Consider the following 499653-nt stretch of genomic DNA (forward strand, 5'->3'; position numbering starts at 1 on the left):
TTCTGGAGTAGTCCTTAAGATAGGAACTAAGCCGGTTCTCAGTTTGAGCCACTACCAGGCTAAAGCCCAGAACAGAATAGCATCCCGCTCAACAGGGGAAAAAGCTATTATATTCTAATTGTCCTTAAGTCTAGGAGTGGTTCAAACCTCTATGCAACAATGCTGTTTATTCCAAGGGAAATTTGACTCTTAAAACTATGCAGAGTGCAGTAAAAAACAAATGGGACTCAAATGTATGGAATTGTGCAACTCAGGCGATGCAACTCAGTGAGGCCTCTTTGGCCATAGATTCAGCGCCCTGGTCCATGAACTTCTTTTCAGCAGGGTCATATCACTATCCTAATTTAAGATACACAGAGAGCAGAGCCATGCTCAAGACAAAGTTGTCACACACGGTCATTATCTTTGCTATAAAATCTGTAACAACATTTCTGCCAAGTACTGAACGTATGGACACCTTTTCAATAATGAATACTGGGTATTCTGACTGATTTGAACTGGCAGCTGATATTAGTGTCATCATCCTTACACAGTGGAATAATGCAATGGAAAATGTGGAGTACGCTCTTCTTTGACGTTAAAATACTACAAAAGGAAATTGTATCGACAGTTTCCCAGGTTCTGTTTGTGCTTTTGAACAGCACTGTCTAAAGCTCTGCCTAGCGTGACAGTCTGGATTTGGTTAACACTGCATGTCGTGAAACTGCATATGTTCTAGAATGGTTCAATATGAACTTGTATTCTACTGTTATTCTATGCCTGCCTGTTTTTGTTCAATTTAATCAAAATATGTTCTTTGAACTTTGGCCTTTTTACTAGTCTATCAGGATATTCTCTTGATGTCCATGTTTACAAAGGGAATCCTTTTAAGAAGGCCAAAATCAATGAGGGTAAACAAAAGTGAAAAACAGAACACTTTACGCTCGTTCTGTTGTCACTGCTCAGAACGGTACTTTTACGGCAGCCATTCTGCTACTGGATTAACAGATGTACAGATCATGTTAAAAGCAGGAATAGAATGTGGAAATAAACATTGACTTTGACACCCGCGCTGTGTAGTAATCGTTCTCTTCTCTTTCAGTTCACCCTACGCACCAGTCAGCAAATAAAGCATGCCACTCATGGACTGGCTCTCTCCAGGCCACAATGGCCTCTCTATTCATGGCAGACACAGACAGTATCATAAACCTCTATAACACCTACACAGAGTAGTGGTATCCAATGCTAACTCTGGGATGTGAACAGAGCAGGAACATGGAATGATAGGAATGAAAATACTGTACTGTAGTTAAACAACTCTATAGTTCATTCAGACATGATCCTGAAACTCAAATTTGACCTCTGGTAATAAAATCATTCATAACCCAAAGCTGCAGATGAGATGGTTCATGACCCTGGAACTAGCTCCAGAACCCACATATCACCTCTCCATGTGGACCAGTCAAAGAAGAGACCAAATAAAACACAACTCTGGACATAGGGTAATAGTAAGTATATATATATATATATATATATATATATATATATTATTGTGTTTACTTAACAAACATGATAAATGCAATGTCTCCAAGAAGTTAGCTGTAACAATAAAAATACAATATCTTTGTGTCCTTAAGTACATAGAATTAAAACAGCAAAACAAAAACAGCCTTAAGTAGTTCACAGCAGTACAAATATACAGTACAAATCTATTTTATTCAAAAAGGGTACAAATAAAAAAAACGCAACAAAATATAGTTATTAATGCTTTGTAAAGTTCAGGTAGGTGTAGGGTACTGTACTCTGAGGGAGCACTTTGGGTGGACAACTAAGGCTTTTGATAAGAATCAATACATATTGGTATGGCCATACTATATTAAAACTCACTATACAAAAGTTTATACAACCTGGATTATATTTGAGGATTGAATATTACATATACATCATTGCATATATTTTGCAGATTTTATACTTTAAAAAAAGGATGCTGTTTCTTTTAAAACTGGTCAAATGTCACGTAAAAAGCAGTAACTTTAGTGCCAAAATACAAATGTAAAATCTGAAAATACACAACTCCATTAAAACTTTTAACCATTCTCATCTTCCTGATTTAATTCTGCATCTCTAGTGCCTGGCAACAACACCATCCCATCCAGTCTATTTACCTCAGTCATACAAGATCAGACAAACAGGGCTACTTTATACAGGGGTCATAAAGCCTTTTTCCATAATCACAAAACAAAAACGGACCATACAGTTAATAATAAAGGAAAGTTGTCACTGGTTTGAAAAGCCTCACATGTAGATCAGACAGGACCAGAACTACAATACATCGAGCACAACCTCACCTTCAGGGACCTACTCCCAACGTCCACTCACATTAACAACAGAGGGTGGTGTGTGTGTGTGTGTGTGTGTGTGTGTGTGTGTGTGTGTGTGTGTGTGTGTGTGTGTGTGTGTGTGTGTGTGTGTGTGTGTGTGTGTGTGTGTGTGTGTGTGTGTGTGTGTGTGTGTGTGTGTGTGTGTGTGTGTGTGTGTGTGTGTGTGTGTGTGTGTGTGTGTGTGTGTGTAAAAAAACAGCGAGTCAGTTACTGGTCCAGCTTTCAAGCAATGCTAAGGACTCACACCTAACATGATCCCTCACTGTAACCTCTCCCTATCCAGAGATACAGTCCATCTCCAAATGCATTTCTGCTTATGAATAAAACACCAGGAGAGTGCCAAGAGGGGTCAATACAACAAGAGTGAACTGATCCACCTTTGCAGCTACAGAAAAACGGGGAAACGGGGTCACTTGGAAGCATCATTCCATAAACACATTGTACAGATCTTAAGGCGTTATTGACAAGCTTGATAATAGCCATACAAAACATTATCTCTACAAACATGCACAACTGTCAAGTGATTGTTTCATTGGGTTTTGTGTTGTTTAGCGCTAATAATTAAAAACTTCAATTAACCAACCGTTAATTTTATAATACTATAAAGGATGGCAAATTAGTGCAATTTTCTTTCTTGAATAAAATTGTCATCAAAAACATACAGGTCAAATGTTTCTCCTTTCTTACGATGGTTAGAGTCAAGAGAATAACCTAGAAAACTGCTGAAGTAGCACTTTCACGCTCGAGCAGAAGTCTGAGAATGATGCTAGTCTGACTAACAGAGGGCGTGCTGCTAATGTGCCTGTCCACCTGACTGTCTGCTGAGAGTCAGAGTGGTCATACAGCCACTACCACATACTGTGTTCAAGACAGAGAGGAAGAGGTAAAGAAACAGGAGGCACTGCTTTGCACCTAGAATGGTTGTCCCAGACCAGAATACTGAGTTTGATACACATGTTGTGTGGCATGGCAAGGGGAGGAGAGGAGGTGGTAAGACACAGAAGTGCTGTTTGTGCATGTGAGGAGTTCTGTTAATAATATTTTACTGAAGTAAGAATATCTGGAGCAAAGAGTGTGTTGATGAGCAGTGGGGTGTTCCAGGAAGCAGGATCATTACCGTAGCCAGTTAACTTTGATAGGCAGCCAAATAAATCTCTTAATTTTAATTGAGAAAACTAAACCCAAATATGGATTGTTGGTTGTCAAGTCAATTATACCATTACCAATTTCAAGTTCATCATTCTCAAAAACAAATGCAGTTATTTACGTTTTTGGGGGGACCGTTAGCTGGCTAACTCATTGATCCTGCTTTCTGGAACAGCCCCCAGGGAGGTGGGACATGAGATGCAACCCATTCATAAAACATTTGACAGCAGTGCACAGACACATGCAGGCTGTTGACAGTGTCCTTTTTCAGAGCATCTGCACTCTCCAAACCATCTCCTATAAAATGTGAGACAGGCCCAGCTGAGAGCCCTTGGTAAGGCAGTACATTTTGGAGAGTAAAAGTTCACCAAAGAGAAGACTCTGACCCTACAGGGCTGAAATACACACCTTAAAATTCATACCATATCTAAACAAGGTATTGCTACACGTGACCAAGAGAGATCGTAAGGCCAAAATCTAACTGGATATCCATGCACATAATTTGAATTTCAGCACAAATCCATAGATGTCAATGACAGATTTACATCAAAATTTGAGTTACACATGCATACCCATCTCTGGTCATGATTTGGCCCGTACTGCTTGGCAGCGGAAGGTGGAGGTAATAGGCTGAGCTGACTGGAACAAAACACTGTGCTGAACTTAGGTTAGTGACAACTAAGGGTCTGAACAAAAACCTAACAAAATAAATCCACTATATTCAGACACCTAAGAGTGGGCACTGATAAGCAATAGTACTCAGAGAGATCAGTGTACAATGACTGCATCAGCCACCTTCTTATATAGATTACAAACCTGTCCTACCCCATAGTAGGTACACTTGGACTCTGAAGAGCAGAATACTTGAGTTTACTGCATAGCACATGCTTATACTACATGACGTTTTCAGGTATTCTGTGTAACTGTATTGCTTATAGCATAAAAAATTTAACAAAACGTGATCACTGTAAAAAAATAAATTAATAAGTATTGAGAGGTTTAGGGCTAAATGTCTACTGCTCCACTGTGGAAAATCATCCAGCTCATCTGTGTATGGCATTTAACCACTACCGTATTTAAAAACATTTATATTTCAACAAAATGTCAAATTGGTTGTCATGACGGTATCAAATGGTATGTGACTCTGCCCTGATCAGGCCTAACGGACCTCCCCTCTCCTTGTTGTTGAAGACGGTCAAAGGTTTTATCCTCAGTGAACTGTGAGTCCTTGGGGGCTCCACTCAACAGAAATGTTGTGGAGGCAGTAGGGTTGTAAGGGGTGTATGAACTAGATTTGACACAGCCATCTATAAATAGTGTGGATGAGGGACTCCAGTCCATTAGAAGGCATTGGGTGTCACCACACACAATCACCTCAGAGCTCAAAGCCCAGGATACAGGTACAGGCAGGCCAGCAGATAGATGCTCTAACACACAGTTACCTTCTCACACAGTATCGGTGAGCCTGGGATATTAATGCTTGGATCTGTGTTGGAGCACATCTTGTGACACAGGTGATATCAAAACAAATACACATTTACAGACAGGACTACCGGTTCAGAAGTGACCAGAGACATTAAAACTAGACAAAACTGAGGTGAAATGTCTTTCTGACAAGAGCATTAACATTTAAGAATAAAAAATAACTGGAAATACCATAAGCTAATGGGAATATCTGGCTGCTTTATGGAATGACATATCAAACTAAATGTCTGTCTGCATTATGGAATGACATATCAAACTAAATGTCTGTCTGCTTTATGGAATGACAAACTAAATGTCTGTCTGCTTTATGGAATGACATATCAAACTAAATGTCTGTCTGCTTTATGGAATGACATATCAAACTAAATGTCTGTCTGCTTTATGGAATGACATATCAAACTAAATGTCTTTCTGCTTTATGGAATGACATATCAAACTAAATGTCTGTCTGCTTTGTGGAATGACATATCAAACTAAATGTCTTTCTGCTTTATGGAATGACAAACTAAATGTCTGTCTGCTTTATGGAATGACATATCAAACTAAATGTCTGTCTGCTTTATGGAATGACAAACTAAATGTCTTTCTGCTTTATGGAATGACAAACTAAATGTCTTTCTGCTTTATGGAATGACATATCAAACTAAATGTCTGTCTGCTTTATGGAATGACAAACTAAATGTCTTTCTGCTTTATGGAATGACATATCAAACTAAATGTCTGTCTGCTTTATGGAATGACAAACTAAATGTCTTTCTGCTTTATGGAATGACATATCAAACTAAATGTCTGTCTGCTTTATGGAATGACAAACTAAATGTCTGTCTGCTTTATGGAATGACAAACTAAATGTCTGTCTGCTTTATGGAATGACAAACTAAATGTCTTTCTGCTTTATGGAATGACAAACTAAATGTCTGTCTGCTTTATGGAATGACAAACTAAATGTCTTTCTGCTTTATGGAATGACATATCAAACTAAATGTCTGTCTGCTTTATGGAATGACAAACTAAATGTCTTTCTGCTTTATGGAATGACAAACTAAATGTCTGTCTGCTTTATGGAATGACAAACTAAATGTCTTTCTGCTTTATGGAATGACAAACTAAATGTCTGTCTGCTTTATGGAATGACAAACTAAATGTCTTTCTGCTTTATGGAATGACATATCAAACTAAATGTCTGTCTGCTTTATGGAATGACATATCAAACTAAATGTCTTTCTGCTTTATGGAATGACATATCAAACTAAATGTCTGTCTGCTTTATGGAATGACATATCAAACTAAATGTCTGTCTGCTTTATGGAATGACATATCAAACTAAATGTCTGTCTGCTTTGTGGAATGACATATCAAACTAAATGTCTGTCTGCTTTGTGGAATGACACATCAAACTAAATGTCTGTCTGCTTTGTGGAATGACACATCAAACTAAATGTCTGTCTGCTTTGTGGAATGACACATCAAACTAAATGTCTGTCTGCTTTATGGAATGACACATCAAACTAAATGTCTGTCTGCTTTATGGAATGACATATCAAACTAAATGTCTGCTTTATGGAATGACATATCAAACTAAATGTCTGTCTGCTTTGTGGAATGACATATCAAACTAAATGTCTGTCTGCTTTGTGGAATGACATATCAAACTAAATGTCTGTGATTTTTGCATCTGCTCTAATTGCACTTCATCTTGATTTCATCCACTTGAAGTTTCTGTGACTAAAATCTGTGTCCGAAAAAGGAAACTGCAGCATTTTTTCTTGGCTAATTTGTAAACAGTGTCAACCATGCAAGTTAGCTTCTCTATTGCCAAAACTACCTTAAGAATACTTTAAAAGAAATAATGTAATAACTACAAAAACATTTGTAATTCCCATTACAAGGTCAGTGTGAATCAACAGGTGAAGTTTTCTATGTGCAATACAAGACAATCTTAAGGTCCACTGGAAATAATATTGCCATGGACAGAATAAAACAATTCTACATGTACACAAGTAGATTAAAAGACAAAGGAGAGGACGAAACAGAGGACAGTTAAGATGCTCACCAACTGATTTGGAGTCAAGCCTCTCTGGGAGATGCACTTGAATAAAACCATATAGGGTAACCATATAGGGAAACTATATAAAACCATACAGGGTAACCTTATAAAACCATATAGGGAGACCATATAGGGTAACCATATAGGGAAACTATATAAAACCATATAGGGTAACCATATAGGGAAACTATATAAAACCATATAGGGTAACCATATAAAACCATATAGGGAGACCATATAGGGTAACCATATAAAACCATATAGGGTAACCATATAGGGAAACTATATAAAACCATATAAAACCATATAGGGTAACCATATAGGGAAACTATATAAAACCATATAAAACCATATAGGGAAACTATATAAAACCATATAGGGTAACCATATAAAACCATATAGGGTAACCATATAGGGAAACTATATAAAACCATATATGGTAACCATATAGGGAAACGATATAAAACCATATAGGGTAACCATAAAAAAAACATATAGGGTAACCATATAGGGTAACCATAAAAAAAAAAAACATATAGGGTAACCATATAGGGTAACCATACAGGGTAACCATAAAAAAAAAAAAAACATATAGGGTAACCATAAAAAAAAACCTAGGGTAACCATAAAAAAAAACCATAAAAAACAAAAACATATAGGATAACCATATAAAACCATATAGGGTAACCATAAAAAACCCATATAGGGTAACCATATAAAACCATAATGAATACTATCAGTGAGGATCAGAGCCTGAACCACCAGTCCATCAAAAATGAGACTATTCTCTCCAGAGGAAATGCCTGGTTTTTGAAAACAAATTATTTTCAAAAGACATGCTTTGATTGTGAATCTGTAATAACAAAGAACAAAACATTTCAGAGACAAATTGTGCATCACCTTTGAAAAGCAGGAACGTTTCAGGTCAGGGTTAAAGATAGTATTAGGTCTGATACGCAAGATTTTAATATAAAAACAATAACAAAATACACAGAAAACCCCAAATAAACAGAAAAGCCACTATTGCTTTGATTTTGGTAACTGAGCAAGGATTGACTAGACTCATATACCCATTTCACACAGTCATGTAAGCTGACCTGGCCAGATAACATATCTAGTGCCATCCTGCTTTTAAACGAGCAGAGGCACATAGCTAGCTAGCCATGAACAACCTAAACCAGACTGGAAAATGGCAGGATAACCTTAAACCAATTATATTCACTGGAAAGCAAGCCAAAAGATCCCCCCCAGTTTGTGTTGAGATATTAGTGTGAAAAAGGTATGAAGCAGGGCCAACTCCATCCCCTCCAACACACACTGGGATCCCCCTCATAGGCCCAGGGGCTGCTGAACTGAAAGAGATTCTATGGGGGCCAACATGGCTCTATGGGGGCAGGGTCCCACTCTTTGGCCCTCACCGTCCACGACAGGCTGCAGCCAGTACTGCTCCATGCAGGCTTCATTCCCACAGGCGACATTAGTGGAGCAGCCCGTGCCTCCAGTAGTGGTACCTACAAATACAGTGACAGTAAACAGTCAACAGTCAGGCAGAGGAATGCTGAGAGGTATAGCAGGCAGGAAGGTCTGCATTCAGGAAGATGAGTGTTGTTTGTGGTCACTGATAATCACTATGATACTGGAATGCATGATCTCTTTTGGTTTCTTTCGAAGGGAAAACTGACATGTAACCGTGGCACAAAGTGGGGTTGGGGTGTAAAATGAAAAACGGGGAAGCGTGGTTGGTGCGTTACGAAAGGAGTGAGCGGTTTCCTAGGTTCTGATTGGTTGATTGAAGGAGCTGATTGAAAGACCTCTAAGGCTGCCTGCCCTCCTCTCAGACCCTATCTCAGCAGACTGGGCCCTACGAGGAGAGGCAGGGAGATGAGGGAGAGTGTCTGTGCCTTAGTAGAAGTCCTCTGCTCCTACTAGAGAAGCACACTAAGTTACGATGACACACATCAAGAGTCTGCATCAAGAGAACCAACATCATTAGAGGGAAAAGCATCTATGTGCCGATGCCAGAAATTCAGCTCCGCAAGTGCACCTTTAGTCTTTTTTTCTTTTTGGGAGAAAGCTTTTGAAGGTAACAGACCAAAATAGAAATGTGGGGGGAGACAGAGCATAATAGGATAGCTATGTTCTTGTCACTGTGTCAGACCCTGTTGTCTGTCTACCAGACATGAGCTATATATTCTCCCCAGTCTTGGGTTTCCAGAGGAGATGGTTTGGTCAAAGAAGAGAGAAAGTCCAGTGAATGCGATCACCTCTGATAAGGATGGTTCTGAGGGTTGGTTCACCTCTGATAAGGATGGTTCTGAGAGGTTGGTTCACCTTTGATAACGATGGTTCTGAGAGGTTGGTTCACCTTTGATAACGATGGTTCTGAGAGGTTGGTTCACCTTTGATAACGATGGTTCTGAGAGGTTGGTTCACCTCTGATAACGATGGTTCTGAGAGGTTGGTTCACCTCTGATAACGATGGTTCTGAGAGGTTGGTTCACCTCTGATAACGATGGTTCTGAGAGGTTGGTTCACCTCTGATAACGATGGTTCTGAGAGGTTGGTTCACTTCTGATAAGGATGGTTCTGAGAGGTTGGTTCACTTCTGATAAAGATGGTTCTGAGAGGTTGGTTCACCTCTGATAAGGATGGTTCTGAGAGGTTGGTTCACCTCTGATGAGGATGGTTCTGAGAGGTTGGTTCACCTCTGATGAGGATGGTTCTGAGAGGTTGGTTCACCTCTGATGAGGATGGTTCTGAGGAGGTTGGTTCACCTCTGATAAGGATGGTTCTGAGAGGTTGGTTCACCTCTGATAAGGATGGTTCTGAGAGGTTGGTTCACCTCTGATAAGGATGGTTCTGAGAGGTTGGTTCACCTCAGATAAGGATGGTTCTGAGAGGTTGGTTCACCTCTGATAAGGATGGTTCTGAGAGGTTGGTTCACCTCTGATAAGGATGGTTCTGAGAGGTTGGTTCACCTCTGATAAGGATGGTTCTGAGAGGTTGGTAGGGCGGAAGGAAGATGCAGTCTGAAGACTTTGGTAGGTGATTCACCAGCTACATACACTCCCTGCTTCTGCATCCGCTCCCTGTCAGCCTGGGAGAACAGAGACCCAATCTCCTGATCACTGGACCAGGAGCTGTCCTGACTGACTGACAGGCAAATAGAGTGGACCTGACCAGCCACCAGACCAGGTAGTTCCCCTGAAAACAAAGAACTTGTCATCTTATTAGGTGTGCAAAATATCAAACATTCAGAGGCTACATTCCCACTCTTGTTCCCCTTTCCCCCTCTCTGATGCTTTCACTCCTCTGACAGTCTCTTCTGTGGTGTGGACTGCCAAGGTTGGTGCTACTTCCCAGCATTAGAGCGCCCCTCGATGGACAGTTTGACCTCCTGTGGGATGAAGGAGGGTCGAGAGGAGCCGGAGGGGCCCAGCTGAGGGTGCGTCCCTTCCTCTACCTTCATGTATCTCTGAAGGCCGGGGGCGGACCAGCGCCTCTGAGACGCGCTCGACACTGTAGACACCACTCCCAACCCCGCCCCTGGACGAGCAGAACCCTCCGTGTGCAAATAGTAACTGCTCTGGCTCCTAGTTTGCTCTGCTGAAGTCCTATTTGGTCTGGTGGGCATCTCACTCTGCACAACACCCCCTAGTTGCATAGGCTCCTCTTTATCCCCCCTCTCCCTCTCTCTGTGGACGCGTTCCATCCTGAAGTGAGGCTGTGGCCTGGGCTGCTGGGGGGCAGGGGGCCCCATGGGCTGGCCGATGGCCCCTGATGTAGAGTTGACTTTGGTGGAAGTCCTGGCTTGGGTCTGCTGCTGCTGTTGTTGTTGTTGCTGCTGCTGCTGCAGGGGCGGTTTCTGTTGCTGGGGTGGCTGCTGCAGAGTGATGGACACACACACGTCTCCTACCTGCAAGTGGTGGCAGGCCAGGCCATAGAGCTGGGCCGTGCGCTCTGGGCTGCAGGAGGACCAGCCCTGGCCAAACACAAAGAAGGGGTGTTCTGGGGGCACGTCAATGGTCACCTTGCTCTGCTGCTCGCCCACTGTGAAGTGCAGCGCCACCAGGCCGGGTCTCTGCTGGCTGGTCCTGATGTCCACCACCATGCTGGAGTCGATCTTCAGCCCCCCGCTCACCTCAGCACTCCGCACAAAGTCCTGAGTCTGCAGGTCCTCCACACGCTTCAGCTCCCCCGTGGCCAGCTGGATGATGGCCCCCTTCATGAAATGGGAGGGATTGGAGGGGGCAGGGGTGGGCGCCGGGGCCAGGGCCTGCGTGAGGGCTGCCGCGACTGGAACAGAAATAGGCTGCTGCTCCACGGCGGCCAGTTCCACCACAGCCCTGTCTGGGAGGCACACTCTGGCTGGAGACTCAGAGGCTTTAGAGTAGGTGGTGGGGGAGGCCATGGTGACAGCAGAGGTGTCGTCATTTGTCCGGCTGGGGTAGTGCTGGGGTGGCTGTTGATGTTGATGATAGTCTAAGGGGACCAGGACTGTCTGTCCATTGGCCAAGATGACCGCGTGGCCTGGCTGCCCTGCCTGCTGTTGATGGGCCGTCACCCTGGGGTCTCCATACACCACAGGGTGGATCGCGTATGCTGTCCGGCCAGTACTCTCCCCTGCCTCCCCATGAGCCTCTCTGCCTCTCTGGGAGCCCTGGGATAGGTTCAGGGGACCAAAGGACACCTCTTTGCGCCCTCCACTCACACCTTGGACAGGAGAGGCTAGGCGACCAACAACCTGCTGAACCTTGAGGATGACAAAAGACACATCTTAACACATTTCAATCAACCTTTTCAGATTTAAAATGTAATAAATTGTCGTGTCTGAGAAAAAGGAAGAAAGACTTGAGTTTTGTCCTCCTGTACCTCCTCTCAACCACCATTATTAAGCCTCAGAAAGCAGTGGTTTCCTATCAACTCTAGTCGAGACCACAAGCCAGAGCATTTTTACTCTTTCCTTGAAGCAGCAGGCAGTGTGTGGATGTGACTGGTTGCCCAATGATCAGCACACCCTCAAGTAATAAAGGAAGGAAGTGGAGGGGAACTTGGATATTATGCAACTGTCACAGCAGACACTATAAAAAGTCAAGTGCACTAAATAAAGTCTGAATTTTGGACAATTCAAAATTAAAACTCTCCTTATTCGAAAACCATTTGAAAATAAAACATTTATTTAAAATAAGTAAATACATGCGTGTAAGTTACTACAACAAAACCTTGAGTCTTACCTCCAGGTCAGTGTCTGGGGTGCTGCGCTGCCCAGGCGAAGCCCTCTCGTCCAGCCTGCGGCTCTTCAGGCTTCTGTCCTGTGCGTGCTCCAGTGCTACAGAGGCGGATGCTGCCTGCAGCAGCCTTGCATTCCTGGCATTGTAGACTGAGTCCTGGAGCATCTCCCTGGCTGCCTGCTCCCTCTCCCCTCCATTCACCTCCCTATCCGTCTCCTGCTCCCCGCTGTAGGGGTCCCTGGGGGCAGGCGCAGCCCTGGTGCCCTGAGGGTGGTAAAAGACAGGCACTCCCCGAGGACTGAGCTCTGCGGCGGGCAGCGGGCCCAGGTGCTGGGCAGCCTGTTCCGAGGTCAGCATCAGCGGGACCCCTCCGGACGACCCCAATTTGGCAAAGGCATGGGCAGATACATGGGCCTGGGTAGGAGGGGAGACCAACCCCTCCTGGATGACTGACTGGTAGGGGACCAGGTGGGGCTGGGAGAGGGCAACTGAGGGGGAGATCAGGGTGCTGGGAACAAAGCCAGGGGGGACTGCATAAGGGACTGCACCATATGGAGAGACAAACTGGAAAGAGGAGTGGGGGATCTGGGCATAGCCTAGAGGGGGATAGGAGATACCTGGATGATGCTGTAGGAGAGATGAGGGGACAGTGTAAGCTGGAGAGATATGGCTTAACACTGGGTGTAGATTGGTCTGGGAGTAGGAGACAGAGGGGAGAGCCACCCTATAGAGCATGCTGTACTGGTCAACAGGCAGCCCTTGGAGGCCCTCAGCACTCTCTACTCCATAGTGTAGACCAGGCTGAGCATGCAGCCACTCCTCTGCTGTGCCACCTCCCTGAGTGTCACTACCGACCCCTGAGCTCTGAGTGGAGGGCACTTCCTCCCCCACTCCCCCTCCCACCCCACTTCCTGCCCCTCCTCCCGCACTACTACTACTGGTGCTGTTGTTGAGATCCCTCTTCTTGGGAGGCAGGCACTCCTGATTGCGCTCGTGACCCGGCTTCATGGCGGTGCCGTGTGGTCTTGTCTGGGTGTGAAATGCTCTTTACTGTGCAGCACGGGGAGTGGAGCCCGTTGGCCAGGCAGTCAGCACCACAGGAACCAGCTCTGAGAACCTGCAGCTGACCTCGTCCACCGCCTCACCTAGAAACACAGAGAGAGACAGTGTGACCAGCCGCCAGACGACCCCAACGATTCACCTTAACATACTACATCAACACATACTAGACCCACGTCACAAGCCAGGCTTAGAGTGCCAAGATGTTTGAGAGAGATAGTAGATGAAAGGAAACTTGTGTTTTCAGACCTAGACACAGGAGATCCACAAAATGATGGACACAAACAAACAGAATTTCAGTTAAAGATGCACTATGCAGAAATCGCGCCGCAATTTACTGATTGCTAAAATTCGAATTGTTCGCCTGATTTCAGTTTGGTGACAAAACAAGCAAGTATAGTATAGAGAATCATTGTACCTTCTAAACCGCTTTGAAGTATATTTTCCATAACCAAAAATATTGTATATTCAGCTGTTTGAAGCTGGTGTACAAAACCTAAAGTAAAAGATGCAAAAACAAATAGAAATAGCGCACATAGAACACATCTACCGCTTCTTAGACTTGCTTTCAATGAGAATGACAGATCTATAACACACGTCTATGTGAATTTTGTCAGGTCGCCCAAAAAGCTACATATTGCAGCTTTTAACTCTGGATATTATTTCCTTGAATAATTAGGCCTATTTGCCATCATGTGATGACAGGAGTTGAGAAAACCAACAGTACCATAAAGATCAAGCACACACTTCAACTCATTTATGGTCTATGCCATATTGCTTTCTCCCCATGGCAACAAGTTATGTTACAAGTTATGGCTGAACTGTATGACATAGTGAATCACAGCACAAGAGGAAGAGGGGGAGTGAGTAAGAGAGTAATGGAGAGACTTCTCTACACCTCAGCTGCTGCAACCAGAAATGCTTTCAGATGACTCAGAACCATTTTTTTCAGCTAGCCTAATTATATTGTCTTGTCCCATGACACGGCTGTGTATTTTCTCCACAGTCAATTGGATTATTAGTAGGAAGCCAGGCGAGGGAAACGTAAGGGTGAAGACAGATGAGATTGTTAAACACCTACACAACAAACCCTCTTCCACCCACACACATCCCCCCTTTCTTTATAAAACGTGCTAAATGACCAACATTCATATCACATGCCTCACTTTCCATGTGAAGAGGAGCGCAGGACACTTGATATTTTCAAAAATGTAGTGCCAACATTTCCCCCAATATAACCAATCTTTGACATGTCCATGAAGAAATTAGCGTTATTCGCTACAGTAGGCCTATTTGGTGAAGGATGCTGTTGTCATCTTCTTTGAATAGGAGCAATGATCTCAAGGCATAGATCATGTTGTCATTCGCAACGTAAAACATTGGACAAACTGCACCTATAACTTAACATGTTCATATCTGATATCAAATTGATTAAGCTCTCTTGATAGTTCTATAGCTAAAACTGAAATTTGAGTTGGGATGGGAGTAAAAAGTAGCAATCTAGTTGGGTGTTTCCTCATGTCATTCAAACAAGCTTGAGAATACTCATACTGGCTACAAAACATGATCAAATGATTGGATGACAATTACCTACTGTTGTGTGCACAGTTAGAAAAGTAAACTTTCGTGGGATGAAAATAATAGTGAAGTGAGAAGGCCAGGCAACGTCAGAATTTATGGCTTGACATCAGCGAACACTAGTAATGGCTTGCTAGCTAGCTAGCTGGATTGCCATTTATCACCTGTTATTATCGGTCAAATATAGTATCTCCAGACGCCACGACTTCCTGTCTTCTCGTACACTTACCTCCAAATATCATTGTGGATATGCCTCGACTGCCTTAAGCTTTCGGAACAGTTAATATGATAAAGAAATATGGATGAAATCAGGGCTGATTAGTCGAGCCCATTTCAGAGGCCAGCAGACGAAAACCCAGTGGCGCTCCTAGATGACGTCAGACATAGTAAATTCGATTTCCTGGATAATTTTGAGGTATATAAATCCGATAATTTTCATAAATTTGAGCTTCATAGCCAATAAAAAAATACGCATGTTTACCTTCTGCTAGGAATACTTGATTTGCCATTTCCCCCCCGAATGTCTGCATGCACAGTTATCTATTTCCCTTTAGAACACACATTGCCTTGTTCCTCTCTAAATGGCAATCCTCAGGCAATGAAAACAGGTGGTATTTTAGCTATTATGGGTATCTCCTTGAGATTCGTTAGGAGGTGCTTGAAACACGAATGCAGTAATTTCTCAGATTTACAGTACCGGTATATTATTGTGACGTGTTGTTTTTGCAATTTTCCCGGTTGATGCTCCGAATTTACAGCAGGGGGTGCTGGTGGCATGCTTATTGATATACGTTAGTGTACAGTAGCTTTGCATTTTCTTATCCATACACTGACTGTAGTATGATCTGGTTTGAATGTAATCAGACCTGTATATAGCATGGTTATATTAATTTGAATAGCATGTGAATATTTTCAGTTTCCCTCAAATCTGTGTTGCAGACATTGCTAATCGTCTCATTTTGACAGCTTCGCAATCCAGCCCAGTCACAAGCGTTGCAGCCATTTTATTGGATGTCTGTGAAATACTGTACAGGAATTTTCACACACATCTCCCCCCCATAACAAAAAACAACAACAACTTCAGAAATTGTTAGCATTTTTATTTGCTCTAAATTCTTTAACATTGACATCTGGCCTTACAGCTGTGATCCCCTTTGGTCAGAGTGTTGACAGTGCTTTTGCACTTCAGAACCCTCAATTTTCCAACAAGTGTTCTGCAAGCATTAAATGTGCATCTCCAAACTTGACCTAACACATTGACACTCCACAGAGCACAAATGTACAACATAACATTAATCCCAACATGGTACTTCAGATCAAGCACTTAAATGTGGCTTCCAGATGCAGCTTTTGAAGTACTCAGTCTCTCTTAATGTCATTACTCTGGGTGTAACAACATGCATAGCAGAATAAGTGATAGAAGTGAACCGGTACATTGAACACAGTAAGTAACCCAAATTTCCATCTAAAAAGGAATTTCCTACATTCCTGTTTTAGACCATTTGCATTACTGAATAAATATGTGCGCTGTTGATCAATATCAAATTGTGTCAAATGAAGAGCACAATTGTTATACAATAACTGCTGAGTGCACCAATGCTGTGAATTAGTGGTAAACTAAAACAAGGGCTGTGCATTAATGGAATATAAACTAGAAGTTGGGGCTAAAAAACAGTGAGTACCATAATTAGAAAATTGTAAAATAAGTAATTTCAAGCAATAAAACTGTACATTATTTGCCAATATTATTTTCACCTTCTCAGAATTCAAACAACCATCACCATTACCAGTAGTTATTTCATACAGCTTCACTTCATATTTGGGATTTGTCTTGTTAATATCAGGTGAAGGAGCAATGAGGGCTCATTAGAGAAAACAGATTCCAACTTCTTACATGTCTCCAATTCAAACCCACTCTGAAACAAATCACCTGACTACGGTGAATAGATATGATGATTGTCTGAGCATCAGTTCAGGTGGCGTCCAGCCATTAGCAGCATCGGTTCAGGCTGTGTGGGTGTACAGTAATGATAGGACAGGTATCCAGCCTGCCCAGAAGTTCTTTACTGCCCACAGCTCCAAAACATACATGTCCAGAAACTGATGCATTTCAATGCCAAAGCCATCAAGGGAAAAGTTGATTGATGAATGTCCACAAATGTATTGTCTCGAACAGTGAAGACATTTTCCAGTGCCAGTTCGTTCCCTGGCATTTTATTGGTGTGTTGTGTGATTGAAGATCATTTCCTGCAAGAAGGCCTAATAGTAAATAGCCCCGTCTGCCCTTCTCCTTTCACTATTTAGTTATTATTCATTCTAGAAATAATGCAGGACCTTACCAGAAGGTCTCTAGAAATACAACTAAACTATATTAAGTGATACAAATAAAGCGATAAGTGTCTACCACAGATTTAACTCATAACTCCTTTTTTCCTTCGCAAAGTGTCATCAGCACTACATCAATGTCACTACAAAATCATATTCCACTAACATTCTTCTACGTACTCAACTGAATCTAAAACTAGAAAGTGAAACTGGAAATCAAAATTGACTTCCTACAGAGAGCAACCCTGGCAAACCCCTGAAGAATGTGTGATTTAAGCAAAGAATAATAATCTTGTGCAAAAACAAACAGCCACATCATCACATTCAACTGAGCTAGCCTCTGGCCTCTAGCATGATAGTACATCCCTTCTGGACTCGAAGCACTGATTTGAGTGAGAACTTTAGCCACGGGACCTCAGAGTGCCTCATTGGCCAGAGTTTCAGTGGAGAGCCATGTCTTTGCCCCGTTCAGGAACTTGCTGAGAGGAGTGCCCAGGATGCTGCGGCGGCACATGTTCCCCACGGGAGAGAAAGGGAAGGAGGAGCTGAGGTACTCTGGAATTGAAGAGGGCTCGTGGGTGGAACCGGCCTTAAAGTACATCCTGCTGTGGTCTGATGGGGGGGCGCTGGGGTTGGAGGTAGGGGTGCTGGCCGGAGTGGCCCCCTTGTACTGGCGTAGCTGGCTCTGCAGCTTCTCTACCTCATCAGCCAGCTGGGAGAGCTTGTGGTATGCGGTTACAGGGCCGCCCTTGGGGATGCTGGCTTCAGGGACCCAGCGCAGGAAGTAGAGCCTCCACAGGGCCAGGTGTGAAGGCAGGAGCTGGGGGATGAGCATCCCCTGTAGGTCTGCGGGCCGGGAGACCCAGTCCCTGAAGAAGCGCTCTGTTGGGCTCTCCACCACCTCTCTGATCTGGGAGAAGTCTGGTTTGAGCCGCGGCACCAGGGAGTTCCGCCTGGTCAGGGTGAGGCTGTCATGGCCGTCCATCAGGATGTTCCTCAGGGAAGAGGGCATCCCTCGGAGTGTAGAACTGTAGTTTTTCTGGAAGAGAAAGGAACACACACTCATTTACAAGTTATTTAATTTAGAATTTAGAATGTATACATGTAGATGGTGTTGATTTTACTTTGATGGACATGACATTTTGATCTTCATGAATTCAGGTTATTTCCAGGCATCTGGGACTGTCCCTGGATAGTCTTGCATAGCTATTCTTGCAAAGCTCCCTAATTTACACATCTAGAATTGAAATGTACTTATCCTGTTAAGGGGTAGTTGACAACTCTCTCTTTCACTGTATTCATTTGCATTCTCAAACAAAGAGAGCAAACTGACCTTGGTGCGTCTAAAGGACTTCACTGTTCCATTCTGAACACAGGTGGCACCTTTTCCAACATACATGGGGTTGTTGAAGAGGGCCTGGTCTTTGGGGGTGAACTGCTGTGACCAGTCCCAGACAGGGGGGAAACGCAGGGCCTTCTCCTCCCCCATAGGGATGCACTTACTCTTAGCAAAATCCTGTGGAGGAGGACAGTTAAGGTTACTAATACTGCACACAGATCTGAGCTGCATCATATCAGAGGTGCGTTGACAGAGTTGAATACAACCGCAACTATGTTGTTGAGGGGGAACTTCCTGTGTTTGTGGCTTTGTGTGTGTGTGAGCTCCTCACCATGCTGTTCTCAGTGCGCTGCTGGGGACAGTTGAAGAGAAAGGTGCTGAAGACAGGGATCCACATGCTGTCACTGAGCACAGTCAGGTACGTCTCAGTGAACTCAAAGGCTGCTGGGTACTGATTTATAATCTGCCACACACAGTCCAGGAACAGCTGGAACAGAGGAGACTGAGGGGATGGAGGAGAGGAATAGGGGAAAGGTAGAGAATATTGTGATTAAAGGCGGCAGGTAGTCTAGCGATTAAAACCGTTCGGCCAGTAATCAAAAGGTTGCTGGTTTGACTCCCTGAGCCGACTAGGTGAACAATCTGTTGATGTGCCCTTGAGCAAGGCACTTATCCTGAGCGACTTACAGGAGCAATTAAGGTTAAGAGTGTTTGCTAAATTACTAAAATCACTGGACACAAAAACAATGACAACATTTCAAAGTACATCTCCATGTCAAGTATGCAAATAGACTAAGCCTACCTCCTCTTTGTCATTCTTCTTCAAATGGTTGCACCGGTGGAGGAAGCGATGGCCAGCCATCACCCACTCCTTCTGCACCAGGCTCTGGAAGCCAGTGAGGCTACGGAAGTGAGGGTCCAGCATCAGTTGTACCAGAGAGGACACCACACAGCTCAGGTCCCTGTCTTCTTCCTCTGGAGAGAGAAGAGAGAAGAGAAGAGAAGAGAGAAAAGAAGGAGAGAAGAGAAGAGAGAAAAGAAGGAGAGAAGAGAAGAGAGAAGAGAAGAGAAGAGAAGAGAAGAGAGAAGAGAAGGAGAGAAGAGAAGAGAAGGAGAGAAGAGAAGAGAAGAGAGAAGGAAGAGAAGAGAGAAGGGAAGAGAAGAGAGAAGAGAAGAGAAGAGAGAAGAGAAGAGAGAAGAGGAGAGAAATACAGGTCAGACAGACAGACAGACAGACAGACAGACAGACAGACAGACACACACACAACTAAAGGACAAAACCATGCATTTCTTTACCTTGCAGAATGACAGACACATGTTTTCCCTCCAGCAAGTAGACTACCTCGGCTGAATGCTTCAGGAAGGCCCTGGAGACAGGAATATGAAAGGATACAGTTGACTTTACTCTAGGTACAAACATTTACATCTTAAGTACGACATTCATTAACTCTGACCAAAAGTTGAGTCCAACCAAAATTATCCTGTTCTTGTTCATGAAATATTACCACCATTAAAAAATGTAAATAAAATGACTAATATATATACCAGATGGTAGAGAGAGAACACGCAGGAGCGTCTGTCAATGCTAGTACTTTTCTAAATGAAACTTCATGCAGGACAGGACAGCGGCAATGCCAGTGCAAACAGCATGGTGAGCCACCCTGCTGGGCCAGTGGCGTCTAAATATTTGCACATACCTGACATACTCCAGCCATCGAGAGCTTTCCATGGACGACAGCCACTTCTCCTCAGACTCCTCAAAGGGCTCTGCACACAAACAAACACACAGTCAAACATCCCAAGAGCTTTTAGAATCCCTAAGAGCAGCAATAAAACCCTAAGAACAACAAAGGGCCTTCAGCCTTCATAAAAAAATGAATTAAGCAACAAATAAATCACAACATTCATTTGATTGATTTCAATTCCTCCGACTTACCGATGACACAGATATGCCGCACTTTGACAAAGGCAGCCTGGATGTCCTGGATGTTGGGCAGGTTCTTGTCCAGGTCGGACTTGAGGACGTCACTGCGCTGTGGGTGGCTCTTTGTTATGGCACTACAGATCCTACCACAACACAGAGCAGGAAAAGACTGTTGGAAATGGTCTTAACAGCACTGCTTATTTGACAAGCAGTTTATTTCCTTCTCTTTGGTACTGCGAGTCTGGACAGAATAGTTTGGCAATCTCACTTGTCAGTTATGCCAAAATAACAAATCACAGTGCTGACATGATAATCACACTATTTGAAAGGAAATTGAAAACAGATGATTGTAGTAAACAATATGAAAACATCAACACATATAAATGGATTCATTGATATTCTATTCAATCTTATTATACCTCTGGTCCAGCTTCCTCTGCTGCAGTGGGTCACTGATGCTGGCCATGCGCACCAGGGCACTCCCGTTGGGGTGATTCCAGCACCACAACTAAGGGAAACACACACCACCTTGTCATGTTTCAGCAGTCACACACAAACGGTCCCCCTTGTTCTCTCACTTACAAACACTCACATATGCTCAAATGCATAGTCACTCCTCTCAAAGCACTTAACAAATCAGAGTCATTAATACTTGATAGAAACAGTCGGTCTAGGAGATTCTGTCTAAAACAGCAAGAAAGGCTTTTTGTTAAAAAGGCGGTTGTTTTTTGGGATGAAAGAGGCTGGCCACTCACAGGGATGCGGTGAGCAGTGAAAAAACATAGGTACTGCTTCAGGTCTTGATCCGCCAGGGACACTGGGACCACAACATACTCTGGGAGACTGGAGAGAGAAATATAAGAGGGAAATATGCATTACAGAGATGCTCCAAATGGCAAGAGGTTAACATTTGATGTCACTGAGTCGGGCATCATATTATCCACAGCAGAGCCTGAAATGGTTCACCACAATATGAAAATAAATAACTCCAATTCTGTGGCAGCAAGTGAAGCAATTACTACATTTCCATCTCCACAAAGATTCTATTACATAAAGTGTCAATGTAAGCCATTACCTAAGTGTGTTACATAAAGTATTACCATTCAGCCTGATGAGGATTATGACACTCTAATGAGCTATGTTAATCATAATCCAAATCTGGTAATAATCCATGATGTCGTTTAGAAAATGAGCTGAACGCCTGCAGTAACCCTCCCTCCCCCTCATCCCTACTCCCCTAAACTATGTGGGCCCCACCTGGGTGAGACGACGTAGCCCTCGTTGATGGAGCACACCCTCCACTCTGATGCACCTGTTCTCTTGATCTCTCGGTCCCATTCAGAGGGCCGGTCAAACAGGGGCATCTGCAGTCCTCCTCCGGGATCTACGCCATTAACTCGCTCCCCTGCACATGTAGCAGTGAGTTCTTGCTAATTAAAGACACACACCTGCTTGCTGTATTTCCTTCAACTCAAACATTGCAACAATTGTAAATATCTGTTGATGCTCCGGTGTTCCAACAAAACTCAATTGATCACATTGTTCCGTTAACAGTGTATTTCGGCATGTTTTCCTTTAGGTTCCTCACATGTCAAGACATGTACAGTGGGGATGCTATTGATAGCTAGAACAGTTTGGCAGGTCACAGGGAATAAGGGTGTGTCAAAGCCTTTTCAGTCAGAACCAGATGATTAAGCAGTGTACTATATACCTACCCAAGGATCCATAGTATTGCTTCCCTACGTACTCAAAGCCAAACAGCAGCTGGGGATCAGCGGGCTGGGAGTAGTGAGCGATGGCCAGGCAAACCTTAAATCACAGGGTGGGGCAAACACATGACTTCAAAAGGAAGGAACTGAACAGGTCCAGGCAAATATACAGTACATACAGTGCCTTTGGAAAGTATTCAGACCCCTTGACTTTTTCCACATTTTGTTATGTTACAGCCTTAATCTAAAATGGATAACATTCATATTTTTTCCTCAGTAATCTACATACAAACCCCATAATGACAAAGTAAAACAAGTTTAGATTTATTTGCAAATGTATTAAAAATAAAAACTAAACGAAATATATATATTTTTTACATTTGCTAAGATTTCTAAAAACTTGTGTTTTTGCTTTGTCATTATGGGGTATTGTGTTAAGGGGGGAAAAAACAATTCAATACATTTTAGAATAAGGCTGTAACATAACATAAAATGTGGAAGGGGTCTGAACACTTTCTGAATGCACTGTAGAGCCTAGTTATACGAGCCTGGAAGTTTTCCTTTGCTGCTTTTTGACTGTAACAGAGTGAGTATACACCTTTATATTATACTAGGGAAATTGTTTCCATAGCTAAGGCTGGCAGTGAGGACTAGTGAAAAGCAGAATAAACAACCTCTGAAGAATCAAAACAGTTGTTTTGTGAGGTGTTAAAGTTCATAGTAAACCATTGTTATGTAAATGCAGGCTGAAAAGTAGCAGTGGCCTGGCTTTGGCCCCAGGTGAGAGCAGATCTGCAGGAGCCATGGTCCAATGACATGGGTGCCGGCACACATAAATGGAAACAGAAAAGTATTTTGGGTAAAACACTGCAGTAAGTCCTGTATGGAAATGCACCACTTGTCAGGTCAGGGAGTCTGGAAAATATCCTGGCCCCAACAATACAATCTAAGGGAGATGGTCTGCTAGAATCTTTAAGATGTGACGGCAGATAATTCTGTACTGTGAATGGAGACAGGTTTCAGTGACTCCATAGGATATGCTGCCCCTTTTCAATGAGTTGTGTCTTTGAAATGCACTTTGAGGCACGTTCTGGCTGCCTCGGAGTCTGCTGATCACAGCCAGAGTGTTTTTCTGTTCACCTCTTACAGGAGTTGTTTTTATTCATTTGGAGGTGATGCTTTTATTGGCTAAAGACTCAGGAACCTGCTTGGGAACTTTCAATAACACTTCAAGCTGTGCCTTGGCTACAAGGGGCCTCTACCTTTACTACAAGATCCCACCATTTAAACAGCAGAATGTATTATTTAGCCCAGACATTCTCAACAGCTGAGGCACTAAGTCATGTTTTCTACACCTTGAAGGGTAGATAGAACTCTCACACAGGAATACTATGAAGAGTAAAATCAAACTTGAATTTGACCATTAAAAAAAAACCACAAGTCATTTCACCACATGCTGTATTTCATTTTAAGTGAGTGACAAAGACATTCATTTATGTCTCACTATTTCTAATAAAAGGCAAACGTTGAAAAGCAACGGCAAACATTTGAAAGACTTCAACCATTGAACCATAATCATGTATTTGTAAGTGTGCCTTGGGACGATCTGGGTAGCTAAGTTGCTCCAAGCATTCAGAGTTAAGCGTGGCAGCCAGGATTTCATTTAAGTGAAACCTAGGAAGGCAAACCTTAGCAGAACGCCTATTTCTATTGGGATAGAGGACTGAGTCTGGCGTTTGGAGCTTTCCATCAGTGGCAGTGGCATAGAATTACACAATGCTGTCCATTCATTGGAGGAGCTGCGACCAAAACACAGGACACAAGGAAGGAACTTGTGTTCAGGTATGTATGTATGCGTGTGTGTGCCTCTGTGTATATTTGAGACTGCTCCCAACTCTGTAAATTCCTTCGGTATTATAAGCTATTATAGAATGGCTTCATTCCATATGTCACAAAGAAAAAGGACCAAGCCCTGGTTTAGCTCCCGACAGTAATTACACTGTGTCCCCCCATATAGAAATAGACACAGGGAGTGCAGTTAAATCCCACTCTGTACCATTCCAATAATTACAGCAGAAACACCCATTCATAAAAAACACCATGTGTAATCAGAAACAACCAGGAGTTACCATTGGACTTCTAAACAGCTGTCATAACAGTGCCCAAGACCCCCCCAGAAAGCAGAGTAGCCAGGTAACGTTAATAGTTACTTCTTAGTTCAATATCTTTCAGGTGTGTTGAGGGGCTTCAAGCGCTAGCTCCCCCTTTCTCTGACAAACTGCTCCCACGTGGCATGCACCATGCGCTCTGGCTGGAGATCTAAGGTCACGTGTGTACATAGACGCAGGCTGTCAGGAAGATATACTGAGATCTGCGGTCTCCCTGTCACGGCCATGCAGAGTACTCAGGGCTGCTGCTAAGAACTCTTGGAGGCCTTACTCCACATAACACAGAATTCACTTTTGGACCAGAACCTGGGGTGCACAGCATCTGTGTTTGCAGAGTGATCAGAAACTAGAGGGCTGAATGGATGTTTTGTTCCCTGGTTGTTTTTTTGTGGTGACTTTAAAACCTCTCTATCCGGCTTCATATGTTCCAAGGGGATTGCAGGTTATATCCAGAGTGGCTCCTTCTCCCCCCTACCCTGCTTCCTTCTTCCCCCTACCCTGCTCCCTTTTCCCCCTACCCGGCTCCCTCCTAGCCGGCTCCTTCTCCCCCTACCCTGCTTCCTTCTTCCCCCTACCCTGCTCCCTTTTCCCCCTACCCGGCTCCCTCCTAGCCGGCTCCTTCTCCCCCTACCCTGCCTCCTTCTTCCCCCTACCCTGCTTCCTTCTTTCCCCTACCCTGCTCCCTTCTTTCCCTACCCTGCTCCCTTCTTTCCCCTACCCTGCTCCCTTTTCCCTCCTACCCGGCTCCCTTTCCCCTACCCGGCTCCTTCTCCCTCCTACCCGGCTCCTTCTCCCTCCTACCCGGCTCCTTCTCACTGCACACAGCATCACATTGTCTAGAATGAGCTCAACAGGCCCACAGGGCTCGGTAACACTGTATACAGACTCTTTTTTTATATTGTTTTATTGACTGTATGCTTGTTTATTCTATGTGTAACTCTGTGTTGTAGTTTGTTTCGCACAGCTTTGCTTTATCTTGGCCAGGTCGCATTTGTAAAATGAGAACTTGTTCTCAACTAGCCTACCTGGTTAAATAAAGGTGAAATAAAAATAAATAAAAACTCCAGGTGAATGCGCTTGACCAGGCCTGTTTGTTGGCTTTGCTGTCAGAAATAGAAGAGGGGAGAAGAGGGGTGGAGAGGGGAGGAAAGGCACAGAAAGGGGGATACAGGGAAGCCTACATCGCCCAAGAAGGGCCTCCTCGGTGTGTTTGTCAATGGGGTTACCATACACATACAGTCCTGTTTGGTTTTCTGGGAGAGGACATAGTACACATGGCATTTTTTCTCATCCAAAATAAAGGATTAACTAGTGTCATTGCCAGCATGTTTGCGCTCATACTCACATAATGGGACTTAACACTGATAATCATGTAGGCTAGCAAGAGATGATTAAAAAATATTTAAATCTGACAGTGGCAGTCTTTTGGGAACAGCTATACTGACAGCAGAGGCATTCCACTCCACAGTGAATTACCAGTGAAATCCTCTCAGAAACTAATCCACTGTAGTGGTGAGGCAGAGTTGAATTGGAGGATTACCATGCTAGATGGCTGGTATCTAGCCTCAGGTACAATTCAAGAGTCAACACCATGTAAATTTATATGGTGTTTATACATCAAAAATGTCAATTTTGTTCAGAAAGCTTATATCGCAAACCTTCTTGGCGCTTTGGGGCCCAGCCTCGTCGAAGCGGAACCTGATGATTCGGAAGTCCTTGCAGTAAAGGATGAGCTCGGTGGGATTAAACTTCAGCTTCTGGTTGGAACACAGAACCTTCTGCTTCCCCTTAGCATCGTTCACTGGGGAACAAACACAAAACAAAAGACCAGGGGCGAGACAGTGCTTTTTAAAATTTATTTCACCTTTATTTAACCAGGTAGGCTAGTTGAGAACAAGTTCTCATTTACAACTGCAACCTGGCCAAGATAAAGCAAAGCAGTGCGACACAAACAACAGAGTTACACATGGAATAAACAAGCGTACAGTCAATAACACAATAGAAAAAAAGAAAGTCTATACACAGTGTGTGCAAATGGCATGAGGAGGTAAGGCAATAAATAGGCCATAGTAGCGAAGTAATTACAATTTAGCAAATTAACACTGGAGTGATAGATGAGCAGATGATGATGTGCAAGTAGTGATACTGGTGCGCAAAAGAGCAGAAAAGTAAATAAAAACAATATGAGGATGAGGTAGGTAGGTAGATTAGATGGGCTATTTACAGATGGGCTATGTACAGCTGCAGCGATCGGTTCGCTGCTCTGATAGCTGATATTTAAAGTTAGTGAGGGAAATATAAGTCTCCAGCTTCAGCGATTTTTGCAATTCATTCCAGTTATTGGGCAGCAGAGAACTGGAAGGAAAGGCAGCCAAAGTAGGTGTTGGCTTTGGGGATGACCAGTGAGATATACCTGCTGGAACGCGTGCTACGGGTGGGTGTTGTTATCGTGACCAGTGAGCTGAGATAAGGAGGAGCTTTACCTAGCATAGACTTATAGATGACCAGGAGCCAGTGGGTCTGGCGACGAATATGTAGCGAGGGCCAGCCGACAAGAGCATACAGGTCGCAGTGGTGGGTGGTATATGGGGCTTTGATGACAAAACGGATGACACTGTGATCGACTGCATCCAGTTTGCTGAGTAGTGTTGGAAGCTATTTTGTAAATTACATCGCCGAAGTCGAGGATCGGTAGGATGGTCAGTTTTACAAGGGTAAGTTTGGCGGCGTGAGTGAAGGAGGCTTTGTTGCGAAATAGGAAGCCGATTCTAGATTTAATTTTGGATTGGAGATGTTTAATATGAGTCTGGAAGTAGAGTTTACAGTCTAGCCAGACCCCCAGGTATTTGTAGTTGTCCACATATTCTAAGTCAGAACCATCCAGAGTAGTGATGCTGGTAGGGCGGGTACAAGCATGCATTTGGTTTTACTAGCATTTAAGAGCAGTTGGAGGCCACGGAAGGAGTGTTGTATGGCATTGAAGCTTGTTTAGAGGTTAGTTAACACAGTGTCCAAAGAAGGGCCAGATCTATACAGAATGGTGTCGTCTGCGTAGAGGTGGATCAGGGAATCACCTGCAGAAAGAGCAACATCATTGATATATACAGAGAAAAGAGTCAGCCCGAGAATTGAACCCTGTGGTACCCCCATAGAGACTGCCAGAGGCCCAGACTATAGGCCCCCCAATTTGACACACTGAACTCTGTCTGAGAAGTAGTTGGTGAACCAGGCGAGGCAGTCATTTGAGAAACCAAAGCTGTGGAGTCTGCCGATAAGAATGTGGCGATTGACATAGTCGAAAGCCTTGGCCAGGTCGATGAAGACAGCTGCACAGTACTGTCTTTTATCGATGGCGGTTATGATATCATTTAGTACCTTGAGCGTGGCTAAGGTGCACACATTATTAGGGCTAATGGATAGGCAAATAGTAACAGTAGTTGCCTGGTCCCAGGTCTGTAAGCCTAATGTTTTTTAGAGTTAGGCTAAAGCACATACAGTACAGATCTGGGACAACACTAGTATAGTGTGGGGTAATGTACATGTGGGAAGTGGGCAGCTGAGTGACCAAAGATTACACAGAAAAACAGATTATTTATGTGTCACCACAGAGCTTCAGAGAAATTCAACCAAGTAGGAACTGAAATTAATCCACCAGACCTCAGCTGTCTAAAAACAAATGAGGAACTTCATTCTTCATGTTCAGATGACCCTTTATGGTGTAATACTCTAAATATACTTATGTTATTCTGAATACAGAATCATCTTTTTCAGAGGTTCCTCGAGTATTACATATGGTAAAACCTTTTCCACAAGATTCAACTGTTTATTTCACCCTCTGAAATATACTGAACAAAATTATAAACGCAACATGTAAAGTGTTGGTGCCATGTCTCATGAGCTGAAATACAGGTGAACCTTGTGTTGAGGACAACAAAAGGCCACTCTAAAATGTGCAGCTTTGTCACACAACACAATGCCACAGACGTCTCAAGTTGACAGTGGGCAATTGGCATGCTGACTGTAGTAATGTTGTCGTGGAAAATTACTAAATTAGACATACTATGCTGTTTTGACTTAGATAACTGTCCATTGTTATATGATAGTGTTTTTTTTCCGCTGATGCAGGCTTGTTGTCTTGTGGGACAGTTATAAGTCTGGGCGTACAAATAAGAGCTGGGTGCGACCGCAGTATGTGACATCCCGTTTGTACTATCTGCAGGAACTCCTCTGTATGGAAACTTGCAGGAAAGAACAGACAATGGTGGCAACGTCAGCTATCTTAATCTACAGAGACAAACTAAACGCCTTTTATACACTACGTCCCCCACCCCTGTTTGCACACATCTGCTAACTGCCACATAAACAAAGAGATTGAACTTTTCTATAAAAGCTGAGAGCCAACTCTGTTCGTAGAGCTTTCAACTCTGACTATTCTTCGTGATGGTTGATTGCTTCATTTTTGCAAATCATATAATACATTTGATGTTTGAAAGAATCTGCAGTCTCTCTTCCTCTGACAATTTGGCGACAAGGACGGGATGGCTAACTCAGTTTGCTGATTGCCCCTGGGGAGACCGAGGTTGCGTTAGATGTGGCAGGGAGTCCCACACTCCGACTAAGCAGAGCAGAAAAGGGACCCCTCGGACTGGCAGGGAGTGTTAGTGAGTGGATACGTCATTCAGAACAGACAAAATACATTTATTGAGTATGTATGTAGTATGCTTATTGGTCTTAAGATAAAAACATTTTGAATGCTTAGCAGGACAGGAAAATGGTCTAATTCACACGCTTATCAAGAAAACACCCCTGGTCATCCCTACTGCCTCTGATCTGGCAGACTCACTAAACACATGCTTTATTTGTAAATGATGTCTAAGTGTTGGAGCGTGCCCCTGGCTATCTGTAAATACATTTAAAAAAACAAGAAGATGGTGCTGTCTGGTTTGCTTAATATAAGGAATTTGAAATGATTCATACTTTTGATACTTAAGTATATTTTATCAATTACATTTACTTTTGATAGTTAAGTATATTGAAAACCAAATACTTAGACTTTTACTAAAGTAGGATTTTACTGGGTGACTTACTCTTTTACTTGAGTCATTTTCTAAAAAAAAGGTATCTTTACTTTTCCTCAAGTATAACAATTGGGAACTTTTTCCACCACTGGTGAAATCCATAGATTAGGGCCAAATGTATTTATTTTAATTCACTGATTTCTTTATATGAACTGTAACTCAGTCAAATCTTGAAATTGTTGCATGCTGCGTTTATATTTTTGTTCAGTATATAATGATCTTAGAACCAGAAGGGGATTATTTGCATGTTTCCATGGCACACCAGGAATCTAGTCTTGGCCTGTGTACCACCACCTGCACACACCTTCACTACCTTACCAGACAAGGATAAGACCAATGCCTCGTCTCAGTTTGTGGTGGGTGGAGCGTTGGGTCAGTAATTTTGCCAAGCTAAGGCTCTCATAAAGGACCTTTGTTGAGGGCGTACTGAGTAGAAAACATTGCTTCATGCTCTATCAGCTCAGCAAAACAGCCCCACGCTCCCAGCCATGTCAGCAGAGAGTGAGGCTATGAGTTACACAAACAAGGTTAATCCGGAACAGGCTTTTCAGCCAGGGCCCTCTGTCTGGGCTATGACCTCATCTATGGAGATACTAAAAATGGATCCGTGTCCAGGGGGAGCAGGCAGGCAGTTACCAAAACTGGTTTAAGTCAATGGTGTGTCAAATCAGCCTGGTATCAGCCTAAACACAGAGACTGGGGTCAGCCAGATTGGATCTGAGAGATCCGACTGGTCCCTCAGCCATCAGACAAAAAAACATTTATGGGGATTTCAAAGGAGGAGAGCAAAACCTGTCCATTGTGCATTCATAGTTCAACAGCTGGGTGTAGATGAAGCATTACAGCTGCAGCGGTCCAAGAAGTGTGGGGGGGTCTTACAAAATCCACTATATCGGTCATAAAGACAAAATCATGGGGGGCAATGCGTTTCATAGGTAATTTATTTTACACAGGCTATTAAAAAAAAAAACATTACCTGTCAGGAACCTAAACTGATCTTTTTTCTGGACTAAAGGGACTGCCAGTGTCATATGAGTAGGCTACTTTCCACTGAGTTATATTTTGGTGGAGATTGCTGTTTGAGTTTGTTTACCATCTCATCTCCATGGTTAGCATAATAGCACATGGTCTTACCTGTCACCACTTGCTCCACACACGCAAGGGGAACATCGTGCTCTCCAAGCAGACGGTTGGCAACCTGGAACCTCTGAGAGAACACAACACAACACAGAGATCAACATGGTGAGGAGTGTAGGTACCTGGGGAAAAAGCAAACAATAGTTCCAGGGAGACCAGAGGTTTTAACTGGAGCAGAGTGAGACTGCACCACATGTTATCAACAGCTGATAAGAGAATATTTGAACCATCTGGAAATGCTCTGCCAGGAACACGGATGATGATACTGTTGTTTTTGTATTTCAGTGAAATATAATGACTAACATGGAATCAGCTGATGAATGGAGATCATTGACAACTTTCGAGCAAATGTGTGAATCTAAAAGTTACCCCATTTGCACTGAAAGGCAAATCCACAATTTTGCCATCAATGAGGACCATTAAGATCAAGTCTGATTTCCAAGAGCAGTGCAATCCGTCCACAAGTCCGATAAACTTTTGTTTTTCAAGTAAACAGATCTGGGATGCCTCACTAAGTTGTTTAAGTGGTGAAGGCATCAAAATAAGCTTAACACAAAACAGGTGGTCTAAAAGCACAGGGTGGGAGGTTACAAAAAACATCTGACACTGGAAGAAAGACACCAGTGTCCTACAAACCTTTTTGTTGATGGGTATTTCACAACAGGCCTATCCCACATGCTGCTTATCATGTGACAACCTTGACCACACTTTCTCCAATAAACTCAGGTGTGATCATGTAGGGCCAGTCTCCCAGGACACAGATTAAGACTAGTCTTGGACTAAAAATACATTTTAATGGAGAATGTCTCTGATTAATCCGTGTCTGGGTAACTAGCCCATAGAGCTACAGTCATTTTTGGGAGAGAGGCACACAGTGTACCACAGGAGGTTGGTGGCACCTTAATTAGGCAGGACGGGCTCGTGGTAATGGCTGGAGCAAAATCAGTGAAATGGTATCAAATACATCAAACACACGGTTTCCATGTGTCTGATGCCATTCCATTCTCGCTGTTCCAGTCATTATTATGAGCAGTCCTCCCCTCAGCAGCCTCCACTGGAGTGCACTCACATTGAAAATGTACCTGTTTGGGGAGGGCATCATGGGTGATGAAGGAAACCTTGAAGTTGGTGCATATCAGCTTCCCCCACAGGTCACCATGACTGCTATCTGCTCCGATGCACTTCCTCACAAAGCTCACTTCATTTACCACAATCTCCCCTGAGAATGACAAACAGGAAGTAACATGAACCATGACATTTAGGTTTCAAAGAAAAGAGGTATAAAACATAGGCCTAAAAGGGACAGAAATGGAAGGTGAGTGTTAACCACAAAGTTATTTTAAGTCTTATAGCGATGAAACAAAACATGGGCTGATGGCTGAGTAATATGACATGAATGAAGCTTGGGAAAATGTGCTATGGAAGTGGAATGATCACATACTGAGATGTCTATCTCCTAGTCTCATTCAGGATTCTGCCATCGAGCCAAAGGCCTCCGGTTACGCTGCTGGAGAGTGATCTGTGCATTTCTCCTCTCAGGCCCTTGAATTGGCTCTAATGATCCCATATTCCAGTCTGAGGCGTTGGGTCAGGGTGGTGGAAATACCTGTCATAGAATAGCTAGACCTCTTCATGACAGAGGAGGTCAACACAACACTCTGTTGCCTAACCTATAGGCCTAGTAGCCCGTTGTGACCTCTACTCTTTAACCCCTCTTTGGTTCCAGTAGCATCTCAGGACAAAACACAAATACCCACAGCCTGACAAACAACCTGGTGTCTGAACCAATGAGGGTTCCCTCCATTTACAGGACTTTCCTCTCCTCCTCACAAACAGATGTTTTTAATTACCTCCATAGCCAGATGCACACGGCTCCAAGAGGTATTTATTTTTCAATATAAAAAAAAGAGCCCATGATGAGTCACATACACTGCTGACTGTTTCTACTCCAGGATCGCGCTCTCTCTCTCTGGCCATTCAGTGGGAGTTCACAGACTCAGCACATGCACTACGGGCTTGCCAGGAAAACCCCATGAGCAGGAGAATGGGGATCAGGTGGGCCTAGCTGTCCTCCTCCTGGGAAAATGATCTGCCATTAGGAGAACTGAGAACCCAGCATAAACTTTTAACGGAGCACAGCCTCAAACGGACAGAGACCACTTTGGTTAGTAAGGCTGCTTGATGGATCGAGGTCCTCCTCTCAAGTTTTACATCCAGATCAAAACCCCTCTTCATCAAAGACAGGTGTACCCAGTCCTAAACTAGACCGTAACTTTCTAGACTAAACCATTCATGTTGATTTTATTGATGTTGCCATTTCCTGTGTCACTGAACAGGGACCTAAGAGGTCTGACAGTAATTAGCTCTCAACCTCGCTGGCAACATTGAAGGACATGAATGTTTATGACAAACCATTGTGTCTCTCAAACGCTTCAAATCTAAACAATCACCAGATCAATGAACGCAGCGGCTACCTTTGCATAGTGCAAAATTCCTGCCATTTCATGATAGATTAAGCATGAATTTACCATTGCATGAAGTGAAGACATAAAGTAGAAGAGACTGTATGATAGACTAGTACATGAATGCAGTGCAGTGATTATTCCCTATATCGTGGCAGTATGGTTGTGAGTGACACTGCAGCATCGCTAGACTATAACAGCTGGAGCTGCTCTGCAGAGGGTTACCGTAGGACAGGCAGGGAACAGCCAAAGCGAACCAGGCCCAGCACTGTAAACAGGATCATCACATGTCAAAATGACAGATTTTCCCTCAGTCAGCATGAGTTTAACCCATTCAGCCCAGATGTAATCTGTCACTTTCCATTTAGCTGGTTTATTTTGATGCATTCATTCAGATTATACACTGCATTGTCTATGAGCAAATTAGAGCCTGCCCGTACACTCAAATTAGAGCCTGCCCGTACATTTACAGTTGGAAGTTTACATACACTTAGGTTGGAGTCATTAAAACTCGTTTTTCAACCAGTCCACAAATTTCTTGTTAACAAACTACAGTTTTGGCAAGTCAGTTAGGACATTCACTTTGTGCATGACACAAGTTATTTTTCCAATAATTGTTTACAGACAGATTATTTAATGTATAATTCACTGTATCACAATTCCAGTGGTTCAGGAGTTTACATACACTAAATTGACTGTGCCTTTAAACAGCTTGGAAAATTCCAGAAAATGATGTCATGGCTTTAGAAGCTTCTGATAAATTATGTCAATTAGCCTGAGTCAATTGGAGGTGTACCTGTGGATGTATTTCAAGGCCTACCTTCAAACTCAGTGCCTCTTTGCATGACATCATGGGAAATTCAAAGGAAATCAGCCAAGACCTCAGAAAACAAATTGTAGATCTCCACAAGCCTGGTTCATCCTTGGGACCAATTTCCAAATGCCTGAAGGTACCACGTTCATCTGTACAAACAATAGTATGCAAATATAAACACCATGGGACCGAGCAGCCGTCAAACCGCTCAGGAAGGAGACGCGTTCTGTCTCCTAGAGATGAACGTACTATAGTGCGAAAAGTGCAAATCAATCCCAGAACAAAACAGCAAAAGACCAAAAGTATCTATATCCACAGTAAAACGAGTCCGATATCGACATAACCTGAAAGACCGCTCAGCAAGGAAGAAGCCACTGCTCCAAAACCGCCATTAAAAAGCAAGACTACGGGTTGCAACTCCACATGGGGAAAAAGACCGTATTTTTTGGAGAAATGTCCTCTGGTCTGACGAAACAAAAATAGAACTGTTTGGCCATAATGACCATTGTTCTGTTTGGAGGAAAAAGGGGGAGGCTTGCAAGCCGAAGAACACCATCCCAACCGTGAAGCACGGGTGTGGCAGCATCATGTTGTGGGGGTGCTTTGCTGCAGGAGGGATTGATGCACTTCACAAAATAAATGGCATCATGAGGGCGGAACATTCTGTGGATATATTGAAACAACATCTCAAGATATCAGTCAGCAAGTTAAAGCTTGGTCGCAAATGGGTCTTCCAAATGTACAATGACCCCAAGCATACTTCCAAAGTTGTGGCAAAATGGCTTAAAGACAACAAAGTCAAGGTATTGGTGTGACCATCACAAAGCCCTGACCTCAATCCTATACCAAATGTGTGGGCAGAACTAAAAAAAGCGTGTGCGAGCAAGGAGGCCTACAAACCTGACTCAGTTACACCAGCTCTGTCAGGAGGAAAGGGGCAAAATTCACCAAACGTATTGTGGAAAGCTTGTGGAAGGCAACCAGAAACGTTTGACCCAAGTTAAACAATTTAATGGCAATGCTACCAAATACTAATTGAGTGTATGTAAACTTCTGACCCACTGGGAATGTGATGAAAGAAATAAAAGCTGAAATAAATCATTCTCTCTACTATTATTCTGACATTTCACATTCTTAAAATAAACTGGCCTAAGACAGGGACTTTTTACTAGGATTAAATGTCAGGAATTGTGAAAAACGGAGTTTAAATGTATTTGGCTAAGGTGTATGTAAACTTCCGACTTCAACTGTATATACACATGGAGTACACGTGGTACAGGTGAATCTTGCACTGTGAAGGCTACTCCTTGTAGATGACGAATAAACAAACGTTACCACAACATCTAACAAACAGTACTGTGGTCACGTCATTCGCCGCTTACATCATAGCACTCTCTGTTTATCACAGAGTTGGCAACTTTCAGTGCCTATTTAGATAAATGTCAGTTGGCCAAGGTCATGGTCTATCATGTGACCAGAGGTAACACAGATTCAGAACAATCACAAGGCCTATCCTGTGTGTGATTGGTATGTCAAAAACATGTATATCACATAATCATACTGGAGGAAACAAACACTTCCTAGGATGAGGTTCTCCTTTTGACTAAGTCCACAAAACCCTAAATCAAATCAAAAGGGCTATTCATGTGATCACACCTGCCAACTGACCCAACTAACCACAACCTGGCTTTGCTTCCTGGGGTTTTGTAGCTTTCAAAGCAGGCCACCTGTGTTTGTGTACAGCACCTAGCAAACCAGATCACAGTTTGGACATCTGGTGGCGAGGACACAGGCTCAGAGACCCAACATGGTCTCTGTATACAGTGATTATCACAATCCTCTGAGTCACACGAGACTAGGGATAAATGCCTCAGTCACAACACAAAGATGGCAGTTAAAGGGACAGATATGCTTCAGCATTCCACCTGTACAATAGTAGAGTACAGTGCTCCAGTAACACCATCACATTGCTGATGGATAGCGACAGGACACGTCATTTTGAGAAACTCATGACTTTGTCCATATTAGCCTAGCTTGTGTGATTAACGGAGCAGAACTCATGTGCTGACAAACTAAGTGGTGAAGAGAGACTGAGGACAGTAGGAGTATGTGGGCCAGAGAATGAGAATGTGCTTGGGAGTACAGAGAGTTAGCTTTGCCTCATGCAAGAGAGAAAAATAAAACGTTCAGCGAGAAGAGGGAGAAACCCAACCAGAAAGCTCACTAATTAGAGGTGGGCAGCCAGCAAAGGATCCAGCCAGGGATGAAGAGAACTGGATGAGGACAGAGAGATAAACAGAGAGCTACTGAAATTAAGGGAGGACAGATGAACAGAGAGAGAGAGGGGAAGACAGAAGAGAGGAGGACAGTTGAGATGAGTTGTTGAGATGAGTTAGCCCCACTGTGGTCCTCTGTCTCGTCAGGTTGGTGTGGACTTGAATGGATCATTCAATCAGAGACCCCTTTGAATGGGTCACATTCAAGACACATAGCAACACTATCAAGGAGCTGGGAGGCCCACAAATAAAGCCAAAGTCTCTCCATTCAGGGCCACCCTCACAGAGCCATGAACTAAAGATCAGAACATAGATCATAGTGTAAAAATCTAACCTGAGATTCAATGTAGGCTAAACTCTTCATAGTCAGGTTGAGGGAGAGGAGGTGACTATCGTATTTTGTAAAGCAAGGCCAGGTGGCACTGCGTGAGTGCGTCATGTTTACTTTCACTGCCAGCATTCATTGAAACACACTGGCAGAACCCAGCAATAACAATAGCTAAACCTCCAGCCAAGGAAAAACCGGTATCCCTCTATAAAACATACCAGCGTCTTAAAATAATCAGCTGACATAGATAAGGGTAAAACTATACATACCAAAGCAGGGCTACAGCGTGACAGTTTTACCCACATATGCGCCTAAATATTGTCGTGCAATGTAAAATAATTAAGGATTCTAGTTTTATTATATTAAATACTAGTCATTGTGCTCCTAACTGTATTTGTGTACGCAAACATTTTCCAATTTAAGTCAGTGTAGAGCCCTGCAAAGCAGAGAAAATAGCAATAAAGTGCAAGAGGGAGGTTTTGTTATTATTTCAGCAGAGTAAGTAAAACCAGGCAAGGCACATCTATTTTAGAATGAAGGAAGGTCCATTCTCTGTTGCTTAATTATAAGGAGTGAACGCCTCAAAGGGAAATTCGTCCCACAACACAACCTCTGATTCACAACCTCAGACTCAGATATAGGCCTGATGACACTTCAAGGTTATATGGTCAAGTGTTTCTCAATCTTGCTCCATTATATCAGTGAGCTTCCACCTCCATAACAGCCATGAATGAACCAAAATGCTTAAGAATGTTGTTGGCTTTTTTGCAACAATAGTTTATGGGGGGGCAACATGAATTGAGTGGAGGGTCATGGCCCCTCCCTGTACACAGATTGATGAGTGGTGGTTAGACACATAAATAGACTTCTCATTATTTACATTCTCTTTAAATGTCTCCTTGTTTATCTTAATACACTGGAGCAAAATGTAATATGGAGAGGTTGGGTGTCAGTTTAGCTCACACACAAACACTGCCAACTTAATGGAAAAAAGAAAACAAACCTGAGGCCCTGCCACGCATTACAACTTCAAAGATGCCAAGAAAAAAACACAAAAGGCGAGAAATAGTTTTCAGTGACTGATTCTCTGTGTACAGGAAAAACCCTTGTAAATCTCTTATTGTAACCTCCTTAAGACAGTCATTAACCAACTAGCGTCCTCTCTGAGCTGGGATTTCACAGCAAAATAAGGAGGCATATCTGAACCAGCCCATTGTTAACTAAGGCTAAATTATGCACAGTTAGTTGCAGTGATGAAAAGGTGGCCAGGCACTGCACTGCCATGGTGACTTGAGACAGCACAGAGAAAAGAGACTTTCAGTTGGATGAGATTACCACAGCCTAATGATGCGACAATAAGGGATGCCAAATGCCTGTGGGGAAAACCACAAGTGAGGTACACTGACAGAGAACACATTCAAAACAATAAATTACATTTAGCTGAAGAGATATGAGAGTTTTCACTGGCTGGTCATTGAAATATCAGTCATCTTCTACCTTAGCATGAAAAGAAAGACTATAGCTGGATGAGGTCAGCCTTTACTGGTTATTTTTCAGGAGCGGGATATTTTGATGGGTGGTTAAATGTATTTATTCTCTATGTACTCGTAACATAGTTGATAGTTACAAATAGAAAAGTCAGAAACAACAAGCTAGCTGTGGCAGAGGGAACTGTAAACTCACCTGGAAGTAACTTGGCCTCTAACTTCTTGATAGGTGGCTGTGGAGTTTTTTTCAGATCAGTCTGCATGAAATATAAAACAGATTATAGACCAAACTAACTACATTATGCACAACTTATTGAACAAGTAATCCTAGCTAGCTGACTACTCAGTAATAGCAAGTAACTGTTAGTATACTGAGGACAGAGTAACTTTGCTAGTCAAGTGGGGTTACTCACCTGAACAGGCAGAAGGTAGGATTTAAAGGTTGGTTTCAAGGGCTTCACAGAAAACATTATTAATAGCTTGAGTCCAATAACTAAAGATGATAAATGGATACTTCCATGATTTCAGTGAGAAAAGAATGTCAAACGTTAACTAACTTGTACCTTGGCTAGCACAATAACAGCAAAAATAAATAAACTGCTGAAAATGTGAAGTAGTGAACAATACAGTAAATATTTTTAGATAGATTTCCCCATATGGATCAGGCCGGGATAGCTTGCTGGGTATCTCCTTTCGTTTCGTGTCAACACAGCTGCTGTGCTGGCGAGCTCTGGTTGTCCTCGCGAGCAAGTTACTAGTAGCCAGCCAGCCTTGTAGTTAACTGCTAGCAAGCAACTTTTACGTCGTCAAACAACCTAGCTAGCTTTAGCTAACTAGCAAGCATTCCATTCGCAGAACTTTGCGAACGCCTAGCTGCAGACCGTGAGTTAATTCACTAATTTACTGGAGATGAACTCCACAACGTAAACCCTGCTGGCATAGAGCAGTGATAACTGTCGTATTTAGCTAGCAGCATTATATCCAAGGCTTTGCTATGGACACAACGGCCATGTTTACATTCAGGAGGAGACAGACTGGGGAGGAGCATCGGTCTACTTTGCACCCCAAGCACAGATCTGGAACCAGCTGTAACTAAATCCTGTTCAGACTTAAGATAAAAAACGGAGAAAAAAAAATCATTTTAAGGGCTTTTGACCTTCAACGGAGGGTAGGGAGGGCCCCAGAAAGTGCAATGATTAATCATGTTTAGTAAACACTATCGCTTATTGATATTGCATTGATTGAGTACCACCCCCCCCAAAAAAAATGTACATTTTATTTCTGCAATGTTTATTCAATGTTACACAATAATTAGGTAATCACACATGACACAATATCCGAGAAACAGTAAGCACAAATGTAGGACTGAGCACTAGCACCATCTAGTGGAAATGTTCAGTAGAGCTTGAATGAACACAAAAACATTCAATTCAAAAATAAAGTAAATCCTCGTTCTCTCTTTAATGTAACTTCATTTTTGTGGGCTAAGTTTTTTATTGAGTCACAACCTGTACAATCAATAAGAATCAGAAATGTTTTTTTAACCAACACTCAACCCCTCCCACCGGCCAAACAAACCCCTGGCTGCCCCGCGCCAATCCTGGTCTAAATCGAATATGAAAGACCAATCATGAAAACATTATCTTTAGCTCACTTTTCTACATCATATGAGTAACTATTGGCTGCTAGTAACTCATACTTTCGCTCCAATCCTGAGGGGGTAGGTTGATGATGTCTGAGTGGCCTGGAGGTCAAAGGCCTCATACTCAGTATTGAGCATGACTACAGAATTGGGCTCGACAGCAACAGCAGCATGTTCTTCAGCTCCATTCTGTGCAGTCACAGGATCTCTCACTTCAGTCAGCTTCAGAAGTGAGAAGAGCCCCTCATCCTCTCCTCTGCCCTCAGCATATGGGGAGCCTACACCCAGAAAGAGGAAGCAGTGGGGTTAGATAAGTTTGAAAATCTGTCAGTACTGCAAATTCCTTTTATGGAAATAATATGCTAACTTACAGTCTGAGTTAATTGTCTCCTCTCCATCTTGTTCTCTACAGTGATTAAATAAAGTATTTATTATTATAAAATTCCATATCAGCAACATGTAATTAATTCATGGCTATCGGAAATGTTATTTTCAAATAATGAAATACCTTTTCATTCTCAGAGTGTGAGATTCTGCTGGAGGAAGAAAGAAACAGAAAGCCCATGTCAATAACAGTATATTATTTTTTTTTAAATACATACCTGATGATAGAACATACACTATGTGGGTTTTTACTCACCTTGCGAAATCTTGGTATTTTTCATCATGACAATGACAATGGCAGTAACAAACAGGCAGGAGAAGAACAAGGCTCCCGCTACATACAGTGGTATGTAAGGATCCCCTTTTAATAAAACACAAAGCATTCAGAATGAAGATCAATTAGGTATTATTCATGATCATTTTATCTATTAGTAATAACAATATACTGTGACTCACCAGGAGTATATAACAGGGCTGTGTCATTCCTGTTGGGGTGGTTGTTGAATTCTCCATTCACAGTGACTGTGACATTAGTTATTACCTTCCAGTGCCCTTTTCTATTCTTAAGCACCTGTAAGGCACAAACATACTGTCCGCTGTCTGAATATGTGGCATTGCTGATCTTAAGGTTATGAAAGATAGGGCTTGTTAGGGGTTTAGATGAAGTGTTTGACCTTCGTTTCAGCAGGGCCTCATCAATGAGACAATGGTGGTCATATAATTGTGCATCACTATCATAAGAATTAGAATAAAGACATGTGCTACTGTTGCCACTGATGGTTTTGATCCAATACACTGAAAATGGAAAGCTAGAGTAACCTTTGGCTACTGTGAAATTACATGCAAGGTTGACTGATTCTCCATGCTGTTTGGTAACAGATGTTTTAGTTTCCACACCAGGGTAGCATATCACCACTACAGAAACAGAACATAATTTGATGTTAAATATTTTCATAAACAGATATGTCTATATACAATATATTGTACAGTATACTGTAATGTGAGTTGTATATCATTTAGAAATTGTGAAAGTTAGGAAATGTGAACTTACTCTTTGGTTCAACAAATGCCACAATAAATGATTCCACCTGATCTTTTGAAGGTTTAAAGGGGAATAAGTGTTGGTCATTTGATGGAAAGGTATGAAAACATGCAAAGAATCCAGTGACGTGTTTCTCCAATTTCATATTTAAACATTGTTTGATACTGTTTTTGCAGGGTTTTTTTCAATGTAAATGCTGTATTATTGCACTTCGGATCTTGGCCACATTTCTTCTCATTGTCATGAAGACTGCAATTAAAAGTGCAATCCACTATGTTGTCTTCATCTAGATCAAGTTGCCAAATTCTCTCTTCACATTGTAGGGATATAGCTTCCTCTTTCTCTTGATAATTTAGATAAGTGTTCCCTTTGAGAGAGAAAAAGGTTTCCAAAGTTAGAATCAAGCTCCTCGATTGTAGACTCACAAACCCTATTATTCAAGTCTTAAACTGTTGATAAAAATAGTTACTGACCTTGACATTTTCCTACGAGAGTCATCACCATGAAGACAGATAGCATATCCATGATCATTGAACTTAGATTACAAAGCTGTTTTGTTCCTGATTCACAGAATGAGGAAACAGCGCAGAATATCACAGGAAGGAAGAATGAACAGAGGGTGTTTGTGGTGTTTGTATGATATACAGTTGATGTTGGAAGTTTAAATACACTTAGGTTGGAGTCATTAAAACTCATTTTTCAACCACTCCACAATTTTCTTGTTAACAGACTACAGTTTGGCAAGTCGGTTAGGACATCTACTTTGTGCATGACACAAGTAATTTTTCCAATAATTGTTTACAGATTATTTCACTTATAATTCACTGTTTCACAATTCCAATGGGTCAGGAGTTTACATACACTAAGTTGACTGTGCCTTTAAAAAGCTTGGAAAATTCCAGAAAACTATGTCATGCCTTTAGAAGTTTCTGATAAATGATGTCAGTTAGCCTGAGTCAATTGGATGTGTACCTGTGAATGTATTTCAAGGCCTACCTTCAAACTCAGTGCCTCTTTGCTTGACATCATGGGAAAATCAAAGGAAAGCGTAGACCTCCACAAGCCTGGTTCATCCTTGGGACCCATTTCCAAATGCCTGAAGGTACCACGTTCATCTGTACAAAGAATAGTATGCAAATATAAACACCATAGGACTGAGCAGCGGTCATACTGCTCAGGAAGGAGACGCGTTCTGTCTCCTAGAGATGAACGTACTATAGTGCGAAAAGTGCAAATCAATCCCAGAACAACAGCAAAAGACCTTGTGAAGATGCTGGATGAAACAGGCACAAAAGTATCTATATCTATATCCACAGTAAAACGAGTCCGATATCGACATAACTTGAAAGGCCGCTCAGCAAGGAAGAAGCCACTGCTCCAAATCTGCCATAAAAAAGCCAGACTACGGTTTGCAAGTGCACATGGGGAAAAGGACCGTACTTTTTGGGAGAAATGTCATATTGGCTGATGAAACAAAAATAGAACTGTTTGGCCATAATGACCATCGTTATGTTTGGAGGAAAAAGGGGGAGGCTTGCAAGCTGAAGAACACCATCCCAACCGTGAAGCACAGGGGTGGAAGCATCATGTTGTGGGGGTGCTTTGCTGCAGGAGGGACAGGTGCACTTCACAAAATAGATGGCATCATGAGGAGGAAAATTATGTGGATATATTGAAGCAACATCTCAAGATGGTTAAAGCTTCGTCGCAAATGGGTCTTCCAAATGTACAATGACCCCAAGCATACTTCCAAAGTTGTGGCAAAATGGCTTAAGAACAACAAAGTAAAGGTATTGGTGTGACCATCACAAAGCCATGACCTCAATCCTATAGAAAATGTGTGGGCAGAACTGAAAATGCGTGTGCGAGCAAGGAGGTCTACAAACCTGACTCAGTTACACCCGCTCTGTCAGGAGGAAAGGGCCAAAATTCACCCAACTTATTGTGGAAAGCTTGTGGAAGGCAACCAGAAACGTTTGACCCAAGTTAAACAATTTAATGGCAATGCTACCAAATACTAATTGAGTGTATGTAAACTTCTGACCCACTGGGAATGTGATGAAAGAAATAAACGCTGAAATAAAGGCAACCCTACCGAGGAGCTGGGAGGCCCACAAATAAAGCCAAAGTCTCTCCATTCAGGGCCACCCTCACAGAGCCATGAACTAAAGATCAGAACATAAACCATCGTGTAAAATCAAACCTGAGATTCAACGTAGGCTAAACTCTTCATAGTCAGGTTGAGGGAGAGGAGATGACTATCGTATTTTGTAAAGCAAGGCCAGGTGGCACTGCGTGAGTGCGTCATGTTTACTTTCACTGCCAGCATTCATTGAAACACACTGGCAGAACCCAACAATAACAATAGCTAAACCTCCAGCCAAGGAACAACCGTATCTATTTCAGCTGATTATTTTATGACGCTGGTATATTTTATAGAGGGATACCGGTTGTTCATTGGGTGGCCCTGAATGGAGAGACTTTGGCTTTATTTGTGGGCCTCCCAGCTCCTTGATAGTGTTGCTATGTGACTTGAATGTGACCCATTCAAAGGGGTCTCTGATTGAATGATCCATTCAAGTCCACACCAAACTGACCAGACAGAGGACCACAGTGGGGCTAACTCATCTCAACTGTCCTCCTCTCTTCTGTCTTCCCCTCTCTCTCTCTGTTCATCTGTCCTCCCTTAATTTCAGTAGCTCTCTGTTTATCTCTCTGTCCTCATCCGGTTCTCTTCATCCCTGGCTGGATCCTTTGCTGGCTGCCCACCTCTAATTAGTGAGCTTTCTGGTTGGGTTTCTCCCTCTTCTCGCTGAACGTTTTATTTTTCTCCTTCTCTTGGCCTAGTTATCTCACCCCCCACACTCTCTCTCTTTCTCTCTCTCTCTCTTTGTATGTGATCTGTGTTTCTGGAGTGTGTGTGTGGGTGTCCAAACATAGACGACCAACATTGACTGTTTTGTTTAGGCTCCTCGCTGACACACTGTCACCTTTATGACACACGTTCATCTGAACTGTAGGCATCTGTAATAATAGTTAGACAGGTACTGTAATAGATGTCCCGCTGTTGTTTTCTCAGTAAGAGAATGTGAGCTGAGGCCTCTCCTGAGGTGGTGAAAAAATGTGCCTGGCAGTGGTGTTTGCATGAGGCAAAGCTAACTCTCTGTACTCCCAAGCACATTCTCATTCTCTGGCCCACATACTCCTACTGTCCTCAGTCTCTCTTCACCACTTAGTTTGTCAGCACATGAGTTCTGCTCCGTTAATCACACAAGCTAGGCTAATATGGACAAAGTCATGAGTTTCTCAAAATGACGTGTCCTGTCGCTATCCATCAGCAATGTGATGGTGTTACTGGAGCACTGTACTCTACTATTGTACAGGTGGAATGCTGAAGCATATCTGTCCCTTTAACTGCCATCTTTGTGTTGTGACTGAGGCATTTATCCCTAGTCTCGTGTGACTCAGAGGATTGTGATAATCACTGTATACAGAGACCATGTTGGGTCTCTGAGCCTGTGTCCCTCGCCACCAGATGTCCAAACTGTGATCTGGTTTGCTAGGTGCTGTACACAAACACAGGTGGCCTGCTTTGAAAGCTACAAAACCCCAGGAAGCAAAGCCAGGTTGTGGTTAGTTGGGTCAGTTGGCAGGTGTGATCACATGAATAGCCCTTTTTGATTTGATTTAGGGTTTTGTGGACTTAGTCAAAAAGGAGAACCTCATCCTAGGAAGTGTTTGTTTCCTCCAGTATGATTATGTGATATACATGTTTTTGACATACCAATCACACACAGGATAGGCCTTGTGATTGTTCTGAATCTGTGTTACCTCTGGTCACATGATAGACCATGACCTTGGCCAACTGACATTTATCTAAATAGGCACTGAAAGTTGCCAACTCTGTGATAAACAGAGAGTGCTATGATGTAAGCGGCGAATGACGTGACCACAGTACTGTTTGTTAGATGTTGTGGTAACCCAGGTTACTTACTGGCAGAGTTGCAGTCCAGTGGGGGTTAAAGGCTGCAGTCCAGGCAGTACTGTACTTTTGTGTCAGACCTGTCAGCATTCTGCCTCCACAAAAGAGTTGTTAACTCATCAAGCCAGCAGATTATTAGACCCAGCTTTGGAAGTAAATACAGGGGTGATGGTGGGCGGTTGCTGACTGGTCCCACAATTACAAGAGCAACAACCTATTTCTTCAGTCTCTCTCTCTGTTCCTTGTCTGATCTTAATCCATGCTGTGAAACATGACAGTAGAACTCCACCCTGCTATACCCACTCCTCATCTTCAATAAGACTCACAGGCCATAAAGTCTTATTGTTACATTCTTGTGCATAAGTTAAACGACTTGTGATGCAGTGACATGGGTGATATAATGTAGCTTGTTAACAATGTTTAACATGGAATACAGGCCAGAACAAATAGGCCCAGCCTTGGGCGTAATTCATAAGCAAGCATTTCGCTACACTCGCATTAACATCTGCTAACCATGTGTATGTGACAAATAAAATTTGATTTGATTTGATTTAAGTAACATGTTCACGTTTGTTTATTCGTCATCTACAAGGAGTAGCCTTCACAGTGCAAGATTCACCTGCAAGTCAGCATTTCATTGCACCGTGTACTCCATGTGTAAGTCGGAAGTTTACATACACCTTAGCCAACTACATTTAAACTCGGTTTTCACAATTCCAGACATTTAATTCTAGTAAAAATTCCCTGTCTTAGGTCAGTTAGGATCACCACTTTATTTTAAGAATGTGAAATGCTAGAATAATAGTAGAGAGAATGATTTATTTCAGCTTTTTTTCTTTCATCACATTCCCAGTGGGTCAGATGTTTACATATACTCAATTAGTATTTGGTAGCATTGCCATTAAATTGTTTAACTTGGGCCAATGTTTTGGGTAGCCTTCCACAAGCTTCCCACAATAAGTTGGGTGGATTTTGGCCCATTCCTCCTGACAGAACTGGTGTAACTGGGTCAGGTTTGTATAGGCCTCCTTGCTCGCACACGCTTTTTCAGTTCTCACAAATGTTCTATACGATTGAGGTCATGGCTTTGTGATGGTCACTCCAATACCTTGACTTTGTTTTCCTTAAGCCATTTTTTATGCTTGGGGTCATTGTCCATTTAGAAGACCCATTTGCGACTAAGATTTAACTTCCTGACTGGTGTCTTGAGATGTTGCTTCAATATATGATGCCATCTATTTTGTGAAGTGCACCAGTCCTTCCTGAAGCAAAGCACCCCCACAACAGGATGCTGCCAACCCTGTGCTTCACGGTTGGTATAGTGTTCTTCGGTTTGCAGGCCTCCGCCTTTTTCCTCCTAACATAACATGGTCATTATGGCCAAACAGTTCTATTTTTGTTTCGTCAGACCAGAGGACATTTCTCCAAAAAGTACAATCTTTGTCCCCATTTGCAGTTGCAAACCGTAGTCTGGCTTTTTATGGCGGTTTTGGAGCAGTGGCTTCTTCCTTGCTGAGCGGCCTTTCAGGTTTTTTAAAATTATTTTTTAATTTCACCTTTATTTAACCAGGTAGGCAAGTTGAGAACAAGTTCTCATTTACAATTGCGACCTGGCCAAGACAAAGCAAAGCAGTTCGACACATACAACAACACAGAGTTACACATGGTCCTGGTCAGTTCCTGGATGGGAGACCAGAAGCTGCTGGAAGTGGTTTTGGAGGGCCAGTAGGAGGCACTCTTTCCTCTGGTCTAAAAAAATATCCCAATGCCCCAGGGGAGTGATTGGGGACACTGCCCTGTGTAGGGTGCCGTCTTTCGGATGGGGTTTTAAACAGGTGTCCTGATTCTGAGGTCATTAAAGATCCCATGGCACTTATCGTAAGAGTAGGGGTGTTAACCCCGGTGTCCTGGCTAAATTCCCAATCTGGCCCTCAAACCATCATGGTCACCTAATAATCCCCAGTTTACAATTGGCTCATTCATCCCCCTCTCCTCTGTAACTATTCCCAAGGTCGTTGCTGCAAATGAGAACGTGTTCTCAGTTAACTTACCTGGTTAAATAACAGATAAATAAATAAATGGAGTAAAACAAACATACAGTCAATAATACAGTAGAAAAAGTAAAACACTGGCATGGTAGATTTGCAGTGGAAGAATGTGCAAGCTAGAGATAAATAAATACAGTAGGGGGAGGTAGTTGTTTGGGCTAAATTATAGATGGGCTATGTACAGGTGCAGTAATTTTGAGCTGTTTTGACAGCTGGTGCTTAAAGCTAGTGAGGGAGAGTGTTTCCAGTTTCAGAGATTTTTGTAGTTCGTTCCAGTCATTGGCAGCAGAGAACTGGAAGGAGAGGCGGCCAAAGGAAGAATTGGTTTTGGGGGTGACCAGAGAGATATACCTGCTGGAGCGCGTGCTACAGGTGGGTGCTGCTATGGTGACCAGCGAGCTGAGATAAGGGGGGACTTTACCTAGTAGGGTCTTGTAGATGACCTGGAGCCAGTGGGTTTGGCGACGAGTATGAAGCGAGGGCCAGCCAACGAGAGCGTACAGATCGCAGTGGTGGGTAGTACATGGGGCTTTGGTGACAAAACGGATGGCACTGTGATAGACTGCATCCAATTTATTGAGTAGGGTATTGGAGGCTATTTTGTAAATGACATCGCCGAAGTCTAGGATCGGTAGGATGGTCAGTTTTACAAGGGTATGTTTGGCAGCATGAGTGAAGGAAGCTTTGTTGCGAAATAGGAAGCCAATTCTAGATTTAACTTTGGATTGGAGATGTTTGATGTGAGTCTGGAAGGAGAGTTCACAGTCGAACCAGACACCTAGGTATTTGTAGTTGTCCACATATTCTAAGTCAGAACCGTCCAGAGTAGTGATGTTGGACGGGCGGGTAGGTGCAGGCAGCGATCGAATGAAGAGCATGCGTTTAGTTTTACTTTATGGTACCTTTACTTTATAGGTTATGTCGATATAGGACTCGTTTTACTGTGGATATGGATACTTTTGTACCTGTTTCCTCCAGCATCTTCACAAGGTCCTTTGCAATCTCAACCACACTGCACACTGCACTAACCCATCTGGACAAGAGGAATACCTATGTGAGAATGCTGTTCATCGACTACAGCTCGGCATTCAACACCATAGTACCCTCCAAGCTCGTCATCAAGCTCGAGACCCTGGGTCTCGACCCCGCCCTGTGCAACTGGGTACTGGACTTCCTGACGGGCCGCCCCCAGGTGGTGAGGGTAGGCAACAACATCTCCTCCCCGCTGATCCTCAACACTGGGGCCCCACAAGGGTGCGTTCTGAGCCCTCTCCTGTACTCCCTGTTCACCCACAACTGCGTGGCCACGCACGCCTCCAACTCAATCATCAAGTTTGCGGACGACACAACAGTGGTAGGCTTGATTACCAACAACGACGAGACGGCCTACAGGGAGGAGGTGAGGGCCCTCGGAGTGTGGTGTCAGGAAAATAACCTCACACTCAACAAAACTAAGGAGATGATTGTGGACTTCAGGAAACAGCAGAGGGAACACCCCCCTATCCACATCGATGGAACAGTAGTGGAGAGGGTAGCAAGTTTTAAGTTCCTCGGCATACACATCACAGACAAACTGAATTGGTCCACTCACACAGACAGCATTGTGAAGAAGGCACAGCAGCGCCTCTTCAACCTCAGGAGGCTGAAGAAATTTGGCTTGTCACCAAAAGCACTCACAAACTTCTACAGGTGCACAATCGAGAGCATCCTGGCGGGCTGTATCACCGCCTGGTACGGCAACTGCTCCGCCCACAACCGTAAGGCTCTCCAGAGGGTAGTGAGGTCTGCACAACGCATCACCGGGGGCAAACTACCTGCCCTCCAGGACACCTACACCACCTGATGTTACAGGAAGGCCATAAAGATCATCAAGGACATCAACCACCCGAGCCACTGCCTGTTCACCCCGCTATCATCCAGAAGGCGAGGTCAGTACAGGTGCATCAAAGCTGGGACCGAGAGACTGAAAAACAGCTTCTATCTCAAGGCCATCAGACTGTTAAACAGCCACCACTAACATTGAGTGGCTGCTGCCAACACACTGACACTGACACTGACTCAACTCCAGCCACTTTAATAATGGGAATTGATGGGAAATGATGTAAATATATCACTAGCCACTTTAAACAATGCTACCTTATATAATGTTACTTACCCTACATTATTCATCTCATATGCTTACGTATATACTGTACTCTATATCGACTGCATCCTTATGTAATACATGTATCACTAGCCACTTTAACTATGCCACTTTGTTTACATACTCATCTCATATGTATATACTGTACTCGATACCATCTACTGTATCTTGCCTATGCTGCTCTGTACCATCACTCATTCATATATCCTTATGTACATATTCTTTAACCCCTTACACTGTGTATAAGACAGTAGTTTTGGAATTGTTAGTTAGATTACTTGTTGGTTATTACTGCATTGTCGGAACTAGAAGCACAAGCATTTCGCTACACTCGCATTAACATCTGCTAACCATGTGTATGTGACAAATAAAATTTGATTTGATTTTGTTGTTCTGGGATTGATTTGCACTTTTCACACCAAAGTACGTTCATCTCTAGGAGACAGAACTCGTCTCCTTCCTGAGCGATAGGACGGCTGCGTGGTCCCATGGTGTTCATACTTGCGTACTATTTACTATTGTTTGTACAGATGAACGTGGTACTTTCAGGCGTTTGGAAATTGTTCCCAAGGATGAACCAGACTTGTGGAGGTCTACAAAACATTTTCTGAGGTCTTGGCTGACTTCTTTTGATTATCCCATGATGTCAAGCAAATAGGCACTGTGTTTGAAGGTAGGCCTTAAATACATCCACAGGTACACCTCCAGTTTTCTCAAATGATGTCAATTAGCCTATCAGAAGCTTCTAAAGCTTTTTAAAGACAGTCAACTTAGTGTATGTAAACTCCTGACCCACTGGAATTGTGAAACAGTGAATTATAAGTGAAATAATCTGTAAACAATTATTGGAAAAATTACTTGTGTCATGCACAAAGTAGATGTCCTAACCGACTTGCCAAACTGTAGTCTGTTAACAAGAAAATTGTGGAGTGGTTGAAAAACGAGTTTTAATGACTCCAACCTAAGTGTATTTAAACTTCCAACATCAACTGTATATCATACAAACACCACAAACACCCTCTGTTCATTCTTCCTTCCTGTGATATTCTGCGCTGTTTCCTCATTCTGTGAATCAGGAACAAAACAGCTTTGTAATCTAAGTTCAATGATCATGGATATGCTATCTGTCTTCATGGTGATGACTCTCGTAGGAAAATGTCAAGGTCAGTAACTATTTTTATCAACAGTTTAAGACTTGAATAATAGGGTTTGTGAGTCTACAATCGAGGAGCTTGATTCTAACTTTGGAAACCTTTTTCTCTCTCAAAGGGAACACTTATCTAAATTATCAAGAGAAAGAGGAAGCTATATCCCTACAATGTGAAGAGAGAATTTGGCAACTTGATCTAGATGAAGACAACATAGTGGATTGCACTTTTAATTGCAGTCTTCATGACAATGAGAAGAAATGTGGCCAAGATCCGAAGTGCAATAATACAGCATTTACATTGGAAAAAAAACCCTGCAAAAACAGTATCAAACAATGTTTAAATATGAAATTGGAGAAACACGTCACTGGATTCTTTGCATGTTTTCATACCTTTCCATCAAATGACCAACACTTATTCCCCTTTAAACCTTCAAAAGATCAGGTGGAATCATTTATTGTGGCATTTGTTGAACCAAAGAGTAAGTTCACATTTCCTAACTTTCACAATTTCTAAATGATATACAACTCACATTACAGTATACTGTACAATATATTGTATATAGACATATCTGTTTATGAAAATATTTAACATCAAATTATGTTCTGTTTCTGTAGTGGTGATATGCTACCCTGGTGTGGAAACTAAAACATCTGTTACCAAACAGCATGGAGAATCAGTCAACCTTGCATGTAATTTCACAGTAGCCAAAGATTACTCTAGCTTTCCATTTTCAGTGTATTGGATCAAAACCATCAGTGGCAACAGTAGCACATGTCTTTATTCTAATTCTTATGATGGTGATGCACAATTATATGACCACCATTGTCTCATTGATGAGGCCCTGCTGAAACGAAGGTCAAACACTTCATCTAAACCCCTAACAAGCCCTATCTTTCATAACCTTAAGATCAGCAATGCCACATATTCAGACAGCGGACAGTATGTTTGTGCCTTACAGGTGCTTAAGAATAGAAAAGGGCACTGGAAGGTAATAACTAATGTCACAGTCACTGTGAATGGAGAATTCAACAACCACCCCAACAGGAATGACACAGCCCTGTTATATACTCCTGGTGAGTCACAGTATATTGTTATTACTAATAGATAAAATGATCATGAATAATACCTAATTGATCTTCATTCTGAATGCTTTGTGTTTTATTAAAAGGGGATCCTTACATACCACTGTATGTAGTGGGAGCCTTGTTCTTCTCCTGCCTGTTTGTTACTGCCATTGTCATTGTCATGATGAAAAATACCAAGATTTCGCAAGGTGAGTGAAAACCCACATAGTGTATGTTCTATCATCAGGTATGTATTTAAACATTTAAAAAAAAGTAATGTTATTGACATGGGCTTTCTGTTTCTTTCTTCCTCCAGCAGAATCTCACACTCTGAGAATGAAAAGGTATTTCATTATTTGAAAATAACATTTCCGATAGCCATGAATTAATTACATGTTGCTGATATGGAATTTTATAATAATAAATACTTTATTTAATCATTGCAGAGAACAAGATGGAGAGGAGACAATTAACTCAGACTGTAAGTTAGCATATTATTTCCGTAAAAGGAATTTGCAGTACTGACAGATTTTCAAACCCATCTAACCCCACTGCTTCCTCTTTCTGGGTGTAGGCTCCCCATATGCTGAGGGCAGAGAAGAGGATGAGGGGCTCTTATCACTTCTGAAGCTGACTGAAGTGAGAGATCCTGTGACTGCACAGAACGGAGCTGAAGAACATGCTGCTGTTGCTGTCGAGCCCAATTCTGTCGTCATGTTCAAGGCCTTTTACCCCCAGGCCACTCAGACATCATCCACCTACCCCCTCAGGATTGGAGCAAAAGTATGATTTACTAGCTGCCAATAGTTACTCATATGATGTAGAAAAGTGAGCTAAAGATAATGTTTTCATGATTGGTCTTTCATATTGGGTTTAGACCAGGATTGGGGCGGGGCAGCCAGGGGTTTGTTTGGGATGGCCGGTGGGAGGGGTTGAGTGTTGGTTAAAAAAACATTTGTGATCTTATTGATTGTACAGGTTATGTGACTGTATAAAAAACTTAGCTGACAAAAATTAAGTTACATTAAAAAGAAAAGGAGGATTCACCTTTTTTTAATTGAATGTTTGTGTTCATTCAAGCTCTACTGAACATTTCCACTAGATGGTGGTAGTGCTCAGTCCTACAGTTGTGCTTACTGTTTCTCTGATATTGTGTCATATGTGTGATTACCTAATTATTTTGTAACATACATCTTGGGGGGGGGGCATGGTACTCAATCATTGCAATATCAATAGGCGATAGTGTATACTAAACATGATTAATCATGGTCTTAAATAGACATAAATTAATGGACCAGACGATGCTTGAGGTATCAAGAGAGTAAGATTTTGCACTTTCTGGGGCCCTCTCTACCCTCCGTTGTTGGTCAAAGGCCCTTAAAGTGATTGTTCTCCTTTTAATTAAAAAAAAAAATCTGAACAGGAGTCAGTTACAGATGGTCCCAGATATGTGCTTAGGGTGCAACATAGACCGATGCTCCTCCCCAGTCAGTCTCCTCCTGAATGTAAACATGGCCGTTGTGTCCATAGCAAAGCCTTGGATATAATGCTGCTAGCTAAATACGAAAGTTATCGCTGCTGTTTGCCAACAGGGTTTACGTTGTGGAGTTCATCTCCAGTAAATTAGTGAATTAACTCACGGTCTGCAGCTAGGCGTTTGCTTCCTGGGGGAGCACAATGACTCATTTGATATAATAAAACTAGAATCCTTTTTTTTTATTTTCATTGCACAGCAATATTTAGGCGCATATGTGAGTAAAACTGATAGTGTGACGGTTTTACTCACATATGCGCCTAAATATTGTCGTGCAATGTAAAATAATTAAGGATTCTAGTTTTATTATATCAAATATTAGTCATTGTGCTCCTAAATGTATTTGTGTACGCAAACATTTTCCAATTTAAGTCAGTGTAGAGCCCTGCAAAGCAGAGAAAATAGCAATAAAGTGCAAGAGTGAGGTTTTGTTATTATTTCAGCAGCGTAAGTAAAACCAGGCAAGGCGCATCTATTTTAGAATGAAGGAAGGTCCATTCTCTGTTGCTTAATTATAAGGAGTGAACGCCTCAAAGGGAAATTCGTCCCACAACACAACCTCTGATTCACAACTTGTCCTCAGACTCAGATATAGGCCTGATGACACTTCAAGGTTATATGGTCAAGTGTTTCTCAATCTTGCTCCATTATATCAGTGAGCTTCCACCTCCATAACAGCCATGAATGAACCGAAATGCTTAAGAATGTTGTTGGCTTTTTTGCAACAATAGTTTATGGGGGGGCAACATGAATTGAGTGGAGGGTCATGGCCCCTCCCTGTACACAGATTGAGTGGTGGTTCGACACACAAATAGACTTCTCATCATTTACATTCTCTTTAAATGTCTCCTTGTTTATCTTAATACACTGGAGCAAAATGTAATATGGAGAGGTTGGGTGTCAGTTTAGCTCACACACAAACACTGCCAACTTAATGGAAAAAAAGTAAACAAACCTGAGGTCCTGCCACGCATAAAAAATTAAATGTTGCAAAGAAAAACACACAAAAGGCAAGAAATAGTTTTCAGTTACTGGTGTTCTGTGAACAGGAAAAACCCTTGTGAATCTCTTATTGTAACCTCCTTAAGACAGTCATTAACCAACTCGCATCCTCTCTGAGCTGGGATTTGACTGCAAAATCAGGAGGCATATCTGAACCAGCCCATTGTTAACTAAGGCTAAATTATGCACAGTTAGTTGCAGTGATGAAAAGGGGGCCAGGCAGGAACTGCACTGCCATGGTGACTTGAGACAGCACAGAGAAAATAGACTTTCAGTTGGATGAGATTACCACAGCCTAATGATGCGACAATAAGGGATGCCACATGCCTGTGGGGAAAACTACAAGTGAGGTACACTGACAGAGAACACATTCAAAACAAGAAATTACATTTAGCTGAAGAGATATGAGAGTTTTCACTGGCTGGTCATTGAAATATCAGTCATCTTCTACCTTAGCATGAAAATAAAGACTATAGCTGGATGAGGTCAGCCTTTACTGGTTATTTTTCAGGAGCGGGTTATTTTTCAGGAGCGGGATATTTTGATGGGTGGTTAAATGTATGTATTCTCTATGTACTCATAACATAGTTGATAGTTACAAATAGAACAGTCAGAAACAACAAGCTAGCTGTGGCAGAGGGAACTGTAAACTCACCTGGAAGTAACTTGGCCTCTAACTTCTTGATAGGTGGCTGTGGAGTTTTTTTCAGATCGGTCTGCATGAAATATAAAACAGAGATAGCTAGCTAGGATTACTTGTTCAATTCACTAGCTATATGTTATGCATAATTTAGTTATCTTATTATAGACTAACAAACTAACTACTCAGTAATATCAAGTAACTGTTAGTATACCGAGGACAGGGTAACTTTGCTAGTCAAGTAAGGTGGTCGGATTTAAAGGTTGGTTTCAAGGGCTTCACAGAAAACATTATTAATAGCTTGAGTCCAATAACTAAAGATGATTAATGGATACTTCCAAGATTACAGTGAGAAAATAATGTAAAACGTTAACTTGTACCTTGACTAGCATAATAACAACAGCAAAAAAAATAAACAGCTGAAAATGTGTAGTCGTCAACAATACAGTACCTTTTTTTAGATAGATTTCCCCATATGGATCAGGCCGGGATAGCTTGCTGGGTATCTCCTTTCGTTTCGTGTCAACACAGCTGCTGTGCTGGCGAGCTCTGGTTGTCCTCGCGAGCAAGTTACTAGTAGCCAGCCAGCCTTGTAGTTAACTGCTAGCAAGCAACTTTTACGTCGTCAAACAACCTAGCTAGCTTTAGCTAACTAGCAAGCATTCCATTCGCAGAACTTTGCGAACGCCTAGCTGCAGACCGTGAGTTAATTCACTAATTTACTGGAGATGAACTCCACAACGTAAACCCTGCTGGCATAGAGCAGTGATAACTTTCGTATTTAGCTAGCAGCATTATATCCAAGGCTTTGCTATGGACACAACGGCCATGTTTACACCCGGGAGGAGACTGACTGGGGAGGAGCATCGGTCTATGTTGCACCCCCAAGCACAGATCTGGGACCAGCTGTAAGTGACTCCTGTTCATATTTTAGATAAAAAACGGAGAAAAAAATCAATTTAAACGGGCTTTTGACCTACAACTGAGGGTAGGGAGGTCCCCAGAAAGTGCTATATCCTACTCTCTTGATACCTCAAGCACCGTCTGGTCCATTCAGTTTTGTCTATTTACGGCAAATTTTGATTTGATTAATCATGTTTAGTATACACTATCGCCTATTGATAATCCAATTGATATTGCAATGATTAAGTACCAAGAACGCCCATGTCAATAACATTACATGATTTTAAAAAAGAAATACATACCTGATGATAGCACATACACTATGTGGGTTTTTACTCACCTTGCGAAATCTTGGTATTTTTCATCATGGCAATGACAGTAACAAACAGGCAGGAGAAGAACAAGGTTCCCACTACATACAGTGGTATGTAAGGATCCCCTTTTAATAAAACACAAAGCATTCAGAATGAAGATCAATTAGGTATTATTCATGATCATTTCATGTATTTGTAATAACAATATACTGTGACTCACCAGGAGTATATAACAGGGCTGTGTCATTCCTGTTGGGGTGGTTGTTGAATTCTCCATTCACAGTGACTGTGACATTAGTTATTACCTTCCAGTGCCCTTTTCTATTCTTAAGCACCTGTAAGGCACAAACATACTGTCCGCTGTCTGAATATGTGGCATTGCTGATCTTAAGGTTATGAAAGTTAGGGTTTGTTAGGGGTTTAGATTAAGTATTTGACCTTCGTTTCAGCAGGGCCTCATCAATGAGACAATGGTAGTCATATTACTATCATAAGAATAAGAAAAAAGATGTCCTACTGTTGCCACTGATGGTTTTGATCCAATACACTGAAAATGGAAAGCTAGAGTAATCTTTGGCTACTGTGAAAATACATGCAAGGTTGACTGATTCTCCATGCTGTTTGGTAACAGATGTTTTAGTTTCCACACCAGGGTAGCATATCACCACTACAGAAACAGAACATAATTTGATGTTAAATATTTTCATAAACAGATATGTCTATATACAATATTGTTTTTGTAGGTTTTTTTTCTCATGCAAATGCTGTATTGCACTTCAAATCTCGGTCACATTTCTTGTCATTGTCACGAAGACTGCAATTCAAAGTGCAATCCACTATGTGGTCTTCATCAAGATCAAGTTGCCAAATTCTCTCTTCACAGTGGTGGCAGCATAGCCTAGTGGTTAGAGTGTTGTACTAGTAACTGAAAGGTTGCATGATCAAATCCTTAAACTGACATGGTACAAAAGCTGTTGTTCTGCCCCTGAACAAGGCAGTTAACTCACTGTTCCTAGGCTGTCATTGAAAATAAGAATTTGTTCTTAACTGACTTGCCTAGTTAAATAAGGGTAAAAAAACAAACATTGTGGAGATATAGCTTCCTCTTTCTCTTGATAATTTAGATAAGTGTTCCCTTTGAGAAAGAAAAAGTTTTCCAAAGTTAGAATCAAGCTCCTCAATTGTAGACTCACAAACCCTATTATTATTATTCAAGTCTTAAACTGTTGATTAAAATACACTGCTCCAAAAAATAAAGGGAACACTAAAATAACACATCCTAGATCTGAATGAATGAAATATTCTTAATAAATACTTTTTTCTTTACATAGTTGAATGTGCTGACAACAAAATCACACAAATTATCAATGGAAATCAAATTTATCAACCCATGGAGGTCTGGATTTGGAGTAACACTCAAAATTAAAGTGGAAAACCACACTACAGGCTGATCCAACTTTGATGTAATGTCCTTAAAACAAGTCAAAATGAGGCTCAGTAGTGTGTGTGGCCTCCATGTGCCTGTATGACCTCCCTACAACGCCTGGGCATGCTCTTGATGAGGTGGCGGATGGTCTCCTGAGGGATCTCCTCCCAGAACTGGACTAAAGCATCCGCCAACTCCTGGACAGTATGTGGTGCAACGTGGCGTTGGTGGATGGAGCGAGACATGATGTCCCAGATGTGCTCAATTGGATTCAGGTCTGGGGAATGGGCAGGCCAGTCCATAGCATCAATGCCTTCCTCTTGCAGGAACTGCTGACACACTCCAGCCACATGAGGTCTAGCATTGTCTTGCATTAGGAGGAACCCAGGGCCAACCGCACCAGCATATGGTCTCACAAGGGATCTGAGGATCTCATCTCGGTACCGAATGGCAGTCAGGCTACCTCTGGCGAGCACATGGAGGGCTGTGCGGCCCCCCAAAGAAATGCCACCCTACACCATTACTGACCCACCGCCAAACCGGTCATGCTAGAGGATGTTGCAGGCAGCAGAACGTTCTCCACGGCGTCTCCAGACTCTGTCACGTGCTCAGTGTGAACCTGCTTTCATCTGTGAAGAGCACAGGGCACCAGTGGAGAATTTGCCAATCTTGGTGTTCTCTGGCAAATGCCAAACGTCCAGCACGGTGTTGGGCTGTAAGCTCAACCCCCACCTGTGGACGTCGGGCCCTCATACTACCCTCATGGAGTCTGTTTCTGACCATTTGAGCAGACACATGCACATTTGTGGCCTGCTGGAGGTCATTTTGCAGGGCTCTGGCAGTGCTCCTCCTTGCACAAAGGCGGAGGTAGCGGTCCTGCTTTTGGGTTGTTGCCCTCCTACGGCCTCCTCCACGTCTCCTGATCTACTGGCCTGTCTCCTGGTAGCGCCTCCATGCTCTGGACACTACGCTGACAGACACAGCAAACCTTCTTGCCACAGCTTGCATTGATGTTCCATCCTGGATGAGCTGCACTACCTGAGCCTCTTGTGTGGGTTGTAGACTCCGTCTCATGCTACCACAAGAGTGAAAGCACCGCCAGCATTCAAAAGTGACCAAAACATCAGCCAGGAAGCATAGGAACTGAGAAGTGGTCTGTGGTCACCACCTGCAGAACCACCCCTTTATTGAGAGTGTCTTGCTAATTGCCTATAATTTCCACCTGTTGTCTATTCCATTTGCACAACAGTGTGTGAAATTTATTGTCAATCAGTGTTGCTTCCTAAGTGGACAGTTTGATTTCACAGAAGTGTGATTGACTTGGAGTTACATTGTGTTGTTTAAGTTTTCCCTTTATTTTTTTGAGCAGTGTAGTTACCGGCCTTGACGTTTTCCTACGAGAGTCATCACCATGAAGATAGATAGCATATCCATGATCATTGAAGATTACAAAGCTGTTTTGTTCCTGATTCACAGAATGAGGAAACAGAGCAGAATATCAAAGGAAGGAATGAATGAAAAGAGGGTGTTTGTGGTGTGTGTATGATATACACTATATTAACAAAAGTATGTGGACAACATAACAAAATCATGGGCATTAATATGGACTTGGTCACCCCTTTGCTGCTACAACAGCCTCCACTCTTCTGGGAAGGCTTTCCACTAGATGTTGGAACATTGCTGCAGGGACTTGCTTCCATTCTACTGCTCTTTAATTACTTGTTATTTTGATTTTATTTCTTATTTTTATCAATTTTTTACTTAACATGTATTTTTCTTAAAACTGCATTGTTGGTTAAGGGCTTGTAAGTTAGCATTTCACTGTAAGGTCTACACCTGTTGTATTCATCGCATGTGACAAATAAAATTTGATTTGATTTGAAGAGATCAGGCACTGATGTTGGCGAATAGGCCTGGCTCACAGTCGCTGTTCCAATTCATCCCAACCGTTTTCGATGGGGTTGAGGTCAGGGCTCTGTGCAGGCCAATCAAGTTCTTCCACACTGATCTCGACAAATCATTTCTGTATGGACCCTCTGTTTTCCCGTTAGACAGGTAACTCTTTATCCACAATATAGCAGGTAAAGCCATAACACAATAAAGCCATAACACATACGTTTTTCCAGCAGAAGATTATGATCCATAATGTCAAAAGCCGCACTGAAGTCTAAAAAAACACCCCCCACAATATTTGTATCATTAATATCTCTCTGCCAATCAGCAGTCATTTGTGTAAGTGCTGTGCTTGTTGAATGTCCTTTCCTATAAGCATGCTAAAAGTTCAAATCAAATCAAAATGTATTTGTCACATACACATGGTTAGCAGATGTTAATGCGAGTGTAGCGAAATGCTTGTGCTTCTAGTTCTGACAATGCAGTAATAACCAACGAGTAATCTAACCTAACAATTCCACAACTACTACCTTATACACACAAGTGTAAAGGGATAAAGAATATGTACATAAAGATATATGAATGAGTGATAGTACAGAACGGCATAGGCAAGTTGCAGTAGATACATATGAGATGAGTAATGTAGGGTATATAAACATAAAGTGGCATAGTTTAAAGTGGCTAGTGATACATGCATTACATAAAGATGGCAAGATGCAGTAGATGATATAGAGTACAGTATATACATATACATATGAGATGAGTAATGTAGGGTATGTAAACATTATATTAAGTGGCATTGTTTAAAGTAGCTAGTGATACATTTTTACATCAATTTCCATTATTAAAGTGGCTGGAGTTGAGTCAGTATGTTGGCAGCAGCCACTCAATGTTAGTGGTGGCTGTTTAACAGCCTGATGGCCTTGAGATAGAAGCTGTTTTTCAGTCTCTCGGCCCCTGTTTTGATGCACCTGTACTGACCTCGCCTTCTGGATGATAGCGGGGTGCTACAACAGCCTCCACACCCTCCAGTTTGTTGTCAATTAGTTTACTGTAAAATTGCATTGTATCTGATCAAACATATTTTTTTCCAAAAGTTTACAAAGGGTTGGTAACAGGCTGATTGGTCGGCTATTTGAGCCAGTAAAGGGGGCTTTGCTATTCTTAGGTAGCGGGATGACTTTTGCTTCCCTCCAAGCCTGGGGGCACACACTTTCTAGTAGGCTTAAATTGAAAATATGGCAAATAGGAGTGGCAATATTGTCCACTATTATCCTCAGTAATTTCCCATCCAAGTTGTCAGACCTCGGTGGCTTGTCATTGTTGATAGACAACAACATTTTTTTCACCTCTTCCACACTCACTTTACAGAATTCAAAACCACAATGCGTGTCTTTCATAATTTGGTCAGATATACTTGGATGTGTAGTGTCAGTGTTTGTTGCTGGCATGTCATGGCTAAATTTGCAAAATATTGCCAATGAAAAAATCATTAAAGTAGTTGGCAATATTAGTTGGTTTTGTGATGAATGAGTCATCTGATTCAATGAATTATGAGTTTTCTTTTTTCCACAAAATGTAATTTAAGGTGCACCAAAGCTTTTTACTATCATTCTTTATTTAATTTATCTTTGTTTCATAGTGTAGTTTCTTCTTCTTTTTATTCACTTTAGTCACATGATTTCTCAATTTGCCAATCGGTTGTGCAGCCAGACTTATTTGCCATTCCTTTTGCCTCATCCCTCTCAACCATACCATTTTTCAATTACTCATCAATCCACAGGGATTTAACAGTTTTTACAGTCATAGATGTGTTGTCACGGCCTGACCTTAGTTATCTTTGTTTTCTTTATTATTTGGTTAGGTCAGGGTGTGACGAGGGTGGTTTGTTTAGTTTTTGTATTGTCTATTGGTTTTTGTAAGTCTAGGTGTTTATATGTCTATGGTTGCATAGATTGGTTCTCAATCAGAGGCAGCTGTTTATTGTTATCTCTGATTGGGAACCATGTTTAGGTAGCCATATTCCTTGGGTATTTTGTCGGTTCTTGGTCTATGTTTAGTTGCCTGTCTGCACTACGCATATTAGCGTCACAGTTCATTTTGTTGTTTTGTATAGTTGGTTCTGTATTCTTTCTTTGATTAAAGAAGTATGTATGCTTACCACGCTGCGCCTTGGTCTCCTCCATATGACGACCGTGACAGAAGAACCCACCAAAAAAGGACCAAGCAGCGTGCTAAAGAGGAGTGGACATCCTGGACCCGGGAGAAAGAGGAGTGGAGGACATCCTGGACCTGGGAGGAGGTAATGGCAGGGGACAAGACCCTGCCATGGAAGCAGGTGGAGATAGCACAGGAGGAACGGCGACGATACGAGGGGACACAGCTAGCACAGAAGCCCGAGAGGCAGCCACAAGATTTTTTGGGGGGACACACACGAGGAGATTGCCTGAGTCAGGTTGGAGACCTGAGCCAACTCCTTGTGCTTACTGTGGGGAGCATGTGACTGGTAAGGCACCGTGTTATGCAGAGATGTGCACGGTGTCTCCAGTTCGCATTCATAGCCCGGTGCGCTCTATTCCAGCTCCTCGCATTGGCCGGGCTAGAATGGGCATCCAGCCAGGAAGGAAGGTGCCGGCTCAGCGCTCCTGGTCTCCAGTATACCTCCTTGGACCAGGATATCCTGCGCCCGCTCTGCGCACTATGTCTCCGGTGAGTCTGCATGGCATTTGCAGGGCAAAAATAAACATCCAGCCAGGACAGGTTGTGTCAGCTCTACAATCCAGACCTCCAGTGCGCCTCCACAGTCCAGTACGCCCTGTTCCTGCTCCTTGCACTCGCCCAGGCCTACAGTGTGCCTCGGCAGTCCAGAGCGTCCGGCGACAGTACCCAGTCCAGAGCGTCCGGCGACAGTACCCAGTCCAGAGCGTCCGGCGACAGTACCCAGTCCAGAGCGTCCGGCGACAGTACCCAGTCAAGAGCGTCTGGCGACAGTACCCAGTCAAGAGCGTCCGGCGACAGTACCCAGTCCGGAACCTCCGGCGACGGGCCACAGTCCGGGGTCTCCGGCGACGATCCCCAGTCCAGAGCCTCCGGCGATGATCCACGCAGTGATGGTCCCCAGCCCGGGGTCTCCGGCAATGATCCACAGTCCAGAGCCTCAGGCTACGATCCACGGGTCAGTGCTGCAAAGGCGGAGGGATCAGTATAAAGAAGGGGGGCAGCGTCCAGAACCAGAGCCGCCACCGAGGTTAGATGCCCACCCAGACCCTCCCATATAAGGTTAGGTTTGCGGCCGGGAGTCCGCACCTTTGGGGGGGGTACTGTCACGCCCTGACCTTAGTTATCTTTGTTTTCTCATTTGGTTAGGTCAGGGTGTGACAAGGGTATTTGTTTATTTTTTTATTGTCTAGGGGGTTTTGTATGTCATGGGGTTTTTGTAAGTCTAGGTGTTTATATGTCTATGGTTGTCAAGATTGGTTCTCAGAGGCAGCTGTTTAATGTTGTCTCTGATTGGGAACCATATTTAGGTAGCCATATTCCTTGGGTATTTTGTGGGTTCTTGGTCTATGTTTAGTTGCCTGTCTGCACTACGCATATTAGCTTCACGGTTCGTTTTGTATAGTTTGTTCAGTATTCTTTCTTTGATTAAAGAAGTGTGTACGCTTACCACGCTGCGCCTTGGGCTCCTCCATTTGACGACCGTGACATGTGTCAAGTGCAGTGTCTGTTTGCTCCTCTTTACACACCACGGACCAATGAATATTCTTTAAATCAACAACATAGGAATCACAACAAAACTTATTGTATGACCTCTTCTACACTATATTAGGCCCAGCATTTGGATCTTTGATTTTCCTAGATATGGCTACTATATTGTGCTCATTACATCCAATGGATCCGGAGACTGCTTTCATAAATGGAACACTAGTCACTTTAATGCCACTTTAAGAATGTTTACATATCTCGTGTTATTCATCTCATATGTGTGTACTGTATCCATCTATTGCATCTTAGTTGCTCTGTCACTGCTCATCTATATATTTTATACTTCTATATTCTCATCCCATTCCTTTACTAGATGGTGTGTATTAGGTTTTGTTGTGGAATTGTTAGATATTACCTGTTAGATACTGCTGCGCTGTCAGATCTAGAAGAATAAGCATTTCGCTACACTTGCAATAACATCTACTAGTCATGTATGTGACCAATAAAATTGTATCTTATTTTATTTGAAGCAAATTTCTGCAGCATTAGTAAAGATATGATCAATACATTTTTTAATTACTGTGCTGTTGGTAACTACCCTGGTTGGTTGACTGATAAGGCACTGATTACAGTTTGAAGCTTTTTCTTAAGTGGGCGGCTTGATGAAAGCCAGTCAATATTTAAATCACCCAGAAAATATACCTCTCTGATATCACATACATTATCAAGCATTTCACACATGTTATCCAGATACTGACTATTAGCACTTGGTGGTCTGTAGTGGGTCCCACCAGAATGGGCTTTAGGTGAGGCAGATGAAGCATATTACTTCAACAATATTTAACATGAGATCCTCTCTAATCTTTACAGGAATGTGGTTCTGAATATAAACAGCAACATCTCCAACATTGGAATTTCTATAAATGTTATAACCTTGTATTGCTACCACTATCATCAAAGGTATTTAAAAAAAAAAAAAAAATGTTTTACCCCCTTTTCTCCCCAATTTCGTGTTATCCAATTGTTAGTAGTTACTATCTTGTCTCATCGCTACAACTCCCGTACTGGCTCGGGAGAGACAAAGGTCGAAAGCCATGCGTCCTCCGAAACACAACCCAACCAAGCCACACTGCTTCTTAACACAGCGCGCATCCAACCCGGAAGCCAGCTGCACCAATGTGTCGGAGGAAACACCGTGCACCTGGCGACCTGGTTAGCGCGCACTGCGCCCGGCCCGCCACAGGAGTCGCTAGTGCACTATGAGACAAGGATATTTCTACCTGCCTAACCCGGACGACGCTAGGCCAATTGTGCGTCGCCCCATGGACCTGCCGGTCGCAGCCGGTTGGGACAGCGTGGGTGCGAACCCAGAGTCTCTGGTGGCACAGCTCTGGTGCCTTAGAATCAAAGGTATTTTCTAAGTGAGTTTCAGATATAGTCAGAATATGCATTATCTTCTATTAGCAAATTATTGACTTCATGAACCTTGTTTCTTAAGCTACATTATGTTAACGTGGGCTATTTTTAGCACTTTTATTCTGCGATGCTTGTTTTTATTGCATTACTGGAAAGCTTAGCAGCAGCAACTGTGGGACCTGTCTATATAAGGTCCCACAGTTGACAGTGCACGTCAGAGCAAAAACCAAGCCATGAGGTCGAAGGAATTTGCTGCAGAGCTCGGAGACAGGATTATGTCGAGGCACAGATCTGGGTAAGGGTACCAAAAAATGTATGCAGCATTGAAGGTCCCCAAGAACACAGTGGCCTCCATCATTCTTAAATGGAAGAAGTTTGGAACCACCAAGACTCTTCCTAGAGCTGGCCGCCGGCCAAACTGAGCAGTCCGGGGAGAAGGGCCTTGGTCAGGGAGGTGACCAAGAGCCCAATGGTCACTCTGACAGAGCTCTAGAGTTCCTCTGTGGAGATGGGAGAAACTTCCAGAAGGACAACCATCTCTGCAGTACTCCACCAATCAGGCCTTTATGGTAGAGTGAACAGACCAAAGACACTCCTCAGTAAAAGGCACATGACAAGATTCTCTGGTCTGATGAATTATATATATTTTTTTCATTTAACCTTTTGGGGTTAAATTAGCAAAAATGTTTTAAAAAATTGCTTGGTCATTATGGGGTATTGTGTGTAGATTGATGAGGGAAAAACAACAATTTAATACATTTTAGAAGAAGGCTGTAAGATAGCAAAATATGGAAAAAGTCAAGGGGTCTGAATACTTTCCGAAGGCACTGTATAGTGTATGTCAGTGTGGTACAGTTTAGAGAACTCCCAACTATTTTTCTGTTTACATTTAATTGAAAATTAAACTTGTTTTTGAAGAGTTCATACTACACATATTTATGCATGACGTCTCAAAATTCTGCCCATTATAATAATCTGCATAGGAATATTCATATCTATATGACTACTTACTACTCCAATGTGCTGCAGATATGACTAAAACATTTGTTTTTGGACATTAAATAGAAGTAATTCAAAGTATCTCAAGGTAAGTAAGGAAAACATCTAAATCACCCTTTCCCCAGTGATCCTTTTGCAGCCTCAAGTTCCTCTCTGGCCAATGTTTGTGCTTAAAGCTTTTGCCCAGCAGATGTCCCTACTTACCTGTTTTTACTGGCTTTGCTGTGCATCTGTAACTCTTCATCAACGTTTAATGTTCATATTATATTTGAACCATTATTAGACTTTCCAAATCTTTGAATAACAAAATTACATTTATCTCACACACATACACATACACCACTGGTGCAGCACACACCCCTGCTGCCCGTGCAAGGCAGGGTCCCACAAGCCAAATTGGGGTGCCCTCGGAGCGCGGACCCCCAGATAACATATGAACATCTCATAAACCATGACTTTTTGGGCAGGGAATTACAGGAAATTAGCTTTAAGACTGCACGTTTTTATCTCAGCCTCATGGAAAAATGTGTAGAATACAAGGAAATTAACTCCAAAACAGTAACATTTTCTCTCAGCCTCATGGCAACATTTGTAAAATAGCAAGAGATTAGCTATAAAACTGCACATTTTTCTCTCTGCCTCATGGCAAAAAGAAAAAGGTTTGTTTCATACTTTATTTGGATAATCCCAAGTAGATGGTTTGTAAATGTTCAATTTCGTTTTAGTCAATACTCAAGGGCACCTCAGCAGATTTGTTTCCTAGTAGGCTCAAGGATTTGAACCAGCAATCTTTCAGTTCCTGGACCAACCACTAAGCTTTCTGCCACCCACAATAACTTTCAACAACATTTCAACTAACTATCCCCTAACCTGAAACCTTAACCTTTACGTAACCCTTACCTTAACCCTAGCCATAACCCTAACCCTAACGCTTAGCCTAAACCTTATTCTAAACCTAACCCTAACTGTAACCTTAGCAAGCATTTGCTTACCAACATATACAGTAGGTTTTTGATAGTATGACCATCTGTAGATCATCTATTTGGGACTATCCAAATAAGGTGTGGCCAAATTATTATTATTTTGGTTGGGGTGTCTTGCTCGAACTACGCTATGCCACTGACACACACACACACACACACATTCTACAGATGTTTGAAATCAAATCAGTTGGTTTTCATGGCAGCAGCATAACCTGATACAGATTGTCATGGGCAGCATGCAAGCCCTGCATGCCATTGTTAGCCCTGTCAGACAGGTTACAACCACATTACACCCACAGGTTACACCTGCTCCCCCCCTGCCTCACTCCACATCCAAACTGTACCCAGTTAAAGATCTGGTGCACAGGAGATGTCCTCATTTGTGTGTGCTACATATTGGTGACAGTAGATGTGGTGAGCTGACACATGATGTAGTTGGAGTTGACTAGTCAAAACATTACAGATATCCAATCAACCAAATTACATTTTGAATTTAATTTGAATATATATATATATATATATATATATATATATATATATATATATATATATATATATATTGGCTGTGAGAAACAGATTTTGTGCAATTGTGTATATATATATATTTAATTTGAATATATATATATATATATATTCAAATTAGATATATATACATATATATATTCAAATTAAATATATATATATATACAATTGCACAAAATCTGTTTCTCACAGCCAAATTCAAAATGTAATTTGATATATATATTTGTTTTAATTGAACCTTTATTTGACTAGGCAAGTCAGTTAAGAACAAATTCTTATTTACTATGACGGCCTACAAGGCCAAACCCAGACGACACTGGGCCAGTTCTGCACCACCCTATGGGACTCCCACTCACGGCCGGTTGTGATACAGCCTGGGTGAACTCTTTCTATATTTGACAAAGTGAACAATGAGTGCTTTGTCTTCATCCCACTGCTCCAGTTATTTGTGATCACACAATTGTTTACATCTGTCACATGAGACATTTTTAAATGTCATACTGTAACATTCATTCACATGGTTATTATTTGGGTTATGTTAATTACATTGCCTTTAGAAAGTATTCACACCCCTTGACTTTTTCCACATTTTGTTGTGTTACAGCCTGAATTTAAAATTGATTCAATTAAGAATGTATTTGTCACTGGCCTACACACAATACCCCATAATGTCAATGTGGAATTATGTGTTTTACAGTTTTTACAAACAAATTCAAAATGAAAAGCTGAAACACCTTGAGTCAATAAGTATTAAGCCCCTTTGTCATGGCAAGCCTAAATAATTTCAGGAGTAAAAATGTGCATAGACTCTAATAAATTGCATGTGCAATAATAGTGTTTAAAAAAATGTAATGGCTACCTCATCTCTGTATCCCACACATGGAATTATCTGTAAAGTCCCCCAGTCGAGCAGTGAATATCAAACACATTTTCAACCAAAAAGATACATTTGTAAAAGCTATCCCAGAAGTGATCTAAAAGTATCATAACGTGTATAATGCTTGTACAATATGGTCCTCTTTCAGAATAAATTATTATCAAATTCAAAGCTCTTATTTGTCTGATTTGATTGCACGACACTTTCTACCCACAGCACATGCGTTCTCCAACGAGCCCAAAATCATCTGGTGGGATTCCCTCTGGAGTGACGCGTCCAGATCCCGCTCCTATTGGCTGAGGGCAAAAGACGAATTTTCCATTTATGGATTGTTTGGTTTAGGCTGCTCAGTCAACGGCCTCGAAGTTTAACTTCACCGCTCAAACATACTGCAGCATTCGGAGCCTGAGTTTAGTTCCTGTGCCGATTCACTTTTGGACAATAGCTACAGTATGGACAGAGCAAGCAGGTCCTGAGGAGAATCCGTGCGTTCCTGCTTGGAAGGCATCTGGGATCCTATTGTTTATTTAGAATTTGTCTTACTGCAAAAACAACAACGTTGTACAGTTTTTAGTACTAGACGACTACTCAGACAGCCCCTGTTCAGTACAGTACGGAATACAAGGATACATTGTTACTGTCTGGGGAAGGAGAGAAAATGGTAAGATAATTTATGTTACAGACTGTTTTTTTGGATAATGATGTCATATGACTATGAAGAAACACGATAATGTATATTGTTGAAAGGGATGTGACAATTCTTAAGGATTCTTAAATATTCAGAGATCTAATGGATTCGTGACACTATGACGTTAAATTTCCATAACATGTCATAACATTGTTATAAATCTCAAGAACAGCATATTCCTATTGCACAGTATCTATACTGTCAATACAAGGGGACAATGTAATTTTATGAAATATAATCTTATGTTTTAGCTTAATGACCATATCATTTTAATGAATTGTGAAAAAAGGTCGATATTGCATCCTGTATATTGTTACCAAACTATTTGGAGAAATGTTTAGTTTAACTTGGCTAGTCGTTCAACAAGGTCATGTTGTCATGTGTCATAGCCTACTGAGGGGCTGCAAGGGTCATTTTTAGAGGCTGTTGTGAAGTTGCCTATTATTGTAACCAATAGCCATTATGTTTTTAATTGCCATAGAGAATAATAACATAGCTGGATGTATGAGTGCCTACTTCACGGAATTATATATTTTTAAGTAGACAGGAATTGCAATCATGTTAGTTTTTGTTTTGCTACAGTGTAAAGTTCAATTCAAACAACAACATGGACTAAATGCTTATTCTAGTCTCCTTTATGTCATCAATCCAATCTAGCAGGTTGTATGGAATGTTGATAAGAATGCAACAACAATCCAATCCATTATTTTCCCTCTCATATTTGAGGAGTAGCCTACCTACCATATGTTTATGATAAAAGTTCTCTCTCTCTCACCCTCCCTCTCTAACGGAGCAGGATTTTGTATGTGGACGAGAGATATAGTAAACCATTAAACATTGAACCAATAAAATGTTTTGGTCAACAGTGTGTATCAGATACCAAAGCCTCAGTGAGACATGCTAAAGATAACTGGATCATGGATCTCTTGAGATCTAGAGGGCCCAGTTGGAAACAGTCTGCCCTGTTCGTTGTTAAACATGTTTGTTTACTCTCTGTGATACAGGTGGGTCACACTGCTCACAACTAAGTCAATATGGCATCATTTAAAAAAAAAGTCTCCTTTTTAATTGTTGTCTACTCAACAACTTTCATCTCACTTACCATATAATTATACATCTGTAGGGGAGGAGGGGTTGTAAAAGAAAAGTGGCTTGCAGATGCAGTCACTATAGCAACCTCCTATATTGACAGACATGCAGCTCCCACTTCCTAGGTATAGTGTTGGTTCGTGAGGTACGGCCCTACTTTGAATAATACAGGTTGGTCATGGAAGAGGAGACAGAGAGCAGCGTGTGTGTTATCCACATGGAGACCGGTTTCTCCTGCTTACTGAATGTCATCCCAACAGCTTAAGCGTACTGGAGAGAGTTATGGAGAAAGTTGTCCCTGTTGCATGGCCTCTTCCTTTGTGTTTAGACCACAGTTCATGAGGCCATTGCCATTGTGGCAGATATCCCAATGTGGATATCCGCTAAAATACTGTTTATTGAATCCAACAGGTCAACTGCAGTATTACATTCACTTTAAAGGAAGAGGTTGGGTCTAATCAATAATGTATATTTTATTTTGTTTGATTGAATTAAATAAGATTTTTTTCACATTTTGTATAATTTATTCAGCTTGAATTGCCCAAATTCACTGAATGACGTTGCTTGACTTGTAATGTACTGTACACTTACTGTACAAAACATTTAGTAATACCAGCTCTTTCCATGACATAGACTGACCAGGTGAAAGCTATGATCCCTTATTGATGTCACTTGTTAAATCCACTTCAATCAGTGTAGATGAAGGGAAGGAAATGGGTTAAAAGAAGGATTTTTAAGCCATGAGACAACTGAGACATGGATTGTGTACATGTGTCATTCAGTGGGTGAATGGGCAAGACGAGCCTTTGAAGCTGGTATGGTAGTAGGTGCCAGGTGCCGTGCTGCTGGGTTTTTCACGCTCAACAATTTCCCTTGTGTATCAAGAATTGTCCACCACCCAAAGGACATCCAGCCAACTTGACACAACGGTGGGGAGCATTGGAGTTAACATGGGCCAGCATCGAATGCTTTTGACATCTTGTGATGTCTATGCCCCGGCGAATTGAGACTGTTCTGAGAGCAAAAGTGGGGGCAACTCAATATTAGGAAGGTGTTCCTAATATTTTGTACACTGTGTGTATTCTGACATTACCAACCCTGCCCTATGTCCATATATTGTCTCTCTAGAACAGGTCAACCCTGTTATGCAGTCTCACTGCTCTGCTCCCAGTGCACAGTGTATGGATCCTGTAGATCTGGTTCCCCACAAGGGAATCCAAGGAACAAACCTTTACATAATATATACTCAGTAGCACATAACTGAGCTCAATAACTTAGCTAACAGTCAAACTGAGAACATAAAGTATTTTTCATGTTATATCAGGACAATGAGGTATGATTATAGGAGATTTAACTGAACTATTTGACTTGAGCTTAAATCCATATAAATTGAATAACTTTTTGAGCATCCCTTTTGATTTAAACAAAACTTTCCATACATGTTCGCCCATGGAAGAAGTGCTCAGAAAGCGACTTTTTGCACCTGAATGCTAAAACATTCAGGAGATAGAGCTGCTCAGATTTGGACCATTTTGCATACCCAACCATACCATGAGACATTATGTTTTCATCACTGGAAAAGATAAATGGTTGAGTTTGATATCATTTAAAAGCTTACAAACTGGGTTGTGAAACTATTTGATAGTTTCTTAGCCTCTACTTTACATCATCTGAGGTTTTTGTGCTATGTCCGCCATCGGTTGAGACACAACATGCTCTTGAGTACAGAGTGGGTGTCATTTCAATCATGGAAATATCAGTCCTATCCCTTCAGACCACTGCAATTTAACTGGTACACTGTTGAAATTTAAATTTAAATTGTAAATTCTAATTACTACCACAAAGAGGACCTCCGGTCCACCCACTGTCCAGTGTCAATTTAAATGGTCATGTCTGTTCTATTATCTATATTTCTATGATTTCAAACTTTAATAGGTTTCCTATGGAGGATTATTGACAGTATAATTTAAAACAGATTATTCCCATTCAAGTTAACGTTGTCTGATTTGTGGACCTTCAACCATTTTTGTGGAACAATTTAAAATTTAGATTTTCAAATGGTATTCCCATTTTAGTACATTTATCAGGCAAAATATGACACCAACCCTGTATTCAAGAGCATGTTGTGTGTCTCAACCGATGGCGGGCACAACACAAAAACCTCTAATTATGTCAAATTGGGTCTAAGTACAACATCCAAATATTATTTTTTTTGTTGAGTTTATTCGGTATTAGATCATTGACGTTTAAGGTAAAAAAAATATAAAATGTTTTTTTAAATGATAAAACTGTTTGACAACTGTTTGCAAGCTTTTAAATTCAATCAACCGTTTATCTTCTCCAGTGATGAAGACATGGATATCTCATGGTATGGTGGGGTATGCAAAAAAGCTAAACTTTGAGCACCTTTATCTCTGGATGCACTCTTTATCACTTTCTGACCACTTCTTCAATGGGCAAATATGTATGGAAGGTTTAGTTCAAATCAAAAGGGTTGCTGTCAAAATTGATTGAATTCAAAGGGATTTACCCATTGTCCTCCCATATGAGGTACCATAAAATGCATGCATTTACATTGCTTGATGACTGGACGACTACCTCTCTGTAGGATCATAGTGGTTTTAAAAACATTCTTTCTCCTTCTGTAGTAGATTCCAATGAACAAACCCAGATATGAGGATAGATAGATTCAGCATGCTGTGCACACAACATCTAGATGAGCCAGCATTAGACAACTTTTAGCATTGAGGCACAATCTGACTCACTTCAGAGGTAATATTCTGCAGTGGGTTCACTGCAGAATAATGCAGGCCTTTGATATTCCACTGGTTCTGCTGAAGTTGGAGATATTCCTATTTAGGCTAGCGCTTGTGGGCGGTTCCCTGGCATGGGTACTGAATTGCATGCTGAATGACCAGAAGGAAATGGAGTGGTTTCCTTCTTGTGAGGTAGCTTTAATGACAGTAGAACATATGCGCTGTATATGCAGATCCCTTCATCAGTGACAGATTTATTGAGCATAATATTCAGTAAGCAGAGAATGGTAAGGTTGAGTTCAAAACAATTTGAAACATTTGGACACAACTGAATGTATCCTTTCAATGACCCAGGTGGAAAACATTTAATACGTCTTGCATCTTAACATTTTGCACCACTGGAAAAATTGGACAAGAAAGGAGCAATTGTTTTTCCAGGTTTTCTCCAAAAGTAGGTTGCTGTTTTGCGAACAAGATCATAGCACGTCATCTGGATGTGTCAGAACCTGGCTCGTCAAAAACACAATGCAGTTACTCAGTGCAAAAGTCTTCCTTTTTGAAAGGCTTTTTGGGGCCACATTGAGCGAACTCTAATATTTAGCTTGTGTGGAGAGAAGCAGTCTGTCACTCTGACTGTCTGGAGCACCAGACGGTAGCATCACTCATAGGCCCCACTGCCAGATGCTGAATACTAGGTCAGTATGACAGCATATGGTTTTTATCAGCTTTTCCTGCAGGGAGGTGAATGCTCAGTAACATCGCTCCATTTCAAAGCCTGCGCTCCATTTTCCACCCCGCATTGCTAAAAATATTTTTTTCAGGAATTTGAGACCTTCTCTAGAACATGGCGAACACCCCTTCTGTAGAACTAGGGAACTTGTTACATTTTTCACAGAGGTCCAGTAAACTTACACTCTCCTCTTTATCAATCCCACACATATTGGTCTTTGTTACAAAGCTCCATCTTCATGTTCGTGGCGTTCCGTAAGCCATCACACAGGTTCTAAGTTCCGTCTTACTGACTTCCAGAACAGATGGCAGAATCAGATTTATTTATGGGTGTTAAACACTGGTCTGGGCTATACTATTCTGATAATGTTCTCACAGAAGCTCCCCTGAAGAATAATTACTCATTAGTTGTAACCCGTTGTGGTTTGTTTGTGCAAAATGAAAAGTTAAAAGGACGAATTAAACATAAAATGAACATTCCTTTAATTTAACTTTTTGTTGAAGGTTTAACATTTTCATTAGTTTTATGAAGAGCTGATGTTGACCTTTCTGTCTTCAAACAGATATGCTGTCTGATGTGATGCCACATCCTGCCATGTCTTTTAAAGTGCATCACATTAGAGGTTACCACTTCATGGTGTCCATTCATGATGCCATTAACACAGCAACTTCCTCTGTTTGGCACTTACTTAGTATTCCTCAGTAGTTGAGCATGGTGGCAGTTTGTTCTCCAAACCAAACCCCATTGTTCTTTACTGACAAGTAAATGCTCCCTTTGTGCAAACTAATAGCACCTGCTAACTGTGGCCATTGATGCCTTTATAATGTAGGGTTACCTGTCAGTCTAGTGGTTTTGGAGAAAGCAAAAATATAGAGGATTCTCCTTTTTAGATCCAATTGTAAACCCATTTTCTGCCTCACCTTTGTTTAATTAACATTTCCATAAATATTTGTATTTATTTTCTGCTTTCTTCAGCCATTTCAGTGATGGCACAGTGATAAGGCAGGCCTTTGATATTCTTTGAAATCTGAAACACATCCCTCAGCAACCTGGGACAGCTGTGAATGTGGTGGTCAGGTGAGGAACAGCCAGCTGCATTTTCCCCTCTGTAAAGTGATCTGGGTCTGTGTGTCCCGGCTAGCTCACTGTCAGCTCCCCTCTTCTCTTCTGGCTTGCCCGTGTTTCCTGCTGCCCAGCCCTTGGTACAGCACACTGTTTGTGAGCCTGGCTCTCGCACCACTACCCACAGGACTGGGAGCCCAGCAGGCCTCTACCCTCACTGGGGCTGCAGCCCAATTGAGAGCACAGTCTGTTCTCACAGCGAATGTCTCCCATTACCCCAGTGAGGGATGGGGAGGACTGTGACAGGCTGCTCTTTGGTCCCATGTAGTAGAGGCCACTTTTGATCTGACTTCTAGTCTGATGTGATATCTTTTCTCACAGACAACACCCACCTGTTCTAGTCTGGCCAACAATTAAACAGCTGCTATGTTTTATAGAGGTGCCATGTGTAGTAAATGGAAACTCATGTTTTTCCTAGAAGTATATAGGTTTGACGTATTTTAGGCAATTTCATGCTGTGAGACAAAGATTTCACAACATTTGTCACTATCATTTTCATATTTTCCAAATGTAGTTACCATGATATCAGCCCCATTGGGCACAGCTGGAGCCTTCTGTCTGCCTCTGGATATTTTCTGTCTTGTCTGTGGATCTGAGCTGAAGTGACAGGGTTATGTTTGCTCACTAGCATACAGACAAACATGCCCTGAATTCCATGGGTGATGCCTGATTTCCAGTAAAAGGATAGCTCATCTCCCAAGTCTATCAATCTCTTTCCTGGGTGCACAGATTAATCATCAGTTGCATGTCAATGTTTATGTCACTTTAGTGTTACTGGTGCATAACTGTAATTTTTTTAAATTTTACCTTTATTTTACTAGGCAAGTCAGTTAAGAACAAATTCTTATTTTCAATGACGGCCTAGGAACAGTGGGTTAACTGCCTGTTCAGGGGCAGAACGACAGATTTGTACCTTGTCAGCTCGGGGATTCGAACTTGCAACCTTTCGGTTACTAGTCCAACGCTCTAACCACTAGGCTACCCTGTCGCCCCATAACAAATCTTATTATAAACTGTGTGGTTCGAGTCCTGAATGCTGATTGGCTGACAGATGTGGTATATTAGGCCCTATACTACAGGTATTTAAAAAAAAATATATATATAATCATTTACTGCTCTATTTACGTTGGTAACCCGTTTCTAATAGCAGTAAGGCACCTCGGGGGTTTGTGATATACGGCCAATAAACCACGGCTAAGGGCTGTATCCAGGCACTTCGCGTTGCTTAGTGTGTAAGAACAGCCCTTAGCCGTGGTATTTTGGCCATATACAACACCCCCCCCCGGGCCTTATTGCTAAATAATAAACAAGTAGCATCACAGTGAGGGTCAAGTGCACCTTTTTTGTCATTTTCAACATATATCCACTGTCTACAGTCTCCCACACTAAGGAGGTGAAACTCTGTTCAGCAACAAATAAGTAATAAAAGTCCTATCTAAAGCTTCCATTTGCATGTGTTTTCTCACCCGTTAGGACAGCTGTTGAGATGGAAAAATGTCACGCTCTGCCAAAAGCTGAGTTCCCTTTATGTCACGCCCTGGCCATAGAGAGGCTTTTATTCTCTATTTCGGTTAGGCCAGGGTGTGACTAGGGTGTGCATTCTAGTTTCTTTATTTCTATGTTTTCTATTTCTTTGTTTTTGGCCGAGTGTGGTTCTCAGAGGCAGCTGTCTATCGTTGTCTCTGATTGGGAATCATACTTAGGCAGCCTTTTTCCCACCTGTGTTTTGTGGGTAGTTGTTTTCTGTACAGTTTATTTGCCTTACAGAACTGTTCGTTTTTTCACTTTGTTATTTTGTTCGAGTGGTTTGATCAATAAAAATCATGAACACTTACCACGCTGCGTTTTGATCCGATCCTCATTCCGACGAGAGACGTTACACTCCATCTGTTCAGCTTGTTTCCTTCCCACTGTAGCATTATATCAAAAGATCATAGGCCTCTGATTCAGTGTTTGGGCTCCAGTACTGCCCCATGGAGACTTTATCAACCCATCTCAGTCTGTCACCGTGCCCTAGGTCACCATTGTTTTCACCCTGCGTCACTTCTCAGATTAAGTCTAATGACTCATTATGGCTTTCCTGTAATCATCAATTAGCATACTATTGTGCCACACAATTTCTCACTGTATTGTGCCAGTAATACCCATAATCTCATTAGCTACACGACCAGTCAAAAGTTCTATATTTTTACTGTTTTCTACATTGTATAATAATAGTGAAGACATCAAAACTATGAAATAACACATATGGAATCATGTACAATGTAAGATGGCGCCGAAGAACATGGCTGACGTTTTACATTCTCCAAACCAACCAGTTTTTTTTGTTTGTTGCGTTTTGTTATTTTTTAATTTATTGTGTACATCATGTTGCTGCTACCGTCTCTTACGACCAAAAATAACTTTTGGACATCAGAAAAGCGATTACTCAACACGAACTGGAAGAAACTTTTTTTTTAACGAGTCCGACGAGAAGGATATCCTGCGTTCACTGGAAAAGGCCCAGATCCATGTCTTTTGCGTGAAGAATAGACGCCGGAAAAGGGGACGCAGATCGGGGATCCTTTGGAGAGGCCAGAGGTGACCGAGTAAACTCCCAATGCCTTCCATTCTCCTTGCTAACGTGCAATCGTTAGAAAATAAAATTGATGACCTATTATTAAGATTATCCTACCAACGGGACATTAAAAACTGTAACATCTTATGTTTCACCGAGACGTGGTTGAACGAAGAAACGGACAATATAGAGCTGGTGGGATTTTCCATGCACAGTCCGAACAGAGACGTTACCTCTGGTAAGACGAGTGGTGGGGGTGTGTGTCTTTTTGTCAATAACAGCTGGTGTGTGATGTCTAATATTAAAGAAGTCTCGAGGTATTGCTCGCCTGAGGTAGAGTACCTTATGATAAGTTGTTGACCACACTACCTACCAAGAGTTCTCATCTGTATTATTTGTAGCCGTCTATTTACCACCACAAAGCGAAGCTGGCACTAAGACCGCTCTCAACCAACCATAAGCAAAGAAGAAAATGCTCACCCAGAAGCGGCGCTCCAAGTGGCTGGGGACTTTAATGCAGGCAAACTTAAATTAGTTTTACCAAATTTTTACCAGCATGTCACATGTGCAACCAGGGGGGAAAAAAATCCTAGACCACCTTTACTCCACACACAGAGATGCATACAAAACTCTCCCCCACCGTCCATTTGGCAAATCTGACCATAATTATATCCTCCCGATTCCTGCTTACAAGCAAAAATTAAAGCAGGAAGTACCAGTGACTCGATCAATACGGAAGTGGTCAGATGACGCGGATGCTACACTACAGGACTGTTTTGCTAGCACGGACTGGAATATGTTCCGGGATTCATCCAATGGCATTGAGGAATACACCACCTCAGTCATTGGCTCAATCAATAAGTGCATCGATGACGTCGTCCCCACAATGACAGTACGTACATATCCCAACCAGAAGCCATGATTACAGGCAACAGCCACATCGAGCTAAAGACTAAAGCTGCCGCTTTCAAGGAGCGGGAGACTAATATGGATGCTTATAAGAAATCCTGCTATGCCCTCAGACGAACCATCAAACAAGCAATGTGTCAATACAGGATTAAGATTGAATATTATTACACCGGCTCTGACTCTCGTCGGATGTGACAGGACTTGAAAACTATTACGGACTACAAAGGGAATCCCAGACACGAGCTGCCCATTGACGTGAGCCTACCAGATGAGCTAAATGCCTTTTATGCTTGCTTTGAGGCAAGCAACACTGAAGCGTGCATGAGAGCACCAGCTGTTCTGGATGACTGTATGATGACTGTGTGATAACGCTCTTGGTAGCCGATGTGAACAAAACCTTTAACTAGGCCAACATTCACAAAGCCGCCTGCCAGACGGATTACCAGGACGTGTACTCAAAGCATGCGCGGACCAACTGTCAAGTGTCTTCACTGACATTTTCAACCTCTCCCTGACCGAGTCTGTAATACCTACATGTTTCAAGCAGACCACCATAGTCCCTGTGCCCAAGGAAGTGAAGGTAACCTGCCTAAATCATTACCACCCCTTGGCACTCACGTGGGTAGCCTTTAAGTGCTTTGAAAGGCTGGTCATGGCTCACATCAACAGCATCTTCCCAGACACCCTAGACCCACTCCAATTCGCATACCGCCCCAACAGACCCACAGATGACGCAATCTCAATCACACTCCAACCGCCCTTTCTCACCTGGACAAAGGGAACACCTATGTGAGAATGCTGTTCATCGACTACAGCTCAGCGTTCAACACCATAGTGCCCACAAAGCTTATCACTAAGCTAAGAACTCTGGGACTAAACACCTTCCTCTGCAACTGGATCCTGGACTTCCTGACTGACCGCCCCCAGGTGGTACGAGTAGGCAACAATACGTCTGCCACGCTGATCCTTAACACTGGGGCCCCTCAATGGTGTGTACTTAGTCCCCTCCTGTATTCCCTGTTCCCCCTCAACTGCGTGGCCAAACACGACTCCAACGCCATCATTAAGTTTGCTGACGACACAACAGTGGTAGGCCTGATCACCAACAACGATGAGTCGGTCTATAGGGAGGTCAGAGAACTAACAGTGTGGTGCCAGGACAACAACCTCTCCCTCAATGTGAGCAAGACAAAGGAGCTGATCGTGGACTAGAGGAAAAGGCAGGCCGAACAGGCCCCCATTAACATCGCTCCATAGTGGAGCGAGTCGAGAGTTTCAAGTTCCTTGGTGTCTACATCACCAACAAACTATCATGGTCCAAACATACCAAGACAATTGTGAAGAGGGCACGATAAAACCTTTTCCCCCTCAGGAGACTGAAAAGATTTGGCATGGGTCCCCAGATCTTAAAAATATTCTACAGCTGCACCATCGAGAGCATCCTGACTGGTTGCATCACCGCCTGGTATGGCAACTGCTCGACATCTGACCGTAAGGTGCTACAGAAGGTAGTGTGTACGGCTCAGTACATCACTGGGGCCAAGCTTCCTGCCATCCAGGACCTATGTAATAGGCGGTGTCAGAGGAAAGCCCATAACATTGTCAGAGACTCCAGTCATAGACTGTTTTCTATGCTACCGCGTGGCAAACGGTACTGGAGCGCCAAGTCTAGGACCAAAAGGCTCCTCAACAGCTTCTACCCCCAAGCCATTAGACTGCTGAACAATTCATAAAAATCACCACCGGACAATTTACATTGCCTGCCCCCCAAGTTTGAGATTTTTGGTTCCAATCACCGTGTCTTTGTGAGACGCAGAGTAGATGCACGGATGATTTCTGCATGTGTGGTTTCCACCATGAAGCATGGAGGAGGAGGTGTGATGGTGATTTGCTGGTGACACTGTCTGTGATTTATTTAGAATTCAAGGCACACTTACTCAGCATGGCTACCACAGCATTCTGCAGCAATATGCCATCCCATCTGGTTTGCGCTTAGTCACATTATCATTTGTTTTTCAACAGGACAATTACCCCAAACACACCTTCAGGCGGTGTAAGGGCTATTTGACCAAGAAGGAGAGTGATAGAGCGCTGCATCAGAAGACCTGGCCTCCACAATCACCAATTGAGATAGTTTGGGATGAGTTGTACCGCAGAGTGAAGGAAAAGCAGCCAACAAGTGCTCAGCATATGTGGGAACTCCTTCAAGACAGTTGGAAAAGCATTCCTCATGAAGCTGCTTGAGAGAATGCCAAGAGTGTGCAAAGCTGTCATCAAGGCAAAGGATGGCTAATTTGAAGATTTTAAAATATAAAATATATTTAGATTTGTTTAAAACTTTTGGTTACGACATGATTCCATATGTGTTATTTCATAGTTTTCATGTCTTCACTATTATTCTACAATGTAAAATATAGTAAAAATAAAGAAAAACCCTTGAATGAGTAGGTGTGTCCAAGCTTTTTACTAGTACTGTATGTATGGATGGATGGGATTAACTGTACATATCACTGAACCAAACATCAACTGTAACCCTCAATGAAAGGGTGTGATGTAGCTCTGCAATCCATTAGCAATTCTATAGTGACCAACAAAATACAAGATTAATGTCAGAGAATCTAGAGAATGTCAGCTGGAAATAATTGAAACTGTGCTATATTGTTCCCTTCAAAGCTGGAGAGGACTACAAACAGCCTACTGCAACATCTATAATTTTTATTCTTCTCACATTTTTACTGCACAAACCCTTTGAAATAAGATTTTATATGAGAAATGTATCAAATATTGCAGTGGAATCTGGTGTGTGAACATTTGCTTTGTGACAGTGAAGCTGATTGTGATTCATTAAGGTTATCTTTGTGGAATGTAAATGTTTGTCATTGGATTCATTGTGTATATTCAGAACAGTAAGTCATGAAGCTGTATTTGAGATAATTTTCCAATGTGTGTGTGTGTGTCTGTAGCAGTGACTGAGTTTGAGCTCTCTTCCATTACATTTTTTAGAGCTGGTCAGCTGCTTGGACTGTTCAGACACAAAATAAGTCAGTGACAAAACTAAGTATTCCAAAATAAGTATTTTATTTTGATCTCTCTGGGCATGCTGTGTGGAAATACAGTGACAGACAGCAGCCTCATACCCAGTCCCAGACAGACTGTAAATGGATGGGTGTGTAAAGTAAAGGTCTGTGCCAGTGTTCTGTTGGGTAGGCCAGGTTATTACCAGTGTTCTGTTGGGTAGGCCAGGTTGTTACCAGTGTTCTGTTGGGTAGGCCAGGTTATTACCAGTGTTCTGTTGGGTAGGCCCTGTTATTACCAGTGTTCTTTTGGGTAGGCCAGGTTATTACCAGTTTTCTGTTGGGTAGGACAGGTTATTACCAGTGTTCTGTTGGGTAGGCCAGGTTATTACCAGTTTTCTGTTGGGTAGGCCAGGTTATTACCAGTGTTCTGTTGGGCAGGCCAGGTTATTACCAGTGTTCTGTTGGGTGAGCCAGGTTATTACCAGTGTTCTGTTGGGTAGGCCAGGTTATTACCAGTGTTCTGTTGGGCAGGCCAGGTTATTACCAGTGTTCTGTTGGGCAGGCCAGGTTATTACCAGTGTTCTGTTGGGTAGGCCAGGTTATTACCAGTGTTCTGTTGGGTAGGCCAGGTTATTACCAGTGTTCTGTTTGGTAGGCCAGGTTATTACCAGTGTTCTGTTGGGTAGGCCAGGTTTTTACCAGTGTTCTGTTGGGCAGGCCAGGTTATTACCAGTGTTCTGTTGGGTAGGCCAGGTTATTACCAGTGTTCTGTTGGGTAGGCCAGGTTATTACCAGTGTTCTGTTTGGTAGGCCAGGTTATTACCAGTGTTCTGTTGGGTAGGCCAGGTTATTACCAGTGTTCTGTTGGGTAGGCCAGGTTATTACCAGTGTTCTGTTGGGTAGGCCAGGTTATTACCAGTGTTCTGTTGGGCAGGCCAGGTTATTACCAGTGTTCTGTTGGGTAGGCCAGGTTATTACCAGTGTTCTGTTGGGTAGGCCAGGTTATTACCAGTGTTCTGTTGGGTAGGCCAGGTTATTACCAGTGTTCTGTTGGGTAGGCCAGGTTAATACCAGTGTTCTGTTGGGTAGGCCAGGTTATTAGGCCATACTTGGGGAGGGTGGAATGCTTTCTGGTGAGAGGTCGTTGTTGATGACTTCCTGAGTGTTTAACGTCAGCTCAGATGGGAGTTGTGCTGCTCTTGGTCGTCAGCCAGCACCCATTTCCCGGAGCGCCTTGGCGTAAGGTGCTCTAACCGGCATCGTTAGTCTGCCTGTTTTCTATGCCATCAGGAATACACACAGCTCTTCATCTCTCTGATGCTACCTTCCTGGGAGCCATGCCAGATATGATCATTTAGGATAATTAATCACCCAATCTGGCTCTACTGTTCCTAGGACATCCCTGTTTTTTTTCATGCACCCAGTTGAATTTGAGTATGACTATGGTGAATGTTCAATCTTTTTATTCAGTCCAAAAATAGATGGCAGAAAGAGAGTTTTAGTTCTTGCTAGTGTTTAATCAAGCCCCCACACGTCTGGCTTTGATTAACTTCTCGGTTATGCTTCCTTTTGTGGGCTGCTAATATCTCTTAAAAGTTGTTGTATATTTGTATGAATCTGTCAAACTTTGTTTAGGCAGGGCAATTTTATGGCAGGCTGTAATTTATGCGCTCTAGTAGTGGACTTACTGTACAGTTGGCACCTAGTGTGGCTTCCTCTCTGTATATGTACACAGTGGCAGCAAGGCCCAACAAACAAATATTAACTTGTATAGAAGTTCACCTCTGTCGGATAGCTTATCACACAACTGATGTTATTGACACAGCCGGTATATGTGTCTGTGTCCTCTTAGTGAAATGAATGTGTTCTCTGCTGTTGCCCTGTTGGACTGATCGATATGTCAGGCATCTGTTTGCCCCCCTGAAAGGACTGGTTCATAAGCAGAGGAATGAACTTGGTGGAGCCAAAGGAGGAAAATGACCCATACATCCAATGTATAAACTGGGTAATTATTCTATTTATACCATGAACAAGCACAAGGCATACTTTTCTACACACCCAGCCAGCCACACCCCTTATGACGAGGTTCTCTTTCACATTTCTTTCTGACGTGTCACACCACCACCTGTATCTCTCCTGTTCTGTCACTATCGAAGTTCTCTCTTACTCTCCATTGCAGTGATTAAAATTCCAGGCGATGAAAGTACTCAACGTGTCTTAGAGAATATACATCCACCTCTCTTTGCTCCAGCCACACAATTGAACAGTGTCTGACCTTTACAGACCTATCCCAAGGTAACTTGAGGCACTCTGGGATCATTTCAGCCATGTTATGCCACAGTAGTACTGTGCCCAGAACCCAGACAGTTTTGGTACACATTGTAAAAACAACTCCTGCTGCATTGATGTGTTTTCCAGTGAGTGGCCCTCCCTCTTCCCCTTCTCCCATTCAGGAGTTCTCCTGTCAAGGCCTGGGAGGTCCTTTGTCATATATCTGTTTTAAATGGGCCAATTAGTCCAGGCCATAACCCATGACTGCTACTGGGCTAAAGCCTCACTAATTCAGAGGGTTTTCTGTTTATGGCAATTGACTCTCCTCCTGGCAACAGTCTCATCACAAGAGGAGATACCAAACTTCTTACTGATGCAGAAGGTGTCTTAGACCCTGAGGATGGAGTCTTTACCATGTCATGAAAGATTTATAGAGTTGATTTCTGAAGGTCTATCTTCAAGATACCCAGTGGATATTGAAGGGTGCAATGGATTTATGAGAAGTGGTTGGCTCCTGACTAGCAGGTGATTTCACAGCTGATAAGCAGTATTTGGTATAATCCTTCAGTCATAGGGGTTTTCTTTATCTTTTGAGAAAACATAATTTAGAGTGGTAATTTATACTATAAAAACACGTTGCTAACTGGCAGTGTTGTAGCTTGACGTTTTATTCCAATACTGACTCCTAGAGAGTGCTACCATTATCCCTTATGAAGGAGTATGAATGTCAGACCACCCAGATGTGTTCCACAGTAAAGGGATATTGAATGACCGTATAGCAGGGGTCCCCAATTACATTCAGCTCTGGGCCGATTTATCCTTGAGTGGATGGTCGGCAAGAATCCCAAACAGTATTTGACAAAAACAAAAAGATTTCAAACCTTGATTACATTGGGATAAAATCACATATGCCTCTCTATTTATGCGTAGGAAAACTTGGAAGCAGATTTCCTAAATTTAAATGATATTCAGCTGATTTCCTGGTGATTTTACAGTATTTTATGTCCAACAACAAAACATTTTTTTTTTTTGCAAAGAGAACTTGGGGGGGGGGGCAAATAAAATCATCCAGGGGCTGAATTTGGCCCGCGGGCTGCCTATTAGGGAACTCTGCAGTATGGTATTACTTGTTGGGAATGGGAGGGTATCCCTACAGGTGTCACACCTCACACAATGGCATTTTATTATCAGCCATGTTTACAGGAGCTAATTGAGGTCTACCTGATTTTACAGGGAGTGAATGTTGTTGCCACAGCAATGTTAAGCAGTGACATGGGACCCACTTAGGTCTAGTTCAGGGAATTCTATGTGTGGCATGCATCTACCCGGTAATGTATGGCAAGCTGAAAAAGAAGGAGGGAAGGTTCTCTTTGACAGAGAGAGCAAACCGCCATACAAAAACTGAGACCAGGGAGATATTGTCTTTGCATAAATATATAATTCATATTATTGTCGCTGGACATTTGCAAGAATTCCCTTCCTATTCGAGGGCTCCTAGCTGGAAGCTGTGTGACTGAAATCTGAGACTCTGGATAAATAGCAGCCGCTGTGTGGCACAGAAAATCATTGGTACGAATGAGAGCCCGCTGCAAATGGTTTGTTTGCATTCAAGCAGCAAGAAAAATAGTGTGGCTGTTCTTAAAAGAGTAGGCCTACCCATGGCGACATCTAGCTTTTTTTAGTCTTTCTAAGTTCCACCCTATAACATAGCATGTGCTATAACTGTAGATGTATTCTCATGATATATGACATTTCACATGAGTTTCCATGGATAGGTACATAGGAGGAGAGGTTTCAAAAGAGAGGTTCCTCTATCTCAGCTTACACCTCTCCTTATCTCTCTGTTTGTTCTCCCTGGGGAGGACACAGGCACCCAGCTATCCAGCCCTACCTAGCCCTGCCCTGCAGGCTACAGCTCTCTCCAGTTCACACTACCCTCAGCTACCATCTAGAGTTGATTTAGTACAATTATGTAACAAACACTTATTCAACGTGTACGTCAGCCCTGGCCCAGATAAACAGTATAAGAACTTAGATAGTTAAGGAGTAGTGGTGGTTTTCTCTGCATTATTGATGTTGGTATATCTTTTCTAAGCAGGTGACTTCAGGGTAAGCTGCACAGCAGAATGAGAAGCACTGCAGCCTGGATTCTCATGTCTACCACTTATACCTAATAGATATAGACCAAACCTGGGGCGGTAGGTAGCCTAGTGGTTATAGCGTTGGACTAGTAACCAATAGGTTGCAAGATCGAATCCCCGAGCTGACAAGGTAAAAGTCTGTCATTCTGCCCCTGAACAATGCAGTTAACCCACTAGGATGTCATTGAAAATAACTAACTGCATGTTTACAGGTGTTAATGTCTCTTAGACAAACACTGAATTGACTCTATTTGGTGTAAGTCACATTTTCATGAGCTTTGGTAGCGGGGACTGTTTCCACTGGCATTGGGCTCTGGGTATTTTCATTAATGGGTAGTTATGGCTGCCAGGCTAAGAGACCCAGACAGGGTCAGAAATGTTTTTACTTATTGACGCGAGACAACTATAAGTCCAAGTCTGGGTAGTGTTCTTAGGCTTGGCATGGATGTCTCCTCTACTGGCATGGTGCTGAGCAGTGGTGAAGCTGGCTCCCCGTTGGCTGTACCCTGGGTGTTGCTGCCACTTAGACAGCAGGCGCTGCCATGGTGCCCATGGTCCAGTCTGGGTCCAGATCCAGCTGAGAAAGAGGCTGCTGTCTAGGGTGCTCTGTGACCCTAATGAATATCCCATCCCATGGAGAAGCAGTGCATGGCAACAGCCCCACGCTGCTGCTTATTGTTACTTCTCTTTTCTCATCTTCAAATACCCCGGATGATGATTCAGACTGTTCAGATTACTGTCTCTAATATTAGAGACACCACAGTATTCTCAATCATCATCCAGGGTTTTTCAACTTCTCTCTTTGATTGCTTTGTTTTCTCCTCTTGACTTGTGGAAGGTTTACTCTCTGTCAGCACTCTGTTCCTGGCACTGCTCTGAAATGAGTGGTTTTTAAAAGTGCAGATTCAGCAGTTGATCCAGAGCAGTGATAGAGTCCAGGTGGAAGCACTGCTTAGTGTTGGCCTTGATTAGTTCTATTTAGTTTATGTCAGTTAAAGGGGCAATCCGGAGTTGAAATAATAACAAAGCGCCCCTGTTTCGTTAAAACGTTGAGAGATGGGGCTGGAGAAACCACTCTCAAATTCATAGACCACGCTATGGATGCCAGGACATACATGATATCAACATTATAGTTTTAACCATGTTTTGAGGCTATATCGGGATTGTTTACATTTACTTTGTTTACAAACATTGAAGTAAAACAAGCTGATATCTTGGGTTCTGAAGGGGTACGACAGTTTAACTAAGCTCATGAGGCATTTATAAGTTATAGTCTTCAAGAATCAATTAGTACTCCAAAGATGGATGTTACAATTGCAAAGGTCATAGCTGATGTATGGCTGTGTGACCTGGCTGTGACCCGGGGTCATGGAGACAGGAAGTTCTAACTGACATCATGCCTTCCAATGCTAGATATAGTGTGGGTGGTGTGGGGGATCACAGAGTATTTTCGGTTTGGGGTAGTGGGGGGGGGACTTTTTTTAATCAACAAAATGCATGATGGCATTTCATACTGTAAGACTTAGTATATGTACATCTGTCCAAAGCTTCTCAAAACTGTTTAAATGAAATCAAAAATATTTGATAAAATCATAATCCTTCTCTGGGGAGGGCAACCTGACTCAAAACAGAGCTGCTTTCAGAAATCAGGTCAGCTGAACTGCTACATGGTAGCACATGTTTGCACTTATCCAACACTGAGTGAAACCCTTGCATGAACAAAATACATTTGTAGCCTGATCTTGGCCACATCCCAAGCAATATCCACCAAGATGCCAGCATTTTAGTAGAGTTTAGCTATGGGGCATTTCCCATGTACATGCAAACCAGCTTTGGACACTGCTGGGTTTGTGTCTTAGTGAGGTTTACTGTAGACATCCAATAGCCTCTGTCTTCGTCAGGACCAAGAGGCTCTCTCCTGCAGTTTGCACTGAAGACCATCACTTCATTAACAAACCCTATCTTAATCTGTTGATGACAGCCCTGAGTCTTTGCTTGGTGTTGGCCAAACCACAACATGCTGGACAGCTCAGCCTGCAAGGCAGCTGTGGGAGGGAGGGAGGGAGGGGGAGGGAGGGAGGGAGGGAGGGAGGGAGGGAGGGAGGGGGAGGGAGGGAGGGAGGGAGCTGCACATTAGCCTTTTTTATTGTTGTAATATGATATCACACAGTTATTCAATTTATCTTTTCAGTTGACAAGACTGTGAAATACATATTGGAAGCTGTTTCAAATGTCATATTTTCATGTTTCAAATCTTCAAACAATCAAATAATAATGTTGTAGTCATCAATAATCTAGGCTAGTAAAAGATAAGCATATTTATCGAATGGAGGAGAGTTTATTCTCATAGATTGTTACTGGAAAGAGATCCAGTTCTGTAGTAGAGTGCAGCACCCAGAAAGTGGTCTTCTTAACACATGGTGGGCTCTGTGTCAAATCCAAGGTTGGAAAAGGAGAACAGAGTAAAAGTGTGGAATGGGGGGGGATGTGCCGCCTGTTGTACTGAATCAAACCCAGCCATTTCCTGAGTTCAGCTCTGCTCGGCACTCTCCATATATGGTAATGGTATTTGCATGAAAAAAAGCCTGGCATTATGAATCTGGGGTTGGTGCAGAAATTCCTCAACTGCTGTCGGGATAACTGTAAGGAAAAGGTCTGGTCCCAAACCTGGGAGACTTTAAGGAGTTGATTGTTATTTCCGAGAGAGAATGAGATCAAGTAATGAATCAGGTTAATCCTAGATCTCTTTGGACAGAGGTCCCAATCATACTTCCTGGGATCAAGGTTGTTTTGACATCTGTGAAACACATAATATGTGACTGGAATTGTACAGAAGCAAAGATCATTAGTTATGACTGATGCTCTGTAGTATGCTGTTACTAAGGGCGGTCTGTGTGTAGAAGATGGTTGTTAAGATGTACTCAGAGGGAAGTCAGTGCTGGTTCCATGGTGATGTTATTATTGGTAGCTCCCAGTCCAATCTGTCTCCTAAGGGACTGTATGCTCTCCGACCTTCAGCACGGACTGACTCACCTCAACTTTTCCACTAACCTGGGGAATCATTTACCAGAGAGAACAGCATCCTGCCTTAGACTAGATCTCAGTCAAAACACATAGGTAGGTTTCAACCAGAGCCACACATTAGCAGTTTATGGCACAGCATCCAACAAGCAGTCACAATGATTGGCTTTATAACCACTGTCATCAATAAGCTATTATACATTCTTATAAATGTTTATGAACTATTTTATTGGTGCATATTTATGAAAGTTATTAGAAAATGTTAGCAAATTATTTTAAACATCTCAATGTACCCAATGTTCTCCTCTAACCCCCATGGAAAATACTCTGAACTTTTGACTCCTGTGTTTCCGGCTTACGTCCTCTCCCCTCTTCAAGTAGAACATTATAATTCCCAACAAAGCAGCAACAGGATAAATATAGCACTCTAAATAGCCTAGTGTGGTACTTAATTTTCCTTTTTGGATGTAGGGTTGTGTCCTACAGCATACATGGTGCTGGCTCTAATAACATTTGCCTGGGGTTGGTCTATAGATCTGGGCTGTTTTATGCATATGTTTGGTGGGCTCAACTGCAACATCTGTAGTAGATTCCAAGCACAATGCAGTTAATGTCATTGCTACTGCATTAGAGCATGACAATGAGATGAAGCTGATGTGTTGGATTTCAGATGAGTATGGAAATATAACAGAGACGCTAAGTATAATATTATTATATGTTATTGATCAACTAGTCCTTTTGTTCTGAATGTTTATGATCGCTGCCAGGAGACTGGACTGTTTCTCCTGTGTAAAGGGCTCTGTGAACCTCTGACTTGGCTCATGCTCTATCAAGAGTCTGTCTGAGTAGTCTCACATACATACTTTGATTGTGATGTAGTCAAACATGGAAATACAGTATAACAAATCAGCTGTATGTGAACAGGTGAAAAAACCTTTCCAAGCCAAACCTTCATATCATAATCGCTACACACAGCCTACATCGTTGTCACCATATTAGCTAACGTCATAGTCAACATAGCTTCTAGAACTAACGCGTTAATAAACCGTCTACAATCATGCAGTACAGTCAGCAAGCAGTTTAGCAGTTACACAGGTGGGCCTTGGTGGTAAAACATTTATAAAACCAGAAGTTTACCTTGACTTGGAAGCAGGGCCTAAAATTAACACCCGCCACGTGCCAAATGTGGGTAGATTTAGGCATTGGCGGGTAAGATGTCTATTTCACCAATTACTAAAAAATGATTTAATCTATTTTAGAATAAGGCTTTAACGTAACAAAATGTGGAAAAAGGGAAGGGGTCTGAATACTTTCTGAATGCACTGTATATCTTCAAATTCCTGAGACACCAATTTCCCAGTGTCCCATCAATATTCTCTTCATTCACACATCTCCATTGAGGTGTTTATGAGCTCCCAGGGTATGGAATCACATGTAATGTACCCTGCTTAGCGCACCAATGAGAGGAGAAATCAGCCTTTTCTTCTTCTGTTTTAAAAAAAAGTAGTAAAACATGATAATGCGAACCGTCTGGAAAATTAATGGAGCAGTAATTTATGTCTTGGCTCCTGAGTGAAAATGCACATAGAAATAGTCTGAGAAGCTATTAACATTACTCACTATGTTCCATGCTAAGAGTGAGTCTGTAAAGAGAGGTTGTGGTATTTATTTTGTTGGTGTAAGAAAATTGAGCCACCCCTGAGAACGTTAATGGTTCATTTGAGCAGTCTCTCTGCCTTGACTTTGTACAAGTCAATTACTGAAAGTTACCATGGTTTTCCATTGGTGTATTAAATCTACTGTGGTGTTACTTTATTTTAATGTAATTTCACCATGGTTTTGCTCTGTGTTGCTTTGGTAGAGAAAGTACATCTTAGTGTGCTTTCTGTCTTCAACCACAAATCTCCATTTAACAAGTGATTGTTACTTGTTATTCAGCAGCATTCAGTCTACTGTAGCCTATGGAATCTGAAATATGGAAGTGTTGCTGCCATCTAATCTATGCACCAGCCCTTTCCAATCTGAACCACTTCAAAAGTTGAAACAAAGCATTCCAGAACCAGGAAGAAAAAACAGGCGTAGAAATACAAATTGTTCAGCTGTACAGTATGTAAAGCTGCACTCCAGTTGAAAGGTATACTAGAATAGAATATGGGGGGGGAATCAGGAGGCAAACAGAGCGTTAAATGGCATTGAGATGTGTCCAGTGTTGACTAATGTTCTGGATCTGGTCTGTGGCTTTAATTGGTTCTCCATCCAGGAGAATAAGACTCACTCCTCACAGCACATTGTAATCCTTTCCCCAGTAGCCAGATGACATTGACTCACAGCACATGATGAATGGCCTAAGCTTTCTGGAGACCCACTCTCAGAAAACAAAAGCTAACTGAAACGGAGGTAGGAGAGGAAGAGAGAGGGAGGTATAGGGAAAGGTCTGACAGCAGTCAGAACACAACATCAAAGAGACAACATCAAAGAGCCAACAACACACTGAAAGCACTTTTGGGAATCCTGACCTTGCACCTATTAGAAGTTTTAAAAAATTATCAAAACTCTGCATGGGTGAAAATGAGTTACTCAGGGGAAAGCCCAAGTTCATTTCAGTTGTTGGACAGTTTTCTGCTTTTAACCTCAATATATTCTTGAGGTCTGTAAGAATGAAGCTGAATACTCTTCTTAGGGATTGTATAGGCCTATGGGGCTGGGGCATTTACAGATCTGGCCCTGAATGCTCTCAGCACAGCCACACAAAACCATTACTGTTGTAGGAAAGTAGCTGCACTGACTAGTACTCTAGTACTCTCACCGAATGTGATGATTTCAGTCCTAGGTAAGGGTAAGCTTCTGCTAATTAAGTTTCTATGAGATTATAGGACCATTATTTTTTTTTCCTGGTCAGGTCACGCGGTCAGGGAAAAACTCCTAGCCTAGATATTATTCTGTCCTTTATAGTTTGATGCGGCTGCAAGCAGTCTGAAGGCACTAGTAGTCTGAAGGCACTAACAGATGTGTATTGTGTTCTGTGTGTTCCAGGGGAGCCGTGGCCACTACCGGTACCACTGGCAGAGCCACAATGTCAAGCAGAGTGGAGTGGACGACATGGTGCTCCTCTCCAAGATCAACGAGGACGCCATTGTGGACAACCTCAAGAAGAGATACATGGACGACTACATCTTTGTATCCTTCACATTCACACACCGTTCACACCTCGATGAAGAATGGCTAAGCCCTGCCGTAGACACACTCCCACCGTTCCCAGAATAGCTGAGTGACCATTCCCAGTGCTGTAATAACTCAGATTAATGATCTAGTGTTTGAGGCTGCAGACACTGGGCTACTCCCACCATGTACCGCCAGTGGCGAGGGGGAGACGGGCCTCTTTGCGCCCCTATCTGGACCCCTGATTTCAGCTTCCTTCACCTCTAGGCTGGAATGGATCTTAACCAGGTTTACTCTAGTTTAATCTCACCATGCAGCAATATGGAAAGAGGTTGGAGGAAGGGTTGCTGAGAAATGTACAGTATGCCTTGCACAGTGAATGTGAGCAGTGCAGCTACTTTCCTACAACAGTAATGGTTTTGTGTGGCTGTGCTGAGAGCATTCAGGGCCAGATCTGTAAATGCCCCAGCCCCATAGGCCTATACAATCCCTAAGAAGAGTATTCAGCTTCACTCTTACAGACCTCAAGATTATATTGAGGTTAAAAGTTTTGTTCTTGTGCCCATATAATGTATCCAAGTAGTGTTGAAATGTTTAGGTCTCTGAATGACCCTTTTGATGGAAAATGTTGAAAGTTCTCGAAGGAGCTCATTAATTAAAACCTCATCTGTGTCCTGGCAGTCTTTTGGATTATAGAGTTGAGCAGATGCTGGCCGTTTTAGATTGAAAACTCTGAGTCAATCCTCTGATTTTGGTCAGAAAATAGCATCAACACAGAGTGTTCCAGCCAGTGGCGTACTGGGGCTGGGGTCACTGCAGGGCGCCCTCAATACCAGCTTTATGTGCCGGGAGCTGCTTTGGGCTGCAGGGCCAAAACCTCACATCACTACACTGCTGGGCTGTTCACTCTGATGTGTGAACACTGTGTCTTTACAAGGCTTGTGTCCAGTCACCACACACTCCAGTGCTACCACACAGATGCACATTGCAATGACGTCATGGGCCCAATTACTCACAGTTAGGTCATTTTTCTCCATCTACTCCAAGAGAGACTCCGTCAGGATTTATAAATGTGTTCTGAAACTGCATTGTCTTAAAGAGTAAAATGAGTGGAGGGTTGTCATTGGTGCTCAATGCAGATGACTAGTGAGCACTGGGAATTCTTAGTGTTCTTTTTTCCTTTGACCATGTGAGTCACCGGGACCTGAACAGTTGATATTAATGGTACTTATGTGTCATTAGTATGACCCTTAACCCATAACCTCTACAGACTTACATTGGCCCTGTGCTCATCTCTGTTAACCCGTTCAAGCAGATGCCATACTTTGGGGACAAGGAAGTGGAGATGTATCAGGGCGCGGTGAGCAGCCTTTTCTCTTTCGACAAGAGTATGAGACAGGGTACCAAAAGGTTTTTCTATTTGGGAAAAAATACAACTCTGCTATGACTGTATTCAACTTGTATCCTAATTGTTTGCACAACGTCACCTCATACCTCATAGCAGCTAATACCTCTACTGATGTTATCAGTAGAAAGAACAAAGTTTTAAATGAACTGGGTTAGGTGTGCTTCAAATACCTTTTCCAGCAGCACCCCACAGTTGGTGCAGATTTAGAAACGTGCCTTACCCGTTGAAAAGGCCTGGCAATTCCTTCAGTACAGCCTGTTTATGTCTGTATTGTTTAAGGTGTTCTTGGCCAGCGTACTGAAAATGGACTTGGCTGCCAAATCAGACGTTAACTATGTTTGATAAAAACAGTTAGCCCTCTGACTTTATTACTTCATTACACAAATTACTCCTAATTCTTTACAGTCTTGCCTTTACAGTCAGTTTTCCACTTAGGACCAAGAAAATGGACCCACCCAGTTTTTTAATGAGATATTCTTAGGTCATGATCTCTGTTGAACCTCCAGGCCCAGTATGAGAACCCTCCTCACATCTACGCCCTGGCAGACAACATGTACAGAAACATGATGATCGACAGGGAGAACCAGTGTGTCATCATCAGGTGAGTCTGCCTGCCTGCTTTTCTCGTTATTATGTCTCAGGCACCTCCCCTCCCTTTCAGTGTTTGTGCATGGGGAGAAAGGGTCACAACTGAAAACCATAACAACAGAGCTGGTATGTGGGAAATGCCTGTGAATGAGGCAGAAGTCGAGAGGCAGGGAGGGGTAGGAGGAGACTGCATGGTGACACAGGTGGAAGAAGAGTGCTGCTGTTGAATGTGATGATAATAGATAGGAAGGGAACCAACAGGATCCACCACCTGACTGGGAGGAGTGCTGCTGAATGACAGTGCCCTGCTCAGTCAAGGTTCTTCAACCAGAGTCTTAATCCACCCTCCATATATCACAGCCTGCTGGGAAAGGCACACTGGGAAAATACACCTTCAAGTCTAAAAGAAATGGCCTCATGTCTCTTTTCTTGTGTCAGCTGGTTGATTTTAGAAAACATTCTCAGGATGTAGAATGAAAACAAAACACAGCGTCTGTTTATGCATTAGCTTCCTGCTTTTATAAAACAGGAATTGTTCCTCTGCTGTTATGGATTGAGAGCGGATGAGTAGTGACAATTAACACATTTGGGAGTATACTGTATATTACACATGGATACGGATTATTCGCTTCAGACAGACAGAGGATCACAAGACTGTTTGAAAATGTAATGGACTCTTTGGCTATGCCCCAAATATAGCTTCCTTTCCTCTTTAGACCACTCGGCTGAAAAGACTTGACAGTTGAAAGCAATATGATTGAACCAAACCAAAGTCTGTCTTACCAAGCAGTGGTCAAGAAGGAAATGTAAAATAGCCTAACTGGCCATTAAAATGTGTTTGGTCACAGCCCTGGATTCCTGGAAGCTAGTGGTAGTCCAGAGATCCTTCCCTAGTGTTGTGAAGCCTATAGTGGGTAACATGACTGTACAATGGGTTCCCATGGGAGGAGGCCTCCCAAGGGAAAAGTGTTGTCTCATAGTTGAGGCTTTATGTTGTGGGCCAGTCACCTGAGGCCCGGGGCCCGGACGGTTACTGTAGTGCTTACCTCATGGCGAATGTCCCCTGGTTCAGCACTTTCCTCCCGTTGTTTAGACAGCTGCCAGTACAGATTCCCACTTGAAAGGAATGGAAGTGGATTTGTGATGCACCAGGTCAGCAAACAAAGCCCTCCATGAAATTGCTGTCCAGGCAGTGTGGTCAGCACTGTACTGTGTTGGACCTTTTTTCTTTCCCACTTATTAAAGAAGTCATTCAACATGACATGAGTCATCTGACGTGGTTAAGTGGTGTTGACTGGGCTTTCTGTCAATGTCTGACTTCATCTATTTGTCTGCACTCAAATGTTTGGGAGAGGAAAGCTAAGTAACTAACTCCCTGAGTGGTTAAAACACAAATGATGCCATCATTTCATATATAGAAGTGCTTGCGCTTCTACAAACACTGACGCTGCAATAATTTGAATCACATAGCACCATTTCTGTTGTGCACAGTTTTTGCCGTCCTTTCTTATCAAGGCTCTGGCCAGTGAGTTTACAGATCTATCCCGGGAAAGGGTGGCCTGAAATGTAGTGTCTAATGACACACTATACTCTACCCTCTGCTCATATAATAGTTTTCTTCTGCTTATTAATGTAGGGAAGTGTATTTTCTCCCCCACTGAAATGACATGCTTGGTAATGGGTCATTGTTTCATGGGAACAATGACATGGGAAATGGAGAATCCATCTAAGTTTTACAGTTTGTCACTATTAATGGATGGACCCTTCAGTTGCAGGAAAGTATGCTATCCAACAAGTTGAAATGAAGCCATACTTCAGTCACACCTTGTGTGTGTGTGTCCGCCCGCCCACGAACACAATGTGCCTAATCATACAAATATGCATAACTAGTATCCCTCGTCCCACATCATACTCAGCATGCATTCCATAGCTGATGTCTGTAATGATCACTTCAGGTGCTTTCTTTGTCAAGATGAGCTGTGAGCGACATCAGTGAGCCCAGTGATTCAGCGCTGAATGTAGTACTTTACAGTAAGCCGTCTATAACGACACGACTCTCATTCTGTCCTTGTTTGGCCAATAAATGGGACAGGAAGTCAACAATGTGTTAAGCATCTGCGTGCTGTGTAATTACAACAATGGGCGCACCCCTCAGGAGGGTAAAAATAGGATGTGATTCAAACTCCAGCCCCTAGCCTGCTCCAGCTGAAAAGAGCATGCCCATAAGTCCACCGTGTTCAGATGGGTTCTCTTAAGGGTTAAGGTCCTACAAATGCTTATTGGCAAAGATTAGAGGGAACATTGGGTCACATTTGGTCGCTAGTCAGTGTACTGACTGTATTTTGAGTGCATTGTAGTCTATATCTAGAATTATTATAGTTGTTTTGGTTTTGAATAGCTGTGTAGCAAGCTAGACTGAATACTATAGAGGAGCAGACTATGATCGGCCTAAGGGAGAAGAATAATCATATAGAGTTGCTTTGATGACTTCTTATGGCGTCCTCAAACGGTCTGCAGCTGTGTCATCTCAGAAGGGCATTACTGACATGACTCCCCTTCAAAAATGAAATAAAAAAACAGACTCCTCTGTCATCCACTGCCAAACCACATATGTCTAAATAAGTATGACCCTGGTGAAGTGAAAGGACAGGAGGAAAAATGCAAGGAGAGGTTGAGGAAAGAGAAGGAAGAAAAGAAACTGGGCAAATGTGACAAAACAGGATTAGTGTTATTAGCCCCTTCTAGAGTGGGAGGTTTACTGCTGAGATGAGTCTGATTTTGGTTGGCATAAACCACAGAGAAGGAGAGCTGAGTGAATATAGGAAGTGGAGTCTCTGTGGACAGGAAGTCAAGAAATGGCATTTCACCTGGTAATTCTGGATGTTTGAAAAAAGTTGCTTTGAAGTGAAAAGTTTGGCTCAGCTGGGAGAATTAGAGGAAGAGCATTTATGACTGGCTCAACTTCTGTTCCTACATCACACATTAAAGAAAAGAGAAGAGAGGCATGGGTCAAATTGAGAAATCCCCTCCTTCAATAGTAGGCCACCTTCATGCTAATTGGGATAAGAAGAGACAATAAAGGAGCATTTTGGTAAACCCCTACTGACCCTCTTAAAACCAGGCTTAGAGGAGATTTTCATGGAGTGTTATTTAACATACTGTCTGGTACCATAAATCTGCAACTTCTTTTCCAGCTTCGCAATTCAGTTGAATTTCCACAGAGAAAGTGTATACTCTCATTTACTTGTTATGATACAGTTGACAACAACGTGGGCATCCTTGAATTGTACATTGTGTTTCAGTGGACTGCCCTGTTATATGCACCATTCTGACCTCTCTACTTTGTGTTTCAGTGGACTGCCCTGTTATATGCACCATTCTGACCTCTCTACTTTGTGTTTCAGTGGACTGCCCTGTTATATGCACCATTCTGACCTCTCTACTTTGTGTTTCAGTGGACTGCCCTGTTACATGCACCATTCTGACCTCTCTACTCTGTGTTTCAGTGGACTGCCCTGTTATATGCACCATTCTGACCTCTCTACTTTGTGTTTCAGTGGACTGCCCTGTTATATGCACCATTCTGACCTCTCTACTTTGTGTTTCAGTGGACTGCCCTGTTATATGCACCGTTCTGACCTCTCTACTCTGTGTTTCAGTGGAGAGAGTGGTGCAGGGAAGACGGTAGCAGCCAAATACATCATGGGCTACATCTCCAGAGTATCTGGAGGAGGACCCAAAGTGCAGGTGAGCCCAGAGAAGCTACTTCCATTTTACAACGGTAAACACCGCTCAACTACAGTTGTGAAAATGTGATTAATCTCAGACGATCACACACATCCACTGTCATTTACAATGTACCTTATTAGGTCAGTCCATCCTAATGACCGGTTGCTGTTTCCTGTCTAAACCTCCCCTTTCCGCACCACCCAAACCATCTCCCGCCATCCCTCCCTCCAATCTCCCATTATCATTATCAATCCATCATCAATCCATCATCAACCCCCAACCCCCAAATACCCCCCCCAGCAGCCATCTGGCCCCCATCCTACTCAGCAGATGCCCTGTCCCCAAGCCACCCCTCTCCACCAGCCTCCCTGGTATTATTGGCCCACTGAAAAGGGCTTGGAATTTCCAGTCTGTAGGAATATAAGCTGGATCACAAGACGCTAACACTCAGACGCAATTGTGATGGTAGTCATTTTTTTTGTCTGATTAGTATAGTGCTTTTTCCACCCTGGAATTATTATTATTAGTCAAGGTTTCAAGTTCAAAGCTAATGTTAGCTATCATGCGCTCTGTGAGTCATGTGGAAAAGGGTGTATGACTGCATTTGGAAAATATTGACATTTTGTTACGTTACAGCCTTTTCTGAAATGGATTAAATTGTTTTTTTTTTCTCTCATCAATCTACATAATACCCCATAATGATAAAGCAAAAACAGGTTTTTAGATTTCTTTTGCAAATTTATTACAAAAAAAAAGGATTACATTTACATAAGTATTCAGACCCTTTACTCAGTACTTTGTTGAAGCACCTTTGACAGCGATTACAGTCTAGAATCTTCTTGGGTATGACGCTACAAGCTTGGTGCCTGGTTTCCTCCAGAAGTGACGCTTGGCAATCAGGCCAAAGAGTTCAATCTTGGTTTCATCAGACCAGATAATCTTATTTCTCATGGTCTGAGAGTACTTTAGGTGCCTTTTAGCAAACTCCAAGTGGGCTGTCGTGCTTTTTACTGAGGATTGGCTTCCGTCTGGCCACTCCATTTAAGAATGATGGAGGCCACTGTGTTCTTGGGGAACTTCAATGCTGCAGACATTTTAAGGTAACCTTCCCCAGATCTGTGCCTTGACACAGTCTTGTCTCGGAGCTCTACGGGCAATTCCTTCGACCTCATGGCTTGGTTTTTGCTCTGACATGTACTGTCAACCGTGGAACCTTATATAGACCAGTGTGTGCCTTTCCAAATAATTTCCAATAATTTGAATTTACCACAGGTGGACTCCAGTCAAGTTGTAGAAACATCTCAAGGATGATCAATGGAAACAGGAGGCACCGGAGCTCAATTTTGAGTCTCATAACATTGGGTCTGAATTAGAGGTCGGACGATTATGATTTTTCAATACCGATACCGATTTTTGGAGGATTAAAAAGCCGATACTGATTAATCGGACGTTTTTTGTATTTATTTTTTTACATTTGTAATAATGACAATTACAACAATTCTGAATGAACACTTATTTTAACTTAAAATAATACATAAATAAAATCAATTTAGCCTCAAATAAATAATGAAACATGTTCAATTTGGTTTAAATAATGCAAAAACAAAGTGTTGGAGAAGAAAGTAATATGTGCCAATATGCAATATGTGCCATGTAAAATGTGTGCCATGTAAAAATGTGTACCATGTAAAATATGTGCCATGTAAAAAAGCTAACGTTTAAGTTCCTTGCTCAGAACATATGAAAGTTGGTGGTTCCTTTTAACACGAGACTACAATATTCCAAGCAAAGAGGTTTTAGGTTGTAGTTAATATAGTATTTATAGGACTATTTCTCTCTATACCATTTGTATTTCATATACCTTTGACTATTGGATGTTCTTATAGGCACTATAGTATTGCCAGTGTAACAGTATAGCTTCCGTCCCTCTCCTCGCCCCTATCTGGGCTCGAACCAGGAACACATCGACAACAGCCACACTCGAAGAAGCGTTACCCATCGCTCCACAAAAGCCGCGGTCCTTGCAGCACAAGGGGAATAACTACTCCAAATCTAAAAGCGAGTGACGTTTGAAACAGTATTAGCGCACACCCAGCTAACTAGCTAGCCATTTCACATTGGTTACACCAGCCATTAGGCTGATAGGCTTGAAGTCATAAACAGCGCTGTGCTTGCGAAGAGCTGCTGGCAAAACGCACGAAAGTGCTGTGTGAATGAATGATTACGGGCCTGCTGCTGCTCAGTCAGACTGCTCTATCAAATCAGACTTAATTATAAAAGAATAACACACAGAAATACGAGCCTCTGGTCATTAATATGATCGAATCCGGAAACTATCATTTCAAAAACAAAAAGTTTATTATTTCAGTGAAATACGGAACCGTTCGGTATTTTATCTAACAGGTGGCATCCCTAAGTCTAAATATTCTTGTTACATTGCACAACCTTCAATGTATGTCATAATTACGTAAAATTCTGGCAAATTTGTTCGCAATGAGCCAGGCAGCCCAAACTGTTGCATATACCCTGACTCTGCGTGCAATGAATGCAAGAGAAATGACACAATTTCACCTGGTTAATATTGCCTGCTAAACTGGATTAGTAGTTATAACTAGTGATTATGATTGATTGTTTTTTATAAGATAAGTTTAATGCTAGCTAGCAATTTACCTTGGCTTCTACTGCATTCGCGTAACATGCAGGCTACTCGTGGAGTGCAATGGTTAGAGCGTTGGACTAGTTAACTGTACGATTGCAAGATTGGATCCCCTGAGCTGACAAGGTGAAAATCTGTCGTTCTGCCCCTGAACAAGGCAGTTAACCCACCGTTCCTAGGTCGTCATTGAAAATAGGAATGTGTTCTTAACTGACTTGCCTAGTTAAATAAAGGTGTAAAAAATCCACTGCCAATTTTTTTTTTAATCGAAAAATCGGCGCCCAAAAATACCGATTTCCGATTGTTATGAAAACTTGAAATCGTCCCTAATTAATCGGCCATTCCGATTAATCGGTCGACCTCTAGTCTGAATATTATGGAAATAAGGTATTTCTGTTTTTTTAAATTTGCAAACAAAACTTGTTTTCACTTTGTCGTTATGGGGTATTGTGTGTAGATTGATGAGGGGGGGAAAAATGATTTAATCCATTTTAGAATAATGTTTTAAAAAATGGGGAAAAGTGGAAGGGTTCTGAATACTTTTTGAATGTACTGTACATGGTTCTGCATTGTTACTGGCTATGAGTCTTATGTGCTTTGCATCTTTTAAATCATTTTAAGATGTACTGAAAAGTGTGCTTGTAACGTTTGTTGAAGAATGTATTTAAAATAAGTCTATGTGCGGTCTATGTAGTATATTACAGACATTGCCCTTGGAATTTCTATTGTTTTATTGAGTAAGGTCTCCATTGTGTTGGAAACCCCCTACCTCTCTCAATACCCTTCCTGCCCCATTGAGCTTTGTGAATCCCTCTGTCCACATGTTTCATTCACATGGTCTCCCCAACTCCTGTGTGCTTGTGGTAAGTGTAAGTGCTTGTGGTGTGTATGTGTGTGTGTGTGGGGGGAGGGGGGGGTGTAATGTTTTGTGAGCGACTGTCACTTCACTACCCCTGTCTACTCAAACAGACAGACTGAACAGCAAAGTTGTTGTCTCTGATTATCGTCACCCTGTATCGGTTTCTGACTGCAGGATGCATATCAGATTACCATGCCCCTGAATCATATGCATGCAAATCGATGTGACAGACACAGCATGTGTTTTTAACCTGGAAATTGTAAGTGTTTTGAAGTCTCACGTGGCTCTCACAGAGCGGTTTGATTAGTTACATAAATATGTAAGGTTTAACTGAGCCCTGGGGTAAGTACAAAAAGCTGTTACACTAAAGTTTGTTTTCTTCATAGAGGACAATAGTTCAGGGACGCAAAAGGATTCCAAGAAATGCTACCACTCCACTTAAGCATTCAATAATAGAGAGGATAATAGTTCGGTCTCCACGACACTGTGCTGATTTAAAACTCATGGGCTCCTGATATGCAGATGGCTCATGGGAAAGATAATGTGCTCCAGACGCTATGAGAGCGGAGCGAGGGTGGAAGACGGTGACGGTGCATGTTGATCTGCCAGCAGGGATGTGGATAACTGCAGAGTGTAGTAGTGTCTCCCTACCCACTACCTCTATACCCTACCTGTCACACTAAAACGAGCCTACTGTCTGTCTGCTCCCTCACAGCACGTCAAAGACATCATCCTCCAGTCCAACCCACTCCTGGAGGCCTTCGGGAACGCCAAGACAGTGAGGAACAACAACTCCAGCAGATTTGTAAGGGTTCCACGTCTTTGCAAATCTCTTTTTTTTTATTAGCGGAATGGGGGCGCCTAACATCATATGGTTGGCACTGTGTTCTGCCCTGATGATTTGAAGTTGTTTCGCGGTCGTTTCCGGAACCAAAGCAAACACAAGGACGTCCAGTGCAAATAGAGAAGAGAAAAAAAGGAGATAGTGAATTACATTGTGCTCCTCTTTTTATAAGCTGTGTTACTGTCTTCTCCCATCTCCTCTTGGCTGGGGCTGCTAGCCTCGTGTGGCCTGGTTTACCAGGGCTGTGGGGACACACTGTCCAAAAAGAGTGGGAACTCCACTGCCAGTAAAGATGCACATAGAAAAACACATACTATACTTTAAAGACAGTTAGTTAGCTTGGAAAGAGGTTTTAAAGGCAGTTTTTAGGGCCCTCTAAAGCCAGTTTATCTACTTACAGCATTCACAACAGAGCTTAGTGGTAAGTATTGTATTCAGGTTGACAGACAAGGCAGTATTGTCTCTGTTCTTAGTTTTCCTGGTTTAGTTTGGGGAAAATAAATGAGGTTTGACACATGGTCTGAGAAATGGTTGAGGAAGTCTCCCTGTAGGAATAGTGTCTCAGTGCACTTTGGGGCTTCAGACTGACTGGGAATGGGATAGACATTACAGAGGACAGACCTGTCTGGAGGAAAGAGGGAAAGGGCGAGGGAGGGAGAGAGAGAGAGAGAGAGAGAGAGAGAGAGAGAGAGAGAGAAAGGGGTTAAGCCTTAGTACACACACACCACTGGGATGCAGGTGTGCACCCAAAGTACAACTCATTTGATGGTTGTTATTTCCTGCTCGGAGAGGTCTGGGTTTTAGCTTTAGCGAGGCCTGCGCTGATAGTAAAGCGCCACACTCCTCCTTCAGGGGAAATACTTTGAGATCCAGTTCAGCTCCGGCGGCGAGCCTGATGGAGGGAAAATCTCCAACTTCCTGTTGGAGAAATCGCGCGTCGTCATGAGGAATCCTGGAGAGAGGAGCTTCCATATATTCTATCAGGTGAGGGACTCCAGTAACATGGTGTGTTTTTATCATTTTCCTGTTTAATAAGAGTGTTTATGCACATTTTAGAACTGGGGAAATGTGTACAGGAATTGGCTCACAGTGTCCATGAGTGAAATTCAGCATTCAGGACACTAACAGTAACAAGTGCCAATTGGCTCCTGAAAGCAGGTCAGGTTGTTCTCACTGTGTACCACTTGAGGTCTCTGGAAGAGAGGCAGCGGTCAAACTCCAATAATGCAACTTTCTTGACACATGAAAGGAGAATAAAGCATATGACTCTAAATTGGGTGTAAAACGTGTGGTGCTGATCACTTAATGAGCATGTGTATATGGTGCTGCCTGTCTAAAAGACTTCTGACATGTAGAAATGTGAGGAAAGACAATGTGAGTTCACTGGTTGAAAGCTCCTGTAGACCTTTGAGTCTAGAATTACTGTATACAGGTTCTTACTTGACAGAGGTGTAATCATCTAACACTGTCTTCTGTTTGTGCAGTTGATAGAGGGAGCAACTGGAGAACAGAAGAGCAGCCTCGGAATCACAAGCCTAGATTACTACAATTACCTCAATCAGTCTGGATCCTACAAAGTGGATGACATCAACGACAAAAGTGATTTTCAGGAAACTATGGTACGTTTACTTTCTTTCCATTGTGATGGTTCTCTCTCTCTCTGCCTTTCTTTCTCTTCTTCTCAGTCTATCTTCCATTCTCCTCTGTTGTTTTCATTTTATACCCTGTACTCCACCTGTTTTTGTTTTACCAGTGAAACCACAACAGGAGTAATTAGAGGACATGGTTTAGGTACCACAGCAGTAAGTAAACACACGTTTCATCCACGGGTTTATGTCTCCTGTTCTGTCTCTGTCCTCTACCAGCATGCCATGGAGGTGATTGGCATCTCAGGGGAGGACCGTGGCCTGGTGCTGCAGATCGTAGCCGGAGTCCTGCACCTTGGGAACATCAACTTCAGGGAAGCAGGGAACTACGCCGCCGTTGAGAGCGAGGAGTGTACGTACCAACCCTTGTAACTTTGTTTATGAAGAGGGCTAGGTAGAGTTTGTTGCTTGCACCAATCCAGTCCTTTCACATCTGTGAGGGGAGTCAACAGGATGTGGGAAGGGAGAAAGTGGTCAGGTTGAAATGCAGTTAGACTGTCTCTGTGTGTCTCCAGCCTGCAGACTGGCATGTCCCCCTGGCGTTCCTCTCCTGTGTCCTGGGCTTCCCTTTATGGGACGGGTTAGGTTAGGAAGCACATTTCTCAGCACACTGCACTGACTGTTTTCACTCCCAGAAGCTTCATTGTGTTAATGCAGGGCTGCAGCCAAGCTCCAGGCCACGCTGAATTACCAGAGAAAATAAAAAACAATTTTCAAGGTCTGGGCACATTACATCACAGACTAAAATTACTTGGAGAAACGCAGCCTCTTCCTGCACCACTCCTACTCTTCCCCCGCCCCTCTCTTCCCCTTCCTCCCTCCCTCCTCTACTTCCTTGCCCGCCTCACAGCCACCCATCCAGGCTGAATGATGAAATGTATCCCCTCTGGTTGTACCCATCCAGGGTACAAAGCGGTGTTGTGTGGAGTCTGCGTTTCCTCTTCCCCCCTATATCACTTCCTGTCTGACTGCAATGTGTTTCACATATCAAGACCCCTGGTGCCCCATATAAAACCATACCAACACAAGTCGGCATAAACATCTGCTCATGCTCAGCCAAACAAATCCCTGCCTCAGATCCACTAGAAAGAACACTCCCTTGTACTGTACATATAACACTCTAACCATCCATCAGACCGGTATGGATCATTATTTTTGGTATAGATGAACTGGCTGCTCATCATTGATACTATCTATATCCTCTTTGAGGGAGAGTGCATTGGCAGGCTACAGGAGGAGATGCAGCATGGTCCTGAGGATAGACTTGGCCTGTGCTGTGTTATAGAGTACAGTCAGTCACACCCTCATTTCCCAAACGGGGGCTATTCGTCAGACCCAGAGTTAGACCCAGAGACTGAGAGCAGTTTCCTTCTGGAGGAAGTGACTCAGTGTAATGAGGCAGGGAGGGGCTCTCAGGAGAGTCCTAAGGGCCCCCACATGCTCAGGCCTCTGCTAGGAGAACCCAGTCGTTGTGGCTATGGCAGGGAGGAGGGAGCAATGAGTCATCACCAGACTTGATTGCATTCCGTTTTGTTGTTGAAGCCTTTATTTATTGGATCCAACGTATTCAGAATGTACTGATGTTTTGTCTCATGAGGAGGGTGTGTGCCACACATCTGTCTGTCTCTTTCTTCATTCTCTCTCATCTCTCTCTCTACAGTCCTGGCCTTCCCTGCTTTTCTGCTGGGGATTGACCAGAAGCGGCTGAAGGAGAAGTTGACCAGCAGGAAGATGGACAGCAAGTGGGGCAGTTCTATGGAGTCAATCGATGTGACACTGAATGTGGAGCAGGCGTGTTACACACGGGACGCCCTGTCCAAGGCCCTGCACTCACGTGTTTTTGACTTCCTAGTAGAGGTATGAATGGACACGCCTTCTCCATGACCTGTTGACCTTTAGAATAATACCCGGTCCTCTCCCTTCATAAATGGCCAAATGCAACAAAGCATTTTCTTTCTGTTTCAGTCCATCAACAAAGCCATCGTGAAGGTTCATCAAGAGTTTAATATTGGTGTGTTGGATATCTATGGATTTGAAATATTCCAAGTAAGTTTTCTGTAGATTTGCCCTTTTATGTTTTGTGATTTACATTTGGAAATCATAGCATAAGGTGATACATGGTCACTATATCACAGTAATCATAGTAAAGTTTGGGTAGTTACACAGCTTAAAGACAGAGGATCAGACCGATTTTGTAAAGTGTCTGGATTATGTCCCATCTCTTGATTGGGACAGCATTCTTTAATGGACCTTTCTAATCTGATTAGCTGTTTGTTTAGGTTGCATTATTGGGGGTCTCACTGATGCCCCCTGAAAAGGACTGGCCTTGATTAAATAATGAAACGGGACAGCTTCAGTGTCGTAGCGTGGCGACAGCCTCAAACCATGAAGTACCTGTCCTCTGATACCTAACATGAGCTAATGTAAAGCTGTAAGTTTAGATAGCATACAACTGTTATCTAAACAGTGGTTGGGTCTGTCCACAGTCCTTATGTTAATACACAGGCCTATTACTAACAAAGCACAGAGAAAATAAACCTCCTGTGTTAGTGCTCAGACGACCTGAGATGGGATATATTGGGTTTCTTTAGATAAAACATTTGTCTCAGGTCCCAGGTCTATTGTGGTGTAAAGTACTGTGTAGATGTTTTCCTCCAGCCACTCCAGGCTGACTGGTAGATATCCTCACCTCATAAACATGGCCCATTCAGGAAGCCCAGAGGAGTTCCCCAGCTCTCTGTGTCTGTACGGATGACCTCACTCTCACAGCCTCTCTGGTTTATCGCTAACACACCATCTCTTTCTGTGTAGAAAAATGGCTTTGAGCAGTTCTGCATCAACTTTGTGAATGAGAAACTGCAGCAGATCTTCATTGAGCTCACACTTAAAGCTGAGCAGGTAATGTTTTGGGCTTTTTTCACTCATTGTTCTCACACCTTTTCACCAGCAGAAGCTACTTGTCTCATGTTTAAGTAGAGAATCATCGTCAGACCAATCACTCTTCTCCCCCCTCTCTCTCTAGGAGGAGTATATACAAGAAGGCATCCGGTGGACTCCTATCGAATACTTTAACAATAAGATTGTCTGCGATCTCATTGAGAGCAAACTGGTAAGTAGAGTCCCCAGTGCCCACTATTAATTTAATGCACACCTTGAAGTCACATATAAATGGGATAACAGGAAACAGTTGTGAGACTGCTTTAGATAGATCTGTAGTTTGTTATGCCTGCCATCAGAATGCTCCAAATAAGAGCAAACACTCTGTCAATTGAGTTACAGTAGGGCCACTGAAGCCTCCCCACTCTTCCCATGACCGGCAGTCTAACATCCTCAAACGTGCCGACATGCCTCTTAATTTGATTTATCCGTCCCGCTGAGAGGCTTAATCCATGAAATCCACAACAAGGGCGACCCTTAAACAAGCTGTGATCTGAGGCAGCCAAGCAGGGAGTCTGTGTCCAGTCTCTGACTCCTGACTGTTTTAGACCAAGTCCAGTTAGCTACATCTGTGACTGGCAACTTCACCAGAGCTTCATTTACACTAGTGACAGAAACCTGTGTTCTCTGTTTGTGACATGGCCACAACTAAAGAGCCAGAGACACTGCAACTACTGTCCCTAGTTAAGGCCACTGGCCGCCGTGTCCATGGACACAGCGTGGAGCCAGATAGGGCAGCAGCTGTGTGTGTGTGTTGTGATGACATCATTCAGTGTGTGGGTGTGTGATGTTCTGGGATGCAACGCGGTAGCTAATTATAAATTGGCTCTGCTGTTATGCTTTGCGCTGGTGGAGTACACAACGAACACTGTAACCCATGTTTATCACTTTAGCCTATCCATGACATTGACATGACATGTATTTATGTGGAATTCAGAAAGAGTGTCTAGTGTGTGGAGAAAGTTTGCATTGTCAGTTATAATCATAGATGGTCATGGGGGATATGTTAATGTTTTAGATCTGATGTGTTGTGGCTGAGGTTATTCTCTGTGCTCATCTCTTTGGTCCTCCTCCCAGAACCCCCCTGGCATCATGAGTATCCTGGATGACGTGTGTGCCACCATGCACGCGGTGGGCGAGGGGGCAGACCAGACCATGCTGCAGAAGCTGAGGGTGGCCATCAACTCCCATGAACACTTCAACAGCTGGAACCAAGGCTTCATCATCCACCACTACGCTGGCAAGGTCTGCAACACTGCAGTATACCTCTCTTCTCCTCTCCTTATCCCTCTCATCTCTCGTCTCTATCTTTCTCTCATTCTGTCTTTCACACTGTTGTGCTCTTTCTTCTTCTCATGTCATCTATTTATCTTTTTCCAGTCCTTTTCTCACTCTTTCTCCATTTCTCTCACCCTTTCATTCTCATGGTCTGTGCTGTGTGCTTCAGATGTGTTTGGTGTCTCTGCCTGGTACACTCTGCATGCCACAAGTCCTAATTAACCATGTCATAATGGCTTGGAGGGGTCCTGGTCCTAAGTCATCATGGCTTAGAACATTCCTACAGTACCACCCCAGACTATAGTGGTTATACCGATGATCTATACACACTCTATGTATATGAAGCTGTAGTTGGGAATGCAACATTGGTGATCTTGCAGAGAACCTGTCATCAATCGTTTCTCTTTTGTCAATGAATTCTTTGTTGTTGCTCTTAACATTCTGTTAATTTTGATAGTACCCTCTGCTCAGTCCAGGTGCCCTAACTGCTATCTGAATGGTTAACTGTGTGCTGTGATCGTCACTAACCCTCTAACATCTCTCCTCCAGGTGTCCTACGACGCAGAGGGTTTCTGTGAGAGGAACCGTGACGTCCTCTTCAGTGACCTCATCGAGTTGATGCAAAGCAGCGAAATGTAAGTCACTCATCACTTATGCGAGCATTAGAGAGCATATGCAGCTAGCTGTTCTTTCTGAGACCGGGCCCAGCATTTTGTTTAGAGGTCCACAAAGAGAGATCTTCTTTTATGATGTATATGAATGAATGCATCTGAAGGAGACTTGCAGATGACTAGTGCAGCTGGAAAAGGCAGATCCAGCAGGGCTGGAGGTGCTCTCCCCTCTCTTGGGGGTTTGCTCAGGACTTCTAAGGTCTGGCGAGTGTCTCACTGTCTCCTTAGGGAGCCGCATTGAGGAGTAGACTCCCCTGCCCGTCTTGTGCGTTCCTGGGCCTCCTTTGTGCCGCCAGTGGCCATCTGTGCAAACAGCTTCCACAGCCTCTAAAGCCCTTTTGTGTGTAGCCTGCAGGGGGGCCTGCACGGTGGGCCATGCCAAGACCCCCAAACCCCATTCAGACACGTGATCACACACACACACACACACACACACACACACACACACACACACACACACACACACACACACACTCTTATAGACACACAGACACAAATGTGTGGAGGGAAAGGAGCCTCATTCCTTAGCGCAGCAGGTCTGCTCAGAGAAGAAAGAAAATATCATTATAGTCAGCTGGACATTGTTAGCATGCTGCTGGTCCATCTGCACACACAAAGCCCACTGATCCTCCCTTATGTCCCCATGGCCTTGATTAAAAAGTTTAAGACCAGACAAATACTCCTGCAGGGAAAGATGGTAGCCCTCGTGTGTAAACGTTTGCACATTCTGTGTCCTGACTGTCCCTGTATTTGTTTTTACTTGACTAGTATGTTTGTCAACAACAAATAAGTAATTCCTTAAGCAGTAGATTTCTTGAACTTGAACCTTGTTGTTATTTACAACAGGTTTATTTGAGGACTGCAAAATGAGCACTTTGAGAACTTCAAGTGATAAACAGAAAGGTTGAGATCAGAAGTGTTCTTGAGGTTCTGGAATGCTGGCAACTATGTGCTACATTCTGACCAGCACACATCCATCATGGGTTTAGAGACCATGTTGTGAGTGAGGACATTCTGACTGTATCATGATTACAAGGAATGTGTATAAAGAAAATACCATATTTGCTGGTATAACTTTCCAGTCAGTGCAATAAAAATGCACATTTTTGAGGAAGTAAAAGTCACAGTTTGGCAGGAGAGCAGCTAAAAACCACAGTTATTCAAACTTCAGCTCAGTTCCCTGAAGCTAAACAACAATGTGAGCTGAGCCACTGGCAGCCAGCGCAGAGATTCCACAGACCTGAGTTTGCTGCTTCTAAGAAAACTAAAGTGGAGAACAGTCTTAGCCTGGTCTTCTATATACGTTGCCAATGTTGTCTATCAGTCCTTATTACACCCTGGTTCTCCTCTACAGAGCTTTCATCAGGGCCCTGTTTCCAGATAACCTCAACGCCGAAAAGAAGGGCCGGCCGACGACAGCGGGCAGTAAAATCAAGGTGTGTTGAGCAGCTGTGAGACGTGTGTTTGTACACAGTACATCAGTGACATGGGTGTATCTGTGGGCCACGCCCCTACCTGACCTTATCACTCTCTGTCAGGTGCAAATCCAGAGCCAGGGGATGAAAAGATCATTCACTCCAGTGTTGTTTTAGTGTCGTCGCTGTGTTCTAGCGATGACAGTTTTAATCAGGGTTCAGGTTCTCTCTCTGACACGCATCAGTATCTTTCAAGCACAAAGATACCATCAGTAATCAGTCGTGTCAGTGCTGTGTCCCTGAACAATACAGCTTGGAGTACAAACAGTGATTCATCAACAACATGTAGATACAGTTGATATATTTTAAACACAAACTATTCTTCATCCTCTCCCTCCTCCTCTTCTTCCTCCTCCTTCGCCGTTCAGAAACAAGCGAATGACCTGGTCCAGACGCTGATGAAGTGCACCCCTCACTACATCCGCTGCATCAAACCCAATGAGACCAAGAAGCCCAAGGACTGGGAGGAGAGCCGGTGAGTGTCTGAACACTGAAATGTCAGGGAACTGCAAAACACACAGTCTTTGAGATGTGTGTCAAACTAAAGCGTTTTTATTACATCATTTACAGTTTGTTCTGGAGATTGTCAATTGATATTGAGCAGGATATCCCATTACTCAACTCAATGTTGTTAGGTCTGCTTGTTGAATCATACTGTATTTCCCTGTTCTGGCCTCTTTAAGACTGGGTGATGGAGGAAGTCTCTGAGACAATCTTACTCTAACTCCCTCTGTTTTTCCTCCCCGCTCTTTCTTCCCTGGCTGGGTACGAGATGTACTGATGCAGGGTGCTGTGTTTGGGCCTAATGGCCTTCCTGTTGTGAGCAACAGTGAGCTGGGCTCAGGCTCAGGCTCAGGCTCAGGCTCAGGCTCAGGCTCAGGTCGGACTGCCTAATTAGCACCGGAACTGCTGTTTTCACAGGAAGCCTGGGTGCATAAAGAGATTCTTTAGTACCTTACAGTATCCTTAGCCCCACCATAAGGTTCATTATAAAATACAATTGATCTATATAGATTTATCTTAGAAATGGAGGAAGGTAGATGCTGACAGATAAATGTCTTCACTGCTATATCTTTGTGGTGAAGGGTTGGTTGAGGCACCTGACCAACCTTCTTCATACATCCCAGCCAGACTGACCCTGTATTCCCCTCTCTCTTCTTCCTCAGAGTAAAGCACCAAGTGGAGTACCTGGGCCTGAAGGAGAACATCAGGGTGAGGCGTGCTGGCTATGCCTACCGCAGAGTCTTCAGGAAGTTCCTCAACAGGTAAGGCCCTTCCTTCTGGGGGAAGAGTGGCATAAAGGAATGAATGAATTCTACACTTTCAGTGTATATCAAATCAAATTGTATTGGTCACATACACGTTTTTAGCAGATGTTATTGCGAGTGTAGCAAAATGGTTGTGCTTCTAGTTCTGACAGTGCAGCAATATTTAACAAGTAATATCTAACAATGTCACAACATATAGCCAATACACACAAGTAAAGGAATGGAATTAAGAATATATATATGTATGAGTCACTTTCATGTGACACAATCTGCCCTGCCCTCCCAGAATGACAGCGGTTGGTTTTGTATGCTCCTATCCCAGTCGGCAGTATAGGGTAGGGCGGTCTCTCTCTCATCTCTCTCAGGAAAAGGACACAGGGTCGGCATTTGCAGGCAATCAGGAAGTGCTCACTTTGCTAATGTTCGTGTTGGCAGGCTCGAAGGAACAGGCTGTGTGCTGAGCCTCCTGATGAGAACCACTGCTATAGAACACAGGGAGAGCTCAGGGCTTCTGTTGTAGGCTTTACTGTATCATACACATACTGTATAAGAGTCATTGTGAAAAAGCAAAGAGGTTTGGTTATTGTATTGTTAGACTTGTGGTGAATGTATTTTCTTAATGCGCCTCAGACCTCTTTCATCTCCATTGCATCATATAGGACAGAGATAGCAATAGTATACCGCTCCTGTACACCTGGCATAGGCCTTACATTGCTCATACGCTTAATCCCTCGCAAATGCTGCAACAACATGTCCAAAATTCAAAACGAGGGTTTCGTTGTGGATTTCTCTCTCAATCTCCCTCTCTCCTCTTTGTCTTCATCTAATTATCTTTCTCTCTCCCTCATTATGTTCCTCAGGTATGCCATCCTGACTAAGGAGTCGTGGCCTACATGGCGTGGAGATGAGAAGCAGGGTGTTCTTCATCTCCTACGTGCAGTCAACATGGACCAGGACCAGTTCCAGCTTGGACGCACAAAGGTCTTCATCAAAGCACCTGAGTCGGTAAGACCACCCCTCTCTGACCTGCCTACATACATTTAGACCACACCTCTGTGACCGCCCCTGTACCACCAACCTGCCTTCGTCCAATGAAAATGCCACCTACCTAACGTTCTTCTAACAGGTTAGAACAGGCGTAGAATTAGATCTCTCATAGGCTACAGGCTGCCATGGTGTTGTTGACATGTGCGTTGGTATGCAATAATTCTGTTGTCAGGGAGAGAAATCCAAGACTCAATAGTTTTTAGACTGAACACCATAAAAGGCTGTAGTATTCAGAAACATGTCAGTATATCTGTGATTGGGGAGCAGGAAGGAGGGGGTTAGACCCAGCTCTGGTGCCCATGTCAGAGCTGTTGAGTCAACACTACACTGGAACTCATACTCCAGTGCGAGGCTGTGGTCAAGGAGGTGGTGGGACATTGGAGGGTGTTTTTTCCACCGTAACTGCACTTTTCCCCACTGCTCCAATGAAAGCTGTGCTTGTGGCTAGCCTGTGAGATCACTTATTGACATCTGTACACACATACATGAAGATACATTACATAGTCCTGAATCAGGCCTTGTGTGATTCCAGCAGCAGACTGCCAAGTTCCCACCCCCCCTTCTCCCACATTGCCCTCCTGAGCCCATGCGACTGAAGTGTGCTTATGAAACACAAATATCACACGGGGCGGACCCTGCGATTACCCAGCTGCCAGGCTTCTCAAAACAAACCTCCCTCTGATAAGACGCTGACACAAAGTCATTAGTACATGGCTAAAGCATTTTTTTTCTTTTCATGCTATTAGATGACATAGTTTGAGTCCAGGCCAAGAGTAGAATCACTCTCTCTTCAGAGTAGACTGTCTCACAAGGTGCTAATGGTTAGCCCTGTGAGACACTGTCTGTCAGAGGTGTGACACTGTCAGATGCTGCTCAGAGTTAAAGGTCTGGATGGCTTAAACACACTCCCAGCCCAGATTAAACACTGGCTCCACAGTCTCTTTAACAGTCATCTCCTTCCTTTCATGGTCATTCTTATCCTCACTACTGATTTTTTCCCCATTTTATTTTAACATGTATAAACATTAATTTAGTTAAATCAATCATACTTTTTGTTATATTGTGAACTTACTACTCATACTTGTTTTTATTTAAAAAAAATCTTAAACTTAACATTTTGATCGATATTGTTATTTACCAAATTGTTGATGAGCGTTGAGGAGCGTGTGCATGTGACCAATAAACTTGGATTTGATTTGACATTCAGATCTAGTTTGAATGTGTTTAGTAACTAAAGGGTAATTTGATGTAAAGTGATAGGACATGACCGAGCCTGTGTGGCCTGTGGCAGGGGTGTGGCAGTGCCAGGGCTGCATTGGGAATGTGTTTAGTCTGGGACAAGGGTGGGGAGATTTGATGCTGGGTGTCTGGGGGGCCATTAGGAAATGAGAGGGAGGTAGCTGAGCCAGGGTGGGCTTAGGACTTGATGGCCCACCCACCCATAGTACTGTTACTATCTGTGCGCATGAGCCTGGACATTGGAGAAAATAGCGTATTAGGCATGGCTCCTTTCAGGCTCCAAACAGTCCACCTTTCGCTTTGGAGAGAACATTATAGTGGTATGCTATTATATACTCATTGGAATCTGAAAAAACTTGGAATTGTGTTTGTATATTCAGATTTCTTCAGGCATTAACAATATGTCTGTACAGTCATCCCTGTCATTGTATTTGGGTGTGTCTACACTGAGGTATGCCCAGTATGTTTTGCTGTCACAGGTTGTTCAGGTATAAATGTTTTCATATCTGTGCCTCTCTCTACAGCTCTTCCTGTTGGAGGAGACAAGGGAACGTAAGTTTGACAGCCATGCCAGGGCCATCCAGAAAGCCTGGCGCAAGTATGTGGCCCGCAAGAAGTACGTTCAGATGAGGGAGGAAGGTGAGTGACAATCATGTTTTGAAAAAAACTAAATAGCCTAATCGTCATGACTAATATTAAAACTTAGATGTCAAATAGTATCAAGGTTCTGGTCTAATGCTTCTGAAAATGAACCGAATTGAGACTGTATGTATGCATCCTTGTCTGACTGCCTGTCCCTGTGTGTCTGTCCCCAGCCTCTGACCTGCTGGTGAACAGGAAGGATCGGAGGAGACACAGCCTCAACAGGAACTTTGTAGGGGACTACCTGGGTATGGACGACAGGCCTGAGCTACGACAGTTCCTGGCCAAGAGGGAAAAGATTGACTTCGCTGACAAAGTCACAAAATACGACCGTCGCTTCAAAGTGGGTGTCTTGAGCAGCAGAATTCTCTGTTTGTTTGTTTCCGATATTGTTAGTCCAATGACCATTTGTCTCCTCTCTGTCCATATGTGTTTCCAGGGCATTAAGAGAGACTTGATCCTGACCCCGAAGTGTATGTACCTGATTGGGAGAGAAAAGGTGAAGCAGGGCCCTGAGAAAGGTCAGGTGACCGAGGTACTGAAGAGGCGGATTGATGTGGAGAAGATTCTGGCTGTGTCTCTCAGGTATTATGACCCAGGTCCTAGGCGCCAGGAGATGCTGGCAGGGTCTGCCTAGCCCCATACTGACTGTTTAGTGTTTATTCCCCTTAGGCAGTAAGAACACACAGGACCAGCAGACTCAAGGCCTCGCAAAGCCAGCTAGTTAAAGTGCAACACTTTTCACCAGCGGTCACAAATAGATGCACAATGTACTGTACATAGAGACTATTGTTCTTGTCTGTGATGTCATCCAAACGGTTGTACATTCATGGTATCTGGGTTTCTGTATTTTCATGTACAAAAGATACTACTCACTGAGTCTCAATAAGAAACTTGATAAACAGCTCAGGAATCAGCCCCCCATTACACATGTAATTATTTTATTCTGCCTTTATTTTACCAGGCAGGTCAATTAAGAAGAAATTCTTATTTACAATGATGGCCATTTTGTTTTGTTGAAGTCACCAGTAAAGACAAATAATACCGACAGCATCAGCCCAGAGGTCGGGTCAATTATTACGACCCACATTACTCTGTGACCCACTAAGCTTTACATTTGCATATAACCAGTGAGGAAAAAAGAAAGAGAAAACACTTGACTGGTCAAAGCCGTGTTTAACACTCAACTAGATTATGAGTGTAACTGTAGGACTTGTATTATCATATAGCTTGTTGTTCAGTACTTACATGTATCTGTTTGAATGTTGCACATGACATTGTAGAAGACTTTGTAGAGGCACAGATGTGGCTTTTGAGTCTGTGTGATTGAGTGGGGGGTTGTGGGTAATATGAACCAGGTGGTGCTGGGAGGGAAAGCAGGCATTGTAAAAAGCTCATTGGAGAAGACTTTAGTTCATTAGGGGGAAACAGTGCATTGCTGTGTGAGTTGCAGGAACAGGTTTCCCTTTCTCCTTATTTACCTGCTGCGTTGCCTCTCGCTGGTTATATGCAAATATCAAGCTTAGTGGGTCATGAAGTAATGTGGGTCATAATAATTGACCTGACCTGACCTCTGGGCTGATGCTGTCAGTATTATTTGTCTTTACTGGTGACTTCAACAAAACAAATGGCCGTCATTCAGGAGGGAATTTGTTCTTAATTGACCTGCCTGGTAAAATAAAATAATTCATCTGGAGCGTTTGGCATTTACATGCAGATGTACTATGTTTTGTGACAATAGAATCGAATGTCGAATTCACAATCACTCTCCTCCAACATATCAGTTCAAACTTCAAATCAAACTTTATTAATATCTGTCACATTACAGTGCATGTCACAAAGTTGCTTCCCAGTCCCAACTGATTGGTCTGTCCCTGTCCCTCAGCACGATGCAGGACGACCTGCTGATCCTGCATGAGCAGGAGTATGACAGCCTGCTGGAGTGCACCTTTAAGACCGAGTTCATCAGCCTGCTGGCCCGCAGGTTCGAGGAGAGGACCCAGAGGAAGCTGCCGCTCAAGTTTGGCACCACGTACGTGCTGTAAACACAAACATGCCTTTAAACAGACAGTGTGATATATGGGTGGAGTGCAAGTAGACAAAGCTTTGGTCAACATTATTTACAATACTCTGGGGTTTTTCTGGAAATACTGCTTTTGATTTGGTACTGAGATAACAGATGACATTTCCCTGGCAGTTTCCAGTGGATGGTTTGAGTCAGTGGTTGTAAGGGAGATCTCTCTGCTCTGTCTCTCAGACTGGAGCTGAAGCTGAAGAAGGAGAACTGGGGTTTCCTGAGTGGAGGCGGCTCCAGACAGGTGATGTTTGTCCAGGGCCAGGGGGACGTGGCTGTCACAAAGCCCTCCAGTAAGACACTGCAGGTCAGCATTGGAGCCGGTCTGCCCAAGAACACACGTGAGTATTACAGGAGTAGTGTGTACCATCCCTCCACATCAGGATTCAATCAACATGGTGTTTTCTTAGTGTTGTCTGAAACATGCTGTTTACTGACTTAGAGTCCCCTTTGTAGGTCCCACCAAGAAGAGCTTCACTCAGAGTCGCTCCAGCGTGTCCAGAACCCATCTGAACACTCCCACACGGGCTCCCCCTGGGCCTCCAGGTAGAATAATCATTAGCTGATGTAGGCCCTCACCCCTGTACATAATAAAGCAGTTAGCAACACTTGATGACAACCATCTTCCTCTTTGTCACAGTTGCCCATCAGAATGGTGGTCCAAAAAACACCAACCACATAGCCAATCAGAGGAACGCCTCACAGCATTCCAATCAGAGGCCTCCGTCAACAGGCAATGGGTCCCGCCCCTTCCTGCCCAACAACGTCATTATGAAGGAGAAAGGCAGCAACCATCCTAAGCCCAACCAGCCAAACCTGGACTGTCTGAAGGTCCCTGACCAGGGGGCGGCAGGGTGAGTACTGGCACCAACAGCCCTGATTACCTCCCAATCCACAGCCCTAAAGACTGATAGCTATAATGACTTACTATACAGATATGTTTGCTCTTACATAAACATGTAAATACTGACACACACACACACACACACACACACACACACACACACACACAGTAACTTGGTTGATGTATTCCTTTATAGTAATGGAGGAGCCCGGACAGCTTCGAATGGAGGAATGTGAGTCAGTGTTTGCGGTGTGTTGGGTGATGGTTCAGGCCTTAGCCAAGCCAGGCGCTCACTGGCATGATGTGTATATCTCTCCCAGGCTCTCCTGTAGCTAGATGCTCACCTTCTTGCTTGTAGACATCTCTTACAGCTAATGTTGAATCAGAAGAAGGCAAACCCTATCATCTGATTGGATGAAACTACTGGAAAAAGTCGGAGCCCAGTAACATGCTGTCAATCATTCTGTTGTTGAAGAATTATTTTGCTCCAGAATTATACCTTCAAAGGCATGATATGGATTCCTGATATGGAATCTATTGTCATATTATATCGCTAAATCCCACTGCTAGCAAATTACTGGGCTTACTTTTTTCTCCCAAAATTGGGTTTGGTGTCAGTTAACATGGAAAACCTCCATTGGGTACATCTCAATGGTTTTGAGATATCCTGGATACATATCTTGGGGAAGCAAGATATTACTTTTTTATTGGTGATTCCTTTGGTGTGATAGTTTGCTTATTGGTTGACTTCGTGAAGGGGTTGTGTGTTTTTTCATCTCTAGCCTTCTCAAGTTAATTGACTGTATTTACAAACAACTTTCCAGTGTTTTACACTCCATTATACCATGTGGTGATTTCCAATGAGACTTACCCCCACACCATGGGGGCTACCAGTGTTTTATGCTAATGTGAGCTCTAGTGTTATTGTGTTTCCACAATAACTAGTCTTTAGTATGACACTAAAGACTTGTGGTGCGCATAATCAACCATCTCTGCATCTTTCAAAACTGTTGCTTTACGAGAAGGTGTTAAAGTTCACTGTTAGCCATTGTTATGTACTGTAAGTACCAGCTGAAAAGTACCCAGGGTCTTGCCTTGGCTCCCATGCAGAGCAGGTCTGCCGGAGTCATGACCCAGTGAGACACAGGTGCCAGCCCGCGTAAATGGAAACAGAAAAATCTGAGCCTTCTGGGTAAAACACTGGGGTAAATCCTAAATGGAAAGGCACCAATAGTGTTGTACATAGTTGTACCGAGACAAATCTATGGAATGGCTCGCCATCTTGTGGTGGAACTGTGCATATCAAATGCTATTTAGTAAGGTGTCTTTGAAAGAAACAATGGAGTAAGCACAAACCAATCCAATAATAACTACCACACAAACTCACATGGTATGTCCTTTCATTCCAATATCGATAACTTCACATCCTTTGCTAAAGCCACACAATCACCAGCTTTCCTAATGACTGACTGTAGTGTTCTAGTCAGCCAGTAGAATAGTGTCACACTAATGAAGGATAGGAGACCTTTTCTTTGATAACTAAGGCTCACTCCTGTTGACTTTCTCTTTATTCCTCAGTGTCCAAAGACAGTCGGTCAGTAGACCACCCCCAGGGGGGGGGCGACCCAAACCTGCCCCCAAACCCAAGCCCCAGGTGCCCCAGTGCAAAGCCCTTTATGCCTATGATGCTCAGGACACAGATGAGCTCAGCTTCAATGCAGACGACGTCATCGACATCATCAAGGAAGGTAATACACAGGAGGCAGAAATCACATCATTGCACAAAGGGAAAATGATTGGATTTTGGTTGGTGTGGGGTGCATAAAACATTTGCACTTTAACTCCTTCACACTTAAAAATGTAACACTTTGGTCCCATTGTAAGCTAAGTCTTCCTTCTTGATCAGATGCTTCTGGCTGGTGGACGGGGAGGCTACGGGCAAAGCAAGGCCTGTTCCCCAACAACTACGTCAGCAAGATCTAGGAGCTGTATGAATAACAGCTGACTGTCAATCACCAGAAGAGAAGTACACACCTCTACTGACTGAAGGGAGGAGATAGAGCTACAAAACAGGGATTTTGAGAGAAGAGAGAAACTGACTTTTTTCACCACTCCTGCACTGTAGCCTTCATCTGGATGTAACTTCCTGTTGTTCTGGACAGACGAATGTCATGCTTGCAATGAAGTTCTATTTTTATGAGGATCGGAGGGCAAATCGCTACACCATCCCTGTGAGCACTGAACAAATATTTATTGTATTTATATAGCTTTCTACATTCTCCCTCCTTTTTCACCTCGCTATGGTTATAAGGTGATATTTTGGATGCATATAAATTATATGCATGATATGTGGAACCAGGTTGTAACTACATTTTTCATATTTCTCATTTTGGAAATGAAAGGGTTTCAACATGAATTCTGGGTTGTTTCCAAGAAGCCACTGTCTGTTTCAGATAATTGTTTAAAGGGGATTTGTGCTGCTAAGCTGAATTTAGATGTATTGGCTATAAAAAAAAATATGTTGACAAGACATTTACATCAAATGGACATTAATAGTTCATTGCACTGTGATTTTATAAACTTCAGCAATGCATTTCACCATAAAAACGATGATCAAATGGGTTCGATAACTAAGTGCTCAAAACAATGCCAATTGTTAATGGTCAGCTAAACAGATGCAATCACTTGTGGGAAAAGGAAATGCAGTATAACTTTCAATAGGTAAGTCTTCAGGAATCCCCTGCTCTTATTTCCAAAATGCAAGTAATATCCGTAGAACTTAGTGTATTGTCTGGTTTATAAGCACTTTATCAGTAGCTACAGGTATTAACTTGGACAGACTGGTCACTCCTGCCACAGCTAATAATTACATATTTTGAAAGGTTGCCAAACCAGAGATGGGCCATGTTACTGGAGAATAATTTGTTTACATGGATCTAAAATGCCTGTTATTAAATTTTAGGTATACTGTATGTACATCTTCACATTTAGGAATTAAGTCCACTGTTAAAATTGTGCTTTTTATGTAGATTTTAGTGCACAGTATGGGTCAGACTAGTTTGTCCTTTCAGGTGGAAGTAAAAGATGAATTCCATTGATCATGTTTTCCACAGCTTTCACGTTCTCCATTTATGAAATCACTCATTAAGGGCTGGATTCAAGCAATATCACCGAAGTAGCGTGAAAGAGCTGTGTTCATTTCCAATTGAGCCGTCATGAAGCGTTTACCGTGAATGTTGTCTAAGAGCTGCAGCAGATCATCAGCACTATGGATTGAATAGAGCCCTAAAACATTGGATTCTTTTTTTTTTTACAGGCATAGGCAATTGTGGTCCTGTATGGTGGAAAATACATTCTGGCAAATTACTTAAAGCATGTACTAATGTAGTTAAGCTGCATTTCATGTAATTAAAGACAGTGATTTTTGCATAAACACTCAACCAGGCCTCTTTCCCATCCTGCTCTAGGTGGACAGGACATACTACTTTCCTTACTAATTACCCATAGCTTGGGCCTAGGTGTTTGTAGCTTTGCCAACTTAACCAGTTGGTCAATAAGCATTGGCGAGACTACATGCCATTTGTTTAGGAACACAGGGCTGTAAAACCCTACAGAAAAGTCAACACGCAGTACATGCCAATAAACTTGACCATTATACTGTACTTCATTTCAAGTTAAAGTTACATGTCTTAATGAAATGGCTGGCCCATAATGTTACTGTAGCACAACTATTAGTTGTGTATAAATTGCATTATACTCCTGATCACATTTGGAGTGAGTGTTAGTACTTTGACTACAGGTGATGTTTAAGATGGTTCAAAACGTTTATTTGTACAAATTTAAATATTTACATGTACTTAAAAGCAGCAGTCTAAAAAGGACATCTCACAATAGATTCTTAAAGACAAAAAACAAGTTAAAAAATAAAGTGCAGCAGATTAAGAATCAGTCTAATCACACATCAGGGTTTATGTTCTGGGAGCAGAGCAGCAGCCATGTCATTTACAACAGCAGACTTCAGCTGAGGGATGAGGCTGATCCTCATTAGCCTGCTGCTTGCATACTTGTTCTTGACAGCCTGGAACACAAGTTAGTCAATGGTTCAGGTTCTTTCCAAGATCTGGCATGTATCATATTACCCAAATCCAATGGTTTAAGATTAAAATCACTAGAGCAAAGTCAAGCTATCAGACAACTTACCTGAAGCTTTGTTCGCCCTTCAGTGACAGAGACAACATTTTTGGCGATGTGCTGCATGATTGGCTTGAGGTGGTTCTCATTATAGGTAGAGTAATGCTCCTGCGTTAGAGTCTGCACAAGAAGCATAACCAATAGTAAATTGACCATACCTGGTGCTAGCACCAAATTTGTTTGAACGTAATCTATGATAATTCGAGTGGACACATCCCATAAACATCCCAATAATTTCCAGGAGACAGCAGCTTACCCAGTTGAGCTCATCAAGCAGCAGCTGGGAGAGGCACAAGGCTGCAGCAGCAATCTCAGAAGGATGGTAGTGCACCATGTCATAGTCAAGGAGGGTCAGTTCCATGAGGTATTTGGCTAGTGTGTGCTTCTCAACATCAGCCTGAAAAGACAACCATTGGTTAAGCCACTGCATGCAAGTAATACTGTAACCTTCTGGTAACCCGTCAGTTGATTGCTTTTTGACCTCTAACAATTAATTCCAGTTCATGTCAATAGGCAATTTTAATAACTACACCAGTAAAGAAAAAACTATGAAAACATGCATGTCATTGAACGTACATTGCCAGCCTTGGAGGCTCTCCTGAGGAAGTGTAGGGGTAGAGGCCGTCCAAGCTCAAAGTTCAGACTGTGCAGAATCATCTGTTCCATCTCACGAATATGGGCCTTGGTGAATGCATTGTCTGTGATGTAAACGAAATCACCAATTTCCGGGGAATACATCTCTTCATACTTGGATGCCAACAACATGGCAGTCACGCCAACCAGCTGGAGCTTCTTGCGGCCGATAGTTTGCACCTTGATAAGAGAGGGGTTAGAAAAAGTAAACAGGAATATACCATTTTTTTTAACAAGGCTTACCTGAAGAAAGCGATCCAGGATGGCCACAGTCAAATATAGAGTCTCCTGCAGTAGCTGGAACCTGGAATGCACCTGAATCAGCCAGTCAATCAGGAGAGCGCGCATTCGTCCATTGATCTCATAGCCATCCATGTACTTGGGCCGGACAGACTGCTGGGTCTGTTGAGAAAGGAAGACAAGATAAACCAGTACAAAATATTTAACAAGTCAGCCCCATGTTATTCTAGAGAGAAAGCACAAGTTACCTCAAGGCACTGCAAATATCCATAGATATCCTTTATATATTCAGAGCACAGTTGTGGCATGTCTGAATCCCCTTCATCAATGTCTTCTACAGCAAGTAGAGCTACTGAGAACGCCTGACACAATTCCTCTTCTTTCATGGACACGTTAGCAGACTCTTCAGGCTGAGGAACTGGGGAACGTTTAGTCCGAACAGCTGCTGGCTGGTCTTTCTGGTTCATAGATTGTTTGGTTGAAGCCTTAGCAGCAGCAACAGTCTTCTGTAGAGAGTTTAGAGAGGCATATTTGAGGACGATCTGGGCGAGTAGCAAGTGAAATCAGACAATGGACCAAATAATGCCGTGAAAGACAACATACCTTGGACGGCACCGCTTTGCTGGCATTGGGAAAGTTGGACAGCTCTCCAAGCACAGCCCTTCTTGCTCCAGCTACGTTTGCTTTTCCCATTAGTGCTGGGTTGTCTGCGTTCCATAACTGTTTAAGACAAAAATGACCCGTCAAACCAACCATGTGAACAAAAAATATAATACAAGTTATGCATCGCTTGCTAGCTAACAAAGAAACTGCCGACTACTAAAGTCGTCAGTTATTGACAAAAACGTTCGATTTAACCATGCCACATTACACTAGGTAACCTACCTAGCTAGATGTTCAGGCAGGTTAAATAACTCAATGTTGGCATTTTATTTGCTTACCTACTAGATAAATATTGGCTAGCTAAACTAAAAATAGCAAGCTGAAAGCAGATAACTACGAAGCCGTATTACTTTAACAAGCGCAAGTAACGTTAACGTTAGCTGTGAGTAACATGCACACAAAAACACATTAGCTTGTCCATATTGTAAAAACTCACCGCAGCACGAACTTCCAATGACGACATCTTTACGCTTTGTTAAAAACAAGGCAGTTAGATAGCTAGCTATAATGGGCAAAACTCAGCTTTTAGTTCTGTTGTTTGCTCGCTATCTCCACAGACACAAGGCCCAAGTAAACAAGTCTCAACGAACAATTCCACAGTCATTCAAATACCGCTCTGTTGATTCTAATTGGATACCGCTTCATAGAATGCACCTCTTTCATTGGTTGCCAAAGAGAAATCACGAATGACGTCACACAATCAGAACAGATCTAATTTCTTTTCTTTTTTTTCAACAACAAATCAATACAGAAAGTAAATGGGGGAACACAAGTATACATAAATAAGATACAAAGGACAATTGGGCTAGGGGGTACAATATCATATTACACAAGGACCTTAAGGGATATACATACACTTATAATTCTAACAGTTTTTTTGTTAGTAGATTATTTAATTGTCTTAAAATATAGTACAATTAATTTTTGTAAGGTAAGAAAATGTGGTGTTTTGTTTGTAAATGAATATTTGTGAATATGAAATTTGGCCAAAATAATAATTAAATGAATTACATAAAATTGTTTAAACTTATTTCTGTTATTGGTAAAGAATCCAAGCAGTACATCTCTCCACAATAGTGTAAAATATTCCTATATTTATATATTGCTGATATATCCACTTGGCCAAAATAACATATATTCTATGAATTGACCAAAATGCTAATATTGGCTACTCTTGGCTAAACACTACACTTGGTCTTCACTGATTGATGAGTAGTAATAAGTAAGGGGAATATTCATAAAATCTACATAGAATGCATAAAATAGGTTTTTATTTATACTTGCTGCAGGCTTATTGGTTACATGGATGGATACATCAGTTAATCTTTACTTGATGATTCGCCATAAGGACTACAGATTATAAACAGTTTATACGCAGGAGCTGAATAGGCATTTTTAGTACTGCTATATCACATCTACAGTGCCTTCAAAAAGCATTCATACCCCTTGACTTACTCCACATTTTGTTGTGTTACAGCCTGAATTCCAAATGGATTAAATAGATAATTTTTTTCTCACCCTATCATCTAGAGAAAACATGTTTTTATATATTTTTTGCTTGTTTTTTGTCAATTAAATACATAAACATCTAATTTACATTAGTATTCACACCCTGTCAATACATGTTACAATCACCTTTGGCAGCCTTTAAGGCAGCAATTACGGAGTCATTCTAGGTAAGTCTCTAAGAGCTTTGCACAACTGGATTATACAATATTTGCCCATATTTTTAAAATCAATTCTTCAAGCTTTGTCAAATTGGTTTTTGATCAATGATAGAAAACCATTTTCAAATCTTGCCATAGATATTCAAGCAGAATTAAGTCAAATCTGTGACTTGGCCAATCAGGAACATGTACCGTCTTCTTTGTAAGCAACTGTGTTTAAGGTTATCAAATCAAATCAAATCAAATTTTATTTGTCACATACACATGGTTAGCAGATGTTAATGCGAGTGTAGCGAAATGCTTGTGCTTCTAGTTCCGACAATGCAGTAATAACGAACAAGTAATCTAACTAACAATTCCAAAAAACTACTGTCTTATACACAGTGTAAGGGGATAAAGAATATGTACATAAGGATATATGAATGAGTGATGGTACAGAGCAGCATAGGCAAGATACAGTAGATGATATCGAGTACAGTATATACATATGAGATGAGTATGTAAACCAAGTGGCATAGTTAAAGTGGCTAGTGATACATGTATTACATAAGGATGCAGTCGATGATATAGAGTACAGTATATACGTATGCATATGAGATGAATAATGTAGGGTAAGTAACATTATATAAGGTAGCATTGTTTAAAGTGGCTAGTGATATATTTACATCATTTCCCATCAATTCCCATTATTAAAGTGGCTGGAGTAGAGTCAGTGTCATTGACAGTGTGTTGGCAGCAGCCACTCAATGTTAGTGGTGGCTGTTTAACATTCTGATGGCCTTGAGATAGAAGCTGTTTTTCAGTCTCTCGGTCCCAGCTTTGATGCACCTGTACTGACCTCGCCTTCTGGATGACAGCGGGGTGAACAGGCAGTGGCTCGGGTGGTTGATGTCCTTGATGATCTTTATGGCCTTCCTGTAGCATCGGGTGGTGTAGGTGTCCTGGAGGGCAGGTAGTTTGCCCCCGGTGATGCGTTGTGCAGACCTCACTACCCTCTGGAGAGCCTTACGGTTGAGGGCGGTGCAGTTGCCATACCAGGCGGTGATACAGCCCGCCAGGATGCTCTCGATTGTGCATCTGTAGAAGTTTGTGAGTGCTTTTGGTGACAAGCCGAATTTCTTCAGCCTCTTGAGGTTGAAGAGGCGCTGCTGCGCCTTCTTCACGATGCTGTCTGTGTGAGTGGACCAATTCAGTTTGTCTGTGATGTGTATGCCGAGGAACTTAAAACTTGCTACCCTCTCCACTACTGTTCCATCGATGTGGATAGGGGGGTGTTCCCTCTGCTGTTTCCTGAAGTCCACAATCACAATCAACCAATAGGAGCCCTTCTTAGCGAGGCATTGGAAAACCTCCCTGCTTTTTGTGGTTGAATTTGTGTTTGAAATTCACTGCTTAAATGAGGGACCTTACAGATAATTGTATGTGTGGGGTACAGAGATGAGGTAGTCATTCAAAAATCACATTAAACCCTATTATTGCACACGGAGAACTTGAGGCTTGTCATAACAAAAAGGTTGAATACTTATCGACCCATAACATTTCCGCTTTTCATTTTTAATTAGTAAAAATAAAAAATGAATTCCATTTGATTAACATTATGGGGCATTGAGTATAGGCCACTGACAAAAAATCCAAATGTAATCCATTTTAAATTCAAGCTGGAACACAACATTTGGAAAAAGTCAAGGGGTGTGAATACCAAATGTTACCAATATTTTTTGTTGATAGTAGATCCCTCAACATGCAGTTGTGAAATATGGACCAACATGCATAGGTGAATGGTAAGACACAAATAAACAGACACAGGAAAGAGTTCTAACTTTATTAATATTATTTTAAAACTAATATAAATCCCATGGAATATCATCCTGGTGCCATTAAGTCTATGAATGCATGGATACCTGCCATAAGTACTGCATTCCAACACTCCATTCAAAATTATTATTTTTTCTCCAAAACTCAGCAATCAGAGTGGAAATACATGGCCTCAGCGCACTCTCTTTACAACACTCCTGTCTGTTCTCTCTTGTGCAAGTATATGCAAGTTAGCAAGTCGAGAATAATATTAGTGTTATCTTTTCAATGGCAGCAAAGAGAGATTGCTGCTGCACAGCTACAGAGAGAGAGAGAGGGAGTGTGGGTAAGAACAATGATCTGGGTTGTAAGAATAATCAGCTACTTATTTATTATTCTGAGCTGATCGGTGTATTTCCCTCTGAAAAAAGAAACGGGGATAAACTAAAAGCAAGGATAAACCAACGCCATTCCCAGTTCCAAACAACAGATATCCCCAGGTTGCAGGCTCATGTGAAACTGGTTGCATCTGTGGGCCTGAGATCCCCTTATAGAACCCAGTTTTCCATCTGGGGCCTGTCTGAGGGAGAAATCCAAACAGAACACAGAGACTGTATCCTCAGCAGACCTCAACAATCATTCCATTGAAAAAGAACAGTCAAGAACAGATGTGACATTCATTTTCTTTTTCTCTAAAATACATTAGATGACTTGTGAATGGTGTTTAGTCAAATCAAGGTGGTGCAGGGGAGGTGTAAGACACGCATGTGCATTTTCTGGGAGGTGAGGTGAAGTTTGAGTTTATTCCCACTCTAGAAATACTGGGTGAACACAAATACAGCAGCTGATCAGTTTAACATGATATTTTCCTAATTAAGGAATGTCTTGATTTACCTTCTTAGAAACATCTTCCACTAGCAAACCACATTGTCTAAACATAAACTAATCAATACAATGATTGGTAAAATGAGTCCTGCAATGTTTTTAAATGGAGGTTGACATTCTACTCCAGTAAAGCAAGGCATTAGGTATATAGAAATGCTTCTTTACTAGAGCAGCTATCCTCACCTGCAAGTTGTTAGGCCGTGAGAAGCCCACAATATATGTGCAAAGAAATGCATTGCGAGGCCAGCCAAAAAAAAAAAAAAAAAAAAAAAAAAAATATGACACGAGGAAACAATCAAAAGCTACATAAAAGCTTTATAAATACAATAACATTTTAAATCCTTAATGGAGATGTCAATTCAATCAGTATTGTACTGTGTGATAGCTGGCACTCTAGGCTCAACACTTCTTTAGCCTGAAGTTTTTATTTTCTCATAGTGGATCTGCGCAGGTAATTCATGCCCTCTTTGGTTGACTGCAGTACTGAAGAAAAATTCAAACAATAAACAACAATAAAAGAAAATTCCAACAAAGAGTTGTTAGAAAAACAGCATCAACTCTCAACGGCAGACAACTGCGCCTCGATGTCCACTCTGCAGATGGGGCACTTCTTATTGGTGAGGAGCCATTGGTCCACACACAGTTGATGGAAGAGATGCATACAAGGTAGGCGTCTGTGGAAGAGAGAATATATTGTTAGACATAGACTTTGAATTTCATCTTCATAATGAATGAAATGACAATGGAATGAATAAGGAATTAAATGACAATGAACACAATTAGTTTAATTTGGTTTGTTGAAAAATAGAAACTTAGCATTCACACATTACAGTTCTTACATTACACCAACAGAGGGCAGAAACTCACTTGATCACATGAGCACATAAGTTGAGCTCCAGAAATGTCCTCTGAGACCAGTCATTTTCAGACACTCAAAGGATTGGCTTTTCTGCTGATTACTATATTTGGGTGTTGAGAAAATCTCCACGGCATATGAAGAGAAAATGTGGGAAAGGAGTGGTCGTTCTCACACAAAAACAGCCCCGCATTAAAACACACACGCTACAGTATAACTGTACCTGACGTCCTCCCCTTCCTCCAGTATTGACAGACAGATGGTGCATTTCTCCTCTGTGTCTTCGTCCGCCCCCTCATCTTCTTCTTGCTTACCATGCAGCTTTCTCTGTTAATGAAAACATTGGAAAACACCATTATAGATACACAGCACCAAAAACAAAGTTCAAACAAAGACCACTCTTATTCACATTATAAAGACGTATTAAACAGGGAAGGCTGAGACCATTCTATGAGGGTTACCGTCAAACACGATAAATGTATTCAGGGTTCACAGGCTGTAAACATTACAGGTACAGACCCAACTTGCGAATAAACTATCCTTTATGACTGATAGAGGGCTTACTGTACACAGTACAAGCATTATGAGGGTGAACACATATCCCTATGAGGACAGAGAGAATGGTCATTTTGTCCTGGCTACAAAACATGTCATCCCTATGATCAAGATAATATGGATTTTTAAAAAAATATTTAAATAAATATTCCAAAAAATCTCTAAAATGTTTCTACTGCCGAATCCCCTTGGCCCCAACACTACTACCATTAACAACTATAAATGAGCAGAGACATGTTTCCAAATTGAATTTGTTCATTTTTTTCTCACCGAGTCTGAGGTTGCGTGCATATTTTTCCCAATAGTTGCCCATGCTTCAGGGGTTAACTGTTCGTCAATGTCTCGCTCAGTCTCCAACACCTTCTGTATTGGGCAGCAGGTTATTAGGTTACTTATTTAAATACATTTGGAAAACTAGATGGAATCTTTCCCTACAATGTTTTCTAAGGCTGAAACATTGGCTGAAAGGACAATTTCTAGTTTCAATTTCTAGTTTCTACAGCATCTGATTTAACGATAACATTACATTCATATTTTGAAAGGAGCACAAAATAACCACCGAGTGTGCACTCTGTCCCAGAATAAAATCTTGTGCAGACATGCACAAAATACATCACATCAAACTACATTACATAGGATATGTTCTGAAACGCACACACACTTTTATAGGAGTGCTCTCACCTTTTTGTACTTGTGTGGGTAAGTGCACCTCTCTATGGTTCCCTGAGACGCCCCTCGGTTCACAGTCCCCAATCTCTCCTCTAAATGCAGCAGATCCTGAGGAAAAGGGCAGGAAAACAACCCAACATGAGACTGTGCCAACTCAGTTCCACACAGCTCATTATCCACAGCCATAACACACTCTCAACTCCTTCATAACTAATTACCAGGGCCAGGAGTGTTTCCTCACCACCTAACCTGAGCAGGAAAAACTCCAGGCACTAGCTACTAGCTCTTTACTAATCAAGTGTCACCTCATAAGTTCGTCCAAATCCAGTCATTCTGGATGAGATGTAGCGAATGTGCGGGTAGGTTACTTCAGACATGCCAGTGTGCTGTGAGGGAGGCAAAACAATTCCATGGAAATATGTTCACTTCAGTGGAGTACAGTCATTTGTTTCTGTGGGCTACAGTTCATGAAGCACATATAGCATTATCAATTAAGTCGGCTGACACTGCTCGACATGGGTATAAATTCCAGCTAGCATTGCCACAAATGGCATTTTTGATAACCGCAGAAGTCTCACAATTTCATATTTTCGGACATTGTGCATTAACTTTCAACATCTTTTCAAAGGGGCATCCATTGATTTCAGGCAACTGGTTATGTTGAATATGCACGAGAAATGCCATAATTGCCAATGCATTATTCATGTGGCCCAACAAACCATCCCTGAAATAACAGATGTTATAAATAGAGGGCTAGCATCATTCATCTAAGCCATACTTCTCATGTATTCTAACGTAGGCACGTGTGCTTAGAGTGAGGGTGCCAGTCGTGCACTCACCATGAAGGGGATGGGGAAGTGGTGCAGTCTTGGGGGAGGGTGGTAGTGGGGCAGGTGAGGGTGCAGGTGTCCTGAAGGATATGGCGCCACGGTCACTCCAGCCTCGATACCCAGCTCCCTACAGAAGAGAACCAGACCAACAACAGTCATCATCAACTCAGACATTGACGTCACAGGTGCCATTTCAACAGTGAAGATGAGTGACTGACTATATCCGTAGTGCACAGCAGGCCACATATACGTCGGTAAAAATAAAACTCTTGGCCCTACAAGCAAAACATTGGCCCTCAACTGCTCTAAATGGTACTGACCACGCAGTCCTCTGCTCAGGTTGGCGTGGGTGGGACGACATGGTCTGGGGCACGTGGATGTGATGGCCATGGCCGTAGTTGGGGTGCATTCTGTGGGGGTGTGGAGGGGGGCGCTCATGTGCTCGTCTGGAGACAGAGAGAGAGGTTTATCAGAAACACAAGAGGGAAAATACCATAATATTGTCCTTGTAATCAGACAATTGGATGCTACTGTCTGTGCTTGCAGTTGTGTTGCTTCCATCAGACAGGTTGGACCGGGGCCAGAGGCTACACTCACGTGGGGTGTTGCATCATCCTGCGTCTCTGAACCTCCATCCTCTGCAGCATCTCGTGCTGGTGCAGCCTCTGCACAGAGGTCCCCAGTGCGGGCATGTGGTGCTGCAGGGCCTGGTGCTCCGCGGGCAGGTGTTGGGGGCACTGGAGCCTGTGAGGTGGTGGGCAGGCAGAGGGGCAGGGGGGCGGGGGCACGGCGTGGCCAGGGGGTGGGAAGGCAGGGGCGTGTGGAAGGGATGGACGGGGTGGGGGATGACGTAGTCACCCTGTGGAGTGGGCTGAGGAGGGGGAGGAGGGTTACCATGGGAATGGGGGCAGGTGTTAGAGGGCTGGTGGTGCAGGGAGCGTGCCAGGGGGGCGTCTGGGTGTCAGAGAGACAGAGCGAGAATGGTGGGAGAAAGTTGATAAGTAGTTAGTAACACCTTACCAGATCGCCTTTAAGTCCCCTTCCTAATGATGACACCTGATCATCATCATCATCAGTTATGACTCTCCTCACTGAAACATGCTGCCTGGCTGGCTGCTCCCTGTGCTGAGCAAGTCTCCCACCTGAGACCCCGGACAGACCCAGCCTCTGTCTGTCTGTCTTGCTCCCTACTGCAGAGAGAAGGGGGCCGGAGCAGGAATGACTGTCTGACGTGACTGAGTGTAGGCACTAGACAGGTGTGCCAACAGTTCCAATTATCCCTCTAAATATGGCCCCACCAGGGAGCACCGCCACACTCCTCATTCCAAACAGAGCTATTCTGAGGAGAATCAGCAATTAACGGGGCCTGTTTGGTAGCACACCCGCAGCACTTAGCACATTAAACATCAGGTGTTTCTCTTAATTACTATTAGCACTGGGTTTCAAGAGTGCTGTTGTCGGCATAATCTTTCAAGGTCTGGTGGTAATAGTTACTGTATATATCCTAAAGGCTCACATGTTTAGTACAGTAGTATGCAGGTTCTGCATGGGAATAACACATTATAGTTACTACTGCAGCATTTCATTTTCCTATCAAATCAACACTTAAACATTAGAAACCACACAAATCTAACCCCAAAATAACTTCACCCACCAAAATAAAAGGCCATCTCCCTTTTGGTACAGATGTAGCTCTACTCACAGGAGGGGTGCATGAAGTGCCTACAGGTGGATAGCTGTGGCTGTGGCTGAGGCTGGGCCACCATGGCTGAGCTGAAGGAGTCCACCACTGCGCTGGGCTGGCTGGGCCCTGGCCCCGTTGCATTCTGGGAGTTGTAGGCAGCGGGCCGAGACGTGGAGCCTGGACAGCACGGGTCAAAGGCTGAGGTGCCATGGAAACTACCGGAGCCGCTACTCCGCAAGCCACTGTTGCTCAGGTCCACCGGCAGAGTCTGCTTGGGAGGGGAGAGACAGAGACAGGAGGGTTGGAGAGGAGAGGAGGGAAATGAAAAGGAAAGAATAGGGGTGAGAGATACAGGGAGGGGAGGTATGGAGAGAGTAGAACCAGACTATGATGTTATGGTGCTACTGTCTGACTCTGATCTCTGTAGTGACAGAATATATAACTAACCAGTAAAACACTAAACTAAAACCACAGGGCTTCATGGTCCAGCCAGCACAAAGCACAAGATACAAGTACAAGACAATGGGCTTCACAGTTTAGGCTGCAGTAAACCGGCTGAGTAAGTGCAATCTAAGTGATGGAGTTTCAAATCATAGTAGCAGCCCTCCCTCGTTGAATTATTCAAATAAATAATCATATTTAGACTGATGCATAAAACATGACTTATTCACCTTATGCAGGCAGTATGTCTCCTTTCTCTGAGCTGTAGCTGAGGGCGGTATCAACATGTAGGCCAAGCCCATCAAAGGGCACAGTATTTTGCCTCACCCATGAAACTACTTCCTCCTTTTCATGGTAGAGACCTGACGGCCCAGTTTTGAATACTTGCCCCAGCCCTGCATGAATTATGTAGGAATCAGAGAGTATCAAGACAGAGAGACGGAGGTCTATGGAGGGAGCCCCTAACCTGACCTCTAGATACAGCCCTCTCAACCCCAACCCAACTCATTACACTTTAACCACACACTGCTCCACTTTGATGGTAAATAATACAATCCAGCAGCTCCTAACAATTAGCAGAATTTAAATTATTCAGCGGTGAATCTGGCTTCAAGGGAGGTTGCCAGCTAGTTCCTTTACAATGTTTTTGTTAAGATACCAGTTATTTGTCTGTTTCAGTTCCTATTCTGTTTTTTCCTTCTTTAATCCTTTTTAATCACCTTGAATCTGATTCATTGGCAGATATTGATGGAGCCGTTTGTTTAGACACACAAAGACTTAGTCAAAGATACATTTGAATGCAATGGTGACATCTCCCAGGGAGAACATGGCTTGCATGGTTTACTAAAACTATAAATGATTCCGAATTTATCTCCAGCTATTGTGGGAGGAAAGGGCAGCCTTCTATCTCCTCAGATTCTATTCATTTAGCCTACTTTTATAGATTTTGGGCAAGAAAGAAAATATGATCAAATACTTTCATGACTTAAAAAAAAATCTAATTTTAATATGGAATATATTTATAAAATGTTACTGCTATAAGAAATGCATAAATTCTCTGGTCGATATATTAAAGTTGGGGAAATCAAAAAAAGGAAGCAGAAGTAACAGCCAAACCTCCAATGCTACAACGTAAAAAACAACAGGGTGTTGATGCTCAGGCCTACCTGGTCGTGGTATTGGGTGGAGCTGCTGCTGCTGACCCCTCCCCCTCTGCATGGTGCAGGCAGGGCAGTGGGCCTCTCTAGGGGGCAGCTGGGCTCAGGAAAGGGCAGAGTGGGTGGAGGTGGGTGCTGAGGCACATGGTGATGGTGGTGGTGGAAGTGGTGGGCGTGGCTGTGCTGCTGGGAGCCCGGCTGCTGGGGGGGCTGGGCCTGCAGGCAGCTGGAATGGCCCATGGTCATGTGACCAGGGGAGGGCCCTCCGCAGGGGGAGTGCTGCGGGCAGCAGGAGGGTAACCTGGGCATGGCCGTGCCCCCACTCTCTCCTGCCACGCCGGATGATCCTCTTCTGCTCTCATCTGATAGAGATGGAAAACACCTTTAAGCTTAAATCATTATTCATAGATGACCCACAGGGAAGATTACTAAACTTATAAAGGCACACAAGGTTGACATCATGGCTTTCTGGAGAGTGTATGGTCTGTCTTACCCTCCGTGCCTGCGGTACCCCTTGGCCCCTGTGCCAGCGTGCTGTCTGGGGCTGGGCCTTGACCAGGACAGCTGGTGGAGGGGCCTAGGGCATCGTGGGGCTCTGAGGTAGAGGTATGATGAGAGGAGGATGAAGAGGAAGAGCTGACAGTCTGAGGGTGAATGCTGTCAGAGGTGGATGGCACAACAGAGAGATCTGAGATAGGGAAAAGAGACAGGTAAACAGATTTAATAGGTGGGAATTCATTACGTAGCACACATCCATCTGTGTGTGTGTGTGTGTGTGTGTGTGTGGCAGGGTTTCCATTAGGAAAATGTGGTGCCGGACATTTGACCGGCAACATTTTAATTTACCGGACATGTGAGAAATTTACCGGACCCATATGCATTGGGTGCATAACCTATTAGAGCGTCCACCCACAGTGCTCAGAATGACAGAAATCACTAACAGAACACGCAAGTCAAGGAAGCAATGATGTGCCGCCCTTCTTACCAAATTCTGATGTGCACTTTAAAGAAGTTAGAATAACTGTCCACATCTACTTTTCCTCAGCCAACGAACAGCAAAATCACTAGCCTGTCAATCTACTATCCTCCACAGTAGAACATTTGACCTATTCTATTGGTCAGCTTGTTGAGAAAGAAATTGCCTGTTCCAAACACTCTGGGATAGTTGTGGGACGATAGATTCCAAATTCATTACAGCCAGTAATGTCTAAGCTACATAAAACAAACCTTAAAAAGCAATGAGTCTGATGTAACAGACCAGAACGTTCAGCTTAAAATGTTGATCAACTATGATATGCGCACAATGCAGAAAGCTGCACGGGAATGTTCGTTCAATAACCCAATTAGCGGGAAAACACTTGTCAAAAAGGAAACTGCACACGTGATTGCAGAAATTTAGAAAGAGGGGATATGTAATATGTAACAACTTGCTAATATGACTAGGATTGCGCCTTGGAATACTGGACAATTAAATAAAGTTGATATAAAATAATTGTCTCCACGGATATGGTCTGATTTTGGCTCGGCTACTTTGAAGCAAGGTAAGAGATGCCTCATATGTATTAAAATGTTCAGGTTTCAAACAATTAAGTATGGTTTCAAAGTGCATACTGCCTCCAGCTCATTGCAAAGAGGTGTGTGACGCGCTGATGAAGTTGTGTTCTTCTGTTGCCTAAGCATTCACTGTTAGAGATGCTATAGCAGCAGCTCTCGCGCTCTGACAGATTTTACACTCAAAGGCTCTGTATCTGTATGCTGTAGGCGTGTAATAAATAAGATATCCCTACACAACGAATATACACAGCGTGAACAAAACATGCTCTTTCCATAACAGACTGGCCAGGTGAATCCAGGTGAAAACTATGATGTCACTTGTCAAATCCACTTCAAATCAGTGTAGATAAAGGGGAGGAGACAGGTTAAAGAAGGATTTTTATGTGTGCCATTCAGAGAGTGAATGGGCAAGACAAAATATTTAAGTGCCTTTGAACAGGGTCTAGTAGCAGGAGCACTGGTTTGTGTCAAGAACCGCAACGCTGATGATGGATTTTTCACGATCAGCAGTTTCCCGTGTGCATCAAGAATGTTCCACCACCCAAAAGACATCAGGGCCAATTTGACAACTGTGGGAAGCATTGGAGTGAACATGGGCCAGCATCACTGTGGAACGCTTTCGACACCTTCTAGAGTCCATGCCCCGACGAATTGAGGCTGTTCTGAGGGCTAAATGGGGTTCAACTGAATATTAAGGTGTTCCTAATGTTTTGTACACTCTGTAAGCCTACTATACACACGGCAATTTTATCTGCTTTTCTATTAAAAAAAAAAAAACATTTTTAAATCGCCCAAAAGCTGGCTATTACCGGCTAACGGAAACCCTGGTGTGTAGACTGGCTGCAGTGCCTTGGCAGCCAGGGAGAAGAAGAGACCTCATTAGCATTCCACAGTGTGAGCTCCATCTGCTTTTCATAGTCACAAATTAATTTCTCCTCCAAAGAAATGCAAATGCGCTCATATCTTACACCGCTCTGTTATTCTGTTATCAGTCACACGGTGCGAGACAATAAAGAGAATGCACCAAATTGGTCTTTTAAGTCACACTAATGCTTTGGTCTGGTTTGCTAATGCCTCAGGTTAGAGGGCAAACTGGTCTGGGAAAACATAGCCATTAGCCAGAGATATGCAGGATGTTGGAATGGTAAAGCCATTTCAAAAACAGTCAGTCCACACCTGATATATTCAAATGATAATAAATAGAATTCATAATGTGTTTTTCATTTAAATAAATAAAAACAAATTAACAACTAGACAGGGAAACTGAAACAAAGAACCCATTTTTAAAAAGGTGTATATGCAATGGCTTGGGGCTGTCATGAATGTACGAACTGAACTGGAGTAGGCCTATACATCTGGTGAGAATAATGTACGTATATAAATTGGAGATGATTAAATACACAGCTCTTCAATGTAGGTTATACTCATCAGGAGTCAGCTGTATATCCCCTAAATCCAGAGTGAACCTCTTTACCCACAAAAGCTTTAACACCGCCAGGTGCATTTCATTCCTTGTGCCTAACGCATCCACATTAACAATGAAGAGCATGCTTCTGGCTACTGCTCCAGTGGCTGGCATCACGGTGACATTTTATGATAGGATTGACAGTATGAAACGACATGCATCAGAAGTGCAATGGGTTGATGTGTAAAAGTCAACCAATGAAAGAGCAGACGCTCTCAGGAGCACGGTCGATATTAATATCCCTCCATTTGATGAAAAGATACAGATGAATCATTATTAAAACAGTGCTCGCTTACGGGAACATTTCAAATTGAATTGTGATGACAGGACAATTCTTATTCAAGTTAGCGACAGCCACTCACTCGCAAGTTTGGAGAGATGTGTGGAAGAAGCTATCTAATCCTATTAAACAATAGAGTGTGAATGAGAGTATTTCATTTGACATGTAATATTTCCCAACTCCCTATGCAGTGTTGAGCTGGATCATGTAAGAAAGCATTAGACTCATCAAAATCCACATTCATATGCTGTGCGACAGTCCGGCTATCGTATGCAGCATCTATGAAAAAGCTGTTCCCCAATGTAAATTATTTTTTACACACATAATCACCAGATCTATTTTCTTTCTGCCTCAAGAGTAAACTTGCTTCTCTGTATGTGTGTGTGAGAGAGAGTGAGACAGACACACAGAGAGAGAGAGAGTGTATTTGCAACCCTTTGTATGTTGTTCATATAAAAATGACTGTTCCTCTTAAGAGGACAAATGCCTCACAGGACTACTGTAAACTCACCTTTGTGTTGAAAGACAAATGAGCCTAGCATTGAAAGAAAAGACAGTGGAAAAACAGAGGCCTGAGTCTAAGTCTAGGACCTCTATGTGACTGTTACATCATATAGTTCATCTCAGAGTGGTATTGCGGGTCGGCACGTCCTCATGCTCACCATCCTCATCCACTGTGAGGTCCACCACCTCCCCTGCGCTCTGGCGCAGAGGCTGGATGACGGTAGAGAGGCGGTGGCGGCTGCGGGGCTCCTGGGGTCGGTTCTGGGAGCAGCTGGGGCCCCAGTACATCCTGCCATGGCCCCCCACCGAGCGAGGCCTGTGGACACAAACACACAGCCAGTTAGCGAGGACGGAGAGGAGAGGGGGGTAAACAACCAGATTAAACAAGGCTTCAGTTCAGACTGACTGGGACCACTCTGATAATGCCAGGTGATCTGGACCCTGGGCTACGGTATTGTAACAATTCTATGACATATTGCTGACCACACAGCCCTCTCACTGGAGACCAGTGGTCAGTGGACGAGACCCAGTCCATAGGACATCATGGAGAAGTGAGAAAATCCAGACAACTCAGCCCAATTTTCCTCCCGAAGCAAATCTCTTGCTTTCCCAGCCTGATCGTCTTTTAAATAAATATATGAACAACAGTTCATTTTATGATGTCATTTATCATGTAGTAAAAGGGAAAGTTGAAGCATTGTCATTTGGAGACAGGGGACTGTCCACAGTGCTTTTTCTGTGTGTTGAGTCCAAATCAGCACACTTTAATGGAACACCTGGCTGGAATGTAAATAAGAGCCAGCTGACATGAGCGCAAGCGCTGCAGCTAATTCATACAGACAGTCTACACACAGCCGTGCGCATGAGAGACACACACAGCTGTGCAAACCTTTGAGAACCACACAGAAAGATCATGTTTGTATCACACACATGGTTTCATCCACCACACCCACTAAACTCCAAAACAACCTTGTGGAAAACACAATTCAACACACAGAAACACCTCTAACTCATTTAGCCTCATCAACCACGCATATTTGCTAAAGTCACAACCATTGTGCATCATTGACTGCGCTCTCTTTCCTCGCTCAATTTTCGCAGTCGTCCTCTCTCCCCATATCACTGCCTCACTCGTTCTTCCTGCCTTCCTCTCTCTAGTGTGATGTGGGAGTCTAGAGAGTGTCAGTGTGCCGTAAAGCAGGATGAGAGGGGGGAGCCTAGGGGATAGAGTGCCTGCCGTAAAGCAGCCTGTCATGGAGACATGGAGAGATGAGGCTGGGGAAGAGAGAGAGAGCAGTGAACCAGGCCTGAGGGCCAAGATCAGGCTGAGGGAAGGGGAGAGCCAAGAGCAGAGAGGCCCTTGCTCCTCTCAACAAATGGCTGCTGCTGGAACCTCTAAACCACAGGTTGCATCATTAAAACAATAAGATTACAGACAAGCATGGTGGGCTGCTGCTATTCCAGTGAGACCAGTGTGTGTGTGTGCACAACAATAGCAAGGCCATACACACACACAGCCATGTAGGCCTAAGAAGTCCTTCTAATAAGCAGGCGTGAGTGTCCCCACTCACACCACTCAGCAGAGGAAATGCCATTCTAAGGAAGGCAACAAAAACCTATTAGTGCAACTTCTGATGTTGGCAATGCAGAAAAAAGGAAGAAAAGCCTCCTTGGCATGTCCCATGGGGCGGGGCAGTTCACTCACTCACACACACACACACACACACACACACACACACACACACACACACACACACACACACACACACACACACAGCACTGAAGGTGGTACACACAGAGAGCCAGTACAGGAGGTGTGGCTTGATTGCACTGTAATTGGCACCTGCTCCTCCTCTCTCCCACCTCAGTGCCCAGGGAGCAGGCTAACCCACCTCAGGGCCCAGGGAGCAGGCTAGCCCACCTCGGGGCCCAGGGAGCAGGCTAGCCCACCAGGGACAAGCACCTAATTACCCACAACATAGACCTGGGATTATTTTGTAAATACCTGTTTACCACCGTGGCCTCTGAGGGGTGGAGGTGAGGGGAAAACAGAACACAGTAAACAAGAACACTGTGGGAACTGGGGGCTTGGCAGGACCACGGTTTTGCCATCCCCACACGCACTCTGCCAAATGCCTGAGGGCTTAGAGAGGGCTCGACAGTGTGGTAATGTGGGGCTAACTGCTAGGATGGGATCTATGAACTGTGTACAAACTGGGCTATGGTACGTACGGGGGGGGGGGCAAGACAGAAGTGCAAGCTGCATGTTCTGCACCAAAATCCAAAGCCTCCACTAATACTGAATATGGCATCTCTGCACTGTAAAGATCTTTCAGCGGAAAACCGTCATTGCCAACCCTGTCACGCACGCGCGTGGCAAATTGGAGATTCATGTGCTTAGACAAACATTATGGATCACAACTTTTCAGAGGACTGAACCAGGTATCTACACACCCTAAAAGACTCATACTGATAAGAAATATATGTTTTGTGGAATTAGCACAGATTGTCTGTATGTTTATTTCATTTCATGTACAGTGTAGAATGGAGATAATTATCTATAACGTTTTTCTTAGCACATGCCCCCAAGATCAGTCTCTATAGTAGAGGAATGCTTGTCATTTCAGATTATACTTTTGGTGACGTGGATCATAGTTACAGTGTATCAGGTTGCGTGATCCTCGTAATGTTACGCGGAAAATACAACTAACGGGATGCAGAATTAAATGTATATCACACTCGCACAAATGCGACCAGTTATTTTTCATATTTGCATTTATTTCACTAGCAAATGAACTGCTGGCACTTTAGAGCCCACTGAATGTCCATCTTATGTTCGCTAACGTTAACTTGAAACAATTAGTGTTAACCTTTCCAAAACACACGGAGTCGAAAAGGGATTTGTCCACTTGTTTTACGTACAGCTGACAGTCGGCAAACTCAGCATCACAACAAACAGGAGGCGGGGCAGACACAGGGTAGCTACGTCCAATAATGATGTATTCATCTCCATGTCCGTTGACACAAACTCTGTACATGTATGTGTGTTGCAGCTCGAGAATCGGGATGTCTGCATTACTCATCCTGGTGCCCTTTGACCTCTACTCCCAGTACTCCTTGCTACACCTCCCCCTTCAGAAACTGCCCTTCTCTGCATTCTCCTGCAAGCCAGGGCATCTCTGGGAGGTGCAGGCAGAGATGGGGAGATAAAACACACACACACGTAACTAGCTACACTCTGTTCATTCACTTCCCGGAAATACCTAGGGAGAATATCGTCAACCTAGCATGAAGAGAGAGAGAGAGAGAAGGAAGATAGAGGGAGAGAGAGAGCCATGGGAGGGACGGAGATCAAGGGAGAGAGATAGATAAGAGAGCGAAGGGAGTGAGGGATATCTACAGGGAGAGAGAGGGGGAGCGATACAGCAAAAGAGTGGAGGGAGGGAGGAAGAGTGATAGAGCAAGTGAGGGCGCGCCAGAGAGAGGAGGGGGATGGAGAGAGGGGGAGAGAGAGCAATGCTTATGTAAACCCATCTGTATCACACTCCAAATACTTACAAGTTCTCAGAAAAATACAGCCTTCTATTTCTTAGAGGGCCCTTACTGATCTCTTCCCCTCCCCCTTACTGATCTCTTCCCCTCCCCTCACTGATCTCTTCTCTTGCCCCCTTACTGATCTCTTCCCCTCCCCTATACTGATCTCTTCTCCCCCTTACTGAGCTCTTCTCTTCCCTCCCCTTACTGATCTCTTCTCTTGCCTCCCTTACAGATCTCTTCCCCTCTACTGATCTCTTCTGCCCCCCCTTACAGATCTCTTCTCTTGCCCCCCTCCCTTACAGATCTCTTCTCTTGCCCCCCTTACAGATCTCTTCTCTTGCCCCCTTACAGATCTCTTCTCTTGCCCCCCCCTTACAGATCTCTTCTCTTGCCCCCCTCCTTACAGATCTCTTCTCTTGCCCCCCCCCTTACAGATCTCTTCTCTTGCCCCCCTTACAGATCTTAGATCTCTTCTCCCCTTGCCCCCCCCCCTTACAGATCTCTTCTCTTGCCCCCCAGATCTCTTACAGATCTCTTCTCTTGCCCCCTTACAGATCTCTTCTCTTGCCCCCCTTACAGATCTCTTCTCTTGCCCCCCTTACAGATCTCTTCTCTTGCCCCCCTTACAGATCTCTTCTCTTGCCCCCTTACAGATCTCTTCTCTTGCCCCCTTACAGATCTCTTCTCTTGCCCCCTTACAGATCTCTTCTCTTGCCCCCTTACAGATCTCTTCTCTTGCCCCCTTACAGATCCTTCTCTTGCCCCCCTTACAGATCTCTTCTCTTGCCCCCTTACAGATCTCTTCTCTTGCCCCCCTCTTCTTACAGATCTCTTCTCTTGCCCCCCTTACAGATCTCTTCTCTTGCCCCCCTTACAGATCTCTTCTCTTGCCCCCCTTACAGATCTCTTCTCTTGCCCCCTTACAGATCTCTTCTCTTGCCCCCCTTACAGATCTCTTCTCTTGCCCCCCCTTACAGATCTCTTCTCTTGCCCCCCTTACAGATCTCTTCTCTTGCCCCCCTCTTCTTACAGATCTCTTCTCTTGCCCCCCTACAGATCTCTTCTCTTGCCCCCCCTTACAGATCTCTTCCCACATTAATGTTTCTGAAAAGGCCAGGCACATTTAGCCTCATCAACTCCTGGATAACGCCGTTTAAAATACGTCACAGTGCACAACCTGAATAAATCTACAGAGGAGCACTGTCAGGGTAGAATCAATCACAGGCAAGCTAATCACGTGTCTGTGGGACAGAGGGAACATGGGAGAAATTAACAGGGCCACTAAAGCTCCAGTCAGTCAAGCCAAGTGGGTGAAATCCTCCATTGGGGTTCCAGACCTGCAGAATGGGCTCACTGAGATGGTGAGCCCAGAGAGTGGTCAGATGAGCTGGCCTCTGGAAGGGGGGCTTGGCTTCACTGCTAAAAACAACCAGAGGCATGTGGCCTGCTCCCCAGTGCAGCTCTTCTCTGGATATGTTATGCACTATGCAGAGCTATAGAGAGACTGTCTGGCCCCCTGCTATTCCACTCCACAGCAGCCTGAACTGGTCTCTAAACCTGTTCTTTAACCGCTCATCCACGCTACTAAACAACAGTATGCTATTACTCTTGTTCCTCTTCGCACGCACACACACACACACACACACACACACACACACACGACCTTGGACCCAGGTCATTAATTTTCGTGAGATTTTAAGATTTGATGCTATTAACCCCCTCCCCCTTCCTAGAAAACCCCTGGCTTTCCCCCACTCCCTGCATTCCACTCACAGTACACACACAGAGAGCTGGGAGCCTGGAGATGAGTCACGTCAACGGTCAGAGCCTGAGAGAGAGAGAGACACCAACTGACCTTAGGTTTCACACAGAGGGTCCCATTCTGGGAACAGCCAGACACTACTCAACACTTCATTGCACTGCCCTACATACAGAACAAATATCCTACATCTAAAAACCCACCCTTGAAAACAACATGATCACGTTCCTTGCAGACAGTAAATGTATTATATGATAGATAATGTAGGTCAATATGGGATAATATCATAGGACTCTAACTGGTCAGATATGGAGTTGCCTATTTTAGGGTTGTTTGTAGAGTGTGGAGGGGGCTCCTCTCATCCTGATAATAATGGGAAGTGATGCCACATGACTGGTCATACCAGAGAGACAGAGGCTTCTAGACAGAACACGCCATGACATGGCTGTGCTGTGTACCTCCTCTCTAGCCATCATTGAGGAGGCCATATTTGGCTGATTATCTTCCTGAAAGCATAATGACCAGGAATGACAAAACATAAACTTATGGCTAACAATGCTAGCATGCTATGGATTACATTAGTAAGGAGCATAATTACACAAGGTGGATTAGCTAGCTAGTAAAGAGTATACAGCGCCAGGAAACAAACAATCCCCTAACATGCAAATGAATGAGACGGCCTCATTAAGTTTGCATCCATGTAGCCAGCTGAGTATTTACTGAAGCAAATGAGTGATCCATTCAAGGACACAGCAGCTGGGAGGCTCACCTGGGATTACTAGCAGTCTCTATCTCCTCTCCAATCAGCCATCCATTACCCAGATAAATAAGCTTGACTACCTTACTTACAACCTGAACATCTGCATGTCATTCAGATGAAATGGAAAAAACATGAAAATGCACTGGGCTCATTGGGCTGGCCACTCCTGATATCTTTAGACCAATGCTATGCTTTGTGCACATCTAGTGATTGGTGACAGGCACAGGGTTGAGAGAATTTGCCTATTTAGTAAACCTCCACAATGTTGCTTGTTGAAGTATTTTTAAGTGTCAAAACAGTGTTTTGACCTGCAATGAGATAAAAAGGATGCATAAAATCACCTATGTAGGTTTATTTTGTTTACTTTACACCCCAGATAGCTAGCCATTACATACAAGCAGGGGCGACCCCTCATTCAGGGCGGTTTTGAGCTCCACCTGTTTTGCTTTTTTGTTGTTGCCTGTTTTGCATGTTATTTTGGCATTAATACGTGTCACATATCAGTTCACAAACAACGTAAAAAACTAAAATATAATGGAGTTAATAAACCGGCATACAAAGTTGGTCTCTTTTTTGCTTTCTTGAGTAGGGCAGTTCCAAAATGCAGGGGTTTCAGCCTAGCTCAGTGGTTTCTGTGGAGGTGGGGCAGCCAGAGGAAAATACGGAGCTAAGGGGTTGGTAGTGTTCTCAAGTTGCGCCGTGATTGGCTCAGTGTTCTGTCACGCATGGGGAAACTAGATTAAAAAATAAATATATTAAACCTTTACTTAACTAGGCAAGTTAGTTAAGAACAAATTCTTATTTACAATGACAGCCTACATCACTGCAAAATCTACGGGTAGAGCTCGAAAATTCAAGCCCCTTGGGTGCTGCCATAGAATTACATTAGAAGAAGTGTCCATCCAAGAAAGATTAAGGTCATTGGCCACAGATAAAATGACTTCAAATCACGTTATAGCTACAGTAGCTTTGATTGGAGTGATCATGTCAACATCTTACTTTCAAAATATTAGCTAGCAGTCATCATCATGAATCAAGTCGACAATCTACTGGCAAATCCTTGTCATATGAAGAGAAATAATAAAAGAGAAATGATAGATAAAACGTATCGGTGCTCATCGGCCATTGGACAAACATTACACAACAACTTGGAAATCACAAATCGACGTGCTCAAAACAAATGGTAACTCTGAACTGGGAAATCTCAGACTTCAATGAGTTCAAGACAACTGGGAACTCTGAAGAAAACAAGCTCCGACTGAGAAAATAGGTTTTGAATGGTCATCCAACTCACAATTGCAAGTTGGGAACTCGGGCCTATTTCTAGAGCTCCGACGTCATCATGATTCGCCCTTGTTAATTTCAGAGTTCCCAGTTGTCTTGAAGGCACCATAAATCCAGAGAATGCCAGACTGATTCGAGTTTGATGCCAAAATATGCCAACGAAAGACCGCTGAGCCACCTTCCTGTTCAAGTGAGCACAGTAGAACAAGGGGAGTCCAAAGATTTCTTGCATGCTGCTGCATAAATGTAACATGCCAGGGAGATATATATACTGTAGCTAAGAAAGTAATATTAAGAGTATGCTGTGTAGTTAACTGTTAGTAGCCCACGTGCCTCACCCTAATAAATGTAATCTATTTTCACCTCTTAAATTTTCCCTACTGTTCTGACTTGGTGGTGCCTATAACCTGCTTTAGAGAAATGCAATCAAAGAATATTGTAAGAGCTTTCATTGTCTGCCTATATGCCCCTTTATTTATCCTACAGTTCTGACTTGGTGTACAGGGAGAATACCATAAGAACAGCCCATTTCAAAAGTGCTAAAAAAATAGTTATATTGAAAACGTCTGTCCTAACTCGCTCATTAGTGTCTTAATCGAAATAACACATTGCCTCATCCGCACGTCATCTTACGCCATAGTTTGTACATCTCAATTGTCAGTAGTAAGCACATTTCTTTAATAAGCAAGTCAGCCATATCAGCTATGTTTTTTGAAAGTCAGTAAATTAGGCTGAATGAACTGTTTTGCTGCCTGACAAGGCTCCGCTGATAGCCAGGTGTAGCAGTGGTAAGGTGTTGGGACTGCTATTGGGACAGCTTTATGTGCAGTGCATTTGCAAAGTATTCAGACCCCTCAACTTTCCCCACATTTTGTTACGTTAAACTTATTCAAAAATGTATTTAAAAAATAATCCTCATCACGCAATACCCCATAATGACTAAACAAAAACAGTTTTTTTGGAATTCTTGCAAATGTATAAAAAAAACTATATCACATTTACATAAGTATTCAGACCCTTTACCTTTGGCAGCAATTACATCCTTGAGTCTTCTTGGGTATGACGCTACAAGCTTGGCACACCTGTATTTGGGGAGATTCTCCCATTCTTCTCTGCAGATCCTCTCAAGCTCTGTCACATTGGATGGGGAGCGTCGCTGCACAGCTATTTTCAGGCCTCTCCAGAGATGTTCGATCAGGTTCAAGTCCGGGCTCTGGACATTCAGAGACTTGTCCCAAAGCTACTCCTGTGTTGTCTTGGCTGTGAGCTTAGGGTTGTTGTCCTGTTGGAAGGTAAACCTTTGCCCCAGTCTGAAGTCCTGAGCACTCTGGAGCAGGTTTCGCCGTAGGGATCGTGGCAGGTTCCAGACATGCTGCTTGGCATTCAGGCCAAAGAGTTCAATATTGGTTTCATCAGACCGGGAATCTTGTTTCTCATGGTCTGAGAGTCCTTTAGGTGCCTTTTGGCAAACTCCAAGTGGGCTGTCATGTGCCTTTTACTGAGGAGTGGCTTCCGTCTGGCCACTCTACCATAAAGGCTTGATTGGTGGAGTGCTGCAGAGATGGTTATCCTTCTGGAAGGTTCTCCCATCTCCACAGAGGAACTCAGGAGCTCTGTCAGAGTGACCATCAGGTTTTTGGTCACCTTCCTGACCAAGGCCCTCCAATCAATTTAATTTACCACAGGTGGAATCCAACGTAGTTGTAGAAACATCTCAAGGATGATCAATGGAAATAAGATGCACCTGAGCTCAATTTTGGCTCTCATAGCAAAGGGTCTGAATACTTATATAAATAAGGCATCTGTTTAAAAAAAAATTGTAATACATTTGCAAAAAATTCTAAAAACCTGTTTTCGCTTTGTCATTATGGGGTATTGTGCGTATATTAATTTAAAAAATGTTGAATCGATTTTAGAACAAGGCTGTAACGTAACATTTGGAAAAAGTAAAAGGGTCTGAATACTTTCCCGAAAGCACTGTAGGCCCTAACAGTTTGTGGGCACCGTTTGTCACCGTTAGAGTGCAATAAATGTATTGTTTAGTGTTGTGGCATGTATAAATGTTTTATACAAGATAAACGCTACAGTAACTGAAACTGACCATTTGATTGCTGGAGCAGAATTTCTGCTAATTTGTCTCATAAGAGACGAGGCATATCACAAACAGAGAGCAATTCATTTGGGTTGACAGAGTGACTTTGCTGGCAGGAGTGAAATTCACAGGCCTTGCTATTTCTGGCAGCAGAGGGTGAGATAATGGAATCAAGCTGGTGTAAATGAGTCTCAGTGCTATGCACCAAGACACCTCAATAACAATTAAAGAAATGAGAGGGGTTCAAGGAGAGAAAGTAGAGGGGAGACAAGTAGAAACAGAATAAACTCAGAGAGGAACACCACTATATCAGCTCAACAGCACCGATATACTGTAGCATAGCGTTCTCACACTGGCACTGCTGTAAAATCCCAATGCATGAGATCAACTCTCCTCAGGTCATGGCAGAGAGCATTTTCAGAAGACATCCCACAAGAGTCAGATAGAGAAATCATGTAGGCCTAGGTCTATGTGGAAAGACTACACTCTGGGTACCCACTTCACAAAGCCTGCCAAAAGCCCTGGTAACCTGTAACCAGCTGGCATTTATTTCCCATGTTTTAGTAATATCAGTTCAGGAGAGCATGCTGCGAGAAGAAAAGCAAATCCACCTGGATCTAATGTCCTGGTTCTCTAGATCAGAGACTGTACCAGAGAGATGAACTGAACCTGCAGTTCCCTGACAGGGGCATCAGAGGTAACTGGACCATGAATCAGAGTTAACTGAGGGTCAGATGAAAATGCCCTGGGGGGAGAGAGGGGCTCTCATTAGATTGTTGATGGAGGATGGGGAGATAGCTTGTGTATTACTGTATGGAAGCCTTGCCCTTGAAGAAGACAGCGATAGCAACAGCTGGGAGAGCGGTGGAATGCCAGTGCAATGCTGCAGCCTGCCAGCTTCATGGCCAATCCCAGATGAGCATTATCCCTCCTGCCACAGCGATACCAGCAACTTCTCCATAGGGGCCAAATAGCACTTGGAGAGCCTACACTGCATTTCTGAGGTATCCTGGAAAAACACTACCACAGCCCAATGTGGCAGTCTCAGAAAATGTTATGACACTTGATGAGAAGCCAGTGCCCAGCGAGCCTCTAATAGACACATCACAGTTGACTGTGATTATATCGTCAGAGCCACGAGGATAAAGTACTGTCAATACTGCAGGGCCAGGCTGTCTCAGGACACAAATGAAGGCCAGTGCCATTTAGATTACTTTCAGAGCTTAAAGATGAGGGGAAAAATTTAGGTGGATGTTTTTTCTCCCGAGAGAGAGAATTTCATAGCCAAAGTACTTTACCATCTCACTTCCTTCGATTTTCCACTGTGGTTCATTAGCTCTGTACAGCGTTGATCTCCTCAGAGAGGAGACAGGGGAAGGTGCTCACCTGAAGCCATCTCCCACGTTGACTATCTCCACCTCGCTGTCGGTGGAGGTGACGTTGATCTCCTCGCTGGCTGGGACAGGGGGTGCAGGGCTCGCCTCGATCACCACCACGTCTTCATCCAGAGAAACTGGAACACAACACAGTCAAATCAAATGTTATTAAAATGACTTGCGCCGAATACAACTGGTGTAGACTATATTGTGAAATGCTTGCTTACGAACCTTTCCAATTGATGCAGACTAAAATATATATGTACATTTTTTAAAACTAAGACAAGAGGAATAAAATACAATATACAAGAATGGAACTATATACAGGGAGTACCAGTACCAGATCAATGTGCAGGGGTACGAGGTACATGAGGTAGATACACTACATATACAGAAGTATGTGGACACCCCTTCAAATTAGTGGATTCAGCCACACCTGTTGCTGACCGGTGTATAAAATCGAGCACACAACCATGCAATATTTTTTTTATTATTTCGTTAACAAGGCATGTCAGTAAAAGAACAAATTATTATTTTACGATGACGGCCTATTTTACAACGCTGGGCCGATTGTGTGCCGCCCTATGGTACTTCCAATCACGGCTGGTTGTGATACAGCCTGGAATTGAATCCGGGTCTGTAGTGACGCCTCTAGCACTGAGATGCAGTGCCTTAGACCGCTGTGCCACTCGGGAGCCAAAAGGTTAGTAACTTTCAACGTGGCACCATCATAGGATAACACCTTTCCAACAAGTCAGTTCGTCAAATTTCTGCTTTGCTAGAGCTGCCCCGGTCAACTGTAAGTGCTGTTATTGTGAAGTGGAAACGTCTATGAGAAGCAATGGCTCAGCCATGAAGTGGTAGGCCACACAAGCTCACAGAACGGAATAACAGAGTGCTTGAAGCGCGTAAAATTAGTCTGTCCTCGTTTGCAACACTCACTACTGAGTTCCAAACTGCTTCTGGAAGCAATGTCAGCACAAGAACTGTTCGTCGGGAGCTTCATGAAATGGGTTTCCATGGTCAAGCACCGCACACAAACCTAAGATCACCATGCGCAATGCCAAGCGTCAGCTGGAGTGGTGTAAAGCTCGCTTCCATTGAACTTTGGAGCAGTGGAAACGCGTTCTCTGGAGTAATTAATCATGCTTCACCATCTTGCAGTCCGACAGATGAATCTGGGTACCGCGAATTCCAGGAGCTCGCTACCTGCCGGAATGTATAGTGCCAACTGTAAAGTTTGGTGGATGAGGAATAATGGTCTGGGGCTGTTTCACGGTGTGGGCTAGTCCCCTTAGTTCCAGTGAAGGGAAATATTAACGCTACAGCATACAATGACATTCTAGACGATTCTGTGCTTCCAACTTTGTGGCAACAGTTTGGGGAAGGCCCTTTCCTGTTTCAGCATGACAATGCCCCTGTGCACAAAGCGAGGTCCATACAGAAATGGTTTTGTCAAGATCGGTGTGGAGGAACTTGACTGGTCTGCACAGAGCCCCGACCTCAACCCCGTCGAACACCTTTGGGATGAATTGGAACGCCGACTGCGAGCCAGGCCTAATCGCCCAACCTCACAAATGCTGGTGGCTGACTGGAAGCAAGTCCATGCAGCAATGTTTCAACATCTAGTGGAAAGCCTTCCCAGAAGAGTGGAGGCTGTTAAGCAAAGGGGGGGGACCAACTCGACATTAATGTCCATGATTTCGAAATGAGATGTTCGATGAGCAGGTGTCCACATAACTTTGGTAATGTAGCATATGTACATGAAGGCAGGGTAAAGTGACTAGGCACCCGAATAGATAAGAGTATACTGAGGAGAGACACATCTGGCAATTTGACCTGTAAGTCCTGATGTAAACATTGTTGAACTGATAATGATCATATAAAGTAGCTGGAAAAGTCGCCGGAAATCCACTTTACGTAAATAAAATTGCATCCGTTTTAGTATGCAGTTAATTCCAGAGGTTATACTGTACATGTTTGTTGCTGTATGTTGCAGGCTCTGTTGTGAAGATGGCTGGTTGACAACACATGACCTCATGTGTGTTACGCAGCAACATAAAACAACCTCCACCAGCATCTTCTGGTGGTTCTTCCTCACCATGCGAGAAACACCCTCAAAGCTAAATAGGAGTATCAGTATCAGTATAAATGAATATCGATTGTGGTGTGGTGTGCAGGCTAACAGTCTGTGTACTGGGCCTGTGTGAAATGTAGGTCAGCAAATGCTGCTCTGCTCTCCACTGTCTGCAGGATTTGCAGTGCAATCTCTGCATCTGCACTCTGATTGGTCCCCTGTCTAGTATCTCTCATTCCAGCCATGCCTGACCTGGCCTCACTGTCAGGAAGAGGCCCAGGGTGTGTTCAATACACTTAACATTTCATAACATCGAACCAGGAAGGCAAGAGGCTTATTTTTGTCACACCACCCCAAACAGCTAGTTCTAAATGTGGTCCTTATACTGACTGTCTGTTTGATCTACAGACATATTTTTACAGATTTAAAATTACAGATCAAAAACTAAATTCATTCTAGTCCACTGTGTATTATTACTATACTGAAATGATTGTAACATTAGGTTCAACTGTGGCATGTGTTGCCTCATAGATGCTGTGTGGTTTGTGTGTGTCTGTGCAATGAGCAGTGGCTTGTTGCTCTAGTGAACACCACTGGGTGCTGCTGCTTAGCACCCTCTCCTAGCCTAGCTACCTCTCTCCCTCATGAAACATACTGCTCTACACAAACACTTCCTGGTTCAGGGAATGTAAATAAGAAGACTATATGACCTCACATCTAACAATGGCCGATGTGACTATTGACATTGACAAATAAGAGAAATGTCCTGGCAGCTATCTTTGAATAGATATTTATTTCAGTGTGTAGTGTCTGCATTCTCCATTTTGCAGTTGAGAAAGGGCCGATTGTGACCTCAGGGGTGTATGCAGCTTGGCATAACACACAGTATGGACAGTTGCTGATAGAAATGTAATGTATAGAACGGTCATGATTTCATATCCTACTGCAAGGAATATGTCTATAATGTGACATGAATACAGGAATTACAGTACTAAAACACTCCTGTCATGTCCATGTATTTAAAGTCTGACGAATAGGCAGCTTGGTGATTGGGCCTTTTAGTGTACATTACATTCATCCCCTCCTCTGGCCAATAGAGATCTATCTCTACTAACTGCCTCCTCTCCTCTCCTCTAAACAATGGCATAGTTTCTCCTCTGAGAGCCCTTGTTGTTAGCAAGATACAGTGGGGCTTAGTGCTTGAGTCAGTCCTCTCCACCCACCTACTTCCCATAGCAAAGACACAGAGGCAGCCTCGCCCCATGATCCCCTCGATCCTTCCCCAGGGCCACTGAGTGGAAACACTATTACAGCTTAGCTACACGAAGACATTCAACTGAGAGAGGTGAAAGAGGGTAGGGCAGGAACGGAAAATTAAGAGTTCCTTGAAAAATGGCGTTCTTTGGCTTGTGTTGTAGCGGTGCAGCTCAGGAAACAGCAGGTGGTTGTCAGAGGCGTGCTGTGCTGCTCTACCCTGCTGTACTGTGGTGTGTTGTGGGGAGGAGAAGCTGGGTGCATAAACCCAGACACCTGCAGCTCAGACAGAGGAAGAGGCTTGGTTTCTGGGCTGCCAGGTTTGGAGCTCCGGGTAGCGGTGCAAGGTCGGTTAGCCCCCATCAGCAGTACCTACCCACCTTGCGTGCAAAGTCTATTTTCCACTGGTATTCACAGGTCAGGGTGACTCAGCGGTGTGATAGAGAGGAGCCAGTGAGTGACCTCGGTAGAACAAAGAGAATGTGCTACATAATAATGACCGTGCGCAAGACTGAGATATGTGGGAGGGAAGATGCTATTGCTACTCAACAGGAAATTCAAAATGCGCATATATAGTCTGAAACTTGAAATGTGTGTGTGCGCAGCACCGGGCCTTTCTATAGCACCTTTTATAGCAATCGATGCTGGCCCTCCTTTGGATGTCTCAAAGTGAAACACATACATTAGAGCTCCATCAAAGCATGTATATTCATGGTAACTGCTGAAGAACCAGCCTCACAGGTTCCTAAAGAGGCGTATGAATATGAGAGGGAAAAAAACTGAAATGTCCCTTGAACATAGGCTAAAAATGCCTGAAACAAAGAGGGCTATGTAAATTCATAAAAATCCTAACAGGCTTGGCCATGGCCCAGGGGTCATATTCCAGCAAACCCTTGGGCTTAACTTCTATGTGTGTATTCCACTGCACAAGAGCTATGTTCAAAAGAATGGAAAATGCTGGACTTTTCACTGCCTCTACCTGTGGCACCTACAAAGCTGCAGAGCTCAAACACTGCGGACAGAATTAAAAAATAAAACAACTTCAATACCCACAGATACACCCACAGAGATGGTCGCCTTGCTTCGAGTCCTAAGGAAACTATGTAGTATTATGTTTTGAAATGACTAGCGCCACCCATAGCACTCACTTCTGTCATCATGAAGTGCTTTGAGAGACTAGTCAAGGATCATATCACCTCCACCTTACCCCCCCTAGACCCACTTCAGTTTGCATACCGCCCCAATAGGTCCACAGACGATGCAATCGCCATCCCACTGCCCTATCTCAACTGGACAAGAGGAATACCTATGCAAGAATGCTGTTCATTGACTTACAAATCAAATCAAATCAAACAGCTCAGCATTCAACACCATAGTACCCTCCAAGCTCATCATTAAGCTTGAGGCCCTGGGTCTCTCAACCCCACACTGTGCAATTGGGTCCTGGACTTTGATGGGCCGTCCCCAGGTGGTGAAGGTAGGAAACATCTCCACTTCGCTGATCCTCAACACTGGGGCCCCACAAGGGTGCATGCTCAGACCCCTCCTGTACTCCCTGTTCACCCATGACTGCACGGCCAAGCACGCCTCCAACTCAATCATCAAGTTTGCAGATGACACAACAGCAGTGAGCTTGATTACCAACAACGACGAGATGGCCTACAGGGAGGTGGAGAGGGAACTCGTTATTGTGGCGCCAGGAAAATCGACCTCTCACTCAACGTCAACAAAACAAAGGAGATGATCGTGGATGTCAGTAAACAGCAGAGGGAGCACCTCCCTATCCACATCGACGGGAGAGTAGTGGAGAAGGTGGAAAGTTTGAAGTTCCTTGGCATACACATCACGGACAAACTGAAATGGTCCACACCACACAGACAGCGTGGTGAAGGCGGCACAACAGCGCCTCTTCAACCTCAGTAGGCTGAAGAAATTTGTCTTGTCACCAAAAACTTTTACAGATGCACAATTGAGAGCATCCTGTCGGGCTGTATCACCGCCTGGTACGGCAAGCACACCGCCCTCAACCGCAAGGCTCTCCAGAAGGTGGTGCGGTCTGCACAACGCATCACCGGGGGCAAACTACCTGCCCTCTAGGACACCTACAGCACCCGACGTCACAAGAAGGCCAAACAGATCATCAAGAACAACCACCCGAGCCACTACCTGTTCACCCCGCTTCCATCCAGAAGTCGAGGTCAGTACAGGTGCATCAAAGCTGGGACCGACACAATGAAAAATAAATAAAACATCTCAAGGGCATCAGATTGTTAAACAGCCATCACTAACACAGAGAGGCTTCTGCCTACAAACAGACTCAAATCAGTAACCACTTTAATAAATGGATCACTAGTCACTTTAAAAAAATTACACTTTAATAATGTTTACATATCTTACATTACTCATCTCATATGTATATACTGTATTTTATACCATCTATTGCATCTTGCCTACACCGCCCGGCCATCGCTCATCCATATATTTATGAATATATTCTTATTCCATCACTTTACATGTGTGTATTAGGCAGTTGTGAAATTGTCAGATTACTTGTTAGATATTACTGCACTGTCTGAACTAGAAGCACAAGCGTTTCGCTACACTCGCATTAACATCTGCTAACCATGTGAATGTGACCAATACAATTTGATACACCCACACCCATCCTAGTCATGTGATATTGTGCTTTGTTCATAAAATAGCCTCGCTCTGACTGAGCTAATTCATCAATCAATATTTAGGCAGCTTTTCTCATAGCTGTTGAGCACACAGAGCGGGGAAGGTCAGCCACAAACCAAACTAGGCTCAGGGATTAAAATGGTCTCTTCCACAATCAGAGGAGGAATGTATCTTTTACTAGAGCTTTATTTTGATCATTTTCTCTAAATAAAGTAACAGTTTACTGGAGTCATGTGTTTGAGAGTGTAACAAGCATTCGGTTGATGTTCACTTCCAAATCAAGTGTCCTTCCAAATAATGGGGGAGAGGGAGACCGTAAACAACACACAGTTCTGGCTACAGTGAGAGTGAAAGTGCTGCCAGCCTGGTGAAAGAAATCCCAATTCTGAGTGTCTTCAAAAATGCCTGGTAGGACATCTTTCAGCATAATGGAACAAAAACAGTGTAATGGTTGCTTGGCCCCCAGGCTACACATCTCATTTCCTGAGAACAACACCACAGAGGCCAAATATATTCCCCCCAATACAGTTACAGTGAGACTGGATAAAACTGTAGGAATAGGCTGTGTACATACACACTGTAAATGTATATTCTGAAGGCCATTCATGCATTTCTTTGCTCAGTCTTTTCTCTTGAGGCAAAAAATATGGAATTGATCTCAATTCTGAGCAAAGCGGATTCACCGAAATTAGCTTGCATTAGATTCATTTGACATGAAGGAATTTGACAACACATTTCTGGGGTGTGATGCACCAGACTCACTAATGTGGACAAAATTATGAGATGTTTGGCTCTGCAACATCAGGACGTCCATGACCTCCCCACCCCACCCCACCCCACCCCCACTCCATACTAACAAGGCCTGCAAAGCAGACAGCTGGGAAACAGAGCAGTTGGACATGAGTGAACGGTGCTACGGGTGGAGTCTAACCGTGATTCAACTCTGGCTGGCTGGCTGGCTGGCTAACAGTGTGCGACTCCTTTGCCTGTGGTCTGTTTTGTGGGGTGGCAGGTAGACTAGTGGTTAAGAGCATTGGGCCAGTAACCGAAAGATCGCTGGTTCGAATCACCGAGCCGTCTAAGTGACAAATCTGTCAGTGCTCTTGAGCAAGGCATTTAACCCTAATTGCTCCTGTAAGTCGCTCTGAATAGGAGCATCTGCTAAATCACTAAAATGTACAAATGTAATGATCAGTACAATTTACCCTGGTCAGAGCAGCTTCATGTCATACGTCATTGCAAACTCAGTGTCAGAGGAGTGAGGAAGATGTTCCTCTCTACGGGGATTGTGTGTGTGTTTTTTTCTCACAAAATGCCAGCTATTGATGTTGTAGGGGCGGGGTTGGTCATTCTGGAAGTGAGTTACTCTTTTGACTCGTAGATGGAGCAGACCTTTACTGACAAGTTGCTGAAATACCAGCCCCTTGTGTCACGTCTGAACAGCCTTGGCTATCATTGAAAACTTTGTAGTGCTGATATTTGGGAGCCTTTGCCATGTACATAGCCTGACAGTATGTGGGTACCTGCGTAGGACAAAGCAGCTAGCGAGGTCCTGCTCTGTGTCAGCTGTCATGGGCAGTATGGAAAAGAATGTGCTTCTGTATCCATAAATGTCCATATATACATGACATATTAAATGTTTGAATCCTTCGACTGTACTGTGTAATTAAAATAAAATTATTTTTAAAATGTGTGCGTGTGTGTGTGTGTGTGTGTGTGTGTGTGTGTGAGTGCGTGCAAGAGAAAAGATCAGAAGCACACACCAGAGTGCATAAGGAGGGTGAGTTTACCTGTGGCCACAGCTGCGCTGCTTGGCTGGCTGCTGCTGCTGCCGTCTACATACAGCTCGTCCTCTGCCTCTGTAGAAGAGGGTGAGGATGACCCGCTGGTCAGCTCCTCACTGGAGCTGCTGGTGCTGTGGAGCAGCGCGTACTTCCTGCGAGCGATTACCTCCCGCTTCTTCCTCTGGAGAAGTAGGCGCTCTTTCTGCTTCTGAGTCCGCTGGATGCCGCCGGGCCCAGGCTTCACAATCCGCTTCCTATGCAGTGACCGCCGCCCGCTCAGGCACGGCCGCTTCAGCAGCACCGGCTCCACCTCTGACCGTGCCCACTTATGAGAGCGGCTTCCCCGAGTCCGACCCAGAATGGTGCGCAGACCCACCCCTGTCCCACCCCCTGTGGTGGAGACCGGCGCCTGCTGTGTTGGCTGCGGTCCCCCTGTTGCTCCCGTCCCTCCAGCCTCCACCTCTTCCTCTGAGCTCATAGTATCCGAATCCCCGAAGCGCAGGCTGGAGGAGGGAGAGGAGGCACAGTCACTGAACGAGGACTCTGGGTTGCGTTCGTCCTCACTGCGTCGCTCCAAGAGATCTGGCTGGTGGCGCTGAAGGGGAAGAGAGCCCTCACTGACACGACCCTCCTTCAGGGAGCAGTCCGAGGGCCCTGGCTGTTGGCTCTTGCGCTTTTTGCGTCCAGGCAGGCCCCTGTCTGGGTCTCTGCGGGCCCCTATGTCCCTCAGGGGCCGGTGCCTGGTCTCGGCACACAGTGGTGCAAACTCGCTGCCTGCCTTGCCGATCACCTCCATGTTGGCAGGGAAGCTCTTGGCCGTCTCCATGGGCTCTGGGTTGGCCAGCGGACCCTTCAGGTGCTCCTGTCTACCCTGGGCCTCAGAGGGCACCTCGCTCTTCATGCTGCCTGGTCCACGCAGACGCAATGCCAACTAAACTTCCGCTAGCTCCTATAGGTCCATTGGCGGGCCCGCAACCAACCTAGTTCTGTGAAACAAGAGAAGGTAAACGTTAGACACGCTGAAAAATAATGATTGCACTTTGTTAATGGAGGCAATTTATAAAACAGAAAGATGGGTTAAATGTATTATGATAATAATTACATGCTGTGATAATATAGAGGCGCTCGCTCTCTCGTCGTGTACGAGGAGAAAGGCAAAAACAGTGCATCATGGTTTGTTTGTGAGAGCAAATTAATTGAGGCCTTGGGCTGAGTCAGTTGTGTAGCATTTGTTGTATTATCCACTCTTGGCAGTGCGTGACTCAGACTGGGTGGTAATCTGAGACTAATCTCAGTATGTTCGCTAGGCTTGATGCTGTAATGAAGGAAACTGATGAGCAAAGTAAGGTCATGCAGCCTGGCAATATGGAAAAGGTAGAAACAAACACTGGAGCATATCTTTTACCAGCTCAATTCTCTATTGTTGAGTGATAAAACCATGGAAAGGCTGCGTGGGGAGATTAGGAGACATTTTCATAATGGCATTACCGGAACAGAATTGACTGCAGAACTCGCTTGTCTATAGCTTCAGAAGGTACGAGGCTACAGGCAACCAATGCTAAGCATGCATCCCTTTGATATCGATCTTGTAAATAAAAACAAGCCTGCTGGCATCAAAACACTAGCCTAGCGCAAACTCTTACCAAGATGAAAGATTCTAGGCCTTCATATAGGCCTAGTCTCACCGGTTTCCTCCTATCGATCCCCCCCTCACCATTTATCATGCTTTCCCTCTCCATTTATCACACATCCTCCTTTCCTAAAATTGTCTAATCTAATCACACTGTTTATACTTCAAAATAAGCCTTTCACCAAGGGTAGGACAGAGTAAAATGTCTTCTACTTCAGTGCAGTCACCTCAAGTCCTTTGAATTATGAAAGCAGCCATCTTTTTAAAAAGGCACGTTGGCTCAGTTCATTAGCCTACTTCTTAGTGTGGTATAACGTGCACACACAGCTGACAGTGTGGTGTTTTCCTATACTTGATCCACCAGTAAACACCTCAAACTGAGATTTAGAATAAAATCCTACTTTATGAGATGTATTTTATTTAAATGACACAAGTGAGCTGAATTGGACATGGTTAGCCATTCTTTAGAAGCCTTATAATGGTTGGCCTAATGAAGCCGTACTGATTAAACAGTTATGTGTAAAGACATACTAATTGCCATTCTCCAGCCTGCAATATCCTGTGTATTGACACAAGGCTCAGTATGAAAACAATGAACTCTATGGTATAAAGCCTTGTTCACACTACAGGCCTTAATGCTCAAATCGGTTTTGTTTTTCAAAACCGCTTTGGAATACTGACTGTCCAAACAGCAAGTTACAAGTAATCAAATTAGATGTGTGGGAGTTTAGTCAAAATTATTTTGCTGACATGGTTACGCTAGTTGTCATTGTAACGACAGGTGTGGGCGCAGTAGTGTAGGCTGATAGGAAGCAGGAGCACCCCCACCAAATCACTCAGAAGTTATGTAGCAAGCTAAGGTGACAACAATGGCTGTCATGGACGTTTCCCAGTCGCTTCGAACGTATAAACGCATCATGTAATAAGACATTAAGCCTCGGGGATAAGATGAGCCAACTTTCAGAACAAGTCCTTTTTGGCTAGCTAGGGTAGTCAACTAGTTAGCCGTTTACCTTTCTAGCACATTCACTAATGTGCGTGTGTGTAGTAGAGGTATTTATTTATAATAATGACAATTACAACAATACTGAATGAACAACAAACACTTAATTTAACTTAATATATTACATAAAAATCTATTTAGTCTCAAAAAAATAATGAAACATGTTCAATTTGGTTTAAATAATGCAAAAACACAGTGTTGGAGAAGTAAAAGTGCAATATGTGCCATTTAAAAAAGCAAACGTTTAAGTTCCTTGCTCAGAACATGAGAACATACAGTTGAAGTCGTAAGTTTACATACACCTTAGCAAACTACATTTAAACTCAGTTCTTCACAATTCCTGACATTTAATCCTAGTAAAAATTCCCTGTTTTAGGTCAGTTAGGATCACCACTTTATTTTATGAATGTGAAATGTCAGAATAATAGTAGAGAGAAGGATTTATTTAAGCATTTATTTCTTTCATCACATTCCCAGTGGGTCAGAAGTTTACATACACTCAATTGGTATTTGGTAGCATTGCCATTAAATTGTTTAACTTGGGTCAAACATTTCGGGTAGCCTTCCACAAGCTTCCCACAATAAGTTGGGTGAATTTTGGCCCATTCCTCCTGACAGAGCTGGTGTAACCGAGTCAGGTTAGTAGGCCTCCTTGCTCGCACACGCTTTTTCAGTTCTGCCCACAAATCTTCTATTGGATTGAGGTCAGGGCTTTGTGATGGTTACTCCAATACCTTGACTTTGTTGTCCTTAAGAGATTTTTTATGTTTTGGGTCATTGTCCATTTGGAAGACCCATTTGCGACCAAGCTTTAACTTCCTGACTGAAGCCTTGAGATGTTGCTTCAATATATCCACATAATTGTCCTGCCTCATGATGCCATCTATTTTGTGAAGTGCACCAATCCCTGCTGCAGCAAAGCAACCCCAGAACATGATGCTGCCACCCCCGTGCTTCATGGTTGGGATGGTGTTCTTCAGCTTGCAAACCTCCCCCCTTTTCCTCCAAACATAACGATGGTCATTATGGACAAACAGTTCTATTTTCTGATTCAACAGACCATAGGACATTTATCCAAAAAATATAACTATACATGTCCCCATGTGCAGTTGCAAACCGTAGTCTGGCTTTTTTTAATGGCGGTTTTGAACCGTGGCTTCTTCCTTGCTGAGCGGCCTTTCAGGTTATGTCGATATAGGACTCATTTTACTGTGGATATAGATACTTTTGTACCCGTTTCCTCCAGCATCTTCACAAGGACCTTTACTGTTGTTCTGGGATTGATTTGCACTTTTCGCACCAAAGTACATTCATCTCTAGGAGAGAGAACGTGTATCTCCTTCCTGAGCGGTATGACAGCTGCGTGGTCCCATGGTGTTTATACTGTGGATATAGATACTTTTGTACCCGTTTCCTCCAGCATCTTCACAAGGTCCTTTACTGTTGTTCTGGGATTGATTTGCACTTTTCGCACCAAAGTACATTCATCTCTAGGAGAGAGAACGTGTCTCCTTCCTGAGCGGTATGACAGCTGCGTGGTCCCATGGTGTTTATACTTGTGCACTATTGTTTATACTTGACTTTGACTTTGTTGTCCTTAAGAGATTTTTTATGTTTTGGGTCATTGTCCATTTGGAAGACCCATTTGCGACCAAGCTTTAACTTCCTGACTGAAGCCTTGAGATGTGAACTTGGTACCTTCAGGTGTTTGAAAATTGCTCCCAAGGATGAACCAGACTTGAGGTCTACAAAAATAATTCTGAGGTCTTGGCTGATTTCTTTTGATTTTCCCATGATGTCAAGCAAAGAGGCACTGAGTTTGAAGGTAGGCCTTGAAATACATCCACAGGTACACCTCCAATAGACTCAAATGATGTCAATTAGCCTATCAGAGGCTTCTAAAGCCATGACATAATTTTCTGGAATTTTCCAAGCTGTTTAAAGGCACAGTCAATTTAGTGTATGTACATTTCTGACCCACTGGAATTGTGATGCAATGAATTATAAGTGAAATAATCTGTCTGTAAACAATTATTGGGAAAATTACTTGTGTCATGCACAAAGTAGATGTCCTAACCGACTTGCCAGAACTATAGTTTGTTAACAATACATTTTGTGGAGAGGTTGAAAAACTAGTTTTAATGACTCCAACCTAAGTGTATGTAAACTTCTGACTTCCAACTGCATGAAAGCTGGTGGTTCCTTTTAACATGAATCTTCAATATTCCCAGTTAAGAAGTTTTAGGTTGTAGTTATTATAGGACTATTTCTCTCTATACCATTTGTATTTCATAGACCTTTGACTATTGGATGTTCTTATAGGCACTTTAGTATTGCCAGCCTAATCTCGGAGTTGATAGGCTTGAAGTCATAAACAGCGCTGTCCTTCAAGCATTGCGAAGTGCTGCTGGCAAACAGAGGAAAGTGCGGTTTGTATGAATGCTTACGAGCCTGCTGCTGCCTACCACCGCTCAGTCAGACTGCTTTATCAAATCATAGACTTAATTATAATATAATAAACACACAGAAATACAAGCCTTTGGTCATAAATATAGTAAAATCCGGAAACTATCATTTCAAAAACAAAACGTTTATTGTTTCAGTGAAATACGGAACCGTTCCGTATTTTATCGAACAGGTGGCAACCCTATGTCTAAATATTGCTGTTACATTGCACAACCTTCAATGTTGGGTCATAATTATGTAAAATACTGGCAAATTAATTACGGTCTTTGTTAGGAAGAAATAGTCTTCACACAGTTTGCAACGAGCCAGGCGACCAGGACAAGCTAGTTAAACTAGTAATATCATCAACCATGTGTAGTTAACATAATCACTAGTTAAGATTTATTGTTTTTTTATAAGATAAGTTTAATGCTAGCTAACAACTTACCATGACACCTTGCTGCCTGCACTTGCGTAACAGGTGTTCAGCCTGCCACGCAGTCTCCTCATGGATTGCAATATAATCGGCCTCCAAAAATGCAGATTACCGATTGTTATAAAAACTTGAAATCGGCCCTAATTAAATAAGCCATTCCGATTAAACCGGTCGACCTCTAGTGTGTGGTTGTCAAACTAACATGTTCTATCTAATCAAACTGTCAGAGTAGCTAGCAAGCAACAAGATATGCCAAATAGCAGTCTAAAAACCAGTTGGGAGCAAATAAATCAGATTTGACCCTTCAGACAAGTCGCAAGGCCAGGAATCAGATTTGTATCTGCTTTCAAACCATGTAGGGTGGTTTCAAATGTGGCTTGTAATATCAGATTCCATGTCCCTTTTGGCTGCTCAGACTGCAGGAAAAGGACATTTGCATCAGATATGCAAAAAAAAAAAGAGGATTTGAGTCACTTCAAACTGCCAATGTGAACACAGCTTCAGTGGCATAGGCTCTAAGAATGCACACATTATTGTAAGTGAAGGTTCTGTTCTGTCTAATAATCAAACACATTAATTTACTGTTAGTAGGGCCCTATAAAATCCACGATGCGGAGAATGATGGCGGAATCACCGAATCCAGACATTAAAACGGAATTCAACAATATTCAAAAACATTGAAATTAGTAGGGAATCAAGTAAATGTACTGAAAAGTAATACATTTGCCTAGGTTTATCATAAGACAAGAACAGAATGCGTCAGTGATTTGTATTTCCTGCAACTTTCTGAAGAGGCAATGAGAATGCCCGTCTGTGAGGCGCGAGCGTCTGCCACTTTGTGTAGCCGTTAGCCTGATGCTAATTCAAACCTGCCTTCAGGAGAGCCCCAAAACATCACTGCTCTAGAGGAGATCTGCATGGAGGAATGGGCCAAAATACCAGCAACAGTGTGTGAAAACCTTGTGAAGACTTACAGAAAACATTTGACCTCTGTCATTGCCAACAAAGGGTATATAACAAAGTATTGAGAAACTTTTGTTATTGACCAAATACTTATTTTCCACCATAATTTGCAAATAAATTCATAAAAAATCCTACAATGTGATTTTCTGGATTTTATTCCCTCATTTTGTCTGTCATAGTTGAAGTGTACCTATGATGAAAATTACAGGCCTCTCATCTTTTTAAGTGGGAGAACTTGCACAATTGGTGGCTGACTAAATACTTTTTTGCCCCACTGTATAGCAAATAATGCAATCATATTCAGTCTGTTGCATTCCATTCGTTGACCCTGAGATCCGGATGTTACACAACACCACACGACGTGAACATGCAGCACTGTTAGCTTATTTAGTGATCATAAAGTGTGTTAAAATCTGCACCAGGAAAGTAGTGGAGTGTAATTTGATGTGTCAGCATACACTAGAATGCAAACCTACTGCAAAACCCAGTCAGTCAGTGAGTGCCTGGGGTGGAAGCCACTTCCCCCACCCATTGCTTGGACAAGAGTGATTCTAGAGTTATCGATGTTACATTTGCATGCAAAACCACAAATTTAAAATGTCTCACAGAATGGACAAAATATAAATTAAAAGTTTGATGTGTTGGTCTATAGTACCCTTTGGAGGGAGTGTATACAGTATTGGCATGTTGGTTTCACTTTAAAAGGACAACATTACTTTCTCAGGTTGACCTTCCGCTGGAATTCTCCATATGCATATTAAACCCCATTGACCCATGAGTAGGTAGAAGCCTGCAGGGAACAAGGATTGTGTGGGTGCTTGTCTTCAAAACAGCAACTGAACCCAGAGTGGGTCAATCACTAGGGATCATCACAGTAGGTAGGAAAGCACTCAAATCCTGCATTTACCCAATATAAACTGAGCAGACCTTCCAGCCAAAGAAAGCACAGGTTGGTGTCGAAACCCTGCCATGTAGGCTGGCTGAGGACTGAAGTCAGATTTAATGCCGGTAGGGCTGGAATCCAAACTGACAAGTTTCTTCACGAATCCTTCACAGCTCGAGGATTTGTGTAACCCTGAGTTGACTACCATTAAAACACGATATCCACCTCACAAACTAGACAACAGGAGAGGGTATCTGGCCAGGAGCCCTCAATGTGTAGCCTAGCCTACTAAAGCAAACTAACATTGACAGTAACACTGAACAAATACCTGATACAGTATTCATGAAAACACTCATGTATCATGTCTGTGTTTCCATCTCATGAGCAAAGAGAAAGAAGAAGATGCCGCAGGTGGAGACTTCTGGGAACTAGGGCTGGGGCGTTCTGAGATACCCCCTCCCTGGGTTCCGATGTATAACTGCTGCCAGAGAACCAAAGCCCCAAACCATGATCCTCTGAGGCTCCCCCTGTGAGCCACTGATGAGCTCCTGTGCCACAGAGCAAGCAGCGCATGACACTCAGCAACACAGCAGCCTCAGTGGACAGCCACCTTGGCAATCAATCCCCCCTGGCACCAAGGTGGAGACATTTCAGAGGAGAGGGCATTTATGGGAAACTGCTTTAATTCATTCCTTGAGGAGCAAAACACAGACCTATCTTGAGCTTCACAGTACACCGTTTCAGCAATGGCTGCAGAAAAACCAAATCTACCACCAACGCAAGGACACACAAATTATTAACCTATCCCAAACCATTACCTAATATATCTTTTACTATTTTTAGTGCAGGTTTGTCAATGTGTTCTATGCAAGGTGTGACTCAAATTGTGAGGTGTATCAGAACTCATTATGCAGTACCTCTACCAGTCAATAATTGTAGAAAACGCCACACCAATGCAATGAACTGCAGAACAGGAAGTTACACATTCTTGTCTCTACAAAAAGGTAGCCAACATGTTAGCCAAGAAACAAAAAGCGCACAGCTTTGAGTAGGCAGGCACAGTACTTCATACATTGCCGCTATGACAGGCCCTTCTGAGAAGCTAAAATGTCATCCTCCTCACAATCACAGGGATTCTTCTATCTAATGTCGTATGACGCAACCAGCACTGCTAACATTGACAACATTACATACTGCAAGGGGACGGAAATCCCCTAATGCGCTGACAAGAACGCCATTTGTATAAACTCATTTTTGCTTTCAAAGAAGGAACACCTAGACAACCTTTGAGTGATTAAGCATCGGTTTCCTATATTAGTGCGCATGGTACTATATACTAGATCCTTGATAATTTTAGGAAATGGCAGAGCACCGTTACAATTCTATGAGCTAGAAATAAACTTAATTGTAGCTACACACATTCCCTTGTAACTATGGCAGCTTCTAAAACCCACTGGATGCCTTATTGCAGAGCAGTGGCACAGTTATAGAATGATAATAGTGGGGCCCATTTCAGCATTTCCCCTCAGAACATCAGCATGGTTGTTTTTTTGTCAGTTTTAGTTTGACTTGATAAAAACAGTGATATATGACTGTTCATCAGAAGTCATCACGTCTGTTCTGCCCACAGAATTGTAGTAGTATTGAAATAGGCCTACATCATGGCACTATTATCTCAAGCCTGTATTTGAGATCTCCAAGCCTTTTCTTATAATAGCTCGCCTGATTTCAGTTTGTGACAAAACAAGCAAGTATAGTGTAGAGAATCATTGAACCATCTAAACCGCTGTGAAATATATGTTCCATAACCAAACCTCTAGTATTTTCAGCTGCTTGAAGCTGGTGTACAAAACCAAAAGTAAAAGACACAAAAACTAACTTTAATAACGTAAGCATAGAAATAGAACACAGAACAGAGCTACCGCTTCCAAAGTCCCGTTTCCACTGGCACTTGAAATTTGGGGCAGATTCGACCTGGGTCGAGGGAAACAGGGGCCAGAGCAGCCCAGTTTCACAACTGGCGCCAGCTCAATTCGAATTCGGGTTGGTGACGCCAATTACTATGCAACCACCAAGTGGATCACTGCTGGATGCGGGTACGTTTAGCTAGCTTGTCTGGGCTTGTTGCTGTTAGCTAGCACATGGACAAGCAGTACTGCAGTAGCTAGACATAACACAAATTACCATAATAGCTGGGTCCTTTATTCATTATTACACTACACAAACTTTTATGATAGCTAGCATTTGAGGGCTGACAGTTATCTAACCTTAGCTAGCAAATCAGAGTTGAAACAATCTAGATAACGTAAGCTAGCAGGAATTTTTGCTAGCCAGGTCGTATTGAAGCTAGCTAGCTAGCTAATACCATGGTACGCAAGGTAGGAATTATTAGTTATGCTAACAACGACGCTAACGTTTAGTTAGCCAACAGTTAGCCAACGTCAGCAAGCTAAATACATGGTTGGCTGGTACTGGCAGGAGTATAGGGTAACGTTTGTTACAGCATGGTGAAGGTGAATTCAATTATTCAACATTTTGTTCGCAAGCAACATCAGCGAAGCCAGCTGCAGTCACATATTGGCTACCTTGCAACATGACATAATTTATAATTTCTGGGGGGAGTGGAAATGCAATTTGAGCTATCCCACCAAGGCCATTGAATTCAAAGTGCCAATGGAAACGGGATTTAGTGTTTCTTTTAATGAGAAAGAAATATGAGTTAAAGATCTGTCAATGTGAAAATTTTCAGGTCGCCCAAAAAGTTACATATTGCAGCTTTAAATCAATCCAGTGATGTGTTATTGTTCTCCAAATTGTGACTATGAGATGGGTTGTCTTCTATCATAGATAAAGAGTGGCATCAACGCAAAAGTAATGGCATCAACATCGTGAACACAAACCAAAACATGTAATGAGGGAAGAATTATTGGTGCTTCTTATACTGTAACAGTGCAGAGAATTTGGGGCAGGATAATTAAAGATTGACTGGTCCCAAGTGTACACATCAAGTTTCCTAACAATGAGTCATTCGGTTGACAAAGCTCTCCTTCATACGATTTTTTACATTTTTCTGACAGTATTTGCCTAATGTTTTCTGGCTTGCACTAGGCCTCAATCTGAGATATTTCCTAATTTGGTCTATGGCTCTTTAGGTACGTAACCATACTAATTGTACAAGCCTGTCTATGTATTTCATCTTTATACGTAATGCATCAAGATTACAACCAAAGCCATTCCACAATTCGAATGACTGCTGCAAATGTCTTCAGCATTTTGTTTTCTTTAGCAATATTAACGTAAGTCAACAAACCTAACACGTTACCAGGCTGATTTGACAGCGCAGTTCCATTACTTGAAAAGAATGTGATGAACATTCATCATAGTCATCCTCCTCTCTGATGTGTCTGTCACAGATACAAAACATTTTGATGTTGCCCAACGTTATCTAGCACTAGTAAGCTAACGTTGAATTAAGTCAGTTATACGTGGAATTGTCTTATTTGGTTAACTTAACGTTCGCTACTTGGGTTACGTCTGAGTTCATCGTAAAATGTAATAAATAAATGGCTATAGTTACATGGCCTTGGCTAACTAGTTTACTTAGTTAGCTAGATGGAAGAGCTGCAAAGCTTCCCAATCAAATGTTGGGTTTCTAATTAACTCGCTGATAAGATCATATTTGCTAATAACCAATGTAGCTAGCTACCTAACTCGTTAGCTAGCCAACCCCAAAATGGCTCACAACAAGACATTTTAGCTACTACCGTACCAAGCTAACATTAACTACTGAATCTTCAGAGCAAACAATAGCTTGCTAGCTAGCTACAGTACGCTGGCTACTGTCTGGTCGTGTTAGCCAGCTAACGTTGAGAGAAAAACAAAGACAGTTATCTAGCTAGCTATATTGACTCAACACATACCTGTACTCTCTTGAAAGTGGGCTTCTGTGTTATTTCGTGGCTCCCTTTGAATTACATATGCTCTGGATGAACTTAAATAAGGGACACGAGTAAATCGCGATCGAACGACAGTCACCGGGTAGTGAAACTGACAACAGGAACAAAATCGAAGTGGGCCCGTGGCAATACCAACGTCGTTACAAATCAGCGCCTGGCTAAAGACCCGAGAGAAAAAAAATACTTGCTATTTTTCCTGGCTTTATGTGGAATATTAACACGCTACGCAATACATAATGTTTTTTCTACGATAAAACACACATTCCATTCTATTTGCCATCAGGGCCCTCGATGAAGTCCCCATTCCTGCCTCTTCGAGGCGACCACTGTTGTTTACCCAGCTCGACTCGTCCGTTTACTCTCGCTGGCACCTAGGTTGGGTTGCTGGACTTGTGTGAAGCTAGCCACAATAAGGATTCGCCACAAAGGTGCCTGGAATTTGCGATTCGCCTTCAAAATAAAATGTCCCCCATTGAAACATGCAAACGGATACAAATAGTGGAATAATGCCATATTTGGAATAGATCCTGCTTAACAAGGTTGGAATGTTAATTAAATCCAACAAAAGACAATAACTAGTTAATTTGTCCTAAACAAATTTCAGTCGCACTGTGAATGTATTAAATTTCAGAACAGCATTGGTGACATTCGTATATGCCCTGTACAGCCTTATCTATTGATGTTGGGTCCATGAAATGGGGTATCAGCCTTCTCGTGACACCCACAAAACACAACTGTGAAGAGTCTACACACATATTAGCACTTATTGCGGGTCTTTGACACCGGTGTGAACTGACACACATTAGCTCACCAGTCAACCTACTATGTGTATTGGCATTGATATTGCAATGTAAAGACTTACCCATGGATCTTGGGTCCATGAAATTCTACGTCGCAAATATTTCTGTAAACTCTTCAGCGTTGTGTTCTGTGGGTGTCACGGAGTAGGCTGATACCCCATTTCATGGAGCCAAGAGCCATAGGTAAGGCTATAAATCAAATCAAACTTTGTCACATGCGCCGAATATTTTTTTCCTTTTTTATTTAATTTAACTAGGCAAGTCAGTTAAGAACAAATTCGTATGTACAATGACGGCCTACCGGGGAACAGTGGGTTAACTGCCTTGTTCAGGGGCAGAAAGACAGATTTGACCTTGTCAGCTCGGGGTTTCGATCCAATACAAGTGTAAACTTTACCGTGAAAAGCTTACTTACAAGCCCTTAACCAACAGTGCAGCTTAAGAAGAGTTAGGAACATATTTACCAAATAAACGAATGTAAAAAATAATTAAAAGTAACACAATAACATAACAATAACGAGGCTATATACAGGGGGTGGGGGCAATGTAATAGTCCTGTAGCCATTTGATGAGTTCTTCAGCAGTTTTATGGCTTGGGGGTAGAAGCTGTTAAGGAGCCTTTTGGTCCTAGACTTGGCACTCTGGTACCGCTTGCCTGTGTGTTAGAGGAAACTGTCTATGACTTGGGTGACTGGAGTCTCTGGCAATTTTATGGGCTTTCCTCTGACACCACCTATTATATAGGTCCTGGATTGCAGGAAGCTTGGCCCCAGTGATGTATTGGGCCGCACGCACTACCCTCTGTTGCGCCTTAAGGTCAGATGCCGAGCAGTTGCCATACCAGGCGGTGATGCAACTGGTCAGGATGCTCTCGATGATGCAGCTGTAGACTTTTTTGAAGAATTGGGGACCCGTGCCAAATCTTTTCAGTCTCGAGGGGGAACAAGTTTTGTCGTGTCCTTTTCACGACTGTCTTGGTGTGTTTGGACCATCATACATCGTTGGTGATGTGGAAACCAAGGAACTTGAAACTCTCGACCCGCTCCAGTACAGCCCCGTTGATGTTAATGGGGGCCTGTTCGGCCCACCTTTTCCTGTAGTCCACGATCAGCTCCTTTGTCTTGCTCACACTGTACATTGCAATATGAATGTCAATACGCACAATAGGCTGGATAGTGAGGTGATATACCACAGTTAAAGTCCCACAAGAAGAACAACAACGCTAATAGTTGTGTTCTATGGGTGTCACGACTAGGCTGATATCCCAGTTCATGAACCCAAGATCAATAGGTAAGGCTGTACAGTGCATATAAGTATGCCCCCAACGCAATTCTGAAGTCTAATACATCCACAGTGCGATTACAACATTATTTTTTGTTGTTGTGTCAAATTAACTACTTATTGTGTTTTGTAGGTTGATACCCTATTTCATGGACCCAAGATCCATAGGTAAGGCTGTAGGCTACATTGCAATATGAGTGACCAATACGCACAATAGACTGACTGGGGGGCGCTAATATTTGTGTGAACTCTTCACAGTTGTGTTCTGTGGGTGTCACTGAGTAGGCTGATACCCCATTACATGGACCCAAGATGATCATCCATAGGTAAGGGAATACATAGCAATATGAATGTCAATACACAGTAGGTTGACTGGTGATCAAAATCCCAGTATATACAGATATTGGTGATATTGCACGATAGCTATGTCAATATTGCGAGCCGTGAGGAGTAATGGCGGCTGGTAGAGCTTTGAGTCGACGCGACATGTCGACAAATTCAAGATAGAAGAACCATTTAAACAGTTTGCTATTACAGCAGATGAAGGTGCGGAAAAAGCGTGGAGATGTGGGAATGGACAGCGAGGAAGAAAGAAAGCAGTTGAGTGTAGAGGGAAGCTGTGTGGTGAGGAAGATTGGCATCAAGTACAAAAATAAAAAAACGCAGATCGTCATGTCCGGGTTGGCGCCCCCTCGGGTTCGTGCCGTGGGGTAGATCTTCGTGGGCAAAACTCAGCCTTGTCTCAAGGTACTAAGTTGGTGGTTGAAGATATCCCTCTAGTGGTGTGAGGGCTGTGCTTTGGCAAAGTGGGTGGGGTTATATCCTGCCTGGTTGGCCCTGTCCGGGGGTATAGGGCCACAGTGTCTCCCGATCCCTCCTGTCTCAGCCTCGTAATTATGCTGCAATAGTTTGTTTCGGGAGTGCTAGGGTCAGTCTGTTATATCTGGAGTATTTATCCTGTCTTATCCGATGTCCTGTGTGAATTTAAGTATGCTCCTTCTAATTCTCTTTATCTCTTCTCTCGGAGGACCTGAGTCCTAGGACCAAGCCTCAGGACTACCTGGCCTGATGACTCCTTAATGTCCCCAGTCCACCTGGTCGTGCTGCTACTCCAGTTTCAACTGTTCTGCCTGCAGCTATGGAACCCTGACCTGTTCGCCGGACGTGCTACCTTGTCCCGGACCTGCTGTTTTCGACTCTCTCTCTCTACCGCACCTGCTGTCTCTAACTCTGAATGATCGACTATGAAAAGCCAACTGACATTTACTCCTGAAGTGCTGACCTGTTGCACCCTCTACAACTACTGTGATTATTATTATTTGACCCTGTTGGTCATCGATGAACGTTTGAACATCTTGGCCATGTACTGTTATAATCTCCACCCGGCACAGCCAGAAGAGGACTGGCCACCCCTCAGAGCATGGTTCCTCTCTACATTTCTGTCTTTCTAGGGAGTTTTTCCTAGCCACCATGCTTCTATCAAATTGCTTGCTGTTAGGGGTTTTAGGCCAGGTTTCTGTATAGCACTTTGGCCTAAAGAGCAGGAACCCAGTCTTCACCAAATAAATCAGAAATAGAGACAGTGTCATCCTGCAAGAAACATGGTATAGAGGAAATGGACCCACTGGTTGCCCTCTAGGTTACAGGGAACTGGTAGTCCCATCCACCAAATTACCAGCTGTTACACAGAGATCAGATGTAACCCACTCTATTAAATTAATCAAAACAGGAACATTTTACATTTGGCTAGAAATTCTAAAGGAAATGATCTCAACAGAGTAAAATGTCCTCCTGTGTGCTACCTATATCCATGAAGACAGCTTCTCCATCCTAGAGGGAGAGGTCAATCATTTCCAGGCCCTGGACACATGCTAGTGTGTGGTAACCTAAATGCCTGAACTGGACAAGAAGATGACATTCTCAGTACACAGGGGGACAAACAGCTACCTGGAGGTGACAGTATTCCCTCCCAAATATGCCCCCCCTAGACACGACTACGACAAAACAACCAACAAAAATGGGTCACGAGTCTTGCAGCTCTGTTGCACGCTGGGTCTGTACATAGTCAATGGTAGGCTTCAAGGGGACTCCTACAGTAGGTACACCTACAGCTCATCCCTTGACTGTGGTTCTATAGATTACTTTATCACAAACCTCAACCTAGAGTCTCAGTCAGACCAATGACACCCCTATCAGATCAAATCAACATCACAGCCTACTTGAACAGAATAATACTCTATCACGAGGAATCAAAGCCAACCAAACTTCATACTGTTAAGAAGATGGAAGGAAAGTAGTGTAGATACCTACCAAAAACTATTGGGCAACAACAAATCCAATCCCATTAAGACAACTTCCTGGACAAAACATTTCACTGCAATAGTGAAGCTATAAACTTGACAGTAGAAAGCCTAAACTGTATATTTTACCTTTCAGCTTCACTATCAACTCTAAAAGTGTCAAGCAGACAGCCTAAGAAAATTAACAACAATGATAAATGGTTTGATGAAGAATGCAAAACCCTAAGAAACACATTGAGAAACATATCCAACCAAAAGCACAGAGACCCAGAAAACCACAGCAGAATTAGGACGTTAACCGTTAGTTGTCAAAATCCAGAAAAGTGCTGTTAAATTCTACAACCACATAAAAGGAGGCAATGCCCACACATTCTACCACAAGAGTCCCCCTCAGCCAGAGAAGAGTCCCCCTCAGCCAGCTGGTTCTGTTCACAAACACAAACAGACCCCACAGAGCCCCTGGACCATAACACAATTAGACCCAATCAAAAAAGATAACTATTTGACACACTGGAAAGAATCAACTAAAAAACAGAGCAAATTGGAATGCCCTAAACAGAAAATACCTGACAAATGTGATTTGAGAAAATCCTTGACTACGTGAAGACTCTGTGATCATAGCCTTGCTATTGAGAGAGGCCACCACATGCAGACCTGGCTCTCAAGCACAGGACCTTGGTGGCACCTTAAATTGGGGAGAACAGGTTCGTGGTAATGACTGGAGAGGAGTAGGTGGAATGGTATTAAATACGTCAAACAAATGGTTTCCATTTTTTTTATGCCATTCCATTTGCTCCGTTCCGGCCATTATTATGAGCCTGTTCCCCTCAGCAGCCTCTACTGCTGAGGGGAGTGAGAAGACAGATTATGAGTTCACTGCTCACAAAATTAGTTGGAAACTGAGTGGCACATGCTAACCTCCTGCCAAATGTATGAACACATTAGATATGCATATTTCCCACAGATCACACAGGTCCACAAAAAATTCAAAAACAAACCAAACTCCCATATCTGTTAGGCAAAATACTGCAGTGTACATTCATAGCAGCAAGATTTGTGGCCTGTTGCCATGAGAAAAGGGTAACCATGTGGAGCACAAATAATGTTTTAAATACCACCAATATTTATCTGTTTATCTTTACCTACTATTCATACTATAACTATTTGCACATTGCTAAAACACTGTACATAGCTGATAATATATAGTAACAGTTGAAATCACAGGAGTTTGGTGGCACCTTAATTGGGGAGGATGGGGTCGTGGTAATGACTGGAGCGGAATAGGTGGAACGCTATCAAATACATCAAACACATGGTTTGATACCATTCCATTTGCTCCTTTCCAGACATTATTCGTGCTCCCCTTAGGAGCCTCCACTGTGAAATGTCTTTATCTTTTTAAAACATTTTTGAATGCAATATTTACTGTTAAATTTGAATATTTTTTTGTTGTTGTTTTGTGTCTTCTCACTTTTGTTTATTTTACTTGCTTTGGCAATGGAAATGCATGTTTCCCATGCCAATAAAGCCCCTTTGAATTGAAATGATAGCAAAACCATGGGTTTCAGTACGGTTGGGTTCTTAGCATTCATAGCCATGGTCATTAACTGTATCGCAGAAATGGAACGTAAATCACAGAAAATATATGTTGGGGTGGCAACTGCAGAGAAGTACTTGGGTGTACAATATTTTGTTGCAGAGGACAATGTGTGTTGAAAGATAGGGTCCAGTCCTCCCAGGCTGCCAGCCTGGTGTAGGATCAGATATGGCCAAGTAGTGGAATAGGGGTGAGGTTTTAATGGGTGTAGGGTTAGTTGGTACAGTGATTTTTTTCTTCCCCTTTGTGTCAAAGCGTGTAATGAATTTGCACTCCAGAACAGTAGGTGGAAACAAAGGGCTATATAAGAGACATAGATGAATAAAGTGGCGGCATGCACTTTAAACGTTTGTTTGCGGACTGCCATGATATCATAGAAGAATATATATTAATAAGGGGGCCGTGACCAGCCTCACACTCCAGTACAGTAGGTGGCAGTGTATGCATATTTCAGTTGGATGCGATCCGCCAATACACATTTTGAGAATAACTTTGGGGCCATTGCGTGAGCATGCGTGCTTCCCTTCTGCACACACAAGTTTACAACAACACATCCAGCAAGGTAAAATGGCGTCGGGTGCCATTTCAACGGAGTCAAAGAAAATAACAGATTTACGAGTTATTGATCTTAAATCTGAACTCAAGCGAAGGAATTTAGATGTCACAGGTGTGAAGAATGTTCTAATTGCAAGGCTGAAACAGGTAACGAGCTCAATTTATTTGTACCTGGCGAACGCAAAGCTAACGACCGCTAGGCTAGCTAATGTTAGCTACCAAACAGTTGTACGAATTTGATTGATTGAGGCCGTCCTCAACTGCTGCCAGCTAGATAGCTTAGCTATCCAACTTGTTATGGGATAAATGTGTATCTATGTACAGCTTGCTTTTTTTTCGTAGTTGCCAACTAAGATGTTTAGTCTGCTAGCTAACGTTACCGTTGGATGCTGTCTAGTTTTCCAACTGCGGCACTGCGTGCTCGCGGCCTGGCTTTGCAGTGTCAGGTTGACAAGGTAGCCCACCGTCCTGCATCGATGCAGTCGGTGTGTGGGCGTTGGTAACTAATGTTAGCTGGCCATGACATCTATCGCATCTATGGCTCCTTTAGAAAACTATGTTGCTATATGCCCACATCACATCCACACACACACATTTCGCAAAATACCTTGATCAGAGTTAACGTTTATAATTCAAATGAAAAATCGAATTTTATTTTTCACAGGCGCCTAATAAAACGGGTGTTTACCTTACCTTGAAATGCTTACTTACAATACCTTAACCAACAAAGCAGTTTTAAGAACAATAAGAGTTAAGATAATATTTACTAAATAAACTAAAGTACATTTTCATACATATAATTAACTATAATCTGACTTGACAGGAGGCGTTGATATGGTGAATCTCATTTAAACCCAGGAAGCAGCCATTCAATTTGCCATTCACTAGTTAACCAAATTGAATCCTGTCAAAATACGTTAGTTACTCACCAAATAATCCGGTATATAGGTTTACACTAGATAGCACAGCCACAAAGTCAAAATGGTCTATTTCGTAAATGATATGATCTTGCTGTTTGTATTGAATGTGACTGTCTGTCAACTTGATTACTCAATTTTCTCTGATCCTGTGCAACTATGTTGTAAACCTTCATTCATAGGCTAGGTTGTAGCAACCTCATGATGGATATAGGGAATATTCAGGTATTATGTAGTAACCTAAACCTATCGATGTTACATTGAGCTGGGTGAATGGAATATGAATGACAGTCATAAAATATGCTGTAATAGAAATAAGTCCATGCTCATAATTTGTTGTTGTTGCCCTCCATCACCTTAAATGCACCGACCACCACTGATTTAAGTTCAGGCGTAAGGTTAGCAGTGTGGTTAGGGTTTGCTGCTAGGTTTTAAATCAGATTTTAAGACGTTAAATTGTAGAAATAGGTGGGGTTTATGACTTTGTGCCTGTGGTAACTGGTGACAACCATGTATGTAGGCCTAAACAATGCCTCTTCGGCAGCTCCAATGTATTGAGCTGTTGTAGACTTCCGACCTGTTCATTGCAGTAAGGTTAGTGCTATCAGCGATCCTTGTGACGTGAGTGATTTACATTGGAGGTGCAGAATAGGCATTTTTTTCAGTTGCTTGTACATTTTTATTAAGACCTTTTTTGGACGTACATCCTGGCCATGCTGGCAGTAAATGACGATAGTTGCTATTCAAAACTCTATATTTGGTGAGTAATGAACGTATTTTAACTTGAGTCCCACCGTAACGCCGGTGTGCGTATTGGACTTCTAACCCCTTTTAAATGTAGTGTGTTTGAACTACGTACTTCTGTGTGATTAAGGGGGGCTGAGCTAAAGTGGTGTTTGAGGCAAGGGCGGATCCCGAAGGGGCCCAGGACTGGTCTGTGGAGTCCGAATTGTTTGAGCTACAAACTATTATCTATAAAAATGTGAGACTCCATGTTTTGCTCTATGACGCTCACACGCTACATAAGTCGTTAGAATGGTAAGGGTTACTTCAACATAGAAGAGTGTAGTGACATGGTTTCTATAATACTGTAATAAGCTCACATAGTTGTTGTCACTGACTAGTTGGATATTCATATCACAGTGAGCAAACACTTTTTGTACTTACAGCATTCATATAAATTCATTTTCATCAAGTTTATGCGTTGACCAATTTTTTGTTGTTGTTGAGATTTGTCAATAAAACTCATGAATGCAATTGTTTTATGTAAAATTGTTTTGTGTTGTCCTGAAAAGGAAATGGTAAAACACTTAATTGTGAGGCTAAATATAAGGATGGGACATTAAATTCATGTCAGAGAAATGACTAGTAATTACAATAGTGTTTTTTAATTTATTTTTTATTATACTTTCTCAGGCCATTGAGGAGGAAGGTGGAGATCCAGAGACCATTGAAATTCCACTCCCAGCAGACACGCCTAATAGAAAAAATGCAAAAGCTAAAGGTAATTTGACATTCCTAATATTTAAATTACTGTTCTGTATTTCTGTTTCCAATTTGGATGACATGACTTCATTACTTCTTTAGGAAAGAAAGTGGACTCTGACACTGACAATCCAATGGAAGATGAATCCTTCTCCAAGGAAGATGAATCCTTCTCCAAGGAAGATGAATCCTTCTCCAAGGAAGATGAATCCTTCTCCAAGGAAGATGAATCCTTCTCCAAGGAAGATGAATCCTTCTCCAAGGAAGATGAATCCTTCTCCAAGGAAGATGAATCTCCTACCAAGGAAGATGAATCTCCTACCAAGGAAGATGAATCTCCTACCAAGGAAAACAAATATTTTTCCAAGGTGAGTGTCACATGAATATGTTTGTGTTTACCCCACTGTCACGGTAGACTAAAGATCATTAGGTTACCATACACAGATCAGATATTGTTTTTATAATTAAATGCTGGTATTCAGATCAGTTAACCTGGTTTAAGTAAGGCATTAGACTGAACCTATCATTATATGTGTATTTACCTTTCACGTTGGTCTCTTTCAGGAGGGAGACGAGGATGATGTTGAAGAAGGTATGTTTGTGCTCACACCCTATTGAATTGATTACTTTTTTTGGGGGGGGGGGTTGCAGGTAGCCCCCTTTGTGTGAAGGTAAGAAACTGCTATGCCCCCTCTCTCCTTTATGCCTTCCATTTATTTTGTCTGCTGGCTGGATACTCAGCCAGCCATCTATCCAGGACTCATTGTTCATGAATACAACATAGAAGGGACATCCTGTTTTTGGAGGACTTGCTTCTTTTGGTCACAGTACTGTTTTTGAGGGTGGGATGTTACCTACTCTTCCAGACCTGAGATGCAAGAGGGCTCCATCAACCATACAGACTGCATAGTACATTCCCTCAAGATAAAAAGCTCAGGAATCAACAGGCTTCTTTAAGGTGAGGGAAAGGTTTGCACTGAAGAAGGCAAGCTGATTTAGAGGGAGTTCCAGTGTGTGCTGACGATACCATGGGGGACTCCTGCCCATCGGGGCCCATCCTCCTGTATCAACCCAACTGCAGTACAGATGTCTCGGGCGGAGAGAAGAAATCATCGCTGAGAATGCTCAAAGACCAACCAGGACATGATGTACAGACTAGAGGACACATTTGCTAAGGACTTGAGTCTGTCACTGCAATCACAAGGACGATTAAAGATGACATCAATTTTTTTGTCAACTCTCAAGTCACTTAAGACAGACTTTTATGAGGGAAAGAAGACATGGGAGATGACCATAAAGACTATGATGGGAGAGCCCTGGGCAGTAGAACGGCCATAAAATGAGACTGAATTTGACCTCCATGGCATTGGGCACAGATAATTTTTACGGAAGAAGTTGGACAGATGGTCTTTTCCTTTAATACGAACAAATGCCCTCTTCAAACTGATGAACGGGAATGGAGCTCCTAATGACAGGAGCATTGAAGAGTAACTTCACTGTACAGTACACATAACTGTAAGGATCGCAAAAGAAGTATTGGTGGTGAAAATGACATGAAGATTATTGATCCGCACCACCATTTTTCAATGAGGAATGTATGTTTGTGTGTTCCTGTGGTCTTCTACCCTTCGATGACCACTAATACTAAACTTGCTTTCTATTCTACTTCCTAGGTCAAGTAACAGACATGTCAATGTTAAACATTGTGTTTTTTTTGCCATGTTTTATCCTTATTAAATCCCTCAGATATAACTGATACAGATGATGGTACTCGCGAAAATTCTAAACCTCCACCCAGTGAGGACGGCCTCCCAGAAACCGAGGTTGAGGCAGAAGCCGAGGCGGAGGCCGAACAAGTGGAGGAGATCGAAACTGAAGTTGCCGTCTCCGCTAAAGAAGACGAGGACGATAACATATCCGTCACACTCCAGAATGAAGATGCCATCACGCTGGATGTTGATGGTGATGACCTCCTGGAAACAGGTAAACATGTGAAACTTCCAGATTCAGAGGCAGACAAGGGCTGTGACGAGCCAGAGGCCTCTGCTGAGACGAGCCCCAAGGATGCCATGAAGATGGAAGTGGAAGGCCATAAAGATGGTAAGAAGGATGACGGGACGAAGGTTGACTCCTCTAAGAAGGAAAGCAGAGAGGCCTCGAAGAAAGCTGAAATGGGAGACAAAGACAAGGATTCTGGGAAGAAAGGCCCCTCGTCTACTGGGGCATCAGGTCAAGGAAAGAGGTTTGTCTTTCTAGCTATGTCAGTTCTTTAAGATACTACTACCAAGTTCCAGCTCACTGTGAACGCAGCATTGTGGGTAGCCTCAAGATTTTTTAAAACTTTTTTTCCTAATGAGAAATGTTCATTGATGTACCTAATGAGCCTCCCATTTGTTACTTTCATTTGGTTGTTTTTCTGAAGTTGGGTAATTTGTGTCATTTACCAGGAGCTGAAACAGATGTTACTTTCACCTTTCCAGCACGTTTGCCTTTTCCAGTTCCCACGTAGGGCTTTTTAAAAGGGCAGTAGTCCCTGTGATGTCAGTTTGTCAGAAACATATGAAATGATTCGCTGTGAAGTCGAACGCAATACTGAAGATTTCATTGGTCCAGGGTGTAAATTGGCTGAGAACAGGACCCATATCACCCGTGGAAAAGCAATGAAAAAGGCCATTATGGGAGTTTTGTCCAAATGCAAGCCTTGCCCGTGGGGATAAAAAAAAAACAAAAGCATACATACAGCAAAACAAAGTGTTTCTTTAAAAAAAAATGTTGTTTGCCCTGGTGTACGTCATATTCCGCAGGGGCTTTCATATACTGGCACTCATCTCTTGTTTCTTTTTATTTGTTGTGAAATCGGCTTTGTAGTTCTTCAAAGGACAGAGATGGAAAGGCCACAAAAGATGACAAAGGTAAGCATTTTACAGGTACATTTCTCAAGTCGTCATTACTGATGATCAGACGATGGTCAAGCATAGGCCTTTATGCAGTGTATGTAAGCAATGTGCAGTATTGACTGGACAGCCAAAGTGACATTTTCTCAAGCGTCAGAACAAACCGAGTTGATCTGGGAATTTTAGTACCGCTGGTGTAATCTGCGTATTACCCAGTTTTCTTCACATATCTAAAAAGTACATTTCTTTGGCATTTTAAAGGTGTCTGAAATGATTTAATTCAGTCAAAAGCACCTGCATTTTAACATGTAATGCTTACTGGTATGTAACATTAGGCTGTTGTAGATTAGTTTGTTAAATGTGTAGACATGTAAAAGCCTCTACAGTGTATGTATGTTTTGAAACAACCCTATTTCAGGAAGTATCAGCAGTAGTAGTGCAAGCAGCTCCACTCGAAACATATGGGTGAGCGGCCTGTCCTCCAACACCAAAGCAGCTGATTTGAAAAACCTTTTTGGCAAATATGGGAAGGTAAGTCTAGAGCTTAAAATGTCCGTAAACGGTTTCTTGTGGTGGGGTACTGGGGTTGGATGTTACTTACTGTATGGGTGTCATGGTTTGGCTTTGACTTATTGGAAACTATTTACTGTTTTACTAGGGGAAAGGGGGATACCTAGTCAGTTGTAGAACTGAATGCATTCAACTGAAATGTCTTCCGCATTTAACCCAACCCCTCTACAAGCAGCATGTAGTTGCTCCGCCCCTAAACAAATTCCTGTCGCCACAGGTTTTTAGTGCCAAAGTGGTTACTAATGCTCGCAGTCCTGGAGCCAAATGTTATGGCTTGGTGACAATGTCTTCCAGTACAGAGGTGGGAAGGTGCATCTCCCACCTGGACCGCACAGAACTCCACGGCCAGCAGATATCTGTTGAAAGGGTAAGCTGACAAACAGTTGTTTTGCACAATGTTCAGCTAGAATGTTGAGAGCATGATTACAATTTTACAGTACAGAGTCTTTTCTCTGACTTCTATCTTTTGTGATGTCATAAAGCCTCCAGAACTCTTGACAATTCTAAGATTCCATTTTGAGAGTTTTTTGCAAAACAACATTGGCTGACATTCTCTTCTGAGCCATTGAGCCAACATGCGCTCTGTAATTTTCATTGTAGGGAGAAACAAGGTTCAAGGTCCTTTTGTTCTTTAATTAATTTAAATTACATTGCTTCAGAATTGTGACGGAGCCTTTAATTACTGTGACGGAGTATTTGTTGTCTTTTTAGGTTAAAAGTGATCCCTTCAAGAAAGAACCTTCAAAGAAGGAATCAGATGACAAAACCAGCTCTAGTAAATCAAGTGACAAGCGTAGTGCGTTGACAAACAAGACTAGCACTAGCAAGTATGTGAGGAAGAAACACAAAATCTGTCTTTTTCAGAATGGGGACATTTGAAAGAAATTTTAATTTCTGTGTCTGTTCTTTTTTCCCCCTGAAGAACCCAGCCATCCTCCAAAAAAGAAGAGAAGAAGTCCGACAAGCCATCAGACAAAGACGGCAAGGATTCATCCAAGAAACAGGAGTCTAAAAGCACAACATCCAGCTCAGGCCCAGATGCCTCCAAGAAAGATGATAAAAAGCATGGTGGAAGTATGTATGTTCCTTCTTAGGTTCCTTTTTATGTATTGTGTTGTAGGGTAGTAAAAATTAAAACCTCTGTCCTGTTTTGTGTAGGGACCAAGAGCCCTGGCAAGATGGTGGTGATTGATCATGCCAAAGGAGACCTGAACAAAGTGAGACCACCATTCAGGAGGGGGAGATTTGACAAGCCGGGTTTCACCACCAACAACAACATGATGCAGCGGAGACCCAGATATTTCATGCCCCCCGAAGAGGTTTGTCGCAGTTTTTTTTCTTCTATCCGACAAAGTTTGATCATGGAACTTTCTTTTTCAATGTTCACCTCTACATGCTTGTCTTTCCTAGATGGAGATGAATAGAGTTAGAGTTTTCCCCAACAAGGGAGGCAGCAAAGACATCCTCCCCTTTGAGAAGATGAAAGAGCAGAGGTTGCGTGAGCGTATGGTCCGGCTGGAGCGCGTCCGCAGGGCTGTGGAGCTTCGCAGGTCAGCCTGAAACAAACTCCTACTCTAATTGTTGTACTCTGTAGTATTGTAAGGATGCTGGGTACTAATGTTTCTGTGACTTCCTGTCCCGTCAGGCGGCGTGAGATAGCGGAGCGGGAACGCCGGGAGCGTGAGCGTATCAGTCTGATTAGGGAGCGGGAGGAGAGGGAGAACCTGCTCCGGGAACGCCAGAGGCTTGAGGTGGAGAGGCAGAAACTGGAGAGGGAGCGCATGGAGAGGGAAAGGCTGGAGAGGGAAAGGATCCGCATAGAGCAGGTGCTTGGACTCAAATCATTAAGGATGTTTAGTCAACTAGGCTGTACCTTAGTTGATTGTTGTAAAACGACAGGAGTAAGGTGAGTTGTTTACTCATTGTTCATCCTGGTGATCTGTCAACAGCTCCCAGGAGCATTTTGAGCAAACCAGTTAGTGGATTGTTAATGTAATGCTGACATTATCTCGCTGTGATGCAGGAGCGGCGTAAAGAGGCGGAGCGTATGGCTCGTGAGCGGGAGGAGCTGAGGAGGCAGCAGGAGCAGCTCCGCTACGAGCAGGAGAAGAGAAACAACCTGAAGAGAGGCCGCGATGTGGACCACAGGTACACAAGGCCACACTGTAGTTGGGGATGGGATGTTTGTCTGGGGTTTGCTCTGTGTAGTTGAGGCTCTGTTCGTGGACAACCAGTGTCGTGTCTTTACTATCATTAAATTGAAGACTTAGTTTTTTATCAAAGATTCCATTAATTAGTATAACGTGATCAAAGTAATTAATCGTGTAACTGTAATTAACTATGAAATAGGGGCACCAAGGAAAGTATTCAGATTAAAAAGTTTTAATTTCCCAATATAACCTTTCAGATATTTTCATATCTGATCAATAGTCTTCTGATTATTTATTTATTTATTTATTTATTTTACCTCATGTTAGTCTCATTCCAAACGTCGTAAATTGTTGGTTATCTGCACGAATCCAGTCTTGACTATGAGTCATCCATACATCAATTGTCTTAAATAGTTTATTTATTACTAACTAAGTAATTCACAGAAATGCATGAACAAACAGTAAATATGGTTACATGAAATGATAGAATGTGCCCTGGTGGGCTAAACCGGCATGGCAGCTTGTTAGACAAAGGGGCAATGGGGTAGTCGACTAAGAAGTCACTACAGAGTTAATAAATATAACAATTGAAATGCTAATCCTTACACATGAACGCTCACTCAGTCGGGAACAATTGCAATCAATATATATATATATATATTTACGCTCAGTGTGTCGTCTTGATCGATGGTGAAAAGTTAATTTCTTTTGCAGAATTGTCCATCTCTCTCCCTCTCTCTCTCGGTTGTGTTTAGAGGGGATTGTTCAGAGTGACGTCTATTCATTATAGAATGGATATTTCGGCGGTTGTCGTTCTTCGCGTTCAATGATGCTGAATTCCTAGCTGCAGACTAGTAATTAGTATCAAAGACTTGTTCTTATTCTGTCGGTAGTCTGAGTTTTTTAACCACGTGGTATGGTTAAAAGATTCAGCAATGGTCTAAAACCTTGAGTCCCCCTCCTAATGGAGAAAAACATGGTCTACTGATAATTTCTCAAAGTGAGGTTTTATTCAGAATGGCAGAAGAGGGCTGTCTCAGGATGTCTGGCCCTAACTGGGCTCAGGGGCGGTCCTCTGATTTAGTTAAAATCAAAAGGGAATTGTATTTTTCTTCATTAAACAGTCCACAATCATATTACACCCTTATTCAAATAGTATCATCCTCACTCATTCATCTTATACAACAATTAGATGTAAACCTCATATCTGAGGCTATTATATAAACAGCGGTATGGTAATGTGGCCACACCGTCTCTCTTGAGCTTGCCAAGTTGTGACAAATGCACCAGTTCGTAACTGGATTCTTCACCGACCTTTTACACTTTCTCTGGAACATGAATTTTGTTCGTACCTCACGTTCTGTGAGGTGGAAGGATTTCCTTTGTCTCCATGAAATCTACTCTCTACTCTGTGTGTCCATGAGGCAGGGTCTTCCTTAGGAATTTACGACCTCACTCTGCCCACAGCAGTCTGGTTGTATAAGCAGAGAGTGGGGGATGGTGCTCACTGTACTCAAAGAGGGCAACATCATGACACCAGCTTCCACCATTATGTTCATGAAGTTGCAGGATAGGTTACAGTACTGCTTTGTCGTTGTCCCTGCACACAGACTTGTCTCCCATCCTGGTATGTCTGCATCCCACGGCAGACAGGGATGCTTGGTCTCAGACATGACCAGCAGATGTCAATTTGACCATCAACTGAAAAGTGAAAGATACAATTTGGTGGTATGTGGTATTCCACATCTGACCAAGAGTGGTATTCCACACCAGTTTGTTTACTTGTCGCCCAGGTAAAGCATATTCTCCATTGAATGTTTCAGCCGGAGGGATGATCCCTACTGGAATGGAAACAAGAAGATCCAGCCAGAGTCTGAGGGCCGTGTCAACCAGGGCTCGGACTACAACCGCCAGCAGAACCGCTTTACTGAGTTCAGCCCCCGGGAGAGAGGCAGAGGCTTCCCTGAAGCTGCAACCGTTGAGCCCAACACCATTGAGAGGTAGGCCCTATTATTTATAAGTGCTTTTTGTAAATAAAGCAACCTGGACCTAAAACGGCAAAGAGCAAGCTACACACAGCCCGCATAGCAGTTTAGCATGTCTATCTCCCTCCAGTAACAGTCAGCTCTTGACAGAATCTGACAATCCATTTTGGGTGTCGGGGGTTTTCAGACGTAACCGCTTCAACAGTGAGCCTGAGGCTAAGAAGTCCCGCCCGGCTGCTCGCAGGGACAGCTCTGGGTTTGAGCGCTACCCCAAGAACTTTGAGACTGTCCGCAGGGCTGAGCCTCCTCCAACTCCACGAGCAGACATCCGTGACACAGACCGCAGAGAGATCCGAGACAGGGATGAGCGCCGGGCTGCGCCCATGCCTGAGCGCCGGGCTGCGCCCATGCCAGAGCGCAGAGCCGCGCCGATTCCTGAGCGCCGGCCCGCGCCCATGCCTGAGCGCCGGCCCGCGCCCATGCCAGAGCGCCCAGCAGGGGGCAGAGCACCCATGCCTGGCATGTCTCATACCGGCCGCTCCCCCAGAGGCTCCGGGCACGCTGGTCATGCTACTCATACTGGGCATGCAGGATGGAAGAATGACGGCAGCATGAGTGCACCTAAGGGGGACATACGGTGAGAATGGATGGATGCCTAGTGTGCTTGTTTGATTAAAGTTGTAGACAAAGGCCTTTTGTTGTTGTCCATGTGGTAATAATCATGTCTCTGTGGTTGTGTAGTGGAGCTGTGCGTACCGGAGGTATGCGGCCAGAGCGTTCAGGCAGAGATGGCCAGGGGCCTGCTCTCAGAGGAGGCTCCTCAGCCAGCCGAGGAAGATCCAACTTCAGTGGCCGGGATGGAGGAAGACCCATGGTCATGGCAGACCAGGTCAGCACCTCACAAATCCCCCATAGCTAAATCTACACATTCAATACCCTCCATTTCCTCTATTTTAGTTACATTTCAGATAGGGAATTCATAACTACAATCTCCCCTGTTCTCCACTCAGCATTTCAGCTCTGGCCGCCAGGTGGTGGTGGAGCGGCATGGCCGGGACCAGCCGGCCCCCAGGAAGGAGTGGCATGGTGGGGCTGGATCCCAGGGAGGGGGCTTCCCAGACAGCCGCAGGATGGGAGACAGCCGTAGCAGCATGATGGCCCCACACTCAAGGTATTCACTGCCGTTGCATTAAGACTGTGTACTTTTCCCTGTTATGGTTAAACTCAAATATACTAATTGATAAAAATATTTTTTTAACATTATTTATGGGAAAAATATATTTGTTAATGATATTATGAATAGGAGAGGTGGAGTTAACACATGTGGAATTGTTAGCTCTATCTAAAATTACAACCAACTGATTGGTGCATTACTGCAAAAATCGAGGAGGCAAGTAGAAGGGGGAGAAGGGGAGCTTGTTTATCTGGCCTTTATTAAAGAGCAAAATTGGAGAAAGAGAATTGTCATGAATAGAAAAATATACCCGTTTTATTTGAGGACTAAAATGTTCACCATGGCACCATACAGGTTGTAAAATACTTGAAGAGATTTCCAGTGTGCTGATTCCATGGCACATGGTTTATAAACTGATACACAAAACAATGCTTGACTCAAACCGCAGTTTTTCTATTTAAATTATTCTACAATATTCTTGCCACCAAAAGAAGAATGTTATGTATATGGGGCATACAACCATGTCAGCTATGCAGATTTTGCTGCGAAGAGACAATAATTTGACCACTTATTCTGGTATTGTCCTGTGTAGCCTGTTTCTGGCCACAGAGTCAGGAGTGGTTAAACAGTCATGACATTGCTCCAAAATGAGCCCTACAAATAGCACTGTTGGGTGATCAGGAAAGCTGTAATCAATCAACAACAAAATATATATATTTAATTCACATCTGTTGATAATATCCCATTTAGAAAGGTTTGAGAATCTGTGTAAAACATCACACAACAGTTGAAAAGGAAATGGCACAAGGAAATCAAGAGTAGGTGGTCTATGGAGATATGTGGGATGGGCTGAGAGAAACCGAGGGGTGGAATTAATCTGTAATAGTTGTGACTGAAATTAATATATATCATGTGTATCGGACTTGAGCACTATGATTTAGGCTTGGGTGGTTTCCGTATTTCCATACCGTCATTGTGCCATGCCGGGATATTCTGGAATACACCATAATACCTACACTGAACAAAAGGAGCACTATTTTCAAACCCCACTGGATCTTCTGTAATCTGAAGGTTAGCAATGCTAACAAGTAGATGTAAAAGCCCATAGATAATGCTAACTAAATACTAAAGAGGACATTGTGTACAGTCTCTGACCTAAAGTATTTGCAGGACAGACAAACCAGCTCAAAGTTATACAAGTAACTAAAAAATTATCCACAGTTTGCTGCATCCACAAAGTAAATATCAGCAAGGCTCTTGATCCAGGAGAGGATTCTCTGCTGATTCTAGCTAAGCACTTAGCTAGATGGCAAACCAAATCACAACTGTAGCGCATTTAGCACATTTTAGACGGTTAATAGGTAACTAACTCGATCACCTGGCGTGTGCTACACAAGTGAGTGACTCACAGGTAGCCTAGTGGTTAGTGTTGGACTAGTAACTGGAAGGTTTCAAGATCAAATCCCTGAGCTGACAAGGTACAAATCTGTCGATCTGCCCCTGAACAAGGCAGTTAACCCACTGTTCCTAGGCCTCCATTGAAAATAAGAATTTGTTCTTAACTGACTTGTCTAGTTAAATAAACAAGGCTCTGGTTGTTGTGCTTATAAACAAACACCATGTGACTGAGGACTACCAGTAAGCTTCATAATGAAAAATTGTGACAATCCTTACTGATTGCACAAGTTGACTGCAGGTATTTACCTAAAGTAGCTACAAATATTCAAATTCAACGTTATTGGCGGTATATTTGGCTATTTCCAAATACTCCGGTATACGGTATACCACCCAAGCAAACTATCAATCCAAGTGTTAAAAAAAAAACTCCAATGAATCCAAATGTGTGATATTATGTATAAAAATAAATAAAATGTATTTTTGTTTCTCCAGCCACTCTTCGTCTGCAATGAACAGAATCGTGCAGATCACCAACAGTTCCATGTCCAGTGTTGGTGGATTCAAGCCCTTCAAAGGAGCACCCCGACGGTTCTAACTGCCTCTCCCCAGATCAGCTTAAGCTTATTTTTCAAAAATACATTTTTTTTTAAAGTATTAAGTATATCTTTTGAGTATTGTGTTTTAAGAGGCTGGTTTCTAGCCATAAGGTTGATATAGAAATGTTTTGTTCTGTATAGGTTAAATCAATGTATGGTTTCCTAACAGTTGTCCTGTGACTTAAACCCTGTGCACATAATGTTCAACTTACCTTTAGAATAGAATTGTACAGCTTTAGTTATTTGTAACAAGTTTGATGTTAACTGCTCTTCCCCGAACTGAAACTCCATGTACCGTATGTAAAATGTAAGCAGATCAATGTATTCTTTAACCATCATTTTTAGTTATGCCCCTGGTGCTTCTGAAGGTTATTAAATGATACATCTTGCTCATTTTGTCTTCACTCCTACATTTGACTCATGAAGTGCACATACAAGACATCACACGTTGAGTGGTTGTGAAAAGAAAACAAGTTTTTATTTTTTATTGTCCATTTACTTTAATAATCAGGCTGAATGTCCCTTGTCTAAGGCATTTTGTTACAGAAGAAACACCATCTACATTATTTGGTCATATGTATATAGATAAACATTTGAACCTTCCAACACGAGGATTGACCTTTTTGTGTGTGGTTAAACATAAGTGAAAATATTGAAATGATACTCTGCTAAATGTCATTAGTATGCATTATTTGCATTCAGCATCAGAATAACATTGGGATTCATATAATTGCATTTAATCTCAACAGAAAAGGAAACCTATACAGAACAAGTGAAATCAATATGGTGGATTGCGTTCATGTTCTGTGCTCCAGTATATCTGATGACACATTTCCCAATCTATACAGTATCAATGTCAAAATAGCCAACTTTTAAAATCCCTTCCCTCTAGATGACCAGCCAGTGGCATTAGTGACTTTGTGAAAAGCTACGCAAATGCTATAAAACAATTCTGGCCTTAGCGGATGAACGGCTACCTGAAGTTCAAGTTGCATCCATTTTTATTGAAAAGGGCTACACAGTACTTACTGTACTTTTAGCCAAAATATTTAACCAGCCCTTTCATACAGAAACAATTGAGCATTTCATATTCAACTGACTGTTGAAGAGCTACTGTTGTAGCAATTCTAGACAGTATTCCATTTTTACAAGGTACCCAAAGAACAATAGCACTCTCGCACAATTTCTAATTCTGTATAAAATGAGGTATTTTCTCTTCTGCGTTTACACAGGCAGACCAATTCTGATCTTTTTTCTCACTAATTGGTCTTCAATCAGATCTGATGTGCTTGGAAAGAACATGCCTGTCCAAACAGCCTTCGTAGTGCATATCAATGTAACAGTGCAAAACCAATTACAATGACTATATGTTCAAGGACTACCTTGTCAACAGACTGTACAGTATTTACCGCCCCAGCACTATAACAAGGCTTACACATATTCACTCGAGACATTCCACAAACAAAATCCTTATCAATTATTTTGAGGAACAGTCAAGCTGAAACACAAAACAATATCTAGATACTGGTAAATAATGCAATGTAAATGACTCAAAGCAAGCTTACGCACTTTTTAAAAAATTATTCAAAATGTGTGAGGCATGTGTTTAACATCTTGTTGCTCCCCCAAAAACCTCAAAAGTAATTAGATAAAATGGCCCTCTGAGGTTCTCATCATAAAACTCAGTACTAGTTGCCTTTTGAACGTCGTTACAAATGGGTTGAGGCCATTGGGAAGGTTGACCACATTAACAAGTATAATTCAAGCTGCAGTGTGACGGTAACTTTAAAATGGATGTTAATTTTACGAAAGAAACAATAATATGGATTGTGTCCCTGACTCTCGAAATGATGCGGTCCTTCCCCCCCAACCTTTCACAAAATCACTAGTCAATAATATAAAGGACATACTGTAGCATACCATAAACAGGATGTACACGCTCACTTCAGCATAGGTGTTTCTCTTTAAGTCCTGTCTATTCAGCCATATATTACTTTTTGGGTAGTCATTGTGAACATAAAAGCAGCCGCAGTTTAATTCACTTTTGAAAAACAGCCTTGAATTCCATTACAAGGGGCAAACTTATTCTTGTGTAAAGTCATTGTGAATTCCTTTGACTAGGTAGGCCTGAGAGAAGCTCAGAAACCCATTGTTACGCCATCCATGAACATAACTAGCGATAATTATGCACAGCCTGATAATATGAAGTTGACCTAGTTAGATACCATGTGTTGAAATAATTTGTTACTGATACCTATACGTGGTTACACATTTACATTACAACACATTGAGGGAGTTACTACAGGCTATATTCAATACTTTACAATGGTATATATCAATCATTGCTGTTGCCAAGGCAGCTAATACACAAACAATTTACAAAAGACACTCAAGGATATGTCCCTTCAGAGAAGGCCTGAGAGTATTTCTGATGAATAGTTTAAAATCTACAGATTGTCTCATTCTAGTAATACACCTGTTTCCGTTTATTCTTATAAAAGATATTGTAAATGTTGTAAGGCATTTTATATACAGAGTAAGTGTGGCCTCGTGAGGACTGTATAGACAGGCTGAGCTAACCCCAGTACTCAAGTCCAGCCTGCAGATAAGCCTTACTACCGGTTAGTCAGGTAGCCTACTCCTACAAGATGCAGCCAGTTGCCAGGCAAAAATAAATACTAAGTACTGGACTTGTCCTTGAAGGCTGGTGTTGTCCATTTCTGGACAATGAGAACAAAATGTAACAGCCAAAAATGGGAGACCCCTTAACTAGCAGCACTGCGAGGAGTCTCCCCTATAACTGTGTTTCTAGGTCTGACGTATAACACAAGGCTTGAGTCAAGGCATCCAGCTGGAATGTGTAGATAGAAAAGAGTAAATCTCTCAGGAGGCAGTACCATAGTAGGACGATGATGCAAACTACTAGCTAGCTCTGTCATAAATGTGCACTAGGTATGTACACAATGTATATACATTTGTTTGAAAGTCAGATGATGTAGGATAAGCACATGGATTCAAACATGGCTACATTAGAAAATCCTACTTCCATAACTCAACTAGGTCATGAGGCTTCCCATATTGACAACATCCCATATTGACAACATAACTGCCGGCAGATCTGTGTGACATTGGGCACTAAAGACTATTAGTGTGGGATACTACTATCACTCTTCCTCTGCAGCCAATAACCAGCCAAGTCTCTCAGGGAGTGAGCGACAAAAGTCAAATTAGGTGCACCGTCCTGTGTTTCCATGGTTCTGTCTGTGTGATTGTTCAGACTCTACTGGATGTGTAGCATATACAGCAAATATGAAATATTAAATACATGGCATATCTTTCAATCCAACGTCGGAAAACATTTTTGTTGTTGACGTTAAGGTTATTTCCAAGTTGAAATTAAGAGCATAAATCAATGCAGCCAAGCATATCAGCCATACATACACACTGTAGACACCAATGCCATACACACACACCAGAATTCAACACTGCCATACTCTGGTAAAGCCAATCTGGACAGGGCGAGTCTTAAATGGCAGATGAGGGTTGGTAGAGGCAGCCCTTACCAGAGTATGGCACTGACTTCCAGGCCTCCCAGGAAGAACAGGGATGTGGGTAGTGATAGAGGGATATACAAAAGGCTCGTCACAACAGGGTCTTACATTAATTTGTAACCGGCAAAAACAAATGAATCCCTTTCCATTTAAGTATATACCAAAATAAATTATTCTCTATAATACTCTTACACACACGCATACAAGCACACATGCAAACACACGCAAAAACACACTTAAAGTAGTAATTTGGCATCCATTAACGTGGTGAAGAGACAGGAGTGCTTAGATATTACACTCACTGATGTCACTATCACCTTATCTCTATCCCAATAAGACTCTGAACAAACTCTTGATTATCTCCAATTGGAAGGAGCTAAATTACCCCCACCAACCAATAGCTAGCAAACAAATGTGTTTTCAGTAGAGTCTATTGCTCAAAAACTGAACTGAATCAAAGCAGGCATATCTATACATATGTGCTGTAAAAAAAAAAAAATAGCTTATCAACTGCAATGATGAAAATGAATGAAAATGATTTCCTTGAAAAACATTGGTGTCATGAGAGGAGATACTTCAGATTCTGAATTCTTTCCCTCCCAGCATCCTGTTTCTGGAATTTTTCTCATTTTACTATAAAACCACCCCCATTAACCTTGACCCCAGATCACAAATATAGTGCACTGTGTGACTTGTAACAAAGTTTGGCCAACTGTACAAAAGATTAGTGGTAGTTGTCATAGCGTCCCTTCCTCTGTTGTCCGGGCCCACTGAGGGTAGAGGATGGCAGGCACCAGTGGCTTGGGAAGGGCAACTCCTCAGTTTGTCTCATCGCTAACTTTCAAAAGGGGCTGTTCGTAGGCTGTCAGGTCAATGTGAAAAAAAATGCTGCCCCCCTCTTTCTCTCTCACACAAACACACAACCATCCTATGTTACAATAGAACACATTTGTCTTTATCCTTGGGCTCTTTTTTGGGTTTGCGCTCCCCAGCAGAGGGCTGCTTCCCTGGACTGGGCATGGCTCCAGCTGCTGCTGTTGCTGATGATGATGATGCTGCTGCTTCTGCTCTGTCTGCTTCGTCACTTCCCTCTGCTGGCTGCTGCACAACACAGACAGGATGGAACAGGAGCGTCAACCATAATACCTACCTGTGGCTCATTCAAACGGGTGAATAAGCAACATTATAAACTGGGTGGTTTGAGCCCTGAATGCTGATTGGCTGACAGCGCTATGACAAAACATTTATTTTTACTGATCTAATTACGTTGGTAACCAGTTTATAATAGCAAAAAGGCACCTCGGGGGTTTGTGGTATATGGCCAATATACTACGGCTAAGGGCTGTATCCAGGCACTCTGCGTTGAGTCGTGCATAAGAACAGCCCTGAGCTGTATCGGGAACATAGAGATACATTCAGATAGAACATGTATTGTGGGCAACAGATTCATGTCAGCTAGGTATTTCATTTCTATCTGACTAAGCCCCTGACTGCTATATCTACACGGCTCAAAAAAATTAAGGGAACACTTAAACAACACAATGTAACTCCAAGTCAATCACACTTCGGTGAAATCAAACTGTCCACTTAGGAAGCAACACTGATTGACAATAAATTTCACATGCTGTTGTGCAAATGGAATAGACAACAGGTGGAAATTATAGGCAATTAGCAAGACACCCCCAATAAAGGAGTGGTTCTGCAGGTGGTGACCACAGACCACTTCTCAGTTCCTATGCTTTTTGGCTGATGTTTTGGTCCCTTTTGAATGCTGGTGGTGCTTTCACTCTAGTGGTAGCATGAGACGGAGTCTACAACCCACACAAGTGGCTCAGGAAGTGCAGCTCATCCAGGATGGCACATCAATGCAAGCTGTGGCAAGAAGGTTTGCTGTGTCTGTCAGCGTAGTGTCCAGAGCATGGAGGCGCGACCATGAGACAGGCCAGTACATCAGGAGACGTGGAGGAGGCCGTAGGAGGACAACAACCCAGCAGCAGGACCGCTACCTCCGCCTTTGTGCAAGGAGGAGCAGGAGGAGCACTGCCAGAGCCCTGCAAAATGACCTCCAGCAGGCCACAAATGTGCATGTCTGCTCAAACGGTCAGAAACAGACTCCATGAGGGTGGCATGAGGGCCCGACGTCCACAGGTGGGGATTGTGCTTACAGCCCAACACCGTGCAGGACTTTTGGCATTTGCCAGAGAACACCAAGATTGGCAAATTCGCCACTGGCGCCGTGTGCTCTTCACAGATGAAAGCAGGTTCACACTGAGCATGTGACAGACGTGACAGAGTCTGGAGACGCCGTGGAGAACGTTCTGCTGCCTGCAACATCCTCCAGCATGACCAGTTTGGCGGTGGGTCAGTCATGGTGTGGGGTGGCATTTCTTTGGGGGGCCGCACAGCCCTCCATGTGCTCGCCAGAGGTAGCCTGACTGCCATTAGGTACCGAGATGAGATCCTCAGACCCCTTGTGAGACCATATGCTGGTGTGGTTGGCCCTGGGTTCCTCCTAATGCAAGACAATGCTAGACCTCATGTGGCTGGAGTGTGTCAGCAGTTCCTGCAAGAGGAAGGCATTGATGCTATGGACTGGCCCGCCCGTTCCCCAGACCTGAATCCAATTGAGCACATCTGGGACATCATGTCTCACTCCATCCACCAACGCCACGTTGCACCACAGACTGTCCAGGAGTTGGCGGATGCTTTAGGCCAGGTCTGGGAGGAGATCCCTCAGGAGACCATCTGCCACCTCATCAGGAGCATGCCCAGGTGTTGTAGGGAGATCATACAGGCACGTGGAGGCCACACACACTACTGAGCCTCATTTGGACTTGTTTTAAGGACATTACATCAAAGTTGGATCAACCTGTAGTGTGGTTTTCCACTTTAATTTTGAGTGTCACTCCAAATCCAGACCTCCATGGGTTGATAAATTTGATTTCCATTGATCATTTTTATGTGATTTTGTTGTCAGCACATTCAACTATGTAAAGAAAAAAGTATTTAATAAGTATATTTCATTCATTCAAATCTAGGATGTGTTATTTTAGTGTTCCCTTTATTTTTTTGAGCAGTGTATATAAACTGACAACCCTTACCCTTTTTCTCATCCTCATTCCTCCTTTTTTCCTACACATCTTTCTCTCATCATATTCCTCATTCAATTCCACTCCTCACATCTTCCCTCCCCCTTCTCACAAGCTCCCCTCCTGCTCAGAGGGGTTGGGTTAAATGCGGAAGACACATTTAAGTTGAAAGCATTCAGTTGTACAATTGACTAGGTATTCCCCTTTCACTCCCTCCCTGGCCCCTTCCCCGACCTGTGCTTGTGCTGCGGCAGCCTGCTCCTGCTCCTGGTAGTACTGGGAGGCTCGTCGGTCCTCCTCCTCCTGCAGCTTCTTGGCCAGCTCCAGGTCACTGATGCCCTCGGGGAGCTGCTCCCACTGCAGGTCCTGACTCTGCTGCTCCTGCTGCAGCGACAACGCCATCAGGTAGTCCTGCATATGATGAGGAGAGGGCGGGGGGGGTAAAGAGAGAGAAAGAGAGAGAGAAAAAGAGAATAGGACCAGGTCAATGAGTCTCACGTCATGGTGTTTACACTGTTACCAGAGTGATGTGCCACTGCCAAGTAAGCCTAGTTTAAGTAAGCCTAGTTGTAAGCTACAAAACACCACCCATTTTAAAGTCAGGGCTACACACCTCTTTATTCATTCATAACCCTCATGTAGAGTGAAACCAAATATTTTCCTGAGTGCAGCATCATACTGTCTTAATTGTCGGCTATGATATGCCCTCTCAAGCATAAGGGTGTCTGGGTGGATGAGAGTGTGAGTGGAGATGACTACTCCCCCCCTCTCTGTACTGGGTGAGGGTGGTGAATATGGACCCTGGCAGATGGACAAGCTGCTGGGCAGCCCTGCCACCAAGCCTAACGGGCCAGCCAATCAGCTGTCGTCTGCACAGGGGACACAAACCACATCATGCATTATTAAACAGCCAATCGAAGTGCAGCGTGATGCAGCGCAGTACAGAGGGAGGCGCCACATGTCACGGTCATCGCCTGATCAGGCATTCAGACCCTGAGTGTGGTTGTGTGTGTGTGTGTGTGTGTGTGTGGGGGGGGGGTTAACAGGAGAGCAGAGGAGCTTTGAACATCTATTATTGAGGAACTTTCCCCCACTACTTCTCCAGAGTAGAGCTGAGTGCAGATGGAGCAGGCTAGGAAGCCACGGGAAAGCAGAGCCCAGATAAAGGAGATGTGTAATATTTACTGTACCCTTTACACAATCCACTCTGTTTTTATTTTATTTTACAAGGCAAGTCAGTTAAGAACAAATTCTTATTTTCAATGACGGCCTAGGAACAGTGGGTTAACTGCCTTGTTCAGGGGCAGAACGACAGATTTTTACCTTGTCAGCTCAGGGATTCAATCTTGCAACCGTTCGGTTACTAGTCCAACGCTCTAATCACTAGGCTACCTGCTACCACAATCAGGTACACTCTGATTGTGACTCACCCTGACTTAGTATTTTTGTAATGCTGCACTGTGACTGTGCACCTTGTTCTCCATGGTATACATCCTCTGCAAAAGATATGTGGTGCACCCAACAGTGTGAAATGGCTGCCATGATTCAGCTAGATGGGTGTTCAGCATTGTTTGTCATTGCTCCCATGAATGAAGTGGAACTGGATCAGAGGGCCCAAATGGCGTAGTGGTCTGACCTGGTCTATCTGGTCCTGCTGTCCGCGGTACACCGTTTCTGGGTCTGACGGGGGTCGCAGGCGGAACTCAGAGTCACAGAAGTTGCCATCCCCGTCCACATTGTGCAGGCTCTCCCACACCACCTTCTCCTCCGTCAGGAAGCCCTGGTCTGTCACCAGGAGGTACAGCTGGCCCTGATCACACGGAGACACACATTATACACGTCTTATCACTGCCAGAAAATACATCTACACACTTTCTCTGACATCTCAGGTTAAACTGTATGTCTTATGTTATTAACTACAAAAGGCCCCTGAGGTAAGAAACCTATTTTGCAACCTTGCAAAGTTTCAGTAATTGTATTATTTTTTATTTAACCTTTATTTAACTAGGCAAGTCAGTTAAGAACAAATTCTTATTGACAATGATGACAATGAAGGAACAGTGGGTTAACTGCCTTTTTCAGGGGCAGAATGACAGATTTTTACCTTGTAGGGTAGGTTAACCCTGGGTAGGTTACCTTCCTGTAGTAGGTTAACCCTGGATAACAGGTCTGTGTGTGTTTGTGTGTTTAAATGAGGGGGGCTTTGGTATTGGTAAGTATTTATCTTGGGGTCATGGGTGCTACACCCAGCTTGCTTCACTTGGCAAGCATGCTCACTCACACAGACAGGCCTGCTCAACTTCCCCTGCTACAGATAACAGGAAGAGCTTGTCCCAGCTGCAGTGATAAGTGGAGGGAGCACAAGGTGGTTGAAACCATCGTAGATAGCATTAAGACTCTAGGTGCTGAATAGGTCCCCATCACGTGTCTACCATGCTCTTTGGGGAATTTGTATTTATGCCCTCACACCAGCCTCAGAACCCTATGTACTGAACATTACATCACCTGGGACTGGGGTGTGGGGAGATCTATTGGGAGGGGGAGGACAGGGAGAAGGGGAACACACTAACAGTGCTCAGCTGTTAACAGATGGTTGAAAAGACTTGGATGAAAGAAAGTCCCCATGTGTCAACAACCTACAATACATAGAATGGGGTGATCTGATCTGGAAGCTAGCAATACATTTGAAATAAAGCCTTATCTGGGACTGAGTGATATGAATTCGGTAACATTATGCAATTAATTTATATAACACCCTTTCCCACTACTAAGAGGACAAGGCAGACTTGTTTTTGTTCATAATGGACGGTGGTTTGGGGACGCTTTAGCAGAGGAAAGTAAAGAAGACCCATTCACAGTAAACAGTACTGCAAGGCCCCATTTGTCATAACCTCGCGGCATAAAGCAGTGGATAAAGGCTTGTCAATGACTTGAGTGGTCATTCACCTTGAACTTGATCATGGTGCTGAAGTGGTTGTTCCTGAAGAACACACAGAGCTCTCCTTCCTGCACGGTGGACGTGAGCTCACACAGGCCGTGGTACGTCAGCTGGGTGGCTGTGCTGTGCAGAAACTGCTCGGCTACAAAGCCTTCAGGTAGAGAGAGAGGGAGAAAGAGAGAGGGAAATTGAAAGAGAGAGAGCGAGTCAGTGAGAGACACACAAGACCGACAGGCTGAAAAACAGACAAAGACTTAGGGACTGATATAGAGATATAAAGTGATGTACAGACGGACAAGGATAGACACACTGACCTATAGAATGAGACACAGAGAGAAAGAGAGCGAGATAGACAGAGTTGTATTGAGTGACACGAAGAGACAGGGTGATATTCTAACTAAGACAAGGAGACAACTAGACAGACCGCGGAGAAGCACTGGAGAGGAAACTGAGACACAGCTCTTTGCCCCGCTAACTGACTCACTCTTTCGTTATTTGTTTATTTATGTGATGATGCTAAAATGTTTATTCTATTCTACGGAGTCTTTACCTTATGTTCGTATTCTTTCTTATTGTTGTTGCATTGTCAAGAAGGAACCTGCAAGTAAGCATTTCATTGGACGATGTCTACCATGCGTATCCCGTATATATGACTAATAAAACTTAAACTTGATGCTAAAAGCATAAAACATTCAGCCCAGAAGCAAACGTGCCTATGACAGGAATACATCTGAACTGCCCTGGGTGAGCAATACGAGCAGCGTGAGAGAGGGAAAGGAACAAAGCTCAACTAAAGTCAGTCAGTCCACAGGAATGTTTAGGCCAGGCCTCCGTTTATCTGCTTCAGCGCAATAGGAGAAAATGTCGGCCTTATCAAGCAGCCTGGGATGTGTAGCGGAGAGGCAGCGAGAAAGAAAGCAACACATCCCTCCAGTCGATCGGTCCACCCACCTTCCCCAGCCAGCTCGCTGCTGTCCGACTGTTTGCAGGAGATGATCTTCTCCACCAGCTGGTTGTAGCTGCAGTTACCCACTGCCTTCACAGTGTCGCCCATCTGGAGGGAACACAAAAGAGGAGAGCCTTCATCAACCGTTGTTGTGTTCTACTATTCACTGTGTCGCCCATCTGGAGGGAACATAAAAGAGGAGAGAGCATTCATCCACCGTTGTTGTGTTCTATTATGCAGTGAAGAACAAGTGACAAGAACATATTGTCATGTTTTCAAAAGAAAAATACTCAATATGAGTTGTACACTAACCAGTCATTCTGAAGTCATTTCTTTCATAAATAATGTGTGGAGTTGGTTTATTGTCTATAAGACAAACGGCTATAGAGTACCACAGTATGAGTTATAATACCCATAAAACCTAGTGGTCAAACAGGGAAATAGTTCCAATCTTTTTTCCACCATTCATTTTTCCCACAGGGGATTTTAGAAACACTTAAAATAAGGGCTGTGTTTCGTGTAGGCTTACCCTGGTGTGACGTTTTGATAACTGTGTAAATCTCTCTAGGACAAGGTGACTTTAAACAATATATTTGCCTGTATATCATAGCAATAGCTACATGGGTTAAAAAAGTAGACTTAGCGTTATGATGTTGCCGTGTGCAGCACCGTAGTTACTGCAATGAGTGCGATGCAATACTTTGCTCTCACAGTCACTCAGAGGATCTGGGCATGTGCACGGGGTTTGCTTCACGCTGCTACAACGTGGTAGCTACAGGACCAAAACAGCAGAGAAGGTCAGCCTCAGGCTTCAATGTTCTGAGTTATTGCGGATATTGACCCACTACTGCTGTTTTCTTTGTGCATTTGTGTCAACTCGCTGAGTCTACTTTTAAAGGGGGCTGAGAGAGGGAAGGGTTCTCACCTGCAGGTCCACCAGCCAGCCGTGGTAGAGAGGGATGTCCAGCAGGTCAAAGACAATGCACTCTGGGGTGTACTCAAAGACCCGCACCCCTGTGAACTTCACGTTGACATCCAGCCCCGTCTGCAGCTTGTGAAGCACCGCCATGGCATCACTCATATTCTGGGAGACAACAAATAGAAAGTCATGTTCCTTTTCAAGGTCTTTAGCCAGGGATGTTAGTCTTTGTAGAATTGTTGTTAACTATGGCATTGAAATAAGATTTGACATTGGAATAAATGTTGAGGACAGTGAACCAACTACTGTCACATACTACAGCAGTTACAGCTAGAAAAACAGCAGACTCACCCACAGAAACCTGCTAGTTTGTACTATCAGTCAAATGTACAAACTGAACAAATCAAAGTGTCCTGACCAAGAAACTTCCTGTCTACCGTACTCATCACGCCCTCCTGTCTTTCGCCCCTCAGACACAGAAAAGACTAACAAGACCCGTCTGTAGCAACGGGTTTGAGGGACGCAAAATCCACTTGTAACTTAAATCTTTCTGAATTGATTGCTTTCACTTTACTTCTACGACTCCATCATACTTTTGCTTGTGCCTGTCTTTTTTAGTCATTAACGTTACGACCGCGGAAATATTTGTAATGACCTCTCAAACACACTCCGGTAATGCCTGAAATGGGCTGAATGGAATACATTGTCTTTCTGTTGCATCTATAAGAACACTAAATCTTATTTCGGGGATGTAACACATCTCAACACAAGAATGAGAAGAAAGATCACTTTATTTTGATGTGGAACTGTGGAACTGACAAAAGTAATAATTTGCTACAATTGAAATGTTAACAAATTAAATGCACTGAAATGAAAGCAACTTCTGAAAATGAACACTCGGATTATAGTGATATTATGTCTGAACTTGCAAACAATTCAAAGTATGTATAGATAGGTGTAATCTACAGCCAAGCGAGTTGAATTTTAATCGGAGGGGATCCTGCTATTGGCACAATTGTTGAATTATGCAACATAACGTGACAACAGTCATTAATTAGGCAGTCTAGACAGCACAGGTGAGTGCAGGTAGACCAAGAGACCTAGACAGAGGAGGTGTTTGTGGTTGCAGCCCTGTTCCACCCCTTTATGTTAATGTTTCATTTATGCAAATACATCCATTGTATTTATGCAACTGTTTCAAGTACACATTTTCTTTATTTTAACATAAAATAAATACCTGACTTATATATATCTATAAATAAAATGGTGAGTGCACCCCCCCCCCCAAAAAAAAAATAAACACCTGAATTCCCAACAAAATTCCCTGAACGCAATTCATTATTTTTTTCAGTGCCAGTAAAATGTTTTATGTGCTATAACTCAGTCAATCCTGATGGATAAAAAAAAATCTAAAAGTTTGGAGTGTATTCATCTATTGTCCAACTGCTGCATTTATTAGAATTGTTTTCAAAACCTTTTAACAATTTTGATGACCGTTGCTTTGGTCTGTGTCACAGGGAGCCTCTGCAGCTGTCCCCACACCCCACACGCACAGAGAGGTGAGAGTGGGTGACTTTGGTGTGTTCTCTCAATTTTCTAAGAGGATAACCTGTCAATAAGAGGGAAAATAAATTCCCAAAAGCAGGGAGATTCTCCAGCTTTCGCACTTAGCGGTGTGGGTCGTTGAAAAGCATTTCGCTGGACGATCTGTGTGTGGGGGGGGATTAGGACGCCTGTGGACAGTTGTGGGGAGGATTAGTATGGTTCATGTAACAGACCATGCAGCTGCTCCACTCCAAAGGAAGAGAGCTTCAGTCACATGACATCAGATGAACCCCCTGAGAGCTACTGATTAGCGCCTCACTAAGCGGGGGGCTTCCTCCACTTCCACAGTGCTTTGCTGTTTACACTATATATACAAAAGTATGTGGACATCCCTTCAGCCACACCCATGGCTGACAGGTGTATAAAATTGAGCACACCGCCATGCAATCTCCACAGACAAACATTGGCAGTAGAATGGCCTTACTGAAGAGCTCAGTGATTTCAACGTCATAGGATGCCACCTTTCCAACAAGTCAGTTGGTCAAATTTCTGCCCTGAAAATGTCTAGGAGCAACAACGGCTCAGCTGTGAAGTGGTAGGCCATACAAGCTCACAGAATTGTCTGTCCTCTGTTGCAAGAATCAGTACCGAGTTCCAAACTGCCTCTGGAAACAACATCAGCACAAGAACGGTTTGCCAGGAGATTCATTAAATGGGTTTCCATGGCCGAGCAGCTGCACACAAGCCTAAGATCACCATGTGCAATGCCAAGCATCGGCTGGAGTGGTGTAAAGCTCACTGCAATTGGATTCTGGGGCAGTGGAAACATTCTCTGGAGTGATGAATAGTGCTTCACCATCTGGCAGTCTGACAGACAAATCTGGGTTTGGTGGATGCCAGGAGAACTCTACCTGCCCCAATGCATAGTGCCAACTGTAAAGTTTGGTGGAGGAGGAATAATGGTCTGAATTTTTTTGGGGGGGGTCATGTAGTCCATCATTGAGACACACAGCAAGGATTCTCTCTGCTTTATCCTCCTTGTTTTCCTAATTGCATTTTTGAGGACAGGTGCTAAAGCACAAGTCAAATGAGAGTCAGCGCAGTGTAGCAAAAACACACACACTGACAAGTGCACACACAAATGTGGGCACTGCGTCTCTGTCTGGCGGGTGGCGAAGCTGGCAACACAGTAAGAGATCAGGAACGTGCCCGCCCACTGCTCCCGCTCTGCCCAGTGCCCAACATGCTGCCTGCTCTGCACACCCACACCCTCCTGCTGTGTGGCCAAGCCCTGCTCCACTCGGCTCCAGCCGCTCACAGACTACAGAATTATGACCAGACTACATCTAAGTGCCACCCTAACCACACTAATCATAAATTCTGTGCTGAAAATGGGATCCACACAGAGCCTGTGATATTTGCATGTGATGATGTACAGTAGACTATTCCCTGGAAAATGAAGGCCAGTATTCAATGGTTCCACTCCAGCTTTTACGAAAGAGGGAGACTGATTGGATAAACAGGCCGGCCTTCCTGTAACGTTCCACTAACAGGCTGGGAGCCAGATCAAAATTGTATTCCCCCGAGCAGTCACACACACACACACACACACACACACACACTCATTCGCCAGCACGTCTCTCTCACACACGCTCTGCTTCCACTTGGGACTGGTGAGTGACTCCAGACCTCCATCCGCTGGCAAATCAGGCTGATCACGAAGCTGACTGACAGACTAATTGACAGACACAGGCAAGAGCTTTGCTTCAGTTTTCATGTCAATGGCATTCTGGACAGCTCCCCGAGTATTATGGAGATCTGGCACAAAACTTTATTAGGTTGTGTTAAAAAGAAAATCGCTATTGCAACCTCTTTGCAATAAGAAATTGAGACCAAAAGCTCAAGAGAAGTTCCAAGTGTTTAATACCAAGGATACATTCAGCTGAGTGCACATATTTAGAAAGTTCACAAAACATCTTATACTTTTCCCTCCTTTTGGTCACCACCCTCTTGAAGTTGTCACCTCCCCAGCGATACATTTTATGACCCCAATGAGTTTCCCTCTGGCTCCTGTGGAATGTCCATGCTCCTCTCTTTGTTCAGCCAGATGTCAGAATCCCACCTCGTCCATCTTCTGTTCTGGGCTTGACCCTGCTCTCTAATCCTAGGCAATTTCCTCTTCTCTGATTGGGTTATGGTTTCTAAATTAGCATACACACAGTTTCAGGGCCTAAACTCCATTAATTCTCACAGTAATCATTCACTAAACAGGATAAAAACTACAGTTTAACATGTTACATTTGAATTGAATCCATCAGTAGCCGACGTCAGTTTAAGTCTGCATTTTAGTCATACAGCGACACACTCCCATCCTGCTACATTATTTTTTTAGGAGCATCTCTAACTCAATAAAATAGAATATTCTATATCGTATCACCATAAAAGCGCTGTCAAGTGAATAGTGCTAGTGTGCAATCTCTCAGGAGTGCCATTTATGGGAACATGACCAGTCTTTGCAGAATAAACCTTGACTAATCGCTCCAGTTTCTGAGTTACTGTTTAACAACAGCCAAGCAATCGCTATTTTAATCCTCATATCCTCCGACAGATGATATTTGATGTTTTGAAGCCAGAATTTATAAATAGAACTCTGTTATGATGAACTCCTTCAACACTCTTCAAAATCATAATAAAAGGAGCTTGATTATTCAAATATGCAGCAGACAATATCAAACAAAAAGGCAAGAACAAGATTATATATATATATATATATACACACACTGCTCAAAAAAATTAAGGGAACACTTAAACAACACAATGTAACTCCAAGTCAATCACACTTCTGTGAAATCAAACTGTCCACTTAGGAAGCAACACTGATTGACAATAAATGTCACATGCTGTTGTGTAAATGGAATAGACAACAGGTGGAAATTATAGGCAATTAGCAAGACACCCCCAATAAAGGAGTGGTTCTGCAGGTGGTGACCACAGACCACTTCTCAGTTCCTATGCTTCCTGGCTGATGTTTTGGTCCCTTTTGAATGCTGGCGGTGCTTTCATTCTAGTGGTAGCATGAGACGGAGTCTACAACCCACACAAGTGGCTCAGGTAGTGCAGCTCATCCATGATGGCACATCAATGCTGGCTGTGGCAAGAAGGTTTGCTGTGTCTGTCAGCGTAGTGTCCAGAGCATGGAGGCGCTACCAGGAGACAGGCCAGTACATCAGGAGACGTGGAGGAGGCCGTAGGAGGGCAACAACCCAGCAGCAGGACCGCTACCTCCGCCTTTGTGCAAGGAGGAGCAGGAGGAGCACTGCCAGAGCCCTGCAAAATGACCTCCAGCAGGCCACAAATGTGCATGTGTCTGCTCAAACGGTCAGAAACAGACTCCATGAGTGTGGTATGAGGGCCCGACGTCCACAGGTGGGGGTTGTGCTTACAGCCCAACACCGTGCAGGACATATGGCATTTTGCCAGAGAACACCAAGATTGGCAAATTCGCCACTGGCGCCCTGTGCTCTTCACAGATGTAAGCAGGTTCACACGGAGCACGTGACAGGGCCTGGAGACGACGTGGAGAACGTTCTGCTGCCTGCAACATCCTCCAGCACTGTCCAGGAGTTGGCGGATGCTTTAGTCCAGGTCTGGGAGGAGATCCCTCAGGAGACCATTCGCCACCTCATCAGGAGCATGCCCAGGTGTTGTAGGGAGGTCATACAGGCACGTGGAGGACATACACACTACTGAGCCTCATTTTGACTTGTTTTAAGGACATTACATCAAAGTTGGATCAACCTGTAGTGTGGTTTTCCACTTTAATTTTGAGTGTGACTCCAAATCCAGACCTCCATGTGTTGATAAATTTGATTTCCATTGATAATTTGTGTGATTTTGTTGTCAGCACATTCAACTATGTAAAGAAAAAAAGTATTTCATAAATATATTTCATTCATTCATTTATTTTAGTGTTCCCTTTATTTTTTTGAGCAATATATATATATATATATACACACACACACACACACACTACCGTTCAAATGTTTGGGGTCACTTAGAAATGTCCTTGTTTTTGGAAAGAAAGAAAAGCACATTTTTGGTCCATTAAAATAACATCAAATTGTTCAGAAATACAGTGTAGACATTGTTAATGTTGTAAATAACTATTGTAGCTGGAAACGGCTGATTATTTATGGTATATCCACATAGGCGTACAGAGGCCAATCATCAGCAACCATCACTCCTGTGTTCCAATGGCACGTTGTGTTAGCGAATCCAAGTTTATCATTTTAAAAGGCTAATTGATCATTAGAAAACCCTTTTGCAATTATGTTAGCACAGCTGAAAACTGTTGTGCTGATTAAAGACGCAATAAAATTAGCCACCTTTAGACTAGTTGAGAATCTGGAGCGTCAGCATTTGTGGGTTTGATTACAGGCTCAAAATGGCTAGAAACAAAGGACTTCCTTCTGAAACTCGTCAGTCTATTCTTGTTCTGAGAAATGAAGGCTTTTCCATGCGAGAAATTGCCAAATAACTGAAGATCCCGTACAACGCTGTGTACTACCCCCTTCACAGAACAGCGCAAACTTGCTCTAACCAGAATAGAAAGACGAGTGAGAGGCCCCGGTGCACAACTGAGTAAGAGGACAAGTACATTATAGTATCTAATTTGAAAAACAGACGCCTCACAAGTCCTCAACTGGCAGCTTCATTAAATAGTACTCGCAAAACACCAGTCTCAACGTCAACAGTGAAGAGGCGACCCCAGGATGCTGGCATTCTTGGCAGGAGCTTGGAGAGCTACGACTGTACGGCAGTCAGAACATTCTCCTTGGACAGTAATCGAGAGACTGGTATGTACACACGCACACATGACTGTTCTCCTCCCCGAGCGATGACGTCCGTGAAGAGAATAACATTCACAGATGTGCTGGTTCTTTGCCACAGCAGAGTGGAGAGAAGGAGGAGAGGAAGAAAGGCCATGGCCCTCCCACATTCCAGGCAGCAGGGAAAGGGATGAGATTGTGGATGGGAATTATAAAGCCATCCCTGCCAGGCCATGTGAACCACCCAGAGCCCCAGCACTGGCCTCGATCTGAACTCAGCCATGCATCCCTGAGCACCCTCCCACAGTGATGTGAAGAGACATGACCTGCCCCTCATGACCATGTTGTGCGTTTGGCCTGATAAGACGCAGCTTACGTAACCTATATAGGGGCTAAACGCAGCTCCAGGGCAGTGGGCTGTTTTTTATGTAACCTATATAGGGGCTAAACGCAGCTCTAGGGCAGTGGGCTGTTTTTTATGTAACCTATATAGGGGCTAAACGCAGCTCCAGGGCAGTGGGCTGTTTTTTATGTAACCTAGGCCATAGGGGCTAAACGCAGCTCTAGGGCAGTGGGCTGTTTTTTATGTAACCTATATAGGGGCTAAACGCAGCTCCAGGGCAGTGGGCTGTTTTTTATGTAACCTATATAGGGGCTAAACGCAGCTCTAGGGCAGTGGGCTGTTTTTTATGTAACCTATATAGGGGCTAAACGCAGCTCTAGGGCAGTGGGCTGTTTTTTATGTAACCTATATAGGGGCTAAACGCAGCTCTAGGGTAGTGGGCTGTTTTTTATGTAACCTATATAGGGGCTAAACGCAGCTCCAGGGCAGTGGGCTGTTTTTCCATATAACCATAATCATCATGCTGCTTATTTTCATCTTACATAAATATACATTCATTGGTGTTTCTGGAGATTCCTTCCCAATTCCAATGCTGTGCAAATGCACATGACCGTATAAACACTCATCTTAACATTGCATCATTGCCATTTAGAATATGATATATTTCTGGATAGAAGAAGACAGGAACTGCAGTCACTAAATGGCAGGCAGGGATATTTTAGGCTGGGAAGTGAGAACAAGTGAGCCCCCTTGGCGTGGTGCGAGTTAATAGTGTGATGCTGCTGCTTTACTTTTTGGCTGCTGCTCTGCCATCAGAGATCTAAGAGGGAGAGGGGGGGTGCCCAACAACCTCGAGCCTGCCTGCCTCATCCTGCATGCCTGTCTGATTCTCCAACATGAGCCACAGACAGACACAGAGATGAACCGGTAGACTTGCGTATGATCAGTGAGTAACTGCCCTTATTGATTGTGTTTAGGAAACAGTCCTTACCTGTTCATAGTTTAGCCGCTGGGCTTCAGAAATCTCTTTCGGCTTGGCATCGAGGATGTAGTCTCCTGCAGGGGCGACAGAGCGAGGGAGAGAGAGAGGAGGAAGCAACATCAGAGGACCTGGGGATACAGGCTAAGTAAAGCAGCCACAGACACACAGGGGAGCTGAGAGGGAAAATATCATCAGGGTAGAGCCCTGCCCGCTCACCAGTGACATCATAGCCTGTTTACGTCAATCCCAAGTGAAGAGGTGATTTATCGACTATGTTCTGATTTCATAAGAGGTGTCTAATCCTCAGTGAGAAGCGGGATGTTGAGTGCTAAGCGCTGGCCAGCTGTTTTTCCAGGAAGGGCTCGGCCAGGCATGCGGGGTCAGTCAAGCTCTGGCCAGTGGGGAGCCGCTAGAGAGTTGTTAAGGGCTTAGTGTAGGACCTAGGGAGAGCAGCCACTGGGGCGGGCAGGGAGAGCCTTGTGAAGAGCCCTGTGGTGCTAATCACAGTGCACCTGTCATCCAACCATTAACGTTGCACCCAACTCCACCCTCCCCTCTCTGAGCAACACATAGCCGCAGCGTCTAGCTGTCAAAAACATACCCACTCGCGAGATATTTTATGTTACAAGATAATGATTCTGAGACTTTGATATCTGAAAAACAAAAATAGGCCTACTTTTTCTCATGATCCAACGATTGCTATCTTACTTTAACAAAGTGAGCCAGTAGTCAGTGTGTTTGAGAGCCGGGGAGCTACTTTGATTCGATCTCCATATCCTCTCCTCAGACACAGGCTTCCTCAGCCCTGGCCATGAATGCACCCAGCTGAGGCCAGTCAACTGACTCTGACATTTCTATGCCCAGGGAACCCCCGGCCATACCCCCCCTACCTCCCCCCGCCTGCCCCGGTTCCCTGCCAGCTGACTCTAGACTGTGCCCTCCCTGCCTGGGCCTCTACTGCTGCTGATGATGATTCACTGGCATGCTCCACAGAGTACTAAATCCCAACACCGACCAGCAGCCTCTTTAATACAACATACATCTCCTCCACTTCTGCCCTATGGGCCTCACAGTAGTTATTAATACAGCGTCTGAATCAGCCCATGTTAAATGGGGCTCTTTGTGAGCAGCTCTTTTTCACAAGCCATTGTTTTTTGTCTGGGCATAAAACAATAACTGTGCGTAATGAAGTGCAGTGGTGAGGCTAGGAGACAGGCCTATCTACCAGGGACCAAAACATTCATTATGAGCTCTCAGCCACTAGCTGGAGTAAAGACAAAGCCGTCTCCACAAACACGGAGCTGCAATTTATGGGCACTTGTGAAAGAAGAGCAGAGACGACTCAGAGGCATATCTGGGATGATACGCACACGCAGCCTGCATAACGCAGTTAAAGGTCGGTATTGTACACAAGAGGGATGGCTACAACCATGATCATTCCTCAGAGGAAATCTAACACGACAGTCGGAAAAACAGGAGTTGCATGAAATGAAAACGCTGTGCTTCATTACTGTTTGTCACCTGTGATTTGCAGAAGGGTTGAAGTGCTCACTGAGTCAGGGTGCTCAAAAGAGACAGGGAGTGTTTTTACACTGAACTTGGAATCAACCATGGGTATCTGTAGGAGCAGATGAGCAAGGTGCAGAGCTGCAGACAGAGGGAGCAATCAGGGGATTCCATCTGGGGCACAATGGGGGAAGAGGGCCCTGAGTGGGTGGGAGAGGGGGTAAAGGCCTCTCTGTGGCTTCTTACTGGTATTGAACATAGAGCTATGGGGTTGGAGTGAGTTCTGTGTTCCATCAGACCCACACACTAGGCTACCTCTAATATATCTAAAGATGAGCAACTGTGTGTCTTTCAATGTGCTAATGCTTTGGGTCAGTCTGAATGGTCTCCTCTCTCAGGGTTTCATGTCAGTTGGCCAGCAGGGTACAGTTTACAATTTATTGTTTGCCTCCTACTCTTATAAAAAAGTATTTGAAGAAGGTCAAATTAGATTTGCCTGGTCATAGTGTCGTCTGACAATGAAATGCACACACTGTAGATTATACTTTTTCTTCAGCAAAATGAACCAAACTCTAATGCATGCAATTCAATTATAATTTATCAGTCATGGACACCAAGCGCTATGGACTTAGAGGCAGATTCTGTGGGGAGGAAACACAAGGCTCTCCCATTAACAGAGTTCAACAACAGACAAAATTACTAATTCTAAATGACATTTTCCTAGCCAATGCATCCTAAAAATGTAACATCTAACCAAAAGGTAACAACATTATTGCATACAATCATTATTACCCCTGGTACAAAACACACTAATGAGAAGTCAATACAACATTTGAGTTAGACCTAATGAAAAATACTTGAAGAGAAGCAGCAAACTGAGAAATGTAATGAATTTCCGCATGACTGGCATCAAAAATATATTTCTTGACAATGAATTATCATCCCTCTGTTTCCCCAATCACATTTAGCTGTTTATATTATTGGTAGCTAACAACTAATCTGTCCCCCAATGAAGCACTACAGTGTAAACTGTAATTAAACCATGGTGAGAAATATCCTTAGCCATAAATTAACGACAGTCTGTGTCTTGGCTCATAATGACTAATACAGATGAAATAAAAACCAGTTGAATCTGCTAATCACATGCAGAATGTAGGACAAACAGTCAGGAGTCTTTTAGTGCAAACTGACCTCTATACCGAACTCCCAAATGATCATATGAAAGTAAACAACTCCCATGGCATGACTAATGTGGATACATTAAAGGACTTCTGGCGTCTCTCAGAACTCAGCAGCTGGTGACTCCATTTCTCTTATAGTTAGAGTTGTTATTGACGCCTAACAGTCTTTATATGATGCATTTAGCTAGAACACACTCAAAACGGGACACTAGTCATAGCACCAGTCAAAGAATTATAGAGCTGGTAAAATTGAAGCCAAACTGACCACTGCCATGAAAAGAGGGCTTGGCTATAGTGACAGATTTTTTTCTCTCTATAGCTTAGATGAAAATGCCTTTAGTAACAGGACACTCCTGGTTCTTCATCATAACATCACCCAGCTACGGAGGGAGGCAGTGGGGTCAGCGTGCCCCGCAAGGAGAAAGAACACAGCTCCTGTTTCCCTGACGTTAGCAGGGCTTGGTCCACAGGGATTCTTCAGTCCTCCTGATCAGTCTATACTGGACCATACCACCTGACCTCACATGGGTATTAGCGATGCGCGGGTGAGCTGTTTGTTCATCCGCGCCCGCTCACAATTGGTAATAATCCATCCGCAAGCGCTGATAACAGTCTGAAATGTTCCATACGCACATAAAGCTTATTTAGTTTACATCCCTGTTAGTGATCATTTTATCTATCCTTTGCCAAGATAATCCATCCACCTGACAGGTATGGCATATCAAGAAGCTGAATAACAGCATGATCATTATGCAGGTGAACCTTGTGCTGGGGGACAATAAAAGGACACTCTAAAATGGACAGTTTTGTCACACAACACAATGCCACAGCGTGCAATTGGCATGCTGACTGCAGCAATGTCCACCAGAGCTGTTGCCAGAGAATGCAATGGTAATTGTCTACCATAAGCCACTTTCAACATTGTTTTACAGAATTTTACAGTACGTCCAACCGGCCTCACAACTGCAGACCACGTGTAACCACGCCTGCCCAGGACCTCCACATCCGGCTTCTCACCTTCGGGATCGTCTTAGACCAGCCACCTGGACAGTTGATGAAACTGAGGAGTATTTCTGTCCGTAATAAAGCCCTTTTGTGGGGAAAAACTCATTCTGATTGGCTGGGCCTGGCTCCCATGTGGGCCTGCCCTCCCAGGCCCACCCATGGCTGCGCCACTGCCTAGTCATGTGAAATCCATAGATTAGGGCCGAATGAACTTATTTCAATTGACTGATTCCCTTATATGAACTGTACCTCAGTAAAATGGTTGAAATTGCTGCATGTTGCATTTATATTTTTGTTCAGTATAGTTGACTTTGTTAAAATTGTTGTCTTTCATCTCTGCTTCTCTCACACAGAGAATATGTTCTGGGACCAAGGAGAAAATTGAATGACTTAAAAAAAACATGAAAGATTTTACATGCAAAAATGTCTAAATGACATCAGTTTCACCGTTTTAGAAAATTAAAACAGCTCAACATGTTTTTGATAAGATCTCAGTCCGGCTTGGATAAATATTTTCTGTGGTTTAAATAATAATATAATAATAATAATAAAGGTAAAGTGATGGCTTACACTTTTATGATGCTGATAAAGATAGGACCGCCACCTTTATAGACTGTCCCTAACAGCACATTCATTCTCTCAAGATGCTGAAAGAAACAATAATTATTATTAATTCTGCAGGAGTTAATATTATATTAGGCGATGTGAGAGGTTATAGACCTACAGTCAATCCACGTTTCAGTTAGGCTACCATTTCATTTAACCCATCTGAACAGTAGTTCCCTTGATTCCCTTCCGAGCCGGTCACGGGTGCACCTCAGCAACACTCAAGGTACTAAACGATATCATAACCGCCATCGATAAAAGACAGTACTGTGCAGCCGTCTTCATTGACCTTGCCAAGGCTTTCGACTCTGTCAATCACCATATTCTTATCGGCAGACTCAGTAGCCTCGGTTTTTCGGATGACTGCCTTGCCTGGTTCACCAATTACTTTGCAGACAGAGTTCAGTGTGTCAAATCGGAGGGCATGCTGTCCGGTCCTCTGGCAGTCTCTATGGGGGTGCCACAGGGTTCAATTCTCGGGCCGACTCTTTTCTCTGTATATATCAATGACGTTGCTCTTGCTGCGGGCGATTCCCTGATCCACCTCTACGCAGACGACACCATTCTATATACTTTCGGCCCGTCATTGGACACTGTGCTATCTAACCTCCAAACAAGCTTCAATGCCATACAACACTCCTTCCGTGGCCTCCAACTGCTCTTAAACGCTAGTAAAACCAAATGCATGCTTTTCAACCGATCGCTGCCTGCACCCGCATGCCCGACTAGCATCACCACCCTGGATGGTTCCGACCTTGAATATGTGGACATCTATAAGTACCTAGGTGTCTGGCTAGACTGCAAACTCTCCTTCCAGACTCATATCAAACATCTCCAATCGAAAATCAAATCAAGAGTCGGCTTTCTATTCCGCAACAAAGCCTCCTTCACTCACGCCGCCAAGCTTACCCTAGTAAAACTGACTATCCTTCCGATCCCCGACTTCGGCGATGTCATCTACAAAATGGCTTCCAACACTCTACTCAGCAAACTGGATGCAGTCTATCACAGTGCCATCCGTTTTGTCACTAAAGCACCTTATACCACCCACCACTGCGACCTGTATGCTCTGGTCGGCTGGCCCTCGTTACATATTCGTCGCCAGACCCACTGGCTCCAGGTCATCTACAAGTCCATGCTAGGTAAAGCTCCGCCTTATCTCAGCTCACTGGTCACGATGGCAACACCCATCCGTAGCACGCGCTCCAGCAGGTGTATCTCACTGATCATCCCTAAAGCCAACACCTCATTTGGCCGCCTTTCGTTCCAGTACTCTGCTGCCTGTGACTGGAACGAATTGCAAAATCGCTGAAGTTGGAGACTTATCTCCCTCACCAACTTCAAACATCAGCTATCTGAGCAGCTAACCGATCGCTGCTGCTGTACATAGTCTATTGGTAAATAGCCCACCCATTTTCACCTACCTCATCCCCATACTGTTTTTATTTATTTACTTGCTCTTTTGCACACCAATATCTCTACCTGTACATGACCATCTGATCATTTATCACTCCAGTGTTAATCTGCAAAATTGAATTATTCGCCTACCTCCTCATGCCTTTTGCACACATTGTATATAGACTCCCCCCTTTGTTTTCTACTGTGTTATTGACTTGTTAATAGTTTATTCCATGTGTAACTCTGTGTTGTCTGCTCACACTGCTATGCTTTATCTTGGCCAGGTCGCAGTTGCAAATGAGAACTTGTTCTCAACTGGCCTACCTGGTTAAATAAAGGTGAAATAAAAACGCTCCATTTCGCAGATTTTCTATTATTGAATTAAACTCCGACATTGTCCTTTTTGCCTCAGTGGATCGATTTGAACTTTTCTGCCCAAGTCCCCAAATGCATTTGGCAATTGCCGTGTATTTAGGGCACTACAGTTAGTGTGTAGCCTAAGCTTTAGGGCCTAACGCCAGACAGAAATAATTAAATGAAAACCTCAATGTAGTCTATAGATATGAATTGCACATTTATGGATTTTTTATGCATTGTTTTCTCTTTATTCAACTCGCCCGCCCGCCCTTCATCCATACAATATTTTATGACCCTAAACCTACCCACCACATCTGTGGGAACTCCAGGCATATAACTAATGGGTGTACAAGTACTCTCCTGAGGGCAGGTCTAGCAGCTAGGTGACGACCAGAATGCGTATAATGATCCAGGTACAGTATTGAATTTATTACAGAATCTTCCATTGTATTCACTGGCTAAAAATCAAGTGGAGGTTTTGTTAATTTATAAGGAAAACTCAGGTAATATTGGCATATTGGTGATTTCACAGCAGCTATGCAATTACTGTGTGCCATTGCTTAAATCATATGAAATCCATATTATATAGCAATTTATCCTAAAGCTAGGAGGGGCAGCAAATCCACAGCCTACTGAAGGGAGGTGAGGAAATTAGTATAATAAAACTGAAGGGCCAGGCAGGCAGTGAGGCAGGTCCTGTGATTATTCATACAGTAATGCCTTCCCAGGCAGTGGGACATAATTACGGCCCTCCAGTACTCTGTCATTAAGGTCACATTGCACTTTCCAGGCTAGTTTCTACTACAGCTCAATGCTCCACTGCACTGGTGTACTACAGTTACAGCCAGACTTGCAATTTGTGACATGGACCTTCCAGGTAGGTTCAAAACCAAAGAAAAATACAGTATTTCCCATTGCCTTTGAGCACCGTCAAGGTGGCTTGAATTTGTATCAGGCTTTTAAAAAAAACAGGTCACAACTGTCCGTAAACTTAGAGAAATACTAGAGACCAGGAATAAACTGTACATTTCACCCTCCCGGAGGGCACCGAAAGAACAGGTCACTGATTTAAATGACACCTGGGTCTTCGGTTTCGTAAACAGATTCCCACTTGTACTCACCAAGATATTCCATCAACTGTTCAGCAGTTATGATCTCCATCATTGGTGGCATCTTCACCTGTAATGGAACCACATACATTATTTAACAAACCAAACAACATGACTAAAGTTAGTCAGGCCAATAGAACCTGGCTGACAGGCTTCTCCCTCCCCCATGATTATGGTTCACAGTAAATACACCCACACCTGGGAAGTGGAAAGCTGTGTTTAAAGTCACCAGAAGTGCACTGTTAGCGGTTGCACAACTGTCAGCACACACACAGGCGTTTGAAGCAAAGAATTCTGTTTACAGTCACTTTCATGTCACCCATTTTCACAGTAGGTAGTGAAGTTTTAGGGAAGGTTTCAGACACAGAGCTGCAGTTTAAGTTGTGAAGCCACATACTGAATCAGAATCTCCACCGCCTGCCAACCAACTGTCACTGACAATAAATAAACATTATCTTTATGATGTAAATGAAACCAGAGGCTTAAAAATGACTAAATTGGAAGCTCTGAGAGACTACTCATAAGAGAGGGACTGAGCTGCCAAGGCCGCAGCATGGGGAAAATATATACGGTATAATTGGTCAATGTGACCTGTCAACAAACTCCATCATAAAATTACAATAATTGAGTATTAAGAGAAAATAAAGATGAATGCATGAGTGGTATAATTTGAACTTTGACTTAAATTCTGCCCAAATGAAGGGAGATTATTTATGAATCTTCAACTTTTCATGGTATTCTATATTCTGGCAGGTGACAATAGCTTATTTTACTACTGATCATTACATTTTTATTTTAAACTGATAATACAACAGATAGCGTAGTTATGATGACCAGCTTCAGAATTACTTCTCTATTAGGAATTTAGTATTGACAAATAATAGATGTGAAAATGTTCCAAATGGCATCACGCACACCACATGTAAACTTGTCTCAGAGGTCTGGTTATGATGTCAGTCATTTACCTTCCATGACAGCAATAGGACATTCATAATTGCCAGCAATGGGCATGGACCGTTCTCATTCTGGGTAATGATAGGTGTGTTTTCCTCCTTCCACTTGATCCACTTGATGTGGTATATGGACTGGCCAGCGCCCCGGTCCTTGGTGCACGGGATCTTAGTTCCGTCCGCCCCATACTCGCTCTGTAGTGTTATTTCCAGCCCCCTGTCCTCCAACCCTTCACTGTTGAGATCGAAACTGGGACAGGAGTTGAGGTTCAAGAAGGACTCAAGTGAGTCGGCGCTCCTAGATTCTGCCGCGATGCACGGGTCACTCCCACTCTGCAAACCCTCGCATATGGTTTTCTCAATCGCAACTCCACATTTGACGTTTCCCGTATTTGTTTTGTCCGAACATAGGTGTGTCGGTTTTGCCAGCTTTGCTGGTTCAACTGACTCACGACCCAACAATTCAGCTTCACCATCTGTAATCCTTACCCCCATTGAGGAAGGCTCGCCATCCGTTTGATTGTTTACTAACTTTGAGGTGGCACCCTCGTTATTTCCTGTAGCCAGTTGCGTGCCATATCCCATCCCGTTACTCAAATTATCTCCAGATCCAGAGGACAATGTCTCCGACCAACCACTCGATTGAATGTTCTTCTCTTGCACCGGGAGAGACTCGATCATTTCTGCCATATCTAATTTCTCAACACTGGAGATATCATTACTAGCAGTGCTAGGGGCACTACTGGAGCTAGTAGTACAACTAACCAAAGTACTGAGAGAACGCTCACTATTCTTGCACGTATCGGTCGCTACCCTCATTCCGCCAACTGTTTTAATATCGCCCATTTCTCCTGCAATAGTAGCACATATAGTACTTCCTCCAACATCTCGATGCAGGTTTGCATTTTTCTCCATTTCGATTTACACACTGTCGACAGCTTTAAGCTAGCTTAATTCCAGCATCAGCCCCACAGACGCCATGACATCTCTGCCAGTGACGTCACTGTAGAAGAGCCCACAGAGTTCTGGAAGAAATGCCTCTTCAAACCAAGGAGAGGCAGTAGAGAATAACTGGAGACGTGAGTGCTGATTTTCATAATTTGGGTGTGTTCTGTACATTTTTAATCCGTTTGCAACAATTGCAATGCTTTCTCGGCATGGTTTCCTGTCATTTTTACATTAATATTAATTGGCCCCCACGATTAAATCGGGGAGGGGACTGTGGATCTGTCTCCATCCTTTCGTTTATATGTTCATTTTAATCACATGCGATTTCTCAGAAAGCACTGGGACGATTTGAACGAAACTTGGGTGAATAATGAGTCTTGCCATAGAGAGCAGGCATTTACAAAATTACTCTGATTGGCCAGATGGTGGCTATAATAAGAGATTGAAAATGCACATTTTGAAGGTCACCCTCCTCACCCTGTTTGACCTAAAGTCATGAAATTCGGTACATAGGCCCCTCTCCTCACAAGGAACACATTTGCATCAGGGACCCATAAGGTCCACCACGATGGATTTTCCGCAATTTAGAATTTTGTGAAAAACACTTAAAATGCTACTCTGCTGGCACCGAATGGCCGATCTGCACAACACTTTACATATGGCATTTATGGACAAATGTCTCTTAATGCAATATTTTCCAGACTAGTACCGAAAACAACATGGCCACTATTGACCAATAAACGTTCACCTATGCATGGTTTGGCACAGTCAAGTCAAGGATATTCATATTGTAACACAATTTGTTGCACATGCTGCAAACACTGTCAAGACTCAACATATGCAAGAACATAGTGATGGGTCGTTCGCGAATGAGTCGGCTGTTGTAGGTGAACGTTGGGAGCACGCTCGCACATCAGAAGAGCCGAATATATTTATAAAAATATACAAAATATTAAGTTATGAATAATCAAAAGATTTAAATGAATAGAATTAACTAAATCAAAGAACGAAAATATATAAAAAATAAGAAAATTCTCAAGAGCACACACATTCGTAATGTCTGCTCAGACTAACAGCCTCACCTGTTGTTCCTGTCAATCAAACACGCTGTGTCAACCAATGAACCAAAGATGCGCGATGGAGGGCCGAGCCAACTCACTCACAGTAACACACTTAGAAGCCGAGGAGAGAGAGTAAGGAAGGACAGCTGTAAAAACAACAGCTGGAAAATGAGTCAGAAGCACAGTAGCATTTGGATGCCTTTTAATAATGTAGACAATGTTAGAGCACAGTGTAGAATTTGCCAAAACAAAATGTCATATAAAGCTGGTTCTACGCACAACCTACACTGGCATATGCAAACTGTGCACCCAACTGTGAAGCTAGCTGTAGAGGAGCTTCAAGAAACTAGCGGGCCTGCTAGTGATAGTGGTGGAGCCAACACCTCCACACATGGAGATGTATCCACTCAGTCAAGTAGGCCTACTCTACGACACACAGCACACACAGTCTTCTATGGACCAGTTTATGGCAATGTCTAGCAAAACAAGGCCACATGAATATTGCATTGGCTAAAATGATTGCCACTGATTTCTAGCCATTTTCGATTGTGGAGGACAGAAGTTTTAGAAATTATAGCAATAGTCTAAATCGAATGTATACAATTCCAAGCCGGAAAACCCTTTCAAAATCACTTATTCCACAACTTTACGAGAGCACACAGGTGTCAGTGCGGGAAAGAGTCCAAAAAGCTACTGCAGTTTGCCTTACCACTGACTGCTGGACATGAAGGGTAACCACTTCTTACATGTCGGTTACATGTCACTTCATTGAAGATTTTTCGATGTCTAGCTGTCTTCTGGACTGCTTTGAGTTCAGCGACAGACACCTCAGAGAACTGTTGAGAGGAACTGAGGAACTGTTTAGAGTGGCCAGGGAATGGCAAGTATATGGAAAAGTGGTATGTTGTGTTAGCGACAATGCAGCTAACATAACCAAAGCCATGAAAATGTTTAAATGTACCCATCATCCATGTCTTGCCCACACAATCAACCTGATTGTAAGAGATGCTCTGAAGGTGACGGACAAAGTGTGGACAAAGTGAAAGCATCTGTGGAATAATTCCACTGGAGCACAGTAGGTACTGAAAAACTCAATTTTACACAAAGCCAGATGGGATTGCCTGAGCTGAGGCCTAAACAAGACTGCACAACAAGGTGGAATTCAACATTTTATATGTTGAAGCGGTTTCTTGAGTCAAAGGATGCCATCATCTCTACCCTGGTCATTGTCAGGGTAGAGATGTGCACCTGTTGATGCTCTGACCCAAGAGGAATGGGAGGTGGTGGAGGCAGTGTGCACAGTCCTGGAACCCTTTGGCAGGTCACTGTGGAGATCAGTGGAGAGAGGTACAGTAAGCAGTTATTACTACATCATTATTTAATCCAGTATTATATATGTATATGAGCAGTAGATGAGAATGTAGTATCAGTAGACAAAACATGAACCTGAACTAATAAGTTACTGTTCTCTCTTTTCAGCTATGTGACAGCCTGAAAAATGATACTCCTGTGTAAGGGTCTGCAGCGAATCACAGCCAGCCGCTAGAGAGAAACCACAGGACATGTGACAGTGTTGATGGACACCCTACGTTCATCAATGGACAGAAAGTTCCACAGAATGGAATATAATCACGTGCTATCAGAAACCACTGCACTTCATCCCAGGTTTAAGAAGTTAGCTTTCAGTGATGCCAGAACGATTGATGAGGTTCTTCAAAGAATAACCTCAGCAGCAGGGAGGGACAGCCCCAGCAATCAGCTGGCTCAGGCATCAGGGCAACAGGAATAAGAGGGATCAGATGGAGCAGAAGCACCAGCAGTAGTACCACAAACGTCTGCTGTTTGGATGTTGTTTGACGAAAGAGCAACTGGGGATGCAGCACAAAGGAATCCCTCAGCAGATGCCATTTTATTAATTTTTATTTCACCTTTATTTAACCAGGTAGGCCAGTTGAGAACAAGTTCTCATTTACAACTGCGACCTGGCCAAGATAAAGCAAAGCAGTGCGACAAAAACAACAACACAGAGTTACACATAAACAAACGTACAGTCAATAACACAATAGAAAAATCTATGTACAGAGTGTGCAAATGTAGAAGAGTAGGGAGGTGTCACGCCCTGGCCATAGAGAAGCTTTTATTCTCTATTTTGGTTAGACCAGGGTGTGACTAGGGTGGGCATTCTAGTTTCTTTATTTCTATGTTCTTTATTTCTTTGTGTTTGGCCGGGTGTGGTACTCAATCAGAGGCAGCTGTCTATCGTTGTCTCTGATTGAGAACCATACTTAGGTAGCTCTTTTTCCATCTGTCTTTGTGGGAAGTTGACTTTGTTTAGGGCACATAGCCTTTGAGGATTGTGGTTTGTAGTGTTATTTGTTTTGTTTTGTTTTGTTTTGTTTTGTTTTGTTCTGTTCTGTGTCATTTTGATTAATAAACGAAAATGTACGCTCAACATGCTGCACCTTGGTCCTCTCCTTTCAACAGCCATGACAGGAGGTAAGGCAATAAATAGGCCATAGAGGTGAAATAATTATAATTTAGCATTAACACTGGAGTGATCGATGTGCAGATGATGACGTGCAAGTAGAGATAGTGGGGTGCAAAAGAGCAAGAAGATAAGTAACAATATGGAGATGAGGTAGTTGGGTGTGCTATTTACAGATTGGCTGTGTACAGGTACAGTGATCGGTAAGCTGCTCTGACAGCTGATGCTTAAAGTTGGAGAAGGAGATAAGGCTTCAGTGATTTTTGCAATTCATTCCAGTCATTGGCAGCAGAGAACTGGAAGGAAAGGCGGCCAAAGGAATGCCATAATGGAGGTCCGATCCTATTTGGAGGAGCCCCTCCAAAGATCTGCAGATCCTCTGAGCTGGTGGAAGAACAAGGCCTCTGTCTAACCACGGCTTACTGAAGTCATGACAGGGAAACTCTGCATAGCGGCCACATCCGTTCCCTCCTTTCTAAATGTAAATCTCTCAAAAGCAAAATATGGTCAGCATTGCTGTCTGCTGCTGGTTATAACATGGCAATAAAGAAGAGAAAAAGGAGGGACCAGTTTAATGTTTTAAGTGGAATGCTGCAGTTTTGCACATTGTTATTTATTTTTCTTTGATATGGTGCAATAGTCTATGTTCAAATATCTGTTTTGAATTGTTACATTTATATGCACTTTGTTTATATATATATATTGAAATGTTACACTTTAAATGCACATGTGTAATAGCATCCTTTTTTACATTAATTTCAATTTGGGATGCTGCAGTTTCGAAAATTATTTATTTTCTTTATGGTGCAATATTCTATTATGCTGTTCAGATTGTACTTGTTTTGAATGGTTAGATTTATATGCACTTTGTTTATATACATTGAGAAGTTATACTTTAAATGCAAATGTTTAATCACATTATTTTTCATAACATGGTTAAGATAGAGTATGATTTAATTTAATTAGAATTGTTTTAACACCAACCATAGTCAAACTATCGCAAACTGTTTGACTTGAAAAAATACAAAACATATTTTTTAAAGAGCCGTTTTGGTGAGCTGAGCCGAACGAGCCGGCTCACTGAAGGAGCCGGGAATGCCGTCACTACAAGAACATTCATATGACTAAACAGTGGTGCTTACGGCACATGTTTATTTCTTGATCTGTTTGACTCAGAGCGTTGAAATGTGGTAAACATGCTCAGGGATGTGAGTCTAGCTATCCCACATAATATGTCAGACACCACTTGCCCTATTTTGACGAAACTTGGGTGAGTGATGCGTCTTGCCATAGAGAATCAGCACTTACAAAATTACACTGATTGGCCTAAGGGGGCGCTATAGTAATCAACTGTACGTACGTTAATCACACGCAACATCTCAGACACCACCGGCCCAATTTATATGAAACTTGGGCAAATGATGCGTCTTGCCATGTAGATCCGTCATTTACAATAATACATTGATTGGCCCAAGGGGGTGCTGCATTATTCGTGGGGGATTACATGTTTACTGTACCTCATACCTCTGCATATTAATCTGATACTGGTACTCCCAGTATATAACTCCATTCTTGTGTATTTTATTGTCCCCCATGATGAAATTGGAGAAGGGACTGTGTGGATCTGTCTCCATCTGTAAATTCCTATGCTTGTCAAACGCTATATCTCAGCCAGCACTGTCCCGATTTTGACAAAACTTGGATTAACGATGTGTCTTGCCTTAGACATCTGGCATTTACAAAATTATACCGATTGGCCCAATGCAGGAGTTTATAGTAATTAACTGAATTGTGTTAGTCACACACTATCTCAATTGGCCCATGGGGGGGTGGGGGGGTGCTGCATCATTCATGCGAATGACATTTACTGTTGCCTTGTTAATTTATTTTCATTTTTATATGAATAGAATTATAATGGCTGAAGTAATACCTTCACAAAATGTGTGTGCGTGCGTGCACAGGGAAGGAAGAGGTGCGTGGGTCTTCATCACCTTGTATCTGGTAGCAGCAGCAGACTGACAAGTTGAGGTTTCCAGTTCAGTCAGTGTAGTGGCTTTTTTTTAGCCACACAGTGGCAGAAGCTACACAGTGAAAAGATCAACGTTGTATGTCTGATGTACAGTATGTCTATGGGAAATAAGAGACGCATTTTTTTTGCAGTCAATAGTTGGTGTTACAAGGAGTGCGTTTTCGCTAATCCTTTCCTAACCGTATCCTTAACCTAATTATTCTAACCTGCTACGTTAATTCTCCTAACCTGCTGTGTAAGTTCTCCTAACCTGTTACAAAACAGTCACCTCTAGTTGTAGATGTATGGAAGTGGCTGTTTTTAGGGAATCTCTACAAAGACGATCAGCGCAGAGAACAAGCAAGGGCAGGTGTAGGTAGCCAGGACATGTTATGCAGGCACATTCAACAAAGTCACATTGAATTCAACACATAGCTGTCTCTGAGCAGTGCAAATGCATGTGAGGCCACACACCTCTATCGATTTTTCCTTGAATTTTTGAAAATGTTTCCCCCCAATTCATATATACATTGACATTTCACGGTGGAATCTACTGTAGGGATGTATTGTATTCAATACTGAAATCATATTCCATTAAATCAGGGTACAGGGATATTTTTAAAACTCTGTCCAAGACAAATGCATTATTGTCAATAAATGGTATTGTATTATACAAAGCCATGAGTGCATGGAAATCCGTTCCATTTTATATTGCGCAAGTGAACAGCAAACCTGGTTTCAAAAAACAAAGCTACACCTCACAGCACAACGCCTCTCCCCCACGTGACCTACTTGTTGCTTGAATGTACTAACATGTATGTGCAACTGATAGCTGCACACACACAAAACATCTTAATGTTTTTAAATGTATGCAAATTGTCAAGTATTTTGTCTGTAATGTCTCTTTCGTTATATGTCGAAAGACTAGCTGTCGCCATTGGCGTTGTCTAATGGGATCCTAATAAACAAATACAATTAATTTGTAGGCTAACTTGATATTGAAAAGTGGTTTGGCTTGTCGCTGTTGAATTTATTATACTTTAATTGTTTTCAACAAATATAAGCGGCCCTATCAAATAAAAGTAAACAGGTTTTGTTGCGCTAGTGAGGTAGGAGGGACTAGTACTTGCCTGCGCTTGACGTCAGGCGGTTGGAGACAAGCGGTGAAAGGCGGTTGTGAAGGTACTGCCATAAACAGAGCGCAGACTGCGCCTTTAAGAAGTGCAAATCGAAACAGTAAAGCATTCGCAGTGTCAATGTACTAACAATGAATTTAATCGACATGGTCTTGATTCAATTCTTGCTGTTTAATGGCATATGGACCATTAAAGGTAAGTTTGGGCATTCTGATTCATACAGAAAGAAAAGTGTTTCATCGCTAGCTAGCTCGCTAATCGGATTGAGGAAATGGTAGCAAGTGAGCTAGGCTAGCAGCGTTAACGTTACCTAGCTGGGAGCGGTCCAGCTCCTGTTTTTTTTTTTTTAATTTACATTTATGGTTCCGTTAGGACTATATCGAGAGAGCCTACGAAAGGTCCACCGAAGTGAAATAAGAATGTAACGGTGATGGATAATTTTCTTGACATTCTCAACTATATAGAATGTAATGTTTACTAAAAGTTATATAGTATCAACATACTAGTCCTCATCCCTGCAGTTTCAGTCACGCACTGTTAGTTCTGAGAGTCTAGTAATGTTAGTGTTTCCCAAACGTGAAATGGGTTACCCTGAGACAGTGACCTTAGCAAACAAATTAAGAACTTTTTTTTGTTGTCTTCAACTGGGTTTAGAATACTTGTTTGTGTCGACTAAGACCTCTTACGCTATTAGAATGTACTTTCATAGATCTGGACATCCGACAGGACCTAAAATTGAGTAAATATGAACACACAGCATTCACTAACGTTGGGGGGTTTACTTTTTCCAAATGGGGTCCTCTGTATATTCTAGTGTCAATTTAGGGTCTTGTGCAGTAAACGTTTGGGAACCCCTGGTCTAGTAGCAAGTTCATTTGTATAGATGTTTGCTGGCAAAGTGATTACATGCTAATGTACAGAATTTTCTAGCTATTTCGAAAGAAATGAAAAGGCTAATCACACATTGTGACACTGTAAATAACAATTGTCATTCTCATGATATGCCCACTCGCTGACTTTTTTTATTTTTGTATTTTACACAGCCTAGCTAGATCTCAATGGCTCTGATGCAAACATGACTTGATTTATATGGTAGGCTACATGTAGTTAGTGAAATGTATTTTCGTCATTCTAATCTGATTTGAATTCATTCAGCACTCAGCGGGGTATGGCAGTAGGTCCCACTCCATCTGGGTCTGACTACCGCTGAGTTGACTATATGCCTCATCTGTCTGACATCGAATGCATTTTTCATTTCCCTCACCTGTTTGCCATGGGATAAAAGACATATGCCGGGTCTGTTTTTTTTTTACCTGCTCTGATGGTCTGTTTTTTTTGTGTGTGTGTGAACACAAAGTGAGTAATTGATCTGCCTGAAGCTGCTGTGGGCCTTGTGTTCCCCTGAGCATTGAGCTCCCCTGCAATTCCTAACTGGTGTCCTGTTTGTTTGTTCAACGATGGAAACAGAAACATTCCACTGCAGATTAAGTGTTTCAGAGATGGCAAGGGCTGCTTAAATTATCAGGACTTGGATTTCATTTGCTCCTCATAAATTGTTATTGTGTTGTTAAATCCCCATATTGAAATTACTAGTGCATAATTTATCATCCTAATTAATTATTTTGTTTGATTCCACTTGAACTCTCATTAGCTGATAAAGTAGAATGAACCATGTTTTATGGCTCTCCTTGGTGAGCTAATATTCCCACTCATTTGCATTAATCATGGGTGTTTGTTGACTTATGTTATTCATGATGGCCAAGTTTGAGCCTTTCATTTTCCTATTTGTCTTTTAGTACAGTAATGACTCCAATCCATACAAGGGACTGGGACATACGCTCAAATTCTAATACTGTAAAAGTACATCCTTCCCCCCCTGTCTTCAACTGTCCTTATGGTGATGACTCTTCTCATGTGGTTTGATTCGTGAATCAACTCAATGTTACGCCATATTGGTTTTACCTACCTTACCGTGTCTGATCACGGTTCATTTGAAGGGTGTAAAGAATAATGCTTTAAACAATGCCTTCAGCATCGAATTGGTTCACCCAATGTTATGTTGGGTCAGATAGTAACTTTGATGTCAGGGCTGTCAGACTAATTGCAGAACTAAACAGAGCAGCAGCAGAGCTGTGTGTGAGGCACATGTTCCCTGGTGTGTCCTTAAGAGTGTTTGCTGCCAACTGAGTGTGTGAATGGAGAGGATGCCGCCTAGAGTCTGTGATGGTTCACCATGATGTTTGCTTTCTGTGGAAAAGAGGATATGACCCAGACTCAGCACAAGGCTTAAAAAGGTGTCCATGTATGCCGATGACTCAAGTTTTATATTAAGTCTGCAATCTTGATCCCTGCAATGTCTCATTGAAGATCTAGACAGCTTTTCTGTACTCTCTGGACCATAACCTAATTATGATAAGTGAACAATATTACGTATTGTAATTTTGAAAAAATTCAACTTTTACATTACCCTGCAGTTTACCTATAAAATAGGCTGATGGTGAAGTAGACATACTTGGTATTCATATCACAAAATATATAAATAAGCTCTCCACAATGAATTTCAATAGAAAACTTATAAAAATAGACAAGCTCCTGAGAACACGGAGAGGTAAATATCTATCTATTTATGGAAATATTGCCCTGATTTAACTCCTTAATCATATCTCAGTTTACTCACTTACTTATGTTGCTGCCTACTCCTGATTTTGTTTTTTCAAATCACATGAGCAAAAAATATCTTGCTTTATCTGGGATGCTAAACCAGACTAAATAAAACGTGTCTATCTATATAATGAATATGATATAATGAATATGAATAGGGTGGGTTGAAATGATTAAATATAAAAGCACTAAACCTCCCTCTAAAAGCTTCACTTATTCAAAAGTTTTACTTGAACCCTAAATGGTCCTCAAGTAGATTATCATCCATTGTTTTAAAATGGCCTTTTTGCCTTTGCAGATTGCCATGTCTCATTTTTGATAACTGAAAATGATACTTTTTTCAAAGTGTCTCTCTTCAAACAAGCATTGCAGAGCTGGCTTCAATTTCATCCCCCTGAAATATTATGGCTGAACTCAAATGTGCTGGTTGATTAAAAATACTTGTATTTATGGGAAAGATGTTTGAAAAGGGTATTTTTGTTATGAGAATTTCATTATCAATGTTCATAAACGTCAATAATCTACTCATTCTGCAACCCAGAGTTTGTAAGATTCTGGTTGAATGAAACAGACGAGTCCCAGCTTACAATAGTCAAAATGTTTATTCACGAGGGTACTCTGAAGTCCATTATACAAAGACATCCATTTTATACCATGCTCCTTAATTACGCACATACTTTCACACCAACAGTAGATATCCTACGCACATACATACACACAAACAGTAGGTGAGTTTTATCCTTCTCCATAGTTCTCACCACTTTGTATCACTACCCAGCTGACAGTTCCATACCCCCGGGATTAGGGAAACCTTGAGAAGTACTCCCTGTCCTATCATACGTTTCTCAGAGTTCTAGCCAGGTCAGTTCACAGTTTAATTGTTCTCGGTATTTTCCTAGGCACACACATTTATCTCCCTCCCAGTCCAACCTAGTTGGACTTATGTTTAATACTTTAATTATTCCGTATACATGCTACATAACTATAATCCGTAATGGTTAAGTTTCAGGGTAGAATTATTTAATCATTATCTCTAAACTTAAATGATTTCATCAATTTTGTTCTTAATGATATTGTAAATTGGATTGGTAGAGTTATCAGAAGTGCATGGGAAGGTCTGCTCAATTCAATATTCCAACCAGTTGATTACAGCAATACCCCAAAAATGCAGGTGGCAGCAGGAGGAGGTAGGGAACTGGTCTGACTGCCCAGTATATAAAGGATCAAAACTGGCAAAGGAATCAAAATAGGAAAGTATACCAGTTTAATTTGAGGACCAGGATGTTGACAATTGTGCCATACAAATTGCAAAATAGTTGGGAAGAGATTTTTGATGTACTGACTCCATGGTACATTGTGCATGAGTTGATATGTAAAACAACGCAAGATTCAAGACTTTGTGCTTTTCAGCTAAAATTATTATATATAATTCTTGCCACCAACAAAATGTTGAATATTTGGGGCATAAAATCATCGAAGCTCTACAGATTTTGTTGTGTGTGTATACAGAATCAATAGACCATTTATTTTGGTATTGCCCTCTATGTAGCCTGTTTCTGGTCTCAGGTTCAGGAATGGCTGAAAATTGATAAGAAATTAACCCTAGAAATACTTCTGTTAGGAGATCTGGAGAGACCAGGTCAGTCAATTACTAATAAATCAAATCAAAATATAATCAAATCAAATGTATGTGTCACATACACATGGTTAGCAGATGTTAATGCGAGTGTAGCAAAATGCTTGTGCTTCTAGTTCCGACAATGCTGTAATAACCAACGAGTAATCTAACAATTCCAAAACTACTACCTTATATACACAAGTGTAAAGGGATAAAGAATATGTACATAAAGATATTTGAATGAGTGATGGTACAGAGCGGCATAGGCAAGATGCAGTAGATGGTATCGAGTACAGTATATACCTATGAGATGAGTATGTAAACAAAGTGGCATAGTTAAAGTGGCTAGTGATACATGTATTACAAAGATGCAGTAGATATAGAGTACAGTATATATGTATACATATGAGATTAATAATGTAGGGTATGTAAACATTATATTAAGTAGCATTGTTTAAAGTGGCTAGTGATATATTTTACATCAATTCCCATTATTAAAGTGGCTTGAGTTGAGTCAGTGTGTTGGCAGCAGCCACTCAATGGAAGTGGTGGTTGTTTAACAGTCTGATGGCCTTGAGATGGAAGCTGTTTTTCAGTCTCTCGGTCCCAGCTTTGATGCACCTGTACTAACCTCGCCTTCTGGATGATAGCGGGGTGAACAGGCAGTGGCTTGGGTGGTTGTTGTCCTTGATGATCTTTATGGCCTTCCTGTGACATCGTGTGGTGTAGGTGTCCTGGAGGGCAGGTAGTTTGCCCCCGATGATGCGTTGTGCAGACCTCACTACCCTCTGGAGAGCCTTACGGTTGTGGGCGGAGCAGTTGCCATACCAGGCGGTGATACAGCCCGACAGGATGCTCTCGATTGTGCATCTGTAGAAGTTTGTGAGTGCTTTTGGTGACAAGCCAAATTTCGAGGCGCTGCTGCGCCTTCTTCACGATGCTGTCTGTGTGGGTGGACCAATTCAGTTTGTCTGTGATGTGTACGCCGAGGAACTTAACTTACTACCCTCCCCACTACTGTCCCATCGATGTGGATAGGGGGGCGTTCCCTCTGCTGTTTCCTGAAGTCCACAATCATCTCCTTAGTTTTGTTGACGCTGAGTGTGAGGTTATTTTCCTGACACCACACTCCGAGGGCCCTCACCTCCTCCCTGTAGGCCGTCTCATCGTTGTTGGTAATCAAGCCTACCACTGTTGTGTCGTCCACAAACTTGATGATTGAGTTGGAGGCGTGCGTGGCCATGCAGTCGTGGCTGAACAGGGAGTACAGGAGAGGGCTCAGAACGCACCCTTGTGGGGCCCCAGTGTTGAGGATTAGCGGGGTGGAGATGTTGTTACCTACCCTCACCACCTGGGGGCGTCCCGTCAGGAAGTCCTGTACCCAGTTGCACAGGGCGGGGTCGAGACCCAGGGTCTCGAGCTTGATGACGAGCTTGGAGGGTACTATGGTGTTGAATGCCGAGCTGTAGTCGATGAACAGCATTCTCACATAGGTATTCCTCTTGCCCAGATGGGTTAGGGCAGTGTGCAATGTGGTTGAGATTGCATCGTCTGTGGACCTATTTGGGCGGTAAGCAAATTGGAGTGGGTCTAGGGTGTCAGGTAGGGTGGAGGTGATATGGTCCTTGACTAGTCTCTCAAAGCACTTCATGATGACGGAAGTGAGTGCTACGGGGCGGTAGTCGTTTAGCTCAGTTACTTTAGCTTTCTTGGGAACAGGAACAATGGTGGCCCTCTTGAAGCATGTGGGAAAAGCAGACTGGGATAAGGATTGATTGAATATGTCCGTAAACACACCAGCCAGCTGGTCTGTGCATGCTCTGAGGGCGCGGCTGGGGATGCCGTCTGTGCCTGCAGCCTTGCGAGGGTTAACACGTTTAAATGTTTTACTCGCCTCTGCTGCAGTGAAGGAGAGTCCGCATGTTTTGGTTGCGGGCCGTGTCAGTGGCACTGTATTGTCCTCAAAGCGGGCAAAAAAGTTATTTAGTCTGCCTGGGAGCAAGACATCCTGGTCCGTGACTGGGCTGGTTTTCTTTTTGTAATCTGTGATTGACTCCTTCGAATCCAAGATGGCGTAGCAGTCAGACGTCTTGTCGTGTGGTGTCCCTTGTATATATCGTTTTTTAAATTTTTTATTATTATTTTTTTAAACATTTTTCTTCGCATATCTTTTAAAACATTTTGCTAAACCTCAAATTCTAAATACTCTCCTGCAACCCGCCTCACCCAATGTAGCGTGGATCTGCTTTTTTTCCTAAAGTATTTATATTTACTTCGGAACTGGAACCCCTCAACTGAAGCTAGCCAGCTAACTACCAGCTATCAGTCAGCAAACCATTGCTAGCGGTCTTCAGCTAACTGGTCATCAGCTAACCTTTAGCTCGGAAAGCTCTCGCCAGTTCGAACAACGCGACTCTAACCAGAGCATAACGGACTTATTATTATTATTATTATTATTATTATTTATTTTTTTTTATCCCCGGATTCCCACCGCAAACGGAACATTTTCAGCTGGATCTTCACAACTAGCTAACCGCAACCCCGGATGATTACTCCTGGCTAGCGTTTCCACACACTTAGCTTGAAGCTAGCCCGGCCAGAGCTCCTGTGCTTACCTCCGAAGCATACTCCTGGGCATTAATCACGGTACTCCATTCTGCTTGTTTATGTTTTATCTGTCGGCCCCAGCCGCACTCAGGCTCTGTGTGTAGTTAATCCGACCCTCCCTGCCTAGTCAACGCCATTTTACCTGCTGTTGTTGTGCTAGACGATTAGCTCTTGTCTCACCTACTGTTTTAGCTACTGTTTTAGCTAGCTCTCCCAATTCAACACCTGTGATTACTGTATGCCTCGCTGTATGTCTCTCTCAAATGTCAATATGCCTTGCATACTGTTGTTCAGGTTAGTTATCATTGTTTTAGTTTACAATGGAGCCCCTAGTTCCACTCTTCATACCCCTGATACCTCCTTTGTCCCACCTCCCACACATGCGGTGACCTCACCCATTACAACCAGCATGTCCAGTGATACAACCTCTCTCATCATCACCCAGTGCCTGGGCTTACCTCCGCTGTACCCGCACCCCACCATACCCCTGTCTGCGCCTTATGCCCTGAATATATTCTACCATGCCCAGAAATCTGCTCCTTTTATTCTCTGTCCCCAACGCTCTAGGCAACCAGTTTTGATAGCCTTTAGCCGCACCCTCATTCTACTCCTCCTCTGTTCCGCGGGTGATGTGGAGGTAAACCCAGGCCCTGCATGTCCCCAGGCACCCTCATTTGTTGACTTCTGTGATCGAAAAAGCCTTGGTTTCATGCATGTCAACATCAGAAGTCTCCTCCCTAAGTTTGTTTTACTCACTGCTTTAGCACACTCTTCTAACCCTGATGTCCTTGCCGTGTCTGAATCCTGGCTCAGGAAGGCCACCAAAAATTCTGAGATTTCCATACCCAACTATAACATTTTCCGTCAAGATAGAACTGCCAAAGGGGGAGGAGTTAGCCTGCAAAGTAATGTCATACTTTCCAGGTCCATACCCAAACAGTTCAAACTACTAATTTTGAAAATTACTCTCTCCAGAAATACAGTGCCTTGCGAAAGTATTCGGCCCCCTTGAACTTTGCGACCTTTTGCCACATTTCAGGCTTCAAACATAAAGATATAAAACTGTATTTTTAATGAAGAATCAACAACCAGTGGTACACAATCATGAAGTGGAACGACATTTATTGGATATTTCAAACTTTTTTAACAAATCAAAAACTGAAAAATTGGGCGTGCAAAATTATTCAGCCCCTTTACTTTCAGTGCAGCAAACTCTCTCCAGACGTTCAGTGAGCATCTCTGAATGATCTAATGTTGACCTAAATGACTAATGATAAATACAATCCACCTGTGTGTAATCAAGTGTCCGTATAAATGCACCTGCACTGTGATAGTCTCAGAGGTCCGTTAAAAGCGCAGAGAGCATCATGAAGAACAAGGAACACACCAGGCAGGTCCGAGATACTGTTGTGAAGAAGTTTAAAGCCGGATTTGGATACAAAAAGATTTCCCAAGCTTTAAACATCCCAAGGAGCACTGTGCAAGCGATAATATTGAAATGGAAGGAGTATCAGACCACTGCAAATCTACCAAGACCTGGCCGTCCGTCTAAACTTTCAGCTCATACAAGGAGAAGACTGATCAGAGATGTAGCCAAGAGGCCCATGATCAATCTGGATGAACTGCAGAGATCTACAGGTGAGGTGGGAGACTCTGTCCATAGGACAACAATCAGTCGTATATTGCACAAATCTGGCCTTTATGGAAGAGTGGCAAGAAAGCCATTTCTTAAAGATATCCATAAAAAGTGTTGTTTAAAGTTTGCCACAAGCCACCTGGGAGACACACCAAACATGTGGAAGAAGGTGCTCTGGTCAGATGAAACCAAAATTGAACTTTTTGGCAACAATGCAAAACGTTATGTTTGGCGTAAAAGCAACACAGCTCATCACCCTGAACACACCATCCCCACTGTCAAACATGGTGGTGGCAGCATCATGGTTTGGGCCTGCTTTTCTTCAGCAGGGACAGGGAAGATGGTTAAAATTGATGGGAAGATGGATGGAGCCAAATACAGGACCATTCTGGAAGAAAACCTGATGGAGTCTGCAAAAGACCTGAGACTGGGACGAACGTTTGTCTTCCAACAAGACAATGATCCAAAACGTAAAGCAAAATCTACAATGGAATGGTTCAAAAATAAACATATCCAGGTGTTAGAATGGCCAAGTCAAAGTCCAGACCTGAATCCAATCGAGAATCTGTGGAAAGAACTGAAAACTGCTATTCACAAATGCTCTCCATCCAACCTCACTGAGCTCGAGCTGTTTTGCAAGGAGGAATGGGAAAAATGTCAGTCTCTCGATGTGCAAAACTGATAGAGACATACCCCAAGCGACTTACAGCTGTAATCGCAGCAAAAGGTGGCGCTACAAAGTATTAACTTAAGGGGGCTGAATAATTTTGCACGCCCAATTTTTCAGTTTTTGATTTGTTAAAAAAGCTTGAAATATCCAATAAATGTTGTTCCACCTCATGATTGTGTCCCACTTGTTGATTCTTCACAAAAAAAAATACAGTTTTATATCTTTATGTTTGAAGCCTGAAATGTGGCAAAAGGTCGCAAAGTTCAAGGGGGCCGAATACTTTCGCAAGGCACTGTAAGTCTCTCACTGTTGCCGCCTGCTATCGACCCACCCCCCCCTCACCTCACAGCTGTGTCCTGGACACCATTTGTGAATTGATCGCCCCCCATCTAGCTTCAGAGTTTGTTCTGTTAGGTGACCTAAACTGGGATATGCTTAACACCCTGGCAGTCCTACAATCTAAGCTAGATGCCCTCAATCTCACACAAATCATCAAGGAACCCACCAGGTACAACCCTAAATCTGTAAACAAGGGCACCCTCATAGACGTCATCCTGACCAACTGGCCCTCCAAATACACCTCCGCTGTCTTCAACCAGGATCTCAGCGATCATTGCCTGTATCCGCTACGGAGCCGCAGTCAAACGACCACCCCTCATCACTGTCAAACGCTCCCTAAAACACTTCTGTGAGCAGGCCTTTCTAATCGACCTGGCCCGGGTATCCTGGAAGGACATTGACCTCATCCCGTCAGTTGAGGATGCCTGGTCATTCTTTAAAAGTAACTTCCTCACCATTTTAGATAAGCATGCTCCGTTCAAAAAATGCAGAACTAAGAACAGATATAGCCCTTGGTTCACTCCAGACCTGACTGCCCTCGACCAGCACAAAAACATCCTGTGGCGGACTGCAATAGCATCGAATAGTCCCCGCAATATGCAACTGTTCAGGGAAGTCAGGAACCAATACACGCAGTCAGTCAGGAAAGCTAAGGCCAGCTTCTTCAGGCAGAAGTTTGCATCCTGTAGCTCCAACTCCAAAAGGTTCTGGGACACTGAAGTCCATGGAGAACGAGACACCTCCTCCCAGCTGCCCACTGCACTGAGGCTAGGTAACACGGTCACCACCGATAAATCCATGATTATCGAAAACTTCAAGCATTTCTCAACGGCTGGCCATGCCTTCCGCCTGGCTACTCCAACCTCGGCCAACAGCTCCACCCCCCCCCCGCAGCTACTCGCCCAAGCCTCTCCAGGTTCTCCTTTACCCATATCCAGATAGCAGATGTTCTGAAAGAGCTGCAAAACCTGGACCCGTACAAATCAGCTGGGCTTGACAATCTGGACCCTCTATTTCTGAAACTGTCCGCCGCCATTGTCGCAACCCCTATTACCAGCCTGTTCAACCTCTCTTTCATATCGTCTGAGATCCCCAAGGATTGGAAAGCTGCCGCAGTCATCCCCCTCTTCAAAGGGGGAGACACCCTGGACCCAAACTGTTACAGACCTATATCCATCCTGCCTATCTAAGGTCTTCGAAAGCCAAGTCAACAAACAGGTCACTGACCATCTCGAATCCCACCGTACCTTCTCCGCTGTGCAATCTGGTTTCCGAGCCGGTCACGGGTGTACCTCAGCCACGCTCAAGGTACTAAACGATATCATAACCGCCATCGATAAAAGACAGTACTGTGCAGCCGTCTTCATCGACCTTGCCAAGGCTTTCGACTCTGTCAATCACCATATTCTTATCGGCAGACTCAGTAGCCTCGGTTTTTCGGATGACTGCCTTGCCTGGTTCACCAATTACTTTGCAGATAGAGTTCAGTGTGTCAAATCGGAGGGCATGCTGTCCGGTCCTCTGGCAGTCTCTATGGGGGTGGCACAGGGTTAAATCCTCAGGCCGACTCCTTTCTCTGTATATATCAATGATGTTGCTCTTGCTGCGGGCGTTTCCCTGATCCACCTCTACGCAGACGACACCATTCTATATACTTCCGGCCCGTCCTTGGACACTGTCTAACCTCCAAACGAGCTTCAATGCCATACAACATTCCTTCCGTGGCCTCCAACTGCTCTTAAACGCTAGTAAAACCAAATGCATGCTTTTTAACCATTCGCTGCCTGCACCCGCACGCCTGACCAGCATCACCACCCTGGATGGTTCCGACCTTGAATACGTGGACATCTATAAGTACCTAGGTGTCTGGCTAGACTGCAAACTCTCCTTCCAGACTCATATCAAACATCTCCAATCGAAAATCAAATCAAGAGTCGGCTTTCTATTCCGCAACAAAGCCTCCTTCACTCACGCCGCCAAACTTACCCTAGTAAAACTGACTATCCTACCGATCCTCGACTTCGGCGATGTCATCTACAAAATTGCTTCCAACACTCCAGCAAACTGGATGCAGTTTATCACAGTGCCATCCGTTTTGTCACTAAAGCACCTTATACCACCCACCACTGCGACTTGTATGCTCTAGTCGGGTGGCCCTCGCTACATATTCGTCGCCAGACCCACTGGCTCCAGGTCATCTACAAGTCCATGCTAGGTAAAGCTCCGCCTTATCTCAGTTCACTGGTCACGATGGCAACACCCATCCGTAGCACGCGCTCCAGCAGGTGTATCTCACTGATCATCCCTAAAGCCAACACCTCATTTGGCCGCCTTTCGTTCCAGTTCTCTGCTGCCTGTGACTGGAACGAATTGCAAAAATCGCTGAAGTTGGAGACTTTTATCTCCCTCACCAACTTCAAACATCTGCTGTCTGAGCAGCTAACCGATCGCTGCAGCTGTACATAGTCTATCGGTAAATAGCCCACCCATTTTTACCTACCTCATCCCCATACTGTTTTTATTTATTTACTTTTCTGCTCTTTTGCACACCAATATCTCTACCTGTACATGACCATCTGATCATTTATCAATCCAGTGTTAATCTGCAAAATTGTAATTATTCGCCTACCTCCTCATGCCTTTTGCACACAATGTATATAGACTCCCCTTTTTTTCTACTGTGTTATTGGCTTGTCAATTGTTTACTCCATGTGTAACTCTGTTGTCTGTTCACACTGCTATGCTTTATCTTGGCCAGGTCGCAGTTGCAAATGAGAACTTGTTCTCAACTAGCCTACCTAGTTAAATAAAGGTGAAATACAAAAATAAAAACTGTAGACCCTGCCACATACCTCTTGTGTCTGAGCCGTTGAATTGCGATTCTACTTTGTCTCTATACTGACGCTTAGCTTGTTTGATTGCCTTGCGGAGGGAATAGCTACACTGTTTGTATTCGGTCATGTTTCCGGTCACCTTGCCCTGATTTAAAAGCAGTGGTTCATGCTTTCAGTTTCACGCGAATGCTGCCATCATTCCACGGTTTCTGGTTTGGGAATGTTTTAATCGTTGCTATGGGAACGACATCTTCAATGCACATTCTAATGAACTCGCTCACCGAATCAGCGTATTCCTCAATGTTGTTGTTTGACGCAATACGAAACATATCCCAGTCCACGTGATGGAAGCAGTCTTGGAGCGTGGAATCAGATTGGTTGTACCAGCGTTGAACAGACCTCAGCGCGGGAGCTGCTTGTTTTAGCTTCTGTCTGTAGGTAGGGAGCAACAAAATGGAGTCGTGGTCAGCTTTTCTGAAAGGAGGGCGGGGGAGGGCCTTATATGCGTCGCGGAAGTTAGAATAGCAATGATCCAAGGTTTTACCAGCCCTGGTTGCGCAATTGATATGCTGATACAATTTAGGGAGTCTTGTTTTCAGATTAGCCTTGTTAAAATCCCCAGCTACAATGAATGCAGCCTCAGGATATGTGGATTCCAGTTTGCAAAGAGTCAAATAAAGTTTGTTCAGAGCCATCGATGTGTCTGCTTGGGAGGGAATATATATATATATATATATACGGCTGTGATTATAATCGAAGAGAATTCCCTTGGTAGATAATGCGGTCGACATTTGATTGTGAGGAATTCTAAATCAGGTGAACCGAAGGACTTGAGTTCCTGTATGTTGTTGTGACCACACCACGTCTCGTTGACCATAAAGCATACGCCCCCGCCACTCTTCTTACCAGAAAGATGTTTGTTTCTGTCGGCGCGATGCGGGGAGAAACCAGCTGGCTGCACCGACTCCGATAGCGTCTCTCGAGTGAGCCATGTTTCCGTGAAGCAAAGAACGTTACAGTCTCTGATGTCCCTCTGGAATGCTACCCTTGCTCTGATTTCATCAACCTTGTTGTCAAGAGACTGGACATTGGCGAGAAGTATGCTAGGGAGTGGTGCGCGATGTGCCCGTCTCCGGAGTCTCTGACCAGAAGACCGCTTCGTTTCCCTCTTTTACGAAGTTGTTTTTTTGGGTCGCCACCTGGGATCCATTCCGTTGTCCTGGGTGAAAGGCAGAACACAGGATCCGCTTTGCGAAAGTCATATTCTTGGTCATACTGATGGTGAGTTGACGCTGCTCTTATATTCAGTAGTTCTTCTCGACTGTATGTAATGAAACCTAAGATGACCTGGGATACCAATGTAAGTAATAACGCGTTAAAAAACGACAGTTTCCTTGGAACGCGAAGCGAGGCGGCCATCTCTGTCGGCGCCGGACTAATATTCAAAGAAAGTATTTATCTTCAACTCGCAATCTGTGGATGGGTTGGGATGTGGAATTGAAGACTAGTGGGAGTGTTAGAATGATGGTCAAAATAAAACATACTTTTTATTATGTTTGAAAGACACTGAGGGGCAGTGTTTTTACAACTAATGCCGGTTTGCCTGAGGCTGATGCCGTGCAGGTACACATGCATATACACACACTCGCATTCAAATAAACGCATACACGAACACACACATACATGTAATAGTGCCAGACATGCACACAAACATATACAGTTGGTATTGCTGTTATGATTTTATTTATTTGCATTGTTTGCTGTTTTCTGTCTTTTTCTTTTATTTAGTTCATTCTCTTGGTTGCTGGTGCATTGGGGGGTTCTGGGGGGAATGGAATTAATTGTATTTTTTACTTTTCGTCTTTGGGGGTGGACTATGGGAGGGGTCTCGAGTGGTTGAGGGACAGCTATTGGGGAGCTGTGGGGGGGATCTTGGAGGGTTTGGGTTTATGTTTTTTGGCCTGGTGGTAGATCTGTCAACGTGCCCACTTGAGCAGGGTATTGACCCTGGATGCTTCTGTGTGTTGCTCTGAATGGGAGTCTGTTGGATGACTGGTATGATGTAGTTGTTGAGGGCCTTCACTGCAAGTATATTGTATGTTTCGGATATTCAATAAAATTGTAATTTTAAAGTGTAAAATATATGGATGAGAAGTGAGTGGCTATGATGCGATAGATAGTAAATAATATATTGTGAAGGATCCATATGAGATGAGTAATGCAAAATATGTAAACATTCATAAAGTGGCATTATTAAAGTGACTACTGTTCCATTTTTTTTTTTAAAGTGGCCAATGATGTCAAGTCTGCAGGTAGGCAGCTGCCTCTCTGCTAGTGGTGGCTGTTTTTAACAATCTGATGGCCTTGAGATGGAAGCTTTTTTTTCAATCTCTCTGTCCCAGCTCTGATGCACCTGCTCTGATGCACTGACCTTGCCTTCTGGATGGAAGCAGGGTGAACAGGTAGTGGCTCGGGTGGTTGTTCTTGATGATCTTTTTTTTTAACCTTCCTGTGACATTGGGAGTTGTAGGTGTCCTGGAGGTCAGGTAGTTTGCCCCCGATGATGTGTCGTGCAGACCGCACCACCCTCTGGAGAGCCCTGTGTTTGTGGGCGTTGCAGTTGCTGCACCAGGCGGTGGTGTACCCGGCAGGATCTTATGGGAGGGAGTAAAGAGAGAAAAAAATACCTTTCGACGTAATGTCATAGGTTTCCTGGTTGACAGTATTGTGGACTTCAGCAATATGGATGCTGGTGGTTTTTGTGTCTAGGCATTTGTATTAATTTTAGAAACAGGCATATTTGTTCTCTCTAGTACCTTTTAAAAAAAAAAAAAAATTATTTATTTTTTTGCGTCTTGCTTTAATATGTACTAATCCAGGTATTCCCAAACTGGGGTACGTATGCGCAATGTCAGGGGTACGCCAAATAAAAATGTTTCACATTTAAATAACACATTTTTTAAAATAAAATAATAATATTCTTCACATTTTCAAACAGTCCATTTAGAAAGGCCCGCGTCCAGAGTCGCATACCAGCTCTACTCTCTACCTGTTGACGACACAAGTTGTTCTGCTTCCACGAGCACATCCAATGCTAACATCAGTAATTCTACATTTGTTGTTAGCCCAGCAAGCATTGACACTGACAGTTGTGAATCTGATGCAGCCGAAGAGCTACTGCCCCCTTACCTGGGAAAGCACTGAACAACAGACAGGGAAGTTGGACCATCAAAAGAGGTGCAAATATGATGAGAACCACAATGATTGGGAGTAGTGCCTTTCCTCAGCCACAGTGTGTTGTGTGAGATAGTACTTCTGCACATATAACAACTCAGATGAAACCTTCACTCTTGCGCAGACATTTAGAAACAAAGCATGCCAATTTGAAAAATAAGCCACTGGAGTTTGAGTGAGAATTAAGATGACTTTCGAGTAGTAAGACATGTATAAAAGCAACAGATACCATTTAATTAGAAGCGTCTTATATGGTGAGCTACCGAGGGGCTAGGATAGGCAAGCCCCATACTATTGTGGAGGACTTAATTCTTCCTGCTGCCACGGATATGGCTGGGGGGAAAGGCAAAAAAAAAACATACAGACAATGCTTCATCAAACAACACTGTTTCACAACGCATCAGTGACATGGCAGGAGATGTTTTGCAACAACTACTGCTTTGCATACAAGCCAGTGAATTCTATGCGTTACAGCTGGATGAGTCAACAGACCTGGCACAGCTCCTGCTATATGTCCGTTACGTTTGTGGGGGTCAATTAAGAAAGACATCCTCTTCTGCAAATCACTGGAAACCGGGACAACAGGAGACGATATTTTTAAAGTACTGGACAGCTTTGTGACATCAAATGGACTTTGGTGGTCAAGATATATTGGTATCTGTACTGATGGCGCAAAAGCCATGACAGGGAGACATAGTGGAGCGGTAACGTGCATGCAAACAGATGCTCCCGACGCCACTTGGGTACACTACAGCATCCACTGGGAGGCTCTTGCTGCCAAGGGAATGCCTGACAGCTTGAAAGACGTTTTGGACACTACAGTGAAAATGGTAAACTTTATTAAAGCAAGGCCCCTGAACTCTTGTGTATTTTCTGCACTATGCAATGATATGGGCAGTGACCATGTAACACTTTGACAACATACAGAAGTGCGCTGGTTATCAAGGGGCAAAGTATTGACACGTTTTTTAAAATTGCTAGACGAGCTTAAAGATTTCTATACTGACCATAATTTTCATTTGTCTGACCGCTTGCATGATGATGTTTCTCACACCACTGGCCTATCTGGATGATGTTTTTTCTCGCCTGAATGATCTGAATCTAGGATTACAGGGACTCTCCGCAACTATATTCAATGTGCGGACCAAATTGAGGGTATGATTTAAGAAGTTGGAGCTCTTATCTGTCTACATTAACAAGGACAACACACAGGTCTTTCCATCACTGTATGGTTATTTTTTTTGTGTGCAAATTAATTCAAGCTTACGGACAATGTCAAATGTGATATAGCGAAGCACCTGAGTGAGTTGGGTGCGCAATTTACGCAGGTACTTTCCCGAAACAGATGACAAACAACTGGATTCGTTATCCCTTTCATGCCCTGCCTCCAGTCCACTTACAATATCTGAACAAGAGAGCCTCATTGAAATTGCAACAAGCGGTTCTGTGAAAATTGAAATTATTCAGAAGCCACTGCCAGACTTCTGGATTGGGCTGCGCTCAGAGTATCCTGCCTTGGCAAATCGCGATGTTAAGACACTGATGCCCTTTGCAAACACGTACCTATGTGAGAGTGGATTCTCAGCCCTAACTAGCATGAAAACCAAATACAGGCACAGACTCTGGAAAATGATTTAAGACTGAGACTCTCTCCAGTACAACCCAACATTAGAGTTACGTGCATCCTTTCAAGCACACCCTTCTCATTAACCTGTGGTGAGTTGTTCACAATTCTCGATGAACAAATAATGTTTTATATGTAAGATGGTTAAATAAAGAGCAAAATCATTGATTATTGTGATTTGAGCTCTTTGTCACTTCCCATGAGCCAGGTTGTGACAAACTCATTCTTATGTTTAATAAATGTATCGTACAATTTGTGTGCATGCATGGCAGGCTTATAATGATGGCAAAAAACTATATTTTTGAATGCGCTGACCCTGGTGCTAGAAGGGGTACGCAGCTGGAGGTTGAATGTTTGATGGGCTAGGGGACTATAAAACTTTGGGAACCACTGTACTAGTCACATTAGACCTAGGCCCTCAGAAGACGGCATCAAGCAGCAATTCAGGAAACTGAAACATGTAGCCAAGCTTAAATATCAGTGATGTTTTACTGACAGGGACCTACCTACCTACCAGTCATTGCTTATCAGACTCACCACATTGGTTTGTTGATGCACCGTTTCCTCTGTTGCTTTCTTTTGTGGAGAAACTGTGACATGGTTGGCTAGTTTGTTCATTCTGAGACTTGTTACATGGTGCGTAACATTTGTATTTCTATAATGACTGTGTTCTTACATTCCCTGTCAGTTTGTTTTTCTGGCTTTTTTCAGTGCATGGTTCTTCTACCACTAGTGTTTTGACTTGCCAATCAGTTTCCTGAAAGACAACAGTAAACTAACATTGACCTGAAAATGGTTCCTGCGTTTAAATCGTGTTCCTGTGTCAAATCACTTTTCCTTTCACAGTGATATCTCTTTCAGCTGGGAGCTGTAAGCACCATCACATTCAGTTCTGACTTCATTATCAGTAGGCTCTTTGCTTGTTAAAACACAACTACTAACTTGCCCTGACTCTTGTTTCTTTGCTCTCTGCATCATATTCAAGTGGATGTTGAGCAGTAAGACAAGAATTTAGAAATCCACTCAAAACCGCAATCTTTTTAGGTGTGTGTGTGTGTGTGTGTGTGTGTGTGTGTGCCTAGCCTAGTTATACTTTTGTGCTGAACCCTCAGCACCTAGAAACATGCCTTCACATCACAATTACCTTTGGCCTCTGACATGACTTTCCACAGAAGGATAACCTAGAATTATGTGCAGACATTGTGCTGTGTGAGCCATAATAGCTGCTTCATAATTATTTTAGCATCACATGAGCAATGGACCCCACACCCTGTACAGTAATTCAGATTAACCTCTTCTAAACATGCATGGAATGAGGAGGAACATTGTACCTAGCTACTAATGATGGGGGAAAAATACATAGTTACAATTAGTGATGCACGGATATGACATTTTTGACCGACACCGATATCCAATATTTCCCTTGCCAAAAGTGACCTTTTTAAGTATTCTAGTATAGTTAGACCGCTGCGTTCGTGTGTGTTTTAAGGCACTGCATCTCAGTACAAGAGGTGTCACTACAGTCCCTGGTTCGAATCCAGGCTCTATCACATCCGACCGTGATTGGGAGTCCCATAGGGCGGCGCACAATTGGCCTGAGTTTGGCTGGGGTAGGCCATCATTGTAAATAAGAATTTGTTCTTAACTGACTTGCCTACATAAATAAAGGTTACACACACACTGAGCAAAACATTATTTTGTTGGCATTTATGCATGTCCCCATTGTTTTTACTGGTAATCTAAATCTATTTCTTTCACTTACTTCCCGTGCTGTTTCGTTGTTAATTTCTTCAGTCGTTTCATTCTCAACCAGGATTTCTATGGAACACCGTTTGGGTCTTCGCATGTCAAAAAAGTGACGTGTCAAATTAGCTTGTTGACCAATCAGGATCTGAATATGACTGCATGTCACAATTTAACATGTTCATACATTTTTTACGTAATTATTACACATTGATTACACTATCACTCGTATTTCATATGTCACAACGATTCGTCGATACGGTCATTAAAAAAAAGCTAGCTAACTCATGGATGTAAACAGTGTTCTTCCCCAAAACATAGCAAACGACATCTGTTTCAGTAGCTATAGTTAGCTAGCTAATTATATAGCTAGGTGTCTAAAATAACCCTAATTCATAAGACGGTTCTTATTCGATTGATTGTGGTTGGACCCATGTATGTGAAGCTAGCCACAATAAGGATTAGCCACAATAGTGGACTTTGCAGTTAGCCTTCAAAATAAGTGTCATAATTCTACTATTTGCATTCATTTGCATCACTGTCAATGACACTTATTTTGAAGGCAAACCGCAAATTCCACTTGTGCCTAATCCTTATTGTGGCTAGCTTCACAACACATTGTCCGGTCGAGCCTCACTAGACAGATAAAGCTAGCTGGCAGCTTATAACTTTAGCTTTGGGCAACAGGGTTAAGTAGCTGGCTTGCTATTTATTTTCATGAACTGAAGTTAAATTTCAATAGGCGAACAACAAGTGTCAACCTAACTAACACTTACACACAAGGATTCCTAAATCATTGCAAAGAACAATGAAAATGACCTGCAGTTTCTACTGGTCATTGTTTTCAGGCTGATTACAATCAGCTGATTGTATTAGTACTAGCTAGGTACCAAGCTAAAGCTAGCTATCCCAGAAGTTGCGGTCGAACAAATTATGCTTTATTACCAACGCGTTATTGTAAACACATTGTTCGTGGCCGGTGTTTGCAGACTTTTTTTTGAAATGCTTTGACAGTGCTACTGTATCTTTTTTGACACTATGGAACGCCGTTTAGGTCGTTATGTATGTATGTTGTGACGCTACCAATGTGTAACTTCGGTAGGGCAACATCTGAAAAATAGCCCACTTGGTAGTGTGTACTGGTGCTCGACCAGTCGTCGAAAGCCAACATCACCCACGACAAAGAACGGTTGATTGTCAAGGGCAATGAATTCCATTATCTTGGCTTTAATGGATTTCGTCTTTGAGTTGTCTCGCTGAAATTTTCTTACTCTTTCAAATGACTGCTCGACTTGTTCACTGCTCGATCCACACAGTAGACATTGTGTGCTAGGTTAGGGATGCTGTGTTGCATGAGTAAGGCAACATTTTACATTTGTCATTACGTCATGTACCTACGTTCTATACAGTGGGGCAAAAAAGTATTTAGTCAGCCACCAATTGTGCAAGTTCTCCCACTTAAAAAGATGAGAGGCCTTTAATTTTCATCATAGGTACACTTCAACTATGACAGACAAAATGAGAAAAGAAATCCAGAAAATCACATTTGTAGGATTTTTTAAATGAATTTGCAAATTATGGTGGAAATTAAGTATTTGGTCAATAACAAAAGTTTCTCAATACTTTGTCATTGCCAACAAAGGGTATATAACAGAGGTCAAACGTTTTCTGTAAGTCTTCACAAGGTTTTCACACACTGTTGCTGGTATTTTGGCCCATTCCTCCATGCAGATCTCCTCTAGACCAGTGATGTTTTGGGGCTGTTGCTGGGCAACACGGACTTTCAACTCCCTCCAAAGATTTTCTATGGGGTTGAGCTCTGGAGACTGGCTAGGCCACTCCAGGACCTTGAAATGCTTCTTATGAAGCCACTCCTTCGTTGCCCGGGTGGTGTGTTTGGGATCATTGTCATGCTGAAAGACCCAGCCACGTTTCATCTTCAATGCCCTTGCTGATGGAAGGAGGTTTTCACTCAATCTCACGATACATGGCCCCATTCATTCTTTCCTTTACATGGATCAGTCGTCCTGGTCCCTTTGCAGAAAAACAGCCTGGACATGTACGGGCTTAAGCAGGGGGACAAGTCTGGCACTGCAGGATTTGAGTCCCTGGCGGCGTAGTGTGTTACTGATGGTAGGCTTTGTTACTTTGGTCCCAGCTCTCTGCAGGTCATTCACTAGGTCCCCCCGTGTGGTTCTGGGATTTTTGCTCACTGTTCTTGTGATCATTTTGACCCCACGGGGTGAGATCTTGCGTGGAGCCCCAGATCGAGGGAGATTATCAGTGGTCTTGTATGTCTTCCATTTCCTAATAATTGCTCCCACAGTTGATTTCTTCAAACCAAGCTGCTTACCTATTGCAGATTGTCTTCCCAGCATGGTGCAGGTCTACAATTTTGTTTCTGGTGTCCTTTGACAGCTCTTTGGTCTTGGCCATAGTGGGGTTTGGAGTGTGACTGTTTGAGGTTGTGGACAGGTGTCTTTTATACTGATAAGTTCAAACAGGTGCCATTAATACAGGTAATGAGTGGAGGACAGAGGAGCCTCTTAAAGAAGAAGTTACAGGTCTGTGAGAGCCAGAAATCTTGCTTGTTTGTAGGTGACCAAATACTTACTTACTTTCCACCATAATTTGCAAATTAATTAATTAAAAATCCTACAATGTGATTTTCTGGATTATTTTTCTCATTTTGTCTGTCATAGTTGAAGTGTACCTATGATGAAAATTACAGGCCTCATCTTTTTAAGTGGGAGAACTTGCACAATTGGTGGCTGACTAAATACTTTTTTGCCCCACTGTAGGTATGCACGGCAGCTTTGACATCGGTTTTTAACATTGGCATTAAACTAGACATCAGGCCCCTACCGATGTTGGCATTTTTAGCTAATATCGGCCGATATCGTGCACCCCTAGTTACAATTGTTTTATTTTGCTACTGCAGGCAGCGTCAGCTAGAGACAGTCGGCTGTACCTGTGCCAAAACTCTGGCATTTTTCATCTTATAGCTTGTTCTCCATCTTAAAAAAAAAAACTGGTGAGCCAACATGTTTTCAGAACTTTTATTTCCCTGACTGATCAAAACTGATTTTCTCATGCTCTCGTCTCTCTGCAGCAGACATAGTGAGCAATATGTTTGGAACCTGAAATCACAATAAAATTGCAGTGTAGAATCACAATGCATATCGTATCTGCATCTAAGTATTGTGCTAATATCATATTGTGTGGTCCCTGGCAATTCCCAGCCCTACTAGCTACATCATGCTTTGGTATTTCAGACTCCTCCCTTGACAATTGCCCATACAGCACTGCAGCTCCCAGACCCAACACAACAGCGTATTTGCCCAAAAACATCTACTACCACTACCCATCGGATTAGTAGCTCCTCAGTGGTCAAATGCTGCAGCTAGCCACATGGACCAGTGGACATGGCATTGGTCCACACCACAATGCCATGTTTCCACCCCTCAGTAGTCAATGGCTGGATGTCTTGTCAGGGATGTAGGCTAGTGGTTTACCCATCACTCACAGTGTTGTATGGTGCAATAGCAGCCAGGAGAACAAGTGGTGGAGCACTGAGCCCTCTTGCCTGTCAAACAACCTGCCTTTTCCCAGCATGTTAATGTATGTGGAGGGTGAGTCATCATGACCCAAGCTGTTTCCACTTCCTCTGTTCCTGTCAATGGGTTCTATCTGGCCTTTCAAGCTTGGCACCTCTGTGAGTGAGGATGAAGACTTCACTGAAATACTATTGACTAAGCCTACAGTATGAAGCCCACATGCACTACTTGTCATTGACTGCTCTGGCAATTTTGGGCTAGCAGGTGCATTCCAGCAATATACAAATAAGGAGTAGCCAACATTTTCTCTTGCAAATAGTGTTAGTCCTCCTAGTCCTTTACCCTGCCAACTAATTCAAAGTCAGTGACTACTTGCAACACTATTCAAATGGATTGACTAGGCAAACAAAAATATTGTATTGGCCAGGCATAGGCCTATATTGTTTCTCGATTTGAATATTCCAATATTACATGAACTTTTTGTGGCTGCTAGATAAGGGAGGAAATTATGTTAACAAATGACTTGCTAATCCCTGTTTTATTTTTTTTTATGTCATGAAAACACTTCCTTATGCTGGCATATTCAGCACTGGGGTCACAGTCCTCACATGCCTCTCCCATGCCTCTCCCTTCCTCCGGGCAGTGACCCTACACACGTGGTGTGATACGGAAAGGAAAGTAAGAGCATGGCTGTGCCATGGTAACAGTAGTTTTTTTGTTTTCAATGAAAAAATCCATGAATCCACTGGAGTCGTATGTGGTCTGACAGCTGAAGGGACCGTGGTGTGCCTGCCATACTCTATCTCTAACCAACAGCCTCCAAGTTGACCTTTACCCTGTTGATTCAGTTCATCCTGCTGCTGTAGGCTGGGCTAGAGTGGGTTTGTACATAACAGGCTAAATATTTCCCTTTTAGGACAGAGGTTTAACAACTGATGATAAAATGAGTATCACTTGAAGGCATATCCCCTGAAACTGTACATATACTAATAGAGGGCAAACGATGTTCCATTGTCATGAGGTTAAGATATCTTTATTTTTTTTTGTAAATGTGAATAAATCTACTTTGTTGCAACATCGGTTCTTGTAAACTGTCAGTGTTGCAATTACAAGGGCTGCGATGATACCAGTATCGCAATATTTTCGGGTTAGGGTTGGCAAAAATGAAAACACGGCGCAGACAACCTCTTTGGTCTTTTAACAATCAGCTGTATTTAAGTTGTGTACCATAGCTTAGAAATTAAATAAATATCACTCTGGATGACAACATAATGATGTTTTGTTTCCAACATTGGGGCTGTTTTCCTAAATAAGTTAAATCCGCTTCATGTTTTGTTTACTTGCCACGGTACTAACGTATCACCATACTGGTATCACCATACTGGTATCACCATACTGGTATCACCATACTGGTATCACCATACTGGTATCACCATACTGGTATCACCATACTGGTATCACCATACTGGTATCACCATACTGGTATCACCATACTGGTATCACCATACTGGTATCACCATACTGGTATCACCATACTGGTATCACCATACTGGTATCACCATACTGGTATCACCATACTGGTATCACCATACTGGTATCACCATACTGGTATCATCTCGGCCTGAGCAAATATTAAAACGAGGACTAACCTTGTTCTTTAACCGAACATTTTAATTAACTAAAGGCTGTTTGTCCAATATTTAATGTGTATCACTTCTTAGAAATACCAGCCCTTGCCAAATTGAGCCATATACAATGAGCTGTCTTTTCAGTCAAATAACTGCATTTCTCTCTTGTCTATTCTGCTTTATTCCACTGGTGTTGCATGTTAATAGGCTGTGTGGGACAATGCATAGGAGATGTCATGCCAATATATGGGGGTTGATGGAGGCAATCTGAGCATGCTCTGTTTTGTTTTCATACAAGCCCCTCTGTTTCCTGATTTGATTAATCTTCTAACCTTGTGAGAACTCACATTAATAAGCCCACCAGCTCATGTGTTTCTGTCCATCAGTGTGCCATGGTCTAGATTGCCCACTGTCATTAGTCTATTTGTTGGGGGAGGGCGAAGAAAAGTTAGTGTAAATCTCGAAATATTTTCTCCCGGACTCGTTCATAAACATGTCATGGCAGGCTGGGTGTGACCCTGCTTGTTGAATAGTTTACTCCTACACACTGGGGCCACCATGACAATAGTCTGTCTCTGTGTCTGTCTGTGGGACCATTACCCCAGCAGCACTGTATGAGCTCCTTTCTTTAGGTATTTATTCCCAGAGCTGTGAAGCACGGAGTGTCCCCTTCATATCAAACACGGCATTAGCTGATGACCATACATTTCTTAACTTCTTTGGGGTATTGGGTCGCTTGGATGAAAAACGTGCCCAAATTAAGCTGCCTGCTACTCAGCTGTAAAAGCTAGACTATGTATATAATTAGTAAATTTGGATAGAAAACACTCTGAAGTTTCTAAAACTGTTTGAATGATGTCTGAGTATAACAGAACTCGTATGGCTGGCAAAAACCTGAGATAAAATGTCAACAGTATTTAGAACCTGTTTTGAGGATTCTACTCTAAAGGAGGGGCTCATAAGAGCTCTTTGAGTGAGTGGTCTGGCAGAGTGCCACAGCCTCTGTCTGGCGCGCTCACGTGAAAGGTAGCTACGTTCCACTTCATTTGTACAGACAAAGGAATTGTCCGGTTGGAACATTAATGAAGTTTTATGTTAAACATCCTAAAGATTGATTCCATACTTAGTTTGGCATGTTTCTACGGGCTGTAACGGAACTTTTTGAACTTTTCGTCCGACGTTCGGTGCGACCTGAACGCGCTTTCGGATTTGTTTACCAAACGCCCTAACAACAGAAGATGTTTAACATTTATGGTGGAACTGGGATTGCTGGGAGTGCATTCTGATGAAGATCATCAAAGGTAAGTGAATATTTAAAATGCTATTTCTGAGTAATGTTGACTACCCAATATGGCGGATATCTTTTTGGCTGCTTTGTTGTCTAAAGGCTGAACTCAGAATATTGCATGGTTTGCTTTCTCCGTAAAGTTTCTTTGAAATCTGACCTGAACGCACCACATAGCTTTTCATATTTATCAAAATATGAGTTTACATTGGGACATTCACTAGTTCGGCAACCGCTGTGTCTTTTTTTTTTTTTTTTTTTTTTTTATTTGTTTACCAAACGCCCTAACAACAGAAGATGTTTAACATTTATGGTGGAACTGGGATTGCTGGGAGTGCATTCTGATGAAGATCATCAAAGGTAAGTGAATATTTAAAATGCTATTTCTGAGTAATGTTGACTACCCAATATGGCGGATATCTTTTTGGCTGCTTTGTTGTCTAAAGGCTGAACTCAGAATATTGCATGGTTTGCTTTCTCCGTAAAGTTTCTTTGAAATCTGACAAGGCGGTTGCATTAAGGAGAAGTTTGGCTAAAGTTCCATGTGTAATAGTTGTATCTTTATCAATGTTTATTATGAGTATTTCTGTAAATTGATGTGGCTCTCTGCAATATCACCATGTTTTAGAACTACTGAACGTAACGCGCCAATGTAAACTCATTTGTTTCATATAAATATGAACTTTATCAAACAAAACACATGTATTGTGTAACATGAAGTCCTTTGAGTGTCATCTGATGAAGATCATCAAATGTTTGTGATTTAATTTTCTCTCTGCTTTTTGTGACTCCTCTCTTTGGCTGGAAAAAATGGCTGTGTTTTTCTGTGGCTTGGTGGTGACCAAACATAATCGTTTGCGGTGCTTTCGCTGTAAATCGTTTTTGAAATCAGACACTGTGGCTGGATTAATACGAATTTTATCTTTAAAATGGTGTAAAATACTTGTATGCTTGAGGAATTTTAATTATGAGATTTTTGTTGTTTTGAATTTGGCGCCTTGTACTTTCACTGGCTGTTGCGGGGGGGTTCCAATAGCGGGAGGCTAATGGTGTTTTAAAATAGCTTCTCAGGTAGTAGGCTAACACATCAACAGCTGTGAGAATCTCTGAAAGGAACCAGTCATCTCAGCCAATTTCTTTTAAATATGTTTTTTGTATGGCGACTTCGTAGTCTACTTGCTTGTGACATTTATATACAGGTTGGTTGTTCAGCAACAAAACCAGTGCGCGGTCAACTATGGGGAAAGACAGACCAGGGTTGGCTTAGATTATTAACAGCATGTAAACTATATTTAGTCTCCAATGTTCATTGAAAACACATTTGCACAATGAGCTTGTTGTCTCTCAAATACAACGTTACAGTTTGTTTGTTAGCTAGCTAGTGAATTTTAGCCATATTAGCATAGATGTGACATCAGTAAAAACACCTCAAAACAAGACATGGTATCAAGATAAAACTTGCTGAAAAGACCACTTATGATTCCCACATGGCAGCTTCTTGTAATTGTTGCTAGCTATCTGGCCATCCAGAATCACAACAACATGGCCTTCTGCCCCATTGAAGCATGCATATTGTTTTCATGACTGTCAGCTAACCAGTATACAGCCAGCTAGCAGGTGGACTGCTTAAACAGCAACTCATTTGGCTCCTATCCTCAGGTGTGTTTGACTGTTTGTATCTGACCATTCTTTAAAGCCTTTGTTGATGAGGAGTGGACCAATGATAAGGCTTGGTGGATATGCTGTTCTGTGTGGCGGTGATTCTCGCGCTCCGCGTGTGTGTGTGTGTGTGTGTGTGTAAGCCTGTTTAGCGTGGCTACCGCACTTCGTGGTAGAGTTGAGCCGCTGCCCTGGTGTCACTGTGAGAGCCAGTTCCTCCCTGGCCATGCTCTGTCTTCATTACCCAGAGTTGTGTGGAGGCACACTGCCAGAGCGTGCTCTTTAGCATCTCAGTGTCACAGCGCTTTAATGAAATTGATGGCCTATGTCTAAATCTGAGCCTGTCTTTATGCAGTGGAGTTCTCTCCTCTCAGGATTATGCTTTGCCTCCACAGTTCTCTCTACTGTCACACTTAGCCGTACTCTTGACTTGCAAACTGAGGGCTTCATCAACGGAGAGCTTGGAGACTGGGTTGATTTGCCAGGCCTGGGACTGTCTGGGAGACATTCATACCTGCCTCGGCTCTCGCCAACCTCTTGTTTTAACGTTAAGCATTTATTTTTTTACAAAACTGGCAACAGCTTACTTTTATTGTAACTCTTTTCTCTGTATATATCAATGATGTTGCTCTTGCTGCGGGCGATTCCCTGATCCACCTCTACGCAGACGACACCATTCTATATACTTTCGGCCCGTCATTGGACACTGTGCTATCTAACCTCCAAACAAGCTTCAATGCCATACAACACTCCTTCCGTGGCCTCCAACTGCTCTTAAACGCTAGTAAAACCAAATGCATGCTTTTCAACCGATCGCTGCCTGCACCCGCATGCCCGACTAGCATCACCACCCTGGACGGTTCCGACCTTGAATATGTGGACATCTATAAGTACCTAGGTGTCTGGCTAGACTGCAAACTCTCCTTCCAGACTCATATCAAACATCTCCAATCGAAAATCAAATCAAGAGTCGGCTTTCTATTCCGCAACAAAGCCTCCTTCACTCACGCCGCCAAGCTTACCCTAGTAAAACTGACTATCCTTCCGATCCGCGACTTCGGCGATGTCATCTACAAAATGGCTTCCAACACTCTACTCAGCAAACTGGATGCAGTCTATCACAGTGCCATCCGTTTTGTCACTAAAGCACCTTATACCACCCACCACTGCGACCTGTATGCTCTAGTCGGCTGGCCCTCGTTACATATTCGTCGCCAGACCCACTGGCTCCAGGTCATCTACAAGTCCATGCTAGGTAAAGCTCCGCCTTATCTCAGTTCACTGGTCACGATGGCAACACCCATCCGTAGCACGCGCTCCAGCAGGTGTATCTCACTGATCATCCCTAAAGCCAACACCTCATTTGGCCGCCTTTCGTTCCAGTACTCTGCTGCCTGTGACTGGAACGAATTGCAAAAATCGCTGAAGTTGGAGACTTATCTCCCTCACCAACTTCAAACATCAGCTATCTGAGCAGCTAACCGATCGCTGCTGCTGTACATAGTCTATTGGTAAATAGCCCACCCATTTTCACCTACCTCATCCCCATACTGTTTTTATTTATTTACTTGCACTTTTGCACACCAATATCTCTACCTGTACATGACCATCTGATCATTTATCACTCCAGTGTTAATCTGCAAAATTGTAATTATTCGCCTACCTCCTCATGCCTTTTGCACACATTGTATATAGACTCCCCCCTTTGTTTTCTACTGTGTTATTGACTTGTTAATTGTTTATTCCATGTGTAACTCTGTGTTGTCTGCTCACACTGCTATGCTTTATCTTGGCCAGGTCGCAGTTGCAAATGAGAACTTGTTCTCAACTGGCCTACCTGGTTAAATAAAGGTGAAAAAATAAATAAATAAATAAATTAAAAAAAATTTTTTTTACATATCCCTCCTTTTTTAAGGATAATCTTTTTTTCAGCTGTTTTCATATAATCTCCTCAGATCTACTTCTAGTCTACAGATGCATTCTGGAGGTAAGAGCAAAATCGAATGTGGATGAAGGATTATTTTCCCCCGATGAAATGGTCTGTTGTCAATGCTCTCCCTTCATAGAAAAGCATTGTTCCTTTGCCACACTGTTGTTCACTTAAAAAGTGTTTTTGTGTTCATCTAGCAGATGTGATTTATTAGATTTTTTTTCTCATTTCTTGAGCCCTTTTCAAATTCAAATGTTTAAACGCTCTCAACTCTGATAGTACACAGCTGTCAGGGAAGAGGCTGTATTTTCCACTTCGGCAGGATCCTAAGAAGACCCTCAGTGTGAATGAAGTGGGATCATATTCCCACCAATGGGCAGCTCTGGAAACGCCAGACTGGACACACACAGTCTAGCCCTACTGTCCGGACTGACTAGTGAGAGGAGCAGTTTGACCATTTGCCCAGTGTTGCCAAGCTGTCTGGGCAGAGGACTATTCTCAGCTAGCATCAGCCAGTATAGTAGACAGTCTCAATAAGGCCCTAACACTGCAACCAGCCAGCATGGCATCAGTCAGCCAACAGCTGAGCTACATATGCGCAGGAGCCAGTGTGCTGTCACTATGGGACTAGCTTTAATTTGAACCTGAAAAAGAACTGAATGAATAAGTGATGGCTGCTTCCATCTTGTGCTGATTGCTAAAAGTGTGACCGTTGCATCTAAAAGCTCTTTAAAAGCCTCCTGTTTCTACATTAATGTCCCCTCACTCTCTTGTAATGTAACAGGGTACCACACAGTGACAGATGCCCAGGAGAGAGAGCGTAGTCTCGTGTGGAATTGCGATGCATGTCAGTGTCCCACTCTTAATGAGCAGCGTTTATCCCCTAGTCAGAACTAGATAAGTGGAGAGTTTTATCACAGCCGAGCAGGTGAAGCAGGGGCCGCGCCGCTGCTGCCTCCGAGAGAGCACTCCATTTAACGCTGCTGATGACTAAGTTTTTAGTGATTTCTCCTTTCTTTACTCTGTGCAGGATTGCTTTGCGCAAACTGTGAAGGAGTTTTCCTCATTCATTTCAACCACAATCACTGTAAGGAGAATTCTAAAGAACTGGAAACCTCTAGTTTCTGATCTAGGCTATATGCCTATAGGCTAAACATACACATAGGTAGTACAACTGTTGGAGTGCACCAGGTCTTTGCCATGCCTTATGAGCAACCTTGACAATCTAGAAAGTAAACTCCCTTAGCTCAGAGTGGCTGATGGCTTTTTGGTCTAATGGTATGGTTCACTCTGGAGTAGGGCTGTCCTCGACTTAAAAAAAACCTGTGAGAAATTAACTTGAAATGGGCCATGTTTACTGGTTGCTCAGGAGGTAAAAGAGAAGCCGGATGGGTGGAATAAATGTGACTAGTTGTTGAAAATACTGGAGATCAAGAAAAAGAAGGTAAGGAGCAAGTGCTACGTGCATGTTAATATGTGCCAAACAGGTGCTGTATAGATGACTATAATTTCTGTGAATGTTTGGAACAATGTAAACAAAATGTGTTTGAGTCATTATTATAATTAATTTTTTTAAGCCTTTATTACAGCAGTCGACTAAACTGGGTCAGCTGTACACTTTTAATTTTATTTTACCCAACTCTCTAACCACTAGGCTACACTGCCGCCCCACTATGGAGTGTGGCGTACTGATGGTTAGTAATCAAAAACCAGGTTTTGATAGCAGTCGGTTAGTAATGTTGGTACTCCTCAGCTTTATTGAAACGTATGTAAGCCTTTTTCATGTCTTAGTCGTGACAGACTTTCAGCATGCTTATAGAGAAGACCACTCAACATGTACTGCACTGACACAAATAATTGGTGGAAATAAATTGATAAGATTGTCAAATCAAATTTTATTGGTCACATACTAGAGGTCGGCCGATTTAATTAGGGCCGATTTCAAGTTTTCATAACAATCGGAAATCGACATCTTTGGGTGCCGATTTTGCCGATATTTTTTAAATTATTTGCTTTATTTATTTGCTTTTTAACCAGGCAAGTCAGTTAAGAACAAATTCTTATTTTCAATGACGGCCTAGGAACAGTGGGTTAACTGCCTGTTCAGGGGCAGAACGACAGTTTTGTACCTTGTCAGCTCGTGGGTTTGAACTTGCAACCTTCCAGTTACTAGTCCAACGCTCTAACCACTAGGCTACCCTGCCGCCCCTGAAATAATAAATGTTTTGTTTTCAAAATGATAGCAGTCTGACTGAGCGATGGTAGGCAGCAGCAGCAGGCTCGTAATACTGTTTCAAACGTCACTCGCTTTTAGATTTGGAGTAGTTATTAAGGGCCGCGGCTTTTGTGGAGCGATGGGTAGCGCTGCTTTGAGTGTGGCTGTTGTCGATGTGTTCCTGGTTCGAGCCCAGGTAGGGGTGAGGAGAGGGACGGAAGCTATACTGTTACACTGGCAATACTATAGTGCCTATAAGAACTAGAGGTCGACCGATACCGATTTATTGGCAGACCAAAAAAGCCGATACCGATTAATCTTTATTTATTTTATTTTTAATAATGACAATTACAACAATACTGAATGAACACTTATTTTAACTTAATGTAATACATCAATAAAATCAATTTAGCCTCAAGTAAATAATGAAACATGTTGAAACAGGCTTTTTTTTCCTCCCCCCCCCCCCACAGTACATCAAATGAACTTCTTACGGCTGAAATTTCCATTAAAGGGATTTATATGACAACAGCCAGTGAAAGTGCAGGGCGCCAAATTCAAACAATCTCATAATTAAAATTCCTCAAACATACAAGTATTATACACCATTTTAAAGATAAACTTGTTGTTAATCCCACCACAATGTCCGATTTTCAAAAAGGCTTTACGACGAAAGCACACCAAACGATTGTTAGGTCAGTACCAAGAAAAACACAGCCATTTTTCCAGCCAAAGAGAGGAGTCACAAAAAGCAGAAAAAGCAGAGCGAATTAATCACTAACCTTTGATCTTCATCAGATGACACTCATAGGACTTCATGTTACACAATACATGTATGCTTTGTTCGATAAAGTTCATATTTATATCCAAAAATCTCAGTTTACATTGGCGCATTATGTTCAGTAATGTTTTGCTTCCAAAACATCCGGGGATTTTGCAGAGAGCCACATCAATTTACAGAAATACTCATAATAAACATTGATAAAAGATACAAGTGTCATGCATGGATTATAGATATACTTCTCCTTAATGCAACCGCTGGTCAGATATAAAAAAATCTTTACGGAAAAAGCACACCATGCAATAATCTGAGTACGGCGCTCAGACACAAAACGAGCCATACAGTTACCCGCCATGTTGTGGAGTCAACAGAAGTCAGAAATAGTATTATAAATATTCACTTACCTTTGATCTTCATAAGAATGCACTCCCAGAAATCCTAGTTCCACAAAAAATGTTTGTTGTTCGATAAAGTCCATTTATGTCCAAATACCTCCGTTTTGTTTGCGCGTTTTAGTTCACAAATCCAAATTCAAGAGGCTAGGTCCAGACGAAAAGTCAAAAAGTTCCGTTACAGTTCGTAGAAACATGTCAAACGATGTATAGAATCAATCTTTAGGATTATTTTTACATAAATCTTTAATAATGTTCCTTTGTCTTTAGAAATGCAATGGAACGGCAGGTCGCTCTCAAGGCCACGTGCGTGTCCAGCTCATGGCCTTCTGCCAGACACCTGGTTGAAACCGCTCTCATTCTCTCCTCCTTCACAGTGGAAGCCTCAAACAAGGTTCTAAAGACTGTTGGCATCTAGTGGAAGCCTTAGGAAGTGCAATCTGACCAAATTTACACTATCTTGGATAGGCAAAGAGTTTCCACTTCCTGGTTGGATTTTTTTTCTCGGGTTTTTGCCTGCCATATGAGTTCTGTTATACTCAGACATCGTTCAAACATTTTTAGAAACTTCAGAGTGTTTTCTATCTACTAATAATATGCATATCTTAGCTTCTGGGCCTGAGTAGCAGGCAGTTTACTCTGGGCACCTTATTCACCCAAACTACTCAATACCGCACCCCAGCCATAAGAAGTTAAAATGCTCTGGTGATTTAAAATGTATTTCCAAAAAATTTAGAGGGAAACAAAAAATCTTCTCTGAAGTTTGACAAATGGTAAGTTTTCTGTGTTGGTGGAGTTTCTCTGCTGTAATGTGTTTTCTGAGAGCAGGTGGAGGGAAGATGAGGCTGGGGATTGGATCACATCAGTGTAGAGATGCCTGGAACCCCTGCTAGGAGCCGGAAATTACGAGAATGGTGTTTGTGTCAGATAATAAAGTGGTCTGAGTCAGTAAGAGTAAAGGGTGTCTAGCTAGCTGTTCTTGATGGGAATCACTCTAGGTCCCTATGATGGGAAGGGGAGTGGGGATATCATTGGCAGCACACTGCAGTCTTGTGCTTATCATCTACTCAACTTGTGGAAGGTGTGTCCCCCCCCCCACCCCCAGCATTTCAACACTAAATATCTAACACACCCTCAGAATGCATTCAAAATGTGTTTGCGGTAGCCAATTGTTTTAATTGATTGTTTTTACCATTGCTGCAGCAGTTTTAGATGGAATGGGAAAAGTGAATGAACCAAATATTAAGCTGAAAATAACCATTGGGCCTCTATAGTTTTGTACTATCTTGTTGGCGCAGGTGTCCTTCAAAAGTGCAACTGTTTTTAGTTCCAAAAATAGTGCTTGAGAAAGTAACATCTTTATCCAAGGAAGGATGAAATGGAAAACACACACACAGTAAGTCTAAATCAATGGTGAGAATGAGAGAAATTCACTTGTATTCATTTGTATTATTCATAACATATTTGTGAATCTAGGGAAGGCTAAAGCTTTCATAATGAGGAATTCTGTGTCATGGTCTCTCTCGGGTTTAAAGTAAGTCCTTATAGACGTTTTGAGGTAGTGCTGTTCTGAAGTTTTGTCACTGCACTCCATGCCGATCAGGAATGAGTTGTTTGACATTTTAATTGGCCATTAAAAGCCTTTTTTCACCTCTGTTCCTGCAGGTCAGCATGGAAACCCTCTGAACAAGTACATCCGCCACTATGAGGGCCTGTCCTACGACACCGAGGCCCTGCACAGCAACCACCAGAGAGCCAAGAGGGCCGTCTCCCACGAGGACAAGGTCCTGCAGCTTGACTTCCACGCACATGGAAGGTACGTCACACTCTTTAGTCTACTGTACATTAGAAGTTCATAAGAGATCTAGCATTAGCCTGGTTGCCAAATCTGTAGTGCTTTAGCCAACTCATCTGATTTTTTTTGTTTGTTGTCATGCCATTAATTGACCAATTATTGAATGACATGACAATGTCAGTCAGATGAGTTGGATAGAATACGAACAGATCTGGCTTCTGCTTTCCAGGTAAGTCGAGCGTCACGCCCAACTCAACAAACCTGTTGATGCTCGTAGTAAAGAACTGACCTGTGACGTGTTTTCCTGCATGATCAAAAGTTTTTTTTTAAGGGAGGAATCGCCCAATGAAGTCTCTGTGTGGGGTTTTGATAACAGAAATATCTTAACATCCTGACCGCTGGAATCTTGTTAGAAAACATTGTATTTCCCACACTGGCTGGGACATTGAGAGCAGTGTGGTAGTCTGGCTTGGCATTGTACACCAGCATGATGCAGGGATAGCCTACTGGAAGACAGAGGGTGTTCTCTGGTAACCAGGCCTAAAGTGTTATATCAGCCTGCAGCAAGCTACTACTTCTCACAGGCCCCCACCTATTCCTACCAAATGTTTAGTATTCTGTCCTAGGCTGACTCTGTGCCTGTCTGTATGTGGGATGAGTTGATGGTTATTGGGTTATTAAATCCTGCCGATTGTAGTCTCCAGCTATCTCTGACTTTGACTGATATGATCACCAAGGAGTTTTTCCAAATGACATCTCGGCAAAACACAAACCTAGAGGTTAATATGAAGAGATAGAAAAGATGTGCATACATCTAAGAGAAGGGCTGCTGTCTGGTTTTTGGTTAATCCAAAATGCTTTATTTGGGGAATGATGGCCAGGAGCTTGTCTCTCTTGCCCCCCCGCCCTCACCCATATAATCTGCTGTTTCTATTTCAGATGGTAGATAGGTGGTAACATGGACTGCCAGTCCCAAAATCAGTAAGACTGTCTCTTAACTAAGATGACCTTCACCCTCCCAACAGGGCAAAATCCTCTCTGTCCTCTTCAGTTCACAAACTGACAGTACAGGACTGTTTATTTATTCTGCCAGCTCTGTCCTCCTTCTCTCCCCTTTGTCACGGGAGCGGTACTGAGTCCTGACCTTTGTGTGGATTCACTCCCAGTGAAGGGGGTATCGTCCTCTTGTGTAACGGACACCAGCAGCACCTCAGGTGGAGGTAGGCAGAGCAGACTGTAGAGTAGAGGTTCTTTTGGGAGCTGCAATACAGCTAGACCTATCTCTGCTATAGTGTTACCTACCTTCTAATCCCAAAGCTACTGGGCAGAGGACTCTTGTCACATAGGCTACCATGTTTCTTTAGAAGATATGTTTTTTGTGTATGTACAACATGTGCATGTCACTTTCCTGTCAAATGATGATATTCATGTCAGTTTTAACCCACCCCCTGGCTTAAATCACGTCAGTCCTATTCTGTTCAAGTAGACCCTAGTTTCTCTTTCATAATGGCACCATTTTATGTTTTGGAAACAATTACTTTGGGTGATAACTAGAGGTCGATCGTTTTAACCGACATGGCCGATAATTAGGGCCGATTTTCAAGTTTTCATAACAGTCGATAATTGGCAATTTTGTACGCCGATTACATTGCATTCCACGAGGAAACTGTGTGGCAGGCTGACCACCTGTTGCGCAAGTGCAGCAAGGAGCCATGCTAAGTTGCTAGCTAGCATTAAACTTATCTTATAAAAAAACAATCAATCTTCACAATCACTAGTTAACTACACATGGTTGATATTACTAGGTTAACTAGCTTGCCCTGCGTTGCATGTAATCAACACGGTGCCTGTTAATGTGTCATCGAATCACAGCCTACATCGCCAAACGGGTGATGATTTAACAAAAGCACAATCGTTTTACGAATGTACCTAACCATAAACATCAATGCCTTTCTTAAAATCAATGCACAAAAGTATATTTTTTTTAACCTGCATATTTGGATAAAATAAATGAATGTTAGCAGGCAATATTAACTAGGTAAATTGTGTCACTTTCTTGCGTTCATTGCACGCAGTCAGTGTATATGCAACAGTTTGGGCCGCCTGGCTCGTTGCGAACTGTGTGAAGACAGTAATTAATTTGCCAGAATTTTACATAATTATGACATAACATTGAAGGTTGTGCAGTGTAACAGCAATATTTAGACTTAGGGTTGCCACCCGTTCCATCAAATACGGAACGGTTCCGTATTTCACTTCGAAATTAGTTTCTGGATTTGACCATATTAATGACCAAAGGCTCGTATATCTGTGTTTGCTATATCAAATCAGAGACTTAATTATAATAGTCTGACTGAGTGGTGGTAGGCAGCAGCAGGCTCGTAAGCATTCATTCAAACTTTACTGCGTTTGCTAGCAGCTGTTAGCAATGCTTGAAGCCCAGCGCTGTTTATCAACTCCTGAGATTAGGCTGGCAATACTAAAGTGCCTATTAGAACATCCAATAGTCAAAGGTATATGAAATACAAATGGTATAGAGAGAAATAGTAGACACATCATAATTCCTATAACTACAACCTAAAACTTCTCAACTGGGAATATTGAACCACCAGCTTTCATATGTTCTGAGCAAGGAACTTAAACGTTAGCTTTTTTACATGGCACATATTGCACTTTTACTTTCTTCTCCAACACTGTGTTTTTGCATTATTTAAACCAAATTGAGCATGTCTCATTATTTTTTAGATTTTATTTATGTATTATATTAATTTAAAATAAGTGTTGTTGTTCAGTATTGTTGTAATTGTCATTATTACAAATATATTTATTTAATCGGTCGACCTCTAGTGATAACACAGCTTAGTTTCCGCTATCTGTATTTCCAGCGAGCAGGTTTGTGGTCTCCCAGGAATGGTGAGATAACAGGCTGCAGGGTCACTTCCTGGTTCAGTCTGTTTCAGAGGACCGTTTCATTCACTGCTTGTTCTGGAGATAGCCTTGCAGGTGTTCACATTGTTTCCCAGTAGCTACACCAGATGGGTGGAATGGGCTAGTATGTCAGTTAGCAGCCACAAAACACTGCCTCTGTGTAGAGCAGAGCTCATAATTACTCAGTGCCTCTGGACATGAAGGGGAACATGCAGCTTTTCTGGAGCCGGCTCGTCTTGTACACCTCCCACCCTTCGATGTGCCTCGGACGAGCTTATCACCAACCAACACTTTTAAACTGGGACACATGCACACTCTACTTGCATGCATACATACATGCAAATGTACATCCATATACGTGCACACACACACAATGAAATACACACAATCTTTCTCATTGTGTGTGGTTGCGTCACTGTCCCAGCTATTAGAAAAGGTGTTTCACCCTCTCTCATTCTGTCTCTCTCTCTCCTTCTCCGTGGCCTGCTGTGTGTGTGAAAGGGTGCTGTGAGACCTAAAAATAATCTATCCCAGGAGCCCTGTCATTTTCAACACATTCCTTCCTTCTTTCTTCACCACTGTCTTCTGAAGGTTTTGTGTGGGGGACTGATCAGAATACCCCCTACTGTACTGCTTACACTCTGCGTCATGACATTATTAGCCCTATGGAAACAGCAGGAGCTGCTTGTGTGGGAGGCAGTCACAGCTAACGTTAACTTCATGTGAACGTTTTCCTCAGCCATGTCTTTTCTGCAAGCCCTGTGCTTTCTGCTGGGATGTCTTCACCAGTTTTCTGTCTCATCCTGGAGTGTAGTGTGATACATCAAGTGGTTTAAAACTTCTTAGGACTGAGATCCCGCTAATGGGATCGATATGACAACAGCCAGTGAAAGTGTAGGGCGCCAAATTCAAAACAGACATCTCATAATTAAAATTCATCAGACATACAAGTATTTCACACCATTTTAAAGATACATTTCTTGTTAATCCCACCACAGTGTCCGATTTCAAATAGGCTTTACGGCGAAAGCACCACAAACGATTGTTAGGTCAGAGCCAAGAAACAGAAAAACACAGCCATTTTTCCAGCCAAAGAGAGGAGTCACCAAAATCAGAAATAGAGAGAGATTTAATCACTAACCTTTGATCTTCATCAGATGACACTCATAGGACTTCATGTTACACAATACATGTATGTTTTGTAAGATAAAGTTCATATTTCTATCAAAAAATCTCAGTATACATTGGTGCGTTATGTTCAGTAGTTCCAAAAACATCTGGTGATTTTGCAGAGAGCCATATCAATTTATAGAAATACTCATAATAAACATTGATAAAAGATACAAGTGTTATGCATGTAATTATAGATATACTGCTCCTTAATGCAACCGCTGTGTCAGATTTCAAAAAGCTTTATGGAAAAAGCAAACCATGCAATAATCGGAGTACGCCGCTCAGAGCCCAAACAAGCCAAAAAGATATCCGCTATATTGTGCAGTCAACAGAAGTCAGAAATAACATTATAAATATTCACTTACCTTTGATGATCTTCATCAGGATGCACTCCCAGGAATCCCAGTTCCACAATAAATGTTTGTTTTGTTTGATAATGTCGATTATGTCCAAATAGCTACTTTTGTTCGCGTGTTTTGTAAACTAATCCAAACTCACGAAGCGCGTTCACTCGGAGCAGACAATGTCAAAAAGTTCCGTTACAGTCTGTAGAAACATGTCAAACGATGTATAGAAGGATGTTTTTAACATAAATCATAAATAATGTTCCAACTGGACAATTCCTTTGTCTTCAGAAATGCAATGGAACGCGAGCTAACTCTCACTTGAACGAGCGTCACGAGCTCAAGGCATTCTGGGCGAGCCCTGACTCATTCCCCTCTCATTCTGCCCCACTTCACAATAGAAGCATCAAACAAGGTTCTAAAGACTGTTGACATCTAGTGGAAGAATTAGGAAGTGCAACATGACCAATATCCCACTATATCCCACTTCAATAGGGAATGAGTTGAAAAACAAACAACCTCAGATTTCCCACTTCCTGGTTGGATTTTTTTTATCAGGTTTTTGCCTGCCATATGAGTTCTGTTATACTCACAGACATCATTCAAACAGTTTTAGAAACTTCAGAGTTTTCTATCCAAATATACTAATAATATGCATATATTAGCAACTGGGACTGAGTAGCAGGCAGTTTACTCTGGGCACCTCTGGGCATCTTATTCATCCAAGCTACTCAATACTGCCCCCAGCTATAAGAAGCTAACAGGCCAGGTGAGTGTCTGTTGTGAAGAAAAATGATTGAGAGGATGGTGCACAACAGTACACGTCTTTATTCATTCACCCTTTTTGGGCAGTCCAAATCAAATCAAATCAAATTTTATTTGTCACATACACATGGTTAGCAGATGTTAATGCGAGTGTGGCGAAATGCTTGTGCTTCTAGTTCCGACAATGCAGTAATAACCAACAAGTAATCTAGCTAACAATTCCAAAACTACTGTCTTATACACAGTGTAAGGGGATAAAGAATATATACATAAGGATATATGAATGAGTGATGGTACAGAGCAGCATAGGCAAGATACAGTAGCTGATATCGAGTACAGTATATACATATGAGATGAGTATGTAAACAAAGTGGCATAGTTAAAGTGGCTAGTGATACATGTATTACATAAGGATGCAGTCGATGATATAGAGTACAGTATATATGTATGCATATGAGATGAATAATGTAGGGTAAGTAACATTATATAAGGTAGCATTGTTTAAAGTGGCTAGTGATATATTTACATCATTTCCCATCAATTCCCATTATTAAAGTGGCTGGAGTTGAGTCAGTGTCAGTGTGTGGCAGCAGCCACTCAATGTTAGTGGTGGCTGTTTAACAGTCTGATGGCCTTGAGATAGAAGCTGTTTTTCAGTCTCTCTGTCCCAGCTTTGATGCACCTGTACTGACCTCGCCTTCTGGATGATAGCGGGGTGAACAGGCAGTGGCTCGGGTGGTTGATGGCCTTGATGATCTTTATGGCCTTCCTGTAACATCAGGTGGTGTAGGTGTCCTGGAGGGCAGGTAGTTTGCCCCCGGTGATGCGTTGTGCAGACCTCACTACCCTCTGGAGAGCCTTACGGTTGAGGGCGGAGCAGTTGCCGTACCAGGCGGTGATACAGCCCGCCAGTCCATCTAACATTTCCCTGAATTACCGGCATTCCAATAATAGTAGTGGAATGATTGAATGATTGGATTGGATAGTTCTGAGATGTATTCAGATCTCCGTTCCAGCCGTTGAGCACTGCCCTTATGACTGAGAACATGTGACGCCTGAGCAAGCACACCAAGGGCGGCATTCAGCCTCCATACCCCACCCCCAATTTTTCTCTATCTAGCATGAGCTGGAGGGAGCTTCTACCAAATGTACTTAAATTGACTTATACCAGTCTGTTTCTTTTCACATCCAGTGTGAACAAGTGCAGACTTGTGGTAGAACGGTCAATTATTCCGGAGCTTGCCAGCTGAAGGGTTCCATCAGTCACTCCTGGGCTACAATCACCTATCCGGACCCGTTTTACTGCCAATGCAGAGCCCCACCGGGCCTTCACGACTGGACTACCGACATTATCTGCCCGAGGGAGTTATCCAACTGGTCCCTCCGTCGCGACGTTACCTGAATGCCCATCAGCGGCCAGCTAATCGTTAGATCTATTCAGATAGCAGGAGATAAGACAGCTATCTGACACTTTTTCTTGGGTCACTATAACTATATCTATTTTGCCATTTGGATTGATCCCCTCTAACCACACAGAACCCCACTAATCTACTGACGGAAACCTACGAGGTGGCTAATAACAGACCTCCATCCTATGCTAGCTTACTGATGGCCCGGCTAGCTGTCTGAATCGCCGTGACCCCAACCAACCTCACTACTCACTGGACCCGTATGATCACTCGACTAAACATGCCTCTCCTTAATGTCAATATGCCTTGTCCATTGCTATTCTGGTTAGTGTTTATTGGCTTATTTCACTGTAGAGCCTATAGCCCTGCTCATTATACCTTATCCAACCTTTCAGTTCCACCACCCACACATGCGATGACATCACCTGGTTTCAATGATGTTTCTAGAGACAATATCTCTCTCATCACTCAATACCTAGGTTTACCGCCACTATATTCACATCCTACCATACCTTTGTCTGTACATTACACCTTGAAGCTATTTTATCGTCCCCAGAAACCTCCTTTTACTCTCTGTTCTAGACGACCAATTCTCATAGCTTTTAGCCGTACCCTCATCCTACTCCTCCTCTGTTCCTCTGGTGATGTAGAGGTTAATCCAGGCCCTGCAGTGCCTAGCTCCACTCCTATTCTCTAGGCGCTCTCTTTTGATGACTTCTGTAACCGTAATAGCCTTGGTTTCATGCATGTTAACATTAGAAGCCTCCTCCTCCCTAAGTTTGTTTTATTCACTGCTTTAGCACACTCTGCCAACCCGGATGTTCTAGCCATATCTGAATCCTGGCTTAGGAAGACCACCAAAAATTCTGACATTTTCATCCCTAACTACAACATTTTCAGACAAGATAGAACGGCCAAAGGGGGCGGTGTTGCAATCTACTGTCCTACTATCCAGGTCTGTACCCAAACAATTTGAACTTCTACTTTTAAAATCCACCTCTCTAAAAATGTCTCTCACCGTTGCCACATGCTATAGACCACCATCTGCCCCCAGCTGTGCTCTGGACACCATATGTGAACTGATTGCCCCCATCTATCTTCAGAGCTCGTGCTACTAGGCGACCTAAACTGGAACATGCTTAACACCCCAGCCATCCTACAATCTAAGATTGATGCTCTCAATCTCACACAAATGATCAATGAACCTTCCAGGTACCACCCCAAAGCCATAAACACGGGCACCCTCATAGATATCATCCTAACCAACTTGCCCTCTAAATACACCTCTGCTGTTTTCAACCAAGATCTCAGCGATCACTGCCTCATTGCCTGCATCCGTAATGGGTGAGCGGTCAAACGACCTCCACTCATCACTGTCAAACGCTCCCTGAAACACTTCATCGAGCAGGCCTTTCTAATCGACCTGGCCGGGATATCCTGGAAGGATATTGATCTCATCCCGTCAGTAGATGCCTGGTTATTTGTTTAAAATGCCTTCCTCACCATCTTAAATAAGCATGCCCCATTCAAGACATTTAGAACCAGGAACCGATATAGCCCTTGGTTCTCTCCAGACCTGACTGCCCTTAACCAACACAAAAACATCCTATGGCGCTCTGCATTAGCATCGAACAGCCCCCGTGATATGCAACTTTTCAGGGAAGCTAGAAACCAATATACAAAGGCAGTTAGAAAAGCCAAGGCTAGCTTTTTCAAGCAGAAATTTGCTTCCTGCAACAAAAACTCAAAAAAGTTCAGGGACACTGTAAAGTCCTTGGAGAATAAGAACACCACCTCCCAGCTGCCCACTGCACTGAAGATAGGAAACACTGTCACCTCCGATAAATCCACTATAATTGAGAATTTCAATAAGCATATTTCTACGGCTGGCCATGCTTTCCACCTGGCTACCCCTACCCCGGTCAAGAGCACTGCACCCCCCACAGCAACTCGCCCAAGCCTTCCCCATTTCTCCTTCTCCCAAATCCAGCTGATGTTCTGAAAGAGCTGCAAAATCTGGAACCCTACAAATCAGCCGGGCTAGACAATCTGGACCCTTTCTTTCTAAAATTATCTGACAAAATTGTTGCCACCCCTATTACTAGCCTGTTCAACCTCTCTTTCGTGTCGTCTGAGATTCCCAAAGATTGGAAAGCAGCTGCGGTCATCCCCCTCTTCAAAGGGGGGAGGGGCACTCTTGACCCAAACTGCTACAGATCTATATCTATCCTACCCTGCCTTTCTAAGGTCTTCGAAAGCCAAGTCAACAAACAGATTACCGACCATTTCGAATCCCACCATACCTTCTCCGCTATGCAATCTGGTTTCAGAGCTGGTCATGGGTGCACCTCAGCCACGCTCAAGGTCCTAAACGATATCTTAACCGCCATCGATCAGAAACAATACTGTGCAGCCGTATTCATTGACCTGGCCAAGGCTTTCGACTCTGTCAATCACCACATCCTCATCGACAGACTCGACAGCCTTGGTTTCTCAAATGATTGCCTCGCCTGGTTCACCAACTACTTCTCTGATATAGTTCAGTGTGTCAAATCGGAGGGTCTGTTGTCCGGGCCTCTGGCAGTCTCTATGGGCGTGCCACAGGGTGCAATTCTTGGACCGACTCTCTTCTCTGTATACATCAATGATGTCGGTCTTGCTGCTGGTGAGTCTCTGATCCACCTCTACGCAGACGACACCATTCTGTATACTTCTGGCCCTTCTTTGGACACTGTGTTAACAACTCTCCAGGAGAGCTTCAATGCCATACAACTCTCCTTCCGTGGCATCCAATTGCTCTTAAATACAAGTAAAACTAAATGCATGCTCTTCAACCAATCGCTGCCTGCACCTGCCCGCCTGTCCAACATCACTACTCTGGACGGCTCTGACTTAGAATATGTGGACAACTACAAATACCTAGGTGTCTGGTTAGACTGTAAACTCTCCTTCCAGACTCACATCAAACATATCCAATCCAAAGTTAAATATAGAATTGGCTTCCTATTTCGCAACAAAGCTTCCTTCACTCATGCTGCCAAACATACCCTTGTAAAACTGACCATCCTACCAATCCTCGACTTCGGCGATGTAATTTACAAAATAGCCTCCAATACCCTACTCAATAAATTGGATGCAGTCTATCACAGTGCCATCCATTTTGTCACCAAAGCCCCATATACTACCCACCACTGCGACCTGTACGCTCTCGTTGGCTGGCCCTCGCTTCATACTCGTCGCCAAACCCATTGGCTCCAGGTCATCTACAAGACCCTGCTAGGTAAAGTACCCCCTTATCTCAGCTCGCTGGTCACCATAGCAGCACCCACCTGTAGCACGCGCTCCAGCAGGTATATCTCTCTGGTCACCCCCAAAACCAATTCTTCCTTTGGCCGCCTCTCCTTCCCGTTGTCTGCCAATGACTGGAACGAACTACAAAAATCTCAAACTGGAAACACTTATCTCCCTCACTAGCTTTAAGCACCAGCTGTCAGAGCAGCTCACAGATTACTGCACCTGTACATAGCCCATCTATAATTTGGCCCAAACAACTCCCTCTTTCCCTACTTTATTTATTTTGCTCCTTTGCACACCATTATTTCTATCTCTACTTTGCACATTCTTCCACTGCAAATCAACCTTTCCAGTGTTTTACTTGCTATATTGTATTTACTTCGCCACCATGGCCTTTTTTTGCCTTTACCTCTCTTATCTCACCTCACTTGCTCACATTGTGTATATATACTTATTTTTCTACTGTATTATTGACTATGTTTGTTTTACTCCATGTGTAACTCTGTGTTGTTGTATGTGTCGAACTGCTTTGCTTTATCTTGGCCAGGTCGCAATTTTAAATGAGAACTTGTTCTCAACTTGCCTACCTGGTTAAATAAAGGTATAATAAAAAAATAAAAAGTGAAGATTGAACTGTTGACTGTTTCCTCCTCCCTGTGTGACCTTTGTATTGTGTTGAGCATGCAGTCTTACTCCGCCTCCGTCACAGCCAAGGCAGGGGTGTCTGATTATGAGGCTTTTCACAGAAAAGCTATTTTCTATGCCCACACTCACATCACTACCACTCCCCTCCTTCCACTCCAACACTACGAGCAGCTAGATCAAGGTACCCGATAGGGCATTCCTGAGGCTTTGTACAGTGTACATGCCAGGGTACAGTACAGAATACACCAAGGGTTCAGTGCCAGGGTACAGTACAGAATACACCAAGGGTTCAGTGCCAGGGTACAGTACAGAATACACCAAGGGTTCAGAGCCAGGGTACACCAAGGGTTCAGTGCCAGGGTACAGTACAGAATACACCAAGGGTTCAGTGCCAGGGTACAGTACAGAATACACCAAGGGTTCAGAGCCAGGGTACACCAAGGGTTCAGTGCCAGGGTACAGTACAGAATACACCAAGGGTTCAGTGCCAGAGTACAGTACAGAATACACCAAGGGTTCAGAGCCAGGGTACAGTACAGAATACACCAAGGGTACAGTACAGAATACACCAAGGGTTCAGTGCCAGGGTACAGTATACACCAAGGGTTCAGTGCCAGGGTACAGTACAGAATACACCAAGGGTTCAGTGCCAGGGTACAGTACAGAATACACCAAGGGTTCAGAGCCAGGGTACACCAAGGGTTCAGTGCCAGGGTACAGTACAGAATACACCAAGGGTTCAGTGCCAGGGTACAGTACAGAATACACCAAGGGTTCAGAGCCAGGGTACACCAAGGGTTCAGTGCCAGGGTACAGTACAGAATACACCAAGGGTTCAGTGCCAGAGTACAGTACAGAATACACCAAGGGTTCAGAGCCAGGGTACAGTACAGAATACACCAAGGGTACAGTACAGAATACACCAAGGGTTCAGTGCCAGGGTACAGTACAGAATACACCAAGGGTTCAGTGCCAGGATACAGTACAGAATACACCAAGGGTTCAGAGCCAGGGTACACCAAGGGTTCAGTGCCAGGGTACAGTACAGAATACACCAAGGGTTCAGTGCCAGAGTACAGTACAGAATACACCAAGGGTTCAGAGCCAGGGTACAGTACAGAATGCACCAAGGGTACAGTACAGAATACACCAAGGGTTCAGTGCCAGGGTACAGTACAGAATACACCAAGGGTTCAGTGCCAGGGTACAGTACAGAATACACCAAGGGTTCAGAGCCAGGGTACACCAAGGGTTCAGTGCCAGGGTACAGTACAGAATACACCAAGGGTTCAGTGCCAGGGTACAGTACAGAATACACCAAGGGTTCAGAGCCAGGGTACACCAAGGGTTCAGAGCCAGGGTACAGTACAGAATACACCAAGGGTACAGTACAGAAATACACCAAGGGTTCAGTGCCAGGGTACAGTATACACCAAGGGTTCAGTGCCAGGGTACAGTACAGAATACACCAAGGGTTCAGTGCCAGGGTACAGTACAGAATACACCAAGGGTTCAGTGCCAGAGTACAGTACAGAATACACAAAGGGTTCAGTGCCAGGGTACAGTACAAAATACACCAAGGGTTCAGTGCCAGGGTACAGTACAAAATACACCAAGGTTTCAGTGCCAGGGTACAGTACAGAACACACCAAGGATTCAGTGCCAGAGTACAGTACAGAATACACCAAGGGTTCAGTGCCAGGGTACAGTACAGAATACACCAAGGGTTCAGTGCCAGGGGACAGTACAGTACAGAATACTAAAAGGGTTCAGTGCCAGGGGAGAGACTAAGGGAATTAGTGGGCACCGGCTTCTCTCTTAGAAGAGATTTCACCTCACTAGGACACATGGGATCAAATAAAGGTTGCTAGCTAACTGAAACAAACAACCGCTACAGTAGAGCATTCATTTTAGTAAGGGGACAGGACAGCATGGTTCAGAGAGAGGCCTACACCTTTACGTCACCTCGCAAACAGTCAACACACCAGTGGTCTGACTCAGAGGGGAACCCCCTACGTGAATTATTCCAGGCTACCATTCAGCCAGGTTGCCCGTTTGTTTGTGTGAGTGAGCGTGTGTTCAGCGTGATTGTCCTGCTCATCTATCTACCCCAGACTGGGGTTAACATGTTAAGCTGCATGCCAAAGGTCAACTAACATGAACCCTGCAACTGTAATCTCTCTAAGGTGAGTTTGGCCTTGCAGTGAACTGCCTGCCATGACTGGATTGGCCAGAAGGATGGATGATTCTGCTGCTGAGTATACAGTGGGGCAAAAAAGTATTTAGTCAGCCACCAATTGTGCAAGTTCTCCCACTTAAAAATATGAGAGAGGCCTGTAATTTTCATCATAGGTACACTTCAACTATGACAGACAAAATTAGGGGGAAAAATCCAGAAAATCACATTGTAGGATTTTTAATTAATTTATTTGCAAATTATGGTGGAAAGTAAGTATTTGGTCACCTACAAACAAGCAAGATTTCTGGCTCTCACAGACCTGTAACTTCTTCTTTAAGAGGCTCCTCTGTCCTCCACTCGTTACCTGTATTAATGGCACCTGTTTGAACTTATCAGTATAAAAGACACCTGTCCACAACCTCAAACAGTCACACTCCAAACTCCACTATGGCCAAGACCAAAGAGCTGTCAAAGGACACCAGAAACAAAATTGTAGACCTGCACCAGGCTCGGATGACTGAATCTGCAATAGGTAAGCAGCTTGGTTTGAAGAAATCAACTGTGGGAGCAATTATTAGGAAATGGAAGACATACACTGATAATCTCCCTCGATCTGGGGCTCCAAGCAAGATCTCACCCCGTGCGGTCAAAATGATCACAAGAACGGTGAGCAAAAATCCCAGAACCACACGGGGCGACCTAGTGAATGACCTGCAGAGAGCTGGGACCAAAGTAACAAAGCCTACCATCAGTAACACTACGCTGCCAGGGACTCAAATCCTGCAGTGCCAGACGTGTCCCCCTGCTTAAGCCAGTACATGTCCAGGCCCGTCGGAAGTTTGCTAGAGAGCATTCGGATGATCCAGAAGAAGATTGGGAGAATGTCATATGGTCAGATGAAACCAAAATATAACTTTTTGGTAAAAACTTAATTTGTCGTGTTTGGAGGATAAAGAATGCTGAGTTGTATCCAAAGAACACCATACCTACTGTGAAGCATGGGGGTGGAAACATCATGCTTTGGGGCTGTTTTTCTGCAAAGGGACCAGGACGACTGATCCGTGTAAAGGAAAGAATGAATGGGGCCATGTATCGTGAGATTTTGAGTGAAAACCTCCTTCAATCAACAAGGGCATTGAAGATGAAACGTGGCTGGGTCTTTCAGCATAACAATTATCTCAAACACACCGCCCGGGCAACGAAGGAGTGGCTTCGTAAGAAGCATTTCAAGGTCCTGGAGTGGCCTAGCCAGTCTCCAGAGCTCAACCCCATAGAAAATCTTTGGAGGGAGTTGAAAGTCCGTGTTGCCCAGCAACAGCCCCAAAACATCACTGCTCTAGAGGATATCTGCATGGAGGAATGGGCCAAAATACCAGCAACAGTGTGTGAATACCTTGTGAAGACTTACAGAAAACGTTTGACCTCTGTCATTGCCAACAAAGGGTATATAACAAAGTATTGAGAAACTTTTGTTATTGACCAAATACTTATTTTCCACCATAATTTGAAAATAAATTCATTAAAAATCCTACAATGTGATTTTCTGGATTTTTTTCTTCTCATTTTGTCTGTCATAGTTGAAGTGTACCTATGATGAAAATTACAGGCCTCATCTTTTTAAGTGGGAGAACTTGCACAATTGGTGGCTGACGGAATACTTTTTGCCCCACTGTATAGCCTGTAGTGTTTTGTAGGTGTGGGTTCTCATTTGTGTGCTTGTCTTCGGGCCTATTCCTGTCTGTGTGATAATGCATTATCTCATGCCTGGTTAGTTGGAGTCTTTCCTTTATCCAGTTCCCCGGTCTGTTTTCGGGGGTTTGGACAGGAGATAAGGGAGTGTGAAAGTCAGTCCCACTGACTGGCGGTCTGATTGTGGGCTTGAGGCTGTGCTGAATACAGAGAGGACAGCTGTATGACTGTCAGACGCTCAGTCAGGCACTGAATCATTTATCAGTCAGCTGCTACCCTTAGTCTAACTGCACCTCTATTGGTTATAAAGACCTCCTCTACCACTGTGAAACACAGACCTGTTTGTTTAGCCATGGACACTGGTGTGTGTATGTGTACTGTTTGTGTTTTTCATAGCCTTGGCTGTTGAAAACCCAGTTTCTCTGCCCTTGGATGAATGTTTCATGGAGCACTAATGATATCAGAGCAACCTAGATGGAGCGTGGCAGAGATGGAACGCAGCACTACGCCGGCCCCAGCCACAGCTACCCACAATGCTCTATGGCTCCCATGAGCCCTCTCCGAGGTCAGACTGTTGTGAGGAGAGCTTGGTGCTTGATCAAGAACAAGCATTTGTCTCTCTCAGGTGGACCTCCAGTGCACAGCTAGTGGTACTCAGTACTGCTCCTCTCAGTCCACACCATCTCCCAGCGCCTTGTTATTTCAGAACTAATCAGGAAGTTGTTCAGAACCTTTCCTGAGAACCAGCAGCAGGAAGGAAGATTTGTTATGCTGTATTCAGTCGTTTTGTTTATTTATTTTTTAGATGTTTAGTTTCTAGGTCGAAACCCCCTGTGACCATTTAGTCAGTGAAGTTCTGTGTTGGTATGATAACTTGATGGGAAGACTCAAAGTGGCTCTTAAACATTAACACAAAGTCAAACACTTAAAATTAGTCTGTTTAGGGTTTAATATTAACACACACACACACATCACAATATCAAACAATTACTCAGCAGAATTGGATCAGTGTCCTCCGGATGCGATGTTTTGCGCACTGTTCTCTCAATTTCTGCAGAGCTCATCGGAGTGGAATTGTATTGCGTTGGCACTTCCACAAATGGCGGACACGCAATTGATGAACGGGGTGTGTTAATAAACCAATGCTGCATACAATCTGACACCGTGGGAGAGCTGGGATTGCCATCATTGGCTTTGTAATTCTGACAACATAAAAACAGAGTTAGACTATTCTAACAAACTCACATACTGTCAGTAGAAACCTGAATATTTGAGCCTTTTAAGGTATTGGTAAACATGCCTTAATTAGTTACCTTGCTTTGGAGTAGCCTACCTTAGCCATTTGATCGCTGATTCATTGAATGAGGGAATTATTTTATAAAGACAAAGTATTTAATTGTAATGTTGCAATATTTCATAGGCTACTGAAGGCGTCCGCATGCTTCCCGTTTGGAACAGTTCATGCATATATTATCACGTTTGTTAGTTTTGGTCTTCGGCAAGGTTTTTTCTGGCTGTTCATGCACACACAAACAAATCGAAGCAAGCCGAAGTCTATGCGCCTTTGTCTGTGATTGGTCAACAGTGTTGATTCTTCAATGTAAGTGTTTGTTGTCACTCAACGATAGACAACTCGCTTTCATGCACATTTTTCACTTGAGAAATACTGCACCAAACATCTTAGATGTAAAATTGCAAGACGAAGATCTCCTTGGCAAAAACATAAAAATGTATCTTCGATTAAGTCTGACTATTTTGTGGAAGTGCATACTGCCTACGGCGTCTCACGCTGGACAAACAGTATTATTGACGCTTTTTCAAGTGAAGGTCTTTTTTAAGGTTGTATGCAGCACACGTGTTTGGTTCGCCTAGCTGCCAGCCAAACTGAAGCAAGCAGAAGCCTTAAGGGTGGTCAACTGTCCTTCAGGAGAGCCTTAAAGAGTCAGTGTTGTATTTTGAGACATTTTGAGAAAGAAGACAATAGGAAGAGTGTATCCTAGCCTAAAATATATTTGTCTGATTCTATATAGTAATGATAATGTATTTTTTGTTAATTGGTTCCTTGCATCATATAATGATGTAAAAATTGTGTTACCGACCATATTTTATTTTTCTCTTAAACTTTCAGACAAGTAAAAAAATGTTTCCTACTTGTCCAAAGGACAGCCCTGCTGTTTGTAAATGTAAGCAATATTATTTTTAAGAGGATAAATCACAAGCTAATGTTTTATTCTTTAATCAACAAAATTGTAAGCCTATACTTTTGAGAGTTTGAAAAAGCACAAATTTGGCAAGCCTTTGTAAATAAGCGCTTTCATTATCCGGTGTTGCTCTACATGCAAAAACTTTCTGAACTTAGATGACATCCATCTGTTGTTGACAGTTGCTACTGATGTTTCTACAAGACGGGCTTTGTAGTGCATCTTGACTACCTGTAAAACTAGCTCTGCGGAACATTGAGAGGGGTGCAGAAAACTCCACCGTATGTTTCACCAAGAGGGTTGAGACCAGCTTTCACAACTCAGATCCTCACTTTCACTGGGGTGGAGAGATTATTATCATGGGTCAATTGAATGTGTCTTTCTCTCGCTTTGTCCCCCCTGTCTTCTACATATCTACACTGTGCCCTCTACACACACTATCATGGTCTCTCCTTCCCTCCCTCCCACCCTCTCTCTCACCCATCCCTGGGAGGCTGCAGGGTGCAGACAGCCTCTCTCTTATGGAGTTGCAGTCTGAGGTTATCCCAGTTGGCAGCAGCTGAGGGCAGGCTGGCTGGCCGTGTGTTGGATTGGGTCTCTGGTACCCAGCAGCCCAGCACTTATCCCTGGTTTGATCACACACTCCTAGGGTTTATGGGTGTCTGATCCCACCTGCCTCTGCTCCATCGATGACTCCAAGTTCAAACGGATAAATCTGAACAGTGTAATTGCATCTGCTCTTTATCAGTGCAGTTTGTCTAAAGGCCAGTGATCCATGAGACCTGGGAGTCATGGGAACGATGGTGTGGAGGGAGACCGTGGTGGTGTTGGAGCTCATGCTACTATCCTGCACTATGTAGAGATGTTCACTTTTAGTTTTTTTAATAACATTTCACACCAGGTTTTACCACTGTGTGAACTGAGTCATCAATATTGCACTGACAACTATCATCATAGTAGTTTCAATTCTTACTGCTGTTCAGGTAAGGCTTCCCTGTAAAACCCTCTACAGTAATACTGAAGATATTTTATCCAGCTTGCCGTGTTCATCCTTGTGAAAGAACCGTGGTCGATGCCTGGCAAAAAGGTCTGTCTAGTTATGAGGAAATGGCTCAAATGAAGAGGCCAGATTGATTTGTTATTGTGCCCATTAATAATCAACTGTCTGCCGCATACGTCAGCGCAAGCACATGAGCTGTCGTCACAGCCCTGGGACTCTAGCCAAACACCTTCCAGTCGTCATGAGACGGTTCGGCCCCTCCTTTGTTGTAGCGGCTGTCAACTGTATCAACATCCCCTTCATTAGGCAGAGGGAGCTGAAATACGGCATCCCAGTGACCAATGGGAACTGGTTAGGAGAGTCCGTCACCGCTGCCAAGTCAGGCATCATCCAGGTGGTGGAGTCCATGATTGGCATGGCTGTGCCAGCTATGGCTGTGCCCCCTTTGGTAATGAAACCACCCGGGGAAGAAAGTGGTTCCCAGTCCATAACACCTCAGTACTGGTGGGTCTGTGTTTGGTGTTTGCCACTCCTCTGTGCTGTGCCCTGTTCCCACATATGAATGGACAATGGTTTGATTTGGGTTAGTTTTTAGTGTGTTTATCGTCCATGGGGATTTGGGATGTGGGTGTTTACTTACTGACTGCTTTGAATGTTACTGAATGATACATCTTCTCAAATCACCCTAAACTAGATACATTTCACCCCTTGTATTTGACCCCAGAGATATATTTTTCTCCCAAAGGTGTGTTTATTTCCCTTGTGTTTGAGCTCATACACTTTGAGCTGTGTGCACTGAAACCATTCATGACTTGCAATTAGAAAATAGTTTAATTTAATCTGCTAGATAGATATCCACTCCCTCAAGTTGGCTCAACTGTAGTCTGTAGTACAGTTTGTTTATGAGCACAATATAGACACAATATAGACTGACCCGCTATTAAATCCCTTTTTTGGGTCTACCAGTACCAGGGTTATTTATTTATATATATTATTATTTGTTTTATTTACCCCTTTTTCTCCAATTTTGTGGTATCCAATTGGTAGGTAGTCTTGTATCATCGCTGCAACTCCCGTACGGATTCGGGACAGGCAAAGGTCGAGAGCCGTGCGTCCTCCGAAACACAACCCGGCCAAGCCGCACTGCTTCTTGCCACGACGCCTGCTTAACCCCGGAAGCCAGCAATGTGTCAGAGGAAACACTGTACACCTGGCGTCCGTGACAGCATGCATTACGCCTGGCCAGCCACAGGAGTCGCTAGTGTGCAATGGGACTAGAACATCCCTGCCGGCCAAACCCTCCCCTAACCCGGACGATGCTGGGCCAATTGTGCGCTGCCCCATGGGTCTCCCATCGCAGTTGACAGAGCCTGGACTCGAACCAGGATCTCTAGTGGCACAGCTAGCACTGCAATACAGTGCCATAGACCACTGCGCCACTCGGGAGGCCCAGGGTTTTGTTTTTCATTGCAAAACGTTTTTGCTACAGTGTGCCCTAATCAACATTACCCACTTGACTAGCACAGCTTCCCGCTCTCACCAGTGCCATTGGAAGCGTACTTACACACACACACACACTGTCCCACCAGATACCCTGTGCACGAATATGAGATGAATTGATTAGGTTATCCCTGTGCGTTTTTGTAATCTTTTTGTGTTACCAAGAAAACATTTCTAGATGCAATGCCACTGCATGGACACTCCTAACTGATTTCAGTAAGCACGTTCCTAGTAGCATTGATGACGTTGATATGCCAGAAAGCTTTATGGAGGACAGGATCTAAGCCTAATGTTTCAGCCCCATATCAAGACCTTGTGTCTTAGAGCGTTGGGCCAGTAACCGAAAGGTCGCTGTTTCAAATCCCCGGGCCGAATAGGTGAAAACATCTGCCAATGTGCCATTGAGCAAGGCGCATAACTCTAATTTCTCCTGTAAATCGTTCTGGATGAAAGCGTCTGGGCGTGCCAGGGGGAATAACAAGCAGTAAACCTAACCTCCGCTTATCTCTGGAGGGCTGCTGGGTGGATACACAGGTGCTCTCCTTCTCTCTCTCTCTCTCTCTCTCTCACACGCTCTGTGGATCTCTCTTTCTCTCCCTCTCTCTCTCATTTCTCTCTCTCTCTCCCTCTCTCAGCCCTTCCCACCCTGACTCTCTCTACACAAACTCTCACATAAAATCCTGGGCTGTGGGTGATATTAATAGTGTGCTAAGTCTCTGAGAAGCTCAGGAAGAATTACCTCTCCTATCCAGGCTCCCCTCACATATTTCAGCTGGTCTTCTGTGACAGACGGGGCAGGTTGGAGAGGCCCACCACAGGGCTGACTGACTGACTGAAAACCGGGGGCAGGTGGGAGAAGATGTATATGGTGGATGCTAAGGGATTCCGTTGGCTTCAACTGAGTCAGTCATAGCAGAAACTAGGCAGACAATGAGAAGCTATTTTTGAGGCATTTCAGTCCACATGAAGCCTAATCATCACACAATTAGATGAGAGGCTCAGGCTAGATGTTGAGGCTGACCCCACCAGGCTGTCAAGTGTTCCTGCCTGATCTCCAATCATTGTGACAGGGTGGACGGCCCGCCACTTCAGCTTTAAAGGAGAACTGCCAGCCAGGGAGATTGTGTAGGACAGATGGGCACACACAGCGGGAAGTAGGGGGACAGTTTGGTCAGTGTTTGTAACAGGAATAACAAGGTGTGTGTTGCGTCAGTGGCTGTGTCCCCAAATGTCAGTGCTCATGTCAGACTCAAGGAGGGGGGGGGGTGTGATGAACAGATAATGGAGGATTAGTGAGGCTGCATTGCAGGGGAATTATGGGAAGGTGACAGGGGTCTGTAAACACATCATGGCCAATGAAATCAAACCCTTCTGCATTTGGAAGGAAATGATCCGGTACCTTGCTTTGTCAACTGTTTTGAGTACAGTGTGGATTACAAATTGGTTGTAGTGAATCAAAGATACACAGAAACGTATGTTCCTCTCTGTAGATATATAGACAGCCACTTCAGTGACGCAATCAGTAAGTGGCTCATTTTGTGTGGGCTGGAGTGCAGCGGCCCATGTGAGAGTCATGTCTGACGAACAGAATGTCTCTAGGATTGTTGGGAATGAGCCTATAGTGAACAGAACAACTCAGTCTTCTGGGTGGTGACTGGGTCATATGCAGCTCATGTGGTGCTAGGTCGCCCTTTTCAGAATTTGACAGCATGCTTGGAGAGCAGGAGCATGAGGAGGGAATGCAACAAACACACTGTACGCTCATACAGCCTTTACTTATACCACGCTTGAGAGGCAGGTGTTATTGTTATCCCTATGGGAATCCTTCAGTAAAGTGATTAGCCTGTTCAGTGAAGTGAGTTTGGAGTCCAGTCTTATCACAGGGTGGGACCCTCAGTATAGAGGTCTGGGTGGGACTGATTTCTTCATCTCGCCAGCACCCGCAGCTTTTCATACCTGTACCCACCCCCTCCCGCTGGTTTTCTGTCCGACTCCCACCCAACCGCAGTCCTGCAATGTTATTTTAGGTGTAGGCTATTTGGCGCAGATCGCTTGCCTGCCATGATCCCAGCAATTTTGTGCCCTATAGGCAATATCATAATGCCAGAAAATAACCTAAGGAATAAATAACATTTCCAGAGTCTCACATTCTCCATTATATTAGGCTATCTATATTACTGGGCTATATCAGCCAATAGGCTAGACTTAGTTTGAAGAGAGCGGAGTTGGAGAGAGAGCGGACACTTGCACTTTCTCTTGAGCTACATTTACCCTTGTGCTTTGCTGGGGGAAAAATGACATCCAGTGTGGTATGGGTCAGATTGACCCGCACCGTTTAAACACACTCAAGACAAAGAATCAAGTAAAAACAGCCCAACTATATTTTGTCTTGTCAGACCTTTCAGAAAGAAGAAATACAATAACATTTAATTTCAAAACTCTATATTTAAGAACCAGTTGTTAAACATATTTCCTTTCTCACAAACAAGCAGAGGTTTGCTGCTCTCGCACTGAGAAGGAGAAGCTTGGGAAATCTCCTTTTCACCCAAACATAACCATAAAAGTGCAACCAGAACCAGTCAAAACAAAATATTGTACTTTTTAAAATTTAACTAGGCAAGTCAGTTAGGAACCAATTCTAATTTACAATGAGGGCCTAACCCGGACGACACTGGGCCAATTGTGCACCGCCCTATAGGACTCCCAATACCGAACGGTTGTGATACAGCCTGGAATCGAACCAGGGTCTGTAGTGACACGTCTAGCACTGAGATGCAGTGCCTTAGACCGCTGCGCCACTCAAAGACACTTGTTTATTTTGGACCTGTGCAAATATCTCTCTAGATGAAAGCCTCTGGGTCAAAATGACCCACAACATCATGTTTGTATACAAAATCTACAATGACATTCCACAACACATCAGTGTGTCCACATTTTGTAGTTAGGTTCATGACCCTAAATGAGGAAAAGTAATTTAATTCCATGGATAAATAGTGGACATGGGTCAAATTGACCCGCAACATAATAGGTGTAATAGCCTAACTTTTAGGGGCGGACAATTTTCAGACCGAGACCAATATGGGTGATCAATATTTATTTTGAGGCAGTGTAGTAAACTATAGCATAATTCGATTTCAGAAGTTAATTTCCTTGGAAAGAGAAGTGCCCCGTGCCTCTCCGCCCATGGATATGCTACAGCCTACTCTATTTAATTGAGACTACACGCGCACCTGATCGCACACATATGGCTACTGAACCTAAAGCAGCAAGAGTGATGATAGCTGACACGTGCACTTTCTCTTGAGCTACGTTTTGCATAGAAGATGTAGCCTACCTTTTTTATAGGAGCGTGAGGATTTTATAGGAGCGTGAGGATTTGCTCTTCAACTCACGTTGGTTGAGCTTCCTCCACTTATTTCCATTATCAATATTTATATACAGACACTGTAGTGAAACTATAGCCTAATCATATATATCTTTCTTTGAAAGATAACTGGCCCTTGATTCTCTTCCCATTCATAGGCAGTCTACTCTATTTCATTGAGACCAAATATTGTAGGTGCTTGGATGCCCATCTAGGAGAGGAGAGATAGGCTATTCTGAGATTGTGTTTAAATAATGCGACAGATTTGCTTTTAATACAATAGGTAGGCTAACGGATACAAAGCAGAGAGTCGACCGTTTTCAAATAATCTGGGGACAAAAAAAAAAAGTTCATCCCCAAGCCCGCTCCTGCTTGCATGATGAAAAATGCAGACCCGTGACACAATGATCCCTGTCGGGAACCTCAGCCCTCTCCCGCAGTACTTTACCTTCCTCTGCTCTGAATAATGTGTGGTTTGAAATGACACACTGCCTGTACTACTGCATATTTGATTTGGTTTTAAATCAGCCATGCTCAACCTGCGGTAGTTGGCTGGCTGGGGATCAAAGCAAGGAGTGAGATATTTGAGGGAAATATATATTTTTAGATGAATCCCGCTTTTCATTGTTCAAAGTCTTTAATGTTCTTCTCTGTTGTAGTAGGTTATACAGTGTAACTAGTCTTTATTAGACACAGCACACCCACTCTGACATTTTGACGGTGAACAGTAGTCAGCAGTGCTTTGATCTGTCGAGTTGATCTGCTGTTCTCCTACAGTGTTTATACAAGCATGCCTTTAGGCTCAGTTTACTGTATACATTTTTTTTTTTTAATCATTCTCGCTTCCCTGATCAATCTGATTTTGAGGATTATGCAAGTAAATAAATAGGCTAATTCCTGGCAATGGCCTAGTATTTTGCTATTGGCCGGATGTGTGCCACGTTATAATAACGGTCAGCCTGAAATTTTAGACCAAGTAGATCGTAATCTGATTTATCAGCTTGATCTATCACCAGTAGCCTGTAGCCTGAACACACTTGGATAGCCATCAAACACCATGTGAGAGATACAATGTTGATGAACTGCAGTGACCCAGATCTGTCCCATGGAGTAGGGCTGTATAATCAGACTTGACTGTCAAGTGCCTGTTTCCTTCTTAGTCCCATTTGAGTTAATGTGCTGATAAGACTCCACTGGGAATGTAGAGACATGTACCATGGTTGGAGCGAGAAGGTTTTTGTTGAGGTTTTGAGAGAATGGGGCTGTTAGCCTGTCGTGTTGAGAGAAGCACAGGTGTTTACATGATGCAACTATATGATCAACCCTCTGTCTCTGGAGTCTTGGTACTGGAAATGGTCATAAATGTAGTTTTCTGTTTACCTGAGCAGTGAATGAACCGTCAGTTTTTAGGTCTACTTATTTCCCCTGGAGAAGTAGGAATGTATTTTAATAATGTATAAACTCATTAGGGACTATTTGGAAGTCTCTAATACACCTAGTTTTCACTTTCTGTAAGAGGCAGATGGTGTCAGCATTATTTTAGCATTACTTTAGGCACTATTTCCATTATATAAAGACTTGCCGGTCACATCACCTCTATACTCCTGGAGTGCTGACAAAAGCTGAGGTGTTAGAATTTACTTTGAGATGTGGTGCTAGCGCCAGACATTTTTATGGAGGAGATGACGGGTCGCTTGTTTTTATTCTATATTCAAATGCCGTATCTGCTCAGGTTCTTCATAATGAAACTTTAAGCACGTTCTGTTCCCTTCTGACTGAGATATACAGATTGTTCTCCAGAGCTCCGGATTACACAAACTCTGTCTATGAATAATACAGAGATGTATTCCATTCAGTGACAAGTAGAGGGAAGAATGGCTATATTTGATATGGGAGCACACTGCACTCTGATGGGCTGGGGAGCAGTAAGCCGTCTCCAGTGTTCGGGTTGCAATTAATCAGGATGTTTAAAGCATGAGCTGAGTGGCTATGGAGCTCTGAGCTCTAAATAATATGATCAACCCACAGACATTTGGGTGTTTGATGTTTCATTGAGGTGCGTTTGGGACGTTGGGAGTATATTAGAGGAATTAATGCTATCTTGAATTGAGAGAAGATAATTTCCTGTCAGAAGTCAGATCCTTCACAGCCGCCCTGCAGACTCCTGTTAATGAGTTTTTATAGAGGTTTATCATCTTGCCGCGCTTGAACTCATAACATCATGAACATCAGGCTTGAAACAAATGCATCAGTAATTTGTTTTTATGTTCCCATCTCTGTTCCAGACAGATTGTGGCCTGATTCCGCTTTCCCTCTTCTTCTCTTCTGTTGTGCTTGTGTACTCTGCCATACGATCGCCCCCCCCTGCCTCGGTTTCATCTGTTCTGCATTGTATCATCCCCTCCTTCACTCACCTCTGCCTTTTTAAACAACTTTCACAAGTTCAAAATAACATTTCTACTGGTTAAGGGTGTCCCTGCAGCAAGGTCTCTCTCAATTTCGCTCTCCATATCTACCACTCCCTCACTCACATTCCCTCTCTGTGCCCGATTCATGTTTTTGCCCACTGATGTGTAGTATTTCACGATAACATCTTTGGTTAGCGTTTCTCTCAAAGGCGATGGTTAAACACAGAGACTCCATGTTTGTCCTATGTGTCTGTCATCTCAGAGAAGCGGAGCTGAAAGGGACTGGTACTGACTAAGCGTCTCAGCTCGATATGGTGAGCTTCAGGAATTATTCTAACTGCTGAAACCTCTCTGGAAGCATGTTTGAAGTAACAGTCACAGCCTACACTGTTGTTGCCATTGGCAGGGATCAGAGTCTCGGCTTTGGTCTACACATGTCCTGTTGATATTTTGCACAACACTGCTTTTAACTCAAATTCTCTGTAGGATTCTCTCTCACCTCAGCTTTACAACGTCTGATCTGCTGTGGAATCCATGAATAGCCTGAGTGTACAAAACATTAGGAACACCTACCTAATATTGAGTTGCACCCCCCTTTGCCCTTAGAACAGCCTCAATTCTTCGGGGCATGGACTATAAGGTGTCGAAAGCGTTCCACAGTGAGTCCATGTTACCGCAGGAACAGACTAAACCGCACGTATGCCCGCCAATCCCGTTTTTCAGTCAGCTGTTCTTCCCCAAAAAATAAACATCTTTTTTTTTTTCTGCGGATACGACTGTTATTTTCATGACGATAGTCATCCATAACCGTTGGTTATACGTTTGTGCCAGCCCTACTCATCTGTAACTTTCATAACAGTTATTTCATTACACTCTCCAGCCCTGTTTCAGGCAGCATCTGATTGCTGTGGCTCACTGAAGCCGAGAGAAATGGAGCGCAACCACTGACAGATCATTTCACACCAACATCCCCCGGGACCTGAGTTTCAGAAAGGAAGCAGCCTAGATAGAGCTGTTGTTTTTGTTGGTGTACCAGGACTATAGTATTTACCTGCACCCATCTCTACTCACACTTCTAGCAAGTCTGTCTGAGACTGGAGAAAGGAGGGGATGTACTGTAACTCACTGACACGCAGAGAGGAGGTGTAGGTAGAGCGAACATGAAAGGAGATGTTATTAATATTGCAGTTGGTCAGGTTGCTTGTGATACACTTGTGGAGAGAAAGGCCTTGTGTTTGGCTAACCTCCTAAAGAGGTTTTAATGAGAAAGTGGCTGCTAGAGGTCAGAGAGACAGGCTGATCTACCCGTCCACAGACCGTTTAGGTGGGAGAAACAGGGAGGCTGGTTGGTGGGACTTTGATGAACTCAGAGGACCTTGATGTCCAAGATCTTCACAAAGCACAGGAAGGGGAGGGGACACTGTTTTTCCACGGCAACAGGATCCATTGGAGCCATTCTCTATCGACAGCGGGGAGGATCAGAGCAGAATTTAACCAGAGTGTATCCTGCCAGCCCAAAAGTTAAGCCAGGAGAGATAGTAACACAAACACCTGCTCACCATACACTCTCTCATCACAAGCTGCTGTGCTGGAAAGTTACATGCAGTGTGACCTGCTGGGTGCCAAACCTGCTGGGTGTCAGTAGAGGCGGAGTGACCACCTGTCCCTGGTTGCCTCACGGTAGACCATCCCCCAGCTTGGCACGCACATACGCCAGCCAGCGATACTGCTCAGGTGAGGAAGGAGTTGTGTAATATGTGGATCTGTTCGGTCCCTAAAAGCGTTCCTCTAGTGTGGTGATTTACTTCGCCTGACATTATAGGGACATTACTGGGATCATCTTGTTCTCTCCTCCTTTCATTCCCTAACACACACTCCCTTCCCCCTCACCATCACCACGGCCCCCCTACCCCCCCTCTTAGTGCAGAGATTTGCTGCATGACTATGAAGTCATGTTGCTGGAAATAGTTTTGTAATAAATTTGTGGCTTTTCGGTTTTTATTTAAAAAGGGTTGATTTTAGATTTTTTTTATTCTGGGGGCAAGGTTCATGATAATACTCCTACGGGCATAATTGCATTGTATAATAATTTCTGTTTCTTAGAGACAGAAGGCATGAGGATGCATTCATTTAGTGGGATTGTTATAGTTGAATGTCCTGAGTACATCATAATTATATTGTTTTGGTTCCAGTAACTGACTGGGAGCCTGCTGTACAGTGTGTGTGATGATGGATGGAGGGAGGGTAGACTATACCCTGTGGTTCTACTGAGCACTGGCATTGACTGACTGACACAATGGGGATGCTGCCCAGTCTGAGAGTCAGACTGAGCTCAAGAAGGTGTATTACTGTGTTGATAATGTAGTCCTCGGGAAACCAAACAACTTTAAATATAGAAATGGGGTAATTTCAGTCATTCACTGCACTTCATCACATCTCTATCAGTATCTCCCCTGCCTGCCTGTCAGATAGAAACAGATCAATTTTCCTGCTCCACAATGTAACACTGATAGTCTGTCTTTTACCAGCAGAATGCTTCAGTATAGCTATAGATATAGCCTAGCTGTTTTCCCTGGCCCTTTATTTGAGATGTTCTAACAGGCATTGTCAGTTCATGCACAGACCTGCAACAGCATTCTGTGGCCATAGATGCAGATTCATGGCCTATGCACGATTTTGAGGGGAACAGCCCTAACCCATGGGAGTATGTTAAATCTTTCCTGGAAGTAGAGGGTTGACTCATCTCTCACCCCCTCCTCCTCTCGCCCCACTGCTCTGCAGCCCCCACCCCTTCTCTCCCAGTATTCAGTATGCCTGTGTGCTCTGTCTGGTTGCTGAGGCTGGCAGTAAAGGCTCACTACACACACAGCTGTCCTCTTTGCCGTCATTACCACTCTAAAAATACTGCTTCACATTTTAGAAAACAAATGTCCAAAAATCTGGCCAATTTGGTGCAGCCATGCTCTGGTGGCCATCCGTCTGCTGTCTGTTTGTGTGTGTGCTGAGTAGGGAATCTGGAGACCAATACTTGGCTGTACTGTAGGGCATGTTCTACCAGTGGTGCACAGTGCTGAAGAAAATCATCCTATAGAATATAGTACCTACAGTGGTACAGATTGCAGAAGTGTCACATATAGTCGACGCTCTGCGGTCAACCCGCCAGTGCTTTCTCTCCTGAATAGATTAGAGAAGGGGTGGAAATTAAATACACCTGTCCTTGTGCCACTGCTTGTTTGATTGCACTGTGGAGTGTGTCTCTGGTTGGTGTGCCAAAGTTAAGTGTTGTGTGGTAATTGAGTGTGTTCTCCCTGGTGGTGGAGGTGGCTGTCTGTCTAATGGCTGGCTGAGTCACTCCGTAACAGACATTAGCATAATGCTTTGCTCTCTGAAGGGTCTCAAACAGAGAGGGCCGACAATTTCACCTGTCGAACATCGCCGTCTCATTTTGGACTGTATATTGTCTGTCTGTGTGTGTTTGAGAGAGCGTTTTTGGCACAACGTCAGTTAGGCTAAACTCTGTGTTGATGGTAGTTATTGGTCTAGTCAAGTAGTGTTCTAAGTGCTGGACTGAAAGGAAATGAAAGCAACCTCAGGCTGCTCCATCTGACAGCACTTTATGGACGTACATGTGTTTAACTCTCTTCCCCCATACATTCTGTTGTTATGGTGGTCTCAAGTACCACTATCATAAGGCAGGCTGCATCTTCTTGCAGTAAGGCTGACTCCATTTAGTCGACTCCTCGATTGTTTGATCGATAGGCTGTTGGCCGGCCAAGATTTCTTTAGTCCAACAGTTGCAAAAACGTATTTATTTTTTCATGGTGTACAAGACGCCTGTCTGATTTGCGCCTGTCTGAGTGGACTAATCCATTGTGGAGGCCGTGGGGATGGAACAGTCCTTTACTCTAAGACAAATTGTATATGGTTAAGGACAATGGTGCAATACTAATAAAAATATGATTATTTTATAACACATGCATGTTCTCCCATGTTTGACACCGGTTGCTGACCGCTGTTCTGAAACTTCATCATGCTGTGGAATTGATGCCTTTTCCTAGACCATGTTGCTATGTGCATAATAGCAAAGTTAACCTTATATTGGTGTTGAGAACAATGCGGCGGAGGCAGCAGCGGATTTAGGAGATGAGAAAACAGCCCTTGATTATCGAAGAAGAGTGAGGATTGGAAAACCCCAATTTAATTAGGTCTATAATCAATAGCATAACTGTTATGTGCCTGGCTTTATAAATCACCCATATGCACTACCAGTCAAAGGTTTGGACACACCTATTCATTCAAGGGTTTTTCTTTATTTTTTACCATTTTCTACATTGTAGAATAATAGTGAAGACAAACTATGAAATAACACATATGGAATTATGTAGTAACCAAAAAAGTGGTAAACAAATCAAAATATATTTGAGATTCTTCAAATTAGCCACCCTTTGCCTTGATCACCACTTTGCAGACTCTTGGTATTCTCTCAACCAGCTTCATGAGGTAGTCACCTGGAATGCATTTCAAAAGTTAATTTGTGGAATTTCTTTCCTTCTTAAAGCATTTGAGCCAGTTGTGTTGTGACCAGGTAGGGGTGGTATACAGAAGAGAGCCCTAATTGGTAAAATACCAAGTCCATATTAATGCAAGAACAGCTCAAATAAGCCAAGAGAAATAACAGTCCATCATTACTTGAAGACATGAAGGTCAGTCATTACGAAAAAGTGAGATTTCAAGAGATCAAGAGATTTGAACGTTTCTTTGTGCAGTCGCAAAAACCATCAAGCGAAATGATGAAATTGGCTCTCATGAGGACCGTCACAGGAAAGGAAGACCCAGAGTTACCTCTGTTGCAGAGGATACGTTCATTAGAGTTACCAGCCTCAGAAATTGCAGCCCAAATAAATACTTCAGAGGTCAAGTAACAGACGCATCTCAACATCAACTGTTCAGAGGAGACTGTGTGAATCAGGCCTTCATGGTCAAATTGCTGCAAAGAAACCACTACTAAAGGACACCAATAAGAAGAGGAGACTTGCTTGGGCCAAGAAACACGAGCAATGGCCATTAGACCGGTGGAAATCTGTCCTTTTTGTCTGAGTCCAAATGTGAGATTTTTGGTTCCAATCGTTGTGTCTTTTGTGAGATGCAGAGTAGGTGAACGGATGATCTCCGCAGGTGTGGTTCCAACCGTGAAGCATGGAGGTGTGGGGGTGCTTTGCTGGTGACACTGTCTGTGATTTATTTAGAGTTCAAGGCACACTTACCCAGCATGCCTACCACAGCATTCTGCAGCGATACTCCATCCCATCTGATTTGCGCTTATTGGGACTATCATTTGTTTTTCAACAGGGAAATTACCCAACACACCTTCGGGCTGTGTAAGGGCTATTTGATTAAGAAGGAGAGCGATTGAGTGCTGCTTCAGATGACCTGGCCTCCATAATCACCTGACCTCAATCCAATTGAGATGTTTTGGGATGAGTTGGACCGCATAGTGAAGGAAAAGCAGCCAACAAGTGCTCAGCATAAGTGGGAACTCCTCCAAGACTGTTGGTAAAGCATTCCAGGTGAAGCTGGTTGAGAGAATGTCAAGAGTGTACAAAGCAGTCATCCAGGCAAAGGGTGGCTACTTTGAAGGATCTAAAACTGTTTTGGTTACTACAGAATTCCATATTTGTTATGTAGTTTTGATGTCTTCACTATTATACAATGACGAAAATAGCAAAAAATAAAGAATCTTTGAATGAGTAGGTGTGTCCAAAATTTCGACTGGTACTGTATATCTACATAAATATGATAGATCCTGCTTCTATGCCTGTTTGAGTGTTTGTTTAATAGCCTACTGATTCCGTGAGCACCTAGCCTCCGTGAGCACCAACCACAATATTTAGGTTAAAAAGAATTCTCACAAATTAGACTTTTGGATCTTTGCTGTGCTGTAATAAAGGCTTTACACTTTTTTTCTTGTTAGAACATCCTCTGGTATTACTTATAGTTAATTCAGTGTTAACACTGTTCCAAATAGTCAGAAATTCTATTGATAATAATAACCCTCCTTTTCTTGATCTCCTTCTTCTTAATTATTATAATAAGTAATGTCATTATCATTAGTAGGCTTGGTATAGCAGACTTGTATAACCACCATCGAGCTGTAGGCCTAAAAACGCACCCTTTTTTAATCTTAATACTGCAACTTACTTAGGCCTATATTTCAATACTTTTTATATAGGTGACTGTATCGATCAATCATTCATGTCATCACACTGTATGCAAGTCATTCATGATTTGAAATACAATCAAGCATTTTAATTTTAAAACAAAGCAAACCTTGAATTATTAGCGTAAACAATAAATAAACTGTTCCATTTCAGCAGTTGCTTTCACAAATGCATGCGGCTGTTTTTAGTCTTTGCTGTAATAAAGGCTTTACAAAAACAAAAAAATAACATTAACGTACTCTGGTATACTTATTTATTTAGTGTTTACTTTTTTCCAAATGGTCAGAAAGCTATAGTCATCTAACAGCACCTGTTTGGCACATATAATATGCACCCAGTGCTTGCTCCTTACCTTCTGTTTCTTTATTTCCAGTATTTTCCACAACTGGTCAAATTTATTCCACATGTCGGACTTCCCATTTACCTCCTGAGCAACCAGTAAACGTTCCCCCATTTCAAGTTTGTCATGTCTTCTGCATCCATTTTGCTGTTACATGTGTTCGGAGTATGTTATAACCAATTTATTGATGTGTTTATGACATGCTACAGGTCAGGCCCTTTTGGTCATGTGCATGTGATGAATACATGTGTCACGTAAAGAGAGCAAGGGTTGAGAGAATGGGGAATGTTTTTCCTAAACAAATTAGGGATTTCCATAACTTTACAGTCAGAAATGGATGTAATTACGTTGCAGCTTCAGCAGCACGATAAACAATAATGTTCTGTTGTGGTCGCTGCAGCAGCTAGGAGAGAGCGACAACAGTCACTTGCTGTAAAAAAAAAAAAAAAAGATTAAAACAGCGCAGCAAGTCTGAGCCTGGCACAATCAGATCAATTGCGGTCGGACTCCCTCTATTTGTGTCTTTTATATTATTTCATCAAACAATAGGCTTAAAGAGCGAGACAAACTCACTGCATATAGTTGATTTGATTTAAAATACATTGAATGTGTCTAAATGTAAAAATACACTAACTTTTGAAAAATTCGGTTAAAAACAGACTCTCGATCGACAAAGTATTTTTTGTGGTGGGTACAGCCCTACTAAGCAGTAACTAAGACTGTCTTAGGGTGTGGTTTAGGGGAAGTGGTTATGAGTGGTATGAGTCAAGAGTGTGTTTGAATGACAAAAACAAACATTCCTGAATTTAATTGTTGGCAATATTTTGTGACTCACTGACTGTGTGAATGTCAACAGATTTGTCAATACATTTTCTTTGACAGGCCTAGACAGTAGTCACAAGATATGCTATTTCAGTTTCATATACATATGCAATCTTTCTTCCCTTTCACTCCTATTGTTGCCAGCGTTGTCTGTGAATCACGTCATCCTCTCCTGACTGGGTTAGTTGTGTAACCAACCCTGTGTCCACTAACACCCCATCAGCCCGGAGGGGAGTCTTAATCAGAGAGCTGCTCTGGGCAGGGATGCCCACGTCAATTACAGCTGCCATTTGTTACCCAGTGAGAGGGCCTGGGCCTCCCTCTGTTATCAACAAAGCAAATTAGGAGGGCCGTTGTTGTGAAGTGCTGTAGCTGTGATTAACCTGAGATGGCCCGCTGTTCCTTCTTAGTTCAGGATATACTGAGGGGAAATGGTCAGTAGTTGTTTATTTTTATTTGTCTTGTTCTCAGTGTTTACAAATCCAAAAAGAGAAATATGACAAGATACATTTTCACTGTCCAATCATTGCAGTCTCAATGGGTTACTTTTATTCACTAAAGATGCATGTTGTTGAATATGTGAGATTTTCCCAAATGTTGTTTCCCATGTCATTCTTGGGAAATACAATGTGTAACCTTTTGCTAGGCAAGTCCATTAAGAACAAATTCTTATTTACAATGACGGCCTACACTGGCCAAACCCGGACGACGCTGGGTCAATTGTGCGCCGCCCTATAGGACTACCAATCACGGCCGGTTGTGATTAGGGTTGCAAAGGGTCGGAAACTTTCTGATAAATTTCCAGACATTTTCCATGGGACTTTAATTTCTTATGGCTGGGGAACAGTATTGAGTAGCTTGGGTGAATAAGGTGCCCAAGGTAAACTGCCTGCTACTCAGGCCCAGAAGCTAAGATATGCCTATTATTGGTAGATTTGGATAGAAAACACTCTGAAGTTTCTAAAACTGTTTGAATGATGTCTGAGTATAACATAACTCATATGGCAGGTAAAAACCTGAGAAAAAAATCCATCCAGGACGTGGGAAATCTGAGGTTTGTAGTTTTTCAACGCTTTGCCTATCCAAGATAGTGTAAGTGGTCCGATTGCACTTCCTAAGGCTTCCACTAGATGTCAACAGTCTTTAGAACCTTGTTTGAGGCTTCTACGGTGAAGGACGAGAGAATGAGAGCTGATTGAATAAGAGGTCTGCCAGAGTGCCATGAGCTCATTCAGGCGCGCTCCCTTGAAAGGTAGCTGCGTTCCATTGCATTTCTAAAGACAAAGGAATTCTCCAGTTGAAACATTATTGAAGATTTATGTTAAAATCATTCTAAAGATTGATTCTATACATCGTTTGACATGTTTCTACAAACTGTAATTGAATTTTTTAACTTTTCACCTGGCCTGCGTCGTGAATTTGGATTTGTGAAATAAAGGTGCAAACAAAAAAAGAGGTATTTGGACATAAATGAAGGACTTTATCAAACAAAACAAACATTTTTTTTGTGGAACTGGGATTCCTGGGAGTGCATTCTGATGAAGATCATCAAAGGTAAGTTAATATTTATAATGCTATTTCTGACTTCTGTTGACTCCACAACATGGAGGATTTTTTGTGTCTGAGCGCCGTCCTCAGATTATTGCATGATGTACTTTTTCGGTAAAGCTTTTTTGAAATCTGACAGAGCAGTTGCATTAAGGAGAAGTTTATCTAAAGTGCCGTCCATGTATTTTCATCAACATTTATGATGAGTATTTCTGTAAATTTATGTGGCTCTCTGCAAAATCACCGGATGTTTTGGAAGCAAAACTGTACTGGTGGTGCCCCGATCCCGCAGCTGAATCAACTTTAGGAGACGGTCCTGGCGCTTGCTGGACTTTCTTGGGCACCCTGAAGCCTTCTTCACAACAATTGAACCGCTCTCCTTGAAGTTCTTGATGATCCGATAAATGGTTGATTTAGGTGCAATCTTACTGGCAGCAATATTCTTGCCAAAATTCTTTGCCATTTTTGTGCAAAGCAATGATGACGGCACGTGTTTCCTTGCAGGTAACCATGGTTGACAGAGGAAGAACTGATTCCAAGCACCACCCTCCTCATCAACACTCACACCTGTGTTAACGAGAAAATCACTGACATGATGTCAGCTGGTCCTTTTGTGGCAGGGCTGAAAATCAGTGGAAAGGTTTTTGGGGGATTCAGATCATTTGCATGGCAAAGAGGGACTTTGCAATTAATTGTAATTCATCTGATCACTCTTCATAGCATTCTGGAGTATATGCAAATTGCCATCATACAAACTGAGGCAGCAGACTTTGAAAATTTATATTTGTGTCATTCTCAAAACTTTTGGCTACAACTGGACATTTTAAATGGTTTTCATATTCATTTGCATATATTTATGTCAATTCCTGTTAATTCCCATGATAAGTTTCCACCTCTGAATATTCCCCAAAAGTGCAATCCTAGTTGTGATACAGCCTGGATTCGAACCAGGGTGTCTGTAGTGACGCCTCTAGCACTGAGATGCAGTGCCTTAGACCGCTGTGACACTGGGGAGCTCAAATACAGTCCTGTATTCATTCACTTCATTTGCTAACACAGTCAATAGCCTCATCTTTATGGACTCACACAGATGTAACCTACGAGTCTGTTCCATTTCATATCCTATTCACATGGATTAAGAGCCAGGATATTAATATTATGATTCATGACTCATCCTGAATAATGGTTGTTGAAACAGAGTAATAATGTCTATCACTTAAGGCCTTCCCACACTGTATGTGCGATGTAAAAATAAAAATAAAAAATAAACCTGGACAGATTTTATGATTTGCTTCAGTTCTGTCGTCACATTCTGCGATTGGCTTGCGAGGTTGTCAGCCTGCAGCTGTGTATTTGATCTGCACATGTGCCAGCACCAGCAGCACAAGCCTCAGTGAGTTTGGTAAAAATGTAAGTATGCGTCATAGAAATAGTTTTCACATACAAACTTCATATGTCCTAAACTTACCCAAAATAACGTGGTCGCTGTGAGAGAATGTTTATTTTGATTGGGGATTTTGTGCATTTATCAAAATCCCATCAAGTAGCCTTATATATTTATTTATTTTTTATTCCTATTTCATGTAAACAAGATATTAGGAAAATTGTAAACGTTTAAGTCAAACGTATATTAATCTGACTATTCAAAAAACTCATATTATTGTGTGGCTGACCGTAACACCAGCCACAATATATGATAAAGGCTACATTTCTGCCACTGTGAGAACTTTGTTGGAGCCTACGACCCATGCACATGAAAACCAGTAGATCGTGCTGATGACATCATCCACATATTCATATGGAAAACCCCTGAAGGTGCATGAAGCGGGAAGTATTTGAAATGCACCAGGGGGCTGAATGGCACCAAAACATTGCTAAGGATAATGTTGAAAGTGGCCGTAACTGGCAAAGAGTCATCAAATCAAATCAAATTTTATTTGTCACATACACATGGTTAGCAGATGTTAATGCGAGTGTAGCGAAATGCTTGTGCTTCTAGTTCCGACAATGCAGTAATAACCAACAAGTAATCTAACTAACAATTCCAAAACTACTGTCTTATACACAGTGTAAGGGGATAAAGAATATGTACATAAGGATATATGAATGAGTGATGGTACAGAGCAGCATAGGCAAGATACAGTAGATGGTATCGAGTACAGTATATACATATGAGATGAGTATGTAAACAAAGTGGCATAGTTAAAGTGGCTAGTGATACATGTATTACATAAGGATGCAGTCGATGATATAGAGTACAGTATATACGTATGCATATGAGATGAATAATGTAGGGTAAGTAACATTATATAAGGTAGCATTGTTTAAAGTGGCTAGTGATATATTTACATCATTTCCCATCAATTCCCATTATTAAAGTGGCTGGAGTTGAGTCAGTGTCAGTGTGTTGGCAGCAGCCACTCAATGTTAGTGGTGGCTGTTTAACAGTCTGATGGCCTTGAGATAGAAGCTGTTTTTCAGTCTCTCGGTCCCAGCTTTGATGCACCTGTACTGACCTCGCCTTCTGGATGATAGCGGGGTGAACAGGCAGTGGCTCGGGTGGTTGATGTCCTTGATGATCTTTATGGCCTTCCTGTAACATCGGGTGGTGTAGGTGTCCTGGAGGGCAGGTAGTTTGCCCCCGGTGATGCGTTGTGCAGACCTCACTACCCTCTGGAGAGCCTTACGGTTGAGGGCGGAGCAGTTGCCGTACCAGGCGGTGATACAGCCCGCCAGGATGCTCTCGATTGTGCATCTGCTTTTGGTGACAAGCCGAATTTCTTCAGCCTCCTGAGGTTGAAGAGGCGCTGCTGCGCCTTCTTCACGATGCTGTCTGTGTGAGTGGACCAATTGAGTTTGTCTGTGATGTGAATGCCGAGGAACTTAAAACTTGCTACCCTCTCCACTACTGTTCCATCGATGTGGATAGGGGGGTGTTCCCTCTGCTTTTTCCTGAAGTCCACAATCATCTCCTTAGTTTTGTTGACGTTGAGTGTGAGGTTATTTTCCTGACACCACACTCCGAGGGCCCTCACCTCCTCCCTGTAGGCCGTCTCGTTGTTATTGGTAATCAAGCCTACCACTGTTGTGTCGTCCGCAAACTTGATGATTGAGTTGGAGGTGTGCGTGGCCACGCAGTCGTGGGTGAACAGGGAGTACAGGAGAGGGCTCAGAACGCACCCTTGTGGGGCCCCAGTGTTGAGGATCAGCGGGGAGGAGATGTTGTTGCCTACCCTCACCACCTGGGGGCGGCCCGTCAGGAAGTCCAGTACCCAGTTGCACAGGGCGGGGTCGAGACCCAGGGTCTCGAGCTTGATGACGAGCTTGGAGGGTACTATGGTGTTGAATGCCGAGCTGTAGTCGATGAACAGCATTCTCACATAGGTATTCCTCTTGTCCAGATGGGTTAGGGCAGTGTGCAGTGTGGTTGAGATTGCATCGTCTGTGGACCTATTTGGGCGGTAAGCAAATTGGAGTGGGTCTAGGGTGTCAGGTAGGGTGGAGGTGATATGGTCCTTGACTAGTCTCTCAAAGCACTTCATGATGACGGAAGTGAGTGCTACGGGGCAGTAGTCGTTTAGCTCAGTTACCTTAGCTTTCTTGGGAACAGGAACAATGGTGGCCCTCTTCGAAGCATGTGGGAACAGCAGACTGGTATAGGGATTGATTGAATATGTCCGTAAACACACCGGCCAGCTGGTCTGCGCATGCTCTGAGGGCGCGGCTGGGGATGCTGTCTGGGCCTGCAGCCTTGCGAGGGTTAACACGTTTAAGTGTCTTACTCACCTCGGCTGCAGTGAAGGAGAGACCGCATGTTTTCGTTGCAGGCCGTGTCAGTGGCACTGTATTGTCCTCAAAGCGGGCAAAAAGTTATTTAGTCTGCCTGGGAGCAAGACATCCTGGTCCGTGACTGGGCTGGATTTCTTCCTGTAGTCCGTGATTGACTGTAGACCCTGCCACATGCCTCTTGTGTCTGAGCCATTGAATTGAGATTCTACTTTGTCTCTCTGTACTGACGCTTAGCTTGTTTGATAGCCTTGCGGAGGGAATAGCTGCACTGTTTGTATTCGGTCATGTTACCAGACACCTTGCCCTGATTAAAAGCAGTGGTTCGCGCTTTCAGTTTCACGCGAATGCTGCCATCAATCCACGGTTTCTGGTTAGGGAATGTTTTAATCGTTGCTATGGGAACGACATCTTCAACGCACGTTCTAATGAACTCGCACACCGAATCAGCGTATTCTTCAATATTGTTATCTGACGCAATACGAAACATCTCCCAGTCCACGTGATGGAAGCAGTCTTGGAGTGTGGAGTCAGCTTGGTCGGACCAGCGTTGGACAGACCTCAGCGTGGGAGCCTCTTGTTTGAGTTTCTGTCTGTAGGCAGGGATCAACAAAATGGAGTCGTGGTCAGCTTTTCCGAAAGGGGGGCGGGGCAGGGCCTTATTGTCATGGTCGGTAGTCCATTTTCATCCTGCTCGAGTCAACCTTAATGTCTATGGCATGATGGCGCTAGCCTCCTCGTAGCTCAGTGACTTCAGTCTCCAGACCGGGCACTGGGGGCCTGCTATGAACGCACGCAGTGGTACTTAATCGGCAGACCTAGACCCTGTCACACTGAACGAGCCAAGACGTCCGACAATAATTTACAACCTAAGAATTTGCCCACGACATGGAGATTTAGTCTGGGAAAGCAAAATGGTGGCATAAAACGGCTAAAATCCTACAGTCTGTGCAGGACTTTGGCTACCTTTCTACTCTAATCAAACCCTATGGCTATATCACAACCGGCCGTGATTGGTAGGCCCATAGGGCTGCACACAATTGGCCCAGCGTCATCCGGGTTCGGCCGGTGTAGGCCGTCATTGTAAATAAGAATTTGTTCTTAACTGGCTTGCCTCGTTTAAAAATATGGAGTAATGATTTACTTGACCTGTGTTTTGATAAGAGACTGGTGTGATTTTCTGAAGGTCCCAGTCCAGGCATCTGAGTCATCAGGACTTTATGGGAAATATTCTTCCTGAACAATAGACTTGTGCTGCTGAACTATCTAAAGAATTTGCCCATCCATTTAAGATGTTTCTCAATTAACAACCACTTTCTATTGTCTCCACCGAGAGAAGGTGATAAAGGCCCTATATGTCTATTTATTTAACCTTTTATTTTCATTTCCTGTGCCTATGTGAAATGAAATGTCTTACAGCCAAGTAGTCTATCAGTGTTGGGAGACACTGGGTTTGGCATTGTTACTTGCCCTAATCTTTCTCCTGTCATTCTGGCTGCATAGATCTTTACTGAACCATGAGCAGGAATGTTGGAGGCACTAAACGGGGTCTGGGTAGTGTAGTAATGTATTTTCATGTTCCTCTCTTGCAGGCATTTCAATCTGCGGATGAAGAGGGACACCAGCCTGTTCTCTCCAGACCTCAAGGTAGAGATATCAGGAGTGGAGGCGCCCTACGACCCCTCCCACATTTACACTGGAGAAATCTTCGGTAAGTCCAGCAATTATTTCTGGAACGAAAGTCCTTGTGCACACAGACACAATTACGATAGTTACCAGGGAAACGCTTCCCGCGTCCAATTTGATTATTTGCTTTTGCGTTGATCTGTGGTGTGTGGGTGTGCGCCAGTGTGTTGTTGTGGGTTTGGTAGCGTTGGCGGGCTGGAGTTGTGCTTTTGAACGTTGTTAATGGATATCATTCTCCACTCCACTCTTTGTCTGTGTGTGTGGTGTGTGTGCGTATACGTTTGGAGAATGTGTTAGTCACGTTCCAGCCTCACATCCTCAGGATCCTCCCCATGCCTGCAGCAGAGCTCACATGTAACACAAGGGAAAACAAGGCCAAGGTGTGTCTGTCCGGTCATGTGATGTGGTGTGTTTGTGTGAAGCTCTCAGATCCCAGCGGGCTCATCTCCACTCCCACCTCATCATTCTCAGATGCTGTCATCTCTCTTATCCTCTGCTGAACAGACTGTAATTCAAATCAGACTTCACTGGAGCAACACTTCTCATCTCTATCAAATGGAAATCTTGAGATCTGTTTCCTTTTAGAGAAGCAGCACTGTGTCGTTCCAAGGACGACGATGTTGTAGCCATTTCTCAGATGTGATTTGTAATGCAATGGAAAGGTTTCTCCAGACCAAAAAAGCATGTAGATTTTTCGTGTCTATAATAAAGGTGGACATTCAAAGGTGGAATTTAGATTAAGTCAGAATAACTGCATTTACCGCACTGATATATTTATTTATTTGCACAATTTCAGAATCAGAAATCTAAACGTTGAACTTCTGTAGTTGTGCTCTGCTGTAAAGGCCATACTCTTTGTGTCACCTTTAATATATCTCTGTGTTTAAAAATATATATATATATATTATAAATTATTTTTATTTTTTTACCCCGTTTCTTCCCATTTTCATGATATCCAATTGGTCGTTACAGTCTTGTCCCATCGCTGCAACGCCCCTACAGACTCGGGAGAAGCGAAGGTCGAGAGCCATGCGTCCTCCGAAAACACGACCCTGCCAAGCCACTCTGCTTCTTTTTAGAACCTCCTTTTCTCCTGTTTTTCAGACTTTTTAAAATGTTCCTTTTCTCCCCAATTTCATGGTATCCAATTGTTAGTAGTTACTATCTTGTCTCATCGCTACAACTCCCGTACGGTCTTTGGGAGAGACGAAGGTCGAAAGCCATGCGTCTGCTAAGATCCTATTACAGTGATGTCATAATAGCACCGCTCATTTGCTGTGCACTAGCTAGATTTCCATCCAATTGGAATATTTCATGCAAATATTCAAAAATCTGGATGAAGAAAATGTGCAATTTCCCGACAGTGGTGTGTTTCCACCAAACATACTTGTTGCAGATAAAAATCTGTGAATTTAAGTTTTCATGTACCAAATAAAAATCTAAAGTTCAATGTAGTGATGCACCGATATGACATTTTTGCCCTATACCTATACCTATATCTAATATTTTCCTTGCTAAAACAACAGATACCTATAACCGATATTTCAAATTTTAGCGGCCTTTTTAAGCATTCTAATACAGTTAAATAGTTAAAACACACACATGGACGCAGCGGTCTAAGGCACTGCATCTCAGTGCAAGAGGCGTCACTACAGCCTTTCGTTCGAATCCAGGCTCTATCACATCCGGCTGTGATTGGGAGTCCCATAGTGCGGCGCATAATTGGCCCAGCGTCGCTCAGGTTTGGCTGTAGAAATATATACAGTATGCCTTTACTCGCATAAAAACTGTGGATGGAAACGTGGTTACTGATAAGTTTAATTGCCGGACTCACTCTGGCTTACATAGGGAATAATTAGAATAGTCAGAAGATGATGTTCATGTTTACCGAGGCCTTGATGTATGACAGAGAACCTTAGGCTTAACTAAATCAAATCTAAAACCTTGCTCCCCCCCATTATTTTTGTATGTGGACAGTTTCCATTCAAGAGATGATACGCTGCAAGGAACACGTAATATTGTCCTCAAAGACCATGTTCCCAAGCTTGATGAGCTTTTTGGCAGTTGCTAATCTTCAGAGAAATAGTGGTTGTGTAATCATCATGCAATCACGCTTCAGCAAGCAAGGCCGCTTGCCAAAGGCATAATTGCTGCAATAACAAAGGGTTACAAAAATGTAATACTGTAGAATACTGCAATTAAGGATAAAGATTGCACTCAGAGTTGAATTGCAGTAAGTGGCAACATCTCTTCTCAACCCTTTTCTGTCTAATACAATGCCTTCCGAAAGTATTCATATCCTTTGACTTATTCCACGTTTTGTTGTGTTCCAGCCCGAATCAAAAACCTATTAAATACACACAATGACAAAATTTCACATCCCTGAGTGTCACGATCGTCTGAATGAATGGACCAAGGCGCAGCGTACTTAGAGTTCCACATGTATAATAAATATGAAACTCACCATAAACAATACATTCGAAAACGAAAAGTGACGTTCTGGGCTGCTCACAGGCAGCTACACAAAAACAAGATCCCACAAAAAAACTGTGGGAAAAGGCTGCCTAAATATGATCCCCAATCAGAGACAACGAGAGACAGCTGCCTCTGATTGGGAACCATACCAGGCCAACATAGAAATGAAAAAACTAGACTACCCACCCTAGTCACACCCTGACCTAACCAAAATAGAGAATTAAAAGGATCTCTAAGGTCAGGGTGTGACACTGAGTCAATACATGTAATAATTACCTTTGGCAGGGCTTATAGCTGGGAGTCTTAAAGAGCTTTTGGATTGTACAATATTTGCACATTATTTTGTTTAAAATTCTTCGAACTCTGTCAAATTGGTTGTTGATCTTTGCTAGACAGCCATTTTCAAGTCTTGCCATAGCTTCTCAAGTCTGTGACTAGGCCACGCAAGAACATTCAAGGTAGTGTTGGTAAGAAAACTCCAGTGTAAATTTGGTCTTGTGTGAATTTGTCTCCCAGTGTCTATTGGGAAGCAGACTGAACCAGGATTTCCTCTAGGATTTTGCCTGTGCTTAGCTCTATTCCCTTTCTTTTTATCCTAAATAACTCCCTAGTCATTGCCGATGACCAGCGTACCTGTAACATGATGCAGCCACCACCATGCTTGAAAATATATAGAGTGATGTGTCGTGTTGGATTTTCCCCAAACGCTTTGTATTCAGGACATGAAGTTCATTTCTTTGCCACGTTGTTTGCAGTTTTACTTTATTGCCTTATTGTAATCACGTTTTGGAATATTTGTATTCTGTACAGGCTTCTTTCTTTCTTTTCACTCTCATTTAGGTTAGTATTGTAGAGTAACTAAAATGTTGTTGATCCATCCTCAGTTTTCACCAATCACAGCCATTGAACTTGAACTGTTTTAATGTCACCATTGGCCTCATAGTGAAATGCCTGAGTGGTTTCCTTACTCTCCAGAAACTGAGTTAGGAAGGATGCCTGTATCTTTTGTAGTGGCTCTGTGTATTGCTACTAGCGATGCACATACATGACATTTTTTGCCTATTACCGATATCCTATATTTTCCTTAAAAATAAATGAAACCGATACTAAACATTTTTGCGGACTTTTAACTTTTTAACTGTACTAGAATGCTTAACATGCACATAGACACAGCAGTTTAAGGCACTGCATCTCAGTGCAAGAGATATCGCTACAGTCTCTGGTTCGAATCCAGGCTGTATCACATCCGGCCGTGATTGGGAGTCCCATAGGGCGGCGCACAATTGGCCCAGCGTCTTCCGGGTTTGGCCGGGGTAGGCCGTCATTGTAAATAAGAATTTGTTCTTTAACGGACCTAGTTAAGTAAAGGTTGCACGCGCACACACAAACACACACTGACCAAAAAGTTATTTTGTTGGCATTTACGTATGTCCCCATTACCAGTAAAACATAATCAAAACCTATTTATTTCACTTACTTGCTGTGCTGTTTCGTTGTTCATTTGTTTAGTCGTTTCATTCTCTTCCAGGATTTCATCATACATGTCAAGCAGTGAAGTTTCAGCTCTGTCTGTCCGTGGCCTCTCTTCCACGGTGCGCACTGTCGCTGTGTCTATTTCCATCTTGTCCAGCTGTGTATGTAACATTTTGAGGGCAGGTTGGTATCTATGAGGGTGCCATGTTTACGGATTTAGGGTTGTACCTGGTAGGTTCCTTGATAATTTGTGTGAGATTGAGGGCATCTAGCTTAGATTGTAGGATGGTCGGGGTGCTAAACATATCCCAGTTTAGGTCACCTAACAGTACGAACTCTGAAGATTGATGGGGGGAAATCAATTCACATTTGGTGTCCAGGCCACAGCTGGTAGCTGAGGGGGGCAACAGTGACAAGTGGCAACAGTGAGAGACTTATTTCTGGAAAGGTGGATTTTTAAAAGTAGATGCTGAAACTGTTTGGGCACAGACCTGGATAGTATGACAGAACTCTGCAGGCTATCTCTGCAGTAGGTTGTAACTTTGCCCCGTTTGGCAGTTGTATCTTGACGGAAAATGTTGTAGTTGAGAATGGAAATTTCTGAACTTTTGGTGGCCTTCCTAAGCCAGGATTCAGACACGGCTAGGACATCAGGGTTGGCGGAGTGTGCTAAAGCAGTGAGTAAAACAAATTTAGGGAGGAGGCTTCTAATGTTAACATGCATGAAAGCAAGGCTTTTACGGTTACAGAAGTCAACAAATGAGAGAGCCTGGGGAATAGGTGTGATGCTGGGGGCTACAGGGCCTAGATTAACCTCTACATCACCAGAGGAACAGAAGAGGAAACGATTGCCAGGTCGCAGTTGCAAATGAGAACTTGTTCTCAACTGGCCTACCTGGTTAAATAAAGGTGAAATAAAATTAAAATAAAATAAAAAAGAGGAGTAGAATAAGGGTATGGCTAAAGGCTATAAGAACTGGTCTGGTCGTCTAGTGCTTTGTGAACAGAGAATGAAAAGGGCAGATTTCTGGGTGTAGTAGTATAGATTCAGGGCATAATGTACAGACAAGAGTATGGTAGGATGTGAGTACAGTGGGGGTAAACCTAGGCATTGAGTGACAATGAGAGCTTGCATCTCTGGAGACACCAGCTAAGCCATGTGAGGTCTGCCCATGTGTGGGGTGTGTGATAAAAAAGCTATTTAAGGCATGTTGAGCTGGACTTGTGGCTCTACAGTGAAACAGAACAATAACTAACTGAAACAGCAGAAGACACTGCTCTATCCACACAGCAGACATTGTGGGCTCGGTTAGGAATGCTGTGTTGCACGTGTAGCTCCTAAGCTCCTACATTTTTTGTGGCGTCATTACGTCATGTACCTACATTATATAGGTATGCACGTCAGCTTTGACATCGGTTTTGCACATCGGCATTAAACTAGACATCGGGCCAGTGTCGATGTTGCCATTTTTAGCTAATATCGTCCGATTCCGATATCTTCACCGATATATCGTGCATCCCTAATTGATACACAATCAAAAGTGCAATTTAATAACTTTCACCATGCTCAAAGGGATATTCAATGTCTGCTTTTTTTTCTTCCAATCTAGTATTAGGTGCCCTTTGTGAGGCATTGGAAAACCTCCCTGGTCTTTGTGGTTAAATCTGTGTTTGAAATTCACTGCTTGATTGAGGGACCTTGCAGATAGTTGTATGTGTGTGGTACAGAGATAAAGTAGTTGTTCAAAACTCATGTTTAACATTGTTATTGCACACAGTTGGTTCATGCAACTTATTATGTGACTTGTTAAGCAAATGTTTACTCCTGAACTCATTTAGGCTTGCCATGACAGAGGTTGAATACTTATTGACATTTCAGGGTTTCATTTTTAATTAATAAACAAACCTTTTAAAAAAACTTAATTCCACTTTTACATTATGGGGTATTGTGTGTAGGCCAGTGACCCAAAAATATAAATGTAATCAAATTTAAATTCAGGCTGTAACTCAACCAAATGAGGAAAAGGTCCAGGGGGTGAATGCTTTTTGAAGGCACTGTACATCTCCGGCGTTGTGTGTTGTGTTAAATGCAGTTGCTCATCAGTTGGCCTCTGCCTGATAATCGAAGAACCATGAACTGGAGGTAAATAGGTCATATCCCAAGTTCCATTCTCCCTTGAGTCCCTTTCTCCTCCACCTGTAGCTAATAGCTCTCTGTACTGGGATGGGAGAAGAACCCATCTGCTGGTGAAGTACTGTGAGCTAGAAGAGAGCCAGAGACCAGACCTCTATTATGTGTGATCAGATGGGCCTATACATTCATTTTCTCATTTGCCCCTCATAAAGACCAGCAGACTCAACTCTCCTTACTTTACATTAGCCCACTTAGCACTTTGGGGACCAGGCATATTCATGAACTAAATTAGGTGGTTACCTTGGTCCCAGTCTACTGGAATTCCCATAATTGGAGTGAAGCTGCTTGTTTCTGGACTGTATTAGGGTTTCTGATTAGGTACAAGGGTAAAGAATATTCCATTTCCACTATCTATACGGCCATATTAACCCAGCTCTCATTAGTGTTGCGTGTTCTTTTCTCTCATTCTCTGATACAAAAGTCTTGTCAGTTGCCCTTGGGAAGCGCCGTATTCTCCTGATTTAAACTAGGAATTATTAGTACTCCCTTTGCTGAGGCTGTGAGGGTATCCGTGTCTGAGTTCTGAGCTCTCCTTGGCACAATAATCAGACTTGATCCATATGTGCGCAGAGGATGGGTCTAACCCCTCTGCACTGGCCTTTCATTCCCAGATAAAGGGCTTCCTTTCTGGGAAAATGCGCTGTGCCTTCTGGAGATCAGAAGGGGGAATCTGTCCCTGAAATTATATCAAAACCATAGTGCCCTCTTTAATGTTACCAAGAGCTGCCCAGTATAAAACAACAGATTCAATTGGTCCTCGCTCTGATCTCCAAGCTGTCCGTGGGGAAAGTATTATTCATGTATTATTATGAAGGAAATGGGACAGCAGAAATTACACATGAAGTCATCTAAAGTGACAGTTATTACTGTCAATGAATGGTCTCAGCATAGCTCAACATTCCTTTCCCTAGTATCCTGCTGATTTTGTTTAGATGGAGGTAATCTAGTTTACAGTACAGTATTATTTTGAGCAAACACCTCGGTTATTGATTGTGGTTTCCTATTACTCTAATCTAATATGTGCCTAATGTACAGCAGTAGCATTAATGGAAAGCATTTTCTGTTTTTCTCACTTTCAGTATCAAAACTGCTACAAATACCAGTTAGTGTCCCAGTGTTTTCTGACAAACTGCATGGCTAGGGCCTGAAAAAAACAAACAGAGAGGACTCTGGGCCCTTGGAGCACAGACAGATATTTAGGGAGAAAGAGCTGGATGCTCCATGGGACAGCTGTGTGTTCTGCTGCTCTCGTTATCTCCAGCAGGAGAGCAGAGCAGACAGCCCCCAGCGGGCCTACTGGGCCTCTTTCCTCTGGAAACAGAAACCTAACTGGGGAGAGAGGCTGGCTGGCTGGTTGGCTGTGTTTCTCTGTCTACGCTAAACTGCAATGGTCCCTCAGGATAGCTATGAGACAAACGCTCCAACATTTTCGCAACCAATACAGAACTGAGGAGAGCAGCAGATAAAATGAAGTTGGGCTTCCCTATCCTGAGGAAAACAAGTCTTATTCTCTCCCTGATTTAGTTATCTTCTCCCATTGAGTTGCCAGTCATCTGTCCTTTTCAATTATATCCCTCCAGAGTCTACATTTTTTATAAACACAGGTTTAATTGGGAGTGGGAGTTTTTCTTCCAACCTGCATAGCTGCTGATGGAAAAGGTTTTTCAAGGCTCTTGCTCTTGACAAACACTGAATTAAAAACCCTTCCTTTTCGTCGGCCAGACTTTCTCTGTCTGGTTCAAAGGCGGATGATGTTTAATAGACTCTGCTATGCCCTGACAGCGTTTTGTTTTATTCCCTCTTACTCCCTTTATCCTTCTTTCTCACTGGTTCCTTGATTCTTCAAGCTTTAGTTGTGCCTTTTGCGTAAGAAACTATTCTTTGGTTTTCCCTGACACTAACCAGAGTCCAAGCTCTTATTACTAAAGTCATTATTTGTCTGATTTCAAGGTCAGATGAGGGGAGCAGGGATGAGTCTTTATGATCCAGACAGACCGGGATATGTTTCGTTCCACCCTGACTCTGTCCAAGACGGTATTCCCCCCAGGAACAGCTCACGGTCTACCATCTGCTCAATGTCTAGAGCTGTGTGTGTGTGTGTGTGTGTCCTTATGATGTTCTGTTTGTCAGCTTGCATTGGTCTGTATGTTTTGAGTGTTTCTCTCACACGTTGAGCATAGACTTTCTTCCTACCCCCAACTGACTAGAGTTGAGTTGACCACCCTTCCTGACCTTGTCCTTCTCCTCCAGGTGAGAAGGGAACTTTGACCCACGGCTCGGTGGTGGACGGCAGGTTTGAAGGCTTCATCCAGACCCACCAGGGCATGTACTACGTGGAGCCTTCGGAGAGGTACCTCAGAGACAAGGACGTGCCCTACCACTCAGTCATCTACCACGAGGGGGACATCAGTGAGTATACTTGATTCACTGCTCTCCTCTACCAGTCGCCCTGCAGGTCTGCTGAAGTAATGGTGCCAACATCACAGCACTAAAATGAGTTCTACCTATTACATTAATGACAGCCATATTTTATAGACTTAAAGGACATGTTCTTTAATGCTTTTGCTATATTGATTCAGACAATATTGCCCATATACAGTATGACTCTGGGTGTGCGTATAAGTGTTGATAATTTTTTAGGGATCTAGCTTTAGAAATTAGGGGTTCATTATCCTATTCAGCAGTTGGAATACAATTTTGTTCCAAATAACACATATTTTGTGCAGGCAAAGATGGTTATTATTGGATACACAGTGGATGGCTTGTTAACACCACAGTATTGTCAGTGTTATTCGCTTTGAAAAGCCATTTCTTCCGTCATGAGCATGAAATGGATTGAATTGGCTGTAGCAGCTCTAAATAGCTTTACCATGGCTGTGCTCTTTTTAATTACAGTTGTGTTCAGCCACTGACAGCAATGACTAATCCATGCTGGCTCGTCTGTCCCAGCTTTTCTCTTTCCACCTCTGCTACATACACATCCCACCCTATCATTGAGAACAGTAGGCGTCACACTGTGACAGGACAGGGACTTTAGGTAGTGACACTGAAAGGCGATTCTCTGCTCTAGGTATTTCTTGAGAGCAGCGATATGGACGATGATGGATGGATGAATGTGTGCCTAAATGGGCTGAAGGATGGGGGGGTGGGACAGGACAGGTTTCTCTAGGCTTGGAGGTAAGGTCTTCAAGCCTGTGGAGTGCATACTGAGCAGAGTGGAGGTCTACAGTTCAAGTACAATGCAGAGCTGTCAGAGGAGAGGTCTATCCAAGGGGAGTTTACATTGGGCATTTAGCCAGGAATAAGGTCAAGTTAAGGTCATGTCAGATGAACTGTGGAATGAGTCTGAGCCAGAGGAAGGGGAGCTGAGGAAGGTTGCACTGGGACACTGTGGCAAGACACACACACACACAGGGGTTTGGGTTAGGCTGAGCCCTGATGATTGATGTGGAGTCAGGATGAGACACCAATTCCAGTGCCAGGGAGTGAGTGATCTTCCTTAGCAACCAGCCCACCAATTCCAGGTTGATCTGAGGTGTGGGTGTGGGCTAAGTTCCAGAGACCACTGACCCCACTCCCATCCCAGTACAGGCCAGAGAGCAGCCCCCTCAGGCAGGCAGGGAGGAATCAGCATGGAGGCCCACCCTGTGTTACTTGGCCCTCTTTTCCTCAGATGGGTCTGATTCACAGCCAGCCTGCCTGTTGACACACAGGCACACCCAGCCCAGCATGAGCCTGCAATCAGAGAACCTTTCTCTCACGCTTCGTCTCCACAATGTAGGCCTACTCTCTCTTTCTCCTTTCCCTTTTCATTTTCTATGTATGTATGAGGTGTCAAGAAAGCTTTCACCTATTCCTCCTCCCATCCCTCTCTTTCTGTCTGTTTATCTGAGAGTGTGAACAGAGCCTTTCTGTTCCTCTTCCCTTTCTCTGTCTCTCAGTGTCATCTGAACCCCTCAATAGTACTGTAGGGCTTGGTGACTGCCACAGTACCGGATTTGAGGTAGTTATGCCCTACCTATTATTTGTGCTCGTCACATTTTTCTTCTTCTTTCCTTAGCAGATCATATTGCCTGAGACATTACATGAAGGGCCCCATTTCATATTTTTTCCTTCACTACTCTGAAGTGAATGCCGATGCCCCAAATAGAGATTTTCTGTCAAGTCATGCTGCCGTGTGAAGTCCGGTCATAGCACTGATGGCAGCTCTCTTATAAAGACACTCCTACCTCATTTGTGCCACCAGGCCCCATTATGGGTTAACATGCTCCACACTGCCTCCTTGTGGTGCATCATATTTATATTTGCATAGCGTGTCATGTTATCAGCAGTTGAGTCATTTATTAATCTGACTTTGGCTACATTCCTATGACACAATGAAGTATCAAATCCATATTGATACAAGGGGACTGGATAAAGACAATCTTCCATTAGACCTGTTTGAGAACTTCATTCCATTTACGTTTTTGTCATTTAGCAGATGCTCTTACCCAGAGCGACTTACAGAAGTAATTAGGGTTAAGTGCCTTGCTGATGCTGCATATTGTCAGATTTTTCATCCTTGTTGGGTCGGGGATTTGAACCAGCGACCTTTCGGTAACTGGCCCAAAGCTCTAACCGCTAGGCTACCTGCCGCTGCATCCCACTCAGTGTAACATTCAGGTTTCAGCAGTTGTTTTAGTCAAACTGCTGTTCCTGGGAATGTGTCTTTATCAACCCATTAATGAGTCTCTCCTCACAGATATCCTGTCTGCACTTGGATGTTTTCAGACATCAAAGACACACTTCAAATACTCTTCAAACAGGTTCATTTTGTGGCGGAGGCTTTTTTTCCTTGAAGAAACTGTGGCACCTAATTTTAGAATTCTCTTTCCTGTTGAAGCCGGGGTTGGTGAGCGAGAGGAAGGACAAATGGTGGAGGGATGGAATGAAGAATGAAAAGGCGTGACTGACTCTGTGACTCCCATTTCCACCGGCTTTCACAACTTTGCCTTTCTTCGCTTCTTGTTCGCAAAGGCCTTTTGATTAGCATCTGAATGAGAGGGCATTCACTGCAGGGACAATGACAGCCTTCTGTCTGGAAATAGAGAACACATTGTCAGGGCAGAATGTTTTGTTGTTCGGTCAATCCAGTCGGTCCAGTACAGAGCCATTCTCCTCAACTGACAACGGGGGACAGGTTGACCCTGAGCCCACTCTCTCCCCCTCCAACCGGTTGACCTGACTGCCCACTAGTGGCGCTTTGTGTTGACTCATCATATGATATGCAAAGCAGAATGCAAATGAACTGCGGTCAGTCAATAGTGCTGTAAGTACGGCCAGGCTTTAAGGAACACCATTCTGATCCTGCAGCACTTATCTTGACTTTGAATAAAAAAGCGAAATATAAATAAAATAATGTGCCAAAATAATTCCTTTACCACTTTTCTGCCATCGAAGAGTGTGAATTAAAATGTCTGTTTGTACAAATTTGTCTGAGGAGAGGAGGTTATGAAGGTTGAGGGAGTGTGAAACGCTGGCTGAGTGTATTGTTTACTTGTATGTCGCAGAGCTGTGTGTGTGTGTGTGTGTGTGTGTGTGTGTGTGTGTGTGTGTGTGTGTGTGTGTGTGTGTGTGTGTGTGTGTGTGTGTGTGTGTGTGTGTGTGTGTGAGTGCTTTTGTTGGGCCTGAGTTTGTGTTCTTTGGGACTGAGTGCGTTTTCCTCAAGTTTTGAGGTGTATTTGTCGGCACTGTGTTCTCATTACAGCGATGCGTGTTCTTTAGGACTGTGTTTCTGGGAGCTGAGTGTATATGTTCCTTGAATTTCCTTGGGGAGAGTGTGTGTGTTCCTGTGTGCCGGTGTGTGATAAAAGGAGGTGAAAGCGTTGCTGTCGCTGGCAGACAGAGTGACATGCCCGTTGGCTTGTGGCGGTGGCATTTCTGCTCCCGTCATGCAGGCTGGTGACCGACAGGTTAATTTGGGAGGCTTATAACAGTAGCTCTGCTGCGCCATGTCCTCCCAGCACTGCCAGACTCAGCCTGAGGGCTTTGAGGACTAACCACTCACGAAGTCTCACTCACAATACGTCTAAATGATGCCTATAACGACTTTGAAGAATAGGACTGTGTACTGAGTGTTATGTCTTTGGAGTCCATTTAATATATATATATATTTTTAATCTTATCTTCTTGTAATAAAATTTGTATTTTTTTTTCGCCCCTTTTTTCTCCACAATTTCATGATATTCAATATATAGTTATGATCTTATCTCATCGCTGCAACTCCCCAACGGGCTCGGGAAAGGCGAAGGTCGAAGGTCGAGTCATACGTCATCTAAACATGACCCGCCATGCCGCACTGCTTCTTAACTCCCGCTCGCTTAACCTGGAAGCCAGCCACACAAATGTGTCGGAGGAAACAACGTGCAACTGAAGTCAGCTTGCAGGCGCACAGCCCACCACAAGAGGTTGCTAGAGCGCGATGAGCAAAACCCTCCCCTAACACAGATTACACTGGGCCAATTGTGTGCCTTCCTATGGGACTCCCGGTCACGGCTGGCTGTGATACAGCCTGGGATCGAACCCCAGGCTGTAGAGATGCCTCAATACTGCGTTGCAATGGCGTAGACTGCTACACCACTCGGGAAGCCATTTGGAGTCCATTTCTATGCCAGTATGTTGTGGTGGCTCAGGTTGTGATGGATGTAAGAGTGCTGATTGGTGTAGACTAAATGAGATGCATACATGTACTGTAATTACATTATCCTAGTTGTAGGATTGATTGTTTACTGGTGTGTGTTTTTGCTGTGATTAGGGGGGCTTTCGCTATTGACTAGAGCAGTGGCATCGACTGTGTGCTGTGTACATTAGGGAAAAGATGCAGTGGAGAGAGGAGACCTCTATTGAAGCGTACAGTCAGCGTTATTGACTCCATCTCACTGCATGTTACTATCTGGGGATAACTTGGGGAGAGAATAATGTCTCTGCTAGGAACTGATCACAGAGCAGTCTGACCTGACCTTGTTTTATTAACAGCACATTGTACAGTAACGGCCTGATTGATTGATGGCATATGCATTCAGTTATTCTGTGTATTCAGGGTTGTTGTATTGCGGTGTATAGGTTAAAACATTCAAAGTGCTGAGTGTGGGATTGTGCTGGCCTGTGTTTTGAAGTCCTGTCTCAGGTATCTGAAGCAGAGTAGGGAGGGCATGTTGCCCAGGGGAGGGAGAGGTGGCTCTGTTATCCCAGAGTCCTCATTAGTGACAGACACACACATACACACACACCGCATCTTCCTCCTCACCCTGCTTGCTCTGTTATGCTGCCCGCTTAGACAGCAACAGAGCTGTCAGGCCTGGTTGACACTGCACCATTCCCCAGGCCCAGAGAGCCCCGGCTGAGGCCCCTGAGTTCACCTCACTCTGCCCAAACTCAAAACAGCATATCCATATGTTACTCTGCCTACCTCCGTCTCCCGCATAATAAGGGTCAGAAGTTTTCCATGGTCGCGTAACCTAACCAGGACAGAGTAACTGCCTACTTCCCAGTGTGTCCTCCATACCTGTTCCCAACCCTGCGTCTTCGTCCTGGAACAAATGGCTTTGTTCTGTAGAGACTAACATCAGACAGAGATGGCAGAATTAGTTTGCTGTGAATAGATAAAGCCAACTAGAGAAGAAGTAGAACGCCCTGTGTTATTCTGTTGACTAAACACACAGCCGTAATTGGAGTTCGTTAGCATTCACGCCTGCTGTGAAGGTAAAGAGTGTAGATTACAAAAACCCATTATAAGAGTTTTCAGATTTCCACAGGCAATTAGGACTCTTTGCTAAGTTCTGTGTCCCTATGGTTTACTCATTTTCATTAGTGTTTCACTGTGCAGTTCTGTGTTCTGCATAGTGATCGCTGAGCTCATTCTACAGGGGAGCTCTGTACTATGGTGAGACTGCTTGTTTATTGGCTCATTTAGGAACAGGATGGTGATGACAGGGAGGGTGCTCTCCAACTTGCTTGCTGGCTGCTCTTCAATGGGTGGCATCAGAGCAGAGTCAATAGATTTGAATTGGATGCGTTAATCAAAATGATGTTCCGTTTTATGAGAAAATTGGATCTGTGCACCTGCTTTAGGCAGATGCCTGTGAACAAACTTTGTTCTTGAAGATCACCATGTTAGCTGGGTTGTAAAGTACCCCGCTCTGTGTCTGTTTTTACTGATTTGGTCCCATGGGGAATGCTCCAGCAGCCAGCCAGTCCACCGAGGGACACAGCACCACATGTTGTTCTAGGCAATGGCATTATTTTTCTGCAGAGGGCAAGGACACGGTCACTGCTTAGATGTAGGTTTAAATCTGAACTCTGTGGCAAAATCTGTGGTATCTCAGACCGTTCTTTGACATTTATCTGTGTTAGTAATTGTGAAGGTGTATTGCTGAATACTGGACTTTTATGGATACTGTAGTTGCAAGTAGTAGTGTTGCTCCTTATTGAGTCTGAGCCTCTGGCAGAGGAAGGTAGAGGAAAGTCGAGCAGTGAGTGAGTCAGTGACATGTAATTTGGGAGGAAGACTGCTTTGTTATTCTCCAGCCTGGAGAAGGAGACGCCAGCGGTGAACAGAGGCTTATTCTTTCAGTTAGCGTAGACGGTATGTGTGTTAGGCCTTGTTACACACACACACACACACCGAGAGCGAGAGTTATTAACTACAGCTTCTTTCTGTCCTAATGAACATTGACATATGGTGCTCTGATATCTCCACCCTCAGATGAATGTTGCTGCTAGAGATAGTAAGGTTATTATACTGGTACATTTTAGAGGGCCTTGCATAGAGTAGAGGAGGTTATACTGGTATGTTTTAGAGGGCCTTGCATAGAGTAGAGGAGGTTATACTGGTATGTTTTAGAGGGCCTTGCATAGAGTAGAGGAGGTTATACTGGTACGTTTTAGAGGGCCTTGCATAGAGTAGAGGAGGTTATACTGGTATGTTTTAGAGGGCCTTGCATAGAGTAGAGGAGGTTATACTGGTATGTTTTAGAGGGCCTTGCATAGAGTAGAGGAGGTTATACTGGTATGTTTTAGAGGGCCTTGCATAGAGTAGAGGAGGTTATACTGGTATGTTTTAGAGGGCCTTGCATAGAGTAGAGGAGGTTATACTGGTACGTTTTAGAGGGCCTTGCATAGAGTAGAGGAGGTTATACTGGTATGTTTTAGAGGGCCTTGCATAGAGTAGAGGAGGTTATACTGGTATGTTTTAGAGGGCCTTGCATAGAGTAGAGGAGGTTATACTGGTATGTTTTAGAGGGCCTTGCATAGAGTAGAGGAGGTTATACTGGTATGTTTTAGAGGGCCTTGCATAGAGTAGAGGAGGTTATACTGGTATGTTTTAGAGGGCCTTGCACAGAGTAGAGGAGGTTATACTGGTATGTTTTAGAGGGCCTTGCATAGAGTAGAGGAGGTTATACTGGTATGTTTTAGAGGGCCTTGCATAGAGTAGAGGAGGTTATACTGGTACGTTTTAGAGGGCCTTGCATAGAGTAGATGAGACCACACTATGGCTGCTATTGTGTATAACCTTTTTCATTCTCATTCTAAACAGGTTTAGCCTGAAGCTGAGAACCAATATTACTGGTAATATGGTTGAGCTCATATTGATGGTTTCCTCTTCTCCTCCCAGATTACCCTCATAAGTATGGGTCAGAGGGGGGCTGTGCTGACCACTCAGTGTTTGAAAGGATGAAGAAGTACCAGGCCTCGGCTATGGAGGAGCCTCTCAAGGTGAGCTGATAATACCCCACTGTGAAACCAACTCTATAGCTATACAGCACTCACCAATACTGTACAACAACGTTCCGGACACAGTACTGGAGGACCATACAAACCACCTCACATCTTCTTGCTCCATGGTAAAATAACAGTTAGCATGATAAGGAAACATGGAAGTGATTAAGTCAAACTTGTTGTTGGAGCTGTAACGAGAGCCAGATGTATCTTATTGTTCCCAGGTTCTTATCCCTTTCAGGTCTGTGGAACATTGGATGACTGAGTAGAGTGATGTCACAGATAATTTGTCAGGGTGAAGAGTTGGTGTTCTCTCTTCCCAGGGATGAGTCAGACCAGACCAGGGGTGTGTCAGGAAATGTTTCCCCATGTTCTGGAAGACCTCCTCCCTTCAGAAGCCAGGGCCCTCTTTCTCCACATTTGAAGACATGGGATTTTTTCCTGACCAAAATGGCCGAAATCCTTACACATTCCTCTTAGTCACCTTCTCATGTAATTTCTTAGTCGTGGGCTCTTTTTTTTCAACCTCCCGCTTCCCACTCTCAATCTATCTCCCCTATCTCTCTTCTTCCAGCTCCCCTCATTCCACCTCACTCTCCATCACATCCATCTCTCCCTCCTAGTTGACTAATGGTAGTTGTTCCTCTGGTTGTTGTCTCTGCAGGAGCCCAGCAGTGTGGTGGAGGAAGAGGAGAGGTCCCATGGACATGGTCCGGTGATCCTGAGGAAGAAGAGAGCAGCTCAGATAGAGAAGAACACCTGCCAGCTCTTCATCCAGACTGACCACCTCTTCTTCAAGTACTACGGCACCAGAGAGGCTGTCATCGCACAGGTACTGAGGCTGTACACACACTAGGGCTGTCCCAGACTAAAAAAATATATTGGTTGATCGAGAGTCATCTGTTCTTTCAACTATTCTATTGGTCTACATTTTAAAAGTGTATTTTTCCATATATAGACACACCCAAGGTGTTTGAATAACATCAACTATATGCACTGAGCTTGTCTGATGCTTTAAGCTCACTGTTTGATTAAATAAATAATACACACAAATGACTCGGGAGCCCGATGGCCGTGCTGTATTAAAATGAAATGACAGCGGGAGCCTGTGTGACTGGTGCGCGTTGTCTCGCTCTCCTCCCTGCTGCAGCGAACAGGCACCCCAGCACAGCAAGTGTTTATCGCTGCTGTCTGTGCTGAAGCTGCAACATAATTACAGCCATTTCCTGTCTTACTTGTTTCTGACTGAGGTTCTGTAACCAAAATACCTCATTTGTTTAGGAAAAACATCTCTTTAAGTAAAACATGTATGCAGTGCATGCACTTGATCAATAGGGTCTGACCTATAACCTATTATAATCACATCACTATATTGGTTATAACAAACTCTGAACGCCATAACATGTGACAGCAAAATGGATGAGGAGGACATGAAAAATAAACTCGAAATGGGGGATGTTTACTGGTTGCGTAGGAGGGAAAAGGAAAGTCAGATGTGTGGAAGACATTTGACTTAGCCGTGGAAACTATTGAAGATAACGATAAAGGAGGATATAGGAGCAAGCTCTGAATGAGTATTGTGTGGCAAACATGTGCTGTTGGAGTACAATATTATACTTTTTTCCTGCCCATTTGGAAGTGTAAACAACACTATATAAAATTGAACAGACTCTGGTATTACTTATAACGGAAAAAATTGCAAAGCCTTTATTACAGCATAGCAAAGATTGAAAAACAGCCGAATTTGTGATATTGCGGGATCGATATGACAACAGCCAGTGAAAGTGCAGGGCGCCAAATTCAAACAACAGAAATCTCATACTTAAAATTCCTCAAACATACAAGTATTTTACACCATTTTAAAGAAACTTGTTGTTAATCCCACCACAGTGTCCGATTTCAAAAAGGCTTTACGATGAAAGCACACCATCTGATTGTGTTAGGTCAGTACCTAGTCACAGAAAAACAGCCATTTTTCCAGCCAAAGAGAGGACTCACAAAAAGCAGAAATATTGATAAGATTAATCACTTACCTTTGATGATCTTCATCAGATGACATAGGACTTTGTGTTACACAATACATGTATGTTTTGTTCGATAAAGTTCATATTTATATCCAAAAATCTCAGTTTACATTGGCGCGTTACGTTCAGTAATATTTTGCTTCCAAAACATCCGGTGATTTTGCAGAGAGCAACATCAATTTACAGAAATACTCATAATAAACATTGATAAAGATTTGACTATTATACATGGAAGTTTAGATAAACTTTTCCTTAATGCAACCGCTGTGTCAGATTTTTTTTAAAACTTTACGGAGAAAGCACACCATGCAATAATCTGAGTACAGCCTTTAGACAACAAAGCTGCCAAAAAGATACCCGCCATATTGGGTAGTCAACATTACTCAGAAATAGCATTTTAAATATTCACTTACCTTTGATGATCTTCATCAGAATGCACTCCCAGCAATCCCAGTTCCACAAAAAAAAATGTTTTGTTCGATAAAGTCCTTCATTTATGTCCAAATACCTCCTTTTTGTTTGCGCCTTTAGTTCACGAAACCAAATTCACGACGCGCAGGCCAGATGAAAAATAAAAACAATTCCATTACAGTTCGTAGAAACATGTCAAACGATGTATGAATCAATCCTTGATTGTTGTTTTTAACATAAATCTTCAATAATGTTTCAACCGGAGAATTCCTTTGTCTTTAGAAATGCAAATGAATGCAGCTACCTCTCACGGGAGCATGCCTGAATGAGCTCATGGTCTTCTGGCAGATCTCTTACTCAATCAGCTTTCATTCTCTCCTCCTTCACAGTAGAAGCCTCAAACAAGGTTCTAAAGACTGTTGACATCTAGTGGAAGCCTTAGGAAGTGCAATCTGACCACTTACACTATCTTGGATAGGCAAAGAGTTGAAAAACTACACACCTCAGATTTCCCACTTCCTGGTTGGATTTTTTTTGTCAGGTTTTTTTGCCTGCCATATGAGTTCTGTTATACTCACAGACATCATTCAAACAGTTTTAGAAACGTCAGCGTGTTTTCTATCCAAATCTACTAATAGTATGCATATCTTAGCTTCTGGGCCTGAGTAGCAGGCAGTTTACTCTGGGCACCTTATTCATCCAAGCTACTCAATACTGCCCCCAAGCCATAAGAAGTTAACCAGGTAGGCCAGTTGAGAACAAGTTTTCAGTTACAACTGCGACCTGGCCAAGATGAAGCAAAGCAGTGCGACACAAACAACAACACAGAGTTACACATGGAATAAACAAACATACAGTCAATAATACAATAGAAAAAAAGTCTATATACAGTGTGTGCAAATGAGGTAGGATATGGGAGGTAAGGCAATAAGTAGGCCATAGTGGCGAAATAATTACAATTTAGCAATTAAACTCTGGAGTGATAGATGTGCAGAAGATGAGTGTGCAAGTACATACTGGGGTGCAAATGAGCAAAATAAATAACAGTATGGGGATGAGGTAGTTGGATGGGCTATTTACAGATTGGCTATGTACAGGTGCAGTGATATGTGAGCTGCTCTGACAGCTAGTGCTTAAAGCTAGTGAGGGAGATATGAGTCTCCAGCTTCAGTGATTTTTGCAGTTCGTTCCAGTCATTGGCAGCAGAGAACTGGAAGGAGAGGCGGCCGAAGGAGGAATTGGCTTTAGGGAAAGGCACCAATTCAACGTCTTACTGAAGATTATGTTTCAGAACCGTGGACAGCACCTGCTATCCATCGCGGGAGAAAGCGCATTTATGTAATATTATTTAATTATCAGTGTTGCGCCATTATTCTTACTTAGTATAGCCTTTTTACAATTTCAGTATCACGTCTTAGAGGGATGGACTGTGCCATCCCAGTGGCTTCCGCAATGGATTAGTCCGCTGAGACCAGTGCGAATCAGACCGGTGTCTTGTGCACCATTAATTATTTTGATCAATTTTGCAACTGCTCGACTAATGAAATCTCGGTCGACCAACAGCCTATCGACCAAACAATCAAATAAATGGGGTCAGCCCTAATACACACACACTCTGAGTCATGCAGCAGTGGGAAACCAGGGCCTGCCCTTTAATTCCGCCAGGAGAAATGGATTACAAACAGAATAGTGTTTGTCTGTGGGTCTGATCAGTTGTTGTTGTTGGCTTCCTTCCTTCAGCCAGCCCGCCCAGCATCGCAGACATGTTCCTCCTGACTGAGTTCTATAGCCTAACAAATCAGATGCAGAGGAAATGCTGCCTTTCACAGGGGTCCAGTTAAGGGAGAGACTAGCTGATTCAAATGTAATTTCTGTGGACACTCACTCTCCCCATAGGTGAGATAAAGAAAAAAGGTTCAGTGTGATGAAGTAAATGTGTACGTTAGGATTGTGGTTTAGCTCTGTGACTAGAGGCTTGTCTATAGGATGGGCTGGACAGTGTGGAGCAAGTCATCAACAGATTGATTCCAATTGGCTGAACACAGTGATTCTGTAGTTAGAGATATTATTCATGTGTTCATTGGTGGGCTAACAGACATGTCATGTCTTTAATGCCATGCTATGATTTATCTGATGTTCTCTCTGCAGTGCAGTTGTTCCAGACTTCTCATAATCTAATGGTGACTGTTTTATTCTCTAGATCTCCAGCCATGTCAAGGCCATTGACTCTATCTACCAGGGTACTGACTTCCTAGGCATCCGCAACATCAGCTTCATGGTCAAAAGGATCAGGGTGAGTTTGTGTTCAAGGTTGGGGGGTGTGTGGATGGTGAGCACCACTATTTGTCTCACTCATCAGTATTCCACCACACTCCAAGACCTAATAAATCCTTAAAATCCTTAGGTGAACACCAGCTGCCATTTAAAGTAGGGAGCTCTGGGCCCCATTCCAAAATCAATTCAAAACAACTCACAAAAGGTTTCTCTGGGGCCAAGGAGCTGGCAACTTTTTAAGTAGAATGATTTCTCTATCTGTCTAAAGCCTTTTCCCACTCTCTCTTCAAACACACATTAACATAGTTACCTTTAGCAATGATTATAGTGATGTAGACACAGTGGCCTTAGTTTGAAGTCTCTTCTTCAATACCCCAGAGACCTGTTACTGTAGGCCCTCCGAACAAAGCTCCCGTCTGTTCCTGTCGTGTGTGTGTGTGTGTGTGTGTGTGTGTGTGTGTGTGTGTGTGTGTGTGTGTGTGTGTGTGTGTGTGTGTGTGTGTGTGTGTGTGTGTGTGTGTGTGTGTGTGTGTGTGTGTGTGTGTGTGTGTGTGTGTGTGTGTGTGTGTCAAGGTTTCTGTTAGTCGGTAATAGCCTGCTTTTGGCCCTATTTTATTTATTTATTTTGAAAGCTGATAAATAAAATTGACGCCGGTCAATTGTCCGGGAGAAGAAGAAAAAAATCCCATTTGTGAAATAATGCTTGTTTAGCCTATTCATTTATGTTAATACCAGTAGATGTAAATACAGGTTAATTTGCATAATTTAGTGGAATTAAATTGGCACTTGTGTACAGTATATTAGTTTTTTATGGATATCTTATTTATCACACGCCTACAGCATACAGATACAGAGCCTTTGAGTGTAAAATCTGTCAGAGCGCGAGAGCTGCTGCTATAGCATCTCTAACAGTAAATGCTTAGGCAACAGAAGAACACAACTTCATCAGCGCGTCACACACCTCTTTGCAATGAGCTGGAGGCAGTATGCACTTTGAAAACATACTTAATTGTTTGAAACCTGAACATTTTAATACATATGAGGCATCTCTTACCTTGCTTCAAAGTAGCCGAGCCAAAATCAGACCATATCCGTGGAGACAATTATTTTATATCAACTTTATTTAATTGTCCAGTATTCCAAGGCACAATCCTAGTCATATTAGCAACCCATGCTAGTTGTTGCATATTACATCTCCCCTCTTTCTAACGGATATTTTCTCTGTCACATGAAACTGGTGAGCTTTTTCCTGCTAATTGCATTATGGAAGGAACATTCACACGCAGCCTACTGCCTTGTGCGCATTGCTGCGTTTTATAATGTAAATAAATACATTTCAACATTTTAAGCTAAACGTTCTGATCTGTTGCATCAGACTCATTGCTTTTTCTTTTTATTCTCTGTCCCAGAGTCTGTTTGGAATAGGCTATTTCTTTCTCCACAAGCTGACCAACAGAATAGGTAACCTTTTCTACTATGAGGGATAGTAGGTTGACAAAAGCTAGGGATTCTGCTGTTCGTCACTGGTCTTGTTGGCTGAGGAACAGTACATGTTATTCTAACATCAGAATTCAGTAAGAAGGAACTCACATTGTTGCATTCTTGACTTGCATGTTCTGTTAATATGAATTAGCATAATCTAAATGTAATTTCTGTCATTCTGAGCACTGTGGGTGGACGCCTTAATCAGGTTACACACCCAATGCATATGGGTCCGGTAAATTTCTCAAATGTCCGATAAATTAAATGCTGCTGGTCAAATGTCCGGTGTAACATTTTCCAAATGGAAACCCGTGTGTGTGTGTGTGTGTGTGTGTGTGTGTGTGTGTGTGTGTGTGTGTGTGTGTGTGTGTGTGTGTGTGTGTGTGTGTGTACATAAGCATGTATGTGTGATTACCTACTCATGACCTATTCAATGAGCCCATTCCTCTCCATCTCTTCAGATAAACACGACCAGTGATGAGCGGGACATCACCAATCCGTTCCGCTTCGCTAACATTGGGGTGGAGAAGTTCCTGGAGCTCAACTCAGAACAGAACCATGATGACTATTGCCTGGCCTATGTCTTCAGTGACAGGGACTTTGACGACGGGGTGCTGGGCCTGGCCTGGGTCGGAGCTCCTGCAGGTGTGTGCGTGCACACACACCAATTGAACTTGTGTTTTTATGCACTCATTTGCATAAAAACTGTCAGGGTAGGAATTCAGTCGAGAATTAAAACAAGAAAACTGAGAATAGTGGACATTTATGCTTCCTTAAAGAGTAGGAAGGTATAGCATCCAAGAAGTCACCCAAGTGACCAGTGGTCTGTGAGAGACTCCCTGGCTCCAGTATCTCTAATGGGATCGCTCCATTGTAAAGAGGAGAGGAAGCTAAAGCTGTGCTGGAGGTTCCCTGCTCTGCCCTCTGAGTACCTGCAATCTGCTGATGTTTATCAGAACACTCAATGAACCTCAGTATGTCCATTAACCCCAGCACACGCCCTCTGATAAGCTGCTCCATCTGTCAGTGCAATATCCCTACTTTCTTCCCCCCCCCACCTCTCTCTCGTTCCACCAGCATGTCTGTAATTTAATTTTCAAGGCCGAGGAGGACTGGATTTGCTAAGGCATCGTCTCCACGCAGTTTCCACTTGAAATGCATTTTAAGTTGTTGAGTTTTTGCCTACTCAGCATGTTTTGTGATTTCCGCTTTCTCCCTCCCTGGGTGTTTGTCAAAACTGCAGCGTTCTCCAAACAAGGTTCACTCAAGGACAAAGGAGCTACATACAGAGTCCTTCTCCTGAACAAAGTTCATAGACGTTTGTAGAATGTGAAACAGTCGAAGGAGATGATCACACACCCCTCTCTATAGCCTGAAGCTGGGTCTCCCTCTGGTTTCCACCAACCCCATAGTGTCAGTCAGTCAGTAGTGTGGACTGTGAGAAGGGAGAACTCAATGAGACAGCAACAGCACACAGACAGAAATGGTCCTGTCTCTCTCTCTCTCACACACACACACACACAAACACACACACACACACACACACACAAGTAGGCTAAACAAGTACAGGCTCAACACCTCTGAATGAATGATTCACACTAGAAAAATATGAAGTTGAGTGTGACTGGAGCGGTGCGCTGTCCAGTGACAGGGGTGACCCAGGGCTCTCCAGTGACAGGGGTGACCCAGGGCTCTCCAGTGACAGGGGTGACCCAGGGCTCTCCAGTGACAGGGGTGACCCAGGGCTCTCCAGTGACAGGGGTGACCCAGAGCTCTCCAGTGACAGGGGTGACCCAGAGCTCTCCAGTGACAGGGGTGACCCAGAGCTCTCCAGTGACAGGGGTGACCCAGAGCTCTCCAGTGACAGGGGTGACCCAGAGCTCTCCAGTGACAGGGGTGACCCAGAGCTCTCCAGTGACAGGGGTGACCCAGAGCTCTCCAGTGACAGGGGTGACCCAGAGCTCTCCAGTGACAGGGGTGACCCAGAGCTCTCCAGTGACAGGGGTGACCCAGAGCTCTACAGTGACAGGGGTGACCCAGAGCTCTACAGTTCTGGTTGACGGGTCATAATCAGATAGAACAGGAGTCCATACAGATGCAGGCTGTGCCTAGTTCAGGATATCCTCACAGTAATAATCAAGAGGTAGAGAGAGTGGACAGTACTGTAGTTGAATCCCAAGTTCACATGTTACTGCTATAAGTTTCTTTCAATGAGCAGCAGCCCCAGAGATCAGAGTTCAAGCTGTGTTTTCCTTAGTGAGGGTTAAATGAAGGGTCAGTGTCAGTTGGCCCAGGTATCGTCAACATATCTTGATTAACTTCTAACTCACAGAACCCAAGATGAAAAACAATGACAAACACTAGGAATCAATACAGGCAAATAAGCAATGTTCTAAGCAGGCTGAATCGATCTGGGTCTGTAGAGCTGTAGAGGGAGGCTGTGGGCTTGTAGAGAAGAGATCTGCCTTGAACGCTCCAGTGGAGTGGACTGACAACAGACTGCTACTAGAGACACCAGTCAGGCCTGGGTAATGGTTTTCTTAATGGATTTGATCCATTACCACACTCATAAGTGGCTTCAATGGAGGCATTCCTCATACACGCAACACACACACACACACACACACACACACACACAAATATGTCCCTATACTGTAAAGTGCTTTTGTTTCATGTCTCTGTGTGTCTAAAAGCTGTTGTAGTCAAAGGTGTGGCCTCCTTATGACTAAGCGCACAGGCTATTCTCAGATAAAGATGTCGCCACTGCCTGGTATTCCAGCAGAGCCCCAGTCCTCCTAGCCTGGCTGGTTAGAAAATAGAAATCCTCTAGTCCACAGTTGTAGGAGAGATTGGACCTTACTGCAACTGGGATTTCCACTTCTCTCTCCTACACTCTCTCTCTCTCTCTGTACACCCCCCCACCCCCCCCATACACACACATATACACACACTCTGTGATCTCAGACAGGGCAGTGTTGAGTGTATAGTGCAGGGGGAGCCTAGAGGCAGACCGGTAAATATACCAGCTGAATCTGATAGTACTGTAGGGTGGGACAGAGAAGCTGTTCTGACTCAGCTCTGTCTGCCACTGCTCACTCCCACTATCTGAGCTGACTTTAAACACTCCCTTTAAACACAATATGAAACTATTCAATCAACTATTCAATCAAAATCAGGTTTCCCAAATAGATTGAGAAAAATCTAAGTGTCAGTATGCTCCACACTTGCACTTTACAGCTAGCTGGCCATGTCTGTCGATGTGTGTGTTCCAGACAGTGCGTTTCTCTCTTTGAGAATGGGTAAGTGAGCATGTTTAAATTGGCATTCTCAGTGACTGTGGTGCAGCGCCCTTCAGGTCCCCTGCTGTGCCCGAGCTGCCACTCTCCCCCTGCGGGCATATTCAGCACCACCTGGCTGCTTTGCTGTCTGTGTCTCTGTGTCTCACCTACACGGGTGGCCACTGGGCCCAAATGCCCTCTGCTCCCCTACAGTAGCAAAGATCTCTGCTTATTCACTCCAGGCAGTGTATCAGGTTTAATTTACTCCAATAAGAGTGTTACATCATTTCACTGTCACTTGTGTCAGAGTTGGAAATAGTACATCCTCAATGCCATGTAAATCCTCACTATGGTCCTGTTAGTTTGTTGGGTGGGATACAGTGTGAAAGACAGAATCCTCCATGGTGTGTACTGTATGTGATCTTGATGAGGGGTTTTACTGTGTTCTTAGGGAGCTCCGGAGGTATCTGTGAGAAGAGTAAGTTGTACTCTGATGGGAAGAAGAAGTCTCTGAACACCGGCATCATCACGGTGCAGAACTACGCCTCCCATGTCCCCCCCAAGGTCTCCCACATCACCTTCGCACATGAGGTTGGACACAACTTTGGCTCTCCGGTGAGTATTCTGTCCTGGGCCTTGTCTGGTTCTAGTCTGGTCTTTTATCTCAGTGCACAGCACAAAACAGATCATTCTGCACATGCTAATCAGTTGTATATCACTTTGTTGAGATTCTCACTATAGGATGTGTATTGGTTTAAAGTCCCAGTAGTGGAGGAGTCTATGTTAACGCCCTCCTGAGGGAGGAGAGGGATGCTCATTGGCTCCCTATGAACCTCTTCCCTATGGTTTGACAGCATGACTCTGGGACAGAGTGCACCCCAGGAGAGTCCAAGGCCCAGGAGAAGAAGGAGCAGGGGAACTACATCATGTACGCCCGGGCCACATCAGGGGACAAGCTCAACAACAACAAGTTCTCTATCTGCAGCGTGAGGAACATCAGCCAGGTCCTGGAGAAGAAGAGGGGCAACTGCTTTGTGGGTAAGTGCCGTCTTTCTGAGGTTGTGTGTGTGTGTGTGTGTGTGTGTGTGTGTGTGTGTGTGTGTGTGTGTGTGTGTGTGTGTGTGTGTGTGTGTGTGTGTCCGCACATGCACCTGCGGGCATCCATCTTTGCATATGCAAAGGAAGTGTGGGTGCGCTTGTCATTGGAATGGACATCCAAGGTTGTGTGTCCTCTACTGCATCTCATCACTCCTTCCTGTGTGTGTTTGTGCAGAGTCTGGCCAGCCCATCTGTGGTAATGGTCTGGTGGAGGCAGGGGAGCAGTGTGACTGTGGTTACAGTGACCAGTGTAAAGACGAGTGCTGCTACAACGCCAACGAGGCCGACGGCAACAAGTGCAAACTTAAGCCCGGCAAAATCTGTAGGTAGGTGGCCAATAATGTACGACAAAATGTTGTTGATTTTACGGTTAGTACTGTTGTAGTATTTATTGAATATAGTATTCAACTTGTTTCTGTTTCTGCCTTAATAAAAAGGAAGTTGAAGCTGACTTGGTGTGTGTTCTGTGTCAGCCCCAGCCAGGGTCCCTGCTGTACACCGACGTGCAACTTCAAGGGCTCCAATGATAAGTGTAGGGACGAGTCAGAGTGTGCTGAACAGGGCATGTGTAACGGAGGCACTGCCCAGTGCCCCACCTCTGAACCCAAAGCCAACTTCACCGCCTGCCATGGAGAGACACAAGTCTGCCTCAACGGGGTATGGTCTAGCTCTCTGACCAAACTTGTGTTGAAGTGCTTTAAATCATGACAATGGAGCATAGCTGACACTCACCCTGTTTTTCCCTTTCCCTCTCCACGTCTCTGTCGACCAGGGCTGCTCTGGCTCCATCTGTGAGAAGTATGGTCTGGAAGTGTGTACCTGTGCCAGTATTGAGGGAACAGACGAGACTGAGCTGTGCCACGTCTGCTGTCAGGAGAGAAGTAAGTGTCTGTTATTTACCTGTTACCACTATCACCGGCTCATTATTGGCCATCCGTCCCAATATGACATGCATCTTAAACCACCAAGACCCTACAAAGACTGGGACTGTCCTGTTAGCAGTGACCTCACAGTGGTGTGCCCCGTCTCCTCCCCCACCCTGCAGTGAAACCCGACACCTGCAGCAGCACGGGCTCCGAGAAGTGGGCCCGCTTCTTCAGCAAGAAGATCACCACGCTGCAGCCAGGCTCCCCCTGCAACGACTTCAAGGGTTACTGCGACGTGTTCATGAGGTGCCGGCTGGTGGACGCAGACGGCCCCCTGGCCAGGCTAAAGAAAGCCATCTTCAACGCAGAGCTCTACGAGAACATCGCAGAGTGGATAGTGGTTAGTGTCCCAGGCCCAGCCAATGTCCTAGTTCTACTGTAGTTACCTGTGTTGTTCAGAATATTAGTTCACCCTACTGCTGTAACTGTCGCTCCCGTTTGCATTAAAACAATTTCAGGAGCTAAATACATCTCAATTTATAAAATGTTCTTACCAGTTTCAATATGAAAGTTGTCAGACACTGAAAAAATATGACTTGGCATAATCTGTGTTCCAGGCTCACTGGTGGGCAGTGTTGCTGATGGGCATTGCTCTCATCATGCTGATGGCTGGTTTCATCAAGATCTGCAGTGTCCACACACCCAGCAGCAACCCCAAACTGCCCCCACCCAAGCCACTGCCAGGTACGTTACGCCTCAACACTGGGGGGGAAACATATCTCCCCAGCTAGACTGAAGATGTGGGGAAAACAAAATAGTCATAGTGTAGTATAGTGTAGCATAGTGTAGCATAGTATAGTGTAGCATAGTATAGTATAGTGTAGCATAGTGTAGCATAGCATAGTGTAGCATAGTATAGTGTAGCATAGTATAGTGTAGCATAGTATAGTGTAGCATAGTATAGTGTAGCATAGTATAGTGTAGCATAGTATAGTGTAGCATAGTATAGTATAGTGTAGCATAGTGTAGCATAGTATAGTATAGTGTAGCATAGTATAGTATAGTGTAGCATGGTATAGTGTAGCATGGTATAGTGTAGCATGGTATAGTGTAGCATAGTATAGTGTAGCATAGTATAGCGTAGCATATGTGTTTGGAAGAAGTGTAACTCTGGTTCATTTTATGCAAGCAGGTATGTGTGTGAGTGTTATGATGTTGAGAGCAGTGTGTTCGTGTCTCCCATGCAGGCACGTTGAAGAGGAGGAGACGGCAGCAATCGAATGGCCAGCAGCCCCAGCAGCAGCGCAACCAACGCCAGCCCAGAGAGAACTATCAGTTGGGTCAGATGAGACGTTGAGACACTGGGCCCCTCTTTGCCTTGGTTCTTCCTAGTGCCTACAGTGGGAACACTTCACTCCAAAGAGTTACCTGTACCATTCATTGCAACCACCCATCTGCAAAACTAACTGTCAACAGAACTGATTTCAATAGACAAGACGTACAGTTCCAGGACCTAACGGACCATATCAACACCACTGCTCTGGGAGCCAGCCGAGCTGTCCTTCACACAGCTGTAAGCAGAGAATATTATAGGAAAGCTCTTGGCAATGACGGGAAGAGAAAATTACTGATTTCTGTTGTTCTTTTTTCTTTATTTTTTCCTGGAGTGCAGGGGAGAGCAGCATTGTGGTCATGCAGCCTCTCCTCTCCTCCTTTTTAGCGTGTTTCATCTGTTTGTCCTTTCTGAAGTGCTGCCCTCCTGAGCAGGAAAACAGGACTGCAGGTCACATGGGTTTTTGCTGCCATGCAAAGCCAGGATGTGAGACATTGCAGCAGAAGAGACTAATTTGCCAATGTAATTATTATTTTGTAATCAAAACATGATAAGAAAAAATGCACAGGCTTTTATTTCCAAAGCATACATGTTCTTTCTGCGTGCAATTGTACAGGTATTGAGATGTAGATTTTTTTTCTTTGTATAATATGAAATCGATTGTTTTCCTGCTGTCTGATAAAGATTATTTACTGTTTTAATTCACTCTCTCAGGATTAATAAAACAAAAAACAGCCCTATCTGTCACATTTAGAAGCTGCTGTGGGGTGGATCAGAACAGACCTCGGTTATCAGAACATGGAGGGAATGTAAACCAAAAGCTGAATGTGATTAAAGCAGGGTATAGAGAGGCGACAGAGATGTAGAGACTGTTGTGATATTCGGATGTGATATCGGAGGATATCATTGGGCTGGTGGAAGGTGTCATTTTCAGACAGGTTTGCTTCTAGAGGTGCAGTTTGGGGATGCAACTGTAGCTTTTAAATTTTTTACTTAATTATGACATTGTTCTCTTCAGCAATTTTTTTCTGACTCAATGCATTGATGTGAATCACTGAACCACTAAATACAGCAGATGTACCTTGTCTATTGATCATTCCATGTGAGGGATGGTTGGAGAAAGGAGAGAATCTTCAATGCATTAGCATACAAGGCTGTCCAAAGGCTGGCTGGTGCTACACCTCATGACTATGCCACTGAACGTGGTTACATCATATTCTTCAAGTCACAGGGCCTTGGCCAGAGCCTGTGAACACAGGCCAAGGTCCATAGGGGGCAATATTACAGAGGGCATCACAGACAGTCACTGTACTGGTCTGGACATGCTCTCGCCTAGCTCGGCTGCCCTCACCAATGTTGTTACCTTAATAAATGCACAGTCTTTAAGAGCTGACCTGGGAACAATGGAATGCCCTGTTACATACCAGTTTGAAGGCAGCTTGAGGAATCTTCTTCTCTTATGGCATGCATTAGGAATGTGATGGTTTGCCAGATGAAGATCCTGGATGGCTTTAATGTGATTGTTGTTTTTTCTTTTTTTTCTTATTTTAGCAATTCAGATATTTGTATATGGGGAATTGTATCGATAAAGTCCTACAGTGGCTTAATGTCTGAGTGTCCAGCTATGCCAAGCTGTTACATATGAACTGAGATTGATAAGGCTACCAATTGCCTGTAACTTTTCTCCCTTTGGCCATCATTTCCATGTTGTTTCTCTCCTATGATGTATATCTGTGTTGCATGTCCTGTCTCTCTCCCTAACCCCACATCTCTATTGGAAGTACATAGCTCTGCTCTGGGGATGATCTCCACCAAAAGAGACCTATATGTCATAGTCTGTGGTTTGTGTAAAGACATAAAAAATGTGTCTAAATGGATTTGAGTCTGATTCTCCTGAGCCCATTGCAACTCCACAGTCTGTCTGGAGGTCAGTGGGGTTTGTAATGTACCGCTGGCTCAGAGCCACGGAGACCAGGACACAGGCAGGATATCCAAAGTGACACTGCTTGACTTCAGGTGTCTTTTAGAAGGTCAACTTGACTGACTGTAGGGAGAGGATGTGGGATAAATGTACCGTCCTGTTTGTTGTCCTGTCTTTGTGTGGCAGGTGTGGAAAGTCTTTCGAAGCCTGTTACCAAGGTCTCTCAAATCAGAATGAGCATAGACTAGCACTCAAGGTCAGGAGGTAACCCTAAGTCCTTTTATTTTTGATGACTTTGTTTATCCCATTTAAATGATGTGACTATATTGATATTATATGACTGATTCTGGCCCATTATGCCTTATCAGGTAGGTAGACCCTAGGCAGTGTGTCCTGGAGCTTAATTAAAGTCAAGCAGGACTCTTCACATATTAATGCCTTCATTGTTTCCTCCCAAAACTGGTCAATATTGAATGAGGAAAATGACTCTTATCTATGTAGCCACATACAATGTCTACAAGAGAGCCTCTGAAATGGAAAAAAAAACTGATCCTCCCTTGATTCTAACGTCTTTCTGTTTGGTGCTGGTGAGTATGGGTTTGTGCTGGATAATAAAATATTGTTTCTCATTACCTTTGGCATTTAGTAAGGCTCATCGGAGGAGTGTGGTCGTCTTAAATTCATTCTTCTCATTGTCTTTTTATTCCTGTTTTAAGGTAATAGGTGGGTATATAGGGGGCGGTGCCTGGGATTTACATTTCTGTCTTTAATTTGTCTTGCAAATTTTTGGGGGAGAAACGCTTGCTCTGAAATGTAAACCGAGAGAATCCAGAATGGGAAAAGTCTAATACTGCTGTCTGATTTGAATGTCTGCTGTGTTTTAAACAGTATCTTCAATTTTCTTTACGATTTTCTTTTCTTGGTTCTGTTTCCGGTTCTACTCAAATTTAAACATTTTACTAAAATTGCAAAAAGTATTGTGCAAATGTTTTGTTTTTTTAACTACTTGAAATGCTTTAATAAAAATAGACTTGATCAAAAAATGTTCAGAGAATGGAAAAGAATGGCTGAGAAGTCATTCCATGGTTGGTTTGTTCATTGTCACTTTCAGTGGATAAGCAAAACAGAAGGCCCACTTCAAGATATCGCACAGCTTGACAGGGCTATCATCCAAGGAAATCAAGCTCATAAACTCAGAATAAAAGAAAAGTTTTACATCTCGCTAAATCTGAGGGTGGTTTTAACCTCCCAGACTTGGAATTGCATCAACTCCCCACCCAAGGCTTTTACTTGAGACATTGTTAAATGCACTAAAAAGGAACAATGGGTTGAAGATGTGCATGCTCACCCCCAGAATCTTTTCACATGTCTATTTTTCAAAGGATAAAGCTAAGAACATGAACAACTTCATTGTTAAGAACACTATAACGATATGGAAGAAAATGAAACGGATTCTACAAGAACCAAATCTCACTAGCAAAAAAACAATCCTTGAACAGCTTTTCAGTATGCACTGATAATAACATGGAAAACTAAAAGGTATAGAAATCATAAATTATTTGGTAATAGGACATACATGTATTTCCATGACAGAATTAAAAAGCAATTTTGCACTGACCGATGTAGAAATTGTCAAATACATGCAATTTGTAAACTAATGTATTAAAAAGAGATCAAATTCTACAGCAGAAGGAGAGTCATATGTCTTAAGTGTAAAACTAACAAAGGTTGAATAATCCATACCTTTTGGGAATGCAACAGGCCAAAAGTAATAGGTGGAGTTAGAAAGTTGGCTGTCAGAAGTATTCATGTAAATTTACTTTTTGGTTCATATTTCAAGACCTGTCATATGAGGGTGCAGTGAGATACCCAATGGGTATCTTCTCGTCCATTATCTTGAAATATACCAATCCTCCATCGTTAAGACAATAGAAAAATCATATGGTTCATTATCTAAATATATTAAAGAGCATTTTCGGGCTTGGCAGGTGTGATGTCATGGATGTTCGTGTGCGTCTAAATGTTGTCTTTTGTATGTTCATATTTTGTATTGTTAAAAAAAAAAGAACCATGCTAATTGTCTTAAATTGGCAGTGATTTCTATGGATGATTTAGTCTCTCTAGTTTGGATTGTTTGAAGTGATGGGGACATTTCTCAGCAGCATGCAATATAAGGGATAATATAATACTAACTCCCAAGGTTTTTTCCTTACAACTAATGACATATTTCTCATTATGTTGGAACACTGTTTTCTATATCACACAGCCCCAAGGTAGCCACAGCTCTAGTAAAATCGTAGACCTGTCTACCTTTGTACTTCCTCAGCACTGAGAGCAGAGGTAATTGCCTGTAGCCTCCCTGACATTGCTCTCTGCATTCCAATCTTCACAATGACTTCTCTCCATTTCTGCCACACCAGTTGTGTGCTGAAACTCCCAATTCTTTTCCCCATGCTTATCTTGTCCCACAGTCACTTGAACATGTTAAATAGGGCTCTTCCTTCAGCATTAAATTGATTCCATTCATTGATTTATTTGATGATTTATCATGTCTCCTCTTACACTGAAAAGTTTGTGCAAATATATAGCTTTAGTGAGATGAACATGTATCATATCCCATGGGACTGTAGCAGAATTGGTTATCATAATCAAGTACCCAGGAAGTGTGTCAAGTATTTGTATACGCAGTTTGGGTTGATAATACAGTATTATAAAAAGCTGTAAAATAAGTAAGTGGTTGTAATCAGGGTATCAGTATGCAAGGCTATGAGGGGCTATCGGCTGTGTGAAATATAACCATGGTCCCTGTCTAATCAGTGTCCTGTCCTGCAGATTGGTCTTATGCCAGAACACTGCAGCCCATAAGGGGGCAGGCTGTCTGATTGGGGCCTGCTGCAGATGCACAGTTTCTTCATAGCACCGAGCTATCTCTGGGCCAAAGCTCTCTGGGGAAACCAGGGGGACATTTTGTCCAGGATAGGATTTCATTTCCCTCAGACATAACTGGGACAGGGTGAGCAGTCCTGCTGTGTGCTGGGCTGTCTGATCCAGTCTGGTATCAGACAAATAGCAGGGGTCTCATTAGAAAGGGAGAGGGAGGTCTGTGAATGAATCCTGGGGACAGAGGATGATGCTCAAACACTGTTGGCTCGACTGTAGTCTTTGCACCCAGTCTGCTTACCAAGGCTATGGCTGTTGTGTAAACTCAGTGTGTGAAAATACTGTGTGGCCAACAAATTCTTGGGATGCTGCAAATGATTAATTTATCTCTGATGCAGTGTGCCCATCAATTTACATGCCTATTGGGAGTCAGTAAAAATTGAGATGGAAAAGGTTCCAATTAGATGTTAGGTATAACAGGACAAATGAAAAGTGGCCCCTGGGCAGAATATTTTTTCCAACAGACATTAGTATTTAAAAAATATATGTTTATATTTTACTAGGCAAGTCAGTTAAGAACAAATTCTTATTTTCAATGATGGCCTAGGAACAGTGGGTTAACTGCCTGTTCAGGGGCAGAACGACAGATTTTGTACCTTGTCAGCTCGGGGATTTGAACTTGCAACCTTTCAGTTACTAGTCCAATGCTCTAACCACTAGGCTACCCTGGTGATAAAAAATAAAAATGTATGAATATGACTTTTTGTACACAGGTTGTGAATCTTAATTTGGACAGAATGTTATATTTACAATTACTTCTTCGCAACCATTTGAAAATATCTGTATAACATTTGAATCTTAGTAAAAATTCATGATTGTCAAGATTTTTTAAAATAAATATTTTTATATAAATTAGGTTGGAAAACAGATACTGTTGTTGGAGAAAATTTAAATATTACAAACCAATGTTTTATTTAGTCAGGGTCTCAACTTACTTTTGAGAGTAAGAATAGTAGAATACACCAGGTATTCTGCATCAGCAGTTTTTAACTTATGTCAGTCACTTGATTGGCTGACAATTACCCATTTCAAATTCTTAGATTGGTAGTTGGTCTAGCCAGCTATCTAAACTTGTAGTAATCGAATACCGACTGGGCATTCAGGGGACCCACATTGATTTTGATAGTCATTCTCACTCATATTAACATGGCATAAGTCATGGCAAAATGTGTAGAATTGTAGGATTTATTTTTTTTAATAGCAAAAATGTATCTCTGCCCTATAACAAATGGGTAGAATTGCATGAAATTAGTTGTGAAACTGCAACAACAACAAACAAAAAAATATATATATATATCTGCCCCATGGCAAAATGTGTAGAATTGCATTACATTTGTTATAAAATGTCAACATTTTCTTTCTGGCCCATGGCACAATGTGTAGAACTGCAGAAAATTAACTGTAAAAATAACATTTCCTCTCAGCTGTCAGCTGGCACTAAAATGTTTTGCGGTGAGGAGGGGAGACCCCAACCAAATCTAGTTTAGAGCCCCCAAAAAGCTAGAGCCGACCCTTGCTGATCGAAGTATCCGACTCAAGACACATGCGTTTTTCTTCTGCGCTGTTTTTGAGCATTTTCTTCACAGCGCAGGAAGACATTCTCTTGCGATGGCCGAATGTATATTCCATCACTTGTCTGGGCACAAAAAGTCGTCCTAAAAACAGTTGTACATGATCAGGTGTGTTTCCGTCAGGGTAATTTCTGATGATGAAGCCTTTTGTATTGTTCTGTAATTAAATGATTGGTAAAATTACCATAACAATCAGGAAGGAAACTATATTTGACCAATGAGAGGAAAGCTACAGCTGCGCTACAAGCAGTGGGCTTGTGGCGCAATGGATAACGCGTCTGACTACGGATCAGAAGATTCTAGGTTCGACTCCTGGCAAGCTCGTACATTTTGTGCATGTCTGTATATGTATGAAATTAGCGATATCTTGTGAATTTGTACTGAGTGTCTTTACCTATATGTGCATATAGGTAAAGACACTCATTAATACATTAATGTATAGCTCATTTATACATCAGTAACGGTGATGCGGAATCAATGGGCGGATTCGATTATGCGGAGTCGCGGGGTTTCCGGTCTGTGAGACGTGACGTGAACGGGCAAAAGCGGTGAGGGAGGAGCGTCCTCTCAAATCGAACAGTAGTCGAGTCTACGCTGCTCGATCATGTTGTCAACAAGGCAGCATGGTGCATCGTCCAGAAACATTCAACATAACTTTTCCATAAAAGATATGTTCGAATTTTCTAAGTAGTTTTAATTGGGAAGGCAGATAAATCGTTTTCATAAAATAAAAAACAATCACTTTTGCAGGTGAAAACACTGAATCCTACTCATTTACTCGACGTACTTAATTACGTCACTTTTGTTTTGAGCCGACTTCGGCGTTGGTTTTGAACGGGGGTCACGCCAGGGAGGCAGTCCAATTCCAATTTTCACCCGGTCAAAACACCCATAACCGGGCGCCTGGCCCAGATTAATCGAATCCCCTCAATGTCCGCAAATTGGATGCGACCAATGACCATAATAACCAATCATATTGCCGACTGCTACCAAGTATCCAGAATTGACCAATCAGAGGGTAGTTATGGTGTTATTCATTAGCGGGTTTGTGGCGCAATGTGTAACGCGTCTGACTAAGGATCAGAAGATTATAGGTTCGACTTCTAGCAAACTCTGTCATTTTGATTGAGATTTGAAAATCAGCGACACTTTGTCAACGTGTGCTATATGCAACATCAACAATTCGGATTAGGCGGAATCAAAGTTCAAAACTGTAACATGCGTTGAAATTCAAAGTGAGGAGAAAAGTAAATCCACGATAGATAACTTTCATAATTCACACACCAGAGGGCGTAAATTGCCATTCAAATAGTACTTTTCGGAAATACTGTACTATAGGCCTCAAACAGACAAAAATGCTTGTACTGTGTGGTTCAGTATACTGCTGATATTGATCAACTCATAGTATACATGATTATTATGGTATTTTGTGGTGCTTGTTAGAAAGATTGATATTTATAGCACAGCATCTCAAGGGTGGAATGGATGCTACACATGCAGCGGAGCCTATACAGCCTTCTTAACCTTTAAGATTTATTATGTGCTCTTGCATGAAATAATTTACAACGTAATATGACATGGAAATCCTGACAACTAAAACACAGCATCCAACAGCCTATAGGCTAAATGTGATCTCTCTCTCATGTAGCATACAGTGTATTTTCCATAACGGGGGCACTATGACAAGACTCCACTATGCCCCACAAGCCTGTCTCTGCCGGTGTATACCCATTAGGATTACGTGCCTTTCACTAACTATCTATTTCATTATTTATCTTTAATCTTGTTATATAACGAGGGCTGCCGTCAGTGTGCCGTATCACAATTAGTGTTACATAACCTTGCCATCCAGAGAAAGCTGAGCCCCTCTGGTAGTTCATAGCTGGGTGACTAACGAGCCAAACTGGCACGTTAGCAGACAGAGCTCTCAGTGTGTCCCCGTTCCCTTCTCACCTACCCACCCCCACACGCATTCCTCAACTGCCTTTATTGATCTTTATTAAAGCAATTCAATCTCACACCCTCCTTGCCCCCCAGAGGGATGGATACCCACCTATTTTGTGTCTCGCCTGCTTTGACACAGATTTTTCCCACGGTGAGCTTGGGCCTCATTCCCCCACTGCTCCAGGGGTTAAAGGTCTGCATATTGCTCCACATATTGTTTACAACACTCCCCTCCCAGCGGAACTTCAGCATCATCAGGTCCCCAACATCTGAGTCCAGGGTGATCAGAAAGGTGTATGTCTTATTGCCTGAGATCTCCTCGATGCTGAGAGAAAGAGAGAGAGGTTAGAGAGAAGTAGATTCACCTTGATGCACTTCCTCAGGTTTTTTCCCCAAGTTTCTTTCACACATGGGCTGCAAGTAATGAACCTGAAAAGCAGAAGAAGGGTTTGACTATTACATTGTTATTTATTAGCTGAAACAGCTCTGCATGTGAAATAACCATAGTCTTGGGCAGCCGCTTTTATAAGGACATTCAGGGGTGGGGGTGAGGAAATACAGTATTTTCATTCCCCTCCAGAATTGTGACAGTAGGGAGGAAAAACCATGTGACTCTCTACTCTTAGTGTAGATGCACGTGAATCATTCATTAGGCAATATAGAGCAGAATGGGATCAAAATGTAGGTTGGCAGGGAGAGTGTTCCTTTGTGATGCACACACACACATCAATTATTGATATCTCCCTCTCCATTTATAGTCCTATTTCATTCAGAGGTATGAGCTGTTTCCATGTACTTCCGTTACTGCTACCCTATGTTGTACAGGGACAGAGTGAGAGCTGACTGGATGCAGTCTCTAGTGAAAGTCTACAGACCCCTTGCACAGTCTTCACATGTAGCTGACTTTAAATTCAATCTTAAAAGGGATTCAATTAGATAGATCTACACAATCTAATTCTAGAAAATCCTCTAAATTAGTAAAACAAAATTAAGATGTATCGATTGTCTTCACATCCCAGAGTTATTACTTGGTTGAAGCACCTTAAACAGCCGCTACAGCTGTGAATCATTTTTAATAAGATTCAACCAACCTTGCACAGCTCCTATGGCATCATATATATCCATAGTTATTTTGTAAAAATTTCTCAAGCTCAGTAAATTAGGACGGGAATCATTGATGGACAGAAATATTCAAACCTTGTCTCTGATTTTCAAGCAGATTTAAGTCAGGGCTGAGACTGGACCATTCAGGAACACTCAATATATATTGGTATTTTGGTGAGTTTTTGGCATTAACATTTGTGTAATTATCTAGCTGAAAAATACAACTCTATCCCAGGGTTAGGTCTTCAGAAGACTACGGTGGGTTTTCCTCTAACTTTTTATCTGGTTTCACTCCTTTCATATTTCTTATGATCCTGACAAACTCCCAGTTCCTGCTGGTGACAAGCATACCCATAACATGATGCTGCCACCATAATACTTAAAATTACAGAGGGTTTCACTCTGTTTTATGTTGTATTTGATTTGACCCAAGCCTGTAGTTTTTAATTTAGTTATTTTATTTGCCGTGTTGTGTTGCAGTATTACTTAACGGCCTTGTTGCAAACAGAATGGATGTTTTTAGTGGAATTTTTAACACAAGCTTCCTTCTTTTCACTTTGTCATACAGGCCAGTAATGTGGAGTGAATGCAATGTTGTTGATCCTCTGTATTTTCAAGTATTGTGGCAGCATCATGTTATAGGTATGTTTGTCACCTGCAGGGACTGGGGAGTTTGTCAGGATCAAAAGATATATGAAAGGAGCAAAGCTCAGATAAAAAGTTAGAGGAAACCCTGTGTCAGTTTTCTGAATGTATAACATACAAATGTTACACAAATGTTAATGCCAAAGACACACCAGAATGGCTTTTCTAGAGGTGTTGAGCATTCTTGGTCCAATCTACGTTCGAACTTAAATTTGCTTGAAAATCAAAGTCAAAGTTTAAATATTAGTGTCCATCAATGATTCCAAACCAAATTTACTGAGCTTGAGCAATTTAATTAAAAACATAGACATATGTTGCCCTAAGAGTTGTGCGAAGGGGCCTGGTGTGGTGTGATACTCACAAAGTGATGGGCATTTCAGGGCTGTCCTCCTTTGTCCCAGTGAGAGAGATGGTGAGAGTGGGCTCAGTCTTCTCTATCTGGTTGACAAATTGAATCCTGAACTGGTAGTGGTAGACTGCAGGGAGAATAAGAGAGGAGAAGTCAGGAAAGACGACATGGACAAGACATACCAAATATAAAAGTGCATAATATCTTCATCATCTCTAAACAATGTTTTCAAACTGAACCTATGTAGCTGCTCCAAAATACACTACCGTTCAAAAGTTTGGGGTCACTTAGAAATGTCCTTTAAAATATTGTACATTAAAATAACATCAATTGATCAGAAATACAGTGTAGACATGGTTAATGTTGTAAATGACTGTTGTAGCTGGAAACGGCTGATTTTTAAATGGAATATCTACATAGGCATACAGAGGCACATTATCAGCAACCATCACTCCTGTGTTCCAATGGCACGTTGTGTTTGCTAATCCAAGCTTATCATTTTAAAAGGCTAATTGATCATTAGAAAACCCTTTTTCAAATATGTTACCACATCTGAAAACTGTTGTGCTTATTAAAGCAGCAATTAAACTGGACTTCTTTAGACTGTTGAGTATCTGGAGCATCAGCATTTGTGGGTTTGATTACAGGCTCAAAAAAGGCAGAAACCAAGACCTTTCTTCTGAAACTCGTCAGTCTATTGTTGTTCTGAGAAATTAAGGCTATTCCATGCGAGAAATTGCCAAGAAACTTAAGATCTCGTACAACGCCGTATTTTACTCCCTTCACAGAACAGCTCAAACTGTCTCTAACCAGAATAGAAAGAGGAGTGGGAGGTCCCGGTGCACAACTGAGCAAGAGGACAAGTACATTAGTGTGTCTAGTTTGAGAAACAGACGCCTCACAAGTCCTCAACTGGCAGCTTCATTAAATAGATTAAGATTTGCAAAAGAACATAGTCACTGGACAGATAACTCTGCCTAAGAAGCCCAGAGTCCCGGAGTCGCCTCTTCACTGTTGGCGTTGAGACTGGCCACCCCCCCCCCCACACTTTTGCCATGTCATGTGGATACCTGGACCACATATTAAGATGTGCCTTTTGTTAAATTAATCAGGTGATAAATGAAGCGCATGATGGGAGGACACACACTGACCTACCACATACCTGCTGAACTATCACATTACATACACAGGGGTTGTCTCTCCTCTAGTTCTAATCATCCCGTCAGGTTGGTTCAGGACTTTCTGGTTCAGGCCTTTCTGGTTCAGGCCCTGGAGAGGGAGTGGCCTGTCTCCATGGTTACAGAGCCCCTCCCCCTGGCCATATACTCCTCCCCCAAAGACTAAATGCCTGTTGCACTGAGATACAAGACACACACACACATTGCTACTGGCTACACCCCACCCACACACACACCCTCGGATGATCACGAACACATAGACACTTGTGGACTTACTGGCAGACACACACATATCCTACAACTCAGAAGATGAGGGAAGGGAGAGAGAGTGTAGCAGCTATGGTAATGAGTGTGTAGGTGAGGGAGAGGTCAGTGTGTGTGAAGGTGAGGGAGAGGAGTGCGTAGGGGTTGGGGAATACGTGCTGCGTCCTTCTCTACTGCTTCAGATGTAGATACTGAGAGAGGGGAGAGAATACAGAGAGAAAGAGGAGGTTCTGCATGGTATGAGTGGCCTAGTCTTTCAGAGAGTTCACATCAGTCCCTGGTCTTCGCCTGCCTTCCACCAGCTCCTCGTCTGGGGAGCATGGCCCAAAGCCTTTCAGTCAGTCCCTGACCTGGGACGGAGTCTGGAGCGTCTGCTGACCCCCTAAGGGCTTTCCCTGGCTGAGGAGCAGGGGTCTCTGTGGCTGGCGGCCGAGCCAATGGGACGGCTAGGCCGGGTGTGGGCTGATGACCTCACTGATGACGTCAGTGTGTGTCTGAACCTTGACCTCCTGGCGTCACTGGTCTACTCAAATGAAATCAAACTTTATTTGCCACACGCGCCGATTAAAAGTGTAGACTTTACCGTGAAATACAAACAAACCCTTAACCAACAGTGCAGTTCAAGAAGAAGAAAATATTTACTAAGTATGCTAAAATAAAAAGTAATAATAAAAAGTAACACAATAAGAGTAACAATAACGAGGCTATCTACAGGGGGCACCAGTACCGAGTCAGTGTGCAGGGGTACAGGCTAGTTGAGGTAATATGTACATGTAGGTGGGGGCGACGTGACTATGCATAGGTACCAAACAAACAGCGAGTAGCAGCAGTGTACAAGGGGTGCAATGTTCAGCAGTATAATGGTACTCCCTCACTGATTTGCGCCTGCTCTGGTCACCTGACCCCCACTTCCTCAACCACTTCCTGCTCCGCCCATTGCCAGAGCAACCATTCCATCCCTTCTCCCTGTTTCCACAGAGCTTTGTTTATGACATCAGCTTCTGGGCGGGGCCAGACAGGCAGGAGGCAGACTTTCATGCTCTAGTCAGAGAGGCCAGTAGAGAGACGGTAGAGGATGTTACACTCATAAACACTTACACACCCCCTGACATAACACACACCTACACACACACTGACACACACACCTACACACAGATCAACACACACCCTGACATAATACACACCAGCTATTGTTACAGACTCACCTACTGCTCACACACACATGCCCTCTGACACACACACACACACTCAAACTTCACACATACCTGCAAAGCCTGCTGTCCACACGCATGCATCTCACCGTCAGGTAGTGTCTGTCTGTGTATGTGAGAGATGAGTGCAGTGTGGTAATATGCTGTAGCAACACTTTCCAGACACTGAAGCTAGTGGTTGGTGTCAGGATGGTGTTGTTGTCAGGATGGTGTTGGTGCAGGATGTTGTTGGTGTCAGGATGGTGTTGATGTCAGGATGGTGTTGATGTCAGGATGGTGTTGATGTCAGGATGGTATTGGTGTCAGGATAGGGTTGGTGTCAGGATAGGGTTGGTGTCAGGATAGGGTTGGTGTCAGGATGGTGTTGATGGCAGGATGGTGTTGGTGTCAGGATGGTTTTGGTGTCAGGATGGTGTTGGTGTCAGGATGGTGTTGGTGTTAGGATGGTGTTGGTGTCAGGATAGGGTTGGTGTCCGGATGGTGTTGGTGTCAGGATGGTGTTGGTGTCAGGATGGTGTTGGTGTCAGGATGTTGTTGGTGTCAGGATAGGGTTGATGTTGTTGGTGTCAGGATGGTGTTGATGTCGGTAGCAGATAGCCTAGTGGTTAGAGCGTTGGGCCAGTAACCGAAAGGTTGCTGGATAAAATCCCTGAGCTGACAAGGTAAACATCTGTTGTTCTGCTCCTGAACAAGGCAGTTAACCCACTGTTTCCCCAGTAGGCCTTCATTGTAAATAAGAATTTGTTCTTAACTGACTTGCCTTGTTAAATAAAGGTTAGAAAAGTGAAAAGGAGACTGGGATAGGACTTTAATTGGCATCAGAGGAGGAGAAGCTTTAAAGTGGCTGTTATTGGCTGTGCTCCACAGCAGATTAAGTCTTTTTCAATAAAGCCACAGTCTCAGATTTCTAAGCTCCTGTCACTACAACCTTACCGAAGTTCCAGAGACTTTACCTCATCATATCAATCAATCAAATGTATTTTATAAATCCCTTTTTACATCAGCAGCTTTCACAAAGTGCTTCTACAGATACCAAAAACTGTCCCCTTGATCTGAAATAGACCCTAGACCCTTATTTCCTAGTGAGACCTTGTCATGGCATATATTGACCAAAGTGTGTTCCAACTAATATGGTCTTTGCGTCAAACTAATATGGTCTTTGCATCAAACAATGTAACATGCCTACAATTCCCTGCTTGTCTCTTCCCATGAGACTTTATGGTGTTATTGACCAAGGACTCGTGTTCCAGAAAGCTCTTGTGCAAAATGTTATTCCTGGTTTTGTACAGTACAGTACAATGCCATGAAGTTAACATGTATTACTCTAGGCTCCTGCCTGTGCCAACTACACGCTTTCCTGCTTGTTAAGTTCTGACATTCTACAGTATTTCCTAAGTACATGGAAGAGTGGGTTTTGTCTGTAAGGGACATGGGACACCATTGTGTGCACTTACGTTTGTAGGGCATGTGAGAGCGGGTCTTGTGGTTGAGCTTCTTGCCGGTGACACTGCGCACCCTCCTGACGTTATAGCCCAGCGTGTTGCATTTGTTCTTGCGGCAGTCCAGGCAGGTACCCTTCTCAAAGGCATTGTCATCACTGCATCTGTAGGGCAGGATCTGCTTGTCTTTGTTCAGAAGGGAGTCGATGAACAGGTAGACTGAACGCTCATGGGCACATTTCACTGTCTGCTCAAAACCTAGGAGAGAAAGAGTGGAAATGTGAGTGGAATTTCAAAAGGGGGCAGGTAATAAAACTGTAACACATGAATTGAGCATTCAAACTTTGGACTCAAATGTTCCCCTTTGTGATCAACTCACTGCATCATTCTAGCCCTGGTTAAACTAAACTGGGACTGAGGCTGTTCAGAACTGTATCTGTGCCAGCCTTCAATCTTTTCCTCTCCTCAGAATACAGACTATGCCTTAACAAGATCCTGATTATACTTTTTAGTTGGTCATTATTTGGGGATTGGTCATTACCCCCAAAGCAGATCTGTCATAATGTCCTGTCACTTCTCTGGGTAAAAAGGCCTGTCAACCTCTTTATGTCTGTGAGCTGACTGATCTGAGACCTGTCTTCAGGCCTGCTTCTCCTGAGGAGATCTCGTCATAGCCTGAAGGCAGAATGCAGAGTGGACGGACAGGGCTGAGGGAGACGTATTTGGCTAATTAACTCATGAGGATGACAGGTAATGTGCTTCTGTCTTTCATGTAAAAAAAAAAATGTTTTTGATTGAATCCCCTGAAATCCCACTACCACTTATTTCTGACTATTGGGAATTCTATTCATATTCAGCAGAGCAGCGTGAATATAAGATGAGGCACTGCTTTCACACAATACTGCTTTATTATTTTAGTTTGTGCCTCTCTGCAAGGTAAATGGTAATGGTTTACTTTGATCAAAAATAGCTCTTCTCCTTAATATACCCTACCAATACTTTTCTAAATGCCAAATTACTCTCCCCTCCCCACTCCACCACTGTGACAGACTCACCATTGATTCAATGCAAGGCAATATGTTCCATTAAGCTCTGGAAAGGGTGGCATCCTGGTTGGAAGTCACCACCGTTGGGGTAGAAGTCAACATGTGCCACAGCCTGCTTGATGCCCACACTCAGCCCCATGCGTTCTTGAGTGTAGGTGTGGATGGCATCCACAAATAGGGCATCATCAGGGGACAGTCTGTCTGATGCTGCCATGCCCTCAAACATGGGACCTGCTGGATCCAGACCTGTACAAAGAAACACAAAGGATCTCAGGCTTTTCACCAGAGTGCCATTAGACTTGGATACTTCTATAAGAATTGTACTCAAATGCATTATTTAGCCAGGAAATGGTGTGACAAAATATTTACAGAGAGTAGAAAACCTCACCAGTGATTTGTCCAATCTTCCCACGCCCTCCCAGGCAGCTTCCAGCAAATCCAGAGACGTGAGCACCAAGACTGTACCCAATCAGATGAACTTTCTCTGCAGGAAACTGGTAAAACTCCTGACACACAAAGATTGTTATTATTTTAGTGTTGATGTGAAAAGGAGGGGATGATGTGACATTAACATCTTTTGTAGGAGACATATTATATCTCCTAAAGAGGTTGTCTTATCATTTCTGTCACACAAACAGTACTTTGCTAGGGCAGTCCTTGTTGAACACATTGAACACTTTCCTGACTCTCACCTGCAGCCACTGTAGCAGGAATGCTACGTCCTTCCCCACTGCCCTAGTGTTCTGGGCCTGTTAGGGTAGTTCATATTGGCCTGTAAAAGCCAATCAGTAACGATCACATTGACATCTCCAAGACTGGTCTTCAGAGCAGAAGCAAGAATGGGCACCCAGCTCTCCATCAGAGCATTTATCTTGGAAAAAGAGAAACGGGTTTTAGTCTCATTTGAAGGGTTGCAAAGGGAAGGTATCTTACTGGAATCCTTCTAAGTTTACCAGTAAACACAGAATTTTGATAACTTTCAAGGTTTTTGGGGGAATTTTATCATATGATATCTAGTGGCCTTTTTGGGTTCTCCAGATCATCACACATTTTTTCTGGCCCTCTACGTGGCCTCATCACATGTCAAATATATCAAAAATAATCAAATACCATAGTTTTAAAATAAAAATTAGAATGACAAAGCTGTAAAACTTTATCATAAATATAAACCATCAATTTAGTGAATACCATTGGTGTTTAATATGAGGGTTTCAGCATGAAATATCGTTTTATTTATTTTTTTATACACTTGTATTTATTTTAGTATGTCAATACGTATTTTGTCACCAAACTTGTAGCAGTTGTGAAAAGGTAAATAGTTGGAAGAGTTGCAGAGGTAATTGAAAATAATGGCACTGCTGATTAGTCGCTTTTCTTAATTATATTTCTTAACATTTTTATCTTGAAACATAACCACTAAAAACTCATGGATAATATGGACACAGACATAAAAAATGTATTCTATATATAGCTGAAGTCGGAAGTTTACACCTTAGCCAAATACATTTAAACTCAGTTTTTCACAACTTGTGACTAGAATCTGTGTATTCCTTGTTTAGTTTGACCATGAGTGGACACTAGACTAGAGACACTTCCAATATAAAGTATAACTTTGTGTGGTGATGCTGTAATCTAGCTTTCATTTGTAATTGCAAGAAATATGAGTTGGGAAACAATCCTTAGAGATGGTAGATTTTTTTTGTTCATACAACTGACTGTATTTTTTGTATATTTTATATTAATATTAATCTTTTATACCTTTTAAAAAAAATATTTGTTTATATTTTATATGCACAGTGTTTGTTTTATTTTCGCCAAACTCTCCCTCCACATTGTTGTCACTTCAGCCACAACAATGATAGTATTGTAGTAGATCCTTCACAACAGTAATATATTTTACATCTAACTAGCACTGTTAGTAACTCCATTCTCAGAATTGGTCATTTCACAGTCACCAAAAACTGTAATAATCTAAAATGAAAAAATATATTAAAAAAAGAAAACATTTTCCTTAAAGTATCATTTCTTTAGATTACTAACGTTACTGTCCCCACTACAACAAAAATACTTAATTATGTGTTATTTTGTCCTTGAAACATGTAACATGTAATTTAAATACTGTAGAATTCCATTCATTCCTATGGAGGACTGCTCCTACTGGGGAGTGTCAACATGGCCAACCGGGTGCTACAAAGCCTCTCAATGGCCAATACACAGCATCAGCAATCCAGAGTTTATATACATCAATTGTTTCCACCCAGGGGCAGCAAATATAGTTAAGTACCTCTTTGTATTTTATAAAGTATGGCCTGTAGTCTTTATAGTAAGGCTTAAAAATATTTTTGATTAACACCCAACCCAGGTTTGAAGTTCCTTATAAGTGACAAATCAGACACTCACCTGTTCCACTTCCCTTGATTCTTCTGGCATCACCCAGGTGATAAGTGAGCAGCAGGCAGCACAGGACTCTGAGCACCTGGACCAAAGCCATGGTGTCGACACAGACTCCCAGGTAATCCTACATACACACACACTTCAGGTGGAGAGCACAGCAGCTGAATAAGGCGAATTGAAGAGGGGAGTTGGAATTATTTAAGCAGAGTGTGAACTGGAGGTGAGACACTCACTGAAGACATATGCAGGGGGTGATTCATGAAGTCAGGGTGGGCTTGAGAAGAGAGTAAAGAGCACTCAGAGTAGGAAAAAGTAGGAGCAGGGGCACCTGGGAAAGGGAGACAAGTCAGGTCCTGATTGGCTGTCGTCCCGGATTGCAAAAGTGCAGAGGTGGGTGTTGGGTGGGTGGAAGAATGGGCTGATTGTCAGACGGTTTTGTAGCAGAGAGCAAAGATCCTGGATGAACCCAAGCTTTTGTTAGTGTTAACCATGCCTGTTAGTGTTTCCTCAGTTTACTGGAACCTTCTGGAAAAAAATGTCTTCATTTGTCAATTCTATCTCATCCTCCATTGTCTTAGTTTGAATCAATATCTCTTCAACAAAACGGATAAAAGCACTAACAATCTTAGTTCTACTATTTCAACTTCTGTTTGCTTTGTGTCTGTGCTTATCTAAATCACTATGGTTATGGTTATTTCAGTTATGCTAGTGGCTGAGTTCTTCAAAAGTAATTTAGAACACCATACAGCAAAAAAATGTTCATAATACTTAAGGTATCTGATCTGGGTCTAAAATCTGCCGAATTGCCAAAATGGTATCAGTTTCAAAGAAATCATACTAACACTCATATATTTTGTCTGTTCCACTTTACAATGTACTCTGTCTCAACTTACCTGAGTATTTACCTCAGTATTTGCAGAATCCTGGAAGTTGGGCTCGTGGTGTACTTTATTCCGCTCTGTCTTGGTCCAATTTGTCTTGGTCCAATGCCAGTACACATCCCACTGGGCACAAACTGGTTGAATCAACTTTGTTCCAACGTCATTTGTGAAGTGGAATCTGTGTAAAATTGATTGGATTTGCAAAAGGTTTTGTTTTGAGGGTGAAATTTCAACCAAAGGATAATGTCATCATGTTAATACTTGAGATGTGTCTTCAACTTGATTGGAGTCCACCTGTGGTAAATTCACTTGATTGGACATGGTTTGGAAAGGCACACACCTGTCTATATAAGGTCCCACAGTTGACAGTGCATGTCAGAGCAAAAACCAAGCAATGAGACAACTATCTCTGCAGCACTCCACCAATCAGGCCTTTATAATCGAGTTGCCAGATGGAAGCCATTCTTAACCAAAAGGCAAATGACAGCCCGCTTGGAGTCACCAAAAGGCACCTAAAGGACTCTCAGATCATGAGAAAAAAGATCTCTACGGTGAAGCATGGTGGTGGCAGCATCATGCTGTGGGGATGTTTTTCAACGGCAGGGACTGGGAGACTAGTCAGGGTCATGGGAAAGATGAACGGAGTAAAGTATGGAGAGATCCTTGATGAGGAGCGCTCCAGAGTGTTCTGGACCTCAGACTGGGGCGAAGGTTCACCCTGCAACAGGACAACGACCCTAAGCACACAGCCAAGACAACACAGGAGTGGCTTCGGGACAGGTCTCTGAATGTGCTTGAGTGACCCAGCCAGAGCCCGGACTTGAACCCGAACAAACATCTCTGGAGAGTCCTGAAAATAGCTGTACAGCAACGTTCCCCATCCAACCTGACAGAGCTTGAGAGGATCTGCAAAGAATGAAACTCTCCAAATACAGGTGTGCCAAGTTTGTAGTGTTATACCTAAGAAGACGCAAAGCTAATCGCTGTCAAAGGTGCTTCAACAAAGTACTGAGTAAAGGTCTGAATACTTATGTAAATATAATATTTAAGTATTTTATTTTTTACAAATTTGTAAACATTTCTAAAAACCTGTTTTTGCTTTATCACTATGGGGTATTGTGTGTAGACTGATGATGTAAAAAAAAACAATAGAATACATTTCAGAATAAGGCTGTAAAGTAACAAAATGTGGAAAAAGTCAAGGGGTGTGAATACTTTCCGAATGCACTGTAGGCCTAGAGTTTCAAGCTTTGGTTTATTTCTGAATTACTTAAGTTAATAATGTTGGATTCATGTCTCATCTCAACCAAACATCAAAGTTTAAAGAAAAGGACTAAATCAAACTTTATTTAATGTGCAATAAAAAAGGCTGATTTTATTTAGTCCTATTCTTTAACTTAGATTTTTGGTTGAGATGGAGACGTGAATCCAACATATCAATTATTAACATGTAGACAAACTGTAAAGCCTAACTAAGTCAGTGGCACCGATAGAACTTTTTCCAAGCAGAAGATACATCTCCTTCAAATGTTGATGTTTGGTTGCGTTGTCATCCAAACACAATTCAATATGACTTTTGTAATATGGTAAATAGCCTAAAGTTAAGGCATCTTACAAACTAATGTAACAGTATTTATTCAATCTTAAAATGAGTAACACATCCATCGCCTCATTTTAAAGTTACTGTAACTATAAATGTCTTCTTATGTAATCATAGAAAACATGCATGTTCAAGATCCCAGCTCTGTGGAGATCTTCACAATTGCTGTAACAATTACTGTAATAATCTGCCCAAAGTCTCGAATGTCATTTATCAATTGCAACATGTATAGTTAATGTCATTTTAACTGCAATCCAGGACATTTGTTTGTGCTATTAGATGATGCACAGTGATAACACATTAAAACCTCTACGGGATTGGTGTACCCCCGCAGGTAGTTGAGCTAACTTGCGCTAATGCGATTAGCATCACGTTGTAAGTAACAAGAACATTTCCCAGGACATGGACATGTTTAAGCAGAAAGCTTAAATTCTTGTTAATCTGACTGCAGTGTCCAATTTACAGTAGCTATTACAGTGAAAAAATACCATGCTTTTGTTTGAGGAGAGTGCACAACAACAAAAAACATTTATCACGGCAACTGGTTTGATACATTCACATCTGAAGATAAATAATGGATTTACATTCAGTAATCTTGCTCTGATTTGTCATCCTGAGGGTCCCAGAGATAAAATGTAGCATAGTTTTGTTTGATAAAATAAATTGTTATATTCAAATGTAGGAACTGGGTTCTACATTTTGAACCCCGCTGTGTCTGAGGTCCAGTTTGAACCCCTTGCTTCAGGTCCTGAGCTACATGTAGTGAGATTATAGACAGGTTATCTGACAACATCCCGAAAAACTATGTGCACGCTTCAATGGGGCACAAGGACGTATGTTGTTGTGATTCTGGATGGCCAGATAGCTAGCAACAATGACAAGAAGCTGCCATGTGGGGAATCATAGGTGGTTTGTTTCAGTTAGTTTTTACCTTGTTCTTGATACCATTTCTTGTTTTGAGGTATTTTGACTGATGCCACATCTATGCTAATATGGCAAGCTAGCAAACCAACAACTATAACAATGTATTTTAGAGACAACAAGTGCTCATTGTGCAAATGTATTTATGTTTTCAATAAACATTGTGACAGAATATAGTTTACATGTTTGCCCCATAGTTGCTCACTCATCGGTTTTGTTGCTAAACAACCAACCCATCTATAGTATGAGTGTAGCGGGGTGCGTAATTGGCGGCAGATAAGTCAGGCGCAGGAGATAAGAACTGGGTAATAACCGGAGATTTATTAGGCAAAACCAACGGCATCCAGAACAACAAGATAAATGGGCACAAAAATAACCCGTCGTGTGCTCACGGGGAACGTGCACACTACAATAAACAATCCCACACAAAGACATGGGGGGGGGAACAGAGGGTTAAATACACAACAAGTAAATGAGGGAATTGAAATCAGGTGTGTGGAAAAACAAGACAAAACAAATGGAAAATGAAAAGTGGATGACGATGGCTAGAAGACTGACGACGCCGAGCGCCGCCCGAACAAGGAGAGGACCCGACGGAAGTCGCGACAATGAGACAATATACAAATGTTTTTGAGAAAAATAATTTGAAAAATAAAATGTTGTTGAGTAAATTAAAGGTTATTTGTTGATGTAAATATCAAAATGTAGTGATTTTAAGTTTGTGTCATTATATTTGGGGTAGGGTGGGGTTGCAAGAAATTCTTGCGAATAAAAATTGGGTTCCACTGGTGTGGGTCATTTAACTCTGGAGGTGACAAGGTTTGCAAATTCAAATATACATTTCCCAAGTTTGTTTGGAGAGCTATGGTATATAACATGATCTATTCATTTCAGTTTATATGGAGACATTGTTTTATCAAGCAATGATACCCAACTGTTAACTTAAACAAAGTAGTGTATTGTACTTCTGTCTGAGCTCACGTCTTTAGATTAGATGACTAGCGGCAGAGCCCAAAGAGTTAAAGAAACATCCTGTGTCATCTGTGATGTCAGCTGCAGGTTAACCTATGGTAGGTTAACCTAACCTATTGATCATTAAAAAAAACTTTTGCAATTATGTTAGCACAGCTGAAAACTGTTGTTAGGATTAAAGAAGCAATTAAACTGTCCTTCTTTGTTGACTGTTGAGTATCTGGAGCATCAGCATTTGTGGGTTCGCAAAACGCCAGTCTCAATGTCAACAGTGAAGAGGGGACTCAGGAATGATGGCCTTCTAGGCAGAGTTGCAAAGAAAAAGCCATATCTCAGACTGGCCAATAAAAATAAAAGATTAAGATGGGAAAAAGAACACAGACACTGGACAGAGGAACTCTGCCTAGAAGGCCAGCATCCCGGAGTCGCCTCTTCACTGTTGACGTTGAGACTGGTGTTTTGCAGGTAATGAAGCTGCCAGTTCAAACTAGACACTCTAATGTACTTGTCCTCTTGCTCAGTTGTGCACCGGGGCCTCCCACTCCTCTTTATATTCTGGTTAGAGACAGTTTTCGCTGTTCTGTGAAGGGAGTAGTACACTTGGATTAGCTAACACAATGTGCCATTGGAACACAGGAGTGATGGTTGCTGATAATGGGCCTCTGTACGCCTATGTAGATATTCCATAACAAATCTGCCGTTTCCAGCTACAATAGTAATTTACAACATTAACAATGTCTGCACTGTATTTTTTAAATCAATTTGATGTCATTTTAATGGGCAACAAATGTGCTTTTGTTTCAAAAACAAGGACATTTCTAAGTGACCCAAACTTTTGAACGGTTCGTAGATATATATATATATTTTTACAAATATTTGATAAAATATTGAATTTGGCTTTTACTACTATAACCCAGAGAAACGCATTCAATAACACATTCATAAACACATATTCAACCCTTTTGTGGGAAGGCACAAAACTACCTTCATACTTCCATTAATTTTGTTAAACGGGTACTAGTTACCTTCAGACAATGTGCCAACTTTGTGTTTGTGACATTCTCTCCTTTCCACAGTGGGGTCACGTTAGTTTGTAGCCCAAACAGTTTGGACTCTACAAACAGAAGTGGCACATCGATGGTACCGACTTCAGAAGAGTCCTCTGACACTTGAGTCTCTCCTTTCCATAGAGTGACCACTTTATGCTGATGTTTACTGTATTTTGGCAGTTACCTGTGTCCTGAGACCCCTGCAAGTAAACTGGATAGACACAGGCTGGAATTCAATCATCACCTGTATTTGTGATTTAAAGGGAGATGTATAGGTAGGATGCTACCAGTTGAAACTGAATTTAAAGAGTTATTTTCTCTGTGAGTACAGTATGTGAGCTGGCATGAGCCACTGTGAGGGTCCTAGTGCTCTGTCTGTTATTCACACATACAGTGAGATAAACTCTGCAGAGGGGAGGCAACAAACCAGGCTTAAAGAGATAGCTAGATAGAGAGAGAGAAATCATGCCTCATCTAATCTCCATGACATTACATAAGCATTTCCGATTGCTGCATTTTTATAATGTTTTATTCACTCCACACTGCGCTGGGTGACTAAGTGGTTGTACTTAGTGATCGTGACCGGTTTTCTGGCCTGTTATTTTTAGAATTGCATACCGGTAATATTGAATACCTTCCAGTTACTACCAATGCACTTATTCCAGTTCTAGTGGACCACAGTTGTTAGTGACAGTTTCTCATTGAATGTGTGTTTACTTCCCTTAATCAGTAGACCATTAATCATGTGGATTGATTGATCAAGACAGAGACTATGAAAGAAATACACATCAAATATTTATTTTTGTAAAATCTACAAAATTGCCTTTACAAAGAAGTAACTTTTATCAAATAGCATCTGAGAAAAATTGTGTGAGTAAAAGTGCCTTTTATCATTTTTTTAAGTCAAGTGAAGCAACAGAAAAACAACAGCCATAAAACATTGTACTCCTCCAAAGGTTGAATCTCAGGAGAATCAAGCTAGCGTCATGTAGTCATCCAAAGTACATGTAGCAATTTCTTTAAACAAAAAACTAACTACAATAAGAAACTACAGCAACTAAACCACTAAGTAACAAAGGTGCAAAATAATAGAGAAAATCATTTCTAAAGAGCTACATTTTCCCCTACGAATTATATCTGGTTCAGTAGCAAGCCACATACAGGTTATAAAATGCTATGTGTTTCATTGGTGAGGGCTCTTCTGGGAATAGGGAACTAGTGTTCCTCTGCCCAGCCCTGTTCCTCTGCCCACCCATGGCTAAATAACATCACTAGGATGGAAGGACTTGGTTCATTTGAGTGTTTTTGTCTGAGGGCTCTATTCTTGGAAGTTGTACTGATGTTATTCTGTTATTGTCCAGTTCACTATTGGTCATAGTGTAGGAGTTCCTTAGTGGTTAAATCCTAGTCACATCATTGGAGGAATAATGTAATGATTACGATAAACAAACAATTTTTATACATTCCCATATGGCCATTGGCCAGTGGGGTAAACTATCTCTCATTGGACTCTTCATACAGTATATTGTTTATTAAAACATGTCCATGCTAGGTACTGTAGATACTAGGCTTCCCTACTCATGCTAGGTACTGTAGATACTACTAGGCTTCCCTACTCATGCTAGGTACTGTAGATACTACTAGGCTTCCCCACTCATGCTAGGTACTGTAGATACTACTAGGCTTCCCTACTCATGCTAGGTACTGTAGATACTAGCTAGGTACTGTAGATACTAGGCTTCCCTAGCTAGGTACTGTCTAGGCTTCCCTACTCATGCTAGGTACTGTAGATACTAGGCTTCCCTACTCATGCTAGGTACTTCCTTCCCTACTCATGCTAGGTACTGGCTTCCCTAGCTATACTGTAGATACTAGGCTTCCCTACTCATGCTAGGTACTGTAGATACTAGGCTTCCCTACTCATGCTAGGTACTGTAGATACTAGGCTTCCCTACTCATGCTAGGTACTGTAGATACTAGGCTTCCCTACTCATGCTAGGTACTGTAGATACTAGGCTTCCCTACTCATGCTACGTACTGTAGATACTAGGCTTCCCTACTCATGCTAGGTACTGTAGATACTAGGCTTCCCTACTCATGCTTCTATGAAAATGTGTGCACATGACAGCAGGAACGTTATATAAGAGGAAATAATAGTCAGATAAAAAATCATTTAGAAGTGATGCCGTGTCACGATACACAGTTCTGTGCTCAACGAGAGAACGGTGGGAGGCTCATTTCACACACATTGTCTGTTTTTTCTGCACTCTAAAAAAAAAAAAAAAAGACTATGAGCATTTCAAAGCACAAATACATAGATGTGTGTTAGCTATAGCACACATGCAGTGATGAGGCTGTGTGTCGCAGCAGGCAGAGCGATTCACATAACTGTAACAAATAGATGGACGAAGTGAAGCAGAAGACGGAAGACACTCCAGAGAGCATACCATTAAACTAGCTCAATGACAAAAAAATATACACACTTCCTTCCTTCAATCACAGAAACTGTGACTGGCTATTTTCTATGTTGTTAATAACATTTGCCATTAATGTGGTTAATAACATTTACCATCACCTCTGCCTGAAAGATAGAAAATAATGAGATGGTTTCAAACTTGGCAAATTCCTCCTGCAATGAAAAATAGCCCTATACAAGAGATGCAATATAAATTATTAAGAGTAGAATGGATAGTCTGAACACCTGATGATGATGTCATGGGCTAGTAAACATGCCTGAGATCTCAGCTTGTGATTGTGAATTTAACATTACATACATCTTTTCATTTTTTAATGTTTTGGCTCAATTGGCATTCTTTCAGCAGACCTGTCCATGAGAATGCAGAGACTGAGACCTGACCTCAGGTCCCTTAGACAGAGGAAATTACTCTTGTGCAAGCAGAGAAGGTTGTGTCAAGTGTGGCCTCATTGAAGTGAATGTTTAGCCTGTTGAGGGTTAAAGGGGTAGGAAGCTGCCAAGCCTCAGTACCATTGGTGCTCATGGCCTCTCTGTCTAACTCAGGGTGACCATCTCGTATTTGTCCTTGACGTTGTTCTCCCCCTGTTTCTCAGGCTCGGCATGGTGCAGCTCGATGAACAGGAAGTAAATGGCGGCTCCCACCACTCCTCCCACCATTGGCCCCGCTACTGGGATCCACCACCAGCAGCCTCCAGCACTGCACAGACAAGAGGAGATATATAGACAGGGGTTCAGGAGTTTACATTTGACTTTGTAGTGAGTAAGTTCAAATAAACATTTAATACCAAATACACTGGGTCTACAAAACATTAGGAACACCTGCTCTTTCCATGACATAGACTGACCAGGTGAATCCAGGTGAAAGCTATGATCCCTTATAATGTCAATTGTTAAATCCACTTCAATCAGTGTAGATGAAGGAGAAGAAACAGGTTAAAGAAGGATTTTTTAAGCCTTGAGAAAACAGGGTTTGTGTATGTGTGCCATCTCAGAAGGTGAATGGGCAAGACAAAATATTTAAGTGTCTTTGAATGGGGTATGGTAGTAGGTGCCAGGTGCACCAGTTTGAGTGTGTCAAGAACTGCAACACTGCTGGGTTTTCATGCTCAACAGTTTCCTGTGTGTATCAAGAATGGTCCACCACCCAAACAACATCCAACCAAGTTAACCCAACTGTGGGAAACATTGTAGTCAACATGGGCAAGCATCCCTGTGGAACGCGTTCGACACCTTGTAGAGTCCATGCCCCGACGAGGGGGTGCAACTCAATAATGTTTTGTACACTATCTACAGTGTAAATAGTGGTCACCCGCATTAAAGGGACAGTGCAGTCAAAAACATGATTTACCAGTTTTCTTATGATATCTCCACACTATGAGGTTGAAATAACACTGAAATTGTGAAAATTATTATAATGCCCTTTAAGAGTAAGAGCTTATTGAAAAAATGCTTGGAGTTTCAGCCTGTTCAGGTGGGATGGAGTTTTTGGCCGACAGCATTAAATCATAATCTGATCTAATTATTCGGAACAATGACCAGTTGTTTTGTACTTGCATATGTATCCTCCTAATTTGAAGGGGTAAGCAGGGATCATCCTATCCGCCAATCAGGGATGTGTATGAAAATATATTTACAACAGGAAATTATAATTCATGGACATTTTTGTAGGGGGTGATACATTTTTCGAAATATGGGCGTAATACAGTCTTTAATCTCAAAGTGGAAATGACAAACTTTAGAAACCTTTTCAAACTTCAAATACACTACAAGTTTTAAATGTCCTGCATTGCAGGAGAGTTCTCCTACAACAGGGTGATCAAATTAATATTCTACATCTGTATGCGAAACATCTGGTAAGATGTAGTGTGAACACAGTGTAAAGTAGATGGTCAAATACTGTATGTCTGTCACGTTCACTGTCTTCAAACTCCCTGTCATAGATGAGCCAAGGAGCAGCGTGCATGTAATTCCACTTCTTTTAATAAAGTGAAACTTTCACAACAAAAAAACAGGTAAACAGAAACCGAACGTGACGCAACCGTGGCGCACACAAACACATAGAAAATAAATAATTACCCACAACATTAGGTGGGAAAAAGGCTGCCTAAGTATGATTCCCAATCAGAGACAACAATAGACAGCTGCCTCTGATTGGGAACCACACTCAGCCAAAAACAAAGAAATAGAAAACATAGAATGCCCATCCAAATCACACCCTGACCTAACCAAATAGAGAAATAAAACAGCTCTCTAAGGTCAGGGCGTGACAGTACCCCCCCCCCCCGCCGGAGGCTCTGGATTGGGAACCCCCGCTGGAGGCGCCGGACTGCGGACCGTCGCTGCAGTCTCGAGACCGGGGACCATCGTTGTAGGCTCCGGACCGTCGCTGCAGGCTCCGGACCGGGGACCGTCGCTGGAGGCTCCGGGCAGGGGACCGTCGCTGGAGGCTCCGTGCCCTGGATTTTCACTGCAGGCTCTGGGCCATGGATCATCACTACAGTCTCCGGGCCATGGATCATCACTGGAGGCTTCGTGCCATGGATCATCACTGGAGGCTCCGGGCCATGGATCATCACTGGAGGCTTCGTGCCATGGATCATCACTAGAGGCTTCATACGTGGAGCCGGAACAGGTCTCACCGGACTGGAGAGATGCACTGGAAGCCTGGTGCTTGGAGCAGGCACCTGATACACTGGGCTGTGGAGGCGCACTGGAGGTCTCGTGCGTAGAGCTGGCACAACCCGTCCTGGCTGGATGCCCACTTCCGCCCGGCAAATGCGGGGTGCTGACACAGAGACACGGCCTAGGAATGCTCACTGGAGACACAGCGCGCATCACCGCATAACACGGTGCCTGCCTGACCGGTCACATGCTCCCCACGGTAAGCACGGGGAGTTGGCTCAGGTCTTAACCCTGACTCCGCCAATCTCCCCATGTGGCTCCCCCCAAACATTTTTGGAGCTGCCTCTCGGGCTTCCGTGACCAGGTCTTGTCCCCTGCCGTAATCTCCTCCCCGGTCCAGCTCGTCCTCCAAGTTGGCGCACGCTGCTCTGTCTTTTTAAGGTGGGTAATTCTGTCACGTTCACTGTCTTCAAACTCCCTGTCATAGATGAGCCAAGGAGCAGCGTGCATGTAATTCCACATCTTTTAATAAAGTGAAACTTTCACACAAAAAAAATGGTAAACAGAAACCGAACGTGACGCAACCGTGGCGCACACAAACACATAGAAAATAAATAATTACCCACAACATTAGGTGGAAAAAAGGCTGCCTAAGTATGATTCCCAATCAGAGACCACGATAGACACCTGCCTCTGATTGGGAACCACACTCGGTCAAAAACAAAGAAATAGAAAACATAGAATGCCCACCCAAATCACACCCTGACCTAACCAAATAGATAAATAAAACGGCTCTCTAAGGTCAGGGCGTGACAATGTCAACATTTCCCACCCCAGTAGGGTACCCCCAACCATTGCACACAATTGTTCTATTCCAGCTCCAGCACTCAAAAACAAAGCCCCTTAAATCAGGTGTACTGTGCTAAATAGAACAAATAGAATGCCCCCAAAGTGCAGGTTGGGAAACTGTTGACAAATCAGACACCCCATCTACTGAAGAGAAGTCTATAGTGCACTAACCTTCAAATTTATTTATTTTTAAATTAAAATTGAACCTTTATTTAACCAGGTCAGGGAACAAGTTCTCACAATGTGGCAAGATAAAGCAAAGCAGTGCGACAAAAACAACAACACAGAGTTACACATAAACAAACGTACAGTCAATAACCCAATAGAAAATCTATGTACAGTGTGTGCAAATGTAGAAGAGTAGGGAGGTAAGGCAATAAATAGGCCATGGAGGTAAAATAATTACAATTTAGCATTAACACTGGAGTAATAGATGTGCAGATGATGATGTGCAAGTAGAGATAGTGGAGTGCAAAAGAGCAAGAGGATAAGTAACAATATGGGGATGAGGTAGTTGGGTGTGCTATTTACAGATTGGCTGTATACAGGTACAGTGATCGGTAAACTGCTCTGACAGCTGATGCTTAAAGTTAGAGAGGGAGATATAAGATTTTGACTATTTGTTCCAGTCATTGGTAGCAGAGACCTGGAAGGAAAGGCAGCCAAAGGAAGTGTTGGCTTTTGGGGTGACCAGTGAAATATACCTACTGGAGCTCGTGCTAAGGGTGGCTGTTGCTATAGTGACCAGTGAGCTGAGATAAGGCGGGGCTTTACCTAGCATAGACATACAGAGTACCTGGAGTCAGTGGGTTTGGCAACGAGTATGTAGTGAGGGCCAGCCAACGAGAGCATACAGGTTGCAGTGGTGGGTAGTATATGGGGCTTTGGCGACAAAACGGATGGCACTGTGATAGACTACATCCAGTTTGCTGAGTAGAGTGTTGGAGGCTATTTTGTAAATGACATCGCCGAAGTCAAGGATCGGTAGGATAGTCAGTTTTACGAGGGAATGTTTGGCAGCATGAGTGAAGGAGGCTTTGTTGCGAAATAGGAAGCCGATTCTAGATTTCATTTTGGATTGAAGATGCTTAATGTGAGTCTGAAAGGAGAGTTTACAGTCTAACCAGACACTTAGGTATTTGTAGCTGTCCACATATTCTAAGTCAGAACCGTCCAGAGTAGTGATGCTAGTAGGGCAGAAGGGTGCGGGCAGCAATTGGTTGAAGAGAATGCACTTAGTTTTACTTGCATTTAAAAGCTGTTGGAGGCCTCGGAAGTACCAGGGACCCAACGTACCAGGGACAGCTTTGAGGAGGGATGGCAGAGAGAGAGAGAGTCTGCCTCTGACAGTAGGACACACAATGGTGACATTTTTCTGTTATATGAAGCATGGAATATTTATGTGCGGAGAAAGAATCTTACTCTGCCTGCTCACATCTCCAAGCCTTCACATTTATCTTATGTGACTCTTCTTTAGCCCAGCTCTCATTGTTAAATAACTGCTTGTGAATTGCTTCCCCCAGATTTCTCTGGGTACTATGGAAGTTTGCATGGCAAAGTACAGACATTGTAACTAATGACATTTTTCTGTTATGTGAGGCATGGAATATTTATGTGCGGAGAAATAATCTTACTCTGCCCACTCACATCTCCAAGCCTTTTTGAAAATGCAGGAGATGCAAGAGGTTGCTAAAATATTGATTAAGATTGTCAGAAGAGCAGAGATAGAGCGATAGAGCTGCACACTCCTCCTCTTCCTGTAGGAGAGAAGGAGGCCAGGCCGCTGGTATTCACTCCCATGTTTCTCACACTGCGTGCCTAACTCCCAGCCACTGCTGGGGAGGAGGACTAAAAAGCAGAATAATGTGCCTGCATCTCCACTTGGCATGCCCAGATCAGAGAGGGGCTTTCCTGTCACACACACACATACTCTGTTTCTGCGTCTTTATGAATCTTTCAATGTTCTACTGTAAAGTGAGCATGGGCTGTTTGATTTTTTTGGAGAAGAAAGCACATTTTCAATTTCAAAGGGTTTCAGGGCAAAAGGCATCTAACAATGTTTGTGAAATTCTACTGTACTTATGGAGGCCATCCAGCTCACATTTGTGGGACTTGTCTTTTCTCTAGTATAAGCATTGTTGGAAATTACCGGAACACCTCCATGCCCCATCCGGCCACAGCAGTGAAGAGCCTTGGGCCCAGGTCTCTAGCAGGGTTGATGGGATAGCCACAGTTGAGTCCCATGGACACTCCGATGGCCATTATGATCAGGCCAATGCACAGTGGCTCCATCCCTTTAGGAGCGCCAATGTTCTTCCCATCAATAATGGCCAGAATGCACAGGATCAAGGCAGCTGTTCCTATCACCTGGAGACAAGGTATCAACCATGAGTTTGAGATAGCAATGATCAAAACAGATCATTGACAGACATACAGATGTAGGATCTTAATTTGAACCAGTTTGCTACAGCAGGAAAATAATCCTGCAGCATCAAGAACTAACCCTTTAATTATAATCTACATAATAATTCAAGGGTGAGTTTGCCCAAATTACAAATTACATATTGGTTTACTCAACCTGTAAGCAGTCTATGGACAAGGTATGACAGCAGTCCATGCATTTGTTTAGATTTCCTGGCAGTGGATGGCATTGTTTCCAAATGCTAACAGCCTTTTTAAACAATGAATACACTGCAAATTTGCATTTCCTGCAGTGCAGAACAATTCACAGCAACAAAAGTGTGATCAAATTAAGATCCTACATCTGTATTTAGTATATTCATCATCACTACCAAATGAACCATTTGTAGCTACTGCTCATGCTGTCACTGTGATGCCTCCACCAATATTGAAAAGACAGCCTCTCATAATAGCATAACAGTGTAGCTTTTTATGTAATGGTAGATTATAATAGGAGTTGGATACCAGACAGTGACAGGGGGAGAATGGCTTGTTGTTATGGTCTGGGTTTTATAATGACTGTCTGTGGCCAGAAGGACTAATTTGCTGTGATGACCTGTGGCCTTCACTTCCTTTGCCTAAGCCTATAATGGGGCTTCCCCTTTCCCCTGGATGAAGGATAGATGAGGCAGCTTTGAAATCTTTTGAACAGTATCCATATGGTTATATATTAGGAGCAAACCATATTTTGGGTTAAAAATACTCAACAATTGCATTTATTACTGTTCATAGAGGGGAAAACAACTGCTTGAATGTTTGCTTCTATTAAACCAGTTAATGGTTAACTGCCTTGTTCAGGGGCAGAACGGCAGATTTTTACAGTGTCAGCTCGGGGATTCAATATAGCAACCTTTCGTTTACTGGCCCAATGCTCTAACCACTAGGATACCGCACGCGTACCACACACACACACACACACACACACACACAAAACCAGGGTTGGGCTGAATTCAAATTGAAGGCAGTCAATTTAGGAAGTAAACTACAATTACAATTAAATAATTTTTAAAAATGCATTTATTTTCAAAGACTTCTCAATAAACTGAAAAGTAAAGCTATTTATATTAGGAGTTTTTAAAATCCTTAATTTACTATACATTTCACTGCCTTCAATTCGAAACCAAACCTGCATGTGCACACTCAGCTCTTGGGTATTCAACAGAGATGGTTGTTATTGCTCAGCCAGTATTGCTCACAATATATGCATGAGAGCAACAGCTGTTCCGGACGACTGTGTGATCACGCTCTCCGTTGCTGATTTGAGTAAGAACTTTAAACAGGTTAACATTCACAAGGATTACCAGGACGCATACTCAGACCAGCTGGCAAGTGTCTTCACTGACATATTCAACCTCTCCCTGACACAGTCTGTAATACCTACATGTTTCAAGCAGCCCACCATAGTCCCTGTGTCCAAGAATGCCAAGGTAACCTGTCTAAATGACTATCACCCCGTACCCAGTGTCACATCTGTAGCCATGAAATGCTTTGAAAGGCCGGTCATGGCTCACATCAACAACATCATCCCAGACACCCTTGACTCACTCCAATTCGCATACCGCCCCAACAGATACACAGATGATGCAATCTCTATTGCTCTCTACACAGCCCTCTCCCACCTGGACAATAGGAACATCTATGTGAGAATGCTGTTCAATGACTACAGCTCAGCATTCAACACCATAGTGCCCTCAAGCTCATTACTAAGCTAAGGACCCTGGAACTGGACACCTCCCTCTGCAACTGGATCCCAGACTTCCAGACGGTCAACCCCAGGTGGTAAGGGTAGACAACAACACATTCGCCACGCTGACCCTCAACATGAGGGTCAGAGACCTGGCAGTGAGGTGCCAGGACAACAAACTCTCCTTCAACGTCAGCAAGACTAAGGAGCAAATCATGAACTACAGGAAACAGAGGGCTGAGCATGCTCCCATTCACATCGATGGGGCTGTAGTGGAGTGAGACGAGACCTTTAAGTTAATCAGTGTCCATATCACTAAGGATCTATCATGGTCCACACACACCAACACTCCTCTCCTCTTCCCCTTCAGGAGGCTGAAAAGATTTGGCATGGGCCCTCAGATAGAGAGCATCTTGAATGGCTGCATCACCGCTTGGTATGGCAACTGCTTTGCATCAAACCACAAGGCATTACAGAGGGTAGTGCGTGCAGCCCAGTACATCACTAGGGCCGAGCTCACTGCCATCCAGGACCTCTATAGCTGACAGTGTCAGAAGAAGGCCCTGAAAAATGTCAAAAACTCCAGACACCCAAGTCATAGACTGTTCTCTCTGCTACTGCATGGCAAGCGGTACCGATGCACCAAGTCTAAATAGTTAGTTCAACAGTTAACCAATTAGCTACCCAGACAATCTGCATGGACCCTTTTTGCACTAACCTTTTTGACTCATGACATCTGCTGCTGCTACTGTTAGTTATATATCTTGTTGCTTAGTCACTTTATTCCAAGCTATATGTACATATCTACCTCAATTACCTCATATCCATCGACTCGGTACTGGTACCCCGTGTACATAGCCAAGTTATCGTTACTCATTGTGAATTTATTATTACTTTTATTATGTGTTATTACTTTTCTATTATTTCTCTATTTTCTCTCTCTCTGCATTGTTGGGAAGGCTTAGTTACTTACATGCACATGACTGATCTAAATGCATTTGGGGGACCGAGGGGCGCAGTGCTAGAGGCGTAACTACAGACCTGGGTTCAATCACAACCGGCCGTGGTCGGGAGTCCCATAGGGCGGTGCACAATTAACCCAGAGTCGTCCAGTTTAGGGTTAGTTTGGCCAGGGTAGGCCGTCATTGTAAATAAAAATGTGTTTTTAACTGACTTGCCTGGTTAAATAAAATAAAAAATGTGCACATTCACTTATATTCATACTATTACACATGTACTGTCATGTTCTAGCTCAGGGACTTCAAACATAAATCAGGGTGTGTGCCTGTGCGGCTCATATCATTCAGTAACAAAGAGTATTAGGATATGGTTAGATAACCATTGATGGTGCATCTCACACCTGGTCTACGAATCCTCCAAGGACTGAGATGTGCTTGGCAGGGTAGGATGCCCATATATTAGCTGTGGCATTGATGCCAGTAACTTGCATAACTCCTCCTGTGTGTTCCATTAAGGCATCTATGGAAAAGAGAATAGTAGAATTAGCCATTGAGTTTTCCCAATAATGTTAGTGTTAGTAATAACCTATAATGTTCCCACTCCAATAATGATCAACACCTTTCCATTCAAATATCACCCTGGCTAAATGCTATGAATATGGGTTCCATTTAATGAGGATGATGATGATTATGATGATGGTGATGGACATGATGAGAGTAACACCTACCGTAATACAACCCATAGACAGCACAAGATCCAGCGAAGGCACCCAGGAACTGTGCTGCCACGTAGACAGGGAACTTCTTTATAGGCAGCTTGCCCAGGACCACCATGGCCAGAGAGACTGCTGGGTTCACATGGGCCCCTGGAACAAAGTTAAAACTGGAATTAAAAACAAGGTTCAAGCTTATGTAGAAAGTCTGAGACACATTCATTTGTAACCACTATCCTTATCTAGTGGATTCAGTCATAGACACAATTACGGCACAACACTAGGCGGGGCCCAAGGCGGGGACTGAGGCACTGGGTGACCTCAGCGGGGCAACACTGCTGGGGGTTTCAGAGCGCCCCAAACAATAATCCCCAGCGTTGTTCACTAACTGTGGCCACAACAGCCGGCTGAAACATCCGATCGGAATTGGGTCTGACATAATCTGCCTGAATCTGCTTAAGACTCGCGCAAATCCACATATCGTTGGAATGACACACCTCCGCTAACAAGGGTGCTGGTTTACTCTGCCTGTAAATTAGCATCGCCGACATAGGAGTGAAAAGGAGCAGAAGTGTGTTGTGTTCCACTTGGAGAGACTAGGCTGGCGGGGAAAGCTGGAAAGCAGAGTGCCCCGCCCCCCTCCACCACACTAGAGACCCATGTCCCAGTAAAGCTCATTAGTCCAATACCTGTGATCATCATCAGAGATGTCACCTAACAGTGTGAAGGCTTCTCATCCACACATGGGCCCCAGGGTTGAATGGCCCAATCATGCAATAAAGGTTTATATACTGTAGCCTACTACACACTCCAACAAGAATAGCACACATACTGTAGTACTACTCTACTGCAGCTATATACCGTCTCCATCATTACCCACTGAACCAGGATCTGGATCCTCTGTGTCAGAGTGATCAGCTAGTCTGTAATGAAGCAAAGAGGGTTGGAGACGAGAGACTTGTTCTACAGTTTCATTCTTCCTCAGTTCCATTATTCCTCCATATACTACCCGCCACTGCGACCTGTTGTCACGTCCTGATCTTAGTTCACAATCAGAGGCAGCTGTCTATTGTTGTCTCTGATTGAGAACAATACTTAGGTAGCCTGTTCCCACCTGTGTTTGTGGGTAGGTGTTTTCTGTTTTGTGTGTCTTCACCTTACAGAACTGTTTAGTTTCGTTCACTCTCTCTCTTTGTTGTTTTTTGGTTATTGCAGTGTTCAGTTTATTTATTAAAATTAACATGGACACTTACCACGCTGCATTTTGGTCTGATCCTTCCTATTCCTCATCCGAGGAGGACAACGATCATTACAGAACTACCCACCACAAACGGACCAAGCAGCGGGGTAACAGGGAGCCGAGGGTTCAGGACTCCTGGACTTGGGAGGAGATATTGGACGGCAAGGGACCCTGGGCACAGGCGATATGAGGTAAGGCAGCGCAACAGGCACGAGAGGCAGCGCCCCCCAAAATAAAATGGGGGGCGGAGCCAACTCCCCGTGCTTACCGGAAGAAGCGTAGTACTGGTCAGGCACCGTGTTATGCAGTCAAGCGCACGGTGTCACCAGTACGCGCTCAGAGCCCGGAGCGCTATAGGCCAGGCCCCCGCAAGTGCCATGCGAGAGTGGGCATCCAGCCAGGGTATCCTGCGCCGGCTCTGCGTGCTGTGTCTCCGGGGCGCTGGGAGGGTGCAGTGCGCCCTATGCCTGTGCTCCGCCTGTGCCGGGAAAATGTGGGCATTGAGCCTAAGGGAGAGGTGTGAGTGGTATGCACCAGATCTCCAGTGCTCCCCCACAGCCCGGTTCAACCTGTGCCTGCACTCTGGAGTGTCCGGGCTAAAGTGGTCATCCAGCCTGGAGGAGTGGTGCCAAGGCTGGGCACCAGAGCTCCAGTGCTCCCCCACAGCCCGGTCCAGCCGGTGCCTCATCCACGCACCAGGCCTCCTGTAGGTCTCCCCAGCCTGGTGGGTCCTGTGGCAGCCCCACGCACCAGGCTGTCTCTCCGTCTCCTCCTTCCAGGTTCTCCCGCCTGTCCGGCGCTGCCAGAGTCTCCCGCCTGTCCAGAGCTGCCAGAGCCGCCCGTCTGTCCGGAGCTGCCAGAGCCGCCCGTCAGTCCGGAGCTGCCAGAGCCACCCGTCAGTCCGGAGCTGCCAGAGCCGCCCTTCACTCCAGCGCCACCAGAGTCTCCCTCCTGTCCGGCGCCGCCAGAGTCTCCCGACTATTCGGGGCCCGCTTGTAAGGGTCCCCAGTCCGAGGTCGGCGGCGAGGGTCGCCACTCCAGAGGCGCCACATAAGTGGGCCAAGACTAAGGTGGAGTAGGGTCTACGTCCTGCACCAGAGCCGCCACCGCAGTGAAATGCCCACCCAGACCCTCCGCACCTTTGGGGGGGGAGGGGGGGGATTCTGTCACGTCCTGACCTTAGTTCCTTTTTATGTCTCTAGTTTTGGTTTGGTCAGGGCGTGAGTTGGGCTGGGCATTCTATGTTTTTGTTCGATGTTTTGTATTTCTGTGTTTGGCCTGGTATGGTTCCCAATCAGAGGCAGCTGTCTATTGTTGTCTCTGATTGAGAACCATACTTAGGTAGCCTGTTCCCACCTGTGTTTGTGGGTAGGTGTTTTCTGTTTTGTGTGTCTTCACCTTACAGAACTGTTTAGTTTCGTTCACTCTCTCCCTTTGTTGTTTTTTGGTTATTGCAGTGTTCAGTTTATTTATTAAAATTAACATAGACACTTACCACGCTGCATTTTGGTCTGATCCTTCCTATTCCTCATCCGAGGAGGACAACGATCGTTACACCTGCATGCTCTCGTTGGCTGGCCCTCGCTTCATATTCGTCGCCAAACCCACTGGCTTCAGGTCTCTGCTAGGGAAAGCCCCGCCTTATCTCAGTTAACTGGTCACCATAGCAGCACCCACCCACCCACAGCACACGCTCCAGCAGGAATATTTCACTGGTCAACCCCAAAGCCAATTCCTCATTTGGCCGCCTTTCCTTCCAGTTCTCTGCTGCCAATGACTGGAACGAACTGCAAAAATCATTGAAGCTGGAGACTCATATCGCCCTCACTAACTTCAAGCATCAGCTGTCAGAGCAGCTTACAGATCATTGCACCTGTATACAGCCCCTCTGTAAATAGCCCACCCAACTACCTCATCCCCATATTTTTTTCTTTTTTTGCTCCTTTGCACCCCAGTATCTCTACTTGCACATTCATCTTCTGCACATCTATCACTCCAGTGTTAATGCTACATTGTAATTATTTTGGCACTATGGCCTATTTATTGCCTTACCTCCCTAATCTTCCTTCATTTGCACACACTGTATATAGACTTTTGTGATGTGTTATTGACTGTACGTTTGTTTATTCAATGTGTAACTCTGTGTTGTTGTTTGTGTCGCACTGCTTTGCTTTATCTTGGCCAGGTCGCAGTTGTACATGAGAACGTGTTCTCAACTGGCCTACCTGGTTAAATAAAGGTGAAATAAATAAATAAAAATGTCATTTTTGCTCAAGGAAGCTCCTCCAAACATGGCATAAATGTTGGCTTTCCAACACTCTGGTCTGAGTCCTGGGTTGAGTTTTAGAGGTACAGCACAAAGGCTAAGCTTACACTCTGCCAACATTGGATTTTCTAAGATGAAAGCACATTGAGTATGGCTCATATAACACTCATATTAGCTCATATGCTACAGTGTTCATATTATCCTGGGGGTGGGCATTAAAAGCTTTAATCACTTCGTTGCTCTTTTATGTCCCAATTGTGATGGAAATTACCACGGAAATTTCAAATTACAACTCATCATCTCCCATTACATAAAGCCTTGCTGAGACATAATGAAACCCTTGATTGATGATTAAAAACCGCTCTCCACCTTGCTCAGCAAGCTCACCTAAGGCAGCGTGACATTTAAAAAGTGATTCCCCCTAATGTTATCCCTCTGTGTCATTGTTGCTGCCGAAGCGAGAGGGAGAGGACTCTCCTCGCTTTAATCTCTATGGAATGTACCCAATAAAGTCCCCCTGGACATGAGGACACACAACTCCAGCCTTGTAAATCTAGCCGGCACACTTCATCCTCTGACACCAAGAAGCAGCCAGGCATTAGGAATGGGTAATCGAGCTATTACATATTTCTTCCATTTCCTCTGTGCCTCTCCCCCAGTTCGGGTAATACTAAATGGTACCCACGTTGAGTCCAGACTGGTATGGAATACTAACATGATGTTCTCTGTATCGTTTTGCCATGTTGCTGAGTCTCTAGTGATGACCTAGGTCTCCACAGTCCATTTCTGTTACTGTGTGTGGACTTTTCCCCAGGACACAAGTCAGGGTGGAGCACACAGGAGAGTGTTAGTGATTCTTGACTGTACTCTTTACTTTCTCTCCTGTGATCTACAGTTGAAGTCGGAGCTTTACATACACATAGGTTGGAGTCATTAAAACTCGTTTTTCAACCGCTCCACACATTTCTTGTTAACAAACTATAGTTTTGGCAAGTCGGTTAGGACATCTACTTGGTGAATGACACCAGTAATTCTTCCAACAATTGTTTACAGATTATTTCACTTATAATTCACTGTATCACAATTCTAGTGGGTCAGGAGTTTAAAAGAAGAAGTTACACTGTGGTGTTCTGCATTAGCATCGAACAGCCCCCGTGATAAGCAACTTTTCAGGGAAGTTAGGAACAAATATACACATGCAGTTAGGAAAGCTAAGGCTAGCTTTTTCAAAAAGAAATGTGCATCCTGTAGCACAAACTCAAAAAGGTTCTGGGACACTGTAAAGTCCATGGAGAATAAGAGCACCTCCTCCCAGCTGCCCACTGCACTGAGGCTAGAAAACACTGTTACCACCGATAAATCCACAATAATTGAGAATTTCAATAAGCATTTTTCTACGGCTGGCCATGCTTTCCACCTGGCTACCACTACCCCGGTCAACAGCCCTGCGCTCCCCACAGCAAATCGCCCAAACCTCCCCCACTTCTCCTTCACCCAAATCCAGATAGCTGATGATCTGAAAGAGCTGCAAAATCTGGACCAGAATTCCAGAAAATGATGTCATGCCTTTAGAAGCTTCTGATAGGCTAATTGACATCATTTGAGTCAATAGGAGGTGTACCTGTGGATGTATTTCAAGGCCTACCTTCAAACGCAGTGGCTCTTTGCTTGACATCATGGGAAAATCAAAAGAAATCAGCCAAGACCTCAGAAAAAAATTGTAGACCTCCACAAGTCTGGTTCATCCTTGGGAGCAATTTCCAAATGCCTGAAGGTACCACGTCCATCTGTCCAAACAATAGTACGCAAGTATAAACACCATGGGACCACGCAGCCGTCATACCGCTCAGGAAGGAGACGCGTTCTGTCTCTTTGGTGCAAAAGGTGCAAATCAATCCCAGAACAACAGGAAAGTACCTTGTGAGAAAACAGGAACAACAGTATCTATATCCACAGTAAAACGAGTCCTATATCGACATAACCTGAAAGGCCACTCAGTAAGGAATAAGCCATTGCTCCAAAACCACCATAAAAAATCCAGACTACGGTTTGCATTTGCACATGGGGACAAAGATCATACTTTTTGGAAAAATGTCCTCTGGTCTGATGAAACAAAAATAGAACCTTTTGGCCATAATGACCATCTTTATGTTTGGAGGAAAAAGGAGGAGGCTTGCAAGCCAAAGAACCGTGAAGCCCGGGGGTGGCAGCATCATGTTGTGGGGGTGCTTTGCTGCAGGAGGGACTGGTGCACTTCACTAAATAGATGGCATCATGAGGAAGGAAAATTATGTGGATATATTGAAGCAACATCTCAAGACATCAGTCAGGAAGTTAAAGCTTGGTCGAAAATGGTTCTTCCAAATGGACAATGACACAAGCATACTTCCAAAATGACTTAAGGACAACAAAGTCAAGGTATTGGAGTGGCCATCAAAAAGCCCTGACCTCAATCCTATTGAAAATTTGTGGGCAGAACTGAAAAAGCGTGTGCGAGCAAGGAGGCCTACTAACCTGACTCAGTTACACCAGCTCTGTCAGGAGGAATGGGTCAAAATTCACCCAACTTATTGTGGGAAGCTTGTAGAAGGCTACCCGAAATGTTTGACCCAAGTTAAAGAATTTAAAGGCAATGCTACCAAATACTAATTGAGTGCTTGTAACCTTCTGACCCACTGGGAATGTGATGAAAGAAAAAAAGCCTAAATAAATCATTCTCTCTACTATTATTCTGACATTTGACATTCTTAAAATAAAATGGTGATCCTAACTGACCTAAAACAGGGAATTTGTATTTGATTAAATGTCAGGAATTGTGAAAAAAATAGTTTAAATGTATTTGGCTAAGGTGTATGTAAACTTCTGACTTCAACTGTACCTGACAACAGGGATGGACATCATCTCCCACATTTTTCAATCAATGAACAGGTGAAAATGTGGATGTGAGGACATCCATGGAGCCATAACACACATTTACCCAGACATGTGGGAAGTACATGTTGTCCTTTAAGAGTTTAGTACCTGAGAGCAAAGAGAGCCAGACATCGATGGTCAAAGTTCATGGCAAAGTAAAGCCGTTTCATCAAAGACAAACAACCATTGGTGACCTTTGAGTCCTGCTCACATATTTTACCCAAAACCCTTTTTAATATTAAGATCCTTTAATTTGTCAATTGCACAAAATGTTACCTTTGCTTTTAACCCCTCTGAGACACACATGAGCAGGTTTTTGGAGAGGTACAGGGGGCTGCCACACTGGGCACCCGGGAGCTGTTGTTGTGGGGGGTTAAGTGCCTTGCTCAAGGGCAACGGTACACTCTTAAAAGAAAAGGTGCTATCTAGAACCTTAAAGGGTTCTTAGGCTGTCCCCATAGGAGAACCCATTGAATAACTAGTTGTGGCCTTTGTACAGAGGGTATAATGACATAAAAGGATGTATACAAAAGAAGATATAATGACATTAAAAAAAGGCCTGCCCTATAAAGTGAGGTGCTGACCAACTGAAAAGTCTCAACACTAAACACACAAGTTGTGTTGCAACTTCAATCATACTGCAAAATCAACTTTTTGGGATGTTAGAACACTGTATGCTGGCTATGTGCAGAGTGGACTGTAGAAATGGATGTTGTGAATCAAAAGTTATGTAAAGGAGGTATGGTATTCACCTGACACTCCCCCAGCCACGTAGACGGCCATCATCACCCCCAGAGTGAAGCCGATGTGGATGGTCAGGGGTTCTCCCAGAGCTCCCTTACTCAGCACTGTCTGGGCCACCGAGCCACATCCAAAGAGCTGGGACGGAGACAGAGACAAAAAACAAAAGCAAAAACATGTTGGCAGGAGGAAGAAAAAGTTGTTTTTTCATTTCTAATTATGCATAAAAGACTAGTCCTCTTGTTCTACAGCCTTCATTTCTAATTAGATTTTCTTTTAGATCAGTGCGTTCCCCCTGAACCCTGTAAGAAGAATGCCATCGAATATGTCCCATTTGAAGCATGGGAAATTATCATTCATCCTTTCATTGTTTTATTAGAAGGACAAGCAAATCAAAACAAAAGTGTTGAAGGAATGATTTTGTCCAAAAATAGCTGTTTCTGTTGTGAGGAGTGGATTAGTCCATTTATGTTGTGGCGCTGATCAGGATGACCACTGACTCATTGAAGCCACTGAGACTGAGCCTCAGTAAACCCAGCCACTGAGCTGTGCCACTCAGACAGACAGGACAGGATGGGGAGGTGAACCTAGAGGGGACAGGTGGAAGGCAAAAGACAGGTCAGCTTATTAAGGACCCCTGTAGATTTCACCTCAGTAAACAGTGTTTCCCTCCAAGCTTGGTGATGATGGGGAAATGTGTGTGTTTTTACCGCAGTAACAATGCAGAGAGAAAGAGTGTGTATGTCTGTTAAGGGGAAAAATGAACAGTGAATTGGACCAGGTGGTCTATCTTATGCTAATGGTTTCTCTGTAGTCAGTGTAATATAAATCTATTCTCATTCTATATCATATCACTGTATTCATTGGCAAGAAGATTGCAATTGATAGGGGGGGTATGGTTTAAAAATGTATTAAATATTGATGCTGTCATATGATGATTTTCAGCCTACAAGCAACATATAGGGTAGACTTGTTCATCAAATAATGAAGCTTTGCGGAAATATAATGGTATGCAGTATGCTACATAAATTGGGTCTATTTATTCACAGATTAGATACATTCTAAAGAAATATGAATGTCAAATCACTGTGATGATCATACATCATATGGAATGGTGCATGGTGCATGGTGAATGGTGAATGGTGAATGGTGCATGGTGCATGGTGAATGGTGCATGTCAGTAAAGGTTTATTGTGTTTGATCATGTTTTTCTTTATGGCTGAAAACACCAAGCATCCCATTAATTCTCCCCCTCCTATCCCCCACCTGTCATTCTTGCCATTACAACATTCTCTAGATGTCTTAATTATCTCCCAAGTACTTTCTCATACCAGAATTATGGATGAGCACATCAAAGAGAAGCCACATTATCAGGATATATTATCAGCACCTAAACATGTCAAAACATGATATCCCTGTTGACAGATCAAGTCCCCTGAGAACAATTTTGACACCTTATTACCATATTGTTGCTGCTTTAAAGCAGGCTATTAAATGACAGTCAGGTGATGAGGGGTAGTGTCCATGTACTTACTATTAATACGAATATCCCCAGAAATTCTGCCAGGAACTCTTTGATGATGTCCTTCCTCAGGGCACATTGCTCCTTCATTTTTCTTTTTCCCTCAAGTTCCATATTTCCCGCGGACATCTGATGTCTCAGTCTTGTCAGGACAGACAGTTGATAAGTAGTGTGAGTGTGAGCGTGAGTTTGAGCATGGGCGTCTCTCCGGTAGTTTAGGACGTAACCCCTCCTCCCCTTAGTAGCCTACTACACGTGTAGTCAGACATGACCTGTTAATATTTTTCTTCCTTGAAACTGTCCCCCATCACCACCGCTACCGCCAGGGGTGCACTCGTTGGATCTAAGTGCTTTATTGGTCAATAAGTGTTTGATTGGTCAAACTGACTCCAATGGTCAGCAGTTGACTGAATGTGGGCAGTGCGCACATAAATTTATACGCGCGAATTTTAGACAGTGTGCTTTCACTCACAACTTGTCTATTTTCGATCAACAAAGTAATTATTTCAAGTTGTAATTATATGGTTGATAACACTGGGCACAAACTGGTTGAATCAACGTTTTAACGTAATTGTGGTGTGGAATCTATGTGGAAAATACATTGGATTTTAAAAAAAAAGTAAATAATCTGTTGTTCTGAGGCTGGAATTTCAACCACAGGATTTTGCAATCATTGTAACGGATTTTCAACATAGACAAACATTGTATTATATATGTTGAATTTGTACATTTGAAACAAAATCAGATCTTCAAAGTTATAACCACTATCAGAAAAATAAAATAAAATGAGCAGCACTTCCTATTGGAGAGTTGATCAATCTATAGCTATTAATTTGGTCTCCAATCCAGGGTTTTAACTAAGCCCATTTTAGCGTAGATATTTGTCACTGACCACTAACAATGTGCTATTGTGAGAATGATTATTGAGAGATCTCTTAATAACTCAATTCACTGTTGCTATCGAAATCATTCAAACGAGTAGGTTTCACAGAGTTAAACAGCTATTGTTTCAATTCAACTCAGGGTTAAACTTAAAATAGACAATACACAATACATATAGGCCTATGGTTTCAAACTCTGGTTGATTTAAAATGTAATCTTCAAGTTAATATCAACATTTGAAGGATATCTATCTTCTGCTTGGATAGTCCCATCTGTGCCACTGACTTACTCTGGCTTTAATTTCAGTTTGTCTACAAATGAAGATATGTTGGATTCACGTCTCCATCTCAACCAAAAATCAATGTTAAAGAATAGGACTGTCTTTTTGAGTGGGTGAATTGTAATCTCATTAATCAATGTCTAAACCAAATATTTCTCAATTATCCACGTTGAAATGACATGGTGTGCCCAGTGGGATGTTGAGCATAAAACTATGTGGATTTTGAGGGAATGCCATGGAATAGCAGTGGCCTAGACTGTATGATAATGTGACTCATTTGGCTATACATATGTGTTGTTAACTATTCATGTCTTATCATATTGACCCATTTTAATTTCATGAATCCATTTGATGTTAATGAGAATATTGTGTAGAGCCAACCACTGTCCTCTTCTGAGAGTGTTGGGTTAGGGTTAGGCACTTAACCCTAGGCACTTATCAACAAACTCTCACCGTCTCGTGTGAGAATTAGACATTCATCCATGTTTCTCAAACATCACATTTCTAAGTTGTTCCAAATGTCTAATTTCGAAATATTTAAGGTTAAATTTAGGCATTAACTCAGAATGTTTGTTAGGGTTAAGTTTAGGTATCAACTCCGAATTCTTAAGGTTAGGCACCAACTCCAAATGGTTAAAGTAACTGTAAAGGTGTGGGGTTGGCTTAAAAAATATATATCAAAACAACTCTCTATAGCTGGATTCAAACATGCAACCTTTGAAACCAGTCACAGATGCTTACGAAACCTGACTGAAGGTAACATCGCTCACTGTTGCCCCTAGTGGCCGTTTTCCACGTCGTCTCAAAGATGGATGGATGTTGAATACTAACTTGTATCACGGGTGACCTGTCTGCACTGATATCAGGGGTGACTGCCTGCACGTATACTTGATACCTTACTTCAAACACCTATAGAGAAATGCTATTCAGATCATTCAATAGCTATTTATTTCATAGGGAATATAAATCCCCTCGAGGCTTTTGACCTTTAAAACATTGGTATCATATAGGCTACCTTCTGATCAATCAAGTTGCCACCAAATTAAATTATAACTAGGATCAGAGGGTGGCATGTTACTGTATTATACCGAGTTCGAGTTGATGTTTTGTCCAACAGAGGGAGCTCAATGAACGGAGAATGAGTGGAGTGGTAGCAGGGAAGTGACACTGTCTACATGTATGTCTTATCTTCTGCTCCCTGTAGTCTTTTAAAAGGAGAGGCGACAGGTAGAAGATGGGATGTTTTGGTTGCATTAATCAATGTCACTTTTTCGTCTTTGTCGTCTTTGATGTGAAACAGACACGTTAGGAGTGTTGCCCATGCTGTGAAAAAAAGGGAGCTGTGGTGATGGAGAAAAAGCACCACTGCGGGGTATTTCAAAATTATACAACTATTATACAACTCCTTCCACTTTTTTAAAATTATGTCAGCCGCTTCTTGGATTGTCAATATATTCCCCTAGATAGATGTCCAACAACAGTAACCTATAGACTATTTTATAGATGTTCATCAATAAGTAGCCATTAGGTTGGAATAAATAAATAAAAATGGGTTTATCCAATATTTTATTGCTAAAAAAAAAAGCTAGCAAGAACAGTGTATTTTAAGAAAATGAAATTCTACATTTAGGCCTTGTGGATTTCCTAGTAGGCTATAATTTAATGTAGCCTGTAGATGTATTATCAAAACATGGAATCACACGAGAGAGTTCAAATAAACTCACCCAACCAACATTATAAAGGATATACCTTATATTTTAGGACGTAGGCCTAAATCTCCGTGATGAGAGGTTACTCATGCCGGTATAAGAGCTTTGCTTCCAATCATTATTGATACATTAATTTTGACCCTACATTAAGTTTGACCCAATAGCAATAATGCGATGTCAGTCATTTTTGGTTTTATTAGATAACTATTTTAGCCCAAAATTGTTATATGCCTATCTTGAGATGTGAGCAATTGCCAAGTAGGCCTACCATCCCTCCCGAGGTGTAAATATCCGTGTAATTCCTTTTATTTTTGAGACATTGCTTGAGCCGACTTAAATCGTTCAAATGTGTATTGGGAAGTTTGAAGTGAATGCTAACAGGGAATTATCACCACAGGAGAGAACCCTCTCATCAACAGACTAGGAAATAATAGTGATAGCTTTAAATCCACACTAAATAACATCTTAAGACCGTGTGGGGATGGTGTAACAGGTGAGTTGATGAAATGTGTGGCAAACGGACCTTATTCATAGACATCACACTTAAATATGACAAGTGTAGCTGAAGAATAAATACATGATGTCATTCGGGTTTGTTCTAAGTAGTCCTGCATCAGGATTCATTCTTATGCTTCTTATCACCTTTAATGGAAATAAGGTCACTGGTATTTCATTAATAGATTGAAGTGTTAGCTACAAAATAATTATCCGGGTACTTAAAAATACTCTATATATTTGCCTATTATAGACCCATATCTGGAGAGAAAAAAGTTCAGAATCTCTCTTTCACTCAAGTCTCATATAAAGAAGGTTCGTTTACTTAAAGGCGCACGGTGAAGTCTTTACAGCTCAAGTCTGTGCATGTTGTTTTTATTAAATAGTCGTTTAAGGAATTGCTTTCACACTTACCCTTTACCAAGGTGTTTAATTATCTCGTAAATACCACAAGCACCACTTCTTCAATTATAACATCTTACTCTGATCCTATTTTGTATTAGTATATTCATTATAATATCTTAAATGTAAGTCAGTGTGTTTAAACTGGGTCTATCTATTCAATACAGATATCGTGTCGATTTCAATGCGTTTCCTTTTGACTTATAACGAGAGACACTGTGATAAGTACTTTCCCTCCTCAACATGGATGGCTGGGTTCGTTTATGTAAATTAGGCTAGATTTTAATTCTATCAGGAGGACGGCCCTGTTCTCTACCCAATAAAAATGGACTGCGGCTGACACCTGGTTATAAACACAGGAAGGATTCCAAAGTCCTAATCAGAAATCAGTAGAAAAAAACGAAGACGCATCTGCAACAGACACACGGAGGCAGGCGCGATGACATCCAGTAAAATCGAACTCCCTGGTGAAGTGAAGACCGACGCCGATGCCGCTGCGCTCATGGCATCTCTCCAGCTGATGCCCTCGCCGGTGCCCAACGCGGATATCAAGTACACTAAGGTCTGTGAAACAACTTGAACTTTTACTCCGAGTCACATATTATGTTCAATGTACCATATCTCTTCTCGTATGCAGAATATTTCCCCCCCAAAGGTATTTGTCTGTAGATGATAGATAGCGCACAATTTTCGAAGTATGGAACTGCCCAATTTAGGCTATGTCTTTCCCCACAGTACAGGTGATTGAGTCAGGTTTAAAATGTTCATTCAAGTTCTGGATTTACCGTCGTAAAATTTGTTTCAGATCTTTGCTCACATTCATTGCTCAACTCATAGCATAGAATACAGCTCATCAACATGTGTCGTACAGTATGTGTGAAACGTTTCTAAAAGTTATCACATACGGCCACATCGAGTGTTTTCCAAGGCATGTTTGAATGATTAACAGTGCTGCCAACATAATTATATTGCACAGGTGGTTTTTATTTCACTTTTATATTCACCATGACTCATGTAGTCTTTATGTCATCTGCAGTGGCTACAATGAATAGTATTTATCACAGGTGACAGCAGTCATTTAGTTAAGGTCAGCATTTTTTCAGATAGAATGTTGCCGTTATGCAATTCTGTCCAGATAGAATAAACGTCCCTTAACCTACCGTTATGTGATTGATAATAATCGCATGTTATTAACTATTTATTGATTAGAAACATGATTCCCATGTATCTTATATCACTTGCATAACATTTGAAAAATTACCGTGTTGCTGTGATGAGTGTAGATTCATTCACACCTATAATTTCAAAAGACGGTTGAATTGAAAATATTCACTTTGGAAGATATTTTTGTTGTTGCAAAAATCCATGGTTTGGTCTGATATACATTTTATAGCCATATTATTATGTTTTATGTTAAGTGCTTTTTTCGTTTCAAAATATGTATTTAAACAAAAAATTTTGGTTTCTTTGCCTGCTGTAATAAGCAATTTAGCTGGTTTCAGAACGCCTTAGGCATGTTGTAAATTCTATTAATTTCACTGTGATTCAGAATAAGTTATTAGATTCACGGAATTAATTGCAAAGTCTTGGTGCTCTAGTCCATTATTGTCCTTAGACGTCCGCATGACTCTTCTGACCTCATGCAAAATTAGCAAGAACACTCAATGAAATGTGAAGAAGACCTATTTCAATCACAAGTCTAATATTTCCTACATATTTTATTTTTATGTGTACACTATAGCCTATAAATTCTATTTGAATGGTATTTCAATTTATTTTTGTGCGTTTACACTTGTGGTTCGTTATTATGGGCTCTGTGGGCGTTTAATTAGGCCTACACAGCAATAGCAGGAATCAGACTCCAAGGGCTTCCTCTGAAAAAGTCATATTTTTGGTCATTATTGTTTACACATTTTATGCTTGCATTTTGAGGATTACATTAATGAGAATAATATAGGCCCTGTGATGTCAGTATAGGCTATTTCTAAACTCCCCTTTATTTAATGCTAGTATACACTTAATCAAATCACTAGGACCTGACTGTAGTCACCATCTGAACATGTATAATATGTGGATGTTTGTCTGTTTGCTATAGCATGGTCGCTTCTGCAGTTTGAAATCCAATGCTTTTATTGCCATTAGTGTGAGTAAAGGGCACTCCTTATTGAGGAGAGCTCCATAACAGCGCAATATGTAAGTACAGTGTTATGATCAGTATTAGCCTCACACCTCGTTGTTGTAAGTTCAAAGGGCACTTCGCTGAGGCAACAAGCAACTTACAGTGGTCTACTCGCCATAAGAGGAGAGCTGGTTTAGCATGCCTGCCTTATGTGCACAGTCATGCTATCAGCTCTGCTTCCCTCTCTCTCCCTCTCTCTACCTCCCTAATGCTTAGTATTATTTAAAAGAATGCACGCAAAGGGTGGAATGTATAGGAGAACCTTTAGGGAGCGCAGGCCTTGGTGAATTAACCCCCAGGAATTTGAATCCTCCAGTCCCTGTTGGTTTGGTGGACATGGGGGGCAGGAGATCACTGATTTATGGCCACCCCTGACGCAGGCGCTCCTCTCCTCACACCCTGTTCATGTTCTATCTACCCCACCGCCTGCCTGCCAGGGGGAGAATGAGCACTGCGAGCAGAGTCTATAGCAAGGAGAGAGCTGGCCTTCTGGACTGTGGGCGCATGCTCTCTGTGTAGCCATACGCATTCTTCCACTCCTTGTAGGCTAGTTGTGTGATGTGCCTCTGCCTTTTGCAGCCAGATGTCCAGTAGAGAACTGAGAATGAACATGCTTGTAACGCAGCTCCTTACACTCAGGGTTAGAATTGTTTCCTTGGTCTCACATGAGTTTGAGTATGTTGATGTTTTTTCTACTTACTGTAAAACATGATCATTGATAAGTGAATATGAATACACTTTGAGATAGTCACCATGACTGGGCATGCATTTGTTTCAGTCAACAGTTTTGTTTTACACACGAAGGTTACCAATAGTGTCTCCCTGAAGATATGCCCATAGTATGTTTAGCACCAACAGTGACTGTAGAGAGGTGTGAGATAGAGAGGTGTCATCTCCATAGACGTTTTGCCCCTTGTCCCTTTCACTGAGCCATGAACTGTTTGGCGTCAAAGAGACATTTGTGTGAATGTGTCAGTTAAGCGATCTCCCTCCCTGCGTGGGATTGTGCAGATCAGTGAGACTTTTCAAGGTCTGCTCAGGTCTCCCTTTGCTTTGTTATAAAAAACAAATCTCCCTTTTTCACACCCCGCTCTCCTGTAGCTACAGCCGTAAAAAGAGGGTGCTCGGGTCTCGGTTCCTCCATCCACCCTACCCCCACTTCACCATAGCTTGTGGCCTGAAACCAGCTGGGTAGTAAGAGTCTAAGCTAGTATAAAAACATAGCGTTTGAATGGTCACAGGAGAGTCGGCTTTAGAGCTCTCCGTCTGTGAGGTAGTCCACAGGGCTGATAGCACCACGAAGGAAGCCATAAATTAGCCTACCCTGATGGGCATTTATTGATGATTTTAGCTTTTTGCAGAGCGGGGAGAGAGAGGAGAAGGATCAACTGTGTGGTGTATAGTTAATGAATGGAGACAGAGCCAGTGTTCTCAGGGTTTTAGTGAGTGATTTCTCTGGCCCGGGTGGCTTCTCACACCGCTCAATGATTAGGAGTCGTTAAACCAGACACCTAGAAGAATAAATCTTTAGAGATGGAGGGAAGGAGCATTTCTGGCACATTCTCCTTCAAGTTGTTGAGAGAGACACCTGGAAATGCAAAGTTGAGTTCACAAAATGTGTTTGAATTGATACTTATTGTGTATGACACTTAATAATGTTTGAACGGCCAAGGTTATAGACATTTTTTCTCTCATTGTTTACTACAAAACTGTTATGCAAGGATTCCTCATTGTCAGCAGGACATAAGTAACTGAAGTTAATGGCAACTGGAGTCATTGTAGCACGGTTGTAGTTTAGTGTACTAATACAGATGTAGGATCTTGATTTGAGAAAATAATCCTGCAGCAACAGGAGATGTGAATTATTATGTGGTTTATAATTCATGGACATTTTTGTCGGGGTTGATCAATTTTTTGTAAGGGAATATCAAGTCGAACATTTCAAAGTGGATATTACAAACTTCAGAAGCCTTTCAAAACCTCAAATACACCACAAGTTTTACTATTCCTGCATTTTACTTCTCCTGCAACAGGGTGCTCAAATTAAGATCCTACACCTGTAAACATACATAGACTGTGGGGAATGAGGACTGTAAAATCAGTGAATCCTGGTACAGGAATTTGGACCGTAATCCAAATAGGGTTTAATTTTCAACTGTGTCAAATGCATTGAAAACAGGAATAGCTATTCATATGCAACCTTCACAATGTTCAAACAAACCAGACTTTAACTAGACGCAGTTGCCTTGCTCGTTACATAGCTTCCCAATATAAATAATGGCTATTATTTTCCAGATTGGCTTAAATTAACTCATTGTGCAATTGCTGACACTTTTGGCCCTAATAGGAACCTATAACCTGTCTATTGAAGCGAGGAAGAATTTTGTAAACTAATCTGTGAGGAGAGGTCCAGTCAGTCAGTCAGTGTGGATGAATGGAAGAGGCCCCATCAATCCGTCACTGATTGAGATAGTACAGATGAAGGCTGGGGCTCCCCAATGCTAGGTGCTGTCCACTGGGCTGTAAATTATGGGCCTGTCTCACAGTGTGGGTCAGTGCCCTGCCTTGCCAAAGCCTGACCTGCACTTCTGGAGTTTTTCACTTCAAAACCACCATCTTACTGCGATGAACATCAAACAAACTCCAAGGTAGAGGATACTTGGAGCCTGAATGATTTATTACAACTAGCACAGCGAGTGTTCTCGTTTTCTTCTTCTCTCTCTCTCTCCGATTCCCTCTCTTTCTCGTTTCACACTCTCCCCCCTTCTTTCTCTAAGACGCACACTCACAAAAGTAGTTATACACATCCCCGGTTGTGACAGGGTGAGCTTGCGGTACCATGAATATGTACGTCGGTGTGAAATGGCTGTTTGTGCAGTGAGTGTAAATTATCATCTGAGCAGAGGCGTCAACATCGCGTCGCCTGTCTCTTAATCACTCTTTAAGGAAGTCTGGTGACAGGGAGGTTATCCCATTAACTTCTATACCTTAAGTCTTCAGGCCGGTTGACATGGAACATGTAAATCCTTATGGTGTCATTGTGAAAAACTGCTGGCTCCATAAATCCTCTGATATCCATTAAAAAAAACTCTCCCCTCTAGAGAGTCTTAGATACACAGAGAGCAGAAGTCTGCCAGACATGAAGTCATAGTCACCAGGCCCCAGTCACCCCTTATCACTAGTGGATCACTGTAGTTATATTCTACCCAGATTACATTTATTTGTGTTATTTCTCCCACTGACAGAATGTAGTGGAAGCATAGAATATTATATTCTTACATCAATGTAATATTTTGATCATTTGAACCCTTAGAAAAATATGGTTAAGTCTTTCAGTCTTAAAGGCTTATGCTCTTTATGAAAATCTGGGATTTGATATCCACAATATTATTTTATGAAATTAGGCTATTTCTTTAACACAGATATTTATTTAATTATGATAAATGTTATGTTTGAAATCTACACAGATGATACAGCTGATTGAAAGACAAACTCAGTGTACCTCAGTGAAAGTGTCAATCTCAGACTCTGTAGACATTGGCACCACATGGCTGCTTAGAAGAGGCTGTGCCGCCCAACTCCAACTCCCACATCTTCCATCCATTTGAACAAATGACAATTCATATTCAAACACAGTTTCCTATTGAATTTCTATTTCTCTTGTTAAGGAGTGAGGGGGAAAAGATTAAACTTTCTCACCACACACACAGTCAAGACAAAGATGTTTGCCAGTCGGTGACAGCGGGGTCATCCCCTCCACACCCAGGAGTGCAGGGTGGCATTGTCTCCGGGTGTGTGAATGGAAAACATGAAAGTTCTTTGGTGTCAGGAGGACTGGGGAAAAAACACCAACTGGGCTCCAGTTTCACATGCCCTCCTCTCGCTTGTAACAGTAGTAATTATAAATGTATTGAAACAGATCCAGAAAACAGAACGGAAATAGAGGTCCTGTGATAGGAAAGGATATGAAACTTCCTGTGCAGACGAAAGCTGCAGGTGCCCTGATCAGGATACGTCTGGCTGTGGAATCTTGGCCTGTTGTGTATAAACATATATGTATGTATGTTTTTTACTCTCTCCTGCCTCCCGAAAATGGACGAGAAATGAGTCCCATTAAATATTCCTTAAGCGTGTGAGCCATGAGAAGACGCTAGAGGCCAAACAGATGTTTTGCTGGCTGCAGTGAGTACTTTGGCATCCCCTGCCTGCCCTCACTCCCTAGTGCAGTTGTGGAGCAGCCTCCAGAGAGAGCACAGTGGCAGATGAGAAATGGATCAGCAGGACTGCGCTTTGACTTCACTGAACTGACGGAACATTACTCTTTAGTTTCTCAATGTCTGCTGATTGCACATGTATTCCCAGGGGACTCCGCTGTATATCTACCTTTTGCTTGGTCGAGATGATAACCACCTAGTCCCATTGCATTGAGAGCATGTTGTAGATAAGCAGAGCATATTTTCATGTTGAAATGTTGTGCCCTTTACAGTGAATAATAGAGCCACGCTGATGTGATCAGAAACGTGTATTCTATAGCCCTTATGTTCGTCGTTGGCTTCATGAGCGCATGTCTCATCATTTCATCAGCCAAACAGACAAGTACTGTCAGCACTGTGAGATTGACAGTTTTAACAGAAAAACATGGGGGTTGCTAAATGTTTGCAGCTGTCCTGTGGCCCATGCATAAAGTGTTGACCTATCTGCAGACTGTCCAGTTCCCATCCACGCCAGGCAGTTCTCTCTCTCTCTGTGTTGTGGGAGGATCAGATGTCATGGCTGCACCGGGAGCATAAACTCTGCCAACTTTCTGTAATACCAAAATGGCCTGCGTGTTTACCAAATAATAAGAAACCACACAGCTTGAAGCAGTTCCTTGTAAACACAAATCGATTGATTTCATTCAGTGTAAAGGTTCTTTGCATTTTTAGCAATTGTCTTCATGTTGGTGTACTGTGAGAGGTCTGGATCCCACCACTCGTTTTCTTTCCTAGTTGCACAATACACACAACATATAGCTTTCTCATATCAGTTATCATCTTAAAACAGGGTTTGGGACTGACATACAGTACCAGTCAAAAGTTTGGACACACCTACTCATTCTAGGGGTTTTCTTTATTTTCCCTATTTTCTACATTGTAGAATAATAGTAAATACCTCAAAACTATGAAATAACATATATGGAATCATGTAGTAACCAAAAAAGTGTTAAACAAATCAAAATATATTTTAGATTCTTTAAAGTAGGCACTCTTTGCATTGATGACAGCTTTGCACACTCTTGGTATTCTCTCAGCCAGCTTCACCTGGAATGCTTTTCCAATAGTCTTAAAGGAGTTCCCACATATGCTGAGCACTTGTTGGCTGCTTTTCCTTCACTGTGCGGTCCAACTCATCCCAAACCATCTCAATTGGGTTGAGGTCAGTGATTGTGGAGGTCAGGTCATCTGATGCAGCACTCCATCACTCTCCTTCTTGATCAAATAGCCCTTACACAGCCTGGAGGTGTGTTGGGTCATTGTCCTATTGAAAAACACATGATAGTCCCACTGAGCGCAAACCAGATGGGGTGGAGTATCGCTGCAGAATGCTGTGGTAGCCATACTGGCTAAGTGTGCCTTGACAGTGTCACGAGTAAAACACCCCCCCACCATCACACCTCCTCCTCCATGCTTCACGGTGGGAACCACACATGGGGAGATCATCCGTTCACCTACTCTGCGTCTCACAAAGACACTGAGGTTGGATCCAAAAATCCAAAATTTGGATTAATCAGACCAAAGGACAAATTTCCACTGGTCTAATGTCCATTGCTCGTGTTTCTTGGCCCAAGCAAGTGTCTTTTTCTTATTGGTGTCCTTTAGTAGTAGTTTCTTTGCAGCAAATTGACCATGAAGGCCTGATTCACAGTCTCCTGTGAATCAGTCTCCTGTTGAACTGTTGATGTTGAGATGTGTGTGTTACTTGAACTCTGTGAAGCATTTATTTGGGCTGCAATTTCTGAGGCTGGTAACTCTGCAGCAGAGGTAACTCTGGGTCTTCCTTTCCTGTGGCAGTCCTCATGAGATCTAGTTTCATCATAGCACTTGATGTTTTTTTGCGAGACTGCACTTGAAGAAACTTTCAAAGTTCTTGAAATGTTCCATATTGACTGACCTTCATGTCTTTAAGTAATGATGGACTGTCATTTCTCTTTACTTATCTGAGCTGTTCTTGCCGTAATATGGACTTGGTCTTTTACCAAATACGGAAATCTTCTATATATTACCCCGACCTTGTCACAACACAACTGATTGGCTCAAAGAAATTCCACAAATGAACTTTTAACAAGGCACACCTGTTAATTGAAATGCATTCCAGGTGACTACCTCATGAATCAGGTTGAGTAAATGCCAAGAGTGTGCAAAGCTGTCATCAAGGCAAAGGGTGGCTACTCTGAATAATCAAAAACTAAAATATATTTTGATTTGTTTAACATTTTTTTGCTCACTACATGATCCGGTATGTGTTATTTCATATTTTTGATGCCTTCACTATTATTCTACAATGTAGAAAATCGTAAAACTTTTGACTAGTACTGTAGCAGTTATTTTTTTCATTTTGCTAGACTTGATTGGAGCTAAGACATGGTCAATTTATTTATAGTGGCTCATTATCAAAGGCAGTAAGTACTTATATGGGAATAATGATTTGTATACAAATGAAACCGCCATGTGTGGTGAGAGCAAGGACACCACGGGGGGATGGGAAAAACAAAAAGAAAACACATCATTTCAAAATTTGCACTTTTGCTCTTGAGTTTCCATCTTTGTTTTTTTCCCTTAGTTTCTAAATGAACCTAAAAGCAATTTTAAGAAACGTTGAGTGTTGATTTAGTGTTCAGCCTTGTCGTCTTAATCAACTCTCTGAATGGGACGAGACAAAAGTCTAACAGCCCCCTGAGCCCCGAGAGGGCCGAGCCAAACGGTGGCTGATGGTTGTCCTTTTCTAGCCATGATTTAGATGGCGGCCTGGTCCACTGTTCCCCTGTTTTATCCCCTCTCCTTCGGCGGTGCCTTGTGAGAGGGGTTACGCCGTGCATAAAGCTACCCACGGACTGCATTCTTGCTCAGACTGTCAGGGCTTTCAGGGGGCTCCCCTGATTTAGGGCGTTCCACTACAGTGGCCCCTATAAATTTTAAAACTAATTCCGTGCTCTATAGGGCTTTCTGTTTTTGTAGCAGGCCCTCAGCTCCTCGTCGTCACTGACACTTTTATGAAGTGCTCTTAATGAGAGTCAGATTAAAGGTGGCCCCCGATGGAAGGCGCCTGAGAACACTTGGTTTGGATAGGCTGGGAGAGAACTCACTGACAAGGCTGGGCTGTGGCTGGGAGAGAACTCACTGACAAGGCTGGGCTGTGGCTGGGAGAGAACTCACTGAGAAGGTTGAGCTGTGGCCGGGAGAGAGTCCACTAATAAAGACTGGGTTGTGTATGGGAGAGAGCCCACTGGGGGCCTGTGTTGATTCTGCTGTCTGAAATGGCTGTGGGCCCACTTTGTGTGCTGTGCTTAGATGTGTTGGACGAGGACCCTCAGTGGGCCTGTTTCTATCTGTTGTGTGTGTGAGGAAGTGTTCAGGGCAGGCTAATGCAGATTCATTGAAGTGGTGTACAAGGCTATATGGTATGGCCCACAGAGTGGTACAGGCAGATACCGAACACCTAAAACACTCAAACATGAGTTATTCATGTGCAAGGTTCTTCTTGTAAAGCAGCCAACTGCAGGAGAGAGTGAGTGGAAGGGAGTGAGAGTGATGTCTGTGTGCTGAGTCTTCAATGGTTTCCAAGCACGCTGGCATTTTATACCTGCCCTAAAGTAAACACTCCTCACAGTTTACAGCCAATTAAATTGTACTTAAGCCTCTAAGTTTACGTTGGTAACCATGTTGTAGAGCTAGAGAGGCCTGGGCCAGCGGGACACTTGAACCCTGCTTTCAGTTCTGCTCTCAGTGTATCTTTTCTCCCTCTCAAATAAAAGTATGGTAAGAGCAGATGTGTATACAGGAGGATTTAAGCCAGCAGATGTTTTCTTAACACCCCATCTATCAGACAGACTGACATCAATTAAAAACAGTGTCTGAGGAGGCGCTGTGATAGACCCAAACATGTCAATAAGCCAACGGGAATGAGCCAGCTTCTATTTACCTTACTCTTACATAAGACATCCATCACATTTGTATGATCAAATCACACCAGTTTGTAAATTTTTTTTTTTTTAAAGCTCACATGACTGTTATTAAACACATTCACTCAGGCCAATTCCTTGAGATATGTCCCATTTCTGTTTTTTCTCTAAACATGTATTTTTCTTTGGGTCTTTATCGAGCTTGAAAAGAGTCCGTTTGGAATCCCAGGTGGTTGTTTAACGGACGGCTTGCTTTAACGCATCTCAGAAACCAAGTGTGGCCCGTGTTTTATGATCTCATAAACGAGCAGCGATGTTGTGAAACGTGTGTCTCTCTCTGCGTGTGTGTGTATATATGTGTATGTGTGTGTGTGTGTGTGTGAGAGATTGAGGGGGTGTCTAGTGTCTGATAGGGATTTATCTCTCCCCCACCTCTTTGTCTGGATGTTGGAGTACTCCCCAGAGAGCCATGCCGGGCAGGCAGGAATCTCTGTCCACATTTTCACAGATTCTTCCCTTTACCTCCTTCCCTCTCTCCCTCCCTGCCTGCCTGCCTCACTCCCTCCCTTACACAAGAACTGAGACGCACTGGTAGGAGCCAGGCTCACTCTCACTAGACTGTTTTATCAAGAACTACAATTAGTTACTGAATAGATTATTGGTTTATTTGCACCACGGTAACAATATAACACACAATGCCAATGATTCACTTTGGACATCAACCTCCCTCTCAAACTGATCCCAATAATCTAATCATAAAACACATCATGTTTTTTAACAGCACATTTCTAATTTGTTCAGATAAATACTTCTGTCTTGATTGAGAATTTGTGTGTTGAGAAAACTGCGCAAGTATAATGTTATACCAGAGCCCCCGTGCCTCTTTAGAGCAGGAATGGCTGAATAGTGTCTGGAGAGAAACAGAGCTGCTCCTAGAACCAGATTTTCCCTCTCACATGGGCCTCTCCATCCTGTGCACTGAACGCTGCATCTTTTCTCCCTTCAGATTTTCATCAACAATGAGTGGCAAGACTCTGTGAGTGGAAAGACCTTCCCAGTCTACAACCCTGCCAGCGGAGAGCAGATCTGTGAGGTCCAAGAAGCAGAGAAGGTATTGTAGAAAATAAAAACAAATCTGTAGTTTCTGCATTCCCCATATCTTATATTTTCAGAAATGAAAACACAGGTATTTCCCTTGGAGTGTTTGAGGATTGGATGTTTGTTATACAGAACTATGCTGGGGTTTTCCACACGTGTTTCCTACCACCTCTGCACAGGCACCCCCTCCTTCATGCATTGTCCATGTGTGAGTTATGTGTCCAAAAAATAAGGAAAGCAAACGGGTTGGGAGTTTAGTCTAATGTGGTTTGGTTCTCTGGCTCGGCAGTTCCTCCTCTCCTTCCCTAAATCAGCACCTCTGTGTGGAATAACTGAAGCAGAACAAGCCTTAAACATGCATTAAGTATCATACGGAATAGACAGACACATTTTATTTGTCTCAGTGGAGGTGGAGAAACACCTGTTAACTGGATTAGGTTCTATCATTAAACTGTGTACTGGATACGGTTTCTCTGTTCCTCTACCGCAGGCTGATTCATTTAATTAAACAGTTTCTCTTCTACAGGCTGATGTGGACAAGGCGGTGCAGGCGGCCCGGCTGGCCTTCACCCTTGGTTCAGTGTGGCGGAGGATGGATGCGTCAGAAAGGGGTAGACTGCTGGCTAAACTGGCTGACCTGGTGGAGAGGGACAGTGCCTATCTAGCAGTGAGTTTACCACAATGCTCAAAGTCCAGATCCCGGACTTCTTCATTTTAGCAACATGCTCAAAGAAACATACACTATATAGTGCCTTAGGAACATTTTCAGATCCCTTGACTTTTTTCACATTTTGCTACGTTACAGCCTTATTCTAAAATTGATTAAATACCCCATAATGACAAAGCAGAAACAGGTTTTGAGAAATTTTTGCTAATTTAAAAATAATAATAATTTATATTTATCTACATACATATTCAAACCCTTTGCTATGAGACTCGAAATTGAACTCAGGTGAATCTTGTTTCCATTAATCATCCTTGAGATGTTTCTACAACTTGATTGGAGTCCACCTGTGGTAAATTCAATTGATTGGACATGATTTGGAAAAGCAAACACTTGTCTATATAAGGTCCCATAGTTGACAGTGCATGTCAGAGCAAAAAGTTTGGAAGCAGCAAGACTCTTCCTAGAGCTGGCCGCATGGCCAAACTGAGCAATTGGGGGAGAAGGGCCTTGGTCAGGGAGGTGACCAAGAACCCGATGGTCATTCTGACAAAGCTCTATAGTTCCTCTGTGGAGATTGGAGAACCTCTGATTGTCCTTGAGTGGACCAGCCTGAGCTCAGACTTGAATCCAATCGAACATCTCTGGAGAGACCTGAAAATAGCTGTGTAGCAACGCTCCCCATCCAACCTGACAGAGCTTGAGAGGATCTGCAGAGAAGAATGGGAGAAACTCCCCAAATAAAGGTGTGCCAAGCTTGTAGCATCATACCCAAGAAGACTCGAGGCTGTAATTGCTGACAAAGGTGCTTCAACAAAGTACTGAGTAAAGGGTCTGAATATTTATGTAAATTTGCAAAAATTGCTAAAAACCTGTTTTGGGTTTACAGAATACAGCTGTAACCTAGCAAAATGTGGAAAAAGTCAAGGGGTCTTAATACTTTCCGAAGGAACTGAATATACACAAGTATGTGGACACCCCTTCAAATTAGTGGATTCGGCTATTTCAGTCACACCTGTTGCTGACAGGTGTATACAATTGGGCACACAGTCATGCAGTCTCAATAGACAGACATTGGCAGTAGAATGGCCTTACTGACGAGCTCAGTGACTTTCAACGTGGCACCGTCACAGGATGCCATCTTTCCAACAAGTCAGTTTGTCAACTTTCTTCCCTGCTGGAGCTACCGCAGTCAACTGTAGGTGCTGTTATTGTGAAGTCAAGATTCACCATCTGGCAGTCCAACGGACAAATCTGGGTTTGACAGATGCCAAGAGAACGCTACCTGCCCGAATGCATAGTGCCAACTGTAACATTTGGTGGACGAGGAATAATGGTCTGGGGCTGTTTTTCATGGTTCAGGCTATGCCCCTTAGTTACACTGAAGGGAAAAATTAACTACAGCATACAGTGAGATTCTACATGATTCTGTGTTTCCAACTTGGTGGTAAAAGTTTGGGGAAGGCTCTTCCTGTTTCAGTATGACAATGCCCCCGTGCACAAAGCGAGGTCCATACAGAAATAGTTTGTCAAGATTAGTGCGGAAGAACTTGACTGACCCGCACAGAGTCCTGACCTCAACCCCATCGAACACCTTTGGGATGAATTGGAACGCCGACTGCGAGCCAGGCCGAATAGTCCAACACCCAACCTCACTAATGCTCTTGTGGCTGAATGGAAGCAAGTCCCGGCAGCAATGCTCCAACATCTAGTGGAAAGCCTTCCACGAAGAGTGGATGCTGTTATAGCAGCAAAGGGGGGAGCAACTCCATATTAATGGCCATGTAATGTACCATGGAAGATCAGAGAAGGATCTTCATAATACCAGACCCCCTTAAAATATAAATGTGTCAATTTTTTACTGTAAATAATAATAATAATAATAACTTGATTATTTTAGACACCTTTCTAGACATCCTATGTCACTTTACATTAACATAGATGTTTTCAATTTAAAGCATGTGCTTCCAATAATTAATATTTAAAACATTTTTTTAAACAAACGTATTGTGAAAGAGACATGTCAAAACAAGGGGACTGTTTTAAAAGATGCTGGAGAAAAGCACTATGTTTTTGCCCATGTGGTTATAATAGTGTTAAATCAACCTAATAACCCTAAGACTTAAAGGATGATTTATAACTTATAGGCACTGTAGCATGATGTTATTTTAGTATCACGTTTCCCCCCGGAGATAATGTTAAGACCCACTGTTTCTTGGAAAAAACAAAAAGACAAAGATTGTGTTTTAATATATATTTCTCTCCAGACTATAGAATCCATGGACAGTGGGAAGCCTTTCCTGCCCACCCTGTTTGTGGACCTCCAGGGAACCATAAAGACGCTCAGATACTATGCTGGATACGCAGACAAGATCCATGGAACATCCATTCCAATGGGTAAGTCTATTCCAACTCACGTTATGTACGTTATGTAGCCAAAAGCACATTGAATTCTTATTCTCTTCAATTTCAACGAACTAGAACCCAGGCAGAATGTTACAGGTCAGAGGTATGTGGTGGTTGCCAGTGCCAGGTGAAGACTAGTTAGCTAGCAGCAGATAAGCGGAGCACCAGGCTTCTCTCTGGGGGCCTGCGGGACAGGAGATAGGCTGTGCTGAGGGCACAGAGGTGATGTGAGGGTAAACATGGCTGCTCCCTGGCCAGTTGTAAATCTGAGCCTTAATGGCTGCCCTCCTGTTGAGACTGCCACCAGTGGAGCCCAGTGACAGGACTAAAGAGCTAGGGCCGCTGGCTGTTCTGCCTAATTTAGCCGTTTGAAAACGTCGCAACGGGGAGTCTATAGGAGTTAGGACAGCCACTCCGCAGCTCAGTCATAGAGCAGCCATTAGCTGGACGAGGGGTTGGGTGGGCTGGGGTGGTGTTGGGGTAGTAGTTGGTTCTCAGGGACCCACCTGAGGACCAGATGTGGTCTGGTCATTGAGGGGCTGGCATTAGGGAGTCTATATAAGTCATCCACACTCTTTTAATAGGCATGTTAAGTCATTGTTTAGTAGCCAAGAAAACAGAGGACCTAAGAAAGCAGTACTAGTACTGACAACCTCCTGAGACTAGCACTGTGGTCTGGTCGCTCTTCAAGCCCCTCCTGTGTTTCTTCACCAAACCCAGCCAGTCCTCAGCTAGTTCAGAATTTGGCTTGAGCACTATTCCAATGTGCAGCAGTGTTACAGAACAAACAAATAGACCTGTTTCTGTGGCCTGGATGATGTTGAGATGTCAGCGATGTTCTTATCTTGGCCACCAGGGAAGATGAAGCACTTGGCCAGTCCACCCTTGGGCCTTAGTTCCAGGTCCAAGCTCCTCCTCCTCTTCCTCTATGGAGCAATGTTTCATCAGCTGAAGCCTTAGCCATCCTGTTCTCATGAACATCACATAACTCTATTGTAATAAACACTTTTCAGTTTTCTACCACTCAATAGCGATTGTTATTACTACTGTTGTAGGGAACGAATAAACATGGCACACCCTCAACATGTATCTCCCTTTACTCTGGTAATGTAAGAGGAATGAAACTATCCTTCCAACTTAACACCCACTGCTTTCTCCTGACTTTAAACAGAGTGACACGTATCATTTTTCTCAATGTAGCGTAACAAAAGAATGGTACTGTGTGATGTATTGCCTTTTTAGATCAAGATGAATTGTGTTGGTAAAAAGCACAACAAGGACACCTGATGTTTTGATGTGTCATCCGGTCACTGCTCTGCTAATGTCTCATACATGCTCATTTCCCAAAGCCAGTTAGAGCAGAGGATAGTAACGAACATTGTTCTTGTGTGTTCCTCTACAGATGGAGACTATCTTTCATTCACTAGACACGAGCCCATAGGAGTGTGTGGACAGATCATCCCTGTGAGTGTGCCAGTTTGTTTTCTATTCAGATGTCTAGTCTCAGAGGATAAATCAAACAGTCAATCTCCCACATCTGCAAAGCTTCCCACTCAATATGCAGTGAGAGGTGGATAGAAGGAAAGGTGTTGGGATGGTGGTGGTTGTGAGGTCTGGGACAGAGGCAGCCCTTTTGTTAAAACATATTGTGCAGGTTCCTGGAAGTCTCTGATGTGCTTATCAGTGAGTGTATATTTGGGTAAATCTGTTGGCAGGCTGAGAAAAAGACTGTGTCAGGTCAGTATAAGCTCAGAGAGAAAGAGAGGGGAAGAGGAAGGGGGAGAGAGAAAGAGAGAAAGAGGGGGGGCACTATGAAAGAGACTAGGGACAGGAGGACAGAAGTAAGAACAGAACATTGATTGTGCAAGAGCTTGAGGAAGCGTGTGTGGGTCTGTGCTGAGGCCTACTGGGGTTCAGTGTAAAGTAGAAATAACACCCTCCTGTGTAGTACCATGACACGTTCTAAGTACTGCATATGTGTTGCAATTTCCTTGTTTTCTCAGTGATGTGGGAAGAGAATAGATAGGGCGAGAGAACATTTCCTGTCATGACTATGTTGGGCAAGTGAAAGTGAGAGTCTATGAGTGAGTAAGCGACGGAATGTGTGGGAGAGCAGGGAGAGCAGTGATGAGTTATTGAGTATGAGTGAGCGCCCTTTGTCAAGAGTCTGATGTCCTGTGTGTGTGGGGGGTGTTTGTGTCTACAGTGGAACTTCCCACTGATGATGACTGCGTGGAAGCTAGGTCCAGCGCTAGCCTGTGGGAACACGGTGGTCCTGAAGCCTGCTGAGCAGACCCCCCTCACCTGCCTGTACATCGGATCTCTGGTCAAAGAGGTACAGTACAGTACAATCACCACAGTAACCCAATCCTTAGAGCCTCTTTATCCACATCCTCCATGTCTTCTCTCTGTGTTCGGCCTCTCCCATTCTCTGAGACAGTGTGTCTCTCTTGCCCCTTGTCTTTTTGATGTTCTGTCTATTCTCTCTGGTCTGCTGGTAGGGAGGTTGGGTTGGGTCCGGATTCCCCCACACTGCCTGTGGTTTTGCTTGGCTCTCCTGTCCTCTCCTCTTAAGCTTGTTTCCTCTCATATTGTTTTGACAGGCCGGGTTTCCACCGGGAGTCGTCAATATTTTGCCAGGATTCGGGCCAACGGCAGGAGCTGCGATAGCTTCGCACATGGGCATAGACAAAGTGGCTTTCACAGGATCAACTGAGGTAATTTCCCTGAACAAAACGATTGACGGATAATCCACTGTCCCTATTGCTTTCTTTAGTGACACAATGACCAACATGTGCAGAGCAGCAGAGATGGAGGGCTGGGTAATTAGGGGACATTGGGTTCCTGTATTGAAGTCTAAATAACAAACAAACAGGTGCTTACATAAGCTGTGTGCCCTGTCATTACTTCTCACCACAGGGGGATCAGAGGTGAGCAGTCTGCTGCTGGACTTTACCACACACACACACAAACTAATGTACACATACACATCTACACTGTACACTGTACACACACACACACACACATATCTACACTGTACACACACACACACACATATCTACACTGTACACACACACACCATAGACATACTGTACATATACTGACATACATAGACCAGTCATAGACAAACTGGCTCATAAGTGTCCCAGCCAGTGTAGTGACAACCTGCTCCTGTACCTAACATTCATTGAGTTGTCTATCAGGTCCCTAGAAAAAACAGCCGCCTTCATAGTGGAAAAATGTTGATGGAAAACTAGGAATGATCAAGGGGACACCGTGTTAGGCAGTGAGCATTAGGAGATGTTGTGGTTGGATTGCATTCCTCCGTCTTGTGTGATCAGTCAGAATGACAACCAATTCCATTCATGTAGATCATTTTATAAACATCTGTTATTGCTAACCACAAATGTACCCCCTCAGGCAGTAAGAGCACCTACAGTAATCTTAACATAATTATGAAGCGCCATAAATCAATGGATTTTCTATGTTTTGAAATTACCTGTGTACATTTCACGTGTATCTGTCGTAAATGAAACAGGGTTTTGTAGTGTTTAGAGAAGCCCTAGAGTTTATAGTGTCTTTGCTTTGACCCTGGGGATCTGTTTGGAGAGAAAGGGAGGAGAGTGACTGTGTGTGTGGGGTATTTAGCACCCACCAACACTGCTACGCATGTGCAGACATAATAGATTGCTCTTGGTGATAAGGAGACAAGCACAAACACTGTAACCAAAGCAAACTCACATACTATGGAGAAAAATATTTATTTAAATTGTGTGGTTGAATCAAATCCAGGCCTTTATGGAGAATATACAGGATTTGTTCATTTGCATTTTTTTTTTACATCAATGTTGCAACATCTCTGTCAAGCACTGTAAGGATGACAAAGACTCAGATGTCCAAATCATTTGAACGGTTATTAATGAGAATCTGAATGCAGTAATAATGTTAATGAGAGTGAATAGGGTTTCAATTGATCCTCAGAGTCCATTCATGCAGCCCGAACTTAAGTCATTTAATAATTTGATCAATGCTCCATTACCTAACCAATGAACATCCACAGGGCTTTCTCCACCATCACTGTACATGCTACCAGGTAGCACACACATACGAGCCTTCCTCTTTTTAATTTTTTTTTTACCATCGGCGGTTACAGAACATTTCCCCAAAAAGTGGCCAGTTGTCTTTAACTGCTTTCTCTGTTGTTGTTTCCTGTGATCTGGAGTCAATTACAGAGTGGATGAAGCGCTGCTGTGAGAGAATGTAGATGCCCAGACTGTGAGTCACCTTGGGTTTCAGTCACACCGGGCGAGAGGGGACAGTGGACACAGCATCCTCTGAGAGGCTGGAGGGGGTAGAGGGGTGAATGGGTAGAGTCTTTTAGGGGGGTGTGTTTTCAGGTGGCCATTGCGTCAGGGGTGCCTCATCCTTGTACTCTCACACACACACCGGACTGTGACTCTCCACAGTAGCGGCCCAAGTGGGAGCCAGCCCAGCGTGTCTCCTTTACACTTCAGTGAATGCACGCTAACGTCATGTTAGTCAGCACCCCTTGAGCCCCGCCATCAAAGACAGCGACAGCCAGGATAGCTTTAGAGACCGTGCTGCCTGCCTGCTGCCTGACTGCCAGAGGAAAGTTTGTCCTGCTGTCCCTATCACACAGCTGATCTACCACTCCAACCAGAACACTCAGCAGGCTGCCCTGCTCATTTCCTTACACAGAATAACGCAGTCTGGCAATATTGGGAAAGGGAGACATTCCAGTGCTAAACATTGTTCGTGCGAAGAGATGAGGCATCATTCTTTTCCACTGGGGGGGGGTCTCAGATGTGTTTTTTCCTCCTCCCTTGACTCCCTCTATCTTCTCCCAGCGCTGGTCTTCTCTCAATCTCCTGGAAAATAAAATAATGTGTGTCAGTGACTCCTGGGTGGACAGGAAGTGTGCTTGTTAGTTTATGGTTATGAATGCTGCTCGCTCACTTTCTCAGGCTTGTCTCTATGTAATAAGGGTATATCTCATCTCATGGTGTTGAGAAATATTGTTGGGGTCAATACAATACATCAGTATAATAAGAGCAGCTGGGCAGACTCAGATACTCGCAAGGGATTCATTTTCACTGAGAGCTCACGCCATGCATTACTAGAGAACCACTGTTTTTACACGTCTCCACTGTGTGAGTCTGGAGGGAGACGGGAAAGGGCTGTGGAATTCAGCAGTATTTGGATAATGGTGAGAGCAGCACTTTTGATGAGGGAGAAATTGTGAACAGAGAATTTCGAAAGGAAAGCTCTTGCTGCTATTTCATAAACACTCCCAACTCCTCAGATCATCCTCAACATTCAGCGATGCCAGCCAGGGCAGTGTAGGCCCACATCGCACCAAACAGGCACCACTTTACAACTTTTCACAGTTAGGTACTTCAATTTGCCACAAGCCCAGGCTGCTGCTGCCATCCACACAACCTGTGGTTGCTTCTTCCTGCGCTTGATTAAACAAGAGATGCTGTTCGCTGCTGAAACATCACTTTATGTTCCTGCTGAAGCCTCCCAGAACCTGTAATAGATATTTTGGCTGTGTGTTTGGCACACTCGTGTTTCAGCGGGCCCAGTGGTGCGTCCCTTGTTTTGGGCCTAACCAACCTGCTAAGCTATTTAATGGCTGCATCCATTTAGTGATCCGGCCACAGGTCTGCTTGTGTGTGCGTGAGTAAACTAAACCCAAGCCCTGTTTCCTCCCCAGGTCGGCAAGCTGATCCAAGAAGCAGCTGGGAAGAGTAATTTGAAGAGAGTAACGCTGGAGTTAGGAGGAAAGAATCCCAACATTATTTTTGCAGATGCTGATTGTAAGTTTGATGACACTGTTTTATTAGTTCCTCCCGTTTCCCCATAGGTGGTCGTCCAGATGGACGCAGGGGTTCCCTATGTGGCATCGCCTGATTTGAAAATGGGGTCGCGAGAGAAACGATGATATAAAATATGCGCTAGATTGGGGTTGTAATAAACAGAGTCGTTTCAGTTTTTTTCCTGACAAATTTGGCTCTATCTTTTGAAGCTTTTAAGCTGCCAAAAAATATTATGAGCCCGTCACTGTTTCCCTCCACAATGCCCACAAGTCGTCCAGGACTCATTAGAACAGAGTGGACAAGACCAAGCAATAAATCAGACTGGGGGGAAAAGAACATCATCAATGATGAAGTTCTTCTCTACACAGAAGATCATACAATATTAATGCCTGATGATCTTCTGAACTTTTCTAATGCATTTCACTTTAAACCATACTTCCTTCAGATTGAAATACTGTCAAAAGCACTGTCAGGCTGATTTGTAATAGACTGTCACAGACCTGATTACATGATTTTTTTTTTTTACATGGTGGGGTCGCGAAAATATTTTGATATCAAAATGGGGTCGCAGGACTAAAAAGTTTGGGAACCCCTGCCTTACAGACATTGTCTTGATAGAGGGTTGAGTGGGAATATTTACAATGTTTTGTCCAATAATTTAGTCTGACATGCAAAATGAGGCAGTGGATGTGTCCACATGGAGTGAGAGCGCTGGCATCTTCAAAAGCTTCCGCTGGGCTTCACAGGGCTGTGAAAACCAATGGATGGATGGCTCTCATGTAAGCTCTAAGTGTCTCACAGAACTGGGGATGCCAGGGCTTTCAAATGCTTTCAGCAGCCGCGAGAGGGGCTCCCCAAGGCCCGTAAATCAGGGGAATGGAACCTGCCGCGGCCGCCTGCATCAGCCCGAGACCCATAAATCACTGGACTCCGTTAACCCCTTGCGTGCCACGGCAGGGGCCTGTCTCTCAGGTGTCAGATAGCAAATGCACAGCACAGAGAATAGCTGGACAGTGGTAGAAAACATTCTGACCATGATTGGAAAATATATTTTGTGCATTTGTAGTGTATGTGCCTTAATGATATTCACTTTTAATTCATGTAATTTATAAGAACCATATGGAATTTCATCAACATTTTTCAATATGTTATAATATTCTACCACATACCGCTAAAATGAACTGTATACTGAGCCCCCCTTTTCCTCTTCTTCCTCTTCCTCAGTGGATCTAGCTGTGGAGCAGGCCCACCAGGGAGTGTTCTTCAATGCAGGCCAGTGCTGCACTGCAGGCTCTCGTATCTTCGTGGAAGAGCCCATCTATGAGGAGTTTGTGCGCAGGAGTGTGGAGAGGGCCAAGAGGAGGACAGTAGGAAGCCCCTTCGATCCCACCACGGAGCAGGGTCCACAGGTGAGGATAGAGGGCCATAGACCCTGCAAGGGAGGGAGGAGTCAGGAGGAGTCAAACCCTCTATGACAAAACACATCAGCTATCGACTCAATATGTGCATGACCAAATATCATGTATTTTATTTACTGTATGTTAAATATACTCCTTTGGCTTTCCTTCTTGCTTCCTCTCTCTTTTCTTCTCCTCTCCTCTCCTCTCCCTCTCCTCTCCTCTCCTCTCCTCTCCTCTCCTCTCCTCTCTCCTCTCCTCTCTCTCCTCTCCTCTCCTCTCCTCTCCTCTCCTCTCCTCTCCTCTCCTCTCCTCTCCTCTCCTCTCCCCGTCTCTCTCTTAATCCAGATCAGCCAGGAGCAGCAGAGCCGCGTGCTGGAGTTTATTCAAAGTGGCATCAGTGAGGGAGCCAGGCTGGAATGTGGAGGCAAAGCCCTGGGCCTGAAAGGATTCTTCATCGAGCCCACTGTCTTCTCCAATGTCAAAGATGACATGCGCATCGCAAAAGAGGAGGTACTGACTGGTACACTGAATGACTGATACAAATTATGACTACAACTCCCAGTATGACTGAAACACAGTATGACTTTCCATGCCCTATGATTTTACGGAAGGTGGTTTCCAAATAAGTTAAAATGTCTATTAATGGCCTTGCCCCCCACATTCTTAATGGTGTGACTAAGCAAGGATGTCATCATGGAATGTTTCAACATGTCATCTTACACATACTGCTGACTGTCCACTCCAGATCTTTGGACCAGTTCAGCAGATCATGAAGTTCAAGACTATTGATGAGGTGATTGAAAGGGCCAACAACACAGAGTACGGCCTGGTGGCAGCTGTGTTCACCAGCGATATCACCAAAGCCATGACCATCTCCACAGCCATGCAGGCTGGCACCGTCTGGTAAGACCCTCTCATCATCATAACTATCTATGTGTCCCTGGTTAACCCCATAGATCGTATAAAAGGTTGACTCATATTACTGTAGCTTTTTAAACGATAGCTCATACAGTATTCAACTACACTCCACTCAGCATGCTCTTCATTTAACCAGTCTTGACAGCATTACCATTCAACACGATTATTAAACAATGCAGAAGAATCAAAAGCTGATGTTTGATGTATGTTTTGTGTATTTAGGATAAACTGTTTCAATGCCCTGAGCATGCAGTGTCCATTTGGAGGATATAAAATGTCTGGCAACGGGCGTGAATTGTAAGTATTATTTTCTGGTTCCCAGCCCACTGTCTGAAAGTGTGTGACTAAAGCCAAGCAAGTATTCATGTAAACTGTGTGTTTACAATAGAGAAAAGCTTGGTTGCAAAATATTCCTAAATTAAGCTTTGTACACAATAAGCTTGCTACAGTTCATTAGAAATCTGTTTCAACTGACATTGTGTGTGTTTGTTTGCAGGGGGGATTGTGGCCTGAAGGAATACTCAGAGGTGAAGACCATCACCATAAAGATCTCAGCCAAGAACTCCTAAGGCGGCCGGCCACACTACATGTAGTGGAGGAGGACTTCCTCTGAGGCGCACCACTGACCCTCTGGGTGTCTGTCTGTGGTGGTAAAACACACGGATCATCCCAACTAGCCATGACCATGGGCAACTAACTCTATTGGCTGTGAAAACTCCCTGCCCACTCCTCTCCCTCACCTCCCATGGGCAGTCCTCACATCAACATCAGCTGTCTCCATCAGCCCGGTGTCCACCGGCGGTCTCAAGTTCACACCAAACCTATTCTCCACCTACTGCCATCATCCACCTCCTCCACTAACCACACTAAAGCACTCGAAGAGACGATGGGAGAGGCTACTCTGTTCACGTCCCCCCCAAAACCCCCCTAACCCCCAGGAGTTGGACACTCACAGACTTAAGCACCGCACCGCCATCCCTGCTTTGCCCCATGTCAGCTAATCATTGTAGCGTGTTGGGAGGCAGTGTGGTCGTGTTGTGGGGTATCATTGTCAAACCTCACACTGTATGTTATTATGTGTCATTGCTTTGATTTGCCAGGTAACATTAATGGAAGCATATCAGCTCATTCTAAGACCACTGAAGCGCTCAACCTCAGAAATGAATGGATGAGTCCATTGAAACTGTTAATTAGAATTTTTAATTGTTGATATCTAATTGTTCATGTTGTTATTTGAAATTTTACCACTTAACACTGTATGTCCACGTATGACCAATGTAAACGTGAAAACAAAAATGGTTAACCTCTTAAAAGCATTTTAGTCATACCTGCTAAGAAGAGGAGTAATGTATTTTAATCATAATGTAAGTTTCTTATTGATGTCCATTTATGTTCATGTTTATACAATTATGTACTATGAAATTATAAGATATAAAAATGGACCATAGCTTTTTTTAGTAAAAAAAGTGTTTTTTTCTCTCAAAATCCTGGCTCGGCTGTGTTTGTTTCAATGCCATGGGAAGTAATATATAGTGCAGTCACTTGCGTCAAAGCTCAGTTTCCACATTCATGCCTCAGCTATCTCAGCTCTGACATATTGCTCAGATATTTCATGAGGTCGCACAATTTACAGTTCCGTTCTGGCCAGAGATCTGAGGAGGGCAGACAGGGAGGGCCCCAAGTCTCGTTTCATATTTAACTATCAGCAAGACGAAGACGAGGCTGCTGTTGTAACTCATGGTGAAAAACAAGAGGAGTTTACTCTCTTAACGAGGCATCTGGTGCAAGCATTATGTTATGTCTGAGGAGGAAGACACTAAACTGTAACTGCAGTAACAGAGTTAACAGAGATGCTCTTCTGGTGATTATTACAATGTCTTGAATAATAGTGTTTATCTTAACATTCATACCATGAAAGACAATTGTATATTTCTACAGTACGTAGGCCTGAGGATAAAACACAAACAATAACAGGCCAATACATCTGGTAGGTCCCTCCATGCAGCTCCTGCACAAGAGCATTATAAACACTATGCTCTCTGGACACATATACATTTGCAAACAGTATTGCTATTTGATTTGCCAAAGACCGAATGAAAATAAGAGATCTAGGGCCAAGGGACCAATGAAAGGGATTAAGAATCAGAGTGTGTGTGAGAGGCCGCCTTGGAGGAGAGGAGTTGTGCAGATGTGAGCACCCTTCGCTGAAGCCTTCCCTTGGCAATTGTCTTTTGAAATGTCAGGGTGGATTTTCCCACAATCCCCCTGTCGGTATTTGTAGTCATTCCAAAGGGAAGATGAAAAAGTGATCGTCTTATTACGGCACTCTGTTAGCTCAACAGGGAACGTCAGAGCAGGCCAGGGACACACGGACATAACCTCCAGTTAAGGACATCTGCTTGGAAACAAACCACACTGACAGGGACGTTCAACCTGCTGTTCAGACAGCTCCTTATCTCTCAAGCACCACGTTTTGGACTTCTGTCATCCCTCACATAGTGGAGAAGCTATTCCTTTTATCAACTTCAACAAAGTGCTCACATACCTTATCAATCAACTTCTGTCTCAGTGTTTGTCTCAGAGTCTGCTTCAGGACGGTCCTCTTCTATTTCTTTCCTCCTGAAAGGTTGTTTTTTGTTTTCAGCCCAGACCTCTACTGTGCCATGGTATGCTTTAGCTTTAGTGAGATGGATTGCGGCACTGTGTGTGTAATGAACACTCACGAAGGAGGGAGGACTGTATGCGTAGAGCTAAGAGATTGCAGGAAAGGTCTGATCATTCTCACTAGAATGTTGTGCAACAGTTTCTATACAAGTGTTTCACTCCAGCAGAGTATGAGCCAAAGCTCAGTGAACTTCTCTAAAGGCTTCTCTAACTTCTCTAAGGCTTCTCTAAAGCCTCATGTCTCCCTCTCCAAATTAAATGGGTACAAGTTCATGTGAATACACAGAATTTAATTGATATGAATGGGAAAGTTGTGTGGTACAGGTAGCGCTAATTACATAAAACCTCTGCAGTAGGGCAACATCTTTTCCACAGGCATATTGAAGATAGACATATTCCACGTGGACATTTTTTTGTGTGCACTGTAAAAACATACCAAAACGTCAAAATAGAGGCCACAACGCCCCAAAAACCTACAATAGAAAGCATATACAGTTGAGGTCGGAAGTTTTCATACACTTAGGTTGGAGTCATTAAAACTCATTTTTAAACCACTCCACAATTGTTTTGTTAACAAACTATAGTTTTGGCAAGTCGGTTAGGACATCTACTTTGTGCATGACACAAGTAATTTTTCCAACAATTGTTAACAGACAGATTATTTCACTTATAATTCATTGTGTCACAATTCCAATGGGTCAGAAGTTTACATATACTAAGTTGACTGTGCCTTTAAACAAGCCTTTAAACATGTCATGGCTTTAGAAGTTTCTGATAGGCTAATTGACATCATTTGAGTCAATTGGAGATGTACCTGTGGATGTATTTCAAGGCCTACCTTCAAACCCAGTGCCTCTTTGCTTGACATCATGGGAAAATCAAAAGAAATCAGCCAAGACCTCAGAAAAAAATTGTAGACTCTCCACAAGTCTAGTTCATCCTTTGGAGCAATTTCCAAATGCTTGAAGGTACCAGGTACCATGTTCATCTGTACAAACAATTGTTTGCAAGTATGGTAACACCATGGGACCACGTCATACCGCTCAGGAAGGAGACGCGATCTGTCTCCTAGAGATGAACGTACTTTGGTGCAAAAAGTGCAAATCATTCCCAGAACAACAGCGAAGGACCTTGTGAAGATGCTGGAGGAAACAGGTACAAATGTATCTATATAAACAGTAAAACGAGTCCTATATTGACATAACCCGAAAGGCCGCTCAGCAAGGAAGAAGCCACTGCTCCAAAACCCCCATAAAAAAGCCAGACTATGGATTGCAACTGCACATGGGGACAAAGATCAAACTTTTTTGGAGAAATGTCCTCTGGTCTGATGAAACAAAAATAGAACTGTTTGGTCATAATGACCATCGTTATGTGTGGAGGAAAAAGGGGAGGCTTGCAAGCCGAAGAACACCATCCCAACCTTGAAGCACGGGGAGGGTGGCATCATGTTGTGGAGGTGCTTTGCTGCAGGAGGGACTGGTGCACTTCACAAAATAGATGGTGTAATGAGGCAGGAAAATTATGTGGATATATTGAAGCAACATCTCAAGACATCAGTCAGGAAGTTAAAGCTTGGGTCTTCCAAATGGACAATGACACCAAGCATACTTCCAAAGTTGTGGCAAAATGGCTTAAGGACAACAAAGTCAAGGTATTGGAGTGGCCATCACAAGTCCTGACCTCAATTTTATAGAACATTTGTGGGCAGAACTGAAAAGGTGTGTGCGAGCAAGGAGGCCTACAAACCTGATTCAGTTACACCAGCTTTGTCAGGAGGAATGGGCCAAAATTCACCCAATGTCACGACTTCAGCCGAAGTTGGTCCCTCTCCTTGTTCGGCCGGCGTTCTGCGGTCGACGTCACTGACCTTCTAGCCATCGCCGATCCACTTTTCATTTTCCATTGGTTTTGTCTTGTCTTCCATCACACCTGGTTCCAATTCCATCAATTACATGTTGAGAATTTAACCCTCTGTTCCCCCCATGTCCTTGTCCGTAATTGTTTCTTGTAGTGCTTGTGCACGGTATGCTGGTGATTACAGACCAGGCTCCCAGAACGTGAAGGAAGACGCATTGTCCTGGCTGTATGACACAGAGGAGCGGCCCATGGATCCCACTCCCATACTCCCCACCTCCTGCCTGGTGGCGCCGGTAGTGTGGGAGCTGGATGCGGACATTGACCAGGCGTTACGTGCAGAGTCCGCTCCCGTCCAGTGTCCCGCTGGGCGTCTGTACATCCCGTCTGCTGTTCGTGACCGGTTGATCTTTTGGGCCCACACGTCACCCTCCTCTGGTCATCCTGGGATTGGTCAGACAGTACGCAGTTTGAGCGGGAGGTACTGGTGGCCTATCTTAGCTAAGGACGTGAGGGATTATGTTTCCTCCTGCTCGGTGTGCGCGCAGTGTAAGGCTCCTAGGCACCTGCCCAGAGGTAAGCTACACCCCTTACCCATTCCACAGCGGCCTTGGTCGCACCTGTCGGTGGATTTTCTGTCTGATCTTCCACCTCACAGGGTAACACCGCGATCCTGGTTGTTGTGGATCTTTTCTCTAAGTCCTGTCACCTCCTCCCCCTGCCCGGTCTCCCTACGGCCCTACAGACTGCGGAGGTCTTGTTAACACATGTCTTCCGGCACTACGGGGTGCCTGAGGATATAGTGTCTGATCGGGGTCCCCAGTTCACGTCTAGGGTCTGGAAGGCATTCATGGAACGTCTGGGGGTCTCAATCAGCCTTACTTCAGGGTTTCACCCCGAGAGTAATGGGCAGGCGGAGAGAGTGAACCAGGATGTGGGCAGGTTTCTGCTTTCCTATTGCCAGGACATGCCAGGGGAGCTGGGGGGGGTACTGTCACGACTTCCGCCGATGTTGGTCCCTCTCCTTGTTCGGGCGGCGTTCGGCGGTCGACGTCACTGACGTTCGAGCCATCGCGATCCACTTTTCATTTTCCATTGGTTTTGTCTTGTCTTCCATCACACCTGGTTCCAATTCCATCAATTACATGTTGTGTATTTAACCCTCTGTTCCCCCCCTATGTCCTTGTCCGTAATTGTTTATTTTAGTGCTTGTGCACGGTATGCTGGTGATTACCGGGTTTTGTTTGACCCATTTCATGTTTTGTTCTGTTGACGGTGGTTTATGTTCATTAAACAACACTGTTGTAAATCAGTTTTCGCTCTCCTGCGCCTGACTTCTCTCCCGCTAGTACGCACCTCACTACACCCAACTTAGTGTGGAAAGCTTGTGGAAGGCTACCTGAAATGTTTGACCCAAGTTAAACAATTTAAAGGCAATGCCACCAAATACTTATTGAGTGTATGTAAACTTCTGACCTACTGGGAATGTGATGAAGGAAATAAAAGCTGAAATAAATAACTCTCTCCACTAATTATTCTGACATTTCACATTCTTAAAATAAATTGGTGATCCTAACTGACCTAAGACAGGGAATTTTTACTCTGACTTCTGACTTCAACTGTACATGTTTAGAACAACACATTTTCTTACAAATTTGTAAAAGCAAAAAAAAAAAAACATGTACTAAAAGCTTGCTTAAAACTGAGACGGCACCGTGATACCTTGTCAAGAATAGATCTTCATGATGAATGAATCAGTGACACCAGAAGTCTAATATGTAACATAAAATACATTTTCCATTAAGATGTGTTATCCTCAAAGATTGGTCAAGCCTTTATGGGACAGACAATGTACAGGTTGATTTAAGCGCTGTCTTGGAATCACTCCAAGGTGATGATCCTATATCCATCAGGACCTGAATCCCCATATGAGTGAACCGCTCTATGTATTTATTGGAAATAGCACTTATGGTGTCTGATAAGTATCATTCACTAGCCATTACCCTTTGCTCCTTAAACTGATTTATGAAAACCATTTGCATATAACCTTAACATATATTGAATAGGGTGAAGGATTCAATATTGCTGTGAAATCTCTTAAATTCAACCAACGAGACATACTTTCCAAAGAATGAAATTACTTAAATGATCTATGGATCATTTACGTGGTTTGCCAAATAGATTCTGAGACGAATGCAATGTGTCATTTAAGCCGTAAGAACCTAAATGAGAATGCGACATTGCAGTCTTAAATGTTGTCATTTATCTTCATTAAGCTTAGAGGAGACCTTACCCATGCCTGAGCTCGAGCACTTTCTTGTCCATAGTGATGGGACAGAGAAGTTGACACCTAATGGACAGAGATCAGAAGAAACTTTACCACTTTGTCCCTCTAGGGGGAGACACCTATTTCCATACCACTGCCTTCCTTGGGGCTCAATACAGATCAGGCCTGGCCTAATACCACAGCAATTAAATGTAACATCAGCCCCATGAAAGAGGGAAAATGAAACATATCTTTCTCTACTAACAGTTTACATTTTCTTTATGCATTTGGTCATTTGACCAGTACAATCGTGATTGGTCATCATGCACATTAAAGGCTCAATGTATTACATTAGCAAAAACCTATTTCTCAAGCAATAATTTTGCTAAGACTGTCTGGGGGTGGTTTGAGTGGGAGGGGGGAAATGAAAACTAGCTGTTATTGGGAGAAAGGTTTAGAACTCTATTTTCTATTGGTCTATAAACCGATGTCACCATGGAAAGCCGAAACTCCCGCCCATGCAAACCTGCTGATTAGAAGGTCCTGTGTAGATTGCATTTTCAACCAGCAATATCAAGAAATATTTTTTTTTCCCCACACATTTACATTGTTACTGTATTTTCATTAGCTATTGTGCAATATGTTATAAAACACAGGAGAAACTGCTTTTTTTAATTGCACTGGGCCTTTAAATAATTGCAATTGCAAGTATTTTTTAAATTTGGCATAAGAAACTGTATCACCTTGTGCCAATGAGATGATAGATTATATGTAATTACATAATTAGAAATATGGTGACTCATTTCAATTGTTGAAAAAGTTTCCATAATCTTATAAGGCCATTGATGACTCCAGAACAAACCAATGAAATATTTAATAATTTCATGATGCTCTAACAGTTACAGGATTTCCCAAACTCAGGTCGGTCCTGGTTTGTAGGGATGTAGACTAATCATCCAACTAGTTATGGGGGTCTGACCCTGGTTCATTACACAGGTGTGCCAATGCTGACTTCATTACTCAAATAAATAGGGCAGAGCAAATCAATTACAGTCCTGGAGGTCCGAAACACTAATTCTGTTTCTACCTGGCAGGTACTTGTACTCACCTGCTGTCCTAGGTAAAATTAGTTCCTGAGTAGAGGGGAAGAATGATCAGAGATAGGGTGTAAACTAGGTCTACACACACACTACACACACATAATATCAAGTCTCCCTCTTTGCTAAATGCTCACAGGGTAGCCTAGTTAATCCAAAGATAATAGATGGAACTTGTGCTGGCAGAAACCACAAGACCTGTCTGTGCTCTCCAACTCCCTCCAACATAAACAGTTTGCCTAATACCACCACTGGTAAGCTGTTTCCCTACCGCAGCTGCTTTTCTAATCTAAGCGACCACGACAGGTAGCAAAGCAACCGTAAATCATGGCAGCATTGAGCACCTGGAACGGAGGTTTTGATTCCTCATCTGTGGATTCTATTGACATGCCACTGGACAGCAGTGGAGATAAAGTTTGGTTAGATTGAAATGTGACCATTTTACGGGCAGATTTGACACACTGTAAGAGCACATTCTTTCCTCTTCCATGGTTCATGTTTCTGCTGTAATGTTTTTTACATAGTGTAAGATCAAAGTGTTCTCATACAGTAAGCTTAAATCACTGCTCCTACAAGTACAAGGAAATGTGCACTGTAGACAATGAAGATATAGGCAAACGTACCATCTCAGCTTTGGTTTTTCATTTCAGGACACTCATATTGGTATATACAGTTGAAATTGGAAGTTTACATACACCTTAGCCAAATACATTTAAACTCAGTTTTTCACAATTCCTGACATTTAATCCTAACAAAAATTCCCTTTCTTAGGCCAGATAGGATCACCACTTTATTTTAAGAATTTGAAATATCAGAATAATAGTAAAGAGAATGATTTATTTCAGCTTGTATTTCCTTCATCACATTCCCAGTCGGTCAGAAGTTAACATACACTCAATTAGTATTTGGTAGCATTGCCTTTACATTGTTTAACTTGGGTCAAACGTTTCGGGTAGCCTTCCACAAGTTTCCCACAATAAGTTGGGTGAATTTTGGCCCATTCCTCCTGACAGAGCTGGTGTAACTGAATCAGGTTTGTAGGCCTCCTGGCTCGCACACACTTTTTCAGTTCTGCCCACAAATTTTCTATAGGATTGAGGTCAGGGCTTGTGATGGCCACTCCCATACCTTGACTTTGTTGTCCTTAAGCCATTTTGCCACAACTTTGGAAGTATGCTTGGTGTCATTGTCCATTTGGAAGACACATTTGCGGCCAAGCTTTAACTTCCCGACTGATGTCTTGAGATGTTGCTTCAATATAGCCACATAAGTTTCCTGCCTCATGACGCCATCTATTTTGTGATGTGCACCAGTCCCTCCTGCAGAAAACCACGCCCACAACATGATGCTGCAACCCCCATGCTTCAAGGTTGGGATGGTGTTCTTCGGCTTGCAAGCCTCCCCTTTTTCCTCCAAACATAACAATGGTCACTATGGCCAAACAGTTCTATTTTTGTTTCATCAGACCAGAGGACATTTCTCCAAAAAGTATGATCTTTGTCCCCATGTGCAGATGCAAACCGTATTCTGCCTTTTTTATGGCGGTTTTGGAGCAGCGGCTTCTTCCTGGTTGAGCAGCCTTTCAGGTTATGTCAATATAGGACTCGTTTTACTGTGGATATAGATACTTTTGTACCTGTTTCCTCCAGCATCTTCACAAGGTCCTTTGCTGTTGTTCTGGGATTGATTTGCACTTTTCGCACTAAAGTACATTCATCTCTAGGAGACAGAACACATCTCCTTCCTGAGCGGTATGATGGCTGCGTGGTCCCATGGTGTTTATACTTGCGTACTATTGTCTGTACAGATGAATGTGGTATCTTCATGCGTTTGGAAATTGCCCTGAAGGATAAACCAGACTTGTGGAGGTCTACAATTTTTTCTGAGGTCTTGGCTGATTTCTTTTGATTTTCCCATGATGTCAAGCAAAGAGGCACTGAGTTTGAAGGTAGGCCTTGAAATACTTCCACAGGTACACCTCCAATTGACTCAAATTATGTCAATTAGCCTATCCAAAGCTTCTAAAGTCATGACATAATTTTCTGGAATTTTTCAAGCTGTTTGAAGGCACAGTCATCTTAGTGTATGTAAACTTCTGACCGACTGGAATTGTGATACAGTGAATTATAAGTGAAATAATCTGTCTGTAAACAATTGTTGGAAAAATGACTTGTGTTATGCACAAAGTAGATGTCCTAACCGACTTGCCCAAACTATAGTTTGTTAACAAGAAATTTGTGGAGTGGTTGAAAAACAAGTAATGACTCCAACCTAAGTGTATGTAAACTTCCGACTTCAACTGTATCTGGAACACTCAAATGATCTTCCCTTTGATAGACTAGAAAAGTGTTGATTTTTCATTAGAGATGATGAAAGGCCAACGTTAATGTATAAATTAAATTCATTTAATCCATTCAGTCATTTGTCTCTATTTCATCCCTCTACTATGTTCCATTTATGTAGGACATTTTCACAGGATGTTCCTTTTTGAAAAGCTGTTATCTCAAACCCCCTAGTGACGACAATTACTCAATGATAATAAATTACAGCTCATAATCAGATATGCCAAAGGAAGCAAACCGGGACGTCTTACTTTTTTAAGGAAAGAAAGGGGGAAGAGAGAAAGGAAAGTATTTAAGTCAATCTGGGTCTCTGCCAGTTCGACTGTAACCTTTGCTCTCTTGGTTTGGGAGTTAGCTAGTTTCCTCTTTCCTCTGACATCACTCTCCGGGATCCACACAATAATAATATAACCCCAATTGCATGACATTACTGCTTCCTTAAATGCACATGGGAGAATTGTGTTAAAAATCCCTCACAACTGCAGGCTGACTGCAGTTCCCAGCAAGCACCAGATGCACAGCTGGTGTCCATGGGAGAGGCAGAGCGGATACACAGATTCCAGTCTGTTATGGACGAGGGAAAAACAGTTCATTGGGCAGGAGTTCTCATACTGTACATTGGAAGCCTACATATATATAAGCTACATCCCTGTTATTATTATGACAGAGGCAGCTCCAATATCTCTTTCACATACTCACATGACACTTATTTACACAACATGTACTGTACCTATGATAAAGTGCAGGTAGTTCCTAATGTACTCATGGGGAAGTGTTTAGGGCTGGACATCTATTGATACATTGCAACCTTTCAATTTGACCTGGGGAAGAGTAAAACGCGATATACAATTCATTTTAAGCACTGTAGTAGTAGTGACAGTCTATCTACTGTGATGTGGATCCTGTATTGGTATTAATTACTATATTACCATCATTTATGAGGAAGCACTACCTTCAAATTATTCAAACATAAGAGGGAATTCTGGTTTATTTACAAGCCAAATGGATTTAACTATGACAAAATTGTACCCATTCTGTGCCAGCTTGATAAATTAAAACCCCCATTATCTTAGCATCCAGGCTCCAGTCCACACAGCAATAAACTTTAGTGAGCTCTTAAACTCCTGTGTCTAGTATATCGAACCCCCTGGAGAGTCTGGTTCTGAAATTTAAAGCAAATTGCTGTTTGAAATCAGTGCTTTTTTCCTCCAAGCCTCAGATCTTAATTTGTTGTTGTAGCCTATTTTAGAAATATGAGCCAACTGCTAAAGCGCACACAAAAAGGGGCAGAAAAAAATGCACCTTGTGTGATTTTTTTTAATGCAAGCCAGATGTGAGCAAGAAGCATGGAAACAGGTGATGATAGCATTACGCTAGGATTGCGCACAGATGGAAAAGGGCTTGAACCTATTCCTGTCTCGCTGTTGGGGTCATAAATAAATAAAAAATTGTCCCTTTCTGATGAAATGATTTCTATATGAATTGGGCCAGACCAACTCTTGCTATTGTGACAGTGTGGAGGGCCAAAGGGCTGCTCTCAAGGGTTAAAGTCTTTTCACAGGCAAGACAAATACGTTGGTTTTTTTTGAGAATGCGATTTAGTGTTACATAGAGAATCAGCACATCCATATGAAGCGATACCTTGCAGATTGGGAGATCCACACCACTACAGAATAAAGGAGTTGAAGATTAGCTCATCTAGCCTAGGCCTAACAGATATGGTATGACATCATGGCTGGCGCTATTGCCTCAGTGTGTATATTTTGCCATATTTGGGTGTGTGTGTGTGTGTGTGTTTGTGTGTGTGTGTGTGTGTGTGTGTGTGTGTGTGTGTGTGTGTGTGTGTGTGTGTGTGTGTGTGTGTGTGTGTGTGTGTGTGTGTGTGTGTGTGTGTGTGTGTGTGTGTGTGTGTGTGTGTGTGTGTGTGTGTGTGTGTGTGTGTGTGTGTGTACGTGCATGCGTGTGTTGGTGTGTATGTGCACGCTGCTATCCCACTTGGTGCAAACTGGTTGAATCAACATTGTTTCAACATAATTTGCCAATGTATTGTGACGTGGAAAATACATTGGATTTGAAAAAAGTAATCAATGTAAACTGCTGTTTTGAGAGTGAAATTTCAACCACAGGTTTATGTCATCATTGCAACCAATTTTCTAGACAAACCTGGTATAAAATATGTTTAATTTGTACCTTTGAAACAATGTCAGATCTTCAACATTATATCCACTATAAAAAACTAAATAATAAGCCTGTCTCAGCCTCCAGTATTTATGCTGCAGTAGTTTATGTATCGGGGGGCTAGGGTCAGTTTGTTATATCTGGAGTACTTATCCTGTCCTATCCGGTGTCCTGTGTGAATTTAAGTATGCTCTCTCTAATTCTCTCTCTCTTTCTCTCTTTCTCTTATCATGCTGGTCATTTATGAACATTTGAACATCTTGGCCATGTTCTGTTATAATCTCCACCTGGCACAGCCAGAAGAGGACTGGCCACCCCACATAGCCTGGTTCCTCTCTAGGTTTCTTCCTAGGTTTTGGCCTTTTTCCTAGCCACCGTGCTTCTACAACTGCATTGCTTGCTGTTTGGGGTTTTTGGCTGAGTTTCTGTACAGCACTTTGAGATATCAGCTGATGTACAGAGGGCTATATAAATACATTTGATTTGATTTGATTTGGTCAGCACCTCAAACTGGAGATTTGATCTATCTACAACTATTAATTTGTTCTCCCGTCCAGGGTTTTAACCAAACCCATTTTTTATATTTGTCACTGACTACTACCAATTTGCTAATGTGAGAATTATTATTGAGAGATCTCTTAACTAAATATATTTACTGTTGCTATAAAAGTAATTCCAAAGGGTAGGTTCAACAGAGCAAATTAAATGTAACCATACTCTCTCTATAAGTCATATATCATCAATTATACTATTTAGGCCTATATAGCATCTGCAAAGTCATTAACAGCTATTGTTTCAATTAAACACAGGTTTCACTAATATGTTGGAGTTGTCTCCATGTCAACCAGAAATAAATCAATGTTAGATACCACAAAATCGAATCAAACTTTATTTGAAGTGCATTTAAAGTTTGATTAGATTACATTTGAAGGAGATGTATTTTCTACTTGGATAGTTCCATCTGTGCCACTGACTTAGTCTGGCTTTAACTCCAGTTTGTCTACAAATGTTTAATCGATATTTTGGATTCACATCTTCATCTTCAAAGTTAAAGAATAGGAAACTTTAAATCCACTTTAAATAAAGTTTAATTTGAGTGTCACGACCTCTGTCGTAGTCGGTTCCTCTCCTTGTTCGGGCGGCGTTCGGTGGTCGACGTCACTGGTTTTCTAGCCATCGCCGATCCACCTTGAATTTTTTCATTTGTCTTGTCTTGTTTTCCTACACACCTGGTTTCAATTCCCTCAGTATTAGATGTGTATATAACCCTCTGTCCCCCCCCCCCTCCCCCCATGTCTGTGTCTGGAATTGTTTGTTGTTTCGTGTATGTGCACGCTAGACTAGTTTGCGCTGGGTTATGTCAACCCATATTGTGTTTAGTGTTCTTAGTGCCGTGTGTTTTGTTCACGGAAATAAAATGCTCCTTTGGCTACCCAACTTCTGCTCTCCTATGCCTGACTCCCTTTCAGCTAGTTATGCATACCTAGCATTGAGCCCTATTCTTTACCTTTGATTCTTGGATGAGATGGAGACATGAATCCAACACATACATTATTCATTTGTAGACAAACTGGAATTTGTTGACAACCAAACACAATTCAATATCGCTGGCCACATTTTCAGTTTAGCCTACTGTAACTATAAATGGCTTCTTATGTCATCATAGAAGCGTGCATGTTCAAGATAGCACGCAAAGGTCGAAGGTCTGTGGAAATCTTCACAGTTGCTTTAATAATCTGTGCAGAATCTTGAAAAGCATTGATAACTTGCAATATGTACTTTTAATGTAATCTCAACTACAATCCAGGTAATTTGGTTGTGCTATTAGATGAAGCACAGTGATAACACATTAAGTTGTATAAATACAATTTATTTGCCATTGTATTCCCATTTGAACTTTGTTGTGCTTTTAAAATGGTTGATAGCACAGTGATAAGACATTTAGATGACAACTAAACCAGGAATTTGGTTAAGCCTTTAATTGGTTGAAAGCATAGTAATAACACATATGGATTTCAACAAACTTCTGTCTGTCTTTTTGAGTGGGTAAATAAAGGTTGAAATATCATTTATCAACGTCTCAACCAAATATTACCTTAATTTCCACGTTGAAACAACTTGGTGTGCCCAGTGGAATGTTTATGTTAGCATTAAACAAGGTAGTTTTATTTTGACTTCTTGGTATATCCACTCTCCACAGAGACATTCTCTCCTTCCTCAGTCATGTGGTTCCAGCTTTACCAGGGGAGATGAGTTCAGCCAGTCAGTCTTCCTGATTCATAGTGCGGGTCTACAGGAGACAGGTCTGCTTCACGTCAGGTGAAATGACTGCTGGGAAGGAAGTGTCTCCAGCAATCAGCCTTGATGAGGCAGCCAGTGGACCTGTCCTGTGAGACAGAGGAAAGCCACTGTACGTGTCAGACTGGCTGCAAATGCGGATGGACACAGAGCAGACCTCTGCATTAAGGCAGGCTGGCCACCCCTGAGAGATGGGTATTTAGCCAGCAATTATGCATCTCACAGGACTGAGGGAGTCAACGGGAATGTCCCCCTCAACCCCAAAACTTGAGGAATGTTAATCTCGTGACCTCATCTCATGAGTTAAACGTTTGCATGCACAGCCTCTGAGAAACATGAACAGAACATAAGCAGGGAAATAAAGAAAAAGGCTCAATGTAACATTGTCATTTCCTTAATCAGGGTGTTCACGTTGAGTCATAAGAACGTATGGTTTCAGAAGTCGTAAAAAACATTGTTCATTGTTTTAAAAAGACTTCGGCGACTTACAGCAAAACAAATGACAGTGAAGTGACACCTCCCAGGCAGGGCAAGCTATCCCTGGAGCTACCACAAGAGAGCACAGCTGGCCGGCCACCCAGTCCCATGCATCCATCCCCTCTCACAGCACAGCACTACCTTCCTGCTGTCACAGTCACACACAGGTTTAAAAGCCCTGGCTTTGAACACAGAGCCAGGCACAGGGAAAGTGACAAGCAGAAACCCCCCAAAGACATACAGCCGCCCAAATGGGGCCTCCCTGTCCCCTCCATTGGCAAATTGCTGGCCAGCTAGCCATTTGGGAGAGTGGTCGTTCACGTCGATAGACTCATAAGAAAGTGACACGTTGGCTCAGTGTGGTGCCACTGGACTACGTGACAAATAGGGAGCTCCTAAATCATTACATTACAGTGTGAAATGACTGATTGGCACAGCAGACGGCCTGATCCAGGGAGAGTTAAAGATGCTCTCTGTTTTAGATCTCACCCGTTCTGTAACATGTTTATGCAGCTGGATAGTTTTATTGGACCAATTGAATTAAGTTGTGATAATTGAGCTTAAGTACAATGCTCAAGGGTGCACTAGCAGTACCCCACCTGTCAGGGTGCTAGGCTCTAGTGGGTATTGCGTCACATTCTTATTCAGTCTATATTAAACTATCAGTGTACTTAAACTTACAATTAAAATGCCGAAAGACATTTATAGAGGCTGTATTAAAATAGTGGTTCAATTGGGCCTGAACCAACCCACAGGACAAAAACTGGCTGAACCAACCCACAGGACAAAAACTGGCTGAACCAACCCACAGGACAAAAACTGGCTGAATCAACGTTGTTTCCACGTAATAAAAAAAATACAAAATCTATGTGATGACATTGAATCAACTTGAAAGACGGACTGAATTTACAAAAAGTCATCAACGTTAGGGAATTTTTTCCAAAGACTTGGTGACATTTATTTTTTCTTTCACGTTGAACTCATGTTAGTTGATACCTCGACCAAATGTAAATCAAAACTAGACTTTGAACTGAAGTCTCTGCCCAGTGGGAAACTTACTGTTACATTAACCCTAACCCTAGCTTCATGTTCAAACTCCAGCTCAACCATAACCCTAGCTTCATGTCCAAACCCCAGCTCAACCATAACCCTAGCTTCATGTCCAAACCCCAGCTCAACCTTAACCCTAACCCTAGCTTCATGTCCAAACCCCGGCTCCACCCTAACCCTAACCCTAGCTTCATGTCCAAACCCAGGCACAACCCTAACCCTAACCCTAGCTTCATGTCCAAACCCAGGCTCAACCCTAACCCTAACCCTAGCTTCATGTCCAAACCCAGGCTCAACCCTAACCCTAACCCTAGCTTCGTGTCCAAACCCAGGCTCAACCCTAACCCTAACCCTAGCTTAATTTCCCAACCCTGGCTCAACCCTAATCCTAGTTTCATGTCCAAACTCCAGCTCAACCGTAAACCTAACCCTAGCTTCATGTCCAAACCCCGGCTCAACCCTAACCCTAAACCCTAGCTGAATCTCCATTGCTTGGCCTATACCATTGAGACTCGAGGACAGACATGTTATTTAGATATTCAACGTTCCCTCATTCTGAAACTGTGCATTAGGAGCTACTAGCGCTGTAAAGCTTAGTGACAGTCTGCACGAGAGGATCAACTCATTTCCTTTACCATGCAGCACAGCACAGTGTGGGGAGAACACAATTCACATCGTAATAGATCAAGTGCTTCTCTTTGTCCCTGCATTCGCACAGCCTCTGTGACTCACAATGGCGTCAGCGAGGATGTTGGACTGGCGTGACACTTGACTGGAGAGCCCAGCTGACCACCTGACCTCCCACTGGTGCCTGGGGAACACACACACAGCTGCCTGATAACCATAATTGTGACTCTTCCCCCCTAGTGACAGCAGATGCACTTGTGTGTTCATTAAATCCCCACCCATTCTATATTTAAGGAGTATTGTTCTGTATTGATACACACCAGGCATACACACACACAAACACATCTTAAATATAATCAATTCCCAGTTCATTGTTTTTTCCCAAATAGCTTTTGGAATAAGAGATCTATTTACTCATCCACTCACTCAACCATCCCTCCATTTATCGCTCCATTTATCCCTCCTTCGTATCTATCTGCACGCCTGTCTGACTTACATAGTTTCATAATTACTGTATATCTTTTACTTCCAAGTCTTACTCTTAACATTAAAATAGTTGTGAAACAAAAAGGAGATGCATTGTTGGACAGATATACTGTAGCAAGGGATTTAGATTTACTAGATTGGATTTGAATGTTATGGCAATATTCTGGCAACTTAATGGAATTTTACATCAAAGCTGTTTATATATTCGGGACTTATGATTTACGGCGCTGTCCTTCAACCATTTCCCCCCCAGAAAATACAGCTGCAAAGCTATAAAAACCAGAGGAAATTGGATTTGACAGTGTTTTTCATTCTCTCATCCCCCCCAAAATAACATTACCTCTGATTTCTCATCTCTGACAACCGATGAGAGGAGGAGGGCAAAAGCTAAGTTTACAACTGCAGATCCTCATTTGGAAAGGTGGCCAAGACAAGATAGAGAAAAAAAATAAACAGTCGCTGGCTGTGGCCATTCTTCAGCGAGTGCTAGAATGTCCCAGCCCTCCAACCACTGGGATGGAGAGTCTTGGTTAGTGATGACAACTGATCTCTTCCCTCTGCAGGCACTCTCCTTTGACAAAGCCCAGCACATCTCTCTAACTTCTGGACAGAGCAATCAACCCCCTCTCTTTGTATCACATGCACAAGTGCACACCCAGCGCACGCACACACACACACACACACACACACACCTACTACACTGTGGGCCATTTGTGTTGTTAAGTGTGTGCTAAATGCTACAAGGTGATTATCAGGAGGGGCAACTAATTGCCCCCTGTCCTGTAAGAACACCTTGGCTGTTGTGACTCTCACAGTCCTCCTTGAACTTCAGTGGCGAGGCCTCACTGTGCTGAGAGTTCCCAAGCCCTGTCAGTGAGCCTCAATACAGGCAACAGACATCAAATTAAATATTTTGGACTGGAAATATAAACAATAAAAATATGATACGTTTTTTATCATTGTATCTTGGAGACAGCTGAGCTCCAAGTCTTTATTGGGGAATGTTTGCTTTCACAACTTTGCCTTGATACAAATCATGCAACATTTTCACAGCTTTGAAAACATTGTTTAATGGAGGGGAATTGTGAACATTGGGTCTTTTTACAAATCCTGTCCAGAGTATGACAGAGTCTCCCCTTCCTAATAATGGAGGAGGAGAACAGGGCTGAAGGCATGAACATATTTCCATGATGCACTGTGGTCACTTCTTATCGATAATGTAATGAACAAGGTTATTGTAGTTTTGTGTCTTTATGTTAGTTTTTATTTCTATTCGTTTTAGATTTTGGGGGGAAATTCAATTCAGTTTCAGTTAGTCTTCCGACTTGATTTACTAGTTTTCATTCAGTTTTTGTTAGATAAAACATTTATATTTTGTTTTTATATTATTCAGTCTCAGTTTTAGTGTTAGGGACATGAAGTAGCCCAAGCATTGGAGGCTAGGAACCTTATATGTGTTGTAGGATCTATTTATTCCCTGTTAGCTAGTGATAGCTGGCAGTCTCCTGTTACCTAGTGATAGCTAGTAGTCTCCTGTTAGCTAGTGATAGCTAGCAGTCTCCTGTTAGCTAGTGATAACTAGTAGTCTCCTGTTAGCTAGTGATAGCTAGTAGTCTCCTGTTAGCTAGTGATAGCTAGCAGTCTCCTGTTAGCTAGCGATAGCTAGTAGTCTCCAGTTAGCATGTGATAGCTAGTAGTCTCCTGTTAGCTAGTGATAGCTAGCAGTCTCCTGTTAGCTAGTGAAAGCTAGCAGTCTCCTGTTAGCTAGTGTTATCAATTAGTCTTGGAAATCCCAAACCTAGAGCAACAAATAAATAAAATAAAATGTTATTTTTCACATGCTTTGTAAAAAACAGGTGTGACTAACAGTGAAATGCTTACTAATGGGTAATTTTCCAACAATGTAGAGTTAAAGAGTTAAAGATAGAAAATTGAAATAGTAACACAAGGAATAAATACACATTGGATAACAAATATCAATAACAAGTAAATAATAACATGGCTAAAAACATGGAGTACCGGTACCGATGTGCAGTCGATGTGCAGGGGTATGAGTTAATAGAGGTAGCTACAGTTGAAGTCGGAGGTTTACATACACCTTAACCAAATACATTTATTCCTAGTAACAATTCCCTGTCTTAGGTCAGTTAGGATCACCACTTTATTTTAAGAATGTGAAATATCAGAATAATATTAGAGAAAATGATTTATTTCAGCTTTAATTAATTAATTTCATCACATTTCCAGTTAGTCAGAAGTTTACATATACTCAATTAGTATTTGGTAGCATTGCCTTTACATTGTTTAACTTGGGTCAGGGTCAACATCAGGTAGCCTTCCACAAGTTTCCCACAATAAGTTGGGTGAATTTTGGCTCATTCCTCCTGACAGAGCTGGTGTAACTGAGTCAGGTTTGTAGGCCTCCTTGCTCGCACACGCATTTTCAGTTCTGCCCACACATTTTCTATAGGATTGAGGTCAGGGCTTTGTGATGGTCACTCCAATACCTAAACTTTGTTGTCCTTAAGCCATTTTGCCACAACTTTGGAATTATGCTTGGGGTCATTGTCCATTTGGAAGATGCATTCGCGACCAAGCTTTAACTTCCTGACTGATGTCTTGAGATGTTGCTTAAATATATCCACATAATTTTCCTGCCTCATGATGCCATCTATTTTGTGAAGTGCACCAGTCCCTCCTACAGCAAACCACCCCCACAACATGATGCTGCCACCCCCGTGTTTCACGGTTGGGATGGTGTTCTTCGGCTTGCAAGCCGCCCCCTTTTTCCTCCAAACATAAAGATGGTCATTATGGCCAAACAGTCCTATTTTTGTTTCATCAGATGAGAGGACATTTCTCCAAAAGGTTTGATCTTTGTCCCCATGTGCAGTTGCAAACCATAGTCTGGCTTTTTTATGGCGGTTTTAGAGCAGTGGCTTCTTCGTGGCTGAGTGGCCTTTCAGGTTATGTCAATATAGGACTCGTTTTACTGTTTATATAAATACTTTTGTACCTGTTTCCTCCAGCATCTTCACAAAGTTCTTTGCTGTTGTTCTGGGATTGATTTGCAATTTTCGCACTAAAGTACATTCATCTCTAGGAGACAGAACGCGTATCCTTCCTGAGCGGTATGACGGCTGCGTGGTCCCATGGTGTTTATACTTGCGTACTATTGTTTGTACAGATGAACGTGGTACCTTCAGGCGTTTGGAGGTCTACAATTTTTTTTCTGAGGTCTTGGCTGATTTCTTTTGATTTTCCCATGATATCAAGCAAAGAGGCACTGAGTTTGAAGGTAGGACTTGAAATACATCCACAGGTACACCTCCAATTGACTCAAATGATGTCAATTAGCCTATCAGGAGCTTCTAAAGCCATCCTTTTCTGGAATTTTCCAAGCTGTTTAAAGGCACAGTCAATTTAGTGTATGTAAACTTCTGACCCACTGGAATTGTGATACAGTGAATTATAAGTGAAATAATCTGTCTGTAAACAATTGTTGGAAAAATGACGTGTGTCATGCATAAAGTGGATGTCTTAACCAACTTGTCAAAACTATAGTTTGTTAACAAGAAATTTGTGGTGGTTGAAAAACGAGTTTTAATGACTCCAACCAAGTGTATGTAAACTTCCGACTTCAACTGTATGTACATATAAGAGGGGGTAAAGTGACAAGGCAACAGGATAGATACAGTGCCTTCAGAAAGTCGTCATTTTTCTTCTACATTTTGTTGTGTTACAGCCTGAATTTAAAATGTATTCAATTTAGAGTTTATGTCACTGCCCTACACACAATACCCCATAATGTCAAAGTGGAATTATGTTTTTCAACATTTTTCCAAATTAATAAAAAATGAACAGCTGAAATGTCTTGAGTCAAAAACTATTCAACCCCCTTTTTATGGAAAGCCTAAATCATTTCAGGAGTAAATATTAGCTTAACAAGTCACACAATAAGTTGCATGGACTAACTCTGTGTCCAATAATAGTGTTTAACATTATTTTTTAATGACCACCTCATCTCTGTACACACCACATCCAATTATCTATAAGGTCCCTCAGTTGAGCAGTGAGATACAAAAACAAATTCAACCACAAAGACGAGGGAGAAGGGTAAAAAAACAAGCTGAATATCCCTTTGTGCATGGTGAAGTTATTAATTACACTTTGGTTGGTGTATCAATACAGCCAGTCATTACAAAGATATAGGCGCTCTTCTTAACTCAGTTGCAGGAGAGGAAGGAAACTGCTCAGGGATTGCACCATGAGGCCAATGGTGACTTTAAAAGAGTGGTAGGAGAAAACTGAGGATGGATCAACAACATTGTAACTACTCCACAATACTGACATAAATGACAGAGTAAAATGAAGGAAGCTTGTATGAAATAAAAATATTCCAAAACATGTATCCAGTTTGCAATGCACTAAAGTAAAACTGCAAAACATTTGGCAAAAAAAATGTACTTTTTGTCCTGAATACAAAGTGTTATGTTTGGGGCAAATCCAACACAACAGATCACTGAGTACCACTTCATAATTTCAAGCATGGTGGTGGCTTCATCATGTTATGGGTATGCTTGTCATAGGATAAAAAAAACCTGGTTCAGTTTGCTTTCCAACAGACACTGGGAGACAAATTCATCTTTCAGCAGGACAATAAGCGAAAACACAAGACCAAATATACAGTGGAGTTGCTTACCAAGACAACGTTGAATGTTCCTGAATGGCCTAGTTACAGTTTCGACTTAAATTGACTTGAGAATCTATGGCAAGACATGAAAATCTTGAAAAGCTTGAATAATATTTTTTTTAGAATAATGTGCAAATATTGTACAATCCAGGTGTGCAAAGCTCTTAGAGACTTACCCAGAAAGATGGCTGTAATCGCTGCTGTAGTCACTGCCAAAGGTGTATTGACTCAGGGGTGTGAATACTTATATGAATGAGACATTTCTCATTTGTGTGTGTGTGTGAGTGAGTGTAAGTATGTGTGGCGTCAGTATACATGTGTGCGCATGTTATTTGTGTGTGGGTTTATGTAGTGTGTGTGTGTGTGTGTGCGTGTGTTGGGGTGTCAGTGTAAGTATCTGTGAGTGTGTGGGTATGGGTGTGTGGGGACCATGTTAATGCCTTAGTGATGTGGACACCAAGTAACTTGAAGCTCTTGATCCGCTCCACTACAGCCCGATCAATGGGGATAGGGGCGTGCTCGCCCCTCCGCTTCAAGTAGTCCACTATCAGCTCCCTGATCTTGCTGACATTGAGGTAGAGGTTGTTGTCCTGGCACCACACTGACAAGTTTCTGACCACCTCCCTATAGGTTGGCTCATCATTGTCGGTGATCAGTCCTACTACTACCAATTTGATGATACGGTGTTATAGTCATGTGCGGCCATGCAGTCGTGGGTGAACTTAGAGTACAGGAGGGGACTAAACACACACCCCTGAGGGGCCCCCGTGTTGATGGTCAGCATAGGGGATGTGTTGCTGCTTACCCTCACCGCCTGGGGGCGGTCCATCAGGAAGTCCAGAGGGAGGGGTTCAGTCACAGGGTCCTGAGCTTGGTGATGAGCTTGGAGGGGACTTTGGTGTTGAATGCAATGAACAGCATTCTGACATATGTATTTCTCTTGTCCAGGTGGTTGACGGCAATGTGGAGTGCAATAGAAATTACGTCATCTGTGGATCTGTTGGGGCACTATGCAAATTGGAGTGGGTCCAGTGGGTCTGGGATGATGGTATTGATGTGAACCATGACCAGGCTTTCAGCATTAGGTCTGGGGAGGATGTCAGATTCTCTTGGACATTTAGAAAAACTTGTTCTAGGGAGGGCCCTCTTCAGACAGACAACTCTGCCAACAAATCATAAGTTTGAGTAGGCGGGCCAAGCCTGAAAAATCAAACTTTTTCCGTAGCCTGTAAGCAGACATCTCAGAACGTTGTGATTCGAAACAGTTTTCTGGCAAAATCTTGGCTGTGGTTTTAGTGAAGGTAGATGATGCAAACTAGCCACTTGAAATGCACTCATTAAAAATAACCTCCACATTCTCCATCTAGCTACTTCTTTGTGTCCGGCGGGGATGTTTATGCTAGGGCAACAAGCGGATAAGGTGGTGATGTCACCGGATAAGGCAGTGACGGTCTTCACTGTTCTGACTTTTCCTCTCTGTCCTAACTGACACAGGTACTGTATTTGTATGTATGCTGAAACATTGGTATATTGTGGGAGGCAAACCATCTGTCTAGAAAGATAGATAGTGATAGGGATGCACAAGTTATGCCCATTTGAAACATCACCTACTTCTGGCAGCATTTATCTGCCAGATTCAGAAGCTTGAAAACACAACTGAAAAAAAAACGTTTAGAAGAGAAAAAACTACAACTGAACATAATGTTTTTTTATTTTAGAGTCAAAGATAGTTTCAGTATAGTTAAGTTTTGAAAGAGGTTTCTTAATTATTTTATTTCAGTTTACTAAATTGTTTTTTCATGATTCCTGCAACATCTGTAGTAAACCTAACAGGTTGGCCATCCAACGTAACTACATATCCAATCCCTTGGTCATATATTATATATTCCATTTAATTATTGCATGATAACCTTACATAGCACACTGGGTAGAAAAGGAAGACTGATTATTTATCTTTTTCCGTCTTGCCTAATACAGTTGTGAGAACAAGTATTTGATACACTGCCGATTTTGCAGGTTTCCCTACTTACAAAGCATGTAGAGGTCTGTCATTTTTATCATAGGTACACTTCAACTGTGAGAGACGGAATCTAAAACCAAAATCCAGAAAATCACATTGTATGATTTTTAAGTAATTCATTTGCATTTTATTGCATGACATAAGTATTTGATACATCAGAAAAGCAGAACTTAATATTTGGTACAGAAACCTTTGTTTGCAATTACAGAGATCATACGTTTCCTGTAGTTCTTGACCAGGTTTGCACACACTGCAGCAGGGATTTTGGCCCACTCCTCCATACAGACCTTCTCCAGATCCTTCAGTTTTCGGGGTTGTCGCTGGGCAATACGTACTTTCAGCTCCCTCCAAAGATTTTCTATTGGGTTCAGGTCTGGAGACTGACTAGGCCACTCCAGGACCTTGAGATGCTTCTTACGGAGCCACTCCTTAGTTGCCCTGGCTGTGTGTTTCTGGTCGTTGTCATGCTGGAAGACCCAGCCACGACCCATCTTCAATGCTCTTACTGAGGGAAGGAGGTTGTTGGCCCAGATCTCGCAATACATGGCCCCATCCATCCTCCCCTCAATACGGTGCAGTCGTCCTGTCCCTTTTGCAGAAAAGCATCCACAAAGAATGATGTTTCCCCCTCCATGCTTCACGGTTGGGATGGTGTTCTTGGGGTTGTACTCATCCTTCTTCTTCCTTCAAACATGGTGAGGGGAGTGGAGTAGACCAAAAAGCTCTATTTTTGTCTCATCAGACCACATGACCTTCTCCCATTCCTCCTCTGGAGCATCCAGATGATCATTGGCAAACTTCAGATGGGCCTGGACATGTGCTGGCTTGAGCAGGGGGACCTTGCGTGCGCTGCAGGATTTTAATCCATGACGGCGTAGTGTGTTACTAATGGTTTTCTTTGAGACTGTAGTCCCAGCTCTCTTCAGGTCATTGACCAGGTCCTGCCGTGTAGTTCTGGGCTGATCCCTCACCTTCCTCATGATCATTGATGCCCCACGAGGTGAGAACTTGCATGGAACCCCAGACTGAGGGTGATTGACCGTCATCTTGAACTTCTTACATTTTCTAATAATTGCGCCAACAGTTGTTGCCTTCTCACCAAGCTGCTTGCCTATTGTCCTGTAGCCCATCCCAGCCTTGTGCAGGTCTACAATTTATCCCCTGATGTCCTTACACAGCTCTCTGGTCTTGGCCATTGTGGAGAGGTTGGAGTCTGTTTGATTGAGTGTGTGGACAGGTGTCTTTTATACAGGTAACGAGTTCAAAGAGGTGCAGTTAATACAGGTAATGAGTGGAGAACAGGAGGGATTCTTAAAGAAAAACTAACAGGTGTGTGAGAGCCGGAATTCTTACTGGTTGGTAGGTGATCAAATACTTATGTCATGCAATAAAATGCAAATTAATTACTTAAAAATCATACAATGTGATTTTCTGGATTTTTGTTTTAGATTTCGTCCCTCACAGTTGAAGTGTACCTATGATAAAAATTACAGACCTCTACATGCTTTGTAAGTAGGGAAACCAGCAAAATCGGCAGTGTATCAAATACGTGTTCTCCCCACTGTATGTGTGAACCCATTAGTGAGTCCTGTGCATGGGAGTTTGTGCATGTGGCTCCAGCTGAAAAGAGTGCCAAAATACTCAGGTTTTTAAATGTCCATTTATTCAGATTTGCCAGTGTTGTTTTCCTCTTTAGGTCTCTTAGAGACTGGTTTTACACTGTCTACACACATTACTTCTATAGCCGGTTGAAGGCTGGTCCTGTCACCCACATTTTGAGTGCAGCTGGGCCACCCAGTCTGGACGTGCCTCTAGCATGTCATCCCTCTGTGTGGTCCTCACAAAAGAGAAACAGATAGATGGAGGAAAATGTAGGGAAGTGCCAACTAGGAGAGAGATGTTTCAAAATCTGACACTGTCATTTCTGGGCAAGGAGGGGGGGAGGAAGGGAAGGAAAAGGACGGAAGAAAAATACAATAAAGCATAGGTAGAGACATAATGTGTTGTGAGTCATGCCATGGGAGGAAAGAACAACGTTGGAATGGTAGTGTGAAAGGTGTCAGAGGAGGAGTGAATTAAAGCATCCAATTGGATTTGCAGGGAAATAACTCTATATTATAGTAGGTACCTGTTGGGAGGCCTGGATAAATGTGAGAGGCAAAGTCTGCAATGCTGTCATGAAGGCAAAGGGTGGCTACTTTGAAGAATCTAAAATCTAAAATATATTTTGATTTGTTTAACACTTTTTTAGTTACTACATGATTCCATATGTGTTATTTCATAGTTTTGATGTCTTCACTATTATTCTACAATGTAGAAAATAGTACAAATAAAGTAAAACCCTTGAATGAGTAGGCGTGTCCAAACGTTTGACTGGTACTGTATATATATTGAACTATGCTTCCCTCCTGGAGCTGATAGTATGAGAGCCATTGAAACCATGGATCCCAAATTAGAGCAGTAAGATTATTATACTGGAGTATATTATAGCTTTTAATAAGGGCAAACTCCCATTTCCTATTTGTAGAGTAAACACAGGTTATATCATTTACAGACATTTTTACTTTTTTAACCATCACATACAGGAGATGAGGATCATGTTTTGCAATAAAAACACAAGTAATGTAGACTATAAATACCATAAACCAGTTTGGATCTTCAAATGTGGGTTTGTGAAAATTCACCATAAAGAGCACAAAATCCCCCTTAATCAGGTTTATTTGTGGCTTGCTGGATGGAGAGAAGAGAAAGGCCTTTTCCGGAGCACATGGTACAGATCCAGTGCCCTGAAGGTGTTGTGTCAGTGAAACACAGGCAGCTGGGAGAGATTAATAAACGGCCGTGCATCGTAAATACTGCCGTGCTCCTGTGATTTATGCCACATCAGACAGTAGAGGGATGGGGAGATAAGGGCAGCGCAGAGACAAACGTTCTGTTCCAGCGTGGGAGGGAGGGGGACACATCTCCCCACCCTCCATCTGATGCGAGCTTGTGCTGTGCCAAAGGTATCTGAGGCTGGAGAGACTTGACTTAATCTGGGAGTCACAGAGAGGAGAGGGGAATAGGAATACCCAAACCAGGTTTTTCTGCTATCATATGGGTGTGTAACCTCGCATCCAAAGAGACTGCTTAGTCTAACTTAGTCAGTCAAGCAAAAATGTATGTTTCTTGAATCAGTCACTCGCATACATGCCATCGGATCACAGGTGATAAAACACAGAAATACTGTTCTATATTTGATTAGACAGCTGTGTCTGTGTTTATTTTTTTTTACTGCGATACAGTTTTTCTCTACCTCTAAATCAGTAGTTTCCTATCTGGAATCAATCATATACACATAAGATAGCCTCCAAAATTACCAGTTGACTTGCTTCATGAAAAGCCAAAGGGTGCGAGTATTTACACTCACACAGATGGGAGTGATTTGTTGATATCCAAACTAATATATAATGTCTTGTTTTACCAGGGTTTGCAGAATGTTGCGGTCACAGAGGGGAGGAAAGGGTGAAATACAGCGCTCTCTGGCCAACAGGAGAGGAAGAAGGTGGTTAGAATCAGGTCTTTTGGGGGAGGAAGGAGGTTTCCATGGCCAGAAAATGTAAGACATGTAAAACAGGATCTACAAACCAGTAACCTACTCCAGGTTGACTCTCCACCCCAGTGGGCACAAACTGGTTGAATCAACGTTGTTTCAAAGTAATTTGTCAACGTATTGTGACGTGGAAAATACATTGGATTTGGAAAACGTCATCAATGTGATTGCTTTGAAGGTGAAATTTCAACCACTGGATTATGTCATAATGGTAACCAAATTCAATATAAACCAACCTTGTTATAAAATAGGTTGAATTTGTTCCTTTAAAATAACCTCAGCGTTAAATCCAATATCAGAAAAAATTCAAACAATAGGCACTTTCTACTGGAGAATTGATCTATCTACAGCTAACCTTTGATCTCCCATACAGGGTTTTAAACAAGCCCAACCCTGCTTAGCTTTGATATTTGTCAATGACTATTACCAATGGGCTTTTGAGAGATTGCCACTTAAAAATGGGTAGGTTTAAGAGAGCAAATGAAATGTGACCATTATTTATCACTCATATCATGAACAATGCTATTTAGCCATACAGTATATAGCATTTGCCAAGTTATCAACAGCTATTGTTTCAATTCAACCTAGAATTCAACAAAAATAGGCAATACAATAGGCCTAGGGCAGGGTTCCCCAACTGGCAGCCAGAGGCCGAATTTGGCCCGTGGGTGATTTTATTTGCCCCCTCTCAATTGTTGGACATTAAAGACTGTAAAAACACCAGCAAATCAGCTCCTACTTGGCAGACCGCTCCTACCAGGTGACGTGGAGTGGATCTGTGTCTGCACCACGTAATCTCACTACTGGTGTCCCCCAGGGCTTGGTTCTAGCCTATCTCCTCTTCTCTCTATACACCAAGTCAGTCGGCTCCGTCATATCCTCACATGGTCTCTACTATCATTGCAATGCGGATGACACTCAACTACTTTTCTCCTTCGACCATTCTGACACCCAGTTGGTGACACGCATCTATGCGTGCCTGGCAGATATCTCAGCTTGGATGTTGGCCCACCACCTCAAGCTCAACCTTGACAAGACAGAGCTGCTCTTCCTCCCAGGGAAGGCCTGCCCACTCCAATACCTTTCCATCACTGTTGACAACTCCACAGTGTCCACCTTCCAGAGTGCAAAGAACCTTGGCGTGGCCCTGGACATGATCTGTCCTCCTCTAAAATCACAGCAGTGACTTGCTCCTACAACATCCATAGAGTATGATCCGACCTCACACAGGAAGTGGAGCAGGTACTACTAATCCAGGCACTTGTCATCTCCTTTCTGGACTACCGAAAGTCACTGTTGGCTAGGCTCAACGCTTGTGCCATCAAACCCATGCAACTTATCCAGAATGCTGCAGCCCGCCTGGTGTTCAACCTTCCCAAGTTCTCCCATGTCACCCTGCTCCTCTGCACACTCCACTGGCTTCCAGTTGAAGCTCACATCACAAAAAAGACCATGGTACTTGCATACAGAGAGCAAGAGGAACTACCCCTCCCTATCAGTGATAGACATTTGGGTGACAGCTAAATAAAAAAATCGGACATTGTTTTTCCATTGGAATTTGGTTGTGCTTTAAGATTTTTGAATGCATAATGATAACACATTGACAATTCAACTAACTTTGGGTGAATATAGGTTGTAATCTCAATGATCAACGTCTAAACCAAATATTACCCAAGTATCCACATTGAAATGACATGTTGTGCCCAGTGGGACTTTTGGAGCTTAGCTAGAGGTAGACAGAGAGAGAGGAAGGAGATGAGAAAGAGCTAGAGAGAGAGTTTGAGAGGAGAGAGACACTGGGCCCTTGTGCCTTGTTAGTTGTTACTGTACCTGACAAAGGCAAAGGCCCATAAACAAATGGCAATTTGAAGCATTACAGCAGCAAAGGGGCTTTGTCTTTTATACATGGTTTCATACACTCATCTCACATTATGGAATGTTCTGGATATGGGTTCAATATCATTTTGGATCTGTGTACCTTTTATTTGCCAATGGGCCTTCCTCCCCACACAGACTGATGCCACTTCCACTCATTTCTCTCTCCCCTCTATGGGAATTTGCGGTCATTTTGCAATCAGACCAACTTTAAATGTAGATACTTACAATAATCATCCCAAAGTAAAGTATACCAAACTATGAAGACATGAACACACTACAACCATGTGTGTTCGCTTCAGTCATACAGTGCAGTTCACTGAGGTGCAGCCAAGGAGAATGATTAATGACTCATATTTTCTATTTTTTTGACTGAACATTATCAGATAATTGTGACAATATGGAAGGGTGTGGGTTAAACAAGGAAGAGTTGGCATGGCACAATGGATGAGAGCACTAAATATAGCTGCTGCAGGGAAGCGGCCAAGTGGGATACGGTACTGGTATATCCTGTTAAACTCAAACTGTCTGTGGTATTATCAGATCGACAGTCTGGGATCTTAAATCCATCCACCTTAATGCCAAAACACAAAGGTGGAACACAAGCTGCTTGGCTGAGCCCTGTGAATCCGAGACCCTCGTCGGAGTGGATGGGGAAAGCGGACGGGGTGAATAATTGCTTTATGACAATGACATGGGTGATAATGAAAAGAAGATTTACATCATCACAATAATCACAATGCTTCAGGGGTGATGTCATACAAAGCCCTTATGGTAGCAAACATCTCGCTTACTGCACAGTATGGAGGCTGTCTTGCAACGTCACACAAATACCCCAGTGTTTAGGTGGAAGGCCTCATAGTTATAGCCAATTATTGCTTAATATTTGATTTATTTTGTCATTTGTATACCCAAGTTTTAACTGGCAAACCTCCTGTCAGTTGGAGAAAATAACAGATGACACTGAAGGTCCAGGCACCTTCCAGTGTCTCCTCATAATACTTCAGAACTGTACACACAGCACAGAGCACTGGATATGAGAAACACATAGGATGAGCTCTGGTATGAGCCTTCTGGCCCCATCCTATGTGTTTGACTCATATCCAGTGCTCTGTGCTGTGTGTTGATGTCACTCGCAGCCCGCTCTCGCCCCCTCCTCGCCACGGCCGCAGCAGTGGTGCAGGCAAGCTGAGTGGCAGCAGGATTTGTTTTTCTGGGCAGACTGCGAGGAGTCGGTTTAACGGTTGGGGATTATTATTTAACGGTGCTCCACATGGAGCCCTGCATCCCTGCTCCTGAGAGAGAAAGGTGTTAATTCCATTTCTCAATGTGGTTTTAGTTTGCCCCATCGCTGACATGCTTCTCAGCTCTAATGGGCACCAGTGACGGACAGCCCAAAGCTCGCACTACGTTCGGTGGGAGAGAGTGTGTAATTATGTGGATGGAAAATGCAAGGCAATTACTGAATTGAGCAATCCTTATATTTATATAATAGCATCCACTACCATACCCTTCGGATAATATACATAAATAGTGAGGTTAGTGAACAATGACATAGTAGAGCGTTTTGACATCATTATCAAATAACGGCGTTAACAAATAAGGCATGAAATGACTTAGCATACAGAGCGCTGTGGAGCGATGAAAACTGAGGGGCTCCTATTTAGCAACGGCAAACAAACAATTGCTTCATAGCTGTAGATCAAGTCAATCCTTTTAGTTTGGCATCAGTTCTCTCAGATGTTCTTTCAGTCTGCTGTCTGGCAACGTGAAGGTGAAAGAGGAAGATTGGCTTTTACTTAGCAGATCAGCAGTCCAACAATCCTCCCATCCACCCTGTGTGTAGTGGGACTGGACAGAATACACTTTAAACTGAATGGGTGGACAACTTAATCTTGTTTCATCATAGAAGGCATGTGAACAGTCAGTATATCAGCTATACTGGCCAACAGACCACCATTCACATTTTTGACTTGCACAGCATACTAGAAAACACATTTGATTCAATGTAATAATCCATCAACTAACGATTACATGAGAATGCATCTAAGTGTAAACCAGGCCCAAGTATGAAGGCATTCTGGGCTAGCAGCTGGGTGGGTCTCAGCAGCTAAGCTGTTCTGCTCTGGTCTGCTGAGATCCTGCTAATGACTATCCATGTGGACTCCATTTCCTTCCTGTCCCCATCCCGCCCACCTATTTATCCTGACACACACACACACCGAGAATGATAGTGAGAGACTTGTCGTTTTTCTCTCATATGCTTTTAAACGGCAGATAGGAGTTCCCAGTAGTTTAGAGGGCAACACATGTCAAATGCCTGGACAACAACCGACAACAGTGCTTTCCCCGTCATTTGCTAAGAAAACATTTACCGTCGTAGGCTCCCCGCCCCCAGCCTGCGTTCCCCCACTGTAAATCATGATGAAATGGCTTGCAGGTGTCAGGATTAAAGAATAGTCACACAGGACCTCCAGCCCCAGCTGGGTCCCTCCCTTTGCCAGGTCTTCTGTTGCTATTTGTTTTTGTGAGATCCTCTTGTATAGTACCAGGGACCGGCACCGAGGAAGGCAGGGCCGGTTGGGGGACGGGGGGGCTCTGGGCCTGCTCTGAGTTATGCACTCAGTTAGCCCAGTGAGTAAGAGAGCAGATGTCCCTCCTGCCCTCTCAGGGTGTTTAGCATACCTGCCTCCTCCAGTTAAACAACATAACCTTCACACATCTCTGGCTGTATGAGCCAACACCGGCCCCGTGCCAGAGACTCTGGGATCAATAAATCCTCCTGTCAGCAGCCATGAGCAGCACAGAGAGAGGAGCTACGCAAAGAAGAGGATGCTTCAAAAATGTTACTTTTTGTGACTGCGGTGTAAACCGTGGAAACCTTGAAACTGACAGCACAGCGCTAACAACACGCTCAAAGTATAAACCCAAATTAATTAACTTTAAAGCTATGTGTCTATATGCTGAGTGAATCCTTCTGATAGTTTCACTCAGGGGTGCTCAGTCCACTCAGGGGTTTTCAAATGCTCAGTCCACTCAGAGGTGGACTGTGCATTTGCCAAAAATGCCAGATGGGCTGGTTAATTCTTAGCCTATTGGGCCTGTCTAACTTGGCTTTTTTGCACAAAATGATAATTATCTGGCTAATAATGGGCTAATAATAGGCCACGTGGGGGGCCACGAGGAAAGAAAAATGGGCAAAAAATGGGCCGGTGTGATAAAAATGCCAGAGATGATTTCTGGTACCAGTCTGCCCCTGGTTAATTTTAAATCAACCAAGAAACAGAGAGAAAGGGAAGAAAAAGAGAGGACACAATTTTCTCTCTCCAATCTTTCTCTGAAGAACCTGGGTACCTGATTACCTGCTCTTTAAGTAGTTAAGTACCTCCACTGTGTTGTGTTGACTAGGCTGTTGTGAGAGAAGAGTGAGTGGTTCTGCCAGCTCTGTTCCCCAGCTGAGGAGAAACCACAATATTAACCAACAGCTTTGACAGTGTGGGAGCAGCCTCCATGGAGAGATGCAGTCCCTAGGCATTCTGAAGTGGTCCAGAAACCTCCTCACTGAAATTACCACTGACACATTGGTGAGTCTGCAGCTAAGGGCTGGAGAGAATATGGAGATATGTTGATATATTGAGAGGGACTACTGAGTCCATTACTGTGAACCATCTATAATACTACACACTGTAGCTATGGGCTATACTAGTCATTATCATACCCTATATCTTATGAAAGGTCATATAATCTTAAAGTCTTTAACATCCTGCGCGTGCCAAAAGAGAGTATTATATTAGATTGTACAATATGGTCTCTGAGGAGCAAGCCATGTTAATATATAACTGCTTTAATAATTCTTAGAGATTTAAAGTAACACTGACTTCAAACCCCCCTCTACCACAAAGCTGGAGGAAACTCAATGGTTTGGTGGGAAGTAGGGTTAGTTTACAAGTGCTTCAGTGAAAGGGGACCCCACAAAGCAGGTTTTATACAGCCAGCGTTATTTCACAGAACACAATCTCTTGGACCACTTGTACCCTCTTCTTGCGCTAAAGAGGAGAGACAGTCGGGGGGAGGGGGAAGAAGAAGGCTCTCATGTGGCTGATTTGATAATGACCCTTCTGTTGGGAGCGGATTGATAGACGCTGTCAGAGAAACATAAGAACTCTCAAGAGCGTTGTCAGGGGCCTGCGCGAGCCGAAAGCCATAAGAGACGTGTGTAGCTCCTGCCAAAGGATGTCCACCAGTCCCCATCCACTGCCAGACAGGAAGGGGAGACCCACTCAGGTTGAATGGAGCAAGCCGCTGCTCAGCAGCAGATGTAAGGGTGGATTGTTCCCAGTAGAAATATTAATCCAGAAGGGTTTGAAGATTATGTTGTGTCGTTAAAGGTATTGCAATAACTGTCAGAGTTGACATATTTATTTTGTTGAAAGGAGGAAGAGGAAGAGACATCTCTCCAGAAGATAAAACAAACCCCTTGAGACCTCACAGTGTAACACCATCTGAGACTGTTGTTCCTGTGCAACATCTGAAACACACACTGTCTCTTCACACACAGAGACGGGAGATCAGTTGGTATGGTGGATGGCCTGTCTATGTCTTACGAGGGCTCTATTTCTCTGGGAGCCCACTGTATATCTGCGAGAAGTGAAAACGATATGAGAGGGTGGATACTGCAGCCGTGGGGTGACTGACAGTACCTGCCCGCAGAGGCACCCCATGCTGCATGTAAAACATGTCAGAGAGGAGTGGAGCCATCCCCTCCCCTCCCCTCTCCTTCCTTCCATCATCCCTCGCCCTGATCTGCTCTCCTCTTCCACACACTCTGCTTTCTATTAGACAGCACTGTGGCACCTGTAGGGTCTCAGGCAGAGAGGTACAGACACAACCATCTGCAGCTCTGTGAGCGTTTGCCAGTGTGTGATACGTTGTGATACATTCTCCATTGGTCACGGCCCTCTGTGTAATTCCGCTTTGTTTTGTGCTGGCGAAGAACAAAGAGGAACAGGAATACAAACAGCCTTTATGAATTTAGTTAAGTGGTTGGGTGGATGACACTCCACCCTTCATATGATTGAATCATAGGGCCGCCCTCCATAACAGGAAGACAGCACTTTCTTTCTGCCCCCTTTACCTTTACATTTCATACTGTGATTATGTCAGCAGAGATTGTTTATAGATAAAGGGCTAGTTATTCTGGATTTTTACCATATGTTTATGGGTGGAGAATTCCATGTAATCATTTCCCATAGGATTTTGTTTGTGAGACATTTCTAGACATATATATAACATACATCTCGAAACCCACCAATAAACAATGAATCCAATAACAACAGCAGGAGAGTTTTACTCACAGTTGCACTGTATGTACACTACATATACAAAGGTATGTGGACACTCCTTCAAATTAGTGGATTTGGCTATTTGAGTCACACCCATTGTTGCCAGGTGTATCATATCTAGCACACAGCCATGCAATCTCCATGGACAAACATTGTCAGTAGAACATGCACAGAGCCCTGACCGCAACACCATCGAACACCTTTGGGATTAATTGGAACACCGACTGCGAGCCAGGCCTAATCGCCCAACATCAGTGCCCAACCTCACTAATGCTCTTGTGGCTGAATGGAAGCAAGTCCCCACAGCAGTGTTCCAGTACCTAGTGAAAAGCCTTCCCAGTAGAGTGGAGGCTGTTATAGCAGCAAAGGGGAGGCCATCTCCATATTAATGCTCATGATTTTGGAATGACGTGTTCGACGAGCAGGTTGTCATTTAGTGTACGTAGAGGATGCCTGGTTGTTATTTTTTTTAACTGCCTTCCTCACCATCTTAAATAAGCTTGCGCCATTCAAGAAATTTAGAACCAGGAACAGATATAGCCCTTGGTTCTCTCCAGACCTGACTGCCCTTAACCAACACAAAAACATCCTATGGCATTCTGCATTAGCATCGAACAGCCCCCGTGACATGCAACTTTTCAGGGAAGCTAGAAACCAATATACACAGGCAGTTAGAAAAGCCAAGGCCGGCTTCTTCAAGCAGAAATTTGATTCCTGCAACACAAACTCAAATAAGTTCTGGGACACTGTAAAGTCCATGGAGAATAAGAACACCTCCTCCCAGCTGCCCACTGCACTGAAGATAGGAAACACTGTCACCACCAATAAATCCACTATAATTGAGAATTTCAATAAGCATTTTTCTACGGCTGGCCATGCTTTCCACCTGGCTACCCCTACCCCGGTCAACAGCACTGCACCCCCCACAGCAACTCGCCCAAGCTTTCACCACTTCGCCTTTTCCCAAAACCAGTCAGCTGATGTTCTGAAAGAGCTGCAAAATCTGGACCCCTACAAATCAGCCGGGCTAGACAATCTGGACCCTTTCTTTCTAAAATTATCTGCTGAAATTGTTGCAACCCCTATTACTAGCCTGTTCAACCTCTCTTTCTTGTCGTCTGAGATTCCCAAAGATTGGAATGCACCTGTGGTCCTCCCCCTCTTCAAAGGGGGGGACACTCTTGACCCAAACTGCTACAGACCTATATCTATCCTACCCTGCCTTTCTAAGGTCTTTGAAAGCCAAGTCAACAAACAGATTACAGACCATTTCGAATCCCACCATACCTTCTCCGCTATGCAATCTGGTTTCAGAGCTGGTCATGGGTGCACCTCAGCCATGCTCAATGTCCTAAACGATATCTTAACCGCCATCGATAAGAAACAATACTGTGTAGCCATATTCATTGACCTGGCCAAGGCTTTCGACTCTGTCAATCACCACATCCTCATCGGCAGACTTGACAGCTTTGGTTTCTCAAATGATTGTCTCGCCTGGTTCACCAACTACTTCTCTGATAGAGTTCAGTGTGTCAAATCGGAGGGTCTGTTGTACGGGCCTCTGGCAGTCTCTATGGGGGTGCCACAGGGTTCAATTCTTGGACCGACTCTCTTCTCTGTATACATCAATGATGTCGCTCTTGCTGCTGGTGAGTCTCTGATCCACCTCTACGCAGACGACACCATTCTCTATACTTCTGGCCCTTCTTTGGACACTGTGTTAACAACCGTCCAGGCGGGCTTCAATGCCATACAACTTCTGTGGCCTCCAATTGCTCTTGAATACAAGTAAAATTAAATGCATGCTCTTCAACTGATTGCTGCCTGCACCTGCCCGCCTGTCCAACATCACTACTCTGGGCGGCTCTGACTTAGAATATGTGGACAATTACAAATACCTAGGTGTCTGGTTAGACTGTAAACTCTCCTTCCAGACTCACATCAAACATCTCCAATGCAAAGTTAAAACTAGAATTGGCTTCCTATTTCGCAACAAAGCATCCTTCACTCATGCTGCCAAACATACCCTTGTAAAACTGACCATCCTACCAATCCTCGACTTTGGCGATGTAATTTACAAAATAGCCTCCAATACCCTACTCAATAAATTGGATGCAGTCTATCAATCTAAGCTAGATGCCCTCAATCTCACACAAATCATCAAGGAACCCACCAGGTACAACCCTAACTCTGTAAACAAGGGCACCCTCATAGACGTCATCCTGACCAACTGGCCCTCCAAATACACCTCCGCTGTCTTCAACCAGGATCTCAGCGATCACTGCCTCATTGCCTGTATCCGCTACGGAGCCGCAGTCAAACGACCACCCCTCATCACTGTCAAACGCTCCCTAAAACACTTCTGTGAGCAGGCCTTTCTAATCGACCTGGCCCGGGTATCCTGGAAGGACATTGACCTCATCCCGTCAGTTGAGGATGCCTGGTCATTCTTTAAAAGTAACTTCCTTACCATTTTTGATAAGCATGCTCCGTTCAAAAAATGCAGAACTAAGAACAGATACAGTCCTTGGTTCACCCCAGACCTGACTGCCCTCGACCAGCACAAAAACATCCTGTGGCGGACTGCAATAGCATCGAATAGTCCCCGGGATATGCAACTGTTCAGGGAAGTCCGGAACCAATACACGCAGTCAGTCAGGAAAGCTAAGGCCAGCTTCATCAGGCAGAAGTTTGCATCCTGTAGCTCCAACTCCAAAAAGTTTTGGGACACTGTGAAGTCCATGGAGAACAAGAGCACCTCCTCCCAGCTGCCCACTGCACTGAGGCTAGGTAACACGGTCACCACCGATAAATCCATGATTATCGAAAACTTCAATAAGCATTTCTCAACGGCTGGCCATGCCTTCCGCCTGGCTACTCCAACCTCGGCCAACAGCTCTGCCCCCGGCAGCTCCTCGCCCAAGCCTCTCCAGGTTCTCCTTTACCCAAATCCAGATAGCAGATGTTCTGAAAGAGCTGCAAAACCTGGACCCGTACAAATCAGCTGGGCTTGACAATCTGGACCCCCTATTTCTGAAACTTTCCGCCGCCATTGTCGCAACCCCTATTACCAGCCTGTTCAACCTCTCTTTCATATCGTCTGAGATCCCCAAGGATTGGAAAGCTGCCGCAGTCATCCCCCTCTTCAAAGGGGGAGACACCCTGGACCCAAACTGTTACAGACCTATATCCATCCTGCCCTGCCTATCTAAGGTCTTCGAAAGCCAAGACAACAAACAGGTCACTGACCATCTCGAATCCCACCGTACCTTCTCCGCTGTGCAATCTGGTTTCCGAGCCGGTCACGGGTGCACCTCAGCAACACTCAAGGTACTAAACGATATCATAACCGCCATCGATAAAAGACAGTACTGTGCAGCCGTCTTCATTGACCTTGCCAAGGCTTTCGACTCTGTCAATCACCATATTCTTATCGGCAGACTCAGTAGCCTCGGTTTTTCGGATGACTGCCTTGCCTGGTTCACCAATTACTTTGCAGACAGAGTTCAGTGTGTCAAATCGGAGGGCATGCTGTCCGGTCCTCTGGCAGTCTCTATGGGGTGCCACAGGGTTCAATTCTCGGGCCGACTCTTTTCTCTGTATATATCAATGATGTTGCTCTTGCTGCGGGCGATTCCCTGATCCACCTCTACGCAGACGACACCATTCTATATACTTTCGGCCCGTCATTGGACACTGTGCTATCTAACCTCCAAACAAGCTTCAATGCCATACAACACTCCTTCCGTGGCCTCCAACTGCTCTTAAACGCTAGTAAAACCAAATGCATGCTTTTCAACCGATCGCTGCCTGCACCCGCATGCCCGACTAGCATCACCACCCTGGATGGTTCCGACCTTGAATATGTGGACATCTATAAGTACCTAGGTGTCTGGCTAGACTGCAAACTCTCCTTCCAGACTCATATCAAACATCTCCAATCGAAAATCAAATCAAGAGTCGGCTTTCTATTCCGCAACAAAGCCTCCTTCACTCACGCCGCCAAGCTTACCCTAGTAAAACTGACTATCCTTCCGATCCTCGACTTCGGCGATGTCATCTACAAAATGGCTTCCAACACTCTACTCAGCAAACTGGATGCAGTCTATCACAGTGCCATCCGTTTTGTCACTAAAGCACCTTATACCACCCACCACTGCGACCTGTATGCTCTGGTCGGCTGGCCCTCGTTACATATTCGTCGCCAGACCCACTGGCTCCAGGTCATCTACAAGTCCATGCTAGGTAAAGCTCCGCCTTATCTCAGTTCACTGGTCACGATGGCAACACCCATCCGTAGCACGCGCTCCAGCAGGTGTATCTCACTGATCATCCCTAAAGCCAACACCTCATTTGGCCGCCTTTCGTTCCAGTACTCTGCTGCCTGTGACTGGAACGATTGCAAAATCGCTGAAGTTGGAGACTTTTATCTCCCTCACCAACTTCAAACATCAGCTATCTGAGCAGCTAACCGATCGCTGCTGCTGTACATAGTCTATTGGTAAATAGCCCACCCTTTTTCACCTACCTCATCCCCATACTGTTTTTATTTATTTACTTGCTCTTTTGCACACCAATATCTCTACCTGTACATGACCATCTGATCATTTATCACTCCAGTGTTAATCTGCAAAATTGTAATTATTCGCCTACCTCCACATGCCTTTTGCACACATTGTATATAGACTCCCCCCTTTGTTTTCTACTGTGTTATTGACTTGTTAATTGTTTATTCCATGTGTAACTCTGTGTTGTCTGCTCACACTGCTATGCTTTATCTTGGCCAGGTCGCAGGTGCAAATGAGAACTTGTTCTCAACTGGCCTACCTGGTTAAATAAAGGTGAAATAAATAAAATAAAAATATCACAGTGCCATCCGTTTTGTCACCAAAGCCCCATATACTACCCACCACTGCGACCTGTACGCTCTCGTTGGCTGGCCCTCGCTTCATACTCGTCGCCAAACCCACTTGCTCGCTCCAGGTCATCTACAAGACCCTGCTAGGTAAATTCCCCCTTATCTCAGCTCGCTGGTCACCATAGCAGCACCCACCTGTAACACGCGCTCCAGCAGGTATATCTCTCTGGTCACCCCCAAAACCAATTCTTCCTTTGGCCGCCTCTCCTTCCAATTCGCTGCTGCCAATGACTGGAACGAACTACAAGAATCCCTGAAACTGGAAACACTTATCTCCCACACTAGCTTTAAGCACCAGCTGTCAGAGCAGCTCACAGATTACTGCACCTGTACATAGCCCATCTATAATTTAGCCCAAACAACTACCTCTTTCCCTACTGTATTTATTTATTTATTTTGCTCCTTTGCACCCCATTATTTCTATCTCCACTTTGCACATTCTTCGACTGCAAATCAACCATTCCAGTGTTTTACTTGCTATATTGTATTTACAGTGCCTTGCGAAAGTATTTGGCCCCCTTGAACTTTGCGACCTTTTGCCACATTTCAGGCTTCAAACATAAAGATATAAAACTGTATTTTTTTGTGAAGAATCAACAACAAGTGGGACACAATCATGAAGTGGAACGACATTTATTGGATATTTCAAACTTTATTAACAAATCAAAAACTGAAAAATTGGGCGTGCAAAATTATTCAGCCCCTTTACTTTCAGTGCAGCAAACTCTCTCCAGAAGTTCAGTGAGGATCTCTGAATGATCCAATGTTGACCTAAATGACTAATGATGATATCACTAGCCACTTTAACTATGCCACTTGGTTTACATACTTATCTCATATGTATATACTGTACTCGATATCATCTACTGTATCTTGCCTATGCTGCTCTGTACCATCACTCATTCATATATCCTTATGTACATATTCTTTATCCCCTTACACTGTGTATAAGACAGTCGTTTTTTTTTGGAATTGTTAGTTAGATTACTTGCTTTTTATTACTGCATTGTCGGAACTAGAAGCACAAGCATTTCGCTACACTCGCATTAACATCTGCTAACCATGTGTATGTGACAAATCAAATTTGATTTGATTTGATTTGATTTGAAATACAATCCACCTGTGTGTAATCAAGTCTCCGTATAAATGCAACAGCACTGTGATAGTCCGCTTGGGCGAGTTGCTGTGGGGGGTGCAGTGCTGTTGACCGGGGTAGGGGTAGCCAGGTGGAAAGCATGGCCAGCCGTAGAAAAATGCTGATAGTCTGTTAAAAGCACAGAGAGCATCATGAAGAACAAGGAACACACCAGGCAGGTCCGAGATACTGTTGTGAAGAAGTTTAAAGCCGGATTTGGATACAAAAAGATTTCCCAAGCTTTAAACATCCCAAGGAGCACTGTGCAAGCGATAATATTGAAATGGAAGGAGTATCAGACCACTGCAAATCTACCAAGACCTGGCCGTCCCTCTAAACTTTCAGCTCATACAAGGAGAAGACAGATCAGAGATGCAGCCAAGAGGCCCATGATCACTCTGGATGAACTGCAGAGATCTACAGCTGAGGTGGGAGACTCTGTCCATAGGACAACAATCAGTCGTATATTGCACAAATCTGGCCTTTATGGAAGAGTGGCAAGAGGAAAGCCATTTCTTAAAGATATCCATAAAAAGTGTTGTTTAAAGTTTGCCACAAGCCACCTGGGAGACACACCAAACATGTGGAAGAAGGTGCTCTGGTCAGATGAAACCAAAATTGAACTTTTTGGCAACAATGCAAAATGTTATGTTTGGCGTAAAAGCAACACAGCTCATCACCCTGAACACACCATCCCCACTGTCAAACATGGTGGTGGCAGCATCATGGTTTGGGCATGCTTTTCTTCAGCAGGGACAGGGAAGATGGTTAAAATTGATGGGAAGATGGATGGAGCCAAATACAGGACCATTCTGGAAGAAAACCTGATGGAGTCTGCAAAAGACCTGAGACTGGGACGGAGATTTGTCTTCCAACAAGACAATGATCCAAAACATAAAGCAAAATCTACAATGGAAAATAAACATATCCAGGTGTTAGAATGGCCAAGTCAAAGTCCAGTCCTGACCTGAATCCAATCGAGAATCTGTGGAAAGAACTGAAAACTGCTGTTCACAAATGCTCTCCATCCAACCTCACTGAGCTCGAGCTGTTTTGCAAGGAGGAATGGGAAAAAATTTCAGTCTCTCGATTTGCAAAACTGATAGAGACATACCCCAAGCGACTTACAGCTGTAATCGCAGCAAAAGGTGGCGCTACAAAGTATTAACTTAAGGGGGCTGAATAATTTTGCACGCCCAATTTTTCAGTTTTTGATTTGTTAAAAAAGTTTGAAATATCCAATAAATGTCGTTCCACTTCATGATTGTGTCCCACTTGTTGTTGATTCTTCACAAAAGAATACAGTTTTATATCTTTATGTTTGAAGCCTGAAATGTGGCAGAAGGTCGCAAAGTTCAAGGGGGCATAATACTTTCGCAAGGCACTGTACTTCGCCACCATGGCCTTTTTTTGCCTTTACCTCCCTTATCTCACCTCACTTGCTCACATTGTATATATACTTATTTTTGACTGTTGACTGTATGTTTGATTTACTCCATGTGTAACTCTGTTGTTGTATGTGTCGAATTGCTTTGCTTTATCTTGGCCAGGTCGCAATTGTAAATGAGAACTTGTTCTCAACTTGCCTACCTGGTTAAACTGAATAAAAATACAAATACAACATGTAAAGTGTTGGTCCCATGTTTCGTGAGCTGAATTAAAAGATCCCTGAAATGTTCCATATGCACAAAAAGCGTATTTCTCTCAAATGTTGTGCACAAGATTGTTTACATCCCTGTTAGTGAGCATTTCTCCTTTGCCAAGGTAATCCATTCACCTGACGGTATGGGATATCAAGAAGCTGATTAAACAGCATGATCATTACACATGTGCACCTTGTGCTGGGAACAATAAAAGGCCACTCTAAAATGTGCAGTTTTGTCCCACAACACAATGCCACAGATGTCTCAAGTTTTGAGGGAGCATGCAATTGGCATACTGACTGCAGGAATGTCCTACAGAGATGTTGCCAGAGAATTGAATGTTCATTTCTCTACCATAAGCTGCCTACAACATTGTTTAGAGAATTTGGCATCACATCCGACCGGCCTAACAACCACAGACCACGTGTAACCACGCCAGCCCAGGACCTCCACACCCGGCTTCTTCACCTGCGGGATCGTCTGAGAAGGGGGAGGGGGGTACTGAGGAGTATTTCTGTCTGTAATAAAGCCCTTTTGTGGGCCTATGCCATTCCCAGGCCCACCCATGGCTGCTTCCCTGCCCAGTCATGTGAAACCCATAGATTACAGCCTAATTTATTTATTTCAATTGACTGATTTCCTTCTATGAACTGTAACTTAGTAAAATCTTTGAAATTGTTGCATGTTGCGTTTATATTTTTGTTCAGTATATGTTTGTATGTAACACTAGAGGAGCATGAGTGTGTAAGGTTCATTTAAAATAAAATATCTAATACAGGAACAGGAGACTGATTCCTCTGAATGGGCCATGGATACGGGAGTCTATACTATCCTGTAACACACTCTCACACTGCACAGTCACATGGCCCATGTTCCTGAACATGATTAAGGTGGCCAATCCAGACTCTCTCACCATTAAAAAGGGATTGGATTTCATGAGATTTTGACTAATAATAGAACCCAATCCTAATGACAATAGCAGCAGCCCAGGCTGTAAATGGATATGAAGCAGTCCCAGTGCAGCACAGTGAGAGCAGGGCCACACACTACAGTACTGCTCTCTCCTGTCACGACCAGTGGGAGGCTTCCTGACATTACACCCAGGTACATTATGTCTTTCCTCAGCCCCAACAACTTGTAGGAGACTTGTGGCAGTCAACTTGTGGCAGTCATATGAGGCACACAGGACCATTAAGACGACCGTAAGAGACTACAAAAGGAGATATCAGACAGAGATGTAACACTCAGTCGTTCAAAAACTTGATCAGAAAAGTGCTGACTAAGCATAATTTGTGAATAATATTAATGCTGACAGCCTGGAGCAGCTTAAGATAATTAACGTTTGGAATTGGACAGTGTCTTCCTCCTCATTGAACAAAGATGTTTTCTTTTGGGGACGGAGAGACGGGACTGGAGTGGGGAAAAAAAGAGAGCGGGGCTTCCTGTTTTCCCTGACAGATGCAGTTTGTATCAAACTAACAAACAAATAAACAAGAAAACAGGGAAAAGACTCCCACTCCCACCCTGTCTCCTCTGACGGATCACACCCTTCAGGAGCCTCCCCATAGAGCCAGAACCATGCTGCAGACTCGGCACTCCAACACACTCCCTGCTGCAATCAAAACCACCAGGCCCCAGGGCTCAGAGCGAGCTTAGCGTGGACACAACATTACAGCATATAAACAAGCCTGCAGTTCCTTATAGAGGCCCTGTAATTGTTATGAGCTGGGCTAAGGAGGATTGCCTCTTTTTTACAGCAAGGTTTTACTACTGTTGTAAGACACAGTGCCCAGATCAGAACTTTATTACACAATGCAGACTTCATAGAATACAAGACATTCTCACCAAAATGCATACAGTACAGAACCCCCCTCCACCTTCCCCAGCAACACCCCCTCATCTGTAGCCTACTCCATGACTGCAGCTTATGAGAGAAGAACTGTCCTTCAGATTTGATCTAAAACCCCTTTCAACTCCCTGCCCACATCCAACTTTCACACCTGCAACATTAAAAAGAATGTAGGCAAAAATGATATTTGACATTTCAGAGGTTGTATTTCATGACCCTTTAAATTAAGTTAGTGCTCTCAATTTGTAATGTCTGGCACCATTCCCTGAGTTGCTGCTAATTTACACTCATGGTGCTTGTCAATTGGTGCGTTCACAAATCAAGAGGCATGATTTCAGTTAAAAAATAATGAAAATAATGAAAAACAGAATTACATTGTACTCATCACACCTCTTTGCTGACAACTTTAGATTGACGTCACATATAAATGCCCCAGCCAGGAAGTTATTACTTAAAACCGGTATTCTGCATCTTGACTGCCATAACTGACATCATCCACAGTCATCAGAGCCTCATGACAACCTCTCTAATGCCAACTACCAGGCTACTAGCAAATATACAGAAACAACCAATGTTCTATCTGTCACTTTGAATGGAAACATGCTCACTTTGTACCACTATAAGACACCACATGAACTAAGTAATGATGTTACACAACGTCAGAGTTAGCAGTCTCATGCACCAGGATACAGTAGAACTCCTCTAATAAGCCAGGCGGCTGGACTTGAGTAATGTGTTGGGAGGTGACCACGTAACATAACTCCACTAGATATAAATAGGTGAGAGACAAAAAATATAAGCCATCATCATTAATGGACTTGGTATAGCTGATGAGCAGAAATTAAAGGGGGGAAAAGGGTATTGAGTAAAAAAAAAAAGAAGAAAAGTTGGACAAAAGCGGATTGTTATTGTTACATGAATCTGGATGCAAGAATGGGAATTTTCCTCCTCATTATGGCCAAGCTGCTGGGCAAGACTGGTTTCTCTCCCCTACCGTGCCCTGGCACTCGCACAGCATCCCCACGGAGACGGCTTCCTCGCCGTGATGAGCTTTTGACAGGCCTCTAAACGGCCCGCTTAATGCCGTGCCAGCCCAGACATGGGGCGGCTGGGACGCTGGCAGCTTCTTGGCCCTCTCCGTGCACCATGGGTCTCAGCCCATCTAGACCCTCTTTTCTCTGCTTTTCTTTCTGCAGCCTCATGATTGTTATGCAAAGTTCTCCAAGCAACAGTTGTTGGAGTCCGCTTAGCCACAGATGTAGACAGGGATTTCAGACTGTTTCCCCTCTTGGTAGATTTGTAGACGTAGATCTGGGCTGATTGTTGGTGTTATCTGGACTAAGCAGATGCTGGGCTGTGGCCCATTGGGCCAATCATGAGGGACATCCACCACACCTCAGAACAGCAGGTTCTGGAATTAAACACAATTATGTCAGCTCAGGACTGCAAATGACAGCTGACAGCTGTTCAGTCAGATCCATTCAGAAATGGCAAAATTCGTTGCTTACTTTAAGTTATGATGAGGTGTCATCATAGCCGAGGCCTTGCTGGTGTGCTTGCATTCCAACTCCTACAAACAACACTGACTGTATCCTCATGAAAGCAGTTGCATGAAAACAGAACCTAGTTATTTTCTGTGTGCATATCATTATCGTCAACTGGCCAATAAAAACCTTCCAAAGTTTACTATTTGTTGGTGGTCTGTCCAGTGTAAAAAGATGCGAGACAACAGGTTCCAGGTACGGTAAGGAAGGGCACAAAGTGGTGCTACTGCCATCTTGTGTTAGACTGTGGAAGCTACATACTGTAGGTAACACGTCTGTAGTCCCATCTGCTGGAGGAAGCTTGAAAACTTCATAGTAATTTAGTACAGCCATGTAATGTTTTTTCCCCTCATATGTGGTCAGGGATACAGCTACTGTAAGATAAATATTTTTGTTAGGGAAACTAACGTGGCTTATTCTTATAGGCCACAGGGGTGCAGAGCCTGGCATACTGTATTCCACATGGAACCTCGGTAGGATACAGTTCTGCATGCAATGTGTAACCTGGACATACAGTACAGTAGCCTATATCTTGACATATATCACTCAGAATGCTATTCTGGTAAAGCACTATATTAAAGATATCAAATACTACTCATGGCCATAATTTTTAAAAGTCATAATCAGCTTCTATCTAAATAATGTTTATATGGTTAAGTGTTATTTTTGCATAACACATACCAGCTTTCTATTTATCCCTGCCTGTGCAAGGGCCTTCTCTAATGTATCTACTAACATACAGTGCCTTCAGAAAATATTCACACCACTTGACTTTTTTCACATTTGTTGTGTTACAGCCTACATTTAAAATTGATTAAATTGAGATGTTGTGTCACTGGCCTAAACACACTACCCCATAATGTCAAAGTGGAATTGTGTTTTTGGAAATGTTTACAAATGAATTAAAAATGAAAAGCTGAAATGTCTTGAGTCCATAAGTATTCAACCCCTTTGTTATGCCAAACCTAAATAAATTCAGGAGTAAACATGTGCTTAACAAGACACATAAAAGTTGCATGGAATCACTCAATGTGCAATAATAATGTTTAACACGATTTTTGAACGACTACCTCATCTCTGTACCCCACACATACAGTCCCTCAGTAGAGCAGTGAATTTCAGACACAGATTCAACCACAAAGACCAGGGAGGTTTTCAATGCCTCGCAAAGAAGGGCACCTATTGATAGATGGGTAAAAAAAACCACATTGAATATCCCTTTGAGCATGGTGTTATTACACTTTAGATGGTGTATTAACACACCCAGTCACTACAAATATACAGGCATCTTTCCTAACTCAGTTGCAGGAGAGGAGGTAACCGCTCAGGGATGTCACCATGAGGCTAATGGTGACTTTAAAACAGTTACAGAGATAGGAGGAAACTGAGGATGGATCAACAACATTGTAGTTACTCCACAATACTAACCTAAAAGACAGAGTGAAAAGAAGGAAACCTGTACAGAATAAAACTATAAAATAATAGAGCTACGCACAAGCAAAATCCTAGAGGAAAACCTGGTTCAGTCTGCTTTCCAACAAACAATGGGAGACAAATTCACCTTTCAGCAGGACAATAACCTAAAATACAAGACCAAATATACACTGGAATATTGAACATTGTACAATCCAGCTGTGCAAAGGTCATTAAGGAATATTGTGTGGAGATGGGTGAGCGAAAATCTATTTAATGCTTTTTCATTTCAGGCTGTAACAAAATTTGGAATAAGTCACAGAGTATGAACACTTTCTGCAGGCACTAAATCACAATACGACAAAGAAAATGTATACTACCAAGCCTTTCATTGTCTTCATACAAACCAAACATTAAAATCAACTTCAACTCATGGAAAAGTAAAGGATGGAGTTCATCTAAAAATACCAGATAGCAGCATTTTGAAGGGGATGTTTACTTCATGCATGATGAGACCCAGTTCCAGACAGCTGTAGTGCATCTCTAATGGACTGTTTTAATAGGAGTAACACCAGCCAGGGAATTCAGTGATCTTATCTGCATATGGTGTTGATGATGGGGCAGCTGCACACACTTTCAGGACTGTTGAGGCCACGTGCGATGTCTCTTCTGGAAGACATCAGGCATGACATAAACAACCCTTTTCCTGACTGCCGTCTGTCTCACAACTTTCTCACAGAAAAAAAAATCTGAGACAGAGGCTTGAGAAACTAACTGTTGTCTTGTTAAAGTTATGAGTTACCTGGTCTCATTGGACAGAGCAGACTAGTCTAATGAACAGCAGCGGAATAGGGTAAAATAATACTGAATATCTGCACTTACATGTACAACCATGAGAGAACACAGCAGGATGCCAGTTCAATAGCACCCATTCCTGATTTTTTTTTCTCCGTTATCAAAACACTGCCATTTTCTGACCTGCTTTGACATATGTCTTCCGCGCATCAGGATTTATTATGAAAACAGATTTCCGGTGAATACCATTGATCGAAAAAGCTCTACATCATAAATAGAAAATTAGACTGAAATGTACAATTGAGCAACAATCCACATATCAAAACACCAATGAATGAAACGAAAAAAACCTGGAACACATCACTCAATCTGGTCCCAGTAAGAGGAGGCAGAGCTGGTTGTGATTGGAATGGGGGAGATAAACTACCATCACATAGCTGCTGACTGCTGCATTATTCAAATCCTTTTGTGCTCTGAGAAAAAAAAAACAAGAGGGGAGAGAATGGAAAACATTGTATGACCTCAGACTTTGTAACATGGCAAATGTAGGATAATGCAATCATTTAGCTGAGAATCCAAATTGAGCTTAATGCCAGTCTATACATCACTGTTCACTGTACGGCCGAGCTGGCTGCTCTTTGAACAGGCAGTTTTAAAATCATATGCCATTTCCCCTTCCCAAGTGCAAATTATTCCAGCTCCCTAGAGATGTGTGATTTCGGACACAGTTGGAGCAAATCACTTGCAGACTAGCTGAGCAGTTTATTAATCTGAGGTAAGGGGTGTGGGATTCACCACAACTATAAACAACCTCCCAAACGAACAACTTAAAGGCTCTGGACATAGAACGCATGCTTGGTTCCAGCTCAGACATATCAATGTACTTGTGAGTGATAGCGCAGGCCGGAAACCATGTAGCAAAGTTGTAGGAAAAATGCAACCCCGTAATTGGTAACAGTCTCCACATTTATGTAAGCAAGGTAGGCCGAATTAATACCAGTAAGAGGAAGATCCTCTCCTGAGCTCGCTGACATATTTATTATTGGACGTTCGAGCAGAGCTTTCTGGAGTCCATCAGACCTGTGTCTAAACACACAGCAGCCAGATGGTGTTTTTTTCTATTGCAGCTCCCACCAATGGCTCAACAGCAATTACCAGGGGTTATCAAGGAGCATCAACCATGGAGCTCAGACAGACCGACATGAATTCTCCCTCATTTCCCCACTGTGCTCGCCTCAATCCCTTCTCTCCTTCTCCTCATTAAAATTCCTGAATCGTACTAAAGTTAAAACGGGTCTGTATAACAATTAGGGAGGATTGGACTGGAGGTGATGGGAATAGATGTTTGGGAAGAGTTTTTAATGTTGTTGGCACTCCTTATCAGCATTAGTAAAAAAATAAAATAAAAGCTGAAAAATGGCATGTCAGTCTGCTGCCATCCCATCATACCCTGCCACTCCGGGAAGTAACATGAGCCAAATGCAAGCCAGATGTATTCCAGCCATTGGGCCCGATTCCATCAAGCTGCAATATTTCACTAGACCGTAAATTAATCTTCTAAAGCGTGTCACAGATTTCTCCACTGATAACATCACAGGGTTTAAATGATGGCTGAGTCATAGCTCTCATCAAACCGTGGCGGGGTTAAGAAAACATTCTGCTGGAAAATGTCAGCACACTGCTCCATCGCAATTAACCGCTTCCACCTTTATTTTCAGAGCTCGCAGAACTTAGGGCTATGATGATTTGTTCCCATTTCTAGAATAAGATCAACCAAAATATGGTAAGAACAGAGTTTTATTTTCAATAAGAAACACTGTAGAAAAAGATCACCCAAAAAATAATTTCTTTATGTTTCTCACATGCAGACAGTCATTACTTTTCAGTCTTTTGGAAATGCAACCACTAAGTGAGTCAACAATACCAGACAATACTGTAAGCAGCCTCATCACACAACTGATCTTTTACTCTCTGACAACATGGTGAGATAGCATACCTAATGCTCCCTGCAAGAGGCTAAAACATCCTCACCCAACAGGAGGCCTAAGGTTCTGTGGCAGCTCTGATAAACTGGACAGGATGCTGACTGGGTGACAACTCAGTGAATCATTGATGGTGAACCAAGACCCACACAATTTACCTCCCAGGATAGACAAGACAGGGACACCCACTGTGCCTTCAAAACCACCCGATGCCCATGACCCTTTCCATCTCCTCAAGCAGGGCTCTAGTCTTTGAATTGTCAATCCCCTTCTTTCCATAGGTCCTGATGCAGGGCACAGAGACTGTTGTCTCAGAGGTCAGGGGTCACCAGAGTTTCCTTGCTGCGGCCCCCTGGATTAGTCTTCCTCTGAGGAGAGCTGGGCTCCGTCGTCATGAACTTCCCTGTAGGCGCCCAGCGAGCCCCCTTCCACAACATAGCTCCCTGTGCTGAACCTCAGCCCCTCAGACAGCTTCTGGGCTGCCAGCTTGGCCTGCAACTCCTGAGGGAAACACACAATTCAGGAAAGATGCTTACATTGAAAGGGTAATTAACCTGGAAAATGAGCAAGTGCTTAGCAGTAAGCATTAGGCTGCTATGCTATACCATGAATGGAAGTAGCATAGGGAGTGTTCATCAGATGAGCAGTGTTTTTGTGGTGATAATGGAATAGGTAGGTAGACGTTGCCTCAACACTTATAACACATTTCATTCCCTCATGTAATCTGTGGGGTAACTGTTACCTTGAGGAGTGAGCATTTTGGTGTTGTTGGACATACCTTAAATGTTGCTCTGTGGTGTGATGTGTCAGACAGACCCAGGGGCCACTCACCTGGTGTTTCCTGGTCTGTTCGCGTAGCAGGTCAGCTGACTGCTCCAGTGTCAGCAGCTGGGCAGGGCCGTAGTGGAGCAGTGGGAGCCTGGCCGCAGTGATGTCATCAATGTGCTTCCTGTCTCGCTCCCTCCTGGCCTCAACGGAGAGCACCGGTGATGGTAATAAGCCTCCAGGGGATTGGTTGGGTGACAGAGACCCTGACGGGGAGCCATCAGTGTTGTGGGCAAACCTGCAAACATTACAGGAAGAGTTAATATAAGAGTTAGTAGGTGAGAATATTAGTGCATCTCCATAACTAAAGGCTGCATCACTGAACTATACAGTATTCTCATACTTTCATACGATGTGGACTTACTGATTAGGCTTGTACTTCTGTCTCCTTGTAACCGGGTCCTTCTCAGTCCTCTCCAGGACTTCTATGTAGTGTGGTTTCTTCTGTGGCTGCCTTCCAAGGAAGGGGTTGCCAGTAGCAGGTCTGTTGAATGTGTCTTTAAGGGATCCACTCGAGCCAGTTGAGTGGTCAGACAGAGTGACCCTCTGCAAGGCTTCCGCTAGGTCGCTCTCTTTTGTCCTGTCAGAGTCTGGAGAGACCTCTGCATCATCACCAGCCTGGGCCATATTCATGGTTCCAGCAGCAGATATTTTGGACACACCGTCTTCTTTCAGCGTGTCAACTGTTTTGCTCTCCTGAACATTAGGTGACAGAGGTGAGATGTCCAATTCTTGGACATTTCCAGGAGCTGTGTCCCCAGCTTGTCTCCTATGTTGGGAAGTTCCTGGTTTATTCTGGCTACCACGTGGTCTTTGTGTCAAAGCCTGCTGGTATTTAGACTGCAGCTCTGTCCTGACAGAAGACAGCATATCTTGCTTCCTCTCCTCTTCTTCATTGTGGGCAAGAGCAAGGCATATTCTCTCTGCAAAGTCTGAGATCTTCTTCCCTTTGTCTGGAAGAGTCTGTATAAACCTCCTGTTGATAACATATCGAATCAGTCAGTACAGAGACAAAGTAGAATCTCAATTCAACGGCTCAGACACAAGAGGTATGTGGCAGGGTCTACAATCAATCACGGACTACAGGAAGAAACCCAGCCCAGTCACGGACCAGGATGTCTTGCTCCCAGGCAGACTAAATAACTTTTTTGCCCGCTTTGAGGACAATACAGTGCCACTGACACGGCCTGCAACGGAATCATGCGGTCTCTCCTTCACTGCAGCCGAAGTGAGTAAGACATTTAAACGTGTTAACCCTCGCAAGGCTGCAGGCCCAGACGGCATCCCCAGCCGCGCCCTCAGAGCATGCGCAGACCAGCTGGCCGGTGTGTTTACGGACATATTCAACCAATCCCTATACCAGTCTGCTGTTCCCACATGCTTCAAGAGGGCCACCATTGTTCCTGTTCCCAAGAAAGCTAAGGTAACTGAGCTAAACGACTACCGCCCGTAGCACTCACATCCGTCATCATGAAGTGCTTTGAGAGACTAGTCAAGGACCATATCACCTCCACCCTACCTGACACCCTTGACCCACTCCAATTTGCTTACCGCCCAAATAGGTCCACAGACGACGCAATCTCAACCACACTGCACACTGCCCTAACCCATCTGGACAAGAGGAATACCTATGTGAGAATGCTGTTCATCGACTACAGCGACCCCGCCCTGTGCAACTGGGTACTGGACTTCCTGACGGGCCGCCCCCAGGTGGTGAGGGTAGGCAACAACATCTCCTCCCCGCTGATCCTCAACACTGGGGCCCCACAAGGGTGCGTTCTGAGCCCCCTCCTGTACTCCCTGTTCACCCACGACTGCGTGGCCATGCACGCCTCCAACTCAATCATCAAGTTTGCGGACGACACAACAGTGGTAGGCTTGATTACCAACAACGACGAGACGGCCTACAGGGAGGAGGTGAGGGCCCTCGGAGTGTGGTGTCAGGAAAATAACCTCACACTCAACGTCAACAAAACTAAGGAGATGATTGTGGACTTCAGGAAACAGCAGAGGGAACACCCCCCATCCACATCGATGGAACAGTAGTGGAGAGGGTAGCAAGTTTTAAGTTCCTCGGCATACACATCACAGACAAACTGAATTGGTCCACTCACACAGACAGCATCGTGAGGAAGGCGCAGCAGCGCCTCTTCAACCTCAGGAGGCTGAAGAAATTCGGCTTGTCACCAAAAGCACTCACAAACTTCTACAGATGCACAATCGAGAGCATCCTGGCGGGCTGTATCACCGCCTGGTATGGCAACTGCACCGCCCTCAACCGTAAGGCTCTCCAGAGGGTAGTGAGGTCTGCACAACGCATCACCGGGGCAAACTACCTGCCCTCCAGGACACCTACACCACCCGATGCTACAGGAAGGCCATAAAGATCATCAAGGACATCAACCACCCGAGCCACTGCCTGTTCACCCCGCTGTCATCCAGAAGGCGAGGTCAGTACAGGTGCATCAAAGCTGGGACCGAGAGACTGAAAAACAGCTTCTATCTCAAGGCCATCAGACTGTTAAACAGCCACCACTAACATTGAGTGGCTACTGCCAACACACTGTCAATGACACTGACTCTACTCCAGCCACTTTAATCATGGGAATTGATGGGAAATTATGTAAATATATCACTAGCCACTTTAAACAATGCTACCTTATATAATGTTACTTACCCTACATTGTTCATCTCATATGCATACGTTGATACTGTACTCTATATCATCGACTGCATCCTTATGTAATACATGTATCACTAGCCACTTTAACTATGCCACTTGGTTTACATACTTATCTCATATGTATATACTGTACTCGATATCATCTACTGTATCTTGCCTATGCTGCTCTGTACCATCACTCATTCATATATCCTTATGTACATATTCTTTATCCCCTTACACTGTGTATAAGACAGTAGTTTTTTTTTGGAATTGTTAGTTAGATTACTTGCTCGTTATTACTGCATTGTCGGAACTAGAAGCACAAGCATTTCGCTACACTCGCATTAACATCTGCTAACCATGTGTATGTGACAAATAAAATTTGATTTGATTTGATCAGTCTGTCAACAAGAGATAGCCAATAATGAACTACTGCTTTCAGCTCAACTTTAAGAAAATGTAGTTGGCAGTGATAGTAAAACAAAGGAATGTCAGGTTCAGGGTAAAAGGCATTTCCCTAGTTCAAGTAACGTCAGCTAGCTAGCCTACAGGTGGATAGTATATACACACAAGCGCCAAAACTGGCACCACTGTCTAGGCAACTGCTGGAAGTTTCTAGAAGAATGTAATGTTGTTGTAGAGACTAACCATGAGTTCACTTCTGTCAGATGAATGATATGAAGTTACTTACTTGTTAGATAATAATTTATCTTGTCGTGACAGTAATTCACCAAGTTCTTCTTTGCTCTTGGTTTTGAGATCCCCCACTTGCCCCTGGCGTTCTGATGGAGCTGCCCACGATGACGAGGACATTGTTAGCAAGCTAGTAGCTACTAGTCTAAAACCCACCCAAATAAGCTTACCGAATAGCTCAAATTACCCTATAAAAACATTACTTAGTTAGTCCATTAGCGTTACACTTAACGGGATTATGTTGTTCAATAAAATATACATTCATATTCAACTGCCTGTTAGCTAGAACTTGTATTTTGGTAGCTACGTAGCTCGCGCGCTGTCATTGTAACCGGAAGTAGTACGGAAGTATGATACCTTCAATATTGTTCTTCTTTTGCTTTAGGATTTGGTTGGCGGATCGCATCCAACTTTTGGGTGCATACACCGCCACCTACTGTACTGGTGTGTGAGGCCATTCACGGCCTACCTACAGTCAATTATTGATGAACGTTTTACGTTTAGCTCACACAATATAATTTAAAAGTATGCATTACGGTGTCGCTAATAGAATAATTGTGGCAAAAACGAATGTAGACATTAATAAATGAATATCTATAGGTTCCAAAAATATTATGTTAAACGGTGTAGCTATGTAGTGCCAAGATGGAGTCATGGTGGCTTCAACACAGTACCCTCTATAGTCATCTAGTGTATATATAAACAATTGGATGCTGCATATAACCTCCCTGAAAGCTTCACAAAATGAACAATTTCAGCCACTGGACTGTGACCATTTTCATGAATGATTATAAAAACACCACAATGTCACATTTCCAAAGTCAAATCAATCAAATGTATTTATAAAGCCCTTCTTAAATCAACTGATGTCACAAAGTTCTGTACAGAAACCCAGCCTAGAACCCCAAACAGAAAGCAATGCAGGTGTAGAAGCACAGTGGCTAGGAAAAACTCCCTAGAAAGGCCAGGGCCTAGGAAGAAACCTAGAGAGGAACCAGGCTATGAGGGGAGGAGTCCTCTTCAGAAGAGGAGTCCTCTTCTGTCTGTGCTGGGTGGAGATTATAACAGAACATGGTCAAGACGACGAGCAGGGTCATATAATAATAATTAATAATAATAATAAAACATACACTGATTTCATTAGTATGCGCTGGATGAGTATCATTCAAGAAAGGCACATCATGCTTATCATAACTTCTCATATACACAGTCCTGGCAGTGTAGACAAATTACTTATACCAGTGGCTCAGGGATGGCAGTCAGTAGAAATACAGTTCTTCAGTTTTGTCAGATATAGTTAAATATTATCCAATAGATAAAAAATAATCATTTTAAAACGATTATCATCACAGTTGTGGAGTATCAGTGATGAAGCTGTTAATAAAGGCACAAAGTATATGTATTTTACATATTTGTACATAATTTGACTAATAATAAAATAATATTGCATCTAATTTATAGAGAGCAAACTAAAAATGTCAGAAAAAGATACAGTATAAATTTAAACCTTCAAACATGATAGTGAATTCAGAATTCCATAAACCATACAAGAACATTCACTGTAAACAAAACCAAACATAATTGAATACTTTCAATTATTATTTACAGAACAGTAGACTATTTACACAATATGCAACATATTCCCTTATACAGTATACTGAATAGCTTTCATAAAAAGTATTTATTCATGTGATTACTCAATGTTAATCTTTGCTGTTATCTCCATAAGTTTCATGAAAGGTGTGTAGATTTTGGATGGGCTTGATCTTGGTCGAGAACAGGATGGGGCTGAAATGTCAGTCTCTGGACTTGAGGCTTTATCTGTGATTGGAACTGAGGCAGGCTCTTCTGTACTGGACTGATCAGGGCTTAGCGGGCCAGTCGAAGACAGCGTTGGACTGGTTAGTGTTCCAAAGGATCTTGAGGAGTTGGTTGACAGATACCTGCTGTACTCAGGAGGAGTGTATCTCAGTAAACTAGACTCCAGTCTGCTGGATGGCGGTAGACCTGATCTGAATGTCCTAGACTGTCCTAGGTATTCTGTAGAAGAGGGGTGGATTGGGGTTTGTCTGGGTTGGTAATGTGCTGCTGGAGGTTGGACATTAGTTTCAATCTCATACCCTTGTATTTCAGGTCTGTGGAAGTAAAATGAGAAAACAGAATAAGAAACTTAAAAGAGAAACCCAACTACAGGAAATGAAGACACGTGTATAGTAGAACCAGTGGTTCATACCTGGGGAGCAGATCACAGCCCACTCCTATCTCTCTGGTTTGCACAACTTCCCTTGGCACACTCTGTACAGACATAAAATACTTCAGCTTGTCTTCTAACTCATTATTCTAGGAGGAAGGAACAAAGTCAGATCATGCAAATGAGGTGGATGTGATGTAATCCAAGTGGACCAGACAGAGACAGATAATGTCACAAAAGGTGCAACACTGAATTTAGAGGTAGAGTCATGTCAAAGGACAACACACAGATTGACGATCCGAAACGTAGGAGAACGCTGGACATGAATGCATCCATAAAGTTAAAGTTTTGAAAACCACACCAACATTCATAATGTTCGGGAAGTGGACAGTACATAGTGTGGTCGCAGTCCAGTCTTACCTCACACTCCACAATAGCAATTCTGTCCAGAAGCTCTGAGATGAACATGTCCTTCTGTGCCACTTTAGCTCGTAATGATTCAACCTTTACATTTTCAAGATGAAAAAAAGAAACTTTGCATATCAGTATAACATTCATATGTCAGTGTACTCATGTTTCCATTGACAGTGAGACAGAGCGAGAGAGAGAGAGAGAGACATCTTAGTCATTCACCTCCTCTATCATGCCTTTGACCTTCCTCTGCTGACAGAACACCATGTCATTCAGGTGTTTGATTCTCTCACGGAGCTCCCCTGCCTCCTCTTCCAACTTTTGAGAACTGTAATAATTAATTATAGTGTTATCACTTCAGTATATACATTTCAATGGGATGGAACATGTAAAATGCCATTTTTGTTTTGGCATTTGTACCTCTTTGCTATAGTTGCATCTGTTTTGTATGTCACCTCCATCAAGCGTAGACACTGTTCACATTCCTGCAGTTTCTTCTGAAGATGGCCCTTTTCCTGCAAAAAATACATATTATTATAGTATTCTTGCCCAAAGGACATATTACACCTAAAAACTATAGATATAAAGATAATGTTGCATGCATTATTGCATTATTGGATGCGTTATTCTGGGTTTTACCTGTCCCATACAGTCCAGCAGGCGCTCCACCTCACTGATCCTCTGGTCCCTTTCAGCGATCTTGGCCTCCGCAATCTTAGCATTCTTCTCTGCCTCCTCTAATCGCCTAATATACTCATCAATTTGGGCCTAGTTGAAAAACATTGACGGTAAACAAAATATATTAAAAGCTTTAAGGCAGAGAACATACAATTTAATCTGGGCTCATTATCATATCAACACTTGGAAGTTAGGCTACTCTACGTTTAAAAGTACCGTAGTGAGTTACTTGTACCACTAGAGGGAGACTCATACCACTTGTATGAGCAGAGTGAAACTGAAACCTTTCATACTGTTGACGTCACATGAGGTTGGGGGCACCTTAATTGGAGAGAACGGGATCATGGTAATGGCAGGAGCAGAATCAGTGGAATGGTATCAAACACATGGTTTCCCTTCCATTTGCTCCATTACGGACATAATTATGAGCTGTTCTCCCCTCAGCAGCCTCCTGTGGTCTACAGGAGTGGCCTTGGTTTTCGCATGATTAATCGATCACCGCCCTTTCTCTTCAGGCAGTGGCTTGTGCGAAGTGATATCAGAAGGAGACTCAGCAGTACCTGTAGCTTCTCTATCTCCTCTCTGTGTTTCCTCTGCTCCTCCTGAAGTCTCTCCTCATACTGTCTCTGTAGCCTCGCTGTCACCTCCTGCACTGCATGGCTGTTGGCCTCCTGAGACGACTCCACCTGGACAACACAAGCACACATCTATCAGTCAATTTCAAACAACACTGTGACGATTCAAAGACCTGCTAAAGAACATTCATGTAGAAATGTCTGTTGATTCTGTATTTTTCTAGTGAGTCCGGCATGAATGTTAATAGTTCAAATCTGGAGGACTGGTTCTTTGAGCTTCAACTATCTGTCAATGACATGTCATTCATCATCACATAGAATTGAAGTTGAGTGTTCAGTGGTCAGAGCGGACAAAGCAGGTCAGAGAAGGCCAATCAGTCAAAGGATCAGGGGAGTCACAATCGAACATTGAATGAAACAACCAGAACATGAAGTGTGTGAAATCAAGCAGAGCATTCTGAGACAGAAGTAGAGAGGTAAATTAAAAGAACGTAAGTGTAAGTAAGCCACAGAGAGTCATACAATGCAGGGATGGTCAACTTTGATGGGGGTGTGGCCACATAAAAATCTGAACTCATTATAAGGGGCCGAAGTACCCACATGTGCGTACAACGCCTCCTACCACATTGCAAGCAAAACATTTTAGCAGCCCCCCTCTTGACAGTGGAGAGAACATTTTTACGTTTTAGAGTTAATTTCATGCAATTCTACACATTTTGCAATGGGGCGTACAGAAAAAGTTGCCGTTTTAAAGTAATTATTCACAATTCTTTACTGCAATTCTTCACATTTTGCCATAGGGCGAATAGATTTTGCAATTTTACAACTAATTTAGTGCAATTCTACAAATTTTTCCATAGAATGCAGAGGGCTCCTTATAGACCCAATGCTCCCGAGTGGCACAGCGGTCTAAGGCACTGCATCACAGACCCTGGTTCAATCCTGGGCTGTATCACAACTGGTCATGATTGGGAGTCCCATAGGGCTTAGTCGTCTGGGACGCGCTCACCAGACAAGCACACGCACTGTCGTGGATGCAAGGTCCGATCCCACTTCTGACAGCAATGTAATGAAACAGCAGCGAGCAGGTCTTGAACCTTCAACCTTCTAGCCCGTAGTCTAGCGCGCTATCGACTATACTGCAAAAATTGAGAATTAAAAATAGGTCTTGCCACTGGTTCAGTCCAGAGCTATCAGATTCATACACAACAGAGATGCTGCCTGGGCCAAAACTAGATTCACAGACTCGGCCCAGACTGGCAGTCTGTCAGGGGATTGAGAAATTGTGTGTAAAACTAGTCTAAAAAGCCAAAGCTGATTATTATGTTAATACACTATCTGAATGCACAGGGAACCCAGCTACATTTTGGAAAGCTGATAAGTCCCCCAATAAATTCATTTAGATTCTGGCCCTATTACAGACCAAATTGATATCATTAATGGATTTAATCACCATTTTATATCTGCAGGCTTTATATTTAAATGTATTTCAAAACCAGGACTTCAAAATAGTAGTTTGGATGTTGATGGGGAAAATCTATTGAATGATACAGAAAATGCTGGTCAGGAGTTTTCTTTTCAGAAATTCACTGATAAAGAAGTCCTGGATGCTAATGTAACGGATGTGAAATAACTAGCTAGTTAGCGGTGGTGTGCGCTAAATAGCGTTTCAATCGGTGACGTCACTTGCTCTGAGACCTTGAAGTAGTTGTTCCCCTTGCTCAGCGATGGGTAACGATGCTTCGTGGGTGACTGTTGTTGATGTGTGCAGAGGGTTTGACATTATTGAGGGTTTACCCTTATTGAGGGTTTGACATTATTGTTCACCTTGTATATTAATGACACACTGTTAATACTTGTAACATTCATCTCTATGCAGATGACACAGTTTTGTATTCCTGTGCCAACTCGGTGCAGCAGGCCATTCATGAACTTTAGCATGGCAATGATTCATTTCAGAAATCACTTACAGATCTTAAATATGTGTTAAATACAAGTAAAACCAAGCTCATGCTGTTCTCTAGGTCACAGAATGTTGACCCTGAGGACCTGCATATTTGCGCTACAAATGGAGCCCAAATTGAGGTTGTTTCTCAATATAAGTACCTTGGTGTCTGGATTGATGTTGTCCTTCGTAACGCATATAGAAAATCTGACTAAGAAGCTAAGATCCAAGATAGTTTTTTTATACTGAAATAAATCATGCCTCAGTATTGAAAAAAGGAGAAAGATTGTTCAAACAACACTTCTCCCCGTATTGGATGTTGGTGATATTGTGCATGCAGCATGCAGCAACCTCTGTTTTAAAACCCTTGGACACAGTCTACCATTCCGCATGAGCTTTTATCACAGGGGACAATTTTAGGACTCATCATTGTAGTCTGTATAAAAATGTGGGATGGACCTCTCCGTCTGTAAGAAGAGAGCTGCATACTCGTATTTATTTACAAAGCAATATTACAGAAACTCCCTTCATATGTAACTTTATTCATTAAGTTAAGAATCATAAGTTACCAAACCCATTCTCAGGAATGGATAACAGTAGAGATTTCTTCAGTCTCCACAGATTTGGTCAAATCTGCATTTTGTTTTTTTGCCCCTAATTTGTGGAACAGTCTGCAGAGTTCACTGCAGTTACATGTGCTGGTGCCACTCAGGCAGTTGAAATTATTGATTGAGGACCTCTATGTAGTTCAATGGGATTGCTTTTATTAAATAGGTTTATTTTGTTATGGTGTGCTGAATTATATTATTTTATACACATATATGTGTATGTTTTATTGTTATATTTTTATTGTAATGTATACAGGGCTCTCTTGTAAAATAGACTTTTAATCTCAATATGACTTTTTTTAAAATTAAGCAATAAGGCACAAGGGGGTTTGGTATATGGCCAATATACCAAGGTTAAAGGCTGTTCTTGTGCACGATGCAACACGGAGTGCCTGGACACAGCCCTTAGCCGTGGTACATTGGCCAAATACCACAAACCTCCGAGGTGCCTTATTGCTATTATAAACTGGTTACCAACGTAATTAGAGCAGTAAAAATAAATGTTTTGTCATACCCGTGGTATATGGTCTGATATACCACGGCTGTCAGCCAATCACCATTCAGGACTCGAACCATCCAGTTAATAAGTACATTTATACATACAAATACACCCAGTGTATTTACACAAATGAAGCCCATATAATTGTCTTTATTTTAGCACACATAAGAAACTGATACCATTAGAAAATGTATATATAACTGAAAATTTGACCAATTTAATACCTGAATTCCCACCAAAATCCCTGAACATTCATTAATTGTCACATTTTTAAATGTATTTTTTATTTAACTAGGCAAGTAAGTTAAGAACAAATTCTTATTTACAATGATGGCCTAACCCGGCCAAACCCGGACGACGCTGGACCAATTGTGCGCTGCCCTATGGGACTCCCAGTCACGGCCAGATGAGATACAGCCTGGAATCAAACCAGGGACTGTAGCGATGCCTCCTGCACTGAGATACAGTGCATTAGACCACTGTGTCACTTGGGAGCCAAATAGTGTGTTCCCTGACCGGGAATCGAACCCAGGCCGTGGGAGCACTGAATCCTAACCACTAGACTAGACTATCCATCAAATTGATTTAAAAAATTCAAAACGTTTTGAGTATTTTCATCCAGTGTCCAACTTTTGCATTTATTGGAATTGTTTTTATAACCTTTTAACAATTGTGATGACCATTGCTACTTCATGGCACTCGTTCAGGGTGAGGATGGTGTATCCTGTGATCACTAATGACTAGAGTAAACTGTGCCTCATAAACAAAAAGCAAACGCTTACCAGGCCTGTGCCACTGTGTGGTGCTGGTGTGCTGTGTTTACATTAGTACTCTACCTTCAGTTTGAGTGTTTGGTTCTCAGCCTGGGCAAGTTCCAGCTGCTTCTCCCTCTCCTTCAGCCTCTCCTCAGCCTGCTGAAAGGAGCTTCTCAGGCTCTTCATCTCATCCCGGGAGTCCACACGATTGTGACAGCTCTCTAGTAGAGATTTCTGCAAAAGGAAGCTAGTTCTTTAATTCCTCATACCAACCATGGGCATAATTGCATGCAGCAATAATGAGCAGAAAGATTGACTCATACACTGAAACTAAGATTAACAGTTTCGAGCTACTTTATAAAACAAACATGTATAATGAACCAGACAGGATATCCTTAAGTATAGTGCTGCACATCTCTGTTTAAGAGGATTAAGACTTTCCACGGGGGGGTTATGAGACATCCCACTGGGCAAAAACTGGTTCAAACAATGTTGTTTCCATGTGATTTCAACGCCAAAATTGTATGTGATGATGTTAAATCAAAGTGGAAAACTGATTGGATTTGCAAAAAGCCATCAACATACTGGAATTTCATCTTCTTTTCACCCAACTTTTAACTTAAATCCAATCACAGGGTGACATTTTTGGTTGATTTCACATTGAATTCACAAATGTAAATCAAAACTAGACATTGAACTGACGTAGGTGCCCAGTGGGATGGCCGTGACGAGACAGTGACAGGCCTGTTTGACAGTGTTGTTGATCCTGTACCTGGAGGTCGATGTTGGCAGATATGAGGGAGCTGTTCATCTGGTCAAATCTGTCCATGGCTGCAGTCCGAACCCTCACCTCTTTCTCCAGAGTCTTCCTCTGGGAGTTGGCAGTCTGGAGAGACACACATGGCACATCCAATTCTCAGATTTTGTATCCATTTTGTGCTTATAAGAAGCTGTTAGCTGTCTTATTAGTCATGTGTGACTTTGTGTATTGTCTTACCCTGATGTCTTGTGATAGTTTCTGCATCGAATGTTGCATTCCTCCAAACTGGCCGTACATCCGCTCTCTGACCTTCTCCAGGGAATCTCTCACCTGTGCAGCACAGAGATAACACACGATTGAAGTAATCCATCCTTATTGCTTAATTAGCAAATCTATAATATTGTCCATGTTACAGAATCCTGGTGTTGGATACACTGCAGGCCTGTCAGGTGTACTGTACTGTAGGCCTCTGCTCTGTTTACACTCCTTAACTTGGATCAGCTTCATTGTTATCTTCTCCATCTCCACTCACCTCCTTGATGTAACTCATCTCATCCCTCAGGTGATTGACAGACCACTCGCACGCCATCACTTCCTGCTGTCTATCCGAGCCTGTCCCCTGCAACACACCGTACACCTTGGGCCCGTGCTGCCGCTGCAGCGACGTCTCTAGCTCCCCATTGGTCGCTGCACTGAGGTGCTGAGGGAGACAGGATCAACCCGGTCAGGTTTCTATCTAGGCAGACTTTCTACCAGCCTGTAGATGTGTGTGTGTTCGCCTCTATGTGAGTGTTTGTGCGTTTGCATATGTGCGCATGCCCAGGTATTTCGAGCATTGCTGCTGAGCACTTGAATCTGGAGGTTGGGAAGCAGGGATGGAAACAGGGTGTAGTGAGGGTGTCATATTTCTGCAACCCAGTACATGAGCTCCTGCTGTCTCCCTGCTATTGTTCCTCTCCAACAGGGCTCTTAAGGAGCACAGGTGCACACTGACACAGGTCCTTTGTAGCTCAGCAGTATCAGGAAGTGGCTTTAGCACCTTTATGTTATCTTACAGTAACATACAGTATGAGAGGAATCCACTGGGTGACACAGATACAGAATCTTATCAGTCTCACAATGAATAAGTCTTACTGTGTGAAGAAGCAATATGTTTCCGTTGTTATGACCAGACAGGCAGCCAGCCCACATTTGAGTCTGTTATCTACCCTACATTATTCAACAATAGAGGAGCCAAAACAATGGCCCGCCCTACTATGCCACAGACTCCAGTATAAACGATGGAAGGTGAATCTGTTTGCCTTTGACAATAAATTTGGGACACTCAAATTAGTATGATATGTTACGTTTGGTATGGTTACATAAGTCAGATGGTTACTTAAGGCAAACACAAAAGTATTGTGGGTGGGCGGATAATGCAAATGTCAAGCAATCCAAAGATTGCGAGTTCAAATCTCATTATGGACAACTTTAGCATTTTAGCTAATTCGCAACCTTTCAACTACTTCCTACTTTTTAGCTACTTTGCAACTACTTAGCATGTTGGCTAACCCTTCCCTTTAGCCCTTTTAGCTAACCCTTCCACTAACCCTAACCTTAATCTTAACCCTTTCAGCTAATCCTTCCTATAACCCTAACCTGAACCCTTTAACCTAACTCCTACACTTAACCCTAACCCCAACCCTAACTCCAGCCTACCTAACATTAGCTAGCTAGGTAACGTTAGCCACCTAGCTAGAATTTGTAACATATCATACATTTAGTAAATTCCTAACATATTGTAGGTTTTGAAAATTCATAACATATAATATGAATTGTAATTTGAAGTGGGTGATGGATATCCCCAAATTAACACATACCATACGAAACATAACATATCATACAAAAATTGAGAGACTCGAATTCACGTACAGAATAATACGAAATGCTCTGAGACCAGGTTGTGCACATAGGTCCATATGACCTCTGTTTCTACCAGAGGCAGAGGGTGGTACCCAATACTACACATCGACAACATTTGTTTAACATACACAGAAATCAATACTTAGAATTATCTGAGGATAGGTTATATCAAGGATAATACAAAAGGTTCTAAATGTTCTTGTTTATATACAGTGCATAGTTTGCATATTTGTGTTTCACACGCCAATAGCAGAGTTGACCACAAATTCAGGAAGTCACTTCCCATATTCTCACCATAACATTCTGTAACTTTCCCTTTCAAAAGCCTCTATGTAGGAAACCATGATAGCTTTTTATGTTGTGGTTGTGGTAGTTTACCTGTACAGGTGACTCACTGCCAGCTGGCCTCTCTCTCTGGATGAGTGTGTTCTTCTTCTTCCATGTTCCGTTGACAACCTTCTCCTCTTGCTGAGAAGACAAACAGAAACAAACAAACTGTGTGTTCACAATGTATGGAGATATTTCACAACCCTGTAACCTGATTATCACTGAATGCTTGTAATATTTTGTTTGCAAACGATATGGTTCAATGTACTCAATGCATTCCCCTCTTTCAGATAATGATATGGGCTAAAGGGTAGATTATTAAATGCATGGATCATGTACCTGTTCTCATCAAACTGTTGATGACAGATTACCATCTTTGTTGAAAATAGTCTACTGTAGTTTTGATCACTGGGAACAGTCATTATACTCATTTCTAGACCACATCTTAGTCATAACCCATACATTTATTTTTTAAAGAATGGTTTGGACTACCGCAATGCTTTGTGGGGAAAGAGCTAGGAGAAGCCTAGTTTCTGGACACTCCTTGATGACAGACATCAACAACACGGGATGGTAATTGATATACAGTACCAATCAAAAGTTTGGACATGCTTATTCATTCAAGGGCTTTTCTTAATTTTTTACAATTTTCTACATTGTAAAATAATAGTGAAGACATCAAAACTATGAAATAACACATATGGGATCATGTAGTAACCAAAAAAGTGTTAAACAATATTTTTTAGATTTTCAAAGTAGCCACCCTTTGCCTTGATGACAGCTTTGCACACTCTTGGCATTCTCTCAACCAGCTTCATGAGGAATATTTTTCAAAGAGTCTTGAAGGAGTTCCCACAAATGCTGAGCACTTGTTGGCTGCTTTTCCTTCACTCCGCGGTCCAACTCATCCCAAACCATCTCAATTGGTTTGAGGTCAGGTGATTGTGAAGGACAGGTCATCTGATGCAGCACTCCATCAATCTCCTTCCTGGTCAAATAGCCTTTACACAGCCTGGAGGTGTGTTTGGGGTCATTGTCCTGTTGAAAAACAAATGATAGTCCCACTAAGCGCAAACCAGATGGGATGGCATATCGCTGCAGAATGCTGTGGTAGCCATGCTGGTTAAGTGAGCATTGAATTGTAAATAAATCACTGTCAGTGTCACCAGCAAAGCAGCTCCACACCATCACACCTCCTCCTCCATGCTTCATGGTGGGAACCACACATGCGGAGATCACCTGTGCACCTACTCTGCGTCTCACAAAAAAACGATGGTTGGAACCCAAAATCTCAAATCTGGACTCATCAGACCGAAGGACAGATTTCCACCGGTCTAATGTCCATTGCTCATGTTTCTTGGCCCAAGCAAGTCTCTTCCTCTTATTGGTGTCCTTTAGTAATCATTTCTTTGCAGCAATTCAACCATGAAGGCTTGATTCACACAGTCTCCTCTGAACAGTTGATGTTGAGATGTGTCTGTTACTTAAATTCTGTGAAGCATTTATTTGGGTTGCAATCTGAGGTTCAGGTAACTCTAATGAACTTATCATCTGCAGCAGTGGTAACTCTGGGTCTTCATTTCCTTTCGCGGTCCTCATGAAAGACAGTTTCATCATAGTGCTTGATTGTTTTTGTGACTGCACTTGAAGAAACTTTCAAAGTTCTTGAAATGTTCCGGATTGACTGACCTTCATGTCTTAAAGTAATGACAGACTTTCGTTTCTCTTTGCTTTTTTGAGCTGTTCTTGACATAATATGGACTTGGTATTTTACCAAATAGAGCTGTCTTCTGTATACCACCCCTACCTTGTCACAACACACTTGATTGGCTCAAATGCATTAAGAAGGAAAGAAATTCCACAAATGAACTTTTAAGAAGGCACGCCTGTTAATTGAAATGCAGGTGACTACCTCATGAAGCTGGTTGAGAGAATGCTAAGAGTGTGCAAAGCTGTCATCAAGGCAAAGGTTGGCTACTTTGAAGAATCTCAAATATAAAATATATTTTGATTTGTTTAACACTTTTTTGGTTACTACATGATTCCATATGTGTTATTACATTGTAGAAAATAGTACAAATAAAGAAAAACCCTGGAATTAGTAGGTGTGCCCAAACTTTTTACTGGTACTGTATAAAAAAGCTATTCTTTCTAAGAAGAGAAAATAGGAGCTTCCATACTAAATAAATATTAGCTCAGAGGAACTTCAGCCAAAACATCTACTCTGCAGCCCATCAAGCCAGAGAGAGAATGTGTCCTTCGCTCTTCCAGCAGAGATAAGAGATGGGGAACAATGACGACACTGTTGTTTCATGGCCTCCTGAGCTCGACGTTGCTTCACATTTCCACACCAGATAATCCACAGAGAGAGCAGGCTGACGAGAAATTATGAGGCGCTCCAAATAGGCAATGTGAATTCCAACAGATGGGAGAGAAGAATGGCCGGCATTATGTTTTATGGCCAGTACTGTACACACCCTCTGAAAGAACTCAATATGTCAGCCTCTATTTATTGCATTTTAAATATTACAATATAGGTGTTTCAGCATGTTTGCAAGAGGGAGCATTTATTCCAGTTTTGTCCTGGATTCTTTGAAGCTGTAGCTGCAACAGACACAGATTTTTCTTCTTCTATCCAGTCAGATAAGGGGCTGTGAAAACAGTTTTAATGTCCTGCCAAAGGAATTTGACCCTTACTGAACTGGCAGTGTTATGTATTCATGGAAAACCAGATGAGAGAGGCCTAGTCTGAAGAACTCAAAATTGAAAGCAATGGGCAATATTTTCTTCTACACTCTTAGAAAGAAAAGGGTTCCAAAAGGGTTCTTCGGCTGTCCCCACAGGATGAACCCTTTTTGGTTCCAGGTAGAACTCTTGGGAACTCTCACCCTCTGTGGAAAAGGTTTTACATGGGACCCAAAAGGGTTCTACCTGGAACCAAAAGGATTCTACCTGGAACCATAAAGGGTTCTTCAAAGGGTTCTCTTATTGGGACAGCCAAATAATAATTTTACGTTCTAGATAGCACCTTGTACTATTCACTACTTTAATTGACATAACGCTATATAAGCTTGGCTGTGTATCAAAATGAAAGACTCCACTGTGCTATATACCTCTGTAATTCTACTTTGTGCCCTGAGCTTTATTTCCTTTCCTTAGGACATGTACAGTTGAAGTCGTTTTTCAACCACTCCACAAATTTCTTGTTAACAAACTATAGTTCTGGCAAGTCGATTAGAACATTTACTTTGAGCATGACGCAAGTCGTTTTTCCAACAATTGTTTACAGACAGATTATTTCACTTATAATTCACTGTATCACAATTCCAGTGGGTCAGAAGTTTACATACACTAAGTTGACTGTGCCTTTAAACATCTTGGAAAATTCCAGAAAATGATGTCATGGCTTTAGAAGCTTCTGATAGGCTAATTGACATAATTTGAGTCAATCGGAGGTGTACCTGTGGATGTATTTCAAGGTCTGCCTTCAAACTCAGTGCCTGTTTGCTTGACATCATGGGAAAATCAAAAGAAATCAGCCAAGACCTCAGAAAAAAATTGTAGACCTCCACAAGTCTGGTTCATCCTTGGGGAGCAATTTCCAAACGCCTGAAGGTACCACGTTCATCTGTACAAAAAATAGTGCGCAAGTATAAACACCATGGGACCACGCAGTCGTCATACCACTCAGGAAGGAGACACGTTCTGTTTCCTAGAGATGAACATACTTTGATGCGAAAAGTGCAAATCAATCCCAGCAAAGGACCTTGTGAAGATGGTGGAGGAAGCCGGTACAAAAGTATCTATATCCACAGTAAAACGAGTCCTATATCGACATAACCTAAAGGCCGCTCAGCAAGGAAGAAGCCACTGCTTCTAAACAGCCGTAAAAAAGCCAAACTACGGTTTGCAACTGCACATGGGGACAAAGATCGTACGTTTTAGAGAAACGTCCTCTGGTCTGATGAAACAAAAATAGAACTGTTTGGCCATAATGACCATTGATATGTTTGGAGGAACAATTGGATACCACGAAATTGGGGAGAAAAAGGGGTAAATAAAAATAAATAAAAAGATATGTTTGGAAGAAAAAAGGGGAGGCTTGCAAGCCGAAGAACACCATCCCAACCTTGAAGCATGGGGGTTGCAGCATCATGTTGTGGGGGTGGTTTGCTGCAGGAGGGACTGGTGCACTTCACAAAATAGATGGCATCATGAGGCAGGAAAATTATGTGGCTATATTGAAGCAACATCTCAAAACATCAGTCAGGAAGTTAAAGCTTGGTTGCAAATGCATCTTCCAAATGGACAATAACCCCAAGCATAATTCCAAAGTTGTGGCAAAATGGCTTAAGGACAACAAAGGTATTGGAGTGACCATCACAAAGCCCTGACCTCAATCCTATAGAAAATGTGTGGACAGAACTGAAAAAGCGTGTGCGAGCAAGGAGGCCTACAAACCTGACTCTGTTACACGAGCTCTGTCAGGAGGAATGGGCCAAAATTCACCCAACTTATTGTGGGAAGCTTGTGGAAGGCTACCCAAAACATTTGACCCAAGTTAAACAATTTAAAGCCAATGCTGCCAAATACTCATTGAGTGTATGTTAACTTCTGACCCACTGGGAATGTGATGAAAGAAATAAAAGCTGAAATAAATCATACTCTCTACTATTGTTCTGATATTTCACATTCTTAAAATAAAGCGGTGATCCTAACTGACCTAAGACAGGGAATTTTTACTAGGATTAAATGTCAGGAATTGTGAAAAACTGAGTTTAAATGTATTTGGCTAAGGTGTATGTAAACTTCAGACTTCAACTGTATGTGGAACTTACAGTACATGTCATGTAGAATTAAAAATATTTGCTAATGTAACCCATTTGATTAAAATGCCTTAACTTCAAAAACACCATCCTTTGACTCAAGCCCATTGTGGCAGTGGGGGTCTTACATTGCAGGCGTATAAACTTTCAGTCTAGCACCTCTGTGCCACAGTTCCAGGCAGTTCACATGGAGCAGATGCATTACACCACATCCAGGTCAGAGTCACTGATAAGCCTGTCTCACACGGAGTGTCGGGTTACAGGACACACCCTTTTTAATTTCATGGTAGATCACCACTTTCGTCATTGTCCTTTTCCAAAACATGATATCTCCGACTTAAATGTAAGATGTTTCCTCCCTCCTTCACTTAACTATCTTGTCATATGTGTTTTCTTTCTTCGTCTTCTCCATCTCTTTGCGACACCACAGTCTTTTTGTCTCCTGCTACCCAGGTTTCACTTCCAAATGACAAACAAACCAAGAATACGTGCACAATATGGGAGTGTTCCCTATTGTTACCTATATTTTCAATTCCTCTGAAGATAACATCTACATACAGTGAGTTCAACCATCAAATAATCTAGTGTCAAGGACAGCCCACAGACCTTTACGATAGTCGCTCTCCATGTTTGATGCTGACCTTTATTTTCAGATGTAGGTCGTAGTGACATCATCTGCTTATTGTTTGATTCATTCAAAGTACTGTACTGATGAATACTGAATTGGCATTATTGAATGAAACCCTGACAACAAGGGAAGAGTTATGTCAGCTGCCTTCAACATGCCTGCTAAGTCAATAGATAAAGGGAAGCTAGAGGGGATGTGGTTGGAGGGGGGGAGGCACTTTGAACATCCTTCTCTCCTCCTTCCCCACTGTGCGTCCTTACATACTAATCCTCTGTTTATGTTCTATCTGTAAAGGCCTCTGAAGTTAATGGGCTGGGATAATTATTAATGTAATGTGCGATATGTCCTGGCCGCTCCAGAGCGCTGCTCTTGTTAGTGCTGTTAGTGCTGGGTGGCTCGTTAAGTGGGCCTAGCTTCAGCACAGACTGATACCACATTGCAGTCTGAAGCGCACAGCTGGCCATGGCAGAGTGGCACGGCCCTCATACGACTGGCACAGATGTGAAGTATCATCAGCAGGGCCCTGAGTATTTCCAGACCACATAACTAAACCAGGAAAAACTCTGGGTCCTAATTAACTAGGACCCACAGTTGTTCTTCTATGTGCTGCTCATTGTTCAACCCTGACCTGGCTGTCGTCTTTCATCAGTAGTAATGCTGTAAACATGCACAGCTTTCTGAAGGGAAACACCATCAGATTACACCATTAATCACGCTGCTATCAGCTGAACTGTGATGGCAAAGGGGTGGGGCAGGTTAGAGAAGCAGTGTACAAGGTACAAAGAACAGCATGGACCTATCTCTCTGCTTTCTGTCACTATCTCAGTCTCTGTGGAGGAGTGACCGAATCATTCTTCGCCTAACCTCAATGTGATTCTAAGCAGCACACTGTGTGCTGTCAAACACTTACATTACAAACTAGCTGATGTAACTTTGCCAGACCACAGCTTCTCAACACAAACAGAGCAAAACGGCGAACCACCTCTGGCAAACAACATGCCTGCCTTTATTATGACGTAGGCTATCCATGTGTACTAAGTAGGTACCATGTAATTAAAAAGAGTTCCGTGATTGTTTAGTGATTGTTTATTGGCTAAACATTTGTATAAGACGACCAACAAAATGTTACAGTATGATGTTATCATGTGTCGTGTACATTATATATGATATACGGCATCTGAAAACAGACAACAGTATGCGGTTCTGTGTAATTCTGTTGTCAGCTAGGCTTGTGCATGCTGAAGAGAGTTCTACTGTAGATGAAAATGGACACGCAGCCCCTAACTTTGTGCAGCGTACTGTGAAAATCAGACACAGCTGTGTATGTGTCATGTATACTCCCTCTCCGGCCTCTAGGTCATCAGGCTGCTGATTATCCAGCACACATGTCACCATCGTCTTGCGCACCTGCGCCTCATGACACTCACCTGGACTCCATCACCTCCTTGATTATCTTCTCAATATCGGTCACTCCCTTTTCCTCAGGTGTTATTGACTCTGTTTTCATGTCTGTGCGTTGTTAAAACACTCACTCCCTGAACTTGCTTCCCGACTCTCAGTGCACTCGTTACAGTATGTACTGTACACACCCCTGTGTGGATACAATTGCATAACCAACAGCCCAGATAATGTAACAGCAGTAAATCTCAGTGGTTCCACCTTTTCCTCATCTCTGTATTGTGTAAACATTTGTTTTTTACCTTTATTTAACTAGGCAAGTCAGTTAAGAACAAATTCTTATTTTCAATGACGGCCTAGGAACAGTGGGTTAACTGCCTTGTTCAGGGGCAGAACAATAGATTTTTACCTTGTCAACTCGGGGATTCAATCTTGCAACCTTCCAGTTACTAGTCCAACACTCTAACCACTAGGCTACCTGCCGCCCCGAATGCTACAGTCCATGGAATGTTTCTAGAACTGAATCAAAGCTGGTTCCTACTTCACAATTCTCACCTGACTTGAGTGTGTTTGAGGGATAGAGAGGGCTGTGAATAAGAAAGGGAGAGAGGCAGAGCATACAGACTACAGGTTGAGGAAGCAAAGATTAAGGGAGGGGAGAGAGAAAAAAGATAAATCCAGGCTCCATAGGGTGGTGAAGATGAAGACGTGTGAGGCTGACTGGGTGTGTGAGGCTGACTGGGTGTGCATTTTGAGACTCACTGTGCCTGAGGTTGGTTTTTTGGTCTCATTCTGTCCATTGTCTCCTGTATGAAGAGTTAGTCTGAGTCGCCGGATCCTCCTCTGGGACAATCAAAAACAGATAGAAACACACACAGACATAAAAATAAAAATGTCAATGTCACTCAGTTCAAGCTCATGCATCAGTAATCAATGTCATAGTTGGATGAAAATTAAAATGTGTTGTGTTACCCAGTGTCACTCTTTATGACATAAAAATGGATTGGTTCATATATAATGTGATCTAGCATGTGAGACACAGCATTTGTGTTGTAATGAGCCTGATTGGTGTGTTACAATAAGCAGTGGAATATTTCTGATGGGGTCCAAATACAACAGGTCACCATCAGTATTTATAATTATAGACTGTGACACCACAAACAAAAATGATGCAAATGTAACTGCAATGAGGTAACTGCATCAATATGCCTTATACCACTTCAAGCACTATCTTGTTTACAAGTTCACCACATCCCTTTAAAACCAAGGTGCCCTAGGAGCTGATTAACATACTGTAATTGCTAAAGCAATCTCTTGGTTGAGAGTGAAACATGACGCTGTAATCATCATAAGGATTAATCCAACTCCATGTTGGCTTTTATGTTGGCTATAAATCCTTTGGTGTCACTTCATTAGCTGTGAGAATTGCTTTTATTGGCAGTTTAAAGACGCTGTCTGCTTTGCGCTCTGGGCTGATCAAATAAACATGACAGCCCTGCCTCCCAGATACTCGGCTCTCATTACAAGCTCAAACAGATACACGTATCCCTGAGCCACATGCAAAATTCCAACATACCGGCAACACTCAAAAAGTGAGAATGATTAGTTGTGATGTAGACATGCTACGAAAACTAGCCTTGAGCAGCCAGACGTGAGGAAAACAGATTGAGAGAGAGAAAAGCAAACGGGGAGTGGGGGGAGCGGAGACAAAAGCAAACAAACACCAGATAGTCTACAAACACACTGACTTACACAAACCAACACGCCATGCTACTCATCTGACAGGCGAATGAGTGATGTTTGGGTTCTATCCTGGGACAGAGTGGCCCCCTGGGGCTCCTTACCTCACTGGGCTGCTCTGGACTGTCCTCGGTGGTGGTGACCGAACCTGGTGAGCTGTAGCGTAGCATGTCTCCCCTGGCCTCTTGTCCACTCCCCTGTTATCTCTTTTCCTCTCTCCCTCCCTCTCTTCCTCTCACTCTCTTTCTGGACTACTGTACAAACTCACACAGCCCCCAGCTCCAGCCACTGTGTGAGAGACTAGAGAGTGAATGAACAAGAGGGGAGGGGAAAGAAAGATCCACTCTGACAAGTTTCTCTCTTCAGTGTTATGTAGAATTCATTTTCCAGTTGATGAACAAGGCCTGGTATTCCTGTTGAGTGCCAGTCAGTCAGTCAGTCAGGGGCTAGACTAAAGACCAGCTCCACACAATCCCTACTGTTCTGCTACTGTATAGAACTATGACTCTGTCCCAGCCCAGACTGTAGACAGCACCTGACTCCACCTGGCTGACTGCCTCTCTCTCTCTCTCTCTTTCCCATCAGACCTGTCGGGCCACATTTCACCCACTCTCTTGCTCTGCGCCTCCCACCTGGGTTGGGCTGTCACAGGGTGGGCCCTCACAATCATGGACAGGTGGAGCTCTATGGCACATAGCCCCGTTTACAAAGCCCCGTTTACACCATGCCGAAACCTGTGGGTTTTGTGATCTGATCAATATGATCAAATCACTATCTGATCAAAGTTGGTCAGATCTACACATGGTTTTAAAATGTGTCTCTTATCCATCCAATGTGTCCACAGATTTCTTGGGGCCTCCCTGTATGCAAAACACTCAAAGTACTGTAATATATTTAAATTCAAAATATGTCATTCTGTTCTTCAGAAGAAAAAACATGTAAAAAAATGTTGTTGAAGACCTGCCCTTAACAAATTAATAATTAATTAATGATCTTTGTTGTGGTGTATTGAATTGTGGTGTATAAGTGGTTTTTCATTTGTACTTATTGTATGCAGTTACATTAAATTGTTTTATTTTAAATACATTTTCTTTCATATTTTAATGTTACCTAAGACCTTTATAAACACAACCAATGATTATTTTTGCAATAGAATATATGAAATGTATTTATTAGACTGTCAGAATGTTCACGTCCAAAAGACTCACTTGCTCGAAGGGGGGTCCCTCGAGGCCAGGCCCTTTCTAGTGGTAAATGGTTTGACCATCCAGATCTGTTTACACTTGACTGATATCCAGATACAATGGGTCCCTGACTACCTCCAGAGGCGGTATTCAGATCACAATGCGTTCTTTAATCGTCTACACCTGTCTTAAAAATGTGTGCACAATCAGAACGTGGACAAGATCAGGACAAAGGATGCATGTTAGCACAAGGTGTAAACTGGGCTAGAGAGACACATTATATTCTCTCTCATGGCAGGTCATTACTGTAGGTAGCCAGGCTAGGCAGGACTGCCTCTGGTTCTGTAGCAGTATTGAGTGTCTGCAGTATAGACATTGAATGGTTTGTGGGTAATCATGTTTGAGTTGAATTACAGTAAGGTTGTATCGAAACCTGAATAATAAACAAACAGATCTGTTTGCTTATATTCAGGTTTCGATAGTGTTTTATTAAGGCTTGGGGTGAAATGTGTTGATGATATGGTAGGCTGCTCATTTAAAATGTGACAGGGGATATTTGATCATTGTGGGAGGAGGTTTTGACAAAGAGGGGTTGCTGATCCTTCCAGAGTTTGCAGTGAATGTGAAAATACAGATAAATATACTACTGTACCTTCCTTGAGAAAAATGCATGAAGTATTTCTCTATGTCACAATGGGGGATCACATTCCTGGCATTGATATGGTCACAACTCTATGTCCTCCCTCAGCAGAAACAGACACATAGAAACTAAACTAATGTTCAGGGTATTTTCTTTGGTCTCATAGTAAAACCAATTGTGTAACAGGTCATGTTATACATAGGCAATGAGTGGAGGCATAGAAAAGTTCAACTGAAATATGTTTCAACAAAGATATGCCAATATGTAAAGTAAGTCAATTCTCTGAATAGTATGAGTCTTATTTCCACGAATTTAGGTTAACCATTAACCACACAACAAACAAATGGTTTTGTTAACTTCTGCAATCAGGCAACCAGCCACCTAGTATGGTCATCCTTTCATGCTATACAGATCACTTATTAAAGTAGCACAGTCATGTATCAAACTCAGATGCCATATTTCACTATCCCATGAGAGCTTCTGGAAGGCACTTGATTCAAATCAAATCAAACTTTATTTGTCGCATATGCCGAATACAAGTGTAGACTTTATCGTGAAGTGCTTACTTACAAGCCCTTAACCAACAATGCAGTTCAATAAGAGTTAAGAAAATATTTACCAAGTAGACTAAAATACAAAGTAATAATAAAAAGTAACACAATTAGAATTAGCAATAACAAGGCTATACAATGGCTTGCGAAAGTATTCACTCCTTGGCATTTTTCAAATTTTGTTGACATACAACCTGGAATTAAAATAGATTTTTGGGGGGTTTGTATCTTTTGATTTACACAATATGCCTACCACTTTGAAGATACAAAATATTTTTTATTGTGAAACAAACAAGAAATAAGACAAAGTTGAAAACTTAAGTGTGCATACCTATTCACCCCCCAAAGTCAATACTTTGTAGAGCCACCATTTGCAGCAATTACAGCTCCAAGTCTCTTGGGGTATGTCTCTGTAAGCTTGGCACATCTAGCCACTGAGATTTTTGCCCAATCTTCAAGGCAAAACTGCTCCAGCTCCTTGAAGTTGGATAGGTTCTGCTGGTGTACAGCAATCTTTAAGTCATACCACATATTCTCAATTGGATTGAGGTCTGGGCTTTGACTAGGCCATTCCAAGACATTTAAATGTTTCCTCTTAAACCACCCGAGTGTTGCTTTAGTAGTATGCTTAGGGTCATTGTCCTGCTGAAAGGTGAACCTCCGTCCCAGTCTCAAATCTCTGAAAGACAAACAGGTTTCCGTTAAGAATTTCCCTGTATTTAGCGCAATCCATCAATCCTTAAATTCTGACCAGTTTCTCAGTCCCTGCCAATGAAAAACATCCCCACAGCATGATGCTGCCACCACCATGCTTCACTGTGGGAATGGTGTTCTCGGGGTGATGAAAGGTGTTGGGTTTGCGCCAGACATAGCGTTTTCCTTGATGGCCAAAAAGCTCAATTCTAGTCTCATCTGAGGTCCATGGGGCGACGCACAATTGGCATAGCGTCGTCCGGGTTAGGGAGGGCTTGGCCGGTAGGGATATCCTTGTCTCATCGCGCACCAGCGACTCCTGTGGCAGGCCGGGCGCAGTGCACGCTAACCAATGTTGCCAGGTGCACGGTCTTTCCTCCGACACATTGGTGCGGCTGGCTTCCCGGGTTGGATGCGTGCTGTGTTAAGAAGCAGTGCAGCTTGGTTGGGTTGTGTATCGGAGGACACATGACCTTCAACCTTCGTCTCTCCCGAGCCTCTCCCTGGACTTCCTGATGGGCCGCCCCCAGGTGGTAAGAGTAAGCAACAACCCGTCTGCCACGCTGATCAATAACACTGGGGCCCCTCAGGGGTGTGTACAGTCATGGCGAAAAGTTTTGAGAATGACACAAATATACATTTTCACAAAGTCTGCTGCCTCAGTTTGTATGATGGCAATTTTCATATACTCCAGAATGTTATGAAGAGTGATCAGATGAATTTCAAAGTCCCTCTTTGCCATGCAAATGAACTGAATCCCCCCAAAACATTTCCACTGCATTTCAGCCCTGCCACAAAAGGACCAGCTGACATCATGTCAATGATTCTCTCGTTAACACAGGTGTGAGGGTTGATGAGGACACTCTGTCATGCTGATTGAGTTTGAATAACAGACTGAAAGCTTCAAAAGAAGGGTGGTGCTTGGAATCATTGTTCTTCCTCTGCCAACCATGGTTACCTGCAAGGAAACATGTGCCGTCATCATTGCTTTGCACAAGAAGGGCTTCACAGGCAAGGATATTGCTGCCAGTAAGATTGTACCTAAATCAACCATTTATCAAGAACTTCACGGAGAGCGGTTCAATTGTTGTGAAGAAGGCTTCAGGGGGCCCAAGAAAGTCCAGCAAGCGCCAGGACCGTCTCCTAAAGTTGATTCAGCTGTGGGATCGGGGCACCACCAGTACAGAGCTTGCTCAGGAATGGCAGCAGGCAGGTGTGAGTGCATCTGCACGCACAGTGAGGTGAAGACTTTCGGAGAATGGCCTAGTGTCAAGAAGGGCAGCAAAGAAGCCACTTCTCTCCAGGAAAAACATCAGGGACAGAGTGATATTCTGCAAAAGGTCTGTGATTTATTTACAATTTAGGGCACACTTAACCAGCATGGTTACCACAGCATTCTGCAGCGGTACGCCATTCCATATGGTTCGTGCTTAGTGGGACTATCATTTGTTTTTCAACAGGACAACGACCCAAAACACACCTCCAGGCTGTGTAAAAGCTTTTTGACCAAGAAGGAGAGTGATGAAGTGCTGCATCAGATGACCTGTCCTTCACAATCACCCAATATCAATCCAATTATTATTTAACCTTTATTTAACCAGGTAGGCTAGTTGAGAACAAGTTCTCATTTACAACTGCGACCTGGCCAATATAAAGCAAAGCAGTTTGACACATACAGCAACACAGAGTTACACATGGAATAAACAAACATACAGTTAATAATATAATAGAGAAAAAAGTATATATACAGTGTCTGCAAATGAGGTAAGGGGGGCAAGGCAATCAAATAGGCTATAGTGGCGAGGTAATTACGATATAGCAAATAAACACTGGAGTGATAGATGTGCAGAAGATGAATGTGCAAGTAGAGATACTGGGGTACAAAGGAGCAAAATAAATACAGTATGGAGATGAGGTAGATTGGATGGGCTATTTACAGATGGGCTATATACAGGTGCAATGATCTGTGAGCTGCTCTGACAGCTGGTGCTTGAAGTTAGTGAGGGAAATAAAGGAGGAATTGGCTTTGGGGTTGACCAGTGAAATATACCTGCTGGAGCGTGTGCTGTGGGTGGGTGCTGCTATGGTGACCAGTTAACTGAGATAAGGCGGGTCTTTACCTAGCAAAGACTTGTAGATGACCTGGAGCCAGTGCGTTTGGCGATGAGTATGAAGCGAGGGCCAGCCAACGAGAGCGTACAGGTCGCAGTGGTGGGTAGTATATGGTGACAAAACAGATGGCACTGTGATAGACTGCATCCAATTTGTTGAGTAGAGTGTTGGAGGCTATTTTGTAAATGACATCGCCAAAGTCGAGGATCAGTAGGCTAGTCAGTTTTACAAGGGTATGTTTGGCAGCATGAGTGAAGGATGCTTTGTTACGATTCTAGATTTAATTTTGGATTGGAGATGCTTAATGTGGGTCTGGAAGGAGAGTTTACAGTCTAACCAGACACCTAGGTATTTGTAGTTGTCCACATATTCTAGGTCAGGGGTAGGGGTAGCCAGGTGGAAAGCATGGCCAGCTGTAGATAAATGCTTATTGAAATTCTCAATTATCGTGGATTTATCGGTGGTGACAGTGTTTCCTAGCTTCAGTGCAGTGGGGAGCTGGGAGGAGGTGCTCTTATTCTCCATGGACTTTACAGTGTCCCAGAACCTTTTTGAGTTTGTGCTACAGGATGCAATTTTTTTTTTGAAAAAGCTAGCCTTAGCATTCCTAACTGCTTGTGTATATTGGTTCCTGACTTCCCTGAAAAGTTGCATATCGCGGGGGCTATTTGATGCTAATGCAGTACGCCACAGGATGTTTTTGTGCTGGTCAAGGGCAGTCAGGTCTGTAGTGAACCAAGGACTGTATCTGTTCCTGGTTCTACATTTTTTTGGAATGGGGCCTGCTTATTTAAGATGGTGAGGAAGGCACTTTTAAAGAATAACCAGGCATCCTCTATTGACGGGATGAGGTCAATATCCTTCCAGGATACCCGGGACAGGTCGATTAGAAAGGCCTGCTCGCTGAAGTGTTTTAGGGAGTGTTTGACAGTGATGAGGGGTGGTCATTTGACCACAGACCCTTTAAGGATGCAGGCAATGAGGCAGTGATCGCTGAGATTTTGGTTCAAGACAGCAGAGGTGTATTTGGAGGGCAAGTTGGTTAGGATGATATTAATGAGGGTGCCCATGTTTACGGATTTGGGGTTGTACCTGGTAGGTTCATTGATAATTTGTGTGAGGTTGAGGGCATCTATCTCAGATTGTAGGATGGCCGGGGTGTTAAGCATGTCCGAGTTCAGGTCACCTAGCAGTACGAGCTCTGAAGATAGATGGGGGGCAATCAATTCACATATGGTGTCCAGGGCACAGCTGGGGACAGAGGGTGGTCTATAGCAAGCGGCAACAGTGAGAGACTTGTTTCTGGAAAGGCGGATTTTTAGAAGTAGAAGCTCGAATTGTTTGGGCACAGACCTGGATTAGTATGACAGAACTCTGCAGGCTATCTCTGCCCCCTTAGGCAGTTCTATCTTGACCGAAAATGTTATAGTTAGGGATGGAAATTTCAGGGCTTTTGGTGGTCTTCCTAAGCTGGGATTCAGACACGGCTAGGACATCCGGGTTGGCAGAGTATGCTAAGGCAGTGAATAAAACAAACTTGGGGAGGAGGCTTCTAATGTTAACATGCATGATACCAAGGATTTTATGGTTACAGAAGTCAACAAATGAGAGCGTCTGGGGAATGGGAGTGGAGCTAGGCACTGCTGGGCCTGGATTAACCTCTACATCAGAGGAGGAACAGAGGAGGAGTAGGTTAAGTACGGCTAAAGGCTATAAGAACTGGTCGTCTAGTACGTTTGGAACAGAAAGTAAAAGGAGCAGGTTTCTGGGCGCAATATATTCAAGGCATAATGTACAGACAAAGGTATATTAGGATGTGAATACAGTGGAGGCAAATCAAATCAAATCAAATCCAATTTTATTTGTCACATACACATGGTTAGCAGATGTTAATATGAGTGTAGCGAAATGCTTGTGCTTCTAGTTCCGACAATGCAGTAATAACCAACAAGTAATCTAACTAACAATTCCAAAACTACTGTCTTATACACAGTGTAAGGGGATAAAGAATATGTACATAAGGATATATGAATGAGTGATGGTACAGAGCAGCATAGGCAAGATACAGTAGATGATATCGAATACAGTATATACATATGAGATGAGTATGTAAACCAAGTGGCATAGTTAAAGTGGCTAGTGATACATGTATTACATAAGGATGCAGTCGATGATATAGAGTACAGTATCTACGTATGCATATGAGATGAATAATGTAGGGTAAGTAACATTATATAAGGTAGCATTGTTTAAAGTGGCTAGTGATATATTTACATCATTTCCCATCAATTCCCATTATTAAAGTGGCTGGAGTAGAGTCAGTGTCATTGACAGTGTGTTGGCAGTAGCCACTCAATGTTAGTGGTGGCTGTTTAACAGTCTGATGGCCTTGAGATAGAAGCTGTTTTTCAGTCTCTCGGTCCCAGCTTTGATGCACCTGTACTGACCTCGCCTTCTGGATGACAGCGGGGTGAACAGGCAGTGGCTCGGGTGGTTGATGTCCTTGATGATCTTTATGGCCTTCCTGTAGCATCGGGTGGTGTAGGTGTCCTGGAGGGCAGGTAGTTTGCCCCCGGTGATGCGTTGTGCAGACCTCACTACCCTCTGGAGAGCCTTACGGTTGTGGGCGGAGCAGTTGCCGTACCAGGCGGTGATACAGCCCGCCAGGATGCTCTCGATTGTGCATCTGTAGAAGTTTGTGAGTGCTTTTGGTGACAAGCCGAATTTCTTCAGCCTCCTGAGGTTGAAGAGGCGCTGCTGCGCCTTCCTCACGATGCTGTCTGTGTGAGTGGACCAATTCAGTTTGTCTGTGATGTGTATGCCGAGGAACTTAAAACTTGCTACCCTCTCCACTACTGTTCCATCGATGTGGATGGGGGGGGGTTCCCTCTGCTGTTTCCTGAAGTCCACAATCATCTCCTTAGTTTTGTTGACGTTGAGTGTGAGGTTATTTTCCTGACACCACACTTTGAGGACCCTCACCTCCTCCCTGTAGGCCGTCTCGTCGTTGTTGGTAATCAAGCCTACCACTGTTGTGTCGTCCGCAAACTTGATGATTGAGTTGGAGGCGTGCGTGGCCACGCAGTCGTGGGTGAACAGGGAGTACAGGAGAGGGCTCAGAACGCACCCTTGTGGGGCCTCAGTGTTGAGGATCAGCGGGGAGGAGATGTTGTTGCCTACCCTCACCACCTGGGGGCGGCCCGTCAGGAAGTCCAGTACCCAGTTGCACAGGGCGGGGTCGAGACCCAGGGTCTCGAGCTTGATGACGAGCTTGGAGGGTACTATGGTGTTGAATGCCGAGCTGTAGTCGATGAACAGCATTCTCACATAGGTATTCCTCTTGTCCAGATGGGTTAGGGCAGTGTGCAGTGTGGTTGAGATTGCATCGTCTGTGGACCTATTTGGGCGGTAAGCAAATTGGAGTGGGTCTAGGGTGTCAGGTAGGGTGGAGGTGATATGGTCCTTGACTAGTCTCTCAAAGCACTTCATGATGACGGATGTGAGTGCTACGGGGCGGTAGTCGTTTAGTTCAGTTACCTTAGCTTTCTTGGGAACAGGAACAATGGTGGCCCTCTTGAAGCATGTGGGAACAGCAGACTGGTATAGGGATTGGTTGAATATGTCCGTAAACACACCGGCCAGCTGGTCTGCACATGCTCTGAGGGCGCGGCTGGGGATGCCGTCTGGGCCTGCAGCCTTGCGAGGGTTAACACGAGGGTTTAAATGTCTTACTCACTTCGGCTGCAGTGAAGGAGAGACCGCATGTTTTCGTTGCAGGCCGTGTCAGTGGCACTGTATTGTCCTCAAAGCGGGCAAAAATGTTATTTAGTCTGCCTGGGAGCAAGACATCCTGGTCCGTGACTGGGCTGGGTTTCTTCCTGTAGTCCGTGATTGACTGTAGACCCTGCCACATGCCTCTTGTGTCTGAGCCGTTGAATTGAGATTCTACTTTGTCTCTGTACTGGCGCTTAGCTTGTTTGATAGCCTTGCGGAGGGAATAGCTGCACTGTTTGTATTCAGTCATGTTACCAGACACCTTGCCCTGATTAAAAGCAGTGGTTTGCGCCTTCAGTTTCACACGAATGCTGCCATCAATCCACGGTTTCTGGTTAGGGAATGTTTTAATCATTGCTATGGGAACGACATCTTCAACGCACGTTCTAATGAACTCGCACACCGAATCAGCGTATTCGTCAATGTTTTTGTCTGACGCAATACGAAACATCTCCCAGTCCACGTGATGGAAGCAGTCTTGGAGTGTGGAGTCAGCTTGGTCGGACCAGCGTTGGACAGACCTCAGCGTGGGAGCCTCTTGTTTTAGTTTCTGTCTGTAGGCAGGGATCAACAAAATGGAGTCGTGGTCAGCTTTACCGAAAGGGGGGCGGGGCAGGGCCTTAAATGCGTCGCGGAAGTTAGAGTAACAATGATCCAGGGTCTTTCCACCCCTGGTTGCGCAATCGATATGCTGATAAAATTTAGGGAGTCTTGTTTTCAGATTAGCCTTGTTAAAATCCCCAGCTACAATGAATGCAGCCTCCGGATAAATCGTTTCCAGTTTGCAGAGAGTTAAATAAAGTTTGTTCAGAGCCATCGATGTGTCTGCTTGGGGGGATATATACGGCTGTGATTATAATCGAAGAGAATTCTCTTGGTAGATAATGCGGTCTACATTTGATTGTGAGGAATTCTAAATCAGGTGAACAGAAGGATTTGAGTTCCTGTATGTTTCTTTCATCACACCATGTCACGTTGGCCATGAGGCATACGCCCCCGCCCCTCTTCTTACCAGAAAGATGTTTGTTTCTGTCGGCGCGATGCGTGGAGAAACCAGCTGGCTGCACCGCTTCGGATAGCGTCTCTCCAGTTAGCCATGTTTCCGTGAAGCAAAGAACGTTACAGTCTCTGATGTCCCTCTGCAATGCTACCCTTGCTCGGATTTCATCAACCTTGTTGTCAAGAGACTGGACATTGGCAAGAAGAATGCTAGGGAGTGGTGCACAGTGTGCCCGTCTCCGGAGTCTGACCAGAAGACCGCTTCGTTTCCCTCTTTTTCTGAGTCGTTTTTTTGGGTCGCTGCATGTAATCCACTCCGTTGTCCTGGTTGTAAGGCAGAACACAGGATCCGCATCGCGAAAAACATATTCTTGGTCGTACTGATGGTGAGTTGACGCTGATCTTATATTCAGTAGTTCTTCTCGGCTGTATGTAATGAAACCTAAGATGACCTGGGTACTAGTGTAAGAAATAACACGTAAAAAAACAAAAAACTGCATAGTTTCCTAGGAACGCGAAGCGAGGCGGCCATCTCTGTCGGCGCCGGATCTCTGTCGGTACTGTACTCGATATCAGCTACTGTATCTTGCCTATGCTGCTCTGTACCATCACTCATTCATATATCCTTATGTACATATTCTTTATCCCCTTACACTGTGTATAAGACAGTAGTTTTGGAATTGTTAGTTAGATTACTTGTTGGTTATTACTGCATTGTCGGAACTAGAAGCACAAGCATTTCGCTACACTCGCATTAACATCTGCTAACCATGTGTATGTGACAAATAAAATTTGATTTGATTTGATTTGATTTGAACCTAGGCATAGAGTGACAATGAGAGAGATATTGTCTATAGAAACATAATTTAAACCAGGTGATGTCACCGCATGTGTGGGAGGTGGAACTGAAGGGTTAGCTAAGGCATATTGAGCAGGGCTAGAGGCTCTGCCGTGAAATAAGACAATAATCACTAAACAGAACAGCAATGGACAAGGCATATTGACATTAGGGAGAGGCATGCATAGCCGAGTGATCATATGGTTCCAGTGAGTAAAGCTGGCTGGAGACACGGCGATACTTTGAAGAATCAAAAATCTAAAATATTTTTTGATTTATTTAACACTTTTTTGGTTACTACATGATTCCATATGTGTTATTTCATAGTTTTGATGTCTTCACTATTAATTCTACAATGTAGAAATAGTAAAACTAAAGAAAAACCCTGGAATGAGTAGGTGTGTTCAAACTTTGACTGGTATTGTATGTCTGTAAATTAGTTTGATCAAGCTATGTAGCCTATTGATTTTTTTATTGATGAATAAATCAAACAAAAAATGTGTGTTGTTTCTCTGTAATATTAGCCACCTAGCAATTTTATGAAGTTGACTTTAGCTAGCCAGCTAGATAGGTTCCCAATCTCCCAAACTTCATAACTCGCTACCAAGCCATCAGGCTATCAATCAAGCTAGAGTAGCTTGTCTAACTATTTTAGCTGTCATATGCCTGCTGGCAAGATTTCTAGACTTTAGAAGACACTAAAATTGCTTTAATTATTTGGTTATGATACTATATCCCAGTGGTAGTTGTACTAAACTCCTAAGGCATAAAAGTTCTTAAAGAATCCATGTGCATTTTTAAAATGACAAGACTGCAGGAAAAAGCTGTTTCAGGCATTTGAAAAATGAAACATTCTCTGAAATCTGGACCTCCCTCCCTCCATACTCATGTACTTCTTGCCCCTTCTAAAATAATGGGTGTATAATAATGGCCCCTATTCATCTTTACCATGTCATGCTTCCTTCCCATCTCACCAACAGGCAAGCATGCATTTGACCAGTTTAGAGAATAATATCAAGAGGATGTGAGAACACAATTTACAGCAGACAAAACAAAGCCAACATTCCGGATGTTGTACCTTCTAACGTGTGCCTTTCTACAGCTAGAGGTCAGCAGAGTACCATGTACAGTTTTGAGAAAGTTATAAATAGTTGGTCGGACCACTTCTTTTCATTGTTCAATATTATCTGAAAGAACAAGATATTCTTCAATCTCAACTAAAAAATTCTAAAAGTTATACAATTGAGACCTGAACTAAAAAAAATAGTGTCTGAAATCATGGTACAATACTTTTAACAGAAAATCACCACTGCCACCAACCACGACAGCTTAATATTTTGTAATTGTAAAGCTACTACCTCATGACAGTTTCCCGCTCCCCACTTCCCTCTTTCAGCAATTACTGCATGAGTTCAACCAAGCACAGGACAAGAATTTCAAGAATGGTCATTCTGTAAAGCCCTCACAAAAGCCCCACCCCGAGCAGTGCACTCCCAGTGTGTATGCTGCTTGGGCTGACAGAGGGGCGAGAGATGATCCCCATGCATTTAAAAGGTTGATTTGTTTGTTCTCCACAGAATGGCGACAAATGCAGGTCACGACCTGGGAACAATGACCTGCCAGCCTTGCTGAGAGGATAAGAAAGCCTTGTCTCTACTCCCTTTCTTCTGCTGTAGTCAACTGTAAAATACCTTTAAAAATAATGAAGTCATATCTCCTAATGCAGCCTGGTTTCCACATATGGTGGGAGGGTGCATATCTCTTTAACACAAGGGATCAATCATGTCCTTTACCCCTGAGACCTTGGAGGACCTGCCCTGCTGAACTTTGGTGTTAGGTGCTGGACACAGGATCAATAGGCTTCAGCAGGAAAATACTGGCCCACTGAGTTCCATATTAAATATGGGGGGCTGATATTGACACAGCTGCTTTGGCCAGACGATAAAATAATAAGTAGGATGAATGAGGTCACACTGAGAGGATCATAAAGCATTCACGCACCACTGAGGTCAATCCTTTCAACTTCCTCATACAACTAAACACTCGCCAAAGTTGCTTATTTTGTGTACCTAAATAGATCAGAAGAGACAGATGTGATCAGCAGTATGATTTACAGAGACAATAAGCATGTGAGATTAACTAAGGATAACTTTATTTCATTTTAGCAGGGTTTTTAGTCTCAGCAAAGTACAGATGTGTACATACAGAGAGGTAGCGGCAGTATTTCTTCTCAACCCCCCCACTCCAAAACGCCCGGAGGAGGCACACAGCCAAAGGCCTCTTCTTCATTCCATATGGCAACAGCCTTGGACGCCTTCAGAAATAATCCCTCAGACAGTGCAAATCATCACAGTGTAGCTAAACAGATCGATTGTCAATACAGCTCACCTGTAGAAAGTCCCTCATCATATAAACTTGCATAACAGAGGACAGTCCCCTCCAACAGATAATATATAGGCACAACAGATGCTTATAACATGTACTGACTGTATGGTCATATAGCATATTAATATGCTCCCCACAGATCCACATAGCAAATACAAACACAGGTACTCAACAACAAAAAAGATAGTTCATTTTACAGTAGATTGACTCGTATGTCCAATATTAACACTGTTTAGTTCTTGGAGGATATACCATAAACATAAATAGCTTCTTCTCACATTGTAACATGTTTCTGGTAAAAGTCATATTTCTATGAAATACAGAGATGAATCACTTTTAAGCAAAAGTAAGGAATGTGTTAATTACTATAATGCAAAAAAAAATGGACAATTGACGATTTAAACAATAATCTCAGGAGTAACAGAGCAGTCCCCGTAGTTAGTAGAAAAGCCCAACTAAAAATACACAGTAGAACCTTGATTTGAGAACGGTGATCTAACCAGTCTTTATAAAAGTTCTACTGTATCTTATTTTAATAATGGCAGGGTTGAATACTGGAATAAGTCAGGAGTCATAAACCTGAAAACAGAAGTGATAAAACCGAGATGTTTTCTGTAGACCACGCTAACATTATGGATGGATTACTATTCCTTATTCAGGTTTTTTTTTTAAGATACAAAAAAGCATCTGTATAAAGAGGAATCCCTCATACAAATGTCCCTAAAAACATATTGCCCTTCAATCAGCCATTTCTTCATATATTCAACAGTAAATAAATAGCAAATATTTCACTCAAATCAATTTAAGACCTTACACTCTGCCTGACTTCATTACAAAATTGAATTGATATTCTAATGCACAATACAAAAATGAATGTTTCAAATTACATTTGTTTCTATCAGACTTGATAAGCGGCTTGACATATTTGATGAAGGATATAAAATCTAGTGAGGGATTAATACATTTCAAAAAGACATAAGAGGTTACAGAATGCTGTCCTTTACAGTGCATTACACAGTGAATAATTGGATTCCCTTTACATCTCATTGCTGGATCATTCATAAGATGTAAGAAGACACGTGCAATGATTAACTTCGAACTTAGAAATTGTGCTGATAATTCAACTATTGCTAAATTATAATCAATCATTTACAATACATTGTAATGAATCAATAACTATTATCTAACCATTCCCTGTCAATCTATGTACTGTGAAAGGAAGAGCAAACACACATCACTATGCTATTTGACCAGTTTTCCAAAAGCACATTGTGACCTGAAAGTGGTCTCTCTGAATAGGAGTCAGTCCACTTGGTCCTTCTGTAGTTTTAGTAACATTCTCTTCATTGTGTTGGTTCACAAAGAGAATGTTGATATGATGTTGTCTTGGCTAGAGGAGCGTTTATAGCCAGATGAAGAGCGGAAGTAGGTCTCTCCGTCCGTGCTGATGTCATCCTCGTCATCGTCGTCCAGAGGAGCAGAGTTAGTCTTACGCCTTCAGGGAGGGGAAACTAGTGTTATTCTGTGTGGAGGGCTGGGTGAGGTAGTTTACACAGTATGAAAGAGTTACAGTTTGAGAGAAAGTGGGCTAAAGCCTACACACATTGCATTTGACTATGTTCGTGTTAGACTACATTGTTCAGGAAGGTGTGAGTAATACCCTAGAGCAGTGGAAGGGAATATGTTCAGATGTTTTACAGTGGGTTTACATAATGTGCGTGCCCCTGTGAAACTTCATAAGCATGTGCTTTACACTGTGGAATCTCTTGGTGCACGCTGTTAGCTTCAGCTGGCTAGAGATGCATTACAATTAACTAGGTGAACAAATACCAAAGCAGAATGAGCATGTTCTTAGCGTCTTCTGTTAGCCATGTGTATTTAGCATTTTTACCTCATCTCGCTACGCAGAGATTTGAGCTGGCTCTGGAGCTGCTCGTTGGCCTCCTGCTGTTCATCCAGGTCTCTCTGCAGCTTCTTCTTGCCGTGTTCCAGCCGGTCAATCTCCTCCTCCGCCTCGTCCATCTGCCTCTTCAGGGCCTTCAGACGCAGGTTCAGCTGCAAGAGGAACACCAAGGGTTAACACAGCTGTGTGTGTGTGTGTGTGTGTGTGTGTGTGTGTGTGTGTGTGTGTGTGTGTGTGTGTGTGTGTGTGTGTGTGTGTGTGTGTGTGTGTGTGTGTGTGTGTGTGTGTGTGTGTTATGTATGTATGACTGTGTGTGTATGTATGTATGTATGTATGTATGTATGTATGTATGTATGTATGTATGTATGTATGTATGTATGTATGTATGTATGTATGTATGTATGTATGTATGTATATATATATATGCATGTTGCATCCTGACCTGGTCCTTCTGATCCTGCAGTGAGTGGTGCTCTTCATCAACTTGCATCATCATCTCCTTCACCTTCCTCTCCAGCCTCCGGTTCACCAGCTGCAGGTTGGCACGGTCCCTAGAAAACACAGCACCATGGGTAAGACTAACGATCTGCTACATGTCACATACTGTAGCAGTACATAGAACGCTCTGGAAACCACAAGGTAATTGGCCATATGCCACATACTGCATACATCTACACATAGTATGCAGTATGACCTAAGAATGTAAATTTAAACTAACCTACCCAATGAACCAAGGTTAAGTGCAATGTGACCTAATTACTATGAAAGCCAGACAGCTTCTGTAATGAGTCTGTAGGCAGCACTGGTCCCTGTAGCAGGACCTCTCTTCTCCCTCCAACCCCTACCCCAACCCCACCTCTCCCTAGGAACCCAACCCTACCCCAACCCCATCTCTCGCTAGGAACCCATCCCTACCCCAAACCCATCTCTCGCTAGGAACCCAAACCAACCCCAAACCCATCTCTCGCTAGGAGCCCAAACCAACCCCAACCCCATCTCTCGCTAGGAACCCATCCCTACCCCAACCCCATCTCTCGCTAGGAACCCAAACCAACCCCAACTCCATCTCTCGCTAGGAACCCATCCCTACCCCAACCTTAACCATACCGCTCCTCTCCCTCCAGCCTCTCCTCCAGCTCCTGGATCCGGCTCTCCAGCTGGCTAACCAGGCCCTCCTTGTTAGACTTCTGGGAGCCCTCCAGATGGGCTATTCTGCTCTTCAGGTCCTTGTTCTGTTAGAAACAGTGTGAGAAACAACTTTGATACGCAGTCTTAATCCTACTTTATTTAGCTAATGTTTTGGTCAACAAGACCATTTTCAGAGCAGGAGTATAGAGATGGAGACAGAGAAGGAAAGATAAAAGACAGAGATGGATTAGATGAGTGCATGTTTTGGTATGAGCCTAATGTACTTTTCACAGATAGACTGCTGTTGTTTCCCCCCAGACAGGAAGGGAGGAAGGAGTGGGCAGAACAGAGCAGTGTGTACCTGTCTCTCCAGAGTCATCTTGTCACACTCCAGGTCCTGTCTGCCAGCCCTCTCCTGCAGGAGTTCATTCCTCATCTGCTCTACCTGTCAACCAGAGCGGAGAGGACTGTCATCGCAATGGTTACACACTCTGAGAACACAATTATTATGTGAGGCTGCTTGTGTGTCGGTAGGAAGAACCCTTCCTGTATGTGTAGGTGTGCAGTTGTTGTAGTGTCTTACTCAAGGTGGAAGGAGCCTTCCTGAAGCTAATTGGGGTTTTGGATATTCTTATTTGGTTGCATTCCCCTGAACTGATCTCACGTCAGCTCTCAGTAATGTACATTCAGATAGACTCAGAGTGGTAAATCAGTTATATTTAGATTAACCTATCATAGCTAGTGCTAGGAATGCACTTAAGCCCCACAATTCCTCAGGGAGTTGAACTTCTCTCCAAAAACCAGACAGAGAAAAATGTAAATGTTAGCTTTTAAGCTTGACTATTTCTGTGAAAGATTAGCAACCAAGAATAATAAACAACCTTTGACTCCTGGTTGGTTTGCTTTAATTAGTTATGATTACAAACTCAAACTACTTCACTGTCTCTGAGAGAGAGAGAGGGAGAGAGACACTAGTTCAAGAGAAGGGAATACAGATGAGGATGGAAAAAAGACAACTAATCGACACATTTTTTTGCAAGGGGAGCTTAGTATGGGTGATATTTTATGCCAATTAGTGTGTGACAGTGGGCTGCTCTGATGAGCGATGGGCCACATAACTGGTGTGCCCGGTGCAGTGCTTGAGGGAGCTGATTCAGCAGACTGGAACATACTGCAGAAACTAATCTGCTTTGTGAGAGACGGCGGGAGGAGAGATTACTCTCATTTAGACAGGAGAAGAGCACCTGGTGCCAGGAGAGGCACAGGTGTTCTTCCTGCCGCCCCCGCCCTCCTTCACTTCCAGCCATCATGGCCATGCAGACCCCACTCTCTCCGTCCCCCTCTCCCACTGACCACCACGTCCTCCTATCCTAACCCCATCCACTTCACTATGACTGTACACCATGTCACTGTTGCCTTGGCAACTCACCTTGACCCAGTGTTGCGGTGATGCCACTTTGTCTAGTGCTACTCTTTTCTCTGTGCCAGGAGTTTCTTGCCTTTAAGGAAATGTAAGTACTTGTTCATTCCTTCTAGGCCTCTCATACTTTGTTCAGGTCTTTACATTTCCATCCATTTCAAGGTTGGAGGACTGTGCAGACTTAGCCCTTTAATCTTACTACTGCGGGACAATGAACCTGACCGTAAAATAACTAGTCCTATCTTTGTTAGACATGAAGAATGTATCATGATTGCACTGGCAGCATGTAAATCAATGAGAGCACAGTGAATTGCAGAGGTATTGCAACAGGGCAGAACCTTGGAGGTAAATGCCTTTAGCATGTGTTGAATAATACAAAATACATCCTATAGGAAAAAGCTTGTCCTGTACATGAATTGTATCTGGAATTATGTCACTTCCTCATGAAAAAGCACCGAACCAACAGTCTCCTGATCTGAGTTAGCAACCCTTTCTGACAACAACCCTTTCTTCAGGGAGCATGTAGTCTTATCTCAATCTGAGTTTATAATGGCCACATCAGCAGGTTTATCAGAGGGGAAGGAAAGCTGCAGTGTTGAGGTCTGACTCCCTCAGGATGTGAGAACTATGATCAGCCACAATAAATGGATTTGTCCCTGGATTTGTCCCTTAGTCACAGCTAAGTGAACTCCATAGCCATAAACTCGATACATTTGGCAGTGTGCATATTTTGGCTGAGGTGGTGCATTAAAAGGGGTCTTTTGTGACTGATGCATGAAAATTGGATTGGCGCTTTTACACCGAGCAGGCAGCCTGCCAAACTGAACGATTATGCAAGATCCTCTTACATGGCAATAATCACTCTGCTCTCTCTAGAACACAAATTAACTGGGATAGTGGGATTTTTGGGCGGCTGTTCCATACGGGGGGCACACACACACACACACACACGCAATGAAGAATGGCTCAGTGTGTAGGTCTGTGTGTGTGGGTATTTGAGCTGTCAATGGCGGGAGGGGATGGCAGACAAGCACAAAGAACTGATGCTTAGATGTCACATTATGCCAAGCTGCTCTGGAATGACTGTACTTGAAATGCTTTCTGTCTTTTGCAGATGATAATGAAGTTAGTGGAGTTTAGGAGTGTGACTCCCGGTCACAGGAGAGTCAAGAGACAAATTGGTGAATGACCTTGGTGAACCACGGTTAATGAATGTTAGAATGCCCCACTGACTGGAGGTCAGTTCGAGTGGTCAGTCAGGAGGTAATAGTGGTAATAGACTCACCTGTTCTCTTCCTCGGTCTATCCTGACAATCAGCAGGTCTCCACTTTGCTTTTCCTCATCCAGATCCAGCTCCAGCTGATTGATCCTGTCCTGCAGTACACAGCATCAACATTGACATGGTAATAACAATGACATTATTATTTGACCTTGCTGTAAACATGGGGTTGCTTTTCTGAATGACAGCTTTAGATTTCCTTCTGCAGTGTTTTGCCATCACACCACAGTCAGTACACATGACTTCTGTCTATAACAAACTCCGGTAAGAACCCAGCTAGCACATGTGTTTCCTTGGAAGTTGTGGGATTGTATGTTTTTGATTTCACATTGGTTATGGGAACAAAGCCATACGTTTCCTGACCGGTAAAACGAAACTTAAATTATTTTTAAAAAATCTGAGAACAAAAATAAAAATGTTGCCTGTTCTGGGAACGTGCATTTTTTTGGTTGCAGGGAGTTCCTGAGAACGTTTTACTCTGGTTCCTTGAATGCTTTCCTAGGAGGTTTTATTAACGGTCTGAGAATGTTTTACTCTGGTTCCTTGAATGCTTTCCTAGGAGGTTTTATTAACGGTCTGAGAATGTTTTACTCTGGTTCCTTGAATGCTTTCCTAGGAGGTTTTATTAACGGTCTGAGAATGTTTTACATTAAAATGTTCACTGGTTCCTTGGTCAATATTTTGTGTTTATCTTTATGTATTTGGTCAGGCCAGGGTGTGGCATGGGGTTTTTGTTTTATTAACGGTTGTCTGAGAATGTTTTACAGGTGCTGGTTCCTTTTCAGAATGCTTGATTGTCCCTATGTGAGGTTTGCACCAGATATTAACGGTCTGTTGTAGAAAGGAATTTCTAGGTTATTTGGGGCAGGAGTCTGCAGCAGCAGCAGCAAAGAGCTGTCAGCTGCAGGAGAAGCAACAGAGCTGCAGCAGCAGCATTTTTTTTGAATAATTTCATTGGAAGTTCAGAGGCAGCAGCAGCATTTCCAGGAGATTGCCAGTCTGCACGGGCTGCCAGTCTGCAAGGAGCTGCCAGTCTGCACAGAGCTTCAGTCTGCATAGCAGCAGCTGCCAGTCTCTTCCAGGTCTGCCAGCCAGACTTAGTCTGCCAGGGCCCAGTCTTCAGATCTGCCAGTCTACAAGGAGCTGCCGCTGCAGGTCTGCCAGGATCCGCTGTCAGTCTGCATGGAGCCAGTCTGAAACTGCAAAGAGCTTTCTGCCAGTCAGTCTGCAGGATCCAGTCCAGTCTGCCAGGATGTTAGATCCGCTGCATTCGGGAGCCAGGCTCCGCCAGTCGGTGTCAGTCTGATCCGCCAGTCGGCCAGGATCCGCCAGTCGGCCAGGATCCGCCAGTCGGCCAGGATCCGCCAGTCGGAGCAGCAGGATCCGCCAGTCTGGCCAGGATCCGCCAGTCCCCCGCCAGGATCCGCCAGTCTGCCAGGATCCGCCAGAACTGCCAGTCTGCCAGGATCCGCCAGTCTGCCAGGATCCGCCAGTCTGCCAGGATCTGCCAGTCTGCCAGGATTCGCCAGAACTGCCAGTCGGCCAGGATCTGCCAGTCGGCCAGGATCTGCCAGTCGTCCAAGCCCCAGCACCGCCAGTCCAGCCAGGATCTGCCAGTCTGCCAGGATCAGTTAGATCCGCCATTCAGCCAGGATCCGCCAGTCTGCCAGGATCCGCCAGTCTGCCAGGATCCGCCAGTCTGCCAGGATCCGCCAGTCTGCCAGGATCCGCCAGTCTGCCAGGATCCACCAGTCAGCCAGGATCCGCCAGAAGTGCCAGTCAGCCAGGATCTGCCGGAACCACCAGCCAGCCAGGAGCTGGTAGATCTATCTACCTGCCTGAGCTTCCTCCAGGATCCGCCACTCCAGGATGAGCTTCCTCTCAGGATCCACCAGTCCCAGAGCTTCCTCTCACTCCCCAGCCAGCTTCCTCTCACCTCCCGAGCTTCCTCTCACTCCCGAGCTTCCTCTCACTCCCGAGCTTCCTCTCACTCCCGAGCTTCCTCTCACTCCCGAGCTTCCTCTCACTCCCGAGCTTCCTCTCACTCCCGAGCTTCCTCTCACTCCCGAGCTTTCTCTCACTCCCGAGCTTCCTCTCACTCCCGAGCTTTCTCTCACTCCCGAGCTTCCCCTCAGTCCCGAGCTGCCTCAGTCCGGAGCTGTCCTTCAGTCCCGATCTGCTCCTCAGTCCAGTGGGGTTCTCTGTGAGGACTACTAGGCCATGGTCGGCGGCGAGGGTGGACTATCCAGGGACGAAGGGAGAGGGGACTAAGACATTAAATGAGTGGGGTCCACGTCCCGCGCCGGAGCCGCCACCATGGACAGACGCCCACCCGGACCCTCCCTATTGTTTTGAGGTGCGTTCGGGAGTCCGCACCTTAGGGGGGGGGTTCTGTCACGCCCTGGTCAAAGTATTTTGTGTTTATCTTTATGTATTTGGTCAGGCCAGGGTGTGGCATGGGGTTTTTGTAATTGTGGTGTGTTTGTCTTGGGGTTTTGGTGGTGGTATTGGGATTGTAGCTTAGTGGGTTGTCTAGCAAAGTCTATGGCTGTCTGGAGTGGTTCTCAATCAGAGGCAGGTGCTTATCGTTGTCTCTGATTGGGAACCATATTTAGGCAGCCATATTCTTTGAGTTTGTCGTGGGTGATTGTCCTTAGTGTCCTATGTGTACTCTCTGTTAGTTTGCACCAGATAGGCTGTTTCGGTTTCGTTTATTGTAAGTTCGTGTTTCTTTGTTGTATTAAACATGGATCGCAATCGACACGCTGCAGTTTGGTCCGACTCTCCTTCATCACGACTAGAAAACCGTTACAATAACACTTCTAATAATACTGCTATCTTATTTTGCTTTAACCCTTTATCTCCAAGCACAGATAGGACACAGAAATTAATTTAGACAGTAATATTTTATTGTGACACGTCATCAGTGAGATTCGAAACAATACATTGTTGAAGGAAGGAGGTTATTTTTAGATATTGCAAAGAGAAACTAGCGAGTATAAAGCATTAACATAATAGAAACGGTTATTTCCAACATGACAGCGGATACAACATAGCCAAGCTGAGTCCATCTGCACCAGCTCAAAGGTAGCACACTTGAATAACCTGGCCAACAACCAATGAGGGCCTGCCAATTAAGCTATGCGCATTCAATCAGATCCATATTTCCAACTGAATATTTCACACACTGAACATGTGCATACTATTTTAATCAGATGTGCATAATAACATGCTGCTTATCTCTCAAAAACTTCAACAATCTTCTGTTTTCTATCAATGGAATTAGCCCACTCAGCAAGTACTGAAATACCCACAGAACAACATTGTTTCTTAACGTTCTCTGAACTATTTGAGAACATGCCCAATATCAAATCAGTTGGAGAACGTTCCTAGAACATTACGAGAATTTTTACTAAATGTAAGCATGTTTTAACTTTTAGGAAACATTCTGTTTTAAAGAAATGAAATACCAAGAAAATGATGTTATCTTGTTAAGTTCCTTAAATGTTCTAAAACCAAGCAACTATCCTGCACCATTCCCAGAACGTTGTGGGAAGGTTGTATGCAAAATAACCATAGGACAACCCTGCTCTCACCAAGCTCTGAGAAACATGGTTCTCAGAACCTTATGTGCTAACTGGGAACTGTTCCTTCCTCAGGACTGGAGTACAAACAGAGACAAAATGGAAGGACTAGCATAGACTGAAGACTCAAAGATAACCAATTAATACAGCACAAAAAGGCTGACACTTTAAATGGCAGAAGAAAGTCTCCATGAACACATGTATAAAGTATATAATTTAGAGACCATGTGAAATTAATAACTAAGATATTCCTCCATACCTCCATGAGTTTGACCTGTCGGATTTTGTCATCCTTGGAGTGGGCTTTGGTCTCTGCCTCCACCTCCAGGTGGTAGACTTTCTGATCCAGGACCTTCTCCTTGAGGACCGCATCATCCCTTTCCCTCTTACTCTGCCTCAGATCTTCTTCCACGTGGCTCAGCTGCAGGACACACACCACACATACTTTTAAAACAGAATGGGAATGAACAACAGCTTTTGTGAATGGCTCCTACTCATTTAGCAGTACGCCACAGCGAACAAATAAACCACACCTATCATACTGTTACAGTAACATCCATACCTGTCATGTCTGCTTTAGCAAAGCAATTTCAGCAGTGGCCACAAGATGCCATCTGTTCCTTTAACAATACTGACTTAAGAGAAACTTTCACAAACACTAGCCTGGTGAGTGAAGAAGATGAAAGAAGAAAACACAGTTGTCTTTAGCAGGTCTTAATAGGCGTGCTTATAAGATATATGTGGGGGTTGGGACAGACTGGAGATCTGAAGCAGATGAAACAGTGACCTCATCACCAGGCCTTAGAGGAGTGTATGGATCAGCGGGGAGGAGAGGAGGATGTGTCGTCTGTCATTCCAGCTCTCACAACTAAGACACGACATCCCCCTCTTCCTGTAGACCAGCTGGACAAAGATACATCAGCATATCCCATCTGTGCATATACATTACACTAGGTAGACTACAACACAAAGATGAACCCTTAGCAGCAAGGCATCTCTCTTCTGTAAAACTGACACGTTTCCATGGAAAAAGTTAACACAATTCCAATGGAGTTTGGACTGTGTTGGACTGAGTTGGACTGAGTTGGACTGTGTTGGACTGAGTTGGACTGAGTTGGACTGAGTTGGACTGTGTTGGACTGTGTCTGACCACCTGTCTTTAACCTGCTGTAGGAAATAGGTTTTCTTTAATGACATTCTGCAGGGGTTAGTAAATCAGACACACAATGAGGGAGGACATTATTAGATCAAATAAGCAATGCTTATCCCATATTCAACAAAAACATTCCAATGTGTTTAGTAGGTCAAACCACACCCAATGAGCAGTGGCCCTGGGTTATAACAACGTTATGTGGGGCAGACCACAGCTACTAAGGGGTTAGAGCTAGATTGTGAAAATGAACCATAGTAATTATAAAAACATTAGCTGGAGAATTCCTCAATTGAGGAAAAATGCCATGAAGAACTTTACAGAGGCTCACTCCAAATTCCATAAGCCTACCTAGCTACAACTCCCTTAATGTATGAGAACAATGGATGTGATGTAAGATAAAGTCACATCTAATACTTTAATATTTTTTTCAATTAAAAGAGGTTCATAAATGCATCCTATTGTCTGAAGTTCAAGAATGATTTAGATTTCTCTTCCCACCCTCCAGAGCTCCAACTCTTCATGCTAAACCACAGATATCTATGAAAAGATACATTATCTAACCTATTTAACCCTGTAATACCACCAGGCCACCAGGCATCTCTACAGCTGTGACCTTCCGGTCCAGTTCAGGGCAAAGGGGAAGTATAAGAGGGGAGAGGACACACATTCCAAAGCCATGACCTCACTGTACAAACCCTGCGTTGGGGTTTACAACACACAGAGTCAGGACAATGGGTCATCCTCCATTGTCATGGGGAGCACTGGCCAACCCACCTCCTCCTGCAGGGACTTAGCAGCCAGACAGGACTTGTCCAGCTCCACACCCCGTTCCCTCAGCTGTCTCTGAAGCTCAGCCATCTCCCGACGGTTCTTCTCCTTGTACACATTTATCTGCTCCTGCAGCTCCTGGGTGGACGACTGAGAGGCCTCCACGATCTCACTCATCTACAGGGAGAAGGTAGAGTTAGCCTTGCTAAGAAACAGACATGCATGCACACACTGACACATGCCTGTCGTGTGATATTTGATTGACTAAAGCAAGGATGTCCGAAGGCCTTTAGTTGGTCCACTCACCTCCCTCTGTAGCTTCTCCACTGTGCGGTCCAGCAGACTCCTCTCGTCCTCTATCTCATTCTTAGTGTTCTTGAACTGTTCTTTTTGACTCCTCTCCTCCTTCAGCCTCTCCTCCAGCTCTCTGTGGTCATGGTTCAGCTTGGTCAAGTTCCTCTGTAACAGAAAGAGTTTAGAAAGATGGGTCAGAATGGTAAGGAGGACCAGCACTTATGCTTTATTATACCAGTAAATTCTCCCGAGCTTGTAGTCAAAGCCTGGTCAATCTTACCTGTACATCCTCTAACCATGTGGTCAAAGCCTGGTCAATCTTACCTGTACATCCTCTAACCATGTGGTCAAAGCCTGGTCAATCTTACCTGTACATCCTCTAACCATGTGGTCAAAGCCTGGTCAATCTTACCTGTAGATCCTCTAACCATGTGGTCAAAGCCTGGTCAATCTTACCTGTACATCTTCTAACCGCGTGGTCAAAGCCTAGTCAATCTTACCTGTACATCCTCTAACCATGTGATCAAAGCCTGGTCAATCTTACCTGTACATCCTCTAACCGCGTGGTCAGAGCACGGTTGGCACGTGACATCTCCTCCTCCTGCTCCTTGATTTCTTCCAAAGACTCTTCCAGCTGCCTCTTCTCTCTCTGTGAGCTCACACATACACATTAACATACACCAGCATTAGACAATAGGTAACAGATCTGATCTTCAATGTGAAAAGTTTTATTACTGTCAATCTGATTGACACTCCTGTGCAGTTTACAGTGGCTCTCCTTTATATAACTAGCAGCTCATGTTACACCCGAGGATCTGTCTTTTTCAGCCATCTATTTCCTGTGTTAGAGGAACGCAAAATCCACTTGTAACTTAAATCTTGCTGGATTGATTGCTTTCATTTTACTCCTACGACTCTTTCATACTTTGCTTGTGCCTATTTGTTTTATTGGTTAACGTTACGACCGCAGAAATGTTTGTAATGACCTGTCAAACACACTCCGGTAAAGCCTGAAATGGGCTGAATGGAATACATTGTCTTTCCGTTGCATCTATAATAACACTAAAGCTAAGAAAGAAATAATTTACTACCGTTGAAATGTTAACAAATTACATGCACTGGAATGAAAGCCACTTCTGAAAATGAACACTCTAGATTATAGTGATATTATGTCTGATCTCGCAAACAATCTCGCAAACAATGTAAAGTATGTTTAGATAGGTGTAATCTAGAGCCATGCGTGTTTATTTTTAATCCAATGGTATAGGGTAGACAGAGCAAGTGTTTGGCAATACATTTTATACCTGCATTCCCACCAAAATCTCTGAACTCCATTCATTATTTGTCCATGCCAGTAAATGTTTTATGCACTATAATTCAGTCAACATCTGATTGATTATACAAATTCTAAAAGTTTGGGTTATCTATTCCTCACCTCAAGCCGGCCGACTCTGTCCCCCAGCTTGCTCTCCTGTAGCTTGGCATCATCGATGATGCGGTTGAGTTTGGCCACTTCGTTCTCCAGCTCCTGTGCCCGCTTTCTCAGCTTCTCGGCCTCCTGGCTAAGACGTCCCGCCTGGCCCTCCACTGCCCCCTTGGCTGCCTCCACTTCAGCCTTCTCCTTGCCCACTGCAGCACTGCTCTGGAGAGCAGACAGAAGGGTCAGTGCAAAGTAAATACAGGGTCGAAAGATGCAACGTTGCACAGAAAAGGACGCAATACTGGCTTGACAACTGGTTAAAAACAAAAGTCTACGGTCTTATTTACAAGGCAACTCAAATTCCTTCACAACTCCTCTGCAAAGAGACTCCCAAAACAATTCCTTCATAACAAGCTCAAGGGGATTTAAGAGGTGGATGCATGACAATAAATCTAAGTCTCTATTCACTTGCCATTGAACTGATGTAGCTTGGCCCACACAAAGACAGCATGTCACCCGCAAAAGGCTGGGGAGATTGAGGTGAATGGTCCAGTCCAGTAAATCTGCCCCCTGGGCACCAACACCAATGTCTCCACGGCTTTACCTACCAGAGTTGTACAGTTGTGGGGCTGCTGCTTAAGCCTCATGGCTCTCGCTTGTTCACCGCTTGTCACTAAACAGGATCAAATTCCATAATTAGATGACCCACTGTTGGTGGCAGCCTGTCTTTGTATGAATTTGGCTGCTGTGGCCGGACAGTGTGAAAGGAGGTCCCTGTGTGCTTTGCCTCTGCCCAGTTTTATCAATGGAGAGCCTGCCCTGGCTAGCCTGTCTGGGTTGCTGCTGTCCTAAGGGAGAGCAGTCAATGCACTCTGGGAAACCTGAATTCTGTCTTCATGTAACCTCTTAGCTGACAACAACACACAGCACTCTATCTGGGCCCGCATTAAGTTTTGCATAGAAAAACAGATAGCAGGTTTTGCTGTGATTACTCTGTCAGAGAGGGATTTACTTTATATCCTGAAAGTGACAGTTTATGAAGATATAGTAGCAGCCAGGCTCCCACATATTTGTTCAGAAACGAGAATATCTGGAAATGAGGCTATGCTTGACAGAATGCCAGACAACAGGTTTGACAGTTTCTTGTTCTGTTTACTACAGTGAGAAATGCCCGTGCTGCACACCTCCACAGAAACAACCAGGAACTGACATCCATATGAGGTCATTACTGATACAAAGAGCCAGAATGTTTCCTAACCAGGAAAAACTGGAAGCCCTTGATAAAAGTTATACCCAAGGCCCAGATTTTTTCCTAGTCAGATCACGTGGCTCCTGGCCTTTCTCGTTACAGTACTGGGACTATATTTAATTGACTAAATATGATTCCGTAAACACAGGTGATATTTAAGCAATAATAGCCAATATACCACGGCTAAGGGCTGTTCTTATGCACGATGCAATGCGGAGTGCCTGGATATAGCCCTTAGCCGTGGTATATTGGCCATATATCACAAACGCCTGACGTGCCTTATTGCTATTATAAACTGGTTACCAACATAATTAGAACAGTAAAAATACAAGTTTTGTCATACCCGTGGTATACAACCAATCAGCATTCAGAGCTCGAATCACCCAGTTTATAATATAGGCTATCAGTTTTCTCCCCATTCTTGTTATACAGTATTCAGGCAGGGAGGGACTTAGCATGTTCATTATGAGGAGGAATGTCTGCTCCCAGGGGGATTAGAGGCAAATGGTGCAGATTAACACACTGTGGTTCAATTCCCCTTAGCCTCGCCTGGACAAGCAGGCAGGCAGACAGGCACCTCTCACTGGACAGGTCCAAGAGAAGCCTGTGTACACACACACTGCACACACCTGACACACGTACCAGCCACATACTCCACTCACACTTGACGCACGCACACTGACACATCTGTTTCTCACACACACATACACACACACACACACACACACACACACACACACACACAGACACTGTGCTCCAGGTGAGCACCAACGCTGACTCCCTAAGTGGAGAGTGAAAACCATTCACTAATGAAACAGCATGATAAATAGCAGACAGCTAATGACATGAAACTACTTCAATTACAAGACCTGTGATCATCAGTCATAGGTTTAGATACATATGTCTTACTAAATTGGTGTCTTAAAAGGAATCTGACTTAGTGCTTGGGAATGTGTTTGAATCCCCTCATATGTCATTAGAACCACTGTACTATGGTCCCTTAGTGACTCATTATCTGTCCACAGAGCTGAAAGCGTCCAAAGTCCGAACACCTCGCCCCCTCACTCATCCCCTCACCACTGGGTGAAGTGGAGGACCCTCATTGGTCACTGAGGCTTGGTGTTCCAGTGTTTGAGCAGAGGGTGGTAGGCGAGGGGTTAAGGTCACCCAGTTGAGGGGAGAGCAGAGAAGACAGATCATTAACCATACCACCTCCAGGACCCACTGAGGCCTGTTGGGCCTGTTCCCCTCCCCGACACCCTTATCCCTGCCTGGGTCAGCTGGGGCACAGGGGGAGCCTGCAAGTACACAGACTCACTGATATGCAGTTGTCATGACGTTGGCCTGGGGGGTAGGTTTATGACAGTCATAAATACCTCTTCCCCCCTTTTTCCTCTCTCTACCCTACTGAGGTTACATTTGCAAAACCCTTGGTTAACATAGAGATTCTGGGAACATCAGTAGGTGGGGGAAATGAACTATATTCTGGTAATCCGAACAATTGAACATATGCGGTGGTACTTAATGAATATGATGTCAGTTCGGTTGTCATCTGAGACATTCTCATCAATGATAAGATGACATAAACTCTACAGTGGAAAGTCTACACATCAGAGTTATCGGATTCACATGGAATTGTTGTTCAATTTAAATGTGTGAATATGAAATTATTTGTGATGGGATGAAATGTGATTTTAAAATGTGAGATGTGGGTTTTCATAAGATAGGGCGGGCCACTGATTGAGCAGCCCTGTGAAGGGACATGGGCGATAAAACTCTCCTCTTCCTTCCTATATAAGCCCTTGACGACAATAGAACTTCCTGTTCCGGGGATGTAGGACAACGGTCCTATGTCAGAATGGTTCAGATAATAACTACAGAACGAAGCCAACATCAGCATGAGCTTTGGTTGCGAATGGTATGAACTTTGAACTCTTTAACTCTTATCTGCTGAATCTGCTATGGAGCCCAGGGAACAAACAATGGAGTTTGCTGATATTCCTGCACCAATTACGGTCCATAAGAAACCTGCCAGGGTAATCCCACACCCAGCAGGGCCCACTTCTAAATCACATTTATAGGCACATAAATATAACTTTTTTAAATGACAAGGCAGTTAATCCACTCTAAATCCACAATGCATCAAAAAAGTATAATCTGACTAACTGAATCAAAATGTTTATTTTTAAACAAATCCTGAAAATAAAGATAGTGGTGTACTCATGCCCTTGTCAGTGAGTAGCATACCCTCTGATTGGTTGTCACAGACAAACTGGTGTCATCTATACTACAGAGATTAATGTAAAAGCCCTGGCACACCACTAAACACATTTTATGTGTTTACTATCACATGCATTTACAACAGTGAACACAACCTTTTATATGAGTGCACTGTTGCGGGCATGAAGCATTCACACGGTTTTAGAAATAATACCTATTTCAGACAGTAACACTCACAGTGTAAGATTGCAGTAAATCAAAAATAAGTAACTATAGTAGAGCACAGTGTTCTGCTCCCTCTGCTCTACCATGGCCTTGGGAAAGGTACAAAGCAACACTTCTTTGATTGAGCTGCCGCATTGTCAAGTTGCTATAATGTCCCAGCAGTATCCCTGACAAAAAGGCTTTAGTTAGGAGCTGAGGGGCAGAGTGTTCCCCCTACCTAACCCAGGACATAGGCCAGGATGCAGAGAAACACAGGATATCCCTCTACCCCAGCTACAACAACACACTGGTGGTGACATCGTTCAAACAGACACATACTGGCCACAATCACAAGTGAATGAAATCAACATCACATAATTCATAATTGTTTACTTCAGACTACCTTAGTTAGAGGGTACTGTGAGCCAAGGTTGATGCAGCCTCATAGCATTATGGTCCTGTTTTCAAATGACTTCCATTGATGTGCTCTCCCCAATGGAACGTAAACATGGGATAAGAGGGGAAGTCAAGATAGGCAATCGTGACTAAATAGAAGCACAAAGATGACCAAGGTCCTTCCAGGAACGGGTCATATCCTGTGTGATATCAGGTTAACGGTATTCAACACCATGTATTCTGTCTTCAAGGAAAATAAATAGCACCACAGATCACTCAAGCTCTTCTCTGGCAATGAATAAGCCTTAGTTTGTTTCACCAGCAAGAAGGTATGCATTACAATAGCGTCGCTCTCCAACAAAAGGCACATAGACTACGGTCTGCCTAGTAAAGACAGGTTTGTGATGGCTTGGGAGAAAAGCTTGCAGTGGAAATTAAAACTTGCTACTTGAGGAGCACTGGCATCTCTCCAGTCACAATAAGATGCCAGCCATCAAATCTTGTCTTGTCCTTCGGGACATGAAAACAGAAACCTTTTTAAATGGCCAAATGTTAGGATTTCAGGGATGTTTGGGTTTAATAGAGAATGAAATAGGCCAGTACAGTGAGAAGGCAGTCACAGTAGAGCTTTGTGGGAAACTGGCCCTTTTGTGTCCAAAAAAATGGAACCAGAGAATTAACATTTACTGTCACAAAACTCCAAGCCTCCCCAGAATGTGGCATTATTATTGTGTAGCACATCGCCAGAAGGCCAGTGGCTTCAAAAGAAGACCATTGGGAAGTGGGATGACACAATGTCAAAGTCCACACACACAGTACTCTATTATGATCTTTTTTTTACCCCCTTTTTTCTCCCCAATTTCGTGGTATCCAATTGGTAGTAGTTACAGTCTTGTCTCATCACTGCAACTCCCGTGCGGACTCGGGAGAGATGAAGGTCGAGAGCCATGCTTCCTCCGAAACACAACCCAACCTAGCCGCACTGCTTCTTGACACAACGCACATCCAACCCGGAAGCCATCCGCACCACTGTGTCGGAGGAAACACCGTACACCTGGCGACCTGGTCATCGTGCACTGCGCCCGGCCCGCCACAGGAGTCGCTAGTGAGACAAGGATACGAGACAAGCATATCCCTGCCAGCCAAACCCTCCCTAACCCGGACAACGCTGGGCCAATTGTGCTTCGCCCCATGGACCTCCCGGGCGCAGCCGGCTGCGACAGAGCCTGGGCTCAAACCCAGAGTCTCTGGTGGCACAGCTAGCACTGCGATGCAGTGCCTTAGACCACTGCGCCACCCGGGAGGCCTCTATTATGATCTTAAATGGTTGATGTGAGGCCAACCCAGAGTGATTTATAATATCAAAAGACCCTTCAGAAAGTCATTATGGTAGGACAAAACACTCACATTGAGCATAGTACTTCTTTTCACTCTTGGACGAAAGCCAGACCTTGGGGAATCATGATGCCTGGTCGGGCTGGGGAAAAATCACAGTCAAATGACTGGACTTTGAATGTCAGAGCTGAGGTCAGATCCTGCTGGAGGGAGAGTGACCAGTGCCACTTGCAACCTGAGCAGACTACGCCACTGGACAGTAAGTCCATGTTAAATACTTTGACTGTACTTGCCAGTACTCCCTACTCTGTTGGATGTTTAAAAGCAATGTACCAACACAAAACGGCCTATTGAGTGGAGAAACCACATATTTCCTAAGTCTCGGTGTGTGTGAGTTAAATCCTTAGCATTCTGCCCCTGGTCTTACAGCTGCGGTACATCACAGTCTTGAACACACTGACCCTCTCCTCCACACTCCTGGGGGTATTTGTTGGAATCCCAAAAGCCTTGCATGCATTTTGGCACAGTAGGCTCCTTCCCCACCAGCTCAGCTCTGCCAGGCAGTGACGCAGCAGAGGAACAATAGGCCCGTGAATTCAGGCCACAGCCTCCTTTCACACAGGCACGACCCTCACATGGCAGGGGAACAACTTCTCTCACTACACACACACAAACAACCAGCTCTGTGCAAGGAGATGCAACCAAAATGGGTGTGCATCCAATGAGCCAGTGAAAAACTATTTCTGTGAAGAACATTACAGGCAGCAGCATATCACAGTTCATCTAAACAATTCTGAGAAGCCGTCCTAACTCCCAAGTCTTTTTGAAGACAAATTCTTCAAACAGGGAAGAACATGATAGCAAACAGATGGACACAAAAAGCGCTGAACTTTGGCTATGATACCCATTCCTCTCTTTTGCTGGTAGATTTCCAGAGAGATCCCTTCCCTCTATCAATCCCTATATTTCTCCCTCCCTCCCTCCCTTCCCAGTAAATCCTCACCTTCCAGCTGTGCCGGGAAGGGAACACAGCAGAGCGCTATCATCAACTGAGGAAACACACTGCCTCCTGTGGGACTCTTTACCTTCAAACAGCCCTGAGGAGGTGCTCACCAGGCCACATGGCTTCAATGATTACACACTAAAATAAGTGAGTCACAGAGAAAATAAAGACAGGCAGGGATCACTCAAGTGGAGGGCTAGAAGCTGG

General features: G+C 43.1%; 15 protein-coding genes, 2 long non-coding RNA genes and 1 other non-coding gene across 28 annotated transcripts; 7 read left to right on the forward strand and 11 right to left on the reverse strand.

Annotated features, from left to right (window-relative positions):
* Positions 1–9902: 9902 nt before the first annotated feature.
* Positions 9903–15269, reverse strand: atxn1l (ataxin 1-like). Its single transcript, XM_024418894.2, has 3 exons — positions 15136–15269; positions 12273–13414; positions 9903–11791 (listed from the first exon to the last, which is right to left on the reverse strand). Exons 2-3 carry the CDS (start codon positions 13275–13277, stop codon positions 10391–10393), a joined length of 2406 nt encoding a protein of 801 aa, XP_024274662.1. The 5' UTR covers positions 13278–13414; positions 15136–15269; the 3' UTR covers positions 9903–10390.
* Positions 15270–15989: 720 nt separating this feature from the next.
* Positions 15990–39033, reverse strand: LOC112249178 (myotubularin-related protein 10). Of its 2 annotated transcripts, XM_024418895.2 has the most exons (16): positions 38367–39033; positions 38150–38210; positions 31669–31805; positions 30584–30656; positions 26030–26172; positions 22210–22303; positions 21752–21899; positions 21250–21337; positions 20914–21002; positions 20507–20637; positions 20268–20337; positions 19867–19937; positions 19373–19545; positions 18902–19072; positions 18565–18747; positions 15990–18270 (listed from the first exon to the last, which is right to left on the reverse strand). In XM_024418895.2, exons 1-16 carry the CDS (start codon positions 38421–38423, stop codon positions 17647–17649), a joined length of 2313 nt encoding a protein of 770 aa, XP_024274663.1. In that variant the 5' UTR covers positions 38424–39033; the 3' UTR covers positions 15990–17646. The 2 variants fall into 2 exon arrangements, with proteins under 2 accessions (XP_024274663.1, XP_024274664.1); XM_024418896.2 differs by lacking the exon at positions 38367–39033 and having other exon boundaries at positions 31656–31805.
* Positions 39034–39211: 178 nt separating this feature from the next.
* LOC112249179 lies at positions 39212–41643 on the reverse strand. 2 transcript variants are annotated; one of them, XM_024418899.2, is made up of 7 exons: positions 41495–41643; positions 41031–41388; positions 40436–40894; positions 40236–40340; positions 40104–40128; positions 39967–40001; positions 39212–39873 (listed from the first exon to the last, which is right to left on the reverse strand). In XM_024418899.2, the coding sequence occupies exons 2-7, from the start codon at positions 41164–41166 to the stop codon at positions 39647–39649; spliced, it is 987 nt and encodes a 328-aa protein (XP_024274667.2). In that variant the 5' UTR covers positions 41167–41388; positions 41495–41643; the 3' UTR covers positions 39212–39646. The 2 variants fall into 2 exon arrangements, with proteins under 2 accessions (XP_024274667.2, XP_024274665.2); XM_024418897.2 differs by having other exon boundaries at positions 40104–40131; positions 41495–41642.
* Positions 41644–50209: 8566 nt separating this feature from the next.
* Positions 50210–52471, forward strand: LOC112249180. Of its 2 annotated transcripts, none has more exons than XM_024418900.2 (7): positions 50210–50357; positions 50464–50823; positions 50960–51418; positions 51514–51618; positions 51726–51753; positions 51856–51890; positions 51984–52471. In XM_024418900.2, the coding sequence occupies exons 1-7, from the start codon at positions 50300–50302 to the stop codon at positions 52196–52198; spliced, it is 1260 nt and encodes a 419-aa protein (XP_024274668.2). In that variant the 5' UTR covers positions 50210–50299; the 3' UTR covers positions 52199–52471. The 2 variants fall into 2 exon arrangements, with proteins under 2 accessions (XP_024274668.2, XP_024274669.2); XM_024418901.2 differs by having other exon boundaries at positions 51729–51753.
* Positions 52472–67972: 15501 nt separating this feature from the next.
* On the forward strand, positions 67973–119728 carry LOC112249575 (unconventional myosin-Ie). 2 transcript variants are annotated; one of them, XM_042321055.1, is made up of 29 exons: positions 67973–68284; positions 90958–91101; positions 92354–92443; positions 92998–93092; positions 96739–96826; positions 101039–101128; positions 102020–102151; positions 102652–102786; positions 103033–103165; positions 104474–104670; positions 104779–104859; positions 105625–105711; positions 105836–105922; positions 106828–106995; positions 107578–107663; positions 109054–109135; positions 109543–109649; positions 110341–110439; positions 111303–111447; positions 113253–113367; positions 113544–113713; positions 113810–113955; positions 115256–115402; positions 115628–115785; positions 115901–115990; positions 116085–116298; positions 116485–116520; positions 117867–118036; positions 118195–119728. In XM_042321055.1, the coding sequence occupies exons 1-29, from the start codon at positions 68282–68284 to the stop codon at positions 118269–118271; spliced, it is 3372 nt and encodes a 1123-aa protein (XP_042176989.1). In that variant the 5' UTR covers positions 67973–68281; the 3' UTR covers positions 118272–119728. The 2 variants fall into 2 exon arrangements, with proteins under 2 accessions (XP_042176989.1, XP_042176990.1); XM_042321056.1 differs by lacking the exon at positions 116485–116520.
* Positions 119729–120088: 360 nt separating this feature from the next.
* On the reverse strand, positions 120089–122974 carry LOC112249181 (G2/mitotic-specific cyclin-B2). 4 transcript variants are annotated; one of them, XM_024418903.2, is made up of 8 exons: positions 122452–122970; positions 121956–122072; positions 121601–121858; positions 121356–121514; positions 121056–121292; positions 120736–120876; positions 120489–120599; positions 120089–120366 (listed from the first exon to the last, which is right to left on the reverse strand). In XM_024418903.2, the coding sequence occupies exons 1-8, from the start codon at positions 122476–122478 to the stop codon at positions 120250–120252; spliced, it is 1167 nt and encodes a 388-aa protein (XP_024274671.1). In that variant the 5' UTR covers positions 122479–122970; the 3' UTR covers positions 120089–120249. The 4 variants fall into 4 exon arrangements, with proteins under 4 accessions (XP_024274671.1, XP_024274670.1, XP_042176992.1 ...); XM_024418902.2 differs by having other exon boundaries at positions 121056–121514; positions 122452–122973; XM_042321058.1 differs by having other exon boundaries at positions 121956–122971.
* Positions 122975–125490: 2516 nt separating this feature from the next.
* On the reverse strand, positions 125491–166686 carry LOC112249182 (E3 ubiquitin-protein ligase Arkadia). The gene is given in 16 exon segments (XM_024418904.2): positions 125491–127035; positions 127441–127544; positions 128043–128135; positions 128454–128549; positions 128747–128827; positions 129281–129398; positions 129592–129717; positions 129869–130007; positions 130010–130225; positions 130974–131226; positions 132563–132915; positions 133047–133241; positions 136515–136672; positions 147175–147301; positions 154965–155944; positions 166239–166686. Coding segments are annotated over 15 exon segments (3075 nt in total). The 5' UTR covers positions 155860–155944; positions 166239–166686; the 3' UTR covers positions 125491–126914.
* Positions 164213–169431, forward strand: LOC121846379. The gene is made up of 3 exons (XR_006083282.1): positions 164213–164414; positions 168489–168681; positions 169383–169431. It is a non-coding gene; the product is annotated as an uncharacterized LOC121846379 (long non-coding RNA).
* Positions 169432–172768: 3337 nt separating this feature from the next.
* On the forward strand, positions 172769–186369 carry LOC112249183 (SAFB-like transcription modulator). The gene is made up of 19 exons (XM_024418909.2): positions 172769–172954; positions 175141–175228; positions 175312–175577; positions 175774–175801; positions 176956–177451; positions 178078–178121; positions 178522–178634; positions 178891–179040; positions 179385–179500; positions 179596–179747; positions 179832–179992; positions 180084–180223; positions 180319–180499; positions 180697–180821; positions 182647–182823; positions 182996–183445; positions 183550–183697; positions 183819–183979; positions 185873–186369. The coding sequence occupies exons 1-19, from the start codon at positions 172820–172822 to the stop codon at positions 185973–185975; spliced, it is 3234 nt and encodes a 1077-aa protein (XP_024274677.1). The 5' UTR covers positions 172769–172819; the 3' UTR covers positions 185976–186369.
* A 60-nt stretch (positions 186370–186429) lies between these two features.
* On the reverse strand, positions 186430–214271 carry LOC112249576 (ubiquitin carboxyl-terminal hydrolase MINDY-2-like). Of its 2 annotated transcripts, none has more exons than XM_042321060.1 (9): positions 213246–214271; positions 212293–212350; positions 205128–205192; positions 197426–197584; positions 196506–196608; positions 195563–195705; positions 194253–194426; positions 192851–193027; positions 186430–190625 (listed from the first exon to the last, which is right to left on the reverse strand). In XM_042321060.1, the coding sequence occupies exons 1-9, from the start codon at positions 214143–214145 to the stop codon at positions 190461–190463; spliced, it is 1944 nt and encodes a 647-aa protein (XP_042176994.1). In that variant the 5' UTR covers positions 214146–214271; the 3' UTR covers positions 186430–190460. The 2 variants fall into 2 exon arrangements, with proteins under 2 accessions (XP_042176994.1, XP_042176993.1); XM_042321059.1 differs by having other exon boundaries at positions 186430–190628.
* Positions 214272–220893: 6622 nt separating this feature from the next.
* LOC112249184 (disintegrin and metalloproteinase domain-containing protein 10-like) lies at positions 220894–327490 on the forward strand. Its single transcript, XM_042321061.1, has 16 exons — positions 220894–221063; positions 254947–255097; positions 294282–294400; positions 302768–302926; positions 310170–310270; positions 310938–311105; positions 314909–315001; positions 316926–317109; positions 320194–320357; positions 320597–320780; positions 321016–321166; positions 321314–321497; positions 321613–321721; positions 321886–322106; positions 322324–322450; positions 322954–327490. The coding sequence occupies exons 1-16, from the start codon at positions 221000–221002 to the stop codon at positions 323061–323063; spliced, it is 2289 nt and encodes a 762-aa protein (XP_042176995.1). The 5' UTR covers positions 220894–220999; the 3' UTR covers positions 323064–327490.
* Positions 327491–328831: 1341 nt separating this feature from the next.
* Positions 328832–341308, reverse strand: LOC112249577 (hepatic triacylglycerol lipase-like). The gene is given in 10 exon segments (XM_024419375.1): positions 328832–329555; positions 331525–331740; positions 333526–333640; positions 337621–337863; positions 338661–338897; positions 339040–339157; positions 339344–339402; positions 339405–339522; positions 339605–339627; positions 341052–341308. Coding segments are annotated over 10 exon segments (1341 nt in total). The 5' UTR covers positions 341143–341308; the 3' UTR covers positions 328832–329434.
* trnar-acg lies at positions 329723–329795 on the forward strand. The gene has a single exon. It is a non-coding gene; the product is annotated as a tRNA-Arg (tRNA).
* Positions 341309–347250: 5942 nt separating the features above from the next.
* LOC112249185 (aquaporin-9) lies at positions 347251–367157 on the reverse strand. Of its 2 annotated transcripts, none has more exons than XM_042321062.1 (7): positions 366926–367157; positions 365403–365529; positions 358247–358384; positions 357920–358038; positions 354565–354782; positions 348341–349641; positions 347251–348185 (listed from the first exon to the last, which is right to left on the reverse strand). In XM_042321062.1, exons 1-6 carry the CDS (start codon positions 367040–367042, stop codon positions 349479–349481), a joined length of 882 nt encoding a protein of 293 aa, XP_042176996.1. In that variant the 5' UTR covers positions 367043–367157; the 3' UTR covers positions 347251–348185; positions 348341–349478. The 2 variants fall into 2 exon arrangements, with proteins under 2 accessions (XP_042176996.1, XP_042176997.1); XM_042321063.1 differs by having other exon boundaries at positions 365403–365978.
* A 3867-nt stretch (positions 367158–371024) lies between these two features.
* Positions 371025–394829, forward strand: LOC112249186 (retinal dehydrogenase 2-like). The gene is made up of 13 exons (XM_042321064.1): positions 371025–371243; positions 382025–382129; positions 382643–382783; positions 385048–385177; positions 386589–386650; positions 387393–387521; positions 387790–387903; positions 390924–391026; positions 392251–392435; positions 392772–392936; positions 393172–393329; positions 393567–393641; positions 393841–394829. Exons 1-13 carry the CDS (start codon positions 371121–371123, stop codon positions 393911–393913), a joined length of 1563 nt encoding a protein of 520 aa, XP_042176998.1. The 5' UTR covers positions 371025–371120; the 3' UTR covers positions 393914–394829.
* Positions 390023–396069, reverse strand: LOC121846380. Its single transcript, XR_006083283.1, has 3 exons — positions 395890–396069; positions 392196–392458; positions 390023–390075 (listed from the first exon to the last, which is right to left on the reverse strand). It is a non-coding gene; the product is annotated as an uncharacterized LOC121846380 (long non-coding RNA).
* Positions 396070–443284: 47215 nt separating this feature from the next.
* On the reverse strand, positions 443285–467497 carry LOC112249578 (early endosome antigen 1). The gene is made up of 18 exons (XM_042320186.1): positions 467018–467497; positions 465936–466016; positions 458373–458462; positions 456625–456792; positions 456330–456422; positions 456105–456218; positions 455414–455566; positions 451511–451636; positions 450912–451040; positions 450693–450787; positions 450495–450600; positions 450282–450365; positions 449904–450010; positions 449367–449805; positions 447669–447847; positions 444677–445312; positions 444319–444550; positions 443285–443988 (listed from the first exon to the last, which is right to left on the reverse strand). Exons 1-18 carry the CDS (start codon positions 467081–467083, stop codon positions 443845–443847), a joined length of 3042 nt encoding a protein of 1013 aa, XP_042176120.1. The 5' UTR covers positions 467084–467497; the 3' UTR covers positions 443285–443844.
* A 12337-nt stretch (positions 467498–479834) lies between these two features.
* On the reverse strand, positions 479835–493261 carry LOC112249579 (cingulin-like protein 1; the record flags this gene model as incomplete). 2 transcript variants are annotated; one of them, XM_042321065.1, is given in 11 exon segments in its annotated part: positions 479835–481584; positions 481981–482144; positions 482435–482543; positions 483100–483224; positions 483482–483565; positions 485826–485915; positions 489664–489825; positions 491332–491502; positions 491632–491784; positions 492164–492268; positions 493055–493261. In XM_042321065.1, coding segments are annotated over 11 exon segments (1509 nt in total), but the record flags the coding sequence as incomplete, so codon positions are not given.
* Between the last annotated feature and the right edge of the window lie 6392 nt (positions 493262–499653).

Source organism: Oncorhynchus tshawytscha, linkage group LG04 (assembly GCF_018296145.1).
Source record: "Oncorhynchus tshawytscha isolate Ot180627B linkage group LG04, Otsh_v2.0, whole genome shotgun sequence".
In the NCBI taxonomy this organism is placed as follows: Eukaryota; Metazoa; Chordata; class Actinopteri; order Salmoniformes; family Salmonidae; genus Oncorhynchus; species Oncorhynchus tshawytscha.

Bases quoted from the DNA above. Each gene is read 5' to 3' on its own strand.
- LOC112249185 (XM_042321062.1), bottom strand. From the start codon at position 367,042: ATGTCCGCGGGAAATATGGAACTTGAGGGAAAAAGAAAAATGAAGGAG. The intron at 354,783-357,919 runs GTGTGAGATGCA...CCTTGTCTCCAG, and splicing joins TTGGAGGATTCGTAGACCAG to GTGATAGGAACAGCTGCCTT. The intron at 349,642-354,564 runs GTAATTTCCAAC...TTGTCTGTGCAG, and splicing joins TGGGGCATGGAGGTGTTCCG to TGCTGGAGGCTGCTGGTGGT.
- LOC112249179 (XM_024418897.2), bottom strand. From the start codon at position 41,166: ATGAAATTGGAGAAACACGTCACTGGATTCTTTGCATGTTTTCATACC. The intron at 40,895-41,030 runs GTAAGTTCACAT...CTGTTTCTGTAG, and splicing joins GGCATTTGTTGAACCAAAGA to TGGTGATATGCTACCCTGGT. The intron at 40,341-40,435 runs GTGAGTCACAGT...TTTTATTAAAAG, and splicing joins AGCCCTGTTATATACTCCTG to GGGATCCTTACATACCACTG.
- LOC112249184 (XM_042321061.1), top strand. From the start codon at position 221,000: ATGAATTTAATCGACATGGTCTTGATTCAATTCTTGCTGTTTAATGGC. The intron at 311,106-314,908 runs GTACTGAGGCTG...TTTATTCTCTAG, and splicing joins GAGAGGCTGTCATCGCACAG to ATCTCCAGCCATGTCAAGGC. The intron at 321,722-321,885 runs GTAAGTGTCTGT...CCCACCCTGCAG, and splicing joins CGTCTGCTGTCAGGAGAGAA to TGAAACCCGACACCTGCAGC.
- LOC112249183 (XM_024418909.2), top strand. From the start codon at position 172,820: ATGGCGTCGGGTGCCATTTCAACGGAGTCAAAGAAAATAACAGATTTA. The intron at 178,122-178,521 runs GTAAGCATTTTA...ACCCTATTTCAG, and splicing joins GGCCACAAAAGATGACAAAG to GAAGTATCAGCAGTAGTAGT. The intron at 182,824-182,995 runs GTAGGCCCTATT...GGGGGTTTTCAG, and splicing joins GAGCCCAACACCATTGAGAG to ACGTAACCGCTTCAACAGTG.
- LOC112249181 (XM_042321057.1), bottom strand. From the start codon at position 122,108: ATGGTTGGTTTGACGGGTCATTTTTGTCTTAAACAGTTATGGAACGCA. The intron at 121,515-121,600 runs GTAACTTGTGCT...CTTTCTCAACAG, and splicing joins GATATTTGCAGTGCCTTGAG to ACCCAGCAGTCTGTCCGGCC. The intron at 120,877-121,055 runs GTACGTTCAATG...TTGTCTTTTCAG, and splicing joins GAGCCTCCAAGGCTGGCAAT to GCTGATGTTGAGAAGCACAC.
- LOC112249578 (XM_042320186.1), bottom strand. From the start codon at position 467,083: ATGCTACGCTACAGCTCACCAGGTTCGGTCACCACCACCGAGGACAGT. The intron at 450,601-450,692 runs GTACAAATGCCA...TAATTATTACAG, and splicing joins GATGCAACTATAGCAAAGAG to TTCTCAAAAGTTGGAAGAGG. The intron at 444,551-444,676 runs GTAAGTCCACAT...TAATGTTTGCAG, and splicing joins CAGAAGTACAAGCCTAATCA to GTTTGCCCACAACACTGATG.
- LOC112249186 (XM_042321064.1), top strand. From the start codon at position 371,121: ATGACATCCAGTAAAATCGAACTCCCTGGTGAAGTGAAGACCGACGCC. The intron at 387,522-387,789 runs GTACAGTACAGT...TTGTTTTGACAG, and splicing joins TCGGATCTCTGGTCAAAGAG to GCCGGGTTTCCACCGGGAGT. The intron at 392,436-392,771 runs GTGAGGATAGAG...CTCTTAATCCAG, and splicing joins CCACGGAGCAGGGTCCACAG to ATCAGCCAGGAGCAGCAGAG.
- LOC112249178 (XM_024418895.2), bottom strand. From the start codon at position 38,423: ATGTTTTCTGTGAAGCCCTTGAAACCAACCTTTAAATCCTACCTTCTG. The intron at 31,806-38,149 runs GTGAGTTTACAG...TGTCATTCTCAG, and splicing joins AGAGGCCAAGTTACTTCCAG to GGGAGATTGTGGTAAATGAA. The intron at 21,003-21,249 runs GTGAGTGGCCAG...TGTTTCCCTTAG, and splicing joins TCACTGCTCACCGCATCCCT to TTGTGGTGCTGGAATCACCC.
- LOC112249575 (XM_042321055.1), top strand. The intron at 91,102-92,353 runs GTATCCTTCACA...TAACCTCTACAG, and splicing joins ACATGGACGACTACATCTTT to ACTTACATTGGCCCTGTGCT. The intron at 109,650-110,340 runs GTGAGTGTCTGA...CTTCTTCCTCAG, and splicing joins AAGGACTGGGAGGAGAGCCG to AGTAAAGCACCAAGTGGAGT.
- LOC112249576 (XM_042321059.1), bottom strand. From the start codon at position 214,145: ATGGAGAAAAATGCAAACCTGCATCGAGATGTTGGAGGAAGTACTATA. The intron at 197,585-205,127 runs GTAAGGACTGTT...GTTGTCTCCCAG, and splicing joins AGCGGCTAAACTATGAACAG to AATATGAGTGATGCCATGGC. The intron at 195,706-196,505 runs GTGGGTGGACCG...CTCTACCTGAAG, and splicing joins CAGCGAGCTGGCTGGGGAAG to GCTTTGTAGCCGAGCAGTTT.
- atxn1l (XM_024418894.2), bottom strand. From the start codon at position 13,277: ATGAAGCCGGGTCACGAGCGCAATCAGGAGTGCCTGCCTCCCAAGAAG. The intron at 11,792-12,272 runs GTAAGACTCAAG...GTCATCCTCAAG, and splicing joins CCCCAGACACTGACCTGGAG to GTTCAGCAGGTTGTTGGTCG.
- LOC112249180 (XM_024418900.2), top strand. From the start codon at position 50,300: ATGATCATGGATATGCTATCTGTCTTCATGGTGATGACTCTCGTAGGA. The intron at 50,358-50,463 runs GTCAGTAACTAT...TCTCTCTCAAAG, and splicing joins TCTCGTAGGAAAATGTCAAG to GGAACACTTATCTAAATTAT. The intron at 51,891-51,983 runs GTAAGTTAGCAT...TTCTGGGTGTAG, and splicing joins GGAGACAATTAACTCAGACT to GCTCCCCATATGCTGAGGGC.